The 576716-nt window shown below is 37.6% G+C and overlaps 2 protein-coding genes and 1 pseudogene across 5 annotated transcripts; 2 read left to right on the top strand and 1 right to left on the bottom strand.

Annotated features, from left to right (window-relative positions):
• Positions 1 to 132365: 132365 nt before the first annotated feature.
• TXNL1 (thioredoxin like 1) lies at positions 132366 to 169772 on the bottom strand. 3 transcript variants are annotated; one of them, XM_050767827.1, is made up of 9 exons: positions 169418 to 169772; positions 156144 to 156240; positions 154080 to 154253; positions 147477 to 147599; positions 145695 to 145764; positions 143878 to 144050; positions 140538 to 140642; positions 133988 to 134030; positions 132437 to 132600 (listed from the first exon to the last, which is right to left on the bottom strand). In XM_050767827.1, exons 1-8 carry the CDS (start codon positions 169513 to 169515, stop codon positions 133992 to 133994), a joined length of 879 nt encoding a protein of 292 aa, XP_050623784.1. In that variant the 5' UTR covers positions 169516 to 169772; the 3' UTR covers positions 132437 to 132600; positions 133988 to 133991. The 3 variants fall into 3 exon arrangements, with proteins under 3 accessions (XP_050623785.1, XP_050623784.1, XP_050623786.1); XM_050767828.1 differs by lacking the exon at positions 133988 to 134030 and having other exon boundaries at positions 132366 to 132600; XM_050767829.1 differs by lacking the exons at positions 132437 to 132600; positions 133988 to 134030 and adding an exon at positions 134065 to 134960.
• Positions 169773 to 183617: 13845 nt separating this feature from the next.
• WDR7 (WD repeat domain 7) lies at positions 183618 to 572747 on the top strand. Of its 2 annotated transcripts, XM_050767825.1 has the most exons (28): positions 183618 to 183714; positions 206627 to 206798; positions 213855 to 213961; positions 215838 to 215916; positions 217200 to 217374; positions 220458 to 220534; positions 221358 to 221477; positions 225793 to 225938; positions 226563 to 226665; positions 229470 to 229611; positions 229798 to 230046; positions 231066 to 231286; positions 251947 to 252142; positions 262841 to 263055; positions 293002 to 293771; positions 295307 to 295395; positions 312226 to 312324; positions 314780 to 314898; positions 316881 to 317004; positions 350949 to 351062; positions 421501 to 421722; positions 466763 to 466949; positions 478581 to 478698; positions 481628 to 481777; positions 482393 to 482475; positions 503648 to 503747; positions 563747 to 563851; positions 569948 to 572747. In XM_050767825.1, exons 2-28 carry the CDS (start codon positions 206640 to 206642, stop codon positions 570149 to 570151), a joined length of 4473 nt encoding a protein of 1490 aa, XP_050623782.1. In that variant the 5' UTR covers positions 183618 to 183714; positions 206627 to 206639; the 3' UTR covers positions 570152 to 572747. The 2 variants fall into 2 exon arrangements, with proteins under 2 accessions (XP_050623782.1, XP_050623783.1); XM_050767826.1 differs by lacking the exon at positions 312226 to 312324.
• Positions 498545 to 498743, top strand: LOC126941621 (uncharacterized; annotated as a pseudogene).
• Positions 572748 to 576716: the final 3969 nt, after the last annotated feature.

Raw genomic sequence — 576716 nt, 5'->3', positions numbered from 1 at the left:
ATCCAAGTTCCAAGACACTAGAACCAGCCAGCTAGTAGCATCTCCTCAAAAGTCTTAATTTCAGCTCTACATATCCCATCTCCAAGTTTCTAAGTTTTAATAATTCTAAGCACTGCACTTTGTTTCCTAAACTCTGGGGATGATACTTTAGTTCATTTTTCCTTTTCTCCAATATCTAGTTATAAATTTTTATATTTAATTCCTTCCGTTAAAAAAGACTGGTGTCATTTTAATCTACTGACTGATATACAGACTGTCAAAGATGACTCCTCTCCAGAATTGGTAATAATTCCATCATCACAAGAGTTCACCCTTGGCTTCCTTGGACTTGCCACAACATCGTAACAGGAGCTTTAGACCTGCACTATACAATAGAACCTACTATGATAATGAAAATGTTGCAGTTGTTGAGATTGGCAATGCCCAACATGATGACCTATAGCCTCCTGTGACTGTTAAGAACAAAAATGTGACTAGTGCAAGCAAGAAACTAAATTTCCAGTTTTATTTATTAATTTTAATTTTATGTAATTAACCTTACTTTAAATAACTACATTTCACTAGTGACTATGGTATTGGATAGTACAGCTATATGCTTATTCTTATCTCTCTCATTTACTAGAACTTGTTCTATTTTTCTGCTAATTATGTTGTGGTCTGTCTTACCAACTGTGAGCTTCTTGAGGCATCACTGATTGTCTCGGTACCTGGGTACATGGCATAAGGAGACATTCAAAAATGATTAACAAATTAAGTATAGTGTGTAACCAGGGTAGTGCAGTGGACAAAGACTGAGGCCATGTGTCAATGAAGAAAGTGATAGCCTTGGATTGTAGAATACAACTACTAGGACAGGACACCTAACCTGTTTGTGCCTCACTTTCCTCATATATAAGATCATTTATATCCCACAAGTTGCACTTGTTAGAAATCATGGTACTACTTACAAAATTGATCTAGAAGCTAAAGTTTCACCTTGGTATTAATTTTGATTGACATTCTATCTATCAAAACTAAGTTTAATACCTTATCCTCCTACCCGTGTCCTGTATCAACTAGATCTTTAAGAAACAGAAATATATGTCTTTTAAGCAGAAAATACACAGAAAAAGTTCTAGAAAGTTTGTCTCTGCTCCTTGGCATGAAGGAAAGAAGGAAGAACTCCACTTCCTTCTATTATTCATTCATCCAATTGGTCATTCAATAAATAATTATTTCACAAATTTCAAGTATCAGGCATTGTAATGCCCAAACTACTTTTTTTTAAGATTATGTAAATTAAATCTTTCTACCAATCTCTCTCATGGCAACTTTTGCTTCCATTAGTAGTGTATAATATAGTTAAATATTCTACAAATTATATAATTGTATCTGTTGTACATTCTGTCAATTAAATGGTAAGCTAAATGAGGGTGGAAACCATACCTGTCTTTTCAACTTGCATCCCCAACAAAACCGTAATGTCTATGTAGCATCAATGTAGTGTAATTATGTGACCACTAAATTGTTTTTGAATAAACAAATAAAGAGAAAAAGAATGCCATAGATACCATTTTGAAAATTAGTCACTAATGCCATGCCTCACAAGAATTTAATAATCCCATTTGACAAGTTTTCTCAAGAAAATTGTCAACCAAGAACTGGAATTCCAAAGCCCAAAAGGGAATGTGGCTAGATAAAACATAAAGATCATAACTGAGCCCACAGTCCTCTGCTCATTAAATCAATGGCATTCAATGAATTAGCCCAAAACAAAGAACTTGAGAGGGGGCATAAAAAGATATTTTAAATTTGCAAAAGAGACAAAGTTCTTGAAAATTCAATCTTTCCATTGCAAGAGCAGAGCTTTTTGAAGAAGAAAAAGAGTTCTGACCTTCAAAAAGCTAATAGTCTGAAGTGTTAAGCCAGAAAGGAAGAGAGAATGCCTGATGATATAAACTACAGTTTTCTGGCCCAAAAAGAGACTCGTGTTGAACAGTATGTGGAAGGAAGAAGGGAAGAAGAAGCAACGGGGAGTCAGAGAATAGTTTAGATACTGGTGGATTTAGATGGTTTGCCCCTTCCCTCCAAGCCAAACCCTATACTAGGAAAGACATTCCAGAAACTCTAAATTCAAGAATCCCAAAAAAGGTTTATAGGTCCTTAAAGTAGAGGCTGAAGTCTAGGTAATCAGCAGTCTCATGGAGAAGTCCCTTGTTCCAACACAGTTTTGCAACAGTCAAGTGAAAATGGTAGTAGGACATATCTGCAGAGAGGCTTTACGATGATACCCTGAGCCTTCCACAATACCAGTGAATTAGAGAGAGCATCTGAAGTCCTCCATGCACAAAGAGAGGGGTTTATCAAGAAGCTAAGGAAGTTTAGGCTTCAGAGCCCTCATTTGCATACCCCCTTTACAAAGCCCCAGAAGAAGTCCTGGTAATGTGTTCACATGGTCCGAGGTTTTTATAAAATTCACAATGGTAAAATATTTTAACGCAATTAGTTAAGACCACTGTTTCTTTTCATTGCAACTTCCTCTCTGTCACACTTCCCTCTGTGTCAGATGGTGTTGGAGTAGCCATCAGCATATTTTTGATACAGCTAAGAGGAAGTTGAATTGAGGATACATTTATATTTGAGTTTAGTCAGATATATTTACATGGTTCCCAGCCACTTCTGTGTATAATTGTTTATGCTAGCTATCCAAGTATACAAATGAGTGCCAAAACTCCTCCTAGCATCCACTGTGCCAACTCAGCCAGAGTCATGGCACAAAGTTACAGAGCCCAAAGTTACAATATGATGTAAACATATCCTACAGCACCAAGAACCAGAACAAGACGGGTAGTAGAGAACAGTTTAAAATGTATGAGCCAGGTGCTGGCCTATGGAAAGTTCTTCCAGTCAAAAGAGGTATGAAATTATAAAGTAAAGCATTCAGCTTTCATTGATGCCTACTCAAAATGAAAGTGCTTCCAAGCCAGGAAATATACCAATTAATATATTCAACTTCCATGAAATCATCATTTTTTACCCTGTTTCTTAAAGGGAGCTCTCAAAATTAAATTAGGCCTCTCACCACAAGCCCTGCGTTCTTCCCTGTTGTACCCAACAGGGGTACAGATGTGCCGAAAGAATGGTGCTAGACCTGTGGGGACCTTACATGCAGGAGAACAAGGACACAGAGGGAAGGAACCACGTGGACAGAGACAAGGGCCCTTAGGACCCTTCTGCTATTAATACAAAAAGGAGAGATGCTGATAGTCTAAGACCAGAGGAATGCCTCCCCCAAATACCAGAATGGAACTTAACAGGTACTTTGGTCAACACCCAGGGAGAAGGGGAAAGGAAAGATTTGGCTCTGAATAAAAGACTAAATACTCAGGTGACCAAAATCCTACGGTGATTAAGTTGACATGAAAGTGACTGATATTTAATTCCCTGACATCAGCGGGAAAAAAGAACTGAGATCCTATTTCAGTTCAGTTACAGAAAAAGAAGGTTAATCTTTGGACACCTGAGTTTTGTGACACTAAACTTAACACCCAGCAAATGAATCACAGAGAAATTCTGCCAGAGTGGCTGAGTCAAGTCAATATACAATGTTTCTGGTGACAAGGTTGAACTTTACTTGAGTCCTATGCTTCTGGAAAACAATGTTGAGTAAGAAATCCCCCGCCCTCCTCTGCACCCACTGGTATTTTTGGGAACCAATGAACCACGCTGCTCTTTTATATTCTAAACAAAATGCATCACTCTCCTTCCTCATGCCTACCATAAGACTCACAGATGACTCTTTTGTTTACCTGCTTCTACAAAACCCTACAATCCCTTCTTTCTTTCCCCTGAGATATTCTTCATCAATGAACATTCTCCCTATTGCAGTGGTCTGAGTAAAACTATCTCCTTAATTGCCCAGAGTATTACATCTTGACGCTGGTATGTTCTCAGTAAGCAGTAACCCAAAGGCTAGTTGAGTCTGCAGTTATAATCATAAAACTAGGGTTTTATAAGCAGAGTGCAGTTGGGCATATGAAGGATCTGAACAATCAGTTCCATCAAGAAGACTCTTCCGAAGTTAAAAAATAAAATAAAATTGCAGACTTCCAAATGATTATGGCTGTGTTTTACACAGATTTGAAAAAAGAGATGACCAAAAAATTTCCCTGAATTTAGCAATGATTTACAATAAATTTTATTTTTTCAATCCCGAGGGAGCTCTACACACATTTGATGAATTCAAACTTATGTCCAGGTAAAAATAATTATTTCTGTTGAAGAGCCATGCTTAGTGACTGCACACCTTCAGAGCCTTTTTCAAGTATTTCGATGACACTCCAAGATATTTGAGTCATGTGTTAGAAACAATGAACTTTGTTTCAGGTAAAAATTAAAACGTGAAGAAAGAGGGGTTGAAACGTGAAGAAAGAGGAGTTGACTCGACTGGGGTAGACAGAGCGTCACAGTATCTGGAGCTGTTCTTTCAGAGGGCTGGTGGCCAGGCAGGACTCATGAAACAGACATTTCTTACCCCTAACCTAATTCACCCCTAAGCTGGGAGCTAGGAATACTCAGAAGCAAATGTCTCTTCCAGGATCTCCTTATGTGGCCCCACAGACAAGGATCACCCTGAAACCTCTCCATTCCTCCAATCTTGTCATCTACGCTCTCTTTCTCTTTCTCTGACACACACACACACACACACACACACACTCTCTCATGCACACACACTCTCTCACATACACACTCACACATACTCTCACACACACACACTCACACTCACACACTCTCAAACATACACACTCACACACATTGGCTCCCTCTCACACACATTCACACTCCCTCTAACACACTTGCTCACACACACATACACTCTCACACACTCTCTCACACACACAATTTCTCGCACACACTCACACTCTCACACACTTTCTCTCACACACTCCCACACACACACTTTCTCTCACATACACCCTCTGTCACACACACACACACAAACTTCATTTCTGGCTCTATACTCAGGCCTCTACTTCCCAATGACCTTGATCGTTTGAGAAGAAGGAAAAAGAAAAGTCTGTTCTTCGAGAAGTTCAGAGATCCGTCTTCCCGGGGCCCACTCCAGGGAAAGGAAAGAGACCAGGGCAGAGAGCAGCCAGGCCAGGGGTCAATCCCGGCTGCATTCCGCTCCCTGGCCCCATCCTTCCTAAGCTTACCACCTGCTATCCAGCCCAAGCTTGAAATTGCCAACAGGAAAGAAAAATCTACATTTGTGAAAACACAGACAACAGGTTTGTGGATATTTCCAAACTGGTTTGAAGGCAAGATATTTTGTAAATATTATGAAAGGAATAATGTATTGGTCATAATTTGTATACCATAGCAAATGCACGTATTATCCTTCCTTAAAACTATGCAGACAAACCTACACATATTTTGCAGGCTTCTTTAGAAATGTAATGAATATTAATTTAATATCTAGTCAAAATGTTCAAAACCAGCTTTCGTGCCATGTGAAGCATAGGATCACCCTGCCCGTACTGTGGGGGGCACAACTTTCCAGAGTGGAGTCGTTCACTGTCTTTTCATACGGCAGCATTCCATTTGTTTGTTTGTTTGTTTTGAGATGGAGTCTCGCTCTGTCACCCCGGCTGGAGTGCAGTGGCATGATCTCGGCTCACTGTAACCTCTGCCTCCTGGGTTCAAGCGATTCTCCTGTCTCAGCCTCCTGAGTAGCTGGGACTATAGACACCCGCTACCACGTACAGCTAATTCTAGTAGAGACAAGATTTCCATGTTAGCCAGGCCGGTCTCAAACTCCTGACCTCAGGTAATGTGCCTGCCTTGGCCTCCCAAAGCGCTGAGATTACAGGCATGAGCCACCACGCCCAGCCAGCGTTTCATCTTTATGCAGGATTTTATTTTAGATCCGAATTTGCAAAAGGGAGTTAACATATTGTCTAGTTTTGAAAACTAGGCAAATATATTCGCATTATTCTTGACCCTCAACATTCTAATGAGGATGAGGGGGCATTTTTAGAGTTTGTATTTTGAAGCAATCCCGACCATTTTACATCTCAACATCTAAGTTTCATTTCCTTCCCTAAAATCGAAGTGTACATTACCGTGATGGGTGTGAAAAGACCTGAGTGTAGTTAGATGAAAATGGCCTACGTGCGTACTAGTGATTTACGTTCAACACGGAAATGAGTTGTGATTTTACAGACAAGAATGATTTTTCCTTCTGTTTAATATTTAGGTCATGTCTCCTCTGGCATCAGAGTCCCTTATCTTTCTCCTCCTACTTCACACTTTCCATAAGCCTTCTGGTTTCACAGCAGACACACTATAAATCTTCTCCTTCTAAGTGTCCCACATATGTTTCATTAAAAGTGTTTGTTTCTTTGATCAGCTTGACGTTTTTTAATGCGAAAAAAAAATAATAACTGTCACCTGGCACTTGGAACCGTAAAGGCCCTGAACGCAGGGCAGCACATCTGAGTGGGCCCGAGCCAGGGGTCTGTGTTTGCCATTCAGACCCCACCAGGCATGGGCCCCCTCCTCTAGGATCCCAGAGAGCATTGACGGCATGAGCTAGAACACAGTCCTGGGGTGGCGGCTTTCCAGGGCTGCTGTAACAAAGTACCATAGACTCAGTGGCTTCAATAGCGAAAAATTCCTGTCTCACAGTTCAGGAGGCAGGAAGATCACAAGATGAAGGCGTTGGCAAGGTGATGTCTTCTGAGACCCCTCTCCTTGACTTGGACTTCTCTCTGTACCTGTCAGTGTCCAAATCTCCTTTTTCTTGAGATGGAGTCTTGCTCTGTCGCCCAGGCTGGAGTGCAGTGGCGCAATCTCAGCTTACCGCAACCTCCACCTCCCGGGTTCAAGCTATTCTCCTGCCTCAGCCTCCAGAGTAACTGGGATTACAGGCCCCTGCCACAGGACCAGGCTGATTTTTGTATTTTTAGTAGAGAAGAGGTTTCACCATGTTGGTCAGGCTGTTCTCAAACTCCTGACCTCAGGTGATCCATCCTCCTTGGCCTCCCAAAGTCCTGGGATTACAGGCATGAAGCACCACCCCGGGCCCTAATCTCCTTTTGTATCCAGGCAGAGTCCTACTGAATTATGACCCACCCTACTGGCCTCATTGTAACTTAATTACCTCTTTCAAGATCTTATCTCCAAATAGTCATATTCTGATGTCCTGGAGGTTGGGACTTCAGCATGTGAATTTTGGGAAACAAAATTCAGTGCAACATACCTGATATTTTTTACACATTGGCAAAATACACGAGGAGGAAGAAGGGAAAAGAAAGCTAAGGAGAGGCAGTCACTGCTGATTCCTTGGCAAAGTGGAGTGGATTTCTCGGGGGCTTCGGATGTCGTCTATTAAGGGGCTTGACTCACACTCACATAGGTTATGGCACCAACACTTCAGCAGGCAAATTAAGCCAACACAGAAAGGCCAAGGCGAGTTCTGAGTCACAGATGCAGGTCTCTATGGGTCTTCTGGGCCTCTGCGACAGCCCATTTCCCAGCAGGGAGGGAATGGTGCAGAATGTGATAAGGCCCCTAATTTTCCCTCCTTCTCCTCCTCCTCCAGGCCATCATTGGTAATGGTGATCTCAGAATAATTTCACAGAATCCACTGAGTACTTGTAGCCTTCACTCCCGAGAGTCCAAATGACTCAACTTACATTACATCTCCAGAAGCATAATTTTTGCCGCATAAAAGGGTACACCACGGAAAACACTCTGTCCCGGGTAATTGATTCCTGTGCCACCCATTCCTCCTCCAATGGGACTTTCTCCAGAGGGTGAGGAGATGGCACCACACATCAGGACTCCTGGGTTCTCGTCTGCGGCCTGTGATTTCTCATCAGTTAGTCACCCTCAGTAATCATAATTAAATTGCTTCCCATACCACTCTGGCTGTACAAAAGTTAGCTTGAATTTCAGAGGCCATTTCACTTATCAGGTTGGACTCTACTTGTTTGGGTTAAACCATTAGGTTTTTCGAGTCTGTGCGGAGTATTATTTCCATATTTCATTGCATTTTCTTCTTCTACTTCTCAAAAGTATACTCTCATTTGGCTTTGTAGCTGGAAAGTGTACTCTATGACTCAGGAAAACAAATGGCATAAATATTACCACCATCCCCAGAAACTGTGGGTGTGTGTATTAACGTAAGTAGGGCAAGGAAGAAGGTAAAAGAAGAAAGCGGTCTTTTTATTAGAACCCCCAAAATTTCCAGCCACAACCTTGTCACCTTATACTCCAAAGGTACACACTGCTGTCCTCAGCTTTTCTGACATGAGTGGTAACAGTTTAGGGAACTGGGAATGGCAGATAAAGCACAACAGATGCCCTTCGTGCTATTTCACATTTCACAGTACTGTTCATCCAGTACTGTCTAATAAAGACACACTTCACTTCTTTACTCTGTAAACACAAATTTCATCATTAATAATCTTATTATTATTTCAGTCTCTTCCCCCACTTACTTACATTATTGCACACAAAGGGAAAACGTTGTCTTTATTATGAGATACATCATATGTGCTGTACGTGCAGACAGGCGGGCAGGTACTATGACTGACCATCTCACCAGAATGAGGGAGAACAGGAGAGAAATGGTTTCCCTCAAACAAAGGGAAGCTGTGCAGACAAAAACAACAGCCCAGCATGATGGGAGGTGAATTCTGCAGAAGGAAGGCTAAAGCCAAATTTTTTATGACTACTTTCTGTACAATTTCAGTAAATAGGAAAGGAAAATTTAGTCATGGGGCAGTGTGTTCCAGTCCAGACACAATTACTAATTAGTTATAAAACCTTAAGAAGCCTGCTCTTCTTCAAGCTTGTTTCTTCATGTGCAACCCGAGGATGTTAAAGAACGTTGTCTCCAGATGACCTCTGGGTCTCAGAAGATCTCCTTACATGACTGAAATGTGGGAGATTTAACTCGGACGTCAAATAGCAGCATGAATACGAGAAAATCATTTAATCTCCCTAAACTTCATTTGTAAATCAGGAGCAATAATGTCTTCAGTCATTCATGAAATTTCATGTGCAAAATCATGTGGAAAATAAATATCAAGAGTTGCCACGTAGTAAATATCTTCTATGTATTTAGTGCTATACTAAATACCTTCTTATGGCTGTATCAGATTTCTCTATGCTGTTTATCCAATACAGTTGTCTCCCCTTATTTGAAGTTTCACTTTCTGCAATCAACATTATGTCATTGCAGTCTGAAAATATTAAATGGAAAATTCCAGAAATAAACAATTCTTAAATTTTAAATTGTGTGCCCTTCTGAGTAGCATGGTGAAATCTTCCGCCATCCCACTCTGTCCTGCACAGGACACAAATTATCCCTTTGTCTAATGTGTCCATGCTGTCTGTGCTATTCACCTATTAGTCATCAACACCATCGTCTGCTCCTGATGGATGTCAGGATTGTCCTTCTTCTGACAGATCATCAGAAGGCCAACAGTAGCCTAACACTATGTCACAATTCCTACATCATTCACCTCACCTTATCTTATCAAGCAGGCATTTTATCATGTCACATCATCACAAGAAGAAACATAAGTACAATACAGTAAGATACTTTGAGAGAGATAGACCACATTCACATAAATTTTATTATGACATATTATTATACTTGTTCCATTTTATTATTAGCTATTGCTGTTGATATTTTCCTTGCCTAATTTATAAGTTAAATTTCACCATAGGTAAGTATGTATAGAAAAAAACATAATAGGTTCAACATTCGCAAATCAATAAACATAATGCAGCATATAAACAGAACCAAAGACAAGAACCACATGATTATCTCAATAGATGCAGAAAAGGCTTTTGACAAAATTCAACAGCCCTTCATGCTAAAAACGCTCAATAAATTCGGTATTGATGGAACGTACCTCAAAATAATAAGAGCTATTTATGACAAACCCACAGCCAATATCATACTGAATGGGCAAAAACTGGAAAAATTCCCTTTGAAAACTGGCACAAGACAGGGATGCCCTCTCTCACCACTCCTATTCAACATAGTGTTGGAAGTTCTGGCTAGGGCAATTAGGCAAGAGAAAGAAATCAAGGGTATTCAGTTAGGAAATGAAGAAGTCAAATTGTCCCTGTTTGCAGATGACATGATTGTATATTTAGAAAACCCCATTGTCTCAGCCCAAAATCTCCTTAAGCTGATAAGCAACTTCAGCAAAGTCTCAGGATACAAAATTAATGTGCAAAAATCACAAGCATTCTTATACACCAGTAACAGACAAACAGAGAGCCAAATCAGGAATGAACTTCCATTCACAATTGCTTCAAAGAGAATCAAATACCTAGGAATCCAACTTACAAGGGATGTAAAGGACCTCTTCAAGGAGAACTACAAACCACTGCTCAGTGAAATAAAAGAGGACACAAACAAATGGAAGAACATACCATGCTCATGGATAGGAAGAATCAATATCGTGAAAATGGCCATACTGCCCAAGGTAATTTATAGATTCAATGCCATCCCCATCAAGCTACCAAAGAGTTTCTTCACAGAATTGGAAAAAACTGCTTTAAAGTTCATATGGAACCAAAAAAGAGCCCGCATCTCCAAGACAATCCTAAGTCAAAAGAACAAAGCTGGAGGCATCACGCTACCTGACTTCAAACTATACTACAAGGCTACAGTAACCAAAACAGCATGGTACTGGTACCAAAACAGAGATATAGACCAATGGAACAGAACAGAGTCCTCAGAAATAATACCACACATCTACAGCCATTTGATCTTTGACAAACCTGACAAAAACAAGAAATGGGGAAAGGATTCCCTATTTAATAAATGGTGCTGGGAAAATTGGCTAGCCATAAGTAGAAAGCTGAAACTGGATCCTTTCCTTATTCCTTATACGAAAATTAATTCAAGATGGATTAGAGACTTAAATGTTAGACCTAATACCATAAAAATCCTAGAGGAAAACCTAGGTAGTACCATTCAGGACATAGGCATGGGCAAAGACTTCATGTCTAAAACACCAAAAGCAACAGCAGCAAAAGCCAAAATTGACAAATGGGATCTAATTAAACTAAAGAGCTTCTGCACAGCAAAAGAAACTACCATCAGAGTGAACAGGCAACCTACAGAATGGGAGAAAATTTTTGCAATCTACTCATCTGACAAAGGGCTAATATCCAGAACCTACAAAGAACTCAAAGAAATTTACAAGAAAAAAACAAACAACCCCATCAAAAAGTGGGCCAAGGATATGAACAGACATTTCTCAAAAGAAGACATTCATACAGCCAACAGACACATGAAAAAATGCTCATCATCACTGGCCATCAGAGAAATGCAAATCAAAACCACAATGAGATACCATCTCACACCAGTTAGAATGGCGATCATTAAAAAGTCAGGAAACAACAGGTGCTGGAGAGGATGTGAAGAAATAGGAACACTTTTACACTGTTGGTGGGATTGTAAACTAGTTCAACCATTATGGAAAACAGTATGGTGATTCCTCAAGGATCTAGAACTAGATGTACCATATGACCCAGCCATCCCATTACTGGGTATATACCCAAAGGATTATAAATTATGCTGCTATAATGACACATGCACACGTATGTTTATTGCAGCACTATTCACAATAGCAAAGACTTGGAATCAACCCAAATGTCCATCAGTGACAGATTGGATTAAGAAAATGTGGCACATATACACCATGGAATACTATGCAGCCATAAAAAAGGATGAGTTTGTGTCCTTTGTAGGGACATGGATGCAGCTGGAAACCATCATTCTTAGCAAACTATCACAAGAACAGAAAACCAAACACCGCATGTTCTCACTCATAGGTGGGAACTGAACAATGAGATCACTTGGACTCAGGAAGGGGAACATCACACACCGGGGCCTATCATGGGGAGGGGGGAGGGGGGAGGGATTGCATTGGGAGTTATACCTGATGTAAATGACGAGTTGATGGGTGCAGCACACCAACATGGCACAAGTATACATATGTAACAAACCTGCACGTTATGCACATGTACCCTACAACTTAAAGTATAATAATAATAAATAAATTAAAAAAAAAGAAAGAAAAAACATAATATATATAGGATTTGGTATTACCCATGGATTCAGGCATCCACTGGGATTCTTGGAACATAACTCCTATGAAAGAGGGAGGAACTACTATAATGCCTGGTGAAGACCCATTCTTTATTTCTTTTTTTTTCTTTTTTCTTCTTTTTTTTCTGAGACAGAGTCTTGCTCTGTCACCCAGGCTGGAGTGCAGTGGCATGATCTCAGCTCACTGCAACCTCTGACTCCTAGGTTCAAGCGATTCTTCTGCCTCAGCCTCCCAAGTAGCTGGGATTACAGGTGTACACCACCATGCCTGGCCAATTTTGTATTTTTAGTAGAGATGGGGTTTCGCCATGTTGGCCAGGCTGGTATCGAACTTCTGACCTCAGGTGATCCGCCTGCCTCAGCCTCCCAAAGTGCTGGGATTACAAGCATGAACCACCGTGTCCAGTACTCTTTGTTTCACTCAACTTACTCCACAGTTTTGCTCTGATGTCTGAATAGACAATGATAATGGAATCTTTGCACATGAGTAGTCAGAGAAACTTAATGGATTTTCACCCTTAAGAAAATAAGGGTGAAAAGACAGGGACATGTAATAGGAACAAAAAAATTGTTAAAAAATAAATAAATAAAAAGAAGAAAAAGAAAGGAAAGAGGAGAGTGAGATGACAAGAAATTAGAATAAGATAAAAATGAACACAGGTGAGGCAAGCAGGGCTGCAAGAAAACTTTAAAATGCAATAGAAATATTAAAATAACTCCTGGGACCAATAAAGAACCCAGTTTAAAACTTCAGAAAAGTGGATGAATAATATGAGAACTTACTTGAGACACTTTCCTGGAATTTGGAGAAAAATTACATAGAGATAAAAATTATGAGACAAAAATAATAGGTTTAAGCTTTGTTCATAGTCTTTTGTAGCTAAAAACCCATGCAGAAAAAGCTATAGCTCTTGAAACTGAAGAAATAAATGAAGACAGAGTTATAGAAAATTTTCAACCCTGAGAAACAACTTGAATATTGAAATGAGTGACCATATTACAAGTAGAATCTTAAATACACAACCTCACTTAGACTTCTAGTTGTATTTTTTATTACAAGGATAACAAAAAAACATTTTGTCAAAATCTGGGCTGAAAGAAATTAACTTGAAAGATGTAAATATTATAGTACATAAGTTAACATCTTTGCAACACTAAATACAAGACGACAATGGAGCAACATCTAGAGAGTTTGGGGGTTGAACATTAGTGAATATGAATTTTCATTCCAGGCTAAGTTATTATTTTTGTATAATAGGAACCTAAGGCAGTATGAGATATGTACAAGCTCAAGAAAATATAACCCTTGTCGTTCCTTGAGGAAATACACACTGCAACTGACCAATGAACCAAGAGATAAACTAAAATTAAAACCTCAAAAACTGAAAACTAATGTTGATCTATGTCTGAATGTTAGTGTTCCCCTGACCAAAAATTCATATGTTGAAACCTAATCCTCAGGTGATGGAGTTAAGAGGTGCAGCCTTTGGGAAGTAATTGTGTCATGAGGGTAGAGATCTCATGAATAGGATTAATGTCCTTATGAAAAAGGAGCTTGTTCATCTCTTCTGCCACATGAGGACACAGCTAGAAGGTGCCACTTATGAGGAACAGGCCCTTACCGGACATCAAATCTGCTGGTGCCTTAACCTTGGACTTCTCAGCCTCCAGAACTGTGAGCAAGGCATTTCTGTTATTTATAAATTACGCAGTCTAAGGTATTTTGTGATAGCAGCCAAACTGACTAGTGCATAGGACAAAAGGACTGGGTTTTTGCTGTTAGTGCTCAAGGACTGCCAAGACTAATCCTGATGGAGTGATAAGAAAGAGGGCAGCAGCTTCCAATTGGGTCCCTTGACATCTGGGTCCCACAGAGATGACTCAGGTGCCAAGGAAGATGAGCGGAGGGCTTTGCTAAAGCATGCTAGGTCCACTACTCCCTTTTCAACCACAGCAGTTCTGTGTTTAGCCCTTTTTATTTACTATGGTTCTGCCAAATATTTGGTTTGGGGGGAAAAAAGTTCCAGCAGTTTAAAAAAATGGAGAATTAAAAACCATCTGAATAGTAGAAGTATCAGATAGAAAAATCTGGATTTGAACACCAACATTGCCACCTACTAATTATGTGACCTTGGGCAAATCATCAACCTCCATGACCTCTGGACTCTTGAGGTATAAGTTACTACCACATACCTTATGGGTTCTTGTCTGGGCAAATTGAAAAGAGATGTGAAAGAAATTTTCCATGCGCTAACTTCCAGTAGAAACTGCATAATAATTTATCCTGTTTGTTTAGAGTATGGCTCACTCAAAGGTGTGTGTTCAATCTCATGCCATAAACAAGTTTGGAAGGTGAGACAGTTTTCCACATGGGGCTGGACCTCCCAAACGCTTTTACTTTAGGATGTGCTTAGAGAATGTCACTTGAGGTCAACAGAGGCATCAGCTTGTGACCCAGGGGTTCCAGTCACTCAAGCCTCATTCAGACACCCAGGGGGACTACGAAATAAGTATCATGACCCAACTGTAACCCATCTGCCGGTAAGGCAGTTCTGAGGTAAATATTCACATTTCCATCTCTTAATGAAACGTGTTCTAGATTTAGCTATGTGACAGCATCTCTTAGGAAGTTACACCTCTTTTGATTTGCTTGCTGGTCATCCAGAACTTACACACACTCTGTCATTCCAAAATTAATTTCCATTTGACAAACTGAAGTTGTCAGTCACCTCATCTTTCCATACTTTTACACAAATCCATGAGTCTCTCCCACAGAGCACTGAGCCAGGACGCACTGAAATTTGACGTTTAGCACCACGTTGCTCAGAGTGTTCCTCTGTCTGTGGACATCCACAATTCAACCCCATTATCTTCAGAGAAACTGACATTTTTCAAAGATTCATAATTACATAAAAAATGATTCTGTTAAATATGTGAGAGAAATGGATATAAATTATATATGAATTAACATCTTAATTCATAAAGAATATACATTGAAAGAAATACTGAAAGTAAATACTTTACCAGGTTACCAGTAGTTTTATCTGAGTAATAAATGACTCTTTTTCTTTCTACCTTTTTGTATTTTAAAAATATTTTATAAGGAATGGCATTGCTTATTTTTAATGAAGCATAATTTAAATAATGTACACAAATCTTAGGTAAACAGTTCAATGAATATTTACATATGTGTATGCTCAGGTGACCACCATTTAGATCAGGACTATTTCCATCTCACCATAAGGCCTCTCACGTCCCTCTCAGTAAGTAATACCCACTCCATCTCAAAAAAAAAAAGTAACCATCATCCTGACTCAATTGCTATGAATTAACTTTTAAGAAATATGCAACACACTTAAAATGGAAGAGATAATAAATATTATTTTTAATTATACAAAATGTAGGAGATATAAACAACAAAATGTCGATATCTTAACACACATACATGCTTTTCCTGAAAACATGGACTGATAATTATGATTGCTGTGTGCTTGCAAAATAGATCTTCTGGGAAATGGCTACCATGAAAGAGAAATAATTCATATGAGCTAAAGGTGACCCTCCAGGGCTCTGAAGTTTTAGTTCAGAATAGCAAACTCTGTCCTTTTTGGCACATGCATAAAGTAAATATTCATTTGAATTTGCAGAGTTTTTCAGTTCCTCCAAAGAGACCCTGCAGGAACAGAGTCCCCTTTGAGATTTCTGATAATTGTCAATGCTCAATGAGCAGAACTTGCTTACTCTAATACCTTCTTTCTAAATATAGTTGCATAGGTTTTTCACCTTCCCAACCTGGCTGAAACCTAAAGAGATAAAAGTTTTTTGTTTTACTTATATTACCCTATAGGATCCAAGAGAACCGAAAACATCTTCTGTTTGAAGAGTCGATACTGTGATGTTCTCCATAGAATGAGTTTCTGTACCTTCCTTTCAGATCTAAACATCGTCACTGAAAGACAGTCTCCTTTTGTGTAAACAGTTCAACATAACATGGGTTTTGGCTATTTCTCTCTAGTGTCTTTAAAGGGAGACAGCCAGCACTGTCAACATGCTTTATTTCATACGCCTTCATATAACTGAGAAATGGGTATCAGTTTCCCCTCTGACATCACTTATGATGTTTAAATAATTTATCCTTCTAACTTTTTCATCTGGAAGTGATTTTGTTTAACTTCAAACACGTTAGGCTTTTCTTCGCCGTCTCCTCACCACTCCCTAGATTCTCCACATGTGGTGAGGCGTGGACAAAAGTTCTAGTGTGAGTCTGTGTGGTGCTCAAATAGAAAACAGAATTGGTCCAGGTGTGGTGGCTCATGCCTGGAATCCTAGCATTTTGGGAGGCCGAGGCAGGCAGATCACTTGAGGCCAGGAGTTCAAGACCAGCCTGGGCACTATGGTGAAAGCCTGTCTCTACTAAATATGCAAAAATTAACCAGGCGTGGTAAACCCGGGAGACAGAGATTGCAGTGAGCAAGATCATGCCACTGCACTCCAGCCTGAGTGACAGAGTGAGATTCTGTCTCAAAAAAGAAAGAAAAAGAAAAAAGGGCCAGGCGTGGTGGTTTACACCTGTAATCCTAGCACTTTGGGAGGCCAAGGCAGGTGGATCACTAGATCAGGAGATCAAGACCATCCTGGCCAACATGGTGTAACCCCGTCTCTACTAAAAATACAAAAATTCTGGATGCGGTGGCGGGTGCCTGTAGTCTCAGCTACTCTGGAGGCTGAGGTAGGAGAATTGCTTGAACCCGGGAGGTGGAGGTTGCAGTGAGCCAAGATCACACCACTGCACTCCAGCCTGGCAATAGAGCGAGACTCTGTCTCAAAAAAAAAAAATAAATAAATAAATAAATAAATAAATAAATAAAAGAGGGAGAGAGAAAGAGAACGGTTCCCATTGACTATGCGCATCTCCATTATCATGTACCTTACAAATCCTCTCCCAACTGTGTGGTGTTTCTCACTGGCCTCCACCTCACTGCCAGATCTCTTCTCATCTCTTCTCTTCTCTTCTGCACTAAACATTTGTTTTTCTTGGTAGTGTTATTTGTGGAGTCTCAATATCCTCCCTCCAAGCCCTGTTAGATCCCCTGAGGGGCTTGTCTTCCCTTTCCCTGTTCTCATGGTAGCTTCCTTTTCCTAAACATGCTTTGGCCAACATTTTTGTTCTTCTGTTTTTCAAATCTGGCTCCCTGATGTGTTGGATGCATTCACCCCACCTTCCTCTGATCATGAATAGATCTTTCAATCTATATCCCTACCATAGAGGACATGGCTCTCTCTAAAAGCATATCTCTCTCATACCCAAAAACTAGCTCTTTCTCTGCTGTCAGTGACTGCTCAATGTGCTCTAACATCCCAATTGCCTATTCAACCCACACTCAGTGGGTTATTTTCTGAACACATACAAACTATATGAAAATAATAATTTTCTTAATGCCCTTTAGATATTTAGCCTTGTCCCCAGATAATATTCTACCCACATAACCAACCCTTGCCCATTTTAATTGGTTTTCCTAACATATTTCAAGATTTCACAGTATACTGGCATAAAGGAAAGAACCTGGGCTTTGAAAGCAAACAGACTTGGGTTCAAGTCCCAGTCAAATATCAATTTCTCAGGACATTGGTCTCCTTATCTCAAATAAAAATAATAAAAACTACTTCACAAGACAGTTGGTGGGAGAAATGAGGGAACATATGTTCCTATATAAGGTACCTAGCATAGAGTTTGACAGATAGGAGGAGGTGTTTTAAACTTAGTTCTGTGACCATTCCTTTCTCTGATTTTTTTTTAAAAACAAAATGTTGGCATGCATGGCTAAGTGAACACACACACACACACACACACACACACACATCTAATATAAACCCAAACTCCCTAGACTGGTACCAAATTAAGTTGTCTCTCTTCTGTGCTGCAAACCCTATTTCTTATTCCTTTTCTGAATGCAAACATTAGTGATGAAATCTCTCTTCCCCTAAGCACTGCAGCCATCCTCTCTTACAAACTCTAGATGTATATAGCCTCTCTATTCCCACTGATAAGATGCTACCATGTGTTTTGGTCACTTCTTGACTTGACAAATGTAACTGTTGTCCAGATGGCCTATCCTCCCTCTGTGCTTCTCAAGTCTAGTAAATATTAGAGACTGCTGCCAAGATTCTCTCTCCCTCTGGTCATTCTGAACCTAGTTCAAATCCCTACTGTTGCTTTGGAACAACAGTTACAAAATTCATTTTTTACAGAATTCAACATATCCTAAATCTGAAATGAAAGCAAAATTCTCCCTCAAATGTGTTTGGTTGCTTTTATTGTTCTTCTAAATTTTTACTTTGTTCATGTGTTTCTACTCCTTCCAACTTTTTTCTTTCTCATTCTTTACCCACTACTTGGATTTTTCCATTCATGGTGCAATCATTTGAAAGTCCTTTCCACAACTCAGGTTGAAATTTAATTGCCATTGTGACAGTGTTGGAAGGTCAGACCTTTAAGGGGTGATTAGGTAAAGGATTAATGCCATTATTATGGGAATGGATTAGTAATCTCAGGAGTGGATTTATATATATCTATATATAATAAGGATGAATTCAGCTTGACTTCCTCTCTCTGTCTCCATGTGCTCGCTTGCCCTTCTGCCATGTTATGATGCAGCATGAAGGTCCTCACCAGATACTGGTGCCATGCTCTTGACTTTCCAGCTTCCAGAATGATGAGCCAAATAAACTTCTATTGTTTAGAAATTACCCAGTCTCTGTTACTCTGTTGTAGCAGCAGACAACAGACTAGGACACATGCTATAAACTTTTTTTTCCTCATTCAAAAGTGTTCCTAAAACACCATCTAAAAAGCTAATGAGGCTGCATGCAGTGGTTCATGCCTGTAATCCCAGCACTTTGGGAGGCTGAAGCAGGCAGATCGCTTGAGGTCAGGAGTTTGAGACCAGCCTGGCCAACATGGTGAAACCCCGTCTCTACTAAAAAAAATAAATAAATAATACAACAAATTAGGCTGGTGTGGTGGTGCACGTCTGTGATTCCAGCTACTCAGGAGGCTGGGGCACGAGAATTGCTTGAACCAGGGAAACAAAGGTTGCAGTGAGCTGAGATTGCACCACTGTTCTCCGGCCTGGGTGACAGAGTGAGACTCTGTCATAAATAAATAAATAAATAAATAGCTAATGATACCTAAATTGATATATCTATTCAAAGGATACTGTTGGAGCCTTTAAAAGAATAAAGCAGTTATTCTAGTGTAGAGAAATTGCCCAGATATACCATTGAAGGGGACAAAAAAGTATGAAAAAGTGTTTTTAGTTTGACCCTTTTAATGCATAAAAAGTACATTTGTGTATATGTACATACACACACACGCACACAAAGAAAGAGTCGTATTTGTATATGTTTCTGCAAGGATACACAAGACTTTAAGTGTTTACCTTTGAGAAGACGGACCTTTTTCTACTATTGGAATTTTCTAGCTATGTGCCTTAGTTACTTTTTATTCTAATGTCATCAAGCATTATCTAGGCAGTAGGATGATGGGCAATTATTGCTTCTCTTTTATACTATTCAACATAGTAATATCTAAGAAATCTTACATTTAAAAATAATAATAATGATTTCCCCACTCCAGAGGCTTGAGCATGGAAAGGATTGTTAGAAAAAACCAACACAAACCCATCACAGCCCCTATGCTAAGTGCACTACTTATTTCAAAATGTCACAAGTCCTATGTTATGTTCAGCACTGAGCTGGAAAAATAGAAATGCACTAGGGACAAGTGCATTGAGAACATAAAAATGAATCAAAGACAGTGCCTGCTTTCAAGGAGTTTCTGTATAAACAATGGAATAATTTCTACAATCAAAGCGAGACAAGATGATGGAGGAAACCTCTGTGGCACAGCTAGGACAGACTCAGAGGAAGTGGCTTCGAGTTGGGCCCTATTTCAGTAAGGATGGGCCAGTCTATGCAGTAATAATAAATTGGCCCTGAAATCTCAGTGCCTAGCACTATCAAAGGTTATTTCTTGCTCCTGTGAAGACTACTGCAACACAACAGGCTGTGCAGCTCTCTATGTTTTCTGCCATATGAATCTCAAGACAGTTTGCCATTGGTAAAATGATTAACTAGATAAGCTGATCTTTGGGAGCCTTTGACACTTTCTTTCTTCTTCAGTACAAATTTTTTCTTTCTTTTCACTACTGGCGAATAGCTTTCTTCACATCCCTTTTCTCCACCCAAGGAACCCAGCTCTCCTACATTTGACTGATGAAGCTCCTTCCCTTATAATTGCACTTTCTCCCCCATCTTTCAGACTCATCTAGTGCACCTTCCCAGAGGCAAAACGTGTCTGAGCTGTGTCTTGTTCTCAGCTATTTGAGCAGTGTGATACTACACACAAATGTAGAAACAAATGGATAAGAAATAGAGTCACACTGGAAAGAAGCTTACCAACATTAGGAATCAGACGCAGAAGAGTTATTAATTAGAAGTGAATATTCACCCAGGGGGACTCATGCACCCTCTCTGAAACAGTTCCATGCTCCTCATTGTGACATTAGAGGCAAAGACCTGCAAACATGAAGGTGCTGTACTGAGCTAAAATGAAGCTGCTGTGAAGGCATCTTGAAGACCCTGACACCCACTGTGCTAATTCTCTATTGTACCCTCTATATCCATTCTCTTCCCTTCTCTAACCTGTTCTAGGTATAGAAAAGTTCTTTGTAGATTATAGCACTGGTCTTCCTTGCTGTCTGGCTTCAGCCGATGGGACTAACTAGCAGGTAATCAGACGGCAGGAAAAGACAAAGTTCACGGTATTCACTCCCTCAGGTTTCTCCCTGCCTTGCTGTGGCATGACAGTGGCTACAGTACCCTATTTAATGCCACACTCTGGTCAAGTGGTCTCTTTCCCATGGCTACAACTCTCGCTAGGTTTGTTCCAGGAACAACCACCTCCTTTTACCTCCTCAAGCCTGGATGTGGAAGCGGCTTCCCACTGTTGCTGGGACCTCTTCATCTTTTGTTGGTTTCTGCAACCTCGTTCTCACCTATGTTGAATTATCCTTTCATGACACTCTTCAATTACCCCTTAAATATGCCATCTGTCTCCTGCCAGTCTCCACCCAGCTCAGCTCTTCAGCCTTCCTCAAGACAGACGGCTATACAAGAAACCCAGGGAAGCCAGGTCAGCCCTAACAAGCAGCCTCCAAATAAATTCCTCTACTGAAACTCTTATCCACTATGAGTGAGAATTCTTAAATGGTGTATCAACTATGGGAAATAGTATGACATTTCTTCAATAAATTAAACACAAAGCTGGGGGCAGTGGCTCAGGCCTGTAATCTCAGCAGTTTGGGAGGCCGAGGTGGGAAGATTACTTGAGGCCAGAAGTTCAAAACCAGTTTGGTCAACATAGCAAGACCTCATCTCTTAAAAAAATTAAACATAAAATTACCATAATTGCCAGCAATTACACATCTTTTCAAACAGATATTTGTACACACATGTTCATAGCAGCATTATTTGCAATAGCCAAGAGATGGAAGCAACCCTAGGATTTATTTTTTATTTTATTTTATTTTATTTTATTTTTTACTTTAAGTTCTAGGGTACATGTGCACAACGTGCAGGTTTGATACATAGGTATACATGTACCATGTTGGTTTGCTGCACCCATCAACTCGTCATTTACATTAGGTGTATCTCCTAATGCTATCCCTGCCCCAGCCCCCCACCCCCTGACAGGGCCCGGTGTGTGATGTTCCCTGCCCTGTGTCCAAGTGTTGTCATTGTTCACTTCCCACTTATAAGTGAGAATATGCAGTGTTTTGTTTTCTGTCCTTGTGATAGTTTGCTGAGAATGATGGTTTCCGGCTTCATCCATGTCCCTGCAAAGGACATGAACTCACCCTTTTTTATGGCTGCATAGTATTCCATGGTGTATATGTGCCACATTTTCTTAATCCAGTCTATCATTGATGGACATTTGGGTTGATTCCAAGTCTTTGTTATTATGAATAGTGCTGCAATAAACATACATGTGCATGTGTCTTTATAGTAACATGATTAACCCTAGGATTTATTGATGGATAAATGGATAAACAAAATGTGGCATTTATACAATGGAATATTATTCAGCCTTTCAACATGAGTTTTGGAGTACATAATTGGAGTATGTAATTTGGAGTACATAATTGACCATTTCAACCATCATTTTTAAATGGTCTGGTTCAGTGATGTTATGGTTTGAATTTTTGTCCTGGGACAGTCAAACCATAACATCCAAACCAAAAATTCAAACCATAACATCGCTGAATCATAGCATTTTAAAATGATGATTAAAATGGTAAATTTTGTGTTACGTGTATTTTATCGCAATTTAAAATAATTTTTTAAAATTCCTCTGCACCATGTTGTAAAGAAGTTTTCTTTAGCTAGAACAAGTATCAAGCATGCTTAATTCAAACAATTTCACTGCATCAGCCAGGACAGGAGGTGAATACATAAGCTCTCATACAAGCTATCACCTGGACTGGGACCCAAACTGGACTAAAACGTGTCATGCCAGGGAAGCCGGAAACCAACAACATGTTGAACAGAAACCCAGGAACATACCTATTCACACACAAGGCTCTGCCCCTAGGCAACAGAAAGATCTGATTTCCATGTCCTCCTCCAGCATCTTGGCTTTGAGGTTGAGCCCCATGTTCTCAAAACAAGGCAGTCTCTTTGCTTCTTCCTCTACCTGGGTGAAATAAAAGCCAGGGACATCTGAACCAAAATGACTGGCTTTAAAATTTTTTTTTAATGTTCCTGTAGCCACCCTGGTTAATCCTTCATTTCCTGAAATATATGGTCTCCCCTGTTTTTATACTGAAGCTCATGCTGCCATCACTAGTAAAACTGGGACATTTGAAGCCTGACATATCTCATTACACAATATGCACAAAAGGTCCAGAGTAGAAGCAGAGTGAGCCCACACCTGGTCTTACCTCCTAGGGTGAGGCAGGGCTATAAATGTTCAGCTCTAGCTATTGGGAGAAACTCCCATTAGGCAGAGAGTACAAAGACAAGCATTTGTCTCATGCAGTGAGTCTCAAAGTGTGGTCCCTAAGCCAGCAGCATAAGCATCACTTGGAAACTTATTAGAATGGAACTTAATAGGCCTCGCCCTAGATCTACTGAATCAGAACTTCTGGGAGTGGGTCCCAGACTTCTATGTTTTAAAAAGTCTCCAGGTGATTCTGATGCCCCCTTACTGTGGGTCTCAAACGTAAGTGCCAGTAGGAAGTGCAAATTCCCATACCCAATACCAGAAGGTCTGATTTAGTGAGTTAGAGGCATAGTTGAGGAATGGTGTTAAAGACCAGCAAGTTGTATATAACAAGTCCAGCAAGAGAAGGTAGCTAGTAGACAGGCAAGCTTAGCAGTGAGGAATCAAGAGCTAGACCTTACTCTGTAGACATTAGGAACGCTTGTAAGTAGTAACAGGGCTCTAGCACCCAGCATGGGGAAAAAATCCCAGAAATCCCACCCCAAAGAGGTGGGATAGAGTCAGGGGGATGGGTGGAATGTTGAAGAGGAAAAATAGAAAAGACAAAGAAGACCTAGATAAGTCAAAGGGACCTAGAAATGTTGTCAGGTCAGGCATATAACCATGGAGGACAAGATAGAGATCCAACCACCAAAACTGGAAACACAGTTCCCAAAATGTAGTGTGAAGACATATTAATTAACCCCAGAGCAGACAAGTGAGCCAAGCCACCACAATGACAAATGGAAACTCCTCCTGAGTGAGCATGCTGGCCCTTGCCATGGGGAGGGGGTTGCCTGGCTCTACAGGTGGGATTCACCTGGAAACAGAGGTGTGGAGATGGGAAGCGAGCACATCCTGAAAGAGACGGACGCCCGGGGAACTGATGAGTAACCAAGCTCCAACTTAGTGCAGGGAGTCTCACGAGAAATGTGTAGCAGTTTCTTTGAAGCCTTAACTAAAACACAAGTCATTTATGTTCCTTTAAAACATTTCCACCAGGCAGACAACCAAGGTAGTTAATCACACCCTTAATAAACAAGGTAAGTTATCATTCCTACACAGATACCCCTACTCACACCGAAACTGAGATTTTATACAGCATTAACAAACATAAAATCTTCCAAGGGAAGTGGAGATTAGGCATGATGAGCATTTTCATTCTCTCATTTTCCCCTCAGGTCTGCCTCCTTCTCTATATTCCAAGTCACAGTGGGGAATGCCAAGGCAAAAACAGTCTTGCTTCTCAAGTAAGCTCTTTCATGCAGATCGATTCTCCTTCCTTTCCCAGTGGTTGTTCTCAACTCCCACATCCTTCCAGATACCCTGAGTCCTAAAATAACCCTTGTTACATCATCGCAAGTCAGTTATGTATATAATACAAGAAGGTTTTTAGTATGATTTGATGAACTCTATTTTCATGGTTTCTTTTTAGAACTATTAAGTAATAGCAATGTAGCAATACCTTATGTATTATATACTGCGCACACGCGCGCGCGCACACACACACACACACACACACACGTAGACCCCCTGCTGACCCTCATGGTAGAGGAGGGGACTCCTAAAGTTGTGATGTTTTAACCTAAAGAGTCAGAGCTCCAATGGGAGGAGTTGGGAAATACTTTTCTAACCTAATTAGGTGGAGAACGGAGACACAGAGAGCCTTAGATGCCTTCAAATTAAATTAAAAAGGAAGTCATTTTCTTTTTCAACTGTAAACCCCTGAATTTCAGAGCAGCTCTGTGAAAGCCTCCAGGCTCTATACCTGTCAGGAAGTCTATTTTGGGGTATTTATCCTTGGCCACACAAAATGATTCTCTCTGAGCCATCTTAGAGAGAAGAGAGGCAATTGGAAGGTGTTTTCATCAAACAGCTCTTCATCTCAAAGAAAAACAGAAAATGCTAAGTCTATGACATAGACGTTCCATCATCATAATAGATAGATCATGTTTCTGTGCTTTCAGAACTGTGGGGTTAATTTTGGTGAAAAATGCACTCCAGAAAGTATCCCAAACATAGCATCACCAAGAAAGGGTTCCCTCCTAGGCAGCGAAACTCCTGGAATGTTCAAGACGTCTAGATTGAAGAGGCAACTGATAAGAGACCTCCCGTCCCTGCCATGCCCCAGGTTGTCTGCCTGGAGGAGCGGTGAGGGAGTGACATCCATCAAGCCCAAATTGTTGCGCAACGTCCATGACAGCGTGATCTTCGCGCAGCATCTGTTCCTTCCTGTCAGTGAGTGCGGATGATTAACTACCAAGGACACCAACATCTAATTGCTACTTTTAAATATCTGGGGTTGGTTTTGAGGACTCCTCCATTAAAAGTGGGAAAGGACTAACACCCAGCCAAGCCCTGGGTAGATTGTGAAACAAGGGCAGATGTCTTGGCCTTTGACTGTCCTCTTATTGCCATCTCTTCTCCATCTTTTTCCTTGCCTCTACCCATCTATATCCCACCTTCACCTCCCTTATCCAGGGACCTAGGGACCTTAGCATTACTCCATCCTCAATCACTTCCAACATACATAGTACAAGTAATGGTTAAAATGGCAGAGAGTGGCAGTTAAGAGCAGGGACTGTGAAGCCAGAATGCCTGGGTTTAAATCCTGCTGCTCTACCCACTGGTAGTGTGACTTTGGCAATTTACTAAAGTCCTCTGTGCCCCCATTGTCCCATATTAAGCTAGGGACAATCTTAGTAATAGTATCCACTAGGGTTGTTGCAAGGATTTTAAAAGCTGACATTTTTAAACACGTGTAGTGAGCACTATGTAAGTTCTTGCTAAATATATAGCAACATGTGTTATCAATCAAGAAGCACTAAGCTGGCACCTATCAGGTGCCTTATGGGGGAACAGGTGCTGTGGAAGACATACCTGAGTGAGATCCTAATGCAGCCTGGGCGTGTGCCAGTCATGGAACATTAAAATGGACACTCATTTCCTATAAAGATGACAAGTTTCCTTCATCACCATCAGTGTCTTGGTCAAGGATATTCATGCAAATTCTGTTTCTCTGCTTTGGTCCTGAGTCTTCACTGTTATTTCTCTTCCAGGACAGACCTTGGGTTCACTCTTCCCCCAAAGCCAATGAAGAAGACATTTCATCATCTAGGACAGGTGGGGTCTAGAGTTTGCAGGGGCAAGAAAAGGCAGAGTCTGACAAAGCATCCACACTCACAGCCATTCTCTTTTCAAACCTACCCTCTCCTCACCACCTCACCTCCTGTCACCTCTCCTGGCTTTTCATAACACCTCTTTTTCACAAAGGAGCATTTCATTGAAAACTAAGCTTGAAGACAGAACTAACGTCAGCATGTCAAAGCTCTGTGTGGAAGCTAGTTCCTCTATGTGCAAACTCCAAACAGTGGATGGGTCTGAACACTTGCCATGTGTCGAGGCCAGACTAGGCCTTGCGGACATGGTGGTCACCAACCATTCTTCAGAGCTCTAGAAGACAAAAGATCAACTAAACCATGTGGAATCGCCTTGACAGGCTTGGGGACTTCAGAAGACAGAGGAATAAATAATAGTAGGGATAATCAGCACAATCTCTGTGTAAGAAATGGGCTTTAAAACTTGCTTTGGATGGAGAAAACAGAGACCACCCTAAGAGTTAGGGACAGAATCTGGGTTGCATTACGGATCATAGCTTGTTTGTGGAAGAATAAGACCAGCCTACCTGTGTTGGAGAATGAAAGTTAGGAAGGAATGAGAAGAAAAGATGAATTGAGAAGGTTGGCATCAGTTTACAAAGGGCCTTTGGAAGTTCACCTTGGGAATCTAGATTTGATTTAGTGCTAAATGAACAAGATATTTTTTTTCTACTAGCCCTCTTGGAAGCTGGATAAACACATTCCCTACCTGGGCCACTGGGGAAAGCTATTTCTCTAGTAGCTCCCTTCCTTTTTATTCTGCCTTCCCTACAGTCATCCTACCAGGCCCATTGCCTCACCTGACTGTTGTAAAAAGCTCTTAACTGGCCTCTCACCTGCACCCGCTGCTTGTTCCGATCCATCCCACATAGAGATGTCAGGTTCACCTCCCTGAAGCTCAGCTCTCATCAAAAGCCTTCCGTAGCTTTGCACTGCCAATTAAGCTGCATCTCAACTCCTCATTCTTAAATTCAAGGTCATTCTGGCTCCAGTCTCAGTTTGCTTTTCCCGTCTTTTATCCTGTTTCTTCATATGTAGTCAGGATAGATCAGACAGGGGCATTCTCCCATCTCAACCTACTTGACTGCGTGTGGTCCTAGCCCAGCAATGGTCTTCCCGGACGCAAAACTGAGCAGGACATAAAGCCACCTGAGATCATGGAGACAGGTACAGTCTAAGCAGACAGTGGGGCGAAAGGGAGCCTCAGGCAGTAGCAAGGGCCTCTACTACCAGGTGTGTCTGTGTCCAGAAGGAGGCACTGCAGCCTAGCAGTTTTGAGTATGAACTCTGCAATCAGGCAAACTGGATTCATGCCCTAGATCCAGCATGCCATTGCTGTGAGACCTTACATAAATTACTCTAGCATTCTAGGCTACAGCTCCCCCATCGAAAAAGTTAGGCTCATAATAGCATCTTCCTTGGAAGGTTGTTTTGAGGATTAAATGAGATAATATGCATAAGCACTTAGCATACTGCTAGGCAAATAGCAACAGTTAAATAAGTGCTAGCATTGTTTGAAGCAGACTCACTGCAAAGTGATTGCAAACAGGCAGGCACATCTCTAATTCCAAATATCTTCATATCTATCATTCCTTCTTTCTTCCCTCTTCCCAAAGTGAAGCCTCTGAGTTCTTTTAGGATCTTCTCTTCTTGCATCTTCAGTCTTTAGCTGTCCATTAGTATGCTCTTTTTTCCCCCACAAACATCTTACCTCCTTGACCCTATCTAACGCCACACTTTCAAGGACCTTCCATACATGTTTTGTAGCACCTGCAATGTGCCGACTGAGTGAGGGAATGAGGTTTCGAGCTGCAGTTTGAAGGCGAAGGCAGGACGGAAGGTGTAGACGTGGAAGATGTCAGCAGAAAACTGACATCATCAAAACAGACGAAGTTTCTGAAGAGAGAAAACACAGAAAGACGAGCAGAAACTTGAGAAATGTGCACCAGGAACCAAGATGCCTGCAAGGAAAGACAGGTTTCTCCCACCTTTGGTCTTCTCGGTTCCTCTTAGTGCCATCCACTCCCTTACATGTATTTGGCTGCTACCAAGCTGCTGTTCTTGGCGCTCCTGTCCTCTCTCACAGTGCTCTTCTGGTCATCTCTCCCTCTGATATTTATCCAAATGTACAGCTTCGTCCTGAAGTACCTGGCCCAGAAGTCTAACAGGTGCATGGAACACACCCTCCAATATTGTGCCTTGAAATGCAGTGAAAGAAAAGAGAGAGGCAGTGAGTAGTGTCAAACTTAAGATGGTCTTTTAAAGCAACCTACAGAGCAAATCTATTTTTTCTGTAAAGCTGCTCTATCTTCAAATGTCATGAAGATCCAACACAACTCCGAATACAGTATTTGGGTGGTGGATTGGATTAGTTAGACATTGCATATTTCTTCTATTTGTAAAATGAGCTCCATGCAACCCCAAAAGAGGAAGAGAGTCAGCAATAACCTATTGTGGCTGGATTGCGTGCGCAAAAGAGTGAAGCCAAATATAGCAATCTCACCAATGTGCCCAACCCTCAGATCTCTTACAGCCCAATTCTTTGTGATATCTACTTTTTAAAACTAAGGCTATGTATGCATATTTACAGTAAAGTATATTGATCTAAAGAATACCAACTGATAATTTTTTTATATGAATACATCTATGCGGCCACCATTCAAATTAAGACACAGAATAATTTTAGCTCCTCAGGAAGTCCCCACATGTCCTTTCCCAGGCAATACTGCTCTCCTCTCTGCCAAGTAACCACTCTTCTGACTTTTATCGTCATTGATTACTTTTGCCTACTCATGATCATTTAAATTGAACCATGCAGTATGAACTCATTTGTTTCCAGCCTTTTTCACTCAAAATAATATCAATTCATCTGTATTTTTGTGTGTGTCAAGAGTTTGTTCTTTTTATTGCTGTGTAGTATTTTGTTGTATGAATACCATCATTTCTTCATCCATTCTCCTGTCAATGGACATCTGGATTGCTTCCAGTCATTCGTCATTGTGAGTAAAGCTACTAAGAACATTCTTATCCATGTTATGTGTTGTTATGCATGCACTTATTTCTCTGGTATGTATATCCAGGAGTGAAATTGCTGGATCATAGGGTAGGCATATATTTGTCATTATTAGATATTGCCAAATGTAGTCCAAAGCAGCCACACTATTTTATATTCCCAGCAGTAGCGTCTGAAAATTCCAGTCATTCCACACGTCAATTATGGCCAAATATTACTCCAACTAACTCCATTTACAGCAAAAGATGTTATGGCTTTTTTGTCCTGTGAATTTCAGGATAAGTTTTTCTTTCAAATGTCAGCTCTGTTCTAAAAGGAGGGCATTATTACATGAACATCTCATTTCATCCACCAAACAGAAAGAAGTTATTTTTTTTTCCACTACTTCAATTCTACTAAGATCACTTACCAACAGGCATGTACCTATACTGAAAAATAAAGAGAAATATAAATTAGTAAAGTAAAAACCTGACTTATAAAACTCCCGGCTTAGGAAACTGTTTCAATTTGGTGCACATCACTGGGGCCATCCACTTACCTTTTTTAGTTAAATAACACCATTTGGCAAATAGCAATTGTCTCAGAAGATGTCATCACTCATATAAGAGCAGACATCTAGCCAATGTGCCGGAGGAAAGACTAGCAAGGCTGGTTCTCAAACTGCCCTGTAAGACACCCTTATGTGGATTTCAGCGTAAGTGGGCTTTTTGTTGTCATTAGGAGTTTTCCTCCCCCTGGCTGTTCAGAAGTTTCAGATGAAATTTTTGTGATGTTTCTAATGAAGGATGGTATTTGCTTACCCACCATAGAAGATATTTCCTCAGCAGGAATGCTGTCGAACATGTTGCAATCACAACATGACACAAAGTCTAAAAATCACAGAGAGACTAATTACTGGAAGAAAATTACACCAAAAGACCTATTTCCTCGTGATAAAAATGACAGCCTGGTGCCCCGTTACCTGGCCTTTTCGGGCAACTAGCCTGTGCAACGTGGTTCTAGTGCTTTGCATTACAAGCCACGGTAGAGGAAGGAGGCACTTCGGTCCCGTAAGCAGCTCCGTGAGAAATCAAGGTGAACTGTCAGTTAAGTGAGGTCTAATTATAAGTCTCATTTACAGTATTTATGAATGTGACAGACAGTAACCAGGGCTTACAAGCGGCTATACATGGGACCGCTTGAGTAAGTCCTTCTCTCTTTATACCAACATCTGAATTATCAACTTGAAGCTTTGACATTTAGGGCCGACAGCCAGGGCCTGGCCCAGCCAAAACTGTGAAGTGAGGCCCACCCCTCTTTGCTCACTCTGCTTTGGCTGTTCTCATCACCCACCTCGTACTAAAAGAGTCTGTTCTTCTCCCTATCAAAAATCTGTTTAAAGAGATAGAAAGTAGTCTTTTTCCTCCTTCAGAACTTAAATCACTTCAAATCACTTCTCTTCCAATCAAAGGTCACATGTTGTATTATTCCATTTATATGAAATGTCCAGGATAGGAAAATCTACAGAGACAGAAAGTAGATTGGTGTTTGCCCAGGGCGGGGAGGGCCTAAGGGAAAAGGGGTGACTCTTAATGAGAATGAGATTTCTCTTTAGATGGTGAGAGTATTCTAAAAAAATATTGTGGTAATGGTCACACACATCTGCAAATATACCGAAAACTACTGGATTGCACATTTAAAGTGGGTAAATTGCATGGCATATGAAGTAAATATCAATAATGCTGATTTTTTTTTTAAAACACTTAAAAAAACTCTGTGGGTTTTTTCCCAATGCAGAAAATTGCAAGCATCCAAGAATAGGTGAGAAATTTGGGAAGTAGAGAGTGAGCAGGGAAGAACAGAAACCCTTCCTGTTCCCCTGAAATCAGCTCTATGGTCAATATTGCTAATTATGTTAGAAGAGGGGAATCCTGCTTGATATTAATCAGTGCCGTTCATACTTTTAAACTCATGACTGTTTTGATAAATATAAATGTGTTATGACTTCTTTTGAGAATTTTGAAAGTCCAGAATAAGTTAAATGTTATGATTACAGGTGAGTCAAAGAAATTATAGCACAGCCTCCCAGAGACAATGCTGTATTCTCTTTACTCATTAAGAATCACGAGACAGGGTAAGCATTGCATTGTGTTCCTGAAACATGCAACTTTTTGTTTATACCATACCATGTCAGAGCTGGAAGACACTGTAGGATGCTCCCTTTATCTTTAAAGATACTAATCTGCCAGACGTGCATATGAACTTAGGGTTCAGACTAAACAAGAGGAGGAAAGGGGCCTTGAATATGGTTGGGAAGGGCCAGAGGGAAAAATGGATACTGGAAGTTGTCAAAGGGAAATAATAGGAACTACTGGGTATTACTTGCTAGTAAAGAGCAAATTTGAAAAGAAAGAAGTCTGTAAGTAGAGGCAGAGATTCAAGCTCAGATACGACCATTCCCTGTGATATCATACATTCAGGATATATCACTCAAGCACATCCTACCCCTCTGGGAGAACATGGAATTTTACATTGTCTGTAATTGATGGTATTGAGAAATTGTTATTTATTTTCAGAGGTATGATAATTCTTGTGTGGTTACGCTTTTTAAAAGAGCTCTTACCTTTTAGAAATGCATACAAAAATATTTATAAATGAGAATATTAAATATATGGGATTTGTTCAAATAAATCCAAATAACTTCCCCTATAAGAAGCAGAAGGGTATATAGATTAAAGAAGTTTGAGTATGAGCTAATAATTGTGGATTCTGGGTGGTGGGTACAAGGGATCCATTATATCATTCTATATACTTAGATATATGTTTGAAATTGTCGTAATAAAAAAAGTTTTCAACCACGTGGAGTATCTGAGACAGGATTTCTTCTCCTGCCTTAGAAAACCAGAAAAAATAAATCTATGAAACAATTATTTTCAGACACTCAGCAACAAGCAGTGTATGGAGGAAAACGAAGTGAGGCCTACAACTGCCCCAGCTCATTGCTGGGAGACAGTGTCCATGCGGTAGTACAGAAAGGGGGAACCCAAATGAAGCTCAGCATTCTCACTACAAAGTGGAGACAAAGATTGGAGCTGAGGGAGGCCAAGGTCTGTAGAATGTACAGGATGGAGTACTGCAGAAGAGAGAGCCTCACAGACAGTGACAGCATGCTCCAGAAATCTGAAAAGCTGTCCCTTGGCTGTGCATCCATGAGGGGAAACTATAGAAGGTCAGTGAAAGAAACGCTGGAAAACAGGAGGTTGAAGAACTCCTGAAGCTCACATGGGGCTAGGTATCATTTGTACTTCCATCAACCAGACTGTGGAATACACAGAACATAAGGCAGAGTTTTCAGAAAGATTTTGCGTTAGTAAGGAAGCTAAATTAACCCTAAACTAAAGGCAAATTCAAATCTAACCAGTCCTTGAAAGGATCAGATGGATTTTAAGTATTCCCTTTAGGCCCAGTGTTCCATTATTGGAATGCTAAGCACGAGGGAATTATTTATATTCTACTGCTCAAGGTGATCACCAAGGTCTGATTGCAAAAATTCAAAGAATTGCAACCTCACGCATAAATGGGTTAACTAGGTGTGACAACAAATCCAACACATTTTTTAAAAATACAACAAAACCCAGGAGCCAGCAAAGTAAAATTCACAATGTCCATCACCTAATCAAAAATTACCAGAGATGCAAGGAACCAGGAAAATATGACCATATCCAGGAGAAAAGTCAGTCACTAGAAACAGAGCAAGAAATGACAAAGATTATGTAATTAATGGACAAACATATTAAAACAGGTATTGTAACTATGCTCCAAATATTTAGGAAGGTAGAAGAAAATATGAATAGGATGAGGAGAGAAACAGAAGATGTAAAAAGAATCAAAGGAACTTCTTGAGATGAAAGCTACATATCTGAAAATTTTAAATCATACACTAGTAATTGGAAAATTACTGAAGAAATTATCAGTAAACTGGAGACATAACAAGAGAAAGTATCCAAAATGAAGCACAGAGGGAAAAAAAAGACTGAAAAAATTGAACAGCGTATCATTGACCTATGGGAAAATTTCAAACAGTCCAACATAACTGGAGTTCCAGAAAAAAAGGAGGGTGAAGAATAAAAAATATTTAAAGAAATAATGGCACAAATTTTTCCAAATTTGATGAAAACAATAAACTCACAAATCCAAGAAGCTCAACAAACCCCAAGGAGAGTGCACACAAAGAAAACCACACCAAAATCTCATCAAAATAAATTGCAGAAATCCAGGGGTAAAAAAGAAAATCTTAAAAGAAGCCAAATTAAAAAGACACATTACATACACAGGAATAAAAATAAGAGTTACAGCAGATTCCCGCCAAAATCCATGCCAGCCAGAAGGCAATCTAGCAACATATTTAAAATACTATACTGAAAGAAAAAAAAAAAAAACCTGTCAATACCCCAAAAATATATTTCAAAAATGAAGGTGAAATGAAGACTTTTTCAGACTAACCAAAACTGAGAGAATTTATCACAAGCATCCCTGCCTTACATGAATGTTAAAGAAAGTTCTTTAGGCAGAAGAAAAATGATACCAGATATATACCAGATGGAACTCTGGATCCACGCAAATAAACAAAAAGCGCCACAAGTGCTGTTATTCCCCCTCAGATTCAATCCTGCCTCTTGGTCTCTGATATCTACACCCTCTATCTGCAAGGCCACTCTTCCCTCCGCAAAACTCCTGCTCATGATCTCCAAATGGCTTAAATGATAGTTTCTCAGCAAAGCCTCCCTTACTTTGGTGGCAGGACTCCATCTTACTTATCACTGGGAGTAGCACAATTGCTGTTGAATGAATTAAGTTTGGATGGATGGGATCCTGAGTGGAACATGTGCAAGAGCAAGTCTCTGTCCATAGTCACGCTTCATTCATTTCTTCACCTACCCGTGTAATATTTTATGCAACGACCTGTAATTCATCAAGAAAAGGGAAAGACGATCTGTATTCCACACATGAAGAGCAACCTGGCATTTTCAGCAATTCTCCGGTGATACAAACCATAAACTCATTGAGTGCATCCTTTGTACTATTTAATACAGAACTGCACAGTAATGAGACTCACTGAGAAGTGGATGAGGTCAATGGAGAAAATGGAGTCAAAGTAAGCAAAAATCTGCTCCTTTGTTAGAGTCAAGTTGAATAAAACACACGTTTTCCTATGGAGTTAAATGCTCTCTTTTAACTCTCTATTTTATCTACAATTGGGGGTTTAGTTTGTATGCTTCAACCCACTATTTTATTCCTTTATTTTAAAATAATAGAAATATTATGAGGTTAAAAAAAGCATGAAGTTCAAATCATATCTCTACACTATTTATAAACTTGCTTCTCATTTCCTTTGCTCTATTTTTCGCTTAAAGTATTTGTTCAAGTAATTAACACCCTATTTATTTAAATATATAATGACTACATTTAATTTTGACCAGTTCATGAGAATCTCAGAAATTCCTAGTTAACATTTAAAAGAATTTTAATTTCCATGTTTAAAAAATGGAGATTATACCCTACTTAAGAGTTTGGTGCTAGTTATTGGAAATAGCTTTTTCTATTTTTGTTTTTTTTAGGAAGAATTTCTTACATACAAACCCTATCTATTCTAAGTCAGTTCCTTTTTGAAAGCAGAAAGCCAATATTTATTTTTAAATCTTTTTCTCTTTATAGATTAAGCAGTATTGCTATCACATATAAATATTCGAATGAAATGCTTTGTTATTTTGAATAGCTTTTCTGATTATTAACTATTTTAATAATAATGTATTTGGTTTGTAGCAATGAAAGCTTCAATAGAGCAGGAACTTTTGTTTGCTTTTATTGTTCTTGTTATTTTTGATTACTGAATCCCTAGAGCCTACACAAGGATTTGGCACAGAGTGAAAGTTCCATAAAGGCTGGCAGAATGAATGAATGAATGAATGAATGGTGTCCAGCCTGTGGCAGCCTCAGAATCTTTCCTGGGGCCCCTCTTAGACCACCAGTCTTTGGAGTTGCACTTGGAAGCAATGTCTGGCCATCTGTTCTCCCTCATTCTGTCCACCTGATCTTTCTGTGTACAATATGTCAATTTATTTGATGATATTATCCACCTTTGTGTAATCATTTACAAATAGACCCCAAAGGTTTTTGAGAGGGGAAAATATTGCAGTCTCTCACATATTGCTAAGAGACTTGACTTACTCATTGGGCGCTCATATTTCCCCACGACTTTTGGAACAGTCACATTTCACTCCACCATCGATTCTGCACTCGAATCCCATCCCAGGTTTGGGGTACTGCTTTTCATTTGTTCTTGGGGGGCTTACCTCGAGAGTAACCCACAGCCAGATTATGGTCCAAACTGAAGCTTGTCAAGCCAAACCTGAACCCAGTCTAAACTCTAGAAATGCAGGTTGGGGGTATCAAGCTACCCAAATCCAATGCTTTTTTATAAAGTCTGGCTGGCTCGCTGATCTGCCAGGAGCAGAGAAGTTCCACAGACAGTCAGGGAAATTTCCCTGAGTCAGGATAAATGCCTCATAACCTCAAAATACACTAATCTCAATCCCAAATTTTCTGATGCAGGACCTTGCTAGACATCGAACCACAGTGACATTTGTCAGAGACTCTCTTATGGGAAACAGCCACAGGATTTCTCACATTGTGGCTTATGTCTGTAAGCATCCAGAAACCCTGAACATAGAAAGGATGTGTGAATAGCCTATTATGGGAAGAATCTAGAAGATACAAATGGGTAGGAGTGAAGCAGTGTCTTCTTAACTGTCTGTAAAGCAGAATACCAACATTGCTTGAAACACTTTTCAAAGCTGCCTTTGATGTCACTTCACTAAATGGTTGTTTCAAACACCATTGTTTTTTTAGTGGGATCATGCAACAGAAAGTAAACTCATCTCAACAAGGCTATTTGGTTCAGGGGAGTCAAAGACTTCTGGTCAGAGAAGATCCCTTTTTGCTGTGATTGCTAAAATTCAGCCGTTTTATCAGAAAATATTTTCAAACTGTAAATAAAATAAACTTTTTATTTATAGACACTTTAAAAGCATCTATATTTTTAAAAAGTATCCTCCCATCTTTTAAATGCATTGCTCAGAGGAAATGTGAACATGCATCTTTTAGGGTCTGCAAAGCGTTGGCCACAGAGCCCTGTAGCATTTTAAGGGGAAAGAGTTCTTTTTATTACTCTGTTATAAACACTTTTTATCGTGTTTCCAAATCAATCGAATGCCATATTTTTATAAACTTCCCTTAAAAGACAAAAAACTGGGTGTGTTATATATTTATACAGTGTGTTTTTCACGTTATACACTTTTTATATTTTTATGCAATCTACAATGAATTTCAGCTAAATGAATATAAGGTGAAAGTCACAGAAAGTTATCAAAAATAATGACTACTATTTTATTCCAAAATTTACTTGCCTAAATGCTTAAGAAATATGCCTTTTTAATGATAAAATTCCCACAAAAAACTGCATAGCATGAGAGTCTAAATCCACTTTCCAGACTTGCTTCCCCTGTAATATCTGTAATAGAACAATCCTGAATTAGCTGCTACTTTCCATAATTCTTGTCAGCAAAATCTATCAGTAGTTCTAACTCTGATTATACACGCTGGTAATGTAATTAAACGTGTTTTAAGCCTATCTCTGATGTCACAGTTTCAAATATAGCCACATAAATTTTAGCTATGAGTATTTCATACATAATTTATATATACAAATGTGTTTGCATGTGTACCTGGATTAAGTATAATAAATGTAAATTATATAATTTATATCTATATATGTTTAACTGTGTTTAGTTTCAATCAGACAATGGTTTGATATATATTTTTAATGAGGGAAAATCCTACTGCAATATTAAGATTTTGTGTTTTGCAGACTTCATTTCTTAGTATTTTTTTAATTAAAAAGACAAATACATTTCAATGTTCTTTTTAGTAAATGTTATGCTTCCTGTTCCAAAACAACCTTAAGTTTATAAATAAGAGTTAATGAATCCAAGAACCATGTTATTTCATAAGCTTGTGAACAAACAATTTAAAGTCAAACTAGAATTCTTTCCAAGTTGGATTTTCACATGATACAGTTTATAAACAAGTTTTGGGGGGTAGAGACACTGGTTTTGTCTTGTTTTGTTTTTCTTTATTTTTAAAAATCAAAATTCAAATCCTGCCTTTGAAATGACTTAACCAACTGAATTTCTAACCCATCACATAAATGGATGTGTGCTAAACTTGAGGGTTGCTCACGCCATCGAATCCTCACCCTGCATTTTTTTGGCTGTCTGAGAGTGTTCTAGATGGGCACATAAAGGGTTTCCAGCATCACATGATGCCCCCTTCATTGAAGAAGGAGGGAGCCTGCATGGCATCCACTCCGGACACCTCCATCAGAAATCGAGCGCGAGAGAAGTCACACTAACCTTGGACTCCACCACGCTGTAAATTGTCTCTTTTGTGATTGTGACAGACACTCCCCCAGATTCTCTCTTCCATACGATCACTTTATCCTTTCTTTCTCTGCTGCCAAACAGAGTGGAGTTCCCGGAGTTTTGACACCTTGTAAAGACATTCCAGTGGATTCTAGCACACCCAAACAGATGGTGTGAAAGGAATACAGGGGAAGAAAATGGAGACCTCTGCCAGATTCTCATGTATTCTAGGTAACATGGTGTTCCAGGAGAAGAAAAAATATATAAAAAGGAACTGATATCATTGTTACTGCTTGCTTTCTGAGCCAAGCCACCATGCTTCTGCCAAAGATAACAACGTCTTTAAGATAGCTACAAAAACTCCTAACATTATGTGAGGTAAAAGAGCTAGACCTGTGAGGGCATATAAAACAATAATCTTTATTATTGTTATACTGTGTTACACTGACGTTTACATAAAACAGAATTTTTTTTTTATTTTAACAAGGAATGACATCCAGCTCAAAATAACATCTCTACTTCTTTTCCTTGTCCACTGTGTTGGAAATCTCTGCTTAGCTGCCACTCTGCAGCTAGCACCAACTTCCACAGATGAAGGCTAGAAACATGGGAAGTAAGTATATGAAATAAACATTAAAGAGCAATTAAATGTTTTTCTTCCCAGATACAACCAAATGTTTAAAATATATATATGCACAGAGAAGCGCATGAAAAGATGTTTAACGTCATTAGCCATTAGAGAAATGCAAATTAAATCTGCAGTGCCATAGCGCTACACACCTCTCAGAATGTCTAAAATAAAAAATGTGGCAACACCAAATGCTGGCGAAGATATGAAGAAACTGGACCTCTCTTACATGGCCAGTGGGATGTAAAATGGAAACAGTTTAAAACTTTGGAAAGCAGTCTGGCGGTTTCTTTGAAAACTAATTATGTAATATGTATACAAAGCAGCAATTATGCTCCTAGGCATTTATCCCAGGGAAATTAAGGCTTATGTTCACATAAAAATCTGTACACAAATGTTTATAACAGCTTTATTAATAATAACTAAATCCTGGAAACAACCAGATGTCTGGTCAATGGGAGGTGCAAACTATAGTTAAACAAACCATAGTACATCCACACCACGGAAGGGAATTGGGTGTGGCTATAAAAAGGAACAGGGGGAATCCTCCTGGTGATGGATATGTCCTGAATCTTGACTGTATCAATGTCAATATCCTGGCTGTGATAGTATACCATAGTTTTGCAAGATGTTACCACTGGGGGAGACTAGTTAAAAAGTATATCAAATATTTCTGTATTACTTCTTACAATTGCATATGAATCTATAAGTATCTCAAAATTAAGTTTAATTCAAATGTAACTTCTGTTAAAATTTAGATTTTTTAAATCTATGCCAAGATGCTGTTATGGACTGAGTTGTGTCCCTCCAAAATTGATATGTTGAAGCCCTAACTCTCGATGAGACTGTGTCCAGAGATAGGTCTTTAGGACGTAATTCAAGTTAAATGAGGTTATCAAGGGGTAGCTTTAATCCAATAGAATGATGACCTTGTTGCCAGGGTGAGAACCCTCACCGAAAACCAACCCTGCTGGACTTTGATCTGGTACTTTTAGTTATACAACTGTGAGAAAACAAATTTCTGTTGTTTAAGCCATCAGTCTGTGGTATTTTGTTATGGCAGCCCAAGCTAAAACAGACACAAAGGAAAATATGGACATTTTGAAAACATAAATTTGAAGACCATGGTGATCCAAACAGGTTTTTTTAAGCATTCACGTCAAAATAGATTATGGAGTGTGTGTGGTGGGGGGTGGGGTTGTGTGTGTGTGTACATACATATATATTACATATAAACTATTTACATTCAATGAAGAAAGTAGTTGCATCTCGCCACGTCTTCATCAACCTACTCAAAAGCTCTAGATCAGAAAAAGGAAATTATGGGTGCTCTACCAAGGACATATAATGAAAAGATGACATAGATATCATTAAAGCAGTGATATGCAACCGGGCTGTGCGAAGATGCAATTATTAAAGTGCCATTCTCTGGTCATAAATGTGGCTTTTCTAGGGGTTTTTCACTCTCTCATCCAATGTCCCTTGGGTACAGAGACATAAATTATTGCATGGCTAACCAAAATCAAGGTATGGAATATAATTTAAAGCTGGTATATGATCCGCATAGATATAAAACCCATGCCCTTCACCTCATTGCCTTTCTGTTTGTCAGACATGCACATTTCATATTGAGAGACCCGAAAGACATATGATGAACCACATTCCTGCAAGTCCTTTGGTTCTTAAAATCCTCATGCAGGTATTCATGCCCATATCCAATTTGCCATTCCTCACCTTTTCCCCAACTCTGGCTCTTCCTGATCTGCCCCTTTCCTTCCTTCTCCTATGTTCTTTTCCTCAGCTTCTCGCTCACCCCAAAGTTCTCCACTGACTTGTTCTCATCCCTCATCTTCTATGCACAAGTCCTGCCTCCTATCCTGCTCAATTGCCCCTGCTCTGCCATGTTTTCTCTTCCTTGCATTTGTATCTCCTTACTCCATAGTTACATAATCCAGATCTCAGCCATACACAGGCTTAGAGAGAGAGGAAATTATTTGTTTCTTAAATAAACTCTACAAAATTTCATTAGCAGGACTGTTTTTTGTTTTGTTTTGTTTTGAATGACACATGACATTCCCCTCAATTCTCTAGAACACTTTTTACTCTGGGACTTTGGCCCAGAAAGGGTGGATGAGGACACACATCCAACAGCCTCCTGCCTTACGTCTGTCTCCCTTCTCCTTTCTATGCATCCCTCTACTTCTTTTTGTTTTGCTTAGACCTCTCTTATGTAAAACGTCATGGTTTTAAGCTTCTAACATAAGCATTATACCACACATTTTGGTTAGAAATACACAATACACACACATACACACACATACACACACACACACACACACACACACACACCCCAGCAGTTGCAGCATACTTATTTTCAAATAAAATCCATCAGTGATGATCATCTTGTACTGCAACTGCTCAGAGTTTCTTCTCTCTGCCGCAAAACACATTCCACGTATTCTGGGGTATGAAAAACCTATAGAACGTGGGGAGGTGGGGTGGGTCATGTAGGAGCTACAGTCAAATCAGTCACACCATTTCCACTAGAAAAAAGCCACTCCTGTGTGATTACTCCCCTCACCATGAGCTTCAGGCCTTTGGTCTAGTCTTCAGTGGACAGAACCAGGCCAAAGGAAAGGAAAAATAATAATCTGGCATTTAGTACAATCTCTTTGGCACTGCAATGCCCACTACATCACTGATTTTATGTATTTATTTTCTGTTTTTCATTCAAATCCATTTTATAGCCTTCATGACAAAACACTCCAAACAGGATTCTTTTAGGAAACAAAATAACCGATAAATCATTGAAAATATTAAAATTAGAAAACTAGACCACCTCTGCAACTAAACAATTTGTGTTTTTCACCCTGAGTCACTTTCCCTGGAAAAGTAACTTGCACTATTCACCCGAGGTCAAAGAAGAGCGAGGCATTCATGACTTACAAGATGCATCGTAAAGTTGAAAATCAATGACAAAATCTTTCCAGCCCTGGGCTCTCCTAAAAAGAAAATCAGTCCCTGAGTGCTTAGACCACAGGCAGCCCTCACTAGTCAACTGTGAAATATGTTTTCTGTGTGGTTCTGAGAACCCAGCGTAGGAGCAATAAACTACTAAACAAGAGAGGTACAGATAAAATATCTAAACAATAAGAAATGATGTTGGCCAGGCATAGTGGCTCATGCCTGTAGTCCTAGCCCTTTTGGAGGCTGATGCAGGAGGACCGCTTTAGTCCAGGAGTTCAAGACCAGCCTGGGCAACATAGTGAGACACTGTCTCTACAAAAAATTTTAAAACTAGCCAGGCATGGTGGTGCACCCCTTTATTCCCTGCACTTAGGAAGCAGAAGTGGGAGGATGACTCATTTGTGCCCAGGACGTCAAGGCGGCAGTCAAACAGGATCATACCACTGCACTTCAGTCTGGGCAACAAAGCAACAAAGAGAGACTCTGCCAAAAAAAAAAAAAAAAAAGTGATGTCAGGATTTACAGTTGCATGTGGGAAATCTAAGAAATTTGTTTGCCTATAAATGCCTGAAGGTTAATGTTTTAGAAATGTATTGTTGTTTAATAAATCTAATGGCTTAAAATAACAATTCATTACTCTCAAAACTTTGTGGGTTGGCTGTGTTCAGCTGAGCAGTTCTTCTGATCCACGATGCATAGGCTGAGGTTACCCATGTGACCTCATGTGGTGGCATTCGACTGGGAGCTGAGCTGAAGTTGGAGAGTCCAAGATGACTCCTCATCTTCCAGGACCTCTTTTCCTGTGACCTCTCATAATTTCGTAATTGAGCACAGTTTCTTTATCTGGCAACTGAAGTGAGAGAGAGAGGCTGGAGTCAAGGTAAAAATTGACAGGACCATAACTGGCCAGGTGTCACTTTTGCTGCAGTCTGTTGATCAAAGCAAGTCAAGGCCAGATTAGATTAGAGTGAGGCAGAAGACTAGGATCTGGAGGCAGGGAACCTAAGGCCAATTCATGCTGACTTCCTAGAACTAAATCAAAAGGAAAACCCCAACTCTCCCTGCCCACATGACAAAAGGACCAGAGGCTACTCCCTTTGCACCTCCCCTCTTTTTTTGCCTGGGAGATGAAAAATTGAAAGTATCTCTGATTGGTTCCCTCCTGCAACCAGTCAGGCTGTTTGCAGGACAAGTCTTCATTTGCATAGGAGTATAACTTTGTAACTTCACTTCAGCCTCTGACTGGTCACTTTCTGCAAGCAATCAGACGTTTGCATAGGATGTAACTTTATAATTTCACTTCAGGCTCTGATTGACCACTTTCTGCAACCAATCAGACTGATCATGGGCCACTACTTCATTCACATAGGATGTACACCAAGTAACCAATGGGAAACCTCTAGAGGGTATTTAAACCCCGGAAAATTCTGTAACCAGCAGTGAGTTGTTTGCTTGGCCCACTCCCACCCTGTGGAGTATGCTTTCATTTTCAATAAATCTCTGTTTTTGTTGTTTCGTTCTTTCTTTGCATTGTTTGTGCGTTTTGTCCAATTCTTTGTTCAAGACGCCAAGAAACTGGACACCCTCCACTGGTAACAAGAGGGGAGAGGAAATAGACTCCACTTCTTGAAGGGAAGAGCAGCATACATGTTCATAGAACAGAGAAACTATTGGCTACCATGTTTGGAGATAATCTGTCCCAAATAGGCAGGAGGAATACAGACAAGTTCTGCAATAAGTGTACCATATTTTTCAAAAACAGGTGATTTGAAATGATCTCGAAGTCTGAGCAACATAGAAAGAACCCATCTCTACCAAAAAAAAAAAAATCTTTTAATTAGTCAAGCATGGTGGTACACACCTGTAGTCCCAGCTACTCAGGAGGCTAGGTGGGAGGATCACTTAAGCCCAGGAATTTGAGGCTGCAGTGAGCTAGGATCATGTGACCGCATTCCAGCCTGGGCAACAGAGCAAGACCCTGTCTCTAAAAACTAAAAATAAATAATCTTGAAAATGTTCAGAAGCCAATAAAAATAACAATGCTTGTTTCTTGCAAGCAATACTACTATATATTTTTCCTAAGAATGTTAATAAGACCCACTTATTAACTTACCAGTGAGTCCCAAAATTTCTAGGATTAGAGTCATTCCTTTGGGTTATTTCACCTTCACGATTCCTGCCTGAAAATGCAAATGCCTCTGGCATTGATCTGGTACTAACCACTAAGACCCTGGGGAGAATTTGAGATCAGAAGCTAAGTCCATGAGAGGTCTTTAAGGCAGTGCTTTTAGTCCATGATCCATGGTTGGGCTTTGGGCATCTGAAAATCCTTGAAATCACTTTCAAAATGTTGTGGTTCAATGTGCATTTTTCATCAGTTTCTCAAATGGTACCAAAAAGGTTAAGACTCGCTATTCTAAGGGAATAAATACTAATAAATCTCACTAGAGAAAAGACAAGGCTAACATCATTCTCTTTAGTAGAACTGCGTTGTAGAACTTTAGTGTTCCTTAACTGTTTAATATTCGTTACCTTTTTCTCTCTCATATTAGATCTCAGTACGTGGAAGGAAAAACCTTCTCTTTATATTTGCATCCCACAGTAGGGAGAATCATTCAGAGTCCTTAACATACATCCCATCTTGGTCTCCAATCATGTTCCTTAGAACCCTTCTGGGGCTAATGGGGTTGAGGATGGAGCATAAAATGAAGGAGAGCCCCAGGAGGTGAGTGGAGATAAGACTTGTCCCATTCAAACACAGCAACACCACTTTGACTCTGTATCTTACTATTCTTATGTATAAGTTTTTCTTTAAAGAATGAATCTTGAAGCTAAAACTAAAGTTTGAGAACTACTAACAAGTATGACTCCCTTATTTTTCCAAGTGACAAAATGGATTTAAATGTTTTGCTCAAAGTCTGGAGTCAGGGCTAGACTGGAACTATGGTTTCTGTTTTCAGATGCTTCATTACACACAGTTTTGCAGTTGACTCACTCTTTCCCCCTGCCACCTTCTACTAAAGGCCTGATATGGTTTGGCTGTTTCGCCACTGAAATCACATCTTGAACTGTAGTTCCCATTATCCACATGTGTCACAGGAAAGACCCAGTGGGAGGTAATTGAATCATGGGGGCAGTTACCTCCATGCTATTCTCGTGATAGTGAGTGAGTTCTCACGAGATCTGGTTGTTTTATAAGGGGCTTTTTCCCTTTTGCTTGGCACTTCTTCTTTCTGCCATCATGTGAAGAAGGATGTGTTTGCTTCCCTTTACACCACGATTGTAAGTTTCCTGAGGCCTCCCCAGCCATGCTAAACTGTGAGTCAATTACACTTCTCTCCTCTATAAATTACCCAGTCTCAGGTATGTCTTTATTAGCAGCATGAAAACAAACTAATACAAGGCCTGAGTGTTCTCTCCCTGACCTTCATTATGTATTTTCCTCTCAAACCAAAATGTCCTGCAATCAGGAAAGAGCCAGTTGACAAATCAGGAACTTGGGGAATTCCAGGATGGACCTCTGCCTGGACCCAGCACCACAGTGGGACTTGGGAATTGGGGGAAGGAAAGCTCTGAGGAATCCACCGAAGAGAGTATCTTTAACCTGATCTCATTATTAGGCCGTGAACTGGTCTTGATTCTTCCTACAGCTTTCTTTTTCTACCAAAGAAGAAAAATATAAGGTAGCAACAAACTGCATTCTTTTTTATCTCGTATAATGAAAAAACACATTGTCCCTGATCACTTAATTCCTGACAACTAGAAAGTGCATTTTAAAGTCATACACCATGTTCCAAGTCTTCCGAAATGCCTAAAGGAGAGAAAAACTAGACAAACCCCAAATAAAGATACGTGTATAGATTTCTATACTTGCAATGTTAATGGGCCTTGACCAAGACCACTGTGATTTTAATACATTGTATTGTTTTATTCCTACTGTATTTTAAAATAGAACATCTCAAAACACTTAGATTAATTAAATATCCACGGGGATGCAGAAAATGTTTTCTTATCACACTTGGGGACTTGACCAGCGCAGTTTCTTAGCTTTTTCAGAACTTCTTAACGACAGAGTCTCACCCCATCAGAGCCTTGACAACTACTTTAATCTGTCATTAAGAAGAACATTTCAGTACCTGGAAAATTTTAAGGCTTCTTGAGACTTAAATTTGCCAAATGTAGCTGTTGAGTTTAGGGGAAACTGTCCTTCACCCATGAGTGGCACACTTTCAAGCTCTCTAGCTTGTTGTCTGAGAATGCAAAGTGGTTCTTGGTCTTGGGGAGTAAAATACAGGTTAGAAAGGTTAGAAAAAGTCACTGAGCAATTTTCATTGTCTATGTTTCATCAAGATACTGAAAGTTGAAAATTTCACCCCGTGCTAATAACACAGTATTAGTTACACTTCACTGCTTTGTTGGAGCCAAACCAGTCTCGCTTCTGTTCTCTCAAGCCTAAATTCCAAGAGCGGCCAGGTTTTTAAGAAAACAAAAGCTGCCATAATCTCTAGTATAGGCCGGTGTCAAGCCACAGGAGTTCTAGCAAAGACCACATATTATCATGAGCTTGAAACATTAAAGAATTCTGCAGCATGACAAGCTCTAGGAAAGAAACTCTTAAAAGAGACTCATTTTTCTCCACAGTGTCAACTGCAGGAATAAACTAGCAATGAGTGAGAAGTTGGGAGTTGAAAACGAAGAGCCCATGGCTTCCTTGGTTTCAAGGGCAAGTCATTTTATAACCTTGGATCAGGCATTTCATTCCTCTAAATGCCTCTACACTAGGAGACTTGCTGTTTGGTCCGTTTGTGGATGTTGAGTTTGCATAGTTGGATGGGAGATTCTTTTTACATTTATAAAATGACAGGGTTGTCAGTATACTGTACCAGGCAATGTGGCCCCACACTCTGGCTTTCTCCCTTACAACTTTGGGACCTTGGGCAAGATATTCTCACTTCCTGTGTCTTGGTTTTTCCAACAGCAAAATGGTCGTGGTAACAACAGCCCTACTGCAGAGAGCATAGGGAATAAATGCATTCACGGTTTAAACCATTTAGAACAGTGCCTGGCATATACAAAGTGCAATAAAATAGACTTCAATATTCATATTCTACAGCCTAGGTCATGCTTAACTATTTCTCCCCTCAGCCCGCCTCTACTCTAGTATTTAATGATCCTCATTGCGGGATTTCGGTTTTTATTTTTATTTTTTGAGACAGATTCTTGCTCTGTTTCCCAGGCTGGAGTGCAGTGGTATAATCACAGCTCCCTGCAGCTTCAACCTCCTGGGCTCAAGTGCTCCTCCTTCCTCAGCCTCCAGAGCAGCTGGGACTACAGGTACAAGCCATCACGCCTGGCTAATTTTTGTAAGTTTTGTAGAGACAGTGTCTCACTATGTTGCCCAGGCTAGTCTTGAACTCCTGGGCTCAGGCAATCCTCTCACCTCATCAGTGCAAAGTACTGGGATTACAGGTATGAGTCACCACGCCTGGTGGAATTGACTTTTCTAAATGCATATAAACTTACTCTCTTTTTAAAGGCTCTGGCAACTACATTACATGATAAAAATAGTTTTCATTCAAGATTTCAGATTGGAGGTGAATGATGAGGAGATGCAGAGATCAACCCTTCAATTTATTCACTGCTTAGCTACCTGGAAACTCTGAAGCCAAGTAATGCAATTGTACTGATAAAGCTGAACCCGGTAATAACCAAAGAGCTCACAGGATTAAAAAGCTAAAGAATATTCACAATCATCTAGCCCAACCCCTTGGTTTTACAAATAAGGACTGAGGAACATAGAGGTAAATAGCACTGGTTCCTTTAATACACCAGAAATTATACTTAATAATTCATGGTTTCAGAAAAAAAATTAGTGGTGCCCTCTCAATATGTTTGCCCAGGGGGCTATAACTTATTCAATATAATTGCCACTGCTTGGATTGTGCTTTCAATTTTTTTTGCTTTTCCCAGTTTGGTTATATGCCATACAAGAAAATCATCATCTATACTTTAAAACCAGGGATTTTACCCAAAATGGCAGTATACCCTGCCCACTCACCTCTTTACCATATCTGCCTCTGTATGATTTTTATTATTTCCAGAAACCAAATTTATGCTCATATGACCAAAAATATAATTCCAATTTCAGCAAAATGCATCAGACGATTAGGAAGATGATTTTATTCAGGCTATTGCAATAGGGAGAATGTTTATTATAAGGAATATCTTGAAGAAAAGGAACAGCATCCCAAAGAAAAGGGTTTTACAGAGGCAGGTAGACAGTGGAGTCATCTGAGAGTATTTTATGGGTCAAGAAAAAGGATAAAAAAGGGTCTTATCTCAGAATCTACAGGGCATGGTCATCCTTTGTGGTTAGTCATTCCCTGGAACTCAAAACCATTGGGAGATGTCTTTCTCTCTTTTTGTTTATTTGTTTGTTTGTTTGCTTGCTTGCTTTAAGATGGGGTCTTGCTATGTTGCCCAGGCTGGTCTTGAGCTCCTGGGCTCAAGGGATCCTCCCAACTCAGCCTCCCAAAGTGCTGGGATTACAGGCATCAGCCACTGTGCCCGGCCGACTGGGGAATTTCTTACCCACACTTTTTCTGAAAGCACAGGACTCAGGTAAAGTTCAACCTTGTCATATCTTTGAGGATAATCAAAAAATGTACTCAAGCTCTTAAGGCCACTAATTGTTCAATGTCCCAACATGATTCCCTTGAAAAGACAGCTGTCATTTAGGCATTGTGTGATCTAGATGGGGTTTTCTTGCCCAATTAGTTTCATTATCTCTTACCTACCAATGACATCATTGGTGACTCCTTTCCTATATTATTTATCTGAAACTCAAAAAAATGAAGAAGTGTGCCAAATTAGTGCTGAAGTTGAGCCCTCCACAGAACACATGCACCTGAGAAGGTTGACTGGCCTTTCCATCCTCTATGTCATCATCTTACTCATCTTGAAAATAAAGCTGGTGCTCTCGGACATAATATTCACCACATTGTTAGGATTTGGGAGTAGAAAGTGAGGTGAACTGAATTGCTGAAATCTACTTGAGTTATGAACATAGAAGTGGTTGGTTTAATATCAACAGATAGGGATGCTATGTCTAACATAGCATCACTATAACTTCCCTGTGATATGGCTCAATATGTGTGGGGGGTGTGTGAGTAAGGAAAAGCTCGAAAAGGTTTTAAATTTGGTAGTATTCCTAACTGTTTCATCCGTTCTGTTTTTCTCTGCCTTTTATTCTCCTTGACTAAGCTATTTGACAACTTTGAAGAGATGTAAGTTAACTTGTAGAAGTCTGGTAATAATGCAAATAATTCCTGTCCATAAAAAGGCAAAATCTGTCCAAGCGAGGTTCTATTGTCTTGCCTCTCCCACTGTGAAAGAAGTCAGTTTTGCATCTACCTAAACAAATTCATTTTGGCATTCTTAATAACCTATAAATACATCTGGTCTTTGAATTCTTCTTGGAACCAGTTGTAACACTGTTCTAGTTCCCTTATTAGTTAGTGAGTTAAATAAAATCATTAGCATGTGTTCATTTTAAATTTGTCATGGTTTTACCTTTTTAAAAATTATTCTTTAAAATATGTACGTAGATACATGTAAAGTGATACTAAGTAGACTTATTTTAGAAGGAAAAAAAGGCTTTTTATTAGAGCATGTTCAAAGGAATAGTTGCATTACTTTCAAGTTTATACTAAGAGGTATTAGCCAGTAGAGATCAATACTTTAATACGTGATTTATAATGAGTATTTTCCTAAATAAATTGATGCTTCTAGAGCATTTAAACACAGAAGCATATTTCAAGTGTTTTAAAAATCTTCCTCTAATCTTATTTATACTCTTTTTAAAAAGAAAAAATATGTACTACAATAATGAAAGATTTCAGCTCAATTATTCCAAATTACAAATTGATGAAATCCTACTTTAATGAAATTTTACGTATGTAAATTAATAGAACACTGACTTTTTAAATGCTTGCAGTGGATTGAGCCCTAAGATATCAGTTAAAACAGGCCGGGCGCAGTGGCTCATGCCTGTAATCCCAGCATTTTGGGAAGCCAAGGCGGGTGGATCACCTGAGGTCAAGAGTTCGAGACCAGCCTGGCCAAAGTGGAGAAACCCCATCTCTACTAAAGATAGAGAAAATTAGCTGGGCATGGTAGTGGGTGCCTGTAATCCCAGCTACTCAGGATGCTGAGGTAGGAGAATCACTTGAACCTGGGAGGCAGAGATTGCAGTGAGCTGAGATTGCACCACTGCACTCCAGCCTAGGTAACAGAGTGAGACTCTGTCTCAAAAAAAAAAAAAAAAAAAAGAAGATATCAGTGAATACAATGCAAAAAATCCCTTCAAAATTACTCTTGGGTAATCAACCCATCTGAACACATCTATTGACAGGGGCTCGCTCTCTTTCCAAGAGGCTATTTTATGGTTAAAAGCTTCTATGGTTGGCAAGTTTTCCTTCTAGTTCATCGAAGTCTCCCTCCTTGAAATATTCACCCACTAGTCCTAGTTGCAGTTTTAATATAAATAGACATGTAAAATCTGTCTTTTATCTTCCTTCTCCTGTAATGGTGTAGCTGACTTGCCATTGCAGATTCTTTCGGGAACAAAACAGGTCAAAAAAATTATCATGGTCTATGTCTGCTATATCATTTCAAACAAAGTCAAGAGTTAACAATTTTAAACATAGACACCTTGATTGCTGCCACAAACTATCCAGATCAACCCCTCCTAAACAGAATCTAAGTCACACAGAGGTTGCAATGTTATTCCTAGGTTTTCGTGGATATTTTTGTAGATATTCCTTTAAAGTCTGAACCTTTAATTGAAAAAAAAAAAAAAAAAGGTAAACTCCACAACCCAAACACATGATTCTTTCAAAACCAAGACAATACAGTAGTAAAATAAGGTGTTGTCCTATTCTACACCACTATCCTGTAATTCCAAGAATGTCATCGTATCTATTTTTCTGCAGGTATTGGAAACTCTTCTATAGCCTGTCAAAGAAATGGCCACAGCTTCACAGTTATGACACCGAAATAATCCACACGACTCTTATGTTGCAGCACCCTTTGTCTAATAACAGGCATTTTTAAAAATAATTTATAGTTTAAGCATTAAGACATCTTATGGTTTTTAACATGACTTTCTCCTTTCCTTAAAAGGAAAGACAATATACAGACAATGTGTCTCAAAATAAATTCTCTAGCAGAGGGGACAAGCTGTGGAATGCAGACTCTCCCTCTTCGTTGGTGAAGAAGAGAGAAGTTTCTGTGGCTTTTACAGATTCGTTTGCTAGGGAATAAAGAAAATCTTGCTATTTTCTCTATGTCAGATGTAAAAATAAAAAGCATAGAGGAAAAGAATGGGGCCATAAACTTGATACAACGTATTGCAATCGAGTTTCATCAGATAAACTACGGAGACAGTTTCGATGATGCTCTTGTCAGAAAACACATGGTACGATACACTGTATATGTGCCAGATAGCTTCTGCACTTTCAGAAATGTCATTTCTAAAAATGTCTATCCATTTGGAAAATAAGTATGCAATAAATCTGTAAATATTTATTATAAAAGCAATAAGAAAACAGTAAAGAATGAATGCAGCTTTTGACAACACTGCATAAACTGTTAACAACAGACCTTTGGAGCCGACAGTTCTGTTTCTAGATCAGGGGCCAGGGCCCAAATGTTGCAATAACTAGGGCCATATCAATACATTCCACACCCTCTTTCCCGCCACAGGAGTCCACCTAATTGAGATGCCAAATGATGCGATGTGAGGCAGAAGTAAAACATACAGATCTTGTATTTCTGAATCCATATGTCTTGCTTGATCAATGAACCAAAATAGCTACTAGTTGGAATTGAAAAGCTGTAGAACCTGCTGCTGTTCTTTTCTGTTCTCGATCCTATAGAAAAGAGCTAAAAGGCAAGGAATAGGGAGAGAATCTCCTACAGAAGGAACAATATGCACACTTCTGCAGGTCTTGCGTCACCCCAAGGCTGTCCTTAGAAAGCACCCCTTTATCTTTGGTAATGACCGTTCTGTTTTATTTGGCAGCCCAATTCCCCTCAGCTGACTGAGAGGATGGTTATAGGCTAGGGGAGGAAGGCGTGGATTATGAATGACCTCCCTGTCTTTCTGTTTAAGAAACTCGAGTTCATATTAGTTCACCTTTTCTAAATAACTGTCTTGTGGACAGCTTAGCTCAACACTTCCTAACTTAATCCACAGAATTAGAACATCTGCTCTAAGTGTAAGATTTACAGAGGGAATTATACCTACTCCATCTAGAGACTGTTTGCCTCTGATGTCATTCTTGATTAGATGATTTTGGAATTTTGATTGCTTCACATGAGATATTTATGATTTCAAAATGCAGCTTGTAAATGTATTCAGTTCATCAAGGACTATAAATATAAATCTCCACCAACAGACTTCTCCTTGCTTCGGTCTTCTTAGATGCTCTTAAGTTACTAGGAGGACAAAAGAAATATCTTTAAGAAAAGGTGAGAAACTCCTACATTAGAAAATAATTTTCAAAACATCTGGCCCCGTATTCAGGAATTTGAAGATAATCATGAGCCTTTTCATTAAATTAATGAACACAGGGTAATGAAGTCTATTTGAAAAAAAACAGATGTTAAAAATTTAAGGACCAGTCATGCTCTATTCAGTAAAACAATGACATGATTAAGTAATAAAACTCCTCCAGATTTTTCTACATGCCTTTGGGTTCCATCTTCAACTTTCTCTTTCAAAGAAAACTACCTACTTTCTATTCACAATTCCTCACACTGTAGTGGGATTTGGATCTAACATGGTGAGACAGGAAAAAAAAAGAAGTATCTCTTTATAGAAAAAAAAAGAGATTACAAAGTTCCTAAATTAAAATTAGATTGAATGTATTTTAAAACTGAGGTTCCCTGAAAATTTGACTTGCTTCTTTCTTTATTTTAACCAACTCCAAGGGACTTTTGCAATTGAGATTAGCTCTCAAATATACTCTAAAAATTTAAGATTTTATGATTCCACAAGTTTTATGTGAGTTCTTCATGAAATCGTGCCACTGCTGCTATTTCCGTTGAAGAACTAGGATAAGAAAGAGGAACAATAAAATGTGTATTAGAAATCTAGTCGGTCAGTTTGCAGGAGAAAGAGAAATAAGCATCATTTATTTCCAAAAGGCTGCAGTTCAGCACGAAGACTAGCCTATCTGACATGCAATTATGTGTCATGAGTTACAGTGGTAATTAAGTCTCTAGAACAGCAAGCTACCTTGAGAGCCCCCCAGGACTTCAGGCGGCTGGCTCCCAACTCGGAGTCATCTAGTGCTTCGCCGTGGCTCATCCATCTACTTCATTCCTTTATTTATCACCATTGTAAGCCAGGGGACTATGTTTGGCTCTAAAACGCATATTTTCCCCCTTGCATGCCTACTGGCCTATCTTTCCACTTCCTAAACACTTTCTTTAAAAAGGAAGCCCATGATCTCAGATGGCATAAAACCAAGTGTCTTCATTTTCTCTGTTCTTTACCAATACTCCCGTTCACCTCACCAAGGGGCTGAGCGAGGTCCCCCCACCTTAGGTCACTGCCTAAGTAAGGGTCAGTTCCATCTGTTCTCTCCGTGGTCACCCTTACACATCCTGATACACATTGGCAATAGTTCTTCTCATTCATTCATTCAGAAAATATTTACTGATGCACCAGCAGCTGAGACATGTGGTCCAATTGTCTGAGAAGGGAGGAAACAAATAAAACGAGAGCCATAAATCCAAAGGGAGATAGGTTTTCACAGGAACAGCCATAAAGTCAGGCTGTTTACAAGCTCCTGGGTCTTCTGTGTGGCCCCTCTTTGAATCTGGCAGTTCTACCCAGTCTCCCTCATGGAGCCATATGTAAAGAGTTAAGTATCAAAGAGGTATCACGTTATAGAATGTATGAACCTTTTATGTAGTGGCCCAGTGGGGATATTAAAGAAAAATGAAGGAAAAAATTCCCACCCCATATCCAGTAGAGTCACATCTCCGTGCTTGATAAGAAGGAGCCAATCAGGCCAGGTTGTGGCTGATGTGCCTGTTATTTGTACTCTAGGCCCCATTAACTTATACTAGCAATTTTGGAGAAGTAATTTCTGCTGCCAGATGGCAGGCCAGAAGTAACTTTCTTGATGAGTGAGAGAAGTTGCTCCCCATTCCTTCCTTGACATCACAGTGCAGCCCCCTCAACCTCAGCCCTGCAGGCTGGCGACTGGCTGGTGGGATCCACGCAGACTGTGATTAAATGACTCATCTCCTCAGCATGACTTGTTTGTAAATGTTATTCACAACAAAAACAGCAGCAGGGTCCCAACCCCGGAGTGGGTATTTGTCAAAAATGAGTCAAGATAATAAGGGGCCATTGAAGAAACACCTACAGTTGGGTGCGAAAAGAACAGCATTTGTGACCTGAGGATGATATTCAGTTGAACACTTCCATCTGCCCTTTGGAAAAATTTGACCCTAGCAACAGAATCAATTCTTGGTTTGCCGCTAGTTACTCAGTTGAGACCACAGACTCATATCTACCCATGACTTTGCCAGTTGTAACAATGCCCGCATCTTCAGTCGAGTCGATAGTGCCCTCAGCTCTGCTTCTCCCAAGTCCCCTTGGTGCTACCAATTATGATAGACAGTGAGACAGACACAGCCTCAAACCATAAAACCCAACTAGTCCTCATCCATTCGGAATTTCAGAATCAGCAAGAAGAAATGAAATAAAATAAAAATCAGTGATGCTCATAAGTGGTAATTTTCATTTAAGGAAGTATATCATAAAATAAAATAAAAGCAGGCTGTCACTATCTCTTGCTGCAAAGGAGACTTGGAGTCATTTAAATAGACACACACAAAAGACTAGAAGGGGATTGTCATTAGAGATTTCCATTAAAGTTACTATGCCCAGATAAGAAGCTCTAAAGGGTTATGGGGAACAACCTTCCTGATAAAGGATTAAGGAACTAACAGTAGGAGAGAAGGGCTCACATTTGTTAAGTGCTCATTTATGCCAGGCAGTATGGGACTTCGCACATCACCTTATTTAATCTTTAAAACAACCTCGTTTGATAAATATTATTATTTTCAGTTCAAACATAAGAAAACTAGGACTCAGAGATTTTCAATGTCCTGGCCGGGTGCAGTGGCTCACACCTGTAATCTCAGCACTTTGAGAGGCCAAGGCGGGCGGATCACTTGAGGCCAGGGGTGCAAGACCAGCTGGCCAACTTGGTGAAACTCCTTCTCTACTTAAAACAAACAAACAAAAAATAGCCAGGCACTGTGGCATGCACCTGTAATTCCAGCTACTCAGGAGCCTGAGGCATGAGAATCGTTTGAACCCAGGAGGTGGAGGTTGCAGTGAGCTGAGATGGTGCCACTGCACTTCACCCTGGGTAACAGAGTGAGACTCTGTCTCAAGAAAGAGAGAAAGAGAAGAAAGAGAGAAAGAGAGAAAGAGAGGAAGGAAGGAAGGAAGGAAGGAAGGAAGGAAGGAAGGAAGGAAGGAAGGAAGGAAGGAAGGAAGGAAGGAAGGAAGGAAGGAAGGAAGAGAAAGAGAAGAGAAAGAAAGAGAGAGAGAGAGAAAGAAAGAAAAAGAAAGAAAGAAAAAAAGAAAGAAAGAAAGAAAGAAAGAAAGAAAGAAAGAAAGAAAGAAAGAAAGAAAGAAAGAAAGAAAGAAAGAAAGAGAAAGAAAGAGAAAGAAAGAAATTTTCAATGTCCTATATAAGTATGGTGAACATTTAGTGGCATTTGTCCTGTTTGGCTCCCTAGCAACCAAACACCCTTATTACTGGAGAAAGCCTTACCCAGGTGATTCCCAATGCTCCCCAAAGGCATCCTTACCTGTACTTTTTTTTTTTTTTTTTATACTTTAAGTTCTAGGGTACATGTGCATAACATGCAGGTTTGTTACATATGTATACTTGTGCCATGTTGCTGTGCTGCACCCATCAACTCGTCAGCACCCAACTACTCGTCATTTACATCAGGTATAACTCCCAGTGCAATCCCTCCCCCCTCCCCCCTCCCCATAATAGGCCCCGGTGTGTGATGTCCCCCTTCCCGAGTCCAAGTGATCTCATTGTTCAGTTCCCACCTATGAGTGAGAACACGCGGTGTTTGGTTTTCTGTTCTTGTGATAGTTTGCTAAGAATGATGGTTTCCAGCTGCATCCATGTCCCTACAAAGGACACAAACTCATCCCTTTTGATGGCTGCATAGTATTCCATGGTGTATATGTGCCACATTTTCTTAATCCAGTCTGTCACTGATGGACATTTGGGTTGATTCCAAGTCTTTGCTATTGTGAATAGTGCTGCAGTGAACATACGTGTGCATGTGTCTTTATAGCAGCATGATTTATAATCCTTTGGGTATATACTTTTAAAGACACCAGACATTCTTTCTTCTTCCCACTGGCACACAGACTGCAGGAATGTAGCAGGTCTGTCTGAAAACTCCAGCCCAGAGCTTGCCTCCTGAGTGTCAGACACAACTGTGCAAAGACAGCTAGAACATTATTCTCAGCAGTAGTGGCAGGTTGGAAGGTATAGTTATATTGAGGATCCAATCATAGAAAGATTAACTAACAGTACACAGCAGTATTAAGTGCCAAGGAGCCAGTATAGGCAATCAACAGTGGGAATTCTTAAACAGAACTCTCCTTACGGGTTGGAATAATCAAGGGAGACTTAGCTGATGGAGAAGCTGGGGCTATGATCATACCTGGAAGTATACAAAGAAATTGGAGAGGAATTCCTGATTGGAGATGATTCCTGATTGCAGGAAGACCCTAAGAAGATGAACATGGAGGCTTCAGAACAGATTTAAAAGCCAAAGGGTTGCTACTGAAGATGTTCAGCCAGCAGGGTGCCAGGGAAGTAGGGTTTTCAAAAATGGACCTGGCGGTGTTGGGCAAGATGAATTTGACAAGAGAGCACAGTGACAAGGTTTGTACATCTTTATTGAAGGAGTGCTCCTGACCCAGACTCTTTTGGGAACAAGCAGCCCAGTTCCAGATGTTCGTGATTTGGTGAAGACATGATGAAGAAGCTGTTCTCAGCAGGGATAGCTTGAGGGAGTGGGCTGCAGGGATGAGACTGAGACAGAGGCAGGAGCAGAAGACCCCGCTCTCCTTTACTCCTTTCACGGCTGTGCCCCGGGACTCTGTTACTAGTTCTATTCAATGGTACCAAGGCTTCACTCAGTACCACCCTCGCCAGGGGACTAAAGCCAAATCAATTCTTGGCTCCCAAATCTAAGGATACGTTCAGTCTTCACTAAATATGGCAGCCATGGTTTAGTATTTTCAGGATAATCCTGGATACACCTGTATTTTCCTTTAGAATTTGCTAAGACAATTGTATCATAACTTCCCCTCCCCTCACTGAGAGTAGGGACCTTTGGATCTAGGCTAAATTGCTCTCATGTTACAGGTATGCGATGTTTGTCTGAGAAAGGTCTTGAGCCCTATGCTAGGTAGACCAATGGTGCTGAGGGAGAGGGATGTGGAAGGGGGAGGAATTTAAGGTTTTTAAAACAGGCAGGCAATTGTACAAAGTTACATAAGATGTAACCATCGGGGTAGCTGAGTGAAGGGTACATGGGGCCTATTTATGCTACTTTTAAAACATTCTGTGAATAAACAATTATTCCAAAATTAAACGCATTTAAAAAAAAAAAAGATAGGCTGTTTGTTTGTTTGTTTGTTTGTTTGTTTGTTTTTGAGACGGAGTGCAGTTCTGTGGCCCAGGCTAGAGTGCAGCGGCACAATCCTGGCTCACTGAAATCTCTGCCTCCTGGATTCAAGTAATTTTCCTGCCTCAGTCTCCCAAGCAGCTGGGATTACAGGCACACACCACCACACTCGGCTAATTTTTGTATTTTTAGTAGAGATTAGGTTTCACCAGGTTGGCCAGGCTTGTCTCAAACTCCTGACTCTAGTGATCCACCCGCCTCGGCCTCCCAAAGATAGGTTTTAACCAGTAAGAAGAAGAAAGGGTGAAAGGAAAGAAAGGAGGCTGGCCAAAAAAAAAAAAAAATGGTTTAGAGGAGCAGACCCACTGGTCAGAGGACCAGGAAAATCTTTGTCCAGTGTTTCTGCAAGGCAGCACGTCTCCCCCACATCCCCAGCTTCTCGCCTGATCCCCACTCTGCAATCCCTCTCTAGGCCCTATGGGACTGTCTTCTCCTTTTAGGGAGGCAGCCACAGAACTGAGAGCCTAGGGTGTTTCCTGTCCCTCTGCATGCATGGATTCAAATGAAGACCACAGGAGCACTACTAAGGACTCCTCAGCCCCTCCCTGGGTTCAGGAACAAGGTGGCTGGCTCAGCCTCTGGGCCACATGGAGCCTGGCTTTTGTGGGCTCAGGGGATGGTGAATGAACAGTTGGGAGATCTGAGGTCTGCTTTCACCTCAGCAGGGCTACCTGAGTTGAGAAACCTCATCTCTTGGGGCCTCCATTTTTTGTTTGTAAAATGAGCATGTTAAATTACTATGGAAGGTTCTGCTCCCCCTGGGAGTCCAGGATGCTATGAGTTCTATGAATCTAGATACTGCCTAATGTGCCTCTTCCTAACACTAAAGAACTGATGTGAATATCATCATAGTTTTTATTAAATATGGCCCCGGAGGAATTCATTTGTTCCTTGGTGGAGTCTCCAACTTTACTGGAAAGCAAAGGGCCCTTTCTACCCCATTCACGCTCCAACTCAATACACACTCTCCACGATGCCCTCGCTGGTGATCAAAGCCAGGGCACTTTATCTGGCCTCCTCTTGGTATGGTCAGTATCTACTGCAAAGGTCATGTTCACATGTGCTCTTCTCCCCAGTTCAAATGGCAAACTCCTTGAAAATAAACATTATTATTATTCATAGATGTGTGCCCATGTATGGCAGCAGTATATGGTTGTGAAATGAATGAATGAATGATGTCAAAGAATTCAAACCAAAAGGAGATGAAGAGTGGCTTCTGTACCTTGTCTGAAAATTCCCTTTTTCTTAATTCAGGAAATAAACAATCATATCAAAGGAAGACAAGTTTGGGGGCAAGAAATCACTCAGAGATGCATATTACACGCCACATGAATCACTGGCAAAATGAAGGATGAAAGCAATATGAAATAAACAATTACAGTAAAACTGAGACTGTACTGAGATGAAGCTAAGGAGCAGTTGACAATCCTTACAAATGAGTTTGCTCAGGTCTAGCTTGGAAGCAAGGTCTTAGGGCCTATGCTCAGGTTCAGTTGATCCACTTTGGGAATAAATGTTGTGTAAAAGAATCCTGGTTTTCTACTTTTGGAAGTATTAACAGATCACAAGAGCCAGATTCTACTTCTACTCAGCACATCTCTGATCTATGTGTTTATGGAAGTTAAATAAAACCAGGAAAAAACATACCTATAAGACTGTTGGAAAATGAATTTAAAAATCCAAAATTGTTCCAAAGTTATCCATGCTACCACATTCCCTTCCCGTTGGACAGAAAACTAATGATGACCAGGCAGTAAAAAGAAAATGAAGACAAAGTATTACATTGTCTGTTGCTACTTTCTGTAAGGCCTAATGGTCTGAGAAATCTAAAAGGAGCTTCCTTCCTTCTTCTGTCCTCCCTTCCTCTCTTCCTTTCTTCCTTACACAAGAGGCAGAGTTATAAATGCAAAGTGTGACTCTGAACTGGATCCTCTTACTAGAAAGGATAGTATTGGGATAATTGGTAGAAGTCAAATGAGCTCTGAGGATCAGGCATTAGCAATGGATCAGTGTTGGTTTTCTGACATTGGTGGTTGTCTTCTGTTATGTAGGAGAATGTCCTGGTTTGCAGGAATTACTCCTGGTTGCATTTGGAAGTGATGGAACATCAAGTTAGCAATGTACTCTCAAATAGTTTAGAATTTTTAAAGTGCTTTGTACTAGTAATGCAAGTTTAGTTCAAGTTTGAAATTATTTTAAGATAAAGTGGAAAAAAATCTGAATGTAATAATTATTTTTAAAAAGAAGTAGCAGCAACAGCCAACCTTTGAGAGTCTCTGGGTCTGCCTATCCCTCTGACATTCCTATAAATATTGGTGTTGACTTCCCTAGGACGTCACAGCAAACCTCTCCCGGGTGGTCCACAATAGTCCAGCTCTACAAGGGGTCATAGAACTCCCTCCTGCCATAGACAGTGCACCCCTATTCCCTCTTACTCAGCCCAGTTCCTCCTCTAAACTTTAGGAACCATAACTGACTCCGAGTGTTAACTAAGGCCTGGCCCTCATGGGAAGCCAAACCACCTTCCCCAGTGAGCGCTGGCACTTCCGGCTTCCTGCTTCACAACCATTTCATACCTGCGCTTTCTCCAGCCTCCACTTTTTGTGCACCAAAGGCTCCCCACGGTACTACCTCAACTAATATCTCTCTTCTCCTGGCTTCCCCTCCCTTAATCTCCTCCGCAAACCCTGAGTGTCAGCTGAATTGCTTCTCTCCTGCCTTCCAGATAAACCCTGGGTACTTCTGCTTTCTCCTATCTGGAATATTCTGCTTTCATTCGTGTCCCTCTGAGCCTCACTTCTTCCCACATTCTATAAAGCCCATTCCAAGGGTCACCTCCTCCTCTGTGAAGCCTCCCCTAACCAGCCCAGTCTACCTCTGAATTCCAAAGTACTTATTGTTTCTAGTATGGCTCTAAACACACAGGCCTCCGATTGCAAAGTTACCTTTCTCTCTGGACATCTGGTCTGCCCCACTAAATGAAAGGTTTTCAGAGAGTAGGCATAATTTCTTACATCTCTTTATAGTCCTCACCATACCTGTTAGTGCCAGCTCACTAAGAATGGGCTGATTCAAAGTCTCCCACACTTTCTCAACATCGCCTCCCTCAGATCACTAATACCAATTGCTGTCACTTGTGGGGTGAACGCGTGCGCCACACACACACAGACGCGCACACACACACACTTTAGCCAACATGGAAATAAACAAGTATGCCCTTCTTCCTGCTTTACTCTCACACGGAGCCAATTTGATCTTCCTATACTTAGAGTCAAAGCAAAGCATGTAATTAATCCTTCTTCGTGGTTCAGTCTGGAACCTACGAAAACTATGAAGGAGAGATTTTGGACTCTTCCTGCTACCCACATCATGGCCTGTTTTCTTAAAGTAGAGCCATTCCCATCCAGTTTCCCTTAGATGCTTATCCTCACTTGCAGCCCCCACTGCCCTATCAGCAGCTGCCCAAGATCTTGGTCAGATGAACAGCTCCCAGAGAAGTTCACAAGATAACGAAAACCATAGAGTGGAAAATTTGCAAACCCCCATAGAATGAATCCCTAAATGGGGGATGTCAGGCAAAGGAGCAGGTGGCAACTTAAGGCAAGTATTTATCCCACCCTCTCATTCCTATCCACACATTACATGCCAGAGAGGGGAGCATTCAAGGCCCAACCAACCAACAGAAAGACTGGAGAAAGGGAAGATGGTTTGCAGAAGGCAGCCGAGTAAATTGCCAAACTAGGGAGAAAACTTTATGAATGCTTATCACATGGAATTCTTACATTTTGAGAGAGCCTTTAAAGAAAAGAATGACTTCATGAGTGATGGCAGAGACAGGGTGGTGTCTATAATGAAGATGGACAAAAGTTCAGAAGGTACATGATTGGGAGAAACAACAGACAAGAAAGGCAAAAATGGACTATGAGAGCCCGGCCACAATGTGGGGGTCCCCAGGTGGATGTGAGAAGCTCATGTGGACACAGCTGTCCCTCTTGGCAGAGGGCAACATTAGCTTATGCCATCTTCAATATCTACGATGCTAATTCAGGATTGCTCAAGGAAAATAGCCCTGTTCGTGCCCATCTGTTCTCTACATTACAATGGCTATATTCTTAGCAGATTTAAACACAATTTCCAATACAAATACCTTTTTCTGGGTATGGCGAATCCATAAAACAGACCCTTAGCTATAACCTAATTTATTAAATAACATTTGATATGCCAGTGTCCAAATGGCAAATGTGATGACCTGGGAAATTATATGGTCAGGTTCTGACATAAATCCCTTTGGCATTTGGGGTAGGGCATGAACTCTTGAGCCATCTATTATATTCCAAAATCCTTCATAAAACTAGTGACTTCATAACTGAGAAGAAACATTTTATTTTACTTTATTATCACTATTTATTTTAGAGACGGATCCTGCTCTGTCACCCAGGCTGGAGTATGGTGGAGCAATCATGGCTAACTGTGGCCTCAACCTCCTGGGCTCAAGTGATCTTCTCGCCTCACCCTCTGGGGTAACTAGGACTATAGGTGTACATCACCCGACCTGGCTATTTAAAAAAACTTTTATAGAAAATTAATTCAAGATGGATTAAAGACTTAAATATCAGACCTAAAATCATAAAAACCCTAGAAGAAAACCTAGGCAATACCATTCAGGACATAGGCATGGGCAAAGACTTCATGTCTAAAACACCAAAAGCAATGGCAACAAAAGCCGAAATTGAGAAATGGGATCTAATTAAACTAAAGAGCTTCTGTACAGCAAAAGAAACTACCATCAGAGTGAACAGGCAACCTACAGAACGGGAGAAAATTTTTAAAATCTACCCATCTGACAAAGGGCTAATATCCAGAATCTACGAAGAACTTAAACAAATTTACAAGAAAAAATCAAACAACCCCATCAAAAAGTGGGCAAAGGATATAAACAGACACTTCTCAAAAGAAGACATTTATGCAGCCAACAGACACATGAAAAAATGCTCATCATCACTGGCCATCAGAGAAATGCAAATCAAAACCACAATGAGATACCATCTCACACCAGTTAGAATGGCAATCATTAAAAAGTCAGGAAACAACAGGTGCTGGAGAGGATGTGAAGAAGTAGGAACACTTTTACATTGTTGGTGGGACTGTAAACTAGTTCAACCATTGTGGAAGACAGTGTGGCGATTCCTCAAGGATCTGGAACTAGAAATACCATTTGACCCAGCCATCCTATTACTGGGTATATACCCAAAGGACTATAAATCATGCTGCTATAAAGAAAGAAGCACATATATGTTTATTGCAGCACTATTCACAATAGCAAAGACTTGGAACCACCCAAATGTCCATCAATGATAGACTGGATTAAGAAAATGTGGCACATATACACCATGGAATACTATGCAGCCATAAAAAAGGATGAGTTCATGTCCTTTGTAGGGACATGGATGCAGCTGGAAACCATCATTCTCAGTAAACTATCTCAAGGACAGAAAACCAAACACCACATGTTCTCACTCATAGGTGAGAATTGAACAATGAGAACACTTGGACACAAGAAGGGGAACATCACACACTGGAGCCTATTGTGGGGTTGGGGGTGGGGAGAGGGATAGCATTAGGAGAAATAACTAATGTAAATGATGAGTTAATGAGTGCAGCACACCAACATGGCACAGGTATACATATGTAACAAACCTGCACGTTGTGCACATATACCCTAGAACTTCAAGTATAATTTTTAAAAATTTTTTAAAAATAAAAACTGTTTGTAGAAATGGGGTCTTGCTGTATTGCCCGGGCTGGTCGCAAACTCCTGGCCTCAAGTGACCTTCCCACCTCAGCTTCCCAAAGTGCTGGAATTACAGGTGTGAGCCACCATGCCCACTACAGCATAAAAACATTTTCAGGGCTGGGTGCAGTGGCTCATGCCTGTAATCCCAGCACTTTGGGAGGCCGAGGAAGGTGGATCACGAGGTCAGGAGTTCAAGACCTGCCTGGCCAACATGGTGAAACCCCGTCTCTACTAAAAATACAAAAATTAGCTGGTCATGGTGGTGGGCGCCTGTAATCCCAGCTACTCGGGAGGCTGAGGCAGAAGAATCGTTTGAACTGAAGAGGCAGAGGTTACAATGAGCTGAGATCATGCCACTGCATTCCAGTCTGGGCGACAGAGTGAGACTATGTCTCAAAAAAAAAAAAAAATTCAAAATTCACTCTGACCACCAGTTTTTCAAGCCTGCACAAGTGACACTGAGCACATTCACAGTCTCCAGCATATCCATGTTCCCCTTTGGATGTTGTTACCCCTTTCTCTCATCCAAGAGAAAATGAGAATCCATTGACTTCAGGCCCACATGGTCAGGAATGAGTCAATGTCAAACCACATCACAGTTGCAACTGGCACAGAGATGACGGTACGCAGACTACAAAGCGCTTCCATCTACATTATCTCATTTGAGCCCTGCACTTGCTCTCCCAGGAGTAAGAAAAATAAATATTTAATAAGTCATATGCCAAACACTGTGCTGGGTAAACACGCATTTTAATTTGTTTAATCCTCGCAAGAACCCACAAGGCTAGTGTTTAAATCCCCTTTATTACAGATGAGGAAACTGAGACTCAGAGAGGTGACAGATCTGGCCCAGGGTTGCTTGGTTAGTTGTGGTCAAGTTAAGATTCACAGCTAGATCATCAGGCTCCAAAGTCCATGCCTGCTTCACTGTGCACTGTAAGAGCAGCAGATTGTGACACGTCTTTCCGCGTAGCCCCAGGCAGTCTTGCTCAGGCGTAGTCTTGTTCAGGCCCTTTGGAGCTTCCTCTAGAACTTAGATATAGATGCCAGGAGTCATTTGGTGAGGAGATCAGCAACCTTGGACGAGCTGCATGCTATGTTTCTACCTCCCATTTTTCTGGCCTGGAAATAGGTTGAAGTGCTAGTCTCATAACACAATGCTGAACTTCGTGAGCAAGAAGAATGCAACTCTCCATGGCAGGGGAGAGGTGAAGGAGTAGGCTGTTACTTTTTGCCCAAATGCTGTAGGTTTCTGAGCGCTTGTATACTTAAACCATTTCATTGTTCCCATCCAGTGCCTTTGTTATAAGGAACTATTTCAAACTTCTAAACAAATCATATACCAATAAAATGCTATATGTATATTTTACAGATAAAAGAATTGTATTTAGTTTTGGAGGAAAAAAGGCATCTGCTGCTTTAAAAAAAATAAGTTTGAGGCTGGGCATGGTGGCTCACACCTCTAATCCCAGCAATTTGGGAGGCTGAGGTGGGTGGATAACCTGAGGTCAGGTGTTCGAGATCAGCCTGTGCAACATGGTTAAACCCCATCTCTACTAAAAATACAAAAATTAGCCAGGTGTGGTGGTGGATGGCTGTAATTCCAGCTGCTCGAGAGGCTGAGGCGGGAGAATCGCTTGAACCCGGGAGGCAGAGGTTGCAGTGAGCCGAGATCGTACCATTGCACTATAGCCTGGGAGACAAGAGCAAAACTCTGACTCAAAAAAAAATAAAAAAGAAAAATAAATTTGAAAACATGGTCCAGAGAAGTAGAACCTTCAAAGGCACCTCTCAAAATACATTTCATGTGCTGAAACCTTGAATAAGTATATTAGTTTGCAAGGGCTGCCATAACAAATAGCACAGACTAGATGGCTTAAACAACAGAAATGCAGTGACTGTTGTCAATTTATGATTGGAGAGTCACGGTCTGACATCAAGGTGTTGGCAGCAGATGGGTTTTTCTGAGACCTCTCTCCTTGGCTTGTAGATGGGTGTCTTCTCCCTGCGTCTTCCCATGGTTTCTCTTCTGTGTGTGCCTGTGTTCAAATGTTCTCTTCTTATAAGGTGAATTGTATTGGATTAGAGCCCACCGTAAAGGCCTTCTTTTAACTTAATTTTCACTCGAAAGACCCTATCTCCAAATGCAGTCACATTCTGAGATACTGGGGGTTAGCACTTCAACACATGAATTTTAGGGGACAGAATACAGCCCTTACAATAACTATTGGGCAGCCCTCATCTAGTGCTTAAAGCTGCCAGCCACTATCTAAGAATGGGATATTCTCTGCAACCAGTTAAGAGAAATATGATTCCAAACAGACAATTAACTGAGCTGGACATGGGACTAACAAGTCATTATAAAAATCAAAGGGTTAGACAGGGACAAGGGCCTGAATACAAAGCTGTCCAGCGCCTGTTTCGATGCAAATGAAGGACAATCCCAGGCAGTGCAAGGTACTTTCATTGTGCACATTTTTCTCTAACTAGTGTATATTTGTGCTCATACCTGAAAATAATTATAAAAATACATCTATCTAAAATTGCAGCTAATAGCATCTTCCAAAGATGACAACAATGATGTATTCCATCCTACATGGCTTTACTTACAACATGATTTTAACCCTACTCCCATTGAGAGGCAGGGTCTACATTCCCTCCCCTTGAATCTCTGTAAGCTGATAACTATGGGGAAAGTGATTTAATGCGACCTCAGGTGAGGGTATAGAAAGCAATTCCGCTCCCACCTGATTCTTTTAGGACACATGCTTTTGAAGAGTTGCACCCTCATGTAGCAGTTTGACTTCCCTGAGGCTACTAGTTCATGTACAAATTACAGGGAAGGACCCTAAGACTTCAAGAAGAAAGAGAGCAAGCCCACCAGCCCCCACTGCATTGGCTTCAGCCACATGTAACTACGATGACATATAAGACCCAGAGCCAAAACCACTCAGCCAGGCATCCCCCAAATTGCTGACCCACAGAATCTATGAGGATAGTAAAATGATTGTTGTTGTTTTAAGCCACAAAGTTTTGGGGTAAATTGTTGCACAGCAATAAATAACTCGGATGAAAATATTCTGATTAAGTCTTTCTGATGCTAATTTGACTTTGCTTCTTCCAAAAATTAGTCTAAATGAGTAAAATGATCATTTCCTCTTGGCATGTCTATAGATTTTCTACTTGGCATCTTCTCCATCTGCAAATGACAATATGCCTTTGGTTTTCTGGTATTCCATAGAAGCTGCATGTGTCAAGAAGTCAATACTGCATGAGTTCCACAAATAAACTGTCCCACTCACCATCACTGTTCATGCATTTCCTAGAACAACCTATATCTAGTTCATCCATGTCTGCTTCTATCTTTTCTCTCCCAGGTATCTGCAGTAATCATACTCATTTCTTTCTAAGGGCTCTAACTTCTGTTTCTCTGCTTGTGGGCTTATGTCCTTCTCTTCTGTTAATGACATTGGGCTTTTCCCCCCTCTTTATGCACCTGCAGTCAAGGTGGGAAACAAAAAGATTTGAAACTATTTTGATTCAGACCTAAGAACTTGTGATGTCACCATAAGATGAGATTCCTGTATTCAATGTACTAGTTCCCTGATATGGTCTCGCTGTGTCTCCAGCCAAATCTCATCCTGAATTGTAATAATCCCCATGTGTCAAGGGCAGGGCCAGGTAGAGATAATTGAATTTTAGGGGTGGTTTCCCCCATACTGTTCTCGTGGTAGTGAATAAGTCTCACAAGATCTGATGGTTCTATAAATGGGAGTTCCCCTGCACGAGTTCTCTTGCCTGCTGCCGTGTAAGACATGCCTTTGCTTCTCCTTTACCTTCTGCCATGACTGCAAGGCCTCCCCAGTCATGTGGAATTGTAAGTCCATTAAGCCTCTTTTTTATAGATATAAATTACCCAGTCTCGGATATGCCTTTATTAACAGTGTGAGAACAGACTAATACATTTGCCTTCCAGGAAGCTGGGGACGCTGCACTACAACCTGACCTTGAATATCCTTGTGCTTCCCTAATCTTGCCTCTCCTATCTCCCCACTCTGCCTCTTATTAGAGTGAGGAATGCTGCTGGGGTAACTACTAATTGAAAGTAGGTTAGTCTCTTCCACATAGTGAGAGCTAATCACCCATGATTCAGAATTCCAGGAGCATGAACAGGTATCCCTCCCGCCAACCTGATGCCTGAAATTCAAATTCGAGAGATTCATTCCTCGAAATCAGATATTGGCTCTAAAGATTCTTTTAAAGTGGGAGGTGGCCAGAATGAGATGATTGCTATAGTCAGTTTTAACAATCAACTGAAGTACCCCAGAATCTGAAAAGGTTACCCTCTAAGAAGGAAAACTAGTAAGTGAATTCTATCAACATGCAAAATTAATCAACATACATTGAATCACACTAGCTGCTTTGGTAAACATCTTATCCTACAGTTTCAACAGTGTTCTAAAAAGTTGTCCATAAAGGTGTGCCTGAGGCTGGGCACAATGGCTCCTGCTTGTAATCCCAGCAATTTGGGAGGCCAAGGAAGGTGGATAACTTGAGGCCAGGTGTTTGAGACCAGCCTGGGCAACAGGGTGAAGCCCAATCTCTACTGAAAAATAGAAAAATTAGCAGGGTGCTGTGGTGCACACCTGTAGTCCCAGCTACTTGGGAGGCTGAGGCACAAGAATCACTTGAGCCTGGGAGATGGAGGTTGCAGTTAACCAAGATCACACCACTGCCCTCCATTCTGGGCGAGAGAGTGAGACTGTCTCAAAAATAGATAAATAAATAAATGTGTGGCTGAAGAAACACAAGAATGCCTAATAATAAATGAGGCAATTGAGAGGTCAGTTCAAATAAGGTAGAAGACAATCATGACTTTTTCTATGAAAGCTGAAACCTAATCAGTGAATTATAGAGTTAAGCATTACATAATGACATTTTGGTCAATAATGGACCACATATACCACAGTAGTCCAATAAAACTGTAATACTGTAATTTTATTGTACCTTTTCTATGTTTAGATACACAAACATTCACCATTATGGTTAGCTGTCTACGGCATTCAGTGCAGTCACATGCCTTACAGGTTTGTAGTCTAGGATCAATAGGCTGGACCTTATAGCCTAAGTGTGTAGCAGGCTACGCCACCTAGGTTTACGTAAGTATGCTCTACGATGTTCACAGAATGAAGAAATTGCCTAACAATGCATTTCTCAGAATGTATCCCCATCACTAGGTGATGTATTATAATACTGTTTATTGGCATCGCCAAATTTAATATATCACTTAACAATCCTGATGGTCTATGACTTTTGTTAACCTTTTATTTTGCCAAGGCCTGAATTTGAACTAGACCCACAGTGAGACCAGTCTGTGGCTCTGAGTCTTTGACTAAAGAAGATCAATCAAGCACCCAGCATCCATCCATCAACCAGGCTCCACTGTACTCACTCACCGTCACACCGAAATTCATCCTTGCCAAGTGGCTAAAGGCTTGCTTAAAAGTTTAATCTGTTCTTCACCACATTTTATGGGGAAAATTATATACAATAATGACATGTACAGATTTCATGATCCCTGAGATCTTGAGTACATCCCTCTCAAGATTATGTAACTTTAGTGGAATAATAGAGTTCTAAAAGAAAAGATAGCTGCATGAAGCAGATGAAAGGGAGGCCCAGAATCCTCCTGGTTAAGACTTGGGCTTGAGGTTAGACAGCCTTGGGTCTAGCCTGGTTCTACCACTTAGGAAGAGCGAAAGACACTGGATGTGGTCGTCAACAAGACGCCCCAAGTTGTAAAGCAGGCAGAATTTGCCAGGCTTTCAATGGGCTGGAAAAATCTCTCTCAAGCCTATCATCCTCAGCTGTGACTCCACACTCACCATCTCACTTGCACTAACTAATGTTGATCCCCAGGATCTCTGATGCTGGCCAAAGTGAATAGAGAACCAAGAATGTGGGGTTTAAGAAAAAAGGGCAACTCTCACTCTTAGCTTCAGGTTTTTCCTTCCATCTCTAGTTAGTTTAGTTATTGTGAGTCTCCGAGAATCTGATCAGCTCTGGCTGCACTGATGGAATCAAGTACCTGGGTTTTTTAATTTGATCGGAACATGAGCCAAAGACATGATGATCGTAGTAAGTGCTCCCCTGTGAAACCATCCTGCGTGAAGCCTGGCTGCCCTCATGCTCAAGTATACCATGGCCTCTGTAAGATCTGTTCTGAACTGAATTATGTCCAACATCCCTGCAAAATTCATCTGTTGAAGTCCTAATCCCCAATGTGAGTAAATTTGGAGATAAAATCTTTAAAAAGGTTACTAAGGTTAAATGAGGTCATAGGTGGGACCCTAATCCAACAGGACTAGTATCCTCATAAGAAGATACACCAGAAATGCATGTGCACAGGGAAAAGCCATGCAAGGACATAGCAATAAGGCAGCCATCTACAAGCCAGAAAGAGAGCCCTCACCAGAAACCACCCTTGCCAGCACTTTGATCTTGGACTACCAGCCCTTAGACTTGTGAGAAAATACAATTCTTACTGCTTAAGCCACCCAATCTCCAGGATTTTGTTATGGCAGCCCTCGCAGGCTAATACATTATGTCTTCACATTTTCTAACTCTAGTTATTTTTCGGTTATGCTGTTTAAAATGCAAATAAACCATTATCAGTCATGAGTAACTTTTTATGCATCAGTCTGTCTAAACTTTTCCAGTGGGGGTGGTGTTCAGAACAGATTTTGTTTGGGTAAAGGAAGAGGGAAGGTGGGTATGAGAGAGAGCCAAAACATGGAATAAGCTAAGGAAACCTGATCAGGCACAGGTGGCAGGTGGGGAAGAGGCAGGTGGAACATCAAAGTCAGTGCAGGAGCTCTGGGTGCTGGGAAAGTCACACTAAGCTAACGTTTATTGAACTCTGAGTGCCAGGCACAAAGCTCATGTGCTATCTATTTATTCCTTTCTAACAGGCTATTACAGGCAGTATAATATCCTCACTTGACAGATGGGCAAACTAAGGTACAGAAAAATTAAATAGTTTTAGAATCAGAATTTGACCCAAAGCTGTCTGTCTTTAGAGCCTAAATCTTTTTTTTTTTTTTTTTGTTAACAGCTTTACAGGAATATAATTTTATACCATAAAATTCACCTGTTTTAACTGTACAGGCCAATGATTTTTTAGTAAATTTACAGAGTTGTATAACCATCACCATAATCCAATTTAAGAAAATATTTATCTTCCCCAAAGATTCCCTATGTAGGGCCCAAATCTGAACCACTAAACCACACTGTCTCCTACACCACAGCAGAAGACACCACAGGGTAGAAGACATTGATAAAAAGCAACTAGGAGTTCTTTTTCTTTTTTTTTTTTTTAAGAGACAGGGTCTTTCGCCACCCAGACTGGAGAGCAGACAAAAGACAGGGTCTTTTGTCACCCAGACTGGAGAGCAGTGGTGCTTTCATGGCTCACTGTAGCCTCCAACTCCTGGGACTAGAGGCATATCCACCATGTCCAGCTAATTTTTGTTTTTCTGGGTCTTGCTATCTTGCCCAGGCTGATCTTGAACCCTTGGCCTAAGCGATCCTCTCACCTCAGCCTCCCGAGTCTCTGGGATTACAGGCAACATATCCAATGACCCAGCAATTTCTTTTCTGGACAAATGTCCCAGGGATTCTCTCCCATCTTCATAGGAAATCACATACAGAAATATTCACTACGGCAAATCCATTGTAAAGTGGCACTTTGGAAACAACTCAAATATCTTATCAATGTGAATGAACAAGCTGTAGTATATTTATGCAACATGATATACTTAAACCACCAATGAAGTGAATAAACTATAAGAATCTATAAGAGTAAATCTCGGCCGGGCGCGGTGGCTCAAGCCTGTAATCCCAGCACTTTGGGAGGCCGAGGCGGGTGGATCACGAGGTCAGGAGATCGAGACTATCCTGGCTAACACGGTGAAACCCCGTCTCTACTAAAAATACAAAAAACTAGCCGGGCGTGGTGGCGGGCGCCTGTAGTCTCAGCTACTCGGGAGGCTGAGGCGGGAGAATGGCATGAACCCGGGAGGCGGAGCTTGCAGTGAGCCGAGATCACGCCACTGCACTCCAGCCTGGGAGACACAGCAAGACTCCATCTCAAAAAAAAAAAAAAAAAAAAAGAGTAAATCTCAAAAACATAACACTAAGTAAAAAAAGGAAGTTGCCAAATAATATGTATAGTAAAACACCATTTATATCAAATGTTAAAACCATCAACAGCTCAGGCTAGCAGAGGTCTATGTTTCACTTTTACTCCTTTGGAAAAAAAGAATGTGAAGCAAATATGGCCTACACCTGAGGTGCTGATAAAGCATAAAGTTAACATTCTATACTTCTCTTTATAATGACAATAATATTTTAAGAAATAAAAGGAAAGTGTCTCTTAAAATTACAAACAAAACAAAACAAAACACACAAGTCAAACTTCATTGAGTCCACTAGCTCATAACTGGTTCTTTAAATGTTAAGAGTTGTTCTATACTGAGCACGTGCCACACTCGGTGCATTCAGTGTTTACTTCATTTCATCCACAGGCCAGCTCCTCTAGACTTCTGGGTTTTGGGGTACACATTTACCTAAGACTGCACACTGCACGCCTCTACCCCTGCTGCTGTTTAAACAAACTCATCCTCCTCCCCTATTCAATGGCTGAAGTGTCCGAGGAAGGCAGATGATGTCTTTGTGTTTGAGCAACAGAAAACTAGGACTGTTGGTCTCACATTAAGCTAATTGAGTCTTCGGCCATTATTGAATGTGGCAGCGGGGAAAAACACACAACATTTACCCAGCCTTCTCCAAGGCCACCCTGGGAGGATGAACAATTCTAGGAAACCTTAGACCAGACAGGATAGATTTAGGCATCTTTATCTCTATGGTATTTGCGATGGACTGTTTGTGTCCCCCCAAAATTCATATTGAAACCCTAATCTCATGATGGAGGCATTAGGAGGTGGGGCCTTTGGGAGGTGATTAGTTCGTGAAGGTGGGGCCCGTAAAAAGAGACACCAGAGGCTGGGCGCAGTGGCTCACGCCTGGAATCCCAGCACTTCAGGAGGCCGATGAGGGCAGAGCATGAGGTCAGGAGATCGAGACCATCCTGGTTAACACGGTGAAACCCTGTCTCTACTAAAAATACAAAAAATTAGCCGGGCGTGGTGGCGGGTGCCTGTAGTCCCAGCTACTTGGGAGGCTGAGGCAGGAGAATGGCATGAACCTGGGAGGCGGAGCTTGCAGTGAGCTGAGAGCGTGCCACTGCACTCCAGCCTGGGAGACAGAGGGAGACTCCATCTCAAAAAAAAAAAAAGAGAGACACCAAAAGCCGGGTGCAGTGGCTCATGCTTATAATCCCAGCACTTTGGGAGGCCGAGGCAGGCAGATCACCTGAGGTCGGGAGTTTGAGACCATCCTGGCCAATATGGTAAAACCCCATCTGTACTAGAAATACAAAAATTAGCTGGAAATGGCAGCGGGTGCCTGTAATCCCAGCTACTCAGGAGGCTGAGGCAGGAGAACAGCTTGAACCCGGGAGGCGGAGATTGCAGTGAACTGAGATCTCACCACTGCCCTCCAGTCTGGGTGACAGAGTGAGACTCGGTCTCAAAATGAATGCATAAACAAGTAAATAAATAAAAATAAAAATAAGAGACACCAGAGAGCTTGCTTGCCCTCGCTTTGCCATGTGGGGACACAGCAGAAAGTGGGCAGATTGCAGCCTGGAAGCTGGCCCTTATCAGCACCTGACCACGCTGGCACCCAGACCTCAGACTTCCAGCCTCCAGAACTGTAAGAAATAACTTTCTGTTGTTTATAAGCCATCCAGTCTGTGGTACTTTGTTATAATAGCCAAACTAAGACAGTCTTCTATCTAGATAAAACATCTTCCATCGACACATTTTTTTACACATTCCCAAATTTTCCAAAGGCAAAGTGTCTCTAACAATGACACCTTTATACACCTGACACAAAATGTAGCATCCTTTTCTCCTTGCACCGAAATTCAAGACCTGTGTTACCTAACCCTTTGCTCCATACAGGCCAGGAATATGCGGACCACACCAAAACTTCTTGCTTTCCATCTACCCCCCATGTCTTCCCTTTCCCAGCCCTGTTCCCACCAGTGTTAACACCCTTCCAGTTTCTCTTCTTCCAGCCTTTGCCTCACGTGGTACAATTCTTCCCAATCATCCCGAGAAGCTCAAATGTCCCTTTGTCCTCAAAGCCTTCCCCCCAAAAAGTATAAATAAACTCTGGTTGCACTTTGCCTGGACAGCTCTTGTGAATCAAAACAGATTTTGCTATATATTATTGTTACTCATTTTATACTTTTTATCTTTTCAATGATACTATGAAGAGAGATTGTGTCTTGTTAATTGTCAAGTCATTCTTATTGCCTAAGACAGAGTCTACAGTAGATGCTTAATAACCATTTGTTAAATGAGTACATATTTTGATCTTGACACATCAGCACTTGTCTGTCTCATTTTCACTTTAGTGGTTGGCATATGTTGACAAATTTGCTGTGTAGGGAATCAGAATAAGTCTTTTGCTTTCCGGTGAGCTAAGTCAACCTGGTTGTATAAATCAGAGGACCCATATGATTAAACAATTAATAGTCTCCTGACCAGTAGTTCTCAGTCCTGGTTGCATGTTATAATAACTTAGGAAGCTTTGAAAAAAAACACCGATACCCAGACCCCTTCTCTGATGCAGCCAATCTGGGATAAGGCCTGGGAATGTGGAATTCTGAAAGTTCTGCAGGGAAGTCAGGGCTGAGACCAGAACCTTCGTACCAGGGCTCTGCACAGCCCTTTGAACACACTGGGCCGAGGTTAGAGTACACCAGCTTTGAAAGGAAGCATGAACAATGTAGTAACCAAAGGGAATGTCAACCCTATTTGCATCAAAGCCCACAAACTGCTTAAGCAACACCTTCCCAGCAGTTTTTATTCAAACGATGGGTGAGTTTATTTGAAGCACATCTTATCTGTTAAAGCACTTCCAGGAGACTCTTAAATGCATAGGCAACTTCAACTTTTCCACATTCCCTTTTCCTGTCAGCAGTTACCGCATGAATTTGAAAACATAAAATTCCTTTCCTCATATTTAAAAAAAAATTCTATAAACTATGTATCTACTAAAAGAATATGAGTACTGGACCATGTAGCAACAAGCAAATACGGATACAAAATCATGTCCAGTGAAAAGAGCAGAATATAAAATAGTACTAAATGCGACCACAGACAAAGTGACGCGAATATTGAGTTCTTTTTAATGGAATACTTTTCAGCAATAAGTTGCAACATAAAATGGAGGTTCAAAATTATTTTTAAAGTGCTGCATAACTCAGATATATTCTATAAGGTTAATTTGCCACCTAATTATGACATAGGATCATCAGTGGTTTTACAATATTCTCCAAACAAGAGTTGCTCTGTGTTTCTGGCTTAGATGAGTTTCTTCCTCAATTGTTCCATTTAGGTATCTCCTGACTATAGGTTCTTTAGGTTTAGTTCTGTGATTGTTTTTTATTGTCCCCTTGAAAGTTCCCCTTCTCCTTTTAGTGACATCATGTAATTGATCAACCCTGGAACTACATTCTTGCTGATCTGTCAGCTTTGGGAGTTAATTCCTTGCAAACTGAGCAATTTTGTCAACTCACCAGGGTGAGGTGACAGGGAGTTTGCCTTAAGAATAAGTTATTTAAGCTTGAACACAATTTTGTTTTTCCTTTGTCTTTGAAGGAAACAAAATGGCAACCTACACTCTTTACAAAATGTATCTTTTTAGAAAAGTAGGTATCCATCAAGTTGCATTTTAAAATCTTTAAGCAGCCTAGCTGGGAACCCTAAGATTATTTCACTGGTAAGGGAATAAATCTTTCCTGACTAAAATAACTGCCCTTAATTAACATTTAAGGAATTGTTTGTTTGTTTGTTTGTTTGTTTTTGAGACAGGGTCTCACCCTGTGGCCCAGGCTGGAATGTAGTGACACGATCATAGCTCACTGCAGCCTCAAACTCCTGGGCTCAAGAGATCCTCCCCCCTTAGCCTTCAGAGTAGCTGAGACCACAGGTGCACACCCCCAGGCCTAGCTAATTTAAAAAAAAAAAAAAACTGTAGAGATGGGGTCTCCTTATGTTGCCCTGGTTGGTCTCAAACTCCAATAAATGTTATTTTTATTTGTTTTATCTTTAAACTGGTCTGTAAATTAAGAATAATGTTCTCAAATGGTCAGTTAAGTGGAATAAATCTGGTTCCATTCAAGTAGAAAATGTCACTGTTTCCAAGTTGACCTTCTTAACATGAGGCCTCTTCAAAGAAGTCAGACGGCAATAGAAATGTCAGGTTTTCTTCATTCTTTCCTTTGCCAATGTGGAAATCATGGTCAACATTCTGATGGCTACACAGGATTAACGAAAGGAAGACCAGATGCTCTTGTTTGAGTCCTTGAGAGTTCCCTCAACTTCCAGAGCTGCCGTGCACCTAGTAAGACTGGGTGAATTAAGCATCTACCTCATACGTTTGTGACTAGATCAGTGGCTATTGGTGTGCTGGCATCATTGCTAATGATGTGAATTCGTTTATTCAAAGAGCATAGAATGAACAGTTATCATGTGCAAGGTTCGTAAAGAAGACTATTGAGGGTCAGGCGCGGTTGCTCACGCCTGTAATCCCAGCACTTTGGGAGGCTGAGGCGGGCGGATCACGAGATTGAGACCATCCTGGCTAACATGGTGAAACCCCGTCTCTACTAAAAATACAAAAAATTAGCTGGGAGTGGTGGCGGCCACCTGTAGTCCCAGCTACTCGGGAGGCTGAGGCAGGAGAATGGCGCGAACCCAGGAGGCAGAGCTTGCAGTGAGTCGAGATCGTGCCACTGCACTCCAGCCTGGGCGACAGAACAAGACTGTCTCAAAAAAAAAAAAAAAAAGACTATTGAGATAGAGTTCCTCTCCCTAAAAGGTGCACAAATTGCTGGGGGCAAAAGAGGAGGAATACATTTGGAGGCCTCAGGATTTGGTCACTCACTCTGCGCATTTTGAGACAAGTATTCTGCTGGTTGCTAAAGACAAATTAATAAATGACGTAGGTATGCACTCTGCTCTTCTGGAACTTGAAGTCTATCAAGAGAAACGAGTATCGCCAGGCACGGTGGCTCACGTCTGTAATTCCAGCACTTAGAGAGACAGCGGCAGGAGGATTGCTCGAGCCCAGCAGTTCGAGACTTACCTGAGAAGCATAGTGAGACCCAGTTCTCCACAAAAAGTTAAAAAAAGAAAAAAAGAAACAAGTAGCAAAGTACGAATTACATAACCAACAAATTAATTGTGTTTAGCAACAGGGAGAAAGGCTTAATTTTCTCAGATTTTTGTGTAAGAAAAGGCTATGTGCCGGGCGCGGTGGCTCAAGCCTGTAATCCCAGCACTTTGGGAGGCCGAGATGGGTGGATCACGAGGTCAGGAGATCGAGACCATCCTGGCTAACACGGTGAAACCCCGTCTCTACTAAAAAATACAAAAAACTAGCCGGGCGAGGTGACGCGCGCCTGTAGCCCCAGCTACTCGGGAGGCTGAGGCAGGAGAATGGCTCGAACCCAGGAGCCGAGCTTACAGTGAGCTGAGATCCTGCCACTGCACTCCAGCCTGGGCGACAGAGCGAGACTCCATCTCCAAAAAATAAAAAAAAATAAAAAGTAAAGGCTATGCAAGTGGCCCAACCACTCTTTCCAAAACTCATATTCTATGTTTTTTACCTGTAGTGGCTGATTATAAAAGAGACTACACAGGATCCAGATTAAGAGATGCATACAGCTCAGTATGGGGAAAGGGACACGGAGCTTCCATGCCCTCCCCGGAGCGCCATCCTCCAGGAACCTCACATGTCCAGCTATCCAGAAGGCCCCAAACACTGTCCTCTTGAACCTCTGTTCAAGATTCCTGCTGGCACAACAAACTTCCTCTCCGTTAAAATCCCAGCCCAGGGATGGATGAAATCTCTACTTTTTTTTTCCATCTTAGCAGAACAGGTTATTTTTAAAAATTTACTGTGAACTAAAGTGGATGAGAGGAAGACTATTCACCAAAATTGATTTGCAAATGCATTTTAAAAGCAAGCTTCTAGCCGGGCGCAGTGGCTCAAGCCTGTAATCCCAGCACTTTGGGAGGCCGAGACGGGTGGATCACGAGGTCAGGAGATCGAGACCATCCTGGCTAACATGGTGAAACCCCGTCTCTACTTAAAAAATACAAAAAATTAGCCGGGCGTGGTGGCGGGCGCCTGTGGTCCCAGCTACTCGGGAGGCTGAGGCAGGAGAATCGCATGAACCCGGGAGGCGAAGCTTGCAGTGAGCCGAGATCGCGCCACTGCACTCCAGCCTGGGCGACAGAGTGAGACTCCTTCTAAAAAAAAGAAACAAAAACAAAAGCAAGCTTCTGTAGTACAGGTTTCTGATCTTAAAAATTCCCACACATCAGGGGAAAAAATCGGAGGGTTGTTTAACAGAATCTGGAGGAAAGTAAAGTTGGATTCTTACCTGACACCTTGTAACAAAATAAATTTCACATATATGAAGTTTTCAAGCATTAAAAAATCATAAAAATATGTGAAGAAAACATGGAAAATTTTGTTATAACCTTGAAGCAAAAAGGTCCTTTCTGAAGAATGTATAAAACAACACGGAAGTCATAAACAGTAGATAGATAAATTTGACTACAACAAAATGAAACCCATCTAGTGAAAAACAAAATTACTATAATCAAATATTGAAACACAATGACAAAGTGGAAAATAATATTTGCATCTCATATTACAGAAATCAGGCTTGTTTATTTAATATAGAGAGACTCTACAAATGAAAATGCTAACAACTCAATAGAAAAATGGACAAAGAGTATCATCACCATTTACAGTAAAGGAAATATGCAAGGCTTATTAATAGAGCAAAATGTGATTGAGTTCTCTTATAAAAAGAGAAATGCAGAGAGAGAGAGATGTCAAGTCACGTTAAACCATTTTTGTCTCTCAATTTGGCAAAAATCAAAATGTCAGGTCATGTATTACAGTTGACAGAAGTGTTGGAGAACAGGCACTCTCATTCATAAGACAGTGTGCACTGTTGGTGAGAATGTAAAATGGTATAGCCACTGTGGAAAACAATGTGGAAGCTCCTTAAAAAATTAAAAATAGAATTACTGTATAATCCAGCAGTTCCACTTCTGAGTACACACCCAAAAGGTTTAAAAGCAGAATTTCATTTCCATACCTATGTTTATGGCCACATTATTCACAATAACCAAGAGGTGGAAGTTCCCAAATGTTGCTTAACAACAGATAAATGGTAAACAGAATGTGGTGTATCCACACAGTGGACTATTAAATGGCAAACAGAATGTGGTATCTCCACACAATGGAATATTAGTCAGCCTTAAAAAGAAAGGAAATTCTAACACATGTTACAGCATAGATGAACCTTGAGGACATTATGAAATAAGCCAGTCACAAAAGGAAAAATACTGTATGATTCCACTTATATGAAGTATCTGGAGTGGTCAAATTCACAGAGACAGAAAGTACAATGTTGGTTGCCAGGGGCATGGAGGGAAAGGAAATGGGGAATTGTTGTTTAGTGGGTATAGAGTTTCAATTCTGCAAGACACCAAAGTTCTAAAGATTGCACAATGTGAATACACTTAAAGCAACTGAACTGTACAATTAAAATGATTGAAGTGGGAAATTTTAGATTATGCATTTTTTACCTCAACGAAAAAATTAATATTTTAAAAGAGTAGGGGCCAGGTGCAGTGGCTCACACCTGTAATCCCAACACTTTGGGAGGCCGAGGCAGGTGGATCACCTGAGGTCAGGAGTTCAAGACCAGCATGGCCAACATGGTGAAACCCCATCTCTAGTAAAAATACAAAAAATTAGCCATTTGTGGTTACAGGTTCCTGTGATCCCAGCTACTTGGGAGGTTGGGACAGGAGAATTGCTTGAATTCAGGAGGCAGAGGTTGCAGTGAGCCAAGATGGTGCCATTGCACTCCAGCCTGGGTGACAGAGTGAGACAGAGTAATGTAAATTGATAAAATTCCCATGAATAAAAATTTAGCAAATACCTATTCATAGATATATAACATAGATATCTATTTACAAACATATAGTATGTGCAAAATTTTAAACTAGCATACTTTCGACTCAGTAATTCCACTTATAGAAATTTAAACTACAAATATACTCACATATGTACAAAATTAGATACCTAAGTAGATAGTCACTGCAACATGGTTTAAAACAGCAAAAGATGGGAAACTACATAAGAAAACCATCCATGGGGCCCGTACATAATAAATTTAAAGAATTTATTTAAATAACATGTTTTTGAAACCATTCCAATATAACTTACATAAATTGTGATGCATTCATAAACTGCTAAAAAAAAAAAAAAAGGCAACTCTGTGAATTTTTATCAAATGATCCTAATTGTACTGTTAAAGGGAAAAAAGCAAGGACAAGTATGTGTTTACAGAACGCTACAGTATGTGGAGGAAAATGAGCATACATTTATAACTTTGTATATGCACATCACTATCAGAGGAAACTGATAACTGAATGCCTGGAGTCCAGGGGTAAGAGGAAGATATACTTTTCATTACATATTTTTTGTGCCACTGTAATTTTGTAACATGTGTTTTGCATTTGCATCATAACAAAACCACTGAGCCCCCAAATATTCTAATCCTAAGAAAATTGTTGCTGTCAAAAGTGGTCGCTTTTGCCTGCCTTCCTTCCCTCCTATCTTTCAGCCCCATCTCTCGCAGATACAACCTTTTTTTCTTTTTTTTTTTTTTTTTTTTTTTTTTTTGAGATGGAGTTTTGCTCTTGTTGCCCAGGCTGGAGTGCAATTGTGTAATCTCGGCTCGCTGCAACCTCCACCTCCCGGGTTCAAGCGATTCTCCTGCCTCAGCCTCCCAAGTAGCTGGGATTACAGGCATGTACCACCATGCCCAGCTAATTTTTTGTATTTAGTAGAGGCAGGGTTTCACCATGTTGGTCAGGCTGGTCTCAAACTCCTGATCTCAGGTGATCCACAGGCCTCGGCCTCCCAAAGTTCTGGCATTACAGGTGTCAGCCACTACACCTGATTGCAATCTTGTCTTACCAAGTCTCAGCAGTTTACCCACCCACTTTGTTCTTCTCCTAAACAAGTACATCCTTTTCAATGGCAATTGACTTAAATTAAGCACACAATAGTAAGGGGTCATGTGAACCCTAGCCTTTCAGTTTAACAATATTATGTAATAACACCTTACCTATGTACAATAGGATAAAAGGAATATACATTCAGTTATAGATGTGAGTGATTAAAAAAAAATTGTATGTTTGTAACACTTTCACAAGAAACTGTAGTATATATTTTAATTGCTTTCCAATTAAAGCAGTTGAAATTGGTGTAGGATCAATATTCTTTGAATGCCACATAATGTGAGTCGGGACTTTGGGGGAGCCAGGTTTTATATGGGCTGTATACGCATAACCATTACATTCTCTGGTACACTCATAACATCATGAAAGGCCGTTGTTAATAGTTAGACGAAGTTGGGCGCAGTGGCTCATGCCCACAATCCCAGAACTTCGGGAAGCTGAGGCGGGCGGATTGCTTGAGGTCAGGAGTTCGAGACCAGCCTGAGCAATATGGTGAAATCCCATCTCTGCTAAAAATACAAAAATTAGCTGGGATAATTTAAAATTTATGTTTTAATTTTATATTTTATATATTAACTTAATGGGACAAGAAATAGAGGATTAAGTGTAATATTCAAAAATTATAAGGATAACCAAAAGGATAAAATATCAAACACTGGTTAGAAGGAATTAGTAAAAATGAGGTAAATTCTCAACTTTCACAAAGGAGAGTCAATGTATATTATCTAATTATAAATCAAGAAATAGCTGTGTAAACAGACTGTCTAGATAGAGTTATAGAGAGAACCACTGATAGAACTGAAGTCTGAAACTGTTTTTTACTTGTTCTTGAGAGAGGGTCTCACTCTGTCACCCAGGCTGGAGTGCAGTGGCGCAATCATGGCTCTCTGCAGCCTTAACCTCCTGGGCTCAAGTGATCCACCCATCTCAGGCTTCCAGAGTGCCAGGATTATAGAGACAAGCCACCACGCCCTGCTAATTTTGTGTGTGTGTGTGTATTTTTGGTAGAGACAGGGTCCTGCCATGTTGCCCAGGCTGGTCTTGAACTCCCGAGCTCAAGAGATCTGCCTACCTCGCTTCCCAGAGTGCTGGGATTACAGGCGTGAGCCACTACACCCGGCCTAAAGTCTGAAACTGTTGATGAGAAGTAGAGCAGGAGACTGTTGCTTTCTAGCATAAGCTCTTCTTTATTATTAGATGTATTATCACATGCATGTTTCTGATACATTTTTTGAAGCAGTCGACAATTTTCTATCGACAAAGAGTATATTACAAGCCTGCAACTGGGCCAAGCACGATAAGGATACCCCCAAAATCGATAAATACATAAAATTAATTTCAAAATTTTAAATTGGAAACAGGAGTTCTATCCTCAAGGAGTACGTGCTCTCATAGGAACATTTGAAATACATGTGAACACACTCAGGTATGAATGTATATATATTCATGTATATGCGTATGTGTGTATTCATGAAGAAGTGTGTATGTGTGTGTGTTTCTGTATACACAAATGAAAATGGAACGTTGTTTAGGGGACGAGGAGACTGGGGGTGGGACTGTGCAGGGGGACTTCATTGAACATCTGGGCCTGAAGGTTCTGGACAGGAGGAGAGGGTGGAGGATGGTTATTCTAGGCAGGGAGTTGTGGTGCGAAGAAGGGAATGAGCCTAGCAGGTTTGTGGGACAGTGAGGAAACAACCCTGACTAGAGTTGAGTTGGAGACTAGCAAATAAGATTGGCAGAGTGGCCAATGTGATCCTCCCACCTCAGCCTCCCAAGTAAATGGGACTACAGGCACACATCACCACGCCCCATTCTTCTTCTTCTTCTTTGTAGAGATGGTGTTTCACTTTGTTTCCCAGGCTGGTCTTGAACTTCTGGCATCAAGCCACCCTCCCGCCTCGGCCTCCTAAAGTGCTGGGATTACAAGCGTGAGTCACTGTGCTTGGCCAGAAAACTGGTCTTGGATGTTGGTTAGATGCATGGAGAATACTAGCAGAGTTGAGAAGGCATAGGTTCAAACCCCAGCTCTGCCACTTACTAGTGTGCATCATTGGGAGCATTACTTCACCTCTCTGAGTCACAGTTCACTCATCACAACATGGCGGGAATCAGGACCTCCTCCAAGGAAGAGTGGGAGCTTTGCACGAGAAAAGCTGAACAAACCAAGCACTTTGTAGGTGGCACTCAACACATTTGAGGTTCCCTTCTCTAGTGCCTATTGCTGTGTTTTGGTGGCCTGGCGTCCATTCCTGTCTACACACTGTCCTTGTGCTTTACTGCATTTGGCTCCACCTCCAACTCTAGGACTGCTGTGTAACCCAGACCTAAGCAATCAGCACATTCCATTCTCCTGGCTCAAGGTTAAGTACATGACCCAATTCAAACCCAGGAAAATTAGGCCCAAGATTTTTTTTGTTCAAACTGTTGGAAGAAAATAAGCTATTTTTGCAGCAGGCAGGAATCTGGAATGCTGTTGGCCTGAAGGTCCTGTCAGTCATCACACCACCACATTCAATTCAAGAATGAAGCTATCATGGAGGTGAACAGAATGGAAAGATGCAAAGATCCACTTATTAATGACACCCTGGATACAGCTCTCCCTGTAGGCAGAACTGCCCCTAGACTTCTATAATGGATCCAATAAATTCCTTTTTTAAAGTAAGCTTCAGCTGGGTTTTTCTGGCACTTGCAACTTGGTGAGCCTTAACTGATATATCTTCTTTCCCATCCACTGCCTTAGATCACTGCAATTTAAGTTCTCCATGGAAAAAGACAAGGAGTTTTTCTGTGTCCTCCCTCTTCCCAGCAATAGAGCAACACATGGAACAGCTTGCCGGATTGCTCTGACTTACCTTCTTAAATGAGCACCTCTAGATCACACTGGAAGCAAGTCCACCTAGAGTCAAAATAACCACCTGCTTTTCTCTTTATCATGTTGGAAGGGGTAGGCAATGTCTCATGCTTTTCTCATCACGTTTCTTTGTTGCCTCTCTCCCCCACTGGTTTCCCCATGAGGGAAGGTCCCCATATGGACAGACTGATTCTAGCATCATCCTTTCCCTTTGCAGTCTTTTCGTACTGCCATCTATGGCCTCAGTTGCAACTGCCATACGTTTCCTCTCCTCCTCCATATTTCAGGGCCGGAAGACGCTTGTTAAACATTTGCTCCCAACACCTACCAGTGGATCTTCTTTTATTAAGGAGGGAGCTCTGTGTGGTGGTGAGATGGTTTAAGTCAACCTTGAATTTATAAATAGCTAACACTCCAATTGGTTGAGAGCCTGGCAGAATGGGTAACATATGCGTGCCCCCATTTGAGTGGGCCCAGCTTATGTTATGTTAAGCAATTTTTTTTCTAGAAAGGAATAAAAATTAAATTATGACAAAATGCCTTAATTCCCTATTATTCATCTCAGGTTCCAATTTTTAATCAGACACTCCATAACTTTAATCCAAATCCCCATGATTTGAAGACAAATAGCAATTCTCCATTGAAAGGAGCTGCAAAACACACACGTATGACCTAAAATTTGTTACAATATAGTAAAATTGTAGTTTGGGTTTGCATTTCCCCTAAAACCCTGAAATAAAAATAAAATGACAACACATAAAGCAAAATGAACCCTCAAGAACTGAAAAACTTTTAACCAAATTTATTTTCCCTTTACCTTCTTTAAAAATATTACAAATCCTTTTGAAAGTCCAGCCAAGCTTACTCTAATCTCTGACAATTAGAACAGAAAGACTGAACAAATAAGATTCGCCAATCCGCCTCACCTTATCTGTTAATTTTAACCTCCTCTTACACACACAAAAATGTGTAACTCCTAGAAGTAGCCAAATTGACTGACATTGGGTTTGTTTGCTTGTTTGTTTTTTGAGACACGGTCTCGATCTGTTGCCCAGGCTGGAGTACAGTGGCGTGATCTCGGCTCACTGCAACCTCTGCCTCCCAGGTTCAAGCAATTCTCATGTCTCAGCCTCTGAGTATCTGGGACTACAGGCAAGCACCACCTCACCCAGCTGATTTTTTGTATTTTTGGTAGAGATGGGGTTGTGCCGTGTTGGCCAGGCTGGTCTCCAACTCCTGACCTCAAGGGATCCACCCACCTCGGCCTCCCAAAGTGTGACTGACATTGTTTCCCCGCCTCCCTCCACTCTCAGCCCTTTCAGATCACAAGGAAGCAATGGCATGAGAGAAGCAAAGAAAGAATGAAGGCTCTGCGGTCACAGGCCTGGATAATTTGCTGAGTCTCCAACCTGAAAAATTGGTTCCTGGACAGGTGACCTAGCAGAATGGAACATTGGTAAACTCAAAGAAGAATATACAAACAGACCCAAGGGAAGCCACCAGCAAGCCAAAAGCTGCTATGCGAACAGGAGGGAAATTCACCACTGAAAAGAGAAATTTCCTCTTTCTAATTTCTTTTAACAATTGCTCTACCTCATACTCGCAGAACCCTTTATACTTATCAAAGTTCTTTTATAACTACCTGAAAGTTAGCTATTCCTGCGATCGTGAAATGCTCAATGCCAGGAGTACCCAGAGAGTTAGCGGCTAAGCTGAGCCAAGCGCCTGAGCACCCAAGACAGTTCCAGTGGATGCTCTCCACGATCCTGCTGTCCCTTTAACACATTCGCAGGGATTCTGTCTTGGGCGGTGTGCTCCAGCCATTCAAATATGTCTCTTTCACAACAATCCTCAAATTTGATGAGAATGACAAAAGGGAGGAACAGCTCCTGGACAGAACACTGGCTCCGGAGTCAGGGCGCCCAGGTCAGTCACAGTGCTGCAGGGCTGGCGAACATCCTCACCTTCTCTTTGCTTTTCTTTGCTCAGCCTTAAAATCAGGATTCTACTGTCTCCTCACTAATCTCATTAGAATGACCTAAGGACGAAGGACACAACATCAGGAAGCATTCCTAAGGCCATTCTTTGATGATGATTACATTTATGGTTTAGCAGCTGAAGATTCAAACCGAAGTGTGGTCTTTATATGCAAGAGCATAAAAATAAAGTTCAAATATAGGCTCATAGTATTACCACTAACGAAAAAAAAACCCGTGGGTGCTTCAATTCTCAAGACAAAGCCATATTTTTGGTTCATACATTTTAATGCTAAAATCTATCAATGTTCCAGCAGAGGATATATCATCTAACTATTCTTAACCGGACGTGTGTTTACTTCTGTTCTCATTACTAATAATTTGTTTAATTAAGGTTCCTACCTCAGAGGTTCTCAGCACAAATGCAAAATTTGTGAAATTGAGATAGATTCAGGAGCTATAATCACTCTTCAATGTATATGGCCAAGTAAATGAACAGGTAATGAAACAGATCCTCAAACAATTAGGCTTAAATGTAGTCACATGTTTTTAAAAAGTCATATGTACTGGGATGTAAATTGTGTGTATGCCGGGTTGTAAACTTTAGAGATATCCATTGTTTACCCATAGAAAAAAAATTTAAAAATTAAGATATCAAATCGAAGCTACTTTAAATTCATTTGAGAAATAGGCTATATATAAATGCATAGAATATACATAATATATCAAAACTAATTCCCTCCTAGACTTGCCTATTTATGTCAGTTCTTTATTTACAACTGTTTCTGACGCTGCAATCTGCTCATCTCTCCCTCGGCCCCCACCTCCAGGATTTTGTGCCTTCACCTCCGTGGGTGTGCCACAGTGCCTCATAGCATGGATTCTGGAAACAAATTGCATGAATTCGGATTTCAGTTCTCCTATTATGGTGTAACCTCAATCAAGTTACAAAACCTTTCCTAGTCTCCATTTCTTGATCATCAATTGGAGACGGCAGCAGTATCTATCCTATAGGAGCTTTGTAAACGAATGTAGTCTGCATTACGGTACCTGATACCGAGAAGGTTCCACAAACTATCATTATGACTGTGGTGTTCATATTTGGACTCCTCCCCTGGCCTTTGTCTCTTCAGTCTGTCTCTTCCAATCCCTATGGGGCATTTTTGCCAGACTCTCCCCTTAAAAAAATCCATGTGTGTTTTTTTGTTTTGTTTTGTTTTTTTGTTTGTTTGTTTTGAGATGGAGTCTCACTCTGTTGCCTAAGCTGGAGTGCAGTGGTGTGATCTCGGCTCACTGGAACCTCTGCCCCCTGGGTTCAAGCAATTCTCCTGCCTCAGCCTCCCAAGTAGCTGGGATTACAGGCACCCGCCACCACACTCAGTTAATCTTTATATTTTTAGTAGAGATGAGGTTTCACCATGTTGGCCAGGCTGGTCTCGAACTCCTGACCTCAAATGATCCACCTGCCTTGGCCTCCCAAAGTGCTGGGATTGCAGACATGAGCCACATGTGCAGCCCAAAATCGATGTTTCTGAACCCACTGAGCGGTTGGCAGCAGAGACAAGAGTGCACATGGACCATCTCATCTCCCCAGAGACACAGGCAATGAATAATCAAGGACCTCAGGCTGCCAAAGAACACTGGAGCCTTGGCAGTCAAGGCAGAGCTGATCCCAGCCCTCTCACCCCCAAGCTCACCTCTGCCCTGTGCTTTCCCGGCCCCAGCTCAGGTCCCTGGACCGGGGCTAACCCTCTTAATTGGCTTCACAGCAATCGGCCTAGCCTGTCACACAACTGTATTAACTTGTTCTTAATAGAAATTAGCCCCTAAATAGTCATTTTAGAATTGAATTAGAACATGGGCCACTCTAATAAGAACTCTAAACCCAGTGCACATTACAATGCCTTCCTGCATGAGGTTTCTTTTATTTAACTCTATCTATGCTTCTAAAATAAGCCATTTCTCCCAAAAGACAATATCATAGATCAAAAGAGCCAAATGCATGCCAGAGATCTCCTCTGGCCCTCTGTTTTTAGAGATGAGGTTACTTGGGCTACAATAAGTTCATGATTCTCTTGGGGTCATGGTAACTAGGCCAGTTTATTAGTCCATTTTCACACTGCTGATGAAGACATACCCAAGACTGGTTAATAGACTCACCGTTCTACGTGGCTGGAGGTTAATGAACACAAACAGTTAATGGACTCACAGAGGTTAACAGACTCACAGTTCCACATTGCTGGAGAGGCCTCACAATCATGGTGGAAGGTGAAAGGCATGTCTTACATGGTGGCAGGCAAGAGAGAGAACGGCTACGAAGTGAAAGGGGTTTCCCTTTATAAAACCATCAGATCTCATAAGACTTACTACCACGAGAACAGTATGGGGGAAACTGCCCCCATGATTCAATTATCTCCTATCAGTTCCCTCCCACAACATGTGAAAATTATGGGAGCTACAATTCAAGATGAGATTTGGGTAGGGACATGGCCAAACGGTACCAGCAAGGAAAAGTCCATCTTGATTGTCGTACACACACAGACAGGTATTTTCCTTAGAGACGAGACAAGATCTTGCTCTTTTGCCCAGGCTTGAGTGCAGTAAAATGATCATGGAGCACTGCAGCCTCGACCTCCCAGGTTCAGGTGTCACCTCAGCCTCCCAAACAGCTGGGACCACAGATGCATATCACCATGCCTGGTTAATTTTTATTTATTTTTATTTATTTTTATTTTTTAGAGATAAGGTCTCCCTATGTTGCCCAGACTGGTCTTCAACTCCTGGGCTCAAGTGATTCTCCCACTTCGGCTTCCCAAAGTGCTGGGATTACAAGCATGAACCACCACACCTGGCCTCATTACTTTTATAGAAGAGTAATTATAGACTGAGGTTCCATGTGTATCTCTTAGTCCTCTCTTCTGTTTGGTTGTTGCTTTTAAATAGGTTTACAGGGTCTAGCAAAGATTCCAAAGATATATTCACTGGTTATTGTAGTATTTTTTCTATCATCGCTACTTTTTTATTCTTAAAGTTATAATAATTATTTTGCCTTATAAATATATATTTTTTGACACAGAAAGATATTGACACTATAGTGCTGAGTGAAAAGAGTTTATAGAATAATTTATAGTTTGATCTCATATTCATTTGTTTTTGCATATTACAAAATGTAGGAGCTTAGTAATCAGAATTTCAACAGTAGTTATTTCTAGGAGGGTAAAGATTCAGGGATTTTTTTTTTCTTTTCTTCTAATAAGTTTACATTTTTTTCAATTAGCTATATAACTAAATACATTTACTTATATTTTAAACTTTCAGTAAACATAAAAAGAATGTATCTAAAGCAGGTTTTATACCACTCATTAATCTTGTTAATCTTTTTATGTATTTATTTTTTAATTGACAAAGGAAAAATTGTAAATATTTATGGTCTACAACATGATGTTTTGATATATGTATACATTGCATGATGATTAAATCAAGTTAATTAACATATCCATCACCTCACATACGTATCACTTTTTGTAATGAGAACATTTAAAATCTACTCTCTGGGCAATTTTCAAGTATACAATACATTAATCTCTTTTTGAAGTCAGTTTTAAAGTATGAGTTTCACCAACCACACAGAAGACCTCTGGAAGCCCAGTGATGTTAAAGGTAATAAAACCCTGTCGCTGAGAACAACACCTTATTTTGAGTTCCTTAAAATGGAACTTGGTAATGCATTTGTCTGACTTAATTACTTCATGCTTTCTGCCTGTAGGCAGTTACCTGCAATTCTTTTCTCTGAAGAAGAAAAATATTTTCTAACTATAATTGGCAGTGATTACTCACTCACCCGGCAAGCTTTGGTCTCCCCTACTCTCTGCTACTGCACTTGCCCCAGCAGAATTGATCTCTCTCCTGTAGCCCTGGCTTCAAAACTCTAGTGACATATTTGACACAATTTGCCTGCTTATCTTACCCCATGTGAAAATAGCCCCTTGGGCTGGGTACAGTGACTTCTGCCTATAATTCCAGCACTTTAGGAGGCCAAGATGGGTGGATCACCTGAGATCAGAAGTTTGAGACCAGCCTGGCCAACATGGCAAAACCCCATCTCTACTAAAAATACAAAAAGTAGCCAGACGTGGTGGCACACACCTGTGATCCCAGCTACTCAGGAGGCTGAGGCAGGAGAATCACTTGAACCCAGGAGGCAGAGGTGGCAGTGAGCCAAGATCATGCCACTGCACTCCAGCCTGGGCGACAGAGCAAGACCATGTCTTAAAATAAATAAGAAAAATAAAAATAAGCCCCTTGAAGACAAGGCCTGGTCGCTTGGGTGGACTCTCTTTGCATCCTCCCATCCAAAAGAATGTGTGGCCATGGCATGGGCTCCATATCTGTTGGCTAAATGAATGACCTGGATTAATGAGTCATTCCAGCAGACCTTTCTCAACCACCCAGAGCAACCCTAGGTACAGGTGAGTGGCATTTAAGGGCGGGGGGAGGCTTAGACTCAAAGGACTAGAATCAAAAATAATTAAAATTGCTCTTCAAAATCCCCAAATCTCCCATGAAGTTTAGTAAACATGAGTTTGTGAATAAAACCCAACTTTATAATACAAGGGTATACATTCATAAGCTATATAATAATATAGACTACATGATAGGAAACATATGAAAATATAGTTCCCCAGCATATGTAAGAGAGAACACAGACCATGCATGGGTTGACTTGTGAAAATGCAATCTGACGCCACGGCTTGAATCCCTGTACCCTTTTAGCACATTGAGCCAGCTTCTATTACGGCACATGTCACACCGTTTCATAACTGTTTGTCTGCAGGTCTGTCACCCCCATGTGATTCAGTGAAAGAACCTCATTTTCCTTTTTGTCCTCAAGAGCTTAGCGCAGTGCCTACCACAGCTCAATAACAAAACCTAAAGTTTATCAAGTGCTTAATGTGTGTCAGACACTGTACTAGGTGTTTCTATGTCCTTTATCTCACACTGTACTTCAATAAGCCCAAGAGGATTATTATCTTAATTTTACAGAGATTTTAATTAACTTGTTTGAGGCAACCCAAGTAATCTAGGAAAAGCCAGGATTCAAACACAGGTTTCATTGAATCTCCAAATCCTACTCATGACCATTGCACTATTCTGTCTCTCCATTATAAAGAATTTGATTTAATGCACATTTAATGAGCATTTACTGATTCATAATTACTTAACAGAGAAGCTAGGAGTGGGGATATACCTAGGAAAATTAATAACAAAGGTGATCAATTTGACTAGAGTAAGAAGACATTATTAAGTCCAATCATAAATAGGAATAAGGGCAGAAAACACAACTCGGTGAAAAGACAGACAACTTTAAAACACTGATTGCTTACAATCCTTTGGTAACACATCCACTACTTGAAGTGGGTGTTGTTTATATAGGAACAGCAGTTATTGTATGAAAAGTACAAAGTTAAATACATAAAAATTACTAAGGTATATTGGGAGTGGCTGAGTGATATAAACACATTTGTTGTCACACCACAATAGGAAAATGGTAGGTAGCATCAATCAAGATAGAGAAGAAAGTATCAAGAAATGTTATTAACGCATTTCCTTTTCAGGCAGAGAAGGACCCAGCCAGGAATTGGAAGTCAGAACCCTAGGGCCCTTTCTGCTTCGAACAAAGCTAGCTCTATGACCTTGAGAACATCCCCGAAGTTCAGGTTACCCATCTGTGGAGCTGGGATAAATTAAAAGGTGCAGGGTTGTTTGTCGACAGTCATATGCTTCCTTTCTCATGTGCATCTCAAATGGTCCTATCACAGAAAGCATGGTCCACAGCAAGCACGGTGGAAGGCCAAGGAGCTCCCATGGCCACAGCTCACCTGCATGAAATAGATGCAGGTGTAATTGAGTTTCCTTGGAACAGAGCATTGGCTAGCTGGCTGGCTGGCCTGCTTGCCATGATGACTCAGATGCAGAGCATGGTGTGTTGCATGGGTGAGCCAAGGTGAGGACCCTTTAAAACAAGCATTTATAGGCTGCATGTGCATTTTCCCCATTTGTTCATATTAATTTATATTATATATATATATATACACATACACACACACACACACACACACACACAATACCCCTCAGTGCTCTGGCGTAAGCAAAATTTGCAGCTTCATGTATTTCATGCTTTGTGCTTAGGTGAATTTGCTAACCATAGAAAATGTTCAAAAATAACTTCTGGATCCACTTGAAAGACACTAGAGGTTTGTACTTGGACAGCCAGGACAGTGACTAGAATATAGAAACCTGCTAAGGGAATCAGGTTGAGGAGCAGCCACAAGAGGGAAGAAAATCCTCAATTCTGGGGTCAGACCAAGGCTGGAAATCCATTGTATGGGAGTCTCTTTATTTCTGTCCTTCTCCCACCCGCAGCCTCTGTATTTGACTACTGGACTCCTTCTCAGCATGGCAGGAAGAAGGAAAAGAAAGAAATTAAAAACCACATTGATCAGTGTTGCTTCTCATCGGCAGTTGTGAGAAAACATTTTAGAGGAAAAAACAAGAAGCTGAAAGCTATAAATATGTAAGGATTTGCAGATGGTTGAAGAATTTCATTACCTATGCTGGGTTCTTGACCCTATCAGCCCAGTCTTGCAGAACGGTAATGGAGACATCAAGATTCATGTCCTCCAACATCAGTGGAGTTTGCTAGACGTGTGTTTAATGGTGGTCTAATGGTTTAATGCCACTTCTTTAAAGCAGCCTATAAGACGGTTCTGGAAAATGGCAGGTATTTGAAAACATATGAACAGTCTAGAATGTGTGTGGATCAGAGGCACAGTGAAGTGAACTGATTTAAACTAGGAATTCTACAGACATTCTCCTGGCTGGCAACTAGACTCAATTCCAGGTCTGTGGATTTGTCAATCATTCATCTATTCAGTCCCATCATTTTTTTTATCAAGCAAGGACATTGTGCCAGGCAGCATGCTGGCGCCACAACTTGCCTTCTGTACCCATCTAGTCAGAGTCATACCTCACCCGCTAGAGAAGAGCAGAGCAGCATGAAATGATGAGTCTTCCTCTAAACGCAGGCAGGGGCAGGTAACTTTGTTTGCCAAAACCAAAAGGTAAGACAAGAAAACTGGATGCCAACATCTGGGATTCAAAGGGGTGTCTGGATTAGTGGAATGAGCGCTAACCTGAGAAGAGCTCTTCACCACCAACTCGCTGTAGCTTTGAGTAAGTTAGCTCACTTTTCTGCCTTAGCTTCTTCATCTGTAAAATCAGAAGTTTCCTTTTAAATATTTCATTTTTATTGAATATTTACCTAGCGTGTACTAAGAACAAAGTTCTGTGTTAGTTGGTGGCAGAGATTCTAGAAAACATATGTGAAAGCTCTCAGAAGAGTATACAAAGGCACTATCATTGTTGTTAACTATTTTGAGAGTTAATGTTTCCAGAATGTTCTATGGAATCTGAAGACACTAAGAATAGACTCCAGGAAATGGCAGGGAGAAACGTATTACCCGAGCAGAGAATCAGGAAAAAACATGGGGAATTTTACTGGTGATGAGCACAGAGGACACGCTGGATAAGGTGTCTCAGTTCAGACACACAGATCAAAGAAAGGGAGAAGAAGATAAAGTTTAGAGGCTGGTAAAGGGAAGAAAAAGAGAACCTCAGTTGTCTTTCAACAAAACAGCTTCAGGCAGTTCAACATGGCCCTGCAATTTCACAGAACCTGCTTAGAGCTGTGGAACTTGAGTTATCAAATAGTCCAACTCCCTCACTTACTAGGTGAGGAAACTGAGGACCAGAAAGAGGAAGTGCTGCCCCAGGGGATCAGTGGCAGAGCCCAGCCTAGGAGTCAATCACATTTCCTGACTCACAGGCATCTTCTCCCCAGCCTGCAATAAAAGCTTTTGGAGAGTTGGTTATACTTCTATTATACATTGCTGAGCTAGGATCATTGCGTAACCTAAGGAGGCAGTTATCTTTAAGTTTAAAAGAGAGACAGAGAGAGAAGAAATTCTAAAAACTATGAGCACAGCCACACAAATCATATAGGAGATGACTAAAGAAAATTTTAAATCACTGAGGCCTCTAAAAAAAATCATTCAGATGAAAAACAGGAGGTTAATAGAAAGCTTTTTGGCAGCAGGAAAGAAAAACTGGTATTCTTTCTGCTTATATGTCACTGTTGCAATTTAAAAAAAAAAAAAACAAATTAGGATGATGCTAAAAGACTGGAATTTGGATTTTCTCATCACCCATCAATTATTCATAATGCACCTTGAGTAAATTCTGGTAACAAAAATAGAAACTGGAGAAAGAGGGAAGATGCTCAAATGCTCCGAGGTAAACTGAAAGATAACTCCAGTACCATTGTGAAAATAAGGTGATGGCATGCCAACCTTGGTAATCACTCTCCTGCCCTCCTGCCTGCTGGCCTGATTAGTAGGAAGAGGGCAGACCCTTGCCCTCTTCTTTGAGCATCCCAGGAAGGACTGTGAGGTCCACAGGGTTCTCCTGTAAGAGGGAGCTCAGGGCATGGGCCCTCATGTCCACATCCCATCTCTGCCATTTCAGCTGTGTGACTTTAGGCAAATGTCCCTGGTTTGCTCAACTGTGGAATGAGGGTAATAATTGTTCCTGCCTCATACACTTCTGATGAGGATTTTTTCAGTTAATACACATGAGGTACTTAGAATAGGGCATGGCACATAGAAAGTTAACCGCCCGGGCGCGGTGGCTAACACCTGTAATCCCAGCACTTTGGGAGGCGGATTACAAGGTCAGGAGTTTGAGACCAGCCTCGCCAACATGGTGAAACCCTGTCTCTAAAAATACAAAAATTAGCCAGGCGTGGTGGTACCTACCTGTAATCCCAGCTACTCCGGCGGCTGAGGCAGGGGCAGGAGAATCACTTGAACCCGGGAGGCAGAGGTTGCAGTTAGCTAAGATTGCGCCACTGCACTCTACCCTGGGCGACACAGTGAGACTCCTTCTAAAAAAAAAAAAAAGAAGAAGAAGAAGAAATTAACCAATGGTAGCTATGATTATTGGCTATTACCCAGTTCTTAGCATTTCCACTCCACAAAATAACCAGTTACACTTCTGAAATTGGACTTTAATTAAATTACACAATAAGGATATGTCCCTAGCTAAACTGTACTTAGCAGTGAAATTGATCATAGACAATGAATTACAGGATTTTCTACGTAAAACTATCTACAGTATTTATGGGATGAATTGTGAGTCGCGATTTCTCCACCTCATACCATTCCTCCCAGCGTGCATGGCTGGTCCTCCCCGTGCAGTCACTCAGCCGGCTGCTGGGGATGTCTTCGTCACTGAGGCTCTGTGCTCGGGGAGGAACTAACACAAAACTCTCAATTCCCGACCACCAGGGCCAATCGCCTTTCCTGTAAATGTTTACAGTCTCACACTTGCTGCTTTCTACTGCTATACCCCCTTTTCTCATGCTGCTGCTGTAGCCACCTAAAAACCTCCTCAGAAAGCAGCAGATTGTTTCCAAGCCTCTCAATCCCGCTGGCTCGTCCAGGGGAAGAGAAGCTTAGAGGGAGAGAGGAGGTTTCAGAGATTCCCCGTAGACTGCAAGGTTTTGTGAGATGGGGAAGAATACGAACCCACTCCACACAATGCCCCGGGCAAAATCCCAAGGAAAAAAGGCTTTGTGGCGCCCCCGGGAGCACATGGACCAACAGGAGCAGCCTGGAAGCCCCAGCTCCTGAGATCCCCAGACCTGGGCTCATAGGGAAAATCTAGTGAAACTGCCTCACCTCGAGGGACTGGGAGGACAAAGCTGGGAAGGCCTTTCCCAACGTGTTTATACCGCATTCCAGCCACCTTGGATTCCAATGTCTGGGGTCATTTGTCCGTATTGAGTACAGGGTCCTGGGATTCAGCAAGACAGAAACAATCCTTGCCCTCTTGGAGCTTACAATCTAGTCTGGGGTAGAGACAAGGGAGCAGATAATTACAGTAAGTCCTAAAGATGGGCAGAGACTCAGGGACTCAGGGAAGTCTCTCAGAAGGAGATGGTTGCTAAGCTGAAATTGAAAATAATAAATGGAGTTGGCCAGCCGACAAATTTCTGTTCATCTCTTGCATAGCCCCGCCCCCTTGCGTGATATTTGGGCAGAAAAGAGCTGGCAGGGGACAGTACTGCCAAGAGGAAATTTTGCCATGGGAAGGGGGCCTGGGGACGTTCCCCTATCCCTTCCCTGTTCAATCGCTTTTCCTTCCCCTCCTAAAAGCTAAGCAGCGGGATCTTACAGGCTAAAGCCAGAGAGTGCACACAGTGCTTATTTCTAACCCTTGACTATCCCCTGCGCGTGGATTAGAGAAGCAGGGTAACTTGACAACAGGCAATTTGACTCCGTTGGGGACACCCACAGATCAGGTCCAGTTGCCTTGCTGGCCGCCATGTGGTTGCCTGTGCCCCTTGCAGCCAGCCGGCCCCCTGGTGGCCGTCACCAGACTGTCCCATTCCCCTGACGCAGGGCTGCAGATGTTGCTGCTCTATTTTAGACCTCCACAAGGAGGTGGAGGGACAAATGTGCCTCACACCTCATGGACAGTACCAGGACCTTGGCCACCTCTGCTCCTTGTTTCAGGACTTGAGGTGGAGCCCTTGAAACACTTCACACAGCACTTTACACTCTATAAGGCAGGGGTGGCCCTTGCCATCTACCAAAATGAAAAGCCAGCAGCATTGAGGCCTTGAAGTGAACTGCCACAGATCACACCACTGGTAAGAGACAATCTGGACTTGCACACAGCTCTCTCTGACTTTGGCCCACTGCAGTGATCCATTTTAAAGGAAGAAACTTTAGCCTGGGCGCCGTGGCTCACACCTATAATCCCAACACTTTGAAAGGCCAAGGCAGGAGGATCACTTGAGGCCAGGAGTTGGAGACCAGTCTGGGGAAAACAGTGAGAACCTGTCTATACAAAAAAAAATTACAAAAATTAGCTGGGCATGGTGGCACGCACCTGTAGTCTCAGCTACTTGGGAGGCTGAGGCGGGAGGATCCCCTGAGCACAGGAGTTCGAGGCTGCAGTGAACTGTGATCATGCCACAGCACTCCATCCTGTGTGATGGACCAAGACCCTGACTCAAGAAACAGAGACAGACTTAAGAATTATCAACTCATGAGGCAACTACTCCTACTTCTGGTTTTATAGTTCAGTTCCAAAAACAGCATACTTATATTTCCCTCTATACTTTCATCTAATATAGTTCAAATTTGAAAGTACCAGTTTTGCTGGACCACCTAGTTGAAATACATGACCCAAGAAACCAAATATTCTTACCTATTACAAATGTGTTTTTACATATTAACTGCCACTTTTGGTCTGTAATCAATTCAGAACTTGTTAGATAAACAAAAATCATCTCCTTTGTTTGAGGGTTGCTTCTAAGTTAATAAACGTATTATTCATTTTCCGGTGCTGTCAGCATTTGATCTTTAGCTCTGATGTATATTAAAAACTACTGCGTGAATGGTACGTATGTGTAAGAACATATACAGCTCATATATTCATTACAGAGATACATGCAAAAGCACAGAGCATATTTTTAAATCCTGGGATCAATATAGTACCATATTCTTAAGTAGCTGTTGAGATGAAACACACATACCCTAAAATTTGTACAGCTTCTCAGTAGGAGAAAGCTCCAGAAACAGCCTGAAAAGTCACACCAGCTGCTGAAGAGGAAGCTGCCTGGGCCTTGAAACACGCTGCAACTGGGCTAATGTCTCCCGATATTATGTCATTAATAAAAATCTACCATCTCAAACTTACGCATCTGAATCTCATTTTTAAAATGTGCTCTTTATTTTTGTCCTCAGACTACTCTGCAGCTCCTAGATCTTGTTTCGTTCCGGGTGGAAAGGAGAGAAGAGATGGGTACTCCCCGACTAGCCCATAGGCCTGGAGCTCTTAGCCATTTTGTCTCGTGATGAATGCAGGAATGAGAAATACCTAAGGAAAAAACTGCAGTGATCCAGATCATAATAAATGATAACACTTTGTTGGTTTAAAAAAAATACAAAGAAACAGAAAAGCCAAAAAAATCTAATCAGACCAGGTTTTGATGTGTGCAGTTTACTTTTATTTTATTGGCAGTTAAAACTCATCTTGTATTTAGAAACCTTTCGAAATTTGTCCCTGTAATGTTTTCAATTAGAAGCTTTCTTGCATGTGCTGCATCAAGGGAAAAACAACACTTAGAGTTAGAACTAAGGTACTCCCAGAGACAAATATGATTAATGGGATAATCTTGTAGATTACAATAGTTAGAGGCAGTTCCTGCCATTCCCCGCTCTCCAAGGACTGGGACCACTCACTCCAATACAAACAGCTGCACATTCCTCAATACCATTATTATCCAATGGAAGGCTGCATTCAGCATGTTAAAATTCCTATAATATCCACATTTGGCAATTTCCTATTGTGCAACTTCAGTTTCAGAAGTTAAAGCTTCAAGTTCCATGTGATTACTTGATAGAGTTTACAAATGGAATTGATTTTCTCAAGCGCCATTAAAGGTTACTCTGTGAGAAACCAAACAAAGACTGCCCCAACAAGCAAAACAGCTTTTATGTGGCACATTGAAAATACAAAGGGCAGTCTCGTCATCTACCAGTCAGTCCCCCAGAGGCCCCCTGAGGGGCAGGTGAACGTTTTTATTCCTGGTTTACAGGGAAGAAACAATCACAGAGAAGTTAAGAGACTTGTGCAGGGCTTGGCTGAACTGATGGTGGAGAAAGGATTAAGAAAGCCAGTTTCCCTGTCTCTAGGTCCCACGTTCAGTCCACCAGGCAAGCCAGCTGCTTCTAAGACAATTTCTCAGTTCCACCCCAAGGAAAATATAAATTCCCCTCTATCTCCACAAACGATACATGCTATAGTGGTAGTGGGTGAAATCTGATTGTAACCTTTTTCTTTTTTCTTTCTATGGTAGAGATGAAAAAAAACCTTTGAAGAGGCCAGGTACCTTGGCTCATGCCTGTAATCCTAGCACTTCGAGAGGCTGAGGGTGGTGCATCACCTGAGGTCAGCAGTTCAAGACCAGCCTGGCCAACATGGTGAAACCCCGTCTCTACTAAAAATACAAAAATTAGCCGGGTGTGGTGGTACGCACCTGTAATCCCAACTACTCTAGAGGCTGAGGCAGGAGAATGCTTGAACCCGGGAGGCACAGCTTACAGTGAGCCAAGATCACACCACTGCACTCCAGCCTGGGTGACAGAGCGAGACTCCATCTCAAAAAAAAAAAAAAAAAAAAAAAAAAAAAAAAAGAATCCCTAGTAAATGTCTGGGCAAAATTTCCTCTTAGATGTGTCCCACTCTATTTCCCAAATTAGCTTCTTTTCTTCCTTACCATGTTGGGGATACACTGACTAATCTGCACTTTCTCAACTCTAAGCAAAGACTCCTCCTTGGTTAATATGTTGGATCCTTCAATACTTTTTCTATTTGCCCAGGAGTTTTTAGCCTCCTGACATTCCTCTGCAAATTGGCTTCAACGACAAGACATAAAGCTAGCTCTAAGGAAAACTGTAACCCAGAGGAACTTTTTCCTCTGTACCCTGCTTCCTCCTGCTGGCACCATTTTCCTCCAAAAGCTGGAAAGAATCCTCCCAAGAAAATCAGCATTTTAGGTCAGTTTTTCTAGTAAAGCCAGCAAAATACAAAACTGTTCATATTAAGATATAAATAGCTGATGCCAGCTTAAAGTGCTCCTAGGCATTTGCATATTGCAGGACCCAAAGCTTGAAACTGCAAAGAAGCTCTGGTGTGTACCAGGTGGAGGGAGACCTTGTAGTCCCTGAAATCATCCCATATGCCAGGGGCTCCTAAACTTTAGAGGGTATTAGCATCACCTGGAGGGCTCCTTAAAGCACAGATTGCTGGTCCCACCCTTAGAGTTTCTGATTCAGTAGGTGTGGGATGAGGCCCAAGAATTGGCATATTTAACAAACTCCCAAGTGATGCCACTGGTTGGTGGGTCACGCTTTGAGCAGCGCTGATTTCAATACTGCATGTTCCATGGACACAGGAAAACAGTCCCGGCAAGAACTGTTCACAATGCCCAGAATCAAATAAAGCCATAGCCCCAACCTGGGGGTGGGGCATGGCATGGGGGATGACCTAAGAGAACCTGAGTGGGTAGAATGGAGATTTCGGCTAAGTGTCTTGCTTTGCAATTCTTTTCGACCCAGGCCAACCAGAAAAGGAGACTCTTGAGCTTGGGGCACTTTATAAAGGACACCTTTTCAGAGTATTTAGATTTGAGGATGGTTAACCAGCACTCTAATTGACCTCAGCTGTCACAGTGGTACACAAAGATGTTGCTCAGTACCCAGGGACCAACCATCTGGGGTTTATAGATCAATATCCACATCTTGAACTGCACTTGAAAGCAAATTAAAACCCATACAAACTGCACAGTGTACAAGCCAAGGTGTGAGCAACGATTTGCAAAAACTCTTCAATTAGAGTCCATCGGAAATGTTTCTTGCTTTTTTTCTTCCATTCCACCTAGAATGCTAGTGATTTTATTTTTCTTTCAGACATCACAGATGTTGTTTAGGGGAATTGTACAACACTGACAATCTAAAAACCTGAACTTTGGAGAGTGTATACAAATTGGAACCTATTATCAAATAGAAAATTTGTGAGTCAATTTATGTACCCACAAAACCTAGGGAAAACAGTCACTAAAATCCAACTTGTCTTCAACATGGATGTTAGTGATGTCACTCAGCATCCACATTATAAGGGGGTGTGAGAGAGAGAAATTGAAAGGCAATATACAAACTGCCTCCATACTTCTCCACCTATAAAAAAATAAAGAATAGGCCGGGCACGGTGGCTCATACCTATAATCCCAGCACTTTGGGAGGCCAAGGCAGGTTGATTATGAGGTCAGGAGTTCAAGATCAGCCTGGCCAAGATCTTGGTGAAACCCCGTCTCTACTAAAAATACAAAAGAAAAATTAGCCTGGCGTGGTGGTGGGTGCCTGTAATCCCAGCTACTCGGGAGGCTGAGGCAGAGAATTGCTTAAACCTGGGAGGCAGAGGATGCAGTGAGCCAAGATCACACCACTGCACTCCAGTTTGGGTGACAGAGTGAAACTCTGTCTCAAAAAAAAAAAAAAAAGAATATATTGTTTGAATTTCATACAGTGAAAAAATAAAAAGGAAATGTGAGGGGGTTGCCGTGGGGGCGGGGACAGAGAGCATCAGGATAAATAGCTAATGCATGCTGAACTTAACACCTAGGGGATGGATTGATGGGTGCAGCAAACCACCATGGCACATGTTTACCTATGTAACAAACCTGCACATTCTGCACATGTATCTGGGAACTTAAAATACAATGAAATTTTTTTTAATGTGAGACATACTTTCAATGTCTCAAGTATGTCTTTTGGTATAAAATACATCTAAATTAATTTCTTGTCTCCATGGAATTGGAGGGCACACCATATAGGTTTTTCAGACTTGGAAAAGCATGGCTTCTCTCTGCTACTCTCTCTTCAGCAGAAAACTTCCTAAGGAACTTTTGAAAGTCGAACTTGGCTGTAACTTCTACTTAAACACACATGTAGACTTTTGAATGAACATAAACATCTTCACTACATTCTGTTTTCCTCTTTTACTCTAGTGATTTCCGCTGTGGTTTCAGGCTGCTCAATGCCAAGCTGTGGGCAATCATTTGCTAAATCAGTTAAAAGGCCTTCAAGTTAAGCAGTAATTTGGACTACAATAGTCTGTGGTGGTTTCCCAATACAATCTTGGGAAGGAAAGACAACACGTCACTTCTCTAAAAGTTGGCTTCTGTTTCCAGAGCTCAAGTGCATTTTAGGTGCCTTGAACCATGAATATCCCAGAACTATACAATTTGGTGGAAAATTAGATCAATTCATTTTTTGTATATTGTTCATATTTTGAAAAATGAATAGCTTCCCTTTTCTAAGCTGGAAAGTGTGCAGAAATGATACATTAAAGCGTTTGGGGTTAAGAATCTTACATTTCTTGAGTCTATTTAGATGCACAAATAAGAGGCAAAATCTCCACCACCAACTCATTCTTGTAAAAATCCTTAAATGGAAACTTCTCTTCCTCACCAACTTCCCTAATCTAATGTTCTTTTTTTTTTTTTTTCAGAGAGGTGGGAGACAGGGCGTTGAGAAAGCTTAAAATTCTAGTCTCCCAGAAATGGTCACACAGTAGTTTAACAGCATTCAGGAAACTAAACCCATTTAGCCAAACAATTCAGTGAGGATCCACTGAATGCCCAAAACCATGGTAGGCACTCTGAGAAATTAAAAGCTGTTTAAAGGGACAAGATTAGCACAAATGTAAAGATGGAAGAATGACGGTCGATGGTATTTGATCATGTACTACATTGTGAGATGTTATTATAAGGAAGAAAATTAAAGTTTTTAATTTTTTTTTTTTTTTAAAAGAAACAAGATCTCACTCTGTCATCCAGGCTGGAGTGCAGTGGTATAATCATGGCTCACTGTAGTCTTGGGCTCCTGGGCTCAAGCAATCTTCCCACCCCAGCCTCCCAAGTAGCTGAGACTACAGGAATATACTAATTTTTAAATTTTTCTGTAGAGACAGTGTCTCACTATTTTGCCCAGGCTGGTCTGCAACTCCCAGCCTCAAGTAACTCTCCTGCCTCAGCCTCCCAAAATGTTGGGATTACAGGCGTGAGCCACCACACCCAGCCCTGAGAATTTTTGGTCCTATAAAAATTCTAGACTTTGTATCTAGAATCCCATTTCAGAATTCTCTTACTTGGCTGAGAATGAATGGAAAGCGGGGTCAGAGGGTGGAAAAGGAATAGGTTTGATTTCCCAGGCACTGTATATAGGTACTTGAACTTAATCCCTTAAATTCTCTAAGCCTCAGTATTTTGCCCCATGAAATAGAGATAAGAATACCTACCTCAGAGTGTAGTGAGGATTAAATAACCCAGCTAAAACCCATAGGATGGAGCTCACAATTGAAAGTAAAATAGGGCTGGGTGCAGTGGCTCACGCCTGTAATCTCAGCACTTTGGGAGTCCGAGGCAGGCAGATCACTTGAAGTCAGCAGTTCAAGACCAGCCTGGCCAATATGGTGAAACTCCAACTATACTAAAAATACAAAGATTAGTGAGGCAGAGTGGTACACACCTGTAATCCCAGCTACTTGGGAGGTTGAGACGCAAGAATTGCTTGAACCCAGGAAGCAGAGGTTGCAAGGTTGCGGTGAGCCGAGATTGTGCCACTGCACTCCAGCCTGGGCAACAAGCAAGACTCTGTCTCAAAAAAAAAAAAAAAAAAAAAAAAAAAAGGAAAAAAAGAAAGGAAGTAAGTAAAATAGACAGTAGCTGTTATTATTATGACATGATCTGATCCTTCTCATCACTTGGCCTAATTTGTTTGGAGCAAAGAATATTTCACCTCTCCAGCCAGTGCTGTGGGTCTCCAGTCTGGATCTAAAGACCCAAACTTTCAACATCCTCTTCTCCTTAATTATTTCTGTTTGGGGTTTGACGTACTGATCATTCTGTGCTCCTATTCCTTCACTCCTTTCCATATTCCCCCCTCAATACTAGATTTAGAACCTCTCTTCAGTCTTTCTATTTTGAACACATTTAATTTTTGAGAGAAGAAGAACCTCTTACATTTGAATGGGCTATCTTTTCAAGATGCTTGTATGCCCCTTCTCATTTTGCTCTTATAAAGCCTTGTGACAGAAATAAGGCCAATATTTGTTTTCTCATCTGTAATGTAGGAACAAGGCACAGAGAGATTTCACAATATGCCTAAGGTCACAACAGGAGACTCTAGCAGAGCCAGGATGACAACCTGTTTTTTTCTCACCCACAGTTCTGCATGATTTTCCTAAAATGTTGCACCTAGAACTTACTGCAGTATTTTGTTATTTTGCCCAGAAACCTTTAAGATAGATCATAGCCTGATGTTGTATGGAGCCTAGTGAGATAGCTGGCATTCATTCACTTGTTGCTCAGTAAATATCTCCTGAGTGCTAACTAGGTACCAAGCACTCTTTTAGGCACTAAACATAACCATAAACAAAAGAGACAATAAGAAGGTTGAGGTTGATAGCAATACCTGTCTGCAAGTTCTTGCAATAACAAATACTTAACAAATGGGGTTCGTTTTGTAGACCTAATCTTTGAAAACATAAGACCCACTGCGAGGGGGGCAGTTATTACATTCAGCCCTTGGTAGTAAAATCATAAGAACCATTGATGTAGATGACGGCAATAGATCACATTTCCACTCCCACCCAGGCATCTCTGTTCATGATTCCCTGCAGGACCAGGTGGAGATGTGTGCCTGGGTCAGTATAAACCTCTCTGTGTTTCAAGAACACACCTTTGGGAAGGTGACAGTGTGGTGGGGGGACAGCAAACTGCCAGTCTAGAAAGCTGCTCCAGGCCTCAGTTTCTCATCTGTGAAATTAAGATATTGGCCTAGAGATCCATGGGATCCATCAGGGATCACCCCAGCTCTAAGCATCTATGATACTGTGGGGATGGAGATGAAAATGTTTCATTTAACATCTGGTCAAGAGTCCAAGTAAACAGGTGAGCAACTCTCTTGCATACCTAGAGAGTGTGAGCCTGACTAAATCCTTTCACTCTTGGAATGAGAAGGAAATAGTAAACCCACTTTCTATGCTAATCATGTGATATTTTACCAAACTCTGAGTTTAGAAAGATGTTATAAAATCTGGCTTTTGTTGAATATATTTAGATCGATTGTATCAAGCCATGTTCCCTGATACATATTAGGATTGTACCTCAAGGTCTTGGGTAGCCTTAGGTCATATCTCAGCTGTGGTTCTTTTGTTAAGAGCAAGAAGTATGTGGAAATATTTTGTTTTGTTTTTATCAATCTCAGTAGCTCACGTGATGTCCTTCAAGAGCCAGCCATACTCTGGGGCTTATCGTCTTGGCAGAAAAAGCAACTGTCCAGAGGTCAAACAAGGGCCCGTTTCCTCCCCTACAAGCCAGCTGAGACCTTCCATTCCCAGACTGAGTTTCAGTTCTTTAGTTTCGCCTTAAGGCTTTGTTCCCTAATAAAATGCAACACACTGGAATGACTGTCACTCAAGTTACTCTCAGATTTACTTTACAAGGATGAGTTGAGATCAACTTTTAATGAGCAGAGGAGGGCCAAATAGACCATGTGTGCTTGGGGGGGAAGAGCTGTGTCCCTGGGATGGGACACAGCTTTTTGGAACCAGAGGCTAGAAGCACCAAAGCCAAACAGTTCCTTCTCACCGGTGCTTCCCAGGCAGAGCCTCACAAAACAGCACAATCATGGCAATTCCCCTGCGTGGCTTCTTTAAGAACCCTACTTTCCCTGGTTTAAGTAAACTCAAATATTTCATTAGTATTTCTGTAAGCACACATTTTCAACTCTTGCTGCTTTCTTGGCCGTTGATTGATTGTCATCACCATGTGTAGAATCATGGATCTAAGAATCCTTAGTGTCACTTAGTCCGGTTTCTTCCCCAAATAAAGCATCTCTTCTAGGATATCTCCCCCATTGATGGCCACTATGTAGGTGCTTGAACCTTTGCAGTAACAAGGACCTCATTGCTTCATAAGGCACTGTGTTACATGATGAACTATTATATTTTTGGGAAGTTCTTGTTATTGAATCAAACTTTTTCTCTTTAAACTTCAATTGATCATTTCTAGTCTCCCAGAATTACTTTGGTTAATGGATCTCAAAATCTAAATTCAAACATTGTCACCTAAGCATGAAGTCCTCCCCTTTATTTGTTCCTCTCACTAGTCTAGTTTTATGAACAATCTTATGAAACTTTGATGACCACACAATCTGACAAGCCCATTCCTATTTCAAAAGGAAAGGAAGGCAGGGATCTACAAGCTAATGTCTCCAGAGCAGATCTTAGCACAATTCTGATTCTGCACCCAGCACATGACATTCTCCCTGGAGTTAATCCCAATGCCTACTTAATAGGTTAGCGTCCCAGCATTTAATACCTTATCACATTAAGAGTTTCTAACATCTCACTTAAAATTAATCCATAGGGTTTATTTTTGACATAAACTCAAAAGGAAATAGCTTCCGATCCAAATTAACTACAAAATTGGGAAAAAACTTTAAAAGTTTTTGTATTAGACTGTACGCAAGACTGCCTACTGTATTTAACTGGACTCTTCATGACATCTAGTGGCGAAATCTGGAAGAGTATCCAGTACTCTAAACGTGGCAGAAGGAGGGAAAACAATTCTTAATCCTATTTGATATTCACTCTTTGAATATTATGTTTTGTGAAATTGTAAACTGAATTCATCTTTCGATCCATTACAAGAGTATACTCATTTTTATTTTAGGCATATCTGTGGCTTTATACCTTTTAAATTTGGGCTGACTTTGCAATCAATCACATCCATTTTTTCAGGGATGTCAGAAAGAACCACAGTGGTTTAGGGAGAAAAACAACATTCTGGATAAGCATAAATAACTACATTTTTAACTGGAAACATACCACAAAAATGTTTTGCATAACTGTATTCATCTTCAAATGTAGTTTTAAGACTCAATTCCTATGAAATCTTAGTCATTTATAGCTAACCTCGAATGTATTGTTATTCACAATTAGAAGCAGATAAATTTCACAGGCAGAGAAGCTGACAAGTCTTTAAGACTTCACACTTAGTTTTGCAGGAAGAGTTGAAGTTAATTAGAAGTGATTATACATACGTTGCATGTGTGTGTGTATTTGTGTTGTTGCACACAGACACCACAACGGCCTTGGGAAGGTTGCATTTTTTTATGTTTTAAAAATAAACATAATCTCCTTCCCATGTGTTGCTATAAGCCCAGTAAATCTAGGAAGCTCAGCAGGGTTGAACAAGGTCATTTCTCGTCAGGACTCCAAGGGGGAGCAGGAAGCAACCCTGTGCATCAGATGCTGGCATCCTAATCCCTGCTCAGCAAGAGCTTCCCAGGCATGTGGGACAGGTCGTGCCAGCGCCGACACACTGGCAGACCGAGGCTCTGACGCCAGCCACGCTCAGTATCAGCACTGCGGCTCCCTACCCACCGTGCCCCTGGAAGACGAAAATATATCCTCACTCTCGCAGTAAAGGCAGGATTCCAACTGAGTCTGCTCACTTCTTGGTTCTGGTAAACAGGAAAGTAGTCATGAAAAGATGCATCTAATCACTATCTCAGCATCAGGGAGGCTTTATTGATTTGGTTTTTGGTCGAATTTAAATATATGTTAAATAAATATATAAAGACATGTAAATAAATTATTTTGTTAAATTTAAGATATATATTTAAAACAAATGGGTAATAAATACATGTTTAAATTCAACAAAACCCAAAACAAATGGAGAAAAAATATATATAGATATATATCTCCATTGATCTTCTGCTATAGAGAAGAAACAGAACATATACCAAAAGACATTATAAACATGTGGGTAACAACAACTCCAGAATAATATGTAAGAAACAGAGAGTGGTGGTTCCCTGTGAGAAAGATCTGGAGACTAGAAGTGGGGTAGAGATATGGAGATGAGGAAATCATTTTTCTCTGTATACTTATACTCTTTGAAAACTAGCTGTATTGCCTAGTAAAGAAATGTATTTCAGCCAGGCGCGGTGGCTCACACCTGTAATCTTGGAACTTTGGGAGGCTGAGGCAGGTCAGGAGTTCGAGACCAGCCTGGCCAACATGGCAAAATCCTGTCTTTACTAAAATTACAAAAAAATTAGCTGGCTGTGGTGGTGTGCACCTGTAATCCCAGCTACTTGGGAGACTGAAGCAGGAGAATTGCTTGAACCCAGGAGAAGAAGGTTGTGGTTAGCTGAGATTGCACCACTGCACTCCAACCTGGGTAAGAGTGAGACTCCGTCTCAAAAAAAAAAAAAAAAAGTATTTCAATTTTAAGATACCATAAATAATTTGGCGCAAAATTTGTCCTCACCTTGGTGTGAGGTGATATAGGTCTTTGGATGTACGATTTTAAAAATTAATAAGGTGACTTCTGTTTTCTAGTTTAGAATATAAGGTGCTTAAAAGTCACCATTCTGGCTGGGTGTGGTGGCTCACACCTGTAATCCCAGCACTGTGGGAGGCCGAGGCGGGCAGATCACCTGAGGTCAGGAGTTCAAGACCAGACTGGCTAACGTGGTGAAACCCCATCTCTACTAAAAATACAAAAATTAGCTGGGCAAGGTGGCACACACCTGTAATCCCAGACACTCAGGAGGCTGAAGCAGGAGAATCATTTGGATCCAGGAGGCAGAGGTTGCAGTGAGCAGAGATCGTACCATCGTGCTCCAACCTGGGCGACTTCTCAAAAAAAAAAAAAAAGTTACCATTCCATCCAAACAACAAGTAAAAAACTACATATACTGGAAAATCAACAACTCTTCTTAGATCCATAAGCTCCTCACAGAGATCCATCAGTGAGGTCACAGGGGAGGCCACTGCCCCACAAGTTGGAGAGAGAGGCAGATACAGAGAAGCATAATGTACTGGAGCAGAAGCCTGCACAGGAACCAGCACCAGTAAGAAAATCTAAACTATAACTGATGAAGAGATGGAGGCTCCATGTGGATAAGCCTGAGAGATAAGAACACAGGGGGACCCAGTAATAGAATGGGACCCCACATTTTTGCAAATTTTACTTCCAGGGGTCTCACAGTGAAGATCAGAGAAAAATCTCCTCGTGCTTCCACAGGAGGAGGGGAAAAGCAACCATTCTGAAATTTGCCTAAGCATGCTGTTCGTAAGAAGGACTGCTCTCGGTAGAAATTATTTTACCAGAGCTTAACCAGCTGGGGTTTTATTGGAGCTCATCTGACTTGGGGGAAGGGGAATACCCAACTCTAGCCCCCTTCAGCCACCCTGTCCCACCCAAGGAGGGCAAGCCGGGACAGAAGAATTTGTGAAGTTCACAGGGCAGAGGCACAGGCTTACTGAGACTGAGACCTACTCATAGGACTATAGAACATTCCCCTCCCCTGTACCTTACTGTGACATTACTAAAAGCCTATTTACCACAGTATCTTTTACCTAGTACCTCGTGTCCACCATGCAATAAAAAATTACAAAACATACCAAAGACAAACAACATAACCTGAAGTGACTGAAAGAACATCAGAACCACAGCCACATTTGGAAGGAAGGTTGGCATTATCAGAGCAGGAATTTTGTACAACTATGATTTATATGCAAAAGGCTTTAATTGAAAAAGTAGACAACATGCAAGAAGAGATGGATAATGTAAGTAGAGAGATAAAAATTCTAAGAATCTAAAGGAATGCTAGAGATCAAAAACACAGAAATGAAGAATGCCTTTGATGGACTCATTAGTAGACTGGAGATGGCTAAGAAAAACATATCTGAGCTTGAGGATATAATATTAGAATCTTCCAAAACAGAAAAGTAAAGAGAAAAAAGACAGAAAACAGTAACGACAACAATAACAAAAAAAAAAAAAAAAAAAAAAAAAAAAACCAGAGCAGAATATTCAAGAACTCGGAGACCACTGTAAGGTGTAACATATGTGTAATGGGAATTCCACAAAGGGAAGAAAGAGAAAAATGAACAGAAGCAGTATCTGAAGCAATAATAACTGAGAGTTTCCCCAAATTAATGCCAGATACCAAATCACAGATTCAGGACGCTCACAGACTTTCTCAGACAAGCAAAAACTGAGGGAATTTGTTGCCAGTAGACCTGCCTTGCAAGAAGTGTTGTTAAAAATAAGTTCTTCAGAGAAAAAGGAATTGATATAGGTCAGACACTCAGATCTAAATAAAGAGCATTGGAGAAGATATAAGTGAAGGTAACATAAAAACTTTCATTTTTCGTATTCTTAGCTGATCTAACATAAAGTTTGTTCAAAATAATAATGCCAATAATACATATTATTTTACGTATGTTTATACAGATGCACACTTACACTTACGTGGAAGTGAAATAAATGGCAGAAATGATACAAGGCATAGGAAGAAGAAATTAGGATTATTTTCTTATTATCTGTACTTGTGCTATGTGAGAAGCAGTATAGTGTTTTTTGAAAATGGACTTGAATTAGTTGGAAATGCATATTGAAAACTCTCGGGTAAACATTTTTAAAAAGTAAAAAAATGATATGCTAAGAAAGAAGAGAAAATGGGATTACACAAAATGCTCAATTAAAACCACAAAAGGAAGCAAAAGTGTGGAAGACAAAAATGAGAACAAAGAACAAGGCAACAAACAGAAAACAGTAACAAATATGGTAAGCATTAATCCAACTATACTAATAATCACTTTAAATATCAATGGTCTAAATGTATCAATTAAAAGACAGATATTACCATAGTGGACATATTATATAAGCTGTATCCAGTCATTGAAGAATACACATTCTTTTCAAGTATACTTTCAAAAACCACATTTACAAAACATTTATGGAAATGTATTATATAGGGCCATGAATCAAATTCCAACAGATTTCAACAGTTAAATCAGAGAAATGTTTTCTGACCTCAATGCAATTAATCTAGAAATTAAAGACAAACATATCTAGAAAATATCCATCTGTTTGGAAATTAATACATGTATTTCTGAATAGCTAATGGGACAAAGAAAAGACTAGAAAACTTTTGGTCTTCTACACCACAGTAAACAGGCCTTGTGTATGGTAGTTAAGCCAGTTCCCCTAGAAGTAAATATGCCTTAAAGCATATATTTAAATGAGTAAGTCTCCACTACAAGTAGAAAAAAAGAATAAACTATTAATGCATGCAACAACATAGATGGATGGATTTAAAAATAATTAGATTGGCCGGGCGCGGTGGCTCAAGTCTGTAATCCCAGCACTTTGGGAGGCCGAGGCGGGTGGATCACGAGGTCAGGAGATCGAGACCATCCTGGCTAACATGGTGAAACCCCGTCTCTACTAAAAAAAAAAAAATACAAAAAACTAGCCGGGCGTGGTGGCGGGCGCCTGTAGTCCCAGCTACTCAGAGGCTGAAGCGGGAGAATGGCGTGAACCCGGGAGGCGGAGCTTGCAGTGAGCCGAGATCGCGCCACTGCACTCCAGCCTGGGCGACACAGCGAGACTCTGTCTCAAAAAAAAATAAAAATTAAAATTAAAAAAAAAAAATAAAAATAATTAGATTGAATAAGTCAGAAAAAAGGAATTCATACTGTATAATTTTACTTATATAAAATTCTAAAAAATATTTGGAAAATATCCTTTGGAAAAAAATTCCAAAAAATGCAAACTAATCCATAGTGACAGAAAGCTGATCAGTGGGTGCCTGAGAAGGAAGACAACAGGGGTTATGAAGGGCACAGGAAATACTGGGTGTGAGGGATATGTTCACTTTCGTCACTGTTGTCATGGTACCACTGATGAATACATAGCGTAAAATATATCAAATTGTACACTAATTTTGTATAATTAATTGTGTCAATTATATCTAACTTGTTTTTTAAAAGATGACTAAAAAGATCAAAAACATGAATAAAAATGAAAAGAAAAAACAGTCCATAGAAATAGACTCAAAAAGACTCAAATAATTGAATATTCAGACATAAACTTTAAAACAGCTATATTTAGACTGCTTTATCCAGCTATGACAAAGTAATTTCTGGCAAACCAATGTGCCCAAGAAGGTAAAAAACTAGATAAAATGTGATTGCATCCACATTGGAGCCCTCTTGAGGCAACCAAAATTTAACGGGCTGATTTCACAGAGGAAGGAACTGTTGAAAGTTAACCTTGTGCAGGTACGTTTTTCTCTCATTGGATACAGCTGAAAGTCTGGACAAAGGATGCAGGCAAAAGGCCACTACTGGGAAGCAGAGAAACCAGAGAGCCTTTGGCCATCTCCCAGATCTAGACAGACAGAATTCAGAGGCTTGAGGATCCAAAATCTCAGCAAGAAGAGAGAAGTAGAGAACAAATCTTGACACACGGCTGATTTTTCCCTCAAGACATTTGCCAAATAATGAAACTGTATCAGATTAGAGGTAAGAAATCTAGAAAACTCTGAAAAATAAGTATTCCTCAGTCTCACAGTGTCAAGGAGAAACAATTGAAGTTCAGTCTTACAGGGAAGGGGCCTCAGTACCTATCAGGTTGGCACAAAAGTAATTTCAGTTTTTGCTATTACTTTTAAACTGAAATTCCTTTTTCACCAACCTGACACGTTAGGCTGCCTGGTCTCAGCTTAGTTACTCATTGGATAAGGTAACCTGCCCCACTATGCCCATCGTAAATCCATTCTGTAGGAAGATAATATTACCCAGACCCTTTACAATTGTTCATGTGCAATGTCTGAAATGCAATAGATATTAAATAAATACTAATAAAATATATTAGGCATGACAAGAGATAGAACTAAATGACCAAAGTCCAAGAGAAAAAAAAACAGAAAGTAGAAACAATCCCAAAACTGATTCAGATATTGGAGTTAGCAGAAAAGGACTTTAAAATAAGTACAATTGCTATGTGGAAATGGACATGGGAAATTTTTTTAATTACATAAAAAGATGGAGAATATCATTAGAGAATTGGAATCTATTGAAAAGAATCCAATAAAAATTCTAGCAATGAAAAGTGTAAATACTGAAATTAAGAACTTGATAGATAAATTTAACAGATTAGAACACCAACAGATGATGATAAGAGAACTGAAAGATGTATCATTAGAAAATATGTAGACTGCAATGCAAAAAAGTAAAAGGATAGAAAACACAGAAGAAATGGTAAGACACAGTAAAAAGGACTGGTGTACATTTAATTGGAATTAAGGAAAGAAGAGAGAAAATGGAACAGAAAATGGGCAAATGATTTTTCACACTGTTAAAAGACTTAAGTAAAAATTATAATACTATATTGTGGAGTTTATAACATTTAAATTATAATATATGTGATAATATTAGCACAATTGATGAAGGCTAAGTAAAACCATAAAGTTATAAGTTTCCTATATTTTACGTGAAGTAGCCTAATATGTTAAATCTAAGTGATACATTAAAGATACATGATGCATTCCCTAGAGCAATCATAAAAAAGAGAAATTTAAAGGGAATTATGATAAATTCTGGTTAACACATAAGGACACAGGTGAAAAAGAAAAGAAAAACTAAACACAGATGGGACAACTAGAAAACAAATAGCAAAATGGTTGACCTAAATAAATCATATCAATAAGTACTCTAAATGTAAATAGAATAATTCCAATTTTAAAAAGCAGAGATTTTTCACACTGGATTAACAAAGAAAGACCCATCTAATTGCTTTCCACAAGAGACATATTTGAAATACAGAGATACAGATACACGGAAAGTAAAAAAATGGAAAAAGCAATGCCATGAAAACAATCGGAATAAAGATAGAAGGACTATATTAACTTCAGACAAAATAAACATCACGACAAGGAGTATTACCAGAGATAAGAGAGACATTTATGATTAGAAAGTCAATCCATCAGAAACACATAAGGTATATATGCTTAAGTCAAATGTACAATCATAGTTGGAGTTATTACACTGCTGTCTCAAAATTTAACAGAATAGGTGGGCCAGTGGCTCACACCCATAATCCCAGCACTTTGGGAGGCCAGGGCAGCTGATAGTTTGAGCCCAGGAGTGCAAGACTAGCCTGGGCAACATGGCAAGACTCCATCTCTACAAAAAAATTAAAAATTAGCCAGGTGTGGTGGTGTGCACCTGTACTCCAGCTATTTGTGGGGGCTGAGGCAGGAGGATCACTTGAGCCTGAGGGATCGAGGATACAGTGAGCCGGGATAACATCACTGCACTCTAGCATGGGTGACAGAGTGAGACTCTGTCTCAGAAAAATGGAGGTGGGGCTGGGCGTGGTGGCCCACACCTGTAATCTCAGCACTTTGGGAGGCTGAGGCGGGCAGATCACGAGGTCAGGAGTTCGAGAGCAGCCTGGCCGACCTGGCGAAACCCCATCTCTATTAAAAATACAACAAGTAGCCAGGTGTGGTGGTGTGCGCCTGTAATCCCAGCTACTCGGGAGGCTGAGGCAGGAGAATCGCTTGAATCTGGGAGGTAGAGGTTGCAGAGAGCCGTGATCATGCCATTGCACTCCAGTCTGGGTGACAGAACAAGACTTCATCTTAAAAAAAAAAAGGAAAAAAGAAAAAGAAAAAAAGGAGGTGGGAGGATTTAATAGAATAACAAATACTAAAGTAAGGACATCATCAACCATCTTGATCTCATTGATAATTTATAAAGTACTCAACAACTGCAGAATATACATTCTTTTGAAGTGTACATAGAACATTCATCAAGATAAACTGTTATGCTGGGACATAAAACGAGTCTCAAAAATTTCTAAAAGATCAAAATTTTAGAGTATGTTCTCTTACAAAAATGGAATTAAATCAAAAATCAACAAAAAAGATATCTGGAAAATTCCAAAGTATTTGGAAATTAAACAATAGATTTCAAAATTACCCATGAATCAAAGAATAAATTATGAGAGAAATTAGAAAATATTTTCAATTAAGTAATGATTTTAAAACATCCAAAGTTTTTGTGTGCAACTGAAGCTTAGCTCAGTAGCAAGCATAGCTCAGTAGGAAGTTTATAATTTTAAATGCTTATATTAGAAAAGAAGAAAAATTACTATTTATGATCAAAGTTTTTACATTAAGATGGAAAAAGAAAAGCAAATTTAAGTAGAAACAAGAAAATAATAAAGAGAAGTGTGTATGTAAATCAATAAAATTTTAAAATGACAAAACAATTGAGAAGATTAATAAAATTGATAACTCCATTTACCAGTTTACCTTACAAAGAGAGAGAAAGAGAGAAAAAGATAAATTACCAAAAATGGGAATGAAAAGCTGGTCAGCACTATAGATCTTTCAGACATTCAAGGATAATGAGGGATTATTATTTAAAACCTTATGCTAATAAATTTGACAAATGAAAGACAAATCTCTTGGAAAATAAAATTTACAATTTTAATCACAACAAGAAAGTTAAACTCAAGGTCATGTAGAAAATCTCAATAACCCTAATAGCTATCAAATATATAAAATAGGTGTTTTTATATGTACACATATTTAAAGATGTACTTCCAAATGTTTATATATTTAAAGATGTATTTTTAAATACATATATATTTTAAAAGCTTCTAACCAAAACCTGGTGAGTTCTATGTAACATTTAAAGTATAACCAGAAAAACCCTGATATCAAAACCCAGTAAAGAAATATTGTTAATAACCATAGACACAAAAGATCCCTATTATACTATTAGCTAATTTAATTGACCAATATATGAAAATAATATTTCATCAAGACCAAAAGTAGTTAATCCAAGGAATGCAAGGTTGGTCTAATATTTTAAAAATTGATTTACATTATTCACCATATTGACAAAACAAAGAAACACATAATCATCTCAATAGATGCAGAAAAAGTGCTCAGCAAAATTAATCACCAATTCATGATTCTTTTTTAACTTCAAGAAAATTTGAAATAGAAAGAAACTTCTTTAATTTGATAAAGGACTTTTTTTAAAAAACTTACAATTAACAACTTCTAATAGTGAAACACTGAATGCTATCCCCCTACGATCAAGAATAAAGCAAGATTATCTGCTTTGTCTACTTTTATTTAACATTGTACTGAAATTCCTAGGCATTGCAATAAGGCCAATAAAGGAAATCAAAGGTACAAACTTAGGCAAACTTAGGAAAGGAATATTTAAAACTATTTGCATATGACATGATTGTTTACATAGAAAATAATAAGAAGTGTATAAAAACCATTAAAACTAATAAAAGTGTTTATTAAGATGACAGATTAAAGGTCAATATATAAATATGAACAGTATTAGTATATACCTGCAACAAACAATTGAAAAATGAAATGTTAAGTCTAATAAATGAAAGGCCTCCATGCTGAAAACTGTGAAACAATGCATTTAGAAATTAAAGATCTAAATAAATGGAAATAATTACACTTATATGTATATGTCTACATATAGATATATAGATATATCTTATAGATACATATATTAATACACATATCTATGATACATATATTAATACACATATCTATATACTTATATCTACCTATGTATATGGGTAGATATAGATACATACCTACTATATACATAGATTGGAAGACTCAATATAATTAAGTTGTCATATTCAAGGTAATCCAACTAGAAAGCTTTTTTTAAAAGAACTTGATGAGCTGATTCTAAAATGAAATGCAAAGGGCCTAGAATAACTAAAACAATCTCAAGAAGAAAATTACCGTAAGTAGCCAGGAGTGGTGGTTCATACCTGTAAACCCAGAACTTTGGGAGGCCGAAGCGGGTGTATCACTTGAAGTCAGGAGTTTGAGACCAGCCTGGCCAACATGGTGAAACCTCAGATCTACTAAAACTACAAAAATTAGCTGGGTGTGGTGGCAGGCACCTGTAATCCCAGCTAATTGGTAGGCTGAGGCAGAAGAATCACTTGAACCTGGGAGGCAGAGGTTGCAGTGAGCTGAGATGGTGCCATTGCATTCTAGCTTGGGCAACAAAGCGAGACTCAGTTTTGAAAAAAAAAAAAAGAAAGAAAAAGAAAAAAAGAAAAAAAATTACAGGAATTATACTACCTGATTTCAAGACACACTGCAAAGCTACAGTAATCAAGACAGTGTGCTAGTCACATAATGGTGGACAAATAAATCTATGAAACAGAATAGAGAGTCCAGAAACACATTTATATAGTCAATTATTTTTTTTTTTTTTTTTTTTTTTTTTTTTTTTTTGAGACGGAGTCTCACGCTCTTGCCCAGGCTGGAGTGCAGTGGCGCGATCTCGGCTCACTGCAAGCTCCGCCTCCCGGGTTCCCGCCATTCTCCTGCCTCAGCCTCCTGAGTAGCTGGGACTACAGGCGCCCGCCACCGCGCCCGGCTAATTTTTTGTATTTTTAGTAGAGACGGGGTTTCACTGTGGTCTCGATCTCCTGACCTTGTGATCCGCCCGCCTCGGCCTCCCAAAGTGCTGGGATTACAGGCTTGAGCCACCGCGCCCGGCCAGTCAATTATTTTTTATTAAGTTGCAAAAGCAATTTGATGAAGAAAGGAAAGTTTTTCTAACATTCTACAAAACTTGATAGTCTTGTGGATAAAAAAATGAACCTTTACCTACTTGACACCACATACAAAAATTAATTTCAGATGGACCATAGACATTGAAACAGTTAGGCTTTCTGTCCCCACCCAAATCTCATTTTGAATCTAATCCCCATAATACCCATAATCCTCACATGTCAAGGAAGAGACCAGGTGGAGGTAATTGAATCACGGGGATGGTTTTCCCCAGCTGTTCTCGTGATAGTGAATGAGTTCTCATAAGATCTGATGATTTTATAAGGGGCTCTTCCTCTTTCGCTGGGCACTTCTCCTTCCTACTGCCTTGTGAAGAAGATGCCTTGATTCCCCTTTGCCTTTCATCATGATTGTAAGTTTCCTGAGTCCTCCCCAGCCATGCTGAACTGTGAGTCAATTAAACCTCTTTCCTTTATAAATTACCCAGTCTCAGGAAGTTCTTTACAGCGGTATGAAAATAGACTAATACAGGCATAAAAAATGAAAGTTCACAGCTTTCAGAAGAATACATACAAGAATATGTTTATGAATTGTGAGTAACCAAAGATTTCCTAGACAGGATCTAGAAAGTTATAACTATAAAAGAAAAATATGCATAAATTAAATGCCATCAAAATAAAAAATTCTGTCTATTCAAAATTTTTGTCTATTCATTAAGGAAATGAATAGGCAAGCCATTGGAAGAGGATATTCACAAAACTATCACCTAATACAGTATATGTATTCAGAATACAGATGGTCTCTGACTTACAGTAGTTTCACTTAATGATTTTCCAACTTGATGATGGGCTTATGGGGGTATTAAATGCATTTTCAACTTAGCTTTATCCGTATATACCCTCTTTATAGGTCAAGGAGCATCTGTACATAAAGAAATCCTATAATGCGATAATAAAAAGACAAACTACCCAATTAAAAAAAATCAACTTTACAAAAGTACAGCTAAGTAGAAGAAATAAGTTCTAGTGTTCTATAGCACTACTGGGTGACTATAATTAACTTTTTGGTTTTTTTTGAGACAGAATTTCACTCTGTCACCCAGACTAGAGTGCAGTGGTTCAATCTTGGCTCACTGCAGCCTCGACACCTCAGCCTCACAATCAGTTAGGACTACAGGCATGTGCCACCATGCCCAGCTAATTTTTGAATTGTTTGTAGAGACAGGGTTTCACCATGTTGTCCAGACTGGTCTCAAACTCCTGGACTAAAGCGATCCTCAGGTCACAGCCTCCCAAAGTGCTGGGATTACAGGTGTGAGCCACCACGCCCAGCCATATAATTAACAATTTATCATATATTTTCAAATATCTAGAACAAATCTTGAATGCTCCACACAAATAAATGATAAATGTTTGAGATGATGAATATGCCAATTATGCATGGTATACACATGTATCAAAATATCACTGTGTCTCATAAATATGTACAATTATTATGACAATTAAAACTCACAATAAAAGCAAAAAAATCCAATCAACACATGAAGAGATACTTGGCATCATTAGTCATCAGAAAAATGCAGATTCAAACCATAATGAAACTCCTGCATATACCCCCTAGAATGGCTAAAGTTAAAAAGACTGAAACACCAAACACTGGCAAGGATATAAAGCAATTAAACCTCTCGTACAATATTGGCTGGAGTGTAAAATGGGCCATTTACTCTTGGAAAAGATGTGGCAGTTTGTTTTTAAAGTTAAACATTCGCCTATCCTTTAATCCAGTAATTCTACAGATATTAGCCAAGAAAAACAAAAGCCTACATCCTCAAAAAGACTTGTAAAAGATAATTCATAGAAGCGTTATTAGTAATAGACCAAAGCTGGAAACAACCTAAATGTCCTTCACTGGGTGAATGTATAAATAAATTGGCATGTTCATACATACAATGAAACACTACTAAGCAATAAAAAAAAAAAACAAGCTACTGAAACACGCAACACCATGGATAATCTCACATACATTTGCTAAGGAAAGATGTTGGATACAGAAGAATACTTGTTTTATGATTTCATTAATATGAAGTTCTAGAACAAGCAAAACAAATCTATGGTGAAAATATCAAAAAGAGTGGTTGGTTTTAAGGTTGGGAGGACTAATGGGGAAAGAATATAATTAATTGGACGTTTGATGCATATGATAATTTGTGCATTTCAAGGTACATAAATTTTACTTTTATAAAACACTACATAAATAAACTCTAGTTAGTAGGTTTCAATTTTCTGGGGTACATATTAGCAACTTTAAAACTATTTCCTGTATTCTTGGCTTGAGCAAATGTGTCAATATACTGAGGATAATGGTAGCCAGTTTTTCATATGAGAAATTGACTTGCAAATACAGACAGGAAGTCTAGAATGTTCTCTGTGCTGTTGGATTGGACTTGAAGGAAGGCATCAGTATGAAGTTGTTTTTTAAAAACAGGATATTGAAATAAATAAAAATGTGTTTGTTTACATATGTGTGTAAATATTTCACCCTATTCTATTCCATTTCCTATCTCTGCCCATTAAGAGGGCCTAGAAGCAAAGACATACAAGTGGGAATAAACACAGCTAACACTCAGATCTTGGTTTCTCAGCATCATTCTCCACTAAAAGGAACTGAATACATCATTGATTCCAGGCTTGGGTAGGGGCAGGAGATGGGGGTGGCAGGGAGTAGAGAAAGAACTTGGAAAACTTCATGCCACAAAGTTTAAAAATTACTCAAAGGATCTTGGGGACATGTCAAACCAACATGAGTGCCAACTGGCAGAGGCTCTCACAGAACAAATCTGGGACAATATAAGCATCAAAAAAAAATGATATAACCCATTAAAAAATTCGAATCCATAAGCCTGTGCTGATATAAATATTAAGTGAATAAATCAATAAACAGGGGAAAAGGAAAAGGTCTTCCATATGGTAAACTATCAGTGGAAAGATGGAAGAATGGAGTTAGAAAATCATTAATGGATGCTAAAATTAGCAAGTGAAATGTTGATAAGGAACAGGATATCCACTTATCTCAAAATAGCTTTCAAGATAAATACTTTTTTTTTTTTCTTTTAGATGGAGCCTCACTCTGTAGCCCAGGCTAGAGTGCAGTGGCATGATCTCAGCTCACTGCAGCCTCTGCCTGCCGGGTTCAAGCAATTCTCCTGCCTCAGCCTCCCAAATAGCTGAGATTACAGGTGCGTGCCATCACGCCCAGCTAATTTTTTTGTATTTTTAGTAGAGTCAGGGTTTCCACCATGTTTGTCAGGCTGGTCTCAAACTCCTGACCTCAGGTGATCTGCCGACCTCAGCCTCCCAAAGTACTTATTAATTACAAAGGGAAAACTGGCAGACTCCACTTTTACCAAGTCATCGAATCTAACATCACCAATATTGAAACAGACACCATGTGCGTCCTGAAATGATGTGCAGAGAAAGGCACAACATCACTTGGTAGTATTTCCGAAAACATGTATAACCCGGATCTTATCACAAGGAAGTATCAGAAAACCCCAAACTGCGGGTAATTCTCCAGAATCAGTGTCAGGTTAAAATGTGTAAGTACCCAATTTTTTTTTGGAAAACTTTAAAAAAAATGCCTTTTTAAGTTACAGGCACATTATGGTGGATCAACAATATTTCCTTGCTTTGAGATTTTTAAATGTGAAAGGATATTTATAGGCAGATAACCCAAAGCTGAGAGGTAATATCATAGAAGAGTGAACATTTTTAAAAATAATAGGGCCAACAGCATGAGTTGAAGATAAAATTTTATAAGATATTATTTTACATTGGCATGGAAACAATATTCCTACTGCTCTCCCTGGTTAAACAACACTAATTGAAGTACACTTGGAAACTAGAAGGTATCTGAGGATATAGTTCAGTGTGCAGAGTGAGAGTTCTAGTTCATCTCGAATGTCAGTTTTAATTCTATCATTTCAATATTCAGTGAAAGTATATGAAAAATTAAAGAAGGATTCAGCTTCAAGAAGTTTACACATAACTACATTTTTTCTCTTTATTTTTTTAAAAACAGTCTCACTCTATTGCCCAGGCTGGAGTGCAGTGGCACTATCTCAACTCACTGCAACCTCTCCGCCTTCCAGGTTCAAGTGATTCTCGTGCCTCAGCCCCCCGAGCAGCTGGGATTATAGACACACGCCACCACTCCCGGCTAATTCACAACTACATTTTGAAGGGGTAGCCAGGGGACAGCATAGAAAATTAGACTTCCATACCAGTCCAAGGAAGCTCATAAGACCAGAAGTCCATTGAGGAGGCAATTTCATGCAGGGAGAAAATTATCAACACCACATATATTTACATAATATAAAAACTGTGATTACTGTTACCTTTTTCTTAGGGGTATATGTGTGCATGTGTGACTGTCTGTCTAGATTCATTGCTAGTTTATAACATTGACGAAAGACCAAAGACCATAGATAAAGCCTTTATCTAAAGCATTATCTAATGAAAAAAACTTTATATAAAGTATTCAATCACTTCATTTTAAGTTATATAGAAATTTAGAATCTGTTGTGATAAAGCTCCTGACAGATCATTTTCGTATGACATTAGATTGAAAACAAATTCAGATCTATGTTCAAGAAAGGAACTTAGATGTTGATTTGTAACATGCCCATGTTATGATTTGTAATTTTAAAAAACATTATTTGTAATGTAGTCTTGTACTTATCTTCAAAAATGCCATGTTAAAAACTGTATTAAATCATAAGTCTGTAGGTCAGGTTCTCAGACTCTTTTTGCCAACCTTTCTTCCTTTGAGCAAAGTCTTATTTAACAAATTCTGATTCTTGAAGTTCCTGTCTTGAAATCATTAGTTTTTGTTTTTTGTTTTTTGTTTTTGTTTTTGTTTGGTTTGTTTTTGGTTTTTGGTAAAATTTGGTGCCCAAAAATCCTTAAAAATGGGCAGCAGGAATTTGAACTACTTCAGCTCTGAAATTAAATTATGTGGATATAAGCCTCTATTCTTAGGAGAATCAGCAATCTTTCTCACATCTGGCATGAGAAATATAGTATTTTAAGCCATTGGTGCTACATCTATCAAAGCCATTTGCTTTTCCTAATTGTGGTAAGGAATAAGTAGTAATAATTGCATATAAATTCCGCTCCCACCCCCCAGTTTTTATTGCTTCTCGTTTCTTTACTTTTTAACTCTGAAGAAAATAATGTTTCTAATTTTAAGGTGTAGGAATCTTAAGGTATTGTTTTGGCTTTTGAAGTAGAGTTAGTAGGTGATTTCTAATGATGAATGAAAATCAATTAAGCAGTTAGACCAACCAGGGAGATTAAGAAAACTTACTTTTACTTGGTTAAGGTGGAGTCTGCCTATTTTTCACATGAAATTAAGTTATTTGGCGAGGTGTATTTTGAGATGTGTAAATATCATGTTTTTCCTCAAACTTTCATTCACTAGGTTTAGCATCCGTGAATGATTTTCTAACTACATCATTCCTTACACATTTACTGGTTGACAGCCCACTTTAAGGACTGAGGCCTTTATTCTCCAGAAGGCATGAGCTAATCTTTATTATTTTATAGGTAAGACCAGCCTATCGGGAGAATGGTGACTGCATTAAATAAGCTAAAGATTTTGGAAAACTAAGCATTGAAATAACTTCCTACCTGTAAATGTATTCTCCAAGTGAAAGATTAAAATATTCATTTGGCATGTGAAAGTTTTTAGTTCAAGAATTATAAATACTGAGCTGTGAAAATGTTCTATGGATATGAACACTTATAAAAGTACAACTGAATCACAAATTTCCCTGGGTTCAAATTAATCTCTTTTTTTCCCTAATATCCCTTTCTCTTCTTTAATGCCCTTTAACAAAAGGGGCAAGGAATCTCCTGTATTTCATTGATTCTGAGATTCTATAGACTGCAAGAAGTCTCTTTAGAAAGAACAGTCAATTAAACTGTGATGACAAAAAATTGAAAGATGCATATTCTTTAAAAATGTTTTTAAAAAGGGGGAGAAGTTTCATCTTAAAATAGATGTCAATTTTAAATGGCTTCAGAGACTGAGCTAAAATGTAAACAGCAAAGTACTGCGATGTTCATTGATAAGCTAGTAACTAGTACTCCTTGAAAGGATAGAGAGAAAAAAAACCAAAGGGCAGAAAAGGCCCTAAACCCCTTTCTTTATCTAAATTATTCTTTACAGAATTTATAAAACATTTAAAAGTTTTCATTGAATTAAAATTTTTCATGAAAAATCAAAGAGTCATAAAATAAAAGGGCAAATTAAACATGGCAGAATTTCAGATTTTGGTTTATAGATGATGCCTTTTATCCATGTGGGGTGTGTGTCATCACAAAAGTAAATTGCAAGTAGTTTGCCATTCATTCATGTAAATTTTATTGCATAAACATTATACTTTAAACATTTCTTATATTTGCCTTATAATTTAAAAAAAATCAAATATGTAAAAGTATAAATTCAATGTACAATGTACAAGTGAACTTGTGTAGGTTTTTTTCTTAGTTCAGATAACATTGCAAATATGAAGACCTCTGTATTATTCCATTCTCACAATGCTATAAAGAACTAACTCAGGCTGGGTAATTTACAAAGAAAAGAGGTTTAATTGACTCACAGTTCCACAGAAGTCATGGCTGAGGAGGCCTCAGGAAACTTACGATCATGGTGGAAGGGTGAAGGGGAAGAAGGTACGTCTTCACGTGGCAGCAGTGAAGAGAGAGTGGCAAGGGGGAAAGTGCTACACACTTAAAAAAAAAAAAAAGATCTCATGAGAGCTCTATCACAAGACAGCAAAGGGGAGGTTTGCCCTCATGATCCAATCACCTCCCGCCAGGCCCCTCCTCCAATTTGACATGAGATTTGGGTGGAGACACAAACCCAAACTATATCAATCTCTAAACTGAGGGTCACATTCAGATGAAATCTTTCTCTTCCTAATTTACTACTATGCTAATCATGTATATTTGCATTGTTTTTATTTTTATTTCCTTTTTGATAGGCTTATTGAGGTATAATTAACATACCTTACAGTTCCTCCATTTAAAGTGTAGAATTCAATGGTTTTTAGTATATTCAGATATGCACACAATCACAATAAATTTTAAAACATTTCTACCACATTTAAAAGAAGTCCCAGGCCGGGCACAGTGGCTCACATCTGTAATTCCAGCACTTTGGAAGGCTGAGGCGGGCGGATCATCTGAGGTCAGGAGTTCGAGACCAGCCTGGCCAACATGGATGGATACACCATGTTGTGTTTATTCATTTGTCCATTGATGAACATTTGGGTTGTTTCCACTTTGGGATTATTATGAATAACGCTGCTATAAACATTCAGGTACAGGTATTTGTGTGGACATATTTTTTTTTTCCTCTTAGGCATATAACTAGAAATGGAATGATTGGGTCATATGGTAAATCTATGTTTCATCATATAAAGAATTGTCAAACTGTTTTCCAAAGGAGCTAAACCATTTTACATCCCCACCAGTAGTGTAGGAGGGTTGCGACTGCTCCACATCCTCACCAACACTTGTTGTTGTATGAATTTTCAATTCTAGCTTCCCTGTGGATATGATAGGGTCTCACTGTGTTGCCAGGCTAGAGTGCAGTGGCACGATCAGGTATATTTAGTAGTATGTGGATATGCAGTAGTATCTCATTGTGGTTTTGAATTGCATTTTTTTCTGATGACTAAGGCTGTCTAGAATCTTTTCAATTCATATTGCCTGTTTTTAAAATTGGGTTGTTTTTGGCCAGGCATGGTGGCTCATGCCTGTAATCCCAGCACTTTGGGAGGCTGAGGAGGATGGATTGCCTGAGGTCAGGAGTTCAAGAACAGCTTGGCCAACATGGTGAAAACCCATCTCTACCAAAAGCAAAAAAATTAGCCAGGTGTGGTAGTGGGCATCTGGAATCCCAGTTACTCAGGAGGCTGAGGCAGGAGAATCCCTTGAACCCAGGAGGCAGAATTTGCCGTGAGCCGAGACCACGCCATTGCACTTCAGCCTGGGCGACAAGAGCAGGACTGCATCTCAAAAAAAAAACAAAAAAAAAAAACCAAAAAAAGCAAAAAAGAACATTGGCTTGTTGTTATTATTGAGTTGTAAGAGTTCTTTACGTAGTCAAAATACCAGTCCTTTTTCAGAGATACGATGTCTAAATATTTTCTTACATTCTGTAGGTTGTCTTTTCACTTTCTTGATGGTGTCCTTTGAAGCACAAAAGGTTTCAATTTTTATGAAACTTCAATTTACCTACTTTTTCTTTGTTCATACTTTTGGTCGTACCTAAGAATCCTTTGCCAAATCCAAGGTCATGAAGATTTACCTCTATGTTTTCTTATAAGAGTTTAATAGTTCCAGTATGATACTGTCTTGATTGTTAGTTTTTAACAAATTTTTAAATCAGGTAGTGTGAGTCCTCCTTTGTACTTCTTTTTCAGGATTGTTCTGGATATTCTAGATTCTTTGAAATTTTATATTAGATTCAGTTTGTCAATTTCAATATAGAAGTCAGCTAGAATTCCAATAGAGATTGCACTGAATCTGTAGATCAGTTTGGGGAGGATTGCCATGTTAATAAAGTTTTCTGATTCGTGACCACAGGATGTTTTCTTTTACTTATATTTTAATTTCTTTCAACAATGTTTTGTAATTTTCAGAGTATAAGTTTTACACATCTTTTTATTCCTAGTTTATTCTTTTGATACTATCATGAATTGTTTGCTTAATTTCATTTTCAGATTGTTCATTGTGTGTAGAAAAATGATTTTATTATTTTTTTTTTTGTATATAGACCCTTTATCCTGAAACCTTGTTGAACTCATATTAGTGCTAGGTGGATTCCTTTAGTATTTTCTACATACAATATTACGTCTTCTGTGAATAGTTTTACTCCTTCTCTTCTGATCTGGATGCTTATTTCTTTTTCTTGACGTATTAACCTGACTAGAACCTCCAACACAATGTTGACTATAAGCAGTGACAGCAGACATCTTTTTTTTAAATCCTAATCTTAGCAGAAAGTACCCAGTCTCTTACCATAAAGTGTGATATTAGCTGTGGGCTTTTGGTAAATGCCGTTATCAAGTTAAGAATGTTCTATTCCTCGTTTGTTGAGTGTTTTATCATGAAAGGAGTTTGGATTTCTAGCGTGTGTGTGCGCGTGTGTGCGCGTGTGTGTGTGTACACATGCACGTATATACGGCTTAAATAACTTTGGATTAATATTATACTAAGGTAATCAATAATCTGTTTTATCTAAATATACCTGATCGTGCCACTGCACTCTAGCCTGGCAACACAGTGAGACCCTATCTCCAAAAATGAAATAAAATAGTAAAATAAATTTGAGATACTGTTCTGGGTGAGAACTGCTATACATAACAAATGGCTTGTAAATCTTCTAAAGAAGCTTATCTCATTCCATAAAATAAGTTACTAGCATTATGATAAAGTTATATGTACATAAAACAGCTAATTCCTGAAATGGCATACATTTATTAAAGAGAATCGTAGTAACAATTGCTTAGAGCACTCTATAAAGCAAGTACATTGGACCAAAATGAGGAAGTAATGAAGCAATTCTATAAAATGCAGGTTAATATTTTTATACTAGGGTTTTTTTTTTGTTTGTTTGTTTTTTGTTTTTTTAAGACAGAGTCCCACTCTGTAACCCATGCTGGAGTGCAATGGCATGATCTCGGCTCACTGCAACCTCCACTTCCCAGGTTCAAGCGATTCTCCTGCCTTAGCCTCCTGACTAGCTGGGATTAAAGGCACCCACCACCGCGCCTGGCTAATTTTTGTATTTTTAGTAGAGATGAGGTTTTGCCAGGTTGGCCAGGCTGGTTTTGAATTCCTGACCTCAGGCGATCCACCCGCCACAGCCTCCCAAAGTGCTGGGATTACAAGCCTGAGCCACTGCACCACGCCGAAAATTTTTTAAAGGTAAAAATTGAAACCTAAATGTAAACACCCAAATATCTTTCCCTTATGGTTCCTGGATTCAAATAAAAAAAATTTTTTTTTTTTTTTTGAGATGGAGTTTGGCTCTGTCTGAAGTGTGATGGCACCATCTTGGCTCACTTTAACCTCCACCTCCCAGGTTCAAGCCATTCTCCTGCCTCAGCCTCCTGGGTAGCTGAGATTACAGGCACACACCATTACACCTGGCTAATTTTTGTATTTTTAGTAGAGACACGGTTTCACCGTGTTGGCCTGGCTGGTCTCGAACTCCTGGCCTCAAGTGATCTGCCTGCCTTGGCCTCCCTAAATGCTGGGATTACAGGTGTGAGCTACCACGCCTGGCCAAGGAGGAATTTTTAATGGACATCTATTCACCTCTGTACAAGCCTATCCCAGTGGTTCCAGTTGACCTATGCATTTATGCCCAGGCTCCCTGCCGTTGTCTGTTTTGAGTTAAATATCCACTTTTAAAAGTAAAAGTCACCTGCAGTCAAGGCTAAACTCATGCAGCAGCGTCCTTAATACTGTCAATGTGTCAATTCCTTTGAGATAATTATGTGGCCACGGAAATGAAACTGTGATACTATTTCTACTATACTTTGTCACAGGGAGATTACAGGGATCTAATGAAGGAGTTCCTTTTTACTGGAAACCCCAGAAGAGCAGGTATTAACAATATATTTGATACTGCCCCCCAAAATTAGAACCCTTATTACTAAGGCATCTCAATGACCCATTCAGGACTCTGACAGGAATCATCTTTGTGAAATTAGAAACTTTTAAGAGAACAAAAGCAATCAAGAAAAACAGTACTAGGATGACAGACAGGACAAAAGCTATAAACAAAATACAAGAGAAAAAGCACCTGATTATAAGATCCTCTAATGACAACTTTAATGATCCTTTAATGACAAAGCAGTGTTTCATATTCTTTTACAAAATAGTGCTATCCATCTCCAAGCCTTGCTAAGTGTCATGTAAAACTGTTCAACGGTAGACTATAAAAGCGTCTACATTTCTTTGCCAGAAGGGTTTCAGAATACTTCTGTCTGCTGATGCTTCTTTCAGCTGAAAAGTGTATTAATATAATCAATGATTCCTATAATTAAGCACGAGAAAGACTGTTTCTACAATTTAATGGATTAAACAACTGGACATCCCAACTAATTTCAGTATCACATTTGAAGACGATGACTGCTCCCTCTTGGATTCATTAACACTACTTTATTACCACCTCCCTTTTTTCCTCCCTTTCCTGTTTACTACTCTACCTTCCAGGTTCCTCTTCTCCCAATTCTTTAATATTTCTTAGGATTCCCTAACATTTGCTCCTCGGTTTCATTCTCTCCCTTTATGTTCTCTCTAAAAATTCCCATTCATATACCTATTTAAGTTTTCATCATCTAAACAACTCCTAGTTCCCTGCTTCTAGCTCTAAGCTCTAAAATCACATTCCTGGCTTTTTACTTACTAGACATCACCACCCAAATACCAAAAATGCATTTTAAGGCAATGTACCCCAAACCATATTCATCTTCCCCTCTGAATGTTCTGCTTCTATATTCAATTGTAAAACTGAATGTAAGAGCTACTTCTATATTCAATTGTAGAACTGAATGTAAGAGCTACTTCTATATTCAATTGTAAAAGTGAGAAACTTGTGAGACATCATGGACTTCTCTATGCTCGCTCCTCCCATAAATTAAGGATAAAGTTTGATCTCTCTCACATGATAAGAGGAGCTCCACGTTACGGTCTCTACTTGCTCTTCCAGCTTCTTCTCCTTCCTCACTTCCCTAGAATGTCTCTTACACTTAACTCCCACTCTACGAACACACTATGCACTTTTCCTTTACTTCAGCTAAATTATCTTCCTTACCTTCCTCAACTGCAAATTCCTACTTTATCTCTGACTCACCCCAATCTCCCCTTGGGCCCTGAGAATTTGTTCAACATGTATTTAATGATGATAGAAACCAAATAAACTGGCTTAACACTAGAGACAAAATCCTTGTATTACGGCTCACAATCTAGTGGTCCAAATAAGACTACAAATAATTACAAGTAGCCTGATACGTATCTGGATGAAATAATGGCAAGGTGCTATGGCAGCCGAGGAGGCGTGCACAATTGTTATGATTATTCCCGGTATCAGTTTTGCTTGGACTCAGCCTTGTAGATTAGTAGGAATTTGTCAGATGGTAAAGTTAGGTCAGAGGAAGGCATAAGATATTAGGGTACGTTCTGGTACCTGGTAATATACTGCAATACATTGAAGGGCATGGGGAGGCTAGAGACCCCATAAAGAAAACCAGCAGCCATGCGGAGGATACATGAGGCAGGCCAGACCAGAAGCAAGGAGACAAAGGAGGCACTGCATTATGCCAAGTAAGTAATGATGGCCTAAAAAGCAGCGACAGATGAAAGCAGGATACAGAAGATACTTATCCTTGTTCCAGATACAAACTAAGGCACATCTTCAGAACAAGTCTAAGAGATAGATGTTCCTATTTTTACACAAGAAGAAATTCAAGCTCTGAAGGATGTTACTTGCTCAAGATGACACAGCTAACAAGTGGAGGAGTAGGGATTCAAACCTCAGATCTTGCTCCTAGGCAGTATGACGAGCCAATATCTCCAAATGCGTGTCCAATTATAAACCAACAGATCATGTTTCCACAATTAATTCTGGTCTGTTCAACTTAGAAATAATTCCAAAATAAAATTCCTCTTCCATAGAGAAGCATAGCAAGCACAAAGGAAAAATAGCAGTTTTAACATTGCATATCCTTAAGATTTTAATATTATTCCAAGCTGTGTACAATTTTAGTACATTCAAATTCTAAAGGTTATCTCTTTATCTTATAGTTTTCTAATTACACATTCTCCAACTAAGAATTTTACATGGGCCACAAAGTTTGAAAGCAATCTTATTAGCCTACAAATCTTCACTGTCCTTATTCCTATAGTGCTAAGAATATAAAAAAAAAAACCTTATTGATCTAAAAACCAAACCTGAATTTTAAAACATGCTTAAAATGACATCTGTAGTCTTCCTTAAGAAGTATAGGCTTAACTGGGTAAAGTCAATATTTTAAAATTTATTTAACTACTATATGCATATGTACTTGCTTTATATTATAAAGCATAATCCATATTTAGAAAATTTTGCAAAATACACACCTCTAATAATGACTTTTAAAGCTAAATGAGCAAAGTATTTCTCTAGTTTTTCTTTAGCAGTTCTGTGAATGGATTTTTTTTTTTTTTTTTTTAGACAGAATCTCACTCTGTCACCTGGGCTGGTGTGCAGTGGCACGATCTTGGTTCACTGCAACCTCTGCCTCCTGGGTCCAAGCGATTCTCCTGCCTCAGGCTCCGAAGTAGTTGGGTGTGGCACCTGCCACCACGTATTTTTAGCAGAGACAGGGTTTCTCCATGTTGGGTAGGCTGGTCTCAAACTCCTGACCTCAAGTGATCCACCCACCTCGGCCTCCCAAAATGCTGGGAATACAGGCGTGAGCCACTGTTTCCAGCTGGATTTCTAAGTTACTTATCTTAAAAAAAAAAATTGTCTAAGATCACAAATCATCAATTCCAGAAGAGATATACCTCACATAAAAATTAACCTACTAAATTGAACTAAATGAGTATCAATACAAGCAACATGAGTAAGCCTTATATTTCATGTTTTTAAAGCTTACAAAGGAAGGGGTGTAACTAATTTATTCAACTCCAAAACTTTATTCTTATTACAGAATCAAAGCTTTTAGATATTAAGAGGAACAAGGGAGGATCTGAACTATTTTAGGTTTAAAATCCCATGATCAGCGATATTAATTGCAGCCATAAATAAACTGCTGAGGCCAAATATATAACAGCATTCCTATAATCGCTGCCAAAAACACTGCATACATCCTCAAACATTGAGACAAAGGATGGCAGACAGGTTTCAACTCTAATTGTTAAGTCGCTGCCTCCAACAGTATATTGAGACTGGGGAACAATGTGGGACTTGATGTCAAAAAGAACTCAGAAGATTATAAAAGCCTGCCACGGGCACAAGAATGTGGTACCTTGTACTACTCTTGGCTTCAGCATTTAGCTGACAAAGACTTCCTACTGCAATACTTTACTTTTGTTTCTATTATGAACACCGTATTTCAATGTTTCTCATCAAAAGCACCTGATGTCAATGTAACAAAATACACAATGAGATTCTTTTTTGCTATGTCTGACAAAATGAACAAGAAACCAAATACCAGTTTTCTAGATGCACTCATAAATGACTTCAGTTAAAATAACTAGAGTTACATTTTTTCAAATGCTCTTATTCATCTGGAAAATTCAGTGTTATATATAAATGTTATATATATATATACACATACGTGTATATATATACTGTTTTAGGAGAAAACATTAGCGTTTCAGCTTGATATTTTAAATGTCAATTATGCATATTTATTTGGAATAGTAAGATCTCCCATAAGTGAAACATGTTATAGTTACCTGTAAACATTCATTTTTTACCATTCTATTTACAATTTGAATTATGTAATGCTTGCATACCGCAACCAATTGTTATAGAAAAGTCACATAAACAATATAAATCTGATGCCCAATCCTTTACAAATACGAAATTTCTTTCACTGGGTTTTTCAAACTGTCAAGTATAAATAGGAAAAGGTCACCAATACTTAGGATGAGGCACTTTAACAATTACTCAAAAAGGTTAAGTATACAAAACTGTAAACCAAAACCTTGTGTATTAATCTTATCCTTAATTTCAGATGTGATTAATCTGAGATGGTCTAAGTAAGGAGTGTTAAAATACAGACATCATCACAGACCAGTTAACGTGCCCATATACAAATGAACTAAACCAATGACACTTGAGTTTCAGAAAGGGACTCTTTCAACACTAAAACTTCTGTAGAATTGTTTCATAGACAAGTATAAATATACTGCTCTCACAAAGGCAAATGGTATCTCTACCATATTCCTAGACAAGAATGGCCTCAAATGTTCACCTGAATCACAATGTTACAGTCTTATGTACTCTTTAAAAAGTTTTTAAAATACTCAAATTTTAAAATTAAATCTACTAATACTTTTTCGATTACAATTTTAAGATAAAAAAGGTAATGAATAGATATTTTACCAGCCTTTTGTGAAAGACCTTTTAAACATTTCTATTTGGGCACCTCATTTTCAACCTTAAAACATGTTCTCTGTATATTTACACTGCACGTTTTGGTAGTTCAGATAATACATACTTGATTAAAGGTAATAATTTCTTTTTTTTTTTTTTGAGATGGAGTTTTGCTCTTTGTTGCTCAGGCTGGGGCGCAATCTCGCAATCTCAGCTCACTGCAACCTCTGCTTCCTGGGTTCAGCCGATTCTCCTGTCTCAGCCTCCCAAGTAGGCGGGATTACAGGCACCCGCCACTATGCCTGGCTACTTTTTGTATTTTTAGTAAAGACGAGATTTCACCATGTTGGCCAGGCTGGTCTCGAACTCCTGACCTCAGGTGATTCGCCCGCCTCAGCCTCCCAAAGTACTGGGATTACAGGCATGAGCCACTGCGCCTGGCCAATTCCTACTGTTTTCTGAATTCCCTGTGCTGTATTTTTTCCCCAACTATCTGATTTCCACATTCTTCTAATTAGTTTAAAAAAATTAAAAAAAAAAGGGCTGACTCAAATTTTAAAGTTTACCAGAAGAGATTAAAATCTTGGTATATACCAAGCAAGAATTTGTGGACCCACTAGCTAAGTTTTAGGTAAGAGTAGCGAAATCTCATTAAAACTGTTTATTTCTTCTAATTTATAATTTGAGTCATTTCTATAGCTCAGATATCCAAATGTCCTTTAACAGAAATGCAAGTTAGTGCTGATTTAACATGGTTAGCTGTTCCAAGTTCACTTATCAAAATCACTTGCTATGAATGTGTGCACATGTACTCCTTAATTCCCTAAACCAGTTTCTCCTTTTCTAAAGAAACTGGCTTTCAATCAATATACTACCAGACATTTAACTCTCCTCTAAAATCAGAAGTTGACCAATTTTCAAATACATGGAAAGAGAAAATACTGATTTAGAATGACAAAAATTAAGCTTGGCAAAAGTAGTGACTTTTATTTACAATTGCATGTGTCAAGATTACAATGGAAACACTAGTGATACCATCTGAACAAAAGCAATGATTTATTGGTAATGGCAATGAATGAAACATTGACAGTCTCTGGCGAGAATCAAGCAATTATCCAGGAGCTGTAGATCTGATTGCAATATGGTTGTCCAGTGTCTTTTGCACCTTAGTGGCTTTCTCCTTTTTTGCCAACTACCTAGAAAGACAAAAATAAATTTATATGTACATCCTATTGATTTTAAATATGCGTTATTAAAAAAAAACTAATATAGTACTCAGTTTGAAACCTTGGTATTAATTTTTATCCTTGGATTTTTTCTGGCATGCAATGTATTTTCACTGTTGAAGCAAACTGTGACCTCTCCTCCCACCCCAGCCACAGGAATTACACATAAAACACATGCGGGCTATTTTTGGTTTCACACAGTTTTTTTTTTTTGTTTTTAAGTATAGCAATTTTTTAAAAACAAGGTTGAAAGTTTAAAGAAGTTAATTTTAAAAATGATGCTATATGAGTAAAACATATTTGACATACTATTTTTAGATAGTTAGAAATCAAATGTTGATCACAAAAGAATCTGGAATTAGAAGGGTATGCTGAACTCATGTCTTCATGCCCAACATAGCAAATTTCCAGACTTCCCCCCGCAAAACATTGACATGCAATGAAAACAGATTAAAAGTGACTAATTTTTTCTGGTTTAAGAAAAAAACCCTGGTGTAAGAGTACTACTAAAAATGAAACGAATAAACCTTGTTTCTGTCAATGATTAGAAAAATCCTCTACTGGAGGGTTATAAAAAACATTCTGGTTGCTATATATGTGGCAGCATAAAAATGTGAAGAATAAAAATTTGTTTTCCACCAACAAATCTAGAAAACAAATTCTGTGCAGGAGAGTTAGAAAATTATGTTCTAATTGAGAAATTTACCTAAAACTTAAAGTTTATCATTAGATAATGTATTCTTAGAGCAAAAATGCCTCTAAAGAAACCCACTTGCAAAATACTGAATGTGTATTTGCGTAGAAAGATTTCTGTGTACATTTATAAATGTAATTTTCGTATTTTAAATTGATTCTATTCTAAATGGCAGTATCTATACCAGCAAAACACATAAAGGTCATCAGTACATGTCTGGTCTAAAATATAACATAGCTGGGTCAACATCATTTATGAGAGACCTGAAAGCTTTCCACTGAAATCCCAATCACACAATCCTAGAAATGTTTTTCCCACTCTGAGAAAAATCACTTCTAGTACCTTAAAAGAACTCCCCTTTGGTCCAAAGACACCATGTTAGAAAGCTCACAAGCTAGCAAGATGATAAAAGGCAGTTTCATACAAGAGAATGTGGATAAGAGTAAGAAATTTCGGTTTTAAGAGCCACTAGAAGGGGAAGTGGCATTATCTCTATCACAAGTAAATTTTGTGCTGATAAACACTGAGAGCATTATTCATCATTATATTACTTGGGAAACACAAAACACAAAGCTATTAGATTAAGCAAAAGAAAACAAAAACAAATAATATTAAAAATTAAACTTCTAGCAGATGTGATACAGAAGACACAAATCTGCATACTGTTTCACAGGCTGATAACTCTCAACTTGCCAATGTGTATTTTCTGTAAAAAAGAAGAAATTCAACATTCCAACATGGATTGTCATCCCAAACGTAAAGCTCTTTTATTCATTCTTAAGTCTTTATATTACACCTCAGACAAACCAAAATCTACGTACATAAAAATTAGGTGTAAAAAATATTTATTCAAATACTTTTTATTTATATTTATTCAGAGAGTCCATTGATCTTCTATATTAATATGTTAACCCAGCCTAATATTCAGTCCATAAGTCCTTCAACTGGTTTTGAGCTCACTTGGGCAAAAGCGGAGGACACGCCCCAAGCAATCATCAAAAGGACTTTGGGGCTAACGTTCCAACTAGGAAAAGAAAACTAACACCCCTCAACTGAAACGCAATCAACATATTAAACTAGCACAAATATAAAAGAACTTGATGCAACTGCTATATTTGATTTCCAAAAGAATTCTATAGTTCCTAGGAAATAAAATTTAAAGTTTAGAATGGATTAAAACATTACTCAACAACTAGTTAAATCTAAAACCACTTATAACAATTTAAGTTTATTGTGATTTTACCTCTCAAAATGTAGTACAAAATTAAATATAAAATGGTAGAAAGTAAAAAAAGTAAAAAGGCTAGTGAGCAACACGGTATGGTAATAAAATTAAAGCACCTAGTTGCAAGCCCAAAACGAAAGCCAAAACAAAAGGCCAATTGAGAAACACAACTAGGATGAGATCTGAAGAAAGAGATGGTTGAGGAAACCTAGGTAACAAGGCTGATCCAGATGATAGAAGCTGTAGAAATCTTGCACCAACAATGGCGAGAACATGGGAAGGGTGAGAGCAGACAGGTGCTAGATGAGCAGAGAAGCAAGGAGGGGAGTAGAGTAAGACAAGGTCAATCTTTATATTACTTCATTTTAAAATATCTTCTGTTTTTAGTTCATTTGAGTTGGATTAAAAAAGCTGAAAAATAAACAGACAGAAATGTTACAAAAATAGCTGATACGGTGAATGGCCAGTTTAGAAAAGTCTACTTTTATTATAGTGATAAAAATAGTTTCACATGCACCTCATTTCCTAAGAAGCAGAAGCCCCTATAATTTTCTCATTTTTTATTTTTATAAAATTTTAATTTAAAATTCTGTATTAAAATAAAGCAATCCATATAAACAGCGTATTTTAGCAAAACCATCTACTTCCAATTAAGATGGCAATGGCAAGTTTTTCATGCTGCAATACAAAAAATCTATTGACAACAACAAACAGCCAAAGTATAGATTATAATGTGTGCATGATGCCTATAAGAACCAAAAACAGACAAGTAGAAGGGGTATCTAGTCTGCCAAACCTTAAAAGTCTAACCTTAAAACCTGTAATAGCATGAAAGGTTGTCTAAGATTTCTATCAGCATTGGAGATTCAACAGCATTACCTTAGCTTCTGTCATCTTAGTGACATAAGGAAGTCAGTGACATACTGAAAACTGAAATTATCCAGAAACAGCTCACATAAGATAAAAATATAAACTAAAAATGCTAAACATTCGATCTACTTTATCATTCATTAAGCCATTTTATATAGCACCCTTCACTACACAGTGGTCATCATAATTTTCCTCCCTGTGCCTATAAAACATATGCCAAATCTATTTTGAAATTTTCAATTCTAGGCCGGGCACGGTGGCTCACGCCTGTAATTCCAGCACTTTGGGAGGCCAAGGTGGGCAGATCACAAGGTCAGGAGATCGAGACCATCCTGGCTAACACGGTGAAACCCTGTCTCTACTAAAAATACAAAAAAGTTAGCTGGGTGTGGTGGCAGGTGCCTGTAGTCCCAGCTGCTCTGGAGGCTGAGGCAGGAGAATGTCGTTAACCTGGGAGGCAAAGCTTGCAGTGAGCCCAGATCGCGCCACTGCACTCCAGCCTGGGCGACACAGCAAGACTCCGTCTCAAAAAAAAAAAAGAAATTTTCAATTCTAATTACTATGTATATACTAATTCAGACTGACCAAACGAGTAAAAGAAAAAGACACGCCATATGTGACTTGTCCTTGAATGAATCCTCCACCTTCCTAAGTTCATGTCCAGGTCCCTACTTCTCCATTCTATCAAGGGTGCCCATAGCTGTCTGTTGAACTGTACAAATTCTACTCTCAAAACTTAGTTGAAGGCCCTCTTTCTTTACAAAGTATTCTCAGATTTTCCCAGTCATTGTAGGAGGAAAAGGAAAAGTCACTTAGCTGGTAACATCTGAGAATACTCTGTGGACAAAGAGACCCTTGAACTAAGCTTTGATTAATTTTGATTAACTTCCCCTGTTTGTCCACCATCTACAAGAATATAGACTTGCTGTAGACCAGAGATCATGACTGAACAGTAGTCCCTCCTTATCCATGCTTTCACCTTCTGCAGTTTCAACTGCCTATGGTGCAGTACAATAAAATATTTTGAGACAGTGAGAGAAGAGCAAGCATGGGAAAGACCATATCCATGTTAACTTTTAACCACAGTATATTGTTGTAATTGCTCTATTTTATTATTAGCTGTTGTTGTTAATCTTTTTTTTTTTTTTTTTTTTTTTGATATGAGGTTTTGCTCTGTCACCCAGGCTGGAGTAGAGTGGCATGATCCTAGCTCGCTGCAGCCTTGAACTCCAGGGTTCAAGTGATCTTCCCACCTGAGCCTCCCAAGTAGCTGGAACTACAGGTGTGCCCACCACCTTGCCTGGGTAATTGTGTGTGTGTGTATATTCTTACAGAGATGGAGTCTTACTATGTTTATCAGGCTGGTCCTGAACTCCTGGGCTCAAATGATCTTCCCACCTCGGCCTCCCAAGTAGCTGGGACTATAGGTGCGCCCACTGCCTTGCATGGGTAATTTTTTTTTTTTTTTTAAATAGAGATGGAGTCTTCCTATGTTTGCCAGCTGGTCCTGAACTCCCAGACTTAAGTCATCTTCTTGCCTTGGCCTCCCGAAGTGATGGGATTACAGGCGTGAGCCACCATGCCCTGGCTTTGTTGTTAATCTCTTACTGTGCCTAATTTATACATTAAACATTATCAGCGGTATGTATATATGTACAGATGCTCTTCCACTTCCGATAGGGTAATATATCCCGACTACCCATTGTAAAGACCAGGCGCAGTGACTGATGCCTCTAATCCTAGTACTTTGGGAGATCGAGACAGGTGGTAAGGTCAGGAGTTGGAGACCAGCCTGACCAACATGGTGAAACCCCATCTCTACTAAAATTACAAAAATTAGCCAGGTGTGGTGGCAGGCACCTGTAATCCTAGCTACTCCGGAGGCTGAGGCAGGAGAATCACCTGAATCCGGGAGGCGGAGGATGCAGTGAGCTGAGACCACACCACTGCACTACAGCCTGGGTGACAAGAGTGAAACTCCATCTCAAAAAAATAAAAATAAGTAAACCAATTGTAAGTTGAAAATACTGTAAGTCAAAAACGCAAAACTGCCCCACACTTAAGAGAATGGTTTCTACTGAATGCATATCAATTTTGCAGTACTGTAAACCTGAACCATCATAAGTTGGAAACCGTCTGGACGGAAAACACACAGTAGGGTTTGTTAATGTCTGTGGTTCCAGACATCCACTGGGGGGTCTAAGAACATATTCCTCCCCACCACCCCCCCAACGGGTAAGGAGAGACTACTGTACTAGCATCGTACCATAAGGACAAAACATACCATACCACACATCTATTATTTCCTTCAACCAGAACCAAACTCAATTATAATTTTTAATAAGCAGCTCTGTACAAGGACTAAGCTGGCCAGTTTCAGTCACATGTAAACCCTTTTTTTTTTTTTAACTACATTGAAGTTATTGCTTTGTAAAATATAAAAACAATGAAATACTAGCTCACTTTTAAAGAATAACCCTAAAAGACAATGAGTGACTACAGTACAAATGTCATTCAGAAATATTACAAGAAAATGTAATATTATTATACATAAGAAAATCACTTATCAATTAAAATTTATTAAACATTAAAAGCAAGGGGCTAAGAAGCCCAGAACACCAACAAGGGAGTAGATTATGGTATTCAAATTATTCTTGTAGCAGTTCTCAAAGTGTGGTCTCCAAGACCCTCTCAAGGAGTCTGGGAGGTCAACACTATTTTCATAATGCTAAATCATTTTTTTGCCTTTTAGACTCTCATGCTCTTCACAAGTATCCAGGGGAGTTTTCCAGGGGCTATATGATGTGTGACAGGAAAGCTGACTGAATGCAGAAGCAGATATGAGAAGGAAAGGATGCTTTTAGGCTCGTAAACAGAGAAGCCTGGGTAACATAGTGAGACCCTGTCCCCACACACAAATAAAACATTAGCTGAGTGTGGTGGTGCTCGCCTGTAGTCCCAGCTACTCAGGAGGCTGAGGCTGAAGGATCATTTGAGCCCAGGAGTTTGAGGTTGCAGTAAGCCATAACTGTGCTTCTTGCACTGCAGCATGGGTGACAGAACAAAACCCTGTCTCAAAAAAAAAAAAAAAACACAAAAAAACCCATGAAATTCTAAATTAATACTCTTCTTCTTACCAAATTGGTTTTTTAGAAAATATGCTTATTTTTTATTTAAAAATATTTGTTAACATGTGTTCATTATTTACAAGTATTTTTTATATTTCCCAGTTTTAACTTCTAAATGGCAAATATCAGATAAATATAGCCCACATAAACAAAAGTTCTTTTTGGTCTTCAATAGTATTAATATAAAGAGGTCTCAAGTCCAAAAAGCTTGAGAACTGCTACCGTATAATAATTTAAAGTTAAAAAAATTAAATGAATGGCTGTTATAAAACAAGCACAGATACTCTCAAGCAAAAAAAGTCTAACACCTTTGCTATCCTAAAGACAGCCCCCAGAAAGGTAGTCTGACAGTCAGAAAAGAGAAAACACTAGGCTAGAAGGGATGTAAGGGGGAAGTTAAACACGAAGTGGAGGCAGATAGTTAGATGAGTAATTATTCATGCAAATTAGAGAAACTTTAACCGAATGGCTAGCTGGTAAGAAGATGAACAAGATAGAATGGTGGTTATTTACAGAAAAAAATGAAAATCAAATAGCATAAACTGAGGTGAGAAACAGGAAACTAGAGCCAAATAAATGACATGAGAAAACAGTAAGATTTATAGTAATAGATCTTATAAAAAACTAAGCTAAGAATAAACCACACAAGGTACACGTAAAGCCAAGTCCAATGATATCTAATTCAAAAAGGCAAAGCAGGCAGCCAAGACGTCTTTGTTGCTCACGCATTTTCCCAATAAAACATATTTCATATCGTAAAAATGTAGATGCTTAATCTCTGCTTCCTCTGATACATAATACATATGTGAAACATCCAGACATGACAGCTCTAAGTACATAATTATTCCTGCGGTCCCCAAAACGTTATCACGCTATGAGACAGGAAAACAGTAACTGGAAAACAACCAGTTAAAATACCTATTGTCCAGGTTTGCAATTTGGTAAGAACAGCATACGATTTTGTAAGATCATCCTCTGTTATGCAATCTAATACATTTTTCTACAAGTGAAATAAAGTCAGATCTGTAGATGCCACCAAAAAGAGTAAGAGTGTTCAAGATGTTCTCCATCTTCAATTCCACAACAGGGGTCTCTTGGGAGCCTCTTCATCTAGGAATTGCCAGGCCTAAGGAAACTCTTCCTCAAGCTCTAGACTGCCTGCCAGATGCAATCATCAGAGACAGTGGGATGCCTATGTATTCTGTGCTGCCACATTTAAACTGAATATATAGCAACTAATGCTCTGTACTGATACAGCTCTCAGTAGCACTTTGATGATCTGTGGTTGTATATTTAAGAGTGACCTTAGGGAACTGTTGCCCATTAGAAGTTGTTCCAGTGACGTACAAAAGGAATTAATCTGGATTAACAAAGGTCCCACGTACCCTATTAATTCTTTACAAACCTTGTAATTGTGTCTTTTCAAAAGAAAATTATATGCACACACATAAAGATATATAAAAGTACTTCAGAAAACTTGCCTGTTTATCATTATTTCATGAAATGTGCTATTTCAGCATACAAACATGGTTTGGAAAGTTAACATGTCAGTATATTAAAACTCAGTCTATTATTTTTTAAATAAAATTATTCAAGTAATTTAAAACTTCATCAGAAATAATCACCAGAATCTTAGTATCAACTAAGTTCTTTAATTCTCACAATTGTTTTCAAATAATTTTACTTTCATTTTTCCATTATTACTAACCACTTTCTATAACCCAACTATTATTTTTACCCTTATGTTGATGTCATTCATTAAAAGACTCTTCATCAGTCACGACATCATTTTTTATTAACGATTACTTTGCTGGATATCTAAAAATATAGTTAGGAGAACTTTCTATCCTAGTTCACCCTTGTAAAATTTTATGACATGATGTGATTTTGAATTATTTGGTTAAAAGAAAGTATGACAGTTGAGATACATGAAATTATTCCATTAAAATTATATTTTTACTATCCCTAAGTATCGTTTAAGCAAACTTACTCGTTTGAAGTCATTCATATTTGTTGCCTGGACTGGAGTACCAATAAAAGTAAAATATGAAATTCGTGTTGTTTCCTCTTCACCTTGATTCGATTGAACAAATATCTACCAAAAAAGTTTACATTTTTAATTACAATCCTTCTTCACAAACATGCTTCAAGTTTAATCAATTTCCTTAAATTACTAATAAAAATATTCTCCATTCTTTGTAAAAATTAATCTAGGCTGGGTGCGGCGGCTCATGCCTGTAATCCCAGCATTTTGGGAGGCTGAGGCGGACGGATCACCTGAGGTCAGGAGTTCGAGAATAGCCTGGCCACCATGGCAAAACCCCATTTCTACTAAAAATACACACAAAAAAATAACCGGGCGTGGTGACTGGCACCTGTAATCCCAGCTACTCGGGAAGGTGGGGCAGGAGAATCACTTGAGGTGGAGGTTGCGGTGAGCCGAGATCATGCCACTGCACTGCAGTCTGGGCAACAAGAGCAAAACTCTGGCTTAAAAAAAAAAATTGACCTAAATTATATAATACTAAGACTAGTACTCCTATAGGACTATTAATCATAAGGCTGTTTGCCCTGCTATTCTTTCTCCAGAGATGTCATGGCAAGACACCAATATATACAAGTTCGTGATAATTTGGTGTGATAGTATGGCGGAGTCATAATTAAATACTTTTTTTTCCTTTTCTTTTTTTTTTGAGATGGAGTCTCACTCTGTTGCCCAGGCTAGAATGCAATGGCACGATCTCGACTCAATGCAACCTCTACCTCCCAGGTTCAAACGATTCTCCAGCCTCAGCCTCCCGAGTAGCCAACCACCACGCACGGCAAATCATTTTTTTTTTTTTAAGAGACGGAGTCTTGCTCTGTTGCCCAGGCTGGGGTGAAGTGGCACCGTCTCGGCTCGCTGCAACCTCCGCCTCTCAGGTTCAAGCAAGTCTCCTGCCTCAGCTTCCTGAGGAGCTGGGACTACAGGCACACGCCGCCACGCCTGGTTTTTTGTTTTTTTTTTTTTTTGTTTTTTTTTTTTGTATTTTAGTAGAGACGGGGTTTCACCGTGTTGCCCAGGGTGGTCTTGAACTTCTGAGCTCAGGCAATCTGCCTGCCTCAGCCTCCCAAAGTGCTGGGATTACAGGCGTTAGCCACCGCGCCCAGCAATTAAATTCTTTACAGAGAATGTTGAAAGGGTATTAAGATTTAACAATTACAATGGGACAGACTAACATTGGAAATTTTATTAAAATTGTAGTTTTTCACTGAGAATAAAACTGAAGTTATATTCTTTCCGATATTCCTGTATCCATTCTATTTCCTAGAACATTAAAAGAAAAAATAGTATTGGGAATCAGCTCCTAAAATAATACTATGCGCCTCACATTTTTTTTTAAGCTTGACTCTATATTTAAAAACTCCCCTCAGCACGTTAAAAACTAAAAGCTTTACTCATTGATCCTTTGTCATACATTGGATTTTTAAAATTTGCTCCATGTCTAAAAAAACAATATTCTAGGTGCTGTCTACTTTAAAATATGGCACCTATCTCTTTTATGAGACAAGGTCTCATTGTTACCTAGGCTGGTCTTGAACTCTTCAGTGCAAGTGATGCCCCTGCCTCAGCATCCCAAGAAGCTGGGACTACCAGCGTACCACCATGCCCAATTAAAAATTGCCTCTCGTGATTGAAACAACATACTTCTTTCATTCTGAGATGCCACTCATTGGTCAGTTTTCATTGTTTTCAAAGGCAGCCATGTATTATTTCAAGAAAATATTTGATAACGAGTACACCAAGTTTAATATAACCATTTTCTTTGATTTCATTTGAATAGGATATTTCTAATACTTAAAACTCAACTTGATTATAATTCTTTTTTTTTTTTTGGTCGCCCAGGCTGGAGTGTAACAACACAATTGCGGCTCACTGAAGCCTCAATCTCCCAGGCTCAAGTGATCCTCCAGAGTAGCTGGGACTACAGGTGCACCACCATGCCCAGCTACTTTTTGTATTTTTTGTAGAGATCAGGTTTCACCATGTTGCCCAGGCTGGTCTCAAAATCATGGGCTCAAGCAATCTGCCCATCTTAGCTGGGATTACAGGAGTGAGCCACTACATCCGGCCAATTATAATTCTTCATACTACTACTACATATATTCTGTGAAACTCTCAAAAACATTCTTAAATGAACACATACTTTAGCATTCTTCTAATTTAGAAAAATAGAATTATTCCATCACAACAAACAAATTGTACCAGTTTGGCATGACATTCTCAGTGGCTCTGTGCTGGTTCCTACTTTCTTTTTCTAAATATTCTACTATTCTTTTCTCACTGTCCTACCCATTCCTCTAAATGACTGTAGGTGAGAAGCGTGAGCTGGTTTCAATGCTAAATTTTTTAAAAGCAATTAATAACTGCTAAAAAGTAGGTGATTCTTATGAGTGGCACTTTAATAATGACATCTAATATACATCACTTAAAATCATCTCAAGCACTAGTCAATCTTCACAAAGGCTGGGTGTAGTGGCTGAAGCCTATAAATCCAGCACTTTGGGAGGCCGAGGTGGGAGGGGAGACTTCAACTCTACAAAAATAAAAAATTAGCTGGGTGTGGTGGCACGTGCCTGCGGTTGCAACTGCTTGGGAGGCTGAGGGAGGATCACCTGAGCCCAGCAGGTCAGGGCTATACTGAACCAAGGTCGTGCCACTGTACTCCAGCCTGGGCAACAAAGCAAGAACCTGCCTCAAAGGAAGAAAAAATTCAGATATACTTTAGGTCATCTTATAAAATGTAATATTATCTTTTTAAAAAGTCATTTTTAAGGCAGGTGCAGTGGTGCATGCCTGTAATCCCAGCATCTCAGGAGGCTGAGGTGGGAAGATTATTTGAGACCAAGAGTTCAAGTCAGCCTGGGCAACACAGCGAGACTCATCTCAAAAAACTACATAAAAAGTCATTTTTACTAAGATCATGACCACTACACTTTCAATAAAAGTAAACAGGATTTTACAAACGCATCACTACTTATTACCAGTTATAAAGAATAAAGCACAAATATCTTCAGTTTTAGTATCAAGTTATAGAATAAACCTCTAGCAAAAGTTACCATATACATATAAAATAACTGACAAAAACCCACAAATATTCAAAAATCAATCTGTCCTTCCTCTTTAGGGTACATAAATTAAAAGAAGAAAATTTATTCTATTATACATTTTACTCATTTCAAATTGAGTGGATAAATACCACTTTAAAGAATCACTTAGACTCACCTAGGATACTGAAAATAGTGTTGTTACAAACCTATTAAACACATATGGATGAAATACTACTTACAGTTACACTGTTAACATTCTGAAACTTAACATAACGAAGTGGAACAATGCCATCTTCTTTAATATCATCCTCTGTCAGTTCCAGAGCTTGAGTTGGTTCACTTCGTTCTGCCTCTTCAAAATCCATAGATCGGGGTAGGTTGATAAAAATTTTTACATATTTAGGGCCTTGACCTATAAAATGGTAGAATAAAATGAAATGTTTAAAAACCTCAAATATACTATACTCCCTTTACCACAACACTCACACTACACACAGACACACACAAATCAATATACATATACTTCAAATAACTCTATTATTAGAACTTGTACAAAAGTCTGAGTATTCAGGCAGCCAATCCTTTATTTTCCAATACACGTTTACTGTTCTTTCTCGGCCTAGCTAACACTGTGGTAAATATTAGGAATATAAGATTAAAACAAACACATACACACAGAGCAAGTCCCTGCCCCCAACTACAAAAGACATGCTACGATAAACAAAATACCACAGGAGAGGAGGTACAAGGAAGGTGACAACAGATTCTGACAATATATGCAGGTTAACAAAAAGCTTCATAAAATAGCATTTGAACTAGATCTTATAGTTGCCAATAGTTGGTACATTTAGTTATTTAGGAGGAGAGCCTTATCAGTGACAACATTTAGCCAAAAGAAAATTAATAAAAATTGCCAAATTTCATTTTAGGGATTACATTAGGATGTGCTAAGTGGTAAAGTCCGACATATAGAATGCCTTAATCCCTTTAACTTCAAGGAACAATTTAACACTCATATTTTGTGGGTGAAGAAGGAAAAGTAAGACTCATTTCTGCAGCATTTGCTTATAGAAATACTTTGTAATTTCAGAGTAAAAGTACAATTTTATTAATAAAAAATTATTAACATAAAAATTTAACACAACAAATAAGAAAATGCTATCTTCTAAATAAGGCCTTGGCTATTTCTTCCAATCAATCAAAAAAATATCGAACCCTAGTCTCCATTCCCCTATTACCCCTCAGAAAAAGCTTAACAGAAAAAGAAAAAATGGGGGGGTAAAAAAGGAAAATTCTTTATTTTAGAAGAAAATCCTAAGTCTGCGCAATCATATTTACATGCATCGATATAAAAAAGATGATACTATTAATAGGGCGCAAACAGGAATATCTGGAGCCTCAGTTTTCTCACTTAAAACAAAAGGGGTTTGAAATAAATCTTTCAGTTTTGGTTCTAAAATATGGCTGCTCAGAATCTACAGTTTTAGAACAGTTGGAAAAACGCATTTAGCACTTCTCAGATTAAAAGGAAACAAATGTTAAAATAAAAAAGTATAAAAATAACTAAGTTCTCTTTCTTTCACACTTTTAGTACCTAATAATCTCACATTATTTACCCATTCATTTATATCTTACTTTGTTCCAAAACAAGCCAGGCGCAGTGCTCACACCTGTAATCTTAGCACTCTGTGAGGCCGAGGTGTGTGGATCACCTGAGGTCAGGAGTTCAAGAACAGCCTGGCCAACAGTGGTGAAATCCTGTACTAAAAATACAAAAATTAGCCAGGCGTGGTAGTGCCTGCTGGTAGTCCCAGTTCCAGCTACTCAGGAGGCACAGGTGGGAGAACTGCTTGAACCCAGGAGGCAGAGATTACAGCGAGCTAAGATTACACCACCATACTCCAGTCTGGGCAATAGGACAAGACTGTGTCTCCAAAAAAAAAAAAAAAAAAAAACAACCAAAAAACCTACCTCTACTTAATAAAAAGTTTTAATTTTATGCTAACAGTTCTACAAAGCAGGAAGTTAGTTTAAAGAAAAGCTATCCTTTACTCACCATTATCTGGTCCTTGAAATTTCATGGAATAAAGCTTAACAGGTTGATTGAATGCCACAGTAATAAGTAGCTGTGGAGACACGAGTTTCATTTTAAAAGGGCTCTTGTACACCCTGAGTACACAAACTACCGCAGTAGGATGAAAATACCAGGCAAGAAAAAAAAAAAAAAACCTAATTCATCGAACAAAGCTAACTTAACATGAAAAATCAGCAAGTTGAAAGTCACTTGATTAGATAACATTTGAGAAATACCACCATCAGTTATTTATATAAGGGAATACAAGACAAAAATTCATCAAGTAAATACTAAAACTATGCATAGGAATGTAAGGTCTTGTGAGCTATAAACTGGCAAGCAACCTGCTTTCTAACAAATCAAACAAAAATCACAAATTAAAATTTAAACTATTCATTTTAGCATACAGCTCTAGGATGGTTTATTGGTCAAGTATCTATTCACATAACTTGACGATTTAGAGGCAATACACAGGTTACGCAGAGACTAGCCTTGAAATGGACTCTGATCCCAAACTTAAGAGAATAGGGCTCTTACAGCTCTGAGGTAACCTCCAAACTTCCATCCTACATTTACTTGACTGACTGAATCTGGAAGGCCACATAAGGGAAGAGGAATATGAAACACTGTCAGTATGCTTGTCTCTCTGAAACTCTTCTGGATCATTTGCACAATCTTCTTTCCAGCCAAAAGTGCGTTTGATGTAAGTACCTATGCTTCTACCCTGGAAAGATTTCCTGGGTAGGAAAATCTCAGGAAGCCTGAGCCAGTCCTGCTGATTAGTATTATCACATTATTTTTAGGGCACCATTTTACAAGAAACACAATGTGAATGACACTCTCAAAGTTGTAAAATATGGTGGCTCTGGGGTTACAGCATAGAAAAGATGGGGTTTGGATTTATGATTTCAGAATCATGTTGTGGTTTATCTGCCTGAGAAAATAACTAGGCTATTTCCTTTAGTTACACCAATACTTTTTATACTCAACCCATAATAGGGTATCAAAAAATAATAAGCATGACATGATTAGGGAACTGAACTGTAGGTGAAGAGCAGAAGAGATGAGAAAGCTAAAAGCAGATCAAGTCAGCCTCTTCCTAAAGCCAGTGAAGAGTCATTTCACTCTTCTAAGGAAGGGAAACATGCAGATTTATATTTTGGAAAAATAACTTTTGTTATCATATAGAAGATGAACCAGAATGGGCCAAATCAGAGACAATGGAAGAGAAAGTAAACTGAGGAAAATAACAGCCAAAAATTTAAAAAGCTTGATCAAGGAGGTAACACCCAACTTACTCTGTGGTAAGGGCAAGGCAGGGAAGCACAGGGAATATAATACAGGTTTCTATCTAGGAGAAAGGAGATAGCCACATGGGGAGGGCTCATCTCATTAATCTCTATTTCTCAGATACAAATTCATCTGGGTGGGAAGAAGGTATGGAAGTCAGGTCAAGGATGAACAAAAGGACCAAACAGCGGTAAGAGCTCAATTCTGCAGTGGGTCTCACCCAAGAGTTCAGCAATTTTTCTTAGTGCACCTAAGTTCTTTTATGTGGCAGCCCACATACAAGAACAGAGAAAGGAGATGGGTATGTATGGTCAAAAAACAAAAGTCAAAGATACTAAAAGCTATAGAAATGAAAGGAAGAAGTGATCATCCGGGAAGGAGAGACAAAAGCCACAAGATGGGAACAAGATAAAGAAACAAGAGCAGGCATAAATAGTGATAATCCCCACAAGCTTAACTTCAGCCCTTAATTACCTGTTCATCACAGTCAGATTCCAAGAAGGTCGTGTCTTTTCGTAAACAGTTGTCAAATCCATGCTCATCACTTTCATTAAGACATTCACAACCAGCTTTGTTAATAAAAGGCATTAAATCCATCTGAAAAAAAATTTAAATCAAGATTTTAGGCAACATATTTGGATTAGGTATAAAAATGTTAATAAAAAAATTTAAATCTGTGATTCTCTTTAGGCAATTTTAAAGAAAACACTTTTAAAACAGTTCATAAAACTTTTACAGTAGTCCTTTTATTTGCATTTCTGACTGAGATCTACCATTAATTATTAAAGCCAAATCTATGCTTAGCCTACTTGTTAATGTATCAGAAATTATGTCTTTAACATAATTTTAAAATGTTGACTTATACTTTAAAAAATAAGTGTTCTACAGAAGAAAATACACAAATTAAAATATCTGTAAGATCCAAAAAAAAGCCTATTTCCCTCCTAGTGGCCAAGGACTCTATCTATGAAGATGTCTGATTTAAGATGAGTAGCAAATAAGGACTTAAAGTTTTTATCATGAAAAATTTCAAACAGACAAAAATATAATAACATAGTGAATCCCATGTATCCACCACCTCCAGCTACAATAATCATCAACTCAAGGCCACTCTTGCCTCATCTTTAACCCCCAACTACATCCTAACTCTCCCCTGATTAGTTTGAAAAAAAAAAAAATCTTTTCATTTCATTCATGAACATTTCAGTGTGAATTTCTAAGCAATAAGAAGTTAAAAAACACACACACACACATTCTCAATATCATTATCACAATCAATAATTCCTTAACACCATCAAATCAGTGGTCAAATTTCCTCAACTGTCTCATAAATATTTTACAGTTGAATTGTTACACTCAGAATAAAGATCAAAAAAAAGCATATGCCAAAGAAAAAGGTGTGGTATGATGGCTCATGCCTCTAATCCCAGCACTTTGGGAGGCTGAGGTGGGTGGACACCTTGAGCTTAGGAGTTCAAGACCAACCCGGGCAACACAGTGAGACCTTGTCTCTAAAAAATTAGCTGCGTGCTTTGGCATGTGCCTTTAGTCCCAGCTAATTAGGAGACTGAACTGGGAGGATGGCTTGAGATCAGGAAATCAAGGCTGCAGTGAGCTGAAATTGCGCCACTGTACTCCAGCCCAGGCGGCACAGCGAGACCCTGTCTCAAAAAACAAACAAAAAGTATAAACATTATATTTGGAGGCCAGGTGGGGGTGGCTCACCCCTGTAATCCCAGCATTTTAGGAGGTCGAGGCGGGCAAATCGCCTGAGGTCAGGAGTTTGAGACCAGCTTGGCCAACATGGTAACTCTGTCTCTACTAAAAAGACAAAAATTAGCCAGGCATGGTGGCAGGCACCGGTAATCCCAGCTACTTGGGAAGCTGAGACAGGAGAACTTCTTCAACCTGGGAGGCGAAGGTTGCAGTGAGCCGAGATTGCACCACTGCACTCCAGCCTGGGCAACAGAGCAAGACTCCGTCTCCAAAAAAAAAAAAAAATATATATATACACACACATATATACATAAAATAAATTATATTTGGTTCATATGTCTCTGAAATCTCTTTTAATCTAGTCATTTAGCTTATAGATTTCTCAATACTTTGGATTTTACTGTTTGCTTCCCTGTGATGTCAGTCAGCACATGTCCATCTCTGTATACTGTATTAACTAACACTTCCATACCTCCCACACAACGTCACAGTTGTGTTAACAGCGGTTGGTCATGCTTGTCTTGTTTCTGACTTTAGTAGGAATGCTTCCAGTGTTCCCTTATTAAGATTTTACTGAATGCTTTAGGAATAAAGGGGTATTTAAATTTTGTCAAATGCCTTTTCTGCATATTTGGAGATCATGATTTTTCTCCATAGGTCTACTAATGTCACAGATTAAGTAAACTTCCTAATATAAACATCTTTTACATGCTTTAAAAAAACTCAATTTTGTTATTAAATTTTTTTTTTTTTTTGAGACACTCTCACTCTGTCGCCCAGGCTGGAATACAGTGGTGCAATCTTGGCTCTCTGAAACCTCCACCTCCTGGGTTCAAGTGATTCTCCTGCTTCAGTCTCCTGAGTAGCTGGGATTATAGGCGTGTGCCACCACGTCTGGCTAATTTCTGCATTTTTAGTAGAGTTGGGGTTTCACGTTGGCCAGGCTGGTCTCCAACTCCTGGCCTCAAGTGATCTGCCCACCTTAGCCTCCCAAAGTGCTAGGATTACAGGTGTGAGCCACCACACCCAGCCCATGATGATATTATTGAATTTTGTTTACTAACACTTTATTTAAAAGTTTTACACCAATATTCATAATTGAAACTGGCCTGTGGCTTTCTTTTTTGGTGCATACTTTGTCAAATTATCAGATCAATGTCATAGTTCAGAAATAAATTTAGAAGTTTTCTTTTTACTTAAGATCTGAAGTAGTTACAGTAACATTAGATTACCTGATCTTTATAAGGATTTGGCAACATTTACCTGTAAAGTCATAGAAGTCTTTATGGAAGAAATCTTTACGACTATTTCTTCTATTTCTCTATGGTGCTGGTCTATTCAGGTGTTCTGCTTCTAGTAGAGTTGATTTTGGTAAAAGTGTATTTTTCTAGAAAAGTATCCATTTCATCTAAACAAGGATTACTTTTCAAGTCTACCAAGTATTATAGATGAGTCACATGTTCACCTCTCTATCTCAAAGGGCTTTCAATACGTTTTTTAAAGAGAAGATACTAATACATACATACATAATTCTGAAAGACTGAAGAAAACTTTGTATGTCAAGTAAATATGAAAATGGTAATAATCATTAGTATAGACCTCTAGTTATACATAAAACAGCCTAAATGCTTTCAAGGCTAAAATGTTACAGTAAATTTATTACTCAGAGTAACGTATAGCCAATTTAAAAGATGGGGAGGGAAGAAAGAAGGGCCACAAAGCAAAGTTTTACTATAGCAGAATTATTCGGAGCATTATGAACATTTGCCTTAAAAGGGCAGTTTTGACAAAATCTTTTAAATGTTTTTGTCTTCCGTCCTATCTATATGTCACTTCAATATGCTATCTAGGATTAAGACAACATTACAGTCGGACTTGCAATACCGAAATGATAAAAATACTAAGTGGGTAAATTCTTCTGAATAGTTTTTATTTTTATTTATTGTGGGGCACACAAAACATATATGTGTGTGTGTGTGTGTGTGTGTGTTTTTAACGAAGTCTCCCTCTGCTGCCCAGGCTGGAGTTGCAGTGCAACTCGGCTCAATGCAACCTCCGCCTCCTGCGATTCTCCTGCTTCAGCCTCCGAGTTGCTGGGACTACAGCAGTGTGCCACCACACCTGGCTAATTTTTGTGCTTTTGGTAGAGACAGGGTTTCTGATGTTGGCCAGGCTGGTCTTGAACTCCTGACCTCAGGTTATCCGCCCACCTCGGCCTCCCAAAGTGCTGGGATTACAGGTGTGAGCCACTGCATGCCCAGCTCACAAAACATATTTAAAGGGCTGCATTAAAGTATTTTGTTATACAATATACAACACTGTCTGGGACAAACTGGCATTATTACACTGCATATTTGACATAACTGGAAACTGACATATTCTGAAAACCTGCAATGAGAAATAAATGTCGTTACCTTTATAATCAACATGCCAATCATAGGAAAATAATCAGGTAAATCCAGAATATGCAACTGTCTCTAAAACAGATATCCTAGCTGGGCACGGTGGCTCACACATGTAATCCTAGCACTTTGGGAGGCTGAGGCAGGTGGATTACCTGAGGTCAGGAGTTTCAGACCAGCCCGGCCAACATGGTGAAACCCCCCTCTACTAAAAATACAAAAATTAGTGGGCTGTGGTGGCGCGTGTCTGTAATCCCAGCTACTTGGGAGCCTGAGGCAGGAGAACTGCTTCAACCGGATGGCGGTGGCCGGGGCCAAAGGGGCGGTAGAGGTTGCAGATCGTGACACTTCACTCCAGCCTGGGCAAAAGTGTGAAATTCTATCTCAATAAATAAATAAATAAATAAATAAATAAAACAGATAGCCTAGACCCATGCTATTCAACATGATACTCATTAGCCACAAGTGGCAATTTAAAATTAAATTAATTAAAATTAGATAAAATTAAAAATTCAGTCCCTCAGTTGCACTAGTCATATAAGAAAATGTTCAATAGACAAGTGCGCCTACTGGCCACCCTGACTAGACTGGCACTGGTTTAGAATTCCAAAACGGGAAACCATGACAAAAAAAGGCAGAGAAAAGTTTCTAGACCAAAGAATATTAATTAGGACAACTTAAATGCAATGCATCATCCTTGATTTGACCCTAAATGGTAGAAAGCAACCATAAAGAATATTTTGGGGATAATTAAGAAAATTTGAATGTATGATAATTAGAAATACTGTATCAATATTAAATTTCTTGGAGATATAATGGTATCATGGTTATATAAGATTACCAATTTTAAATACTGAATAACACTGTAAGACCTAAATAAATAGTTCAAACCTTTAATGTCTTGATTGACACCTGACAGAAAAAAAGGGACATTTAAAAATAACAGCTTTTCATATTTTATCCATAACATTTGCACAAAAACTGAGTTTTTATTTCTTAAAACTTCATTTTTTTCTGTCTATTTCCTATCTGAGGCCAAAACACTCATACCACAGCTGATGTGTAAAGGAGTAAGCCTGCAGCTAGGCAACAAGACTGTTGTGCTCCTAAGACTTTTTAATGCAAACACCCTTAGTAATAAAGGGAAAAAATACAAAGATATAAACACAATGGTTTACAAGTTAAATGATTTCCAAAACTGTCCAAAAGATGTAACAACCCTGACATAAACGGTATGTTCATACTTCCTAATTGGACATTACAATTTCAAATTACAGGTCTATTTTAAATAAACAGTAATTGAACTTGCCTAAATTAATGCTGGTATCACATTACTGATGCTTTCTGACACCCCTCCAATCTCCCACTACACACACATATACAAAGAATCTCTCATTTTTATTGGACTATAGCATCTCTTCATTCGGCATGATAGAGAGAGGACTTGTAGCTCCATGACACAGATCTGTTTTAATATGCCAGTTATACCTTGTTTAAGATATTAGCTTTGTCTGGGCGCAGTGGCTCATGCCTGTAATCCCAACACTTTGGGAGGCCGAGGCGGATGGATCACCTCAGGTCAAGAGTTCAAGACCAGCCTGGCCAACATGGTGAAACCTTGTCTCTACTAAAAATACAAAAATTAGCCGGGCATGGTGGCGGGTGCCTGTAATCTCAGCTACTGGGGAGGCTGAGGCAGGAGAATGGCTTGAACCCTGGAGGCAGAGGTTGCAGTGAGCCGAGATCGTGCCACTGTACTCCAGCCTGAGTGACTCTGCCTCAAAACAAAATAAAAAAAAAAATTAGCTTTAACTTGAGGTAACTTTTTAAAAAATTCATTCCTTGATATGCCAGTGCAATAACTTTATAAACAGAGAAATTAAAAACTATATATATCTCTTAGTATGTAGGATTTACCTATTTGTATAAAAAAATCTAATATCACGAAGTGCTGTTTCCAAAGTTTGCTTCCTTCTTGAGTAGCTCTCAAATTAAAAATGCTGCATTCTAACTATTCATACTCTGTAGTTTCCACACACTATCCTTTAGATTCTTAGTCTTTTTCTTTTTTTTTTTTTTTTTGAGACGGAGTCTCGCTCTGTCGCCCAGGCTGGAGTGCAGTGGCGCGATCTCAGCTCACTGCAAGCTCCGCCTCCCGGGTTCACGCCATTCTCCTGCCTCAGCCTCCCGAGTAGCTGGGACTACAGGCGCTGCCACCACGCCCGGCTAGTTTTTTGTATTTTTAGTAGAGACGGGGTTTCACCGTGTTAGCCAGGATGGTCTCGATCTCCTGACCTCGTGATCCGCCCACCTCGGCCTCCCAAAGTGCTGGGATTACAGGCGTGAGCCACCGCGCCCGGCCTAGATTCTTAGTCTTTATGTTGCTATTTGGAATAAGTTACTCTTAAAACCTAGAATACCACATGTGATACTGAAGTCAAATTTGATTCTAAAACAAAATCAGTAACTAGACTTTTTTAAAAAAAAGAGTGCCAGAAAAGAGGGCCTACATTTAAAATGTAAAACCACAGGAAGTGAGTGGCAGCAAAAGGAGTTCAATATATAATGGCGATAATTAAAACTTGTAAGTCATTTTACATAACTGTCAAAAAGTGAAAAAAAAATTTCCAATGCATACTTCACTTTTGGAAAAAAAAGTATAAAGCTAGTATTTTTAAATGGCTATTAAAATAGTTCAGAAAGCAGATTAAGAAAACGTGGCAAAGAAAATTAGGAGAAATTTAGGAAAAATGGCTTATGATAGAGGCTTAACACACAGATGTACACATACAGACAAAACTCAATAGTCAGCTAATAAATTTAATTTGAAAGCTCTTATTTAAAAGCATTCTAAACCAATAAAAGATAGAACATGAAAACATAGTTATATTTCATTTTAACCAAATAATGACATGTACAAGATATTATATATTACGATTTCACTTTTCAGTCTACATACATAGCCTTTTGGAATATCTGTGTCTTCACCGCTTCCAGGGTCATTTTCTAAGTGCTGCTTGATTTTTTCTTCTAATCCCACAGCATCTGCTCCTTGATATTGATCAATTCTCACTTTGTTTCGAAAAAACAAAAACGTAGGTGTTGCTGATATATTGTTGGTGGCAGCTGTTCCCTAGAATTGGCAAGTTGGACAGTGTTATGAATTAAATCTTAAACCACTTTGAATATTCATTCTACACCTTTATGGAAGTTAAATATCATAAGTATAAACTAAAAACATGTAAAATACTGCATTTTTGTTATTTAAGGACAAAACAGACCTATCCTAAGAGAGTTCCCGTTTGGGCATAGCTACATCACCTTTACACACACAATAAAGCACATTCCCTACACTTTTATCATTTTTACTGTTAAATACATCATCTAGTAGAAAAATTAGCTTCCAATGCAGAAATTCTGCTTTACTCCAGACAGGTCTTTTATAATTATATTATTTCTCAAAAAGAATAACCAAGAAGGGTACTGATAAAGTCAACACAAACCACTGCTACTAGAAAAAAGTGCATGTCTGAAAACCGGTAGCCAATCTGCCTATGAAAAAGAGGTAATGTATTTTGCACTGCCACCGTCACCCAATTTTCACTCTTACAGAAATGACTTTGGTCACCCATCGAACACATTCTAACAGCTATCTTTTTAAATTCTGTGCTAGCTTCACAATCGTATAAGACTATAACTACTGAATGGAAATTACCTAATACCCACTGAGCATCCCAGTTTAAACTTTTCATGACAAATATAAAAGAAACAGTAAAGCAAATATGGCACCTTACATATTCAAATATTATGAAAATCATTACTATACTTTTTAAAGAAAAAGAACATAAAGATAACATAGGAATGTCTTCTCAAAGCCTCTAGGTGAAAAAACTATGACCTTTCAGGAAAGTGCTGCCCAAAACAATGGATATGTAGTGCATGTGAGCTACACATGCAATTTTAAATTTTCTATTAACTATAATAAAAAAGTAAAATAAGTAAAATCAAGTTTAATATTACAGCAAACCTAATACATGCATTTTCAATCTAATAAACATAAAAGACAATGTAGTATTTTACATTTTTAAAATACTAAGTCTTTAAAATCTGATCTGTATTTTATACATTCAGGACATCTCAATGTGAATTTGCCACAGTTAAAGTGCTCAGTCACCACATGTAGCCAGTGGTTACAATACCTGACAGAACAGCTCCAGGAGAAAGCACTTTCATTTCAGAAATAGTGATTAAATCAGGGGCCAAAGATACAGTGCAATTACACGCAACTAAGTGCTGAAACATAAATGTGTATAACGTAGGGTTTTCAACAAATTCCCAAAGTAACTACACACTACGTAATATTCTAAAATTTCTTCCACACTCAGAAATTTAACAAAGATAAAGCTGCGGAGCTATAGAGTTGTTCCTTAGAACTAAAGACTCTATTTTTTAGTGTTGGAAGGAGCCTTCCATTTTTTTTTCTCCTTAACAATTCCCCACATTTCTGCATATACAAATACAGAACTGTCACATACAACTAAGTAATCAGGGCAATTCACCTACAACACTGTGGCTCAATCAACAGTAATCATCCATTTTAAAAAGTTTCTGCTCAGTGTGTCGATTTGGAGATAAGATTACAAACTGATCAATTCAAACTACAACCAAGAACTCCTTGCCACTGTTATACAATGCCAATGCCTTGGGGGTAGAAGATACAATTCTAGGTTTGCAAAACATAAGGAAATGTACTACACAGAACAGCTGGGTGACCTATTAACAACATCGAATTAATTTTATATCAGAAGGTGATTAATACAAACCTGAAGCAATTAATAATGTGCTACTCTTCTTAACTAACGCAGCCATAATGACATCTGTAATAATGACATCAACATAACATCTTCCTATCTTCAAAGGAATAAGTACTATGTGCATCAAGAGATAAATGAAGAATATTAATGTTGGATTTCAAATTTATTCAAAAGTAAATTAAAAAGAAAAAAAGATTCCTTTCCCTTACCTGACACTGATGTACATCGACTTCCAAGAAAACAGCCTGTGGATATTTATTACTCATTGAACTGAATGCTGGCGCAATCCTCAAACATGGCCCACACCTGTTAGAAAAGGAAAAGGAACACTAAGTAAAATAACACTAAAGATTGTAATTCTAAATCACTTGTCAATTAAACATAAAATAGAACAAACACTGATACTGCTGGCTTTTGACTATCTGGTTTTTTATTTGTTTTTAGATGGAGTCTCACTCTGTTGCCCAGCCTGAAGTGGAATAGGGCGATCTCTGCTCACTGTAACCTCCTCCTCCCAGGTTGATTCTCCTGCCTCAATCTCACCAGTAGCTGGGATTACAGGTGCCCACCACCATGGCCAGCTAATTTTTGTATTTTTAATAGAGACAGGGTTTCACTGGATTGGCCAGGCTGGTCTTGAACTCCTGACCTCAGGTGATCGACCTGCCTCGGCCTCCCAAAGTGATGGGAGGATTACAGGCGTGAGCCACCGCACCTGTTTTTTTTTTTTTTTTTTTTTTTTTTTTGGAGACAGGGTCTCATTCCGTAACCCAGGCCAGAGTACAGTGGCATGATTATGGCTCAGTGCAGTCTGTCTCAATCTTTCAAGCTCAAGTAATCCTCCCACCTCAGCCTTCCAGGTAGTTGCAACTACAGGTGCATGCCACCACACACAGCTACCAAGCTAATTTTTTTTTTTTCTTTTTTGAGAAGTAGGGTCTCCCTATATTGCCCAGGCTGGTCTCAAACTCCTGGGTTCAAGTGATCCTCCTGCCTTGGGCCTCCCAAAGCGCAGACATTACAGGTACAAACCACAACCCTAGGCCTGATTCTCTGGTCTATTTGAGTAAGTTATTTATATATACTTGTATCAATACTATACTGTTTTAATGAGCCTAGATGTTATATTTAGTCTTCATATCTAATAGTGTTAAGTCTTCCAGCTTTGTTCTCACTGAAAGAAATTAAAGAAAACCTAAATAAATGGAGGAATTTACTCTGCTTATGAATTTGCAAACTCAATATTGCCAAGATACCAATTTGATCTTTACAACTGATGTAAGATCTCAGCAGGTTTTTTTGTAGAAATTAACAAATTTCAATTCTAAAAATTATAGAGAAATACCAAGGACAGCCCAAGTTGTTTTGAGATTCTAATCTGAAAAAAAAATTACCGTAAGAACTATCATAAACCTTTATTAAGAGAATACAGTACTTATACAAGAATAAGCAAACTGATCAAATCAGTTTTCTTTTTAAAGAAGAGTCTAGAAACAGACCCATCTCACATACAGTACTCTGATGTCTGAAAAACTTGATGCAGCATTGCAGTGGGAAAAGGATGGTTTTTTCAATAAATACTGCTAGATCAACTATATACTCATACAGGAAAAGCAATGAATTTCAACACACCATACACAAAAACGAATTCCAGATGGGTTGTAGATCTAAATGTAAAAGGTGAAACAATGAGGGTTTTAGGAAAAAATACAGGAAAATACTTTCAAAACCTCAAACTAAGCAATGATTTCTTATACAGAAGTACTTTAAAAAAAAAAAAAAGGATTGACAGATTGGACTATATTTGATAAACTGGAAGATTAAAACCTTTTATTCATCAAAAAATGCCTTTAAGAGACTAGGAAAAAGTATTTGCAAAACATATCAAACAAAGGACTTACACTTCTAATATGTGAAGAACTCCTACAAAACAAGGACAAGACGGAACCCCAAAAGAAAAAGAATGAACTCTTGAATAGGTACTTGACAAATGAGATTATCCAAACAGTCAATAAATAAAGTCAAAAACTTTCTATAAATCAGGAAAGATGTTCTACTTCATTAGTCACCAGGGATACCCGGGAAATGCAGATTAAAACCAACACCACAAAAATAGCTACAACAAGAATGAAGTATTGTCAAGAGTGCAGAGCAACTAAACTTTTATATACTGCGACAGTGCAAGGTGGTATTAACCATTTTGGAGGGAAAAAAACAACCTGCTAGAAATACACTAACCCATCAACATTCCTGGGGAATGCATCTAAGAGACATGTTTACCTTAGAGCATTTGAAAAAGTATTATTAGTAACAGCTCTAAGAGTCAAAAATTAGAAACAATGAAATTCTTATCAACAAAAGAATGGGTAAGCTAATTATAGTTATACAATGAAATACTACACAGTAATGAAAATAACTGGTGTAAAACCTCTTGCAAAAACATGGATGAACCTCACAAATAACGTGGAGGAAAGAAAGCAACTACTAGCATATACTATATGACTATTTATATATAGTTCAAATACAGGCAAAACCAATCAATGGTATCAGAAATCAGGACAATGGTTACCTTAGTGAGTTACTGATAGAATAAGACTTCTGGAGGTTAGCAATGTTTTGTTTGTCTGGAAGCTGATTAAATAGGTGTGTTCAGTTCGTGAAAATTAATTGAACTATACATTTCTAATTGTGTGCCATGTATGTCTCAATAAAAGTTTGTAGAAATAAGAAAAATGTTGGATTTTTCATAGAGAAATGTAAGAAAAAGCAAATTCTAAAGCAAAAAATAAAAACAAATGTTAAAACTCAAGTTGTGATCAATTCCACATTCTTAACATTTCAATCAGCATTTCACCTTGTGTTATCCTGAAGCCATACACCAAAAATCTAAGAAAATAATATTTACAGTGAACTAAAATTAGTCTTAAACTTTATATGGGAATATAAATCACTACACCATGTTTCAAAGGCCACTGATTGGGTCATATCTATTTTAAATGAACACAAGCCAAGACCCAATAATCTCCCTTCTAAAAGTCTATTCCATTTTAACAACACTTACTCTATTTCACAATAACATGTAGTATAAGGAAGTTCAATGTAACATGCTTGTAATAGTGAAACCTTAGAAAACAATTTAAACGGCAATCAATGGAAAACTAGTTTAAAAAGTTATGACAGGGGCCAGCTCACAACTATAATCCCAGCACTTTGGGAAGCCAAGATGGGCGGATCACTTGAGTCCAGCAGTTAGAGATCAGCCTGGCCAACGTGGTGCAACCCCATCTCTACTAAAAATACAAAAATAAGCGAGGCATGGTGGCACATGCCTGTAATTCCAGCTACTCAGAAGGCTGAGGCAGGATAATCACTTGCACCTGGGGAAGTGGAGGTTGCAGTGAGCCAAGATCACACCACTGCACCCCAGCCTGATACTTTGTAGTGTTTGGGGGGCAAGAAATTCTCATTATAAAACATTCTCTAGGATCACATTTCAAACCTATTTATATATGTAAATGCATATTAAAAAGACAGAGACAGGCACAATGAACAGTTAGTATCCATAATTCTGCATCCTTTGCTTTTCTGTGATGAACAGGCATTTTCATTTTAAAATATTAAATGAGTTGAGAATAAAGAATTTAGTTGTAACTGCATTTACACAGGCATCACAAATTACAGAGGTATCCATGCTATAGTACAATATATCCATTCATGAAAACCACCCTCCTGCAAAAACACACACCAAAAAGAGAATTTATGGGAAAAATAAGTTTGTGGCAAACTACTTGAAACCCATGCAATTTTGTAACAAGATCACTAAGAAAGACAGTAACTAGACTGGGCGCGATGACGGCTCATGCCTGTAATCTCAGCACTTTGGGAGGCCAAGGCAGGCGGATCACTTTGGGTTGGGAGTTCAAGACCAGCCTGGCCAACATGGTGAAACCCCGTCTCGACTAAAACTACAAAAATTAGCCGGGTGTGGTAGCGGGCACCTGTAGTCCCAGCTATTCGGGAGGCTGAGGCAGGAGAATCACTTGAACCCGGAAGGTTGTAGTTGAGCCAAGGTCGCCAAGATCGTGCACGCCAGCCTGGGCAACAGAGAGAGACTCCATCTTGGGAGAAAAAAAAAAAAAAAGACAGTAACTAGGATTCAGGAAAAAGATGGACATCCCAGCATGTGGCTCAGAGCTGGAAGCTACCCTGGGGAATATTTGAAATGAACAAAATCAACTGGAAATGATGCTTACAGGTGTTGTGACAAATCAGACTGAAGTGGAGCTCTGGGCCAGTGGGGCTGCCATTAAGGAAAGAACAAGAGAAAATGCAACACTGAAAATAAACCCTTCTGGGGAACAAGCGCTAGGTGTAGGCACTCTTATTTAACTTCATTAAGTTTCTTAAAATAAACAAGGGAATTTGCCTGTGTGGCTGACAGCTTTCTGCTTCCAGATGAAGGTTTTATTTCTATGTCTATTTTTCACTACCTAGGAATAAATCACATAGGAACCAATACAACTTCCATATTACACTGACATCTCTCTATTCATCAATTATTGATGAGTTAACTGGTGTTACAGACATACATCTTGCAGTTGAACAGACTATTAAAGTTATGGTTACTGTGCAAAAAACTGTTTCAAGACTTTTTCTAGATTCTTTAATTTTAGTTAGCCATCATAGGCTGGAACTTTAGTCAAAAATCAAAATACATCAGCAGAAAAGCATAAATATATACAAAGGCACAAATACAGCAGCACAATTTCACAAAACAATCATTCAAATAAATCGATCATTTTCTTTTGTCTTTTTTTTTGTTTGTTTTAAGGGTTTCACTCTGTCACCCAGGTTGAGTGCAGTGGCATAACCACGGCTCACTGCAGCCTCAATCCCTCAGGCTCAAGTGATCCTTCCACCTCAGCCTCCCAAGCAGCTGAGACTACACGCATGTGCCACCATACCCTGCTAATTTTTGATGTTTTGTAGACACAAGGTCTGTCTATGTTGCCCAGGCTGATCTTGAACTCCTAGACTCAAGTGATTCTCCCACCTCAGCACCCCAAAGTACTGGGATTACAAGCGTGAGCCACTGTGCCCAGCCAATTGATCATTTTACCTAAGAGGTTTGTCTCCTCAACATGAGCAGTTGAGAGTAAACAAATTTCCATTAGCTGAGATCATGAACAAGTCACCTGATTTCTCTGTATAAGATAAAAGGACTCTCCAAGAACTTTTCCCAGCTCTAAAATATTATGCACCCAGTATGCCTGAATTTCAGAATTACACCTTTTTCTCTTGCACACACCTTAATCTGACTAGCAGCCCTCTGCACAATCTAGGATTTCTTATTTCGTTGCAAAAGGTTCAAGAGATCACCTAGTCCAGACGTTTAAAATGAAGAAAAAAAAAAGTTATTTTTCTACTCTAAACTTTCTCTTTGAAAACTTATCTGCTTAATCCAATATATAAAATGTATATGTTAGAAGGATTCTGAGTTATGCTGTTTGAGAAAAAGAATACAGTAAGCTGCTTTCTACAATGTATAAAGAAATAAACCTAGCCAGGCGCAGTGGCTCATGCCTGTAATCCCAGCATTGTGGGGAGACCAAGGCTGCTGGATCACCTGAGGTCAGGAGTTCAAGACCAGCCTGACCAACATGGTGAAACCCCATCTCTACTAAAAATACAAAATTAGCTGGGCCTAGTAACACATGCCTGTAATCTCAGCCACTTGGGAGGCTGAGGCAGGAGAATCATTTGAACCTGGGAGGCAGAGGTTACAGTGAGACGAGACTGAGCCACTGAACTCTAGCCTAGGCAATAAGAGTGAAACTCTGTCTCAAAAAAAAAAAAAGAAAAAAGGAACCCACAGAACTAAAACTTTAAAACAGACATAACCTAATATAATTAACCAATAAGTAAGAACTGAAGATCAGAAGATGACCTGCCCAACACCAAACATACTAGCTGGCGGCAGGGCCATCACTAAAATTGTATTTAGGCAATTCCTAAATACAATCCAAGACCAGCTTTCTTTGAAAGAACATTAGCTTCTTTTAAATACACTTTTTTCTACAGTCATAATATAATATAAATTCCATTTCATGAACCAGATGTCCTTCCCTATTTGCTACAGTAGCCAGTGTCTTATCTTGAGCAACAACTTGTGTCAACACACACAACTGGTAAGTGGATAATAAAAATATGCTTTCTAAAGCCACAGTTAAAGGTTTTCTTTTTTTCTTTTTCTTTTTTCCTGCAGGGTAAAACTTTAAGCAATTTATACATGTGCTATATTTACTAATGGGCAGGCTTAATCACAACTGGTATTATTAATTACATAAAACAGCTAGCATTCATTGGGCAGTTACTGTATGTTATGCATTCACAAACTCATGTCACCTCATTTAAGCTTTATGACTCCCAAGAACAACAAATTACGAAGCTAGAATTAGATCCCAGAACCCAACTCTTAACTGCTATGTTAAAAAGTCCAAAACAGTGTCCTAAACAGTGCCTTTCGTTGTTACTTCCAAATCAATTGCCAAGATTAAACTCTTGAAAGGTAGCCAAACTACGTAACTGTATGATTCTATTTCTATAAAGTTCAAATACGGGCAAAACTGATCTGTAGTGTTAGAATTCAAGAATAGTAGGAAAGAAGCCTGGGACGGTGCGGGGAGTCTGGGGTGCTGGTAATGATCTATTTCTTGCATGTTTTTGTATACTTGCACTTTAATAAAAAGTTAACATTTTAAAGCAACTCTGTTCTCCACGGCTTCGATATGCCCTCGTCTTACAGCTACTTACTTCACTTGCTAACGTTTTCTGCCTGGTTCCTACGGACTACTGGACCTGCTAACTCTGCACTTCAATAAACTACCTTCGGTCATCAGTAATTCTGTGGTATGTAATTAACATATGTTTAATATATATTTAATTATTTGGTCAAGCTATCGTAACTATTAGAATTCAACATCCTAACATACACTGACATCCTTCTTAGATTGTAACAAACCCTAACCAACTACAAAGGCAGATCTGCTTTAAGAAAATTCAATGTATCTCCAGCCTGGGCAACGTGACAAAACCTCATCTCTACAAAAAATTTAAAAATTAGCCAGGCACAGTGGTGCATGTCTGTAGTTCCGGCTACTGCTGCGGCTGAGTTGGGAGGACTGCTTGAGCCCAGGAGGTCGAGGCTGCAAGTGAGCCATGATCATATCACTGCAGCAACAGAGAAAGACTCTGTCTCAAAAAAAAAAAAAAAAAAAAAAATGCAGTGCATGGTAAACATTATCTACAAAACTGATATATTCATCAATTCAAGATAAAAATCACTGGCTGGGCGTGGTGGCTCACGCCTGTAATACTAGCACTTTTTAAAAATTATTATTATTATTATACTTTAAGTTTGAGGGTACATGTGCATAACATGCAGGTTTGTTACATATGTATACTTGTGCCATGTTGGTGTGCTGCACCCATCAACTCGTCAGCACCCATCAACTCGTCATTTACATCAGGTATAACTCCCAATGCAATCCCTCCCCCCTCCCCCCCTCCCTATGATAGGCCCCGGTGTGTGATGTTCCCCTTCCCGAGTCCAAGTGATCTCATTGTTCAGTTCCCACCTATGAGTGAGAACATGTGGTTTTCTGTTCTTGCCATAGTTTGCTGAGAATGATGGTTTCCAGCTGCATCCATGTCCCTACAAAGGACACAAACTCATCCTTTTTTATGGCTGCATAGTATTCCATGGTGTATATGTGTCACATTTTCTTAATCCAGTCTGTCACTGATGGACATTTGCATTGATTCCAAGTCTTTGCTATTGTGAATAGTGCCGCAATAAACATACGTGTGCATGTGTCTTTATAGCAGCATGATTTATAATCCTTTGGGTATATACCCAGTAATGGGATGGCTGGGTCATATGGTACTTAAGTCAAAAGAGCAAAGCTGGAGGCATCACGCTACCTGACTTCAAACTATACTACAAGGCTACAGTAACCAAAACAGCATGGTACTGGTACCAAAACAGAGATATAGACCAATGGAACAGAACAGAGTCCTCAGAAATAATACCACACATCTACAATTATCTGATCTTTGATAAACCTGAGAAAAACAAGAAATGGGGAAACGATTCCCTATTTAATAAATGGTGCTGGGAAAATTGGCTAGCCATAAGTAGAAAGCTGAAACTGGATCCTTTCCTTACTCCTTATACAAAAATTAATTCAAGATGGATTAGAGACTTAAATGTTAGACCTAATACCATAAAAACCCTAGAAGAAAACCTAGGTAGTACCATTCAGGACATAGGCATGGGCAAAGACTTCATGTCTAAAACACCAAAAGCAACGGCAACAAAAGCCAACATTGACAAATGGGATCTCATTAAACTAAAGAGCTTCTGTACAGCTAAAGAAACTACCATCAGAGTGAACAGGCAACCTACAGAATGGGAGAAAATTTTTGCAATCTACTCATCTGACGAAGGGCTAATATCCAGAACCTACAAAGAACTCAAACAAATTTACAAGAAAAGAACAAACAACCCCATCAAAAAGTGAGCAAAGGATATGAACAGACATTTCTCAAAAGAAGACATTCATACAGCCAACAGACACATGAAAAAATGCTCATCACCATTGGCCATCAGAGAAATGCAAATCAAAACCACAATGAGATACCATCTCACGCCAGTTAGAATGGCGATCATTAAAAAGTCAGGAAACAACAGGTGCTGGAGAGGATGTGGAGAAATAGGAACACTTTTACACTGTTGGTGAGATTGTAAACTAGTTCAACCATTATGGAAAACAGTATGGCGATTCCTCAAGGATCCAGAACTAGAAGTACCATATAATCCTAGCACTTTGAGAGGTCGAGGCGGGCAGATCACGAGGTCAGGAGTTTGAGACCAGCCTGACCAACATGGTGAAACCCTATCTCTACTAAAAAGACAAAAATTAGCCGGGTGTGGTGGTGCGCACCTGTAATCCCAGCTCCTCAGGAGGCGGAGGCAGGAGAATTGCTTTAACCTGGGAGGCGGAGGTTGCAGTGAGCTGAGATCATGCCACTGCACTCCAGCCTGGACGACAGAGCAAGACTCCATCTCAAAAAAACACAAAAAAACAAAAAAACATTCACACTGTTTAATGGGGTGGGGGTGGGGAGACTGGGAAGACAGATGACACAATGTATATTCTTTCAACTGTTTAGTAACAACAAAACTGGTACTACTTATAACCACTAAAATGTATCTGGGCATAAGTAACAATTTGGAGACACCCGTTTAAAAATGTTACCAAAAAGAGTATCAGAGAGTGAACTGAATGGCAGGCAGAGGTGTAAATTATTCAAGGAAAGGCATATCAAAAATTGTCAGGCTCTGTGCGGATACACAGAGATGAACGTGCATTTCTTTTCTCCTTAGGCTGGAAAGATCAAGAACAGCACTTTATAATTCAAACAATGCATTTATTAATGGGACCTCAAACAAGTTATTTAACTTCTCTGTGACTCAATGTCCTCAACTGTAAAACAGGGACAGTTGTTAGGGTTATTCTGAGGAACAAATGAGTCAATATAAGAGCTTAAACAAGTTCCTTACACAGACTAAGGAATACGTAAGCATTGACTGTTTTAATCCTTAAAAAATACTCTGGGAAAAGGGTGCTAACCATTCAATGAGGAAGAGACAGTGTTTTTGATAAACGGTGTTGGAAAAATTGGATATCCATATGCCAAAAAATGAACTGGACCCTAACTTTATGACATATACCAAAATTAACTCAAAATGGATCAAGGACCTAAACTTAAGAGCTGAAACTATAAAACTCGTAGATGAAAAGACACGGAGACAGCTTCATGACTTTGAATCTTGCAATGATTTCTTGAATATGACACCAAAAGCACAGGCAACAAAAGTATAGATAAATTGTACTTCATCAAAATTTAAAACTCATGCATCAAAGGATACCATCAAGAAAAAGAGAACCCACAGAATGTGACAAAGTATTTGCAAATTAAATATTAACATCCAGAATATACAAAGAACTCCTGCAACTCAACCCAGAAACAAACCACTCAATTCAAAAATGAGCACAGAAGGCCTGGTGCAGTGACTCACACCTGTAACACCAGCACTTTGGGACGCTGAAGTGGGAGGGTCGCTTGGAGCCAGGATTAAGACCAGCCTGGGCAACAAAGTGAGACCTAGTCTCTAAAACAAAAAATAAACTAGCGGGCATGGTGGCATGTGTCTGTAGTCCCATTTACTTGAGAGGCTGATGCGGGAGGATTGCTCAAGGCCAGGAATTCAATGCTGCAGTGAGTCATCATCTCAAAACTGCACTCCAGTCTGGGCAACAGAGCAAGACCCTGTCTCTAACAAATGAGAAAAAAGAAAAGCAAGCAGGCAAGCAAGCAGAGATCCATGTATAGTAATGTCCCATAGCAGCATTATCCACAACAGCCAAAGGAAGACACAACTGGAATGCCCACCAAAAAATGAATGGGTAAACAAAATTTGCCATATACATAAATGGATTATGTCATGCAGTTATAAAGAAGAATGAAATTCTGAGACATACTAAGACATGGATGAACCCTGAAAACACTATGCTACGTGAAGTCAAAAAACAAAAGGACAAATGTTATGATTTCATTTATATTAGGTGCCCCAAATCGACAAATTCATAGAGACAGAAAGCAGAATAGAAGTTACCAAGGAGGTACATAGGGAGAGGCAAATTACTGCTTAATGGGTACAGTTTTGTCCCTTTGGAGAAGTAAGGATGGGGAGTTACCCTTTAATGGATGTAGAATTTCTGTCTAAAGTTCTAGGAAATAGTGGTGATGGTGGCACAACATTGTGAATGTATAGTCAAGTCTGGGTATCCAGGGGATTAGTTTCAGGACCTCCAGCAAGACACTAAATCACAGATGCTCAATGGCCTGATAGAAAATGGCATAGTATCTGCACATAACCTACGTCCATTCTTCCATATACTTTAAATCATCTCCAGGTTACTTATAATACCTAATGTAAATGCTATGTAAATAGTTTTTATACTGTATTTAGAAAATAATGACAAGAAAAAAAGTATGTACAAGATCAGCACAAATGTAATTTTTTTCCCTAGTATTTTCTATCCCCATTTGGTTCGATCCATGGACAGAGGGCTGATTGTCCTTAATGCCAATGAGTTATACTCTTACAAATGGCTAAATGGTCAATTTTATGTTATATGTATTTTATCATAAGGCACTAAAGATTCTTACGCAGGAAAACAATCTATGTATCATTTTAGTAAAATTTAGACTGAGAGTGGATAAAGCATAGAAGTTAAAAAAAGAAAAAAAAGAAAAAAGGTTTAAAAGAGGGCTGGAAAGGAAATGAAATAGATGCTGGAGAAACTATGCCCTCAGTCTAAACTGGGACGTATTAACTTTGACCTAAGAGGTTTCATACAAGATTTTACTGAATACAGTTCTTTCTGAGTCTAATACTGATCCCTCATATACATAAATCTGGGGTCCTATTGACAATGAATTTAGACAGGATGTATTAATGGCCAATAAGTTCGAGGAATATTAAAGGTAAATACAATACTCTTACCAGATTTGTAAACGTAATATAAATATGCTTTTGAACTTACTCCAATTCAAACATTAATTTTCCCTCAGTTTTTACAAAGAAAAATAATTTTAATTCCACTAAAATACCTTTTCAAAAGTAATAGATCTTTACCAATCAATTTCTGCAGTTATGCTTATGCTTAAATGACACCACATTGATAGAAAAAACCTTCCTTCGCAGCAATGTTTCCCCACTTTTCTCACTTCAATCAATCTTTATTATTCTATTATCTCTCCCACTGCTATAGTAAGTGGGAAAAACAATATATCACTGAGGAATAAAAGTGTAAAAGCTTCGACTGGTCAGAATTAGAAAAGTGAACTAAAAGTGAGGTGAGGTTCCTTATTGAAATCATATCTTCCTTTTTCCACTGTGGCCTAGATACTTAATGTACTACAGGTATTCCCCTATTATTAAGAATACAGACGTTACAAAATTGCTAAAAATGAGAAGACACATTTATAGAATTCTAACATTCCTTTTAGGTATTTTAATATATATGACATCACTTATCCTTTTAAATTTATTAAAAGCAAAATTCCGTATATCATATGGGTACTCTAGTCCACCATATGAAATGTAAGGTACTATCCTTTTTCAATTCAATGTAAGAGACTGGTCCAAAAACAAGTCTTGTTTTCATATGTATCTGCATCCATTCCCTAAAACGATGTAATCCTAACGTCACCATTTACATACTCAACATTTAGTAAACCATGTACAAGAAACTTTTGTATTTTTGCTCTGAAATTCAAAATGGAATTTGGTGCTTATATAGTTATTTGGACAGGAAAGTGTGTTACATAAACAGTGATACCAGTAGTACACTGCTCCAAGTTAGATGTATAAATAACGCCAAGGGGTCAAGGAAAATAAAGCGGAGACCTCTAATACTTCTAACTAAATACTATCAACATGCACAAGGAGAGATCTGTGAAACACACACACACACGCTGAAATCTTGGTTCTCAACGCTGAGTTCCAACACGTCATTCTTACATAGGAACGTTATTACACACACATCCACTATAAAAGGTCCACCTGTTCTGCGACCTATAATTTTGTCAATATTTACCAAAGACAGTTAACATTTTTCAAGATCTCTGTCCTCTTAGTGAAAAAACACAGCCTGGTCAAACTAAGACACCTGGCCAACTGGCCACCTGAAATATATTACACATGTACTATCATGTGTGACCAGTTGCAATCGCATACATAGGGAAGCCTAAGCTACAGCTTAGTGGCCGAATGAGGAAGAAAAAATTTTAACTAATTTAAAAAGCACCCTAACCCAACGTTAACTTAGTTCAAAATGCATTAGCAGAAATTTAGGACTAAGAGCTACGCATATTAGTTGGATCGCCCCATCTGAATCTTCAAAGGCTTTAGAGATGTAGGTGGTGAAGAGAAGCAAAGTGTTCGGTAAATTAAGCTTTTGGAGCTCTGGAGATGCAAATGACAGCTGGCTCCGCAGAAAAAAGGAGTCAGGCTCAGGCAAGGGTGGCTGCGGAGACTCCCACAGGCTGAAAGGAATAGGGGCGGGCCACCCCAAGTGCAGAGTTTGTAAGAGGATTGAAAAGGAGCAGGTGAGGAATCTACTGAGCTGCAGAAGCCGGGCAGTCAGGCCTCCGAGCCTGTCTAGGACACCCTGTGCATAAATGGGGGTTCACACGCGAGAAATGAGGCCTAATTCCGGCAGCTCCTGGGGCTGCGGCCACTGCCGGACATTCCGGGGCAGCAGACGGCTAGGAAACCAGGACCAACAAAGAGTGAAAGGAAAGCAAGAAAGGACAGACGGGGACCCACAGGGCTCGGGCCTGGCCTCACCCTCTCATGGTGAACTTGACCACGGCGAGTCTGGAGCCCGCGCCGCTCAGCTCTGGCTGGAAATCCGGGTCGCTCCCGACGGGCTTCACCCCCACCATCCTCACAGAGAGCCCGGCAGGGTGGCCGCGACGCCACTGGCTTCAAAACTGAAGGAGAAGACGATCTGGGAGAGGAAGCAGAGGCGCTCAGGAAGGCCGAGGCCTGGACAGAAGAGGCGGCGACCGCGGCGTCTTCTCCCGGGACTCTCAGTGCCGAGTCACGCCAGGGAGCGGAGCGGCCCAGGGGGCGGGGAGGGATGGGGGAGGGGAGAGGAGAAGGAAGGGAAGCCTTGCGGCACCCAGCAGCCACCGCGCGGTAGGGCCGCCGGCGTGACGCCATTTCCGCGCCGTCCGCTTTGGCCTTCACCGCCCAATCCCAAAACGCGAAGCGTAGTCCCACCCTCCACTGAGTAGCCGCGCGCTACCTTGAGCGGCGCAGGCGCAGAGGCAGACGTGTAGAGGTCACGTGCGCAGGCGCAGACTGAGACTTAAAACTTCGCATAGTCCTCCGCGTGTCCCAGATCTGAGACTTTCACCGAGGAGGTGTCTGAGTTGTAACAGTGGAGAGGAAACTCGTTTTACTCCGGGGTTCTTAGCTGCTGTCCAAGGCACCCACTGCAAGTACTTTGAAGATACTGCTTAATTGTATTCGGGGCAGGTCTACACAGAAGACAAAATAAGGTTTAGGAATATTTATTAACAGACTTCATTACATATGGGGCGCTTTCTGTGCAATCATTCAGAAAGTATCGTGCACCTGTCTTTAGGTTTTGACCAAAAAGATGAAGACACTACTCCTCCTTTAGGAAGTTCACGGTCTAGTGACTGACGCTAACAATAATTTGAATAGGAAGCGGAGGAGACTAACGAGATGGAAGGGTGGGGCAGCGTAAACTTACTAGGAATCTGACTCCTGGATTGAATCTTGAAAGAGAAGCAAGGGTTAGATGGATGGTGAGAGATAATATTCCAGGCAAGGGGACCACCAGGTACAAATTCTTGGGTTGAGAGGGTGAATAAGAAGAATAGCTAATATTTACCACATGATGTACCAGGCAAGAGATAAGCTCTTTATACGTGTACTAGCTCTTTTAATCCCTGTGAAGTAGGTTCTGTGATTTCAAGTCAAGGCAGGCTAACGCCAGTGTTCTCTTTTAAATATTAGGCTAGGTGGCAAATTATTTGTCTTTGGATTTAGCTGGGGAGATGAAATTGGAGGGAAGGCCGAGGTCAGATAATGACTAGCTAAGGAATTTGGATTTTGACGGGATGAGAATGGCAAAAAAATTTGAGGGCAATTTTGCGATTACCAGTGTCGTGAAACTCCCGTCTCTACCAAAAATACAAAAAATTAGCCGGGCGTTGTGGCGCGCACCTGTGGTCCCAGCTACTCGGAAGGCTGAGGTAGGAGAATTCCTTGAGCTGGGGAGGTCAAGGCTGCAGGGAATCATGATTGAGCCACCGCTCTCCAGCCTGGGCGACAGAGCCAGACCCTATCTCAGAAAAAAAAAGAAAAAAGAAGAAAAATATGTCTTTAGAAAAGCCCTCAGGTAGCAGCAAGGAGGATGGAAGGCAGTGAGATCCATTTAGGAGGATACTGTGGTGATCCAGGAACTAAATTATGAAAATATCTGCAGTAGAAATGAAGAGGAAAGAACATGTTTGAGAAACAATTCTTGGGCCAATTTAGTGAGATGACAGAGGAGTTTAAGAAACTCAAACATTTCAATCGTGTAGCTTTTTAAAAATGAGTTAAAATGCCTGTAGGACATCCAAGTGAGAGATACAGTAGATCGTGAGAAGGATGAGCCTGGAACTAAAGAAAAAGGACTAGGATGACGTTACAGATTTGAGAGTCATCAGATTGGGTGATAGTTGAAGCCCAGGAAATGTGAAAAGAGAAAGCTAAAGGTGTTGCAGAAACATACTAAAATAATTAATTCTTAACCCAGCCACACCAGAGGCACAGTAATTACATTTCTTTTTCATGTGATATCAGCACATTGTAATGGTTTTAATAGATAGAAGTCCCCATAATAAACATTTGTGTTTTTTTTGTTTTGTCTTGTTTTTTTTGAGACGGAGTCTCACTCTGTCACTCAGACTGGAGTGCAGTGGCACGATCTCGGCCCACCACAACCTCCGCCTCCTGGGTTCAAGCGATTCTCCTATCTCAGCCCGCCCTGGGTAGCTGGGATTACAGGCACACACCACCATGCCTGGTTACTTTTTTGTATTTTTAGTAGAGACAGGGTTTCACCATGTTAGCCAGGGTGGTCTCAAACTCCTGGCCTAAGGTGATCCGCGCGCCTCGGCCTCCCATAGTGCTTGGATTACAGGCGTGAGCCACCATGACCGGCCTTGCTACTTAAATTTTATGGCCATGCACAAACTAACCTCTCAGAACCTCAGCTTCCTTGTCTATGAGCCTTGGATTAATAACACCTGCTTTCTAGGATTGTGATGGTAAAAGGTTATATTGGATGATGTTTATAAAGAACCAAATCATAAGATACTTGATAAATGTTTATAAACAATGGTGTATATTCAGCTCGTCAGCTAGGGTTGCTGTAACAACTCAGTCTTTGGCTGTAACAATACCAAAGACTGAGTGACTTTAACCGAAGAAATGTATTTCTCACAGTTCTGGAGACTGGGAATCCAAGATCCAAGTGCTGCTGGTATTGGTTTCTTCTAAGGCCTCCTCACTTTTAAATGGCTGCCTTCTCACTGTGTCTTCACATGACCTTTTCTCTGTGCACACATGCACATGCACATACAGTACTAATCTGTTTCTCTTCCTTACAAGGACACCTATTAGATTAAGGATCCACTCTGATGACATCACTTAACTTTAATTACCTCCTTAAAGGTCCTGTCTCCACATAGAGTCATGTTGGGGGTTGGGGCTTCAACCTATGAATTTGAGTGGGGTGAAGGAGCATAGTTTATCCAGAACAGATGGATTATTATTATTTCCAACTGTCCTTGCGGTTTTGCCTAAGCAGCAAGTAGAAGTGGTCTCCACTACAGCAGCTATAGTAGATATGAAGGGAGGAACAGGGCTTATGAAAGCAAGATAGATTATAGATTCTTGAGAAGCAACATGAAAAGAGGCATTGTAAAAGTTAGCTCTGATAGGGACACCATGTGTCCCTCCAGATCTACTCTCTACCTTTCTTCATTCTGCTCTCAGCCCTAGGAACCTGCCTACATGGACTGTATCAATAGGATCCTCTGTTGGAGCTTATTGAAGAGATTGGAGGGTAGAAGACAATGAGATCCAGTTAGTAATTCCCTTAGCTCCCTTCCTGCTGTGTTGCCACAGGTTGTCTGTGTCTCCACCAAATGCCACAGCTCTTGTCATACCGTTACCCTCTTTGGGTTCCTGCAAACACTGTCTTCTATTGTCTCTTTAGACATGGAAGTAGAAATCACTCCTAGCTGTTGGTAGCACCCGGATACCAACAGAGAAACTCTGGGTCAGTCACCTAGTGTAAGGAAAATGGATGTGACTTGGTCAAGAATAGGCCGAGGTAAACATACTGTGTGACTCAGTGAGTTTGGAGCACAGGCGCATAACTCCACTTGTTATGTAATCACAGCTATGTAGCTATAACATGGGAAGGCTCATCACCTGGTTTGGAGCCACTATTGTTTGTAAAAGGTATAACTGCCCTGCTGACACTGTACATACAGCAAGGCATGACTTGGCTCATGCCCAAAGAGAATTAAGCTGCTGACCCTGTAAGGGAGAGCTGGCCTTGCAGACCAGGAAATGCAGCTGCGGGTGTGGGAGTGGCAGAGCTGGAGCAGGCAGCTGAGACAGAGACACACAGTTTAAAAGAGCTGCTGAGTAAAACCATCTTTCACCTGCCTAGGGCCTCCCCAGTGTTCTTTCAGCTATCTGCCACCCATCCACCCACTCCCTTCAGACCTCAGCATGGGCTGGAACCGGACACTGGGTGTGACAGCCTGTTGATGCTACCTAGACCTGACTAGACAAGATAGTACTGAATTGGATACTTCACATTAAGAGCAGAGACACTTGCCACTGTAATGTCAAGGCAGGCACCCATAGGAAACAGGTACCTGGAAGTCATAATTCCTAGATGGACTTCCCAGGCTTATAGCATGAACTATCTCTAGCCACCTAGCACTAGCCTAATTGGTAAGCCCAGATACCACTAGCTAATGGACAACATCCAGAAACTTCACTCTCCTAATACCAATAAGGACCCTTTGGTTTAAAAAGAACCACCCTTCCCACCCAGAGCATAATTGTGTGATGAATCTAGTCCCCTTCTTTACAGTTAAACTTTTCTACTCACTGCTCAATCCTTGATGTCATTATCTTTATTTTCTCTTTAGCAACACCATTGCTTTGTTTGTTTGTTTGTTTTTTGCGACAGAGCCTCTCTCCTTTTGTCACCCAGGCTGGAGTGCAGTGGTATGATATTGGCCCACTGCAACCTCTGCCTCAGCCTCGTGAGTAGCTGGGATTACAGGCGCCCACCAGCACACCTGGCTAATTTTTATATTTTTAGTAGAGATGGGGTTTTATCATGTTGGCCAGGCTGGTCTTCAGCTCCTGACCTCAACTGATGAGCCCGCCATAGCTTCCCAAAATGCTGGGATTACAGGCATGAGCCACTGTGCCCAGCCCACCATTGCTTTTTTGATTTTCCTAAACCCTATCTACATGTTTGTTAATACTCCCCTTACCAAATTTATCCTCAATTACCCATTTTGAATATGCTTTTTCCTGTTGTGACTCTGCCTGATATAAAAATTTAAGAATTGTTTAACACCAGGGAAATTGGAGGTTAGAGGATTAACATAGCAGGCTAGAGATAAATATATGAGAGTTTCCAGCATAGCGGTCATAGATGATACCGCTAAAGTAGATCATAAGGAAGTATACAGAAAAGCGAAGAGTTATAACAGAAATTTAAAGACAACAGCAAATAGGGAGTAAAATGAGAAAAGTTAGCAGAGAAGCAGAGAATCAGGAGGACTATTACAAAAGTAAAGTGTCAAAGACCAGAAGGATGAAGGCTGTGACATGCCTTTGAATGTAGCAAGGGAGTCATTGGTTTTTATCTGAACAGCCAGCACAGTTCATTGAATTAAGACTGGAATCAGTTCACTGACAACCACAACAAATTCTTTAGGACCTCCATGTGGCAGGCACTGTGCCATAGCCTCAGAAGTTAAAGATGATTATTACATGTTCCTGTCCTTCGGAGTATACACTTTTGTGATAGCTCCATGTCCAGGGGTATGGGCTAAAATGAAAGGCATAGACATGTGATCAACCCATAGTTGTTATATATATATATATATATATATACTCACCATGTATATATATGATTGAATGATGTGTGTTCAATTTTCAAAATCTAAGCATACAACTAGATAAGAGTTTGGAAATTATGAAGCAGGCTTTCCTCATATATATGTATATACATATATATTGAGTAAATATTCTTACATAAAATTTAGCATTTTAACTTTTTCTTTTTTGAGACAGAGCTTCACTTCATCACCCAGGCTGGAGTGCAGTGGCGTGCTCATGGCTCACTGCAGCTTCAACCTCCTGAGCTCAAGTGGTCCACTTGCCTCAGCCCCTCATGTAGTTGGCCTGACAGGCTCATCCCACCACGCTGAGCAAATTTTTTATTTTTTTTGTGGAGACGAGATCTCACTTTGTTGCCCAGGCTGGTCTTGAGCTCAACTAATTCTCCTGCCTCAGCCCTGCAAAGTGCTGGGATTACAGATATGAGTCATCGCACCTGGCCCATTTTAACCAGTTTTAAAGTGCACAGGTCAGTAGCATTAAGTGCACTCACTGCTATCCATTTCCAGAACCTTGTCATCATCCCAAACAGAAACTCTGTACACACTAAATAACTCCCCATTTTCCCATTTCCCCATCCCTGCTAGCCTCTATTCTACTTTCTATCTCTATGAATTTGCTTATTTTAGGCACCTCATATAAGTGGAATCATACGGTTATTTTTTGTGACTGGCTTCTTTTTCTGTTTTCCTTTTTTTTTTTTTTTTTGAGACAGTCTTGCTCTGTCACCCAGGCTGCAACCTCTGCCTCCCAGGTTCAAGCAATTCTCCTGCCTCAGCCTCCCAAATAGCTGGGATAGTTACAGCATGCGCCTGTAACTAATTTTTGTATTTTTGTACAAAAATTACCATGCCCAGCTAATTTTTGTATTTTTAGTAGAGACAGGATTTCACCATGTTGACCAGGCTGGTCTCAAACTCCTGACCTCAAGTGATCTGCCTGCCTGAGACTCCCAAAGTGCTGGGATTACAGGTGTGAGCCACTGCACCTGGCCTGGCTTATTTCACTTAGCGCTGTGTTTTCAAATTTCTTCCATATTATAGCATATATCAAAATTTATTTCATTCCTTTTTAAGGCTCAATAATATTCCATTATATGGGCATATCACATTTTATTTACTTATTCATTTGTTGATGGACACTCAGATTGTTGCCACCTTTTGGCTGTTGTTCACAATGCTGCTGTGAACATTGGTGTACGAGGATTTCTTCAAGTCCCTGCTTTTCAGTTCTTTTTGGTATATACCTAGAAGTGGAATTGCTGGATCATATGGTGATTCTGTTTAACTATTTGAGAAACTGCCAAACTGTTTTCCACAGTGCCTGCACCATTCTACATTCTTACTAGGAGTGTATGAGGGTTCCAATTTCTCCACATCCTAGCAACAATTGCTAATTTTAATTTTTTTGATAATAGTCATCTTTGTGGGTGAGGTGATATCTCACATTTCCCTAATGACTTAAGATGTTAAACATCTTTTCATGTGCATAACGTTTATTTCTTTATTTTCTTTGGAGAAGTGTCTGTTGAAGTCCTTTGCCCATTTTTGAATCAGGTTGTTTGTTTTTGCTGTTGGGTTGTAGGAGTTCTTTATATATTCTGGGTATTGATCCCTTATAGAGTAAATTTCTTTCAGATATTCCATTCTATGGGTTGTCTTTTCACTTTCTTTGTGGTGTCATTTGATGCATAAATGTTTTAAATTTCAATGAAATCCAATTTACCTATTCTTTCCTTTTGCTGTCTGTGCTTTTGCTGTCATATCCAAGAATTCAAGCTAGGCATAATGTCATACACCTGTAGTTCCAGATACTTGGAGGGGCTAAAGTGGGAGGATTTATCCTAGCTCACTGTGGCCTTAACGCAGGAGTTTAAGGCCACAGTGAGCTAGGATTGAGCCACTGCACTCCAGCCTGGTGTAATTTGTGCAATATTTATGTAATATAAATATTAAATAAAAAGGAAATCCTGCTTCATAATTTCCAAACCCTTTCTAGTTGTATGCTTTGAATTTGAATTTGAAATTTTCCCAGGTGTCCCTAGGTGGCGCAATATATTTTTTAGTCAAAAGGATGTCATTTCCCTTTGATAGCAAATGTCTCTTTAGATGTCATCAAGTCTCCAGATGTACCATTTATCCCGCTAACATTATATTCTTTAGTTTTGGACACTAGGCTGTGCCTTAGGGGAGAGGGTTTCCCAGGAAGCTGTAGAGTGTTTTATCACTGTCACAAATCTCCTGGAGCATACTAAAGAAACTCACTGGCAATTCTCAGAGTCAGTTCAGGTGTTTGCCAAATCTGTACAATAGTTTTTTCTTCTGACATTTATATCTGATGTCATTAAACTGGTCATTAAACTGCTTAGAGTTTCTATTAAGAAGCCCAGATATTTAGAAAAATATTTCTTTTTTTTTTTTTTTTTTTTTTTTTTGAGACGGAGTCTCGCTCTGTCACCCAGGCTGGAGTGCGGTGGCCGGATCTCAGCTCACTGCAAGCTCCGCCTCCCGGGTTCACGCCATTCTCCTGCCTCAGCCTCCCGAGTAGCTGGGACTACAGGTGCCCGCCACCACGCCCGGCTAGTTTTTTGTATTTTTTAGTAGAGACGGGGTTTCACCGTGTTAGCCAGGATGGTCTCGATCTCCTGACCTCGTGATCCGCCCGTCTCGGCCTCCCAAAGTGCTGGGATTACAGGCGTGAGCCACCGCGCCCGGCCTAGAAAAATATTTCTAACACCTCATCCTCTGCAATAAAAACTGCATTTTAAATTTTATTTTAATTTTTTTAAAGAGTACATTGAGGGTTTTGTCTTGGTTCAGGCTACTCTAATAGAGTACCATGGAGTTGGTGGTTTAAACAAACATTTATTTCTCACAGTTCTGGGAGCTGAGAAGTCCAAGATCAAGGTGCTGGCCCAAATCCAGTGTCTGGTGAGGGCTCTCTTGCTGGTTTCGGAGGGCAGTCTTTTTTATGTATCCTTATACGGTGGGGAAGAAGTGGGTGAGAGAGAGAAAGAGTGGAGAGGAAGAGGGCAGGCAGGAGAACAAGTATTCTCTCTTGTTTCTTCTTTCAGAAGGGCTCTACTCTCATGACCTAGTGACCTCCCAAAGTTCCCCATCTCCAAGTCCATCACATTGGGGTTTCAATATATGAATATTGGGGGAAATGAACATTTAGTCTCTAGCATTATTGGAATTAACTCTTCGGAACTGAAAAACTACACAAAACAATCTGTGTTTTTATTTAATCACTAGCTGTAAAAGAGCTCTTCTTTCTTTTCTTTTCTTTTTTTTTTTTTTTTTTTTTTTTTTTGAGACATGCTCACGCTGTTGTCCAGGCTGGAGTGCAGCAGCGTGATCTCGACTTACTGCAACCACTGGCTCCTGGGTTCAAGTGACTCTCCTACCTCAGCCTCCCAAGTACCTGGGATTATAGGTGCATGTCACCACACCTGGCTAATTTTTGTATTTTTAGTAGAAATGGGGTTTCACCATGTTGGTCAGGCTGGTCTCAAACTCCTGACCTCAAGTGATCCACCCGCCTCGGCCTCCCAAAATGCTGGGATTACAGGGAGTAGCCACTATGTCCAGCTGGTAAAATTCTTTAACAGAAGCTTCACTGTATTCAAAGCCCTCTCTTAGGCATGCCCTTGAGCAAACACATGCATAACACATACACACCCTCATCATTCAGTCCATTCTTAAGTAGCAGATATCTGAATATCTGAGTACATCTGAGGGCCAGATACTGAAGAAATCCAATAAAAGTCAAATGTATGTTAGTGGTTTCTGTACAATAAGGAAGTGGCTTTTCACACAACGTTGAAAACAATATTTCCCACCAAAATTCAGAACATTAGTATTACGAGCTCAGTAGGAGGATCAGCCGCACAGCAACTGGTGGAAAGCACCAGGTACATCACTCCTCACAGTAGTGGATCTCCCTGCCTCCCTGCCAGACTGAGTAACTTGACCACAAGAACCAAGTCTCTGCATTTTCTGCATGCATAGCTCAGCATAGTGCCTAAAACCACTGGATGGTGAATAAGTGACTTTTTTCACCTTGATGAATTAGAATTAGAAGTAAAATAATGTACTATTTCATGAAGACGGAAGGAAAGTCAAGGTAGTCATTGCCACTGTCTTCCTTACCTCAGATTATCATGGAGCAAATGCTAGGCATCTGACAGTTTCATCTGTAAATATTTCAGCCTGCACATCTGGAAGATGAGGAATCCTTTAAAAAATAACCAAAATATCATTATTATATTCTAATATGTTAACAAGGCTTCTTTAATATCATTAAATATCCAGTCAGTTAAAATTTCCCGATTTTCTCCTCATTTATTTTATAGCTTACTTGAATCAATATCAAAATAAGACACATGCATTGCATGGGTTGATAAGTCTTATGTCTCTCTTTTATTAAAAATCTATTTAATCTGTATTTCTTTTTTTCCAACTTTTTATTCGGAAAAAATAAAAAAAAAAGCGAGAGAAAAGTTGCAAAAGTACAATGATGGCTCCTGATTGTCGGTTGTTAAAAATGGTGTCATGGTGCAGGCTGGGTTCTCTGGGAAGCTGATGCTGAGGTGGAGTGAGGAGTCCAAAAGGTTTATTTATCTCACATCTGTGAGAGGAAAAGGGAGGAAGCAGGATTGGGCGGAGGAAGGGAAAAAGCAGATCTGACAAAATCTCTACTAACCCAAGAGGGAGCTCTAGTATAAAGATTGCCTGTTAAAAGAGTCCCCCACGGGAGCAGAAATTCCTATGCCTCAATACCACCCCCTAGACCGGGGTCCTCCCTAGGAAGAGTGTTCCTCACCTTGCTCAGTCAGTCATCAGAGGCTGCCTCAAGATTAGTGTGATCTCAGCTGGAAAGCCCAGGTAACCCCGAAGAAGCTGACAGGGAGAGTATGAGCAAACCACTTTCTTTGCAGCTAGGAAGGGGTTTCTTTCTTGAAGGGGAATCTGGGTGGTGCTTCTTGTGTCTCCCATAGTCCACTATTTACACAAAAATGGGTCCGCTTCTCTACACAGGTTTGGGGAGCAACTCCTCCAGGTTTCTGGTCATCTTCTCTTCCTTATGGGAAACCTAGAAGAGGGAGGTTAGTGGATGATCTACAGCCTGGTGACCAGGGCTACCACTAGTACTCATCAGCTCCTCCTTCATTATCTATTCGAATTTCCCCTTGCTAGTCTTGCTGGTTTGGTGAGAGGGCTGAGAAACCCTCATTTGTGAGGAGGTTTAGCACCCCAAACCTTATCACCTTCACTCCTTCCTAAAAGGCCTGAGTATGGAGTAACTGGAGATGTTTCTAGAAAAAGACATTTTGTTACTTGGAAAGAAATGGTTTGAATCATGGAAGTCATGAGACAGGAAAAAAAGAGAAGTATCAACACTTGACTTTCATGTCATGTGAGAAAGTGCAAAAAGAATCTCTTAATTGGACCAGGCAGTTTTAATTACACAAAAAATCATGCAAAAAACCCTTATCAAGCCTCTTTGCCACAACATGATAAAGTGTGAGGACTCTCGGTATTAACATAAAGCCATCAACCATGATAGGACTTTTCCAGGCGAGGGTCCAGGAAGGAAAGGGGAGTATTAGCAGAGTACTAGGCACCGTGGGGAATACCAAACTACGACTGATAGCCTCAGTGAGAAAAAAATAGCAGTACAGGTGAAGTGATCAGAAAATAACAGTAGCAATAAAGTCACTGTTAGACCACTGGTCTATCTCCCTCTTTTGAAATTTGTAAAACGGAAGAACAAGCCTCCTTGCGTTTTGCAGAGCTAACCTGGAACTTAAGAAGTCCGGAAGGTGCTGGTATGCTGTAGGTTAGTTTGCTACTAAATTCTCAAACTCAGACTCCTGACCTCAGTCTCCCAAAGTGCTGGGATTACAGGCGTGAGCCACCGTGCCTGGCTTGCTATTAAATTTTAAGGACAGAGTAGTACTTAAGTTTTAAAAATGCCTCTAAAGCCGGGTGTGGTTTATATATATATATATAATTTTTTTTGAGACAGAGTCTCGCTTTGTCTCCCAGGCTGGAGTGCAGTGGCGCGATCTCGGCTCACTGCAAGGTCCGCCTCAGGGGTTCACGCCATTCTCCTGCCTCAGCCTCCGGAGTAGCTGGGACTACAGGCGCCCGCCACCACGCCCGGCTAATTTTTTGTATTTTCAGTATAGACGAGGTTTCACCGTGTTAGCCAGGATGGTCTTGATCTGACCTCGTGATCCGCCCACCTCCGCCTCCCAAAGTGCTGGGATTACAGGCTTGAGCCACCGCGCCCGGCCGACATTTGTCATTCTTTTTAGCTGCCCAGCATCCAGCGCACTTTCCAGTGTTTAGGGAATTCCCTACCTCTTGCATCTCAGTGGGAAGCAGAGCCTGCCTTCATCCATGGAGGCCGAATATGTCAGGTTCTCCCTTTCTCAGCTTCACCTTCAGCAAAGGCTCAATAAATATATGTTGAACTGAATTTTTTAATTAGTTAAATCTGTTAACATTTTTGTATAATTCTTCTAGATGAAAGGAATAATTTATTCAAATAAATATACTAAGGTCAACTTACTGAAGACACAAATCTTAATTTTCAGGAAGGTTGTATGTAAAAAAGATGAGTGTGTGTGTGTATGTGTATGTGTGTGAATTTTCTGAACTAGAGCATTTTATTCATTAATAGTTGAATATTTATTTTAGTTCTGTGGTTCAGGAGATTCCATATACATATAGACTTTGGCAATAACTTTTATAAACTTGGTAGAGAGAGGCCAGAGAGTGGTAATTATTTGAGAGCTTCTCGTCAATCTTCCTATTAACCTTTCCATTTTTCGGAAGTTATTTGAAACTTATAGTGAGCATTCAATAAATACTTGTTGAAGAAAAGAGTCTTTAGGGGAAGATATCCTATTATTTCCTTCACAAACCCAACAAGATTTACTGTAGCCTAAGATTGTCCTATGATAACCAGTCTGTGCTTCCTGTGTTTCCAAAAAGTTCTTATAAATTGTAAAAAGGATTATGAATTTAATGGTGTAAATGTATTCATCATCACAACAGAGGGAGTGAGTATGCTGAAGCCAGGTGGCTAAGAATCAATTTCTTCTATTCAGCATCATTTTTCCCCCTCTACTCATGTGACTGATTGCAAGGCAGTTAGTCAAAAGTAGAAGAAAAGCATAGAATTCCAATTTGCAGTATAAGAAAATTTCAGAATTATTGATTTTCAAGTGTTCTATTGACTTCTCTGGTCAACATTAATTTAGTTTTTCTCATTATGGTAGTAGCAGAGCTGGACTCTAAAAATAAACAGAAACAACATGTAAGAAACAACACAGTACAGTGCAGTAGTTGGATGTAGAGTGAAGGCACAAGGGGTAAGCCACCCAGGACACTGATGGGTCTGTGATGTGTTGCTGGGGGAAGATGTCTACACTGGAAAGAAGGACAGGTAGTGGTTTGCCATTAGCAGAAACAACAAATTGTTGACAGGGAGCCTTTTGACCAAACCAACACTCAGCATACTTTCGGCAAATTAGCAAGGAAACTATCCTGTCTGAAAGAGCTGATTTTGCCCTGTTGTATTCCCCTATCCTATGCTTCAGGCCCTGTGCCCAGTGGGTTTTAGCTATGCAAGGTGTTTTCCAAGGGCCAGCAGTCAGGGACATTACCTGCAAGCGTGTTAGAAATGGAGAATCTCAGAACCCACCCCAGACCTACTGATTCAGAAACGTATTTTAACAAGATTCCCAGGTTATTGGTATATGTACACAGTAACTTTTGAGGACTGTAACAGCATTCAAACTTAACTTATACATCCACTAGTGAGCCTGTAAAGAAAAAATAACGCCACGAGATGAACATCTTTTGTATCTTTTTAATAAAACTGACCATTGGCCACAGCATGGCACTTGTTTTCCTCTTGGTTGCCATTCATTCATTTATTCGACCAATATTTGACAGGAAGATGGGCAGGCATAAATTATTAACATTTATTAAGCGCATTTAATTTCCTAGACATCCACAAGGTTATTATCCCTATTTTGCAAATGGGGAAATTTAGATGAATGAAGCAGCAGCAAAATGCCCAAGACGACACTTAATGGTGTGCAGTGGAGGAACTGGGATCTGAATATACGCCTCTCTGAAGGCAGAGCTCACACTCCGCCACTCTTTGCCGCCCACAAGGAGACAGTGTATTCATCCCCTCTCCTCTGCAGGAATATTGTACAAGGTCAGACTTCTAGTGCAGTGGCAGAGTTCGTCTATGGCCCTCTGTGTCCTGGCCAACAATTAAGTTCAGAAGCAAAAAGGAAACAGCAACTGACATTTCCAGGTGTCTGGGCCAAGTGATGGGGGCAGAAGTGTAAACTTGCAATATCCTGGTCCCAAGAAAGACCTACGCTTGCTCCTTCATCCTTCGCTCCATCTTGGTCCTCCCAACATGGGTGTTAGAAGCGAGAGGACAGCCTAGACCAGACTTCCCATAACCAAGATGGCGGCCGCGCACTCCTTGCCCACAGCTGACCTTTTCTCCTCCTTCGGTCTCCATGGTAACGCGGCCGGCTCTCTCGGCGCCGACGTAGGCCTTGCATGTAGGGAAATGGTGAGTCTTTCCCGCCCCCTCATTTTTGCGACAGTTGCAGCGAAAGTCACGGCAGTTGGGGCTCGTGTCAGCTGATTTACTGCGGCGGCGGCGGCGGCGTTACCGGCACCTTGCAGTCTCTGTGGGAAGACGGCGGCTGAATAGCGCTTGCCGCCCCTTAGGTTATCCCAGAAGGATCTGCGCACCCCGCATCCTCCGTAGTTCCGCCTTATCCTTGTCTTCCTTGGCTGGGGCGCCCACCGGCGGTCTGATAGGCTACATCGCGGCATGAGATGAAGCTGTGACAGGTAAGGGGGCTTTCAAGCTTTTCCATAGGAAACCCCAGGGCGGGATGTGCTTGCACCTTGGAGGTCAGGGGTCGGGGTCAAAGGTCACAAGCCCACTCTAGCCGGGGGCGGTGCCAGCTGTCAGATCGCTGCGACTGCAAGCTCTGCTCCTTGCTTCGCCTGCAGGTCGGGCCCACAACTAGGCGCCGTTACCAAGAGCGTGGGAGCCCGCCGGGGGTCTTTGTGGCTCCCTTACCTGGTGGGTGAGGTTTGCTGCTTTTGACATTTGCTTTGGTCTTGAGGTGGGATTGCCTGGCTCCCAGGCACGATCTAAACAGGATGAGGTGGTTGATGATGATCGTGGGTGGTTATTGACAGCAATTTTGGGCGATGTGTTTGCTTTTGGGGTTCATATTGTCTTTCCTTAGCTGTTGGTACTACTTTTGCCCGTGCCCAAGATACTGACACCACTGTTAGAATTTCACTTTTGAGATGCCACCTGCCAGTTCTTATCCCTTTGACCTAGTACTTGTCTGAACGGATACCAGTTACTCCCGTTCACTTACTGATGGGTGCCAGCGTTCTGAAACTGTGTTTGAAGTCAGCACTACCCTACCTTTGATTCAAAAGTTGCCGTTTTATGTTTTTGACCCACTTAGTATATCTCTTTTTTAGGCAGCATTTGCTGGGTTAGATAGTCTGAAACTAGGGAAGCTACCGTTGCATCACAGACTGCATTGATATTGTTGATGCTGCTGAATTTAGGGTTCGGTCAGTGGCAGCTACAGCTTCCTCGCACTGTAATATTTGACATGAGACAAAAAAAGGCAGACTGACTCTTTCAGATGTTTACATCTTAGGATTTTATGGGCAAGGTTGCAGGAATTGCCTGTTGTGTGAAAGAAATTAACTGAGGTTTTGACATTTTGTTAAACAAAAATTTTAGTTTGACTCTGTTTCTTGCTTTATAAATAAACTTGTGGCTGTATGAAGGTCAGCTTAAAAGTGAATATAATGTGTTGAAATGCCCTTATTATTACAAGGAATAAAAAACTGTCTAGTTGCATCCAGAATAACGCATATTAGTTATTATAAATTGGGAAAACGAACCTGTATAAATATAATTAATGCTTTACTATTAATGTCAATTAGGGATTATGGTAGAGAAATTCATTTATTTTACTGCCAATCCTTGTTTTAAGAGTGTTTCAGAGAATCACTTTCAGAGAAAAATGAGAGTATGCCCTTTATGTTTTCTTATTGCCACCTGTAACTAAATTTTAAAAGATCTTGGTTACTGGGTGGATCAAAGGGACTGGGCTTGGCTTGGTTTGAATATCACTGTAAGAATTTAAATTAAATTTTAGGGGTGGTGACCCTTGTATCTTACAGTTTTCTTTTATCTTCGATATACTTTCTGTTTTGAAGTTAAAGGAAGTTGGGTGGTTTCTCCATGTAACACACTTAGCATCGAAAATCTTCGAAGTAGGTTGTTTTGTGCTTTCTTCATGAGAAAGGTAGGATGACATTTAGCTTTAGTGGTATGATGTTTGTTAGATGTATGAGTCCTTAAAGTTCATTTTGGACCTCATGTGCAGAGGATTGAGTTAATCTTACTCAATTCAATGATCACCTTTGGACCATTCAAGGCATCTCCCCTGCCTGCAGTTTTTTTTTTTTTTTTTTTTTAGATGGAGTTTCGCTCTTGTTGCCCAGGCTGGAGTGCAATGGCATGGTCTCAGCTCACTGCAACCTCCCCGTCCCGGGCTCAAGCAATTCTCCTGCCTCAGCCTCCTGAGTAGCTTGGGATTACAGACATGTGCCACCAAGCCCGGCTAATTTTTGTATTTTTAGTACACATGGGGTTTCACCATGTTGGTCAGGCTGGTCTTGAACTCCTGACCTCAGGTGATCCAACAGCCTTGGCCTCCCAAAGTGCTGGGATTACAGGTGTGAGCTACCATGCCCAACCTCATTCGTTGTTTTTTATTTCTAATTCCCGCTCTTTTCTCTTGCTTATCAACCCATTTGCAACCATTCTGTATGATATGTATTATTCTGTTTGTATGTGTTATTAAATGTATATTGTTCTGGGTGCCCACATTTTTAATTTATAGAGATGATATCATGCAGGTTTTTTTGTCTCACTATTATGTTTTGAAGATCTATTGTGTTGCTGTTCTTTGCTTCCAAGTGCTACACAGTATTTCAGAATGTACATCTACTACAGTTTATGTGTCTACTCTCCTATTTGTAGATACCCATGTTATTTTCATTTTCCTACCTCTGTAGATAATACCACGATAAGCATACATGTTAGACCTCTGTGATACTTTTGTTGAGTTATAGATCCATATGTGATTTATGGATCATTTGGTTTTCGTATATTTTATTGAAGCACCACCGGATGGTGTTTAGAACAAGCAGCAACGGTCTATACACCTGCAGGAAGCTTGTGAGGGTTCCTTTATCTTTGTTTCCCCACAAATGCTTGGTGTTATTCAGTGCTCCAATTTTTCCAGACTAATATATAGAAAACTAAATATCATTTTAAATTACATTTCACTGTTACTAATAAATCTGAGCATTTCTTCTTTTTTTTTTGACATGGAGTCTCACTCTTGCCAGGGTGGAGTGCAGTAGTGCGATCTCGGCTCACTGCTATCTCCACCTCCTGGGTTCCAACGATTCTCCTGCCTCAGCCTCCTGAGTAGCTGCGACTACAGGCATGTGCCACCACGCCCAGCTACTTTTTGTATTTTTAGTAGAGATGGAGTTTCACTGTATTGGCCAGGATGGTCTTGATCTCTTGACCTCGTGATCTGCCTGCCTTGGCCTCCCTAAGTACTGGGATTACAGGTGTGAGCCAGCATGCCCTGCCGAATCTGAGTATTTCTTCATGTGTGTTTTATCTTTTTGAATTTTTTCTTTGTGAAATTACCTGTTCATCCCTTCATCCATTTTTATTTTGGGGTTTCAGTTCTTTCTTTTTGATTTGCGGACATTTCTTGTATTTTATAGATACTAGTCATTTAAGTATTACAAGTATATCTGTTCCTAATCTGTCATTTGTCTGTAATCTTTTTCATGATGTTCTTCATTGAACAGAAATCTTATATTTTGATATAATCAAATTAAAAAATGTTTTGGCTGTATGGTTTGTATTTTGAAGGTTTTCTTTAAGATATCTTTCCCCAGTGCTATGCCACAGAGTTACTCTGCTATGTTATATACTGCTAAATACATAGTTTTCTTTTACACTTATTGGTCTTTAATACATGCAGAATTTAACGTTTTATGTGTCACAAGTTTGTGATCCAGTTTATTTTCCATGTACTGTGCCAGTTTTCCTGGTATCTTTCTTCCCTTTTCCCATAGATAATGGTGTGACACTTACTGTGTATTAGGTGCTCATATATACTCTGAATATTGAGTCCTTTCCTTTGGTTTGTCTGTTCTTGCTCTAACACCATATTGTTTTAACTCCATGGTTTTGTACTAGTATGTTTTTTTCCCCCTATATAAATAACTCTTCCCATTTATTTTGTTTTAGCTTTATTTTGATATATTATAGAGTCATAGGAAGTTGCACAAATAGTAAAGAGAGCTCTGGTTTCCCCCAGTGGTTATATTTTATGCAGCTTCACCCAATTTCCTTTAATAGTTACATTTTATACTACTGTAGTACAATATCAAAACCAATAAATTGATTTTGTACAATGCCTGTATATAGTTCTGTGCCATTTTATCACCTGTGTGGATTCCTGCAACTACCTCTGCAATCAAGATACAGAGCTAGGCTGATGTAGTTGCCCACGCCTGTAGTCCCAGCATTTTGGGAGGCTGAGGTAGGCAGATTGCTTGAGCCTAGGAGTTGGAGACCAGCAACATGTCAAAATCCTGTCTCTACAAAAAAATACAAAAATTAGCCTGATGTGGTTGTGCATGCCTGTGGTCCCAGCTACTGGGGGGGCTGAAGTGGGAAAATCACCTGAGCTTGGGAAGGTTGAAGCTGGAGTGAGCTGTGATTATGCCACTGCACTGTAGCCTGGGACAGAGTAAAACCCTGCGTCAAAAAAAAAAAAAAAAAAAAAAAAAAAAAAAAAAAAAGAAAGAAAAAGATACAGAACTATCCCATCACTACAAAGATTTTCTTCATGTTATCCTTTTCTAGTTCCATCCACGTCCCTTACACTCACCATCCCTTAATCAGTTTCTACCATCCCTTAATCAGTTTCTATCTCTATAATTTTGTCATTACCAGAATGCTATATAAATGGAATCCTATAGCATGTAATCTTTTGAAATTGAGATTCATCCAAATTGTTGAATGAGGCAGTTCTTGAGATTCATCAACATTGTTGAATGAGACAATTCTTGAGATGCATCCAAATTGTGGCATATATCAATAGTTTGTACTTCTTAATCGTTGAGTAGTATTCCATGTATGTATGTATCCAAGTTTAACCATTCACCTGCATATCTGGGCTGTTTTTAATTTTTGGCTGTTGCAGATAAAGCTGCTGTGCATTCTTGTACAGTGTGTGTGTGTGTGTGTGTGTGTGTGTATGTGTGTGTATGGATTTAAATTTTAATTTTTTCTGGGATAAATGCCCAGGGATGTGGTTACTGGATGGTATGGTAAGTGTATGTTTAGTTTTTGAAGTAACTCCCAAAGTGTTTTCTGGAGTGGTTATACCGTTTCACGTTTCTACCAGCAATGTATGAGAGATTGCATTTCTTTGCATCTTCACTAGCATTTGATATTGTCTTTTTTTTTTTTTTTTTTTTTTTTTTTTTTTTGTGGAGATGGAGCGTCGCTCTGTCACCCAGGCTGGAGTGCAGTGGGACACTCTTGGCTCACTGCAACCTCCACCTCCCAGATTCAAACAATTCTCCTGCCTCAGCCACCCGAGTGGCTGGGACTACAAGCTCATGCCACCACGCCCGGCTAATTTTTTGCATTTTAGTAGAGATGGGGTTTCACCGTGTTGCCCAGGCTGGTCTTGAACTCTTGAGCTCAGGCAATCCGCCTGCCTCAGCCTCCCAAAGTGCTAGGATTACAGGCTTGAGCCACTGCGCCCGGCCACTATTTTTTTTTTTTTTTGAGACGGAGTCTTGCTCTGTCACCCAGGCTGGAGTGCAGTGGCGCGATATCGGCTCACTGCAAACTCGCCTCCCGAGTTCATGCCATTCTCCTGCCTCAGCCTCCTGAGCAGCTGGGACTACAGGCGCCGCCACCACGCCCAGCTAATGTTTTTATATTTTTAGTAGAGATGGGGTTTTGCCTTGTTAGCCAGGATGGTCTCGATCTCCTGACCTTGTGATCCGCCCACCTCGGCCTCCCAAAGTGCTGGGATTACAGACGTTAGCCACCGCGCCTAGCCTTTTTTTTTTTTTTTTTTTTTTAACTGTTCTTATGTGTAATGATATCTCAGGGTGGTCTTAATTTGCATTTCCCAAATAGCTAGTGATGTTAAATGTCTGCTAGAGGACTTTCTCTTATCTTTGCCCATTTTCAAAGTTGGCTCAGCTATTTGTGGATTTTTATTTGTTCCTATGTATTTTAGAGTTAGTTTGAGTTTCTAAAAACAATACCAGTAGAACTTTGACTTATAGATTTATTTTGAGGAAAAGTGATATCTTTATAATATTAGGACATTTTATCTGAGAACGTGGAATGGTCTTTCACTTATGACTTTGAGTAAAATATTTGTAGTTTATAAAAATACTGTGAATGGTATACTATTTTAAAAGTAGATTAGTGCTGATACAAGAAAATGCTGTTGATTTTCATATATTGATAATCTACTTTTGTCTTTTTGTGTTCTACTAGACAGAAATCAAAATTCATAGTGTACATCTTGAAGTAATTTTAGTGCGTGTAGAGTGAGGCCTGGAACTATGTAGTGCCTTTATTCCTGGGTTTATCTGTTACATCTCCCTGTGACCGTTTTTTAATTTGTTGGGACTTTTTTTTGAGATGGAGTCTCACTCTGTTGCCCAGGCTGGAGTGCAGTGGTGTGATCTCAGCTCACTGCAACCTCCAACTCCCAAGTTCAAGCGTTTCTCCTGCCTCAGCCTCCCTAGTAGCTGGGATTACAGGTGCCCGCCAGGACACCTGTAATTTTTGTATTTTTAGTAGAGATGGGGTTTCACCATGTTGGCCAGGTTGGTCTCAAACTCCTGACCTCAGGTTATCCTCCCGCCTAGACCTCCCAAAGTGCTGGGATTACAGGCATGAGCCACCATGCCTGGCAATTAAATTATGGAGTTAGTGAGGTTTGCAGGTTCTATTTTCATTTTTTCCATTTAATTGATGCACCTTTTAAAGAATTAATAGTCTTACATATGTGCATGCCATTGATCATAGGCAAAATCAACTGAGAGCTATGGATAGCTCAGTGAAATCCTGTCATCAATAAGAGGACACCTTATGTTCTCTCTGACAGATATTATGATAGTAATGTAAACTTACATTTTGAGCTCCATCCATATGGTTCATTTGTCTTGGTCTGTATCTGATACTTAAAGCTACTCTGCTGGATACAAAAGAACATAAACAATTATGTTGGAAGAAGAAATCCTATATCATGACTGCATTCAGAAAGTCCTTATGGGTCTAACAAAATTTTTACTTCCTTTCTATTAAAGAACATATGTATTATATTCATTAAGTATTTACTATTTTAAATAAAATTATTATTTTTCTTTTTTCAAAATATGTTGGTGACGTTTCATGAAATTACAGGGGTTTTTTTTTGGCTGATGATTACTTGAGTTAGTGGGAGCCATAAAATGTTGGAACAACAAATGTTAGGGCACTGGTCAGTTTAGGGGAGGGAAGATTTCTGAACTGCTAAGCGTTATTCTGTAGGCTTTTAAAAATAGAACATTTCTGGAAATACGTGACTTTGTTTTTTTTTGGTTTTGTTTTGTTTTGTTTTTGGGACAGAGTCTCACTCTGTCGCCCAGGCTAGTGTGCAGTGGTGTGATCTTGGCTCACTGTGACCTCTACCTCCCCAGTTCAAGCAATTTTTCTGCCTCAGTCTCCCAAGTAGCTGGTATTACAGGTGTGCACCATCACACCCAGCTGATTTTTGTATTTTTTAATAGAGACAGGGTTTCACCATGTTGGCCTGGCTGGTCTCGAACTACTGACCTCAAGTGACCTGCTGCCTCGGCCTCCCAAAGTACTGGAATTAGTCATGAGCCACTGTGCCCAGCCTGGAAATACATAACTTTGAAAATGCAGTCTCCCATTCAGCTTAGCAGTTGTAATTTATGACCCTTCAAGCTCACTGAAGATACTCTTCTAGTTTTTTTGCACATCATGTTTCCCTCTGAATGTTGATAGTTGGTATATGTGAGTGATAACAGACTGATAGAGTGAGCCAGTTACCTTCTGTTTTCACATTCAAGTTTATTTCACATTCAAGCTATCGTCCTTAAAGGCTCTTCTTTTTTTCTAAACTTTTCAAATGCAAATAAACAGTATAAGCTTCCATTAGTTGGAACAAAAAATTCACAGGAATGAAATATCATTTCTTTTATTCAGAAAGTCCTTATGGGTCCACGGAAATCTTTTCTTCCTTTCTATTAAAGAACATATATATTATATTCATGAAGTATTTACTATTTTAAATAAAATTAGATTTTTTTTCAAAATATGTTGGTAATGTTTAATGAAATTACAGGGGTTTTTTTTGGCTGATGATTACTTGAGTTAGTGGGAGCCATAAAATGTTGGAACAACGAATGTTAGGGCATAGGTGAGTTTAGGGGAGGGAAGATTTCTGAAGTGCTAAGGGTTATTCTGTAGGCTCTTACTTTTTTATGTACTTCCTTTTTTTTTTTTTGAGACAGAATCTCTCTCTGTTGCGCAGACTGGAATGCAGGGGCACGATCTTGGCTCACTGCAACCTCCGCTTCCCGGGTTCAAGCAATTCCCCTGCCTCAGTCTCTCGAGTAGCTGAGACTGCAGGTGTGCCCCACTGTGCCCAGCTAATTTTTGTATTTTTTTCTTTTTTTTAGTAGATGGGGTTTCACCATGTTGGCCAGGCTGGTCTTGAACTCCTGACCTTGTGATCTACCTGCCTCGGCCTCCCAAAGTGCTGGGATTACAGGCCCACTGTACTTACTTTTAATCCCACCATGCCCGGCCCACTGTACTTACTTTTAAGAAGCTGTGTTGTGATTAATTACTAGGCCTTAGTGACTGTAGTGGTGATTATGTCAGCTAATTTGCTTCATAGTTCCTAAGATATATTTTGCTGTGTATATGTCACGATAAACTAAAAGAGGCAGGAGTGTAGGTAAAACCGGTAGCTGGGGAAGAAACAATAATATGTTAATGGCATTTTGATTAAGGAGACTTGTATTAATTGTTGACATTATTATAGAAGAACTAATTGACAAGAAATTCTCCTTTGAAATCCAAAACATATAAAATCGAGATATACTTTAATTTGTTGATGGGTACAATTTTACTTAAGCCAACGCAAACATATTTCATTCCCTAGTTTGTTTATTTATTCAAGTATTTGGATTCCTTCTACGTGGCAGGAATTTTAGGCACTGGGAATACAATAGAGAATAAACCAAACACAAATCTTTACCATCATAGAACATATAGCAGGAGAGGCAGATGATAAATAAATAAACATATGGTATGTTAAATGATTGTAAGTGTTTTGTTTGAGTGGCAATTTATGATGGTCAGGAAACCCTTCACTAAAAAGGTAATATTTTATAGAGATTTGAAGAGGGCGAGGGAGTGTGGGGTGGGGGACACTGTTCTGAGGTAAGATTCTGCTTGGTATCTTTGAGCAACACCAATGAATCAGGGCAGATGGAAAAGAGTAAGCAAGGGAGAGAGCAACCACCTCACTCATATAGGAAAGGCAGTTGTATGTAGAGTTGGTTTTTGCTCTGTGTGAGACAGGAAGCCATTGGAAGATTTTGAGATGTGATCACAGCATGATTTTTTTTTTTTTTTAAACAGTATTACTCTATATGCTGTGTTGAGATTGCAGGGGACCAAAGATGGAAACAGTGAGACCAGATAGAGGGCTGTTGTGTTATCCCTGCTGGAAGATGCTGATTTGAGAACAGGGCGGTTGTAGTGAAAATGTTAAGATGTTGCAGGATTCTGGATACGATTTGAAGGTATAGCCAGTGGAGTTTACTGATGAATTGGGATATGGAATGTGTATGTGTGAGAGAGTAATAGAGTAACTAAAGATGATTCTAGGATTTTGGTCTGTGTAGCTATGAAACTGGAGTTGCCAATAACTGAGATGGGTAGACTGGGAGGGGCACGATTGAGGAATGATCAGGGACTCACTTTTGGACATGCCAAGTTTGAGAAACTTACTAGCTATCCAAAAGGTGATGTTGAGTAGGCAGCTGGACGTACGGATTTGAATTTCAGAAAAGCGTCTCACACAATAAATTGGGGAACTGTCAGTGTGTACAGGTTGAGTATCTCTAATCTGCAGTCCAAAATGCTCCAAAATCTAAAACTCTTGAGCATAAACATGACACTCCAAAGAAATGCTCATTGGAGCATTTTGGATTTTGGATTTTTCAGATTAGAGATGCTCATCCTGTAAGTATAATACAAATATCCCCAAATCTGAAAAAGTTCCAAACTCTAAAATACTTCTGATTCCAAGCATTTCAGATAAGGGATACTTGACCTGTAGATGGTATTTAAAGCAATAAGGCTTGATGAGATCATTGAGAGAGTGAGTGTTGCCAGAGAAGAGAAGTCTAAGGACTAAGTTCTGGGAATGCCAACATTTAAAGGTAAAAAAAAGAAAAAAAAAAAAGAAAGAAAGAAAAGAGACTGAAGCGAGAGAAGAAGAAGGAAAGTCAGGAAAAGATGAAGACTTTGAGGCCAGGTAAAGAAGTATTTATTTCAAGGATGGAATATGAACTATGTCAAATATTGTTATTAGGTCAAGTAAGATAAGGATTAGAACTTGGTAATGGATTTAACAGTGGGGAGGTCATTGGTGACTGTGTCAAGGGCAGTTTTTTTTTTTTTTGTGACAGGCAGAGCAGGAGGAGGGTAATGTTACAAATGAGAAGTTTAACTTGAGACATCACATATTTCCTCAGAGTTTGAAATGGAAATGGAGAGCTGGGCTCCGCTCTAGTCAGTGTGACTTTCATACCTTCACAGTTGCCCATCTCATTTTAGTGATTCCAAGACTAATGTGATAATTCAGCTTCCAGTTTGGGGAAGCATGTTTGTTTCTTCTTTTTCTGTTTAATTCAATTTATATGCAATGAGAAAGTTCAGTGCTCAGTTTAGACTTTTGATGGCAACGTAAGGGAAGAAATTGAAATGACTGGAGATGCAAATGCGATTAGAGGTGGGTGGCAGGAGAAAGTTGAAGTTGATTCAACCAAATGGAATTTCCTTTAAAAAGTAAGGTCTTGGTGGGCATAATGGGCTTTTAGCTTAATCGGTAACTCTTGAAATTGATGTAGGTTGGTGATGGATAGAGCATAACAGAAGAGTTCAGTCATTGTAATAGCACCTGCAGAAATTTAAAACATGACTTACAGGACTCAAAATCTATGAATCACATTTAAAATGTGATTTATTTTTGACCAGATAGCTCTGCAGTTCTTCAAAATCTGTCTCTCATGCACTCAGGGCTGTTTAGCAATAAGAAATAAGTGTAGTCTCCTGTTGCCATCTGCTCATTCCACATGTTCCTTTGAAACTGAACACTGGAACTTCCTTTAACCAAGTAGTCCTAAAGTGTCAGGCTCATTGAGAGTAGTACAGTATATTTCTTAACCACCCAAATAAGAAAGTATAATTTTGTCAACTGCTTAAGTGTTCAGAAGGTTGTGTCCCTTACAGCTCTTAAATTCTGGAAACACTTTGTTATAAGGAAGCAGCTGAGTAGTTTCTTTAGTGTGTTTTTATGACCTAGCTGTTTCATTGTAGTATAATAAACAGAGTCTTCATTATCTGCTTCAGGTTTGTTTTCCAAGTCTTCAATCGATTGGTGGTAAATCCACAAGCACACGAAAAAAAAACCCAAAAAACAAAAAACAACAGCAACAACAAAAAAAACCCATCATCTTAATGATCACATCCTCATCACATCATACTGTGATCTTGACTTGGGTACACTCTTTTGGCAAATGACATAGGAATGTTCTCTGAGAATTTGAATAAACCTTTATAAACTACTTCTTTCACTGCAGCTGTGGCAAATACATTTAGCTGTTTAGGGTTTAGTACTTGCTTCTCATATTCCCCATTGGTAGGTGGGTAGCTAAGGCCTATGCCAGTTCATGTGTGCCCATTCTCATGAGAGAAAATTTGAGTTTGTTTTTGTCTGCAAGTCACAGGGGGCCTGCCTGGGACACAAGAAGTACACAGACTGAGAACATATTGACTATCCTGTGAAAACACCCTGTTGCTAGGACAGAAATACGTCTTGCTTTTGCATTTGAGAGCTAGACAAACAGTGTGGAGGAATTAACATTGATCTGATACTAGTTTGTATATAATCTTAACTGTTTTATAGCTTTTAGAAATCATGTGTGCTACCAGTATTACATGGGATAGTGTGGAACAGGATGGTCTTATCAGAATATTGCCCTATAGGTCATTGATAGTTCAAAAGGAAAAACAAAAACAGTAGCAGTGAAAGTAATCTGGTAGTCACCACCTGAATCAAATGGTCAAAGGTAACATTGTTGCTCATAGGACAATGTGATGTTATATGCTTCTTGAGGTGATGCAGTGTGAAGTGTACATCACCAGCTATCGAGTATTCTTGCCAACAATGTTCACTTGAGGCAAACGTTGTTAGATCCAATTTTGTTTGTAGTAAAAACAGGTGATGGAGGCACAGATTAAATGATATCATTAAAAAAATCAGAAAAATCTTCAGATGTGGAACATTCTACAAACAACTGTTTTTTTTTTTTTTTTTAATTAGTATTAAAAAAAATAAGGTGGGATTATTCTAGAACTAAAGAGACCTGACAGCTTTTTTAGCCTGTTCAGGCTGCCATACAAAATACCACAAACTGAGTGGCTTAAACAACAGCATTTTATTTTCCCACAGTTCTGGAGGCTAGAAGTGCCCCAGATCAAGGTCAGAAGGTTTATTTTCTGTGAGGGCTCTCTTCCTGGCTTGCAGATGGCTGCCCTCTCACCATGTCCTCACAGTGGTGGAGAGGGAGAGAGCTTTTGTATCTCTTCTCCTTCTTACAAGGACACCAGCCCTATCACAGTAGAGTCCTGCTCTTATGACTACATTAAACCTTTATCACTTGTTCTCACAGGCCTTACCTCCAAATACACAAATGCAGTGGGGGTTAGGGCTTCAACATATGCATTTTGGGAGGACGTATCATTCAGTCCATAACAGCAACCAAATGCAGTGTGTAAAACTTTATTTTGTTTATAGATTTGCGGGGAAAACATTATAAAAAGCATTTTGTAGATGATTGAAGTAATTTGAATGTGGACTAGTTTGTAGATGCTATTAAGAGAATGATTATGGTGTTGATAATAGTGAGTGTGATAATGGTATTGTGTTTATGAGGGAGAATGCCCTTATTTTTAAGTTCTGTCTTTAAAAGCATTTAGGGGTGAGTCATCATATGTATATGTTACTTTCGAATGGTTCTACACACACAAAATACATACACATATAGATGCACAGCACAGACTTTTTAAAAGCACACACATATATGCACAGCATATATACACCACATATATATACAGCACATATACATGCATATATATGCACAGCACATATGTAGATATACCACATTGCCAAAGGAAATGTGACAGGATATTATTTTTTGAGTGATTGTTATATTCTTCTTTGAACTTTTGTATATTTGAAATTTTTCATAATAAAAATTTGGGAGGAATCACAAAGAGAAAGGTAATTTCATTTAGTAATTTTTAAAGGCACATCAAATTAAAAAAAACAAACCAACATGAGGTAACAAGGTTAAGTCTTTGGAATTTTTCTTAGGGCTTTCTAGGCCTTCATGTGTCTGGGTAGAAGAAAGCTGAGAAAACTGGAAGAAGATAATGGGGACAGTCTGCTGTACCAGAAAAAAAGAGAGTGTATTGCAAAAAATCAGCAACGTCACACTAGCAGTTATAGAATACATATAAGATAACTGGACTTAGGAAGAATAGATATCAACAATCGATTAATGTCAAAGCATCCTCATTCCTCACTTCTCTTGTAAGGCATTGCTTGTCTCTGCAATATGGGAGAGCTCTGCCCTGGAGTGTCATTTTAGAAGGATTGTTGACCCCTTCATGTAGTGGGAGATCTTGAGTGTCCTTAAATTACGTCTTTTTGAGGGCCCAGACTAGAGTACATGAGAAAATGGAAGCACCAAGTTAAAGACCACAGATTTCAAAATGCTAATTTTAATGAGAGGGAGAGAGATTGTTAGGGTTTCAAGTAGAGGCCAGTGAAAGTATTTGGATAAAAATAAAAAAATGTAGACATGTTTGAAGGGCAAAGGTTAACTTATAAAATAGATTGAAATGGTAGACGGTGAGAACATAATTAAAGGAGGAAGATTTTCGCAGAGTTCAGGAGGATTTTTTTTTTTTTTTTTTAAAGAGACATTTTTCCTCAAAAGAGTTAAATTTAGGTTGTGTGTGAAACCCTTAATACAGCCCTTGGCACATAGTGAGGGCTTAATAAATGCTAGTTATTGTTATTCTCTGTTTATTCATTCCATAAATACATATTGACCAGTAGTAAAAGCCAGCGTTTTAGGTGCAGATATGCAGTTTACTTGATAATGCTTAGATAACAAGGGTGCTAGATTTACAGATTTTATCCTTGAGAAACATAGGCTGTACAAATGAATGAGTGTTATGCATCAAGCATTTGTAAGGTGTAGTGAAAATAGGAGTAGCAGGAGTAGTAAATCATGTGGCTTAGGACAGGGCACTCACAGTGGAAGGGAGCTAGCATTTGAAAAGGTTATAGGCTAAAGATAAATACTTGTTAAAGTTAAATGTATTTTCAAAATCCCATGTTGTGTGCATATGTACAACTTTAAAACAAAAGAACTTGGTGTGACTGAGCACGGTGGCTCATGGCTGTAATCCCTGCACTTCGGGAGGCTGAGGCAGGTGGATTACCTAAGGTCAGGAGTTTGAGATCAGCCTGGCCAACATGGCAAAACCCCGTCTCTGCTAAAAATACAAAAATTAGTTGCGACTAGTAGCGGGTGCCTGTAATCCCAGCTACCCAGGAGGCTGAGGCAGGAGAATCCCTTGAATCTGGGAGGCAGAGGTTGCAGTGAGCCGAGATCGCTCCACTGCACTCCAGCCTTTTTTTTGACAAGAGTGAAACTCCATCTCAAAAAAAAAAAAAAAAAAAAAAAAAGAAGAAGAAGAAAAACTTGGTGTAGGTGTATCTAGGCCACTTTATTTAACTATATTGTAATGAAAAACACAATGGTGGGGCAAAAAAAAAAGACCCAGGAATTTGTCTTGAGAATTAGGAATTCCACTCAGCCCAGTCTCCTCTTCCTATTCTTCCTCTTGAAAGGCAGTCATTATTACTGATTTTTTTTTGTTCAATATCATTCCAGAATTATTCAAAGTGTGTGTGTACCCACTGTATATTTTGGTGTTTGTTTTATTTCTCATATTGCAGTGTTCCATTGTAAAGCTTTATCATAATTTATTTAACTAATCCGTTATTTGTGGACACTGAAGTTCTTTCCAGGTACCCTTTAAAAAATTATAGACATTTTCAAACATATAAAAGTAGAAAGAACAGTATAATGCACATTCTTGCACTAAAAAGACCTTCAATACTTACTTTCACAGTTTGAGTTCCCTGGCGAGCAGACTCTGAGATGGAGACTCAGGCTTATTAGGGAGTACTCTTGGGATCAACACCCAGGGAAAGGAAATAGCTTTGGCCCCAGGTTAAAGTTTGGTTGTGATGAGTCTCAGAGGAGTCTCAGTTGACCCTGGGGGAAGTTCTGAAGATGGGATGACCCTTCAGAGATATCCTGAATTGTGAGGGGGTCTGGCCTTTATATTTCCATATTGATCCATCACTGGATGTGAGCTGTCCCATGGGAAGGGTACATGAGCTTGGATAAGCCATCTCTCTTGGGCTGAGACAATCCTTAGTGGTGCTAATAACCTGAGCCTGTCTGCGGGGAACTCTCTCAGCAGTTAAGTCCTTCTTTCCCGAAGGAAGATTTGGGCACATAGCATCCATCATACTTACGATACTATTTCATCTTCATTCCTTCTTTTTTCTTTTTGAGGCGCAGTTTCACTCTTATTGCCCAGGCTGGAGTGCAATGGCACGATCTCGGCTCACTGCTACCTCCACCTCCCAGGTTCAAGCGATTCTCCTGCCTCAGCCTCCCTAGTAGCTGGGATTACAGGCATGCCCCACCATGCCCGGCTAATTTTTTATTTTTGATAGAAATGAGGTTTCTCCATGTTGGTCAGGCTGATCTCAAACTCCCAACCTCAGGTGATCCGCCCACCTCAGCCTCCCAAAGTGCAGGAATTACAGGCGTCAGCCACCGTGCCCGGCCTCACCTTCATTCCTTCTAATGCTTCTGATGCCCATATTCTCTTCCCTCTCCCAGAGCCACTAATGGCAGACATCACATGATTTTATCTGTAAACACTGCAGTACTATTTATCTTCTAATGAGTACTATGTTTTGGCAAAATCTTGATTAACCAGAATGCCTGGATAATGAAGCTTTCTGATAAATGGAATTTTGTGGTAAATGAAGACAATATAGGATAGTGAAAAGTGTTTCATTAGGACCCAGGAGATCTGTGTTTGCCTTTGAGCTCTGAGATCAATTTGCTGTGTGATCTGGAGAGAGTTGCTAACAGACCTAAATATCCACCCAAACATAAAATCCCCAGGATGGTAAGCAGCTATACTCTCTCCATTCTAGATTGGGAAACCAGGCTATTTTTTTTTTTTTGTCAATTCTAAAAGCCTTTCTTTTTTAAATGCTTAAATATAAAAAATAAAAGCAGAACAGCAGGAGACAGAGTACTATTTCATAAACTTTTAAAGTGGCTTGGTTTGGCAAAAGCTCATTGCCTTTTTACCATTCACATAGAACAGTTTTTGTTGAGGTCTCTGGTATCATTTTATGAAAATACTTTCTGAGTTACCGTTTTTTAGAGACCAGATTCCTCTTTAGCATCATTGCTCTCACTTTCCTTCCTCCGCCTCACTATTCTTCCCTCCTACCTCTTTCCTTACCACCCAGTTTGGAAAGCAATAGTCTTCTTGCCTGTGACCTTACGTGTTTCACCAACCCCCATGACTTACTGTTCTTCCTCTGTAATATCTGCTATTTTTCTTTTAGTACTCTAATTTTAGCTAAGCTTCTTAGCACCCAGACTTATTGCAGTATCATCATTATTTGTTTTCCCCCTCTTTAGTTGTTTCTCTGTGTTAATCCAAGCTTCATACTATCTCAAAAAGTTTGAGCATGTTGCTTCTCTGTGTAGATATCTGCTTTTGGACCATTAAGTCTCTTTACAATGTGGCCCAACTGAAGATCAGTGTGGAACCTTGTATTTTCTCTCATCCCCAAACCTAGGGTTAATAAATTACAGTTAAGCATACAATAATGTATCTTCCATGTTGGAATCTAAATTATCGATACTTCCCTAGGCATCAGTATTGTAATATTAATGCCCATCCTTTACTTAGAAAGCTTTCAGTATTTAAAACTGCTTTTTCTTTTCTTTTATCCTCAAAGTACCTTTGTGCAAAACTTGTATCAGAATCCATGTTGCATCCTGATCACCTTGGTGTGTTGAATATCAAGTCTTATCTATTACATCTTTAAAGTAGCTCTCATGTTAGTATTATTAGTACTATTTTCACCACACATACCCTTCACCATTTGTTTATTAAAGATGTCCTATGTGGTAGATGCTGTGCTAAGCATCATTTGGTAGTGAGTACACAGAGTGTGTATCTTGTAACCAGGGAGCTTGAAAGAGTAGTGGTGGAGAGTGCTGTTAACAGACGCCCCAGAAATAAGTAATGAGAGATTGTGATAAATTTAGGCACCACCATTTCTCTCCTACAGAACTTCAATAGCCTCATTGGTCTTCAGGTCCTCAGTTTTATCCCTCTCTATTATATCACAGCTAGAGTATCTTTCTGAAAAGCAATGTCAGATTTAAAACACTTTACCTGCTTCCTTTTGCTGTCAAATTAAAGTCCAAACTCTTGAAAATGTCTTACCAAGAAGCCCCTTGTGATCTGATGCATGTTGGCAGTTGGTTGTTTTTTCACCATTCTGCCTTTTTACTCTAAATGTCAGCCCTACTATTTACTGTTCAGAAAGAACTGAGATTATAATTATACCTCTGGCCCTTTGAACATGTGATTACCTGAGCCTATTCCGGTTAATTCCTACTCATTCTAGTCATCATTTCTTCTAGGAATCCTTGGACACATTGAAGTCTAGGTTAGGGAATCTGTCTTTTGTGTTTCCGTATGACTTGAGACTTCTCTCATGCTCTGTGGTAATTGTTTACATGTATGTAAGCCCCACTGGATAGTTGAATTGTCTATTTTATTAATTGTTGTAATACCTATACCTACCATGGTATTGACATGAACTGGAAACCTGAGAAATGCTGCTCTAAAATGTTTACTAATTATTAGGAGTTTGAAATTTTATTTGAAAGCCATTTTAGTTTTGGGATGGAAGTTGGTAGTATTATTTCTAATAAAGTACTACAGAACTAAATTGTCATATTTGCATTGCACAGTTGCACAATTTGAATTGTGTTTGGCAAGCATACACAGTAATACTTTTATACTTTGGCAGAAAGTCAATGAAAGGTATTAACCCGTTGGAAAGTACAACCTTATTGAATATTAAGCGCTGAAAGAAACCTGTAGATGTGTAAGCAGAATGTGAAGAAGTAGCAAAATCTGTGTGTGTATTTTTTAAAAAATAATCTTTACTGAGCATCTGCCATGTGCTAGGTATGGTACTAGTTGCATTACATATATGGCCTCTTGATCTTTATGACATCTTTCTGAGAGGAGGAGAATATTGTTATCTGTCTTTTACAGATGGGGAAACTGAGACCTCTAGATAACTTTGTCAAGATCACATAGAAGGGCCAGGATTTGAATATAGGTCTTCTGATTGTAGGCCTACTGTTCTTTCAGTTATTATTTTTGTTGCTCTTGTTGACTGGAGTACAGCATTTTAAATTATTTCTATACAGAGTGGAGAAATAGGTGAAATTAGGGGAAATAAAGCAATACCTGAAATTAATCAAAAGAGATGACTGAAATTTTATCTCTAAGATGCCTGTTTCCTTATGATTTGATTTGTTGACTTAGAAATGATTCAGTATTAATTTTAATAACTTGGTGAGAAAAGTAAGCCTCAGAAATGAGTATCATCAAAGACTGCATAGTGACAAAGTGAGAAGTAGAATCTAGAACTACTGATATTTGTTGACTCCAGAGCTTTATCTTTTAAACATTTCAATTGAATGAACAGTCTCTAAATGTAACTTAAGCCAGATTTTGATACAAACATAAATGAAAACTCAATGTTCCTAATATTATTTTGTTTTTAGAAGCATCTAGTCTAAGAACATATCAATTTGTAAGATCATGTTGAAATTTGAAAGCATATGCCCTCAATGTATTAGTTGCAAAATCTGAATATATTATATATATAATATTTTAGAGAAATAGTAATATAATTTTATTTTAGAGTTTCTCTTAATACCATAACAGATTATTCTAGTCATTTGTTCAATCACTTTTGCTTTTGGCATTTTCCATAAAAATAGAATTTTTTTTATCCCAATAAATCCTGTCCTGTGACTTGCTTAATTCCACTTAATATAAAGCTTTTTGGAACGTATTTAACTTTTTTGCTACAATAGGTGATAATGTTGGCAACGTTAAGCATGGATTATTAACTAACACATAGGCTGGTTGAATGGTGATGACTGAAAAACTGCATGCTCTGGATTTACATTGCCCTTTTTTCCCCTTAAAAAACTTCCTTGTGTTGGCAGTTTAGTGTGTCTTGGCTCATCCGTTATTCATTTTAAAGAAATTCAAACTTAGATTCCTGTGATCTACCTGATTAAATGGTTAGGTCCTGGCTAATTTGCCCATTTTTGTTTTGTTTTGTTTTGTTTTTGTTTTGATCCATTGCTTAGAACTAGGTTTATGTGGTTGCCAATTCGCTGGTAGTCTTTCCTAGAAGCATTTGATTGGCATACACTGTTCTATCATCATAAGCCATGTTATCCTCTATTTCACATTATTTCATTAGTGCTTCTGGTGGCTTTTCTAAAGTTTCATTTTTATTAGGTTTTTAAGGTATTAGAAAAAAAATGTTTTGCGGCATTTAGTACCCTATATTCCATAGTCCTGAGCCTGTTTACATTCTCTTTAAGCCAGGGAGTATGTACTGAGTACAAGTTGCCAAGCAGCTAGAGAAATGGTGTTCTTTCCAGATCTCAGCATGTTGTATTCAGTGTTTAGCACTTATTTACTTGAGATAAATCTTTGGTGATATAATTTATTATTTTATTTTATTTTTGAGATGAAGTGTCGCTCTGTCGCCAGGCTGGAGTGCAGTGGCACGATCTCAGCTCACTGCAACCTCTGCCTTCGGGATTCTAGCGATTCTCCTGCCTTAACCTCCCAATTAGCTGGGACTACAGGTGCCTACCACCATGCCCGGCTAATTTTTGTATTTTTAGCAGAGACGGGGTTTCACCATGTTGGCCAGGATGGTTTCAATTTCTTGACCTCATGATCCACCTGCCCCAGCCTCACCAAGTATTGGGATTACAGGCGTGAGCCACCACGCCCAGCTAGTGATGTAAGTTAAAACTGAGTGTTGTCACCATGGAAAATTAACTCCTTCCAGATTCTCTTTTTTGAGAAAGTCACCGTTGAATATATCATTCAGCCAGGAATATGATATTCCAAATTTATTAAAATTGGTTCTATGCTTATTTTTCTTTCTTTTTTTTTTTTTTTTTTTTGAGACAGGGTCTCGCTCGGTTACCCAGGCTGGAGTGCAGTGGCACAATCTTGGCACACTGTAGCCTCCACCTCCTGGGCTCAGATGATGAGTCTTCCACCTCAGCCTCCCAAGTAACTGGGACTGCAGGAGTGCACCACCATGCCTGGCTAATTTTTGTATTTTTTGTAGAGATGGCTGGTCTTGAACTCCAGAGCTCAAGCAATCCACCTGTCTCTACCTCCCCTCCTGCTCGGATTACAGGCGTGCACCACCAAACCCAGCCTAGTTTTATTTTCTAATATCACATAGGAATATGGAAATAATTGTTAGTGTCATGGTAGTTTATGAAACTGTCATGACACAAATAGGGTTTTACTAACAAGACGTGGACTTCTGATATTTTCTTTAAATGTATACCCCTTGTAGCAAAAGAGATGAAGTTTTTGGGGAAGCAAAGGGTTGAAAATTATTGCTTCTAACAACAAAAAAGATGTAATATAGATTTTTTTAGTAAGCATTCCAGTGTCATTCAGTTTTTTACTTGCCTCATTTTCTCTTTCTTTCTTTCTTTCTTTCTTTCTTTCTTTCTTTCTTTCTTTCTTTCTTTCTTTCTTTCTTTCTTTCTTTCTTTCTTTCTTTCTTTCTTTCTTCTTTCTTTTCTTTCTTTTTTCTTTCTTTCTTTCTTTCTTTTTCTTTCTTTCTTTCTTTCTTTCTTTCTTTCTTTCTTTTCTCTCTCTCTCTCTCTCTTTCTTTCGTTCTTTCGTTCTTCGTTCTTCCGTTCTTCCGTTCTTCCGTTCTTCCTTTCTTCCTTTCTCCCTTTCTCCCTTTCTCCCTTTCTTCCCTTTCTCCCTTTCTCCCTTTCTTCCCTTTCTTCCCTTTCTTTCTTTTCTTTCTTTCTTTTTCTTTCTTTCTTTCTTGACAGAATCTCACTCTGTTGCCCAGGCTGGAGTGCAGTGGCATGATCTTGGCTCACTGCAACCTCTGCCTCCTGGGTTCAAGCAATTCTCCTGCCTCAGCCTTCCGAGTAGCTGGGATTTCAGGCATGTGTCACCATGCCTGGCTAATTTGTGTATTTTCACTAGAAATGGGGTTTCACCAAGTTGGCCAGTCTGGTCTTGTACTCTTGACCTCAAGTGATCTGCCGACCTTGGCCTCCCAAGGTGCTGGGATTACAGATGTGAGCCACTGCACCTGGCCATTGCCTCATTTTATCTTTAATGATTATACCTTTTGATTGGCCATCTCTCAGGCTATAGGTGACCCCTAGTATCTAATGAGATCTATCAGAGTCCTCTCTTCTATGCAACTTTCTTTGACTATTCCAGTCTTCTTTTTCTAACTTCTCTGAACTCCTATTATCTAGTTTTTAACCACAGTTTTTAACCCCTAAATATTGTTTTGCCAATTAGATATTAATTTTGTTATATTAAGGAATACTTCCTCAAATGTGCTCTCCTGCAAGAGGTGCACTCCAGTATGCTCTGGTTAATTGATTAGTATCTCAAATTTAAATCCCTTCACCAGAAACTACATTTTTTTCTTTAATGGAGAAATGAGTTTATGAAGACATTCTTTTCTTCCCTCAAGGTTCAGAGTTTACAACAAAAGACATTCATGACCTTCAGGCATAACAGGTTTGGAGTAAGTGTGGTTGAATGGGTTTCTCACCGAGCAAATTTTTTTTGAGACAAAGCTTCATACTTGTTGCCCAGGCTGAAGTGCAATGGTGCAATCTTGGCTCACTGCAACCTCTTCCTCCCGGGTTCAAGCCTCCCAGATAGCTGGGATTACAGGCACCCGCCACCATGTCCGGCTAATTTTTGTATTTTTAGTAGAGATGGGGTTTCACCATGTTGGCCAGGCTGGTCTTGAACTCCTGACTCAGGTGATCCACCCACCCTGGCCTCCCAAAGTGCTGGGATTACAGGCGTGAACCACTGTGCCCGGCCCTGAACAAAGTTTTGAAAATGTTTAGCACAGTGTGAAACAGGACTGAGTTTTTCTTTGGCATTGCTATTTATTACTGTTTTGGAGACCTCATTTGTCATCAGTAGCCTAGCAGAGTGAGAAAGACCACAGGTTCTGAAGTCAGGCTGCCTGGGTTCTGATCTGGGCTCCATCACTTGTCACTTTGTGCCTCGGTGTCTTTGTCTATGAAAAAGGAATGATAATAGTGTTTACCTCCTGATTTGTTGTAAGGATTAGTTGAGTTTATATATGTACTTATATTTATACACACACATACAATGTTCAGAAAAATTTCCGGGACTTGGAAAGTTCTCCATAATTATTGTCTAGTGGTAGTGGTACAGTACAGTCTGTGTGTACCAGACTTTCTGAGAACAGTTTGATCTGTCTTTTTTAATGGAGGCATACAACTTGGGATCCGAAGGTCAGGATTTGTATTTGAGTTTTATGACTTGCTAGTTCCGTGTCCTAGGGCAGGTCATGTTTATGCCTCAGTTTCTAGTCGGCCAACCTCGAAAGGCTGTTTTGAGAATCAAAATGAAATAGTATACATAAAAGTGCTTTGTAAACTGTGAAGTCCTAGGTAAATATGAGGTATTGAAGTCATTGGCCTTTCATTAGTAAATTTTAAAAACTGCAAATGCCTGGGATAAAGACCTGTTTATTATTATTTTGTTGTTTCTTTCTTTTCACAGGTATTGATTGTGTATTATTTTGTAAGCACCTGAATCTAGAGTTATGATAAACTAGTTATTTTTTTGAAAATAATAAATATTTAAGTAGCTGCAATTTACTCCCAGAAATATATGATTATTTTCAAATTGTTGGTTTTATAACAAAAATATATAACATGTTTTTGAGAGAAATGTTGTAATATCTGACAATTTTTGTAACATTTTCAGGTTTGAAAACACAATGGCAGGAAACAGCCTTGTTCTACCCATTGTTCTTTGGGGCCGAAAAGCGCCCACACATTGCATCTCAGCTGTACTTTTAACAGATGATGGGGCCACAATCGTAACAGGATGCCACGATGGACAAATATGTCTCTGGGATCTTTCAGTAGAACTGGAAGTGAGTATTTGAAATGCCTATTGTACGTTTTAGATATAAAAATCTACTTATTAGAAGATAATATAGTCCCCGAATGATACTTTTGGGCCCACAATAGATTTTTCTGAAAAATGTGTTTTGACTAAAACTAGTAGAATACAGATTCATTATTTACACCATTCATCAGAGTTGACTTCTGAGGACTTTTGGCCATTTTTCAATTGTAATATCTACCCTAAGTGACTTACTGTTTGTTACATTTAAGATTTTTCAAATGATTATGACCCATGCTGAAGGAGGTTTTCCAAAGAGGTTTTAGAAAATTTAAAACACTTAAACCTTCTATGGTAAATGCTTTGAAGAGGGCAAAACTTTTTACAAAGTATAGGTTTTGTTGTATTGATTTTTGAAATGACTGTGTCTTTATTGTCATTCCTTGCTACTATGGAGTGCTTAGCATGCTCTGCTTCCAGGGCTCTCAGTGGACACAGCTAGGGAAATAGGAGTTGGGGACACACACACACACGTTCACACTGATACATCTAATTCCAACATAACACCACAGCATTTATCCTACTTTTCTCCTTTCCATATTTGTAACTCCTTTCTCTGACAACTCTTTCCAGGAATTTGTTGTCAAGGGAAAAAGAGAAAATGGAGTGATAACTGGTATGGAATGTGGGGTCAAGAAAGGTGATTTTTTAAATTAATTTTTTTGGATAATAGCCTTATTGGGATATAATTCACATACTACACAATCTGTTTCAAATGCACGTTTTGATGTTTCTTAGTGTGTTCATAAAGTTGTACAGCCATTACCAAGGTCAATTTTAGAACATTTTCATCACTTCCAAAACAAACCCTGTACCCTTTAAATGTCCCTCCTGGGCCAGGCATGGTGACTCACGCTTGTAATCCCAGCACTTTGGGAGGCTAAGGCGGATAGATTGCTTGAGTCCAGGAGTTTGAGACCAGCCTGGGCAACATGGTGAAACCCCATCTCTACTGAAAATACGAAAAACTAGCCGGGCGTGGTGACGCATACCTGTAGTCTCAGCTACTCCAGAGGCTGAGGTGAGCCCAGACGGTCAAGGCTACTTGCACCACTGCACTCCAGCCTGGGCAATGGGAGTGAGACCCTGTCTCTAAAAAAAAAAATGACTTCTAATACTCATTCTCCCTAGACCACCACTAATCTACTTTCTGTCACTAATGTCGTGTTTATTCTGGACATTTAATATAAATGGAATCATACAACTATAACATGTGTTTTTTATGACTGGCTTTTATCATGGAGCTTAATGTTTTCAAGGTTCACCCACATCATAGCATGTATCAGTACTTCATTTCTTTTTATGGCCAAATGATTTTTCATGTTATAAGTATACCACACTTGATTTGTTCATTTGTCAGTGGATGAACATTTGGATTATTTCTATTTTTGGCCCTTATGAGTAATGCTTCTATGAGTATTACACATTTGTGTATGAGTGTTTGTGTGGACACATGTTTTCAGTGCACTTAGGTAAACACCCGAGCGTGGAATTGTGGGATCATATGGTAGGTAACTCTATGTTTAACTGGTTATTTAAGGAACTGCCAGACTGTTTTCCAAAGTAACTGAATCATTTTGCAGTCCCATCAGCAGTGCATGAGGGTTCCAGGTTTTCCACATCCTTGTCAATCAATAGCTGTTCTCTTTTTGATTCTAGCCCTAATTTTGTGTATGAAGTGGTATCTCGTGGTTTTGGTTTGAATTTGCCTGATGGCTAATGAGATGTTGAGCTTCTTTTCATGTTCTCATTGGCCATTTGTATCTCTTCTCTGGCAAACCATCTATTCAGAATCTTTGCCCATTAGAAAAATTTTTAACTTAAAATTTTTTCCTTTGCCCATTTTAAAATTGGGTTATTTGTCTTTTTATTATTGAATCATAAAAATTCTTCATATATTCTAGATAGAAATTCCTTAACAGATGTAAGATTTACAGTTATTTTCTCCCATTTTATCGATTGTTTTTTCACTTTCTTGATTGTGTTCTTTGAAGCACATAATATTTTAAGTTTGATAAAATTCAGTTTATCTCCTTTTCCTTTGTTTGCCTATGTTTTTGTTGTCGTATCTAAGAAACCATTGCTAAATCTAAGGTCATGAAGATTTATCCCTGTGTTTTTTTCTAAGAATTTTATATACTAGTTTTACCTCTTACATTTAGGTCTTTGATCCATATTAGTTAATTTTTCTGTTAATTAACTAATATACTAATTCTGTTAACTAATTAACTAATTAATTTAGTTAGTTAATTTCTTGACTTCATTCTTTTGCGTGTGGCTATCAAATTATCCTAGCACTATTTGTCAGAACGACTACTTGTTCTCCATTGAATGCTATTGGACTCTTAAGAAAAATCAATTGACCATAAGTGTCATGGGTTTCTATCTGGACTCTCAATTCTACTTTATGGTTCTGTGTGTGTGTTCTTGTCTATATCCTCTAGATGTCTGTACTCACTGTCCTAATTACTGTTGTTTTAGATACCCACTGTCTTAATTACTATTTTATATTAAGTTTTGAAATCCAGATATGTGAGTCCTCCAGTATTGCTCTTCTTTTCCAAGATTGTTTCGGTGGCATCCCTTGAATTTCCATATGAATTTTAGAATCAGCTTGTCAATTTCTACAAACAAGTCAGTTGGGGCTTTAATAGGGAATATGTTGACTCAGCAGATCAGTTTGGAGAGTATTGCTATTTTAACAATATCCAGTTTTGCTGACCTGCGAACATTGAATACATTTCATTTATTTAGATCTTTAGTTTTTTTACAGCGATATTTTGTAGTTTTCAGAATATAAGGTTTGTATTACTTTTATTAAATTTATTTCAAATAATTTTATTTTTTGAATCTATTAGATATAGAATTGTTCAATTTATTTTCTTTTCAGATTTTTCATTGCTGGTGTATAGAAATACATTTGAGTTTGTTTGTTCATCTTGTATCTTATAACCTTATTGGACTTATTACTTCTAATAGTTTTTAGTGGATCCTTTAGGAATTTCTGCATACAAGATAATGTCATTCTTGAATAGAGATAGTTCTAGTTTTTGCTTTCCAATAGGGATGCCTTTTATTTCATTTTTTTGCCTAACATTCCTGGATGACACCTCCATAACAATGTTGAATAGAAGTGGCAAGAGTGGACATCCTTGTTTCGTTCCTAATCTTAGCAGAGGGAGAACATCTAGTCTTTCACTTTTATTTTTATTATTTTTATTTTTTTGTTGAGATAAGGTCTCACTCTGTTGCCCAGGCTGGGGTGCAATGATAGCTTACTGCAGCCTTGATCTCCCAGGTTCAAGTGATCCTCCTGCCTCAGCCTCTTGAGTAGCTGGGTCTACAGGTGCACACCACTACACCCAGCTATTACTGTATTGGGACCTATCTCTCTTGTTAGCTCTAATAATGTTTGCTTTATATATCTGGGTGCTCTGGTGCTGGGTGCATATATATTTAAAATTGTTATACCCTCTTGCTGAATTGACTCCTTTGTCATTATATAGTGACCTTCTTTGTCTCTTCTTATAGTTTTTGTCTTGAAGTCCTATTTTGTCTGATATAAGTGTATCTATTCCTGCTTTTCTTAGGTTTCCATTGGCATGGAATATCTTTTTTCATTTTATTTTCAGTCTATGTGTGTTTTTAAGGTGAAGTGTGTTTCTTGTAGGCAAGAGATCATTGGGTCTTGTTTTTTCATCCATTCAGCCACTCTGTCTTTTGATCGGAGAGGTTAGTCCGTTTACATTCAGTGTTATTATTGGTAAGTCCTTGTTGTTTTTGCTAAGTAAGGACTTATTTCTGCTATTTTGTTTTTTGCTTTCTTGTTTTTGTTCTTTATTTCCTTCAGGTCTTCCTTTTCAGTGATGGTGATTTACTCTGGTGATACGATTTATTTTCTTGCTTTTTATTTTTTGTGTATCCATTGTATGTTTTTTGATTTGAGATTACCATGAGGCTTGCAGATACTATCTTATAACCCATTATTTTAAGCTGATAATAACTTAACACTATTTGCATAAACACAAACAAACAAGGACAACTAATAAAGACTCTACACCTTAACTTCCTCCCCTTGCTTTTTAACTTTTTTTTTTTAGGGGGGGGAGACAGGGTCCCACTCTCACCCAAGCTGGAGTGTAGTGGCATGACCTTGGCTCACTGCAACCTTGTCTTCCTGGGCTCAAGCAGTCCTGCCACCTCAGCCTCCCGAGTATCTGGGACTACAGGTCCATGTCACTATGTCCCGCTAAGTGCTGGAATTACAGGCATGAGCCAGGGGCCTGGCAGCTTTTTAACTTTTTATTGTTACTACTTATATCTTATTGTACTGTCTTGTGTCTTGAAACATTGTGGTTATTTTTTATTGTTTCATTTACTCTTTCTACTTAAGAGTAGTTTACACAACATAGTTACAGTGTTGCAATATTCTGTGTTTTTTCTGTGTACTTACTATTACTGGTGAGTTTGTATCTTCAGATGCTCACTGACATCCTTTTCTTTCTGACTGAAGTACTCCCTTTAGCATTTCTTGTAGGATAGGTCTAGGATTGATGAAATCCCTCAGCTTTTGTTTGTCTAGAAAGTCTTTATTTCTCTTTCATGCTTGAGGGATGTTTTTGCTGGATTTACTATTCTTTCCTTTGGTACTTTAAATATGTCATGCCACTCTCCCCTGGCCTGTAACATTTCCACTGAAAAGTCTGGTTCCAGACGTGTTGGAGCTCCATTGTTTGTTTGTTTTAAGACAGAGTCTTTCTCTGTTGCCCAGGCTGAAGTGCAGTGGTGTGATCTCAACTTACTGCAACCTCTGCCTCCTGGGTTCCAGCAATTCCTGTGCCTCAACCTCCCAAGTAGCTGGCACTACAGATATGTGCCACCACACCTGGCTAATTTTTGTATTTTTAGTAGAGATGGGGTTTTGCCATTTTGCCCAGGCTGGTCTCAAACTCCTGGCCTCAAGTGATTCATCTACCTTGGGCCTCGCAGGGTGCTGGGATTTTAGGCATGAGCCACTGTGCCTGGCCCAGTGTATGTTGTGTTTCTTCTCTTGTTGCTTTAAGGATTCTTTCTTTATCCTTGACCTCTGGGAGTTTGATTATTAAATACCGTGAAGTAGTCATCTTTGGGTTAAATTTGCTTGGTGTTCTATAAGTACTTGGATATTTATATCTTTCTCTAGATTTGGGAATTTCTCTAGATTTGGGAATTTGGGAATTCTTTGTTTTTATTCCTTTGTGTAAACTTTCTACCCCTATCTCCTTCTCTTCCTCCTCTTTATGACCAGTAACTCATAGATTTGCCCTTTTAAAGCTATTTTTCTAGATCCTGTAGGCATGCTTCATTCCTTTTTAGTCTTTTTTCTTTTGTTTCCTTTGTGTGTTTTCAAATAGGCCATCTTCAAGCTCACTATTTCTTTTCTCTGCTTGATCAATTCTGCTATTAGAAGACTCTGATATGGCTGGGCGTAGTGGCTCACTCCCATAATTCCAGCACTTTGGGAGGCCGAGACAGGTGGATCACAAGGTCAGGAGATTGAGACCATCCTGGCTAACATGGTGAAACCCCGTCTCTACTAAAAATACAAATGGCATGGCAGCGTGCGCCTGTAGTCCCAGCTACTTGGGAGGCTGAGGCAGGAGAATAGCGTGAACCCAGGAGGCGGAGCTTGCAGTGAGCCGAGATAGCACCACCGCACTCCAGCCTGGGTGACAGAGCGAGACTCCGTCTCAAAAAAAAAGACTCTGATATATTCTTCAGTATGCCAATTGCATTTTCAACTTCAGAATTTCTGCCAGATTCTTTTTTATTATTTCAATCTCTTTCTTAAATTTATCTGATAGAACTCTGAATTCTTTCTCTATGTTATCTTGAATTTCTTTTGAGTTTTCTCAAAACAGAATTCAAACCCTATTTTGAATTATCTGTCTGAATGGTCACATATTTGTTTCTCCAGGATTGGTCCCTGTCACCTTATTTCATTCATTTGGTGAAGTCATGTTTTCCTGGATTGTCTTAATATTTGTTGATGTTTGTCTTGTCTGGCCATGGAAGAATTAAGTATTTATTGTATTCTTCACTGTCTGGACTTGTTTGTACCTGTCCTTCTTGGGAATGCTTTCCAGATATTCGAAAGGACTTGGGTGTTGTGTTCTAAGCTGTATCTGCTTTCAGGGAGCCCCAAGCCCAGTAACACTTGGTTTTTTTTTTTTTTTTTTGAGATGGAGTCTCACTCTGTCGCCCAGGCTGGAGTGCAGTGGAGCGATGTTGGCTCACTGCAACCTCTGCCTCCCGGGTTCAAGTGATCCTTCTGCCTCAGCCTTCTGAGTAGCTGGGAATACAGGTGTCCACCACCATGCCTGGCTAATTTTTGTATTTTTGGTAGAGATGAGGTTTCACCATGTTGGTCACGCTGGTCTTGAACTCCTGACCTCATGATCTGCCCACCTCAGCCTCCTAAAGTGCTGGGATCACAGACGTGAGCCACTGCGCCCGGCAGCACTGTGGTTCTTGCAGACTCGTACAGATACCGCCTTGATGGTCTTGGACAAGATTCGGGACAATTCTCTGGCTTACCAGGCAGAGGCTGTTCTCTTTTCATCCTTTCCCCCAAACAAATGGAGTCTCTCTCTCTGTTTTGAACAACTTGGACCAGGGGGTGGAATGACACAAGCAACCCTGTGGCCACCTTCACTAGTACTGTGCTGGGTCAGCCCTGAAGCCAGCATAGCACTAGGTTTTGCTTAAGGCCTGTTGTAACCACTCCCGACTACTGCCTTTATTTGTTTAAGGCCCTGGGTCTCTACAGTCAGCCAGTAGCGAAGCCAGCCAGGCCTGTGTCCTTCCTTTCAGGGCTAGAAGTTCTCGCAGGTAGCTCCAGCAGTGCTGTGCAAGAGCCAGGGGCTAGAATAAAAAACCTTAGCAGTCTACCTATTCTTCTATTGCACTGTGGCTAAGCTGGCACTCAAATAAAAGATTAATTTTTAAGTTCGGTACTTAAACTAGCATATTTTTGCATTTCTAGATTAATCCTCGAGCACTTTTGTTTGGTCATACAGCGTCAATCACTTGTTTGTCGAAAGCTTGTGCTTCCAGTGACAAACAGTATATTGTGAGTGCATCTGAAAGTGGGTAAGTATTTTCTTATTTGCCTGGTTTTCTCGTGAGTCTTTATAACTAGCGCTATAATAACTAATTATAAAAAAAAACTAGTATTTTTTTTTTCTTTTAGAATATCTCCTAAATAAATGCTTTTTATTGTCTAAAGGTAGATATTGAAAATCTGATTTTAGGGATGTAAATTTTACCTGTGTTAATGATTTTATAATATTTGATGGTAATTTATGATTATGTCCTTCGGTTTGCTTTTGAGGAACTCAGAATACTATAAAAGTTAAAGCGCGATCATTCATCTCCATGTTGTTTTTACTGAGTTGCCAGACAACTTTGAGATTTCCTTTTAAAAACCTAAATGATGCTAGACTAGCATAAATTTTGAAGATGATGCCATGAAAAAGTTCATGAAATTATATGGATATGTATTAATACACTAACATAACTATTTGTGTTCCGAAGTCTCAGAATGCAGCTCGCCTTAGAGAGGCAGGTTATTGCACAGTAATTGTAGGGCCCAATGTTATTAAATGTTTAAAAAGATTTTTAAAAAGTTTTAAAAACATTTTTTGGTGCTTAGAAAATTATATATATTTACACAATATGCTATTGAAGAAAGTTGGGGAACTTGAAGAGAATTATATAAGAAATTGGTGCTATGTGTGGTGGCTCACTCCTGTAATCCTAACCCTTTGGGAGGCTGAGATGGGCGGATCACTTGAGCACAGAAGTTTGAGACCAGCCTGAGCAACATGGCAAAACCCTGTCTCTACAAGAAATACAAGAGCTATCCGGGCACGATGGTGTGCACCTGTAGTCTGAGCTACTCAGGAGGCTGAGGTGATAGATCACCTGAACCCAGGAGATTGAGGCTATAGTGAGCTGTGATTGTGCCACTGCACTCCAGCCTGGGTGACACAGTGAGACCCTGTCTCAAAAAAGCAAAACAAAACAGAAGTTGTTCTCCCCACTGAAGAGAACCTTGTATAATTCATTGGAACAAAAAGAAGCAGCGTAAGCTAAAAATATAATAGCTGTTGGTGAATTAAAGGATAATTCCCATTAGAATGTATATTCTAAATTGAATGTTCTTTGAAAAATTGTCTTCTATAATACCATGTGAGATATAGAAAGTGGTATCTTAAAGAAAACCCTAATAATATCAGGATCATTGCATTTTATTAGTTTTTTTCTGTTAAATGTATTTCTTCAACGGACAAGGCATGTTGACATTTCTCATTTTCAATGTGATACCTGTCAATCTTATATCTAGTTTTTTTGGTATGCATTCAGTAAAATTACAATAAATACAGCATGAAAACTGGAAGCTTGTATTTTATTTGTAAAAGTTTGGAATTCACTTGACTTTAACTTTTGTTTTTTTGCAGTTTGAAATTCTCTAGCTACCTGGATGACAAATATAAAATCTCAGTAGTTTAAATTAGAATTTTATTTCTTGTTTTTGTCACTTGTCCCTCATGTGTCACTTGAGGCCTCTACTCTGCTTCACTGTTATCCTTACTTTGAGGTTCAGAGTGAGGGAGCAACCTCTGTGTGAAGCAGCCAGTCTCTGGAACAGAGCTCTGGAAAGCCTTGCATTGGTTCTGGCCAGAACTACTTACAAGACTTCACTAACCACAGGGGAACCAGGAAATGCAGTCTTATTATGGGCCTAGAAAGGATGTGGAATGTGGTGGGGGGTGGGCAGTTTGGAAGGGGTGTTAGGAGGGTGGGAGGGAGGACTGGAAATTTTGATGAACAACAGTAGTGACTGTATGCTACTTTTTCTGATATATATTAGTTTTAATGGAAGATTAATTTTAAATCACTGTGACAAAGTTGAATGGTGCTTTAAAAAGTCACATTCAAAGCTGACCATTATTTTGTGTTATAGAGAGATGTGCCTCTGGGATGTAAGTGATGGCAGATGTATTGAATTTACAAAATTAGCTTGCACACATACTGGCATACAGGTTAGTATCTATTTCTGTGACTCTAAGCACAAACTATTATAAGTGTATAATTTAAAATATTTTTAAAACATTGAGCCTATATTTTTAGATGAAAAATGGTGGGTAGTAGTAATAGGACGAGTAAACTAGAATTGAAGTGGTAAAAGTATTCCTCATAGGATGGTACCATTGGGAAGGGTAAGAAAGGAGAGGAGACTAATGGGGAAAGATAAAGGGCAAGCAAATTGCTGCTGTTTCTGCTGTTCTGGGCTACCTTGGTTACCCAAGTGAGAGCCCCTTCACTAATTGGGAAAATGCTCTTGGTCTTAAATAATGGAATTCTTCCTGGCAAAAGCCTTTGTGATTCCACTTGTGATTGACACAAATTGACCTACTTTTTGGACCGTATCTTTTTTATTGCGCATGCAGTTGGTCCTTGAACATGTATTTTGAAAACTTTCCAACTCTTCAGAAGACATGACCGTTTCATACCCCTGTCTTAATATGTATGGTGTTACACAGGAATTTGTAGTTTCTGATTTACATTCCTGGTATTTGTTTTTACTTTTTCTTAGCTGTCTAATTCTCTGTACTTCAGTTTACTAATTGTTTACTGTGTTGAGTGTTGGGAAAATTATGAATTATATTAAAAATATGATCAATTATGGTTTCAATGGGAAAGGAAGAGAAGGTAACTCACATTTATTGAGCAGATACGGTGTAGGCATTTCTTGTATTGTGTTTGATTTAGTCCTCCTGACACACATATTAAATAGGAGTATGTCATTTTACATATAAGGAAGCTGAGGCCCTGATTATGTTTGAACATCAATCATGCTTCTAAATTGTATTTGCATAACTAGTAATTATAAGCCTATATGTCCCTATTTCTACTAATTTAAAATTCATGTTATTTTTGTGACCCACCTGAGTTTCCCTTTTGATGTGATTTGTAAAGCTGATTTTATTCAGGTGTTTTATTAATTTATTCAACAGTTCTGTTTTAGATGCTAGAGGGGGATAAAAACAATTATCATGAATTCTGTTTCAAAATAGTTCAAAAGGGAGGATAAGATGTTAGGAAAATAATTTTTGTTAGCTATTTAAAAATATTAGTATAACTTAATATATATGTGTGCACATACACCCATATAATATATACCATTTGGTAAATATCTAAAATTCTTACTGAAGAAGTTGAGCTTTAGGAGAATATTGTAGTAACCTTGATGAATGCATATTAATCAAGTATATAAATTAAAGGAGAACACTCAGAAATCTTTTTCCTTTTGGCATGAATGTAGTTCTACCAGTTCTCTGTTGGGAATCAGCGAGAAGGAAGGCTTTTATGCCACGGACATTACCCTGAAATCCTTGTTGTGGATGCTACCAGCCTTGAAGTATTATACTCCTTAGTATCAAAGATATCACCAGACTGGATTAGCTCCATGAGTATTATTCGATCCCACCGAACACAAGGTCAGTGTATTATGCCTCTTAGGAGCTTTAGCACCATGACTTAATGTTTAGTTTGCTATAACATTCTACAATTTATTGTAAATTAATACTTTGAGATATATTCTTCTGTTTAATAAAGAACTACACCAATAATTTATGGTCTGTTTCCTCCTTCATAAAGAAATCTTTGAATGAAGGCTTAATTGTTGGCTTATCTCCATTCCATGATGTATAGATCACCAGCTTTTGCGTGATTATCTGAAGTGGAGGAAGAATATCTTAACCTTTAGGGGTATAGTTTTACCTTTGAGAGGAACTGTAGTTTTACCTGTATATTTCTGGAGTCTGGTTCTGTCACTTGCTTACGAGGCATAGGAGATGTTTCCATTTCAAATGGAGATAGTGAAAAAGGAGAGATTATACACAGTTAAATTTAATGAAAGTCCCTGGAAGGGGCTGATATGTACTTGATGCTCAATAAATATTGCTATCTTTTCTTCATTTTTGTTGAAACCTCTCAATAACAACCATGAAAGCAAAAGTAAAGTTGTCAGGAAAAGAGCAGTAGTTAATGCAGAACATTGAATGTCTACTTTTGTAAGCCTTTTAAGGAGCATTCTTTTACTTTCAAATGGCTTCAATAGTTATGTGCTTCCTATAGAGGCTGGTCAATGACCACCACTACTACCACCAGTATCACCAGCACCATCACCATGAGGACTTTTATTTACTGTGTGTTTACAGTACCAAGCAGAATGCTAAGCATTTACATATGATCAATTCTCACAATAGTGGGATAGGTACTGTTAATATTCATCGTATAGATGGGGAGAATGATGAGGGTTAGGGTGATGTCGTCTTTGCTAAAGGACCCTGGAGTAGTTACTTTAACCACTGTGTTACACTGTGTCCCGTTAGTGAATTGCCTTCAACTTTATAGGAGCTTTCCATTTGTAACCTCTTAGGGTTGGAAAATCAGCACATAGCTTTTTATTCAGTAGTCATTCAGCAAATATTTATTGAATGCCTACGATCTTCCAGGTGCAAGGGATTGAAATATTAATACTTATGGGAGTCAAATTCTAGTAAAGGACAATGATATATAAACAAATAACAGTTTAGAGTGCAAAGTGTACAAGATGGAAAAATAGTATGGAGAGGATGGCTGATTGTGAGGCTGACTGAGGGCAGTAGACGGCTGTCCAGATCAGATGAAGTCTGATCTAGGATTTGGAAGATGAGGAAGAGTTTAGCAGACATACGATCAGGATGTTTCTGGCAGAGGAGATAGTCTGTAGGTACAAAAGCATTAAAATTATGATAGGTGTATGTGTGAAACTATAGATTATCTTTTTCTGGGGCAAGAAGCATGAGGGAAGGAGTGGCAGGATATGAGGCTGGCAGAGGTAGCAGGAGACAGGTCTTGAAATCCCTGTGTATCAGCTAGGGAATTCACCTTGTGGATCATGGGTTGGCAAACTTGTACTATAAAGGGCCAGATATGAAATATTTTAGGCTCTGCAGGCCGTATGGTCCATGTTTCAACGACTCAACTCTGCTAGTGTAGCACAAAAGCAGCCACAGACAATACATTAGTGAATGAACCTGGCTGTGTTCCGATAAAATTTTATTTACCAAAACAGCCAGTGGGCTGGAGTTGACTCATGAGCTGTAGCTTTCAGGCTCTCACTGTAGGTGATAGGCAGTCTCTGAAGGGACTTATGCTTTAAACTTCAAAGATGGGAGCAAATTAGGAGATTAGTAGCCCAGCTGAGAGTGGCGCAGGCCTGCACTGAAGCGGACTGTGGGAAGAGTGGATGCACTGGCTTCATTTCCTGCTGCTGCTCTTCAGAGTGTTGGTTCTGAAGTTTGTTAATAGGTATTAGTCGAAAAGATGGGATCTCTGGTCAAATATATTTGGGAGATGTTTGGTAAAATAGAATTGGGCAGGCTTCTTTAATGTGAACCTTCTCAGAGAGGTTTTTTATGCATATTAGATAATTACTGTTTTATTCCTAAGCATAACAGTGAGAATGAGATTCAGGTTAATTTTCCAGGCAAAAGGGAACTAATCATTCCTATATTTGTCTCTAATATTAGTTACAATGAATCCTTTATTTAAAAAAGATCTATGTTTGTGACCAAGCAGTTTGCATATTTAAAATTTTTATACTCCTTCTGGATATGTATACACTGTAGTCTGAACAGAATAGAATGTAACTTCAATGAATTCATTCCAATGCCTTACAGTGCCTAGAGAACTATGTGATATTGATAAGGTTTTTAGTTAAAGATAACAATTTTTTAAATAACAGTAATAACTCAACTTTATTGAGAATTTAGTATGTGCTGAATGTTTTCCCTTGGCGTGTCCTAATTTTTATAACAACCCATTAGAATAGGTACTGTTGTTACTCATTTATATTTGATTCCAGATAAGAAAATTGAATTTAAGATAGTTTGTTATCTAAAGTTCACTGGTTAATTAGTGAAGAAAAATGTGATTTTGCTTTTAACATTCCTCTCCCTCACTCTGGAGCCCACATTGACTGCTTTCCAATGTTCATCCTCTCAAAATTCCTGTACGTGACCCTGGTGCTGTCACTGGTCCCTTACTCGAAGCTTAGGAACTTAGATTTTTATCATATTTTTCTCTGGATCACACTCTGTGGAGGATGTAATGTGCAATGAAATATCTGGAAGGTGGCAAGGGATGTGGAAAAGGGGGAGAAATTAGTGCCTTGAAGAAATAAAGTGCCTGAGCTCATCCGTGATAAAGCATTAAAAGTTGTGAATTTCCAAGTGTAAAAGTTCATTGTTAATATAGTGATCAAGAACATTTGAAATTATTAAAAACTTCTTGATTAGAAATAAAAAATTCAATTAGCTAGAAATAATTTCCTTGAATTTTAAGTTGTTGGCCATCTTTATTAACTGGTGTTTCAAAACCTGGTTTCTGTTTCATGAAATAGAGAATTGTGTTTTTCTGCTAATTGTAAAACATGCTATTGTTTAATTTCATTCAAGCAAAACATCTTAATATGTAGAAAGAAAGCGTGTTATGTTCGTAACCTGGGCTGCCTTTTTGTCCCTTCTCATCTTAGAGGACACGGTGGTAGCACTCTCAGTGACTGGCATCCTGAAGGTCTGGATCGTTACCTCGGAAATAAGTGACATGCAGGTGAGAAAAAGGAAACTGGGGTGATTTCTCTGTTTTTATTCTCTGTAGTTCAAAATTTTAGTAATGATATGCTCCTTCCATTTTTTTTAAGGGGGAAGGAAAAAGCTATTATTTTTTGATAATTTTCTTATAGGCAGAGTATGAAAGATTCCCTAGTATGCCATGGGAGTGAATTTTTTATTCACTTTTAATGGTAACATCTGCTCTATCATGGATATAAAATAGAGAAACATATTGCACAGGATAAGATGAGGTGAAACATAAAAGAGGTGGGCTTCTCCTCAACTGCTTCTATTTAAATTGGCTCAAAGGGAAAAAAAAAATAAAGCAAATCACCACAAGAAATATACAAAGCCATTTTTATCATCTATTTCAGTTCTTTGGGCTTGAATTCGTTGTTCTTTTTTTATCAATGAGAAAGATCAAGTCTGACAATTTTGATGCTACTCTCTTCAGCTAGGGAATTTTTAGGCATGGAATTCAGGAGAAGATAGAGGAATTGATTAGATTTTTTTAAAAGCACATATAGCTGCAAAAATTAGGATTAAGGAAGACTTTATCATCTGTCATTACTAGAGCGATGATACTCTGAGTCTCATCAGAATTGAAATCTCAGGGGATTTTGTAGCAACAGTATTTGCGCCTAGCTCCTTTTAAGGTGGATCTTTGCTGCTTTTTACTGCCTTGGCGCTTACTTGAGGGGCCAAAATGATGAACATATGAAGTGATGCCTTTATTTCATTTTGTTGCCTTTATCGTTAAGTGATAATTTTAATTGACAATCAAGCTATTCCTAAAGTTTTACAAATCTTTCTCTTTTCAGGATACTGAGCCAATATTTGAGGAGGAATCCAAACCAATTTATTGTCAGAATTGCCAAAGCATCTCTTTTTGTGCATTTACACAAAGGTCACTTTTGGTTGTGTGTTCCAAATATTGGAGGGTAAGATAATTATATAAATAAGAAGCTGTATTTTTATCCTTCAAGATATTGGTTTATCAGATTTCCAAGATTTCCAAAGAACCCTAAAGAAGTACTTGGTGCAAGCCTATTTTAGCCATTTTAGAATTCATGTCTGCTTTTGATATCACATTTTGAGAAGTTGGGACTTGGCTATATATAGTTACCTTTTTTTGTTTGTGTTTATGGAATGATTCAGTTAGAGACTGTATTTCATTGGTCTTTATTTCTCCTTTTTGCTACTGTTTTAGTCACTATCTTATCAGTACAGCATAAGCAGTGGTAGGGAGTTTTCTACAGGTTGGGCGTTTCTTTGTAGGGTGTTATTAAAGCTAATAGTCAATATTTTCCCTGGCTTCTTGTAGTTGGAAAGTCTTCTCATATCACTTCAGAGCTAATGATGGAAGAGGTATATTACTTCCACATTGCCAGACTTTAATATTTCCATAATAGAAAAATAGCATGTTTTGGACACTTGCTCTGTGACTAGCACTTTTTTCAAAGCTTGCCATGTATTATTTCTTTTAGTCCTTACAACTCTCTGAGCTTAGGTGGATTAGCTATTTAATTCTGAATAACAAATCATTCCAAAAGTTATTAGTTTAAAACAACAAACATGTTTTATCACCCAGGTTCTTGTTTTTGTTTTTTGTTTTTTTAAAGAGATGTGGTCTCATTCTGTAGCCCAGTCTGGAATGCAATGGCACAATCATAGCTCGTTACAGCCTTGAACTCCTGGCCTCAAAGGATCCTCCCACTTCAGCCTCCTGAGTAGCTAGGACTAAAGGCACACATTACCAAGCCTGGCTAATTTTAGAATTTATTTGTAGAGATGGGCTCTCACCCTATTGTCCAGGCTGGTCTTGAACACCTGGGCTCAGGCAATCCTCCTGCCTGAGCTCCACAAACTGCTGGGATTATAGGCATGAGCCACCATGCCTGGCTACATTTTGTTCTTTAAAAACAGTCACAAAATGCAGCCTACACTCAGGGAAGAGGATTACCCATGGGTGTGAATACCAGGGTTTGGGATCACTGGGGCTCTGTTAGAGGCTGCTTACCACAGGAGGACTTGTTACTTTCCCCATTTTGCAGATGAGGCAACTGAGACAGTGAGGGGACGAATAACTTGACAAAGATTATATAAACGGTAGCGGAGTTGCTGAGTTATAATCAGATATCTGACTGCAGCAGCCGCTCTCATTACTACTATGCTATACTGTCTCACAATTTGAACCTGGAATGGGCTGGTTTCTTGAGCTTTGAACACAAGGGGATGGGCCATATAGTGAAAGGAATGACTAGGGAAGCAGCATCTTAACCTTATCGTTGTCACTTACTATATTAGAATAAAATTAGGAAAAGCTAGCCGCTGCTTGCTTAGAGTAGGTTTTACGGGTTTCTTCCTTTGTCTTAAAATTTAAAACACATGCAAATAGTAATAAAAAAAACAGGCTGGGCATGGTGGCTCACGCCTGTAATCCCAGCACTTCGGGAGGCCTGAGGCAGGCAGATCACGAGGTCAGGAGTTTGAGACCAGCCTGGCCAACATGGTGAAACCCTATCTCTACTAAAAATACAAAAAACAATTAACAATGCATGGTGACGTGCACCTGTAATCTCAGCTACTCGGGAGGCTGAGGCAGGAGAATTGCTTGAGCCTGGGAGGCGGAGGTTGCAGTGAGCCGGGATTGTGGCACTACACTCCAGCCTAGGTGACAGAGCAAGACTCTGTCTTGGGGGGAGAAAAAAAGGGCAAGAGGACATAGTGAAAAATGTGTCTCTTCCCCCGCTGGAACTTCCCTTTCCCTTCCAGATAGAGTATCTGGTACCAGTTTCATTTGTGTCCATTATAAACATTTTATAATTACGTGAGAACAGCTTTTTCTTTCTTAAAATGCATACATAAGAGTAAAAAGACAACTCACGTCGTCAGAGAAGATAATTGCAATAAACATAAATGATGAAGAATTGTCTAGTATTTATAAAAAAGCAACTCCTGCAGATTGAGAAGAAAACTACAGAAAACTCAGCAGGAAATTGTACAAAGATATTTTACAAAAGGTGAAAGCCAGATGGCCAGTAAATGTATGGAAAGTTGCTTAACTTCACTAATCATTATAGTAAGACAATACTGAGATAGTACTACAACCCACCAAAATGGCTTTTTAAGATACTTATTATCATGAAGAAGTTTACAATTGGGCTTACCATAAGCTGAGATTAAAATAAAATCTTTCATTTTCTCCTAATTTTTATATGGTTTTATTTTTAATTTTTTTTTTTTTGTCTGTTTGTTTTGAGAGGTCTTGCTACTGCCCAGGCTGGAGTGTAATGGTGCAATCTCAGCTCACTGTAACCTCTGCCTCCCAGGTTCAAGGGATTCTCCTGGCTCAGCCTCCCAAATAGCTGGGATCACAGGCATGCGCCCCCACGCCTGACCAATTTTTGTATTTCTAGTAGAGAGGGGTTTCACCATGTTGGCCAGGCTGGTCTTGAACTCCTGGCATCAAGTGATCAGCTTGCCTTGGCCTCCCAAAGTGCTGGGATTATAGGCATGAGCCACCGCACCAGCCCTATATGGTTTTGTCTTACATACTTTTGAATCTTTAATCTGGAATTTATTTTGTATAAATTGTGAGATGTAGATCCAGTTTTATTTTTATTCCAGATGGACTGCCCCCCAGTTCCTGATGCCATTTGTTGAATAATTCATTCGTCTGTTGTCCCTTGATAATGTACTATATTCCTACGTTATCAGAATCTGTTTTCAGTCCTCTGGATTTGTCTGCCCATTCATGAATTAATACTGTATTGTTTTAACTTTTATAGTTTTATGATTTGCTTTAACAGATAATAGGGCTGGAGGACTGGTTTCCCTTCATTATTCTTGGAGTTTTCTTGGCTATAATTGTGGTGCTATGTTACACGCTGATAAATATTGTAAGAAATCATGGTAAACGCAGCTAAGATGTGTTCTAACTTCAAGGCTCCACACAAGCAACTTCATTGTTTTCTTTAAAGAAAAGTAAAATAAAACCTCTGAGCTATTGAAGAATGAGGAATGACTCATTCCTTCTGAGAACATTTTCTAACAACATTTAATGTACTTTTTTTAAATATTGAAAGTGATAGAAAGAATAATTCTGCTAGAAATTGTAAGAGCAGAGCTTTTAGTTCCAATGCTATCACTTACTGGTCACATGACTTTGAGCAATTGATCAAATCCTTATTTGTGTCCATTTCTTATCTGTAAACTGGAATAGTAACACCTGCGATGATTCTCAGGGCATTTGAGATAATAATTGTAAAGGTACTTTGTAAACTTTGCAGTGAGTGCCTTGCAAATGTAAAGCCCTATAAGGTTAGAAACCTTTATTGCAGGTGAAATGATAGGGATTTGAATTTTATATGTGAAAATTATTACACAGTAAAATTGAGCCTGTTAACTATAGTATTTTAGAACGTTGATGAAATAATGTAAAACAAAGTAATTCCCTTATAATACTGAGTTATTCTCATGCCAGAGTTTATTGTTAGAAATGTTGTTACTGGGCCAGGCAAGGTGGCTCACGCCTATAATCCCAGCACTTTGGGAGGCCAAGGTGGGAAGATCACTTGAGCCCAGGAGTTTAAGACCAGCCTGGGCAACATGGTGAGACCCTGTCTCTACAAAAAATAAAAAATAAAAAAGTTAGCAAGGCATGGTGACATGCTCTTGTAGTTCCAGCTATTCGAGAGGCTGAAGTGGGAGAATCACTTGAACCCAGGAGTTTGAGGTTGCAGTGAGCTCTCATTGTGGCACTGCACTTCGGCCTGGGTGGCAGAGCAAGACCTTGTCTCAAAAAAAAAAAAAAAAAAAAAAAAAAAAAAAAAAAAAAAAAAAAGAAAAAGAAAAAAAGAGAAATGCTGTTCCTAGACATAGAAATAAAATGGGACTCAAGCCTGCATGTTTGAGGTTGATTCCCTATTATTTGCAATTTTTTAATGGAATACTTTCTCTAGATAGAAAGTCAGAGGATAACTGTTCTTGTAGGGAGAGCGCCGTTGTTCCACTTGTCACAGTTTGTTCCCTGTCCACAGGGAGCTTACCCATAACTAGGGGCCTAGTTGTGTTTTCCCTATTGAAGGTGACCTTTCCCAGGGCTTAATGACAAACTGTCTTTATCTGATGCAGCAAACTGAGTTTTCTAAATGTATTTCCAGGCTTTTTTTTTTTTTTTAAACTTGAAATGTCACTGGATCTTACTTATTATAGTATCATGGAGTAGATTGTAAATTTCTTTCTTCCTTGCAGGTGTTCGATGCTGGAGACTATTCCTTGTTGTGTTCAGGTCCTAGTGAAAATGGACAGACATGGACTGGAGGGGACTTTGTCTCAGCAGATAAAGTCATCATTTGGACAGAAAATGGGCAAAGTTATATTTACAAACTACCTGCCAGGTATGAGTAAGTAATAAATTAGGACTCATCAAAAGTAAAAGATTCAGAATTTAGGGTACAACCTGAACTTAAGAAAATGTAATAGTATAAATATTTAACTTTGATAAAACACTTCAGAACTTCTTAAGTTCTATTTTTAATTCCAATTTAACTTCTAAGCGCAAAAATTAGTTGGATTTTTATTTGAAGGACAATTTTTTTTTTTTTTTTTGAGACAGAGTCTCTCTGTGTCGCCCAGGCTGGAGTGCAGTGGCCGGATCTCAGCTCACTGCAAGCTCCACCTCCTGGGTTTACGCCATTCTCCTGCCTCAGCCTCCCGAGTAGCTGGGACTACAGGTGCCCACCACCTCGCCTGGCTAGTTTTTTGTATTTTTTAGTAGAGAGGGGGTTTCACCGTGTTAGCCAGGATGGTCTCGATCTCCTGAGCTCGTGATCCACCTGTCTCGAAGGAAAATATTTTTATAACTTTAATTATTTAATTTAATGCCTGCACTAAATTAACTGTCATTTAAAAAGCCCCTTTTTGTCCCATACCAAAAAATCTTGTCATATGGAATTATAAAATATTTAATGTCAGTATTTTAATTGAAATACTGTCCTTTTGTCCATTTTGTCCATTTTCAGTTGCCTTCCAGCCAGTGATTCATTCCGCAGTGATGTGGGGAAAGCAGTTGAAAATTTGATTCCTCCTGTACAACATAGCCTCTTGGATCGAAAAGATAAAGAGGTAAAATTCTTGAGGTATCATTTATAATTGAAAGTTACATTGAAAAACTTTTACAACTGTATTTATTGTTGTCTTTTGACAGGTTTAAAACATTTGATAGAATTCAAAGCACTGTGTTAGTTGTAAGACATTTTGAGATGATCAGTTATAAGGACATTTCAAAATCTGCTTATTTAAAAATACATACTATGCGTATGAAATAACGTTCGTTTTTCTAAGAGTACAAGTGATCTTATGCTAATTGCATATTGAAATTGACTTTTTGATGAAGTTCATATTGATGGTGTAAATTATTTTACACACTATCATGCAGTTATAAACATAGTGACAGATACAATTTTAGAAGAGCACACATAGTTATGTACTAATGCTGAGTAATAATAGTTCCTTAGTTGAACAAGGCATTGCAGTGCCTACACCAAATCGTGTAGCAGTTTAGATCATTAAAAACGAGAAATGAAGAATAAAACATTTTTTCTCTATAAAAAGAAAAGTTTATTGTGATTTCTGAAAATGTGCTTAATATCCACTTAATGTTGAAGTAACAGCAGTTAGTACTGGGTTTTCAATTCTATATAGAGCAGTACGGAGGAAGCTTTGGCTTTGAAAGCAGAGGTTTTTTTTTTTTTTAATTGATGTTCTAGGTTTCCATGGCTTTATCATTCTGAACATTAGGTCTCACATTTGTATGACAGGATGGCTAGGGGAAGGGAATTGTTCTTTCCATGAATATTTTGAATATATAGAATTTATGCATCTATGTACAATTAAGATCATCTATAGCCTGTTCTTTACTCAAACTTCTACTTACTGCTCTTCAACCTAGATAGTCACTTCCAATTAACCTAAGGAATAATGACTTATATAAAAAATACATAAGCAAAATAAAACAAAAAAATACATATCATTTTCTTTAAATATCAACTCCCTAATACATTTTAAATTAAATACATATATTTTGTGGTGTGTTGAAATGTAGAATATCGGTTATTACAGCTGCCGTAGCAATTTTTCCTTTTTAAATATATAGTTTATCAATTAAAAATTTTAGTCAGGGCAACATAGTAAGACCCTCTCTCTAAAAAAAAAAAAAAAAGAAAAAAAGTAGCATGGTGTGGTGGTACACGCCTGTAGTCCCAGCTACTTGGGAGGCTGAAGTGGGAGGATCCCTGGGCCTGGGAGGTGGAGGCTGCAGTGAGCTGTGATCATGCCGCGGTACTCCAGCCTGAGAAACATGGCGAGACCCTGTCTCAAAAGCAAAAAAAAATTCAGTAAGTCAAACAATTGGTTATGCTTAATATGTATAGTTTCCATTGGCTAATGCTTTTAGCTGTTAATTACTGTATTTGATAACCAGTATTTGAATACAGTAATTAGACTGTTAACTATAATTGTCAAAACTGAAGTCAAATTTATTATTGATTTTCAGGCTAAGATTCTGTTCTTTAATTTTCCAGTATTTGTGAAGTAATCCTCTGAATTTTAGTAGAAGTCCACCATGATATTTAGTATTTTCAGATAGTACTTCATTGAAGGCACAAAATCTTAAGCTGAAAATAAAAGTACACATAAGACCCTAATGAATGGTTTTTGTTCCTGGTAGTTGGTAGCTAACATAGACTAGTTTCAAATTGATTATGAAAATCTGAGCAAGTAAAAAATGATACTCTGTTAGTTGAAAAATATACTAATTTTAACAATGGGGTCCTCTAATTGCGCAAGCTTGATAGTTCAGTTTTGTTAGTTTTTGTTCAGTTTTTTTTTTTTTTAGATGGAGTTGCCCTTTTTCTCTCAGGCTGGAGTGCAGTGATGCGATCTCGGCTCACTGCAACCTCCGCTTCCTGGGTTCAAGTGGTTCTCCTGCCTCAGCCTCCAGAGTAGCTGGGACTACAGGCTCACACCACCACTGCCAGCTAATTTTTGTATTTTTAATAGAGACAGGGTTTCACCATGTTGGCCAGGCTGGTCTTGAACTTTTGGCCTCAAGTGATCTGCCCGCCGCGGCCTCCCAAAGTGCTGGGAATACAGGTGTGAGCCACTGTGGCCAGCCTACATTTTGTGTTTTTGAGGCAAGGTCTTGCTCTGTCATCTGGGCTGGAGTGCAGTAGCGAAATGATAGTACACTGTAGCTTCAAACTCCTGGGCTCAAGTGATGCTCCCATCACAGCCTCCTGAATACCTGGAGCTATGAGCCTGTGCCACCACACTGGGCAAATTTTTTTTTTTTTTTTTTTTTCTGTAGAGACAGGATTTTGCTTTGTTGCCCGGAGCCGGTCTCTGACTCCTGGCCGCAAGGGATCTTCCCTCTCATTGTTGGGATTACAAGCATGAGCCACTGTGCCCTGATTTTGTTGCTATTCTTAATGATTAATCAGGAGTGGGCAAAAAAAGCTAGGATTAGTGAGTTCTCTCATCTTGACCTCTTAAGTGAAGACTTTTCTTTTTGGTAAAGAAAACATAGCTGTGTGTTAATTAATAATAGGCACTTAAATTGCATTATTGTGGCTAAACATGAGTTATTATAAAGTGGAGAAATGTAGCATAAATACTAATTTTAGACAAAGGCTGTAAATGCTGTTTTTGTTTCATTCAATGTGTATGTTATACTAGATTAGAATATTAGTTGACATGTATGTTAATGCTATAGAAATACTTTAAAATATTGTTGAATAATCATGCTATATACACTTTTTCAACTTGGCTACTGGGACAAATTACCTAACGCCTTTGTTTGAAAAGCATTAATGTGTGAAATATTTTGATTAAAAATACAGCTAAAGATATTCAAATACTTTTTTTGGCAGTTGCTAATTTGTCCTCCTGTTACTCGGTTCTTCTATGGATGCAGAGAATATTTCCATAAACTATTAATTCAGGGTGATTCTTCTGGAAGGTTGAATATTTGGAACATATCAGACACAGCTGATAAACAGGAAAGTGAAGAAGGTAATAGTAAATCCTGTATGACAATTTCTTAATTAATTTAGTATGTTAAATACTACTGAATAACACATTCATAATGTGCATATATCATTTTCTTTGATTACTGGATCAATCAACATTATTTTAATGTTTTAAATTTTTTTAACATGCACAAATGTTTTTCTTTTATACAAAACCAAACCTCTACAGGGCTGGCAATGACAACTTCTGTTAGTTTGCAAGAGGCATTTGATAAACTGAATCCTTGTCCTGCTGGAATTATAGATCAGCTGAGTGTGATTCCCAATAGCAATGAACCTCTTAAAGTAACTGCAAGTGTGTACATACCAGCACATGGAAGACTTGTTTGTGGCCGTGAAGATGGAAGCATAGTTATTGTACCTGCCACACAGACGGCCATAGTGCAGCTGTTGCAAGGGGAACACATGCTCAGAAGAGGTATACCAAAGCACTCTCTATGTCTAAAGTGTTTTGACAGCTCTTACCCTGATAGTGAAAATGTCTCTATTCTTTGTTTTTAAATAAATACAATGAATCAGTGTAGTTAGTTGCTGGGGTGCTATGTAGTTGGTAGAGTTTAATGCATAGATACAATATTCATTGACTGTTATTGGAATTAATACTATGTAATGACTATAAATAAAGTATCCAATTTTATCTCTTTGATATATGTTAATAGTTTCATCTCTTAGTTATCTCTATGGATTACTAAATAATTACTATATTACCAGTAATTCTGAAAATCCTCCATAACAGTACCATCCAGTAGAACTCTTTTTTTTTTTTCCAAGAAAGAGTCTCACTGTGTTGCCCAGACCAGAGTGCAGTGGCATGATCTCGGCTTACTGCAGCCTCCTAAGTTCAAGCAGTTCTCCTGCACAGCCTCCCAAGTAGCTGGGATTACAGGCATGTGCCGCCACACCCAGCTAATTTTTGTATTTTTTGTAGGGACAGAGTTTCACTATGTTGGCCAGGCTGGTCTCGAACTCCTGACCTCAAGTGATCTGCCTTTGCCTCCTAACAGCCAGTGGAAATCTAATGTCAACCATATATATAACCATACCTGTAATTTCCTGATACCTATGTTAAAGAATAAAATGAAACAGGTGAAATTGATTATATTTTATATAACCCAATGTAGTAAAAACTATTTTCATTTTAACTTCTAATCAATATGAAGGTTGTTGATGAAATATTTTACATTTTTTATATCAACACTTCAAAATCTCATGACTAGTTTAAATTCACAGCACATAGAAATCTGGATCACCCCAATTTCAAGTGCTCAGTAGTCTCACGTGGCTAGTGGATACCGAATTAGGGTTTTAGAAGATAAAATTGGAAGCCTTTGCTGTGATATAATGTGTAGCTATTCTAAACATTCATGTTTACTTTTACTTACGGAAACTTGGTGGGCCTTTAATTTTCCCATTTTAAATCCAAACCCTCATTCACAGGTTGGCCACCTCACAGAACACTGCGTGGTCATCGGAACAAAGTCACATGTTTGCTGTATCCTCATCAGGTCTCAGCTCGGTATGATCAAAGATACCTGATATCTGGAGGTGTGGATTTTTCGGTCATAATTTGGGACATATTTTCTGGAGAAATGAAACACATCTTCTGTGTTCATGGTGGTGAGATTACTCAACTTCTAGTTCCACCTGAAAACTGTAGTGTAAGTTGATTTATATAAAAGAATATTTCACTATGGTAGAGCCAAGTTACATTACTATCAGGAGTGTAAATGGAATCTAGACTAACTTAAAGGAAGTGTGACAAGAGAATTAAGAAAACTGTTTCAATTTTAAAACTCAAATAATAGTAACATTTAGGCGAAGTTACAGTCATTAACTATTGGGGCACATAGAAACACAAGATGGACATAGTGTTTTTTCCTGTTACTAGCTTCAAAATGGTCTGGCTTCTTTCTGAAACATAGCAGCAGTTGAGAAAATGTGTGTTAAATGAAGTTTCAATTTTATGTTTTAAAAGAATTTAAGTATGTCTGAAGACATTGTACAATCTCATTATTTTTGGGTCCATCTGAGCAAAGACAATGAATGTATATGTTGGTCAAAGCAAAATACTTATCAATAGAGTTTATTAAAATAACAAATTGTTGTAACAAGGGAGACAAAGCCTGACAGTTATTGATTATGATTTTGGAAAATTTCATCAAAGCTTTGTGGAACCAGATTGCTTTCTTAGTGATGCATTTTAAGTTAGGCTATGATGTCATATAAATAGAAATATGAGATTTTAGGAAGGCTTAGGACTGATAATCGTACTTCTTTTTACTGTTTATTAATTGTGGGACTTATTCATGTGATTAGTCATCTTTGTGTGTATCATCACTATCTCCCAACACTCACACATTTGTGTGCACATATAGACACATCATCTTGTAGACGTGTCATGCTTATCATAATTCATTCACTGTCATCAGCTCTGCTATTACTGAAATTGAAAACAGTCTTAACTGGTGTGTCTGCTGCAGTATCTACAAGATGTCTCATTTCCAAACATACAAAATTTTTCTTGGCCTTTCTGCTTGCTTATTAATCTTCCTGATAATTTATTTTATCAACCATGTTCTGCCAGTGCTAGATTTTGTTTGATTTGATATTGGTGGCTTTGTAAGAAATCCTAGTACCAATGTTTCTCATTATTTTTCCTGGCAGCTTTGCAAATTTACCTCCTTAATTGTTCTCTTCTTTTTTATTCCTTTCTTCCAATTAGGTTGTTAATTTCTTATTTACTGTGAAAAATTGCCATGTATTTATTTAACCAATTTTATGTCCTATTTTGGTGAAATAGATATTATTGTAATTACATTAATAAATTAAGGTATTGTTACAACCCCTCTCCTAAACTTCATTTTTCAGTAGTTATGTCCTATGGTGAAACATGACAGTTTTCTTCTCTGAATGTACATTTGGTGAAATATCTAATTTTTCAATGCAAAAATGGATTATTTAGATAATTCTATACCAGTTTAGAACAACCGTTTCTGTTTTGATTGATTTTGTGTGTGTGTGAGAGAATAAAATATTTAAAATAATGGAATATTAGATAGAATAAGATATAGTTTTTCTTTAAATTACAAATGTGACTAAAAGTTTGGAATGGTTTACACAAGGTCATGTTCTCTGTTTGAATATGTTATTTATACATTTTTTAACTTATATATTCCCTTGTGTTTTTTAAACAAATTTCTTTTAAAAAATTTCAAGTGGATATTTAATATAATGAAATGCTTTTGACTATTAGTATTTAAAAATAAAATGTAGTAAATAAAATACTAATAGACATCTATGCAACTAAATGGAGACAGGACTCCCTACTAGACTTGGGCAAGCCAAAAGCGGTAGTTGGCCTGGAGAATATGAGGAAAAGTGATCTGGACAGGGAAGTCTAGTACTTGAAAAATAATGTATTTGCAATTTGTAATTTAGTTATTACATGCTTAACAATAGAAATTTTCTTGGGCGGGAGGATGGAGAGGATTGGGAAAAATAACTAATGGATACTGGGCTTAGTACTTGCGTGATGCAGTAATCTGTACAACAGACCCCCATGACACAAATTTACCTATGTAACAAACCTGTGCATGCACCCCTGGACTTAAAATGAAAGTTAAATTTTTAAAAATTGAAATTTTAAAAAGAAAAAAGAAATTTTAAAATTCTTATTCAAAAATACTGACAAAGATACTTGCTTTTAGCTATGTGGTAATTTAACAAATAAATAATGACTGGCTAGTTAATAACCTGTTCAGTTAGCTGGTTAGGTGGTTTTATGCACATCGGCAAGTATGTTTAAAGATCAAAGGACCTAACTGCTTAGTAAAAAGCAAAGAGTTTGATGTTTGCTAAATGTTTAGAAAATGTGTGGCTGAGATTAGAGTTTGCTACATCATATACTGATTCTAATGCTTGAATAGTCTCTCTCATAAATTGACCCAGTGTCCTGTTCTTTTTAGCAGAATGTATTTTTATTTTTGTTTAAAAGTTTTGATTGGGCAATAGTAGTTGAAATAGTTGATCAGCTATTTGTAGTTGAAAGATTATAAATATTTACCAAAAGTAATGATTAGAGATAAATGCTGAAAAGTTTGTCATCTGTTTTGTTTATTAGAATAGTTTTGGGTTTTATCTTAGGTAAATTCAGATAGAAGCTGAGTTTTGATTTCTTGTAATTATTTGTTCAGGAAAGATATTCTAAAACCAAGAAATGTCAGTTGTGTGTAAAAATTGCTTTAACTGTGAGTAAGAATGTACAAGGCTGATGATTTCTCCTTTCTTACTTTATAGTCACATTTCATGTTTCCTAAAATGTACAAAGTTGTTAAGAAAAAGTACTCAACAAAATAATTCATTATTTGTCTCCTAACTTAGGTAGCTAGTAAACAAAAAATGAAAAACTGTCTGCTAGGTAGAACAGATGCTGCAGCTGGAAGTTGGAGATGAGCTCTGAAGACAGACTCCAGACCTCCTTTCCCAACTCCACATACATGTCAGTAGACAAATAACATGTACTTACTTTTCTGCTGTCTAGGTGTTTGTCATCCTTTCTTTCCCTACTCCTTCATTTTTGAGCTTTTTAAAATATCTTTTTATCTAAAAGTCTTTCCAAATTCCTACTATAGATTACCATTAATTTAGTGCCAGACTTAAGTGGTTTTGTATGCTTTATTTTTAATGAACTATTTTTCTATTCTTTTGTTAGTGGGACTTTTAATTACTTAAAAAAATTGGCATATTCTATGATGACAAATATTGCCCAAATATGGTATTATGTAGAGTACCTAAATTGAATAGATTTTTCCTTTTATTTTGTGTTAAAGGATTTTTGTTTTTCATTTTTTAAAGATACTGTTTATTTTTCATTTTCTTTCTTTCTTTTTTTTTCTTTTTTGAGATGGAGCCTTGCTCTGTTACCAGGCTGGAGTGCAGTGGCACGATCTCGGCTCACCGCAACCTCCGTCTCCCAGGTTCAAGCGATTCTCCTGCCTCAGGCTCCTGTGTAGCTGGGACTACAGGCATGTGCCACGATGCCCAGCTAATTTTTGTATTTTTCGTAGAGACGGGGTTTCACCATGTTGGCCAGGATGGTCTCGATCTCTCAACCTCGTGATCTGCCCACCTCAGCCTCTCAAAGTGCTGGGATTACAGGCATGAACCACTGCGCCTGGCCAATACTGTTTCTTAAAAAAGCAAAAGTTCATTTAGGAAAAGATCTTTGAAATTCAGTATTGATTCATGGAATAGTCTGGTTAACTGATATTTAGCTTTTACCTGATATGGATTATTTTAAAGAATTAAAATGTAAGAAAATTAAAAAATCTGAAGGTACCCTTTAAGATATAAAACATTGAAATAGTTCAGGATTGTGTTGTTCTGAAGGGTTATTGAGAACAGTTGAGGAAGTAATGTGTTTAAATGTTCCAAGAAATATAAGCTTACATTTTAGAAGGAGGATAAGGCAAGTATTTAAGCCTGGTACAGGCGGACTATAAATCACAAATGTTTTGGTGAATGATGGCAGAGGCATATTATAGGTACCCAGAGAAACAAGGAGCTTTGGTAAACTACTTGAAAAGACCTGAGAGGTTTGACTAACTACATAATTGACTTTTTGAGAGGTGTTGGAATCTGTGGTTTTGAGGTCTCTAATAATAGGTTGTTTGCCATTTCTATTTTTTTTAAAGTATATAATGTAAAGGTTCAGTTTCTTGATTAAAACAAACTACTATATCATTTGTTTGAAATAAAGCTGTTCGCAGTATAAAAATTATAAGACAGATATAAAGTCCTATACCATTTTTGTTTATCTTTCCAAGTTATGTTTATTGTTTTTAAATGAGTGGTTTTCTCATAATTTATTGCTATTCAGATGTGACAGTTCTTACTAATTTTAACAGGATTCAAATTTAAAGTGGAGCCTTTATGTTATTATTAAATTATATTGCCACTTCAAATATTAGATATAGGAGATGTATTAGAAACATTTTTTTGAATACAGCTAAAATTTAAACTGGGCTATTAAATTTTCATCTGTACTTGGACTGTTTACTATCGTACCTTAAAAATATTTCATAAATAGATAGTTATGCATGTAGTGTAAAATGCAAAAGGTATAAAAATTACTAAGGAAGTGCAAGTCTCCCTTTCTCTCCTGTTCTCCAGCTTTTTGGTTCCCTTAACCTTGAGTGCAACATCTTATTAATCCTTCAGATATTTTCTGTATTACAATGTTTTAATACTTCAGAACTATAGAATATTAGCTTAATTTTATTCTGACAACTACAAAATTTACGCAACACAGCGTGGTTAGAGATAGAATGATTTTCAGATCTGAGTAGCTGTGAGAGGTAGACTTGGGTGAATTAGCAAAATCTGAAGTCTAGGATAGGGGAGGCCAAGAGTGTACCAGTTGCCTGGGGAATCTGAAGAGAGCTGGTGAAAGGGAAGGCAGATATTTTTAATGCCTTTGGAGTGATGCAGCAGAAAACTTCCTCCAAGGCTCCATCATTAGAATTATGTAGTTAACAGATGAGATGATCTGACATCTTCCCTTCCACCTCCCTCCCAGTTTATTTTACCTTTCCCTGTTACTTATCGTTCTCCTTTTATTATAGATTTTAGCATTAAGGAGCCTACTGTCCAAGACCCAGGAATTTTTCTTTTATTTCCACATAGGTTACTCTTAGAGAAAGAAACTAGACTTTGGAAAAAATACTAAGGGAAGAAAATTATTTTAAAATATCAAGAGTACTTTATAAAACATTTTCCTTAATAAACCAGATAGATATGATTGACAGCAGTGAAAATTCAGAAATTAAAAAATAACACTAATGACCCAGTAGAATATTTCCAACTTTTTGAATTGTGGTGATATTTTACACGACACTATCCATATTTTCTTAGTTGATTTTCTTGTGGCAGGTACCTGGATTTAGAAGTACAGTTTGTGGTATGGAACCTTTGTGTGTAATACAGTGTGATACCATTTATTTACATTTTAAAAACACAAACCTATACTGCATGTTTTTGGATACATGTATAGGTAGTAAAAATATTAAAACCAAAGGGAAAGCTAGTGCCCAATTCAGTGCCTGGTGCCAAGCTAGTGCCTGGTTTACTTTTGAGAGTGAGAGAAAGGAGTAGGGAAACTTCTTAAAATGTCATATTTTATTTACTTTTAGTATTATAACTATTTATAATATTTACTATTTATTTTCCTCGTTTGCATTGATGACTAAATTCTCAGAGCTGTCTTTCTGTTGTTAGAATTATTTAGAACAGAAGTTTTGGAAAATGCCTAAAAATAAACTGTGTAGTACCAGTAGTATGTTTCTACATGTAAGCCTATAGGCTAAGTTCTTTAATATATTAGTTAAAAAATGAATTCTTTTTGTTTAATTTACCTTATTAAACTTTTGGTCACATAATCTCCAAAAATACCCAGAAGGGGGCAGCATGGATTTGTGAGAACAGGAATGTGAGGCATCTAAACTGAACCTTAGTGTTTGCGCCTTCAATTGACAGTATTAAAACGAGTTTTAGATTCCTGGCTCCTAGAAACAGGTATGATAATACGCATAGAACACATGAGTGTATGTATACCAGTGTGGCTAACGTTCACAGCCAGTAAGAGCAATTAATAAATTAGATATTCTTTTTAATATATCATACTGTGATTCTGACAAAGTACTGAAAGCTTTTGCCTGAATTTGCTCTTATCTTACGTTTTTGATTCTAGATTTTTGTTACTAATTTAACTTGAATATTGCATTTAAAAAGCCATGTGTATACCCATAGTTTAATATCTGAAGTCAAGCAGAGCAAACTTTGTTAATACAAACTAAGCAAAAGCAGGAAGCAGAACTAACATTATTTTCTTAAAATGTAATGTACATAACATTCTGTGTCATTCCTTTTTCCTTTAACACTTAATTCTCTTAGATTTTGAGAACATTGTCATATATTTTTATGTATTTGGCACCATCTTTTTGATATTAATTTTATTTTTAAAAATTAAATAATAGTTATGGAAAATAGTGAAATTTTCTAAAGATGGTCATGTTTGTTACTAAGAATATTCCCACAGCATCATTTTAAATGATATTCTGTAATTCATTTTTATTGGACATTTTAGAATGTTGCTTAAAAGTTTTTTTTTTTTTTTTTTTTTTTTTTTTTTGCCTGTTATCAACAGTGAGAGTGATAATTAGTACAGCTAAATATTTTTGTAGCTCTAGAATGATTTCTTAGGATAAGTTCTTATACTTGGAGTTACTATAAAAAAGGGCATATTAATTTTTAAAGGCTTTTGAGTAGGTATTGTCAAATTGCTCTTCAAATGATGAGGAATAGGTTTGTACAGTCACCATTTTACTACCGTAATCCTTCATCATCCTGTTCATAATCTTTCAAGCCTTGCTAATTTTCTAGTCTTGAAAGCAGCTGTATGTAGAGTATATGTAAGTATAGCTCTCACTCTCATTTTAAAAGCACAAATGTATTAATGTACCAATACTATATTAGTTGTGCATTCTGATAGGTTTTATATTCTTGAGACGGAGTCTTGCTCTGTCGCCCAGGCTGGAGTGCAGTGGCACGATCTCGGCTCACTGCAAGCTCCGCTTTCCTGGTTCACGCCATTCTCCTGCCTCAGCCTCCCGAGAAGCTGGGACTGCAGGCGCCCGCCACCATGCCTGGCCAATTTTTTGTATTTTTAGTAGAGATGGGGTTTCACCGTGTTAGCCAGGATGGTCTCGATCTCCTGACCTCATGATCCGCCCGCCTCGGCCTCCCAAAGTGCTGGGATTACAGGCTTGAGCTACCTCGCCCGGCTGGTTTTATATTCTTGATAATTTTATGTTTTCCAAATTTTTACTACTATTCTATACTATTGTGTTTAAGATAAAAAATTGAGGCTGAGTATGGCGGCTTACACCTGTAATTTCAACACTGTGAGAGGCCAGGCTGGGAGGATCACTTGATGCCAGGAATTCAAGACCAGCCTGGGCAACATAGTGAAACCCTGTCTCTACCAAAAAAGAAAAAATAAAAAAAATAAAAAAAATGGGTTTGGTGACATGGGCATATAGTTCTAGCTACTTGAGAGGCTGAGGTGAGAGGATCGCTTGAGCCCTGGAGTTCAAGGCTGCAGTGAGCCATGATTGCGCCACTACACTCCTGCCTAGGTGACAGAGTAAGACCCTGTCATGCTATGAATGTTATGTATACATTCAGATATTAGGTTGGCACAAGTAATTTTTGTTATTTTAATGGGAAAACCTCAATTTAATATCATACACCTGTCTCTCGTGTAGGAGGTCAGAAAACTCGGTGCTAAGGGACTGGCAGTGAGAGTCCCCTTTAAGAGTAACGAGAAAGACTGCAACCTTAGCTGACTGTGCTGATATCATGCCAAACATTTTAAAAAATTAGAAATTCTTATGTTTTGGAAAGGTTCCTTAAAATCTTAAATCATATTGCTGATTAGGCATGAAATTTACTTTTAATAATGGTCAGAAGTGATTTGATGCTAAACCTAGTAAATGAAGTAGCTGATTAAATTGACTTTTTATTTTGGACTGGAGAGAGAGTATTACACCACAACTAATTTTTCTTGAGTAGCACAATCATGGGACAATTTCAAAATGACTACATTTAATTTTTTTTTAATTTAATTTTTGTTTTTTAGAGATGAGGTCTTGCTATGTTGCCCAGGCTGGTATTGAACTCCTGGCCTCAAGTGATCCTCCTATCTCGGCCTCTTAAAGTGCTAGGATTACAGGTGTGAGCCACCATGCACTGCCCTCTAAATTTATTTTTAAATGGCAAAAATTGCTAGGAAGAAACAAATTACCTTTCAAGTGTAGTGTTCAGGTTGGTGCAACATATTTTTGATTAGACATTCATTGAGCAAATATCTGAGTATTTGCCATATTTCAGGCACTTTCTAGAACCAGAGATATGGATAAGATATCTTTTTTTTGTAGTATTTAGTCTAATGAGGGAGCCAGAGCAGCAAACAGCAATTATAATGGAGTATGATAAATCTTATGAAAAGGGGTTTTTCAAAGCCCTCAGGGAGTACATAGAAAGGGCACTTAGGAAGTCTACTTTAGGTGATTTTGGAACTTTAAGGAAGGTCAATATATATGATATTTGAATATGTTAGTTTTGTGGATATTTATGAAATCATAAATGATATATTAACAACCTCTGTTTGCAGATGCTGTTAGAATGCTAAGAGCATGTTATGTGGAGGAGTCTGGAACAATTCATAAATTTTCCTGACTAGTACCTGATGGATCTGTCTATAGTAGTTAATACTTGGATAGTACTTGAATTTAGGCAGATCCTGGCCGGAATTGGACATATGTACATTACGTTGAAAATAATGACTGGCCAGGTGTGGTGGCTCACACCTGTAATCCCAGCACTTTGGGAAGCTGAGGCTGGCGGATCACGAGGTCAAGAGATCGAGACCATCCTGGCCAACATACTGAAACCCCGTCTCTACCAAATCCAAAAAAATTAGCTGGATGTGGTGGCACATGCCTGTAGTCCCAGCTACTGGGGAGGCTGAGGCAGGAGAATCCCTTGAACCCAGGAGGTGGAGGTTGCAGTGAGCCAAGATCATACCACTGCACTCCAGCCTGGTGATAGAGTGAGACTCCATCTCAAAAACAACAACAAAAAGAAAATAATGACCAAGAGATTAGAGTGATGGTTTTGTACGTGCTGCAGTCTAGCTGCAGTAGGACACTTTATTTCATCCTACTTAGGTAAGGAAAAAAAAAGTCAAGATAATAAAATATGGGACTGTACTGAGAGGGGAAATGTTCACGTTATTTGTCTAAAGAAAGATTTGACAAGCTGGTAAAATGAAATGAAAATGGATGACAGCATCTTAGAAAAAAAGAACAAACAACAAAGTTGACTTTTGTATGATGGTTCTCTTTTTGAAGTCATTATCAATGGTTTTTCTTAGTCATTGGTGAAGACTTTCTAAAGGAGTTGGAGAGCACACTCTGCTGTAGGCATATGGAGCTTGAAATAATGGGACCATTGATTGGTCAGGCCAGTGAGAACAGCCTTTAGAACCAAACAGATCTGAATTTGTGTCGTCCATCTTGGAGTGGCATTAGCAGGTTACTTAACATCTCTAGGCCCTAGCCACAATTTCTGTGAAGTGTTGGTTTAAGGTTTAGAAGTAACTCTTGGTCTGTAATGAGAGCTCATTGAATCATCATTATTGTTGCCATTATTTCTATTTTCAGTTATCTACATTTTCATTTGGATGATAAATGCCTAAATCTGGGCAGTTTGTATGTTCATTTTCAGTACTCAAATGACTTTTAAAAAATTTTTTATTTTTATTTTTTATTTTTTTTGAGATGGAGGTTTGCTTTGTCACCTAGGCTGGAGTGCAGTGTCACAGTCTCGGCTCACTGCAACCTCCACCTTCCGGGTTCAAGTGGTTCTTCTGCCTCAGCCTCCCGAGTAGCTGGAATGCCACCACACCCAGCTAATTTTTATGTTTTTAATAGAGATGAGGTTTCACCATGTTGGCCAGGATAGCCTCAATCTCTTGACCTTGCCCCACCTCGGCCTCCCAAAGTGCTGGGATTACAGGTGTGAGCCACCGCGCCTGGCCAAATTTTTATTTTTTATTTTTGAGATGGAGTCTCGCTCTGTCACCCGGGCTGGAGTGGTGTGATCTCAGCTCACTGCAACCTCCGTCTCCTGGGTTCAAGTGATTCTCCTGCGTCAGCCTCCCCAGTAGCTGGGATTACAGGTGCGTACCACCACGCCCAGCTAATGTTTTTGTGTTTTTAGTAGAGACAAAGTTTTACCATGTTGGCCAGGATGGTCTCAAACTCCTGACCTCAAATGATCCGCCTGCCTTGGCCTCCCAAAGTGTTGGGATTACAGGCATGAGCTATCGCGCCCAGCTTCAAATGACTTTATTGTAAATATACTTTGTTCCCCTGTTACGTACTTTTCATTTGCTTGTTTCCCAACTGTGACCAGGTGGCTTTAAAACCTGCACAAATTAGGGATGAATTCTCTTTCTCTGACAGTCTAACTTCGCACTTTTTTTTTTTTGCATGAGATAGAAGTTTCAAGATAATTAAGAGATAATATCACCAACTGGATAAAAGGTTTTAACTCTCCCCTAATTCCTTGGAAATTATAGTCCTAAGTACCATTCTTTCCTGCTCATTGCCTGAAAATTGGGGTTTTCAACTGAGAAGACCAAACTGGGTCATGTTTTTCTGGACATTTGTGGGTAGATTACAATGGGGTATTACACATGCAAAGCCTTTGTCAGCATGACCCCAGGTGATCAAGGGGGAGGTTTGACCCCATTTATTGCTCTTCTTAGGACATAAATTATGGGCTAGGCACAGCATTCTTGCCAGCTTATAGTGTTTTGTGGACACTGAAGGTTAGGTCTCTCTATGTTTTTTTTGATACAGGCTTAAACAGCAAGTCAGCATCCTTTTAAAACAAAGAGGTACTTTTAGTGTATTGTGTTCTGTTAATTTACTGCCAGGAAAGAGATATACAGGTTTGTTCAGCATCTCCAGTTAGAAAAATGAGGACAGTGTCTGTCAACCTGTGGGTTTCCATGAGAAAGGAAACAAAAAGTTTCTGTGTTGTATCGGGGGTGTGAGAATTCAGTGTTTATTCCTTTTTTTTTTTTTTTTTTGGAGACAGAGTCTTGCTCTGTTGCCCAGGCTGGAATACAGTGGCACTCTCTCTTCTTATCGCAACCGCCGCCTCCCAGGTTCAAGCAATTCTTGTGCCTCAGCCTCCTGAGTAGCTGGGATTACAGGGACTCGCCACCACACTCAGTTAATTTTTGTATTTTTAGTAGAGATGGGGTTTCACCATGTTGGCCAGGCTGGTCTCAAACTCCTGACCTCTAGGATCTGCCCACCTCGGCCTCCCAAAGTGCTGGGATTACAGGTGTGAGCCATCACGCCCGGCCCAGTGTTTATTTCCTGTAATGATATAGGTATGATTTACATAAACAGGTAAGACCAAGCAGGCAGATTAAAAATCACTTGATTAGATGTGTGGTTACTGTTTAAGTTCTAAGTTGAGGGTGAGAAAGTAGAAGGGCAGGACCAACAGAGAGCTTTTGGGAGTTGTAATACTGGGCAGTCTTTTTCCAGAAGGTCTTATTCCCTGAATGTATGCAGCCTAAGGTTTGTGGGTCTGGACAGAGGACAGTGGACAGCTGAATGGTGTGTGGAGAGTGGAAAGGGGCAACACTTTGAGTTCCTTAAAAAACTTTAGAATATAAGGCCAGGCGTGGAGGCTCATGCCGTGATCCCAGCACTTTGGGAGGCTGAGACAGGTGGATCACCTGAGGTCAGGAGTTTGAGACCAGACTGGCCAGCGTGGTGAAACCCTGTCTCTACTAAAAATACAAAACAATTATCTGGGCATGGTGGCATGCGCCTATAATCCCAGCTACTCGAGAGACTGAGGTAGGAGAATCGCTTGAACCCAGGAGGTGGAGGTTGCAGTGAGCTGAGATTGCGCCACTGCACTCCAGCCTGGGCGACAGAAGGAGACTCTGTCTCAAAAAAAAAAAAAAAAAGACTTTAGAATATTTTTAGAGCCTGCAGATTTAACCATCTCAGTCTCTAAAACCCATAAATATGTAAGTGAAGTTAAATAAGGCATTTTAATATTTTAAAGGCATGAAGTGAAAAATAATAAAGTAAGTTCAGTAGAAAAACATAAGAAGAAATGTTCAGAGAACTGTGGAAGCTGGCCATTGAGGAGCTGTATTTTATTTATTTACAAATTGTTATAAAGCTTTATTAATGTAATTTATGGTAGCATGTGAGTGATACTGATGATTATGCAGATGGAACTATTCAGATTAAATTAAGGCAGAGGTATTCATATGAGAAGAAAGTATTGAAAAAGGGAAATTCATGTTCTTGAAGAATTATGAATGTTTTCATATTTTCTGGTAGATACCTAAACATCAGCAACAGTTAACCCCTTCAGAAAACAAATACAATTACATTCTAAAAGATAGAATCTATGCTATATAATTACATAATAATAATGATGATGGAGATAACATTATCTTTTGTATTCATGACATGTTAGTCACTGTATGAATTTATATTTCATGTTATTCACACAGCAATTCTGTTAGGTATGTTACTGCCGTTAACCACATCATATAGAGAAAAGAGACTCGGAGTGGTTAAATGACTCATCCAAGTCAGACAGTTAGCAAGTGGCAGCACTCGAATTAGATCCTTAGTAGTCTGATTTGACAGCCTGAACTGATAAATGCTGCCCTTTAGCAGATTTTGTAGTCTATTTCAAAGTAATTAGTTTTCTCAAGTTTTTGTCATTTTTCATTATTGATTTGTATGACTTATCTTTTAGTTTTTCATCTTTGATTATTCAAGTTTGGAATTTTTCAGTTTTAGTTCCCTTTTATTTTTTTTACTTGTAACATATTACTTGCTCTTTAAAAATGTGGTATAGTTTTCATTGCACCTTGATTAATGTATATCCACTGTTAACATTTTTGAAAACAGAGATAACTAAGAAGGTAAAAGGTCACCTGTTATTCTTCTACAGTTAAGAGAACCACAATTAATATATTTTGATGTATGTTCTTCTAGCCTCTTAAAATCCATTTTATTATATCCTTGTGATTTTACTGTAGATACAGTTTCCTGTGCATATTGCATTTTCATTTAATATTGTGACAAATATTTTCAATGTTATTTTACTTATTCATGAAAGTAATTTTACATTACATTGTGTGAGCATGCCATATGTACTTAGCAATTCTACTTTGGGTATTTAATTGTTCCCAGTGTCTTCTATTGTAAATAATACAATATTCAATGTCTTTGTAAATATTTTCTTTCATTTAGGATTATTTTCTTTGGATATAGTCTACTCAGTGAAAATATCAGAACCTCCGAAATTTGATATAATAGCTTATTAACAATTTTAAGGCTGCTGAATTATATTATGAAATTATTTTCTACTCTCAGTGCCCATTTCATTGCTGCTTGCCAGCACAAAAGTTACTTACTTCCATGCTTCAGTTTCTACATCTTTAAAAATGGAAATAATAGTACCTACCTCAAAGGGTTGTTAATGAGACTGTAATGAATTACTGCCAAGCAGTTGGAACACGCCTAGCAAAATGTATGAACCCCCAAAACGTTAACTATTTGGCATTGTAATTTTTAGAATCTTTGTCCAAGTTGACAGGTAAAAATAATATTTTAATGTTTGAATTTGCTTTTCTTTGATACCTAGAGATATTCAGATTTTTCTAAAAGGATTTTAGTTTTTTTTTTTTGAAGACATTTTTCTTTTTGTCCTTTGCTTTTTTTTTCTCTCCAAGGGTTATTAGTGTTTGAGCTCTTAACTGAAATATTAAGCTTATGTGGCTTCTGTTGTTGCTGGAATTTCTAATTTATTATTTACTGTTGAATTTTTTAACCTATACTTATTTTCAGTTTTTATGTAATCAATTTATTTTTTTATTTGTAGTTTCTTCCACATTTTTTGAAGCTTGAAATCTTTTCACCCAAAAATGTGATAAGACTTGATGAGAAACAATGGCTAAATTAAAAGCAAACATAAAATAATATATCTAAAATGTATTTATGATTGTGGGGTGATGTAAGGATAAAAAAAATCTGCTCTTCTCTAAGCATGTATGTTATTTATTAATATACATGTTAATAAATATGTTATTTATTACTAAGTATGTTTATTACATACTTGTTTTTTTCTTTGATAGGCAGTATTTTCTTAATCTTGTATTAAATCCTTCATATTTCTTTACCATTTTAGTAATAAGGAAGCAGTTGAAGAATTATAGAGTTCTAATTAGTCCACTATTTCTCCAGTGTTATTTTTCTATACAGTGAATAAAGGAAGACGTTAAAACTAGTCCCTAAAAGTTTTCTTGTTCATGTACTTATCCAATTAGTTTGTTAATCAGTGTTGTGGTTGGACCATATGGTCTTTTTTTCTAAAACATGTATTAAATAAACAGTCCTCTACTTTTTTTTTTTTTTTTAAATGAAGTTTGGATTTTTAAAGCTTTTTAAAAAAAGTCTAGTTTTGGGAAAGTGTAGAAGTGAAATTAACATTTAATTTCATAGGCTCTTTTTTCCCCTTCAGGTAGAATATTTAACGTGATAAATGATGCATCTTAACTGCACATTTATGTTCCATAGTAAGAGTTCTGGGAAGTACAAGAAATAATGATTAAGAGAATAGTGGGATTGATTTATGAGCAAAAGAAGCTGGTCATTTATAGCATGTCTAATGATGGGCATGTTTAAAAGGAGAGACAATAGAATGTTTGTATGTTTAGCAACTGTTCAGGCAAAAAGAAATATTGTTTTGGGCAAATAAGACCATTGCTCCTGAAATGATGTGAAGAAAAAGAGTAATTTAGTTTAGAAAACAAATTAGCAAAAGTAGAAAATAAAAAATATATATTATTTACATTGGGAGCTGTTGGAAAGTGGAATCATCTCCCCAGAGAGCTGGTGGATGGGATAAACTAGCTGTCTCTGATTTCTGTAATTCATGGCAGATGCTTAGGAACAGGTTACATAAGAGGTTTCTGGGAATGGTTTGAAATGAAGTCTTGTAAAATGCGTAAGGTCAGACTGGGTGACCTAGGTGGTATATTCTGACTCTATCAGATTCTGTGATAGCTTGTGGCATTCTGCTGTTCAGCACTAATGTACTGTGAGGATTATTTACTGGCAAATCCAATGAGCCTTTATTTGGTTTAAGATGATAATTATTTGAAAAATAGTAATTGACCTAAGAATATACTTATTTTGGGCCAGTATCTTCTCCCCTCTCTTTGCTTTTTCATCAAATAAAAACAGCGTTTTTACTTGGTTAAATATTCTGTTGATTGTTGTTAACCTTAACTTTTAATTGGCATTTGATGTCATTGGTGCATATCGTGTCTAGGACAGAATTAATACAGTGTTTGCAACATGATTTTGAATAACTTTCACCTGTAAAATACTAGCTCAGTTGATAGAATACTTCATCTGTGCCGCATAAGTTCTGTTCCATAACAGTACAAATTTTTGAGTGGAATTTTATGTTTACATTCTTTATGTCAGTTGATAGCAGTGGTTACTGAAGTAGAATAGAAAGACAGTCAACGGGGGTATAGGAAGAAAATCTTAGAACTTTTATTTACTTATTTTTTAATCTTAGGAAATTGAGCTTTATGAACATTTACTAGAAGGAGGGGCATTGGTGGCCTCATTTGTTTTGCATTCCAGATGGACACGCATCATCTCAGGCCAGAGTGGGTGAGCCTCAAGTGGGGTGCCAGAGTTACTTTGACCCTGTTTGTTTCCAGTTAGAATGTGCTTGCTTAAGGGACTTGCAGATGATATTATATAGTTCTAAACCTAGCCATCACAAAATGGGCAGGGAAAATATGGATGGGAGATATTTCTAATGAAAAATCTCTTCATCAGCTATATGACAAGTTTTAATGATCATTTGATCAGTCTGGCAGGAGGGCAGCAAAAAATTTATAATTATATGAAATTTGTATTTACATCCACTGTCATTAACAAGGAAACCTTCCTAAGGATCCATTTTGTGACATGAGATATTGGCTAATGTAATATGAAGTTACTCACATTAGTGAGACATTTCAGAAATGTTTATTCTTAAATCTGTTTATTTAAACCTTGAGCCATCCTTTTAAAATACATGTATTTGTGCATCTATTACAATTTAGGTGATATAGTGCACAGAATTACACATGTATAATTTGTAAGTATACAACTAGGGAACACATTTCAAAATTATTTAATGCATGTGTAATAGGAATAATTTGAGGCATATTTTTCAAATAAGTTTAAAGATAAGAGGTTCACATTTTTTAGTTGTTGTAGTATTATTTTACTTATACAGTTTAAATGTTTTATATGTTATCTTGTTGTAATGCCATTGGTGTTAAATCATGTTTAGGTGACTTTTCCAGGTTGAAATGAGAAAAGGTGAAGTAGAATGGGATTAATCAAGTTATGAAATTAGTCATTGCAGGTGAAATAGGTGTTCAGTAACCCAGATCTCTAGAATTTAATAATAAAGGCATTGTGCTAATTTAACTCATTTGTGAAGAAGCTGGATGTAAATCAGGAAGAAATATGAGTTACAAAGTATTCTTTAAGAAGTGCTTTAATAATTTTGAGGACAGATAAGAGGAAACCAAGTTAATTGTGTTTTATTAGAACTTTTAAGTGCTTTTATTTAACAGATAGCTGAGAATTATTTATTACTCTGTTCATTGTTTGAATTAAAATTAATGTCAAGTGTTGCTTGAATAGTCTTTTTTCCTTTTACACTTAAATAGGCTAGACATTTGCTTTGTTTATACCATTAATTTGTTTTCACACAGGCTGCAAAGGTAGCCATCAACTCAGAATTAATTAGTGAAATCAAAATTAATGAGGTTTTACTATATTGGGTCATTTCTGCTTCAGGCCAGTTTTCTATATGAGTTGGACTAGCATTTTTTTGAAAGAAGAAAAATTAGATTTATTTTAATCCATATTTAAAAAGCACGGAACCATCTTTTCTTGTGAGTTAAGTACCTCTAATAACTATGCTTTCTTGGGCTTAGTAATATTGATTTTTTTTTTGTTTTCATTCTTGATTATTTTGGCTATTTCCAGTCTTATTACAGTAAAGCTAAAGTTAACTCTTTAGATACTTATTTACAGAGATGGTATATCATTTTTACTTTGGAATAAACTTTTTTTTTAAGATGGAGTCTCACTCCGTCATCCAGACTAGAGTGCAATGGCGTGATCTCGGTTCCATGCAACTTCCGTCTGCAGGTTCAAGCGATTCTCCTTCCTCAGCCTCCCCGTCGGCTACTGTTTTGTATTTTTAGTAGAGACGAGCTTCCACCATATTAGCCAGGCTGGTCTTGAACTTTTGACCTCAGGTGATCCATCCCCCTCAACCTCCCAAAGTGCTGGTATTATACGTGTGAGCCACTGTGCCTGGCCTGGAACAGTTTTTTGTAGATTAAGCTTGTTATTTGCAAATTTTCATTATTACACTATGTGAAAGGGGAATAAAAGTATTGTTTAAAACATATTTAGTTAAATTTGTGTGTCAGAGGAGAATGCATCATGTAGAAATGAAAAAGCTAGAATCTTGGAGTTAAAGCTCTTTTTTTTAACCTTCAGAAAATTACATCTCATAATCTACTTTTTAAAGCAGATCCTATGCTCTTATTTAATATTCATTTTGTATGTCCTTTATTTTTGCTACATAACAGTAATAATATAATGTAGAGCTTTTAAGTCTTATGAAGATAGATTACGTTTTCTTAAATATTTGAAATTATCTGCCTGTGTATCTATGGGGAGGGTGAAAGTTCTGACAGGGAAACTTCTCATGAGGGGTTGATAATGTGGAAGGTCAAGTTTCTCATAAGAATGGGAAAGGCTTTTTTCTTTGCTTAATGGCTCTAGTCCTCTCTCTGCTAAATTACAAACTATGGTAAGGAGATCTTTGACAGAGAGAGAGTATGCGTAGCTCAGTCGTTGTCAGTAGCTTTGTGTCACCTCAGATGTTGAGATCTCCAATAGGGCAAAATTTAAGAACACCTAACAGAGAATATTGGCAAAACTTCATATTGACTCATACTTCATTTTCTCCACTTTTTGAAAAGGAATGACTAGAGTGTATGTGAGCATGAATGAAATGACTTTCAACGTGGGGACTAGCAAGTAGGTCAGTTAGATGTGTGGCACTAATTAGGGATTAGCTCTTTATAAAGAAGATTTTGGACAGTTTGTAAGTCTAAGTAGCAGAATCAAAAGTAGGGTCAGTGACCAGGCGTGGTGGTTCACGCCTGTAGTCCTAGCACTTTGGGAGGCTGAGGCAGGCGGATTGCTTGAGCCCAGGGGTTCAAGACTAGCCTGGGCAACCTAGAGGCTCTATTAAATATAATATATATATATAAAACAGTGGTGTTGGATGTGTGAATACTGTGATTGATAAGTGCCTGATGAAAGGATATAAACAGATGAAAAGGAATACTGTTTAGGCATCATTCTTTAAGTTCATTATACCCATAGAAAAAGATAACTATTTCTTTCACGAGGGAAATAAATAAAATGACCACTTTTTGACAGATTAATGTTGCAAAATAGAATATTGTAGTTAACCATTAATGTAGCAACCAACCCTTTTTATAAAATGAATAATGGATATATTTGACAAAGTCAGTACTGATGATAAGCTGTAGAAATGCAAAACATCCATTGTATTAAACTCTTGCTTTGAGTTAGCAGCATACATATGTAGCTCTGTGTGTGTGTGTGTGTGTGTGTGTGTATTTACCCAGTTTTGTTCTAACATACCCAAATTTAACTATTTTTGTAGTTTGCCATTTTGTTTTGATTTGTTAATTATAAAACTAATTTGTGTGTGTCAGAGTCAACCGCCCCTCAGTTTTTAATGTCTTTTGTAAAGACATTAAGAATCACATTTCATGTTTCAATTGAATGTTTATCAGGAAAATAAGCTTAAAAAATGCTTTAAAAATTCTATATAATGTTTTAATAAAGGTTTGTAATACCATTTCTCTGAACCTAGTTTTTTTTTTTAACTTTTAACATGAGTAAACACCTGTTATGCTGATTATAGTGTGTAATTATAATACACAAAGTACAAATAAAGCTAACAAAGAATAAAAATAAAACAGTTGAATTTAAGAACAAAGTAAATAGTTAAATATTACTGTCATCTTTGTTTTATTACTATGCTGCTTCATTCAAACATTGATTTTAGGTTGTTTACAAAAATAAACATTATCTAGTAAGATAAAAATAAAGCTAAATCATAGTGAAGAGAATATAAGGGAAGAAAGCAAATGAGACCATTGATAGGCCATATTCTGATACTTATGCCCAAGATCCAGCACTGTTATAGATAGAAAATTCAGTCCTGAGTTTCCAAAGTGTGTTCATCTAAAACTAGGTCTTAATAAGATTACTATGTTCAAACAACTTTGGAGATGAATGATGTTGTATCCCCTTGACGAGATAATTATGGTCACAGCATTCTAAAGGTTCTTGGAAGTTCTGTGGTTAAAAACAACAGCTACCACCTAACCTCAGTATTGTCAGTATTTCCCATGCACATTTGACCACACTTTTCCTCCCTTTTTTTCACCTAATATCTATCCACATGTCCTATTTGGGAAGGATATTGAGATACTGATCTTTAGTTTAAAAACAGCCTGTTTGCTTAGGAGAACCCAGCAGCGTGAGGTTTGATGTGTTTTTTCTTTAGATCCCATACAAGGAAAAGAGTATATATATAGTGCAGTGAGCCTCACCTTCAATAAATAGCCACGATATGTACAAGAATGAGTTTCAAATGGCTGTTTTTATATGGTTTCTCTCAGTATGACCTGAAAGCATAATCTAGTAAGTCACTGAAAAGTTAAGTTTTCCATTGTTTATAAATTGTTTTACAGAAATACAGACTTTAATTTTTAATTTTTTAGGTCATAGGTTCAGTTCTCTCTTACCAGAGAAAATCTTTGATTATTTATATCTTGTCTTGTTCTAAAAAGGAGTTGAAGGGCAAAAACTAGAGGTGAGCAGAAAATATACAGCAGAACATTTAATTGGCTATTGTGTGGCTAGTTGAGGTGGTGCATCTGCTGACATTACAGATAGACACCATGAAAGAAACAGGAATGCATATCTACAGATAATGTGAATATCTATGACTCCTAAGAAATGATCGTGGCAGAGGGACGGTGAGGGTATTGTTTTTGAGCAAAGGTGCAGGAAAGAGCATGGGTCTAAATGAAAGAGTCACAGACAGAAAGAAGCGCTGCAGAAAGCAGCTCCCACAGCAAACAAAGGAAAGTTCACACCATGGAAAGAGAACACCTAATAACAGATCAATTTTTTCTCAGCTTTGCCTGCTCCAATATAGTAATCATTTTAGTGAAGTCATCTTTACATTTGAACAGCAGTTTTTCCAATCTTTTACAGTCTTTAATCTAGAATTAATTTAGTATAAAAATATTTTGATGATTGATCTGGGTTTTATGTGTAATATAAAGGAACACATTTTTCAACATGACCTAATATTGTGGTTGTTTTTCAGTGGCAGCAAATGTATAATTAATTTTGCCTTAAGTTATTGAAAACAGGATCCATTTTATTTTAAATTTAATTTAAATACAATTAAGGTTTATTCTTCTTTTCAGGCAAGAGTACAGCACTGCATCTGCTCTGTAGCCAGTGACCACTCAGTAGGACTTCTAAGTTTGCGAGAGAAAAAATGCATAATGTTGGCATCTCGTCACCTTTTTCCTATTCAAGTAATCAAATGGAGGCCTTCTGATGATTATCTGGTAGTGGGGTGTTCAGATGGTTCTGTGTACGTCTGGCAAATGGATACTGGTAAGAACGAGTATGAAGAGATACTATAGATAATTAAATGGGTATATTTCGTTTCCTAGAAATGAAAATGTCTTTTGAATGAAGAAAAAAGCCTTGAAATGTAAAATAGTTGCTACTTTTATTTCTAATTGTTTAAGTGGCCTCTTTTTTGTTCTGCTATGCCAAATGCTTGTAGAATATTTCATGAATCTTTAAAAGCATGTAATTGAGGATAATATGCAGATGAGGACAGACATATGGACAACAAAGTATGTATGATTCCTGTATAATTCACGAGTAAACTGTGAACAAGAAGAAATCACCAGGTTCACATGTAGTGAAAAAGATACAACCCTTTTTTCTTTGAACAGCAGAAAAGCAATGCTGGGCAGTTAATTGTATGAGGTAATTAAAATGAAGTTTTCAAGTTCTAGAGAGAACATTTGAAATTTCAAATTTCAGAAAGTTATGTATTGGGGGTATAATGTAGAACAAGTAATGCTTAGCTTAAAAGCACAGACAATAATATGTGATGTTTATACACAGACTGCCATGGTTTTCCCTCAGAAATTTGCAAGTATATAACTAAATGTTTATTGGTTTAGGCCTTTTTTACTTTTACAATTTTCAGTAGTCATCTATCAGTTATGAAAGTCTTTCTTTTGATTCCTAGTTGTACTAATATTTCTACTCGATTTTTTTCTTTTCTTCATCTTTGTTTTAAATAGTGTTTTTTGAAATCAGACTATAAACATATTTCTGCATGCACTATTGTGCAAAAGGGAGTTCTCTTAAGCCTTTTGGGAATAAATAGTCATAAGCTTCAGTAATCTTTATTTATTGTCTTCATTTTAACTGGTAGTACATAGGCAATCTTGACAAGAGGAAGCCTTCTTGAAGTCTGTCAAACTTCCTTGCTTTTGCGTGTAACTTTTCTTCCTCTTGTCTCTCATTGTAAAAGAGATTCATACTTTTGGTCAAGTTTTAAAAGCACAAAAGTATTAGAAAAGAAGAAAGATGAACCCATATCTCATTGCTCAGTGGTAAATGTTAACATTTTTGGCAAATTACTTTCTAATCTCTTTCTGGGCATTTAAAAAAACAGAATTGCTGTTGTACTACACATGCAATTTTATATCTTTCTTTTGTGTATCTTTATGTTATGTCCTATCTGCTGAATAGCAGTCTTGTGTTTTATTTTTTTTTAGTCCACTTCATAAACTGAATATATGGAATTTGTCTTGGCTCTAGAGTCAGACTGTTTAGTTTGAACTTAGGATGGACTCCTAGCTAGCCCTGTGACCTATTCCAAGTCACTGAATATTTATCCCTCAATTTCCTCACCTGTAAAATTAGGGTAATAATATTTTCTATCTTAAAGCATTTCTGAGAGAATAAAATGAGATAATATTTCCCTGACATGTGGTAAACAGAATATAAGTATGTATGTATGTATATGTGTGTGCAATTGTAAGCCTATGTGTGTGTGTATACGTGCATGTGTATGTATTTCCTACTACTATTATTAAAGAAGCATGCTGTTTAACTTGCTACTTTGTTGAACTTGGGAGTATGACGTTATCTACATTTAGAAATAATTTTTTGGGAATTAGTACTAAAGAAAGTTCTTATAGCAGTAATGGTATTTGTAAGACACTGTATTAAAATACTGTCAATATTAAGACTGGGCACAGTGGCTCATACCTGTAGTCCTAGCACTTTGGGAGGTGGAGGGGAGTGGATTGCTTGAGCCAAGGAGTTTGAGACCATCCTGGGCAACATGGTGAAACACCATCTCTACAAAAAAATACAAAAATTAGCTGGGTGTGGTGACACATGCCTGTGTCCCACCCACTCAGGTGGCTGAGGTGAGAGAATCACTTGAGACCAGGAGGTCGAGGCTACAGTGAGCTGTGATTGCACCACTGCACCCCAACCTGGGAGACAGAGAGAGACTCTGCCTTAAAAAAAAATCTGTAACTATTAAATTAATAGCTGATATATTTTAAGTGAAAATGTATAGTAAACTTGTCTAGGACTTGTTCAAATTAAATATTAAGAGAGTATCATTTTTCTGAACTTTTCTGAGGCTTAAATATATAATACTTGAATATTTCAGATACTCTAAATATCTTTGTGAAGAATATAAAGCAAAATTATTTACAAATGAGGCCTTACTAATAGACAAAGTTACTGTTCTAGTAATTTTTCTAGAAGGAAATGACAAATAGGCCCTAACTGTAGGGGTATTGGAAGAGGTTATTGTTATAATCAGTTTAGTATAATTAAGCCCAATTTAGATAAAATACAGCATGTAATATTGAAATTACATGCTGAAGATTTGGGTAAACAATCAGTCAATATGACATTCAAGATAAATGCTATAGAGAAGCTGAATTTATTTTGGATTTCAACCATAATAGGAGGCATACCTTGTTTTTTTCCTCCTTGCTGTTCATGCTGTAGCTAGTGATATAAAGTTCCCTGGGGAGTCAGTAAGGTACATCCTGGAGGTATTGACATTATTTATTTATTAAATTTATTTATTTATTAAATAAATAAATAATGAAGCTAGGAAAATCAGATTCAGCCAGAGTTTGATGTATGAAATGTATTTAAACTCTGAGGAGATACTTGATCCCTCTTGTTAGTGTTTTGGGAATGTATTTTTACAAATGCAGCCATACCATGTTAACCCTGTTTTGCATACTGGGCAATTTTCTAGTTATTGTTTTGAGTTATACTGATGTTTCTAACTTAAAACACTTGAAGTGTCTTTCCTTTATATGTTTATGCAGCATGTTTACACTTTTTTTTCCTTCAAATGAGTGCTTTGTGTTTTCAGTTCATATTTCCTTGTGAAATGCAGCCAAGGCTAGTAATACAAAATGTAGAGAGCTGGAGTTCTAGAACCTTTTGTTCTTTTATTGTGACATTTTCTTATATGCAATAGCAATGTAATAGTGATCTAATGGCCATGGAAATTATTCTTTTACATCTCTAAATAGTTAAAAAACTACCCAAACACTAGCAACAAGATTGAGCCGGATGAATCTCTTGCTTCCCTCTTATGAACTTAAGGTGGGCCACTGACCTAGGTGGCTTCTGTGGAGCTGCTTATGTGCTTCTGGGATCAACCGCCTCATTTTTCCCGTTTGATATTCCCAGTAAGTATGCAGTGCCATTGACAAGGTCAGAATCCTGTTTCTTTGGGAAACAGGCATGCTGAAAGTAATGACTGATGTTACAAAATGTTCTTCTTATCTAGCCATTACCAAGCCTAAACCACATTCTCATCTGCTTCTTTTTATCATTCTTGCTACACAACAAAAGTGATTCCCACATCGTATTTCTATTCCTTATGTATAATTATTAGATGTTCTTGTACAAATGCAAATGCCATTAATGCTTGACAAATATCAGGAATTAGTGTATGAGGACTTGTGAATTTATTTGTTATGTGACGTTTCTTTTTATGTTCTGCTCTCCATGTTTTCTAATATTTCTGTTTTTGCGTGTACTTCATGAAATATGCATTTGAGTCTCGTTTTTGAACTTAAGTACCTAATGAAATCTAGTAGGGAATTATGAATTAATGTATGTTTGTATGTCTTTTGAAAAACACATAAAGCATGGCTAACAAAAAGCCTGTGTTTTAGGGACTCAGATTGTCATATAAGTAAAGTCTTAGTGACTGTTATTCTTCCTTAAGACTAAGTTTTGAAAACTTTTTCATGCTTTTATTTTGATGCATTTAAATTGATGTTTTTCTCTTGTTACTAAAATTGCTGAAGAGAATCAGGAGGTAGTGTTGAAGTTCAGCCTTTTGTTATTAGTGGAGGGTTTTAGTAGTATGTGTTTTCCTCATGTATTTGACCCTTTGCCAGTAGTATTTAATACAGTGGAAATTAGATCTTACATTTGTATTTCATTATATATTGCCATTACATCATCAGCTTTTCTGTACATTTTTGCTTTTCATTCTATTACAAAACATGCAATAGGACAGGGGAAGACACAGAAAATGAATAAGTTAAGAAAAAGAGGTAATTGACTAAAACCTTGGTAAGACCAAGTATAATTAGAGAGTTTCTTTTTTCTCTTTTAATGCTTGACTCTATGAAATCTTACATATTTACCTACCTATGTAGTTACCATTTTCGTTGCTTCCCTTTTTGAAGGAAGAGGTTTAGAGTGGAGATATGACTGTGCTTACTACTCCCCCCTCTCACAACCCCTCCATGCAATTAATCACCAAGTCTTTCCCATTAGGTCTCCCTCACCTACTTTTTTATTCTTTCCAGTGTACCATTAATTTATGGGCATATTTTTCCATACCTAGGCTATCTTTATTGGGTACCCTGCCTACTCTTTCTACCTTCTAATTCATCCTGTACTCTGCTGGGAAATTAATCCTAGGAAAGAAAACACAAACAAAACTTGCTTCATATGAATGTCTTAATGAATAAACCATAAATAATATTAGTTCATAAAGCCTTCAGGACAAGGTCTTTACCTGTTGCTGTTCTTTTACACAAACCAGTTTCTCTAGTCAATAATAATTGGGTCACTCCCAATTCTTGTTGCTAGTATCATCCATATTGTTTTCATGATTTTCACTCACTTGGAACATTGCTTTTTTCCTTCCATTTTTTTTGTTTGTTTAAAACAAACAAAAATATCTATGATATTTTCAGGAAATATGAATAATAAGAATGCAGTCTTGCATATTTACCTGTGTAGTCACCATTTCCATTGCTCTTTATTGCCTTGTGTAGATGCAGATTTTTGCCTGGAGTCATTTTTCTTTTGTCTAAAATTTAATTTTTATTTTAGTGTCGGTCTGCAGGTGATGAATTCTTTCAGCTTTTACGTGTTTGAAGAAACTCTATTTTATCTTCATTTTTAAAGGCTATTTTCTCTAGATATAGAATTCTAGATCAACAGGTTTTTGTCTTTTGCTTCCTGTACTCCAGCTGTCTTCTGGGTTGCATTATTTCCAGTGAGAAATCTGCTGTCATCCTTATGTTTCTTCTATATGTAACATTTCTTTTCTCTGGCTGCTTTTAAAATTTTTCCTTAATTACTGGTTTTGAGCAATTTGATTGTGGTTTTCTTTATATTTCTTGTTCTTGGGGTTTGTTATACTTATTAGATCATGGCTGTATAGATTTTATCAAATTTGGAAAACTTTTGGCCATAATTTATTCAAATATATTTTCTCCCCTCCATTTTCTTTTCTTTTCTTTGGAGACTCCAATTATATGTCTTTTAAGCCATTTGAAGTTGTTCCTCAGCTCACTGTGATGGTATTTTCATTTTTAAAAATTATTTTTTTTGTTTCATTTTATATAATTTCCATTACTATGCCTTCAAGTTTACTGATATTTTCTTCTATAATGTCTAATCTAATTATTCCTATCTAGTATATTTTTCATCCCGAACATTGTAGTTTACATTTCTAAAAGCTAGATTTTGGTCTTTTGATATCTTCTATGTCTCTTTGCAAACCTTTTGAACATCTGGAATATAATTATAATACCTTAATGCCTTTGTCTTCTAATTTTCATATCTTTGTCAGTTCTGGGTTTGTTTTCTTGGTTTGATTTTTTTTTTCACTCAGTATTGATCTTTTTTTTGACATGCCTGGTAATTTTTTTTTTTTTTTTGGGACAGAGTTTCATTCTTGTTGCCCAGGCTGGAGTGCAATGGTCCGATCTCAGTTCACTGCAATCTCCGCCTCCCAGGTTCAAGTGATTCTCCTGCCTCAGGCCTCCTGAGAAGCTGGGATTACAGACACTACCATGCTCAGTTAATTTTTTGTATTTCTAGTAAGATGGGGGTTTCATCATGTTGGCCAGGTTGGTCTTGAACTCCTGACCTCAGGTGATCCACCTGTCTTAGCTTCCCAAAGTGCAGGGATTACAGGCATGATCTACCGCGCCTGGCCATGGCTGGTAATTTTTTGTTAGATACCAGATATTGTGAACTTTATTTTGTTGGGTATTGGATATTTTTGTATTTCTGCAAATGTTTTGAACTTTGTTGTGGGACACAGTTAAATTACTGAGAAACAGTTTGATACTTTTGGGTTTTGCCTTGTTAGGTAGGGCTGGAGCAGGGTTAAATGTGGAGCTAATTGTTATCCACTGCAAAGGGAAGACGTTCCTGAGAACTGTACCCAGTGGCTCATGAATTGTGAGGTTTCCAGTCTGGCTGGTGAGTAGGCACTATTCACAATCCTGTCTGAGTCCTGGGTACTGCACCCTCTAATCTTTTGAAGTGGTTCTTTCCTTGGCCTTGAGTAGTTAGTTTCTTCACAGTCACACAGTAATCAGCACTCTGCCAAATATGTAAGGAGGACCTTCTGCAGGTTTCTCTGGAGCTTTCTTCACCCTGGTATTCTGTTGCAAACTCTATCTGCCTGTACTCTCAGCTAAGGAATCTGTTAGGCTATTCAGACAATGGATGTTAGTCAATCAATGTTCAGACAATGGACATTTGTCAATTATGGATTGTCTGAAAAAGCATTGTTTCAAATCTTGTATCTATTTTTTCCCAATTATTTTACGTAAAAGGGTAAATTCAGTTCCTATTACTCCGTCTTGGCTGGAAGCAGAAGTCTTTTCTGCTAATTTGAATTTTCAAAATCTTTAAATATTCAGGCAGAGTCCACTCTTTCCCTAATGTTTTTAAAAACAGGTTTAGTTGGGAATGGATTTTTTTTTTCTATCTTTTGAACCTCTATTAGTCCATTCTCATGCTACTATGAATAAATACCTGAGACTGGCTAATTTATAAAGAAAAGAGGTTTAACTGACGCACAGTTCCACATGGTTGGGGAGGCCTCAGGAAGCTTACAATCATGGTGGAAGGCACTTCTTCACAGGGCAGCAGGAGGGAGAATGAGTGCTGAGCAAAGAGGGAAGCCCCTTAAAAAATCATCAGATCTTGTGAGAACTCACTGACTATCAGGAGAATAGCATAGAGGAAACTGTCTCCATGATTCAGTTATCTCCACCTTATCCTGCCCTTGACACATGGGGATTATTACAATTCAAGGTGAGATTTAGGTGGGGACACAGGGCGAAACCATATCGGCCTCTTTATTATTCTTTTTGGCTTGTGTTGTTGATTATCTTCTTATGTGCAAATGTTTTGACCCTCACTCAATGGGTCCCTCCCGCCCCAGGAAGTTGATTACCATTGTTGTGTTACAACTATTTAATCTTCAGACTTTATTCCAACTTTTCCAGTTGTTCCACTACAGTCTTTTACTGCGAAAAGATCCAGATTAGAATTATGCATGGTTAGTTCTATCCCCCTTTCAATTTAAAATAGTCACTTAGTTCTTCCTTCACCTTAAAGACTGAAAGTTTTGAATATTTCTGGCCAGTCATTTTATAAAATGTTTCCCAATTTCTGTTTATCTGATGTTTTCTCATGGTTATTTTCAGAATATGTATCTTTGGCAAAAAAATCACTGACATTTTTCTCATTACATCTTATCAGTTGGCATATGATTTTAATTTGTTTCATCACTAGTGTTTACTTAGGTCACTTAAGGTGTTTTTTTGGCTTCTTCAATGGAAAATTATTTTTTTTTTCCTTTTTGTAATTAGTAAGCATTTTGTGAAGAGATACTTTGAAACCATGTAAATAGCTTTTCTTTATCAAACATTTAAGTTACTCATTTATTTTCAGTTGGATCTCTATTTTATACAATAGATTACTTTCCTAAACTCGTATGTGATGTCTTGGATTTGGTCTGTGGCAGTCCCTTCACACTGGATATTTTTTTTCTTTCAGCATTGTCTTGCTGTACAGCACAAGTAGATGATGTTGCCTCGTCATGTGGTTGTGCTTTTTATCCATCCTGGCTGATACCCTGTGACTGACGTCCTCTCTTCCCAGCATGGACATCCTTTCTCCCCTTTTGGGATCCAGCACCCTGTGCAAAGCTGCCTACCTGCATAGATACCCTCTTCACTCTTTGGGCCCCATACCATTCCCCCTCACCATGTGAATGCTCTTCTCATACTTCTTAGACTTCAACCTTCTGTGCCAGGTTGCTTTCATGTGTTGATTTCTTAGACCCACCTTTGGGATCTGTTCTGGGCTGCCTCACTGTGTGAACTCCCTCCTCTCTCCACTCAGGTTCCAACAGTGTCTCTTGATGCACATGCTTCTGGGGCTGAACTCTGTGCCAAACTGCTGCCACCACCTCCCTCTTGTTTAGCTTCCCTCTGCACCCTCTCAGCCTCTGACATACTGCCCTGGGCTGCTGCAGGCCTGCTGTTCACCACCATGCCCCTTATCTGACATGGACTCCTACCTTTGCTCAGGTCTGTTTACTAACTTGGGGCTCAGTTGTTCAGAAGAGGAGAGGAAGTATAAACTTTTGACACCAGAGAGTAAATTAGTTACTTGGTGTTTTTGCAGGTAGTATATTCTCACTTATTTGTTGATTAATGATTTTATTTTGGATATCAATAAGGGAAAGTCACTTAAGCCTTTCTATTATAACTACAAACCACATCTAATAGAGAATTAAGAGCTAGAGCAGTAAATTCTAAATTTATTCCTGTGAAACTTTAAGATATCTGAAAGAATATCATATTATTTTCAAAATCAAATTAACTTTAATTTAGTTAAAATAATCTTTTCCCACAATATTTAAAAACATGATATATATTTGTAAAAAATTGATATCTTACAAATCTTCATGTACAAGAATATGAAGTTCTATACTAATTCAGCCATGTAAATATACCCTGTTAACCATGTAGTGTACATCTATTAAGAGTATTTTTCTGTGACTGTAATATCCCTTCCCCCACTTTAGACTATGAATACTGTTCTCTAACTTGTTATTTTCATTTAACAATATGTTGTGGCTTTTATTCTATGTTAATATATATAGCTGAGCTTCCTTTTAAACATTGTGTTTGTTACTTCACAGTACTCCTTTTAGTGGATACATCATAAATTATTGACCCAGTCTACTAATGATAGATATTTAGGTTTCCAAAAAATTTTTCTATTATGATTAAGACAATTATAACCCAACCACACACATGTATGTTTGGATATGGTATCATTATTTAGCATAATCTTAGAAGAGGAATTCCTGTGTTAAAGGAAATGTGAGTTTTAAATTTAATAGAATTTGTTAAAAAATTACTAATTTTTATTTGTACTAAAAATATATTACCAGTTTTCTTACACACTTGAGAATGCTGAATATCTGTACGGTAAGAGATAAATAGTATTTCATTATTGCTTCAATTTGATTTCTCTGATTATTAGTGAGGTTGACATCTTTTTGTATGATTACTACCTATCTGTATTTCTTTTCTCGATTGTTCATATTCTTTAAACATTATTTTGTTGGCTTATTTTTTTCTCATAGATTTGTTACAACTCTGTATTTTGAGGCTGTAACTCTATCTCCATTTAATCAACAAATAGTTACTCAGTGCCTCTAATGTGCCAGGCACTGTTCAATGTACCAGGGATACGACAGTGAACAAAACATCTGAAACTCTCTAGCTCTTGTGTAGTTTACATTCTGGGTGGAGAGAGGCAGGTCAAAAAAACCAAAAACTTTAAACATATAGTATGTTCTCTGGTGTTCATGTTGTGGAGAAAATGAAGCAGAAAAGGGAGAATTTGATGAGAGGGCCAGGGAATAACTCATTGAAAATGTAACATAAAGAGCTTGAAAGGTGGGTGAAGGAGGTGGGGAAGCTTGCATTGGAGGAAATTTGTGCTCTGACTTAGACAAGAAATGCATAGATGGAGATAAATGGAAAGGATGGCCAAATGAGGAAGCTTTAAAGTAGTTGTAGGCCGGGCATGGTGGCTTATGCGTGTAATTCCAGCACTTTGGGAGGCCGAGGTGGGAGGATCATGAGGTCAGGAAATCGAGACCATCCTGGCAAACACGGTGAAACCCCATCTCTACTAAAAATACATAAAATTAGCCGGGCGTGGTGTTGGGCGCCTGTTGTCCCAGCTACTCGGGAGGCTGAGGCAGGAGAATGGTGTGAACCCAGGAGGCGGAGCTTGCAGTGAGCCGAGATCGTGCCATTGCGCTCCAGCCTGGGTGACAGATCAAGACTCCATTTCAAAAATAAATAAATAAATAAATACAGTAGTTGTAAATAGAAGTAGTGGTAATTTCCACAAACATATGAAGAAATATTTGACTGGGTGGTGAGAGTAAGAGTCAAGAATTTGCAGACAGAATGGAGAAATTATAATATTTTTTCTGTTTTGTGGAAGTTTCTTAGAGAAGTTTCAGCAATTATTCAAGGAGGAAAAAAGCAAATTTTAGTAAGATTTTAAGATTGATATACAATTTAGAGGAAGGTTAAGTCATAGATTTTAGTATTCATACTGGTGTGATGGGACAGAAGTAGCCAAGAAAACCATCTGGGAGGTAGAAAGAATAGAAAAGCCTGGAGAAGGTTGTTGGAATCTTAGCTCTGAACTTGACTTTATTGGGAAGCTGCATCAGGGACTTTGTGGAGAGGAATTAATTGAGGTGGTAGGTACTACATGGAAGATCGTTAGAGGAAGGAAATACAAAAAAATATTTCCAGGAGGCATTGATAAAACATATTTCTACATAAAAAAATTTCATACCATTTTTTTCTTAAACTGTTCAAAATGTTGTAGTATTATGAAATATTTATGAATATATTTTTCTCACAGGTGCATTGGATCGTTGTGTGATGGGGATAACAGCAGTTGAAATTCTAAATGCTTGTGATGAAGCTGTTCCTGCCGCTGTCGATTCACTTAGTCATCCAGCAGTCAACCTGAAACAAGCTATGACAAGACGTAGTCTTGCTGCTCTTAAAAATATGGCCCATCATAAGCTCCAAACCCTTGCAACTAACCTCTTGGCTTCTGAGGCATCTGACAAGGTAAGTTTTGTATGTGGGCTCATGAAGTGTGTAGACCCCAATTTAACTTCATTTAGTAACATGACTTTGGCATATCTTAGGAAATAATTTTTGAGAGATGACACTTGAAAAATAAGCTTTTGATTTTCATTTAGGTTTATCCAACCTAGTTTGAGTTTTTCAAGTACTTGGCATTTGAAAAAGTAAATTATTCTTACCAGTCAAATATTTTAAAATCCTTCCAACTGAATTAAGTGACTTTAGTTTCTGAAATTAGGGCAAACAAGTGTATATAATCTGTCTCACTTTTTGGTAGTCTTTCTATTGAAAGATTGAGCACTAGCTAATGTCCTAAGGAGGGAAAAAAATAATTTAGGTACAATTAAGATGTCTGTAATTGTGATGTATCATTTTATTAAAATTAGGTTCTGATTTTAGTAAGGTTAAACCATTGTAAAGATTTAAGAAATTGTTTCAGAATAAGTATGATGGCGTTGCAGAAGTATTGAAATTTTTCTGAGACCCAACTCAAACACACTTTCCTTACTGACACTTAATAATCAAAGTATAAGTTACTTCTTCAGTTAACAGAAGATTATCCTATTAAAAAAACCAGTCCCAATTCATGAATTGGTTACTTATCTTTAGTTTTGTAGAGGCTAGCCACTGTTTGGTCTGTGGTATTTGTGTAATGTGGTAGAATTAGAACTAGTTTGTCTTTAGTAATGGATAAATGAAACCTAGAGACAATCTCAATATTTCATCTGAATCACTACTTAAAATTCTAGTTCCGTCTAAATATTCATTAGAGTTAGTAATGAATAGCACAAATACTTTTAATTTTAGTCTCTCTTGTTGATTTTCATGTTTTTAAATGGTTAGACATGTGAATAAATAGTGAAGGGGTTGAAAGGCTCATCTGCAGACTTGAAAATTAACCATGAGTTTGTGCATGCTGATGACACGTGAAGTACTGTAGGTAATTTCATTGACCCACATCCTCCAGTAATTCACAGTAATGTCACCCTTTGATCATTCTTTCTGCCCTCAAGATATAAATGTTTTATCAGCTATGTTGTATTGTATATTTCAACAATTGGAACTGTGAAACTACATTTTTCTTCTGTGCTTTCAGTAGCATACCCGAAAGTTTGTGAAGAAATCACAGCTTAAATGCATTGATCATACCTGTAATTACTTCCAAGGAATCACGTAGCTGTCTCTAGGAATTCAGTGTTCATAGCACATTTTCTGACATGATATGTAATTTGATTTTGAGCAAATTTATAAAACAATATGTTTAAGAGCATGCGTGCATGTTGTATAACTCCTAGATATATTCTTTTTCTTGATGGTATCCCCTAGAAGTAAAAATTTGGAAAAATAATTATATAACTTGAAAATTAAAGAAAAATGAGTGGTACAGTAACAGTTATGAATGGCTTTTGTAAGTGGTCATGGTCCATTATGTGATTTTTACAATCTTGTTTGTCCCTGTTTTAATAGCGTATTTTATAGTGCAATTAGTGATAAAAGCACCAGATATCAGAGACACTACACTTAGCTATTGTAAAATATGTTGCTTGTGAACCTCCTTAGTCTTGTAGCAGTGGTAATTGTTGCCTGGCCTACAAGGAAAACAATTATAGAAGGGAGGAAAAAGGCTTAGGAAGCTGAGGCTGCAGGAGGATAATCACTTTATGAAAAATGTATGTTGGCTGGACCATTAGGGATTTCTGTAACTATTTTCTCATGTTGAGTTTGAGGCTCCTTCTGAAGGGAATATTTAAAGAGCTGTCCTCTGGATAGCTTTCTAACCTCAGGAGAAATAAACCCACCCACAGTTAAAAAACAAACAACTGAGAGCTTCTCAATGGTACAGGACTTACTCTAGGATATTGGATCTAATTTTTTACATGAGTCTTTCAATGGAAAGTGAAGCCTGTATTGGGATACTCTATAGAAAGTGTCCTGCTTTTTGTCTTGGTAGAACGGTGTTAGCAATCAGGGCTATATGGAAGTAACAGATATTTTATTTTGCTAATTGTGTTAATTATACTGGACATTCAAAACTTTGCAAAGATGGAGAATGTACTGTCCTGTGATTTTTTTTCTCACTAGAAGATCAAGAGGATATTCAGTAAAATTATACTTTATTATTGTGCAATGAGTCTTTTGCAAGATTGTGTATATTTGAACCCCTTTTCATTTCTCTTATGACATGTAATTTTTTATTTATATTATGATAACTTATATACTTACCTAATTCTCCCTACTGAAATTCAGTCTTTTTGAGAGCAGGGATTTTTGACTTATTTATCTCTGTGCTTTTCCATGACATCTAGCAGCAGCTGCTGTGCAATAACTATGTGTTGAATTGGATGATGTGGAACAGAAGGTGCAGAGAGCCATTTCTTTAGCTTTTTTGCCCTGTCTTTTGCAATTCCCTCATACCTGATTGTCTTAAGACCCCTGCTTTGCAGCCTCAAGTCTGTCTGTGTTCAAGAGCCTTTAGATGTGGAGATTCATTAGTAACTTGCATTCTTCCTTTGCAAAAGGAAATTTTGTTCAGTTTTGCATATTCTTCCTTTGGTTTTGGTGAGTGAAGTTGTGTAGAGTGAAGTTGAATGATATATAACTCATTCTCCTTCCTTGCCCTATCTGTATTATCAGTGTTCTAACCCATCCTGGACTTATCTCAACTTGTTTTAAAATTTTTTTATTTAATTTTTTTTTCAGATGGAGTCTCGCTCTGTCGCCCAGGCTGGAGTGCAGTGGCGCCATCTCGGCTCACTGTAGCTCCGCCTCCCGGGTTCATGCCATTCTCCTGCCTCAGCCTCCTGAGTAGCTGGGACTACAGGCGCCTGCCACTGCGCCTGGCTAATTTTTTGGATTTTTAGTGGAGACGGGGTTTCTCCGTGTTAGCCAGGATGGTCTCCATCTCCTGACCTCGTGATCCGCCTTCCTCGGCCTCCCAAAGTGCAGGGATTGCAGGCGTGAGCCACCGCGCCCGGCCGACTTATCTCAACTTTATCCTCTCCTTTATTCCTGTTCCTTAGTTGGGTGGAACAAGGATTGACAAACTCTATAAAGGGCTAGATAGTAAATATTTTAGGCTTTGTGCACTGTCTCTGTCACAGTGACTTAACTTTGCTTTATGATGTGAAAGCAGGCATAGGCAATATGTGAACAAATGAGCATGGCTGCTTTCCAATAAAACTATTTTCAGAAGCAGGTGGTGAGTTGGATTTGGCCCATAGGCCATAGTTTGCCAACCCCTACATCAGAAGATAGTATTGCTAATATCAAGATTGTAAGTATGGTTCTCTGGTGGAATGGCTTTTGCTTTATTTTTATAAAAGCAGTTCAAAAGAGTGGTTAAGAGCCTGGGTTCTGGTGACAGGCATGTCTGTGTTCAAATTATGTTTCTATGTTTCTATAACTTGCTGACCGTGGGTGGCCTTGGGCAGGTAACCTCCAGTGGCCTTCGGTCATCTTTAAAACACAATTCAAACTTCTTGCAGTGGCCTCTGAGAGTCTGTGTGATCAGACGTATGCTTCCCTCGTTTAATTTTATTTTTCAATCCTTGATTATTCCAGTCCTAGCCAACTGACTCTTTTTTAAAGTATGACTATTTGTTGAATGGATTAACAAATGAGAAAAATGAATGAATTACACCTAGTACATTTTGACTACTGGTAATGCATTGCAAAATCTTGGTACAGAATTACAGGATAGAAATTGAGAGCTGTTTGTAAAATTATCCTTTAAGAAATTCTTTTTAAGCCACATCTTCATATGATATTATTGAGGGACAGAGTATGGAAATGGAAGAAATTTGAAGACAGAATACCTGTTTAGATATCAGGAAGAAGAAGATGAGCTAGTGAGAAGCAGAGAAAGAGAAATCATACAGGCAGATTCTAGATCACACATACAGTTGAAAACAAAAGTAAAAGGTCTACAGTTTATCAGAGAAATGAAATAACATTAAGAATTGGGGTGTGTGGCTGGGCACAGTGGCTCACACCTGTAATCCCAGCACTTTGGGATGCCAAGGTGGGCGGATCATGAGGTCAGGAGATCGAGACCATCCTGGCTAACACGGTGAAACCCTGTCTCTACTAAAAATACAAAAATTAGCCGGTTGTGGTGGCGGGCACCTGTAGTCCCAGCTACTCAGGAGGCTGAGGCAGGAGAATGGCATGAACCTGCGAGGCAGAGCTTGCAGTGAGCTGAGTTCGTGCCATTGCACTCCAGCCTAGGCTACAAAGCGAGACTCCGTCTCAACCAAAAAAAAAAAAAAAAAAGAATTGGGGTGTGTAGGTTTAGTAATTAGGAAGGCCATTGGTGATGATTAAGAGAGCTGTTTTGGTAGAGTTGGTTTGGTCAGAAATCAGGGTACAGTGAGCTGAGTATGAGAAGTGGAGGTAAAGAGTGTGGAAGAAATTGGCTTTTGATGGAAAAAGAGGAGGGTAGTAGCTTCAGTGGCTAGGGATTTAAGAGCAGGGTTTATACTCTGTTTAGGAGATCACTGAGCATTTATTTTGGTGGAAGGATAATGGGTGGGCCGATGCAGGAGGACATGGTATTAAGAACAGAGCTGGAGAGTTTACCCTTACTAGAAATTGTTTCCTTGTAATTGGTAATGATTAAAGAGAGGGAGATGAATGTACCAAGTCATTTTCGGTGGAAGAGAATGAAAGTAGGCTGTGATTTCTGTTAAAAGGAAGGAAGAGATGGTTATAATTCTTTGGAGGTAGAGACATCTTTTTTTTCCTCTTTTTTCTTTTTTTAATCCCAGCACCACGAAGCATAAGCAGTTCACTGGATTAGGAGTTAGAGAAGATTTGTAAAATATAGATAACCAGTCATTTATAGATTGTACATGATGATATTTGGCGAATGCATACATGAATATGTTAAGAAGATGGTCTGAGCATATCAGGTGATGTTTCTGATGTGTTTTTCTTGTGAAGCATTTGCCACATATATGGTTCTTCGTAGAGAGATCTTGGGCTAAAGGGATTTTATTAGTGAAGGTAGAAGACCATTACTGCCACGAAATTCATTTCTTCATCCTACTGTGTGTAATTTTCTGTTCTGCAGCTTTACATCTTGGGCATTGTTGTGCCAATCAGAATCACCTTATTTATAGGGGAAAATGATGAGGCTGAGGAAGTGGAAAAATGACCAGGATGATTTATCTTTTACCTTACGTTTCTCTCATGTTGTCTAATTAGTCAAAAGCCTGAAAAAAATGAATGGGCTATATTTGCAAAGGTCAGTAGCTTTGTATTCTGTGTAACGAGGCGAGAGAATGGAATTTAGAAGTCAAATATAACCTACTAAGAACATAGTCTGTGTTTTTTGCTTGAAAAAGTCACTCTAAAAACATTTGTACTGATTGAATTGACTTCATGATTCACTGTGAAAAGGGCACTGTAAGGTACAGACAAGGACAAGCCAAATGACGTTGTGTACAGGATACCAGGCCTTGTTTAGTGAACTGTTTTTGTCCTTAGAAGAATTCTTATGATATGTGTGACCTTTGAAGAATCAATTAAACTTGCTTAACATTCTATCCCAAAACTTTAATGAATATTTTAATAGAAAATATGAGTATGTTGATAATATAAGTATATTAATTATTATATATTCATAAGTATGTAAGTTTTGTTTGTCCTCAGTTGTTGTTAGGACAAAATTTTAAATTACACCAATTGTTGTCTAGTACCTAATAAATAAAGGAGCCTTAGTTAAGCTGTCCGGTCTTAAGAAAACAAAGGAGTAAATGCCTGTCACTATAGGAGGGGAAATATATTTTCTCATCAAATAAAGGAAACTTTTGTCCCCTTCCATTTTGGAGAGATATTAGAAGTAATATTATTCCAGTAATAAAATAATCATGATCTTCTAACATGCTTATATTAGCTTTGGTGATTATATGATATAGAGATATTTAAAACTTGGCCAGGCACAGTGGTTCATGCCTGTAATCCCAGCACATTGGGAGGCCAAGGTGGGCGGATTGTTTGAACTCAGGAGTTGGAGACCAGCCTGGGCAATGGTGAAACCCTGTCTTAGCCAGGTTTAGTGGCACACACCTGTGGTCCCAGCTGCTCTGGGGGCTGGGATGGGAAGATTGCTTGAGCCCAGGAGGTTGAGGCTGCATTGAGCTGAGATCATGCCATAGCACTATAGCCTGGGTGACAGAGCGAGACCCTGTCTCAAACAACAACAGCAACAAAACAAAACAAAATTAATGTCAGTCTCTCACATGATAACAGATATGATACTCTGAAACAATAATGTTTGGGTATCATAATAATTGTGCTCATAATTTTGATTGCTTTCTGAATCCTGGCACTTAAAAGCTAAGAATAGCAATCGGAATTTTTTTCTCCTCTATGATTTGGCGTATTAAAACATAGACTTTGTGAAATGTCCAGATCATTTAGATAGCATAAAATCCTTTTTTTTTTTTTGTAAAATGTCTTGTTTAACTTTTTGAATAGGAAACATTATGATTGCTATCTTTTAATTAAGATGTATTGAATGTTAACTCTTTTTTGGTAATTCAGTGCAAACATTGGTCATAATAATGCGTCCTAGATTTATCTGTGGGAAAAATATTATCCACATTTACTTCCTTTCCAAGTTTCCCAGACTGCTGGATTTTTTTCTGAATTGCTTCTTTATAAACCTTTTATCTCTTTGCTCTTCTCTTAACTGTTATGGCCACTGCTAATCTCTGCTACTCTATTTCTATTTTTCTCTGAAAACTGATCTAATAGTGTTTAGATCTACCATCTTAACATTTGAGTTCCATTTTACTCACCTGTTTTTATGTTTGTTTATTTTTATTTTTCTTGGCCTCTTTCAGATTCAGCAAATATATTTTGCTGAGACCAGCTCGGTCCGGGAGATCCTAACCCAGCAGCACTAGAGGAATTAAAGAAACACACACAGAAATATAGAGGTGTGAAGTGGGAAATCAGGGGTCTCACAGCCTTCAGAGCTGAGAGCCCTGAACAGAGATTTACCCACATATTTATTAACAGCAAGCCAGTCATTAGCATTGTTTCTATAAATATTACATTAACTAAAAGTATCCCTTATGGGAAATGAAGGGATGGGCTGAAATAAAGGGATGGGTTGGGCTAGTTATCTGCAGCAGGAGCATGTCCTTAAGGCACAGATCGCTTATGCTATTGTTTGTGGTTTAAGAGTGCCTTAAAGCGGTTTTCCGCCCTGGGTGGGCCAGGTGTTCCTTGCCCTCATTCTGGTAAACCCAAAACCTTCCAGCTTGGGTGTTAAGGCCATCATGAACAGTGCTGCAGAGATTTTATGGCCAGATTTTGGGGGGCCTGTTCCCAACAATAACTAAATTTTACTTTCCCCTTCTTTTACTTGTTAGCTATAGATTCTGTTAGTATTCTCTTGGTTTTTGCCCTAGAGATTATAAGTACATCTTTGACTTACTACACTCTAAAACAAATTATTCCTATTAGAATTTCTCTGCTAGTGCTAGAGCCTTAGAACACTACAATTCCATTTGCCCCCTTATTTTTACATTTCAGTTGCCATGCATTGTAACTTTACATATACTTTAAATTCCACTAGACATTATTATTGTTTTCTTCAGGCAATATTATTTAATATTGTCCTTATAGTTAATTTCTGTTCTTTTTGTACTTTACGTTTTCTTTTTTTGGAGTAATCCAATTTGATATATTTTTTTAAATTTATTTTTATTTTTTATTATACTTTAAGTTCTAGGGTACATGTACACAACGTGCAGGTTTGTTGCATACATACACATGTGCCATGTTGGTGTGCTCCACCCATTAACTCGTCATTTACATTAGGTATATCTCCTAATGCTATTCCTCCCCTGTCTCCCCACTCCATGACAGGCCCTGGTGTGTGATGTTCCCCTTCCTATGTCCAGATGTTCTCATTGTTCAGTTCCCACCTATGAGTGAGAACATGCAGTGTTTGGTTTTCTGTTCTTGCGATAGTTTGCTGAGAATGAAGGTTTCCAGCTGTATCTATGTCCCTACAAAGGACTTGAACTCATTCTTTTTTATGGCTGCATAGTTTTCCTTGGTGTATATGTGCCACATTTTCTTAATCCAGTCTGTCATTGATGGATGTTTGGGTTGGTTCCAAGTCTTTGCTATTGTGAATAGTGCCTCAGTAAACATACGTGAGCGTGTGTCTTTATAGCAGCATGATTTATAATCCTTTGGGTATATACCCAGTAATGGGATGGCTGGGTCAAATGGTATTTCTAGTTCCAGATCCTTGAGGAATCGCCATACTGTCTTCTACAATAGTTGAACTAGTTTACAGTCCCACCAACAGTGTAAAAGTGTTCCTATTTCTCCACATCCTCTCCAGCACCTGTTTCCTGTCTTTTCTAACTGGTGTGAGATGATATCTCATTGTGGTTTTGATTTGCATTTCTCTGATGGCCAGTGATGATGAGCATTTTTTCATGTTTCTGTTGGCTGCATAAATGTCTTCTTTTGAGAAGTGTCTTTTCATATCCTTTGCCCACTTTTTGATGGGATTGTTTGTTTTTTTCTTGTAAATTTGTTTGAGTTCTTTGTAGATTCTGGATATTAGCGCTTTGTCAGATGAGTAGATTACAAAACTTTTTTCCCATTCTGTAGGTTGCCTGTTCACTCTGATGGTAGTTTCTTTTACTGTGCAGAAGCTCTTTAGTTTAATTAGAATCCATTTGTCAATTTTGGCTTCTGTTTCCACTGCTTTTGGTGTTTTAGACATGAAGTCCTTGCCCATGCCTACATCCTGAATGGTACTACCTAGGTTTTCTTCTAGGGATTTTATGGTTTTAGGTCTAACATTTAAGTCTCTAATCCATCTTGAATTAATTTTCATATAAGGTGTAAGGAAGGGATCCAGTTTGAGCTTTCTATATATGGCTAGCCAGTTTTCCCAGCACCATTTATTAAATAGGGAATCCCTTCCCCATTTCTTGTTTTTGTCAGGTTTGTCAAAGATCAGATGGTTGTAGATGTGTGGTATTAATTCTGAGGACTCTGTTCTGTTCCATTGGTCTATATCTCTGTTTTGGTACCAGTACCATGCTGTTTTGGTTACTGTAGCCTTGTAGTATAGTTTGAAGTCAGGTAGTGTGATGCCTCCAGCTTTGCTCTTTTGGCTTAGGATTGTCTTGGCAATGTGGGCTCTTTTTTGGTTCCATATGGACTTTAAAGTAGTTTTGTCCAGTTCTGTGAAGAAAGTCATTGGTAGCTTGATGGGGATGGCATTGAATCTATAAATTACCTTGGGCAGTATGGCCATTTTCACGATATTGATTCTTCCAATCCATGAGCATGGAGTGTTCTTCCATTTGTTTGTGTCCTCTTTTATTTCATTGAGCAGTGGTTTGTAGTTCTCCTTGAAGAGGTCCTTCACATCCCTTATAAGTTGGATTCCTAGGTATTTTATTCTCTTTGAAGCAGTTGTGAATGAAAGTTCACTCATGATTTGGCTCTCTGTCTGTTATTGGTGTATAAGAATGCTTGTGATTTTTGCACATTGATTTTGTATCCTGAGACTTTGCTGAAGTTGCTTATCGGCTTAAGGAGATTTTGAGCTGAGATAATGGGGTTTTCTAAATATACAATCATGTCATCTGCAAACAGGGACAGTGTGACTTCCTCTTGCCTAATTGAATACCCTTTATTTCTTTCTCCTGCCTGATTGCGCTGGCCAGCACTTCCAACACTATTTCGAATAGGAGTGGTGAGAGAGGGCATCCCTGTCTTGTGCCAGTTTTCAAAGGGAATGCTTCCAGTTTTTGCCCATTCAGTATGATATTGGCTGTGTGTTTCTCATAAATAGCTCTTATTATTTTGAGATACGTTTCCTCAATACCTAATTTATTGAGAGTTTTTAGCATGAAGGGCTGTTGAATTTTGTCAAAGGTCTGCATCTATTGAGATAATCATGTGGTTTTTGTCTTTGGTTCTGTTTATATATTGGATTACGTGTATTGATTTGCGTATATTGAACCAGCCTTGCATCCCAAGGATGAAGCCCACTTGATCATGGTGGATAAGCTTTTTAATGTGCTGATGGATTTGGTTTGCCAGTATTTTATTGAGGATTTTTGCATCGATGTTTATCAGGGATATTGGCCTGCAATTCTCTTTTTTTGTTGTGTCTCTGTCAGGCTTTGGTATTAGGATGATGTTGGCCTCATAAAATGAGTTAGGGAGGATTCCCTCTTTTTCTATTGATTGGAATAGTTTCAGAAGGAATGGTACCAGCTCCTCCTTGTACCTCTGGCAGATTTCGGCTGTGAATCCCTCTGGTCCTGGACTTTTTTTGGTTGGTAGGCTATTAATTATTGCCTTAATTTCAGAGCCTGTTATTGGTCTCTCAGGGATTCAACTTCTTCCTGGTTTAGTCTTGGGAGAGTATATGTGTCCAGGAATTTATCCATTTTTTCTAGGTTTTCTAGTTTATTTGCATAGAGGCGTTTATAGTATTCTATGATGGTAGTTTGTATTTCTGTGGAGTTGGTGGTGATATCCCCTTCATCATTTTTTTGCGTCTATTTGATTCTTCTCTCTTTTCGTTTTTATTAGTCTTCCTAGCAGTCTATCAGTTTTGTTGATCTTTTCCAAAAACCAGCTCTTGGATTCATTGATTTTTTTGGAGGGTTTTTTGTGTCTCTATCTCGTTCAGTTCTGCTCTGATCTTAGTTATTTCTTGCCTTCTGCTAGCTTTTGAATGTGTTTGCTCTTGCTTCTGTGGTTCTTTTAATTGTGATGTTAGGGTGTCAATTTTAGATTTTTCCTGTTTTCTCTTGTGGGCATTTAGTGCTATAAATTTACCTCTACACACTGCTTTAAATGTGTCCCAGAGATTCTGGTATGTTGTGTCTTTGTTCTCATTGGTTTCAAAGAACATCTTTATTTCTGCCTTCATTTCGTTATGTACCCAGTAGTCATTCAGGAGCAGGTTGTTCAGTTTCCATGTAGTTGAGTGGTTTTGAGTGAGTTTCTTAATCCTGAGTTCTAGTTTGATTGCACTGTGGTCTGAGAGACAGTTTGTTATAATTTCTGTTCTTTTATATTTGCTGAGGAGTGCTTTACTTCCAACTATGTGGTCAATTTTGGAATAAGTGCGATGCAGTGCTGAGAAGAATGTATATTCTGTTGATTTGAGGTGGAGAGTTCTGTAAATATATATTAGGTCCACTTGGTGCAGAGTTGAGTTCAATTCCAGGATATCCTTGTTAACTTTCTGTCTCGTTGATCTGTCTAATGTTGACAGTGGGGTGTTAAAGTCTCCCATTATTATTGTGTGGGAGTCTAAATCTCTTTGTAGGTCTCTAAGGACTTGCTTTATGAATCTGGGTGCTCCTGTATAGGATGCATATATATTTAGGATAGTTAGCTCTTCTTGTTGAATTGATCCCTTTACTCTTATGTAATGGCCTTCTTTGTCTCTTTTGATCTTTGCTGGTTTAAATTGTTTTATCAGAGACTGGTATTGCAATCCCTGCCTTTTTTTGTTTTCCATTTGCTTGGTAGCTCTTCCTCCATCCCTTTATTTTGAGCCTGTGTATGTCTCTGCACGTGAGATGGGTCTCCTGAACACAGCACAGTAATGGGTCTTGCCTCTTTATCCAATTTGCCAGTCTGTGTCTTTTAACTGGAGCATTTAGCCCATTTACATTTAAGGTTATTATTGTTATGTGTGAATTTGGTCCTGTCATTATGATGTTAGCTGGCTATTTTGCTCATTAGTTGATGCAGTTTCTTTCTAGCATCGATGTTCTTTACATTTTGGCATGTTTTTGCAGTGGCTGGTACCAGTTATTCCTTTCCATGTTTAGTGCTTCCTTCAGGAGCTCTTTTAGGGCAGGCCTGGTGGCAACAAAATCTCTCAGCATTTGCTTGTCCGTAAAGGATTTTATTTCTCCTTCAGTTATGAAGCTTAGTTTGACTGGATATGAAATTCTCGGTTGAAAATTCTTTTCTTTAAGAATGTTGAATATTGTCCCCCACTCTCTTCTGGCTTGTAGAGTTTCTGCCGAGAGATCCGCAGTTAGTCTGATGGGCTTCCCTTTGTGGGTAACCCGACCTTTCTCCCTGGCTGCCCTTAACATTTTTTCCTTCATTTCAACTTTAGTGAATCTGACAATTATATGTCTTGGAGTTGCTCTTCTCAAGGAGTATCTTTGTGGCATTCTCTGTATTTCCTGAATTTGAATGTTGGCATGCCACAACCCCATCAAAAAGTGGGCAAAGGATATAAAGAGACACTTCTCAAAAGAAGATATTTATGCAGCCAACACGTTGCAGTGCAACCCTGAAGGAAGCACTGAACATGGAAAGGAACAACCAGTACCAGCCACTGCAAAAGCATTCCAAATTGTATAGACTGTCTAAGCTAGGACGAAACTGCATCAACTAACGAGCAAAATAACCAGCTAACATCATAATGACAGGATCAAATTCACACATAACAATATTAACCTTAAATGTAAATAGGCTAAATGCTCCAGTTAAAAGACACAGACTGGCAAATTGGATAAAGAGTCAAGACCCATCAGTGTGCTGTATTCAGGAGACCCATCTCACGTGCAGAGATATACATAGGCTCAAAATAAAGGGAGGAAGATCTACCAAGCAAATGGAAAACAAAAAAAAAGCAGGGATTGCAATCCCAGTCTCTGATAAAACAGACTTTAAACCAGCAAAGATCAAAAGAGACAAAGAAGGCCATTACATAAGAGTAAAGGGATCAATTCAACAAGAAGAGCTAACTATCCTAAATATATATGCATCCTATACAGGAGCACCCAGATTCATAAAGCAAGTCCTTAGAGACCTACAACAAGACTCAGACTCCCACACAATAATAATGGGAGACTTTAACACCCCACTGTCAACATTGGACAGATCAACGAAACAGAAAGTTAACAAGGATATCCAGGAATCGAACTCAACTCTGCAGCAAGCAGACCTAATAGACATCTACAGAACTCTCCACCCCAAATCAACACAATATGCATTCTTCTCAGCACCACATCACACTTATTCCAAAACTGACCACATAGTTGGAAGTAAAGCACTCCTCAGCAAATATAAAAGAACAGAAATTATAACAAACTGTCTCTCAGACCACAGTGCAATCAAACTAGAACTCAGGATTAAGAAACTCACTCAAAACCACTCAACTACATGGAAACTGAACAACCTGCTCCTGAATGACTACTGGGTACATAACGAAATGAAGGCAGAAATAAAGATGTTTTTGGAAATCAGTGAGAACAAAGACATAACATACCAGAATCTCTGGGACACATTTAAAGCAGTGTGTAGAGGTAAATTTATAGCACTAAATGCCCACAAGAGAAAGCAGGAAAGATCTAAAATTAACACCCTAACATCACAATTAAAAGAACTAGAGAAGCAAGAGCAAACACATTCAAAAGCAAGCAGAAGGCAAGAAATAACTAAGATCAGAGCAGAACTGAAGGCGATAGAGACACAAAAAACCCTCTTTGCCCATTTTTAAAAAAATGTTTTTCATAGGTCTAATATTCTTCTCTGTATTTTGTAATCTTTTTCTCCCTCTGTGTTTCAATGTTTGTATTTTCTATGTTCCACAGGACTAATGTTTTCTGCTCTGTTTTTCCACAAACTCCTTTACTTAGTTACTACTTTTTGTTATTATTAGTCTTTATTTCTAGAGTACCTATCTGATCCTTTTATAAAAATAGATTTCATTTATCTACTGAAATTTTTTTATCTTTTTATCTTCTTTTTCCAACATTTTCTGTATTTCCTTGAACATATTAATCCTAATTATCTTAAAATCTTTTTCTACCAACTCTAATATCTGTATTGCTGGTGACTCTTTTTTAATTGCCTGTAATTTCAGTTTTATGCTGTAATCTGTTGGCATGTTTAGTAATTTCTTGTTAAATACCAGATATTGTAGATAAAAAATGTAGCTTGTTCAAATGATGTCCTCTTCTAGAGGGGGCTCACCCTTTCTCTGCTGGTCAGATAGAATAAAGGCTGACCAACTTAATATAATCAGGGACTAACCTGAGTCAAAGCTAGGTTGCAGTATTTTCAATCTCTGCCTACCTGTGATTTTGCTTCTAGTTATCTAGTCCTTCCAGGGCTTCCAACAGAGATCCTGGAGTATTTAACGAGGTTCTTTTGCTTGTCGAGTCCTGATTCCTAACTCTTATCTTCTTAGCATGACAACCCTGCCAAAAACTCTGTTTTGCTTTCTAGAGACGTTCCTAGTCTCCGTACACAACTTCAGTATTTGGCATTTGACATGAATGGCCCTGTGTCAGCTTCTGTTTTCTTTCCTTCCCTTCTCACTAGGATCTTGGTCCCTTGAATATTCAATTTTCTCTTTAGCCCTACAAGACTTTCAAAAGCTCTGTTGCTTTCTGTATTCCCAGTGATGGTCCTACTGTTTGCTTGATCTCTGCTTTATCCAAGGTACTTTAAAACCAACATGTTTAAGATTGAACTCAAAATCATGTCCCATAGAACATTCCATTTCTCATTGTTTGGTACTACCTAGTGTGTGCAAGCTGTGGCCTACAGGTCAATAGGGCCCTTGAGCTATGAATGGTTTTTATATTTTAAAAGTATTCTTAAGAATATGTGACATAAAGCTTTGTGGCCCTCAAAGTTTAAAGTATTTGCTATGTGACTCTTTACAGAAAAGGTTTGCCAATACTTTTTCTGTCGTAATAACTGTCATCACTGTTTGTCCCATTATCTATATTAAAAATCCCAAATGTTATCCAACTATCTTCTCTTGAAAACCAATCCAAAATGAACTTTTGTCATTTTTATCTCCTTCTGAAAGCAGTCTTCTCTCTGCCTCTGCCACTCTTCTAGTTTATGATCTTTCCTCCAGGTAATACCTTATGATTGTTATTTTTGTATTTAATCAGCACTTCCTGCTCCCACAAATCTGACATCTGCTCCAAGTTCTCCATTAAAATAAAAGTCCACTGTTATAGGACTCTCACACACGTAGAAAATTACCATATATGTAGGTTGTGAGTGCATGTGCTCCTTTATGGGTAAATGTATGTGTGCATCATGTGTGTATATCTCAGAGAGTTTGGGATGGAAACATTGAAAATTTCCAACTGAGGGTGCCTTTCCACCAAGTCTTCTCCGGTTTGAAGGAAATGAGTTTTAGGTTACTATGAATGCAATCTCAGCCATTACATTAAGGAGTAAAACTAAATTCTCAAAATTAACTAAATATTTAATTCATATTTGCTAAGTTTCTGGTGATTACAGGATTTTTGGCTCTTTTCCCTTTTTAAGGATCCTTGAATTAGACATGACTGGATTTATTGTGGTGATTGCATAATACCATCAAATCATGACATATACAATGGAACAACCCTTCCCGAAGCCTAATAAACCCTGTGGTTCTAGTGCCTTATTGACCCTGTGCCTTACATATAATAGGTGTTCAAAGGATTTATGAATGGGATTCATAGTTCATACTAAATATAATTTATCATGTTCTGAGCCAACGGAAAGCAGTCTTGTTCTATGATGGTTTTAAATTCAGAACAATTTTTTTTCCCTTGCAAATACATTAACAAAAATATACTATATTAAGAAGAAATATAGATTATTGTGGAATGTAAGTTAGATACAGCTAAGGAGAAATTTCTTTTACTATCTCACGTCATCAATCAAATAGTGGAATGCTGAAAGAATAGGGAGTGCTAGGTGGATTAAACCCTATGACCTTTTCAGCAGCCAGATCTTTCTAGTCCTTGTGTATGATACTTTATGTTTAACTCTTGTTTGGGAACTCAAAGGTATTGTGAAGTAATTTATAAAAATATACATATTTATGTCAAAATACTAATACTTTAGTATTTTGGGAATTGAAATAATTTATTCTCTTCTAATATGTTTGAAAATCTGCTCTTTATGAGAACATATAGAAGTTTTTCAAACATCTTGACTTTTAAAGCCTCTGTTAGAAAATAATTGAGTCAGTCAAGTTCAGTTAAACATTTATTGACTACTAGGTACTGTGTTAGGTCCTGGGGAACCAAATGAATAAGACATATTTACCTTCAGAAAATACACACAGATAAATACAATTCAATAAAGTAGCGGGGATGGCTGAGACATGCAGAAAGTATTGCGGAAGGCTGTCTTAGCTTGAGGTGATCAGGACTGGCTTCTTGGAGGAGGAGACATTCAAGGATGAATAGATATAGTCAGATGATGGAAGCAGATGGGTTGCGGTGTGTTCCGGGAGGACTAGGTGGCCCAAGCAAAGCGGGAAGTAGGAAATACCACATGCGGGGAGACAGTTGTGGTGGGAAGTGAGACGAGTCCATTGAAGCACCATGTGAAGGTGCTTAAGCTTTATCTTTTACCTCAGTGGCTTTCAAAGTTGAAAAAAAAATAGCTTTGTAATCCTACTCTCAAAAGGAATTATATATGAAAGCCAGTATGTAAAACAGACAAGAGGTAATAGGGAGGGGAGTTTAAATTCAAGAACTATTTGTGAGTTAGATGTGGTGAGACTTCGTGATTGTTTAGGTATGGGTGGAAGGAAGGTTGGTCCACAGGTTTTCTGATTGGGTGATAGAATAGAAAGTAGCTCTATCATGTGTGATATCGAATGTAAGAGCAGGTTTTGTCCGGGATGATGAGGAATTGCTCTGTTTATGGTGAGTATGAGGTGAGTATGAGGTTCCTATGGGATATCTATGTTGTGATGTCTGCCAGACCTTTAAAAGAGTGAAACTTGAGGCAGGACTGTGGTGATGAGACATACAAAAGATGGTTCTTAGTACTGTGGGAGTGGAGGAGATCATTCAGAGATAGACTCTGGGCTCACTAACCTTAAGGGAGGAGGAAAAGGAAACGATTTAGAGGAGGAGTGGTGTGAGGCATGTGAGGAGAGCCAAGAGAATGGGCTAACCTGTAAACAGAGGGAATCGAGAGTGTCAGGCAGAGTAGAGAGTAATCACTTGTGTCAAATGTGGTAGATGTTGGGTATTAGAAGGATCAAAATGTGTTTGTCAGTGAAGTCATTAGTATTCTTTTTAAGAACTGTCTTCCTAGGACGTTGAGAGCAGAAGGTTGATTGTGGAGGGTTAAGGAGTGAAAGGAAAGTGTGGAAATAGAAATAGTAACAAATGTAGAATACTTTTGAAAGGTGTGTATAAAAAGAGAAGGAAAGAGAGTAGCTAGAGGGAGATGTAGTTTTGAAGACAGCTGAGAGTATTTGTGGGCTGAGGATGATGATCCAGTAGTGAAAGGAGCATTCTAGATTAGGATAGGGAGGAATTGATAATTGATGAAGATAGGTTCCCCAGGGCATGAGAGAGTGGGCCATTTCAAAGGTAAAGGGAGGGAAGGCAGTTGGCCTTGATGTGGAGGAGGAAAACCTTATTTCTGAAACTGAAGGGAAAGAGCACAGGCTGGGTGTCCAGATGGGTATATGTTTCTGTGGATAGTGGATGGGGATTGAGGAGAGAACATTCCTAAAGCCTTCCCATTTCTCCCCAGAAGTTGGAGGTAAGATTGTCTGTAGGGAGGAAGGGAGTGATCCTGAGTTGGGGACCTGATGAGAGTGGTAGAGATTAGGGAAGGAGGGGTCTGAGAGCCAGTGTAAGGATTCACTGAATTTGTAGTTGAAATGCAGACGTAAAAGGGAATGGAGGGTGGTTGTGAAACACTGATTGCTAGGACCGACTGTGGTCGCACAGACAAGGAAGGGGAAGAGGGGCTGATGGTCTTTGATGAAATTGTGGAATCCAGGGCCTGAATGCCCCATGATAGTGGTTCCCAAACCATGCTGCATCTGAAATCACCTGAGGATCTTTAGGGACTACTGGCACCGGCTCCTACACGAGGATTTTTCTGATTTAATTGGTATGGGGTGCAACCTTTGTGTGGGAGGTTTCAAAAGTTCCCAGATGATTCCCACCCACAGGTTGCAGCAGTTTGTGCTCCAAGAGGCTGAAGAGCAGGTGTGGGGAAGATCTGGAACTCTAGAAGGTGTGGCCAGAGTGGGGATATTAGCATTTAAGGTTTCTCAGGTAAGGACAGGACCCAGTGTGCATGGCCATGGGAGTGGCTGGCTGAGGTTGAGTGGAGGGGAAGTTGTGAAAGTCACTATGGCTTTTAGTATTTGGTGGTGCACTTTCCTGGTCTTTTCTCCTCCCACTGGATAAAGAGCCTCGTGATAAGAATGCAGTGCCATCTAACAGGCTTATTTGGGAGTAAGGATTAAGATAGCATTTAACAATAGGATTCAGACATGCCTCATGAATGTGTTTTGGAAAAATTATAGTTTAAAATATTGTTGATGCAAGTAAAAAATCCCCAAACTAAATGACGAATCTAATAGGAACTTGCAATTTGAAAGCAAGATAACAGCATTTGAAAGCCAGCACTTACGATGTGCAGATTATTAAGGCATCCTTTATGTGAGACTGTCCAGTGTTCGTATGCAGTAAAATTTTTGTACCATTACTCTACAGTTCATAATAGTATGACATCTAATTAGAATGCTGAAAGTCTCCAGAACAGCAGGCCCCAACCTTTTTGGCACCAGGGACTGGTTTCATGCAAGACAGTCTTTTCATGGCCTGGGGTAGATGGTTTTGGGATGAAACTGGCGTAGTTAGAGTCTCATAAGGAGTGCACACGTAAATCCCTTGCATACACAGTTCACAATAGGGTTTTCACTCCTATGAGAAGCTAATGCTGCTGCTGATGTGACAGGAGGTGGAGCTCAGGTGGTATAGCTCACTTGCCCGCCGCTTACCTTCTGCTGTAGGACCCCATTCCTAAAAAGCCGTGGACCTGTGGACCAGTGCCAGTTCATGACCTGAAGGTTGGGGACTCCTGTTCTAGAAAACTGGTCACATGCTAATTTAAAGTTATAAATAGCAAAATATAAAAATAGCACTTGTAGCATAATTAGCGAAAGTAACCTTAGTAATTCACTTTACTAAATTACCCTATGCTTAACGTTGTGTCATTTGCCCTCCTACTTTGAATCCTTTTACATCTCATAAGGAAGCCCCTTGACCTCCAACAACTGCAGACCATAAGTTGAAATCACTGACCTATACGAATGCTGAACTTTCCTGGGACAGTGAATGGCCAGCAAGGGTGTGAGCCAGGGACAATGACTTCAAGGTTTAAACATTTTTTCCAGTGTGAATCTCATAAGATGATTTATATGACATGATATTGCAGGCCCTAAAATTAACCTTGAATAGAAATATCTCAGGGAGACAGTTTACTGCATTGTCCAAGTTTAGGAAGTATAATTGGTACATAGTGGTTGTGGCTGGAATTCTATACGGTGCTGTCAACTGACTACAACAGGTAAAATATATCCAAAGATCTTTCTGTTAATGTCTTCCACTGATCTCTCTCTTATTTTGTATAAAAATACTGATTTTTCCTAATTATATTCACATCTCAATCACAATCACACCAAGCAGCAATCAGCTCTGGTAAAAGTGATATTTTCTCAGGCAAACAGATGGGCAGAACGAACGAGGTAGGAAGAATGGGAACGGTAAAAGGGGAGGGGATTTATCAGCATAAGCCAGGATTTTAGGTTTTTACAGTGTAATGTTACTTGGTTTTTAGTCTCCTTCACTTCTATTTCAGTAAGTGTAGTACTTGCTGTATGCTTGTCCCACCCTTCACCTGGCTAACTCCTACTCATCTCATGAGCATGAGTTCTGTGACCTCTGTCCCTACAAAGGCTTCCTGAATTTTTCAAGTATAATACTATAGCCAAATCAGACAGGGACAGTTGGGTCTCTTCCTCTCTGATCCTCTGGCACTTGGATTATATTGTTATCCTAGTACTTATTCTATAGTACCAATATATGTAAGCAGGTAGATATATTTATTTTCATCTCTACTTCTCTATATCAGAGTTTCTCAACCTCAACACTATTGACATTTTTGGCTGAATAATTTTTTCTTGTGGAATCCTGTGCACTGCAGTATTTTTAGCACCATCCCTAGCCTCTACCCACTAGATGCTATTAGCACCCCTTCCAAGTTGTCACTAGCAAAGTGTCTCCAGACGTTACCAAGTGTCCCTTGGGAGTGAGGGGAGAATTACCGCCTGCTCAAAACCACTGCTCTGTATCAGACAAAGAGCCTCTCAGGGACCACACCATATTACTTCTCACATTTCCAGTGCTCAGCACGAAGTGTTCATTGAATCACTAAATAACCCAGGATTTGAGGATTCACTAATGTGGAGTGGATTCACTCTTTCCCTCACCACCTCCTTTCTCTCTAATGTTGAGAGTCTCTTGATAGCTAGAATTATTCAAAACATGTAGGCAGTGGTAGGCAGATAGAGGAAGAACCTGACTTCCTCTTGTATTGTCACCATTGACCTGCTGTGTGACCTTAGGTGACTGACTTATCTCCTATCTTCAACTTGGTTTTAGTTTTAAAATTGGTATAATAGGGTTGTAATGAAGTTAAATGGGATAACGCGTTTGAAAACATCACAATAGTTGTTCAATATACATAGCTTAATACTCTTGATTGATTGATTGATTCATGCATTCATTCAGCATATATTGAGTGCATACTATAAGCTAGGCCCCAAGCTAGAACCAGCTGGAGAGGACATAAGTTACACGCACACCCAGTGGGCCCTGGGCCCTGGCATTGGGGAGTTCCTGCTGTGATGTGGGAGAAAAGTGTGCAGTTCATTGTGTTGAGCCTTTTACTCCTTAAGGTATGAACCAAGTGGGAGAGAACCCCAAGGAGACAAACTGACCTGAAAGGTTGTTGGGAAGGCTTTTCAGAAGAGAGAGGCTTGACATTAGGTGGAAGAACATCCCAGGCAAAGGGAGCAGCCTGTGCAGATGCACGTGGGCATGGCCACCATGCGGAGAGAATAGTGAGATGTGGGCCAAGTTGGACAGTGATGAGAGAAGAGAGTTCAAAATAGCTTAGAATCTACATGAGCATGAACATTTCAAATTAGGGCTTGTTCATCACAGTGCCCCAGGGTCGATTAGGGCAGTTTTTTTTTTTCTTCTTTTCATTTTCTCATTATTGGTCTTATCCTTGTTCTTACCAAGTGGAGCCTCCCAGAATCTCACCCTTGTTTCCATTCATTTACAAGTGTATTAAGGGTTTCAGCATATCTAGAAGGGTGTGTTATACTAGCTCTTTGGATTTTTGCATTTTGTTTCTTTCAGTTCGTATAAACTATGTTCACATGTATCTTTGACACATTCATTTGAGATAAAATGAGCAGGGTTTTGTTATCTCTCCCTTACCAGTGAAAGGAATACTGCTTGCATTATCTGTTCGCTGTTTACAACAACTCATTGAGGCAGGCAGTCTTTTCTTTATTTGGAAGATAGAAGAATTGATGCTAGGGAAGTTAACTGAGTGGTGTAAAGGTCTGTACAGTGGAGGAACACTCCTGGTCTTGTTACTTTGGTAACTCGGCCCTTTGGGAAGAGTTGAAAAATCAATCTCTTGTGCTACTGTTGTGGAAGCTCTTAATATATTGATCTTCTAACCTCTTAATATATTAACACTATTTGGATATTATTATTCAGGCATTATCCAGTGAGACATGGTCTACAGAAATATCTTTGAAAGATATTTTCTTTATCAAAGGCATGACCTAAACGTTTATACTTAATGGTTACAACTTACTTAGTTGAGTGATTTATATTTTATTTATATCATATTATAGTGTAATATCAAACCTTAAAACCGCAGTCAGTTAAATATCTCTAGTTTATGCTTATTAACATACTTGTTAATGAAAACACATGAAAAGTCAAATAACATGAACTCCATAACTATATTGTCATTCACACCTACTCATGAAGACTTATCCTGTCTAAAATAAAATATTTAAGATGAATAGTGGTATATATTGTCTATTTCCAACATAAATGGATTCTCTGATAAAAGAAAACTCACTTGTATTATCCTAACTCCTAATGTTAAGTAACAGCAAAACAACAGCAGAGGGCACCAAATATCCATTTCAGTCTTCCACAGTTTCTTGACATTTTCTAATTTTTGTGCCTCCCTTTTCACTCTCTGCCTTTCTCCTCCTTCCTTCCTTTCTTCCTTTTTTCTAGTACTTAAAATATTTAATATTGAAACCATATTGTGCATATTTTTTAGTGGATGATGAGGTTTTTCCCTTAGCTATTTAAAAATTATGTCAAGACATCAATTTGTTTTTATTCAGTGACCTTTTTACATTTAACATGCAGCAGAATTTCAGAAATTCTTTTAAAAACTTTTATTCAATAAACATTCTATACTAAATCAATAGTAAAATTATTAAATATTTAATTTATTTTTCCTGCCAAAATATTATTAGGCAATAAACCATTTTTCATGGAAATTTAAAATTATTTAGAACATGCAGTGTAATATGGCTACATGATTTTGTAAAACAGCGTACTAAGATTTGTCAAGTGTTTTTTGTTTTCCATTTCAAGATTCAAAGTATTAATATCTATAGAAGTGTGTGTGTGTGTGTTTGTGTTAGATGTGTGATATTTCCTAGCCTTGTTCTTAGTATCCTTAATCTTTGCTTTCAAAGGAGATTCTGATTTTTTTTTTTAATTATTAACTCTTCTGCTTTATACTTTAGCATGAAAATCAGCCTATGTCTGTAGTGCTTGCTGGTATAAATAAACTCTTTTTAATTGGCTATAGGAACCATTTGATATCACTATAGATTGGACTCAGTGCTCATTCAAGATAAATAGTAAATTATTTTACAAGGTATTTTAAAATCCTCTTGAAAACTGTAATATTAAAAAATGATTGTGAAATAAGTAAGCTTTAAGTCAGGATCATTGAAGTGAATGGTGAAAGAGTGCAATTATTGCCATTGTTTTACGTTTCTCTTTGTCATAGGATGAACCGAAATACACTGAAAATATCATTATAATATTGGTTTTAGAAAACACAGCTTTCAGGTATTTCACCAGACATGATTTAACCCTAGAATATATTAAAATATTTAATGATAAACATTATAAATATATAATAATGATAAACAAGGATTCATCAACATTTTTTCCTCTGCAGATTCTAAGTTATTGCTTTTTTGTTGCTGGAGGCTACTGCATATGGGTGTGTGGGTGTGTGTGTGTGTGTGTGTGTGTGTGTGTGTGTATGGATGTGTGTGTGTGTCTGTGTGATTATGTGCTGAAAAATATCCATGCTTGAATACAGATTAATCTCATGAATCATAGTTCTGTTGTTTTCCTTGGGTTTTCACTTGAGAGACAATTTTACCTGTTACTCTTAACCTATAATTGCCACAGGTTCACTTTCAGCAGTGAGGAAGCAATCCAATAATTTTTTTCTGTGGTTTTATTTCTGTAATATTTTAAGTCAGATTCCTTATTTAAAATCTGAAATGGTTAGATCTGTGTTTAAAGTTACAATCGACTTGGTTCTTACATTGAAAATGTCAAATATGTCTGTCTTACTACCCTTCCAAGTAAGTGTGTGTAGATGGATGTATTTTGCATTTATCGTTGAGTTTTACTAGCAAATTTGAGATCTTTTCATTTGTACGTACCTTATAATTTAGCTTTCCTTGTTGGCTTTCTTCTTAAGAACAGAGGCTTTATTTTCTCCCAAGCATCTTGCGCATAAAAGGCACTCCACAAATATTTGTTAAACGGAATTTAATCTTCTTCCATGATAATGTAAAGGTGAGTTTGTGAGCACACATTTCAAACGTTCTTAATAAAGGTAGCAGCGGAAGCATACTAAGCTTCCTGCTAGAGAATTTTCTGGATCCAATAGCCTGTGTTTGAAATTGTTGAGAGTATAATAAGCTCATTTGAATGAATTAGTGTGCTCTAGACATGAATATCTTATGATTAAGCCAAGAGACTTATGAGTTTGTTAGATGTTTTAATTTCCCATCGATAAACTTAGTGTACTATATTACGATATCAGACATGTTGGTGATTAATTCTGCCATCTCCACGCATTTAGCCAAAATATCCTCACAACTTTGCTGCATACCTATATTTTGTTGTAACAAGACTTTGTTGGGTTAGTTAAATCTATTGTCAGGTATTGCAAATTATGCAGGACTTAGTGATATCAGAAATTTTATAGTTTACCTATAGGACTTCAAGGTTAGTCATTTTCTCTTCTTTTCTTTTGTCTCCTCCTGTTATCTTCTCAGCTGTTTTTGTCCCTGTTTCTTTCTTTCTTTCTTTCTTTCTTTCTTTCTTTCTTTCTTTCTTTCTTTCTTTCTTTCTCTCTCTCTCTCTCTCTCTCTCTCTCTCTCTCTCTCTCTTTCTTTCTTTCTTCTTTCTTTTTCTGTGGATTGATGTTAGGTATAATTTTTGCTACAATGACACAATCAGTGCACTAAGAAGTTCTGATAAGAGGAATCACACACAGTTGTATCCAGATATCATTGTCCCAGACACTAGATGATGTTTCAGGTGTCCATGCACGTGGGCTGTCTGCTGGCACACCTCCCAGGAAGGGTCAGAAACATTCGCAGATCTGCGGGTGCGGAAAGCAGGCATGTGGGGTTGACATCAGGTGTGAGAGCTCAAAGGGCTGTCTTGAGGCTACCACTCTAGCGTCCTTTTTTCTTCAAGTCACTCATGCTGCTTCAATAATTTCTTTACCAAGCATGTTTGATTTTATATTCTTTGATAGCAATGGTCTTTATCTTTATCCTGAAAGAATTTTGCAGGTCTTTCCCAGAGAGGCAGCATCTGCCAAAGCACTGTGGTGGGCTCTTTTACCTAATGTTGTTACTACCTATTCCTTCATACCCAGCGTCGGGTCTGTCTACCTAATATTGATATATGATGATATTTTATCTTTTGCGTGACATAACCAGCCCTAATACCTAGTCTGGTGCCTAGGCCATAACAACAGCTTTGTATGTGATAGCTATCATTATTAATAATAATTTTCCACATCAATATTATTTTAGATAAAATATTTATGTAATTTTATGTAGTATTCACTCAAACTACTGTTGGTAGGTAAAAAGCAGTAAGCATAGTGTCTGACATTATCCATTCAGTGTCTGAAAAAGAAAAGATAAAGCACAGTGCTCTGAGAAATAAAAGGGTTATGTATACGTTCTTCAATCTGTCCTGTTTTCTACATGCTCAGTGCTATTGCATACTTTTATCTTCCCTCATCTGGATGGTTTCAGTTGCCTTCCATTTCACATTCATTGCTGATTTTGCTCCCTTTAGCCAACATTGCTGGTAGATAAATGTTTATACAATTAAGTTTGATCATGTTACTCCCCTCATTAAAACTTTTAGACAACAGTTCTCAAACTTGACTGCATAAAGTAATCTGGGGTGCTCATTAGATTCTGACGCATTCCTAAAGATACTGGTTCGGGTCTGATATCAGGCCCAGGAAGCTGTATTTAACAAGCACTCCTGATGATTCTGAGAAAAATACTGCTTTAGTGGCTCCCGAGCCTGCAGGATATAGCCATGCCTTGCATTCTTCATCTTGGACACTTGTGGTTTCAGCAGTATCCACTGTGTGATGCTTCTGCCTTTGTCCTGTTTCACATCTGGCCATCGTTCTGCCAGGAGTGCTCCTTCATTGCTCATTACATCTTCCGTGAGGGTTTCCTGGTCACCCGAGGTGGAGTTGGTACTTTCTCCATTGGGTCCCCTTCTTGTGCCTTGCCATCTCTCTTTATGGCACCATTCATCCAACATTATAATAACTTATGTACATGTCATCTGTTTTGAGTTCCATGACTAGAAAAACCATTTCTGACTCATCTTGGTACCCTCAGTACCCTGCACAAACACAAGACATAATAGGTGTTAGGCAATTGGGAGAATGAATGAATTAAATATACGAGAATGAGATTCGGAAAATCTTGATTGTTTTCTGCATTTGTAACTTTATGATTGTGTAGTGTAAATTTATCACATTATTTATGTATTTTAGGATACTTAACTGTAGTATAGAAATATTTAGAGCAGAAGTTTACCCACGGGAAATAGTGATAGATCTGCTTGAAAAATTTGTAAGTAATTTTCAGAAGAGAAGCCACTTGAAATACTTCTTGCAGGATAAGTAGAAGTATGTATGACTTGAGTGTCAGAAGAGAGATTCAGGAGGGAGCATGATTCTGGCATAAGCATATGCAGAAATACAAATGTCTGAAACTACTTGGTCTTGGAAAGTACAAGTGGTTTGATTTGGCGGAAGTTATAGGGATTGTGGTGAGAGATGAACTTGGAAGGGTAAGCAGCAGTATATCTTGGAGGATGTTTTGTGCTTTGCAGGTAAGTCTGGATTTTGTCCTTGGGTTCAACAGAATGTTGAAGTCTCTTAAGCTAGAAAGAAACATGGTCAGATGGGAGGAAATTAAGACAAAAGAGAGACCAATTAAGGGGATTTGTAGTAATTTTATGACAGAAGAGCTGATTGGCAATTTAAAATAATTTTCCTAAAAAAATTTTAAGGCTAGTCAAGTGAAGCAGTGGGAGTGGAGAAGGGACAAAGAAATCTATAACTGGTTGTGACCAATTAGTTCTAAACACCACTGCACTTGGACCAGCCAATTTTATACAATTTTCGTAATAGTCTTTGTTCATTCTGTTAGGTACTGTAATAGCTTTAGACTATACAAGATGAGTAAGACATGATTGGTCCCTGATTTTGAAATGTTCCTGTATAGGAAAATGTAAATATCTAGAACAACAAATTATATAAATGTGGCACAGACATACAAATATGTGATACACAGTAGACATAAAATGTTGTGGGAGTTGAATTCAATAACCTCCTTAGCAGAATTAGTCTCTTTCTCCCACCCCCCGCCAATTTACTGGGGGACAATTGACAAATTGTCAATTGTGTATATCCCAGGTGTACAGTGTGATGATTTGATATACATATACTTGTGGAATAATAGGACTTCGATGGAAGAGAAGCGATTGGAGTGAAGGAAGAGCATTTTGGGAAGGGGAATAAGTAAAAGGATTTATATGTGAGGGGCCATAATTTTGGTACTAGGGCCTATTTGTTAAAGCTCGGAAGGTATATTTGGTGTCAAACTGTAATGGACTTTGAAGATTGTGCTAAAGGAGTACACATTTTATTCTAGAGCTTTATTTTCTAATTATTAAAATAATGTATATTGATTATATGATTATATACAATCTAAGAAATATATAGAAATACAAACAAAATGTTCTATGATTCCATCACAAGATTGTAATTACTATTAATATTTTCACACATTTCTTTCCAGTCACATATATGTATGTGTGTGTGTGTGTATATATACACACATATATATATACACACACACTTTGTGTGTATATATATATACACACACACACTTTGGTCCAGGAAAGTGCAAGTGGTTTGATTTGGCGGAAGTTATAGGGATTGTGGTGAGAGATGAAATTGGAAGGGTAAGCAGCAGTATATCTTGGAGAATGTTTTGTGCTCTGTGTGTGTGTATATATATAGATACGTGTATCTATATATACAGATGTATATACATATATACAGATTTTAAGTGAGATGAAACTATACACACATCCACATGTACACACACACGCACACACACACATACACACACACCAGTTATGGTTCCAATTTCATGTATTTAATGCTTAAGTATATGTATACACACACACACGTATATATAAGCGTGGCAAGAAAGACTGCTTATATGTATATACACATGTATATACACACACACACACACACCCATATAAGCAGTCTTTCTTGCCATGCTTATATATATGTGTGTGTGTGTATATATATACTTAAGCATTAAATACATGAAATTGGAACCATAACTGGTGTGTGTGTGTATGTGTGTGTGTGCGTGTGTGTGTACATGTGGATGTGTGTATAGTTTCATTTAAAATTGGAACATGGGTATTTTTCTGCATGGTTAGATGTGCACACAAAATGTGATTTATAAATACTGCAATATTTATTATATGGCTATGCATAAATTATTTACTGGTTTTCTTATTGTAGATATTTAGGTGGTTTCCAATTTAAAATATTGGCTACGGTTTCACTGAACATCTTTGAACATAAATCCTTATCTGTATTTCTGACTATTTAAGATAGGATCCTGGAAATAAATGTATTGGATCAAACAATATCAATCAGAAAGGCTCATGAGGTATTTTGCCAAATTACTCTTTTAAAACTATTTAAATTCACGCCTGCAGTGTATGAGTTTGACTTTCTCTATACTGTCTTTACTGTCTACTGTTTGCTAATAAGTTAATAAAACACTTATCATGTGGTTATTTTAACTGTCATTTCCTTGAAGACCAATTTGAGCAGGTTTTCCCTATATTCACCTTTTATGTTTCTTTTACTGTCTTTGCTCTTCATAGTTTTTTTCTTTTTTCTTTTTTTTTCTTTTGGCAATAGTAATCTTACTGCTTTTAAGAAATGTTTGTATTTATTACAACTCTTCATTAGTCCTATTTCTGGAACATTTTATTCCTATTTTTTAGTTGTCATTTAACATGTTTTTTATCATAGTGAACTTTTAAGTATGTTTAGAAAGTCCACTCTCATCTCAAGATCAGATAGATATTCACTTATGTTTTGTTTAGTTTTTAAGAATTTTTGTATTGTCTATTTTTCTTAATAATTCATGATAATGGAAATTTTTTGGTAGAGTGACATGATTAGATTTTTGCCTCAGAAAGAAGTCTGTGGCTCTTTAGAGGTCACCTGTATTGGAGTAAGAGACCAGGGACAGTGAAACCTGTCTTCAGGAGCAAAGATAAGGGTCTGAATTTCTGTCGTGACAGTGGGATAGGAAGAAAACGGAATGATTTCCAACTGATGAATCAGGAGGCCCAGCAGGTTTAGTGAGGGGTGGCGATGAGAACGTTAAAAAGCGAGGTAGGTACTGTGGGATCTCCCAGTACAAACCATTGGGGATAAAGGATTGAAACTCCTTTAGGAGACTGGTCTGGCTGGTGATGGGAAATTAGAAAGCCATCTACATATAGGTGATAGTTCCCATGTGGGAGGAAGAATGAGTTATCAGGGCAGCTGCCTGAGAGGGGAGATTGACAGAGGTAGAAGACTTACCAGGAAGTACTCTCCAGTTAAGTCTTTGTTACGCTCCAGGATGCTGGGGAGGCGGCTATTTATTCTTTCTTTTAGTTCTTTCTCTGTCTCTGTCTCTTTTTCTTTCTGTCTCAGCAAAAAATAACAATGTCATATACTGCAAAGACATTAAGGAAGAGAGGGACTGAAGAATTTTCATTGGATTAGTCTACTACTTTCAGTAAATTTTGCTAAAAGGGACTTAAATTTGGCTAGAAGAGGAGAGAAATAGAAAAGGGAGCATGGTCAAAAGATAGCGTTTTTTAAAGGCTCTAAGTAAACTCTAATATGTTCTTTATTCAGGAAATGGAATCTTTGAATAGGGAGATTGAAGGTAAAATGGAAAAAGGAGGGATATGATGGTTGTAGCAACTTAAAGAATCAGGAGCCACGATAAACGGATTATTCCATCAGGTGGAACAGTAGTTCTCAGAAACAGGATTTGCTCCTAGATTATTGAAACAAATTTTAATCTGTACTATGAGTAAAGAGACTCCCTGCTTCAATAATAAACTGTTATTTTCTTGGTTTTTAAACTAATTGGCAATTTTGTGATTGTTTCAGCATGAAGTTCTTCTAATTGTGTAAGCTGATATGTTACATGCTGCTGATTGGCAAAGTTAGTATGTTACTTTTCATGATACAGGTTCCTAGAAGGACAATTTAATAAGCATGTTAATTCCTCTGATTATTTATTACTTATTAATTAATGTATGAAATTAAGCACTTTTAATTATAACTATCTTTTAAAAATATTTATTACAGGGAAATTTACCTAAATATTCTCATAACTCCCTGATGGTTCAAGCAATAAAGACAAACCTAACAGACCCGGACATACATGTGCTATTCTTTGATGTGGAAGCGTTGATTATTCAACTCCTGACTGAAGAAGCCTCTAGGCCGAATACTGCGCTTATTTCCCCAGAGAATTTGCAAAAAGCATCTGGCAGTTCAGACAAAGGGGGCTCTTTTTTAACTGGAAAACGGGCAGCAGTTCTCTTCCAACAAGTGAAAGAAACAATCAAAGAGAACATCAAGGAACACCTCCTTGATGATGAAGAGGAGGATGAGGAGATAATGAGGCAGAGAAGGGAAGAAAGTGATCCTGAATATCGGTCCAGCAAATCAAAGCCATTGACCCTATTAGAATATAATTTAACTATGGACACTGCAAAGCTGTTTATGTCCTGCCTTCACGCCTGGGGTTTGAATGAAGTACTGGATGAAGTTTGCCTGGATCGCCTTGGAATGCTGAAACCCCACTGCACAGTATCGTTTGGTCTCTTGTCGAGAGGAGGCCACATGTCACTGATGCTGCCGGGTTATAATCAGCCTGCTTGTAAACTGTCACACGGGAAATCAGAAGTGGGAAGGAAGCTACCAGCGACTGAGGGAGTAGGAAAGGGAACTTATGGAGTGTCCCGTGCTGTCACCACACAGCATCTCCTGTCTATCATTTCTTTGGCAAATACTTTAATGAGTATGACCAATGCAACTTTTATTGGTGATCATATGAAGAAGGGTCCTACCAGGTGTGACCATGATAGTTTGATTTTACTAAGTTTCAAAAAAAGAAACCTGTTTTATTTTTTCATTGTTGATTACTCTTTTTTGGCTCTACACAATTTTATTGTATTAGTGTCATCTCAGTTTTTTCCTTTTTACGTTTTAAAACACCAGTTTCAAAATGCCCGGTTAAAACATAATAAAATTATACTATTTTATGTATACGTTGGCATACTTATATGTTATTTTTTAAAAATTTGGAATGAGAGAGGTAGTCATATAGACTAGCTCTTGTAAATATAATTATGAAATTGTATATGTACTTGAAGTTTGCCCTAATATTCAATTCAAAATATATATTTGAGGCTGGGCATGGTGTCTCACACTTGTAATCCCAGCACTTTGGGAGGCTGAGGCAGGAGGATCACTTGAAGCCAGTAGTTTGAGACCAGCCTGAGCAACATAGTGAGACCCTGCCTCTACAAAAATAAAAATAAAAAAAATTAGCTGGGCATGGTGGTTACATGTATGTAGTCCCAGCTACTTGGGGGGCTGAGGTGGGAGGGTTGCTTGAGCCTGGAAGTTCATGGCTGCAGTGAGCCATGATTGTGCCACTGTGCTCCAGCCTAAGCAACAGAGTAAGACTCTGTCTCCAAAAAGAAAAAATAAAAATAAAAATTGTGTATTTGGTTAAATGCTTCTTCTCATTGTAACTTATATGTAATGATTGGCATGTGTTCAGAGATTTGGCTTCAGAATTTTGTGAGAAGTATAGTCAGAATTTTTCAATAGAGAAAGAAAAAACTTTTTAAAATGCAGAATACTATTTTAATATTTCTAGAATACTTAGACTCAATTTGTCTTTTTATGGAGGCAACTTTTTATTATACTCTATTGAGCATTTACCATATGAAGAATTAAAAACAATTCTAACAAATACTTATATAGCACTTACTTTGTGTCGGTCTGTGTTGTAAGTACTTTACAAAAACTAACTTGTTAGTGCCCTTAACCCTATAAGGTATGTACTTTTATTATCCCTTTATTACAGATAACAAAACTGAGACACAGAGAGATGATGTAATATGCCCAAAGTAACATAGCCAGTAAGTGGTAGTGTCAGAATTCACAACTGAGACAGTATGCCTCTACAGTCCAAGATTTCTTAATGCCTAAAGACTGTTTTCAAGTTTTTGGGCTGAATGCTTTTAATCTATCTTTCTGTGAATTCACTTGGACTAATGCTGTGGAGTAGGCTGAAATCTCACATCTGCATATTAAAGAACAAAGGTTTAAGTACAATGTTAGAAAATATTTCTTAAACTAATATAAAGCACAAATTGTACATGTCAGATTTTTACTTGCTAATCATTTACTCATTTGAAATGGAAAACGTTAATAGGTCCAAACCAAAATAATCTTTCTGGAATGGTAAATTGAAAATGTTCTATATATGTTTGTTTTGTGATTTGTTTAGAAGTAGAAAATTTTTTATTTTAAATAGTTCTGGAAACATGACGGTGTCAAAATATATCTTGTATTTTTTTTCTTCTTTTTTAAGGCCACCTAGACCAAGCACCCCAGACCTTTCTAAGGCAAGGGGTTCCCCTCCAACTTCCAGTAATATTGTGCAAGGACAGATTAAACAAGGTAAAATTAAATCTTATTAAGTAATTGACATGACATTTCAGCTCTAGAAACAGAGGAGGCAGAGCTAATGTATAATCATAATATTTGTTTGTCTTGGGTTGTTAAAAGAGAGAAAAGTTGTTATATTCCAGATGTAAATATGGATAATTAAGATGTCAGTTAAGAATAAATCAGATTTATTTAGAAAGTGATAAATGAACATATTTCAAATAATTTTATTATACTGTCTTTGGCCTAATTTTTATATATTAGGGGCACCTTAACTTGACAACAGTAGTGTTTTAATTGTGTGTATCTTGAGTTTAAAAGTTATATGTATTTTAAACTACATTTAGAAATGCTTAAGTTCATAGTTCCATACTATAGCTCATCTCCTGCCATTTTCCCATAGTTCATGTGTTGTGATTCACAAGCGGAAATCCTTGTTAAACTATTCTTTTTATCTTTTCTTTTTATTTAAGTCATTATATAATTAACTTTCACCTATACTTTGCTTTTCATTAGGAGATAGAAGAGAAGAAAGGTTGAGTTTCTCTTCCTTTACTAATAATTCCTACATATTCCTGAGTATAATTAATATACTTAGATGGATCTGTGTATATCTTTTATATTCCTATTAAGACTGACAAGTGAGCTAATCAAGAGAGTTGGGGAGTTATGTCTACTTAGAGAACTTTCCTTTAGGCAAAGAGTTAATACTGACTCTTCACAGAATGTGATAGAGAAAAGTAAAGAAGTGAGCAACAGATGGGTTGATGTAGGTTCTGCTTATAAATGGTGGCCTACTGGCATTTTTCTCCCCTACCCCTGTACTTTTTTTTTAAGTTTGAAAGAGTCAAACAGTAGTTTACAAGGTTTGTTAAATAGTAGACCCCCAACTTTACATCTGTAGTTGTCCCCTTCCACAGGACAAGTACTTTTATCTGTCTTAGCTGATTATTTGAGACTTACTTTAACATCCTTAAATGGTTTGCTTGATTTTCAGCATTAGGCACTGTCAGATGGTTCTCATTATGGAAGATAAACTCCCACACTTTCTATGCCATTCCCATCCATCATTTCCAACCCCACACGGTCACCCTTCTCATTTCCCTGACCCCAGGCACATCACCATGCCTGACTAATTTTTTCTATTTTTAGTAGAGATGGGGTTTTGCCCTTCTGCCCAGGCTGGTCTCGAACTCCTGAGCTCAGGCAGTTCACCCACTTTGGCCTCCCAAAGTGCTGGAATTACAGGCATGAGCCATTGCATCTGGCCAATAAAATTTCTTTGTAGATGATAGTATGTTTCTGGGCTGTTTGATTCCATTGATTGATTTGTCTAGCCTTATGTCTTAATTACTGTTGCTCTGTAATGAGACTTGATATTCAGTAGATGAAATCTTACCACCTTATTCTTTTTAAAGTGTGTCTTGGCTATTTTTGTCCATTTGAATTGCAATATAAATTTTAGAATCAGTTTCTCAATTGCCACAGAAACCTGTTGTGATTTTAATTGCAGTTATATTGAATTTAGATAAGTTTGGAGATAATTAATATCTTTATGGGATTCACTCATATACATCAACTTAATATGTCTCTATATTTATTTAGGTGTTCTTTATCATAACTATAGTTTTATGTGTACAGGTTTTATATATTTTTTAGATATATAGCATTTATATATCTAAATATTGGATTCGGATATTAGATTTAAAAATTTTTCTTAACTGGTAATGTTTAACTATTTTTCATTTCTGTGCCCCAGTATGGAATGCAGTTGATTTTTGTATACTAATGTTGTATCAAGCAATCTTGCTCAATTCACCTATTAATTAAAATAATTTATCTGGAGATTCCTTTGAATGTCAGGGTAATCATATGAGATAACCTTTTCTATTCCCAGTCTTAAAGGGAAAACTTTTAAACCTTTCATAATTATGATATTTCCTGTGTGCTTTTATAGATGTTAAGAAACTAGTTACCTTTTATTCCTTCTTTGCTAATGTTTATCATCAGTGTATTTGGATTTTATCATACCTTTTCTATATTGATTGAGATGATTGTGTAACTTTTAATTTTCCTCTATTAATGTGGCAAATTTAGAACATAAACACAATATTGCATCCTAGAATAAAACCAATTTTGTTGTGATATATTATTGTCTTATAAATTATTGTATTTGATTTATTTATTTTTTTATTTAAGAAAACTTTTTTTTTTCTAATGTTGTTAGAAGCTTTCAGATTATTTAGGTTACAAAAACTTGAGTTGTGGAATGTTTTCTTTTTTTTCTATTTTCATGAAGAGTTTGTATAAGATTGGCAACATTTCTTTCATAAATTCAAACTCTAGATTTAAATTTGCTGGATTTAGATCTAGAGTTTTCTTTGTAGGCAGTTTTTAATTCTGGGTTCAACTTATCTCATTGATTGACTTTTCAGATTTTGTTTCTTTGGTGTCAGTTTTGTTAAGTAGTACATATTTAGGAGTTTCTCTAGTTCTAAATTTTCAAATATATTGACATTTGAGATTATAATAAATCTTTCCGGCGTCTGTGGTGTGTCCTTATTTTTATTCCTGATTTTAATAATTTATGTCTTCTCTCTTTTTGCTTCATCAGTCTTACCAGAGGGTTATCAATCTTATTAGTCATTTTAATGAACTCAATTTGACTTTATCTTTTATAGTGCATACTTTTCCCCCACTTCCTTAAATTCTGCTCTTTATTTACATCTTCCTCCATTTTTTTGGATTCAATGTGCTAGGTGTTTTTTTTTTGACTTCTTAGGATGGATGGCTATGTACCGATTTTCAGCCTTCTTTCTTTTGTGTGTGTGCCAAAAATTGTATCACCTGTGAATAAAGTTAATTTTACTTCTTTTCAATTAGTATGCATTTTATTTTATTTTTCTCACCTTATTACACATGTTAGGACTTCCAGAATGACGTTGAATTGAAAAAGGTAGAGCAGACATTCTTGCCTCATTCCTGATCTGAGGGATAAAGCATTGAGTCTTTCACTGCTGAGTATAATGTTAGCTGTGAGTTTTTCTTCGATGTTCTTTTTTTTAATTTTATTTTATTTTTATTTTTTTGAGATGGAGTCTGGCTGTGTTGCCCAGGTTGGAGTACAGTGGCGCCATCTCGGCTCACTGCAAGCTCCGCCTCCCGGGTTCACACCATTCTTCTGCCTCAGTCTCCCAAGTAGTTGGGACTATGGGCGCCCCCCCACCCCGCTCGGCTAATTCTTTGTAATTTTAGTAGATTTGGGGTTTTACTGTGTTAGCCAGGATGGTCTCCATCTCCTGACCTCATGATCCTGCCGCCTTGGCCTCCCAAAGTGCTGGAATTACAGGCATGAGCCACCGCACCAGGCCTTCTTTAATGTTCTTTATCAGGTTGAAAAAGTTCCATTCTATTCTTAGTTTGTTGAGATTTAAAAAATTATGAATAGATGTTAGACTTTATTCAGATGTTTTTTCTGCATCTATTGAAATGATTATTTGATTTTTGTCTTTTCTTAGTAAGACAAAGTATATTGACTTTTGAGTTTTAAAACAACCTTGCAATATAGACCACATTTTGAATTACCAATTTTATAGTTTGTTAGGTACAATTTGCTAAAATTTTGTTAAGGGTGTTCATGAGGAAGTTTGGTCTTCAGTTTTCAATTCTATTAATGCCTTTGTCCAGTTTTGCTGTTAGGATAATGCTGGCCTCACAGAATGAATTCGGAGGTAGCCCCTTTCCCTGTATTTTCTGGAAGGGTGTGTGTAGATTGTTCATTCTTCCATATTTGGTTGATCTAATTCACTAGTGAAAGCCCAGGAGTTTTCTTTATGGGAAGGTTTTTAACTACAGATTTAAAAGTACTCTAGATATAGGGCTATTCTGCTTGTTTTTAAAAATGTCTACTTGGGTGAACTTTGATCATTTGTGTCAAATTTATCATCAAAAAGTTGTGCATAATCTTTTATTTCCCTTTTACTATCATATTTGTAGGATTTGAAATTATATTTACTCTTTCATTTCTGTTATCCATAATTTATGTTTTTTCCTGTTTTCTTGATCAGTCTGGCTTGTAGCTTAGCAATTTTATGGATCTTTTCAAAGAACCAGCTTTCTATTCATCAATATCTGTTATTTTTCTATTTCATTGATTTTTGATTTGATTATTATTTATTTTTTCCATTTTAAATGTGCTCTTATTTTTTAGTTTCTTAAGGTAAAAGCTGTGATCATTGATTTGAAACCTTTCTCCTTTTCTAATATAGGCATTCAATGCTACAAATTTTCCCCTAAGTATTATTTTAGTGGCATTACACACACTTTGCCATATATTACTTTTAATTTTCCTTTTGATTTTTTTTTCTTTTACCCATGGATAATTTAGTAATGCGTTAATAAAATTTCAAAACACTTGGGGATTTTCCTAGGATCTGTCTGTTACTGGTTTTCGTTTTATGATCAGATATTGTATTTTGTGTGGTTTGAATCCTTTGACATTTTTTCAATTGATTGTGTTTATTTATGGTCCAATAAAATTGCATACATTTATAGTGTACAACATGATGTTTTGATACATGTGTACATTGTGGGATGGCTACATCAAGCTAATTAACATATCTATGACCTCATATATGTATCATTTTATGTGTGTGTTGAGAACACTTAAAATTACTCCCTTGGCAATTTTTAAGTCTGTAATACATTGTTACTAACTATAGTCACCATGTTGTACAATATGAATCCTTTTGAATTTATTGAGATTTGTTTTGTGGCCCCAAATATAGTCTGTCTTGGTAAATATACTGTGTGTGCTTCAGAAGAATGTGTATTCTGCTGTTGTTGGGTGGAATATTTTGTGACTATCAGTCAGGTCAAGTTGCCTGTGTTCAAGTTTAGTATATATTTGCTGATTTTTCTGCCTGCTTGCCTTTATCAATTAAATAAGGGTATTGAATCTGCAGCTATAATTATGGGTTTGTTTATTCCTTCTTACATTTGTATCCCAGTTTTTGCTTCATGTATTTTGAAGCTCTGTTATTAGGTGCATAAACCTTTGGAATTTTTATTTCTTCTTGATTATTTGACTCTCATTATGAAATGACCTTCTTTATCCTTGGTAATATCCTTTGCTCTGAAATTTACTTTGTTTATAATAATAGAGTAATTTCAGCATTTTGGGCTACTGTTATCATAGTGTAACCTTTTATCATCCTTTTACTTTTTACGTATTTGGCTCTTTAAGATGTGTTTCTTGTAGGCAGCATATAGTGGGTCTTATTTTTTAATCCAGTCTGACCTACTTTTTACTTGAGATGCATAAGCCATTTACATTTAATGTGATTGTTGATATAGTTAGGTTTGAATCTGTTATCCTGCTACCTTATTTTTCTCTTTGTTGAGTTTATTTTTTGTTCTTTTTCTTTTTCTGCTGTCTTTTAGACTAATAAAATTTTGGATGATTCCATTTTATCTCCTTTATGGTTTATAAGCTAATTTTTAATTTTATTATTTTAGTAGTTTTTTTAGAGTCTGTAGTCTATGTCTCAGTTATTACAGTGTACATTCAAGTGGTATTATACTATTTAACATTTAATACAAATGTTAAACCTTATTATATTAGCATTTGTCATCTCCTGGTCTTTATGCTACTGTTGTCCTGTATTTTACTTTTATATATGTTATAAACCTCACAAATTATTCTTATGATTTGTGTTTAATAGTAATTATATTTTAAAGAGACTGAAATAGGGAAAAATACATATTTATCCATGTAGTTACCTTTTTTGGTATTCTACATTCCTTTGTGTAGGATTTTTGTCTGGTATAATTCTTCTTCTAACAAAAGGACTTACTTTAAGCTTACTTTAAGCTTTCTTTGTGTGTGTATGTATCTATTTATTTATTTACTTTAAGTTCTGGGATCCATGTGCTGAACATGCAGGCTTGCTATGTGGGTACACATGTGCCATGTTGTTTTGCTGCACCTGTCAACCCGTCGTCTAGGTTTTAAGCCCCACATGCTAAGCTTTCTTTTAGTGAGGATCTGCTCTTCAGGTTTTTGTACATTTGAAAACATCTTTGTTTGTCTACATTTTTGAAAGCTTTTTATTTTTTTTTCTGGTATAGAATTCCAGGTTGACTTTTTATATCTTTTAATACTTTGAAGATGATATTCTGCTGTCTTCTTGTTTGCATTAGTTCTAACAAGATCTGATGGCATTCTTATCTTTGTTCCTCTAACTGTAACATTACTAATCTTGGTGCTTTTACGATTTTCTATTGGTCACTGGTTTTGAGCAGTTTGATTATGTGGTTCTTCAGTGTAGTGTTCTTCATGTTTCTTGTGGTTGGGGTTCGTGAAGTTTATTAATTTTGAAAAATTTTCCATAATTATTTCTTCAAATATTCATTCTGCCCTTTCCTCTCTCCTCTCTCTAAGGGACTCAAATTACATGTACATTAGGCTGATTGAAGTTGTTTCACCTATCACGGTGCTTTTTATTTCTGGATTATTTGTCCTCTCTGTGTTTTGATTGAGATAGTTTCTATTGCAACATCTTCAAGTTTATTAGTTTTTTCTCAGCAATGTGTAATATGCCATTGGTCCCATCCAGCACACTTTAAAAATTTATTTATTTATTTTTTATAGAGACAGTGTCTTGCTGTGTTGCCTAGGTTGGTCTTGAACCCCCAGGCTCTAGCAACTTTCCCCGTCTTGGCCCCCCAAAGTGCTGGGATTCCAGGCATGAGTGACCATGCCCGACTGTCATCCAATGCACTTTAAATCTCAGACATTGTTATATGTGTCCACAGAATTTTGATTTGGGTCTTAAAATTTTTGTTTTCCTTGTCTCTACCTAACTGCTTTGAATACATGGATTGCAGTTATAATAAATGTTTTAGCACCCTTCACTGATAATTTTGATAGCTCTGTCAGTTCTGGGTTGGTTTAAATTAATTCTTCTCCTCCTTGTGGACTGTGCTTTCCTGCCTCCTTGCATGTTTGATAATCTTAGATTAGATGGAAGATGTTTGAATTTTACCTGTTTGGGTACTGGACACTTTTGTGTTCTTAAAAATCTTGAGCTGTGTTATGGGATGCAGTTATGTCATGTGGAAACAGTTTCTTTTTCTTTCCTGGTCTTGCTTTTATGACTTGTTAGGTGGATTTGGAGCAGTGCTCTAAGATGAATTACTCCCCATTACTGAGGCCAAACCTTCCAGAATAGCCAATGTCCTGTGAATTATGAGGTTTTCCATTTAGGCTCTTGGGAGCAGGCACTGTTTCTGGTCCTTTAGATATTTTCCCCCCACCTCGAGTAGTTTCTTTACAGACATGTACTGATTGGTGTTCTGCTGAATACTTGAGGGAGATCCTCTGAAGAACTTTGATCTTTGCAGCTCCCTTCTCTCTGTCCATTGAATTCTAGCTGGCCTGATTTCCTGAGACTCTCAGCTTTGTCTCCCGAACTCAGGGAAACTGCTGGGCTGCTCACTTTGTTTTCCACGTAGCTTCACCTAGGAACTCTCTTAAGGCAATAAGCTGGGGTAATCATAGGGTCATAGGGCTCACGTTGCTTGTCTCCCATCTCTCGGTCCTTCATTGCATGATGCCCAGTGGCTTGAAAACCATTGTTTTATACATTTCATCTTTTTGTTTGTCTGTTTTTGGTTGTTTTGGGCTGGATTGCGAATCTGTTTCTTGTTGCTCCATCTTTGCCAGAAGTGGAAGTTCCTTTCCCTTTATTTAAAAATGTTCCAAATATCTATTTTTTTAGAAAGTAAAAATTATTTGTATATATGGAGTTGTGATATTTTTAGAGTGTTATTACTGGTAAAAATGGAAACAGGCTCATATTGGCAAGGGACTTGTTTAATGTATTCTTGGTAATAGTAGTATGATTAGGACACAGCCAGTGCTTTTAGACTCTAGATCCTGTGCTTTTTCTGCAATAGTATATGTTTTACTTTTCCAAATTCATTGGAAATATTTTCCAGGATATACTCAACAAATCAGTGGCGGGACGATTCATTTAAGTTTGACTTCTGTTAGAGATATTATTTGTTATCCTCCTCATCATCTTCATTATGATTCTTAGCAGTTGGTGATTCTTCTTGAATTACATTTTTCCTTCTCTGTAATCATAGTAGATAGAAACATTCTCATATAATTTGTGACATTGTCATGATGCATTATATATTCACCACCATGATGGTGTTAGATTTGCTCACCTGGTCAAGTCTGAAGATTTTAAAGTTGGAATACTTTATTATTGCTTCTCTCAGAAAAGCATTGAGTTTTGAGAGCAGTGAAGAAGGTTTTGAAAATTGGGTCTTTTTTAAAAAAAGCATTTATTTAAGGCAATAGAGTTAGGAATTTTCATTTGGAAAGCACATATGCTTTTCTTCTAAAGTAAATAAGGCCAGCAGTTCCTACTGAGAGAGAGCTGCATAGTAAAATACTTTAGAATACCATTATGAAGCTCACTTTCTATTTTAGTATTGGAATTAATATATAGTGTAATTGTTTTCTCAAAAATATTTATTAAGTTCTTTTTGTCTCCTAACAACTCTGTTAGGGAGGTTAGAGAGGTTGGTCTGACGTATACTCTCTTGAGTAGTATATATCTAGTTGATAACATGAACATAAATAACCAATTTACGGTTGGAAGTGGTAAGAGATACAAAGGGCTCTGAGTTCTCTAAGGTTTCAGCAGTTAGAGCATTATTTCTTCATTTTTCTACTCTGGCTTTTCTTAGCTTGGTTTGCTTTTAAATATTTTCTTCTTGTGTTTTTTATTTCCTGACTTCCTCTACTGTGCACATCGATTCACGATGTCTTTAAGTTGTATTGCAAACATGAATATGCGTCTTTTCAATAAGTTGTCACTTACACGTTGGCTAATACTTGTTCAGCTGCCAAATAATCTATATGAAGTAAAGACTTCAGCTGGGGATTGGAACTTTCATAGATATTTGGGTTTGATAATAAAGATAGTTTAGATAGTTCAGCTTATATAATTTTCCATAACCAATATTAGGGCACTTCATTGGAAAGTAGTATCTTCACAAGAGGTTTATTTTGCCTAACAGTAGACTTGTTAATTCAGTGTTTGTCAATAATTAACATTTACCATCAGTTGTCTACTTTTTTTTATACAGTTTATTTTTTTTGTTTTGTTTGACACTCAATTTTGCGGTTTATGAAACATGCTACTTGAGAAAAAGAGATCAGAGATATCAAATAACCACACTTTCATTCATGGCAAATATAGCCCTAAGTCTGCTCATGGCTTTATGATTTTCTACTTTTTTTTTTCCTTTGAGACAGAGTCTCACTCTGTTGTCCAGGCTGGACTGCAGTCTGGTCATGGCTTACCGCAGCCTTGACTTCCTGAATAGCTGGGACTATAGTCAAAGGCCACCATGCCCAGTTAATTTTAAATTTTTTGTAGAAATGGAGTTTCACCATATTGCCCAGCCTGGTTTCGAACTCCTGGGCTCAAGTGATCCTCCCACCCCAACCTCCCAAAGTGCTGCGATTACAGGTGTAAGCCTCTGTGCCTAACTGTTCAACGTTCTAATGTACTGTATTTCTCTCTATTCATTAATCTCATGACATAAGTCTCTGGTCTGTGTCTCTTGTGTTATCTTGATTGTGACCATATTTTTATGTTTAGTAGTTGCATCTTTACTCAGTGGGAGGTGCCCAAGCAAGTTTAAGCAATGTAAAGTTTAAGATTATGTTATGTTCTTCGCAACTTTATTTTTCAGAAATGAGTTCAATTTAGGATGTCTAACCTTAGAAGTAAGAGGTAGTCGTTGTTAAATTATCTCAGGAAAGAGTTACATAAATAACCAATAGTTTAATCACTATTCTTTTCCAGGATTTATAGAGAAATAAACAGTACTTAACATAGAGTCCATATATCATATTAAGGAATGGATCTGAGAATCCCTTAAAATTTTGTGTGTTTGACCTTCTGTGCCTTTATTTTTTTAAATTGGTGTACACCCTTGATTTGCTGTGGAAGCTCAAAGGGTAGGGACATTTTTTTTTTCTGCTTTGTTTAGTGATTTATCCCACGAGCTTGGAACAGTGGCTGATACATAGAAGGAGCTCAGCAAATATTTACTGAATGAATGAATCTATAGATAACCTTCTCTTTATGTTTCTGGAGTCAATATGTCAATATTGGTGCTGAGGCTATAAGGGCTGACAAATCTCTGCCCTCACGGTGCTTATTATGTCTATTGGAGGAAATGCACAGGAGTGCAATTTATGATAATATTTTAATTGGTTATTATATGCTTTTCTAGATAATGAGTGCCTTGAGGGCAGACACTTTGTCTAATCTTTGTGTGTTTTTGTGTGCTTAGCCCAATACTGACATATAGTAATTGTCACTTATTTAGTGTTCAGTGAAGTAGAAAATTTTAATAGCCTTCATATACCAAATTCAAGTTAGTGTTTATGTTATAAATTTGTCTTTTACAATAATGAATTCTCTCCCCATCGTTCTTGGTCTTAGAGAACTCATTGGCTTATTTTGTGTATTAGTAATGAGGGAAACCTTTTACAGAAACTTTGTCTGTTTTTTGACTTTTTGATTTGAGTTATAGGCCAAGGTAAAATTTTCATCACACCTGTGTTTATTGCACTTCTGATATAATCCAGTGGTGATCTACAGGTGAAGTAGTATGCCTGTATTTTTTAAACATTATGAGCACCTTCATGTGTTGTCTTGTGTACCTGTTGTTTGTCAGCGTGCCATCTTGGGCTGCTAATTCATTCTGCTCTGGTAAGTCCTTACGTTTCTGCTGCCTGCACCTTTGTACTGCCCTATTGCCCTAGTTTTTTGTGTTCTTCTTTTATGCTGTTTTAAGGATACCTTTTTTTTTCCTCCCTAAGAATGTTTGGACGTTGCATTTCTATATAGCTTCTATATGTGTTCAGTTGGTGGTTTCCTATCTAATGGAGAGGGTCTAGATTATTAATGAGTCGATCACTTGAATAAGGTTTTCATATATTGTTTGTATCAGCACCATGATGAGTGGTATTAATGAATTTATAACATGACGAAATATATTTACTTAGTACATACCATGCACTTTCCTCTGTGTTTTTCATTTATTGCCTACAACAACTGACCCAAACAATTATGCCCATATTGCCCAAGAACTCTGCAGTGACTTTTTAGGTTAGGAATTTGTTTATGAAATGCTGTGTCCAGAAACACCAATACCACCAAAACTTTAACATTGTGTAAGTAGTATATTTGAAATTATCATAGCTGCTAATGTAATTGCTTTTGTCATTAGTTTCCAAACACATCTCTGTTTCATGATCGTAGTACTTATATGATGTTCATTTTCTCTGTATGGTTTCTTGTAACATTTGGACCAACTTTAACAGTTTCATTAGTTACATATAAGGAGTAAAAATGTTATTGGCCTTCTTAATAGTAACCCTAAGCTAAAGAGAGGACGACGGAGATTGGTCAGGAGATGTGTGTTTCTTAAAAATGTGGAAGAAAGGTGGAGCGTGGTGGCTCATGCCTTTAGTCCCAGCAATTTGGGAGGCTAAGGTAGGCAGATTGCTTGAATCCAAGGGTTTGAGACTAGCCTGGGTGACATGGCAAAACCCCATCTCTACAAAAAAAAAATACAGGCCAGGCACGGTGGTTCACGCCTATAATCCTGGTACTTTGGGAGATCAAGGTGGGCAGATCACCTGAGGTCTGGAGTTTGAGACCAGCCTGACCAACATGGAGAAACCCCATCTCTACTAAAAATACAAAATTAGCTGGGTTTGGTGGTGCACACCTATGATCCCAACTACTCAGGAGGCTGAGGCAGGAGAATCGCTTGAACCCAGGAGGCGGAGGTTGTGGTGAGCCGAGACCATGCCATTGCACTCCAGCCTGGGCAACAAGAGTGAAACTCCATCTCAAAACAAACAAACAAACAAAACTACAGAAATTACCTGGGTGTGATGGTGTGCACCTGTAGTCCCAGCTACTCAGGATGCTGAGGTTGGGAAGATGGCTTGAGACTGGTTGGTTGAAGCTGCAGTGAGCTGTGATCACACCACTACACTCCAGCCTGGGTGACAGAGCAAGACCCTGTCTCCAAAAAAAAAAAAGACAATTTTTGCATTTTTAGACTCCTGAATGCAAACCGTCAGTCAAATAAAAGGCAGAATAATGGCAATTTCAGACACTCATAGTCTTAAAAAATTACTATTACTATATCCTTTTCTCAGCAAAGTTTTGCAAGATGTGCTCCATCAAAATAAAGGAGTAAACCAAGGAAAAATAAAACATGGGGCTCAGGAACTGGTGAAGCCATTGAGGGGAGCACTGCAGGGAGCACTTATGACCCAACATGGTCATCAGTGAAGGATGACAGTGAAGGAAAGTCTCAGGATGGCAGCCATGTCGCAGATATGAGCAGGGCTGTGAGATGGCTTCCAAAGAGATGGTTCATGGGAAAATGACACTGCTCTGTGGAAAATCATTGAGAAGCTGTTGAGGGGTTTAACTTAGAAGAAATAGGTACATAGAAAAGAAGGCGAATGGGGAGAAAATATAATTTTTAAATTCGTAAAAATCCCCAGCAAGGTGTCCAAGGAAAGAAGTATGATCTTAGTAAGCTATTTGAGTCAACATTGAACATGATTTCCATAGAGATAGAGATATTTATCTGTATATATAAATGATTATCATAGAGAGATATTTATCTCTCTATATAAATGATCATATAGAGCCATATATCATAAAAATATATATCTATATAATAGAAAAATCTAATATATAGATAGTATATATATTTATATTGGAAGTAAAGGAAAGGAGATTGGTTACCAGATATGGTTTGGCAAAGTTAAATAATCTTCCACAGTATTGGTGGAAACCAATAGCTAATGTTTAGATTTGGTAAAGCAAGAATTGCAGGATTAGCATATTATTTAGTGATAGGAAAGTAAATGCTGTAAGAAATAGTTAACATGTTTGAAAATGGTTTCCTGTCAGAAGCCATACTTGGGGATGGGGCAGGGTAATCCTGTATTCAAAATGAGCTTTTTAATACTTATTAAAAGTGTGCTTATGTTATTGCTCTTTATGTTGCATGAGCTGCCAATTCTATTGGACATATTAAAATATGCAGAATTAAAACATAGTGCCTTCTTGTATTATAACAAAATAGCTCTAGCTTATTGGACATATTTTGCAAATTAATTTAATGAGGCACCGTTCTGGGTCTGGTGGTACGATGCTAAAGGATAACATTGTAATGGGGCTCTAAGACATAGTCTTTATGATTACTACACATACGAGGTTGGAGGCTTCCTTTCTTTAAAGAGGAAGTTTTTTTTTGATCATTCATTACTAAGGTATTTGTTTTCTAATCTTCTAGTCATGATAATAGTTAAATGTATTGGTATAGCTTTTTGTAATCTTTTTGGCATTAGGAAATATCGAATGGGAATTTTTCAGATAACAAAAGGAATTGAAAGGAGAATTAGAGTTTTCTTGCCAATATTGCATTCATAGCGAAGTTAGTGTATTAATTATGGCAATTCTGTGAAGCATGGAGATATGATACATTATGCATAATGAAACAGGTTGTTGCATTATCTAATTTTGTACCTCAAAAAGTCAGGCATTAAAAAAGAGGCAATGAAAGCTGAATTAATGATTTATCCAAATGTTTCATGTTGATTTAAAAGATGGCTAAAATGCCATCTACCTACAACATTAAAGTATTGACACAAAGGAAAACTTACAAAAAGCCAAATGTTGCTTTATAACATCTGGACTAGATGCAGACTCAGTGCCAAATGCCTTTATGTTAAGTACATGGTGGTTAATTCTACAACATTTCTTAATTTCTAATTTTTTCATGTTTTCTCTTTCATCTCTTCTCTTTCTTCTTCTCTCCCCTCACCCACCCTCCCCGTGACATCATGATTACCATGAAATACTTTAAAAGGACTCATCATTAAATAATTTTATTCTTTTTTTAGTATTAAGCTTTGAAAAAAACTTACTTTTTAAAGCATTGCTTTTTTTGTACTTAAAACTTTTTTTCTCTGAAAAATGTATTGAAAAGGGCTACTTGTGTATATGTGTTAGGAAGATAATGTGATTTAGACCAGTATGTGTGGAGCACTTACCACCCGAAGTATGTTAACTTTCTGTCCTATAAATATTGTTATCACAATGGGAGTAGTTTAGAATCAAATTCAAATGGAGTTTAGAATCAAATTTCAATTAAAAATTGAAATATTCCTGTTGAAAAGCAGAATCTAGGGACGTTATAATATTGGGTATGTATGTGCTGTGTAAGGGGAAGCCAGGGCAGATGTGTGCATATACATATTCTCCCACATGTTTGTTTATCTTCACCTGTCTTTTCTTATGAGACTAAGCAGTTGAAGAGGCTCAGATAAAGTAATAGAACTTTGTTAGTTCTGTCACTATGTTGAAACTGTGCTAAAACTGTTTTCCCTTATGTTTTGCTAATCCTTAATAAGAGCAGCAAATTGATAGGTGACGTAGCAGCTTTTCTGTTAAGAAATCAAATGCTTGATTATGTTTTATGGTGTAAATCTTCCATATTCAGTGCCCCATGAAACTTCAGATTTATAATTTATTAAATCTTGAGCTTTTTATCTTGGAAGTAATAATTTTTTCTGCTAATTGCTGATTTTTCTTATGTAGATAGTTGTGAAAGCTGTAGCAGAGTTTAATTTCCTGATGAATTTTGAAAGTGCTCTAGATTTTGCGATTTCGGTTGTGAGGTAGTGTGAATAAAGTATTTTTTGGTGGAGATGCAGAGATATTTAAAGCATGGTAAATCTGATCCTTGATTTCTATTACAATATTTTTCTTGAATTTTAGTGCCCATAAAATTTATTAAAGGATGAGTGTAAATGCCTTTTTGTCTAAATGAAATATCATTTAAATATGACTTCAAAAATATAATATCCAGAATCGGTTTTTTTCTTTCCTTAATAATAGTTATGTATGTTAAACAATATTCTATTAGGGCATATGCTTATTCTAGCATTTCTGCCAGTAACATTTCTAGTTTCCTTTTATACTTATTCCTTACAGGAATCATTAATCCCACCACTTATTTGACCTGTGTTAGGGTAATGACCACTCAATCCTAAACTTTTATTTATTTGTATTGAATTTCCTCACCCTCTCATTCTATTGTCCTTTCAGAATTAAGAGTAAAACCATGCAAAATTAACACAGCCTTTCCAGGGCTAACAATTTCTCCCCATTTTTGAAAAAGTGAAATTATAGAAAAGTCCTAACTGAAGCCACCAGAGAAACATTTTGGTAGAACAAAAATTAAAACCTGCAAATTTACTCCTGGCTGCCAAGGCTTACCAATGTTTTGCATGGAGGATGAATAATTTATAAGTCATAATCACTGAATTTATAATTAAAAATGATAAAAAATAAAAGTATTCCATGGAATATAGAAATGTTTGGGATTTCTTTGCAAGATTAATTTGTAATGGAGTTTGTAGATCCTATGAAATATAGAATTAAAAGCAGCTCTATTTCTTTCATAAGTATAACATTGTAAAATAATTTTAATTTCATAAGGAGCAAAAATCAGATCTCTTAAAATAATAAAGAATTATAATTTCCCAGATGAAACTTTCATTTGTGCAAGACGTGCTTCTAAGGGTTTATGGAGTTAGAGTTGCTTTTTGTGTTACTTTTCATAGACTTCTTTTCGTTCTGCTGTTTACCTCACACGTGCCTGATTGACATTATGATGCATTCGTGTGGAAATTATGAAAATGTTGTTTTCATGCAGCTGTTCTGTTGTCACAAAAGAACTTCACTGCATGAAAAGCAAACATATCATTCAGCAGACAATGCTTAATCTGTTCAGGAGCCCAAACCTATTGCTGTTCAATGACAGAAGAAAGGAGAGGGATTAATTTGAAGATGCTTGTGCATGACATATGGTAATTTCGCCATAGGAAGGAAGTGTCAAATGGTGACCTCTAAATCTTAACATTGACCTCCAGTTGTAGAATGTGTGTGCCATACGGTCCTTTTGCTTTTTCATATGATAATTTAAACTGAAACACTTTCTTGGCAACATAACTTTTTTAGGGGGTTAGGGATTGAATCGGTACCTCTATAAGAATTATAAAATTCACAAGTTTCTTTTTTAGTATAGGGAGCATTTGTGAAATAATTTTTTTTAAAAAGTCCAATGAGTGAACCTGTTAGTATTCTTTTAACAAGAGTTAAACATGGTATATACATTCTTTGTAAGTTGGGATATTTTAAATTGAGTTTTCATAAAATAAGCGTAAAAAGTTGAAATGATCTCAGTGAATATTGGTTTGAAAATTTAAAAATAATTTACACATAGTGTCAGAGAATAAACTATTAGAAAAATGTAACTGACAATATGAAGACCAACATAAAGCTTTTTCATTATGTGATACATTTTAAAAATTGAATAACATTTTGGTTAATTTTTAATGTCATTTTTTCATGATGGCTTTAGTTGTTTTAGAGCTATGTTTTGCATTAGTGAATACATTCATCAGAATATTAGATTTTGACTTTAAGAGGAATTTGAACTATATCGTGATTACTGTTCAATAAAATATATCATTTTTCTGATGTAATCTTTAATGATCATGCCCTTCTGATGAAAACATCGTTTCAGTTCTACATTCTCTATGTTTTGCCAACTTTGTTTTTCATTCTTCACTAATACTAAGCTTTTTTTCAGAAACTGCTGTACTTCAATTCTCTCCTCTTTATTTCTTCTCTTTTCCTCTGCAAGTTGCTGCACCTGTCGTTTCCGCTCGGTCTGATGCTGATCACTCTGGCTCTGACCCTGCTTCTGCTCCTGCTTTACATACCTGTTTCTTAGTAAATGAAGGTATCTCTCTCAACTTCTAACAACTTTCTCTCAATCTGTGCTTTATTCTAACAGACATGTTCTTTTTATCTGAGTTACACATTCATTTGCTTTGTTATGTATGAGATTCTAAAGTTCCCATTTTATGACTTTATTTGCTAATGTCAATGACAAGAGCCAGTTATAAAAATGTAATGTTAACCCTGGCTGGCATAATCCGTGTTTCCTATAATCTAGAATACTGTTAAGTGCAGAGATGCCAATCTTTGATGTAAAGTCAGTGTTAAAGGTGGATTGGTTTTTATGATGATGTTTGCCATGTGAACTCTGGCATTAGAGCTAATGAATTTATTTTATATGTATCATTACTTGGTAACAGATACACTTTGCTGTATTTTCACAATTGCGTTGCTAGTTAGAGGGAGTTATGAGGGAGTTTCTTAGCATTCTCATTGGAAAAGTCTTCAGATTGATTATTGGCACCAGTGATTACAAACTGATAGGAATTTACCTATTTATCCTCCTTACTATTTCTGTTTTGAGCTCAGGCAAAAATTCATTATTTTAGCATTTAAGGTGAAGTTGGGCTACCATGTTATCTCTGTGGAGTTACACAAGTTGAAAGTATTTTTGGAGCCCTGAAAGTGGGAATGGGACCTACAAATCTTTATTCCATAAGACGTATCTAGGATTATTTGTACTGCCTGGAAGCTTAATGAAACCTGTGAGCTCTGAGTTATATCCACTGTCTTCATTGCGTTTGTAGTTACCACTTTGCATAACATAAAAAGGAAGAAATTTTCAAAATCAAAAATGTAACAGAAAGACCTAGCTCTTCATGAAAAAACAATATTACTAGTCCATTCAAATGGAAGGAATCTTGAAATGTCCATAAAGTACAGAGCCCATGTTGCAAGCACCACTCCTTTGGAAAGAAAACATGGGAACTTAAAAGTATAACTTCATTTTTTGTTTCCTTGTCATAGAACTTTACTAAAGTTTGTATGTTAAGACCGAAATTTAGCAAAAATAATTAGGCTCATGTTTGTTACACTATTTGTTAATTCAAAAAATAAGCTGTTTGGACCTTGGTGAGAGTCATCATATATTAAAACTTAGCTCACGAATACACTTTATACTTATCCCATCACCTTCGTTAATATAATTACATGTTTATTGTTAGTTGATGAGAATTTCCTCACTGAAAGGATGAATCTTAAATAAGTGGCTTGTCAGTCTGTCTGTCTGCCTCTCTCATTCACTCTCTTTAACAATTCCAATAATTTAAAATTCTATGGTAAGGTTTTTGTCATTATTTTAAGAAGATTACAGTTTAGATTATTTCAAAACACTGATTTGCTAAAATTCTATGTTCACAGATAATTCACCTTGTAACACGATAGCAGACTTTTTTTTTTTTTTGCATCCATCGTTGATTACTTGTCTTTAAATATTATCCCTAGGAGGTAATGGTAATTATCATGGGTTAATAGTGGCCTCATCGATAATTTGGTAAGAATGAGGCATGTATTGTATATGTATTTTCACATACCTTTAAAATGGGGTTGGAGTGATTATTTGGGAATGTCTGTTATCTAATACTTCATTTATTATATTAGAGTGACTATTTGGGAATGTCTGTTATCTAATACTTCATTTATTATATTGGAGTGACTATTTGGGAATGTCTGTTATCTAATACTTTTGTATGTCGCACTGGCATACAGTGTTTGTCTTTTTTTCCTATTATCAAGTTCCATATTGTGAATTAGAATTTTAGAAAAAGTCACTTTTATTCTCATAGATCAGGGTTAACAATGTTTAAGATTTTGTAAATTTTGAATTGTTAGGTTTTTATTTTGTGGAATGTCTGAATTCATTTTTTTTCTTTCAAAATTGGGAGTTATGTTACTTACGTCAGTTATGATTGTGATTCAATATCTGATTCGCTTTGTAAGAAAAGGGATAAGTCCCTTAATAAGAGGTCCTCGGACAGAAAGGGAGGACATCTCTTTTGGCCGACACAGTGGTAACACACAGATGGCCTTGCCTTAAGTGACATGAACCTATCTTTGGATATCTGTGTGAATGCCCTTTTAACTGACAGTGGTTTCAAATCTGTAGCTCTACTATGTGTTTATTTCTGGGTTTTACCATTCTTTAATATATATTCTATTTTAGAGAAACTGTTAAGAAATGTGTTTTTCTTGTGAATTTGGATATACTTCCTGTGGAAATTTATTTTTATTCCTTTTAAGATGTTGAGAATTCTTATCGGCACCAATTACATGATTTAGGGATGAAATACATTTAGTATAATTCTTTGCACAAAATGTCTACTATTAAATTGAAATCATTTGTAATATAACTTAGCAGATCTGCCTTTTTTTGTTTTTGGTATCCTTACGTAAAGAACTGTTGACTTAGGGAATGCCAAAATGGTTAAAGTATTTGTAATGTATTACATTTTTGACAGGTTGGAGTCAGTTAGCTGCTATGCACTGTGTTATGCTGCCAGACCTACTGGGATTGGATAAATTTAGGCCTCCCCTTCTGGAGATGCTGGCCCGAAGATGGCAAGATCGATGCTTGGAGGTAATGCTGAAGTGATAAGGATAGAAAACAAAAATATTTAAAAGGCATTGGTCAAATGTAAACTTGAAACAAAAACGATTAATGTTTATCTGATTTATCATCTGTTCATTATGTGATAGAAAATGTGGATTCATGATTTATGTTTTCTTCTTTGTCAGCTTTTATACCAACCAGTAATGCTCCAGCTGGTTTATTCGTTTACTTTTAAAGAATTCAGTGACTGTTTGATGAAGTCTTATATACTTATGGAACTATTTCTTAAGTTTGGTTTGATTTCTGTACAGATGCATAAACAAATACAGAAGCCTGCTTCCCCCAGAATTACACACTCAGTGTGATCACATAAATTAAGTTCTAATTGAATTGCCATATTTCAGTGAAAGGTACTGTGTTATTATAAAAGGAGACCTTGGAATTAGAAGACACCTGGATTTAAATATCAGTCCCACCAATTATTAACTTTGTGACCCTGGGCAATTTACTTAACCTATTTAAAGCTCATTTGTAAAGTGGGGATGATAATATATTCCTCATGGGATTGCCATCAGGATCAAATCAGATGGTGTAAGTAAAACAGGAAGTACAGTACATGCCACATGGTAGGAGCTCAATAAATGGTAGCCATTATTTTGTGTTAATGGCCTTATTCTGTATGAGATATTACTTGGAATATAATATTACCAAGGACTTGGAAATGTTTAGTAAAGATTTTCCTTATTATGGCATTTGACCTTTATAGCCATAGCAGTTTATATTATTCAGGATTCTTAATTTTCCAAATATAAGTACGAGTAATATAATTGCTTCTTTCCTGGACTTTCTCCCCTCAACTCCAAGTGGGATTGCAGAATACTGACATTTTCATGGGTTTTCATTGAATAGTATTTTGAATTCACTTCAGAAGTCACATACCTAAAAACAGCTTTTTTACTGGAACTTTTATCTAGATGCTGCTAAGTTATCTTTTCAATTATAAAGAGTTAAAATAGGCCGGGTGTAGTGACTCATGCCTGTAATCCCAACACTTTGGGAGGCCCAGGTGGGTGAGACCAGACTAGGCAACATGGCGAAACCCTGTCTCTACTAAAAATACAAAAAATATTATCCGGGCGTGGTGGCACACGCCTGTAGTCCCAGCTACTTGGGAGGCTGAGGTCCAAGAATTACTTGAGCCCGGTAGGTGGAAGTTGCAGTGAGCTGAGATCATGCCATGGCACTCCAGCCTGGGCAACAGGGCAGCACTTGGTCTCAGAAAATAAAGAGTTAATAAATTGGTACAGCATTTAGTAATTGACCAACTTTTTTGACTCCGTGCCTCTGGCATTTTTGCCAAAATAAAACTAAGTTAAAACTGCAAAATGAAAGTTGTATGCTACGTTGAAAGAAAAATATATAATTTTGAAAAATGATTTCCCCTATAAAAGTAAAAGAAGTTATGCCTTTATACAGGAATATTTATCTATTTGTCAAAAACATTGTTTAAGCATGTCTTAGGTATATGTGAATCATGTTAACTTATACGTATTTGTTTGTATAAATAGTATCTACTTAGCATATATAATATAAAGAATTTAATAGATAAGGTTAACTTTCTTCAAGCTAAAAAATAATTTAATAGCTTTCACAGTGTCTTAACGATAATGTTAATATAGAAAATTTAAAAGTAAAATGCTACATTAAAGTTCAAGAATGCTTTGGAAAATGAAGTTTTAACCCCAAAGATGATTACATTGTTGAAACCTAATTCTTTCCATTAGTGTTAAAATAGTTTTCAGTGAAATCATTAATGAAAATGTCTTTGATGATTGGCTAGCATCTGGTTTTTAAGTAGTTAACTCATTCAGTTAATAGTTTTTTTCATGTACATAAATACAGTTTTTATGTTTTCTAGCTTTTATTTCATTATAAATTTTCTAGTTTATAAATATTCATCTCCTCAACTAATCTGCTTTCTACTTTTATGTTTGGGTCTGTGATCTTAGGTAAGAGAAGCCGCGCAGGCCCTGCTTCTGGCGGAACTGAGAAGAATTGAGCAGGCAGGCAGGAAGGAAGCCATCGATGCCTGGGCTCCTTACTTACCTCAGTACATAGACCACGTCATATCACGTAAGAGTTCTCATGCTTCTCTACAAAGCTTTGCGGGCATATGTAGAAAAGGTACCTATACTTACAAATATATATGCTACTACCTGTCAACAAAAGTGAGTCATTAACCTTAAAGTGAAAAGAACAGATCCTCAAATTCACTTTATTATTTTCTGAATCTCTGTAGTTTGGAACTTGCTTTAAAAAACAGAAGACAAAGGCTGTCTATATCAAAATATTCATTAATGAACTGACTTCTTCTAAATGAATTTCCCATCAAACATCCTACTCTAGTACTAACGTGTGCCTCTGCCCATTGCATTATTATGTGTATGGATGTCAGCTTGTTTGATATTGATCTGATGATATGCAAGTGCAGATACAAGGCAAACTCTCTTGCTAGTTGAAGTTGGGATTGTGAATCCTTAAAAAACAATGATCTGATAGAGTTAGACTCATGCACTATGTAAAAAGAGGAAATTGGGAAGGATTTTGATGGATAGATATTTCAAAAGAATATAATTTGAAAGGATTAGAAAAATTGTTGAAATTTTTTTAATATTCTTTTGCAAAATAAAAGCTTTACAATTATGTTGCTACTTTGAATGTGCATTGGAAAGGAGTTGTATTTTGCTATCATAACTTTTTTTCTTCTCAGAGAAAGCATACTCATTCCCAGTTCATCATTTGGTTCGTTTTGCATTTTTCTAAAAACAGTTTAGTCACTAAATAATTTTTTTAAGGTCCCTCAGTTACTAAGTGACTAAATTATAATCAATATAATTGAGTCAAATAAATTTTAATTTTACCCTAAATTATACTGATTTAAAATTTTTACCCTAAATTATATTGAATTAAAATTAAAATTTTACCCTAAATTATATTCATTATAAGATAAGTTAGGTTCAGTTTTGCAAGATAAAGTCTCAGTGAAACTTTAAAAAAACTTTTTATTGTGAAAATTTGGCCTGGGTTTTAGGTGGACTCATTTTAAATGACCTTTTGCCAATACCAGTTATTCTTAGTAATGAAATACTCATTACACATGTCAAAATGGACACTACATTGTTATACAAGAAGGAAAATGAAAACAAAATTCAGAAAGGTTTATAACTTTTATAGCTGGTTTAACTCTACCACATCTTTGCCAGTGGTGACTCTAGTGGATGTTTAATCAAGCATGTGACCTTGGGCACTTTTCTTAAGCTTTCTTAGTCTCAGTTTTATCGCAGATGACATAAAGATGATAATAGGACTTTATAGGGTTATTACATGTGTGGCATGAGTTAATCTTTGTTAAGTGCATAGAACAATTCCTAGCCCGTAGTAAGGATAAGACCCTTCTTAAATAAATACTTTATAATCTATAAAAATGCAAATATTTATTTCACTTATAGCCAAAATATCACACATTAACAGCTCCAGTTAAAATTCTTAATTGTTTGAGCAATAAAATATTTACTCAGTGAATATAGGTTGTCATTTGCTTACTGGGAATTTTTCTATTTTAATAAAGCAAATTAAGTTTAAAAAAAAGGGTATCTAGACATATGGACTCTAAGGTATCAGGCTTAAGATTGTTTTAAAAATATGTGCAAATTTTAAAATAAATTTCCAGAGTATAAAAAAGAGTTTCAAAAAAATAAAATTGGGATGAAAAGAGCTTTGTCTTTGAGTAGATGAGAAGATAGTCTGGAAAAAGTATTCTTTGTTCATCATTTGTGGGCATTGACTTTATGATATTCCAGAAAATTGAGTTAGATGATCAGCTCATCATCAACTTTATTGAATATAAGATCCCCAAAGTTAAGGACTGACTATGACTATAGTACTCATAGGGTTGGTTGAAGGTGAAAATAGACAATGGCAAATCACTAAAGAATTGTTTTAAAAGAAGAATGCTATTATGGAAATATTGAGACATGCTTTTAAGACATCTTTATTCCAAATGGACTAGTGTGAAGTAGGGGAATTGATTAAAGTTGAATAACTAGCTGGCAGGCTATTGCAGAAGGGAGGTTATGGGAACCAGACCTAAATGTAGATAGGGTAGAATAAAAGATAATTTCTAAGCCTTGATTATTGATTGCTTATAAAGGTCTAAGAAAAACACCAAAGATTAGTACAGGGTTGTATTCTTGACAGAGAAAAAGGTTGGGAAAAAGAGATGAGATGCCATTAGCAATTGTAGTGGATGCCATTTTATTTTATTCCTGGGAAGAAGAGAATAAGTTAGCTACAAGGTAAAGGCATAATATAGCCACAAATTACTCCTTGAAGCAGTGCCAGAACTTGTTGCTTGGCGAGAGGTCTGTTAGCAGGCCCAGAGATAATAAAATATAAGTAAAATAATAATATCTACCATTAATTGGACACTTTCTTTGTGTCAGACTTTGCTAAGTACCTGGTCTATGTTATTTCATTTAACCATTACAATAACCTTGTAAAGTACACACTATTGCCATCATGGGCTGCCTCCGCCCCCGGCCTTTTGTTTTCTTTCAGAGGAGTTAATGGAGGCCAGGAGAGATTAAAGAATTTTCCAAGGGTCCCTCAGTTACTAAGTGACAGACTCCAAAACTTAATCTTGTAACCACTATTTATTCCTTTTTTAAAATTATTTTTTATTTCAATAGCTCTTGGTGTATAAATGGTTTTTGGTTACGTGGATGAAGTGTAAGGTGGTAGAGTGTGAGATTTGAGTGCACCCTTCGCCTGAAGGGTAAAGATGCACATTGCTATACATTGTACCCAATATGTAGTTTTTTTATCCCTCCCCCTTCCTACACCCTCCCTCTTCTGAGTCTCCATAATCCATTGTATCACTCTGGATGCCTTTGTGTACTCAGAATTTAGCTCCCACTTGTGAGAACGTATGTTAATCACTATTTATTCCATCTTGCTTGCTCTGGCATCCTTGGATCTTAAATGGGGGTGAAGGTGGAAGAATGAGTAGATATTTAGCTTAACTGATATTACTTTGAGATACTGTTCTTTGCAGCAATGTTACATTTAACAACAACAAAATGGAGTCAAAAATTGTAAGAAATTACTCTTTAATGGGTCTGGTCACTGTTTAAATAAGCATAAAGTAGGCTGTTCTTATGTCATATTTAAACCTTTCTGTTTATGTGTTATGTTTATGTTATATATTTAAGTTTTGTATTTATGTAAGTCTTTTGTATTTAATTATAGTATCCCAGAGAACTTCATATATTAGCTAAATGCTAGCTTACTTAAAACTTTGATCTTGTCATTTATTGTAGTTTTTTTTTTTTTTTTAATTGAAAGACAAACATGCATTCTACATGTAACTGAAACATGCACTGACAACTCTTGATATAATACAGTAATCTTTTCTGGAACTTTTACGTTGACTGAGTGTAAAACTTGTTTTAGTTTGCTTTACAGTGAGCTTTCTATTTTAATAAAAGGGTGTCAGGCTAAGGGAGTAGGGATTCTGAACGTATGAAAGGAGAAGAAAGCATACAACAAATGAGGAATGACCACATAGGGCTGTTGAACAGATTTGCTGTCCGAAGGGATCAAAAGGTTATGGAACCAGCTGGTAGACAGCCCACACCTGCCATCCGCGTGCTTGTACTGAAATCGCTTCTACCATTGTCATTAATGTTTGAGATGATCATTGTGGCAAGTTACATTGTAAAGTATTGCTTTAGAAATGCAAAACCTGTTTCTAGCATGAGAATTTTCTTAATCATGAAAACAGGCAAAATATTAAACAATATATCTAACAAATATACCACCCATCAGATATTTTCTTATTTTCTAGGCATTTTACAAAACACAGTAATTCCCTAAGCAATCTTGGCAGCTCCTAACTTAGAATTGAGCTTTGTCTAAGAGTTCTTTTCTTACATATTTGTCTGAAAATCAGAAAATGCTCTTACCTGAAGAGCAGAATGGCATACTGGCTGATGGACTGGGATAGTTCTTCATCTTAGAGATGAAATTTAATGTGGGTGGTAACTATCTCTACTTCACAGTCTGTAAGTGATTGGGCTGGGACTAAGATGATAAAGCATCTGGTCTTACTGACTGGGATCTTCTATATTTTATTTAGGCATATTATGCAATAAAAAGCCTTTTGCAGGTTAGTTTGAGAATGTAAGGAAAACAATGAGCCAGTTGCTTTTCTCAGGATTCTTTTTTCTTTTTTCTTTTTTTTTTTTAAGAGATAGGGTCTCACTATGTTGCCCACGCTGGACTCGAACTCCTAGGCTCAAGGGATCTTCCTGCCTCAGCCTCCTGAGTAGCTGGAACTATAGGTGCGCACCACCATGCCTGTCTCTCAGGACACGAGAGCATTAAATGAGAACTCTTTGTAAAGCTTTTTATGTAAAGTGTATAATACAAGTACAGAATGTTGGCTGGCTGTACCTTTCCTTTTTTATGTTGGTTTCTATAGTTTTGTTCTCTTTATTGCCACTGCCTCAGAATTCACTTGAATTTATATTGCCCAGGGATTCTTTCAGATCACTGCCAGACTGGAGATCACTGGGGAAGAAAAAGGGGCAATAGTCTGTCTTAACTGAAAAGCCAGCTCACAGATTGTTATAAGAATAAAGTCCTGGCCGGGCGCGGTATCTCATGCCTGTAATCCTAGCACTTTGGGAGGCCGAGGCGGGCGGATTGCCTGGGCTCAGGAATTCGAGACCAGCCTGGGCAACAGGGTGAAACCCAGTCTCTACTAAATACAAAATTTAGCTGGGCATGGCAGCGTGTGCCTGTACTCCCAGCTACTTGGGAGGCTTAGGCAGGAGAATCTCTTGAACCCAGGAGGCAGAAGTTGCAGTGAGCCAAGATTATGCCACTGCACTCTAGCCTGGCCAACAGAGCGAGACTCTGTCTCCAAAAAACAAAACAAAACAAAACAAAAAGAACAAAACAAAAAAGAATCAAGCCCTAATTGAGTGCTGTGAGAATTTTGCTTCAGATAATGGTGCTCTGTTCTTGAACCAGTCAGGAAATATTTTTTTATCCTTTTAAAATAATGTGAGTATGTAAACTTTTGCTGCTTAATTTCTGATAGATAGTTTGAGGATAAGTGCATTGTGATTCCCATATTAATGGTAATGGACTCAAATAATAAATACTGCATACGTTCCTGTAATACTGACTTATAGGAATATTATAAATCTTGTCTGAGCCCTCAGTCTTTAGCATGTTTGCTGCTTTTGTGTTCCAAAAACACTTTTTAAAAATTTTATTCGTTATTCTTCCTATTAGGTTGGTGAAAAGTAAATGCAGTTTTTGCCGTTAAAAGTAGAGCAAAAACCGCAATTACTTTTGCACCAACTTAATAAATGGGGATTAATGTTATTTTCTGAAATTTTTGTATTACAGTTCAGATAAAGATAAATGTTATGAGTTGTCTCAGATTTATTTTGAAGTGAAGCTGTTTGGCAGAACCCAATTTTATATATCTCTTATTTGTGACATTCTACGTGTAGCATTTTGAGGATTGACTTTTTTATGAGGTCAAGCACCTGCTGGTTTATGAAATATGCCCACACTTGCCCTTCATTTCAGTTGGTGACGACTCTGAGGCAAATGCTGATGGTTCCTGATTTCCTTTGGCCTGCGACGCAGAGTGACCTTACAGGGCATGAGGTCACAAGTGTAATTATTTCTCGTACATTGTATTCTGCCTGCTCACAGGGGCTCATCTCCTCTTTTAGTTTTAGAAACATTAAACACATAAAAGTCACTACCATTATATAAATCAAAATCTCTTCTAAAGAGGGTGCCGTTGTAATTTTATGCAGTTATGGCCAACATAGTATTAATTTGCAAATGTATTATCTCAGATATTGATAGAAGGATGTGTAACACATCGTGTTTAATACGTATTGATGTCATCAGAAAGCACAATCCTTTGTTCTTATCGAGTCCCTGCCTTTTTAGCTTCCTTTTGTGTTAAGGTTACCAGGGTTAGGCTCGTCTTTTTATCCCCCTTGGAAACAGAATAGGCTTTCTTTGTTCAATGAAAGACACTCCTAGTAAATGTTTTGGGTTTGACTTTCAACAAACCACACTGTAGCACCTATTTTAACCTGGAATTGAAGTCACTTTTCTGATGATTATAAAGTAGTGGTCATTCTGAGCACAAATGTGGATGGACCAACACTTTACAAGAAGGTAAGATGAAACTGTGTTACAGAGGGAGTCGAAAAGGATATTGTAGCTAGTAAAAATAATTTAAATATTAGTGTATTCTTTGGTAGACCGATATTTTTAGGGTTTGTTTGTAGGAAGAGGACGGGGGGAAGGATAGAGAGAGGATTTGATAAACATGATGTGAGTCTTTCCCCCACCCAAAGGCCTTAAACTACACAGCGTTCTTCCTTCTTTCTCTTTTTATATATGCCTCAGTGTTTACAATTCTCTGCGATAGTTGTTTTTAAAGAATGGTTTCCCAGATGACTAAGGGTTTTTAAATTGCTAGATGCTCAGGTTATTTTTTAAAATATATCCATTTTTTTTGTTGATGTATTTCAAAAAGTCTCTGGCTTTTTCATCCTCTATTCCCTAGCCAGAGTTGTTGTTTTGGCCCATGCTGTAAAATTACCACCACTTGCTTATTGAAGAGAATATACTTCTTTATATGAATGGAAAAGTCCCCAGATTGATATACCTCTTACATTTTGTATAGTGTTTTTTACTAATTTTCCTTCCTCCTCTTTTTTATTGTCTAGTAATTGTTGCCAATTTTTATTGCCATTGGGTTGCTGCCTTTCATCTTTAGCAGCTTTTACCCTGATTTCGAATTTGCTGTTTCTAGTGTTGTACGGGTGTGGATGCCAGGCAACCAAGCTTGAGTTAAATGTAAAATAAGAGTAAACTGGCTAAGAATAAGAGCTCTCTGATAAAAATATACGTAAGCTATAGGTAAGCACCCTGTGCTGTCCCTCTTGACTCCTCACTTTCTGCTTGCTGGACTACTTTCCTAGCTTCTTTGTGGCATTCTGGGTGTCTTTTCTTTTTGAGCAAGAATATTCTAATTGGTGAAAGATCAGGAAAGTTGGTCATGAAGAACTCAGTAATTCTAAAATACCCCTTTTGTAACGCCTATTTTATGAACCAGCCGAAACTAAAGGATGAGGTTTCTTCGAAAATATTTGTAATGGTTGTCTTATACTGTTCACAAAGCCAATTGGAAATGATTATGCATTGTGATTAGAAGGGAAAGTACTACATTATGACTGAGTGATATATATGAAAACTACTTCTGTATGATACTTTATATTGTGAGACAGAAAGGGTTTGTCTAAGACAAACTATATTATGCAAAGCACACTGTATCCGTATTATATCTGTTTGCAGTGTTTCATTGGGACCTGAGGGATTTGTTCCTCTTTTTTCTTCCAGAGTGTCAGAGCTATTGAGCTTAAATGTAAGCGCTCTAGACTGATCATGTATTTAGCAGCATTAAACTGTTCTACTTATCTATATTTGGTCACTAACCTAATGGAATAACAATGGAATTTGTTCTTAATCAGTCATGACTGTCTAAAAGGGAAATTCGTTCCATGGGACTTGGGTTCTTTGAGTTAACATTTAATATTCTTGTGAGTTTTCTTTTATGTTTTTAATAAGTCTTGAACGTTAGAGTAGTCAAGTGGCAAATTAAAAATGAAAGCATTCTTGGATGGATTGGTTATGTCGACTTTACTTCTAAGTAATAAACGGAAAACTCCCTGTTACCAAGTTAATTCTGTACGTTAGGAACTCCGCAGGATGAAGTCACTTCCTGCTGCCTGGGAACTCCGCTGCACAAGCGGTCCTCTAACAATGCAGCCAACAGCCTGCACTCAGGATGTCAGTAGACACCCCATGACACTTTGCCATTTTGTGGAACAAAGCAGGGAGTGAAGCATAAGGAAATTCAATCACATGTGCCTCGCATGGCAGTGAGGAGATGGGGGAGTCCATCCGGTGTGATTTTTACCTGCCTCTCTCTCTCTCAGCCCACTTAGGCCCCTGAGGCAAAACTGCTGGGCTTGAGAGGCTTTGAAATAACTTCAGTTCTTTCTTCATGTCCCCGTTTTCTCATTCACAAGTCTCCCCCTATTTTCATACCTTCAGTGCAGAAATTCATTACCTCTCCTATAGTTGTAGTTGGTGGCAAGGCCCCTAGGAGGCATAGCTGACTTTTTTAGAGGTGTTCACTTACCGTCTGCTTTAAGAAGTTGCACGTACTTAAGTCTATGAAGACTGTTTTATAAAACAAAACAATCATTCAGCCTGTGACACATTCATTTAAAAAAATGGTGTTCAAATGGAAATGCCTGATATACCTTTAGCTGAGATTCTAGTGGCCTTTGCTATAATAAATGACCTAATATTAGTTTCTCTGAAGAGTACGATATTGATTTGTGCCATTATTCTCTTGCTGATTTGCTGAAGAACAAAAATTTATAATGCTAATGGAAATAAAGTACTTTACAAAACACTGTGCATGAATACCGGAACATGTCTTTGTAATAGAACAAGTGTCTTGTAAGCTTTTAAATATAAATTTTCTTTATTCTAGTACATGTTATTCCAGTACAGATACTCAGAGTCCTGTCCAACTTGTTTTTATAGAGCAAAAAGCTGAGTTGATAATCTTGTGATGTTTTACCACTTAGACATTGAATATGCGTATAGAAATCCGATTTTGATTGGATTGTGAGGCATTTATAATTTTGTACCCTGTTCTGATTTTCTTATCTCTTTATGTTGATTGGATGGTATGTGTATTTGCATTGTTTTCTTATTTTAGGTTGGCCTTGTGATCTGCATATGACGGAATAGACCTTATGGATTGGAAGGAAAACAGTAATTTAAAGTCATTGCAAGAAAATTATATTAACCTATTTTACCTGTAATATTTTTATTATAATAGCTAATGATAGATTTTGTCCTAGTATTGTTTATGAATTCTGGGATTAAAATGATCAAATTATACCTAAATATCTTATTTAATCCATTCTTTCTCTTCCTGCTTTTTTTTGGGGGGGAAGTATGGTATTTTATATTTTATTTTTCCTTAGTGATATTGTCCTAATGATTTATTACATCTGCTATCTGTTTTTATTAACCAGATTTTGATACAAATATGTATTTTAAATGTTTTAGTATTTATAAATGGTTTCATTGTGCATGACATTTGCAGACTTGGTTAATATTTTAGCACCTCTAGTATACAAACATAAAGAAAAAAATTTTTTTTATTTGTTTGAGCACCTGAATTGACCTCAGCAAGATTGAGATTGATCTGGTTTCTTTCAGCCTGTTAAATGCCAACCCAGTCATCTGTAACAGTACTTAGTGTTTTTGTAATTTTTCTGTACATATTTTCTGCATTTGTTCTATAAAACTTACCTGTCACTTGAAAATATTTTCCTTGATTTAGAGATGAAAATAACCACAACCACTTATTTTATTGCTTGTTTTAAAAAAGTGTTTCGACAGTCAATGTCAGTGCTATAATCACAGGAGGTTTTGAAAAGAGTTTACATAAGAGTCTATATTTTACTAGGAAAAGATAATGAAACTTACATTTGAAATATGGTCTTGGAATAAAGAACATCCAGCTTTAGGGAATGGAAATGGAAAAAGAGGTGGATGATTCTTAATACATGAATATTCCTGCTGATTTAAAGCATAATTAAATTACATCCTTCTAATAATTAAACATTTTCGGATAAGTTCTGGCATATCTTATAGATAGAAAGATGTAAATTAATTGATTTTTTATATACCTTTGTACCTTGGCTATGAAGTGGAGAAGGCTTTTTCTTTACCCTCTTCTAGCAGGTGGCTACTAGGTCTTAGGTTCTATTTTGATTTTTATGTTTGTTTTTTTTCCTTAAGCAAGGATCTGTCTTCAAAGCGAATAAATATCAGTCAGATAAACTAAACTAGAAATGAATCTCTGAATTTTGGGTGACGGTTGGAGGATTGGGCCTTTTCAGTCTTGATCTAAAGAGCCATGGTGCTTTTCGTAAAATGTTTACTTAGGGTTTAAAGTAACCGCATAATCTCAGATGTCACCTATTTTAAAGGTGTGATCAGGATTCTGAGACCATCCCAAGCTTTTCCCATTTAGAAGTGCGTACATTCTTGGGGCCAGAAACCTTTCCTGCTCTGTTTTGTCACTACCCATTCTTGTGGTGAAGGGACTCTAGCATGATGGTTCTCAAAAGGAAAGTGGAGGCAGGAGGGATGAGTTTCAAAAGACGATTCTTGCCAGCCTTGTCTCCTCAACCAAGAATCTGTATTTTTTCATTTCATAGTTTCCAAATTCGATGACAATAATCAGGGAGAAAAATACAATTTTTTTTTTTCCTAAGGGGTTTTCTTTTATTTTCCTTTCTTTCTTTCTTTCTTTCTTTTTTTTTTTTTTTTTTTTGAGGCGGAGTTTCGCTCTGTCTCCCAGGCTGGAGTGCAGTGGCCGGATCTCAGCTCACTGCAAGCTCCGCCTCCCGGGTATACGCCATTCTCCTGCCTCAGCCTCCCGAGTAGCTAGGACTACAGGCGCCCGCCACCTAGCCCGGCTAGTTTTTTTTTGTATTTTTTAGTAGAGACGGGGTTTCACCATGTTAGCCAGGATGGTCTCGATCTCCTGACCTCGTGATCCGCCCGTCTCGGCCTCCCAAAGTGCTGGGATTACAGGCTTGAGCCACCGCGCCCGGCCTCCTTTCTTTCAAGATAGGACCTCGCTCTGTCATGAAGGCTGGAGTGCAGTGGCACGATCACGGCTCACTGCAGCTTCAACCTCCTGCGTTCAAGCAATCTTCCTGGCTCAACCTCCCATGTAGCTGGGACCAGAGGTGCACGCCACCATGCCTGGCTAATTTTAAAATTTTTTCTTTTGTACAGAAGGGGTCTTCCTATGTTGCCCAAGCTGGTCTCCAACTTCTGGGCTCAAGTGATCCTCCCTCCTTGACCTTTCAAAGTGCTGGATTACAGACATGAGCCTCTGTGCCTGACCAAAGATTTTTCTAATGATATATAAGTGATCGTTTACTGAACCAGGTTGTTGGTTGGGAATGCAGTGGAAAGAGGAGTATCTCCTCTTCACCATGTGTTAGCTGTAACCCCAGAGAGATCACATAGCTTCTGCACTAATCTTAACTACGTCATAGTTTCTTCTTGTGTAAAAGGAGAGGAGTGAATAAATCCATGTTTTTCTAACATTTTAGATAGTAAACTTACACATGAAATCTTAACCAGAGTTCCAATACATAAAACAGATAAAAAGTATTTCTTTAGGCTTTTAAATCTTTGGGGTTTTTTTTTTTTTTTTTTTTGAAAAATGTTTCATTTCTTGTACAATGAAACCCTCATGCTATTCTTTTGTCTTCTGGGGTTCTATCTAGCACAATTGAAAACTGCTTAATTATCTGCTCCCTAAAAGCCTTCTTGCTTTAACAAATTATTTTCTTTAACACACGCGCACACATGTGCACACATACCTTCGCTATGATACAGGGTAGAATTAGTAAAGAGTTAATACAATCTTTCCCTTATATATAGGGCAGTTATTAAAATTGGTTGTCATACGGGACAACTTTTATTTCTCTGTAACTCCTTGGGTTCTGTATGGCAACTTGGGAAATATATTCTTGCTACTTCTCCAGAAAATGACTGTGTTCTTTGTAGAGCTTCATCATAATAGGTTGCACCGAGCAAAGTATACTGACAGAGTGCCAGCTCAGTATGTGCATTCAATTCAGTATGTGACTGAAATAGTTGTCTCCTGAAAGCACAGAAACCATTTTGAATGTGCTACATTAATGTTTCATAAATACTTCAGTCTACCATCATACCACCCTGAGTGCGCCCGATCTTATCTGATATATACTTCATTATTCTGAATTAAAATGTCATTACCTCTCAGACATGGATTGGCCAGCTATCTGGTTTTAGAACTTATTTGTTCTTATATAACTGTCATTGTATAATATGAGTGTAGATTCATATATATTCAGTCATCTTTTAATAGCCATGCTGCACTTGACAGACCTCTATAATAATCTCTTGCCTCTTCGACTTAATGAATTGCCTGTCATTGGTTGAAGTTAAATCTGTTAATTTGGTTTCTTCTCTTTTCAAGGCATAGTAAGCACACTAAAGCTTCTGTGACATGTTCTGTGTAGAATCAGTAAATCAATTTCTAGAAAGCACACTAGCTGAGTTTTGATTTTCTTTCACACTAAATATTTAAAAGTATGTGCAAGAGGTTTTGTTTCAGATTAAATTTTTGGTTGAGGAATTCTTATATAATTAACTCTGCACATACTTGCTTTCTCTTTTTATCATTGGCTAAACATGCCCCGTAGCCCTGTGGTATGCATAAGGTGATCATGGTAAACAACAGAAACATTTATTCTTGAAGTTTATCATTCAAACACATGAATAGGATAACAGAGACATATTCCTCTTGTATTTTTGGCCAGAACACATTTAAATGCTTCTTTAGAAAGCGGGCTTACATCTTTCTATTAATTATATGTCAAACATCCTTAGTAGTGATTGGTAGAAGGGTAGGTATTTGAGGAGAAAACACATCAAACGGGGACCATTTCAGAGCAGTTGTATTAACCTTTACTACTAATCGGTAAATCTTTTTTGCTTATTTATCTTAGCGTTGCTGCAGAGAGATATTAGGATGATTTGTTAAATGATCTGTTTGCCAAAGTACAATTTTAGAGACTGGTTTTGGATCAAAACTATGTGTTTTCTATTCCGTTTTAAAAACATTTGTTTCTTGAAATATACTAAACATAGAGAAAGGTGGAGAGTAATGTAATGAACTTCCATATACCTGTTGTCTAGTTTCAACAGTTACTGACTCCTGGGTAATCTTATTTTATTGATATCTCTTCATCTTTTGCCCTGCATTATTCCAAAGCAGTTCTCAAACACAATATTGCCTTATCTGTAAATATTAGTTTATGTCTTAAAATATAAAGTCTATTTTTTTTTTTTTTGATGGAGTCTCAGTCTGTCACCCAGGCTGGAGTGCAGTGGCACGATCTCGGCTCACTCCAAGCTCTGCCTCCCAGGTTCATACCATTCTCCTGCCTCAGCCTCTTGAGCAGCTGGGACTAAAGGTGCCCACCACCATGCCTGGCTAATTTTTTGTATTTTTAGTAGAGACAGGGTTTCACTGTACTATCCAAGATGGTCTCGGTCTCCTGACCTTGTGATCCGCCTGCCTTGGCCTCCCGAAGTTCTGGGATTACAGGCGTGAGCCACTGTGGCCGGAGAGATAAAGTCTATTTTTTAAAAAGCAAAGCCTACACTACCATTTGAATGCCAAAAAATTAAAACTAATTTGTTAATATTATTCAATAAATAACTCAGTGTTTCTATTTTGCCAATAAGTTTCATAATTGTTTTAAAGTTTGTTTATTCAATTTAGAATTCAAATAAAAATCTGTATATAACAGTTGGTTAACATATTTCATATTTCTTTTAATCTATAGAGTTTCTATCAGTCAATCATCTACTTGTCTTTGGCTCTTTCTCCTCCTGTTCTTTATATGTTTGTAGAATAAATTAGGAAGTTTGTACTGTGATGAGTTTTGCCTTTCTTTTCATTAGAGTAGCAGATCCCAGTATTATAAATTCTAACATTCCTTCCTCATTGGTTAGAATACTTCTCTAAGGAGAATCTTATCCTCATCAACTGTTCTGTACCCTGGCTACACTTCAGAAATGACAGAACAAAGACTTGAAGTGATTTTTTTTTTTTTTTTTTTTTTTTTGAGACAGAGTCTCTCTCTGTCGCCCAGGCTGGAGTGCAGTGGCCGGATCTCGGTGCACTGCAAGCTCCGCCTCCCGGGTTTACGCCATTCTCCTGCCTCAGCCTCCCAAGTAGCTGGGACTACAGTCGCCCGCCACCCCACCCGGCTAGTTTTTTGTATTTTTTTTTTAGTAGGGACGGGGTTTCACCATGTTAGCCAGGATGGTCTCGATCTCCTGACCTCGTGATCCGCCCGTCTCGGCCTCCCAAAGTGCTGGGATTACAGGCTTGAGCCACCGCGCCCGGCCACTCGAAGTGATTTTTAAAATATTTAAATATTCATATGAATTCATGGATTGAAACATATTTAGGTTTTGGTCCATTATAATAATTCATATCATTGCACAAATTGTCCTTTAATCAGTGGAAGCCTCTTTAGTTGACTCCTGAATCCTTTTGATAAGACCCTGGTAGTCTTTGATAGCCTAATTACTGACGTTCAGGGCCCACCTTGTGCATTTCCTGACTCAGCCTGAGTCAACTCATGTAAGAATCTTGGTCCTTTTAGTGGGAAATTGTATTTTAAGATCACAAAAAGTGCTGGATATGCTTCTTGCTGTTTGTTCACTGTTGCTCGCCTTTTTGGTAGATACATGCATGCACACTTTCATTTGAATCTTAGAGTATATAAAATACTTTGAGTTTATACTGATATTCCCCAATAAATTTGGTACTACAGAAGTTTTACTTAATTTGATTAAGGTAACATCTATATTTACTTTCTCTCACGACACCCATGTAATGACTCATCTGCTTTCCCCCACAATATATACGCAACGGTTCAGAATACTGTCAGCACTGCCATACATGATATGATTACCAAAAATGTGTGAGTGTTCTTGTTTGTTTGTATTCACTATGTTACCCTGACTGGTCTCAGATTCAGATGTGCACCCCAATGCCTAGCTTTGTTTGTATTTGTTTGATTTTATTTGTTTGCTTATAATTATTTTTTCTTCTTAGGGTATAAACCACTGAAGATGAACAGTTAAATTCTTGTGCTTGAAGGTCACTGGAAATAGTTTCTCTCTGTGTGATTATACCACTAAGTTGATGACACAGTTACATTCATTTGTTTCATTTTACTTGCACAATTGTATTAGCTAATATCTCCAACATAATGTTAAATAGGAAATGTGAATATAACAAAGATTTTATTATGTAACACTGATGACATTATAATGAGTTTCTGTACTTCGAAGGTTAAATTTTTTAGCTTGAAATCACAAGGGTACCATTTAGCTAACTCCCTAAACATATTTATAACCAGAATCATAGATTATTGGATATATATCAATGCAATTTCTGTAGAGATATAATCTTAACACCCATTGTTCTCCCAGCTGGTGGAATTGGTTGGATAGCTATGCACATAGTGCCACTGTAAGTGATGCCTCATCTTCAGGCAGCTAAGAGATTTCACTGTGAGGATATCTTCCTTCTTCACCTCCATTTGAAGATTTCTTTAGTACCCTACTGGCTCACTCCCTCTCTCCACTGCCCCACTCAAGTGATCTCATGACTTTGGGGAAGTTAATCTAGTTAATTTTCATTTGAAAATGAAGAACTTAGACCCAGAGATGTATATCTACTGATTGTGTGTGTTTCTTTAAGACTACTGATTTCAAACTCGTCATTTTTAGAAAACTCTACAAAGACTCAGCTGGTGTACAAAGATTTCTGCATTGATAACTATGGTGAGATTTTACTTGAAATATGCTAATGTTTCTAGAAGTTAAATTTCCACTAAAAAAATTTAGTAGCATTTTGTTGCTAAAAATGAGGTGTCACTATCTAATTGCCCTCTGTTACCAAGTTTGCAGGTGCTTGGTAATTATGTAATAATACAAAAGAAGAAAAAGATTTAATACCTACTAAATCCGTGAACTATGATCAGTTATTTTACATTTTTCTTTAATTTTATTAGATTAAAATGTGCTAGTGTGAAGTAGAAGAAAATTCATGGCATGGAAGAAAAAAGGAAAAGTCACCTTAAATTAAAATCACCTCCAAATTTTCTAACATAGTTCTTTAAGCAATTTGAGGTGAGTTTGTTTGATTTTGCTCTATTTTGCTTTTTAATTAGAGGAAAAAGAAATCCAGCTGCAAGCCTAGGACCGAAGAGTGTCTTTCCTTTGCTAGGACCTTCATAGTGGTCCAGCAGGTACTGCTCACAATCATCATACCTGTCTTTCCCTCCCTGGGGCACCGTGGCAGAATAATGTCACCCTGTGAGCCAGGTGCCTCAGCTCTGCTTCAGATCACAGAGATTAGACAGACTCGTGAGCGGCTGGAACTCTTTGGTATTACGTGTTTGAATCCATGATGGGCCTTTTGCAAGTAGCGTTAGCTCTTTTTAAATGAAGTTGAACTTTCTTCTAATCTTGTGGACATAGAAGGGGCCCGTGCGAGGCCCTCAGTAGACTCCCTAGTTGCTGCTTTACCTGATGAGGCCCAAAGAGATTAACTTTGGATCTGTGAAAAGAACAACAACAACAACAAACCCACCTTCTAGTAGTTTACTAGAGATAAATGGAAAATTTAGGGATTCATTCTCGAATTGATTGAATGGTGATTAATTAGTTCCATGTAGGTTTTTAAATATCAGTGTCATAAAACAGATATAAATAGGATATGTAGGAAAAGGGGAAGAAGCAGTTAATTCTGATTGAACACAAAGTTCATTAAGATATTCTGATTTCAATTCTTTACGGGGTTGATGATTATTCTGAGTACTGGGTCCCTTCATTAGAATGATTGATTTCCCCATTCCCAAAGAAACAACCCCATCTTGTGGATTTATCAGAATACACTTTTATCTATCTATCTAAAAAATCAGTCAGCTAAAACTTAAAAGTAACATTAAGTCAGTTAAACACATTGTATTGTGCATATACATGGAGCACAGCATTGTTCTGGATGCTGGATATGAAAAGAAATGAGATTCCATTTCATTAGGTCATCTTCATCTTCACTGGGGCGTTTATAGGCACTTCAAACCTATCATCTTTCCCTGTAAATGTTCTTTTCTATTTTTCCACTTTCCATCACTACCATCATTTTTATTATACAGGGAAATGTACACTAATTTTGGAAATGTTTCTGTAATCTGTTACTTGATGGTTGGTGCTATATTAATGGACCAAAGATGATAATATTTCCTTGGTTAAAAGCATTTTATTTTCAAAGGATGGAATGATTTTACTTGAGTTTTGTAATAGAAAATGTAATTATAGTGACTAGATAATAATCACTATAGAAAGCACATCAATCTGCTTTGGTAGGACAGCACATTTCTATCAATAATAGTGCTTATGGGGTAGGGGCAGAGGGAGTTGACTTTGATGTGATTCTTTTGGATATAACATAACTCACTTCACTTGACTTGATGAGTTCACTTGTAGCTTTGAGACTCATTTGACTGGGGCAGTGATTCTTAACCTGGAGCAATTTTGCATACCCTCCCACCCCAACATTTGGTGATATCTGGAGACATTTTGGTTGTCACCACTAGGACAGAGGCCAGGGATGCTACCAAACAGGACAGCCCTTGCCACTGCCAACAAAGAATTTTCCAACCCAGAATGTTAGTAATGAGTTAAGATATCCTGGGCTAGAATAATTAAACATGTGAAATTTGTTGCCTTTTCTCCAATTACATTTCTAAGGAATAGTCTGTTTATGCTTATGTTACTGAGGGTGATACTGCGGTTAAGTAGGTAGTATTTTTTATGTTATTTATGTAAAATTAAATTACCCAATTTATCTTTTCTTTTCCATTTAGTATTTGCTACTGCTTTATAAAACTGTTTTCTTAATAAATGGATTATATAATTTGTATTATATACTTTTTGATAGATACTAAGAATATATAAAATTGATCTTATACATGGGACATTTGTCAAAATTTCATTTATAAACACTGCATATTTGCATATAGAATTGCTTCTGGTGAATAATAAAAGATTAAAACAATGTTAAGTAAATGTCCTGATCAATGTATATATCACAGTTTGTTTTCGATCTTTCCTCCCTTTTTCTTTCCCTCTCTAATTCAATAGCTATTTATTAAGTGCCAAACAGCTATAGGCTAGGGAATATAATGATAAACAAAGTAGTCATGGTCCCTGTCTTCATGAAGCTTATAGTGTATTAGGAAAGCAGGTAATCAAATGAACAATGAAACAGTGCGGTAAGAACTATTACAGAGATGGTGAAGGACTCAGAGTGCCCAGCATAGCCAGTCACTTAAACAGCTGGAAAATAAATAGAGTATTTGGAAGTGCCAGGGAATTCATTTAAAGGAGACATTTTCAGAGCGAAATATTAAAACTGTTTTTGAGGGTGTAGTACTCCTGTACTGTATAAATCTATTTTAATTTTTATATAAATGTAGAATCTCTGTGAAATATATGTAAACAAAAAGGATGAATGGAACAGGATGACAGTATCTTAAATATTACTTGAGGTCACCTATTTGTAACTTTCATATCATATATTTTGGTTTTACTTTTTTATTTATCAGAACTATGACATTTTAATACTTGTTACTGATACTCAAATATATTACAGTGTTGCTGATAATATTTATGTGCTGTGGGGGTCGTAAAAGAGCTGACAACACTAAGATATTTACAATACAGTTGTACTGTTTGTAAATGTATAGAAATATATAAGACTTGGTATGTACCAAGCATGGTTTCAAGAAGTATTTTACATATTAATGCCTCATTAAATGTTATGTGAAACATTGTATGTATGCTATAGCCTGATAACATGTCCAGGTATATCTACTTATGCTGACAGAGTTAAACACATTTTTAAAATGTGCTGGGAAACACTCTAACTGAAATCCGTGGTTGCAAAATCAAATATGATTCTCATACACCAAGAGGATAGGGATTATTCATTTAACTTCTTTAAAGCATAATTCTTTATTGCAGGCATTCTCTGTAAGAGTAGTTGATCTACTTTTATTAATCTTTTCAAGTTTTCTTTAATGATAGTTTATTTGTAGTGACTCAAGTTCCTTTCCTGGTTTCCCCTGCTCACTGCCAGAGTAAGGAAGAAGTTAGAGTTGTAGTCTAAGAGTAGGCCGCCTTATTTAAAAATAGACTTTGCTATGTTTTTGTTTGTGGGACGGGGTTAAAAATGAAAGTTTATATTCTCTTCATACACTGTCATATCTCTGTGGTCTTATTACTTGTCTGGCTCATTTTTCATTCTTTTTATAACTTTGTTTGCAAGTTAATTCCTTAAAAGCTCTGCCAGAGGCAATGATTGGTGCTCCCTTACTTAATTCAACTTTTCATTCTCTAAATCATTGGTTAGATATGAATAGTCTTTGAAATGAATTGTGAGGTTTAATCACTGTAATGTGGTGGAATCATGATGTGCTTCTGTAGATGCATTATGCTCATTACAGTGTATGTGTGTTTAAATCTTCAGCAGTTTGATGCCACTTTGTCCTGTTTCCAGGCTGAAGTCAATATATTTCATGCATTTGCTTACTTAGTTTTCTCTCAGGCTTGTCATTTTACTTCTTTCTTTATATCTTATATATAAATACATATCTACATTTTGAGACATAATTTGTATTCCATTGTGATATTGAAGCCATAGAGTCTTCATAAAAATAAATACATATAGAAGTACTCCACTGAGATCTCCTTGGGGCCAAGATCCAGGACCTTATATTTTGTCCCCAAAGACCCAGCGCCAGGCCCTCAGCAGGCTCCTAATAACTGTCTGAGGAATAGAACTTTTATAATGCCAGTTCATTGCTCAGATTATCCTGGCATTGGCCAAAGGGAGCTCTTTTAAGTTGGCTCCACTGTCATTTTGATATGGCCTCATCTTTTTTTCTTAAAGTACTTTCTTTTTTTCTGGCACAGTCTCCCTGCTCATCTGTATGCTCATCTGTATTTTCCCTGCCTTCCTTAGAATCAGCCATTTCTCTAAGGAGCCCTGGTTCTTTTTAATGGAGGTATTAGACACTAAGATCTGAGTGCTAGGTGTTCTTGTTACTACAGGGATTTCACTGCTTCTGGGTCCTGTGAGTGGACAGAACTGCCAAACATATGTATACACACTAGCCCATGTATACCCCACACATCTAGAATTATTTCTGTATTAGTGTGTGCCTGTATATTAAAGTGGATATGAGTTCATACTGATATTTCTCATTTTCATCCATTACCAAAAGATTTAATCTTTCTCCTTTGCTTGTTTTTAACTTCCTTCTTTGAATTTGAGAAACCTGACTCTCATTATCTACAATATTTACTTGTTTTTTCAACCCTAGTAGACATTAAAAGTAATTCAGAATTGCTAACTCATACCATGTGAAAAACCAGTTTACCAACTATAGTGTAGTATTGTGTATAGTGATTTTTGTCTTTAGCTTTACATTAACCAGTTTTTTGGCCTGTTTTCCAAAGTTACTAAGGTCAGCTGTTTTTCTTTACACCTTCAGTGAGGTTATGTCCTACATTTGTAATTTACATAGACTCATTTGTCAGAATCTACAGTTCATCCTGGGTTCCCTTGGCATTTTGGTTAATTCATTATTTTTAAAAATGTGTATACAATAAAGTTTATTCTTTGTAGCAGATAGATCTTTAGGTTTTGATAAATGGTCACGTATCCGTCACCACAGTACCATACAGAACGTTTATAGCACTTTAATAATTTCCTTATATAGCCTCTTTGTAATCAACCCCTCTCTTTCCAGTCCCTGGCAATCACTGATCTGTTTTCCATCATTACAGTTTTTCCTTTTCCAGAGTTCCTTATAGATGGAATCTAACCTGTAGTCTTTTGGGTTTGGCTTCTTTCACGTAGCAAAATACATTTGAGATTCATTCGTGTTATTGCATGAATCAATAGTTCATTCCTTTTTATTGGTAAATAGTGTTTTATTATGTGGCTGTACCAAAGTATATTTATCCATTCACCTGTTTAGGAATATCTGGGTTGTTTCCAGATTTTGATGATCACGAATGAAGCTCCAGTAGCTATTCATGTACAGGGTATTATGTCAATGTAAGTTTCCAGGTTTCACAAATTTCATGTTTTTTCACTTGAGCAACTACCTTGGAATGGAATTGCTTGGTTGTGTAAGTGTGACTAAAAATTCACTGGAACTGTTTTCCAAAGCAGTTGTGCCTACCAAGAAGGAGTGAGCTTTCCTATTGCTCTGCATCTTTGTCAGCATCTGATATTGTTAGTATTTTTTTAACTTTAGACATTGTAATAAGTATGTATTTATATCTTACCATGATTTTTGTTCATCTTTCCTTATTGACTAATAATGTTGAGCGTATTTTCATATGATTATTTGCCATCCATATGTCCATTTTGGTGAAATACCTATTTAACATCTTTTGTCCAATTGTTCTTACCTTTGTAAGAAATTTTTTTTTTTTTTTACCTTGGGTTGCCTAACAATAAAATTTTGGTTTTGTTCTTGTTTTTCTTTTTTGAGGACGGAGTCTCACCCTGTTGCCCAGGCTGGAGTGCAGTGGCGCAATCTCGACTCACTGCAAGCTCTGCCTCTCGGGTTCACGCCATTCTGCTGCCTCAGCCTCCTGAGTAGCTGGGACTACAGGCGCCCGCCACCATGCCCGGCTAATTTTTTGTATCTTTCGTAGAGATGGGGTTTCACCTTGTTAGCCAGGATGGTCTTGATCTCCTGACCTCGTGATCTACCCGTCTTGGCCTCCCAAAGTGCTGGGATTACAGGCTTGAGCCACCATACCCGGCCCAACAGTAAAGTTTTAAGTGTTCTTCGTATGTACTGGATAGAAGCCCTTAAACAGATACATACTTTTCAAATATTATCTCCCAGTCTGCGGGTTGTTTTTCATTCTCTTAACAACGTCCTTTGCAGAACAAAAGTTTTTAATTTTGATAAAGTCCAATTAGTTTTTCTTTTATGACTCATGCCTTTGGTGTTGTATCTTAAAAACTCATTGGCAAATACAAGGTCATACAGATTTTCTCCTGCGGTTTTGTTTTGTTTTTTTTTTTTGAGAGGTGTTACAGCTTTATCTTATGAGCTGTCTTTCCGTTCATTTCTCTCTATAAGTAACATTCTTGCTTGTTTCATGCTTTTTATCATGTATCTTCTAGGTCATTAACGTACTGTCTGTACTTAATATATCTTATTAGTTTTGCCTATATTCTTACATGGTACTCATTTATTTACTGTCTATATAACACTTCTTATGAGTTTCATCCATTTTCTTCTTCTTATCTATAAAATAACTGAATATTCTCAAATAATAAAGTCAGAGCACATTACAATGTTTAATATATTTTTGTGATAAGTTATTGGAATATCCAAAATACCTTATAGTGTGATCTTGTAGCATATTGTTGCCAATTAAATGTATCATCTGCTAGCACAATATTAAAACCAGATTCTTGCGTGTTTATTTTCAAACCATTTATTCACTTTGTGTGAAGAGATTAAGAGTCAAAAGCTTTCCTACTGATGTGTGTGTGTGTGTGTGTGTGTGTGTCTTTAGATATTTGAAAATAACATTTTTTGGCAGTGAAAGAAAATAAGATACATTGGTTCTTTGAAATGTAAATATTCTGATTTTTTGCCATCAAGTGTCTTATTTACAAACATGTATCATAAGATGTCTGGAAATGTGGCTCTAAAAGGAGGGAAATAATACTAAAAGTTTTTAAAAGGCATAAGTAAATGGGTTCATGAAATGGAGGAAAAAACCTGAGTATTCAGTATTTCCCTGAATTTAGGAAAAAAAAAATAACAATAAGCAAAAATTGATAATAATAAAAGCAATGGTAATAACTTTAATGTTACTATAATGCTACTTATTGAGCACTTACTACATCTCAGGCATTGTGCTAAACTCAACCCCTAGTATCCATCGTTGAATTTATCTAATTAATTAATTAATTAATTAATTTTTTGAGACAGGGTCTTGCTCCGTCGCCCAGCCTGAAATGTAGCGGTGCCATCATGGCTCACTGCAGCCTTGACCTCCAGAGCTCAAGCAATATTCCCACCTCAACCTTCTGAGTAACTGGAACTATAGGTGCACACCACCATGCCCAGCTAATTTTTGTATTTTTTTGTAGAGATGAGGTTTTGCCATGTTGTTCAGGCAGGACTGGAACTCCTAACTCAAGCGATCTGCCACCTCAGCCTCCCAAAGTGCCGAGATTGCAAGCGTGAGCCACCACACCTGGCCTATCATTGAATTTAATGTATGACATATCACTGTCTATTATCTTGTATTCATCAGGTTTTATACAGTGATACAAAGGCAGCCTGGCGGGTTGCCAGAAATTATTGCTTTTTATTTGTTACCTCTCTGGGATTATCTACTAGTAAATTAAACTGGATTTGGGCCATAATCTTTCCCACCTAGTCCACTCAGACTCTCACATTAATCACCTCTGGAAACACTCTCACAGACACACCCAAAGTAATGCTTTGGGTTGTGTTTCTAGATGTTCCTTGATCCAGTTAAATTGATACCAAAATTAAGTCCACAAGTCTACCCCTTGTCAGGCTGTTACCCATCCACTCCTCCTTAAACCCATTTAATTTCCAAGTGAAGACAATAAAAAGGTAATACTTCCTAACATGATGTAGCTAACATGATGTAACTCTCCTGCATACAACCAAAAAGCGCACTGATCGATTCCCTAGAATCGGGCTTTCAGGATTTCAGGATTTGGGAATTTTCTCTTTTGGGATTATGATTTTGGGGACTTTAGACTCTAGAGATTTTCATTATGTGGAGTTTTAGATTGAAGAGATTTTGATCTTTAGGAATTTCCATCTTTCGCGATTTCAACATTTAGGATTATGGCGTTCGGGATTGTGTCTTTGCAGACTATGATTGATACCACGTTAAACTCTCTGCCTTCATAATTGTCTTTAACAACTGCTTCTGGCTCTACCCAAAACTGAATTCCTGAACTATTCTGATGACCAGAAAGAGAAATCATAGGAATTTTTTTTTAACTGATCCCTAAATCTCAGGTATTAAAGTTTTTATTTACTTTCATTGCATAGTCACCAGCCCCAGCAACCTTGTAATTATATTTACCAGTGATTCTACTTCATTTTCCGTTCTGGAGCCAGGCATCTGTTTTAAAGAATGAAAATTTATTCCTTTCTTACTTCAAATTTTCTGTTAGTACCCTGTTTCTTATTGCCTTTGGGGCTCTAGCCTCAAATGTTATATTAGCCTCATTGCTTACCTCTTCTCACACTTTTTGTGCTCCTGCTACCCAGTTCTGTAGATGCGCCAGGGACTTTTAGCGTACCCTTTCTTCCTGGAATTTTCTTCTCCTAGTGTCATTTCATCGTAAATTCTTATACATATTTCAAGACCTAACTCAAATATTTCCTTCTTGTGAAATTGTCTTTGACATGTATTTCTTCCTCTTCCCATCCTAAGAAGAGCTGATTTTTCTCCATATGTAAACTATTTTCACTTATTTATTGATGAATCTGTATTTTCAATATGGCTATTAGATTCTCTAGTGTAAAGTCCTTGTGTTTCCCTACCTTCATTTTTATTTTCTTTGCCTAGTATAACTACCATTCAAAAAAAGTTAAATGAATAAATTTTTCCTCCTGCCTTCCCCATGCTCAGAAAACAGCCCTACCATTCTGTACATTTTATCTGAAAACTACTCTTGATTTTCTCCTCATTAAATACTGTCTTTAAAAATATATATAGATCAGTGATTTTTAGACTTTTAAAAAAGTGGTATCCTTTTTTCAAATGAAAACTTCTGTAAAACTTATGGGCATGTGTGTGCATGCATGCATACATACAACCACACAGAAAGAGGTAAGGATGGGGAGGGTGGAAGTCTCCCTTCTGGCACTTCTGAAGAACTACTAGGGCTCCCAGTAGCACGATTTTAACATCATTGGCCTTATTTCTACCTTCATTCATCGAGTCCTTCCAAGTCATTCTTTACATTGCTACAGGAGAGCCCTTTCTAAGCACAAATAAAATTAAGGTATTTTCCATGCTTAAATTCATTTAATGACTCCTTCGGTTTACATATAAGCTTTTTGGAAGCTAAGGGTATAACTTTTTACTTTTGTGTCTCTAGTCTCTGGTATAGGGCTTGTTGCATAATAGCCTGGATGCTCCTTGAGTGTTTAATATCATGAGGGAACATTGCACTGTTACCTATACCATTGCACAGTTATCATACCTATTGCATGGTTAAGTTTACTATTTTAATGGCTTTGCTTTACTTATATTGGCAATGCCATCCTCTCTGTTACTCAGATCTATCCCATCCTTCAGGCCCAATACACATCTTAGCATCCTTTTTTTTTTTTTAAACCGTCAACTTCAGCAGCCCTTATCAGTTTTCCTTTCTTTGATTTCCAAAGCAGCTTACTGTTATTATAAATAACAACAGGTGTAATGTACTGTATGTAGTGAGGGTACTGTTTTTGTTACCACTTGATGATGTAACCTCTGCCTAGGTGATCCTAGCCAAAACAAAAAAATTCGTGAAGAATTTCAAAGGTACCCTCTTATTTAAAAGAACATACTTTAGCACAGTTCTGAGATACGCAATTCTGTTTATAGTTTGAGTTTCTAAATCAGCCAGGGGTTATAATTTTAAGCTTATGCTTTAGTACAGTGGTATTTAAAAACAGTTTTTTCTTTGTTTCGTAACAGTTTATAGGTTGAACAACATAATCTTTGTTTTATTTGTGACTTTTGAAACCAAAATTGGTGTTGTCAGCTCATAGCCTACAAATCTCACAGAAATTTTTGAAAAAGTACATGTGATAATTAGAAGCATCAGGCTTGATTTTTTAAATGATGGGTCAATTTTAAGTTCTTTTTGGGAAAGAGAAATAATAAAGCTTTATGCTGTCATATTAATATTTCATTGATATAGTACACTTCTGTTTTCTGTTTTACTTACATATTTTTTCAGTAAATGTTTCCCTTTTGTTGCTTTCAGAATTGCTAATAATTACATTTTATATGAGAGCAGTTTTCAAAAAAAAAATACTAATTAGGAAAAAATGTATTTCATTTCTTCAGAAACAAAGATCAAAACTGATGTTACCAAATAATTCTTATATTGTTATTTGAACTTGAAGACATTCTGCTTATTTTAAATTATATTTTTATTTCTCTAATGACTTTGTGGCCTTTAATAAACTAACTTTATTGTTTTCGACAAATCAAAGTGATCTTTATGCAGAATAAGGGATAAATACCCTCACTGTTTCTTACAGGAAGGCTTTTCTACAAGACATCTATACTGTTAATTTCATATTTTTGATGTTATTGCAGAAGGAAAAGTGGATACTGTATCTTTAATGGAAAGCAAAAGGTTATCTTTCTATGGCCTTTGTGTGTATGTGCTGATGTGGATGTAGGCAGCCAGACAGGCAATGTGTGCAGAGAGACTAGGGAACCGGCTGTGGATCGATAGAAGTGGTGTGAAGTGAATTAATGTGAGGCAGGCTGTCTGTCTGTCATAAGGATTGTGGGGAATGTGGGGCAGTGTTGGTCAGTCACTGCAGAGATCTGCTTCCAATAAATTCAAGCCTTCTGCCTGAAAAGAAACTGTAGATACTCACATACTCCCTTATTGTTAAATTTTACTTCATTCACAGTAAATGTTCATATCAAATTATTGCCTCCAGTGTACTTTAATTGGACCACTGGAAAACCACACTTGTGAGGAACTGATGAAATAAAAATATCTGCTATTCTTTTGGATCTATTTTTCAATCTCAGTGGAAATCTATATTACTGAGAATGAGAAATAGAATTTTTGTTAATATTTATAAATATCCTTCTTCATTCTTAGTCCTAACAGTGTTTATCACTACAATCTAATCTTCAATAAAAATAAAACGATAATGAACTGAAGTGGTTTTATATTTCCATATTGGTTAAAGTGCTGGTTTTTACATGTTACTATATTAAAAATTAGTATTTTGTTCTTGTATTTCATGTTAGTCACATGACGCTGTAGTCTTGTGCGTTCATATTATTTATTATTACTCAGATATTGTTAGCCAGTTGGAAAAAAATTCATACAGGTAATTTACAAGCTTATGAAAGATAATTTTTAGAATACTATATCCAGTTTTACTGGTGGAGCTAGTTGAGTGTAGTTTAATTCCATTGATTTTGAAGATCACATTTCCATATTTACATTTTTAAAAAACTTCTAAAGTGGTTTAGAAAATATTGCATAAAATTGGAAAGTTTTATGTATGTAGATTTTTCACAATGAAGAGTTATCTAAGCGTTTAGAAATCTAGATGGCATGAAGATCTCATAGTCTTTCTTGTCCTCTAACTTTCACTTCTGCTACTTAACTACAACCCTCTCACTTCCCTTTTACTGTTGTGTCCAAACTTACTCGTACCAGCTTGCTGCCCCACTCCATTCCCCCTCTGCCCCCATTTTCCCCCTGATTCATGGTATAAAACTCATTTATTGAGAACTGTTGTTTGTTATAATGTACATTGATTTTTTATTTTGTGAAATCTGGATTTGGAGACTCACTGTTTTTTTATGTGCCTCATGTCTTTCCGTTAATTGTATTTCTTTTTTATTATATCTCTTTACTCTTTTTATATCTTTTTATATCTTTTATCATACCTCTTTCCCCAAAGTACCCTTACTGCTATTTTCTAGTATATTTAAATAACATAATTTGTGCCATGAGATAGAAAGTATTCAATTCTGTTCAAGTTGTATTTATTGAACCTTTATGAGATTTTCATCACTGTCAAATATTTTGGAAATACTCGGAAAGTAAGTAAACCTTAGCTTGTATGGTGTAATTTGACAAATAAGCTCACTTAGGTCAAGTACAAAAGAACATATCAAATATCACTATATAATTAATTGACAATATTTATGATTTTGATATACAAAAAAACCCTGAAATTTCCATAAATATATTTTCCTAGTGGACTCTTATTTTTTTTGCAAGGATATTTCGTTTTCTTTGTGTAGACAAAGGCTAAGCTTTTTGTAGAAGGAAGAACTAAAACCATTTTTTCTATCTGTGTTTTGTTGAAAATAGTATTGTATTCTAGCATAATCTTAAATTCTCTTTGGTGACAGTGATGTAGTACCTTCTATTGTATCTTTTCTTAACAAGCTAAGTTTTTGAAAGTATATATATAGTAAAATGCACGCTTTTAAAAATATTGTTCTATGAGTTTTAAACACATGTAAATAGTCATGGTGTAGATTATTTTCACTATGCTAAAAATTTTGCTTTACCTCTTTACAGTCAATTCTTTTGTCACACTCCTAACCCCTGGCAACCACTGATTTGATTTTTATTTTGCGTTTTACAGAAAGTACTGTTGTCTTGACCCATTAACATAAGGTCCTGATAGAACTAAATAAGGTAGAAAGTAGAAATAGCCAGGTTTATGGCTAGGAATTTTAAAAAATATTATTCCTTCTTTGCAGATAATGACTACCTTGCTTAGAAGTATTAAATAATGGTTTTTAATAATCTTCTACCATAACTATATGGCTGAAAACTTCAAAAGTTAAAAGCACCTATCAGATTTTCCTTCAAGCAAACGGTTAAAATTAGTTTTAAATGAGCTGTGCCATTTGGATTTGAGAGTTGAGTGTGGTAATTTGGGCTGTCCATTCTCAGTTTCTCCTACCCCTTTACTGTCTCCCAGAAACGTTACAAATTGTAAGTAGTGTGTTGCTATCACAGTGCCCTCTATTATGGGAGTTAAGGATATTTTGCTGATCTTTAAAAAATGAAATATATAGATAATTTTGAAGTAAACAAATCAGTCACTTTTTATTGATTGCAAACAAAATAATACAGAAAATTTGACTGTGAGGATTAATATGGTTACAAATATGGTCAGCATAAAGAATATAGTTTAATTTTTAAAAAATTTAAGTAGAAAATTATGCCTTTCTGAAACAAAATATTCGTGGTGAATTTTGCTTTCTGATTGCGTAAATGTTCTATGTGACTCTTTTCCTCCCTTTTTTCTTTAGCTATATGGCAGAAAAAAGTATCAAGAGAGTACATTGAGGTGGCATGGATACCTTCGTTGATCTGGAATGTTAGAAAACCAAACTTTTAAAAAATCAGCTTTATTGACATGTAATTCACTTAATACTAAATTCACCTTTAAAAGTGTAGAATTCAGTGGTTTTTTAGCTGATTTAGAGTTGTACAAGCATCACCACAATCAGCTTCAGAACATTTTCAAATAACCCAAAGTGAAACCGCAGCCCCCATTAGCATTACTCCCTGTTCCCTCCACCCCGCTGAGCCCTAGGCCAATCTGCACATTTACTTTCTGTCTCCATAGATTTGCTTCTTCTAGACATTTCATGTAAATGCAATCATATGGCATGTAATGTTTTGCGACTTCTTTTATTTAGTTAAAATTGTTAATATTTATTCATGCCACAGCATGTATTAGAACTTCATTTCTTTGTATTGCCATATAATATTCTATTGTATGAATTTATCATTTATTTATCAGTTGATGAACATTTGGATACTTTCCACTTCTTGGCTTTTATGAATAATGCTGCTGTGAATGTTCGTGTAGATGCTTTTGTGGGGACATATATTTTCATTTGCTGGTAGTAAAATTGCGGGGTCATATGGTAACTCTATGTTTCACCTTCTGAGGAAATGCCAGATTGGTTACTCTTGAGTTTTGAGAGTTCCTTAAACAGTCCAGGTACTAATTGCTTGTTGGACATATGATTTGTGAATCTTTTTTCTCAGCTTGGAGATTGTCTTTTCTTCTTAATAGGGCCTTTGTAGAACAAAAGTCTAAAAATTTTAATGGAGCCCACTTTGCCAATTTTTTCTTTTATGGATTGTGCTTTTTTGGTGTCAACCAAAACTTAGATTTCAGAGCTATTTTCCTGAGTTTTTTTTTTTTGAAAAATTTTATATTTTTATTTATTAGATTTCAGCCCATGATCCACTTTGAGTTACTATTTATATAAAGTATGAGCCTTAGGTCAAGGTTCATTTTTTTTGCTTATGGATGTTCAGTTGTTCTAGCCCTGTTTTGAAGAGATTATCCTTCCGCCACCTCTGTTGAAAATCGTTTTGGCAGATTAGTGTGTGTCTGCTTCTTGGTTCTCTATTCTGTTATATTAACCTAATGTTTATTACTCTGCCAAAGTCACATGGTGTTAATAACTTTATATAAGTCTTAAAATTGGGTAAAATGACTTTTTTCTACTTTATTCATTTTCAGAATTGTTTTATTCTAATTCCTTTGTCTTTCATATAATTTTAGAATGCTTTTGTTGATATCTACAAAAGGATCTTACTGGGATTTTGTTAGAAATTGCATTAAATCTGTGTATCAGTCGTTTTGTGGGGAATTGGCATCTTTCCTATTTTGAATCTTCCAATCCCATGAACACAGTGTATTTCTCTGTTTCATTTGTTTAGATCTCCTTTGATTTCTTTCATCAGTGTTTTGTAGTTGTCAGCATAGAAGACCTGTTTGTGGTTTTTCAGATTTACATCTAAGTATTTTAGTTTTTATAATTACTGTTAATAGTATTCTGGCTTTAAAAAAAATTAGGTGTCCATTGTTCATTACTAACATGTAGAAATAGAATCGATGTTTTCAATGTTTTTTTTCTTATATTTTGCAGCCTTGCTGAACTCACTTATTAGTTTCGATAATTCCTCTGTATTTCCCTGTAGACAATCATTTTATCTTTGAGTGGGGTATATTAGTCAGAATTCTCTAGAGAAACAGAACCAAAAGAATAGGTGGAGAGAGACAGAGAGAGAGAGAGAGAGAGAGAGAGAGAGAGAGAGACTGACTTATTAGGGGAATTGGCTCTTGCAATTGGCTCATGCAATTACAAAGGCTGGAATGTCCCAGGATAGGCCATCTGTAAGTGGGAGACCCAGGGAAGCTGGTGGTGGGGCTCAGTTTAAGTCTAAAATCCTCAGAAACAGGGAAGCCGAGGGTGTAATTCTCAGTCCATGGCCAAAGCCCTGAGAACCCAGAGGGTTGCTGGGTATAAGTCCTGGAGTCCAAAGCCTAGAGAACCTGGAGTTATGATGTCCAAGGGCAGAAGAAAAAGGATGTCCCAGCTCCAGGAGTGAGAATTTGCTTTTTCTCTACTCTTTTGTTCAACCAGGGCCCCCGATAATTGAATGGTGTCTGCCCACATTGAAAGCTGATTTTTCCTGCTTAGTACACTGACTCACACACCAGTCTCCTCAGGAAACACCCTCACACACCTCCCCATAGGTAATGCTTTACCAGCTCTCTAGGTATCCCTTAATCCAATCAAGTCGACACTTAAAATTAACCATCACACAGGGCAATTACATCAATCTTTCCAAACTGTGTGTATGTGTGTGTATTTTCTTGCTTTGTGGCATTGGGTAGAACTTCCAATGATATGTTAAGAGTGGTAAGTGTGACTTTCTTTGCCATATTCCTGGTCATAGGACAAAAGCATTCAGACTTTCACCATTAAGTATAATGTTAGTTGTAGGCTTTTAGTAGATGCTCTTTATCAAGTTCCTCTGTATTCTTATTTTTCTTAGACGTTTTTTTGTTTTTACTCGTGAATGCATGTTGAATTTTGTCAAATGATTGATATGATCAGGAATTCTTTTTTTCTTCTTTAGCCTGTTAATATTTTGGATTATATTGATCCATTTTGGCCAATTGAACTCCTTTCATGCTAAGAATAAACCCTACTTGGTCCTGATATATAATTCTAAAGCAAATAAATATCCTATTTGCTTTTATTTTTGTTACAAATTCTTGAGACTATGAGAGATATTGGTCTGTATTTTTCTTTTCTTTGTATTTTCTTTTTTTCTGCCAGGGATTTTATAACCCTTACTAAGTTTTGGAAAGCATCTATCAAAGAACCAGTTTTAGCACAACTTCCTGGTCTTTCAGCCTCAGTTACTTTGAGATGTACATGTTTGTTCCTTAAGCTCTGTTCCAAAATACTGAATTCCTTTGGTTGAATAGTTAACTAGCACAGCACAGGAACTTTGTGGTACTTGGTAGTATTTATAATCAGTATTGTGTGATTCTGTGATTTCTCAAGGTTATTCTGTGATGTTCTGTGACACCTCCCACCCTGTCCCCAGGAACTTAGTCCCTGGAAAGACTTGGTGGTAAATTGATATTGAAGTTTGAAATCAAAAGATCTACGTCGCAATTCTGGTTCCTGAATTTAGTAGCTGTATTATGTTGGGCAATTACTTAGCCTCTCTGATTAAATGAGATAAATGTAAATGGATCCATAAACTTGTTACTTACATAAATGCCAGCTTTATTTTAATTGATCCCTTAATTTTATAGGAAAGGAAAATACTAATGCTGATTGTTACTGTCCAAACTATTTCTTAATATGTTTTCAATGTTTGTCTAATTTTAAAAATTATCAAGTTCTAAGCAAGAAATGAGACTGAGATATTTCAAAGATTTATATATTGATTTAATATGAAATAATGATTTTTGGTTTTGTATTTGAGCAATATCTATTTAGGAATGTAATGTTTACCTTATCTCCTCTTTGTGATTTATTTTACTTATAGCTATCTTTAATAAAGTAATATTATTTTTCTAATACATGCCCTCCCTTATGTTAAAATTGATCATATAAATCTAACAATAAAAATGCTTTTGTAAGTTAACCATTGAGTACATATGGACACAAAGAAGGGAACAACAGACACCAGGGCATACTGGAGGGTGGTAGGATGGTAAGGATTGAAAAACTACCTCTTGGGTACTATGCTTATTACCTGAGTGATGAAATAGTTTGTACACTAAACCCTGTGACATGCAATTTACCTGTATAGCAAACCTGCACATGTACCCCTGAACCTAAAATGAAAGTTAAAACTTTTTTTTGGAAAAAAAAATGCTTCTGCAAAGTGGTGGCTTTGTTATTTTTTATTCATCAGGGATCATTATTTAGCATTATTATTATTTTTTAAAGCAACTCTGAATAAGTAGTGGTACTAAAATGGTGTGTTTAGTCCGCAAGTTTAAATCCTTAGAGCTTGGAGCTGCCTACTGGTAGGTCCATTTCTGGATCTGTTATGGTGGTTCGTGGCTAAGATTCTTCCTCTTTTGATGCCTTTGGTTAACCGGAGGTAGCAAGGCTAAATTTCACATAAATGTTTCAGTTAATACCCCTTGGAAGAAAAGAAGTCCTTAAACTAAATAAGTGTTTGGTCTTTAAAATATTTAAATGGATTCTATGTAGGCAGTTATTGATATCCTTTTAAGCTGATTTGGTTAGAAAGTTTAATTCCTAGAGTAGCTTCCAATGGGGAGATTTGTATATTATCATGATTGAGAAATACCTTTTGATAACCATGTGAAAAATATCGATACACGCTACTATCTGTTGTGAAATTGAGAAATAATGTGACAGATGCAAGATGACAACAAATATGCATCATCAAAGATGATAGGTATGTAAGGAAAAGACATTTGTGTGAGCTGGCAAATTCTCAGGCGATTTACAGAATGGAAGCTTTTGGCCTCTGAACTTCTTTGCCTGTCTGCTTTCAGTTAGGTTCTTTCATTGTGATAGTTATGTGACCTTATATCGAATTCCTTCATAGAGGGAGATGTTATACTCTTTTTGGGCAGTGCGTTTCAGGTCCGTTGCTTAGCTCCAGGACACAAATTCTCCGGTCCTCATCTTTCCTCCCAACTCCCAAGTTATAAACAAACTAACATTAAAAAGAAGTAAACTTTTAAAACAATCCACACTTTCCTCTTTGTTGAATAATTGTTAAAATCAGCCAAAGTAACTGTAGCAAAAACGTTGAAAGGAATCAAGTAAAAAATGTAATACTTCAGCATCCTGTTTCTGTTTTTCCCAGATCTTGGTTAAAAGTAAATATAGTACATACCTATGTACATATATACATACAAATAAATAGAGCACATGTGAATGTTTTATTCATTGATTTGTGTCTCTAATTTTGGTGAATATATATTTTTTAATGTATTGTGTTTATATCCATTAAGTAAATTAAAAATCTTCAAAATTTCTGTTTGTCTTACTTTTCATTTTTTAAAATGAAGCCTTGTGATTCACATTTGTTTTAGCTGGAGTCACATCAGAAGCCATGCAGACTATCACCACGGCTCCTGATGCCTCAGGGCCTGAAGCCAAAGTCCAGGAGGAAGAACATGACCTTGTTGATGATGACATCACCACTGGTAAGCACAGACATCTTTAACATCTGATTGGAGCTTTGTTTGATATTGCAAAATGTTTTCTAGGTTATTTGTGGTGGGATTAAGTATTTCGATGGAAAGGATGGAGACTTGTACTGATGGTGTATTTAGTTTTATGAAACTGTTTAGTGTCCTCTTTGATCTTGAGGTGAAAAGAAGTGGAACTGTTTATTTGGTCCAGGTTTGCTGATTGTAACTCTAATAATAAACCTGCTAGCTGTGCACTTGTTTTCTGGAGACCTTTTAATTCAGAGGCTGAGATCATTGCTAAAGCCTTGGAATGTGTAAAGGAATATACTCATTAAGTTTTGAAAGATTTTGCAACTATCAGGTAAACTAAAGAATACTAAAATTTAATCACAATATATACAATATAAGCTGTATAGGAAGACTTACTCTTTATACTTATACTGTGGAAGTGAATGCTGCTTTTTAATTGTTTGGCCACTGAACATTCTTATCTGTATTACCTTTCACATTAAGTGAAATTTAGGCGAAAAACATAAAGCAAATTTTAGGAAAATCACATACTATAAATGTTTAGCCTATCTTTTTATACTCTTAAACCAGTTTCAATTACTGGATCTCCAAATACATTCAGCTCAATTTCTTTGAATGCACAGAGGATAAAAATAACCTAGTATAAATACTTTTATTGGTATCAAGAATAGTAAGCTTTTGTTTTGGGTGTGGATGGTTAAAATTTAAAATTTGATCATAAAATGTATAATTGTTGAGAAGCAACAAATATTAATAGTAAAATTAATTTAATAGTAATAATTTAGAAAGAAGCATGCCTAGAAAATATTAATTTAATAGTAATCAATAGTTTAGAAAGAAGCATGCCCAGAAAATACCGGAAAATTTTTAACAAAAATTAAAGTGGGGAGCTGGACACGGTGGCTCACACCTGTAATCCCAGCACTTTGGGAGGCCGAGGTGGGCAGATGACCTGAGGTCAGGAGTTTGAGACCAGCCTGGCCAACATGGCAAAATCCTGTCTCTAGTAAAAATACAAAAATTAGCTGGGGTTGGTGGTGGGCACCTGTAATTCCAGCTATTCGGGAGGCTGAGGCAGGAGAATCGCTTGACCCGGGAGGGCAGAGGTTGCAGTGAACCAAGATTGCGTCACTGCACTCCAGCCTATGCAACAGAGTGAGACTCTGTCTCAAAAAAAATAAAAATAAAAATAAATAAATAAATAAAAGGAGAAAAGAAAGGGCAAGTTTCCCTCCCTCCCTCCTTCCCTCCCTCCCTCTGTGATAGGCAGGTTACTACTGTTACACTGGGAAGAAGAAAGCCTAAGATCTCCCTTGAAAATTTACAAAGTGTATATTTAAATACCTATAGCCTTGTGCCACTGCTGCCTAATATTGCCAAAGTTGGGGAACATCTGATTTTCAATAAAAATGAGATGATGATGATGATGGCTGTTACTTACTTTTAAATTCTTTTTAATGTGTAAGTTCATTGATGAAAAATATTATCCAACTTAAATATAAACAATTTCAGGGACTTCTAATTTTTCTGATAGTCATTTAGTACTTTACAGTTATGGAGTTTGCTTCAGTAGCTGCTAAAGAAAATCTATTTTATTTGCAGATTTTTTTTTTTTTTTTTTTTTTTTTTGAGACAGAGTCTCACTCTGTCGCTCAGGTTGGAGTACAGTGGAGCGATGTGGGCTCACTGCAACCTCCACTCCCAGGTTCAAGTGATTCTCCTGCCTCAGCCTCCCAAGCAGCTGGTACTACAGGTGTGCACCACCATGCCCAGCTAATTTTTGTATTTTTAGTAGAAACAGAGTTTCACCGTATTGGCCAGGCTGGTCTCAAATTCCTGACCTTGTGATCCACCTGCCTCGGCCTCCCAAAGTGCTGGGATTACAGGCATGAGCCACCGCACCGGGCCTATTTGCAGATTTTTAAGTCAGTCCATGTTTTGTTCAGTTTTGACTGCTTTTCATACTGTTATATGTATGTTTTCTGTTATATTTTACTTCCCTGTAAAGTTTAAAGACCTTCTGATCTATAAAAAGTAGTTAAGTCCTAGCAAAAACAAATTTGCCTTTGCAATAGTAGAATAACTCAATTTGCATTCTAGAATAAAAGCTGAATTTTTGAGCAGTCAAGTAAGCATTATTAAATCAGTACTTTGAAATTTTGAATTATGCACTACCAAAGTCATGAGATAGCGTTATAGTATATGATTTTTAAATTTTATTAGCAAAATCAAGAAACTAAGAATGCAAATCTAATTTGAAGAGTCAATTAATGCTACATACACTATATTTTTATCTGTAAGTTTGGTTCAACATATGTGACAAATGGCTTTTAACAGTCGATTTATTCATTTCATGTCGTGGGTACTAGAGGCAAGAATGTTCAATATCTGAAGAACTTAAATAACTAAAAAACGGCTTCCTTACCATGTTGTCAAAGCAACTAGCATGTTGCAGCCTGTAGATCGTTCAGGTTACCTTTAAATTGTGTGACTTGATTAAGCTGTGGTATAGATTTTTGTGAGGGTTTGGAAGAAAACCGTATTTTATTGACTAGAATCCTATATAAATTGCATTATGAAAAATATGGTAGATGCATTGAGAGAAATCTGATTCAAGCACAATAATCTTGTTTTGGGGTAACCAGTGTTGTAGAGAGCCAGTACTACAAAAGGGAAAGCTGGCCAGTGCAGCCATTCAGATGATTTTTCCAGTTATTTTAGAGGAATTGTTCTAATATTTCTTCATAAAATAAGTAGAAATTATATCATGACAGGTATTTGCCTGCCTTTTCAGGGAAGTCTTATTTGAAAGCTATAGTTAGGCTGAAGTGTATAGTTGAATTACTTTTATTATTGTAGTAATCTGGATCTTAATTTCTAGAAACAGTCTGAGCAAGATAACAATTAAAATATGAGGTATAATATAATGCTTTCACTAAAGGCAGAATACTTTTTGAAATTTTTATTTTAGGTACAAATGGGCTAGGTATCAATGCTGTCTTATGACAGTTGAATCTGAGCCTAGTAGCCTTTGTTAGCATTTGCCTTATCAAAGTAAAGAAGCATGGATTAAGCTGTACAAGTGTTGGCTATGATCAATGGGAACTAATTAAATTTATTTAAAATGAAGAATCTTAACTGGAAGAGAACAGCTAGAAAGACTAGGAGGAAAAAACTTGGGTCTTGATTGATACAGTTTAAATCTTCACTCTGTCATTTAAAAAATGACAGCTGCAGCTTCTTTCTCTATCTCTCTTTTTAAAGCTAATATCTATTGATCAGCTCTACAAAGTAATGCCAGTGTGCCTTGGTCAACACACATACTCAGTTTTACTTAGCATTCTGTCTTGAGGTTCATCAAATTCTTTCCTTTAACCAAATATTTTAAATTATATATCATAGACATATGAGCCATCTTGATGGGTTAATATTTTATGTAGAAAAATATTAAAACCTATGTCACATTTTCATATTGTACAATATGCATGGGAAATGAACTTTTCAATGACATTGCTTTAGGATTTATAATACTCTGTATATTTAGGATCTATTTTAACTGCTTAATGGAATTTAAAACAAAACAATAATGTTGTTTCTAGATTATAATTTGAGTCACAAGAATAGTACTGTATACCTGTGTGTTTGCTTTTATATGTATACTTTTATTTCCAGTATTATCACTTAATTGCTATGTAGATATATAACTGACATTTATAAATAACACTTTCCTATTTATACTATGTTATTAATAGGTCATAATTATACTAACGGAATAAGTCTCACTAAAGCTGACACACATAGAAGAAATTTTGGATTAATCATAATCTACTTTTCTTAAGGGAGACCTTCATGTGACTTAGTTAATTTTGCTTTATGTGTCTTTTATCATGGTACAGTATAACATTCTGATTGAGGGTGAAGTGATACACCCTCTAAATACTGCATCTACAAACAACCTCACCTTAATTGCAGGCTGAACAGAATTTTGGAAGGGTTTCATTCACAAACCTGCGTGTATTCCTTTAAGAAGGTCCCTATATTCTTCTGAGGGTCATAGTTTGGTGTCTTACCTCTTGTTCAATACAGCAAGGACACAAACTGACCAAAAACAATGATAAAGGGTCAAGAGTTACTGACATTGTCAACAAAAAAAACCACCTTGATACTAGATCAGCAGCACAGTTGACAGATTCAACTACAAAAGCAACAATGATATATGGAACCCAATGGGTGGGTTGACTGTACTTATTTTACTTTTTGATGCATTTTTTGTTAAATTATAATTAGGTACATTTTGATTACTAATTCAAGGGCAAATATATATCTTCCTATTACTCATTAATAGATGCAGAAAATAATGTATTTTGCTATTCCTGTGTATTTAGTGCTGATAGAACCTACATGTGTCTGTATCCCTCCTCCCTCTGCCTTCAGTTACGTTCTGCAGACATATATTTTAAATCTAATTCTTTACAGCTCTATGTTTTACTGATTTAAAGTTTTAAGTTTCTGAGAAGATATCCTGTCTTATGGTAAATTGGTGTATAGTTTTCTATAAATGTGCTTTTGTTTTTCTTGGATTGTAGAATCAAATTTTTTTTGTAGGTAGAATCTTAGAGACTAGCTTACGTTCTCCTTTTACAATCAAATAAATTAATATCATTATTTCCTAAAGAACTTACATGATTGATACCCAGTGTCCCAAAACATGTTATTTGGCCTTATCATTCAGAAGAGTCTATATAACATGAATGAAAATGAAAATATCTAGTAATGATGAAAAGTACTGTTACATAGGATCATTAATAGTGTGTAGTAATCCTCTCAGTAGTCATCTACTCGTTCAATCTGTAAATATTTTTGAGCACTTTAGTGCCAGACACTGTTTACGATATGCCATTGAATACAATAGGCAATCATACTTGTCCTTGTGGAGCTTACATTTTCATGCAGGGAGGCAGACAACCATAGCAAGAAGAAGTAAATAGATATACAGTATATTAGAAGATGAGAGGTGCCTTGGAAAGAAGAAAAAATAGAGAAGGGTAGGAGAAGTTAAAAGTAATATCACTTGACAACTTTATCAAACACTTTACACATGAGCCTTATGAAATTACTTTGAAGTAGATACTAGTATATTTCCAGGTATGTAGCTGAGGAAACAAGCTTAGAGAGATAACTTTTACAGGGTCACATATGTACCAAGAAATAGATCTGGGATTAAAATGAGTCCTACCTGATTCCAAAGCTGACATGTGGTCTTAAGCCCTACTCTGCACTGCCTCACATTCTCAAAGTAACTCGTTAAACTTTGGAAGATTTTCATTTTCTTTTGAAATATGAGATGATGTTACAGTTTACCTTGATTGTTTATGATAAGAGGTAATTACCTTGCTGGGTATCTAATCTCATCATTATTCCCCCCACAATCCCCCCCCTTTTTTTTTTTTTTTTTTTTTGACATGTGGTCTCTGTTGCCTAGGCTGGTCTCAAACTCTTGGGTTTGGCTGGGCATGAATAGTGGCTCACACCCATAATCCCAGCACTTTGGAGAGCCAAGGCAGGAGGATTGCTTGAGGCCAGGCATTTGAGACCATCCTGCACAACAGAGAGACACCCTATCTCTCCAAAAAAAAATTAAAAGTTAGCTAGGTGTGGTGGTGCACACCTGTGGTCCCAACTACATGGGAGGCTGAGCTGGGAGGATCACTTGAGCTCAGGAGGTCGAGGCTGCAATGAGCTGTGTTCGCACCACTGCACTCCAGACTGGGTGACAGAGTAAGACTCTGTCTCAATAAAAACAAAGGAAAAACTGGGCTCATGCTATCCTCTCTCCTCAAACTCCTGAGTAGCTGGGACTACAGGTGTGCTACTGTGTCCATCTAGTCTCATTATTTAAAATGCAAATTTGTTATTCTAAATTTAGATCAAGAGATCATCTCCTTTAGGAAACAAATCATCGCATATTCGTTCTTTAAATTTTCAAACATTATTTAGGACTGTTGTAACATAATATAAATAGAAGTATTTTTCATTACTAAACAGTCACTTTATTGCATACATGTAAATGTTCATTGTTATGTCCAGCTTTTTGAAGTCATCAGTATAAAACTGACACGTTAATATATGTTTATACGCTTAAGTCAACATCTCTACTATTTTAAAATAGAGCTGAAAAAGACGTCTAGTCTGAGACTTAATACCGATTTGTGCATTTAACTACTTACCAAAGGTCCTATTCAGAAGATGTTTTTACATTTGTTCTGAATGGAAGATAGGAAATTTACGCCGTTAAAGTACAGATAAGCTCCAAGGAACAAAATACAGCATATTATGTATTCAGAAACCAGACGTTCTTTCCTAGCCAGGAGTGAGAGGCTGTATAATTTGTAAACTAGAATAAGATACTTCCCCCTGCCCCCTCTGCCTTTCTCATTCTTTAACTTATATTTGACAGTCTAAAAAGTAGTTTAGATGTATATGAATTTTAAGTCACTTCTTCTAAATTATCACTACCCTTGCTTTTGACTTCAGAGTGTTAGCTGTGAGTTCACTATAGTAAGTCTCCTAGTAATTATAAATTACTAAAGCTATGGGTTTTTTACTCTGCAGTTTTCATGAAAACAGATATTAAGAAAACTAAAAGTGTAAATTTCATGGTTTTCTGAGTGAACTATGTCATTTCAAATAATTTACCTTTTTGTCCTTTTTAAAAAAAATCTGGGAGAGGAAACCATATATGAAAACATGTCTTTCTTGTTTAGTGTTTAATGCTCAGCTTTAGTTTGTGTTGAAGGACAAGTAGAATGTTTCTAAATACAGTATTTGAGAAAGTTTGTGACATGAATATTAAAATACAGAAAAAAATGATGCTGTATAAAACTGAGATACACTTTCTTTTTCCCATTTTCTCTCTGAGTGATTTACTTTTTCTGTTCTTTGGTAACTACCGCTTGTATGTTAATGACTGTCAATCAAATCTGTATCTCCAGCCTAGCCTTCTCTTTTCAATATCAGATTCATATATCCTCCTGCCTGAATGTCCTATAGATACCTAAATACCAAGTGCAAAAGGAGCTATAGGCCAGGTGCGGTGGCTTGTGCCTGTAATCCCAGTACTTTCGGAGGCCGAGGCGTGCGGATCACCTGAGGTCAGGAGTTCGAGACTAGCCTGGCCAACATATAGTGTAACCCCGTCTCTACTAAAAACTACAAAAATCATTTGTATTTGTAGTTGTGGCAGGTGCCTTTAATTCCAGCTACTTGGGAAGCTGAGGCAGGAGAATTGCTTGAACCCAGGAGGTGGAGGTTGCAGTGAGCTGAGATCGCATCACTGTGCTCCAGCCTGGGCGACAGAGCAAGACTCCATCTCTCAAACAAACAAAGAAACAAAAAACAAAAAAGGAGCTATATTTCTTCTGAAACCTCATCTTCTCTCATATGTATACCTCAGTTAAAGGCACATCACTAATGGTACCGTTAATTACCTGACATCTCAAACTTGAAGCCCAAGGATAATCCTGGCTTTCCCACTTTTTAACAATGTCCACATATAGCTGGTGTAAGTTCTTGTAAAATGTGCCTCTTAAATATCTCTCAGTGGTTTTTGTCTTCTCTGTTTCCACAGAGAATACCTAGATCCTGCCTTGCATTTTTTCTTCTTCAGATTATCATTGCGTTTTCCTACAACGATCTTCCTGTCTTCCTTCTCTTGTTCTCATCCAGATCATGTCTTCCATGACTCTGAGAGTTTAAGAAGTCAGTTCATCACCCTTCACCCTCATTAACAGCTACTTAATGACCTCCCATTGATTATAGCTCCAAATCTAAATACTTGGCGAGATATCTAGGGTTCTTCAAGGGCTGACTTATATCTCTGACATCATCAGCTAAAGCAATACTTAACTTTGTTCCCCAGAGTACCCTGCTATTTGGTGATTCACACTTTGCATGTGCCCCTCCATCTGGCTGGCATGCTCTTAACTCTCACATATGGGATGAAATTCCAAGAATTCCCCTCAAATTCAGGAGTGTCATCATCTTCATGAATCCTGTCTGGACCCTTCTTATGTAATATCTCCCTGTTCATTGTACACACTTCTGCTCTTGCAGCTCAGAAATATGTAGCAGTAATGATGTCTGTAATTTTGTTAAGTGATCATTTCACTTGCCCTTTCTGAGTCATGTGGGCCTGTGACTTTTACCTTCTTGTATGTCTAGCACTAGAATAGCTGGTACATAGCATCTTCTCAATAAATGTTTATTGAATGAATGGTTGAATTAATGAATCCATAAGATTACTCATATTTCAAGCAGCATTCCTTATATACTGTGTATTTACTTAAATACATTTGCTGTATCTTTCCTATACTTACATAGTTTATATTTCCTTAACCTCCCTGCCCATCTTCTTAGTGGCTATTTAAATGGCTCAAAAAATCTTGGTAACACATTAGTGAGGTGATATAGGCTTATTTGTAGATAAATTGTCTCTTGATATTATGAAAATGAGACTGAGAACACATCTAAGAACATAATTAGCTCTACCAAATTAGTCACTATTGTTTCTGTTTAAAAGTTTATCTTTTTCTCTTGGAAAATAATATGTCTTCAAAATTAGGAGAAGGATGTGATACATAGATTTAAATAAGAAAAGATAGGGGAAAAAAATCCTGGAACAAATGTGCTTTGTAACTTGTATTAAAGAGCAGGTGGAAGTTGGGATGTGCTATTGGAATTGCACAAGCGGAGAACTAGACCTGATCGAATTTTCAGAGAATCCCCTTTCTGTGGTCTGCCTTGGCCCTTGCAGGTTTGGTAGACAGTGGAGATGTACTTGTGGATGATGGTCCCAGTTTCTTAAAAGTCTGGGAATCCCTATTTGGTTGCTGCCTCTTCAGTCACCCTTTTCTTCCTTGCTCTGGTAGCTGTGCCTCCTCATTTCTGGGATGGATTCTATCAGCAAAAGCCAGAGTCTTTAATCAACTCTTGCCTTGGCACCAAATCTTTCATAATACTATTATCCAATAAGGGCACTTTTATTTTTTGTATGTGCACATAAAGGTTGTTTGCATGTGATATTTTTGCAAGGGGTTTGGGCAAATAAATAGTAATTAACACCGTCTTTGCAAACTTATGTAAAAGAACACATTGCAAAATCAAGAACTTTAATAACTATCTCAATGACTTAGCAGCATTTATTGAGTACCTAATATGTGTCAGACTGGCTCTATGCTCTTTTAAATCCTCAAACAATTCATGTGATGTCTTCATTATCGCTTCTGTTTTACAGGAGAAGAAAATGAGGCACAGAATGGTAAAGTCACTTGCCACATAAAAGCCACAGATAGAAAATGACAAAGTCAGGATTTGAAGCTGGACTATTGCTTCTAGATCTTGTGCTTTTAAATTGAAGTAATTTATTTAAAATCAAGTCATTTATAAACCTTACAAGAGAAAAAAGAAACACATATATTGATTACGACTTGTCATTTTCTTTTTGTGTTATATAGAATCTTCTATTTTAATTTTTGGTATAGCTTAACTTTTTATGTAGTAGAAGGAAATGTTTGAAATGTGAAGAAAATACTTCCCGTTTTCTTAAAAGAGAAACATAGAAATTCAGTATATGAAGATAATTTTATATATTGTCTAAACTAGAATTTCTACTTCATGTTCATATAAAACCACACACATAAATACACCAACACATAAACAGTATTAGATCAGAAAGCCTTAAAGTTTGAATTTCACATTAACTAGTATGTATTTCTTTTGCTAAATTTAGACCAAACAGGAAAAAAGCAGAAATACTTAGTTGGATAATAATGTAGGTGCTGCATCGGGGTTGAGGGAGGGCAGGTGGGTGGTAGAGGGAAGCCATCCCTGTGAGTGAATAACCTTCAGGATGAACTTAAAGTTTAGCCTTTTGTGAGCTGTGTAATAGTACCTCATGGATAAGAATGAATTGCATTAGATTGTGGCACACTATTATATATCTGTATATTATATGAATTGCCCTTATAATTGATATCAAACCCATATGACCAAAAGTTGTAATTCACAAAAGTAATGACAACAATGTCTCATAATTCACAGACTCTATGTCATACCTGTGAATGATTGCTTTTACTGTGCAAACCATGTTAAAGGGGAAAAACAGGTTTTAAAATGGATGTCGGGTTCTGAAGACTCCTTCTTCCTGATACTTCATAGTCATTTTTAATACATAAAAAGATAATTAAATTTACTAACATCTGTGAGTTTCCCCATGATTTCTTGGTTTAAAATCACATTGCAAGCATAAAAGCTTTTGCTCTTAATTTGAAGTTTGAAATTACAAATGAAAGGTAATATTTAATATTTGAAGTGAAGAGAACCATAAACCTGAATATATTTTCTCATCATGTAACATACTAGAAAAAGGAGTCCTCACTCATAGGCAGGATAAAGATTAAGAGTATTTTTTCATCATTCTTGTTATAACTATTTATCCTAAATAAAGATGGATGAATTAAATCCAGTGTGAAAGGATTCAGGGAATCTGAACCAGCTACTCTTTCTTTGTTTACCCTTTCTGTAAATGTATTTTTTCAGTGTGGCTAGTGCCACTGAAAAGGAGTATAAGGGATATTCAGTTTGATTCAATAAAGCATGAATAAGTGTCTTATGTCTTCTATCAGCACATTCTATGAAGGATTTAATAAAGCAAGCCTCTAGGTGAGAAGCTGATGATCAAATTTTAGATATGTCTACACAAAAGTGCACAGATGACATATATGTGCATATTCTCTGCAGCTGGGAGAATTCAGAGCACTGGGCTTAGTTAAGGGTAGGAGTTATGTTAGAGGTAAGCCTGCGCTTATTGCAGAGGTGGAGAGACGTGGGAAAAGCTTCCGAGCTCCAGCTGTTAGTTTACAGACTTAGAAATAATTCCCTGTGGAGAGAGAGAGAGAAGAAGAATGGCCTTTCCCAGAGCGGACAGACTGGCTCTGTCATCAAGGAATGAGGGTCTACTCTCATGTTAGTTTGGAAAGTAGCTGATTTTTACATTCTGTATTTTATGTTAATTTAAAGCAGGGTTTATTATTAAATAGATAGAAAGAGGGATGAAAAATGTTGATGGAATGCATTGGCTACATGCCTTATGTGCTCAATTCCACTTCATGGTTTTCCTTTTCATTTAGCAGATATTTTTGAATACCTGCAGGGTGTTGAGCATATACCAGATGCTGAGTATAAAGTGGAGTTTATGCTCTAAAGGGCAAGACTGATGACTGGTTTTGTTTCTTGTTCAGTGGGAAATTTTTACCTGAAGAACTGCTATTCTTAGAGGTTTAATAAACTTAGATTAATGTGATGTAAAATATATATATATATATACACACACCCACATATACACACCCACATATATATACACATACACATATGTGTATATATACACACATATATATGTCTGAAAGTGAATCTGCAGGTTTCATAGAAATGGAAAAATGAACGAGACCAAAATCAACTAGGTGGAAAGCTGGTCTGCAATAGTAAATGTATAATGACATTATAAGTCTCTAACATCTCATTGTCTGTGCTAAAATATCAGCTTCCTTACTTGTTCAATTGTATTTAGTTACTTATTTAGTTATTTAGTTACTTGACTGTGCTAAGCCTCAATTTTCTCACCTGAAATATGAGGATAATAAGGTTATTATGAGACAGATGAATGGCTACAGAAAATGTGGTACATAACCACAGTGTAGTAATGGAGTACTATTCAGCCATAAAAAAGAATGAGACCAGTCATTTACAACAACCTACGTAGAACTGAAGGTCATTCTGTTAAGTGAAATAAGGTAGGCACAGAAAGACAAACATCACCTGTTCTCATTTATGGGATCTAAAAATCAAAGCAATTGAACTCATGGACATAGAGAGTAGAAGGAGGGTAGAGAGCCTACCAGAGGCTGGGAAGGGTAGTGGGGGTTGGTGGGGGATGGTTAGTGGCTACAAAAATAGTTAGAAAGAATGAATAAGACCTATTATTTGATAGAACAACAGGGTGACTGTAGTCAAAATAATTTAGTTGTACATTTAAAAATAACTAAAAGAGTGTAATTGGATTGTTTGTAACATGAAGGATAAATGCTTGAGAAGATGGATATCCCATTTCCCATGATGTGATTATTACACATTGCATGCCTGTATGGGAATATGTCATGTACCCCATAAATATATGCACCTACTATATACCCACAAAAATGAAAAATTAAAAAAAAAAAACAAAAAAAAAAAGATCGTCTTGAGGATTAAATGAGATGATGCATGGAATGTTTTTAGCAGAAGAACTGGACCATAGTAAGTGCTAAATAAATATGCCTCTTGTCTCCCTTCCCTTCTCATTACCACCATCATCCTTAAGTGATTTGTTTTAATAACATAAATGATTGGTAACTAATATCATTTATAAATCAGTTTTGAGTAACTTGGTGGTGTTTATTCTAGGTAGTTTGACTATCTTTTACAAGGATATGTACTTGCTAGAAACATTTATACTTTACAGATCAAGAAATAAGCCATATCCACTTCAAATCTTCACAAATTTATAAAAGTTGGCTCATGAAATATTGATAAATTATATTTTCTTAAACACTTTTATATTTATTTCTTTTATCATATTTATTGTCTGAGTTGAATTTGACCATGAAGGTGAATTATTTGATGAAACAGAAATAACCACAGCTTTAAAAGAAAAAGTAGCTGAGGAAGAGTTAATTTGCATATGCATAACTGAGTTCAGCCAGTGGTGAAGTGAGGGTAAAAAGGACATAATGGAGACAAGTTTTCTGAATGTTCTGATGTGGCCATTTGGTTGAGAGTCACTACTAGACTTTAGAAAACATGTTTGAAAAATAATAGACAAGATGGATATGGTCCATGGGGAAAGATACCTTAAAATATTAAATATTAATTAAAATATTGTTTAAAACCTGAAGGTTAAAAGAGGATCTTCACCATGCTATCATTAAATAGTCTTGCTGAAAAGAAAAAGGGGAAACATTTCATATAACTCTCATACTTGCAAAGGATGGTTTCTCATCAGCTCAGTTTTTAAGGGGGTGTGTTCAAAAACAGTAATGTGTACCACACCAAAATATCAACTAAATGTGAGAGTAGAATATAGATAGTTTTAGAAAAGCAGGCTATCAAAAACTATGCCTCCTGTGTCTTAAGAACTAATGGAGGATGTGTGCCTCCAAAATCAAGAAAGTAAACCAAGAAAGAGGAAGCTGGGGACCTAGTGATCCAAATAACCTGGCTTATACAACCTATCTTGCCCTTTGATACTTTCAAACCCCTATCTCGTTGTTTCAGGCAACATCTCTTAGGAACGTGCCGCTCAGGGCTGAGCACAGTGGCTCACATAGGAGGATAGCTTCAGACCAAGAGTTCAAGATTAGCCCGAGGCAACATAGTGAAACCTCATCTCTCCAAAACAAACAAACAAAAAGATTAGCTGAGTGTAGTGGTGTGCACCTGTAGTCCCAGCTACTTGGGAGGCTGAGACAAAATGATCACTGTGATTGTACCACTGCACTCCAGCCTCAGAGACAGAGGGAAGCCCTCTGTAAAAAAATATAATAAAATAAGCAAACAAACCCCAAACTCCCCCCACCACACACACACACACAAAATGAAACAGGACTGTAACGCTCAGAAACCTAGCCACTCCGAGGCTTGCTTGGAAAAGGGAAATCTGAGAGATAAGCATTTAGGCTGCAAAGTCCAGCACCCCCTCCCCATGTGGGAAGTCTCAGTGACTGTATTGATTTAATACGTTTCCTTATGTTCCGTATATTTGGCAAGTTCTAACTGTTCCATTTTCCAGGCTAGGCTTGATTTCTGCTCCCTGATCTACTCCCTTGTATAACAGATTTACACTACTGGGTGAGAGTTCGGGGGTAAATTATTGAAATATAAAGAGAACCAAGTAAGTATCAACAAGAGACAGTTATTGACTGCAAGGAGGGAAAAAAAGCAGTGCTGATAAAGTTATCAAAAACCACATGATTGAGTTATGAATAACATGCACATATTGGCCAGGTGCGGTGGCTCAAGCCTGTAATCCCAGCACTTTGGGAGGCCAAGATGGGCGGATCACGAGGTCAGGAGATCGAGACCATCCTGGCTAACCTGGCGAAACCCCGTCTCTACTAAAATATACAAAAAAAAAAAAAAAAAAACTAGCTGGGCAAGGTGGTGGGCGCCTGTAGTTCCAGCTACTTGGGAGGCTGAGGCAGGAGAATGGCGTAAACCTGGGAGGCGGAGCTTGCAGTGAGCTGAGATAGGGCCACTGCACTCTAGCCTGGGCGACAGAGCGAGACTCCTTCTCAAAAAAAAAAAAAACAAAACATGCACATACTGTGAAACTATGAACCTTAATTATGATGTAATTTTAATAAGAGCTATGATATAAATAGGGAGGCATAGGAGGAAGAAGGCAGGAGAAAGCTTGTGAATGTGGTGTGTGTATGTGATGGGAATGTGGCATGTGTATGTGATGTATGCAAGTTGTGTTTATGTGATGTATGCAAGTTGTGTTTATGTAAAGGAGAACCCAATTTTTATTGACCATAGTGGAGGATCATAAGTTTAAAGATAGGTAAGTCTAAAATTGAAAAGTTAGAAAATAACACAGGGTTTCCTAAAGGAGTCAAATGTCCAACAGTCTTTGTTTTTTTAAAAAAGGGGAAAATTGGATCCAAACAGCTCTAAATTGGTTAGTGTATTGTCCACATATACCAGAAGTCTGCAGCGAATTATTAAATATGATTTGGGAGCACTTAGAAGAAAAAGTGAGAAGCAGTATAGGTGCCCTGAGCTTACCACACTCGAATTTTATCACAGTGTTTCAGTTGCGTTGATTTTGTTGCCCTCCATCATCTAAAATAATTTTGATGTTTTGGTGTAAAATTTATATGATTCATCATAAAATGACATTTATCCTCTTTTATGGGTTTTTACTACATGCAGCACACAGTGGAAGGCATCATTCTTCTGTTCATGGAAAGCTATTCTTCATGATGAATTTTTTTAAAATTTGGTTTGGTATTACTAGCTACTGTCAAACTTGCTCAAGCATCATTGCTAATGCCCTCCTCATTATTTTCTCATGATGAATTTATCAATTTTCTTAGGAATTAGGGAAGAGGACTTCTAAAAAACAGGAAAAGGTCTGTTAAGAAAATTCCAGCCATACAGCCCAGTTCAGCATGTCACTAGTAATAATCACCACCATGGTGCTCCCTCCAGATCACTCTGGGTGCTGCACTATACGTCTTCAATACTTGTGATACTAAAGGTGTCTGACTCACTCATGTGTTTGTGTGGAGTCTTTGGCAGAGTCCCCTAAACAAACGATCTTTCAGAGGGTCTGGCTTGCTGTCCCAGCACACTTTTTTTTTTTTTTTTTTTTTGAGACAAAGTCTCGCTCTGTTGCCCAGGCTGGAGTGCAGTGGCACGATCTCGACTTGCTGCAACCTCTGTCTCCTGGGTTCAAGCGATTCTCCTGCCTCAGCCTCCTGAGTAGCTGGGATTACAGGCACTGCGCCTCCATGCCCAACTAATTTTTATATTTTTAGTAGAGACGAGGTTTCACCATGTTGGTCAGGCTGCTCTTTGACTCCTGACCTCGTCCAGCACACTTTTTACTGATAGATATGCAGAATGTGGTGTTCACTCTGTGTAGCTTAGTGGGATATTTAACAGATGACTGCCACTGTAGAAGCATGATCTTCAGTGTAGCCAGACTAAACTTTGTACATCAACCCAGCCTGGGGAAGTCCCTGTAGGAGTTCATGATACCCCGGCTGAGCATCTTTGGACTTCAAGGAATTAGCTAGGAAAAAGGGGAGAGGGAAAGACTTTCCAAAAAGAGTCAAATCCTGGGAGGGACAGAGAGCAAGAGGTGGTACAGCTATTTGGGAGGAAGAGTAAGTGGTTCCCTGTGAATGTGTATAGAATGGGAACAGGGTCAGGACTTATAAGAGGGGATGCCAAACGCAGGTCAGATGATAAAATGCTCTGTTGGCTGAGCTGCTTTATTCATTTTCAGGGGACAAGCCAGAGTCAATAAAGAGTCCAGACCACTCTGACAATAGATGCTGAAAATACTGGGGAATGATGCTGGGGCAAGTGCGGGTAAGCAGTGGTCTAGGTTTGAGCTGGCAGGGGCCTGAACGAAGGTAGCACAGGTGCTTGAAATGGCATTTGTTTATATTTATTTAAAACATTCTGAAGATGGCCAAATAAGAACAGCTCCCGTCTGCAGCTCCCAGCGAGACCAACCCAGAAGGTGGATGCTTTCTGCATTTCCAACTGAGGTACCTAGTTCATCTCACTGGCACTGGTTAGACAGTGGGTGCAGCCCATGGAGGGCGAGCAGAAACAGGGTACGGTGTCATCTCACCCAGGAAGCACAAGGGGTTGGGGAACTCCCTCCCCTAGCCAAGGGAAGCCCTGAGGGACGGTGCTCTCCAATCCAGATGCTATGCTTTTCCCATGGTCTTCACAACCTGCAGATCAGGAGATTCCCTCGGGTGCCTACACCACCAGGGCCCTGGGTTTCAAACACAAAACTGGATGGCTGTTTGGGCAGACACAGAGCTAGCTGCAGGAGTTTTTTTTTTCATACCCCAGTGGTGCCTGGAGCATCAGCAAGACAGAACCGTTCACTCCCCGGGAAAGAGGGCTGAAGCCAGGGAGCCCAGTGATCTTGCTCAGCAGTTCCCACCCCGACGGAGCCCAGCAAACGAAGATCCACTGGCTTGAAATTCTCGCTGCCAGCACAGCAGTCTGAAGTCGAGCTGGAACACTTGAGCTTGGTGGGGACAGGGGTATCTGCCATTACTGAGGCTTGAGTAGGCGGTTTTCCCATCACAGTGTAAACAAGGCCACCCGGAAGTTTGGCACCACAGCGCCACAAAGCCACTATAGACAGACTGCCTCTCTAGATTCCTTCTCTCTGGGCAGGGCATCTCTGAAGGAAAAGCAGCAGCCCCAGTCAGAGACTTATAGACAAAACTCCCATCTCCCTGGGACAGAGCACCTGGGGGAAGGGGCGGCTATGGGTGCAGCTTCAGCAGACTTAAACGTTCCGGCCTGCTGGCTCTGAAGAGAGCAGCAGATCTCCCAGCATAGCACTCGAGCTCTGCTAAGGGGTAGACTGCCTCCTCTAGTGGGTCCCTGACCCTCGTGCCTCCTGACTGGGAGATACCTCCCAGCAGGTCAACAGACACCTCATACCGGAGAGCTCTGGCTGGCATCTGGCAGGTGCGCCTCTGCAACAAAGCTTCCACAGGAAGGATAAAGCAGCAGTCTTTGCTGTTCTGCATTCTCCACTGGTGATACCTGGGCAAACAGGGTCTGGAGTGGACCTCCAGCAAACTCCAGCAGATCTACAGAGAGGGGCCTGTTAGAAGGAAAACTAACAAACAGAAAGGAATAGCATCAACATCAACAAAAAGAATGCCCACGCAAAAACCCCATGTGAAGGTCACCAACAGAAAAGATCAAAGTAGATAAATCCATGAAGATGAGGAAAAACCAGCGCAAAAAGGCTGAAAATTCCTAAAACCGGAATGCCTCTTTTCCTCCAAAGGATCACAACTCCTCACCAGCAAGGGAATAAAACTGGACAAAGAATGAGTTTGACGAATTGATAGAAGTAGACTTCAGAAGGTAGGTAATAACAAACTCCTTCAACCTAAAGGAGCGTGTTCTAACCCAATGCAAGGAAGCTAAGAACCTTGAGAAAAGGTTACGGGGACTGCTAACTGGAATAACCCGTTTAGAGAAGAACATAAACGATCTGATGGAGCTGAAAAACACAGCACGAGAACTTCGTGCAGCATACGCAAGTATCAGTAGCCAAATGGATCAAGCAGAAGAAAGGATATCAGAGATTGAAGATCAACTTAATGCAATAAATTATGAAGACAAGATTAGAGAAAAAAGATTGAAAAGGAATGAACAAAGCCTCCAAGAAATATGGGACTGTGTGAAAATATGGGACTCTGGACTATGGGAGGGATAGCATTAGGAGAAATACCTAATGTAGATGACGGGTTGTTGTATACCTATGTAACAAACCTGCATGTTCTGCACATATATCCCAGAACTTAAAGTATAATAAAAAATAAAACATTCTAAATATCAAAAGTCCTCTAGGGGTTTATAATTAATGTAAGCTAATTGGTACCTAGTATTAAATAAAACATTCCAATAAAATGAATGTCTGCGTTACAAATGTCAGTTAAATTATGTTGTACAAGTGGGTTTTTATGAATTTGGTGTAGAGAATATTAGTGTCATTCATGTGCCATATAAAAATCTTTTCTTTAACCCCCACCTCACTTTTCTATATAGTATCTTAAAGCTGGAAAGACTTATTCATAATCTAGTAGATAGATTTTATATTCTAGACCAATCTTTCCCATCGCAAAGAATCTCTCATACCACATCAGTGAACATAAAGGTTACCCAACTTTTGCTTACACACTGTATTAATTTTCCTATTGCTACATAATGAATTAGCACAAATGTAGTTTAAAATACCCACGTTTATTATCTCATAATTTCCATGGATTAGGGAATCTGGGTCCAGCTTAGCTATGTCCTCTGCTCTAGGACACAGAAGGCTTCAATCAAGGCATTAGCCATGGCTAAGTCTTATCTGAGGCTTTTGGTCCTCTTCCAGTCTCACATTCTTAATGGCACAATTCAGTTCCTTGCAGTTATAGGATTGAGGTCCTCAGCTCCTAGAGGCCATCCTCAGTTCCCTGCCATGTGGCCCTGTCTGTAGGCATTTCACATCATAACAGCTTGCGTCTTTGAATTAGCACAGCAATCTCTCTACTAGGTGCTAGCAAAATGGAGTCATATATAAATTGAAACATAATCATGAGAGTGCTGTACAAAGTAATCTTATTATGGAAGCGGCCTCCCATGACTTTGCTGTCTTCCGTTGGTTAGTAGTAAGTCACAGATCCTGCCTTTACTCAAGGCCGAGGGGTGGTATAACGGTGTGTCTCACTGGGGGTTGGTTACCTTAGGATGGTCTCCCTACACACATACCTACCCAGGTGTGGGGCTCACTGCTTGCAATTTCATTCCTTCCATATTTTGCTTGTTTTGTTTGTGTGAGAGAGCAAGATATCTCCCTCCTTGTGTTCTCTTTGTCCTTCAACAACATCTTGTGTGACCTGATTTCGTAGACCCTTCCCTCTTCCATTTGACTGTGTGTACTATGTTTTCTCAGTGATATTCCTTAGAAGGTGGTACTCAGAATGGACTATGCCACCACTAGCAGACAAAAGTGCAAGTATTACACAACTATTTTCTTCCTTTATCTGGATGCTATATAATTTTGAAATTAAATTGGTTTACTTTAGAAGGCATCCCACATTTTTGTCTGCTACTAAAAGTAGAATAATTTAAAATGTCAGATTTTACATGAAGTGCTATTAATTCAAGTCTTCCCAATTTAGAAGCAGGACTTGATATTTGTTCTTTCTGCTTTCCATCTTCCTGGTTTGAGGCCATCATCCAGACTGGGAATCTTTTCCAGTGCGTTAGTTATTTCTCCCTGCTTTATGGCCTCTGTGAGTGTGATGAACAAGCCTTCTATGTTGTCTGTGTTTACTAGTTAACTGCTGAGCAGGCCCCAAAAAGACTCCTGCAGCACATGAGTAGAGATCTTCTCTACCTTTTCATCAGCCCTGACATCACTCTCCAGATAACGGTTTTTCAACGCAATATAAAGTAACTCTTTTGCAGTGTCTCATTAGCTCAGTGTTTAAGAAAATATGCTCAAAAATAGAACAAGGTATACCACACCAAAATATCAATGAAATATGAGAGTAGAATAGAGACAGCTTTAGAATATCAAAAAATATTCTCCCATGTCTTAAGAACTAGTGAAGCATTCACTAGTTCTTCATCTTATTCATAATTCAGATTTATTCATCTTGTTAATGATAATACTCTAAGAGATTTCTTCATATGCTGTACTAAGATCAGAGTATGTACATTAATGAACAGTGCAGGTTTATGATAATGTTTTACATTTGTGGTATTGTACCTAACTTATAAGTGTATATAAGGGGATTTTAAAACATTCTTGATGTGCCTTGAGTTGCAGTAATTTCGGAGATATGCAATTTTTAAATTAGCAAGCAACAGCATTAATCATCAGAATTTTCAGAGGTCACCTAGAGAGTTATTGTCTGGATGGCTGTTGTGAGATGGGGTAGATATATGTAAGTATCTGGTCAAGGAGATTAGGAACTTATGCATGTCTCAACAGTATGTGAAACCCATTTTGCTCGCTTTGCATCTGCTGTCATTTTTGTGACAAATATGTATTGGTGGAGTATTTATAAGGATGCATAAACGCTTGATTTAAAACTTACGTCTTATGTTATTAGGTTTTTAAAGTTGACAAAAAGTTATAGTGAAACAGGTAGGTATAAGATTATTCACATACCGTATTAGTTTTAAATATCACTTTAAGAAAAGTTGGTTTGGGGTAAAAAATAAAGATTCCGGTTCCTCTGGTATTAAAATTGTGATTCTTCTTGATATTTAGATCTCTGCAGTTGACTGTATATGATTCATGAAGTGAAGCACCTGATGTATAAGTGTACTTTATACTTTTCTGAGAATAATTTTCTTTAAATATGAGATACTTTCTTTAAAGCTTTATAAGTTTAGTTTTAATTTTAAGGAAAATTAAAAGAAAAATGTGAATATTAATTGAAAGCTTTGTAGTCATGTACAAAGTAGTCATGTAACCTACTTAAAATGTTTTGTTGACTGGCTAGAGCCAAACTTACACAGGTATTTTCTTATTCTTTTCCAACTGGAGTTCGTTCTCTTTGAAGTAAATGTGGCAGGTGCAGTAAGGCTACTTTCCTCTCATGTCTGGGCAGGATTCACCTGAATTTTGGTGAAGAGTGAAAATATACAACAAACGAAACCATCTGCCACTCCCAAGCAACCAGCCCCTACCTCACTGTTGCTGACAATGCAGGGCCTCACCAGTCAGTCCCTGGACAGGGCTCCTGCTGGGCCTCATTTCTGAGGGTTAGGGCGGATCCTGTCAGCACACATTTTGGGATGTGATTCCCTCACCAGCCAGTCACACAGAGGTCAAAGACGCTTTTAATTTGCGTTTAACTACTCCTTGAATAGCCATCACCATACTAGCAATTGCTATTGTATATCAATCAACCCTAGACACGCGTACTTTTTTGAAATCTGAAGCACACTTAACCTCTCCAAATACTAAATATGAAAATATTCATTCTTTCTGGCATCTATTTTAATCTATTTTCCATAAAATTATCAATAAAAGAAGATAATATGAACACAAAGGATGATTTTATTTTACTTGATTGATGCTTTGTAATGATTTTCGTTATTTGAAAGAAGCCTTTCAATTAAAACTTCTAAAAAGATAGTCCATTAGTCAAGGGGAATTTTTATATTGGTGTATAACTTCAAATTAAAATAATTTAATAGCATTTTCAGCAATACTTTTTAAAATAATTAGTGAATTAATTCTTCTGCATATTTTTACATTTAACAAAAAATATCACTCATTGAATATCTTACATTGAAAATCTTTTATTGAATATCTTATATTGAATATCTTATATTCAATGAGACTCCTCAGATGACTTCTCAGAGCTGTGACTGATAAACATCTGTCACACAACAAACACGTAAACAATTTGTCCTTTGTCAAGTTTATGACCTGACATCTGTTTGAATGACAGATGTCAGTGCAGTGAAGATGCAATTTAATTTGGGAAGGTTAATCTAAAAGTCACTCACATTTTAAGCATTTGCAATTTGAAAAACAAATGTGACCATTGCCATCAATGTAATTGGCTCCTTCGATGGTGAGAAAGGATGAACACGCAAAACGAGCAACTTTTCGGATCAAGCTTTTTATGGTTATGACTTGTGAAGAGATCTCAAAATTAGTCATTGTCACCATTTTGTGAGCCATTGTGACCAGTCAGAAAAGAAGCGTATTGATTAGTAATGGCTGACATTTCAAAATGGCCGTGTAGAAAAATGTTATTGGATTTATTAATGTTTCTCATCAGCTGTAATCACCAAGTTTAAGTAAAAATGTCACAAGCCGAATCTGTTTAACAATTTGTAATTGTAAAATTTTAAACAAGTTTTATTACCTCTAATTTTGATTAGTATATTAAAAATGCCACTTTGTTAAATCATTATTAGTGAATTTAAGAAGAAACATAAGGGAAAAATAAGTGAAAAAATAGCTTGGGAATTAGTTGAGATATTGAAGGATTTTGATTTATTGAAATGAAATTTATATAACATTAAGCATTTTGTAGTGAATAATTTAATTTTTTTTTTTATTTTTTTTTTTATTTTTTTTTGAGACAGAGTTTCGCTCTTGTTGCCCAGGTTGGAGTGCAATATGTGTGATCTTGGCTCACTGCAACCTCTGCCTCCTGGGCGCAAGCGATTCTCCTGCCTCAGCCTCCCAAGTAGCTGGGATGACAGGCACCCGCCACCATGCCCAGTTAATTTTTGTATTTTTAGTAGAGAAGGGTTTTCACCATGTTGGCCAGGCTGGTCTCGAACTTCTGACTTCAGGTGATCCACCTGCCTCAGCCTCCCAAAGTGCTGGATTACAGGCGTGAGCCACCGTGCCCAGCCGATTTGTTTTTAAGAATAGAAGAACATTAAGAGCTGACATTCGGGCCGGGCGCGGTGGCTCAAGCCTGTAATCCCAGCACTTTGGGAGGCCGAGACGGGCGGATCACGAGGTCAGGAGATCAAGACCATCCTGGCTAACACAGTGAAACCCCGTCTCTACTAAAAAATACAAAAATCTAGCCGGGCGAGGTAGCGGGCGCCTGTAGTCCCAGCTACTCGGGAGGCTGAGGCAGGAGAATGGCGTGAACCCGGGAGGCGGAGCTTGCAGTGAGCTGAGATCCGGCCACTGCACTCCAGCCTGGGCCACAGAGCGAGACTCCGCCAAAAAAAAAAAAAAAAAGAGCTGACATTCTACTATTTCGTAACTAAGATGGCTATCTATCAGTATAAAATGAAGAAGTAGTATATTGCTGTTTAGACAGAATTCTGAGATATTTATGCATTTACATCTTAACCAGCATTATGAACAAGAATAAGAGTGTTTCAGTAAAAGCACTGCATTATGATAATATATAAAAGACAAATCTGGGTTTGTATTATTTAAGTCTAAGCATTCAGCATATGCTAAAATTTGTGTGTCATTGTGGCTTTATTTATTTATTTTTTGCCTTTCATTTCTTTATACCTGAAAGTATGTTCTTTGATCCTTATTTAAGTTCTTAGACATTTTATGCTAAAGCAAGGATATACAGCTCAGAGAATTTTAGGTTTATATTCTTTGCTGTTTATTGAACTGTTGACTGATTGTACCAAACTGGATCTCCTGCCCTTGAATAATGAAATAGTTTGAGGAAGTTAAGCATAGTTTTCCTTAACATTTTTGGACATCTGCTGATAAGAGTATGGACACAAAATCTTTAGTGACTAAATTTCCACTTCTAAATTTGTACATTTTATATCTATTTAATTTTGATCCCGGGACACCCAACAATGTGAACAACAAAATTGTTCCCATAGCAGAAAGTTTTAAAAAATTGTTTACTGATTTAATTGTTTGGCACTAATTTTAATTTTGCTACATGTACTCAAAGCTGGGAAAAAGACACAGACTATATTTTAAGGTCAGTCATGTGGATTCTCATGAATTGGAATTAGAACTGAGTGATGTTTATATGCAATGCTCTATCTTAAGGAGCTTAAGCTAAATGGGATGTGAATTGTTTTGCGTATTCAATGTGTAGAGCACATTAATCATAAACATCATTTTTAAGGGTTTGAAATTTTATTTCATTAGCTTTTAAGTTTTTTTATAGTTAGATACAGGATTAAATGGACAAGCTAGAAATATATAAAAAGAAATATGTTAAAGCAAGACTTTTATTACTTTCCAATAAAAACTATATATGATTATTTTAAAGATTATTAAGTTGTCTCTGTAATTAGCATACATTTATTCACATAAAAACCTTAACTCATTCACCATTCTCCATATTGTTTATACACTATACTTGTGTGTTTAGCAAAGCTAAATTAACACAAAAGAAACCCAGTTTGATTCAGCATAAATTTTCTCATAATTCATATATTTTCATTGATATATAATAGTTGTACATATTTTTAGGTACATGTAATATTTTGATACCTATATATAATGTATAATTATCAAATCAGGGTCTGCATAAATTATTTGCATTATGGAAATTTGCAAGCACACAAAACTTAAAGAGAATAATATAATGGATGCCCATTTACTAGTTACCTTCTTTAACAGTTGTCAGCATATAGTCAGTCTTGTTTCATCTATTCTTCCCTTCACTAGATTATTTTAAAGCAAACTCCAGATATCATATTATTTTGTCATTAATGTTTCAGTGTATATCTCTTACTAATAAGACTCAACTTATATGATTAACAAGTTGACTCAACTATGACTCATCTATAATGTTATTTAAAATTATTACTATTCTTTAATATTATCTAACATTAGGTCAGTGAATTGACACAAACTCTGTAGTATTAGCCAAGCTATACTAGGTTCTTCTGTACCAGAAAATCTCATGGGAGAAAAAAATAGTATAAAGCAGAAGTCAGCCACTTATTTTTTGAAGTTGATAGAGTATTGATGGCTTATAATTAGATGTACCTGGTATGATTTTGCCCAAGTGGAATATTTTAAATGATGGGGTGAGCCTATGGAAATATAAAACTGAAAGGACTCAGGAGGGCGCGGTGGCTCACGCCTGTAATCCCAGCATTTTGGGAGGCCGAGGCAGTCAGGTCACGCAGTCAGGTGTTAGAGACCAGCCTGGCCAACAGAGTGAAACCATGTCTCTACTAAAAACACAAAAAGTTAGCTGGGCATATTGGTGGGTGCCTGTAATCCCAGCTGCTCGGGAGGCTGAGGCAGGAGAATCGCTTGTACCTAGGAGGCGGATGTTGCGGTGAGCTGAGATTGCGCCACTGCACTCCAGCTCGGAAGACGGTGGGAGACTACATCTCAAAACACGAAAACAAAAACAAAACAAAACAACAAAAACAAACAAACAACAGAACAAGCAGAAACACTGAAAAAACTCATGATGGAGAAGGAAGCTATATAGCATTTTTATTAGTCAGGAAAGGAAGAGGAACTACCCTAAGACAAGAGGGAAAGGGGAGAGATTTTGAGAAGAGTGAGCCATCCATGACAGTGGTTTAGAGGATTTCTCCAGAGAAATAAAGAATTCTAAGATGGAAGAGCAATGGAGAACTATAGAAAATTATGAGCGAACCAAAATGATCAAGATATATGAAAGTAAAAAGGAAGAATAAAATATTGTAAAAATCAGAGGCACTGATAATCCAAAAAAAGGAAGATAAATATTAATAGAGAATAAATATTCATTGTTATCAAATAAAAAGTTTAAAAATAATATCAAAATAAGTATTTAATTAAATTAATACTAACTGAACACTGAGTGTTAAATATTTTTGAGAAACTTCTTTATAAAAGACCATGTTTGACTGGACATAGTGGCTCACTCCTGCAATACCAGCATTTTGGGAGTTCGAGGCAGGTGGATCATTTGAGCCCAGCAGTTCGAGACCAGCCTGGGAAACATGGCAAAACCCTGTCTCTACAAAAAATGCAAAAGGTTAGCCAGTGGTGGCATGTGCCTAGTCCCAGCTACTACTCTGGAGGCTTACAGTGGGAAGATCACCTGAACCCGAGAGGTTGAGGCTACAGTAAGCTGTGATTGTATCACTGCACTCCAGCCTGGATGATAGAGTGGGATCTTGTCTCAAAAAAAAAAGAAGAAAAGACCACATTTCCCACATTTCTACAGTTTTGTTATAAAATATGCATGTTAGTAAACTATAAAATGGAAAAGAGCTGGGCATGATGACTCACGCCTGTAACCCCAGCACTTTGAGAGGCCAAGACGGGGGGAGCACATGAGGTCAGGAGTTCGAGACCAACCTGGCCAACATGGTGAAATCCCATCTCTACTAAAAATACAAAAAAATTAGCCGAGCTTGGTGGTGGGCACCTGTAATCCCAGCTACTTGGGAGGCTGAGGCACGCAAATTGCTTGAACCTGGGAGGTAAACGTTACAATGAGCTGAGATCGTGCCACTGCACTCCAGCCTGGGTGACAGAGTGAGACTCTGTCTCAAAAATAAATGAATGAATGAATGAATAAATAAATAAATAAATAATATAAAATAACATAGAAAAGTTGTTGTAATTTACAATTAGAAATAATAGGAATGGCTGGGCACGGTGGCCCACACCTATAATCCCAGCATTTTGGGAGACTGAGGCAGGCAGATCAGTTGAGAATAGGAGTTTGAGACCAGCCTGGCCAACACAGTGAAACCCCATTTCAAGTAAAAATAGAAGAAAATTAGCTGGACATGGTAGTGCGTGCCTGTAATCCCAGCTACTTGGGAGCCTGAGGCAGGAGAATTGCTTGAACATGGGAGGTGGAGGTTGCAGTAAGCCAAGATCACGCTACTGCACTCCAGCCTGGGAGACAGAGTGAGACTCCATCTAAAAAAAAAAAAAAAAAAAAAAAAGATACAGCAAGGGGGATGTTTTGTCATGTACGTGATGTAGATTGTTGGGCCCTAATAGAAAACGTAGATTTAAAAATATTTTTTCCACCACAAGTTACATAAGTCTGTTGAATTACTATTACCACACTGATGTTTATGTAGATTTTGTTACTTTATAGCAAGAATCATTTGAGGTACACAGCTGATTGGATCTATTCTTGACATTTTTAACAGTTGGAAAGAGAGTGTAATGTCATGGTTAACAGCACAGACTCCAGAGTTAGGATGCTGGGGTTGAATCTTGGATTTTTACATTTCTCTGTGTGTGTGCATGCAGAGATGGAAGGATAATATAAGTTTTTCTACTTTTTAAATAAAAATGTTTTATGTTACAGATTCAGTAATCAGATATGCTTCTACAATTAAACGTTAAAATACTAATTACTCACCTCTTTTTCAGGAGCCTAGATTATGGAAGGAACATATCATCATACTCAGTGCTTTCTATTTCTTGTGAAAACAGTTATTTGCCCTCACTGCTTCATCTTCCTGGCCCCCACACTAGTCATCATCAACATATTTATTGTTTTCATTTTAACATTTAATTGAAACCTATCTTCATCCCTTTTGTATTGCTATAACTGAATACCTGAGACTGGGTAATTTATAAAGAATAGAGACTTATTTATTATGGTTCTGGAGGCTAGGTCAAGGGGTCTGCATCTGGTGAGGGCCTTCTTGCTACATCATTCCTTCAGAAGGTGGAAGAGCAAGAGAGTTCACCTGTGTGCATGTAAGCGTGGGCGGCGGGGGACCAAATCATCCTCTTATCAGGAACCAACTCTCAATAACAGCATTAATCCATTCACTAAGGCAGTGCTCTTATGATCTAATCACCTTGTAAAGGTCCCGCACCTCTCAACACTGTTGCATTGGGGATTAAGTACATTTCAAACCATAGCAAGGACTGACACCATGTTGCAAGGTTTGATATTACAGTAAACAGAAAGGTATAAGGTTGTTCCCTGATTGCAAGCACTTGACAGTCTATTTTATAGGAGACTATAGGTAAAGGATTCGTAGTACTTCAGTATAGCATATTCAAAATTCCCATTGAAGTATGCTAAATAGAACACATCCTTTTAGTGTTTTATTCATGTTTTCTCTCTTACACACACACACACACACACACACACACACAGTGATCAATGACAAATGCACATAGGAAACTACTAAATTACCATGGAAGTATTTTAACATTTTAGAAAAGCTTTATTTGAAGATTTTTGATAGCTTATAATTTGGTTATACACTTTTAGCTTTAGAGCCATACTGTCAGAATTTTGGGGAGAGAAGAGACATTGCACCAAAACAGTGACATATTTGTGTGCTACTAGAAAATTACAGACATTTTAGACCAAGAAGAATTAGCCTGCTGCCTATTGCTCTCTTTTTTGGCATTTGATGTTGTTGCTGTAAGAGCGTAAATTTTAACCTAGTGCTATAAGCAGCTGGAAGCTTTGATTCTGATGATTCATCCTGTTACTTCTGAACATATGAAAAGAAGTAAATGAATTTTGATGTTAAAAGTCCCCTTTCTTATAAAAAAAATCCATTAGTGATGTTAATTAAATGAATATGTGCCTCTTTGAGCTGTCCAGCTATTGAAAATTGGGCATTAGATCACTTTTTTAAACTGTGAACGTTTTTTTCTATTGTGCCATTTAAATTATTTTTAAGTGTCCAAATCAGTGGTGTTAAGTATATACACATTGTTGTTCAGCCATCACCACCAATCCTTCTCTGAAACTTTTTCATCTTCTCAAAGTGAAACCTTATACCCATTAAACGCTCACTTCTATTCCTTCCTGCCTCCAGCCTCTGTCAACCACGCTGTCTCTATGAATTTGACTAATGTAGATAGCTCATGTAAGTGGAATCAAATAAGTGTCTGGCTTATTTCACTTAGCATAGTGGCTTTAAGGTTTATCCATATTAGAGCTTCTGTCAGGAGCTCACAATTGTGTTGATCCATTCAACAGTGGATCTGTCATTCTACAGACACTTGGGTTTCTTCTGTCTTTTGGTGGTTGTGAATAATGCTGCTGTGAATATTGGTATAGAACTATCTGTTTAAGTCCCTGCTTTCAATAATTAAGTACACAGGATTGGAATTGTTGTAATACATGGTCATTCTGTCTTTATTATTTTGAGGAACTGTCATGCTGTTTTCTACAGTGGCTGTACCATTTTACATTTCTACTAGCAGTGCAGTATAGTCTCAGTTTCTCCACATCCTCATCAACACTCGATATTTTCTTTTTTCTTTTCTTTCTTTTTATTTTTTTTGAGATGGAGTCTTGCTGTGTTGCCCAGGCTGGAGTGCAGTGCTGCAGTCTTGTTCACTGCAACCTCTGCCTACTGGGTTCAAGCGATTCTCTTGCCTCAGCCTCCTGAGTAGCTGGGATTACAGGCACATGCCACCACACCTGGCTAATTTTTGTATTTTTAGTAGAGACGGGGCTTCATGGTGGTCAGGCTGCTCTCGAAATCCTGACCTTGTGATCTGCCTGCCTCGTCCTCCCAAAGTGCTGGGATTACAGGTGTGAGCCACCGTGCTCAATCTATTTTCTTTTTTTATTTTTTTAAATAGCCATCCTAATGAGCGTGAAGTGTGAAGTTATATAGGTATCTCATTGTGATTTTGATTTGAATTTCCCTAATGATTAGTGATGTTGAGGCAAAAGGACATTATAATAATTATTGACCATTACTTTAACTTTTCAAAAAATAGATACATCATTTCTGATGCTTATGTTCAGTGTGCTATTATTAGAATAAATTTTTCCTCATTGGTATACAATTTCTCAACTTCATTTATATGAGAATGGCTTTTAAAATGATCCATGGTGTTTATTGTGTTGCAACCTACTAAGGACAGTCACAAAAAGATTAGACTCTAAATTGAAATAGAATTCTTATTCTTTTCACATGTAGTTTAGAGAATATAATTTGGGGCTATACTTTTTAGCTTAAACTTTTAATTCATTGCTTTAAATTTAAAAGCTTTGTAAGAGAAAAAAGAGCTACCACTCTGCAGCCATAGAGAAACCTTACATGAGTTCAAACAAGGCCTTACAAGGCTAAAGGCTACTGTTTACTAGAAATGAATGATTTATCAGAGGGAAAATATGCACACACAGGTTGGTAGAGATAATGAGAATTGAGGAACTAGCAAGGCTTAAAATTGTCCTGCTAGTTATGTTGATTTAAAGACTCTTTCCTGGTGTAGTAATTCCCCCTTATCTGTGGTTTCAGTTACTCAGGGTACAATACAATAAGATATTTAGAGAGAGAGACCACATTCATATAAACTTTATTACAGTATACTATAATTGTAGCATTTTATCATTAGTTATTGTTGTTAATGCCATACTGTGCCTAATTTATAAATTAAACTTTATCATATGTATATATAGGAAATCAAACATATTGTATATAGGATTTGGTACTATCTGAGGTTTCAAGTATCCACTGGGGGTACTTGGAATAGATCTCCTATGGATAACCAAGGACTACTGTATATTTTCCTCTTGTATAGATATAATGATTTGGTTGGAATGAATTGATCTGATATGTCCTACTCTATGCAATTATGTTAAGTATTTACAAAAAGGAATCTTTGCTAACCAAAAGATTTTGTCTCTTAACAATACCTTGGTTGGTTATATATGAAAAGTTGCAAAGCTCTGTAGTGTTTCTGTGCATAAAACTTACTTTATTTTTGGTATTTTGAGTATTTCTTAATTTTTCTATAATATGCTATTTTTTAGGAAATAATAAAATCTATGGAAATGTATTTGTATTTTAAACATCTTTTCCACAGATTTGTAATAGAATTTATAAAAAGTAAATGAATAATATTTCCAGAGATTATAAATCTTTGTTTACTAATAATGTTGTTTATGGGGAGTAGAAATACAGCATTCTTCATGGAATCTCATCCACATTCTATCACTCTTATATGTAGCAGATATATTAAAATCATGGTTTAAATCATTTAGTTGGTAATTTCCAATTTAAAATTGACAAAACTCACTTTCTTGTGAATCCCATCTACATTCCATTGCTGTTAAATTTAGCAGCTCTATTAAAATCATGATTCAAATTATTAGCTGGTAATCTCCAATTTAAAATGGATTAACCTCATTTTCATGTGTCTTCTTATATTTATAATTCAGTATTAGATATAAGTTTCTTTCTAAAAAACTGCATATATGTACTTTAAAATAGGAATCAACAAAGAATCTAAACAATTATTTTATTACAAGTCCTACTAAAATGGAAATTTACTTGAAAAAATGTTCTTATTCTATGTTTTTAAAAGTTGGTAACCTGAAATGATTAAATAAGATTGTGTATTTAATAGCCTGCCCTCAACACTTACGCATTTTTAGTGAACATTGCTTTTTATAAAAACATAAAATGTTATTCTTTTCCCACGTTCTTTATTGAGAGTCTAGTTTGTGCCAGGTACTGTGGAGCATACAAATAGACATGAAATGATTGTTAATCTGACAAGGTAGAATATTGACTAACAAAAATGCTTTTATTTTCTAAAGAGATTATATGATAAGGTTTGGATATTTGCCTACTGGGAGGTGTTTGGGTCATGGGGGTGGATCCCTTATGAATGGTGATATGGTTTGGCTGTGTCTCCACTCAAATTTCCACTTGAATTGTATCTCCCAGAATCCCCACGTGGTGTGGGAAGGACCCAGCGGGAGGTAATTGGATGGGGGAGGGCGGGGCGGCCAGTCTTTCCCTGCTATTCTCATAGCAGGGAATAAGTGAATGAGCTGAATAAGTCTCACAAGATCCGATGTGTTTATCAGGGGTTCCCACTTTTGCTTCTTCCTTATTTTTCTCTTGTGGCCACCATGTAAGAAGTCCCTTTCACTTCCCATCATGATTCTGAGGCCTCCCCTGCCATGTGGAACTATAAGTCCAATTAAACCTCTTTTTGTTCCCAGTTTCAAGTATGTCTTTACCAACAGTTTGAAAATGGACTAATACAAATGGCTTGGTGCCGTCTCTGTGGTAATGAGTGGGTTCTCAGTCTGGTAGTTCACATGAGAGCTGGTTGTTTTAAAAAAGTCTGGGACCTCTTTCTTCTCTCTCTTGCTCCCTCTGTTGCCATGTGATGCATCTGCCCCTCCTTCACCTTCTGCCGTGATTTTAAGTTTCCCGAGGCTCTCACCAGAAACAGATGCTGACACCACATTTCCTGTACAACCTACAGAGCCATGAGCCAAATTAAGCTTCTTTTCTTTATAAATTAGCCAGCTTTGGGTATTTCTTTATAACAACGCAAAAATGGACTAACATAGAAAATTGGTCCTGAGGAATGGGGCATTGCTTTAAAGATACCTGAAGATGTGGAAGCAGCTTTGGAAATGGGTAACAGGCAGAAGTTGGAAGCGTTTGGAGGGCTCAGAAGAAGACAAGAAGATATGAGGGAAAGTTGGGAATTCCTAAGAGACTTTTTGACTGGTTGTGACCAAAATGCTCACAGAAATATGGACAGTAAAGGTTATACTGATGAGATCTCAGATGGAAACATGAAAGTTATTGGGAATTAGAGTAAAGGTTACCCTTGTCACACCCTAGCAAAGAACTTGGTTACATCGTGTCCGGACCCTAAGGACCTGTGGAAGTTTGAACTTAAGAAAGATAATTTAGAGTATTTGGCTGAAGAAATGTCTAAACTGCAATGCATTCCAGTGGTGGCCTGGCTGTTTCTAACAGCCTGTGATTAGATACAGGAACAGATAAATGACTTAAAGTTGGAACTTATTTAAAAGGAAATCAGAGTATAAAAGTTTGGAAAATTTTCAAGGTAGTCATGTGGCAGAGAAAGAATATTTTCAGGGGAGGAATACAAGCAGACTATGGAGCAACCACTTGCTAGAGAGATAAGTGTAACTAAAAGGGAGCCAAGTGCTAATATCCAAGACAATGGGAAAAAGGCCTTGAAGGCATTTCAGAAGTCTTCAAGGCAGCCCCTCCCATCAAAGACCTAGAGGCCTAGAAGGAAAGAATGGCTTTGAGGGCCAAGCTCAAGGCCTGGTTTTCCTGCTTACCCTCAGGACACTTCTCCCCATATCACAGCCACTCCAGCTCCAGCTGTGGTTCAGGTGCTCAGGTACAGCTCAGGCCATCATTCCAGAGGGCAAAAGCTATAAGCCTTGGTGGCTTCCACATTGTGTTAAGTTTGCAGGTGCACAGAATGCAAGAGTCAAGGAGGCTTGAAAGCTTCCCCCTAGATTTCAGAGGATGTATTGGACACTCTGGGAGCCCAGGCAGAAGCCTGCCACAGGGGCACAGTCCCTGCAGGAAACCTCTGCTTAGGCAGTAGAGAGGAGAAATGTGGGGTTGGAGCACTGCCTAGTGGAGCTGTAGGAAAGGGACCACTACCCTCCAGACCTCAGAATGGTAGATCCACTGGCAGCGTACACCCTGAGCCTGGAAATCCACAGGCAGTCAACTCCAACCTATGAGAGTAGTAGGCTGCACCTTGCAGAACCACTAGGGTGGGCCTTGGGAGCCTACCCCTTGCACAGTGTGTCCTGGATGTGGGACATGGAGTCAAATATTATTTTGGAGCTCTAAGATGTAATGACTGTTCTGCTGGGTTTCAGACTTGCATGGGGCCTGTTGCCACTTTGTTTTGGCCAATTTCTTCCTTTTGGAATGGGAATGTTTACCTTATGCCTGTAACACCATTCTCTTAGAAGTAAATAACTTTTTGATTTCACAGGCCCATAGGTAGAAGGAACTTGGCTTGAGTTTCAGGTCAGACTTTGGTCTTTGGGACTTTTGAGTTAATGCTGGAATGAGTTAAGACTTTAGAGGACCATTGGGAAGGCAGGACTGTATTTTGCAAGGTGAGAAGGTCGTAAGATTTAGGGGGCCAGCGATGGAATGATATGGTATGGATTTTTGTCTCCAAATTTCTTGTTGGAATGTAATACCCAGTGTTATAGGTGGGGCCTGGTAGGAGGTGCTTGAGTCTTGGGGGCGGATTCCCATGAATAGCTTGGTACCCTCCTCATGGTTATGAGTGAATTCTGGCTCTGAGTTCATGTGAGAGCCAATTGTTTAAAAAGCCTAGCATCTCCCCCCACCTCCTTGCTCTCCCTCTCTCTCTCTCACCATACAATATGCCTGCTCCTGCTTCACCTTCTGCCATTTGTAAAAGCTCCCTGAGGCCTCCCCAAAAGCCAAGTAGACGCTGGCACCATACTTCCTATACAGCTTGCAATACTGTGAGCCTACTAAGTCTCTTTTCTTCATAAATTATCCAGCCTCAGGTATTTCTTTATAGCAATGCCAAAATGGAATAATACACTATCTTAACTTTTCCCACTTACTAAATAATTAAGTGTTCCCTCTTACAATTTCCAAGCCTCATGACTCTTTCCTTCTAAATCAAACTTATATATATCAACTTTTAAAATTGCAGTGTCTTCTCTTAACCCAGCGTACCCTTCATCTATCTCCTTATCTCTCTCCTTCACAGCGGATACATATGCTTCTTCATTAGCCATTCATTCCTTCTAACCTTGTGTAATCTGGTCTTCTGCCTGAGATTCCATTTTACAAACCCTTGTCAGGATCACTAGTGACCTAGAGTTTAGTTTACTCAATTTTGTGACTAAATTAGGACTCCTTGGCTCTTCTCACTACTTTTAAACAGAAGGTTTCTTTTAGTCCCAGGATGTGGTTCTTTTGCATTCCTTATTCCTCCTCTGTTTCTTGTAGAGATTTCTCTTTTGCTGCTCATTCCTTAAAAGTCAGCCTTCCATGGGATTTAATTTTTTGTCCTTTTCTAAGCTTCCTTATGTCCAACCACTTGTGATTACTGATTGCTACTAAATCTTTAGCTCAGTTCTGGGGTCGTCAATTCCCATTGTCTCTTTCTGCTTTCAAAATAATTACCTAATTCTTCATTTTCCACTTTTCTTCAACTCCAGGATTACCATCCTAGTTGACATCACTTTCATTTGTAGTCTCTGATGTTCTTGTGGCTGCTCTTGTCTTCCTGTAGACCATTTGCTACCTGGAGTGATTGTTTAAAAGTGTAAATCAGATCATTCAAATCATGTCACTTTCTGGTTAAAACTTTCCAATAGCTTTTTTTAAACAAAACAAAAAACAAGATGGAGTCTCACTGTGTTGTCTAGGCTGACCTCAAACTCCTGGGCCTGAGTAGCTGGGACTACAGGCGCATGCCATTATGCCTGGCCCAGTGACTTTTTATCCCACTTCAGACTAAGACTTGGACTCTCTACTATTGACGACATGGTCTTATGCATGATCTGCCCTTGCATGCCTCCATCCCTTCATATTCACTATGACACAGCCCTTTGTTTTGTTTCATGAATGTGGCCAAGTCTGTTCCAGTTTTAGGAGCTTGACATTGTTTCTTCTTTCCCAGAACTTCACAAGGCTGGCTGATGATTGAGTCTGAGCTCAGGTGCCAGTTCTTTCACAGAGCCTTCCCAGGTTGCCCAGTCTAAAGTAACCCTTCCCCTTCCAGTCACTTTCTCTGGTAGATAATTCAGTTTTATTTTCCTTATAAAATGTACAACAGTCTAAATTTTTTTTTTCATGTATTTGTTTACTTCTTTATGTTTTGGATGCAAATGCTGTAAAGCAGGACCAGGGTGCATTGTTGATCATAGCTGTATAACCCCATTCCATATAGCAGTGCCTGAAAACTAGTAGGTATTCAATAAATATTGGTTGGATGATTGAATAAATTGATATTCCAGTTGCCTATTTGCCATGTATACCTAGATTATTCTAAAATGCAGTGTTTTGAAAACTGAACTGATCCTCATTATTTATTTATTTGTTTATGTATTTATTTATTTATAGAGACAGAGTCTCCCTCTTTCACCCGGACTGGAGTACAGTGGCCTGATCATGGCTCAATGCAGCCTCAACCTCCTAGGCTCAAGCATTCCTCTTGCCTTAGCCTCCTGCGTAGCTGGCACTGCAGGCACATACTGCTATACTTGACTAACTTTTTATTATTTTTTGTAGAGATGAGGTCTTGCTGTGTTGCCTAGGTTGATCTTGAACTCCTGGCCTCAAGCAATTCTCCTGCCTCATCCTCTCAAAGTGCCGAGATTACAGTTGTGAGCAATTGTGCCCAGCTTGAACTGATTTTCCTAAGCACCACGCAGCTTCCTTGACCTGTGTTTCTTCTCTTGGCCTAGGCTACCACTATTCACTGTTTATTCCAACCAGAATCCTGGGAATTATCCTTAACTCCTGCTTCCTCACTGCTCCCAAATCCAGTTTACTGTCATATGCTGTCGGTTCTGTCTCTTAAATTTATGCTCTCCATTCCTGCAGCCCATTCTCTTTAACCACTTCAGGTTTCTGTTGTTACTTATGATTAGCCATAACCTATTCAAATCCCCCCTGCTGCCAAAATGATCTCTATAAAATATAAATACTATCACTGTTACTCTCATGCTTGAAATTCTTCACTGGGTCTTTCATGCCTTTGGAGTAAAATTAAAAATTTCTAGTGTGATATATAAGGACCTTCATGATATGACCCTCTGGCTTCATTTCTCAGCCTCTGACTTTCTCTGCAGTTAGTTATCCGGACATGTCTTAGTCTTTCATTCCTCCATGCCTGTTCACATACTTTCCTCTTTGAAACATTCTTCTCCAACCCTATTCCCACCCTATATCACCCAACTATCTCCTACTCATCTCTCAACACTCAACTCTTACATCTTTTCTGAAAAGATTTTCCTGTCCCCAGAGCACACTCTCGGCTAGACTGGCTGTCACTGGTATTTGCTTTGCCTCCAGCTTAGCTTAGTTTAACATTTAATATATCATACTTGTCCTTACTTATTCGTCTTCCTTTCTAGATTTTTATCTCCTTGCATTTTGATGACCTACCGAAGCACCCAGCCCACAGCTGCTCAACAACTGTTTGCTGCCTGATTTAACATTCACCTAGGCCAAGGTTTCTGAACTTGATCCTTCACAATGTCCCTGAATGCCTGTAGTGTCATACAAAATGTCAGGGTTGTGAATGATTTCTCTGGAGACACAGTTCATACTTAAGATTCTTAATCTTTCTTCAATAACCTAAGAATCACCAATGTGGTCTTTTGGTACAGTTTTGAAGTTTAACATATTTTCAATTATATAGGTGCCTTTCCCCACTTTCTTGCTTATTGTTAGCACATATAACTTAATTTAGAAAATGCTTTTAAAGTATGACTTTCCTCTTATTTGGGAAAATTTGAGCAACTGGGCTCACTTTGGCAGATAGTGCTGTTGAAAGGCTATAGCTTCAGTTCCTGTTATTGTCATCTTCTCAGAGAAAATGACCCTCTGGCTTCATTTCTCAGCCTTTATACCAATGTGTCCCCAGACCTTCTCTGCTGTTAGTTCTCCAAACATGTCTTAGTCTTTCATTCCTCCATGCCTATTCACTTGCTTTCCTCCTTGAAACATTCTTCTCCAACCCTGTTCCCACCCTATATCACCCAGCTGTAGAAAAACGTGTTTTAGGGCTGTAAATTCTGTCTCTAGATAATATTCAGACATGTATCTCAGTAGCTGGACCTTCTTACTATCTGGGTGTGGAAATTCACATGAGTTTTGTCTGGGGGCTCGGTTGTTGAGAAAGGAAGCCAAAGGAAACTTGATCTTTATGGGATGATTTGGAATTAGCTTCTGCTTTTATCAGAATTATGAGTGTGAAGTCCTGTCATATACTAGTATCAGAAAAACCTAGTTCATTCCTAGACAGGCAGAAAAAGAATTTTTGTCCTCAGTCTGGTATTTTGAGTTGCAGAATAAAAATGGATTTTATCTGGCTATATCATGTAAGAAAGCATCCAGAGTACATCCTTTCTACTAAATAACAATGATTGGTTTAGTGCCTGTTTTAGAAATTTACTGTTTTAATATTCACTCAAATATCAAGCAATTAATGATTAATTTTCGTACTGTCAGAATACTCAAACTTTTAAGCTGTTCTGGGGACACATTGGTATAAAGGCTAAACCTAATTTCTAGCATATTTAATGTAGTTATTATATGTAAAAAAACAAACACACACTATATATACCTGTATATGTATACATGTATGTGTATATGCCTACATACACATATATACATACACATATATGGATAAATGGACTATAAGATTTAGATTGCTGAGTATCTGTGGATATTTACATTCATTTGAAATAAAAATATATGCATACTTGCTGATGAACTGATGGCTCCAACTAAATAGGTATTTCAGCATGTTTTAAAATATTCTTTAAGTTTTCTAGTCTTTGAAATTTTACTGAGTGTTTACATGTTTGCAGTTTCTATAACATTCAGTTACCATGGGCACACATGCAAATATATTTAAGTTTATGGAATCATTAGTAAACTTGAAAACATTATTTATGTTTAAGAGGAAATGAAAGATTCAGGCAAAATAGGAAAAATATCTTGAAGATTTTGTGTGTATGTGTGTACAGCTTTAAAACTTAAAAATTACAGAAGTAATACGAATTACTTTGCAGAAACTTTGGAAAACAGAAAAGGTAAAGAAATATGAAACACCACCATCTCAAAACAGTAACTGTTAACTTAGTGATGACTTTCTTCCAGTCCTCTTTCCTATGCATTTTGAAAATTCTTATAGGGAATTTTATAGGAAAAATTGTGTGATTTTGTGTCCTAGTGTTTTATTCCCTCACTTAGTCATATATCATAAACATTGTTCCTAACCTTTGTTTTAATGGTTTAAAAGATGGCGTGCAGCATATACAAATAATTTGCCTTTTCATTTCCCAGTTATCTTACAGGCTGTTTCATTATTTAATGCAGACAGCCAATCAAACACACACGCAAACATCTTTGATTCATTAAATTAAAGGTCTTGTTTTATTTCCTGATTTTAACTATATTTTATTTAATCAGTCAGTCACCTAATTTTAACTACCATAGACCTTATCCGCTACCCAAACCAAGAACTAGAATATGGCCAGTCTTATATCTTCATGTGTGTTCTTGTCCTGTTACATTCCCTGTCTGCTTCTAGAGGTAACCACTCTTTTGAATTTTGTGAATATTGTTCTCCTGTTTTTTTTGTTTTTTTGTTTTGTCTCATATATTGGTATGCCTAAACAATATATTGATTGGTTTCCCCCTTTTTAATCTTAAAAAAGGTATTGCAGTATATATAATCCGTGAGTACTTTTTTCCTCTTAACATTGTATTACAAAGATTCTTTAGTTTTGTTGTGTGTAGCTGTAGTTGTCATTTTTATGACTTACTAATAATAAATAGAAAAAGTCACAATTTACCCTGTAAACACTTGGGTTATTAGTATTTTTTGTTTCATTTTACTATTACAAACAATGTTGTTATGAACATCTGATTCGTGTCTTCTGTACACATACATATAATTTTCTCCTGAGTAGTGAGTGGAAAAAACTGGTTTTCCTTTGTTCTCACACCACCGCAGTCGACACAGAAGCCTTCTTTGACTAAATGTATGGGGATCTCCCCTCCAGCAAGCAAACAATCAGTTCTGCAGTGGCCAGCAGCTGGTGTCCTCCAGTTCAGTCCTCACACTGTCTGCTGGGACTCGGCGTTGTTTTACTTGTGCTTCTGATCAGCTGACTACAAAACATACTGCCTATGACCTCCTCCTCTTTGAGTTAATTAATTTGCCAAAGTGGCTTACAGAACTTAGGGAAACACATACTTGTATCTTCTGGTTTATCATAAAGGATATTACAAAGGATACACATGAAGAGATGCACTGGGCAAGGCGTAGGGAAGGGACGTGGAGTCTCCATGCCCAATCTGGGCATAACACCCTCCAGGAATCTCCATGTGATCAGCTGTCTGGAAGCTCTCCATACCCCATCCTCGGCCTTTTATGGAGACTTCATTGGATAGGCATGACTGAAGCATGGACATCCACGTATTAAAGTGATTGGACAGAAAATGTATGCTCTAATGCTAATGGACTTTGTGGAGGAAACCCAGCAAGCCCTGTCTATTCAGATCTTCTTGACCTTTCTGTGCAGCGTTTTTTTCCTCCCAGGTATAGGGTAGGACCCCTTCTGAAATGTAGGTTTTATTACCTACAATTAGATAAAGTAGGTGAGGGAACTTTTTCATGACCAGCTGCAAGACAGGAAGGATAAGGAAGGATTCCTGCCTTGGGGAGAAGAAGCAGCTGGTGAAAGAGGGCAGGGGAAGCTGAGAGAGAGAGATTCTGCTTTCTGAGGCCTGCTTCTGAGGCCTAAAGTATTCCAACGTTATAACAAAAGACAGTAACAAGGGCCAAGGGAGTTATGAGCCAGAAACTATGGACAAAACCAATACGTATATGTCATAATATACTCAGGATTGGAATCACTGTGTCTTGGGATATGCACATGATTAACTTTATAGAGTTACATTGTTATCCAAGATGTATGAGACATGCTGTTCTATCCAACTCTTGACATTTAAAATTTCGAAATTGATAACAGTAGAAAATGATGTCTTATTGTTCCCTTGGTTTGCATTTCCCTTCTTGCTAATGAGTTTCAACATACGTGTTTCCTATTCTGTAAAATGCCTATTCAAGTCTTTTGCCTGTTTTTTTTCCACTGGGTTGTCTTTCTAATTGTAGAAGTTCCTTATATGTTTAGAATACTAATAGTTTGTCAGTTATATATATGATAAGTATCCTCTCTCAGTTTGAATCTTATATTTTCACTTTCTTTAAGATGCCTTTGATAAAGAGGAGTTCTTTTGTGTAGTTGAATTTATTCATCTTTTCTTTTATGGCTAGGGTGTTTAGGATCTTAAGAAATTCTTCCTTATGCCATCATCTTTATTTTCATTCAGGAGTTTTAAAGTTTTCCTACAGACATAAAAGCTGTTAGTCCACTTGAGGTTGATTTCTGTGTGTGGTGTAGAATTCCAATTTCATTTTTATTCATATAAATGAACATTTCTTCATGATATATGTATATCTGGACCCGGGGTTTTTTTGCACCATACTTTACTCTGTTTGTGAATTTGTTCCTGCACCAATACCATGCTGTTTTACTTACTGTGGCTTTATAATTAGTCTTCATATACAGTTGGGCATGTCTTTCCTTCTTTTCTTCTTCAGAAGTGTTGTGGTTATTCTTGGCCTTTTGTTCTTCTATAATACATTTTATACATAAATTAATTATTCATTACAGGCTATGCTGGAAAACCAATGCCTTCCTACTTGTACACCTGTTTCTGTAAAACTCACCACTCTCAGGATATCTGCTGTTTGCAAGTAAATATATCCCAAAGAGAGGGGTAGGGGCTCAGCTTTTCATGACAAACTGCATACCCTAGATGCATCTATAAGAGAAGTCACTCTGGTACCTTTGGGAAACACTGGGTGAGGGGTGGCCAAGAAGCCAGGGGAGCTTAGGGAAAATCCTAGAAGGAAACTAAAGGAGAGGTGAATAAGACCAAAATTTCCAAGACTGAGTCTTTAGAACAATCACAGTGCTCTGACACACTGTGAGAGCTCTGCCTCACAGCAGATGGGCCTTTGTGTATATTTATTCTACAAAAGAAATCAACTTCTGTTGTATTAAAGATCCTATAACTTTGACTGGGCACAGTGGCTCACACCTGTCATCCCAGCACTTTTGGAGGCCAAGGTGGGTGGATCGCTTGAGATCAGGAGTTCAAGACCAGCCTGGACAACCTGGTGAAACCCCGGCTCTACAAGAAATACAAAAATTAGCCAGGCAAGATGGCACATGCCTGTAATGCCAGCTACTCGGGAGACTGAGGCACAAGAATTGCTTGAACCGGGGAGGTAGAGGTTGCAGTGTGCTGAGATTGCACCACTGGCACTCCAGCCTAGGTGACAGAGCAAGACTCAGTCTTAAAAACAAAACGAAAAAAACAAACAAACAAAAAAACTATAAGTTTTAAAATATTTTTTAAATTTAAATAAGAATGATCAATATTTTACTGAAGAAAAAGATTTGTTATAGTGTATATTTATAGGCTATTATCCTAGAATTACTAACTCTTTTCCACATTGATACCTCATATAATGAAGTATTGAGTAGCTTTCTGTACTTCCTAAAATGTAAGAAAAAACAACAATAATACTTTGAAGCCAGAGTGTATGTAATGCCATTTCACTATCCTCCTGCCTCCTCCCCTACTTCATTTAGAGATTTTTAGCTGAGACCACAGCTATTCTAAAAGTGTTTTGTGGCTACCCTTTCCCCTTATATGATTATATTAAATTATTATGTTTAAAATATTATATAATTGTTTTCCGTAAAAGGAGAAAGTTGTGTAATGTGAGGGAGATGCCTGCTTTGATTCCGAATCCTGCTTTGATTCCTTCAAATTTCTTCTGTCAGCTTAAGCTAGCACGGAGGATCCTGTGAGAATGTGTCAAATGCCTCACTAGGAATGAGTTGTAAATTCTGTGGGCAGTATTGGCCCTAAAATCTCCTATTGGTTCAATATAAAACATTTAGAGTAATTACCTTCCTTCGAGGCAATAGGGCTTCTTCAGTGTTTTTTATACTAGAGTGGAAAGAAAGTCATAAATAGTGGTTTCTGATATAGTATTCTCCCTCAGAGTGTGAAACTCTTAGTGGACCAGGAACATATTGGTAGCATAAAACCATTTTTTTCTTTTTTTGAAGCAGGGTCTCTCTATGTCACCCAGGCTGGAGTGCAGTGGTGTGATCTTGGCTCACTGTGACGTCAACCTCCTGGCTCAAGCGATCCTTCCACCTCAGCCTCCAGGGTAGCTGGAGCTATAGGTGGGCACTGCCACACCCAGCTAATTTTTTTATTTTTTGTAGAGATTGGTTTCCTCTCTGTTGCCCAGGCTGGTCATGAACTCCTGAGCTCAAGCAGTCTGCCTACCTCGGCCTCCCAAAGTGCTGGGATTACAGGCGTGAGCCACTGTGCCCAACCAGCAACATAAAGCTTTATGTACACGCCTATGCATACATATGTACATACACATATATATTTTGCCAGCATGTAGTCTTATATACACACTCAGGTACACATATGTGTGTGTGTGTACATGCTCACACACACCCTGGGGCACCCTGGATTATACTATAGGAATAGAAGGATAAAGGACAGTAAGTGGCAAATCACAAAAAAGCCTGCAAATGCTGCTGGGAGGCTTTGCATGCAGCGGTGTGGGGACCGCCAGCTAGCTGACCTGCAGCCCAAAATGCTGTGTAGAGGTTTGTCACTCTAAGAAAGTAGGAAAGAAAACGTCCCCTCCTACCTTCTGTGTGACTCCCTTTTTTATCTCCTACAGCTTGGTACATAACTAGGTTTTCCCAGCATCCTCTGCTTGGTCCCCTCCTCTCTTCTTTTCCTTGTTACACACATCATTACCTGTCACCTGACCAGGAATCATCTCCAGCTTTCTCTCTCCAGATCTCATCTCTCTGCTGAGCTCCAGGCTTTTACTTTCAGCTGCTTGCTAGACTTCTCCATGTGAATAGCCTTCAGTTACTTTAAGCTGTTGTGCTTGAATTCTACTTACTTTTATTAGCACCATTCACACAGATTTGAAACCTTAAAATTATGTTTGACTCTTCACTCTCTTTTGTGCATCTTAGCTCAGACTTTTTATTCCTGTGTAATAGCTCCTCTTTTCCATGTTCACTGCCACCACCCTTTTAGTAGCTACTGCCTCTGTCTCAAATCTCTTAAATGCATAGTTGTCAGAATGATCTTCCTAATAATCACCATGTAATTCAAAAATTTCCGTGGCTTGTCATTGCTTTTAGAATATAATCTCCTTAGCCTGGTATACAAGACCCCTATATTCTAAAACTATTTCACATTCTTTTTTTTTATTTTTAAGATTTTTATTTATTTTTTTAATGTAGAGATAGAGTCTTGCTCTGTTGCCCAGGCTGGTCTAGAACTCTTGGCCTCAAGCGATCCTCCTACTTTAATCTCCTGAGGTGCTGGGATTATAGGTGTGAGCCACCGTGCTGGCCTACTTCACATTCTAGCTTTAGTTCCCACTTACTCTATCTTATCTCTATCTTGGGCCAAATTAAACTGTTTTTTCTTTCCCATGTATAATTGGAGTTGTTCTGCTTCTGGGCTTAATTCATTAATTCAACAAATATTTATTTAGCATCAAATATTCAAATATTTATTAAGCACTTACATGCCAGGCATTGTTCTAAGTCCTTGAGCAATATCCGCGGGCAAAATGACAGAAGTCTTCTCAATCCCTGCTTTCTTGCAGCTACATTCTAGCAGGGGGAAGGGGTTGAGGGGCAATAAGTAGAATAAATTAGTGTATTTTTCATAATATATTAGAAGATGATAGATGCTATGCGAAAAGCCTAGAGAAGAGCAAAAGATGAAGAAGATGGTAGCCATGACGGGAGGCAGAATGGAATGGTGGTCAGGATAGGATTCAACTTCTGCTGTGGTTTCTTTTTCTTTAGATGCACCCTTATTTCTTCTTGTCAAATCTGAATGGATTTAGGGACCTCTCTGGGGTGGCACCTCTGTTGTGAGATCCTCCCTTCTGCCTACTGAAGTCAACTTCCTCTGAATATCTATGACTTTCTTATTGTTGTTGACCTTGCCTATTGACAAGCATTGCTTTCTTCCTTGGGTTTCAGTTATTTGTTAATTTATCTTTGCTTTCCTATTAAGCTCTGGTATCTTTGAGGAAAGGGTTATTACACCTTAGTATACCTAATTGTTACTGTTTCTTCAGGGTAGTAGGCAAAAGAATTGGCTTTAGAGGTGGTCTGCCTGGTTTGCATCCTGGCCCCACCATTCCCTAGCCACAAGACTTGGGCGGCTTATCAACCAGTGCCGCAGGTTCTTCATCCTTCAGCCTTCTTTCTAAAATTGATTGTTTTCTGCCTTATTTTCTTTTTTTTTTAAATGTATTTGTTTTTTATTATTATTATACTTTAAGTTCTAGGGTACATGTGCATAACGTGCAGGTTTGTTACATATGTATACTTGTGCCATGTTGCTATGCTGCAGCCATCAACTCGTCAGCACCCATCAACTCGTCATTTACATCAGGTATAACTCCCAATGCAATCCCTCCCCCCTCCCCCCTCCCCATGATAGGCCCCGGTGTGTGATGTTCCCCTTCCCGAGTCCAAGTGATCTCATTGTTCAGTTCCCACCTATGAGTGAGAACGTGCGGTGTTTGGTTTTCTGTTCTTGTGATAGTTTACTAAGAATGATGGTTTCCAGCTGCATCCATGTCCCTACAAAGGACACAAACTCATCCTTTTTTATGGCTGCATAGTATTCCATGGTGTACATGTGCCACATTTTCTTAATCCAGTCTGTCACTGATGGACATTTGGGTTGATTCCAAGTCTTTGCTATTGTGACTAGTGCCGCAATAAACATACGTGTGCATGTGTCTTTATAGCAGCATGATTTATAATCCTTTGGGTATATACCCAGTAATGGGATGGCTGGGTCATATGGTACATCTAGTTCTAGATCCTTGAGGAATCACCATACTGTTTTCCATAATGGTTGAACTAGTTTACAATCCCACCAACAATGTAAAAGTGTTCCTATTTCTCCACATCCTCTCCAGCACCTGTTGTTTCCTGACTTTTTAATGATTGCCATTCTAACTGGTGTGAGATGGTATCTCATTGTGGTTTTGATTTGCATTTCTCTGATGGCCAGTGATGATGAGCATTTTTTCATGTGTCTGTTGGCTGTATGAACGTCTTCTTTTGAGAAGTGTCTGTTCATATCCTTTGCCCACTTTTTGATGGGGTTGTTTGTTTTTTTCTTGTAAATTTGTTTGAGTTCTTTGTAGGTTCTGCATATTAGCGCTTTGTCAGATGAGTAGATTGCAAAAATTTTCTCCCATTCTGTAGGTTGCCTGTTAACTCTGATGGTAGTTTCTTTTGCTGTGCAGAAGCTCTATAGTTTAATTAGATCCCATTTCTCAATTTTGGCTTTTGCTGTCATTGGTTTTGGTGTTTTAGACATGAAGTCTTTGCCCATGCCTATGTCCTGAATGGTACTACCTAGGTTTTCTTCTAGGGTTTTTATGGTATTAGGTCTAACATTTAAGTCTCTAATCCATCTTGAATTAATTTTTGTATAAGGAGTAAGGAAAGGATCCAGTTTCAGCTTTCTACTTATGGCTAGCCAATTTTCCCAGCACCATTTATTAAATAGGAAATCCTTTCCCCATTTATTGTTTCTCTCAGGTTTGTCAAAGATCAGATGGCTGTAGATATGTGGTATTATTTCTGAGGCCTCTGTTCTGTTCCATTGGTCTATATCTCTGTTTTGGTACCAGTACCATGCTGTTTTGGTTACTATAGCCTTGTAGTATAGTTTGAAGTCAGGTAGCGTGATGCCTCCAGCTGTGTTCTTTTGACTTAGGATTGTCTTGGAGATGCGGGCTCTTTTTTGGTTCCACATGAACTTTAAAGCAGTTTTTTCCAATTCTGTGAAGAAACTCATTGGTAGCTTGATGGGGATGGCATTGAATCTATAAATTACCTTGGGCAGTATGGCCAGTTTCACGATATTGATTCTTCCTATCCATGAGCATGGTATGTTCTTCCATTTGTTTGTGTCCTCTTTTATTTCACTGAGCAGTGGTTTGTAGTTCTCCTTGAAGAGGTCCTTTACATCCCTTGTAAGTTGGATTCCTAGGTATTTGATTCTCTTTGAAGCAATTGTGAATGGAAGTTCATTCATGACTTGGCTCTCTGTTTGTCTGTTACTGGTGTATAAGAATGCTTGTGATTTTTGCACATTGATTTTGTATCCTGAGACTTTGCTGAAGTTGCTTATCAGCTTAAGGAGATTTTGAGCTGAGACAATGGGGTTTTCTAAATATACAATCATGTCATCTGCAAACAGGGACAATTTGACTTCTTCTTTTCCTAACTGAATACCCTTTATTTCTTTCTCTTGCCTGATTGCCCTAGCCAGAATTTCCAACACTATGTTGAATAGGAGTGGTGAGAGAGGGCATCCCTGTCTTATGCCAGTTTTCAAAGGGACTTTTTCCAGTTTTTGCCCATTCAGTATGATATTGGCTGTGGGTTTGTCATAAATAGCTCTTATTATTTTGAGGTACATTCCATCAATACCAAATTTATTGAGCGTTTTTAGCATGAAGGGCTGTTGAATTTTGTCAAAAGCCTTTTCTGCATCTATTGAGATAATCATGTGGTTCTTGTCTTTGGTTCTGTTTATATGCTGGATTACGTTTATTGATTTGCAAATGTTGAACCAGCCTTGCATCCCAGGGATGAAGCCCACTTGATCATGGTGGATAAGCTTTTTGATGTGCTGCTGAATCTGGTTTGCCAGTATTTTATTGAGGATTTTTGCATCGATGTTCATCAGGGATATTGGTCTAAAATTCTCTTTTTTTGTTGTGTCTCTGCCAAGCTTTGGTATCAGGATGATGTTGGCCTCATAAAATGAGTTAGGGAGGATTCCCTCTTTTTCTATTGATTGGAATAGTTTCAGAAGGAATGGTACCAGCTCCTCCTTGTACCTCTGGTAGAATTCAGCTGTGAATCCATCTGGTCCTGGACTTTTTTTGGTTGGTAGGCTATTAATTATTGCCTCAATTTCAGAGCCTGCTATTGGTCTATTCAGGGATTCAACTTCTTCCTGGTTTAGTCTTGGAAGAGTGTAAGTGTCCAGGAAATTATCCGTTTCTTCTAGATTTTCTAGTTTATTTGCGTAGAGGTGTTTATAGTATTCTCTGATGGTAGTTTGTATTTCTGTGGGGTCGGTGGTGATATCCCCTTTATCATTTTTTATTGCGTCGATTTGATTCTTCTCTCTTCTTTATTAGTCTTGCTAGCGGTCTGTCAATTTTGTTGATCTTTTCAAAAAACCAGCTCCTGGATTCATTGATTTTTTGGAGGGATTTTTGTGTCTCTATCTCCTTCAGTTCTGCTCTGATCTTATTTATTTCTTGCCTTCTGCTAGCTTTTGAATGTGTTTGCTCTTGCTTCTCTAGTTCTTTTAATTGTGATGTTAGAGTGTCAATTTTAGATCTTTCCAGCTTTCTCTTGTGGGCATTTAGTGCTATAAATTTCCCTCTACACACTGCTTTAAATGTGTCCCAGAGATTCTGGTATGTTGTATCTTTGTTCTCATTGGTTTCAAAGAACATCTTTATTTCTGCCTTCATTTCATTATGTACCCAGTAGTCATTCAGGAGCAGGTTGTTCAGTTTCCATGTAGTTGAGCAGTTTTGATTGAGTTTCTTAGTCCTGAGTTCTAGTTTGATTGCACTGTGGTCTGAGAGACAGTTTGTTATAATTTCTGTTCTTGTACATTTGCCGAGGAGTGCTTTACTTCCAATTATGTGGTCAATTTTGGAATAAGTGTGATGTGGTGCTGAGAAGAATGTATATTCTGTTGATTTGGGGTGGAGAGTTCTATAGATGTCTATTAGGTCTGCTTGCTGCAGAGATGAGTTCAATTCCTGGATATCCTTGTTAACTTTGTGTTTCGTTGATCTGTCTAATGTTGACAGTGGAGTGTTGAAGTCTCCCATTATTATTGTATGGGAGTCTAAGTCTCTTTGTAAGTCTCTAAGGACTTGCTTTATGAATCTGGGTGCTCCTGTATTGGGTGCATATATATTTAGGATAGTTAGCTCTTCTTGTTGAATTGATCCCTTTATCATTATGTAATGGCCTTCTTTGTCTCTTTTGATCTTTGATGGTTTAAAGTCTGTTTTATCAGAGACTAGTATTGCAACCCCTGCTTTTTTTTGTTCTCCATTTGCTTGGTAGATCTTCCTCCATCCCTTTATTTTGAGCCTAGGTATGTCTCTTAATGTGAGATGGGTCTCCTGAATACAGCAAACTGATGGGTCTTGACTCTTTATCCAGTTTGCCAGTCTGTGTCTTTTAATTGGAGCATTTAGTCCATTTACATTTAAGGTTAATATTGTTATGTGTGAACTTGATCCTGCCATTATGATATTAACTGGTTATTTTGCTCGTTAGTTGATGCAGTTTCTTCCTAGCCTCGATGGTCTTTACATTTTGGCATGTTTTTGCAATGGCTGGTACCGGTTGTTCCTTTCCATGTTTAGTGCTTCCTTCAGGGTCTCTTGTAAGGCAGGCCTGGTGGTGACAAAATCTCTAAGCATTTGCTTATCTGTAAAGGATTTTATTTCTCCTTCACTTATGAAACTTAGTTTGTCTGCCTTATTTTCTATGTCACTCTCTTGCTTGCTGTTAGTATTATTATACTTTGGAATTTGTATTTGTCTGTGTGTTCGCCTTCCTCCCCTGAATGTAAGGTACAAAAAAGGCAGAAACCTTGTTCATAGTCCCTAGTATGCCTTCCCACCCATTTTGAATAAATGGATGTTTCTATGAGTAAAATGAAATAATTTGGAACACCTTGTGTCTTATACAAATATATAAAATTCACAAATATAAAAGGAAATGCGCAGTGAACATTTGTGACTATTGAATATAGGTCTTTTGTTAACACTTCTTAGTAATAATGAGGAAGAATGTCCCATCTTCATGTGGCTTCTACTTTGTGTTCTCCTGGGTAGTCCAGCTCTTCACTCTTAATCTGCTTCCTTCCTGTGTTTCCCTTGGAAGTCATATAGGCATTCGCTCCTTTAATGTCTTTATCTTTATGGTTTTCGTGGCATTGATTTTTGTGGGGAGTAACTAGTAAATGATCCTAAGATATTTTGAGAATATAAATGCAAGAAAAGTATTTTATAATAACGGATGAGAAAAGAGGGAAGAAGAAAGGGTTTCCATACTGTTTCATTGAATTTTAGCCCTCGAATGTGTGGTAATTCCTGGAATGGTAGTAGTACTGATTCCCAAGCCCGTCACCTCTGCTGACTGGAAGCACAGAATGATGGGCCCATGCTTCCAAGAATATGTGACTGTTCTTGAGAGAACACTAAAATTAACCCGTATTCTATCTAAATTCTTATAACCATTAATACTTTATAGCCATTAATCTCCATATGATTTCCCTATGTAATCGTGAATGCATGCTTCAATACATTTCCTCTGGAAAGACTGACTTGTAAAAATGTGAAAAAAGAACCATAGCTCATCCCGGCTAAAGCAAAATGGTTCAGTTTTACCATCCTTAAATTTGATCTATGTTTACATCTGTTTACAAAATCTGAGTATTCCCTCCCCCCAACTGACCTAATGCTTCAGTGCTCTCTTCTAATAAAAAAATCAATATATGCATCCAGCATTCATGAGTAACCCTCTAATAATAAACCAGATCACATGCAATTGAAAAAAAATAATTTCAGGAAAAAACTCATTAGGGTTGTGACCAACCACAGTCTTTCTTGAAAACAGGTATCATGCAGTTTAGGAATATAATAATCCTTTTAATTTGATTATGCTGTTTTCTTGAGAAATCCTTAATCTTAGTTAAAAACTTTATTAAAATGATGTGTTTGGTGTCCTTTTTCTTCACACAATTAATGATGCAGTTAATCTAAGAAATGTTAAGATGTCTTAAAATCTGGCTAGCTCAATTTTATCATTCTTTTTCTGCTTCTCTTTATTTCATGAACATTTATAATATAAATATTTATAAAGGAGTACATGTGTTCTAAACCATTGGTTTGTATCAAATAATACATGAAAATATATAGTAAAAAGTGTATCTTTCAAAAAACATATCTTTGTTTTTCCAGAAATACAATTGCTCTATTTCTATGTTGACTACTTTGTTTTGCTATTTCACAAATGTTTTACATTAAAAAATCTGCTTTAAAAATATGAATTTTTAAATACTTTTGTAAAAGACATCAATTTTGTGAAACAGCGAAAGTACAGTTTATATTATTCATTCTTTTTCTAATCTTTGATGGTTGCACTTTGATAAATAAATAGATCATCTAAGATTCAATAGGCCAATTGCAGCATATAATAGCTATTCAGAGGCAATTAAACTGCCTTTTTTCATGCCGGCATGTGAGCCGCCCTTTCACAACCTTCAACTTGATTCGTGGTGATTCAAAATTAACTTAAAAGTCTTGTTTGCTGACAGCTTAAAGCTTAATTGACTGAAAGCCAAATAGAGTGTGTTCTGTATTCAGCACTAAGGCTATTGATAAAGCCATGTGTAAATTGTGCATGGTGAAAGACAGCGATTGGGCCTCATGTTCTTGTATTAGTCCACAACTTAGCATTGCTGCACAGTCAGAATTGCTTTGTCAAGTCTTTTATCACACCAGGTTAACTCTCTCTGGAGTTGTTCCAGCAGCAGAGCAGTCGACTATTGAGCTTCTACAATACTGTAGAGCCTGCTATAATTCTGTTACTTATTTGTGGCTTCATTTTTTTTTTTCTTTAATATAGTATTGGCCTTTCATTTCTGAACAGGATTGTTGGTAGCATATTTCAAGAACTTACTGATTTTCTGTATTTGTCACTTTAGGAGTGAACATCATGTTAAGGTTTAGGGGTTTTGAGAAATAGTTTAAGAAAAATAAGTATCATGATATTGATTGGTCTCTACTCCTATGAAAATTAAATCTCGTCATTTTGAACACTTAATTAGGTTAAGGAATGCATGCTTAATAGCTTTGAGTGTAATGTAACTATTACATTCTAATAAAAGTTAGACCGTTGGACTTTTTCAGTACTTTTACACACAGAAAATTTTCAGTGATTATTGTACCCATGGATAGGTGCATTTCTTTCTATAAATTGATGTTTAAGGGGTAAATGAGATGGATTATTAATATATGTAAATATATTCTATAAAATTTCAGTTATGCCTTTTTCCAAATAAGCCTAAGTATACCTAGCAGATGAAAATTTGCATATAAATACAAATTAACAAAGAAAAATTCAGAAGCAAAGCTAAAATAATTTTTAGAAGTACTTTACTGTCGTCCACTATTATGTTATATATCTTGGAAGTCTGCATGCTTTATTTTTTAATGTGAAGATTTTGATCTGATATTGATTTAATAACTTACAAATGTAAACTCATCATATAATGCATTTTGAAGATATTTACATTATAAGTAATGTTTATGTTGTAATTATAGCTTTTCGAATAAATGGTACATGAATAGTATTTAAAAGTTTGTGATAAAATCTCCCTTGTGTTTTTTATTTATCTGAATTTTATACAGTCAACTCTTAAATTCAACATAGCATACTCACTACATTTTTAAAAATTTTTCTTATTTGCATAACATTACCTATATTAAAGAAATATTTGAAATGTGATAAAGCTTAAATTACCTGTTTTATATCCTTACATTTCAGTATAGTTGTTTTAGTTTTTAGAACCTGCAAATGAAAAATACAAAATAAAACCCTGTCTTGATAATAATTTTGATAATGAAGTAGCAATAATGAAAATTTTTTTATTATCATGTTTTTCAGGTTATGTATAATGGCATTGAAAATATAGTCTGCATCTTAAACATTTGCATGCAGAAGATGTAAATTTATTTTAGTATCTTTTACTTTTTATTTTAGCATAAGACTTGGAATTGGATGTTGCTTTATCTCTTATTGATATTCTGGTAACCATGGCTATCTAATTTTACCTGCCTTCCAATTGATTTCCAATAAAAACCTAGTCTGTTCATAAAGAATCAGGATAAGTTGCAACTTAGTTTCAAAATGACTATAATTTAGAATAGTGTGTTACTCCTATATACTTTTCAATAAAATAGTAATCATGCTTCAAAATGTAAAATCCAGAAGAGTACCGGTTTTATTGAAGTTTCACCTATACCCAGTGAGATTTGAGAGTCAAGAATGAATTGCTTTTATTGATCATGTTTTTGTATTAACAGTTAATCTAACATATCTTTAAAGGCATGAATTATTTGAAAACAACATTTTGTTTCTTTTTCATAACATAGTTGTTTAGTATATACAAAACAATTGTAGTGTTAGAGAGGGCAAATAAAATCCCTTTTCTTATTTTTACCTTTAAAAATAAGGCTAAATTTAACTGTAGGGATAAGAAATCCATTTTGTTTTAAATTAAATGATTGTAATAATAAAGAAGCAAAACATTTCTTAAAATTTAGGAAAGGTGTTATAAATATTGATTCTGTAGTCAGTAAGAGATTAGCAATATGAGATTCTTGGTGCAGAATTTGAGAGGGATAAAACCACTTTGCCAGCACTGTTTTATAGATGAAGAAATGAGAATTTCCTGAGGTTTTCAAGGAGTATACCTCTACAAGAAGGGGAGAACATAGTCAGGTTCGGTGGTACTAATTTTATAAATTATTATAAATTATATATTTTTGAAAAAGTATTACATTTCCTGGCAAATTATTATACTTGTAAACTTCATATTTTTATTTATTGCAAAAGTACAAAATTTTGAGATTCAGGGTTTTTCTAGGAAAGTAACTAAATTATATTTACATTATTCTTGCTAACTTTGGATATTAACCTTTTCTTTTGTTATCTGCATATTATACAAGTATTAATAGATGACTTTCAGCTTTACTATTTTTCTTGAATTTTCCCAAACAAGTTTGCCCTTTTTATAATGACTAAACTGGTACTTTGTTTTTAGTTAGCTGTTTGATCAGCTCAATGTACTTATTGATGTACTGTAACAAGTGAAAGTGAATGGCCATTTTATATCTCGAAATGTATTGAAAGAGTTCTAAAAATATAAATACTACATGTAAAAGACAACCTGACAATTTAAATGATCTGTGATGAGTTTCGGTTTTACATAATACTACCGTCTTTAATTTCTGAGGCTTAAAATGTTCTATAAATTGAAATATAATACAATATTTTACTTGCTCATATCTTCACAATTGCAATTTTATGTTGTGCTCTTGAGAGAAAAAAGAAAAAGCCACAGATCAAATGGACTTATGATAATTAGAATACTAGAACATTTCTAAATGTTAACAGTTCAGATTTATACAATGTGTATTTAAAATACCTAATAGCTAAAATCACACTTTTTTTTTTCTTTTTAGTTACCTAAATACTTCTGGGAAAATATCAAATATCATCTGGTTAAATGAAATGTTTATATAATCTCATGAATCTCACTTAGCTTAAAATCTGTATTAAATGAATTGAAAGTGATAAGTTATAAAACTGTAAATGAGATCATAAGTATCTGGCCATTTATTTTTATTTGAACTTTTAAAAAATGAAGAACAAATTAATGTCTTGCCAGAATGACATTTTCATTAACGTTAACTTGAAATGGAGAGGATTAGTATAATAGCATACAAAAATTAACTTATACCAGTACAGAGAAAATTACCTTGACCATCAACTTTGTACATTTGATCTAATAACATTACCAAATAAAGATCATTCTGTGTTATGTATTTAACCTCTCAGGCAATAGAAGATAAATATATCTTAATTTTGTCTCTCTACTTCATGATATCTAAAATAGTGCAGGGTCCATTATAGTAGATATTTAGCAATTGAGATGATCATATATTGAAATTGAGATATGAATAGCATTGATAAAGGAAGCATAATTTTAAAATACATTCAGGATCAAAGCCAAGATTGCCTCCTGATGAATTCTCTATCATTATTAACTTAATTTCATTTGACATATATGTGGTACTGAATAATATATGATACTCAATGGGAAGAGACATTGGGTTTTATTTTGATAGATTAACCAGGAAAGAGTTGATTGTAGCTCTGTGAGGTTATGCCGTGTTATCCAAACAAGACCGATCATTACATTGATATCCTTTTTACTAATCATTTGTATCCATTGCACTCTAATCCCGCGGTAAATATGTATTAATATTTTGCAGTCTTTTTTGAAAAAGTGATGCATGGTTAAACAGAGTGGTTGAAACATATCTAAGTGCTAATGAGTACTTACTTGGTAGTCTATACTAATGCTTTAGTGGATGCTGAACAAGTTTAGATGTTAAGCTTTTTAGGAAGAGTGAATGATGGCTAATGATTATTTAATGACAGATCTCTGGACTGAAAGGCATTTAGCACTCAAAGTATACTGCAAAGCCTATTTCTCAAAGCTTCAGACAGGTTTATTTGGTCTCACCTTGAATAGAACAGTGCTGTATTGATTTCATTGGTGTGGATTTAAACACACTATCGGCTTAGAATAGCACCAGTATGCAGTAGAAAATGATTGTCTTAACCCTTATGTTGATTCTTAGCTATTGTTTGATATTACACAGTAAACTTCAGAAATGATTATGAATTTATTTGCAGTATTCTGAGGTGCAGTATGTGACTTTTGAAAATATTTGTACATGCGTGTTTATAGTAGGTTTATGTAGAGAAATTAATATTTAATTCATATTTTGAATTAGTGTTATTGACCATATATTGTATTTGGAGAAATTTTTCTTCTGTGGAAATGGTTGATGTTTCTGTGGAAGGCATGCTGATTTTATTCTGTTAAATCATTTAAGTATTTGGTTTCTGTATGGTAATGCATTTATGCTCAGTACTTTGTTTTTGGTATGTTTCAGTATTTCATATGTATCTTTCATACAAAAACGATTTAATGTAGTTCGTATGCTTGATAGAGTATCTCTTCTGGTATTTCTACATTTTTTAGATAGCTCTGTACTGAATATATATCATGTTAGATACCATGGTCCAAAACTTTTTTTAAGACTTTTTTCTAATTATAAATTTTGCTTATTATTTTAAAGAAACATTTAAAACTATACAAGATTTGAAGATACAAAATAGAGATTCATGTTGGAATAGGCATCAAATGTTAACTAATTTCTATGCAATAAACACTGAAATTATAGGCCAGTGAAGATCCTGGTGATCCATCTGGAATGATGTTGCCAGGAATACCCACTCTGTTTGTGTCCTTCACCTTGTGACGTGAAGAACTCACCTACTTAACTTTCCTTATCTATAAAATATCTGTTAGTCTGATTAAAAGAGCAGCTCTATGATCTCCTTTCTTCTCTAACATTTTAAAATTTACCCAGTCATCTTATCTTGGACCTAAGAGATGCTTTACACACTCAGCTTCCTATATGTTTTTTGTTTTTTTAAATCTTAATGATTTTTCTGTTTTGTTTTGTTTTTAAGAATCTGGAAAGTGATTGTAGTAGTCATATAATTATATCATTATAACAAATACAGTATTAGTAGGTGTATGAATCACCTTAAGTACAAGACGGACTTCAGGTTTTTGTGGATGTTTTTAAAATGGAGGAACTTTTTATCTTTAACATATTTTGAAAGATTTTTTTTTCTATGAGTAAATACTATTTCTTATTGAGTGTTTTTTAGAAATCAAAAACATTGGATTAAGTATTAGATAAATTATTTTTTCTTTTGCTAATAAGAGAAATTATGTTTCAGAGAAATGATAAGCACATATTAAATTCTTGCTTTAGATTGCTTTTGTCTGTGTTGAGCCCTTATATGGCAATATTCGTGATACTGACACTGGTGATTTTATGGCAGTGGTGGTAGGAGTTCTCAGTAAAGTTTATCTCCTCTTGACTTATGTTCCTTTTTTTGTCCTGCCAGAAAGTCTCGGAGCTTATTGTGTATTTTGGAATAACTAAAAGAATAATTTGAGCATTTCTAGCATAAAGAAAAAACAAATATTTAAGATGATGAATATCTCAGTTATCCTCATTTGATCTTTACAAATTATATGATTGTATTAAATTATCAAATATACCCTGAAATTATGTACATCTATTATGCATCAACTAACTTTCTTTCTTTCTTTTTTCTTTCTTTCTTTCTTTCTTTCTTTCTTTCTTTCTTTCTTTCTTTCTGTCTGTCTCTTTCTCTCTCTCTCTCCCTCTCTCTCCCTCTCTCTCCCTCTCTCTCCCTCTCTCCCTCTCTTTCTTTCTTTCTTTTCTTTTTTGAGGCAGGGTCTCACACTGTTTTCCAGACTAGAGTGCAGTGGCACAATGTCAGCTCACTGCAACCTCCACCCCCTGGGTTCAAGCGATTCTCCCATCTCAGCCTCCTGAGTAGCTGGGGCTACAGGCGCTAACCACCGCACCTGGCTATTTTTTAAAATTTCTTTTGTATTTTTAGTTGATATGCAGTTTCACCATGTTGCCTAGGCTGGTCTCGAACTCCTGAACTCAAGCCATCTGCCTGCCTTGGCCTCCCAAAGTGCTGGGATTACAGGCATGAGCCACCACACCCAGCATAAAAAAATTTTTTTTAATCTCAGAAGTTTAAGTACAATAATAGCCATCTTGAGGATGTATGTTTACCCAACATCGATACATATATGTATTTTCTAGGTGTTTATATATGCTGTTATCTCTATCTTAATAAAAGACTAATTAAGAGATTAGAAAGCCATCTCTTCACAATTCCAGAGCAACCTAATGATTCAAATCACTGGGAGGGAGATAGGGAGAATTTTGAGGAAATGATTATGTTGTATCATGTAGCAGAAACAGATTGTTTTAAAATTAGTTTTGGAAAAATGACATGGCATCTTATAAACCTGAGTATCTGACTATATACCTATCTAGGCAAACATTAAACTTTTCCCTTACTGTTTATTTCAGGAGTAGTAGCGTTTCCAAATGCATAGTTGTAAAACATGAATGAGTTAGATATTCAGTATCTCTAGGCATACGTGCTAAGTTAAACATTGGAATAATTGTGCAAAATATTCAAGAACTTAAAGCTGTTCCAGTTTGATATTTGCAAGAGAGGCAACTCAGAGCCAAATTCTAAGTGAAATTAATTAGATAATAGAAAATCCTATAAGGTAGTTACAGGAAAGAATATTAGTACATTTTAATATCTCTTATGCTCATTTAAAAAGGTATATAGTAAAAGAAATTACATATATAGAAAAAGGTCTGTGAAAAAAATTTGCCAAATAACAACTAGAATTAATTTGACAGATTGCTTATCTCCCTCATAAAATGAGGAAATGTAAAATAGTTTTAAAATCATCTGAAATAATTTTATGGCCACATAATACATTTCTCTACATGCAGCTTAGAAATAATGAAAACCCAAAACATGTAACAAGATCAGAAATGAAAATTGTGTGTAGCTATCTAATAGCAATTCAGGCTTTCTATTTCTTCAAGCTCTCTGAAGCTACTTAGAAATCTCTGGAAAAATTGGCATAAGCCACTTACCAATATGCATATTTCCTTGGCCTTGTTAGACGACTTTTTTAAAAAATTGTGGACTAATAATGAATGTATACTTAATAGCCTGAGGCTATGATTTAGTTTGTCCATGGCTTTTAAACTTTTAGCATAAATGCTTAGCTTGCTTTTGCTTATTTTTTTCTTCTTTAAGGATTTGCTTTCTTGATCATTTGTTAATGTGATTAGTGAATTAAAATTCTAAATTGTTTTTGACTTATTTTATTTTGCCTTTACATGTCTTTATTTCTTTCTCTTATTTTATTTTTTCTTTAAATTTTTTATATCTCTTCTTTAAATTTCTTTGCTTCTTAAAAAGTTGTTCAATATGTTAGTGTTTATCAAGTTCCAATAACTCATAGAATGGTTGAATAAAAAGATACAATCTAATGTATGGCTGCTACCTGTGGACTGGGTAATTAAAATCTTTACTGTCAAACTTTGCTCTGGGCTTTACCGCCACAGTTTTTTCAAGATCCGCAGTTACCACAAAGGTGTAGGCATTAATTTCCAAGATACTATGTTGCCCCTAACTATGCTCCTTTATTTCTACTTGACATCTCACAGTAAAGAAAGCAGAAGAAAAAACATAAAATAAGGTGATCATTTTTCAAAGCTAGAGATCCTTTAGAGGTTCTAATTTATTCCAAACGAACATTTAAAAAATGGTCACTTTTAGTCACATGTCATTGTTTCATTATTGCGATATAATTTTAAAAACTAAATACTACAGATACCCTTATGAATGAACAGATGTACTTGTTAATGGCTCAGAAGTAGAGCTTTCATCTCAGTTTTATATCACTGAATTGATAATTACCCAGGTGAAAATATTTTTAAAGTGAATCCAGTAAATGATTTGTCATTTTATAAATAAAAATGACATTAATTTGTTTATTTCTTACTGTGCTGTAATACACAGATATAAAATCTTCATAGGAGGTATTCTATCAGTTCACCAACTGTTGTCTCATGTTTTCTTTTTGATCTTTTACAGAAACGTACCATGTCTACTTCACTATTTTTATAAGTAAATCTCATTGCCAGAGTTTCTTTTTCTAAGTAGTAACTATGAGAAAATATCTGAGAATGATTTGCTGTGTTTTCAGATTTGTATAATTTTACAAGCCACTAACCACTGTGTTTCTGAAATATTCCTTTTCTCATGGAAATGTGAATAATGGTCTCAGTGTTACAATTTGTAGTTTCTAAAATTTGCCTTGTGTATCAGATTCACTTTTGAAAGGTGAACTAAAGCAAAAGTGGGACATTTTTGGAGATAGTTTTTACCTATAAGACTTCTGATTACTTAGCCATCTTAGATACTTGGGATTACTAAAATCTCAATTTCCTTTCAAACTGAGAATGTTTGCCCTAATAGTAAAGGCAAAGAAAAAAATTAACTTGTTATTCATGAAGAGAATAAAGGGAAATCTAAGGTGATGCAGATGGTGGGAAAATAGGTATAGAACAGGATCTTTGTGAGAAATAAGAAATTGTTTCATGAATTACTCGAAAAACATGTGAATTGCCCTCAAAGCTTAAGATTTATGATTATCAAAATAATTGACACACCTTCAGAGAAGGGGTTATATTATTTCTTTGAAAATGAGAATCATTTTAGAGTGGTTATATATTTTGCGTTTATCTGATTTAATGGGAAATAGCTTTGTCTATTTTGTCAAATGTACACACACATAATACATGTGTATACAAGAGGCATTATTTCAGAATGGCTTAATCAGCAGCTACAGAAAGAAATATGCATTTGCAGAACCTATTGTGTTCCAGCAGGGGGCTATCGTGCATACATACAAATTAATAGCATGTTTGTTTACTTCAGTTTTCAAGTGAGGGGGGAAGTAACACAGAAGCAACAGCAGCAAAAGCCTCTTAGATTTGGGGAGCAAATTCCATATGTTCTGTCAGTAGATGTAAGGAAAACATTGGCAGATGTGTCACAAAGCAACTAAAATATGTGTTTAATACAGTGGGGGAAATTCTTATGCCGCTAACACAGGATTAGTTGTACACACACTAGCTTTGATCATAATGTGAAAATTTGAAAGTAAATGTTGAAGTGCCCTATGACAGCCATTTTTAATCAGTTCATTTTCTGGATAGGAGGCAAAGAAGAAGACACAGAAAACTTAATCTTATTGACTTTAGGTGCACAGGTTGAAATTTATGTGTTAGCCATACAACCATGTACAGTTTTATTTTTTTGTATCACTAAAATTTATTTGACATATTTTGTAGAAATTGCAGAGCTCTAAGTTGTGCCAACAAATGAAAATAATATGTAATTTCATATAAGCACATTTGGTTTAGGAAAAGAACTTAATTACATACATTTAGAATGGCTTGGGTCCACAACATAGCATTCATCCTCCACATGAGCCTATGAAACCTGGATTCACCACCAGGACAGCGAGATCTTGAGTCCTTTCTCCCAACCTGGATTATCACCAATCTATGTCTTTGTGTGTTCCCATTTAATAAATTTAGCTTTGAAGTATTTGACTTCAAAGACTTGGGGTACATTGGATGACTTCTGTAGTATTTTAAATTCTTTTAAAGCCAAGTTGTTTTAAAAATGAGTGTTAAAAGATTTTTGTTTATTTTTAAGATTTTTTACTATTGTTAGCAAGCTTTTTTGAAAGACTATTGTTATATATCTGAGAAAATTTGACATTTTTATGGCATTGTACTTTATCCCTCCTTTAGCAACCCTAAGAATAGCAAGTAGGTATGGAAAATGTTTGAGCCATACATATAGGAAACAATTTATTTACACTGTGAAAACTCCACTGAGGGCCAACATTTTTCTCATTATGATTCTAAAACATGTTTTAAAAAATCTCAAAAGTGTAGTTCTAGCTTGCTTAGGTATCATGTCTTGGTACCTTCACTAAGAATGCTATATACTTATGTGTGCATGCATAATTATGTACATGTAATGTATTTATGTATATGTAAATATAGAATTAACATTTGATTACCAGCATACAATGATAATTAAAAAGATAGATCTTAAAAATAAATTGTTAACATTCCATTAGGCAGCCAGGTTAATTAATTAATTAATTAATTTAGAGATGGGATCTTACTCTGTTGCCAAGTTTGGCCTTGAACTCCTGGGCTCAAGCAATCCTCTTACCTCAGCTTCCAAAGTGCTGGAATTACAAGTGTGAGCCACCATGCCCAACCTCAATTTGGATAGTAGTCAGGAGAAAGGTTAAGTTATTCTGATTAAAGTACATCTAAAGACAATTTGAATGTAACTCACTTTCGAAGATATAGTTTGAAATATATTTTGATTGGATACCTTTCACTATCATGTATTGCTTTAAACTCAGTACAGTATGCAATTTTATATATGCTTTTTATAGTCAGGGTGTGCTGATAATGCCATATCACATTTAAAATATCCTTGGGACCGAGAAAAGAGAAATAAATTAAAATGAAAATTTTTGAAGAATATTTTACTGGTCTTAAAATAGAAAGAATTATTTTGTAGCTTTATTGACTAACAGTTGTAGGGCTTTGAATGGTGTGCTCAGACTATTTTTTCTAACTATATGCAGACATTGTGCATAGTAAATCGTGTCTTAATTCTGAAAGTTCGCTGGTACTCCAGAATGTCAGTATTAAATTAACAAAGTTCACTTTGCTAAGTTTGCTCTTGGTCTTTAATAATTAATCAAAATGTAATATTAGCAAATACACTTTATTGCAAATGAAACAAGGCTGTAAAGAACCATAATAGAAAGTATTTTCTAGCTTAATCCAAATTATTTTAGTCACTACATATTGCCATTTAGTTTTCTGCTGTGAGATCTTGCAACTCACTGTTTTTCTAGTCATTTATGTAAAGTCCTACAAAGTCACGGTTATCTATTTTTAAAACTATGTCTTATTAAATGCAAATTGTATTTTTCAATTTGCCAGGCTGCAAATAGTAAAACCAAATTATCTTTCTATACATATGATTCTCAAACATATTATTAAATATTTAAAAGTAAAGAAACACTTTTATTGTGTATTTTTATTTATTATGAACAAATAGACATTTCTGAGCTTTCAAAGGTGTTTTAGGGTATATTGCAGTTTATACCAAATTTAGAAAATATTTATATCAATGTGAATGTCATTTGGACTCCATCTTGTGCCACAAATTTCTGGCATAAAATTGTTATGTTAACACAAATCTTAATATAATGTGTTGGGTTAAAAAAAATCCTAATGATATGTTTATTTTATAGTTTATGTTTTCAACATAGTTATCTTGAAGGGAGTTCTGACTGAATTCAACTACATTATTTTGATTTTTACTAGAAATGTACTTATATGTATGTTAAGTCAGCTGGAACAAGTATTATGACACTCATTTCTAAATAAAGAATTGAATGTTTGAGAACAGTATTTTCGGGTCAAAGCACAGTTCTGAAAGCGTATTCTCAGAGTAGTAAATTGGTGGTATCTACTTATCTAAGGTTTTAATACCTAATGTAATAATAGAGCCCCATCAACGTATGGCTAATAGCACATATAAAGTATCTGCTAGTAGTCCATCTCTCATAAAACCGCCTTTAGCCTTAATTCAAATCCATTGATTCCTATTCCAGTTAAAACCCAAGAACTTAATATGTCTTTTAATCCTTTTATTGTTAGCTAGGATAAAATTAATTTTGCCCTAGCACTGCACAAAGCCAATTAACATGATCTTTAGAGTTATTTAGTAAAGTGCTTCAAACTGTTAAATTTATCTTGACCTCTTGGTCGCACTCTCTGACTGCTTTTTAAATGAAGTAATCAATACCTCATAGCCCTTTAAATAGCTTACACTTCTCAAATATTTTACCTGTATTCTAGTTAAGCTGTAAGTAAAGTGTTTACTCCTGTTTGTGTAAATCTAGAGTCAATTATGCTAAATCTGAAGACAATTATGTACTTTTGAAAAACACTGTGTGAAGTAAATGGTTGTTTTAATCAAAATTAAAGCCTCATATTTTGTTATAAGTAACCCAATAATGAGACTACATATCATTTTCACACAGAACATGTATTCTGTTTGCAACTTAAAATGTAGAACATTAATGTCCTTTACCATCGCATGTAGCTTCTGTTTTCCACACAGGGCTAGTTGAAGGTATTAATTTTCTTACTGTGATAGGGTGATCAACTGTCCTGTCAAGAAAATGGATCTCTATGTCTCCCCTTAGCATGATTAAATGGAGGCATGTCTCTGTGAAAAAAATACCAAATTTTCATGAGACAAATGAAACTGTAGAAAGGTTTACTTTTACGGAATTATTTTATTTTTAATATCTCAAAATCTTCCATTTGGTTGTCATTTTATTTGTAGGAAAACATTGCAACTAATTACATATTTCTTCTATTAACAGAAAGTACAGGCAAGCCAATAATTTAAAGATATTTCCAAATTTGAAAAATTGTAGGAATGAGAAATTGCTGTATTATTTTTAGAACAGTAGCAGGGATGGGCATCTCTACCTTATAGAATCACTAATCAGTCAGTGTCTCCTTTAGGGACTCCTCTGCTTGTTCTTTTTTGCCTCTTTCCTTGTTAATGAAGGGCTATCATCTTTTTAGATCTGAATACTGACAAAAATTACATACTGTAGAATTTCAGCATCAGTAGTGTTAATTGCCAGTTGGATGGTGTTCTTATGAGCCTATGGACATGCCAACCTTTAAACTACACCAAGTGATGTATTTGACAGCTAATTAAGATTTCATATTTTGGACACTTAGCAGAGGGCACCTGTTACGATTCTTTCTATTAGCTTAGGGATAAAATTTACAAATGACTGTTTCAAAGTACACTGTTAAAACTTCCCTAAAGTCTTAATTCCTTCCCCTGGAGTGCGAGTTAAGACAAAATTGAGGCAATTAAACAAAAGGAACATAAAGAAGGTAGGGGACCAGGGATGGAGGCGGAGCTCACCAAATGCCCCTGTTGTTTCATTTCCTACTGGAAGCAGCCCATGTGTGCTTCTGTGCCCCCTCCCGCTTCAAGCAGTGGCCGTTGCAGAGGCTGAACGGCTGGGGTCAATGCCTTGCCTATTGATCAGTATCCCTGCAGTCCCTTGCTCCAGCAGCTGCTTCATTGGCTTCTTTCAGGGCCTGCTTCAGTACATTAGAATAGAAATCCATAACCAGAGCTGTGCTCATCCAAGCAGGGGAAGAAACTAAATTAAATGGTATAAAACAATCTTGGATCAGGAGTTTGTGCCAATTCATCTTGATCTAAGATGTCACACCAGGCTCTCTGTCTGAGCACCTGGGCTAGAGGCAGCCATAGTGAAAATAGATGGAGCTGCGATCATTCATTTGTCAGCTAAGGAGCAAGGCAGCGGTTAGCAATTCCCTTCTGCAGAGGTCAGCTGACAGAACAATCAGTGCAACTGCAGAATAGAGCTTTCCTTTGAACTATTGTTATGGAGCATGCTCTTGCTGAGACATGGGGGAGGGGAGCTGGGTTTGCTTCCTGTTTCAAGAATGCTATGTAAAGAGTAAAATATGTAGTACATGAATCTAGATGCAGTGCCACAGAGCTTTTCCTCCTTGTGCCTGTTCTTATACATAAACAAAATTGGTTTTAAATGCATATCCTGAGATACAGATTATCAAAATGTTAAATATCACTTTTTCTAGAATTAAAGTCCTTCTAAACACAGAAGGCAATGATTATTGATTTTTTTTCTTCTTAGTATGGTGATGCATTTAGGTGGTTTCTTCCCTTTAGTTACCATAGCTATCACAGATTGGTGTCATACTTTGAATCTGTAATAGCATACACCTGCTAATACTTTTTTACTGGCATTTCCTCTCTGTCTTTAAAAAGCTAGAAAATTTCCATGAAGAGAGAGAAGTGCATACTTTGGTATCAGACTAGAAGATATTTTAAATATTAATTTAAAATATTTTTTATAAGAAATATAATTCACAAAATATGATTTATCATGACAAAATAATTTGTAACATTGGAGGAGCATCATTATTAATCAACCTGCATGTGATCAGAAATATCCTATACAAAATCCAACAAATTAAGAAAATGGGTCATAACTAAACTTTTACATGAGCAATCAGAATAGTTTTAAAGATAAATCTATTATCTGTGGGCTCCTTTTTGATTTTTTCTTTCTATACACTACCTAAAAGTGAATGGCAAACATCCAGAAATAACTTAAAGAAAAAATAAAGTATGATGTGCAGGAGCTAAGAAACCATAACAGCAACAACAAGAAATCTTTTTTATACTCATAATTGCACCAAATATTTCAGGAATCCAAGTAAATAATACTCCGGTGTTACCATCTTAGTTTTCTAGATAACCAACCCACCTTTTTCCCTTATATACTTTAATGCCACTTTCTCACTTTCAATTATTAGATTCTTTATAATATCCTATAATTTCCATTTCTTAGACTCAACTAGGTCTTCTTGCCAACATCCAGATTTTTTTGTGCCTTTCAGCACAGCTAAACAATGGAATTTAAAGTGTATACTATAAAGTCATGTCCTCCAGAAGTTTTTTAAAGTCAGCTTCTGGAAAGGCTGTATCTACTTTTGTTGCCAGGGTTGTTTTGTTCTGTTTTGTTTTAATCAGTATTTTTTAAAAGAACTTAGGCTATGTCATCTCAAAATTTTCTGCCATATTTCCATCTTCTCAGACCTCACCGTGTATTGTAAAGCTCTCCACTTCCTGTGTCTTCTGTTTAACATCACAAAACCAAATCCACTGTAATCTCTCATCTTGATTTCTGCAGTACCCCCAAGTGATCACCCCGCTTCTAATATTCTTTAAACTCTGCTTACAGTCGATTTTTGAAACCCGAAATCTAATTAAGCTGTTCTGTAGTTTAAAACCCATCTTGCATACCTTCCCACTGTTTATGGGATACAAATTGGAATGTGCATATGACTTACAGAATCATATATGATCTGACCCTTGCCTGCCTCTCCTGCCTCATTTTCTGCAGTTCTCCTCTAGGGTTATAGAGTTCCAGCCAACTTACCTGTCCTTGAAATAGAAATCCACAGACTCCTTCATGCTTTAAGTTCTTAAACATAACATTTTTTCGATCCAGAAAGTTCTCATTGGTTCTGTAACCTACACATTTCCAATGCCTGTTTAGTAGCCCTTAAGTTCAATGAGGGCAGGGCTTTACTTTTCTTAACCGTATTAATTTTTATGTAGCCTAATGCCAGGCATACACAAGACCTGCAATTCTTACATGTTGAATAACTGAGTTCAATAATGGATGGAATGAACTGCCACCACCATTGGTTCTTATTGTTCTTCACCTGATCATTGTGAGTCTTCTTTTGGTTTTCCTCGACACCAGTCTTGTTTGACCTCACAATTCATCCACCATACTGCCACCACCATGATCCAACAGTGAAGGAATGTAACATCACCACCTTATACAAAACTATTCAATGGCTTTCTGTTAGCTATAGGTTAGAAGTCTTCAGCTTGCCCTACATTTGCTCTCGTGGTTTGGCACCTCTTTAGTTTGCCTTACCTCCAGTAATACGGAAGGACAAAGTAAAATAAATAGATAAAATGAAACAAAATACCAAAAACTATTCAGAGGGCCTTGCTGCTAATTTCCGGGTTGGCATACTGAGCTTTGAGTGACCTTTGTTATACTCATTTAATCAACATATAGTGCAAAGAACTGAAAGTGGCCAGAAAAATTGGGTGGATTAATATTAGAAAGAGCAGAAAGCTGACCTCCAATCAAGATGGCTCCAGGAGTTCACTTTTTTAATCCTTCTGTGCCAAATACATGCTATGATGGATAAAATATACAAAGAGAAAACCAAAGAGACATAACTAGGCTCAAAAAAGGTATCTCTGTGGACCAGTAATGAAATAGAAATGTCATGATCTGGACCGAAACCATTAGCTGCTTTCCAGAAGCAGGCTTTTGGCTCCTATGAGCTAAAGAGGACTTAAAATACATCATGAATAAAGTTTAAAGCCAGGGGCTTGGCTATGGCTTCCTCAGTTCCTGAAAGGACATCGAAAAGATCTGAGTGCATTGCTACTCAGAAAGGAATTGATAAAGAAGAAGAGGGAAATGCATGTATTAAATATGTGACTGGCAATGTTAACCATAATGTAAAATAGTGAAAATAAGTGAGTGCTATTCAACATAGAAACTAGAAGCAAAACAGAGAGAAGAAAGAGATAATCTAAAGACAGTAGAAGGAGAAATAATAAAAATAAGAGCAGAAATTAATAAGATAGAAAGCAATAATACAAAAGATCAAAACCAAAGTACTTTTTAAAACTAATTTGAGGCTGGGCACAGTGGTTCATGCCTGTAATCCCTGCACTTTGGGAGGCAAAGGCAGGAAGATCACTTGAGGCCAGGAGTACGAGACCACCTTGGGAAACATAGTGAAACCCAGTCTATACAAAAATAAAAATAAAAACCAAAACAAAAATAATCTGATAAAACATGTATTTCCAGCAAAACTTTAAAAAAAGCATGAAAAATAATATTAGAGAAGGTATAAATGCACAATGTTTAAAGGACCCATAGCTGCTGCTGTACTTGAGTTTTTTTAATCATATAGAGAACACTGTAAATAATTTCATACCAATAAATTTGCAAATGTAGATGAAATAGATAATTCTTTTAAAATTATAATCTGCCAGAAATGACTCAAGAAGAAGAAAGTCAAACTAAATAAAGAGCTATTAAATAATATGAATTCATAATAAATATTCCTTCCTTCATCCTGCTACTTTTGCCACCATATCCTACCCTCTGACTCCAGACAGGGAGTGTCTCGAGATGCAGACTCTTAATAGTTTCAGAGGAGAATTTTCATGAAACTTCAAGAATCCTTCAGCTGGTTTCAAGGAATGATGGAAGGGGAACCTCAGGGACTGAGAGAGTGAACGTTACTTAACTGATTTTTTGAGGCTTGTATTATGTTGATACTAAGTGTAGAATATGAAAAGAAAATTATAGACCAATCTCACTTATGGGCATGGATATTAAAAAAGCCTATTAGCAAATTTAGTTCAGGATCTGTCTGTTGGTGTGTTTATCTGTTGGTGTTATCAATCTGTCACTGCTTATCCATCCATACGTTTGTTTATCCAGGGTTTACCCCAGATATGGAAGCATAGTTCAAGGCCAGAAAATATATTAATTTATTTTAGGTAACATTGATATAATTATATAATAGATATAAAATTTGATAAAGTCAGAATTGTGGTGGCCTTTAGGGCAGGAGGGCAAGGCAGTGAGGTGAAGACACAGTCCATGGTGGGCTTTGATAATACCCAGGTTAGTTAGTTACTTTATAAAAATTGGAAACCTTTGGAAAAACATCAGTATTTTATAAAGTTCATTAGTTGTATACATGTTCGTCATGATTTCTTTATATATTTTCTACTAATTCTGTGGATGCTTATAATATTGCATAATAAATATCAAGCAAAAAATAATGGTAGACTATCTTTAGAATAGAGTAGAACTAAAAAAGGGCAGAACTGTATAAGTCTTAAAAAATGTAGCAAGAGTGAGGTTAAGAAAGGAAATTTTAAGAAGTAATATTATGTATTAGATAATTCCTATTATTCCCTTTTTATTGATATTCTAATAAATATATAAAATTGTTTTAATTATTTTTGGGTATCCTTCTAATCTTTCTTCTGAATATAAAACTATGCTGAGCTTTGCTGCAGTAACAAGTATTTCTTCAAATATCTGATTGCTGTTTTGCATTCTGGGCCATATTGGATGAAATAATCGTCCTTCTTCTCCACGTATGGCCCATCCCTCTTATTGCCTGGAAAACTTACCCATTGAGTCTTAAATCCAGTGTACTCTCTTTTTTTCATGCACTTGTGAGATTCTTAGAAAACTGAACTGTTTATTTTCATGCTTGTAATTTTCTGATCCAAAGTAGATGCCCAATAAATATTTGTGAAATTAATGGGCACATTAATAAATTACTAAATGAGCAATCTTTCTAAAAAAACAAATGTATTGAAATAAGACTTATGTTCTGTAAAATTCATCCTTTTAAAATGTTGAATTCAGTAATTCTTAGCATATTTGGGGTTGTGCAGGTATTACCTCAATCTAATTTTAGAACACTTTCGTTACTCCCTAAAACTAGTACTAATTAGCCATTGTTAACCATTTTACCCCCACTCCAGCCAACCACTAATCTGCTTTCTGTCTCTATGGATTTGCCTATTCTGAACATTTCATATAAATGGAATCATACAATATATGGTCTTTTGTGACAACTTCTTCCCCTTAGCATGTTTTCAGCATCATTCATGAGGCATGTATCAGTACTTCATTTGTTTTTTATTGCTGAGTAATCTAATTTTGTATGGATATACTTTGGTTGGTACAAAAGTAATTGTTTTTGCCACTGAAAGTAATGGCAAATACTGCGATTACTTTGGCACCAACCTAATACATTTTCTTTATTCTTCAGTTGATGGGCATGTGAGTTGTTTCCAAGGCTATTTTGAATAATGCTGCTGTGAGCATCCATGTACAAGTCTTTGTGTGTACATGTGTGTCATTTCTGTTTGGGAGATACGTTGGAGTGGAATTGCTGGGCCACATGGTACCTCTGTGTCTAACCTCTTGAGGAACTGCCAAACTGTTTCCAAAGTAGTTATGCCATTTTTATAATGCTCAACAACAAAGCATGAGGCTTTCCATTTCTGTGCATCCTCAACAGCACTGTAATGGTCTTTTTTATTGCAGCCATTCTAGTGAATGTGAAGTAGTATCTCATTGTGGTTTTGCTTTGCATTTTCCTAATGATTAATGATGTTTAGCATCTTTTCATGTGCATATATTGATCATTCATCCAACTTTGGAAAAATATCTATTCAGATTTTTCTTCTTATTGAGCCATAAGAGTTTTTGTATATTCGGGAAATAATTTTTATTAGATAGATGATTTGACAGTAGTTTCTCGAATCTGTGGGTTGTCTTTATCCTTTCTCGATTCTGTCTTTTCAAGCACAAAAGTTTTTAGTATTGATGAAATCCTATGTAAAAATTTTAAAAAATTACTCATGCTTTTGGTCTCATATCTAAGAAATCATTATATAACCCAAAATTACAAACATATACATCTATGTTGCCTTCTTACAGTTTTTTTGTTTTAGCTTTTATATGTAGGACTATGATCAATTTTCAGGGTTTTTTTTTTTTTTTGTTTGGAAGGTTAGAGATAGGGGTCTGTCTAAATTCATTCTTTTGCATGCGAGTAACCATTTTTGTCCTAGTGCCATTTGCTGAAAATACTATTCTTTCCTGAATGTGCAGTCGCGAATGTTTTTCTAATCGTATATCTTTTTTTTTTTTTTTTTTTTTTGGTATTGATTTGTTTTAAATTGAGATTCTATGTTTTGGTTTTCAGGTTGCTTATCAAGTGTCCCACAAATGAAAAAAATTTCTACATCTTATGAGGAAAGACGGAAGCAAGCTACTGCTATTGTTTTACTTGGCGTAATAGGAGCTGAATTTGGTGCTGAAATTGAACCTCCTAAACTATTGACCAGACCTCGAAGCTCTAGCCAAATTCCTGAGGGATTCGGATTGACTAGTGGTGGATCCAACTACTCGCTGGCCAGACATACTTGTAAGTTTTAAAATTTCTAATGCTGATCTGTTGCTTCTTAGTACATATTATTTGTCAGCAAAAATCTCATAATGTTGAATATATCCTGAGTTTTAGCTCATTTAGATTGCTTGCATGAAGTTAGAAAGCAGTACAATCTGGCACATTTCCCATTAGTTACAGTAACCTGAACTCCTTTTTAAAAGTTAAAACATCGTCTTTTAAATGCTTTTCTTAAAATAACACATTTCTGACCTTTGTATTTTTGCACTGTTAGTAAAGATTTTAGCCAGAATTTATGAAAGCTAGATTCAAGTTAAAGCTTTTAAAATAATTTCTGGAAAACGATGCAATTTGTTCTGAATGTGGTTTGAAAAGTCAGAGGTGGGGTGGAACACCAATCTTTTCCTTTGAAAAGAAAATATATTCATTCTCCTTTCAATAAATAAATGCTCAAACATATTTGTTAAATTAATGTGCATATTAATAAATTTGCATATGTAATAATACATATAAATAATACATGTGTTTATGAAAAAGAGCATACATGATGAATTATGAATTACCCCTGTAATTTAAAAAAATTCCAGTAACAGTTTTTAAATGACTATAGACTATAACAATCAAAATTCAAAGGGCTGTGTCATTCTACTGTCTTTGGTTCTGTGCTTGGTATGTTAATAATAGGTAAGGGTGCTTTAAAATAAGCTCTTTTGGTTCTTCAGTGTCAGAACTCCTTTCAGTAAGGTCAAAGTGTCATGTGGCACCATATGGCAAAATTATTTCCAATAAATTGTGTCCTCTTAAGGAACAAAAATGGTCCAACTGAATACATCACAAAGTATTCTTGTAGAACAAAATGGAATAGACCCCTTTGCTTTTTTGGCCTTTAAGCAAGAGAAAAAGATGCATGTTACTTTGTTATTTATGACAGCAGTGAACTTCACTGGACCATTGTCACATACTCTTGCTGTAAAACTGAGGGCCATGTTAGTGACTTTTATTATGAAAGCCCTTCAGTAGACTTAGCTGCCCCTCCTATAACTGTTTTCTGAAAGACCTCATTCAACAAATACTTAGTGATAATCTCTTTATCTCAATTTAAGAATCAGAGTAATAACATTTAAATTTAAACAATACCACCAACAACCACAATAATGCAACTATTTTGAGCACTATTTTTTTTAGCTCTTTACATTCATTAACTCACTTCATCCTCATGATACCCTGTAAATTGGATCCCTCTTATCTCCATTTTATGCATAAAGCTGGTGGGGCGTAGAGAGATTTAGTTAACCTGGCAAGGATGATACCTTTGGCAAAGGAGTTTTTGTTTCCAGCTAGTCTGTTGTTCCAGAGCTCATGCTTTTGACCATTATTCAAACTGCTGCTGTCCAGTGGCTCCCAGTTGGAAAGGGCTTAATGACTAATATGTGCTATAACTTTGCAATTTATTTATTTATTTTATTTTATTTTTTCAGACAGAGTCTGTCTCTGTCACCCAGACTGGAGTGCAGTGGCGTGGTCTTGGTTCACTGCAACCTCCTGCCTTAGCCTCCTGAGTAGCCAGGATTACGGGTGTAGGCCACCATGACTGGGTAATTTTTGTATTTTTCGTAGAGACGGGGTTTCCCCATGTTGGCCAGGCTGGCCTCAAACTCCTGGCCAGAAATGATCCACCCACCTCAGCCTCCCAAAGTGCTGGGATTACAGGCATGAGCCACCACTCCTGGCTATAACTTTACAATTTAGAAAACACTTTCTTTCCTGTCTTTCATTTGACCTTCAAAATAAACTTAAGATTTCTTCAAAGTGACTCAGCCAAAAAGTAGTAAAACCTAAACCTGAACTCAAGTGTCTTGCGACCTGAGAACCATTTCCCTTCTCCACCTGGGCACATTACTCTCCCTCTACGGCCAACAACTACATGCTTACTGGCCCCTGCCTCCCCACTCAGGCTTATTTATCTTTTCTCAAGTTCTTCAAGATCCCTGCTATCCAATCCTAAAACCCTGCTCAAATCTCACCATTTCTACAAAGGGCTCTTGAATTAGTTGAGCTTATCTGTCACTTCAGACAGCCCAGGACTTAACACATGTAGAGTAGGTCCTTATTTAGAAGCTTGGCATTAGACTTTAGAGGTTAATGAAACTTTGACATGATTTGGTATGGTGGCTTTCAAACTTTGTTGCTCAATATCTCCCTGAGAGTGTCAAGAAATAAGTAATCCTTTGCACATTTTATGTTGACAGCAACAACTTTTTAATTGCAAAATGTATTTTCACAGTATCTTGAGGAGATTGTGAATATTGATGTTTAAGAATAAAACTTACGGCTCTTTCTAATATATTCAGTAGGATATTTAACTATTTCATATCCATCATCATCAATTTTTAATAAATACCTGAACAAACTTCTCATTAAAAATCAGAAATCTTAAATCCTTGATTATTTTCTTTGAAGTGGAAATTTCTACCCTCACCATTTTAGGGAAGGAGTTCATTAGCAAATTTAGCACCCAGAAATCAATTCCTTTAAACTACCTAGGTCTTAAAACTATCTGTGCTTCTAAAACTATCTATTCCTTGAAACTTTTAAGATACTCCTATTTGAAGAGGGTTACCTATTTTGAAGACCACTGATTAAGTCTAATACGTTTTGTGTAATTTCTCAACACCATCCTTTTGTAGTTGATATTTTCCTGCAAGGAAAGTGAAAATAAATGCTGTTTCCTTTACAATTTTTCCATTGCTTAGTACAAATATCTGTATATAAATGTAGGAACATGGTAAATTAATGAATTGCTGATTGGTTGCGTTCAGGCTCCGGGCTGGATGCTGGGTAGGTTAGTTTATATCTCATTATCCTAGTTATGTAAAAGAGTACTGTTGTCATCACTTTTCTAACCACAGTTTATCTTTATGCAAAATACTTTTATTTGTGAATTAGCTTCTATATGATTTTTCTTTTAACTGTAATAATTTTATTTTTTAAATTTGTATCTGTTTACAGATTTTTTTAAAGTTCATTTAATCTCTCAGGTGTTTTTTTTTTTTTTAATTTTCAATAGGTTTTGGAGGAATAAGTGTTGTTTGGTTACATGAATAAGTTCTTTACTGGTGATTTCTGAGATTTTGGTGCACCCATCACCCTAGCAGTGTACACTGTACCCAGTGTGTAATCTTTTATCCCTCACCCCCTCCCACCCTTTCCCCTGAATCCTGAAAGTCCATTGCATCATTCTTATGCCTTTGCAACATCATAGCTTGGCTCCCACATATGAATGAGAACATATGGTGTTCGGTTTTCCATTCCTGAGTTACTTCACTTAGAATAATGGTCTCCAATTCCATCCAGGTTTCTATAAATGCCAACATTTCATTCCTTTTTATGGCTGAGTAGTATTCCATGGTATGTATATATACCACAGTTTCTTTATCCAATCATTGATTGATGGGCATTTAGGCTGATTCCATATTTTTGCAGTTGCGAATTGTTCTGCTATAAACATGGGTGTGCAAGTATCTTATTCATATAATGACTTATTTTCCTCTGGGTAGATACCCAGTATTGGGATTGCTAGAGTAAGTGGTAGTTCTACTCTTAGTTTTTTTAAGGAATCTCCACACTGTTTTCCATAGTGGTTGTACTAGTTTACATTCCTACCAGTGGTGTAAAAGTGTTCCCTTTTCGTAACATACACAACAACATCTATTATTTTTTTATTTTTTGATCATGGCCATTCTTACAGGAGCAAGGTGGTATCTTATTGTGGTTTTGATTTGCATTTCCCTGATAATTAGCATTTTTTCATATGTTTGTTGGCCATTTGTATATCTCCTTTTGAAAATTGTCTATTCATGTCCTTAGCTGACTTTTTGATGGAATTGTTTGTTCTTACTGATTTGAGTTTCTTGTAGATTCTGGATATTAGTCCTTTGTCAGATGTACAGATTGTGAAGATTTTCTCCCACTCTGTGGGTTGTCTGTCTACTCTGCTGGTTGTTTCTTTTGCTGGGTAGAAGTTTTTTCGTTTAATTAAATTCCATCTATTTATCTTTGTTTTTATTGCATTTGCTTTTGGGTTTTTGGTCATGAAGTCTTTGCCTAAGCCAATGTCTAGAAGGGCCTGAGAACCACACTCCCATCCCCCACTGCAGCCGCAGCAAGCCCCGCCCAAAGAGAGTCTGAGCTCAGACATGCCTAATCCTGCCCCAACCTGATGATCTTTCTCTACCTGCCCTGATAGCAAAGATAAAGGACATAATCATTTGGAAGCTCTAGGGCCCTACCCACCACCTGATCCTCCCTATACTACCACAGCTGATGCTCTCTTGAAAACACCACCTCCTGGCTAAAAGCCAAACAACACAAAACTGGTGCAATAAAACTACAACTAAGGACGCTCACAGAGTCTGTTTCACTCCCTGGCCACCTCCACTGGAGAGGGTGCTGGTATCCAAGGCCGAGAAACCAAAGACGGTTCACATCACAGGTCTCTGTGCAGACACGCCTCAGTCCCAGCCCAGAACCTGGTAGCTCCTCTGGGTGTCTGAACCCAGAAGAGAAATAACCACTACAGTTTGGCTCTCAGGAAGCCACATCCACAGGGGAAGGGGGAGAGCACTACATCAAGGGAGCACCCGATGGGACAAAAGAATCTGAACAGCAGCCTTGAGCCCCAGATCTTCTCTCTGACATAACCTACCCAAATAAGAAGGAACCAGAAAAACAATTCTGATAGTATGACAAAACAAGGTTCTTTAATACCTCCAAAAGATCGTACTAGCTCACCAGCAATGGATCCAAACCAAGAAGAAATTTCTGAATTGGCAGAAAAAGAATTCAGAAGATCAATTATTAAGTTAATCAAGGAGGCACCAGAGAAAGGTGAAGTTCAATTTAATGAAATTTTAAAAAATTATATAAGATATGAAGGGAAAAATCTTCAGTGAAATAGATAGCATAAATAAACAATCACAACTTCTGGAATGAAGGACATGCTTAGAGAAATGTGAAATACACTGGAAAGTCTCAGCAATAGAATTGAACAAACAGAAGAAAGAACTTTAGAACTCGAACACAAGGTTTTTGAATTAACCCCATCCAACAAAGACAAAGAAAATAATTTTAAAAGAGTTTTTAAAAATGAACAAAACCTCCAAGAAGTTTAGCATTATGTTAAATGACCTAAGACCTAAATTACCTCTTCTGTTTAAACCTAAGAATAATTGGTGGTCCTGAGGAAGAAGGGGAATCTAAAGGTTTGGAAAACATATTTGAGGGAATAATTGAGGAAAACATTCCCACCCTTGCTAGAGATCTAGACATCCAAATACAAGAAGCTCAAAGAACACCTGGGAAATTTATCACAAAAAGATCATGACCTAGGCACATAGTCCTCCGGTTATCTAAAGTCAAGATGGAGGAAGGAATCTTAAGAGCTGTGAGGCAAAAGCACCAGGTAACCTATAAAGGAATATCTATCAGATTAACAGCAGATTTCTCAGCACAAGCCCTACAAACTAGAAGAGATTGAGGCCCTATCTTTAGCTTCCTTAGCCAATTAGCGGCCAAGAATTTTGTATCCAACAAAACTAAGCTTCATAAATGAAGGAAAGAGAAAGTCTTTTTCAGACTAACAAATGCTGAGAGAATTTGCTACTACTAACCCAGCACTACAAGAACTGCTAAAAGGAGGTCTAAATCTTGAAACACACCAAAATAGAACCTCCTGAAAACATAAATCTCACAGGGCCTACAAAACAAAAATAAATTAAAAAAAAAAAAAAAAAACAAGGTATTCAGGCAGCAAAAAGCACAATGAATAGAATAATACCTCATATCTCAATACTAACATTGAATGTAAATGGCCTAAATGCTCCACTTAAAAGATACAGAATGGCAGAATGGATAAGAATTCACCAACCAAGTTTCCGCTGTCTTCAAGACACTCACGGAACATGTAAGGACTCATATAAACTTAAGCTAAAGGGGTGGAAAAAGATATTCCATGCAAATGGACATCAAAAATAAGCAGAAGTAGCTATTCTTTTATCAGACAAATTTTAAAGCAACAGCAGAAAGACAAAGAGGGACATTATATAATGATAAAAGGACTTGCCCAACAGGAAAATATCACAATTTTAAATATATATACACCTCACACTGGAGCTCCCAAATTTATAGAACAATTACTACTAGAACTAAGAAATGAGATAGCAATACAATAATAGTGGGGGACTGGGGGACTTCAATACTCCACTAACTGTGATAATTTTATTTGAAAATTGTTACTACTATCACTAGAAAAAGAGGAAAGAATTAGGGGGAAAGAGGGATTTGAAAAGCCGTGACAGAGTAGGAACAGATTTTTCAAAGAAATCTTGGGAACTGAAGGGCCTTAATACTGCTCATTTGGATTGTTAAAAGACAGGAAGTGGAACTATCTATATGTAAGGGGGTTCTGGAGTGTATTTCTGGCCTGAGCTCAACCTGGGCTGAACTGCACTATGGGGAGGGACTTTTGCATGGTTTCTCCTCAACTTTCCCAATGAAGATAAATAAAATTTATGCAAACCTTTTAAATATTTCAGTGTTTTTGAACCTGGCCTGTTCTTTGAGCATTTTGGATAAAGGACTAGATATGAGAAGGGAAGACTGCAATGCTTCTTAGTAAATTCTATTTATGAGAGATTTTGGGGAGTTTCTAGCAGGCAAGGAATAGTGTATCAGAATGAATGATATAGTACCTCGTAGAACCAATTTAAAATGTGTAGAATGTCCTTGATATTTTTTTTCCTTTCTTGTTCTTAGCCTATTTTATTTGAACTGTTATAAAAATATTTTAGAAGTAATCATGGATTTGCTTTTAACTTTATCCCATTAACCTATTTTTTTTTTTTTTTTCTCAGAGGTCTTAAGCTCCTTGATGGTAACTTTGCCTACCACAGGGATTTTCAAGATCTTTCTTATTTGAATTGGGATGTCTTAATTAAATTTAAATTTGTCAGTTTAAATCTTGCTCTCCTGTTTGAAAAGAATTAGATGTCTAAATGATCCTGTGTCTTACATGTACTCTTTTTTGATCAGTCATGTGTAATATTAACCTATTATAATGTTAACCTGCTGGAATCTGTTATATGTATTGCCATATTTGTTTATGTGGCATTTAGAATGCATTGCTACCATTAAATATTTACTCTTTATGGCATCCTATTGAATGAGATAATAATTATTATCCTCATTTTGAGATAAGGCCATTAAGATATAATATTTAATGAACTTTAATTGCTAATGTAGTTACAGGCATAGATAGTGAGTTCTTACCCTCCTCCTGAAGCATTCTGTGCAAACTCATAGTGTAGTGAAACCCCAGTTATCCACATTGATGGGAGGAAAGAATGACACTGATGCGTATTTCAAAAGCCATACTTAGTTTTGTAACGTATCTTATAGTTTTTTGAACATAGATGAATCTTTTGTGGGAGTTACACTTTACATATATTGAAATCACATATTGAAGACAAAGCTGAAGGACTCTGAAGATTAACGAGAAGCCTAGATTAGGCTAGCGTTACATCGTACCCTTGGGTAAGCTATGTATCCCTCTGGGTCGCAGCATTCTCTTGCATAAAATAAAAGGCCGGAGCTATGCTGACTTCAAAACTTCTTTTGGTCTAAATAGTCTTCTGCTCCTGAAGTGAAATACAAAGCATTCCAGGAAATTCATCTCCTTCATCACCTTCCCATTTTCCTCTCCACGCAGAGATGGCTGCTGTCTTGTTTTATATTAGCACACTTCAGTTTTTTTCCTGCATTTTTATTCCAACCCACAAATAAGGCATTATTAGAACGTTTTAAGGTATTATTTATGGCATTACCTTATAGGTCTTTTGGTTCATTCTTTCATTGGGTCTCTTCTGCTCACTTTATAATAGTGGAATTATGCTAGCACATCTGTAGTAAATTCCATTTTGCTCTCTCATTAGCTTTTTGACTTTGGGCAAGTGTCAAAAGTCATTTCCCAAGGCAGCTGACTCCGAGGCAGATTTGTGTGCAGGGGTATTCTTAGGATCAATATCTATCTTTAGGGGAGTGAAACAGGATTAGGCAGAGGGGGGACGTTGAATTGTGTTTTAGTTACATAGAAGGCCTCAGTTGATTTTGGGGAACTCTGGAGCTGGGATGACCTTCAGACTTGTCCTGAATTAGTCATTGGATTGGGAAAGGGTTGGGAGGCCTAGTAAGGGGGTGTAACTTTGGATAAGGCAGCTTTCTTTATCCTAAGGCAAAGCCCACAGAGGAATTCCACTGAGACTTGTCAGCCACAGACACCCCCAAGAACTTAGAGGAGTGGGGACTTCAGTCATGATGGGGAGGAGATGGGCAACCTCGCCAGCTTCCTCTGCAGCATGCTACTAACTTACGTGTGTCCCAGTGCCCTTTCTATGTTAACAAATGGAGAGAGGAAGAAACCATCATTTATTTAACACTTTTTAATTCCAACTCTATACATATCTCTTGTTACCCTGAAAGACATTTTTGTCCAACACTTAGCACAATATGAGGCACGTTAATAATAGCTGATCATTGACCATTTACTCTTTGCCAGACATTTTGCTGTATACTTGACGTGTATTATTTTATTTATTCTTTTAGTCCTATCAAATAAGTACCATTGCCATCCTCATTTATCAGATGAAGAAACTGAAGCTTTGCTTTGTACCGCCAAATATATTTACTTAAAGATTTGTGAAATTGGATTAAACTTTCTTTGTGCAGACAAAAAATTGAGGGCATAGGTTAAACTTTTTTAAATGATTACACTGCTAAAAAGTACCAAGCCTGGACTTAAACACCTGTGTTCCAACTCTAAAGCAGCTTATTTTCACCATTTCACATATTTTTGTGTCAACTGTGAATATGGACATCTACTGAAGCTTTCATTTAGGACTGTGCTGTTGCTGTGGATATGCATAGACATAAAAAATTGACATATCTGGGCTTTGGGAATGACTTTCTTCTTTGGTGAAAAAGTCTAGAGTGAGATACACTAGAGGTAATTAATTTTTTCCACAGTGAGTCTTTCGAAATACTATAATGCTGGCCAAGGTACGTGATCTACCTGCCATTACTTGGAAAATGCCAGATTTATGTGCATTTGTGGGGGTTTTTTCCCCCCTAGGAAAAGGATGCACAGATTCCGTGAAGTTCTCAAAAGAAGGCCATTAAATAAAAATGGATAAGAACCACTGCAGGAGTTTGTTGAAATAATTGCTTACCTGTTATTATGACTTTTTAAAACAATATAGTTGCAGATGAGTTCAGCCACGATACTGCACCACTAAGTGGAAGCCTCAGTGCTACCTAAGGGATATTATAATTCTGTGAACTTGTATTTCAATTTTTATATTGTTCTGATGCTGTTTGGTTTTTATTTGGTTGTAGTGTACTTTGTGAAAATGATCCCCCAAGTACTCCCTGTGCTTTTTAATCATGCATATTTTATTTAATGAATAGGTTAATATAGGTTGAGATTGATTTTATAATTAATTTATTTCCTAGATTTTAAGAAAAGAAAGTGAAGCCAAATTTCAAATGTTTTATTAACAAGCTTACTACAATGCCACAGAATTGCAATTAATAACAAAACTAGTGGTAGTTGTAAGTTATGTAGAACGTAGCAACAATGACAAGCCATTTGCAAGGATAAGCAATAGCAAAATAATAGATATTCTCACCATTCACAAACAGTTATCAGATTGTGTTGCTGAACGGCTGCTGTGGCTATAGAGATTGCATTTCTGTTCGATTTCCTTTGTGTTTCCAACTTGGCCATCCTGGCACTTGGAATGAATCTGGCCTTCCTCTCTGGCTCCTTACTCTCTTCTCTGACTTGTTTGTTCTCAGTACACTAACTCAGCATCCCATGTTCCTTACCACCACCTCTCACTTGTATTTTTATCTTTGAAAATCATCCTGGTTGCAGATGCCACTGGACTTACATCACCATTACATCCGTGTTTAGACAGTGACTCTTCACTTCAGCTATGTACTCAAATGACTTGCAGAGTGTTTTTAAAATGTGAGTATCGGAGCATTTAGGTAGCCCTTCCTGTTCAGAAAGCCAGGGGAGGGATTCAGGCATCTGTATTCTTTTTAAAGCTTCATATGTAATTTTGATGTGTAGCCAGAGTAGAGAAACCCAGTCAAATCTAGAATCTTTTATAGTTATTTTAAATTGAGTATTTTATGGTAGCTGTAGTCATTAAACTGCGTTAATGCACAAATTGTTCCTTTTCTTTACATTTTCAGTGGAAAAGATAACGGGAACTAATCAGAGTGAAGAAAAATGACATTTATACTACTTTCAGAACTAATGCTTTAGGTAGTTCAGCCTTTTTATTGTGATTTTGTTATTTGGGAACCAGAGCTTGGTTTTGAATCTTAGTATCACCATATCATAACTCTGTGGCCTTGAATACTTTGTGGCTCGGTTTCCTTAACTAAGAAACAGGAATAATATATAAGAGCAGCACCTACCTCACAGAGTTATTGTAAGGATTAAGTAAATCAATGCATGAAAAAAATGTCTGACATGTAAGTACTTATAAATGTTAGTTTCTGTTGCTGTTGTTAGATGTGTTTGTAGAAGAATAAGGAAAGGAAATAGCTCTTTTAAAATCTGTATATAGTTTTTAAATCTTCCTAAGAACCCTATGAGGTAGATAGTATTATCACCATTTTGTATATAAGTAAACTGATATTCTTAAAAAATCAGGTAACTTTCTTATCTGTCTTATAAACAATCTGAATCCAGATGCATTTTTTCCCCAAAGCTCATGCTGTTCTTTTCTATAACATATACTGATTTTCACTGTTTGTGGTAAAGTACATTAGTTCTCAGAGGATTTGTGTAAAAATATACTTTTCTTTGGCCACATTATTATACACATTTTGCATGTTTAAATATAACACTAAATATTTTTGTAACTATTTATATTTGGATGAATTTCTATATGTTTATTACCTTGTTTCTCATTTCAACCACATCAGCATACTAAGTTCAGATCAGATGGAAGTTTTGACTACTCATTTTGCTTTTACTTGTAAATAATGTATGTTGTATAACAGCTTTATCATTTTTAACAGCGATCTGACACTTACATTATAGACCGTGCCTGTCTTGATGTAATCTCATCCTACTTCTCCAAAAATAACTTTAATTTGCAACCATTTTTTGTTAAACCACTACACTAAGGACTTTGAGTTTCTCTTCCAGAAAACAAGTAATTCACACAAAGCTATTTATAAGGCCATTTCCATCTAAAATTATAGACCTCTATGAAATTAATGTGATGTATTACTATTTTAACTGTAGAGTGCTTGTATTTATTTTGCCACTTGAACTTGCCTGTCTCACTTTAATTGTTCTATACCAGTTGTTCTATCTGCTTTTATACATTCCAGTAGTCCATAGCTATGCTGTGTGTTTGAAGCTGAGCATCTTTAAAGTATTTTTCTGCTGTCTGTCCTTTACATAACTCATTTTCCACACATGTTCAGCTTCATATACTTGTGTTATGTTGAGTATAATTGTACTATAGGCCACAAATCAGCAAACCATAACTGTATGTCAAACCTGACCCCCTTTCCATTTTTTTGCAAATAAAGTTTTATTGGAACACAGCAATACCCGTGTGTTTACATATGATTAATGGTTGTTTCATGCTATAACAGCAGAGTCAAGTAGTTGCTATAGAAATCAAGTAGTTGCTATAGAAATTTCTGGCCTGCAAAGCCAGAAATACTTACGGTCTGGCTTTTTACAAAAGGAAAAAGACAACAGAAAACTACCAATCCCTACTGTACATCATTAGAAAAGTCTATTAATGGTCCTTTCTTGCCATTTAATATACAAAAGGGCTTTGAGGTGACTTTGATGAAGAAGATACTTCAGTAGTTAAATACAACATCTGTGTTAGTAACATTTAGATAGGTTTAGTTTAGATGAGATTACATCATCAAGACAGGATCTATAATGCAAGTATAGATCACAGTTAAAAATGATAAAGCTGTTATGCAACATACAGTATTTACAAGTAAAAGCAAAATGAGAACTGTACCCTTATAGATATTTAAGTAGTATGAAGGCTTTACAATACTTTTTTGGTCTAGAATGTGATGCAGCATGCTACAAGACTCTGCCAGCCACCTAAAGTATGTACTAGTTACTTTGATTCAATTTTTCATTTTAATTCAGTTTTCTCGATTCTTTGTCACTGAATTGCCTTTGTAGCCAGTTTGGTAACAGGTCACATTGTTTGCTGGTGACTTTTTTTTTTTTTTTCTGCATTAGGACATTCTGGTTTCTAATTTTTAAATAAACTTGGCCTGTAGTTTTCTGACAGTTCTGCAGAGTGATTGCTTCGTATTTGTATGTCTTAATATATAAGTGCATCAGGGTCTCTGTAATTAAAGTATTTAAGTTTCTATAAGTTCAAACAATTTTATATCAAGAAAGGACCATGAACATCTAGTGTTAATCCCTCTAAGAACTGCAGCGCTTTCAATGGTTCTCTTAAAAAGCCTTTCAGTAAGAAGTATATAGAAACATTTTGTGGACTTGTTTGTAGACCCCCTGCCATGTCCTTAGAAAACACAATTTTTAAGACTTTGTTGAATGGTAGGGAGCCCAAGTCTATTTTGTTTCTTTGCCCTTAGACCTGTGTGTCAAACGTAAGTGTTCATGGACTTCTTGGTGCTACCCAATTCAACTGGGCACTGCCAGACCCAAGTCCACTAGAGGACTCGAATGTTTGTGTGAAATCAATAAATGCAGGGCTCTTTCCTTATACCTTTGGTTTTTAAATTATATTCTTCAAAGCCCTAGGGTTGGATGGGGATGGCTCAGTGACTGCCTAGACCCTTCACACTACTTCATGAACAGTGGAACTGATTTGTGCATGTGTGTTTTAGAAGTTGGAGTTTGACATCACATTGTATCTGCCAAAAATAGGGCTAGATTCCTAAAAAACTGACAAAACTTTGAAAGCTAGATGTTATATAGCCTTCAAAAACTCAGTAATAATCAAAATTCTTGGTTTTCCCATCTAAACCTATTCTACTTGTGGCCTTCCCTGTCTCAGTTGATTCTTACTCATTTTTCCCAGTTTCTTAGGTTCATCCCTAACTCCTCTTTTTCTCCAACATAACACATCTAATCTATCAAGTATATCTTATTGGGTTTACTTGAAAATATATCCCAAAGTCAGCTACTTCTCACCACTTTTCCTGTTAGCATCAGGGTTGCCTACCTTCATTCTTACCCGGGTTCCTGTGAAGGCTTCCTGCCTCACCCTTTTTCCCTTCCAGCATAGCAGTTGTGGTAGTGATTCTTTAAGAACCTAATGTGGATCACATCAATCTTTGGCTCAAAATTCTGCAAGGGTCTAAAAGCCAGAGTCCTTCCGATGCCCTGAAAAGTACTATGTGAACTCAGTTTTCTCCTACTTTTCACCTTGTTTACTCTAGTGCCCTGGCTGTTTCTCAGGCAAACTAGGCACTCCTGCTGGGACACTCTTTCCCCCAGATACCTGTTTGGTTAACTCCTTCACTTCTTTTAAGCAGTTGCTCAATTTTCAACTTCTCAATGAGACCTATCCAGATCACTCTGTTTAATCCTGCCAACTGCTGCCTTTCCTCCCCCATATCCAGTCCCTTGTATATTGTTCTATGCTTCCTTTTTTAAGCATTTGTTGCCTTCCAACATCTTATATATAATTTACCTATTTATAATAGTTAAGCTCTAGCAAGTCATGAATCTTCATCTATTTTGTTGAGCAATGACTGAAGTAATGAGTGAAAACTAAAGTGGTTATACATAAAGCAGCCCTTGTAGTATCTTACATTTTAACTCAAACTGTCTCTTTTATTATGTAACTGTTGAGATGAGTTTGCTAATCTTTTTGAAAGTGTATTATCTGTTAACCTGGACACTGATGGTATGATATATTATCCAATATAAAAAGCATACAAGTAGTCAAAGGAAAAAATACATGATTGTTTCAACAGAAGTAAAAAATAAAAAAGATGTTTTTAAAATTCAGTATCTTGGCCGGGCGCGGTGGCTCAAGCCTGTAATCCCAGCACTTTGGGAGGCCGAGGCGGGCGGATCACAAGGTCAGGAGATCGAGACCACAGTGAAACCCCGTCTCTACTAAAAATACAAAAAAAAATTAGCCGGGCGCGGTGGCGGGCGCCTGTAGTCCTAGCTACTCAGGAGGCTGAGGCAGGAGAATGGCGTGAGCCCAGGAGGCGGAGCTTGCAGTGAGCCGAGATCACGCCACTGCACTCCAGCCTGGGCAACAGCGTGAGACTCCGTCTCAAAAAAAAAAAAATAAAATAAAATAAAATAAAATAAAATAAAATTCAGTATCTTTTCAAGATAAGGACTCTTAATAAACAATGAGTAGAAAAACTTTCATTAGCATGATACAGAATATTAAGCTGAAACTAAAAGCTACGTCATCCTCAATTGGTTCACATTAGATATATTCTAACAAGTAACATGTTAATGGTATTATTTAACATGGGCATTTTAGCAAATGTAGCAAAATAGGAAACAAGAGTTATAAATATTGAACAACTCGTAATTGTACATTTGGAAAACCAAGGATATCCAGGTGTCAATCAGCAAGATAAATAATCAAAAATGAAAAATTTCTCTGTCTACTAGTGAATAAAGTAGAAAATGTAAAAAAATCATCATTTTTTTGAAAGACGCTTCTAACTAGTAAGACCCTAAATACTAGGAAGTAAAATACAGGCAACAAAAAAATATTTTTAAAAGGCTACAGGTAGGCATTTTGTCATAGGAGGAATGCAGATGACAATACAATTTCAACTTACCCAATTATCAAAAGAATTAGGGGGTAGGTAGGAAAAATTTGCTAGATACACTCGGATTTTTTTTTTAATTTTTTTTTTTACAGTGAATAGATATTTGTGCGGTTAAAATAAATTACAATGATAGATGCTCAAATTTAATAAAATAGTAAAAAAAAAAAAAAAAAAAAAACAATTATGGCTACCAAATGAAATTGCATAGCTAAGAATACACTTCAGAAATATATATTCCTGTTGGGATTATTACACATTGTATGACTGTATCAAAACATCACATGTACCCCTAAATATGTATATCTACCATGTACCCATAAAAATTAAAAATTAAAAATATAAAGAAGAGAATAAGAATTACAGAATATACTACTAAGGGAACTAACATAGTATTTGAGCAAACGGTTTGCATTTCTTGGATGGGTGATTCTATATGGCAAATATCTCAGTTACTCTCAAGTTAATATACAAATCGTACACAATCAATCAAAATCTCATCACCATTCTTCTAATAACTAGGCAAAATTATTCTAAAATGAATATACCAGACATAAATGAAATATATGATTTATTTTTTATTCAATAAACACATATAGTGCTGACAATATGCTGGCTACTATTTTGGGCACTTTACAAATATTAACTCATATAATCCTCATTGTAACCTTTGAGGTAGGTAATAATAAAAAAGTCAACTAGACAATATTATAAATATACAATACCAAAGCATTAACCTAACAAAAAACATGTAAGACTTATAGAAAACATTTTTAAATCTTACTGAAAGAGATTTTGAAACACCTAAATAGAGAGATAAACATTTTTTGTGACTAGGAGTACTGAATATCATAAAGATGTCAATTTTCATAAGCTTATTTATAGATTAATACCATTCCAAACTAAATACCAGTTGAATATTTGTCATTGTTTTTGTTATTGAAGTTGACGTGCTGATTCTGAAATTTATATGAAAGAGCAATAGACTAAGAAAAGCCATAACACTCCTAAAGAAGATAAACAAGATGGAGGGATTTCCCTTACCTTATGTCAAAATTCTAAATTTATTGTAATTATTACATTGTTACCTTGGTGCAGGAGAGACCAGCAGACTCACAGAACAAAATAGGCAGCACAGAAATCATTCATACATGCATAGGAATTTGATTCTGTATAGACCTAGCATTGTAGATCAGTGAAATAAAAGGTTGCATTTTTAAATAAATGGTATATATACTCTTGGCTAACCATAAGAAAAAATAATGAAATTGGATCAGCTAATGCCTATCATCACCAAAAATCAATTCCATGTGGATTTAAAGACAAAACCTTTCAAAAATTTTAAAAGATTATATAGGAAAATACGACCTTGAAATGGGGAAAGATTTCATAAATAAGGTGACAGAATGCCAAACCAAGCCATTAAGAACACTGATAAATTCAAGTACATTAAACTTATAAACTTGTCTTAATCAAAAATACTTGAAAGATAGTGAAAAGTAAAGGTACAAAGAGAAAAAAAAAGTGATTGTAACATAGGTCACTGACAAGAGATGATTAAATATCTTTATATTTAAAAAATAAGAAAAAGACAAATCTGTAGCAGAAAATGGATAAACGTTGAAAAAGTATTTCTCAGAAAGGAAACAAGGATGGCCAATACACTTATGAAAAGATGCTAAGCCCTATTATCAAGGAAATGCAAATTAAAAGCACAATGTACTATAATATTTTACCTTCCAGACTGAAAGCCTAAAGTCCAACATTATCAAATTTTGTCGAGGACTTGGAACAACCAGAACTCTTTTACACTTATTATAAGAATGTAAATTGGCTTAGTCTCTTTGGAAAACAATTGAGTATATTATTTAGTCCACCCTTTTCTGTATCTAGAGAAACCTTTTCACATGTAACCCAGGAAACATGTACAAGCATGCTCATACCAAACAGTTTGAAAATAACAAAAATTGGAAACAATGCATGTGCATTAACTATTGGACAAATATAATACTGAGCAAAAAAAGAAAATGGAAAAAGAATGAACTTTTATGAAGTTCAAAGCCATGCAAAATGAAATAATTTATTATTAGGGATACAAATGTATGTGGTAAGAAAATGAAAGCTAGGGAAGGAGAGCCACACAACTCAGAACAATGATTACTCTAAAGGGTGCTAAGAAAGGGGGTGAATTCAGGTAGAACTACCCAAGGGGCTTCATAAATATTGTAGAGACATTGATTTTTTAATGTTTTCACATTAAAAGTATGCATCTTTACCTTTGTATTGTTGAGCCAAATAAAAGAAGGGCATAAAAATGTGTGCACTTTGATTCAGTTTTGTAGTAAATATTATGACTCAAGTATCTAAAGTAACAGTGACCAAGATTATAAAAATGTTTCTCTCAGTTATAATTAAGGAAAAGGAAAAGAGTAGAATGAATCTCGAAATATCATTATGACCTCATAGTTTTTAGTATGCATGCATACAGATATAGAAATAAATATAAATACTTTTTTATACCTTCATTGGTATGGAAATGTATATTTCCTACCTGTGGCCACTGAGAGGGTCCAGGAGCAATGACACTCCAGTAGCAATGTCCATGCCTATAGAAGATGTTGATTTTGAAATACCATTCTCTAATAAAAGGAACTAGGACTACTTGGAGAAGTAGTTGATTTTAGGGCTTGGAACACCTGTCTGTGATGTCAAAAACTAAGGGCTTAAAAAGAATAGGAGCATGTCAAAAGGACATGGGACCAACCTGAAGGTGCTTCTAATAGCCAAAACTGGAACAATTTAGGTAACAAATATGATCTATTTTATGGAATTATAATCTATAGAATAAAATACCCATGAGGTCATACCATTATAACAGAATAAATAAATGAAGGATAAGGGACAGCTCTTACAGAAGGATTCTAGTTAACAAATACAAAGAGAATGAGGGAAATCTTTATTAGGCAAAGACCACAGAAATAATTGTTGCAGACAAGATTCAGGGATGGATGTTAAAATCAATGTATTTAACACAGCCTTGAAGTTCTTCCTCCCAAGATATGTATCAGTTACATAGGGAAAGTTGATTTCTCCACTGTAATTGGTTAGCTTAAACAAATGATGAAGGTTAGCATTGTCAGTAATAAAACATTTCAACCTCAGATTTTCCTTGGAATGATACACTTACTTGCAAGGACATATCTGTTATATTCTAGTCAAAAGGCATACCTTTAATCTAATCATGAGAAAACATCCCAACTAAGAGACATTCCACAAAGTGAACCGTTATTCACCAAAAATGTCAGAGTCTTGCAAGAGAAGATGAGCCATGTCAGCAACTGTCACAGATTGAAGAAGACTAAAGAGACACGACAACTAAATACAGTGTGGGATCTGGAAGTGGATGTGGGAACCAAAAAGGGCACTAGTGAAGCTCAAACCAGGACTGTAGGCTAGTGAGTAGTATTCTACCAATACTAATTTTGGTAATCATACAATGGTTATGGAAGTTGACCTTAGAAGAATCTGAGTGAAGAATTCTATGAAATCTGTCTGTATTTATGCAAGTTTTCTGGAAGCCAAAAATTAGTTCAAAATAGTTCTTAAAAAGTGGTTCTTCCTAGGTAGTAGAATAAATATAGATTTATAATTTATAGTAGTATAAGTAATGCTATATTTCAAAGTAGCTGATTATGTTAAGAATGAAGAATAGCAATTTAATTTTTCTATTCCTTCCGCAGTATTTCTCCCTTTCCAGTTTTTAAGGGTACTATACAACCCTTGGGTAGAAAGTTTAGTACAGTTTTATTTATAGATTTAAAAATAGAAGCATAATAATTAGAAATTTTTAGCATATATCATTGCATTATTAGGTAGGTTTTGGAAAAGAAAGTGTGTGTTTCACTTTCAGCTTTATTCCATGTCCATTAAGCTATGATGCTTCTTACCTCTAATTCATCATTTTAAATAGGTATATTTTCCCCCACTATATTACATGAAATAAAGTTGAAACAAAATATCATAGTAAGGCATATTCTGAATTTTGTTTGTTGCTAGTCATAGGAGAAAAAAAGAAAAAAGTCTTTCATGCTGTCCTCAAAGTTTTAAAAATTCTTATGTTAAAGACACACTAATGTGTTTCTAAGGTATTGCCCCTAAATTCCTGAAAATTTTAAGGCACCTTTTGTTTTACCCTTTCAAGTTGTTTTTCTTCTGCACATGCCCACTGCAATTAATTGTTGTTTTTCCTTGAGCCCATGCTAAGGAAAGCTACCCATGGGAATTAGATCCCAGTACAGCATACTTTTCATTTGTTACCTTTAGTTTTGTACTTTATTGTTTTAAAAAAAATCATTCTGAACTGTACAAGCCTGAAACTAATCTTGACTATATCTAATGTGTAAGAAATAAATGCTTTTTGTGTTAACAATTTCTGATCATCATATAAGCTTTAAGAATAAAGGAGTTTTATATTTCCATTGACAAAGTGCTGGCACATTGATAAACAAGTGACTTTAGAAATAATCTCTAAGAATTCAATATATGCTTTAAAGTTTTGCATTATGTATGTGTGCCTAAGGGATGACTGTGTGATTTATGCTCCAAACCTGTAGATTCTCTCCTTTAAGCAAATAAGAGTAACATCATGATTAATAAGTGACCTCTGAATTAAGCTCACTGGATATATATATATATATATATATCTCCAAAGTGTCCATCCCATCTATTCTATAGATGACAAGATAAAATTTCTCTGATAACAGTGAAAATATATATATATATATTTAATTTGTTAATGGCATTTTGATTTAAGCATTTTAGTAAATTTTCACTGTTATCAGAGAAATTTTATCTTGTCATCTATAGAATAGATGGGATGGACACTTTGGAGAACTTTTGCAGTAACTGAATTGTACTACTTCATGATTTTGTAAAGAAAAGAGAAAGTAGAATTTTCTAGAAGACTATTAAAGCTATGTAGTAGTCTCCAAGCCAGAGAAGTAAAAGCAGTTACTTTAGTATAATGTTGGGTCCCATTGATTCTTGAAGTAAGATGGAGAGGAAGGGAGGTAAATCAGTCAGGAAACAGAAACCACATCAGTTACCTAGACAGGGAAAGTTTAATATAAAGAGCTTCTCACTAGTAGAAAATGATTAACTACTAAAAGAGGTAAAAAGAGACTCGGGGGTCCAGAGATACCACATGCAAAATATCAGCTACTACCTCATCTAGGGTGAGGAAGAGTGGATAGTAAAGGGGCTCAGGACTCAGAGAGGCCCTCCTCCAAGGCTAAGATTAGACTTCTTTAAAGAGTCAGTGACTACTAGGGGAACACCGGGCTTGTAGATAATGAAATTGGCCAAAGTGGCCTACCGCTGCCTGTGAGTGGAGGCAACTTGGTGCTAACCTAGAAGTTTCTTTAGGGATGGGGGCTAGAGCTGATGGTCTGGTCCAAGCTGGTCTATAGACACAGCCTGCCATTTTCCAAGGGTTAGGCCATCCACAGCAGCTTGGGAAGGGAAGTGTTTTTCCCCTTGCAGGATCTCTCCATTGACCTCTATCGATGAAGTTTAACATTCTGCCAGCTGGCAAAGGACATGTTTCCAGAGTCCAGCTCCAGTATTGCAAAGCAGTAGGTAAACAATAGATTTAGAGCTGAGATACTACAAATTGCTAACTGTTCTAGAAGGAATAATTTACTGTTATAATTCTAATACAGTCTCATAAATCAAAACTTTCACATCACTAACATTTTATTATCCACTTGTTTCTTTATAATGCTAATCATAGGCTAGGCGTGATGGCTCATGCCTGTAATCCCAGCACTTTGGGAGGCTGAGGCCGAAGGATTGCTTGAGGCCCGGAGTTTGACACCAGTGTGGGCATAGCAAGACCATGTCTATGAAAATTTTTAAAAATAATAATGCAATTATGTTCTCTATAAATATTTTTGAATCAAGTTATTATAATGTAATTGTCTTAAGTTTTGAAAGGACAATCAAGAAATTGTTCTCCATTTTGTTGCTTTCTGGGAAGTACTCTTATCATAGCTGGTAGATCTCTAGGCAGTATAGTCATGGAGTAGGTTTGAAACAGAAAACCAGGCCATGCCTCATAAAATGAATTCTACCTATTTAGAGTAAGCACAACTAACTCCATTTTGCATTTACAGATAAATGATGGCTGGCAACTGTTGTCCCCAAATTTGCATTTCAATGGCCTAGTAATGTCCCATCGCTTACCTAGTACTTCACCGGGATGTTAGTGATAAGGAATAATTAATGATCTGTTAACAAGATCACATCTTTGATTATAATGTACAATAGATGTACAAATTCTATATTTAACTTTTATTTGCCTTTTAATTGCTATGGATTTCTGAGACCGCTACTAGGTGCTTTATCAGACTGAAGAAATGGTTCCTGTAATCTCTTATCCTCAGTCCCAGTGGTCAATGTATTTTCTCCAAAATAGAAAAGGCAACATAGTTGCATTATATGTTGTAAAATGTTGGAGTGCCGTCCATTTTAGCTGAGGTTGTCAGTTCACTGGGACAGCATTCTGGGAGTAAAGAAAGAATAAAAATAGCAAGCAGAGGATTTACTAGTGTCTTTGTGTTCATGGTTTAAAGGGCGAATACTACTATTGGCAAGTGGAGAATTCTTCGGACTTTTAAGCGCTAGAGAAGAGTTTCAGGCTTGTTAAGCTCCAGCTCATTTAAAATTCCACTATCTGACTGACTGTCACATCACAAAGCAGTCTGCTCAGAATGTCACCAGTGTCAGTTCTGTGACCTCCCGAGCTGCATATAGTTGGCTTGAGTGGAACAGGCCACTCTGCTTCTGAGAAGATAAGAGTTCTGGGCAATAACACAAGTCTTAAAATATTGATGTGGCTACTTCTAAAGTAGAGCAATATTACATAGTTATATGCAGTGTGTCATTCAAGCTGCTTTCATTGCCCAGAAATCACAGTGCTGAACCTATCATTTGTCAATCAAGTTAATTTTGGTAACAACAAAGTAGAGTTTGCCTTTGTGGACATTTATATAGGCACATGTATATATAATTATATAACATGCTTATTTAAAAGCTATAATATTTTTAAATGCTAGACAAAGATTGAAATGTTATTGTCTTTCTTATTTAGTATCTCCGTTAAATCATGTATCTACAGCGATCCAGGTAAACACAGATGGAAACCTTATGTGATTTTTCTCTCTGAATGCCTGTGTTGCAGGTGTAGTGGTATTAAGGACTATCGTATCAAATATTAACTTGTGTCATATGAAATTGCCATTTCTGAGGGTCAAAGATGGTAAATATTGGCTATTTCACATGGCTCATCCTAATAGTAAATTATCAACTATGCTAGGATTTGGAAGTGCCCCAGCTTATTAAAGCAAATTACATAAGCCAGAGCTTAAGTTAATAACTGGACAAAAGACAGACAAATATGATGTTAAGGGAAGTAAAAGGTAATGAGTGACTTATGACTCAGTCTTTTACTGCAGCAGCATAAGTAAGGTGTGACTCTCATCACTGTATCAATAGAAAATATTTTGGTTAACAGATTTTTCAGTCTCTCTCAAAAATGCATTTTATGTCTAGGAATGTATAAATTTTTGCAGGTTCTTTCAAATTTGCTTACGTCGTTGCTGTCCTGACACACCACCTACTAGGTTCTTCTTTCAGAACCTTTCTGAAATAAATATTGGCCTGCCTAAATATCAAGGTGATTGCCTGTTGGCAGCATTGTGTATTAATGCCTTGGGTGGTAGTTACTTGCTTTTGTTTTATACTTAATAATAACCTTGCCTAAAAACATACTAGAGAGTACCTCATCAACCGTTGAGGTTTTGCATCTTTTATTGGCCTGTCTTTATTTTCTGATATTTTCTAAAGATGGTGTTTCACTGAGGTCTTTTAATTCCATGAATGAAGTTGTAATTAGTTCAGTATTATTTTTAATAATCTTCGTTCTGGTGGTAAAATTTACTTGTTCTTTTGAGAGTTGAGCTGTGGATAGTAAGTATCCATTAATAAAACAGTAGCCAATTGATATATTTGTTTTTCATTTTATTTTTATTATTTATTTATTTATTTATTTACTTTGAGGGGTCTTGCCCTGTCGCCTAGTCTGGAGTGCAGTGCTGCGATCTCGGCTCACTGCAGCCTCTGCCACCTGGGTTCAAGCGATTCTCCTGCCTTAGCCTCCCGAGTAGCTGGGATTACAGGCCTGTGCCACCATGCCTGGCTAATTTTTATATTTTTAGTAGAGACAGGGTTTCCCCATGTTGGCCAGGCTGGTCTCAAACTCCCGACCTCAAGTGATCCGCATTCCTTAGCCTCCCAAAGTGCTGGGATTACAGGTGTGAGCCACCATACCCAGCTGATTTTCCATTTCAGTGGAAGTTGGATTTGGTGTTCTGTCAGATTCAAGAAAAGTACTATGGACTGCAAGTAGATTCCTCGCCATCTCACTGGCGATAAGCAATCATTTTGTTCTGTTATCCAGAAATGAAGTTATTTTAAAAATTTGGTTGTGACCTCGTTTAATTCCACCTTACTGTGGTTCAAAATCCAGCTAAATTACAATGTGCTATTCAGAGAACTTTTTATTTACTAACTCACAGCCTAACCTTTAAAATGCAGTTAATGCAATGTTTAGTTAATGCATTGTTTAGTTTAAAGTCGATGAATAAATTTGCAGAACTCTTTATCTTAAATGTAAGAATGCTCAAAATATATATATATATATTTTTTTTTTTGAGATGGAGTCTCGCTCTGTTGCCTAGGATGGAGTGCATTGGCGCGATCTCAGCTCACTGCAACCTCTGCCTCATGGGTCCAAGTGATTCTCCTGCCTCAACCTCCCGAGTAGCTGGGATTACAGGCACCTGCCACTGTGCCCAGCTAATTTTTGTATTTTTAATAGAGACGAGGTTTCACCACGTTAGCCAGACTGGTCTCTAACTCCTGACCTCAGGTGATCTGCCTGTCTCAGCCTCCCAAAGTGCTGGGATTACAGGTGTGAGCTACTGTGCCTGGCCTCGTAATGATTTTTAATGCAGTGTATTTTTCAAAACCTCAGCTATTAATATAGTTTTTAATTAGAAATGTTCTGCATTTAAACTTAATTACCTAACTTTGGGGTACCAAAAATAGCCTAACTTTTTGGGAAACAATATGTTTTTGTAACCTTTTGATTTCAAGATACTCATGATTTTTTTTATGTGACATTATTAGGTTTTTACAATTATTGCCCATGTGCAGAGTGGAGAGTGGCAGCCATTCCTGCTTTCCACATGTGCAAACCAAGATAAATAATGCACTTTCTTCCTGACAGAAAGAAAGAATCTGTGTGCAGAGTCTTTTGCTCTTATTTAGGATTATTAAGTGACTATGTGTAAGTTCATGTTTGAATACATTATCTTGCTTAGCAAACTCAACTTCAATTAACCTTTTTTTTAGCTTCTTCCCTCAAAATGCCAGAATCATTGTGGTGTGGTCGTCTCCAGATGCACTAGAGAACATTAACAATTTTTAATTGTTTTATAAAACAGTGAGAGAACCACAGAAGGAATGACGCAGCTACTTATTAGGGCAGATATTCTCCAGGCAAAAAATTGACCCGAAGCCATTACAAACATAGAAGAAAGTAGATAGATAGTCCCACAGATTGAAAGGTAAGTGTGGCTTAGAGAGTAGGAAACAGGCAGGACTTTGGTGAAGAAAATTAAACCTAACATTTTAAGGAGTATCTTACCAGAAACAATAAGGAACTTCTAGATTATATTATTTCCCTTTATGATTATAGACAATTTCTGTTTGTTTATTTTGTTTTATTCTGTTTTGAGACAGAGTCTTGCTCTGTTGTCCAGGTTAGAGTGCAGTGGCACCATCTTGGCTCACCTCAACCTCCACCTCCTGGGTTCAAGAGATTCTCGTGCCTCAGCCTCCCAAGTTGCTGGGACTACAGTCATGCACCACCACATCCAGCTAGTTTTTGTATTTTTAGTAGAGATGGGGTTTCTCCATGTTGGCTGGGCTGGTCTTGAGCTCCTGGCCTCAAGTGATCTGCCCACCTCAGCCTCCCAAAGTGCTGGGATTACAGGCATGAGCCGCTGTGCCTGGCGTGATTATAGACAGTTTTCAGAAGATGTTGATAAGGATTTCTGCTTAGCTTCTAACTACTTTTATTCTAGTGGATTTAGAGTTGCACATGTACCCTGAGAACTTACAATTCAAGGAAAATCTTTTATATTTAGTAGTAATAACTACATGAAATTTTATTTATATTTATTTTGAAACTATATATTTTTATTTATATATATATATAAATGTGAAAACACCTCCACATACTGTGACTGAGAATCCAGGAACGATTTATCTATTTATATTTCTATCATATAAGCAAAATGAAAAGACAGTGCTAACTGTAGTGGATTGAAATAGGAACCTATCAAATTTACTTTGATTCATTCAAGAGTTCAAAGTGATACTGGGGGAAAAAAAATCACATAAACCTCATTGTCATTTTTGAATGATGCTAGGGAATTAACTTATTTTGAAAATTAGTACATTTTATACACATGTACCTCAGCATAATCAAGTGGTTGATGAAAGGAAATTCTTCTTTATAACAATATTGTAGCCAATAAATGAAGGAATGATGGGATATAATCATTTGGCCACCCTAATATATTAATGGACCTGGGCAATCACTCCTAATATCACCGTAAGAGAGAACCAGGCATTGTACGCTTCTGAGATGGAAGTACATAGCAGATCTAATTCAAACTGAATCTGTTCAACCAGTTTATAGGAACTACAAAGGTTAGAAGAACACTTTAAATATTGTCATAGGAATGTAATCAGCAGGATGCAGATTTGAGGAGACTCTGTGGGATAAAAGAACTGATTTCTTCAAGAAAGGGGGTGGGGCAAACTGTAGATGAAGCGATTTAGGAGACATGTTTGAATTATGATTGGAAGAGACAGATGTAAGTAAGTGAAGGAAAGAAAAAAGGCATGAAAGAGACAAGAGAAGGCGTTAAAGATGGGGAAGCAAATGGGAATGTGGATGAAACAAGATTAGCCATGGGTTCAAAGTTGTTGAATCTGGATGATGTGTACAGCAAGGTTTATACGCTTCTTTTTTCTTTTACTTTCTTTCTTTCTTTCTTTCTTTTTTTTTTTTTTTTTTTTGAGAGATAGAATTTCACTCTTGTTGCCCAGGCTGGAATGCAATGGCACGATCTCGGCTCACTGCAACCTCCACCTCCCAGCTTCAAGTGATTCTCCTGCCTCAGCCTCCTGAGTAGCTGGGATTACAAACGCGCGCCACCACGCCCAGCTAATTTATATTTTTAGTAGAGACGGGGTTTCACCATATTGGCCAGGCTGGTCTCAAACTCCTCACCTCAGATGATCCATTCACCTTGGCCTCCCAAAGTGCTGGGATTACAGGCATGAGCATGCCCGGTCTACACTTCTTTCTTATCTTTGCATTTTACGTAATGAAAAAAGTCTAAGATTGGCACTGGCTGTCACACAGAATAGTGAACTTCACGCCACTGGATTGTGTTCTGCATCTCTAGGTCTGCAGTGGAGCTAAGAATTTGTGTTTTCATTAAGCTCATCAGGTGATTCTCAATACCAACCAGGGTTAGAAGCCTCTGGGCCAGATTATCTGTAAGATTCTTTTTCACACAGCTTTCCAAGTCTGTGTGTTTTTTAATGGTATAAAGATGTGCTACAGAGATTCAAGAACAAAATAGCTGGGGTGACCATCTGTTTCCTTTGTTTTGGTAAATAAAGTAAAACTGAACTGAGACCTTGAAAGATGCTTAAAATATGGACAGTGAAGTGTGAATCAAATTCTTTCCTTCCACAAATATTTTTGAGTGCTTCCTCAGTGCCAGAGAGTATGTTAAGCATTGGGGTATGCTTGTGATCAAAACGGTTAAAATGGTAACAGTTATAACGACAATAACTTTGAACCTCACTTCTTATGGACGCCTTCTCTTACCGTGGAGGGAATGCTGGTTTTTGAGACAGGAGCTTTGGATTCTGGACGTGCCGTGATGCTTGGCTCTTTAGTGTGGAGTAAATCACAATAACCTCTTTGAGGTTTAATTTTCTGATCTGCCTAATAAGGTTGTATCCTTCTAGCTCTTGACTTTTATAAAATAGGCATGAAAATATTTTGTCGTAATCTTTAGCTATTATCTTCGTCTACTTGGACTGCTATAACAAAATACCTTAGGCTCGGTAATTTATTACAAAACCGGAATGTATTGCTCAGCAGTTCTGAAGGCTAGAAAGTCCAAGGTGAAGGCTCTAGTGGATTCAGTATCTGGTGAGGGCCCGTTCCTCATCAATGGTGCCTTCTTCCTGAGAGTCCCCACGTGGTGGAAAGGGTGAACAAGCTCCCTCAGGCTTCTTTTATAAAGGCCCTAATCTCATTAGTGCCCAGGACCGCCACTTCTTAATACCATCACCTTAGGGGTTACGTTTCAACATATGATTTTGGGAGGCTACAAACATGCAGAACATAGCAGCTCTGTACGCGGATGTGGTAGGTGGGACTGAATGGCTTTTTGGCACTATCAATAGCCATAACATTTGTTTGTCAGTGCAGGCAGGAGTGTATTCTCTTTTCTTCTGCCTCTGTAATGTAGTTCTATAAACATGCATTTAAGCTCGTATAGTTAGATTCTCTCCATAAACTGAAACAGGTCTGATCTTAAGCTCATTTACTGTCTTAGAACAGAATTGATCTTGCTTTCACATTTGATTCACCTTCCACAGACTTCGAGAGGAAGAAAAATAGCATTGCTAGCTCTATTTAACTAGGCCAGAGTTAACAGGGCAAAGGTTGGGAAGCCAGTTTTTGGAATATTTGTTTGCCTTTCTCTGACTTATTTTTATGTGCTAATATATGTTGATCATTCAGATTAATTTCTGCCATCCTTGGGAAACTCTGCCAGTCAGACTTTTCACTTTTCACACATGTTAAAATGATTCAGCACTTCTTTGATTACGAACCCAGTTTATATTGCTAGGATCATCTGGAGAAAACAGTATGGTGTATTTCCTTTGCAATATTAAACATAAAATTCCTTTCCAGAGAGCATCCTAAATGTGGAATATGACATAGACTATTACTTTTAAACAAGTATTGTATATAATATAATAATCAGAGGCTGTCAAGTCAGGTCAACCTTATTTTGGCAATTCAAACAGTATAATCTAGAATAAGTTATTGAAGGTTTTTGAGAAGTAATTTTTCTCATATTCAAAATTGAAACTAGTCTCATCTCCCTCACAAGTCTGTTTTCAGAAATGAATGAAATACTACACGTAAACACCCAACACAGGACCTACTAAGTGGACTGCCACCTACCAGTCAGTCAGCAAATAAATTTTCCTTTCTTCTGTCTTTCCTTCCCATCATTTAATCGTTGCACTATTTTTTCTTAGTTTGATAACATGCTTTATAGTATTTTTAAAGGATTGGAGTCCAGTAAGTTTTCCTTTTTAAAAAATAGTCCATTTTCAAGTCTGATTTCCAGATAAATGTCTGTGATTGAAGAAAGTAACTAAGGAACCGCTTATCTGTACATATATACAGGAGTATGGAGGGAGAGGCATATGATATATCAAGAGGCTACCCTGTGTTATTTTTACTCCTGTCAGCTCAAGAATAGGTCTTACCTCTGTCTCATTTTATCTCATTGAATGAGGAAACTTATACCCAGTTTGTTACCCCAGATCAAGCAGTTACCAAATATTAAGCTTGGGATTAGAACCCAGGTCTTAATAGCTCTCTCCTACCATCCATAAATTTTTAGTCACTGGAGAGAGAAAGAAGGGTAGCATTTGGCTCCTATGTGCAAAGGGGCAGGGGCAAGATGTGGAGTGAGGGAATATATCTGGATCATCTGGAGGACTTTTAAAAATTATACTCCCTCCAGTTTTGGAACATTTTGCCATTTTAAAACATGGTTTGGTAATGTCATATTCTTCAGGTATGTTGGAGTAAAGGAAAAGATATTGTTCTATGATATACTGCCTAGACATGAAATTACTATAGAAATAATTATAGCAAGTTAAACTCATACATAATTGTAAAGTCTTAAAAATATTTTGACGGCCTTATTTTTCTTTATTGCTCCTAGACAATTCTGAAGTATTCGGACATTTTTATATATTTTTATATATAACATAAGAAGTGAATGCTGTATTATGTTATTTTAGGTTATGCTTAGCTGTCAATGACAATAGAATAACAGAAAAATATATTACTATTTCTTATTTTGGTTTACAGTATTCTTTCACCTTTTATTAAAAATGAAGATGGTGTTATAGTGCTTTTCATTCTAAATTTGATTATATAGAACAATTAACTAATGAAAACTAAGCCATTTGCTGCTATTTTGCAAATTTAATAAAAGAGGAGCTATATTTGAGGGAAAATTTAGAAAATATTAAAACCATACACTAGCCAATAAGGTGTGAGGCAACTAATTGCTTCCTGTCCCTTTTGAAATTACTCAGCCTGAAAAAAGATAGCACATATTGATTTATTGTATAGTAAATGTCCCATTGTTTCTCCCCCTTTAACATCCAGACACACACACACACCCTACCATATGTATGTACATGGCAGTAGCGGCAACAGCTGCATATCTGACAATTTCTTTCTTCAAACACAAATAATAACAAATGTAGGATGGAATATTTTCTTCCTTTATAAAAGAAAATTGCATAAAAATATTAAAATGTTCAAAAGTGAACAGGATTGTAGTGTTATAAATTCATGACATGTTTGTTTAAGCTCAAAAGATAAACAAGTTCCAAAGAAAAAATAAATATTTCTTGATAATGTAATCTCAGTCTGTCATACATGTTAGTAGCTTCTATAGATATGAATATATGATAGTAGAAGCAATGTAAAAACTTAGCATGTATTTGATAATTTTGGGGGAAGTTGATATGAAGATTATGCAAACTCAAATGGTACTCTCCAATTGGTCTTTCACTCTGTTTCAGAAATGGCCCGCTAATGTAGAGAATGGAAGTTTTCGTCATATGATATGGTATCTTTTAACTCCTATATAGATTTTTGTCCGGCTATTTGTGATTTTTCTCCAAGCATTTAATTTTTTTTCAACATAGACTCTGAAATACTGGTTGTAATTGTCCTAAAAGCCAAAACAGTAAAATTAGTGAGACGTTCCAAAAACACCCAGATTTCATAAAGCAAGCTGCTCTAAAGGGTAATCTCAATAAACATAGAAGTGCAGTATCATGTTATGCTTCTTTTTTTGTCTTAAATGAATGTAAATTATCCAAGATTTTTAATTGTCTGTGATTTCAGTTTCTCTTCTATAGCTCAGATAGTTGAGAATTCCTATTATAGTATCTTGTGCTTTATCTTGAAAGGATCAGCGCATCCTTATTTGTAGAAGGGAGAGTATTTTGTGATTGACGTGACTTTTCCTTTGTCATTTTCTGTTACTTAAAAATTACTGTGTATCCTTTTGTTAAAAAATATTTCTTTGGAAATATATTTGCCTTCTGTCTTTGTTTGACATTGACACAGCTTCCAGAAAGAGCCCTATTGCAGATTTTCATGGAGCTTTGTTGAGGGCTGTCTTGTAAACACACCAGCACCCCTTTCATCCCAGAATTCTGAGTGCGGGCTTGCTGCCTATAGTCAGGCTGCTGTTTACTGGCAAGTTCCCATTAACATAGCCACCACTCCTGGGTTAGATAATGGACTCAAAGGTTAAGAGCAGAGGATCTCAACAGCTCCAATCAGCAGGGCTTTTCCAGGGCTAATTACCTCTTTACTGCGCTGACTCTAATGTGACATGTTTATTGCCTTAACTAACAACTCATTAGCTTAGTTGATGTTTTTGTCAATATTAATTCGTTCATTTAAGCCAAGTCAAAGCTTAAACAAAGATGTCCAGGCTGAGAAACGGGCAGCAGAGTGACTTTTGTTTGCTTATCTTTTTTCCCCCTTACTCAATTTCAATAAAATAAATGTGTGGAAAGGAAACATTTAAAGTGCTTGTATTGAGAATGTCAGTATTTGTCCATTTACCAACATGTAAAACAATTCTGAATTTATTTCTCCTACACTTACTCTAGTATCCATATCACAGTGTACTGAGTATTTAGTGTCCACCAAAGGCATACTTATCTGGGGCCTTTGAGTATGTGTTCCTAAAGGGTTAACACTCAGCAATTCCTTGTTCCAGTTGAATCCTTTCTGTGGTTATTAGAAAAGAGGTCAAGTAATTTTTCATATGATTTTAATCTCCACTGGACTACCTATAAAATTACTTTGAGATTTATCTTGTAATGATAGCTTACTTAATTAGCTTATGTGACTTATTTAAAAGAAGAGACAATTATGAAGTTATAATGAAATACTTCTTTTCAGTTTCTTGCCATATTTTTGGTTGACATTAATGGCATTTCTTTGGAGAATGTCATTGTTTGGGTTTTATGTACTGTTTAATAATACTTTAATTTTTAACTCTCTACGTTAGTGCAAATGGATAAAAAACTGAGCATGAGCCTTTGACTGAGTGGTAAGTTAATTACTTTGGGGAGATACATCGACACCATCAGAACCCTGGAATCTATTTGGCAAGCCCCCCTTCACGGATGTTTAATGGTGTATGGGCGACCAGAAAGGGTGAAGATGCATTCCTGTAGAAATCAGAAGTAAGTGAGTGAAGCTGGAGTGTTAGGTGAGTTTTATCCCTGGGAAGGCCAGAGACTCACTCTGATTGGTTGATTCCTGGAGGCGATCAGGCCCAGAGGAGGCTGGTAGAAGCAATGGATAGAACATGGACTGCTACTTTATTTTTAGTGAGAAATCCGTGTCACATAAACCAGAGACACTCAGACCCATTTCATCTACCGTTCTCTTGCTATGGAAGGTTACATGAACACCAAGATTAACATCATTATTAATGAGCGATCTCTGAATTGAGCTCACTGGAGAGAGAGATATATATATATGACACCAAATTGTCAGTAGCCGTAAGAAATCATTGTCACAGGAGAGCTGTATAATTATGTACATCTCTGACTAAATTTACCTTGTCTGCTTTCTCAGCTACCATTCTTTCCTGAATTTGCTTCAACCAGGTTTTCCTGCCTTTCACGCCACTAAAATCTTTTCATGAGGTAACCAGTGGCTTCTAAATTGCCAAATCCAATAAGTGATTCTCAGCCCTTGTCTCAGGCTCTGGGTAGCATATGATAATTCCAACTATGTTAAACCTTGACACTTTCTTCACTTGGTTTCAGTGACATCATCTCCTGCTTTTCAGCCACCTCATTGGCCACTTGTACTCAGTCTTGACATTGCTTTTCAACCTATAGAAGTTCTTCAGTATCTACATTAATTCTCTAGGTATCACATCCAGTTCCATGGCCTCTGAGTCATCTGTACATGTATTTTTTAATTTTAAATTTTTTTTTTTTTTTTGAAACGGTCTCACTCTGTCACCCAGGCTGGAGTGCAGTGGTGCGATCATAGCTCACTGTAGCCTCTACCTCCTGGTCTCAAGGGATCCTCTTACCTCAGCCTCCCAGGTAGCTGGGACTGCAGTTACACACACCATGCCTAATTTTTTTAAAGAATATTTTGTAGAGACAGGGTCTCACTTTGTTGCCCAGGCTGGTCTTGTTTGCCTGAGCTCAAACGCTCCTCTCACCTCAGGCTCTTGAAGTGCTGGTGTCATGCGTGTCCGTGTGAAGGGACCACCAAACAGGCTTTGTGTGAGCAACATGGCTATTTATTTCACCTGGGTGCAGGCGGGCTGAGTCCGAAAAGAGCGTCAGCAAAGGGAGATAAGGGTGGGGCCGTTTTATGGGATTTGGGTAGGTAAAGGAAAATTACAGTCAAAGGGGGGTTGCTCTCTGGAGGGCAGGAGTGGGGGTCACAAGCTGCTCAGTGGGGGAGCTTTTAGAGCCAGGATGAGCCAGGAAAAGGAATTTCACAAGATAATGTCATCACTTAAGGCAAGGAACGACCATTTTCACTTCTTTTGTGGAGAATGTCATCAGTTAAGGCGAGGCAGGGCATTTGTACTTCTTTTGTGATTCTTCAGTTACTTCAGGCCATCTGGGCGTATAGGTGCAAGTCACAGGGGATGCGATGGCTTGGCTTGGGCTCAGAGGCCTGACAGCTGGGATTACAAGCATGAGCCACTGTACCCAGCCTCATTTTAATTCTAGTGCTGGTTTCTATATTGGTCTCCAGATTTGTGTATCCAGTGACTTAGCCGACACCCACCCTTAAATGTTTGATGTGTATCTAAAGTTTGAAATGTCCCAAAACTAAACTTTGGATAACTGTCCCTTGCTTCAAAACAACAACAAAAAGAAACTCTTCTTCTCTCTTATTGTTTTACTAAATGTCACCACCATTCACCTAATTGTTTATGTTCAATTTTTTGGAATCATACTTCCTCTCTTTCTGTCGTGACTACATCTAATCCCTAAGTTAATCCTGTCCACTCTATCTTTAAAAAAAAAATGTTTTTAATCTAGAATTCAGACCAGAAACAGTGACTCATGACTGTAATCCGAGCACTTTGGGAGGCTTAGGGGGGAGGATCACTCAAGCCCAGGAGTCTGAGGCCAGCCTGGCAACAGAGTGAGACCCCATCTCTACAAAAAAATAAACATTAGCCGGGTGTGGTGGTGTGCACCTTTAGTCCCAGGTACTCAGGAAGCTAAGGTGGGAGGATCATGTGAGTCCCGGGAGGTATAGGCTACAGTGAGCTGTGATCGCACCACTGCACTGCAGCCTGGGTGACAAAGTGAGACCCTGTCCCAAAACAATAAAATTAAAAATCCACTATTCGGACAGTTCTCACTACTCCATGACTACTGTTATAGTCCAGCCCAGCATTCTGTCTTGCCTGAGCCACTGGGAGCCTCTCAGTAGGCCTCCCTAATTTTACTCTTGCCCCACTACAGTCTATTCCGTACACAGGACCCAGCTGCTTTCAAGTTGAAAGCAGTCTGCATCGCTGCCCTCCACATAACCTTCCACAAGTTTCTCATGACACTTAGAATAAAACCCCACATTTACAAGACCCAGCATGATCCGTCCCACAGCTACCTCTGTGACTTCATGTCCTACCAGTCTCTGCCTTGTTCACTGCCATCCGGCCACACTGGATGTTTTGCTGTCCCTCAGAGATCCCAGGCAGGCTCCTGCCTCAGGGCCCTTCGTGCTTCTCCCACAGATACTCACATGGTTCTCTTTCATCTCACTCAAGTCTTTGTTCAAATGTCACCTTCTGCAGAGTCCTTCCCTGTCTGTCACTTTCCAGGATCTTACTCTGCTTTATTTTCCTTCACAGTACTTAGTGCCACTTGATATATTTGTTTATTTGGTTTGTATGTCCCGACTAGAAAGTAAGCTTCAGAAGAGCATAGACTTTTGTAAATCTGCACTTAAAATAGGGCCTGGTACACAGCAGGCAGTCAGTAAATACTAAATGAATAATAGGATCATTCAGCTAATAGGTGCTCAAGCTAGAACTGAAACCCGGCTGTTCTCTTGTCTGTCTCCCTCCCTCCTACCCTCCCTCCCTCCATTTCTTTCACTCATGCCATTCAATAGTCCTCCCTCTTTTGGGAAGGGGATATAGAAGTGTTCGGACTATTCAAGTAAAGATTTAGTAGATTAATGGATTTTTTTAACACCCACCTCTTTGACCTCATAAACATCTGTTTCTGTTATTTACTTCTTTATTGCTGGTGCCCTGACCGTCAAACAATCAGCACGTTTTACCTTCCCTAGGTAGAAGGCTACATGCATTATGTAGCATCCTTTTGCTTATTTATAGGAAGCTAAGACAATCTCCTATTTGGGTCTGCCATCCAAAATACATTATACCGAAAGCAAAATGAGATTACATTTCCCTACATGACACAACTTAGTTAATTTGAAATTCAGTAGATAAGAAAAAAGTGCTTTAAATCAAAGAGAATTTGGATTTTATACTCTTCTGATTATAGGACAGGAAATAGCTAACTACTTTGAAGACTATTTTGATTAAACTGATGTTAATGAATTTAAAATATTTTTATTAATTTCTTAATTTAACAGTTATTTTATGCTTTCTATTAAAAGAAATGACTTATTTTATGCAAAATAAAATCCACTTATTTTGTGGATTTCTTTTAAGTCATTAAAAGAAATGACTTATTTTTATACTTTAAGTTCTAGGGTGCATGTGCACAACGTGCAGGTTTATTACACAGGTATACGTGTGCCATGTTGGTGTGCTGTACCCATTAACTCACCATTTACATTAGGTATATCTCCTAATGCTATAAAAAGTTTGAAAGCAATTTTTAATAATTGCATTAACACAAAGCTTCTAGTTATAGAAATGTTTCTTAATTATTCCATATTCAAAAATAATGGGCATCTTGGAATTATTATTATTATTATTTTTTTTTTTTTTTTTTTTTGAGACGGAGTCTTGCTCAGTCACCCAGGCTGGAGTGCGGTGGCGCGATCTCGGCTCACTGCAAGCTCCGCCACCCGGGTTCTCGCCATTCTCCTGCCTCAGCCTCCCGAGTAGCTGGGACTACAGGCGCCCGCCACTACGCCCGGCTAGTTTTTTGTATTTTTAGTAGAGACGGGTTTCACCGTGTTAGACAGGATGGTCTCGATCTCCCGACCTCGTGATCCGCCCGTCTCAGCCTCCCAAAGTGCTGGGATTACAGGCTTGAGCCACCGCGCCCGGCCTTGGAATTATTTTTGATTAAGTCAAGATGTGTATAAAGCAAAGGAATAGAATTCTGGATGGCACTCTGCCATCCTTGTTCTTTGATGGACGTTAGCAAGTGAGAAAAGGCTTCATTCACTTGGTTACACTTTGAAATAAGTGGCCAATCATTATTAATTCATTTTGCACTCATTGTAATGGCATAAATCATCATAAATTCATTTGGTTTAAAGTGCATATAATATGTTCTCCCATAGGAATTTGGTTGTAATTGAGCTATTAATTAAAGTATTTTTTAAATATGATCTTTTCCCCCTTCTTCACTATTCAGATCCAGCAACCGGCAGTGGCTATTTCTTCATTCATGATTTCCTTTTAAGTATGAGGAATGAAATTGTCTTAACTAGGCTAGTTGACTAGCCTAAGAGTGACCAAAGCCTGAGAAAGTAATTATTTGTGTTTCCTACCAGCAGACAGCAGTAATAGTCATGAATTATCCCTCGGGTGTTTGAAAAATTCTCTAATACTCTCTGGTTTTGTAATAATTCTAGTAAGAAAATGTTATTCTCCCTAGTAAACATGGTTTGACTCTGTTTTAATTTCTAATCCTAAAAGCTCCTCTCTCTGGCCAATGGTCTTCCGTTAGCATTGGTTGTCATTCAATCCAAGTCCCCTTGCCTTTAGCAAAGGACCCTTCATCATGGAGGGCTTCTCCCCTCCTGCTTCCTGTGTGCCATCCGTCCACATTTCCCTGTCAGCCTCCTCAGTAATCCACTGCCTGTCACTGTTTTCTAATGGGTGTACCGGCGGTTTATGAGGGCTTATGATAGCTGGTTCTAGAAACTTCCTGCAGGTAACCACAGATTCCTATGAGGTCTTCGGGTTTAAAGGGAAGCATCAGGGGAAAACTTAAACCATTTTTATTATTATTATACTTTAAGTTCTAGGGTGCATGTGCACAACGTGCGGGTTTATTACACAGGTATACGTGTGCCATGTTGGTGTGCTGCACCCATTAACTCACCATTTACATTAGGTATATCTCCTAATGCTATCTCTCCCCACTTCCCCCACCCCACGACAGGTCCCGGTGTGTGATGTTCCCCACCCTGTGTCCAGGTATTCTCATGATTCAATTCTCACCTATGAGTGAGAACATGTGGTGTTTGGTTTTCTGTCCTTGTGACAGTTTGCTCAGAATGATGGTTTCCAGCTTCAAAGGACATGAACTCACCCTTTTTTATGGCTGCATAGTATTCCCTGGTGTATATGTGCCACATTTTCTTAATCCAGAAGTTAGACAGAAATTTTAAAAAGGAAATAAAAATTACAAATGGAAGACTGGAAACAATGTCACTAGTTTTTTACAACTTTTAAAATCCTTAATTATTTTGTGCCTTTTCTGCACAAATAGAAACTATTTTTTTAAAAATCTGCATGATTAATGTCTTGGTTGCATCTGTGGTTATAAGAAAATAAAGGTGTGAGGCACCTCTGGTATTCTATTAGTATACCCACTGGCAGTTTACTCTGCGTATATGTGTTTTAAATGAATAAAATAATTCTAGTGATTAAAAGAAGTCCGTGTTCTGTTTGGGAGGCCGGAGGCAGGTAGATCACAAGGTCAGGAGTTCAAGATCAGCCGGGCCAACATGCGAAACCCCATCTCTACTAAATATACCAAAAATTAGCCGGGCGTGGTGGCTCATGCCTGTAATCCCAGTACTTTGGGAGGGTGAGGCAGGCGGATCACGAGGTCAGGAGTTCGAGACCAGCCTGGCCAACATGATGAAACCCTGTCTCTACTAAAGATACAAAAAATTAGCCAGGCATGGTGGCGCATGCCTGTAATCCCAGCTACTTGGGAGTCTGAGACAGGAGAATCTGTTGAACCCGGGAGGCGGAGGTTGCAGTGAGCTGAGATCGCACCATTGCACTCCAGGCTGGGTGACAGGGTGACAGTCCATCTCAAAAAAAAAAAGAAGTCCGTGTTCTGTGGGTCTGTTGTTGTGTATGTGCTGTGAACTGAAGGTACTACTATCAGATGCAGTCCCTACCCTTGTTCTAGAAATATAAGAGAGGAAAAAAGTGAAATAGCAATATGAAAGTGTTATTTATCAAACAAATTATGCTAAAAATGATACGTGATGCTTCTAAAAATATGTAACTATGTTTCTTTATAGTTAATGATGTGTTTTCCTATAACAGGTATTCAATAAATGTAGGGTGTGTTAATAAATTGAGTCTGTGCTTTGTGATAAGGATAAATAAATGTTCCAAAAAAGAAATTCATTAAGCTATTCTAAGTAATAAGAGAGAACAAATGTGTGTGCATGCATGTGTGTGGGTGTGTGTTATAGCTTTTAAAAGGACTGACCATCATACATAGCCAGATACTACAAAAGTTTTCAACATTGGCATTTGTCTTTGGTCAGCTCATGATTGAACAATATTCATCTTGCCAGAGCAACAAGTTACCCATAGTATAATATTGTCATCTGTTTAACCACAGCTTACATAGGCTTTATTTTGCTCTCTTTGCCCCAATCCTTTTCTTCTTTTTAGCATTTTGCTGTTACAGCAAAGTGTAAATATTTTCTTGCAGCTTTGCTCTTTCATATCACCTCATAGCACCTTAAAAAAAAAAAAAAAGTACGATTCAAGTTGGGACTCTTAAGAAAATTAAAAATTTGATATGAATTAATAGCATTAAAATATGAGCTATTATTATTCTTGACAACATAACAACAGAATTCATTTCTCAACAGCCAGAGGGTCTAAGTTCATTGTGATGTATCCATTGCTGGATTTTAAGTGTTTTCTGCTTTTTAAAGGATTTTGTTTCATTTTGATTTGTTCTCTAGTGTTCTGAGTCTGTCTGCATTTCAGTAGTTTATTTGTGCATTTGGCCAGACATACAGGGGTGGTGCTGAGATGTTACACACTAAATTCTCACTATAAAGCTGCTGCAGTATCTCTACTGCTCACCTAGCTTATAGGTAAGAAACACGAATAATTTGATAACTTAATCTTGAAGATGGCCCCAGATTGACATGAATAATGCTGAATCCCACCCTGTAACAAGTTGAGTTAGGAGTCTCTTGACATTCTCAATCAAGAGTCAGTGACTAGTAAAAGGTCTTTGTGCTTGTGTTACTTATATAGAGAAGGTGCCCTTTAGTTCCCCCAGGACAGTACATTTATTACAAATGGCAATGATTTCCAGTCTTTTGGATATCATGGACCAGTACAATTTCTAAAAATAAAATATGACGGCATTTATTAGTACTATTTCAATTTTTTAATTTTGTTTTTTATAAACATTAGAGAATACCACTCTATTAAAAAAATATATTCACCAAAAACAGTAGTAAGAATATAACCTCACCAAAATAGTAAGACCATATCTCAGAATAAGCACTCCTTTACATTGAATAAATATAACTTTAGGAAAAAGACTTAGTACATTGTTTATATTTTTCATATTTCACCATATAACTGTGGAAACTTTGCCATTGTTCAAAACAAGTTTGTAGCAGACTCTTGGAAATTTCTGACCTGTGCATAATTTTGACTGTGCTAGGCACATATGGTATAAAGTAATTTTCAGCATTTACCAAAGCAACAATTATATATTAAGTTCTTATTGAGTAGAAAGCACTGTGCTAAGCCTTAGGCCTAACATAAAAGTATTTTTCTTGAATCTCATTTGGCCCAAGGAACTTACCTATTTAGCAAGTATGAAAGGTAAATTAGTAAATAAATAAAAATAGCTTTAAGCAATAGAATAAACACCAAAAGATAGTAAATTTGTGTTTGTTCAGTGTGTGCGCAGTAATTGCCATATTAAAAGGAAGAATTTCATTCTAACATAAGCAGGGAAGATGCAGTAGAAATTGGTAGCTACCTACCCCGTACAATTCTTCCCTTCCAGGTCACAAAGCCTCAGTTTTGTTGAAAGTGGCAATATGTCCAGCTGACAGACTGCATTTCCCATGCTCCCTTGAAAGTAGGGAATTATTATATGGTATAATTCTGGCCAATGAAATATGTAATTAGACTTTAAAAGGAGCTAGACTTAACTGACACATGTCCTTTTGTCCTTCACCCTTCTCCCACTTCCTGCCTGGGAAGTGGATGCTGTGCTGGATGTGGAATTAACCATTTTGTGGCCATGATGCAACTAAGTTAGAGCGAAGACAATTATAGGAACCTTGGTATTGTTATGTGTTGCTTCAGTGACAAAAACTCATTGTTTAAGAAAAGATAAAACATTACTTAATCTTCTGTTTTGGGGAGATGCTCGTAACAGCAGCTGAAATTATTTCAGAAGGAGGAGAAAGTGGACTTGAGATTGGTTGTAGATATAGTTCTGAATCCATAGTTGGTAGTGTCATGAATACAACATGGTCGCAAAGATATAAGTTGTATACTGGTTATTACACATTGTCGGGGCCACAGACACTCAACTCCTTACCCAGAGCTACACCTAACCACTTGTCCTCTATGGTTCTGTTATCTCATAGAACATAGAAATATACCAGATTTTTCTAAAGGTCTTTCCATTCAGAAATTCTTTGATTCTAATTAATCCCATTTGACTGGGGATGAGAAGATCAGAATAAAAAGGGCACTTGCTCTTTTCTTTTCTTGTCTTTTTTTTTTTTTTTTTTTTTTGAGACGGAGTCTTCCTCTGTTGCTCTGTTGCTCTGTTGCCCTGGCTGGAGTGCAGTGACGCGATCTCAGCTCACTGCATGCTCCGCCTGCTGGGTTCACGCCATTCTCCTGCCTCAATCTCCCAAGTAGCTGGGACTACAGGTGCCCGCCACCACACCCGGCTAATTTTTTTGTATTTTTAATAGAGACAGGGTTTCACCATGTTAGCCAGGATGGTCTTGATCTCCTGACCTCATGATCCACCCACCTCGGCCTCCCAAAGTGCTGGGATTACAGGCATGAGCCACCGCGCCCGGCCGGCACTTGCCCTTTTCTAATCACATGACACCTCAAATATTGATCTTTTTAAAACAAAATGTGATCAAATCTCTCCTTTGCTTAAAACTTTGTAATGGTTTCTTATTATCACCGGAATAAACAAACTCCTTAGCATGGCATATAGGGCCCTTTGTCCTGGAGCTGTAATAACCTGTCTTGCCTTTTGTTTCACTGTTATACTTTATCCCCCCTGCCCTCTTCTCCCCTTCACCCATTTACCCTTTCCCCAACCATACGTACACACAGTTTCTAGCCATGCTGTACTACATGTAACCCTGTGATCTTGCCATGTTCTCTCTTATTTCCTGGTCTTTACATACGCTCTTTCCTCTGCCTGGAATGTTTTCTTTCCCTTCTCCTTTAAGTGGCTAATTCCTACTTATTTTTAAGGTTGTGGCATAAAGATCACCTTCCTCTGGAAACCTTCTTGTACCCCCCAAGATGAGGCTAAGTGCCTCTGTTAAGCTCTGTCTTATTATCTTGTGCTTATAAAAATTATAACACAATTCCCAATATATTTAAATTGCCTGTTTGCTCCTGCTCCTGAATTAGATTGAATTTCCTTAGTGGAAAGAACTGAGTCTTATTCTCCCTTTTTTTCCTAGCACATAGTAGAGTGTAGCAATATGCAATTCATAGGTATTACATGAATATTTGAGTTGATGGGTTGGCACCAAATGCGAAAATCCTTGACTGAATGCCAGGCCAGTTAGCTGAACTTTTTAAAACCGTCACTGGAGAACCTTTAAGAAGAAGGGATTGGCGATAATGGTCAATGGTAGCATCATTCCCCACCTTGCCTTTTCAATGAGATACTGTAGAATAGTGGTCCATTTATATAAAATAAGGAAATATTTATTTTCTACAAAGTTAGATTCTACCTTATACAGATTAAAATATACAATTTTTACTCAATACCAACCAGTTAAGAAAAATTATGGGAGGCAAAATTCATGAAATTCTGTCTTAAGACTTTATCAAGAGGGAAGACACTATCATTATCTTGATTTCAGCATTTGATCCTCTTTGATCCATGTTGAGAGAACCTATGTCATATGTAATTATAAAGTAGAAAATCCCTAAATTAGAGGATACAATAAAAGTTAAGAAAGGAATAAATTTTTCTATATCTTTCTATTATATAATATTTTTTAAAGGCTGGTTTCTTAATATTAGTATAAAAAATAGATTATTAAGAAGTTTGAAGTCATAGGCATCCCAGATTATTCCTTCAGAACATCATTGTCATTACTGCTAGTAGCAGAAAAGTAATATGCTTCCTATTAATCACCAGGGCTAGAAATCTAAAGGTTTAACTTGAAAATCCTTTTTCACACTGTTATTTACATGTTTTGTTTGGGAAAAGTTGTCCGAAATAGATAGGGAGTTTTAACATTTGTACATCTTCGTAATTCCAGAACAGCTCCCTGAAAAAGAGAAAACATCATATTCCTACCAGTAGATTTGAAATTTGTGTGTAGAGTAGCCCATTTTCCTCTCTGCTTTTAATGCCCTCACGTGGCCTGCCAGAGCTGTAAAAACTGCCCTGCCAAAACCATAGGGATCTTTATGTTACTTGGAGACTATAATTTGAACTAAAGAAGGAGAGATGCTGTAGGGGAATTTTACTTATGAGATCGTTGAGTGAAATAGAAAATGATTTAAGAGAAGGTACAGTGGTGCTCTAGAGACCCTGTGTTTTCTGCTGAGCCACGCATTCTCACAGTGAGGCCATGCTTGACAGAGGAGCAGCAGGCACTCTTGTGGCCCTTGTAGAGCCAGGGTCTTCCGAAAGGAGGCCGAAAGGGAGAACGCTTTTCTGTCATTTCATCCAAGTGCAAGTGATCAGTTCCCCTATGCTGTCCTTCCCACTTTGTCAGAACAGTGCTGGAAAATATCAAGCTATCGACCACTTAGTGTGTATTTTCACTCTCAGGACAAAATTGTCCAGAGTGGTGAGGAAACTTCCTCCAGAGCTCCCAACACAGAGGCCCTTAGGAATCAGTGAGGTCTCTAGTGTTGCCTGTATACTCCCATCTATAATGAATACAAAAATGGTAAAGTGCCACTAAGGAAACTGATGACTGAAATGCTGTAAAACATTGTACTTAGGATTTACCTCCTTTTGCGGTATTACTTAGCAAGGATGCAGCTCCAGGGAGCATTATTGCTTAGAGTGGAAGCCATGGCTGCTGGTGTTTCAGGATGTCTGCAGAGAATAGCAGTTGGAGTTTTTCTGTAGCTCTTACGACTTCCAAGAAGTAAAAAATAAACAGGAAAATGGTAGATTTCTAGACATTTTGAAATATCATTCTGACAAACTGGGGCAGGGAGCTGTATTGGAAATATTCTGACAGTAAAGGCAAACCTGTTTTTCATTTATGTAAATAATGTGTGCAAAGCACTGTGGTTGGTGGTTTAGAAGATGCAGGGTTATGTGAAACACAGTTACTACCCTCAAGGAACTGACAGACTTACTGAGGAAAAGGGAAATGCTTGTATTTAAAAATAGGAGCATTTCATGTGATAAAAGGACATGTATGTGCTGGCAGAAACTAGAAAACTGTGTGTTACCTTTTTTAAAGGAGTTTATTATTTTTCTGATCCAAAAGTAAAACGTGAAGCTTTATATATTATAATTATATGGTTAAATACAAGAGTAACATTTACAAATACACATATGAAGTATGAATTTTGGGATGTTGTTTAGTTTAACTGCAGGAATTGTTAACCCACAATCTATGGCCGCCTTGACATTCTTCTGCAGAATTTGATGGGTATGACTGTGTGTGTAGTTTCCTGGGGAAAGGACTGATGGCTTTCATCAGATTCTTGAAGGGTTCCGTGACTGAGAAGAAATTCAGAATCACTACTTTTCAGTGTATCCACTGACTCTTATCCTGGCTTTACAATACTCTTCCCTTCTCTTCCTTTCCATTTCAATCCATTCTCATTTAACAATTGACTATAATATAAAAATTATGATATGCTTTTGTTGGTTGGATGTGATGTACTAAAGTTTATGTGCCATTTTCTTCATTTAGAAAAGAGCCATGTGTAATAGGTATTCAGACTAAGCACTATAGTGTGAGAAAAGTCAGGCTCAGTGAGTACCTTCCTAGGCCTGCCCCCAGTGAGTTAGGGAACCATGATTAATTTCCTGTCTTAAACCTGAAGCATGTGTTCCTCTTAATCAGTATGCTGTACTGTTCTGTGACTTAGGAACTGTTTTCTTTCTTCTCTCAAAAAACAAACAAACAAAAACTCTTCTAAATTACAACTTGCTTTTCATAGCCCCTGCTGTTTTTCTTTTTTAAATCTCAAAATGCCTTCTGAAGTAGATGAAGTGTTGTGGCTTAATAGCCATTAGACGTAAGTATACAAATTGTCAGCCTCATCCTCAACATAAAGGAATACCTGTTTATTATTAAGATCTAGGTCATCTCGGCCGGGCGCGGTGGCTCAAGCCTGTAATCCCAGCACTTTGGGAGGCCGAGGCGGGTGGATCACGAGGTCAGGAGATCGAGACTATCCTGGCTAACATGGTGAAACTCCGTCTCTACTAAAAATACAAAAAACTAGCCAGGCGTGGTGGCGGGCGCCTGTAGTCCCAGCTACTTGGGAGGCTGAGGCGGGAGAATGGCGTGAACCCGGGAGGCGGAGCTTGCAGTGAGCCGAGATCACGCCACTGCAGTCCAGCCTGGGAGACACAGCAAGACTCCGTCTCAAAAAAAAAAAAAAAAAAAAAAAAAGATCTAGGTCATCTCATCAGATTTAGAAATAATACTGAACTATTAACATGTTTAGCAAAATCATGTGAAGAACTTACCACACCCTTGACATAATTGTACTATATCAGTACATACACCAGAATATAGAGGAAAATAGATGCTTTGGGAGGGAAGCTTTTTCAGACTACGTGTTCTACGTTCTCCATCCTTCATTGCAATGTGCCTGTAATGAGAGGTGTTATGAGGGGGAGTATTTTACATATGAACTGTGTTAGATGCAGAAGAAAGGTTAAGAAATACCGTATTACATTATTTGAAACCATCTCCATTTTGTAGAACCCTGAGTTAGGGAGAAGCATTGTTTGGAATTTAAGATCATTGATATGTTTTGAAATTATATATACCCATTTACATATAATATGTAATTAAAACACTTTAGAATATGGTATGAAATAATATAGCCTAACTTTTCAAAGAATGTGGCTGAGCAAACCATTTATTTAAGATCTTGTGTAGTCTTGAGGTTCAAAACCTTTTTCAGTTAAAAAAATCAAAAATGGATTGTATTTGGAAAGTATGCTTCAAAAGAAAAGATTACAAAAATAAAATTCCCTTCATGCTCTGCATTGTATTCTGTCATTTCAGGCAAGGCACTGACGTTTCTTCTGCTACAGCCTCCAAGCCCCAAACTTCCTCCACACAGCACTATCCGAAGAACAGCCATTGATCTGATTGGACGCGGGTTCACCGTTTGGGAGCCTTACATGGATGTGTCCGCTGTTCTGATGGGGCTTCTGGAACTTTGTGCCGATGCCGAGAAACAACTTGCCAAGTATGTGCAGATCCCAGTTAATTTGATTTGTCACTGTTCTTTGTTTTAGGGGCTTTTTTGGTGGGCTTATTGATCATTCTATAGAGATTGTGCATGTTTAATAGACAAAGAATAGACAAAGGTCTCCGTATGTGAAGTTTTGAATATGGACAATGAAAAGGAAGCATGTTTCTAGAATTTTAATACAATTGAGATTTAGCCCTGAGCCAGTGAATGAGATGTGACATAGTTTTCCAATTGTACTTGTTATACCATGAAGTATTACTTGCTAATAATAGTGTAATATAGTTTATAAGGAAAATGATATATATATTAAATACTTGATACTTGATCAGAAATGATTATGGCCAGCATACATGGCCAAATTGGGGAATTGCTCCTGCACACTCATATTAGCCTTTAAATCAACTTCATTGAGGTTTCACTTAAACACAGTAAAAGACCAGCCATGAGGAGGTGGCGGTGATCCAGGGAAGCAAAGACGAGAGAGTTCTACAAGAGGAAGATGAACTGAAGGAGCTGCTAAAGTGAAATAGGTGGGAAACACACGTGGTGACCTACTGACTAGGACTGATGAGGCAGGGGGTCCTGTTGGTGGTGGAGATTACTGTTGGTTTGGAAACTCAGTCTCCTGATTCCTGCAAAGAGTTCTTTTGTTTCCTTTTGATGTATAATACACATATCATGAAATTTACCACTGTAGCCATCTTAAAGTGTATAATTCCGTGGCATTAAATATAATCACAGTGTTGTGCAACTGTTAACACTGTTTAGCCCCCACAGAATTCATCCTGAATGGAAGCCCCAAGCCCAGTAAGCAGTCCTCCCCTGTTACCACTTCACCAGGCCCTGGCAACCATTACTCTTCTTTCTGTCTTTGTGAATTTGCCTATTCTGCATATCTCATATAAACAGAACCATACAAACTGTGGTCCTTTGTGACTGGCTTCTTCACTGACATGGTATCTTTCAAGGTCCATTCATGTTGTGGCATATCATAGTGATCTGTTGCTTTTTATGGCTGAATAACATTCCATTCATGGTTATATCACATATAGTTAATCCATTTACCTGTTGATGGACAATTGGGTTGTTTCTGCCTTTTGGCTCTTGTGAATATAGCTGCTATAAACATTCGTGCATAAATATTTGAACACCTGTTTTCATTTCTTTGAGTAGATACGTAGGAGTAGAATTTCTAGGTCATCTGATAATTCCATGTTTAACTTATTGAGGAACCACCAGACTGTTTTCCCACCAGCAGTGCACAAGAGTTCCATTTTCTCTACAGCCTCGCTAACACTTGTTTTTTCTTTCTTTCTCTCTTTTTAATTTTTTTAGTATAATCATCCCAGTGGGTATGAAGTGGTTGGAATTCTTGAACTGTCCCATAATGCCTCCCTTAACGAAAATGTTACCACCACTTGGATTTTCTCAATGAATGGTGTTTCATTCTTGTCCTTGTTAACTTTTTTTAAAAGTAGAGTTCTTAGCCCTTTGCTTTGCCATTCCCTTAAGTTCTGGCATGCTTTGGGTCCATAGTTTTCTACTGACTGCTCTATGCTCAGAAAGTAGAGATCAGAGGAGCAACTGAAGGCTAGAATGGAACTCTGTGGCTTTGTCTACAGATTAGACATTGCTAACCCAAAGTCCCAAAGTGATTGGTAGAGGACATTCATTTCAAACCTAAACAGCTGCTGCCCGCCCCCCAGTTCCCTCCTATCATACTACCATGTGTCCTACACTTTACCTCGGTATCTCCCTAGCCGTATGCCCTCCAGCAAATTACTTTACCTCTCTGTATCTACAAGTTGGGGCTAATTAAAGTACCTGTCTTCTAAGGTATATTAAATGAACTTATATCTGCAAATTGCTTAGAATAGTGAGCATATATTAAGAGATGAAATGTCTTCCTATGTGACAGAAGTACTGGTGCTGATGCCATTGTTAGGGCCTTGTATTCAGCAGATCAAGAGCTGCCTGACTCTAGAATGAGCGGTTTGGCATAATGGTAGGCAGGATAGTTTTCTGGATACAGGAAGCCTGAAGATTCTCAATGGGACTTGAAGGATTAGGAGGCAATTTGAGCCCAGGAGTCTGTGCCTATAGTATGAGGCAGCTGGCCTTTGCGTGAAACCCCAGACATCTTTTCAACCTCTGCCCTCCCCTTGGCTGCAGCTGCCGTGTACACCCGCCACACGTCAACAGTGCTGGCTTCTGTTATTGCAGCTCTCCTGGTGTGTCTTGAGAAACATTCACATTTTTTGATTGTCTAAAATTTTGCTTTGACTTAATTTTGGAGCTCATTTTTAAATCTGATCAAAACACAATTTCGGTAGTATGCACTGTTTTGTTGCCTGGGAGGAAAAGTGATGGGCTTTTATTCAGGGTTAGTATTTTTTTCTTTGTTTGTTTGTTTGTTTGTTTGATTTTGTTTTTAAATAAATTTACATTAGGCTTGTACCAGAAAGCATAAAGATGCGCTTAGGTCTTATCTACATGTAGTTTGTTCACAGACACAAAGACTGAAGTTTTCAGTAGGCAATTTAAATGTTGCTACTATATCCTTTTCTGTCATGAAGATTAGTATGACTTTCTATACACAGCTCTGAATAAATGAATGTATCAGCATGTAGCCTTGAGGAGTCCAATGTAATTTTCATCATGATAAATTGCATAATAAGCAAGAAAATATTTGCTTATTAATCTATAACAAGATTTAGATTGAAAATGGCCTGTTACATCCGTGACACACTCAGCAGAGGGTGCAGAGGCCTGAGATGGTGGGAAGTGGAGCAGCGATGTGTGCAGGGGGTTAAGTGTGGATCTTACCCTTGTGCTGCCCTGCTGGGCTGCCCCTTTTTGTGCCTGATTTACTGTATACACAGTAACACTGCTCAGCCACCTTGCCTCTGTCTGTGATGTTAAGCTTGCTTTATGAAGAAGCTTTTATGTTAGGCTTGTGCTTTTTAAAATTTCAGTTCACATTTATTGAAAAAGAAAAACCATAAGCAATGTTTCCTACTTTCTTCATTTTCTTGTGAGTTTCTAAGGGCAAGGGTTTTGTGGAGGGGCAACCAGTCAGGTCCCCTGCCTTGTCTGGAGAACACATATCATGGCAGAGTTCCCTTTTGCCTCTCCCCCATGTACCGACATCTCCTGCCAAGCTGACTCCTGAGAGGTCTCCTAAAACACTGTATATGCTTCGCGATGAGTAGGGTATTTTCTGACTGGGCTTGGTGACTCGTGCTTGTAATCTCAGCACTTTGGGAGGTTGAGGTGAGAGGATCTCTTGAGTCCAGGAATTTGACACCAGCCTGAGCAAAATAGGAAGACACCCATCTCTAAAAAATAAATAAATAAAAAATTAACAGGGCATGTGGCATACACCTGTGGTCCCAGCTGTTCAGGAGGCTGAGAGGGAAGGATTGCTTAAGCCAAGAAGTTCAAGGTTGCAGTGAGCCATGATCGAACCACTGCACTCCAGCATGGGTAACAGCGAGACACGACTCTTAAAAAAAGAGTATTTTTTTCCAGAATTGGTTACCCCTTTATTTTAGAAACATGATATGCAATTTTACATCTTTGAAATCAAAATATCTACAGTTGTTTTCTAATGTTTTCAGATATTTTGCCAAATCTTAACTATTTATTAATTAATCAAGCATATCGAATAACTAATATGTGAAAGGAGCATTAGGTATTCTCTGTAGTTGCAAATTGGAATCAAAGATCATGTCTTCAAGACAGTTGCAGTCTTACAGGAAAGACAAGATCTGCCCCAAAATAACCATGACACAAAGTGAGAAGGAAGGTAAAAAGTGTAGACATTCAGGACATAGTGAAATGAATCACCCTGCATAACCAGAGGGGATACAAGGAGGGGTTTCATTTGGTTCTGTCATTTGAGTGATTATGAGGAGAGGAGGGGAAGGACGGGGCATGCGAAAGAAAGGGGTAGGAAAGCACAGGCATGCCAGACATCTGGTGAAAGGAGGAAAATGCTATTTTTAGCTAATTTTATTTGTTAATTTCTTGTAGAACTTAAAGTGGGATTCTCCCATGTAAAACTCAAACACAGTGGATGGAGGTGGTGGCTCATACCTGTAATCCCAGCACTTTGGGAGGCCTGCTTAAGCTCAGGAGTTTGAAAACAGCCTGGGTAACATAGCGAGACCTCCGTCTCTACAAAATAAATAATTACCTGGGCATGGTGGTATGTACCTGCAGTCCCAGCTACTTGGGACGCTGAGGAGGAAGGATGGCTTGAGCCTGGGAGGCCAAGGCTGCAGTAAGTGGTGATTGGACCACTACTCTACAGCCTGGGTGACAGAACAAGACCTTGATTCTAAATAAATGAATAAATCTCAGACATAATTTCCATCCCAGTTATCTCAGGGGAATAGATTAGGGTCAGATAAAGGATTGGTATGCCTTTACTTTATGAAAAGATTGTTGCAGTGAGTTTTTTCTTTGCTTTTAGCACCTATCACATAGCCTTATGCAGGGATATAGAGGCCTGGGATGCAGTCCTCCTACTGAATGCTTATTACCTATGAGTTTCTGTGCCATTCAGATCTCCATGTCCTCAACTTGTTCTACAGAAGTTCAAGAAACAGGCATTATCATCCCCATTTTGCAGATGAGAAAAAAATGAATCTGATAGATAGTTGCTGCCTCTTATCCAGAGTAACATTGTAGTCTCTGAAAAAAATAGGATTCAAACCCTAGTCTAGCTTGTTCCAAAAGCCAAAGCTCCTACCACTATGCGATCTTGCATTCCAAATCTTAACATCCACAGAATTAAAACAATTTGTTAAAGTACATAATCAGAATTTTCAGTGTACTTTAGATTTTTAGATATGTTTAATAAAATTATTTTCAGCTGGACATGGTGGTTCACATGTGTAATCCCAGCACTTTGGGGGGCTGAGGCGGGATCACTTGAGCCCAGGAGTTTGAGACCAGCCTGGACAACATAGTGAGAACCTGTCTCTACAAAATTTAAAAAAGCTATAGGAGCATGTAGTTCCAGCTACCTAGGAGGCTGAGGCAGGAAGATCACTTGAGCCAAAGAGGTCAAGGCTACAGTGAACTGTGATTGTACCACTGTACTCCAGCCTGGGCAACAGAGCAAGACCCTATCTCAAAAAAAAAATTATTTTCATCAAAGATTTTGTACCTTCTAGGATGTAAAAGCCATATTTACATATCAGTAAACTCCTGAGTACTTGTGTCATATATTATATGTTTATTCTATTTACTCATGACATTTGCCAAGTGATTTGCTAACAATAAATGTTGAATAAAGTCATGGGATTTAAAGATTTTCATTTTAGAGATGAAAATCTTTTTCAACATCATCTGATCCAGTACCCCTAATGTGCTATTAAGTAAAAATAAGGTTTAAACAGATTAAACAACTTGGCTGAGGTCACAGTGGTACTCAAAGGGTCAAGACTGTCACTCAGGTTTCCCAACTCCCATCTTGCAGCTCCTGTACCATATGGCTATGCCACCCTTAAAAAGGTGAGTGGTTCGCAGGTAAAATCTTATGTGAGGACATTTTTAAATAATGGTGATGGACTGTTCATCCATGATGAACTGTTTAAGAGAAAATTGAGACTGCACGTCATTGGAATCATAGATTGAGCCATCCCGAGCTAATTGTGAGAAAAGCAGAAACATATAATATTATCCTTTTTATGCATTCATAATTTTGTTAGATCAGTGTGGTTATGTACATATTGATTGATAAAATGTTAGAAACAGCAGAAAATCCCACTGTACAAAGGAGCAGAAAAATTCTTGTGCTCTTAGAAGGTTGGACTTCCATTTGTCTAAGTTGTGGTCTGTGATTTTGATCTATTTGCCTCCTTCATGTGGCAGGACCTTTACTCTGAAAGAGAACAGTGGAGCAGTGCCGGCCCAGCTGCTGAAGGGGCCGGGCGAGCATCACATACTGCCACAGCTGAGGGACATTAGTGAATTATAGACTGCCCACCGCTTTTCTGGGATCATCACAGTTTACCAAACATTCAGAGAGAAGCATAAAGTCACTGGAAACCACACATGCTTTGATGACACACAGATAGGTGCCATGTATTAGAAAGATTCTTTTTGAACTACATAGAATGGGAGAAAAACATTTTTTGTATGCTAACTCAAATCTCAACCATTCTTGAATTTTGGGGGTGAACAGTGGAGAAAGAAACACATCATACAAATGCTAAGATGCTTTAGGATTCCATATTTAAGCTATTCATATTTTTCCTGTTTCTGTAAAACTTATTCTTAACAGAAAATTTATAATCTGAAGAAGCCATATAAGTAAATCCTATTAGCATAGTTTTTATTCACTGTAATTGTATTTAGCATACAGGAAATAGATCTTAAAGATATACATTTGAGGAAGGAATTTGCCACCTTTGTGTTTAGGAACTCAATGCCACCTGCGAGTTATGAAATAAATGTACAACATGACAGAGAAATTGAAGATATCTTGTTAAATTGAGGACAAATATTAGCATACCTGTTTAGCCAGGAAGGAATAAAATGGGAATCCCAGGGGCTATACATTAAGTATGCATTTTTAAAGTCATTTTAGTAGTCTTTGTTTTTGATGGGAACTCTTTTCATTACCCCGCTCCTATTGACCACAGTTTACAGGCTATTCAATGAAATTTTATGTGTTTCCCCCACCGGCCCCCCTGGAATAGTCCCTTACACTGTTGCTTAATTTGACAGATGATAAAGTCTGACAATTTTAGATCATGACATTTAACCAAAGTGTTCTTTCATGTAACTTTTGAAACGCTTTCACCACGATGGAGTGAGCTTTAGAACAGGATTAATGAGCAGTTCTGTGAAGAAGGACCTCAGCCTGGCGTGGACTATTTTTCCATTCATATTTTTATTTAAAATATTTGTCATCTCCGATAATTAATATTGGGTGTGTACACTGAAATGCTGAGTAAAACAGAGAGTCTGTCATGACCACTTTTTTTTAGAATAAAGAGAACCAAAAGACCCATCCTGTAAACCTGTGTAACAGATAATCCGCATAATAGCCAGATAGGCGGGATCAGATGAAACAAATGCGTTCCATGTTTACATGCAGATTCCAGAATAAGGTTGATACTCCTTTAATTTCAAACCTCTGATAGTATGGTCCTTCTTCATCCCACATTAAAGCATATCACACAGACAATGCACTCTTGACTTTAGAGATAACCAAATGTAGAATTAGACTTCATCCGTTGGGACTACCAGATCAATTGCTTTGACTTCATTGCCTGGTCAATTCAGTCCAATAACTAGCTTAAATGATTTTTTTTTCCTCCTGCTGAATTTGCCAGCTACTTCACTTACTGCGTAAGTATGGAGCTACCAGCATGTCCAGGGGCTGAACTGGGCACTTTGGGGAGATACACAGAATTGACAGGCATGTTTCAAATCTGTACAGAGTCCATAATATAAAACTAATTTGTAAGTCCTGGCAGAATGTGATTTAGTATTAAGGGCCTGCAATAAATGGGGTTTGTTGTTGATTATTTTTGTTTCACTAGAAGTCAATGAGTGCTGCAGCAGTTAGAGAATACCATGTGGGAAGACCAGAATTGAACGGAGAGGAGGGAGGAGACTGTGCCAGTGGGGAAAGGGGTGGAGGAGAAGCATTAGCAAAATACTGGAATAAAATAAGGAACAGACCTTTAGGGACCAGCTTGGAAATTAGCCTGACTTCAGGAGCATTGGTGTTGAAAAGAGTGAGTTGAAAATTAGGGAACTAGATTATGGAGGGCCTAGAATCTTAAGCCGAGCTGTTTAGAGTTTTTCCTAGAAGTGGTAGAGAAGGTTACTTTTAAGTAGGGCAACCAGGAAACAAAGGTGGTGCTTTGGGAAGATGACTATGATGACGGTGAATTGAGTAGACTAGAGGAGGGACACAAGGTTTCTCTCTATGCCTTGACCACCTCTCTACCCTCACACACGCAGCCCCCTACTTTTGCGCTGTGGATGCCATACCCTCCAAGTCGCTGCAGAGCCCTGACCTCAGAGCTGTAGAGTTATCCACACTCTGCAGTCTTGCGCTCAGACTGCCGGACGCCAATGGAGGGAATCCCTCAGGTGCGCACACTGATGCCTCTTCAAGAGCGCTGGCTTTTCCAGCTTCCAGTGAACTCAGTGGGCAGTGGGTTCACATGTCTTTGATTCACTTCCTTCCCCCTTACCCTATAGCTTCTCTTCTAGACCCACCATCCAGCACCAAAGCACCAACCTTTATCATTTTTCTTACTATAAGAAGTTTGCTGATTCCCCCAAATTTACAAGGCCATTTGTTGACATGGAGGAAGGACCATGCGTGGCTACACCTTTTGGCTTGAAACAGTGACCTGCTGGTAGTTTATCTCATTTTCCCTTCACCTTGCTTCTTTTTATGAGAAGTATCTTTGGTCAGAAGAAGCAGTTATTGTACATAAAATATAGGAGCCGGCAGGGCTAGTTGTTTTTGTATTTGTTTCCTCATTTAGTCGTCTTGTCAGTGCTGTGAAGTAGATATTTTAATATATGCATTTTACAGATGTTGTGCTTATTCAGTCCAGGGTGGCCACAGGACACACCATAAGGGTAAGGGGAAAGTATCCACTTGTCACTGTGGCATGAGCCCTGAAGATCTGTCAGCTGACTATTTCCATACTCAGGTGCACACATGATTGTATCTCTTCATTCTGGGGGTGTGTGTGTGTGTGTGTGTGTGTGTGTGTCCCTCTCTTAGCCTCTCACTAAACATTTCTTTTCCACGAAAAGAACCAGAGAAGGGATGGAAGCAAGAACTTAGAGGTAATGGTGAGTTTGCTATGATCCTGCTTATGTTGGTTTCCAATGGTAAGGGATCCCAGCAGCACACGGCTGGGGACAGACTGGACATCTCTGGATTCTAGGAGGACACTGTAACTCTTGTCCTGCAGAAGCCAGACCCTTTCTCTTAGCACCTAGGTAGCAGTATATCCACGGGGAGGACAGACAGGCACCCAGAGCCATGAACTACAGCAGGACCCTATTACTCTATTTCTCATGACACAGCCCAGTTCTTTGGGTAGCAGGATCACTACCATTCATATTTATGTTTCAGATGCAATCCTCAGTAGTTCACAAGCCTGGTTCAGCAGTGTATTGCCAATCCTACCCCTGTGAAGTTGGTCATTTTTGTACCCACACATAAGACTTCTTATTTAGCTGAGTCTGATCTTTTTGATGACTTTGTAGATCTTAGTTCTGTTATGTAATAAAACTGCTCTCCCTTACAACTTTATAACCACACCAGCTGATAACTGTGCATCCTGTATCTTCAAACCATTATTAATAATGAATAAAACAGCTGAAGGCCAAGTATAATAACGTATCACTAAAATCTTCTCTCAAAGATGCAATCTAGCCACTCATCCAAAGCCACTGAGTTTAGTCACAGTACTGGTTCAGTAATCCAAGTAACCACAATATGGTCACACCTCTCCCCACTGTATTTTCTCCAAAGGTTAGCTGTCCTGAAAGACATCACACAACTACCCAGCCCCTCACTTAAGTTCTCGGACCCGACTTCTCACTTGTAAATACCTGTATCAACCACTTTATAGGGATATTCTGGAGCAGATACAAAGGGCATGAAATAACAGGAAAGCCTGGCTTTCAACCTAGACCTTGGGCTCTGCACCCAGTTCTTCCCCTGTAGCGGGCCTTCCAGATCTAGGATGGGCTGCCCAGGAGGTGGACATTCCTTTTCCCTGGCTGACTGCTTGTCAGGGAGATTGCCTGGGAAATCTTTCCCAACTCCAGCATTCTGTGATTTTATTGATTTTCCCAAACTTGATTTCATTTTATTTAGAATTATTCAACTAATGTAACATTTTGATTGTTTATAGCCTTTCAGTATCATCAGTCCCTATTCATCTACATTGAGGGATGAAAGGAAGCATCACAGGGTATCTACAAAGTTTAATTGGCTTTTGAATCCTTGAAAACTTGACTTAAAATTTGGGTTTATAATCTGAATTTTACAATAAGTATTAAGCCGTCTAGCCTCAGCACTATTCACACAGTAAACATTTCTTTCACTGAATTTGCAATTAGCCAAGTTTAATCCAGAAAAGAAACTGGCCAACTGCCCATCCTGCTTTCTCACAAAACACCTCTTTCTAACTCCTACTGGGACCCAAGAGTGCCGGGCTCTTCCGTGGCAGGGAGGTGGGAGATGCCCACTGATGCCTTCTGCTTGTGCATTGTTCAGTATGTGTGTGTTCTCTCAGCTCACATCTTTCTTTTCAGTGTTAAACATCAAAGGAAAACTCTCCATACTCCTCTCCTCTGAGCCCCTGCTTCATCTCTACCCTCGATATGGGAAAAAGAAGAGAGACAGTTATACTACCAGTCAGAGATTTAAGCAGTGTAATAGTCACAAAGACTTACAAGCAGAACTTCCTTTCACAATGATGAGAATGCCTACGTAATTTTTATTTTCAGCTACAAGTTAAAATAATGGTTCTTAGATCAGTTATAGAGATACCTATCAACTTTTTGAGAATTTTCAGTAAATACAATCCAGTTTACACATGAAGCACATAGACTCATTTAATTGGAGTAGGAGAAGTGTTCATATACATATTTCTTATACATGTCTTCATATACATATTTAAATATAAAAATATTTAACTCGGGAAACAATAATTATATCCTATACTGAGTAACAAAATACTCCTTGTTTACAGTTAATGGGCAGATCACGTACCACATTTTAATAATAGTCTTGATATTGTACCCAGTGGATTATATATAATATAAAGGAAGCTTGGAAACAAGAATGTTGATATTTTCATGTAGTAGAGGTGGAGAGTGAATATAGCATTACTCTCCTATCATGACCCTGGCATTCTGACAGTTTGGGAAGATCTCTTTCGTTGTATGCATCGTCTTACAAATAGCCTGGACAACATCATGCCATTTCTTCTTTATATAAACAGAATTAGTATCAGCTAATAGAATTTTTGGCATTAGTACTAAGTAACTGTTGGTGGAGCATGCTGTTTAGTAGATTGGGTCTAAAAGTACTAAACTGGGGTTTACCGGCGGTATAAGGATATTTCAAATGAAAAATAATATACAAACGAAAAATAATTTTGTCATTCTCAATACTTGTGACAATTTTATAGACAGGAGTGAATCTTGCCTTCCTTTCAGATATACAGCCTTAGATACAGTCTTTTAATATGGCTTTATAAATAACTATTTTTAGGAAAAATTTGAAAATACTCAGCACGATAATTCATTCTTACCTCATTCTGAGCTTTGTGATATGTATTCAGTACTAGTTCTTGATAATTTGTTAACAAGGCGTTTTTAACACTTTGGACAGATGCACATACTGTTTTCAATCTTCACGGTTAATTATTCCATTTTGTATTTGATGCCAGAACACTCTGACTCCTAATCACTGCCCATTGTTGCAAGTCCATTATATTCTAACTGTTTGAGTGCTCCCATTGACCTTGAACTGACATTATAAGCTGTGTCTAATCTTTTCAGTCTATATTTCTAATGCTTCTTTTCTTTTTTTCCCTTTTTCTGATCCCTGTTTAGCATCACAATGGGGCTGCCTCTGAGCCCAGCAGCTGACTCGGCCCGCTCTGCAAGGCATGCCCTCTCGCTCATTGCCACCGCCAGACCACCCGCCTTCATCACCACCATAGCCAAAGAGGTGAGCGGAGCTTCTCAGTGTGCGCCATCTTCTCATTCAGAGGAATTATTTGATACTATAAGCTGAGGGTTCATATCCACAAATAGTCTTTCTAGTTTGTTCTAGAACAATGCAAGTTAATAATTTAGTACTGAAATGAACACATGTGTCTGTGTGCATGCACACTGAATTCCATGGTGTGGTGCATTCATTACTTGTGCTTCTGTATTCATTTCTGTTCTCAAAGTTAATTCACTTGTAAATCTTTGACAATCATTTTTCAATCTGAATTATAGCAGGCATATGAAAACTCAAAGACATTAAAGGTGTTCACGTTTTTCACAGATAAGTACCTACTTGTCATCAAAACTAAACTTGTTATTTAGCACTGGCTCTCCAACTGTAAACAAAAAATGTAAGTCATAAACTTGCTAATTGTTTTTCCTATTACTTGTCACAGATAAAGACTTGAATGCCAATTGATTCCCACATTCTTAGTGTTCAAACTAATTGCCCACATCTAACTGGAAAACTAGTAAAGAACAATGAGCCAATTATTGGAATTTTCCTATAGGTCTTAGTAGGTGGAGGAAAAGGAAAGAATGATCAGCTCTTAAATTTTTTTAAAGGTTTATTCCATTTCAGCATGAATAATGGGCAGACGCAGTGTCCATAGGGTGTGGGCTCTGTCTGAGTTGTTTTTCCTGTAGCTATGATGAATTTTTAAAATAATAAATACCTCTGAGTCTACTCAGATAAACTGAAACCTATTGGGCCTATGTCTGCCCCAGAGCTATCCCTAATAGGCAGGCTGTAACTATTTGTGCCAAATTTCGCTGGGAGGGGAGGAAAGAAAGTCCTAACAGCATTTTGTATAGGCTTATGTGAGGCACTGAGGCTTTGAATTCATATCTAAAATAAATTTGTAGACTAAGGGTGTGCATTTTTCTAATAGTGCATAGTGTTATAGTAAGGTTCCACTAGATTTAAAATATACATATGTATGTATTTATTTTGTAGGTATTATATAGTTATATATAATGTGTGTATATATATGTGGGTACAAGTGGTCAATTTTATTAGTCTTGGAAGATTTTTTTTTGGCCAGTTTTTCCCATCAGTGGAATATGCACAGGTTGTAATATTGAATATAGTGAAAAAGCCTCACATTAGTCTGACAGGTCCTTGTATTGATTGTGTTGTCAAACTTCCCTTGCACCATTTACATATGAGTATTTTTTTTAAATGAACTGTTAGAATACCCATGCTTTGAATTCATTCTACTCCAGCTTTTGGTTGAAAAAGTAATTTTAAAATAACAGTCCACATTTATTACCTTTAAAAGCAAATTTTCAGCCTGTTACTGTGGCATGTGCCTGTAGTCCTAGCTATTTGGGAGGCTGAGGCAGGAGGATCACTTGAGCCTAGGAGTTTGAGTCTAGCCTGGGCAACATAGTGAAGTGAAACACTGTCTGTAAATATTAAATAATAAATAAAACAAAAAACACACACAAGTTTTCCACTTCACTGTTCAATCTTAGAACATTAGAGTAAAATGCTAAAGTGTTTCTTATTATTGTCTCTGACCTCTACCCCATTTCTATGCCTACTACCTTATGGCTGTTCACAGGCTAGTCCAGGGCCTGTTAATATTCTTTTTTTTTTTTTTTTTTTTTTTTTGAGACGGAGTCTCGCTCTGTCGCCCAGGCTGGAATGCAGTGGTCAGATCTCAGCTCACTGCAAGCTCCACCTCCTGGGTTCACGCCATTCTCCTGCCTCAGCCTCCTGAGTAGCTGGGACTATAGGCGCCCGCCACCTCGCCCGGCTAGTTTTTTTGTATTTTTTAGTAGAGACGGGGTTTCACCGTGTTCGCCAGGATGGTCTCGATCTCCTGACCTCATGATCCGCCCGTCTCGGCCTCCCAAAGTGCTGGGATTACAGGCTTGAGCCACCGTGCCCAGCCTGGGCCTGTTAATATTCTTTCTCATCCAAACTATAAGGCTTACAATTGTATGGGGAAAATCACATTGAATTTGTATTATTTGCCATGCTCATTATTTTTGGAGGCATGTTCATTTGGATTTCCCAACTTAATTGTAAAGCACTTAGAGAATAATTTCTGGGACACAGTGTGGTTAAAGTATTATTTGTAGTTGATCCTCAAACAGTAAGGGAGTTAGGGGCACCAATCCCCCTAGCAGTCAAAAACCCATGAATAGTATTTGACTGTTCCAAAAGTGAACTACTGTTAGCCCACTGTTGACCAGAAGCCTTACTGATAATGTAAACAGTCAATTAACACATATTTTGTATGTTATATATATTATATACTGTAATCTTACAATAAAGTAAACTAGAGAAAGGAAAATGTGAAGAAACTCATAAGGAAGTGAAAATCGATGTCCTATTCATTAAGTGCAAGTGGATCATCATAAAGGTCTTCATCCTTGTCGTCTCCACATTGAGTAGGCTGAGGGGGAGGAAAGGGAGGGGATTAGTCTTGCTGTCTCAGAGGCCCAGAGGCAGAAGAAAATCTGAGTATAAGTCGGGTCATGCATTTCAAACCCATGTTGTTCAAAGGTCAGCTGCACTATCATTACTTGAGAGCAAGGATCGTATCTTTTACTTCCTGGGCATCTGCCAACTTCTGTCTACCTTAGTTCCAAATGTACCAAATTCACAAGTCCTCAATATGTTTCTTTTTAAACATGTCATGATAGTGTTGTATTAACATCTCATGTAATGTTCAGGAACTTACAGAATTCTATTAGGCAATACCTATTGAGTTTTTATTATACTAATATTGTTTTTGCAATCAAAAGTATTTTCTGACTCACCCCCAATAAGTTTATTTTTTTCTATAGTATTAGAAAGTGAAAAATAAACCATGGCTAGAAATGTAAAACTATATCAGTGTCAATCATATCTACAGCTGAGAAATGTTTTGTAGGTACACAGACATACGGCCCTTGCAGCAAATACCCAATCACAGCAGAATATGCACACAACAACTCTCGCACGAGCTAAAGGGGAGATTCTGAGAGTCATTGAAATTCTTATTGAAAAGATGCCCACAGATGTTGTGGATCTTCTTGTGGAGGTAAGACTATCCTGTTTTAAATGATCCATCAGCAACCTAAATTAAATATTCTAATGAAGGTAATATAAATCAGCATCTTTATTTCCAGCATCTCTAAAAGAGATAAAGGGTGAGCGAGAGAGAAAGAATGAGTGTGTGTGTGTGTGTAAGAGAGAGATAACTAAAATTAATTTTTGTGCCATTTCTGGAAGACTTATTTAAATTTCCTCAAAAATCAAAACAATTTTCATGTTCATTCACCATTCACTTAGAATTGGTCCATAATATGTAAAGGTCTGTAATATGTAAAGGTTATGTTACCTTTGACATCTTTCATTATAAATAAAATATATAATATGTTGAATAAAGCTACCTATTATGTACATAAATATGAATTGACTTTAAACAAGTCTGTTGTCTTTATTTTATTGCACTGTCCTTTAAATTTCTTTTCACAGATAAGAGAAAGGATAGACTGAAATATACACATGGCTTAAATTGCTTTTGTTTTTATTTTAAATACTAAAATAAAACTATATAGACTTTTTATGGGCAAATGAGGCCTAAGTTAACCATTTACATTTTGGAAAATTAAGCATTTGAAATTAATTTTAAATCTGTTCTTTTCTGTCAAAGGTTATGGATATCATTATGTACTGCCTTGAAGGATCTTTAGTTAAAAAGAAAGGTCTTCAAGAATGTTTCCCAGCCATCTGCAGGTAAAGAAGTCTTCAAGAGCATGCAAAATAAACAATTTTCAGTAACAAATAATTTAAAAATTTTTTGGCATGGTGTTAGTAGTCTTGGTCAATTAGAAATCCAGTTATTTATTAATGTCTGCTTACTTTCTAAAACAATATGGGCAGGTTATAGTTAAAAACAAACACATAGTAGAGTTAGCTATTTGAAATTGGGTGTTGAAGATATTTTGCTCAAACCTTAGAAAAATTGACTAAGAGAGAACATTCATTGAATGTGTCTGTATTCTTACATTCATTACTCTAATTATTATTTACGTTACAAAATTGAGTTAGGAAGCTTCTGGCTTTGGAAAGAAAATGTTCTTTTCTGCCAGCAGACATCTTTGTGCCACGCTTTCACCGATAAAGTTTATTTTTAATACAAAGGCTAGTCTTTGCATTACTTTCTCTTAAGTATGGGTGTTTTCCTTATGAGAAAGCAGGAAAAGAAGCCAAGAAAAGTTAAAACTTTTATAAACAATGTTGCGTTTGCTAAGTGTAACTTTCTGAATTATATATGTACATAATTTAATAATTATAGAGCATATAATTATTATAGCATGAAGGGGTATTTTTAGAGCCAAAGTGTAGTAACATTATGTTTATTTTTCTTTCAAAGCTGTTTTAAGCTTGGTTCTCAAAATGCTTATAGATTGAGGTACATCTTGTTAAAAAATGTTTTATCTCCATGCAGTCGATAGAAATAGTATTTAAATCTTTTGAAGATAATTGTTTTTGTAGAAAACAGAACAACCAGTTATTCATAGTTATATAACATTTTTCTTTTTAAGACAAGTTCAGTGATATCCTATTTTTGCTCATTTTTATGAATACATTGTAGTAGAAAGCTTCATTTTGGACTACAGCTTTCCTGAGAGCAATGGCATTACCTGCTATGCAAATTTGTTTCAGCATGTGATTGTACTCTGTGAGCCTTCGCATATCTTTTTCTGTATTTATGGTAGACCTTGTAGCCTGGTCTCTTCATTTTGCAGTTTCTGATTCATGCATCCAAAAATTTAAAAACATAAACACAAAGTAAAAAAAAAATTATACTGTAGCATACATGTCTACAGATGCATATTTTCTTGTGATGGGGTTTGGCAAATTAGAATACAGCCGGGTTTTAAACATTATGCCGTGTGTTTGGTTTATGGTCTTCTTTTTAAGAATTGTGTATATTAAATCTTATACACAATTAACTGATTTTAAGAATACAAGTAGTTGTTATTTTCCCAGTTGACTGTTTTCTATGGGAATGTCTAAGTGAAAATGCACTTTCGCCTGTTGCTTCCTGGAGGTGATGAGGAAGCGGTTTTACTGGGGCTTATTTTACTAAATGTTAATGGTGCTCCTTGCAGCACCAGCCACTGGCATGTAAAGAAGCTTCCTGGAGGTAACATGAAAGTGTTCAATGTTTAAAGGATCTGTTTTTCCCCTCTGCTGGAAGCCTGCCTCCTCCACAAGCCAGATCCTCAGTCCCTAAAACCACCTTAGTCTGCTGCATATCCACTTTCGTTTCCTATTATGTGGTCACTGAAGAGTCAGGGTTCTGCTAGAGGCACGTGTCTTAACTGAAGGCTCAGTATAAATTTTTTCTGATTTGGCAGAAAGCAGCTGTATTTTGTTTATCAATTTAATAACATTTATTGAACACCTACTGTGTATCAAGTACTAACCAGGCCCTGGGGAAACAATGATGAATAAGATGATTTCCTCACGGGGCACGGGGGAGGTAATTATACAGACAGATGATTCCAGCTTCTGTGTCCTATGCTGGAGTAGAATTACATACCAGGGACTGAGGTAGGCAATAAATGGAGTGCCTAATTCTGGGTATGGAAGTCTGAGAAAGTTTCACAAAGGAGAAGGCATAAGAACAATAATAATACCTGTGAAAATGCTTTAGTAAAAGTGTCTGCCAAATGGAGAGAGGGATTTTCCCTCTGAGGGAGTTGTGGTGATGGAAAAGTGGTGGTGGATTCTGGAAGCTTCACAGAAGAGTTGATGGGGTGGGCCTTGCAGGATAATTAGGGGTGTGTCATCTTGAATTGCAGAGGGAACCAGACTGGCAAATGTTTGACGGCACAGAAGTGTACAGCAAGTTTGGTAAATGCTGTGTAGTAGAGTGGCTAGAATGTAGGTTGAGGATGGGAGTCTAGTATAGTGCCTGAGTATAGAGAGGGCTTTGAATTTCATAGGAAGGAGTTTGACTATTACAGCAGGGCCTTGAATAATGTCATTTCATTCAACATCATTTCATCATAATGTTGAAGAGAAAAAAGTAATTCTCAGCTAGGGTCACTGTCTGTGTGGCCTTTATACTTTCTCCCCAGGTCCATGTGGGTTTTCTGTGGGTACTCTGGTTTCCTCCCACATCCCAAAGATGTGCCCATTAGGTGAACTAGCATTTCTAACTGGTCCCCATCTGAGTGAGAGTGTGTGGCGTGCGCACGCGCACTCTGTCATGGGATGGCATCCTATCCAGGGCTGGTTCTGCCTAGTGCCCTGAGTTGCTGGGAGAGACTCCAGCCACCCGTGACCCTGAACTAGAATAAGTGGGTAAGTAATGATCTTACTTGTTTTTGTCGTGGGCAGGTGGAGTTCTTTCCCTGCTTTGTATCAGTTGCAAAGCAGGAAAAAGTCAAGCAGGCTTTATTCCTGGCCAGGCCTGGAGAAGGAAAGAACTCTTGGTCTACAGATGCCCTCTCCCTGAAAAATAGAAGGCGTGGTGCGTTTAAGAACCGGGTATGGAGAGGGAAAGGGATGTTAGCATGCGCAGGGTGGGACTCCAGATGCACGGGCTCAGTGCATAAACATACGTCTTCATGGAACCCGTGATACAAATGGCGAGGTGTTCTTTTGGGGGAGGGAATTTTAGTATTATAATGATAACATTAAGGATCTAAAGGCAACTAGGGGTCACTTGTTCCAGTTTGCACCAGTTGGGGATCTTATCTCCCTCTGGTATCTGGTCAGGAATGGAGAAGCTCTGGTGCTACTGGACTGTCTGGTTTCTTTATGCAGCTGTGCCTACAAATAAAGGTCATAATTAAAGAAAAACGGCAAGAAAAAGAACTTTTCCAATTATTTCATCAGGGTGGTCCTGGTAACATTTTTATTAATCTTTCTTAAATGTTTGTAGAGCTCAACTTCATTTCAGTGTTTAATATTGGAAGTGTTTTGGGTCTTTCTGAGTTTGGTGATGTTTTTGTGACCAGAAATGTGCCATAGAAACTTAACTCTTAAATATCAATTAGCCTGTGGTACAGTTGGTTTCATTATAGGTCAGTTTTCAAGAACATACTAAATCCTCACATTAAGTGAGGACTTACTGTGTTTGATAGACAATAGAAAGTCAGAAAAGGTTAAGCAAAAATGTGTAATTCTTCTACCAGAACATAGTTGATAAGACATAATTTTATGAAACTTCAGATTTATAACAAAGTTATTAAGTTATGTAGATATTATTAAGATTGTGAAAATAAAGTCCACATAGGCCCATTTATTTGTGAGTCAGCACATAAACATAGAAGAATGATTAACAATATAAGCTTGTAGCTTATGCTAAATGTGAGTTGCAATAGATGACAAATTATAGAGGACTTCAGAGAACACTAAGCTTGCATGGGTCCTCAGAAGTTTTACAGGTCAATGCCACTCCATCTATTGGCTGATTTTTACTAGGTTAATATATGAACAACAAAGATAACATATCAGTAGGAGTTAAAATTATTTTATTGAATATCTGCCATGTCTGTACCATTGGATTCTACTAGGTGCCTTACAGCACTTTTGAGTCTTCTGTATACAAAATGCCTTTCATGAAATAGGAAACTCCAAAGTCAATGGCATGAGTATCTGTGGTTCAGATATGTGATGTTTGTTTTTAAAATCTTTATATAGTTTTGTATTCTTTTTCTTTTTGTTTCCTTCCTTTTACCCTTTTTAAAATGTGCTCTGGGTTTTGTCTTAGACTAACCTCTTTAATGCTGCCTTATGCCAGTATTCGGCTGCTGTGGTTGACAGATCACAAAATGGTGTGAAACTTCATTAGTGTTCTTCGTAAATGAAATATTTATGGATGCATCCAGAAAAGTGCTTATGATTTGGGTATTCACACAGTACTATTTTTTTGTGGATCTCTCTAATAATAATGTGAAAATCTAAAATGTATACAAAATATTAGCTAATATGTATTTCAAAGTAATATATAAGTAAAAAACTACCAGACGACATTATTGCTTTCATATCTGTAAAAAAGTAATAAATAATTTTTAGTCAACATTGTAAACATGATCTTCCACATCTAAAGTTGTATTAATTTAATTAAGAGCTAATGTAGTGTCCTGAAGTCATTGAGTATTTAAAAACAGAATGTATTCTGACTGGTGGTAAACATAAAATTAACTATTCTCTGTGAGTCCAAAGGTAAAATAGCATTATATATAGAATGCTGAATAATCCTGAGTTTGGGTTTTATTTTGTTGTTTAGTTTTTTTCACCTTCACCAGTGGGCTTGTAGGGTTTTTTGTTTGTTTGTTTGTTTGTTTGTTTGTGGATTTTTGTTTTTTGGGTTTTTTTTGAGATGGAGTGTCACTCTGTTGCCCAGGCCGGAGTGCAGTGGCGCGATCTCAGTTCACTGCAACCTCTGCCTCCTAGGTTCAAGCAGTTCTTCGCCTCAGCCTCACAAGTGGCTGGGACTTCAGGTGTGTGCCACCACGCCCAGCTAATTTTTGTATTTTTTTTTATTCATTTATATATTGAATAAACTCAGAATTTCTAAGGAAATGGCTGAAGATATTCCTTCAGCCCGTGCATTCCAGAGATACACCATGAGCTTTTAAAGACTTGCCCTTAGAGCCACAGAATGCCTGCTGATGACTGTAAGTGCAGACTTTCATTAATCAGGTTTTATCTAAAACTCAGCTGAGAAACACAGAGCACTAAGAAGCTAGTTTAGAGTACATGTGGTCCATTTATTCCTTGGAATATTCTAGTTTACATCTTTAGATTGGGTGAAACCATCCAAGAGCTCCATTTTTTTCTAGGCTGTCTGTTCTCCTCCGAGGTTTCTTTGCCCATGTTCCTCTTCAGCATTAGGCCTGCCGTTTGCATGGAGGCACCTTTCAAGGGAGTGCGTAAGAACGGTGGTCCTATTATCGCAGGGCTGTCATGTTGATGTCACTCGGTACATTGTTTAGTGTCCCTTCTGTGAAGACTCAAGACGTTTCTTTTAAATCTAGATGACAGCTCATTTTTCTTTTCGTAAGGAACCTAGAATGTGGTTTTTGTTTGTGTTTTGTTTGTTTGTTCGTTTGTTTTTCCCATATAACCAGTGTTAATTTTAAAATTTGCCTTGGCCATTAAGCCGCTCAAAGCCAAAGTCCCTGCTTATGTCTAGGAAGTTATGGCTTTTGTCTCCCGTATTCCTTCCCTCATAATCATACCTTCAGCTTTGTCTTTTTTGTCTATCTTTTTACTGTATTCTAGAAGCTTCCCTAAGTCCTTTATGTTATGTGTGTATGTGTATGAAATATGTATGTGTGTATGTACCTTAGTACATGTATGTATATGTGTATATGAAATACACGGTTTTATTTCAAAAGCCATGAAAGTAAAAATCATTGTAAGAATATTAGCTATGATTATTTTCTAAAATAAAAAAGACATTTTTTGTATTAACTGAAATACTTTAGATCTTCCTGGAGTCGTTTATATAGCTATAGATATTTTTCTATAACAAATCCAGTAAAAGTTATAAAAATCACACACTATTAACTAGCTGTATTAACGTTACAGTCATAGCTTTAAATATTTCCTAATCACATTTCACTTTCTGGGATATTAATAATATAGTGTCATCTACTAATAATACAAGAAAATTACTTAGATTTCAGTGCCCTTGAAAAAATGTAGCACACACATCCTTCTTAACACAGTTATACAAAATGGTTCTCCTGTCAGATTTTTTATCGGTGTAACAAATATGAGTGTATTATTATATAGGAATTAAACTGCATCCATTTTAAAGCACAAACATATTAGCCACAAGACTGCTGCAGCACTGAATTAGTTTTATGTTTATAAATAAGCAGAATAGGAAGCACAATAAGGTAACATTTAAGAAATGAATCTCTGTAGGTTCTTTCCCAGCTAGGCCTTGGCTTTGCCTTCATACGTCTCCTCGGTGATCTTCAAAAAGGCATCGTCTAGCACTCTAGATAATTATTGTTAGAGGGTTCTGAGTAATTTACATTTAATTGCCTGGACTATAAATAATACAGCATCCTCAGTTAAAAATACCCTAGACGCCAAGAAAGTAGAACCGACTCCTTTCAAGGCTTGGGAGGATAAACATCACTGAAATTTCTTCAGAATTCTTTGTTAAAATTTCGTTGCAAGTTGCCATGTCACTGAACTCAGATCCCCATGTGAAGTCCCTCACACAGAAGACCAAGGAACACGGAGTGTGCCATGCTTGACTCAGTTGGATGATGTGTCTTCCTTTGGTCTCTGGATCAATGCTGACTGGTATTACACTACTCAGTGTGCTGCAGCAGCATGAAACATGAAGGCGTAGAGCAGTACTTGCGGTGTGCTCTGTACAGATGTTACTGAACCCAGAGAAAAGCACTCTAGAACCTGTACGTGTGATACGCACATGTTCCAAAAGGAATGCTTGTTTTTTATTTGGCAAAATTATTCTTTACTAATGTCAGAATAGAGAGGTTTAAGCTCTTAGAAGCTGCTATCAAGGCTCCATTAGAAACGAAGATAAAATACTTCTACAAATACAATGTACTTTTTAAGTTTAAGGTGATTGTATTATGATCTTGAGGTCTGGTAGTGGCGTAATACATGACAAATAAAGGATTAGGGTTTTTTTTAATGAAATTGTAAGTCGTAAGAGATTTTAGGATTTCTTCAGAGCAAAAATTAGATATACCTCTAGATGTGATTTTTTGGTCACTTAAAACTACACAGTCGTGCACATATAAGTAGCTTGAGGAAAGGGACTTTTCCCTTCATTTCTTTTATAGCAACTAGTAGAGGGCTCCAACTGGCCAAAGACCATATGTCCCAGCATTCCCAGATAGGTCGTTATTTCACGCACTTTTTTTGTTTTAAGTTAAGGCAGTTTATTTGATGTATAACTAAGAGTGATTTAATTTTTATGGTTTTTAAAGACTTGTCAAATAAATAAATTCACCAATTCCAAAAAAAAAAAAGAAAACCTTTGTTGGGCTCTGTCCCAATTTTTAGTTTAAAAAATATATACCCTGAGTGTAGCCACTCAGTAACGGTGGTTGAATAATGACACTAGCTATGCCGCTTCGTGTGTTTAGTCCTTAGTTTCATCCTGATAAATGGCATCAGTTCTTTTGCTTAAGCAGTGACCTTACTGCATTATTTTTATAGAATTACAAGTTGTAAAATTTTGATTCTGTAAAGGACCTTCCGTTATGACTTACTACTTCCTGTCCTTCATTTTAAAAACAGGCAAACTGACAAGCTTTTTTTATGCTGACAGTGAGACCACAGTGAAGCTCAGCTTTCCTGAACAGATCTCATATCTGCTCTGTGTTCTTAGAGTGGGGTGTGCACTGTTACACAGGCTTACACGTGTCAGGGGCACACATGGAGTTGAGCCATCTCATCAGAGGATGAGCTGGCCGTTGCTGAGTTCCAAGCCCAGGCCTCTTCCTCTCTATCCTTCATCTCATTTTCTCTCACCGCCTCTTGGACCTTGCTCTTTAGATAACTTTCTCTTTTATCCTTAACTTCTCCTTCTCTATGGCATCTCTTTTTCAGCCTGGAAGTGTATTTTGTTCTGTATCTTCTCCACCTACTGTCCAATCCATCCTTTCCCAGGACAAGGAGTTTACACTTCATCCAGTTTGTCACCTCTCCCACTCTCTTCATCTACTGGAATCTGATTTTTGCCGCCACTGGTTTTCTAAACCCTCTCTCTGTCTCTCTGTTTCCCTTTGGTTACAAACAATTTTTGATTACCAAACGCTTTTCAGTCTTTAAAGTAGTGGTTCTGAAACTTTTTGGTCTCAGGATCTCATCAAAATTGAAGACCTGAGTTTTTGTTTATGAGGATTGTATCTATATTTTCATCTTTTACAAATTAAAAATGAGAATTTTTTAAATATTGGTTTATTTATTTAAAATCAACTCATTTTGCATTGATGTAGAAACATTTTTGTGAAAAATATTTTCCAAAATGAACAAATACTGAGAAAAAGTAGCATCGCTTGACATTTGTCAGATCTCTTTACTGTCTAGAAGACAGGTGGAATTTAATAGCTATGCATGTCTTTCATCTGTTGCAGTATATTATTTTGGTTGGAAGATATGGTCAGAATTTAACTGCTCACACAGATATGTAGTTGAAAAGGGAGGAATGTTTTAATGGCCTTTTCAGGTAATTTTATATCTTCTTGGACACTGCACCAAAACTCAACATGTGATTGTTTTTTAAAGGTTAGTTGCAATGTGGAATCTGCAGTCACATGAACTTTACTGTTATATTAAATCCACTAGTGTATCTTGCACTTCGAATGGGTCTTTCACCTGCCCGTGATTTTGTAACATTATGCCCTGGTCTTCGGAGAATGTTGGTCCACTGAGTTATGTTGGCTGTCCATATATGGTCACTTTGCATTTAACAATATTAAAATATCACATTTGCTAATATTACTGTTGATCTCTTCAAAAACGTTAGTGTTGAGAAGCCAGATACAGGTTTCCAAAATTCTTATTTTTACTTAAAAGCTTGAACGTGTCATTGACAATAAATCTTGTCAGTTGTTTTCCTGGAAAGGCTTAACTTTGTTCATATTCAAGAAAGTATCTCTCAAATAACTGTAGTTTTTCTCTCAGTTATGCTTTCAAGTAAATGACGTTCGGTGAAAAAAGCAGCTAGTTCATTCTGCAAGTCAATCTTACAAGTGTTTTTCTCCAAGACAACCATGAGATTTCAGTATACAGAAGTGTTTTATGCATACTTCCCACTTTGTCACACTGAATATTGAAACAATGTGTACTCAAGGGTTGAAATTTCCTTGATTAATAACTTTTTCATCATGGATATTCTGAAGTGAAACTGTTCTGTTGTTTTGCTCACTGCCAGCATGGCAGTGAAGAACATTGCGACTGCTAAACGAGTACATGTCAGTGCCCCTGCCTTGATTCGGGTTAAAGTGTCAGCAGTTTTACCCACCATTGCTTTTGCATCATCAGTGCAAAATCAACGCGATGAAAAGGCCAAATAATATCTCAGTATTTTTATGAAAATTGTTTTGATCTCGTAGACTTCTCAAAGGAAAGGCATCTGCAAACTACAGTTTGAGAACCACTGATTTAGTGAAATCCTTTGTTGCACAGAATCATGAAACGTATTTTTTCTTTCTTAAAACTCTTTTATTTTCTGCATCTCCCATATCCCACAGTGATAACCTTTCCTACGATCCAGTACCTGGAGAGAAGGTAGCCTAGATTTCAGGAAAACTAAGGCTAGGCTTCCTGTAGCTCAGTAGAAATCCTGAAACTTCTATTTAATTTAAAGGACTGTTAACTTTTCTTGGGATTCCAGTGCCACTGGTTCCAGAAGGGGACCTCCTTAAGGAACCATGGGCATTTGATGTTAAAGCACCATGATACATAATTTTTGGTAGCAAATCTGCCCATTGTTTAGAGGTCACATTATAGATGACATCCTCTTAAATGTGTCAGACTTGCATTCTTGAAGCGCTATTCTCAAATTCTCTAGGCTCATTAGTCTTTTTTCTCTTCCTTTAATAAGGCCAAGCTTATTCCTGCCTCAGGACTTTTGTTTTTGCTATTTCCTCTGCCTAGAAGGCACCTCCTCCAGATATTGACATAGCCTGCGTGGTCTCATCATTCAGGTCAGCCTCCTCTGACCTCCCTATGTATAACAGCCTCCTTGCCATCACTCTCGCATTATTACCCTTTTAGCTTCACAGAATTTTATAATCTGCACTCCTCTTGTTTATCCTTTTTTTACTCATTAGGCCCTTAAGAACAGATAACTTCTCTGATAATTTCCTATTATAGTCCCAGCAACCTTAACTGTTGAATGATGAATGCAGAGACCCTGTGCCTGCACTGAGGATTAAAGGGTCTGCTCCTGGAACAGAGAGCCAGGGCGCACACTCCCATACCTCTTCCTCACACCCTCTTCCTCGTCTTTGTTACCTTGGCTTTCCCTTCCCTAGTTCAAAGTTACCTCTTCCCCATCCTAAATGGCATCTCATCCTGTCGATTCTAAGGTTATCCTACAGTCTCTTCTCAGCAACCCTAAGCACCTGGGTTTAGCTTGCTTTTGTTTCTTTGAAACAAAATTCTCAAAGATACAGAATATGTATAATTCCCTAAAATATGGAATATATATATGAAATCTTAAGATATAGACACACATGATGTATATATCTTAAGCTACATATATACTATATATCTGTATTATATATATATCTTATTTATATGCACACTATGTGTATATACACATACACATATACATATATACACTATGTATATAGTCTGCTTTTTCAAAGAATTAAGATTCCAAGTGAATAATTCTCAACCTATTTAATCTTAGGACCCCTTTAAACTCTTAAAAATTATTGAAGAACCCAAAGAACTTTTGTTTATAGTGAGTTATAGCTATCAATATTTGCCATTTTAGAAATTTAAACTGAGAAATTTTAAAATTATTTTATTTGAAAAGAACCCATTATATGTTAACATAAAAAATATTTTTATGAAAAATGATGCCAACCTCTTTGATGTCTGGCTTAACAGAAGTCAACTGGATTCTTCTATCTGCTTCCACCTGTGATATCTCAGATCATGTAAAATCTGGAAAACTCAGCTATACGTTCATGACAAAACGAGAGTGAAAAGGGCAAATAACATCCTGGTGTCAGTGTGGACACTTGAGAAGCACTGCTCTCAGCTGTCCCTATGGGACTGCGTCTTGTGAGACAGCGAATTCCAGGTGGTGGGGGCTCCTGCCTTTGCCACACCCAGCTGTGCAGTCTGGGGCACATCACTCGACTTCAGTTTCCTCCTGTAGGAAACAAGGGGCTCTTGTGCCTGCTAACCATGGCAACATTCAACTCCAAAATATTAAAAGTTTTGCGTAGCAGCTACTTTTCTCATGGCTGACTTACAAATATATGATTACCAACCATTATCTTACAATAAATTCTGAAACATGTTAAAATATATGCGTCTTAACATAGGGCTGTATGGACGCTGCAGCTTCTTTGATGCCTTCCTAAAAATTCTTTGAAGTAATTACTCTCAAACCTAATCCTGCACTGAGACTATTTAATGAACAAAGAACTCAATTAATATGGAAGGTAAATCACATGTTTTAAGAAAAACAAGGAGTTCCTATTTTGTTTAATGCTATTTTTGTATCTGATTAAGTTTTACGGGGAAAAAAAGTTTAAGTGGAAACCAAAGGGATAGTTTTTTTAAAAGCATGTTGCCTCTCTTACATTCAGACAATGGAATATTATTCAACAGTATTAAAAAAATTAGCTGTCAAGCCATGAAAAGACATGGAGAAATGCATATTACTAAATGCATATCACTAAATACAAGAAATCAATCTGAAAAGGCTATCTATTATATGATCTCCAGCCATATGACATCCTGGAAATGGCAAAACCATAGTCAGAAAAAGATCAGTGGTTGCCAGAGGTCAAGGGAGAAAGGATTTTCATGGTAGTGACACTATGTTATGTGATACATATGATACTCTAATGGTAGATGTATGCCATTATACATTCGTCAAAATCCATAGAATGTACAAAACCAAGAGGGAACACTAATGTAAATGATACGTAAATTTATCAGAAAGCTGCCACCCTGGTGCAGGGTATTGATAGTGGGGGAGGTCGTGTGCATGCAGATGTAGGAATAATACAGGAACTCTACTTTCTCCTCAGTTTTGCTTTGATTTTAAAATATCTCTAAAAAATAAACTATTTTTTAAAAAGCATATCATCCACTCATACTTATTAAAGAGATAAAAAATCAATACAAACTTCAGTCATACTTAATGATGATATTTACAATACTATATGGTGTTTATCTTTAGAACTGAAAATAAAAATGAAAAGAAAATATTTTAATTGACTGTTTTTTAACATATAAATGGCTAATCTTAGTACCCAGTTCCAAAATTAGAAAAAAAGAAGCCACTCAAGAAATAGGAATCAAAAAATGGGACTTGTTCAATTTAACAAAGTAAAATATTTTTTAAGCACTTTTGTGACTTCTCTGAAAATTTCCAATTCATTCAGTTATTCGTTTATCTGTGCTGTATGCCATGCTGGGCCTGTCAGGCAGTCCCTGCCCTAAAGGGCCTTAAAGTTGGCTTGGCAGAGACAGAGAGGTCAATCAGTGAGCTGCCATAAACGCTATGAGAAAAGGGTGTCCAGGACACACAGAAGATTCCCAGTGCCATGATAAGAGGGACACAAAGGAGGGAGCTGGCAGTTGTGCATAGAGGAAAGGAGAACTGGTAGTATTTTAGCAGAGCTCTCAAAGATGAGTAGATGTTTATCAGGCAGATATATCCTTCTGACTCCAAAATCTATGCTTATTTTTATATATAAAAATGACTCTCATTGAACGAAATGCTAATTAAACACTATTGTGAATTGCTGACTAATGAATCAATGATTACTTTGCAAAAATGACAGTTTGTATTCTTTTACATTGCATATTTCATGGCTAAGAATGAAGAAATTCTCAAGCACCATGTACATAGAACTGAACAATATATGTAATGACTTAACTACTTTGGCTTTCCAGTAGAATTAAAAACATAAGTAGTAGCAAGGAAGGTACTAACTTGAAAGAATTTGGGATATAATTTTCTCTAATTTACTTAAGATGGATAAAGCACATGAGTTTTAATACTATTGATATTAAAATTTAAAGTGTTTAATATTGTTTTTGCTGGATTTAACTGATTAACTTTTAGTTGACTTTTGTTGGAAGTTATCTTAGTATTTACATAGAATAATGTGCTTTATATTAAAACACTCATTCACTTGTGTCCTCTAAATGAAATTATTTCTTACTAACACTTGTTTCTATTAAATATAGAGAACTATGGCATACCATACAGCCGTTAAAAAGATTGAGGTAATCCATTTCTACCGACATGGAAAGATGTTAGTAAAAGAGAAATTTTAAAAGAAACTAGCAATAGTACAGAAGAGTATGTAAAATAAAATCATTTTTAAAAAAGAAAACTATCTGTGATGATCATTATTCATACCTATACAGGTATATATATGAAGAGAAAAAGATCTGGAAAGACACACCCCAAGCTATGACTGGTGGATACTGGGGTGATGAGAGGGGATTCTTGGTAAAGAGTTACTTTCACTTCTTAACTGTTTTTCTATAATAAATCATCTGTATTTCTCTTTTCAATGAGTGTATTTCTTTAAAATTGGATATATATTAGAATAATGCAAATGAAAGAAATAGTAAAAAGTGTCATTGGGGAAACATTATAGCTATAACACAGATAAGATTTTAAAAATTCAAGGTAAAATAAGTATTTAAACTTTTGAACTGAATGAAAAAAACTAATCTAGACAGAACAGTTAAAAGTCTGTATTTTCAGAAATAGCTCACCTTTTCTTAAACTTGGTTATTATGTAGACAGACTGATTGATTTTGCTTTTCAACTGAAAAGCTGAATCAGCTCTGTTCACCTAAATGGGCACTTAAAATCTAGTAAGGAAATGAACACTGTCTACTTTAGAACAGTGCATGAGCTCATTTTTTAAGAAACTCCTCCAAACCTGTGGTTTGTTTTTATCCCATATGGTGATTACAATAATGGGATGTAAAGTAGCTTCAGTCCTAAATTCCAGTAAAATTCTTAAGTTAGGTCCCATTTTATAGAATACATTTCATAATTAATAATTTTAGATGTTACTTCTATATTCACAAGTAGAAATCCCTCTAAAATAATTCTAGTCCAGTTTGTGTACCGTAAAATCTCCCAGACAGGTGGCTGTCTTTTAATACTAAAGTTCTTAATATTAAAACAAAAAACTAGACCTTCCAGCAGTATTCCATTTCACTGTATAACAGGAGGAATATTTAATTTTCAGCCTGTTTGAAATGCTATAGCAAAGTGTTTCAGACCAAATCCCTATTATATTAGCAAATTTAGACTGAAACTATAAAATAATTTGCAATTATTATCAGGTTTATAGTTGTAAATCATAAGTATTTGAAAATATATAAATTTAAAATATTCTGAGCATCCATTTTCCTTATGTTTTAGCATGTTATTAGTTGACACTTATTTGCCATAGGAAAATAGGAAATTAACTACATCTTATGTAATCTTTCTGTAGTATATATTCAGAGATGCGGGTGGATGATGATGATGATGATGATGACGATAGCTGATAAGGTTTGCATGTACCTACCAGTGTTTACTATGTGTCAGGCACTGTTTTAGGTACTTCTGTTGCATTAACTCATTTCAACCACACATACCATAATAAGTACTGTTATTGTTCCCATGTTCCATATTAGGACACTGAGACATAGACAAGTTAAGGAACTCACTCACGGTTACACAATTAGTAAGTATAGATCCAGGTGATAAGGAGCCTGTTTCTCAGCCATTGTGCCTCAAACCCTAGATGTGCATGCTATTTTTCCTTGCAGGATTTCTGATGCCTGGATAGCCCAGGAAACATTTTTGATCTTGCTTTTAACACGCCAGCTGCAATGTGCTTGTCGCAAGTTTTTCAGAGGGAAACGAACTACTCAGCAGGAAATACTATTTACAGTGTGCAAAACCCTGACTGGGAAGTAGTGACTCTCAAATGGAATTCTGCAGTGTCTATCACCATCCCAGAATGAGAGATACTTCATTTGGTTTTTTGAACTAGTGCTCTCCACAGGAATGATGCATTTCTGGAAAACATTTCCCCACCCTCCACCATTCATAGCCCCCAAAACTAACAATACAGCTCACCCTGAGCAGATGCCTTCACCAAAGCCACTTTGATGTCTGTGAACCTTTCAAACATATTAGCAGCATGGCAGCCTGAAATTCTGGAGGGTGTGTACAAACATGTTCTAGAAAGTGCCTCTTCCTGAACAAAACTGTCCCCCTTGATTGTGACTGTGGCATCTGTGAGGGCTGTTGACCAATTCTCTGAGGACCTCCTCTTGAATCTTTTAGACTGAGCTCCTCAAGTTTGTGGCCCTGAAAGAGCTCTTTGGCATCTTGTCCTGTCTAGCCAAGGAGGTTGAGGTAGTTAGTTGTCACTGGTACCTTCTTGGGGTCAAAGTGACACGTACATTGCTCCACTGTAGAAGTCCTGTTGCTGTTTCCTGTAGAACTAGCTTGACTGTGTTGTGTAATCAAATCTTTCCTGTGGTTTCCTGGGGATACCTCATAGGTATTTCCTTTCCCATCCAGTATGCATGATGAAAAAAGGGATGCAACATGCAGTTGATTCGATTTTAAATAATTTTTCTTTACATTAAGAATGTAACCTACATGCATATCCTGCAGACTGTAACCAAGTGGATCAATCTAAAAAGTCACTTTGTGTAAAGTAAACCAAATATGTGATACTTTTTTCCCTCTTATTGGCAAAAAAAGTATGAAGTTTGCTAATACTAATTAGGAACATTCTTTCGGTGAAAAGTGAAGGCAATTTTGCATTGCCTACTAAAATTTAAAATGTACATATGCTTTGACACAGCTTTGGTGTCTCTATCCTACAAAAATACCTAGGTGTATACAAGGATCTGTATACAGTATAACCTAAGTTCCCATCAGAAAAAGAATGGTTAAATAATGTAGTGCACATACGCAGAACTACAGTGCAGAGGTGAGCGAGAGTGACGTGAGATCCATGTGTGCTGACATGAGAGGACCATCCCATGAAGAAAACAAAGTTGCGGAAAAGTATGTGTAGTATGTACATCACTTGTATTCAAGGTTAAAAAATAGACTATACTTTCAGTGATCATTTCTATACTTGGTTACTAGGGAAATTGCTCTGAACGTGTAGGCAGCAGAAACCACAAAGAGGAGGCGCAGCATCCTCCCCTGAGCGTGTTGCTTCCCTGCAACTGCCCTTTGCCATTGATGATAGTTCTTCTCTTCTTCTGCGAGAGGAAGAGGGACAGGACGCGGTCTGAATGGTAAAAAATAAAAAAATAAAAAAAAATAGAAAAGCTCTTGGAAGATCCAGATCCAGTAAATAGTTAAGAGTAGTTACTGTTAGTGGGTGTGAACCATTTTCAATCATGTTAAGAATTCCTAAAAACAACTGGATAAGAATTGTTCATAATACCTCAGCTACTTTTGAAAATACATGTACAGATGCTTAGGACAGTGCCTGATACATAATACTCAGTACATGTTAGCTGCACATAGTAGTCGTTGTGGTATTATTTTTGGGGAAAAAAGATAGTTGTATTCCCTGTATTCTCTTTTGTGTACGCTTAGATTTAAGATGGTTTCATGTGAAGCTGGAGGTTAATCTTGGATTAATTGAAGTGTTTCTTGTTGCATTCTAATGTTCAGGGAAGTGATATCCAGCAGTAACTTCACGTCCTAAGATCATTGCAAATTACCAAAGTCATAAAGTGTTTTTACAGGTTTCCATCCTTTTGCCAAGTCCTAATTCTGCTGAGAGTTGCATGTTTTCTATTTCTTTTTTCAAATTAACTTTTAAATTTCACACATTTTCTCTTATTTGCAGACCATTTTTTATAAAGACTAAAAGTTCATCAATTCAAGGGAAAGTATAAATAGGGAGTGCCAAAGTTATTTAGAAACTCAGGTACTGAGTGTTTGGCAAACTCTCAAGCAACATGGTGTGCTTCCAAGTGATTTGCTGTGCCAGAGTAGACTCAGTTCATATTTGTGTTTCAAACTCAAACCATCCCTCTCCGTGTTTGTACACCCCACTGTGAGTTGCTCCTCAATAGTTGAAGTCACAAATACATCTTGGCAGAACTGGATTGTATCTCTCCTCCCCAATAGCCTGTTCTAGTAATAGTTAATAACGATTGATCAATGATTATCTTTTAATTACGTTTTGCCCTATTTCAATAATGGCATCAAAGTGATACCATTTCTATTGAAATTTTTGTGTGCTAATATAAATCTTTGGCAAATTCTTAGAGTCATTTTTTTCCCGGACAACATTTATATTGAAAATATATTTTATTGTGCATATTACTATTTAGACTATTTGTATTTACCTTTTTGAATTTCAGCTCATGCAATCTTTTCTAATTCCCTAATATATAATTACATAGTTTTTATTATGTAACTGTCAGTCTCATGCTAAGGTACCCAGACTCCAGAAGCCGTTACAGATAACTTCTTGTAAATCTACAATTGTTTTTCTCAATTGAAAATATATTTCTAAAAGGGTCATAGGAGAGCCCATTTCCTGATTTCTGCCATTTTTGGACAGTTTTTGTTTCCTTTGTTGTTCATCTCAATTATTATTTTAGACCCTATAAAATACTCATTGGTCATAAAAATCCGTATTTAACATAGATTGTACACTGGTGACTGAAGGGTAAGTGTAATGTTTCAAACTTCACTTACTGTTGCATCCTACTTGCTTGGACCATATTTATGTATTCATGCAAAACACGAAGTCCCAGATGGAGGATAAAAAGCAATAAATAAAAATTATTGTTTAATATCTCAATGATGATGGGCATAATCAAGAAAAAGTAGGATATTGAGTTAGAAGTAATGGGTAAAGGGCTGTGGCATTAAACAGGGTGGCCCATAAAAGCCTCCTTTGTCAAGATAACTTTGGAACAGAGATGTAAATGAAGTGAGGGCATGAGCAATAGTGGTTAACAGGCTGATGAGATTTTCAAGCAGCGGGAGCAGCAACTGTCAAAACCCCAAATGGGAACCCCCTTGACATATTCAAGAAAGTGCAAGGAGATCACTGTGACTAGAGCAGCACGAACAAAGGAGAGAGGTGTCAAGTCCTGAACAAGGCTGTGAACAGAAGAGAGGTGATTTATTGTTGAAAAGTTACTCTGACTGCATGTGTACAGTGATGAAAGCATGGAGATCAGTGACTTTCAACATGTTGGATGATGACCACCTCAGCTCCAGCAAGAAACGTACTTTACATCATTACCCATTTCCACTTTATTCTTCTTTCACTGACTTGAGTGGTGATGTGCTCTCTGGTTTCACTTGTAGTCCACCTAGCAGAAGAGAACTATTGTTCAAACATGAATATAAAAATGGTTCTTGCCAGGTCATGGCCAACTGCCTAAGTGACATGTTATCAACACAGTGAACTGGAGACTAAGACACCATTTCCAGAAGGCTCAGCACAGAAGAACACTTACTCTGAGACCCCCAAATTTTACAGGAATTTTCATCCCTTAGGAAAATTCCGGTCATGCAGGATCCGGTCAAGATTAGAAAAGTGCAACTTTAAAAACTATAATGGACCCTTCTCTTCAATCCATTGATCCCTTCAGGGCAGAGAACAAGTAATGTGCGTCCTTCGTCTTGACAGAACCTACCTGGAGGACTGGCTCCAGGAAAGAGCAGACTAGGAGGATGGTGGGCTCTGGAAGCCTCAGCAGGGATTGGTTCACTGCAGCTGGTTCCCATGGTGAATACTTAGGAAGTGACTGTGTATATACCACTGATTTCTTCTGTAAAGAGAGCCACTGCTAAAGGAATAAAAAGTTTAACAAGAAATCCTAAGATTAAAACATGCCTTAAGACCTTCACTGTCCAGAATTCTTTAAGTTATTGTTTACAAGTATTAGTCCAGTAGTAAATTCCAAAGAATGAAAAACGCAGACCTGTAATATATATGGTCCTTTCAGGCAGAGTAAAGATTTGATTCCAAGAATAGATTTGATCTTTCTACCATAAATAATGGTGTTTGTAGATGATATAGAAGGATGAGTTTGATATCCAGAGCATAGAAAATGGGCAATGTAACAAAACCTCTTCAGTTTCTAGTTTCACTAAGTAAGATTTTGTCAACACAAGTATATTTTACTAATGTATTGTTTTGAAGAGGGTTATTTTGGGGGTAATTATTTTCAGTTTTGCAAAAAGATGTTGGCAATATAGTTGTTAAATTTGTGCAAATAATAGGTAAAGCAAAATACCACTGCAAATTATATTTTCCTATGTGTATTAACCTGCACAGAATAAATACTTGCTGAAACATTTGTTAGATATTATATTCTGTGTACCATAATAGGACATAAATTATTCATGACTATATGTGTATAGATATAGATGTCAATATATGCACAGATACAGATACAGTGATGCCCAATACTTAGACCACTGTAATTATCGAGTAACAAAACGGTAAATGTTTTTTAAACTCTTCTAAATCATTTTCATTTACAAGTGTGAGAATGGCAGATTTTGAATGCTGATTCCCACTCTTTCTCTTAAGGTAGAGTGATATTCTTTGGACAAGAAAAACTTTGAGAAACTAGCTTTTTCCTAACCACTTAATAGCTGGGGAAGCTTCATATGTTTTAGGAGCTTTCTATATCCTTCCTTCTCTCAAACCAATGTACAGAGAGGACACTGCCATTCATGAGCACAGAAAATCCACCCAGCAGGACACACTGAAGTAGTTTCCTTCCTGTTACTAAAAGTTAAAAAAAAATTAAGCATTAACCTTCCACTAAAGGGGAAGAGGCTGGTTATTCAGTGGGGCTTAGGGGGTAGGACAAAAATATTGTTCAGTATATTACTTGGTAATAAGTAACAAACGAAAGTTTAAAAATGTAATGGTTTGTTTTCCAGATTTATGAAATATATATGAATGTCATAGTGTCTGCCAATGCCAAATGGCTTTGTCAGAATACCCCTGGTTTCAGAACGCTCCCACATTCAAATATCTTGTCTCTCTCAGCCTTTATTACTAGAATTTTGGAAATGCTGTCTCATGCCCTAGTATACCTCAAGAAAGCATCAGAGAAATGAGATTTTTTTCTGTCATGTTTTATGTCACCCTCCCCCTTATAAAATATAAATATTAACAGAACAGTTAGTTTTGTATTATGGAACCCAAGGGGAAAAGACAAGGAATGTGTAATAGAATTGATGCAAAATCCTCCTAAATATTTAGGGTAGGCCATTTGTTCATCTGGGCAACTCACACTGAGACAATAGGACTAGATAATGGGAAGGTATATTTGAAACTATTCGCAGATATAAAATGATACCTAATTTATACTTCTCATAATTTTTATTCTTAACTTCAGGCCCTAGCCTTATAGACGTGAAATCAATATGGCAATGCACAGACAAGGAATTCAAATACTTAACCTCATCATGAAAATTAATCTGGAAAAATAAAAATAAATAATAAATCAATCTCTTACAATCTTCAAACCATCCTTGCTGAATTATGCAATATAATATAAGTACCAAATATGCTTATTCACACTGCTAAAAGCCATGGCTATCATTTAGATAAGCTGGTAAACATGGGAAATCAAGGAAACTTGACCGGATAACTTTTTCTGGTAGACAGTTTTCTGATTTTATTCTAAATTACTGATACGAACTTAGGCATAAATTTTATGTAGTCTTTTTATGATTGTTCTGCCAGAAAGTATATTTTACTCTTTAATACTATAATAAACCAGGAGAACATAATTACATGAAATACGTAAGCCTTTTCATCTTTTCCATTTCTGCACAAATAGAAATATTTGCATTGTAGTCACTGTAGCACAACTGGATTTTCATATTTAATTTTTTTGTATTTGGCCCTTATTTCTTGTTTCAAAAATTCAAGGGTGTTTGTAATTGTAAGATGTTTCTGTTGAAAATAATTATTAAGAGGCCAAAGTGATATTCTACATCATTTTTCTTTCAGTTAATTTTTAAGAATTACTAAAATGAAACATTTTTGAAAAATCACAATATATTTACTATGGATATATTTATTTCAAAATATATATCAGAGCTAGCTTTAACCTTTGAAATGTTGCTGTCCACTTCCAAGTGCAGGTCATCTCACCTGGCTTCTTGTTTTTGTTTTTGTTGTTAAAATGTTCAACTCAGGTTCTACATGGTCAGCTATTATGAGCGGAATCACAGAATAGCAGTTGGAGCTCGCCATGGTTCAGTGGCCCTGTACGACATCCGGACTGGAAAATGTCAGGTAAATAAATCATTGTGACTTCCTCTCCATAAAGCGTGGAAGTTATTGAAAGGAGAGAGAGACTAGCACTTCACCAGTTGACGTGCTGAGCTGCTGGAACATTATGGATAATGCTAAAGGGATCAATAGTTTAATGAAGGACGCACAGAATATAGAGCCCTACTGTCTTCATTCACTGGGACTGAAGGGTTGCCACAGAAGAGTTCATAAGAGAGCCCAGAGTAAGGTGGCACTGCTGACAAACTATTTTGCAATACGTATTTTCTTATTTTAAACCGAGTTTTCTGATCTTATTTTTGCCATGTGTTTTCTGAAAAGTTTGATGATATGTTATTATGATATAATGATTGAACAAAAATTAATTTTCTCTAAGCGAAATGAGGTATTTCACAATTATGAGACAGTGATCTAGTCAGAGTTCAAAAAAGAAGAAGTCACAACAGCATTCATTATAGTTCTATGAAAAGGAAATAGATGCTGTACTTGAAATACTACTTTTTATACTTTTATAACACTCTTTATGCTTTTATAACACTTCACTGTTTATGAAAAATTCTTGATTTTGTTCCTGATGTTGATCACCTGATTCTTAAAATATACCAGTTGGGAAGAGAGGGCAAATCTAACCCCACTATAGATATAAAAGAATTGAAACATAGCCTTAAATCACTTTATCCCAGAGTCTCACTGTTTCTTCCCAAAATCGGGGTTAGGCTTCACCGTGATCATGGTAAATGTATAATATTGCATTGGTAAATAGTTCCAAGTCATAGCTTATTTTATTTCTTTGTAGCATTTATTAATGTGGATATATTCAACCATATTATCATATTAGGAATTTCCAGAAGGATAGGAAGAAATTCATAAGGATGTAGCTAAAATGTTAAACTGTCTCTTAAATTTAATGATCTATTAATTAATTATCTAAAAGCTTGTCTGACTTTTTTCCATGAAGTAGTTCTAAGAGATGGTAACAGGTGTTCAGGTGTTGGGGGTAAAAATTTCAGGGCTCAGATAAGTTTAGGGGACACTATTGGAAGGTTAAACAGCTTTCTTTGTTCAGACCTTCTCAAAGTCTCTAGTGTGTGAATGTGCATTGAACATTTTCTGGGAGTGCATCAAGTATGCACTATTTGCCATATTTGTTTAACTGTCAAATATTTTTGTGTGATTTTTTTTTTAAGACATTAACTCCCCACCATGATCTTCCACTGTGGGCCCTCACTGAGAACAATGAAACCACTCCGAATACTTGTTTAAAAGTTAAATTGCATGTTGTTTATAAGATCCTTTCATAAGAGAGACCGGTTCTGCAGAGAGCATTTTAAGATTCTCTTTTGTTAAGACAGTTTTTAAAACTGGAGTATATTACTGCTAGTAAATTTGAGAGAAGTAAACCGCAAGCATCTACCAGGTAAAGAAAAAAAAAGAACGAGGCAACAAGGCGACCTTGTCAGGCTTCTTTAAAAATGAAGTGAGGAAATCACAGGGAGGACTCTTTTTTACCACATAAGACACAGCTGCCACCAGCAGAGGAAAAGTGAGGCGGTGTGAGCACTGTGAGGTGAGCCCAAGATGAGTGAGAGAATTTCTCATTAAGAATTAATGAGAAAAGACCAAGTTGTACTTCGGGATATATTTCTTTATTTTTCTTCCTACTAAGTGGTCTCAGTGAAGATCTAGGTAACATGCAAAAAAAAAAAAAAAAAAAAAAAAATTGAATATCTTATGTTTTTCAATTAAAATACTTGAGAAATGTTTATCAAAGGCATTCTTTCTTAACACGAATATGTAATGTCATTCATATTCCATTGTATGTATATCATTTTGGTATATTTAGGCATTTTATTTTTTATTTTTGTTTTGTTTGTTTTTGAGATGGAGTCTCTCTCTGTTGCCCAGGCTAAAGTACAGTGGCGTGATCTTGGCTCACTGCAACCTCTGCATCGCGGGTTCAAGCTATTCTCAGTTCAAGTGATTCTCACTTCAGCCTTCTGAGAAGCTGGGATTACAGGCGCCCGCCACCATGCCCAGCTAATTTTTTTGTATTTTTGGTAGAGACGGGGTTTCACCATGTTGGCCAGGCTGGTCTCAAACTCACGACCTCAAGTGATCCGCCCACCTCAGCCTCCCAAAGTGCTGGGAGTACAGACATGAGCCACCATGTCCAGCCTATTTAGACATTTTAGTGTCCCCATAATTTTTCCTACCTCATCTTCTTGATTTTGATACCTGAAGTTATCAACCCAAATTATTGAATAACATTTACCTTCCACTTCTGTATGAAAGAGAAGGCTGCACCTTACTCTCATCATTCAGAACATGAAAGCAAAGCTCAGTCTCTAAGGTCAATCATTACTTTTGTTAGTTACCAGTTATAACCAGTGACACTGAACTCCTAAGCTGTTCTCTTAATTCTTTTATGTTACTAGCATTATAATATTTGGGAAAAAATGAGCCAACATTTGAAGCAAAATTCATAGTATGGGTAGCGTGTTTAGAAATGATGTATTATAGGTGAATCAAAGGATCATTTTGAACTAAGAATGCAATGAAGCATTTCTTAAAGAATCTGTTGGAATCAGTTAACAGAGGATGTGGGACAATTTTTTTTAGCATGAACAAAGACATAGAGATACCACATAAAAATACATAAAAAGGGATAACTAGAAAATTCATTTGGCTGTGGGGTTATGGTCCCAGTTGGATGCAAAAATAAGACATGATCAGTTAGATGGTGGGAATCACACTGAAGGGAAAGAAATGATCCTGAGGCTGAGAAGAGGCCCAGTGGGGTCCGAGAACCCATGACTGAGAGACCAAAGGGTCATATGTGTCCCCTGTTGTCATTGTGAGATTGGTTGGTAAAAGATAAAGGAAAAATTAAGTCCCTTTCCCTTACCTTTTGGCATTGACTTCTACCTTTTTTTTTAATTTTTTTTTTTTTTAAGATCTGTTATTCCCAGATTATGCAAAACCACAGGATAAATATGGCATGTTGGTCTGAAACATGAATTGTCCTTATATCAAGGGTTGACAAACTATGGCCTGAAGCTAGCCCACCACTTGTTTTAGTAATTAAAGTTTTATACGAACACAGGCACACACATTCATTTATATATTGTCTACTACAATGGCAGAATTGAGTAGTTGTCACTGGCAAAAATTGTTCTGTGGTCCACAAGCCTGAAATATTATCTGGCCCTTTACAGAAAGGGTTTGCTAACCCCTGCCTGAAATAATTGAGGAGGAAGAGTCAACTAATTTAACAGTGATTTAAAACATTATAGTATAATATAGAGGATAAGGATAACTAGAAATTTGTGTGGGGTTGAACTCCATCTCTATGTTAATAATTATTGATATAATCATATGGATATAAGGTTAATATAATTAACTTTGTATCCTTGGAAAAGTTTATCAACTTCTGTAAGCTGAAGCTTCCTGATTTGTAAAATGGTAACAGAAATAATGTCTATTATTGTTAGAAGTATTAAAGAGAAATTTATCTACACACTTGTTAACAAACATGGTAAAGCAGACTTTTTCAAAGGGGGACAGGGTAGTGGGCATAGTGAACACTACAACAGGGTCTCGCAGTGAGGGAGAAGACTCCAGCTCCTGCAAGGACAGTTGGGGATTTATAACAAAGGAGCAGGGTGGGGTCGGTGCATGGAAAATTGCAGTTGGCCCTTGGACAAGGGTTTGGACTGTGAGGGTTCACCCATACGTGGATTTTTTTTCAATAAAAGTTACGTCGAGTGTGCCTTGCCTCTCCTGCCCCCTCTTACACCTCCTTCACCTCTTCTGCCTCTGCCACCCCTGAGACAGCAAGACCAACCCCTCTTCTTCATCCTCCTCCTCTGCCTACTCAACATGAAGATGAGGAGGATGAAGGCCTTTATGATGATCCATTTCCACTTGATGAGGAGTAAATAGATTTTCTCTTCCTTATGATTTTAACATTTTCTTTTCTCTAGCTTAATTGTAAGAATACAGTATATAACACATATAACATACAACATATGTGTTAAATGACTGTTTATGTTATTGTTTAAGGCTTCTGGTCTTCTAGTACTCTTAAGTAGTAATCAAATTTGGGGAAAGTCAAAAGTTACATGTTGATTTTTAACTGCAGGGGTCAGCACCCCTTACCCCTGCGTTCTTCAAGAGTCAGCTGTACTACAAAGAAATATCAAGGATAAGGGGTTTCTGGCTAAGCTGACTTGACAGGATTCTTGCTGAAGGCAGGCCAGGGGATTAAGATATTGGAGGTGTGGTCAGATGCCCAGGGAGGGGGATCTCCTCCTAACTGACTTAGGATTCTTGTTCAAACTGCATTCAAGTAGGACAGAGAGGGAAGCCCAAGTTCAGGCCTAGTCAAGCAGGGAACTCAGAGGAGCCTGATGAAGTTTTTGGTCAAAGGAGAGAGTCCATGTCAGAAGTCAATATGGTAACTTAGGTAAAATTCTTAGCCAGTACCAGCCAAGTAGTTAGCATTCAGTAAATGTTGGCGAGTATTATGTTAAAATAAAGTTGTAAATATATTGTATTACAATTAAATTCCATTAATTGTAGGGAATTTTACGGATGAAACCGGAGACATCTAGGCTTTTGTAGGTTCTAGGGCTAGGAGTTCACCCTGCTCAATAGGGAGTGCTTGGGTGGGAAAGTTGAAGCAGCACTGCCTTAGGCCATGTGAAGGTTTCCTTTCTGCAGGCTGCTCTTGCCTGTGGTGGTAGCTGAGTCTCCACTGATTATGGAGATGGGCAACTTTGATGCAATTCAGTAGTTAAAGTCCTGCTGTGCTGCCGACAGCGCTTTTACTTGGGAACCGCCAGCAATTTATGAATATACCTGACTGGAATTTTACTTAATTTTTTTAAGTATCTAACTCCCTGTGAAGAAGTGCTTAAATTTTGTTGATAGGCTGTGCTCTTGCTAAGCAGATGAGTTAGGGTCCCTGACTCCTTAGCGATCCAGAAATGTGTTTGGTTAAGTCAGCAATGAAAATCTTCCCTCTAGCAATATTTGCCTTTGGTTTGGCAGACTTGATATCATATCTCACTGATTTCTAATCCTTTCTGAATGCATTCTTTCTAATAACTGCTCGTTCTTTGCAAGATTCTCTTAGGTTCATGTTAACTAGCTTTCCTAGTGAAGTTTGTACAGTCATCCCTCGGTGGAGTATCCACAGGGAATTGGCTCTGGTCCCCCCGGGATACCAAAATCCATGGATGCTCAAGTCCCTGATATAAAATGGTGAGGCATTTACATATAACGAAGGCACATCCTCTCATATACTTAAATCACCTCTAGATTACTTATAACATCTAATACAATGTAAATGTCATATAAATAGTTCTACCGTATTGGTTAGAGAATAATGACCAAAAAAAGTCTATACACATTAAATGCAGAAGGAACCATCCATTTTGCCTCCAAATATTTTCCATCAGCAGTTGATTGAATCCAACGGTGAGAAAACCGTGGACCGACTGTACTGTGTCACTTGGTGGCATCATCCACTTTGGTAGATGTAGGCATTTACTTTCTTCTCATGCTTTTGTGAAGGGCTACAAAAAAAAAAAAAAAAGCAATGATGTGTTAGAGAAAGAAAGTGTAGATGAAGACTTCTCTATATCAAATTATTAAAATAACTTTACTATTGAAAAGTTATAAGTTCCTTAAATAACCTGTTCTTAAAGCTTCCTGTTGTCTAGTGCCTGGTACATAGTAGATGCACAATGCAATGCATGTTGTTCAACTAAAAAACTCTGAGGCTTTAGAATAAAAAAAAACTTTAAAAATATAATATGACATGATAAACCAAAACAAACTGTGCTATAATTATATCAAATACATTAGTTTGGGTATACTTATATTTCAGTATTTCAGAATCACGTCATCAAATTGTTGGTTCTGTATAGAGAGAATAGGATATCTTTTCAGAAAAAGCATTGAAAAACCTTTCTTTTGAGTCATAAAAGATCTATCTATATTTCTATATTAAACCATTACCAGGCCTGCCATAGGCCAGATAATGAAATAAATAAAATAGAAGCAAAGATTGATGATATCTACAGAACTGTGGTCTAACTCTAACCCCATATAGAGCAGGAAGTAAATTCTGGAATGTTAACATGTGCCTTGTCATGCAGCCTACAGGATCCCCTCCAACCCACACCTTCTAGCTTCCACCTTTACCGAGCCACTGAAACCACACACACCCTTAGCATGGCTTCATACAACTGACTTCCCTCTCTCTCAAATTCTATCTCCCTTAACTTCCATAGCACTGTCACCTGCCTTGGTTTGCAACTATCTCGTTTACTGGATCTCCTAATCTCTTAGAGGACCTTAATGTTAATTCTTATCACTCTACTGCCCAGGGTACAGATTTCTTCTTTCATCTATTCTTTTTCCTAACTTTGGCTGAAAATCCATACATTGTTATTGATACTGATTATTCCCTGTAAGCAGGTAAGACAAATCAGGTCTCTAGCCAGGGCCCTGCCTAAACTCCAGCTCCACGACTTCTAACAGTCTGCTAGACATTTCCATTTGGATATCTTTTGTCTCAAATTCAATGTGTCAGACAATCTCTCTAGCCCCTACTTGCTACCAGCATCCTTTCTAACCTGCCTTTTCCTGTAACTGGCATAATAATATGGCACCACAAGTCATGTTGCCTCTCCTTCACCCGTCCATGTCCAATTACTAAGTTCAGTTAACTTTTCTTTAATGGTATACCTGAAATCTAGCTTTTCTCTCTGCTGACAGCCTAAATTAGGCTCTTGGCCTTTCTTCAAGGCCTTTGAGATTCTGGTTTTGATCATCATACATAATCCTCCCCTCCTATGAGCTGTTTCATTCAATAACCCCATTCTCCATCATTCCCTATCCTCCTTTCCCAGGTTACACAGGAAGTATTCAGAAATATCTATTGGATGATTTATTACAAACACAGTAAGGATTTCAGGAGATGCCTGGTTCCAGTTACATTTATCTTTATATTATATTGAAATGTCTCACCGAGTAAATATGTAGTTACTTTATACTAATAGGTGAAGCACTCCTAGCAAACAAAAATGCTGAAGACAGTCCACATTAAAATAATGAGTGTTGGCTCTGTGTTTGTTAATGGTTTCATTAATGCTTCTGTTGGAATTTATTTTTCCGGCCCTTTGTGTTACTTATACCCCTTGTAAGTTACACGGCCCTCTCAGGCTCCTTATTTGTATTCATATTTGTTGCTCAAAATAATTATTTTATTGTTGGTGTTTATAATATGCCAAATTTAATGTGATCTCTAAATTCAATTACTAGGCTATTTATTTCCTCTTTCTTACTAGAGAAGGCAGTGTGGTTGCGTAGTGAATAGAGTAGATTCTGAAACTGAGCTGCCTGAATTCAAGTCCTTCCTCGGCTTCTTCTTAGTTTTGTGGCTTTGAGCAAGGCATTTAAACTCTCTGTACTTATTTCTTCATCTATAAAATGGACATAATGACACTTCTAGCATTGTGTTATAAATATATGTAAAACAAATATCAAAAAATGTTAGCTATCCTAATTATTATTTAACCATCGGTTTAAATAAGACTAAATCAGGTCACCCCGTTCTGTTCCCTCCTGCGGGATATACTACTTCATACTGGCTAGATCTGTTGAAATTGTTTTCTTAGGATTTTTTTTTGGCCTTTTTTTTTAAAAAATTATTATTATACTTTAAGTTCTAGGGTACATGTGCACAATGTGCAGGTTTGTTACATATGTATACATGTGCCATGTTGGTGTGCTGCACCCGTTATTGCTGGGTTTTTTTCCCCCCGGGACTATTTGAACTAGTAGTAGAATGAATACAACATCAACCAAGTAATTTGCAAATTTCAAGATTATACTTACTGATCTGTCCTCATTCATCTGGCTTAATAATTGTCACTTTGTCTATCCTGATTTTTTTTGGTACATTAATCTGTTGTCCTACTGATATTTTGTTCTTCAGTGTTTTGAAAAAATGTATTATAACATAAATATTGCTTTTAAATTACTGCCATATTAGACTCCTTCTGAGTAACGTGATTAAAATTTATTTAACAGACTTTTTTAGAACAGTTTTGGGTTCATAGCAAAATTCAGCAGCAGGTACAGAGATTTTCCATATACCTCTGCTCCCAGGCATGCATAGCCTCCCCCATGATGAGTGTCTCCAATTGACGAACTTATACTGACACATGGTCACCAAGAGTCAATAGTTTACATTAGGGTTCACTCTTGGTGTTGTGCATTCTATGGGTGTGGGCAAATATATAATAGCATGTATTCTCCCATTATTGTATCATCCAGTATAGTTTCACTGCCCTAGACATCCTTATTTATATAACTTTTATGAATTTTTTTTTTTACGGTAAATTCTGGATGAGCACTGCTAAGTCAAAAGATTTGTGCATTTTATTATCAGAATGCTCTGATGCTGTTTCACAAATAGTATACAAGCAACTTTTAAACTGTGGGTGTTCTCATAAAAAATGGAACTCCCAGCAGGGCACAGTGGCTCATGCCTGTAATCCCAGCAATTTGGGAGGCCGAGACAGGCAGATGACCTGAAGTCAGGAGTTCGAGACCAGCCTGGTCAACATGGTGAAACCCCGTCTCTACTAAAAATACAAAAATTGGCTGAGCATGGTGACAGGTGCCTGTAATCCCAGCTACTCGGAGGCTGAGGCAGGAGAATCGCTTGAACCCGGGAGGCGGAGGTTGCAGTGACCCGAGACCACACCATTGCACTCCAGACTGAGCGACAAGCAAAATTCTGTCTCCAAAAAAAAAAAAAAAAGGAAAACCCACACTGTCGGCCTGTTTTGCCTCCTGTATTTGTCATCTTAGACAACAGATTGTTTCTCCATTTATTCATGATTTATTATTTATTTTGTTTATAAAACAAACTTATGATGGCTCTTATGTGTGCCAGACACTGTATTACAGGCAAGAGATCAAAAAGTAAATATGAACTGTTCCTACCCTCAGGGAACATAATTTGGTATAGAAGGCAGATATAAATCCGTAATTGAAGTGCCGTGCACAGCCTTTCAAGGAGGGCAGCCTGGAGTGATAGGGAAGAAAGCAAGAAGAGCACTAGCCCAGATTTATTTAGGGTCTGGGGAGGATTGGTTAGGAAGGGCTTCCTGAAGGAGAGGATACCTAAACTGAGCAATTAACAATTAGGAGTTAGGGAAAGGAGGGGAAGGGCAAGGGACATTATTCCAGGCAGAAAGTATAACATTTGCAAAGCCCAGAGAACCAAGAAAACATAGGGAAAGAATGCTTATCAGAAACATCAGAAATGTTTCCCCTGATATGTGTGAATGGTTCATATTACAGCAATTTTCAAATCAGCATAATATGGGGAATTTCACAAATCCTAAATGAGAAACAGCTATTCCAATAGATAAGCAGAGACATTTCTTATCTGTGGTTTATTACATGCTAAATCAGTAATATAGACATTGTAAACAAAGTTACATAGTATTAGCAAAATATTAAATAACTGATTGCTGACGTTCTCTATTAGCTAAAATTATATTTTGGGGGATGAGGACTTAGCAAGTTATGAAAATGTCTTCAGTGTGTGATTTAAAGCATTTAATGAAAATGAGCCAATGTAATTTTCTATGACAGATTTAATTCTGTCAAGCACTCTAAGACACTAGGTAGCAAAAGAAAGCTGATATTCAAGTCTAAACAGAAATGTCGGCAAACACACCTATATTAATGGAAGTTTGGAAAACAATGTGTTCTTCTCTCTAAAAATAACCAAGATTTTACTTCTAGTTAGGAGGAGCAGTGGACCTTAGGGATCTTGTGGACAGTAAGATTGATGTTTCTTTGAGGCAGAATTTTGAGCTTCAGGCACAGTTTTCACGGAGCAGAAGTCTATAACGCTTATACATCAAGGGCACTTACGTGGTGATGGCAAAAATTGCAGTGAGAATTGACTACAGTACTTAGACAGTGACATTTTAGGTATTTTCTTCCTGCTCTTTTCAGCAGCTGGTTTTATGGCAGGTGTTTTCTGTGACATTCTGGAGCAACAACCAGAAATATGGCATCAGGGGTGATCATAAGATGAATGGTTGGAGAAGACAATGGCTTCCTGACACTGCATTGAAGAACTGCCTAACAAGCTACTAGTTTTAAAAGTGAAATGCTATTTAGAGAAGAACTTCTATGTAGAGAAACAGATATCTAGAACAATGCCTGAAATTAGACCATCATTTATTCTGAAAGTTTAAAATTTTTTAAAGAATAGTTTTAACTGACCGTGTGGAGAAGTATTTTTCTGTTATTTATCCCACCACTCATGAGTACTTCTTGGTTTTTGTTTTGTTTTGTTTTTTGTTGTTTGTTTTCTTTTGTTTTGTCTTTAGACGGAGTCTCACTCTGTCGCCCAGGCTGGAGTGCAGTGGCGCAATCTCAGCTCACTGCAACCTCTGTTTCCTGGGTTCAAGGGATTCTTCTGCCTCAGCTGCCTGTGTAGCTGGGATTACAGGTGAGTGCCACCATGCCTGGCTAATTTGTATTTTTAGTGGAGACGGGGTTTCACCATGTTGGCCAGGCTGGTCTCAAACTCCTGACCTCAAGTGATCAAGTGATCCACCCACCTCGGCCTCCCAAAGTGCTGGGATTACAGGCATGAGCCACCGCACCCGGCCATGAGTACTTCTTATGTCTGTGTTACACTTTGAATGGCAATATTTAAGAATTTCGTACCAAGAAAAAATAAATTATATCCTTTGTAATATCTATAATGGGATGAGACAGAGAGTTCTACATTTACAAACTGAGCAATTATTATAAGCATTTCAACATCCTTGCAAAAGCATTTGATAGGCTAAAATGTACTTTGATTAAAAATTCACATTATTTTATCTATGTCTTAATGCCATTCTTTCCCATCTAGCCATTCTCTTTTTCTCTTCAACACTAAAAAAAATATATAAATGCCTAATATATATACATATGTGTGTGTGGGGGGGTGTATTCCACATATATATAGTCCACAAAATTAGGAAATATGAGGTAGAAGAGTCCTAGTACATTGAATTCATTCTGGATTCACTGCCTCATATTCTTCATATCCACTCTGAGTATATAAAGAATTTAGAACAAGGCCCGGCATCTTAATAGTTATTTATCAAATATGACTCATGAGTATTCTAAAACATATGTAATGAGGACATGAGTTTGTCATTCCTGATAGGTTGTAAAGAGATGTTGATGCTGATTTCAAGGGTTTTGTCAAGATTTGGTAGGTCCTGTCTCAAATGGAACTTCAGATGGACCTCAGGTCTAGTAGAGGAAGAGGCACACACTCGGTACCATTAAAGCCCTGGATCCAGGACCTCAGCCCCAGAAGTCGGTCACTTCATCAAAAATGTTGCTCAAGTGTAGGATCATATAAAATGATGTATGTCCTAAACCATTTCCTTTTAAGTTTTATGAAGATAATCTTATTTCCCATCTCTTTTGTTGTGGGACCAAAGACTCTTATCTCCATTGTTGGTCCATTGGTTGTAGTTCTGAAACATTTTTCTTGCTAAGACATACCATTTTCTGTTTAAGTGGACTGACAAATTAAAGATACTTATGAAACATTCTCAGAGTATAATTCTAGATTTTTGTGTTTTTTCCAATCTTTTACGGTCATGTCACACCTAATTTCATGTGTGTACATGTTTTTTAAAAGCCCCCTTTCCACTCTTATTATATGAATTATATATCCTATGTAACCCGACTGCATTGCCAAGCACAACTAGCATTAGCTCGTCTTGTCTTGTCCTTTCCTTTCCTTTTCCTTTTCGTTTTCCTTTTCCTTTTCCTTTTCCTTTCTTTGCTTTTCTTATCTCTTTTCTTTTTTTTTAAATGGGAATCTCACTTTGTTGCCCAAGCTGGAGTGCAGTGGCTGTTCACAGGCGTGATCATAGTGCCCTACAGCCCTGAACTCCTGGACTCAAGTGATCCTCCCAAGTAGCTGGTACTACAGGTACACACTACTGTTACTCAGCTTTGGTTAACTCTAGGTCATAGAGCTTAACTAGTTACAGCAATAGTGACTGGGATTCTCAGAGAGCAGCCTCCCAACCACGGGCATTGCTCATGTGCTAGGCACCAGTTAGAATATTTGACAGAGGGAATAAGAGTCTTGGTTAACCCCACTAGTCAGTAAAGTGCAAGTCAATTAAGAGAGATTGTGTTAACATGCCTTCGACATATGATATAGAGAAGTATTGACATGGCACTATGAAATGCAAAAGGGAATGACTACCTGGGTGGGCAAGGTATTTACAATCTGGCAGGAAAGACAAAGATGAAACAAATAAGTATAATAAAGCTTTTTGGTGCCACAGTAGAATGTGACAGTCCACAGAGGAGGACAGGCTGAATCTTGTGGAGGGGAGAAGAACATGAAAAGGTTGATTAGAAGGGTAATGTTTGGGCTGGGCGTGGTGGCTCATGCCTGTAATCCCAGCACTTTGGGAGACTAAGGCGGGTGGATCTCAGGGTCAGGAGTTCGAGACCACCATGGCTAACATGGTGAAACCCTGTCTCTACTAAAAATACAAAAATTAGCCAGGCATGGTGGTGGGCATCTAATCCCAGCTACTCGGGAGGCTGAGGCAGGAGAATCACTTGAATCCAGGAGGCAGAAGTTGCAGTGAGCCGAGATCACGCTCCTGCACTCCAGCCTGGGCCACAGAGCAAGACTCCATCTCGGGGGGAGTGGGGGAAAGTGATATTTGAGTTGACCCCTGAGTAGGTGTTCTGTGGGCAGACATGGGAAAAGAAAACTTGTCATCAACAGAAGCACAGAGAATCATTTAGCTGATGGTGCATTCCAGGGACTGTAAGGTTTTTGTTATGCCTGAAGCAAAGGTTGCAAAGGAATGTGAAAGTGTGATAGAGGAGGCTGCGGACAAGCCTAATGGTTAGGAGGGATGAGATTATGGAAAGCCTCCCCTGGACAGATTGCTTTATAGTTTGGAGTCTCATGAGTCAGCAGTGACAAACACCAATGCCTGCAGAGACGAAGAAGGTGGCATAAATTAATAAAAGATCAGCCCTCTTTGTTTTTATTTTTCCAGTTTTGATAGTACCATCCAAGAAATATTTTCCTTTTTAATTCTACCATCTGTAAAACAACAGGTAAAGCCTTGAACAAAAAGCCAACTGATACTCTGCTTCAGTATTGGAATTGAGAGGAGTGGAGACTGTGGCAAACCAGAGGGCACATGCTCTATGTAGAGGAATCAGATGTGCCTCAGATCCCATCACTTGGTGCCAGGTGAAAGTGTGGACCTAGTGTTGCCTGATCTTCAGATTTTTCAAGATAAGCTGAAAATCTGGATTTTTATTTTAAAATCTCCCAATTTTTAATTTTTAGTGGCTGATTTCAGAAGTTGAGTGCATAAATCAATACTCTGCTGAATGCCTGGTGTTGCGCTCAGAGAAATCACTTGAAGACTTTGAAGCAGGGAAGCAACAAAATCAGATCTTCAATTTTGGAAGGTCGCTGTCCACACTGCTGAGGTTGAATTGAAGAAGGTTTGCTCCTGGAAGCTTTGGGAATGATGCCAGCACAGTTGGTCAGGGCTTGATTGACATCACTGGTGGCTGGGTGAAGAAAAGGAATAAGAATCATGACAAATAGCAAGCAGATTTTGATGAACCTTAAAATACAGCATGTTAAATATATACACTAAGTAAAAATAGAAATTGATACTATAATGCAGAAGCAAAAGCTTTTTTTTCTGAGAACAGTGAGAAAAAGGATGTGCTACAAACTGATGGGAAAGACAGACATGAGACAACGGGAAGATTTAGTTTAGGTATAGGCAGGAATTTTTAAAAGAAAAGAATTATAGAATTGTTAGATTTAATAATTAGATATTTCATCTGCAAAGTAATAGCCACAAAAAGGCTGTAAATTAATTTATTATTTCATACAACAAAGCATCCAGAGGTAGGTAGTATGATGAGCAACTCAGTGGTATCCTCAGAAACCTGAGTCTACCAGGAAACTCTGTTTTGCTTATGCAGCATCCCAGCCTCTTTGGCAGGACTGCCTCAGGGTACAAGATGGCTGCCACTGAGCCAGCAACCTATGCAGAGGATACCATCCTGAGGCAGAAAGGAGAATTGTAAAACAAATACACCCTTTGAGAAAATCCCCTTCTCTTGTCTTTTTGACCAAAATCGTATCACTTACCCATTCAAAAACCTGTTGCTGGAATGAAAATGGAATTTTCGTGATTGACTGAGATTCATTCCTGAGAGAGGAGAGGGCCTCACCCTTCCCTGAGCACAAGGGAGGCAACCAACATTTGCCCTCCCACGAAAACTTGCTGACATCTGCCCTGGAGTATTCTGAGGCAAGTCAATAGGAACATAACTGTTGATGGCAGAAGCTTTGGAATACATCTGGGTTTGGGTAGATTCCCTTTCGCTTACTGTCCTTGAGACCCAGAACAAGTGACTTGCTCTCTTTAAACCAGCTTCTTTGCCTGAATGATTTTAGGTCCTCTTAAAGATTAATCAAGCCAATGTATGTAAGATATTTAGATTCATGGCTGTTATATTTTAACTACTCAATAAATCGTGATGGTGGGTTGATTAATAATCATCTTTAAAGGGCAGTGCAGTTAATTTGAAAGAGAATTTTTGCCTTGGTCTAAGAACAAACCTCTTGCCAATAGGAAATATGTTAAAATAACCCCGTCTCTACTAAAAATACAAAAAATTAGCCGGATGTGGTGGCGGATGCCTGTAGTCCCAGCTACTTGGGAGGCTGAGGCAGGAGAATGGTGTGAACCCGGGAGGCAGAGCTTGCAGTGAGCCAAGATCGCGCCACTGCACTCCAGCCTGGGTGACAGAGCGAGACTCTGTCTCAAAAAAAGAAAAAAAAGTAACTAGCCATTAATTGTAAAGTTACTTTAAAAGTTCTCAGCTGTCCCCTTTATTCCTACTGAAACTGTGAGCTGGGATGTTAAAGTGCAGGATAAGCCTTGGAAGATTCGGCTCTGATCCATTCTGACGTCCTGCACAGAGGCCAAGGCCCGCTTCCCCACGGCTTCATTGCACTGAGAGGAGAGGCTGGCCCAGCTGATCTCTGTTCCTGCTTTAGAGTGAGCTGTTAAGCAGCTTGTAGACAAAGTAGGTGGTTGGAAATAATTTGCATTCATTGCTTTGAATGTTTAACTAGTTAAGAAATTCTGCTCCTCCTAGGCCGGGCGCGGTGGCTCAAGCCTGTAATCCTAGCACTTTGGGAGGCCGAGACGGGCGAATCACGAGGTCAGGAGATCGAGACCATCCTGGCTAACACGGTGAAACCCCGTCTCTACTAAAAAATACAAAAAACTAGCCGGGCGAAGTGGTGGGCGCCTGTAGTCCCAGCTACTCGGGAGGCTGAGGCAGGAGAATGGCTAAACCCGGGAGGCGGAGCTTGCAGTGAGCTGAGATCCGGCCACTGCACCCCAGCCTGGGCGACAGAGCGAGACTCCGTCTCAAAAAAAAAAAAAATAAAACAAAAAATAAAAAAGAAATTCTGCTCCTCCTTTAAAGTATCATCTTAATCTAGAATATTCATTAATGCAGAGAAAGGTATTGAAAACGTAGTTTACTTTCAAAGGAATGACAAGAGCAAGAAAACATCTGTATAATGGTCACCACACCAAGTAAAATGCTTCTATATCATACATACTGAGAGTGGCCTTTATAGTAGTAAGAAAGCCAGCTGCTTAAAGCCTCCTGAGTTTCTCTGGGTGAAAGTCCCAGCAATATGGCATTGTTACTGTGTTGCTGTAATTTATGTAAATGTGTTGTCAGAGATGAATTAAAACTTACAGTTGTAAATCTACAAGGACACAGCCATAACTCACACAGATTTATTACTTGTAGACACGTATATCAAGCCTCTGGAATTACCGCCTCTACTGTAGACAGAGGTTAAAGAAGAAGGCAACAACTTACATGCCATTATACCTATACAGCAGTTTGTCATTCATTGGTAGTGGTATTAATACAAAATGCAGGCATGTGGACTGTCCTTCACCCAACACGGCCTAATCCACAAATGTCAGCAAGAATGCCTGCCTCAAAGAAAGAGAATCAAATGAGGAGTCCGAAAATTTACTTGTGTACCCATTTGCTGTTTGTTGTTTAACTTCTCTGAGCCCAAGTTTATTAGGTATAAGACAATTTTTTAAAAAACCTGTCGGTGCCCCGCAGTGTACTCTGCATGGCTTTTAGTGAGATAACCATGCATGCATTCATTGATTTAAGAAACATTTGTTGAGTGCTACTATATATCAGACACAATACTGTTTTTTAGGCTAAAGGAAATGGTTTCATCCAACATCCTTATTTTTGCAAAAAAGAGAGAGTGAGATGAGAAAAGTGAGATGCCTTCTAGAAGTAGGTATGTGAAAGGGCTTTTGAAAATTATAAAGCCCATTCGAGGAGAAATAATCATTAATTGTAATACAAACCCAGTATCTCCTTTATATGATGATATATGCGTGTTTAGTTCTCCATGGATGTTTCCATTTGTCTAGGAGTTCCTTTTATATAAATTTACTGGGCATCGCTATTGAGCATTGTTCTTTCCAAACCAAGTGACATATCAGAATCATGTAGGAAGTTTCAAAATAAACTCCTCCTTCCTCAGACCTCCAGAGTTCTTTCATTCAGAATCTTTCAGGGACACAGGTATCTACATTTTCATACCATTCCCGTATGTAATTCTAAGGCAGGCTGGATTGGAAACTCTGAGTTTACGGAATAAAATAACATACTGTATGAGGAACAAATAATATGTGAATTAATATTTAAGTCCCCAAGGCCTATAAAATCAAATAATTTAAAAATAAGGAAAAGTCATTTACTTTAGATCTAGAATCATACAGGCTGAAATGGAACTTTAAGATGAGTGGAATTTGATTTTGTTATTATTATTGAAAAGGCAATGTAGCAACAGGATTAAAGCAAGGTTTAGAAGGGAAAAACCCGTGATATTCCCACAAACAATGATTTTGGGCTATATACAGGTTATTAATATGTGTAAGTATAGGTATTTGCAGTCTATATACTCCTATATTTGCTTTGAAATATTATCTGAAATCATAACATTTTACTTAATAAGGTTTTAGTTATTCCTTCTACCCAGAAATTTCTGTGACTGTCCTGAGCTGAGTTAGGGCTAGGATCCTAGATTTTTGTGTTACATTTGAGAATTTTCCTGTGATGTTATGCTAAACTACCCAGCCAGAATTTTAAGTCCCTACTGTTGAAGACACATAGAGCCTCCTTTTCTCTCCGCAGTGCCCTTTTTGATGTCTTTTCGGTTCTTCAAATTACAACAGGAGGGAGCCTCTATCTGATAAAATCACTAATAGGAAATGTGCTTAAGGAAGTCACCAATATCTTGTTAACCCTTTGTAGCTTTGCCCTGAACAGGGACGTTTTCTCCAGCTACTCAGATCAACACAGAATTCAGGGTGCCCCTATCTCTAGATCTCTCTCACAATTTGGTAGACTCTTTTCTTTTGCTGCAGCATCCATCAAATAATTTCTAAATGTAACAAATAGTAGTTACTGCCTACTAGCTACTAGGCCAGTTCTGCACACTATCGAAGTACTATATTTCTATTTAATTATTAGGAGGAAACTAGTCTCCTCTATGGAGATAAGTAGAAGAACACTTTTAGCTGCCTTACTTTCCCGAGTGGTAAATCCGGTGAAATTACCAAGATATTAGCCATTTCTATATTTTGGGAAAATACTGAGCATTTAGTTTGTTACTATATCCTTAATGATGCACTAAAGGAAACTATGCACCACGGTTTTCTGGTGGAGCAACCAGAGACACTTCCTTAACCAGCAGCCATAGCCTTTTTCTGCCAAAGCCACAGGCCAGTCTGAGCTCTCCTCTAAGTGTCCTCCACCCACAATGGCCATTCCATGTGCTCCAGAGCCAAAGTAGGGACGCACGGTAGGCTGTACCAGAGAGCTCTTTTCTGGCTTTAGGTCATGGTGAGACATAGAGGAGGTTCAGGTTGGTTCCTGGGTGCTTCCATTTTAGAGACTCAGAATGTTTGGGAATTCTGAGCTATCCTTTCCCTCAGCCATATTTTTAATGCAAAGGGGCTTCTTAGAACAGCCCCTGCAAAGGGACTGTTGATCCCCATCTACAAGCTATGGCTAGCACCCCCAGATTGCATCTGCATACCAGAAGCTCTGGCAGTGGTGTGGAGCCGTGTGTAGAAGCCTAAGACCTACAGAGTGTGATTTTACAAGGCTGAGCCAGTTCATCCACTCATTCATTTAACACATGTTAGCGAGTAGGCGTGTGTGCTGGGTTCTATGTCAGGCAGTAATGTAGAATGGTTAGCAAGACAGGTAGTGCTGACTAGCTCCATGATAGGCTAAAGAAGTTAAGCAAATAGTTACTCAATTAAACACATTATTACATTTTGCGATAAATACTATGAAGAAAAGTGTAAAGTGTGGCGAAGAAGTATAAAACAGGGAGAATTAAAAAGGATGATGTCCAACCTTTGTAAGAAAGTGACATTTAACTCAAAGCTATGTGTAATGAGTAAGGGTTACAGAGACATCAAGTGGATGAGAGAGAAGAGCATGTGCAAAGGCCCTGAGGTAAGAAAGATCTTAGGGTCCTTGAACTGAATGGAGTGAATGGGAGGAAAGGGAACCTGACACAAGACAGATAGATGGGCCACAGCCAGCTCACCAGAGGCCGTCGCCAGTCAGGATGAGGAATTTTGATATTATCCTCAGTGCAGTGAGAAATCATGAAGGGTTCTGAGCAAGTGACATTATCTGATCTGCTCTTTTAAAAAGATCATTTTCGCTGCTGTGTGGGGAATGGATTCAGCAAGATAAAAGTAAAATGGGGAGACTAGTTTCAGGCTATTCCAGAAGTACTCCAGGTTAGAGATGACAGTAGCCTTGACCGTTATGGAGACAGTGAAAATTGGGAGAGATGAATCAATTTAAGATAAAGTCTAAAGGTAAAATTGACTGAACTTGTGATGACTTTGGTATGGTTATTAAGAGAGAATGAAGTTTTGAGGATAATTCCCAGTTTTTGGCATGAGGAACTGAATAGATGGGAAACATTGGAAGAGGAGCAATCTGTGGAATAAAGAGTAGAAGAAAATTAATAGTTCAGTTTCTGATGTTAGCTCTGAGATAACTAACAAGTATTCAGCTATATACATGTGGAGATACCAAGTCTTTAGCTATATGCATGGCTCTGGAGCACAGGCATGTCTGTGGTCGACATAAAAATTTAGGTGTCATCGGCTTGTTGATGTATTTAGAGCCATGGCAACAGATAAATGTAGAGTGAGAAGAAAATAGGGCTGGGACAAAGCCCGGGAAAACTTCAGTGTTTAGAGAGAAGATGGAGAGATGCATCTGGCAAAAGTGGGAGAATGGATGGTTTGAGGGCATGAGGAAAGTCAGAACATGGTGATGCCACAGATACTCAAAGAGGAGTGTCTCCTGGAAAAAATGCTGCCAAAAGGCCAAGAAAGATAAAAATTATGAGAAGTCCATCAGATTTGGCAACAGAAGCTCACTGGTGACTTTACAAAAGCAAGCTCTGTGCAGTAGTGAGGTAAAGGCCTGGCAGCAATGGACTAAGTGGGAAGGCAGGCCAGTTGAGACCCGCTTGGCTTGAAAAGTAAGAGGAGAGACAGAAGAGAGTTTTGCTTTTTAAGATGTCTGTTGTTACAGGTTCTGCAGGGTATTTCACTACTGCAGGAGAACAACTGACCCGTGGTTTACCAAGGTAAAACCCTGAGTGATAGGAAAGGGTTTAAAAAGAGATGTGAAAGATATTATTTTGGATATGCCATGAAAAAAAATACTCCTGCACATTGTTAACTGATCAATGTTAACACTGTTATTCTGAACCATTTTAATATCAATTTAATGTTAACCCCCAAAATCCAAAGGGCATTAAGTCTGTGCTGATGAAAGTAATGAAGGGGGATCATTGAGACAAACCTGAAATCCTAGGTTTGTGCCAGAGGCCCATGTCTGACTTTAAAAAGGGCCACTTGTCCAGGGATTTCAAAGACACGCATTACTTTAAAATTTGGTGGATTTCAAAGGCACCAGCTTCTGAATATTCTTTTTTTTTTTTTTTTTTTTTTTGAGACGGAGTCTCGCTCTGTCGCCCGGGCTGGAGTGCAGTGGCCGGATCTCAGCTCACTGCAAGCTCCGCCTCCGGGGTTTACGCCATTCTCCTGCCTCATCCTCCCGAGCAGCTGGGACTACAGGCGCCCGCCGTCTCGCCCGGCTAGTTTTTTGTATTTTTTAGTAGAGACGGGGTTTCACCGTGTTAGCCAGGATGGTCTCGATCTCCTGACCTCGTGATCCACCCGTCTCGGCCTCCCAAAGTGCTGGGATTACAGGCTTGAGCCACCGCGCCCGGCCCTGAATATTCTTAAAAGACATTGTGCTAACAGGATTAATGAGCATATCTGTTTTGCCAAGGACGAAACATTATTCGTTTCACAACAAAGGCTTTCTTTTCATATTAGCAAAGGTATCAGAATTGATCCCCACAATTGTTAGAGGCCTTTTCTTCATTTTTGGGGGGTGTAGAGTCAGTTTTGGAATTTTCATCAAGGAAAATTTTCATCAAGGAAATACAAGAAGGCTTATGAGCTTGAGCTATATTCACATGGTTTAAGCACCTCACTGAAAGAAGGGCTTCTTTCTGAATTTTCACCTTTTTCCGTGAAGCAGATAGAGAGCTGTTTACCACAGCCTTTGTCTGGGTTTGGCATTGATTTTAAATCACCTGGATTGATCATGTGGTTATGGGACTTAAAAAAATCCCACCAAATACCAAAGCCTCTAAACACAATTAGAATTGAGGGGTTTTTAACCTGCTAGCATTATGTCCATAGGAGTACATTCTAAATTATTCTTAACTTCTGCTCATGTTAGGTGGAAGTAAAGCACCATCGTAACGTATAGTGTCTGAGGTTCAGCAAATGCTCTCCAAACACGTAGAAATGTTCCTAGTTTTCAAAATGAGGAAGCATCTAAAATCTATGTCTGTCTTGGAGTATTTCACTGCCTCGGCAGCTTCCTCAGCCAATAAGAGAAAAATATGCAAATCAACCAGCTGTCATATCACACACGCCTCAGCTGCAGGACAACAGCAGGACTTAGGCAAGCTGATCTCAACCAGATTTGACAAAGAGGTGGAAGGTCTAAAATTAAATAGGTCAACACAAATTCTCTAATAATAGGTAGATGTGAAGGGACAACAAGGGGTCCCAGAGGAGAACTGCTTTTTAAAGACTGCGTATACTCTTGCTTTTCATTTCAGACTTCTCATTGTTAGCAGCATTTCAGTCTGAACCGCCTTATTTGATAATGAAATGGTTCCTGTTTTTACCAAATACCTTTAGATTGTTACTAAAAGTGGCGTTTTTGTGAAGTAAATATTTACAAGCTTCAAACTACTTTAAGAAGCCACCTTTCCTATTTTAAAGGCAGTAATTTTTCTGTTGCTTGCTATAGTACTTCAGTTTTGTTGTCATGGTGACTAGATAATCTAACTTTTCAAAAATGGAAAGCTGCTTCTAACTATATTGCACCAACCTACCAGTCACAAATGTAGAGTCCAGAGTGGACAATTTATACTCAGTTTCTCTCCTAGTTAAAGTCTAGGTTTACTTTATAGACATCATATTTCAATAAACACACACACACACACAGAGAGAGAGAGAGAAATAAACTCCCCGTCAGTTTCCTAACAGTAAAACGTAACCATCAACAAAGAAATTATTTTTTGATTCATCTTCTTACCAGTCAAAAAATGTGTCCCCAGAATAAGTATAATTTTGAAGCATTCTTGTGGTAGCATCTGGCTAAACAATATAGAACTGTTATCCTCAATAGCTGCAAATAATTGTCAGTGAGAAAAAGAAACAAGATAGTCTCTTATCACTAGAATAAACAAATAGATAGCATTCCTTTAAAATACAATTAAAATGCTATAAAGGATCAGTGATTTGTTTCCTAAATTCTCTTACATACCATTTAATACAATTGCAGTTTTTTCTTTTTTAATCTTTTTTTAAATATTATAACAATAGGAACATATTACACTTCTTCCTATGATGTTTGAGGAATGTTTAGTTATCACAGCCTTGAGGTAGGGCATGTTTTAATGCTTAAAGATATTATTTTATCTGTTTGAAAAAAAGAAATTTTAATTGTGAAAAATAAGAAATAAACCTTAAAAATGTTCACTGTCCTATTTTCTTCCAGCACCTTTTCTTCATGTTTCAAGAAAGATGGCTTTACATAGGAACTTAGAAATAACACCTAATCATTAACAGAATGATGGATGTGATGAATCACCTTTTTCTTGAGAAATAATAAATCAACATATTCCTACCCATACATTTTTACTGAAATGTATGAAATATTAGCATCATATATTTAACAAAGTGTCAGTTTCAAAAATTGCTGGCAAAATGTCCTGAGAACCAATAGAATACATTTAAATGTTATGTTCCTTTTTCGGAAACAAAGTTATTCAAATATAATTCACACTTTCTAAAATGTAGCATGGTTATAGTTCTTCTTTACTGTAAGTAAATGGTAAACATGAGCATGATCTGTTTGAGCACTGGCAGTACTAGACACCAAAGTTAGCAAAGTAAAATCTCCCAAGTTGGAATGTTTTACTCCCAAAAAAATTTGGTTAAACTTTGATTTTAATATTATAAACTAGAATACTTCATAACACCATGTTTGCCCTTTTTGTATTTAAGTCATTATGTCTTAATCACTATTTATGCAGCACTTTTTAAATGAAACCTTCCCCTGGGTTCATTTTTAGGCAGACTTTATATTGAATTGTGTTTGGATTTTTTGGAAACCTCTTTGAAGGATGAATTTGTGATTGCTAGTTGCACAACCAGTTTCCTTTATTTTCATTTTGGGGGTGTTTTTCCTACAGCAGCCATAGTGTACTGTGGGAAGTAGAACAGGGCAGTGCCCTTCCCTGACTGTATTGATTTGCCCTTCAGCTGTGTGCAATGCCGAGAGAACCTCGGGCCTTGTTGTTGATTATCTACACAATGTCTCTGGGAGCATTATTGACCCATTGCTGCTGACTGCCTGTGGCTCTTGATTTTTCACACCGTCTCCATGACACTCATAATAAAACATACTATCTTATTGCTACTCAGCTCTGGGAGCCAACTGATTCAGCCTTAGAACACCACAGTTTTTCTGGAGAACATTTATTGTATGTGGGGTAAAGTGTTGTGCAGTTTTAGGATTCTGTCCTGTATGGTTTCAATAACTACTTCTATAGCAAGATTCCACACACTGTTAAATTTTTATTGTCTTAAAAAAGCCAGTGCTAGCTTTGCATATATTGTCAACGTGAAATTTAGCATGATTAATATAAATGTTATACTTTTAAAATAATGGGCTAAGGAAAAGAATATTTTGGATTAACATTAGGCTTGACATGTTGCTATAACATGTATTTTCAAAACTAAATTTTAAAATATATCACAAGGATTATGCTATGATTTGTTACTGTGCTATGTATTTGTTATAGTGAATGGGGAAGAGGTGGGGGATATTGAAGTTTCTGATTGTATTTGATTAGTATGTTTCTAATTTGCCATTCTCAAAATGTCTTCCAAGATACATTTTAACTTCTCTATATCAAGTACATGAAATCAAGTAAAACCTTTCCTCTTAGTTACCTTGAAAGATTTTTTTTTAAATTGAAGCTTTAATCAGTGGAAAATGGGTCTCCTTGAGCATGTATTTTTGTTTTATATTGTTTTATGTTGGAGGTTTTATGTATTTTATTAATATATTATTTTTAAAAATTATTTCTGATATATTTACTAATCCACAATTAGCGTTAACAGGTATTGTACTCTAAGTGCTGATGGAAATTATAGCATGTCAAAAGGAGCTCAGAGATCCTAAGAAACAGGCTTTTTCTGTTGGTAGAGTGAATAAATATACATATTTCTTGAAGAGAGTTTAACTATTTTCATGTATATTAACTGCTATTACTATAGGAAAGGCAATATAGCTCAAAAAGGGGCAATTACTCTATATTTGTGTTGGACATTTTTATAGGAAAGATAGGTCACAAGTTAGGTTAATATCATTGGTTGCTTTTTACTGAAGTTGTTTAGAGGGTTTTCATTAGAACAAAATTTTCTTTAGCAAACCTACTTTAAATAAATTCAGTCTTTGGGAATTAGAGCTAATTTCAGCTTCTTAGTGTGTGTATATATACATATATATGTGTGTGTGTGTGTGTGTGTGTGTATATATATATGTATATATATATTCCACTTCATGAATTCCCTGAACTAGAGTCTGTTTCCAAATATCTACTATAATACTGATAGCGATATGTTCAAGGATTAGTAGCTCACCACTTTAATATGTTTAAAATTTTGATCATTTATATCAGTGAATTTTGCAATTTAAGAAAAGGATCTTGCTTTTAAACTGTCGTATTATCAAACTATCAACACTTTGACATTTTGAAATGATAATTCCTTTGTTCTGGCTTGTGGATTTAGTTTTCATGTTTTATCATACTTTAGTAGATAGATTTTATGTTTGAAGCGTATATAGTTTTCTAAATGTATGCTTTTAAAAATGTCAAACCATTATAAAATAAGGATCTTTAAATTAAAGCTTTCGGAAGTATGGCTTCAGAGGGTGGGGTGGTATATAGTATAGCCTTAGTGGGCTGCCTCTGTATGACAGATCTGTACAGAACCCCAAACAACAAAGTTGTCCCTAATTTTAATCTAGCTGCTTCTCAGCTAATTTACTTTCAGTTTATGTCCATTTGATGTAAATAGAACCCAATGACGGAAAAAAAAAAAAAAGAAAGGAAAGGCATTCCACTTCTCATCTCTCCAAATTAGTGGTGTTCTATTGAATTAAAAAATTGAATCTCCTCTCATCATTTTTCATGCCAAATTCATGACATTTTAAGACACAGGATGAGAGTAGATGCCATTAAACCTCTGTAAGCCTCAAGCAGAGGCCTTTTTAAAATCAAGGTCCATAGGCTTAGGCAACAGTTCAGTAACCTTTGGGAAAACCACAGGGTGTGTTTTACCTATTGTTATGCAAACATTGTTCTTCCAGAGCTGACCTTTACTCACAGGGATTTAACAGCCATAGTAAGTCAGGGTTTGAATTCTCTGTGTCTGAGTTGCGGATCAAGTTTACAATAACCATGTTCACAATTGTTTTGAGCCCTTCCACCTGATGGTTTTTGATAGCATGAGGTTTGTGTTCCATTTAAGCCTAAGTATTTCAGTATGTCTTTGGACATTTAGAACTGCTTGAAAGTGTACGCAAGGCTTCCTCTAACTGAGACATAATCATCAGGTATTGCAAAGGTTAAGCCTTATCATCTGTACCAAAAAAAAAAAGGTGAGGTTTCATCAAAAACTTCCATCCTCACAACCTTTCGACCACAATTTGATGATGATTATTGATTATCTTACAGCCTTTCACTCACGCTCTGCCACCGCGGCCAGCCCTGATATACAGATAGGGCTGCAGTCCAGCTAAAATAAGACTCCATCTTGATAATGGACTGAGATGAGATACTGTTATTTGATAAAGATAATTGATGTTTCACAGTGAATTGGAAAGCAGCTTCAAGTGCACCATATCTGGAGCTATATTCTGTCCACAAATATGGCAGTTGTTTATAGAACAAAAGAACTAAAGTTATGTATTTGTGCATAGCCTTTTAAAGCATTTTGGTGCTATGATTTTTTTTTCTTTTGTGCTTGATTATTTTAAGGTGTAATACAGAAAAAATTAGTAAAGAGTATATCACGTTATTTTTTGTCTCTGGTTTCAGGTTACTTTGTTAAAATTGTACATGGTGTGGGTGTTATTGATCAGCTCCCTTGCAGACTTAATACTTAAATCCTATGCTTGGATTATGATGAATCACTATCATGCGTAAGCTGGGTATCTTAGGTCAAAGTTAAATTTCATGTTATCATTAATTTCTTGAACATTTTACATACTGTGTGAAAACACAATTTAAATTATTGATCGTAAATATCATGTCTCCTGGAAAATGTAATTCAAATAATCTGGGAATGCAGACTGGGTTTCTCCTCATTTATTATTAACAAATTTCTCTAAAAATAACATGTAACTCACTGTATGTGTTTGTTCATCACGCCTCCTTCAGCCACCAGATTTAAGTTGATTAAGGTATCATTCATCTTAGGTACTGTTCATCCGATTTCTTTTAGTCTTATCACCTTCGTAACCCCTAATTAAGCAATAAGGCTTGACAGGGAGTATGGTTATCATGAGATAATGACACCCCAAGTGTGTTGTGAGGCATAAGGTTCAGCTGAGTGCTTCTAAACCTCTAGGGGTGTGATTATCTCATGATAAACATACCACGTTGCTGCTCATTGAGATCATTGCTGCATGTACGCACCACTCCAGTTGAGGTAAAATTGACATTTCCTTGCCCACCTTCTCAGCCAATCCAAATTAGTGCTTTTATAAAATTGTTGGTTCAGGTCTCAGATTTATAAGCAAGCCAAAGTTTAAACCCATAAGCTTTTAGTTTATTGTTTAAGTGGTATCAGTTGAACATGCAAGTACATCTTTGAAAAAAATATAAATTTGTTTTTTAAAGGTAAGTTTCCTCAGAAGAAAGACCTCATGGAAGGCAAATGTGTGTGTGTGTGTGTGTGTGTGTGTGTGTGTGTGTGTGTATATTATATATATATATATATATATATATATATATATAATCATCACAATTTTGCAGCAGTTAATAGACCCTACTCTAATAAAAAAAAAATTGGACATTCTTATAAATTCAGAAGAAGCATGGTTGTGCTTTAATGCAAATAAAGTTATTAAATAGTTGGAAGTTCTATAGGGAATATTAATTGGATGTTTGGTTTAGGAAATTCTTTTTAACTTATTTGCAGTTATCACAGTTAGTAATAGACCAAGGGAGAGGGGATGGAGAAAAGTGTTTGTTTTGTAGCCTTGTTTTTGTTCCGGTTTCTTGTGAATTGATCATATTTCAGGGAAGAATAATTTATATGTTTTTTATATTGGCTCTGATTTGGTATTTAACAGAAAAAATTGAATTATCTACAGTAATTTTGGTTTGACTATTAAAGGAGAAAAAGATGTCAGCTTTTAGATATAACTCTCAGGAGTATATGTGTGTATTTTTTTTTTTTAAATGGTGAGAATACCATGGCTAATTTTATCATGTTTTCAGCATGAATTTAACTGTGTCTTCTAAAGCAACATTATTCATTAGGACTTTCTGTGATGATAAAAATATTCTGTATCTGTACTGTCCGGCGTGATAGCCATTAGCCATACATAGCTAATAAGACTGAGGAATTGAGCTCTTTATTTTACTTAGATGGCATATTCTAAAGAAAACCCTTGAAAGTTAATTTTTCTCAAACTCCTCACAAAATTTCCAATAGATGAATTATCTTATGGCTTTTAAAAAATGATATTTTTTCCAAGTAATTAGTTTATTTGATGGTCTTTTTTATTTTTGGTGTTCAAATAAGAACCGGAAGAGTCTGTTCATTTTATGAAGATTTAAAATTCTTCTTAGTACAACTTCTACTCTAATTTGTATGCAGTTTTCAGAAGGTCTTGTCACGTAGTTAGGCATTTAATGTATGATGAAACTATTAATCTACTTAGGAAATTAAAATACTAACTTTCCTGGTGAAGTGAAAGACTTTTTTAGGAAGAATTTCTATCAACCAAAAATGCGAGGACTTTTGGTGCCTATTTATTAAATAACTTATGATACTTGATTATACCTGTAATTTTATTTGTTTCAGTAGAGAGAAAGTATTTTTTTCTTAATAAGAATTAGAAGTTCCCAAGCTTACCTTTATTCCCGTAGGTAGACTTCCTACATTGCAAAGGTCCAGGATATTATTTAAACCTTGACTGCTCTCTTGATGGCACCCAGCCTTCATCACTTACATGGCTTAGTTTGTTCATTCTTAAAACAGTCTTTGGATTTTAAACTAATATATGTATCAAACCCAAGTCTATAGTAAGTGTCCGCTAAATGAGCAAACAGGACCATGTAAAACTAATATCTTTCTTTAAGTGGAAAGTAAACACTACTTAAAGCATAAGCTGACTCCTTACTATTCCTATTTTTTTTTTTATTATGTTTGGTTTTTAAAAAGATTAAGCCATCCTAAGCAGAAAACTATAAACAAAATTGCCGATATATAAAAGTATAGAATTTGGAATTAAATCCAGGAAACCAAAGGGCACAGAGCTGAAGACCCAAGAATTCTCCTTTCATTGTGTGAACTGCATTGCCATTCATGGCAGGTAAAACTGCCTGAAACAAAGATCTGAAGTCCTTAGGTGAATAGCAGTAGAAGCTGCTGCCAGTGTTGTCTAGCAGGAAAGGAACTTGGAGCAATCAGGGAATCGGAGGTGCTGTGGACCAGAAGCCCATTATCAGAGGAGCTGTGGATCAAAAGCCCATATGGAAATCCTTATGCTTTTCCAGATCCTAGTGAGAGCCACTTCACTCTACCTTTACATTTCATTTTAAACTTCTTTTTCACAATAGTAGGAAGTTACATTAAAAACAAACATCCTATAGATGAGAACATATGATTTCTAAGGTTTTCTTCCAAACAATATGAGAGGGGGAAAAAGAAGATGAACCTGGATGGAGCAAAATTATGTTAAAGCTGGGAAAAGGGTACATAGAGGTTCATTATAGGCACTATTCTATCTACTGTTGTACACTTGGAAAGTTTCCATGATGGAAATGGAAACTTTTTAAAAATGGATTTTAAAATGCAAATATCATAAAGGCTGAGTTGATGTAAATGTTTATATTACTAATAACACTTAGGAGGTAAGCTTTACTTATATATACCATGGTTATTCTATCTTACCCTCCTACCTATTGCTTCAGCTTTTTCTCACCAGGCTCTCCCCTGCAGCCTCTGTGCTCAGGCTACACCAGCTGAGTTTTTGTTGTTGTTATTTCAATTTCAGCTTTTCTGTCTCACCCCAGGACCTTTGCATATGTCATTTCCCCATTCCGGGTTTCTCTTCTTTCCTCACTTATTCCTAAACCCAACAACTACTTACTACCTCACTAGTATGCCAAATTGTATTGTTAGGTACTGGACTGATTCTCATTCCATTCAGTTCCCATTCAGGTCGGGTTGCTCACCCCCTGTTCTCCTGTGATGAAAGTCAAGCCTTTCTCAGCTTTGGACACAACTTATGAAGATAGCACCACCTCTTAGGTGCTACCATACACCTTCTCCTCATTTCTTAAATATTGGAGAAACTGGCCAAATGAGAGTTGGAGTAATCTTGAAGGAGGCAAGGGACCATGATAAACTAGAGATTGCCTAACCCTGCTGGGGGCAGAAAAGAACTCTAAAAATTTTAGACATTATGTGGAACAAACAAAACAGGTTTATGGACAACATTGAGCCTGTGGGCAGTCCATAGCTATGGATTTGGAAGCGTGAGTGATTATAGAGTAAGAAGGAAAAAGGAATCTTTGTTGAACTCTCCATAACTGATACCTTTATTTGAAATGTGGCTTATTGGCAACAGCCCAAGATATTATTTAAATTGTGAATCTAATACCCTGCTTTAAAGTGTGATCCCAGCGATCTCTAAGAACCAACTGTTAATGGAGAGAGATGATTTGTATCCTTCAGTTCAGTTTCTCATTATGAGTTCATGTGTAATTTAATAAAATGTTCAGACTATTCATGCCTTTCAAACTATATTATTTTTGTTACAAATGTATTTTGCCTGATTTTTAATATTCTCCATTTCTTCTTCTAATTAATCATATTAATCAATTAAAATAGAAAATGAGTCCTGCTCAGTGTAAAGTAATCTCAAGCCCATGCTGTTTAATTTTATAAGGTACTCATAATGAAAAAGAATAATTCAGCTAATCAAATAACAACTTCCTTTTTCCTTACCTATCTTAAGACAGCTGGTCTTCTGTAATCACTCTCTCTTGATGGCACCCAGCCTTTATCACTTACATGGCTTAAGTTTGTTCATTCTTAAAACAGTCTTTGGATTTTAAACTAAAATACCTTCAGCCTATGAATCTGTTCCAGCTAGACATATCAGTAGCAAAATGAATTAATACGAATGCTTTAGAGCTGGAAAGTTGAGACTGCCTGCCTTCTTTATGTAACTAGTGATAGAACAGAGCAACTTGGCACTTTGTGCATTTAAATGTCTATGGGAAGAAACTATGGAATATCTTTATGATGATGAAATTATCTATGTGGAATGTTTCTTAACAAACTTGGTTATCTCAAAAATGATAGGACCAGTATCAAGGCAAATATGGGATTGTGTAGAGCCTTTGCATACAGAGATTGTTCCCGAAGGAGTGAACTTTCTTTTTTTTTTCTCTTTTGTGTTTTTAAATTATACTTTAAGTTCTAGGGTACATGTGCACAATGTGCAGGTTTGTTACATATGTATACATGTGCCATGTTGGTGTGCTGCACCCATTAACTCATCATTTACATTAGGTATATCTCCTAATGCTGTCCCTCCCCTATCCCCCCACCCCACAACAAGCCCGCTGTGTGATGTTCCCCTTCCTGTGTCCAAGTGTTCTCATTGTTCAGTTCCCACCTATGAGTGAGAACATGCGGTGTTTGGTTTTTTGTCCTTGCGATAGTTTGCTAAGAATGATGGTTTCCAGCTGCATCCATGTCCCTACAGGGGACATGAACTCATCCTTTTTTATGGCTGCATAGTATTCCATGATGTATATGTACCACATTTTCTTAATCCAGTCTATCATTGATGGACATTTGGGTTGGTTCCAAGTCTTTGCTATTGTGAATAGTGCCACAATAAACATACATATGCATGTGTCTTTATAGCAGCAGGATTTATAATCCTTTGGGTATATACCCAGTAATGGGATGGCTGGGTCAAATAGTATTTCTAGTTCTAGACCCTTGAGGAATCGCCACACTGTCTTCCACAATGGTTGAACTAGTTTACAGTCCCACCAACAGTGTAAAAGTGTTCCTATTTCTCCACATCCTCTCCAGCACCTGTTGTTTCCTGACTTTTCTAACTGGTGTGAGATGGTATCTCATTGTGGTTTTGATTTGCATTTTTCTGATGGCCAATGATGAGCATTTTTTCATGTGTCTGTTGGCTGCATAAATATCTTCTTTTGAGAAGTGTCTGTTCATATCCTTTGCCCACTTTTTGATGGGGTTTGTTTTTTTCTTGTAAATTTGTTTGAGTTCTTTGTAGATTCTGGATATTAGCCCTTTGTCAGATGAGTAGATTGCAAAAATTTTCTCCCTTTCTGTAAGTTGCCTATTCACTCTGATGGTAGTTTCTTTTGCTGTGCAGAAGCTCTTTAGTTTAATTAGATCCCATTTGTCAATTTTGGCTTTTGTTGCCATTGCTTTTGGTGTTTTAGACATGAAGTCCTTGCCCGTGCCTATGTCCTGAATGGTATTGCCTAGGTTTTCTTCTAGGGTTTTTATGGTTTTAGGTCTAACATTTAAGTCTTAGTCCATCTTGAATTAATTTTTGTACAAGGAGTAAGAAAGGATCCAGTTTCAGCTTTCTACATATGGCTAGCCAGTTTTCCCAGCACCATTTATTAAATAGGAAATCCTTTCCCCGAACTTTCTTAAGCTAATTTTAAGATTAATATTAAACCTTGAATTTTGGCCAAAAGTAGGAATTAATATATTTCTAACAAAACTCTGAAAAGGTCTACGTCTTAATTAGGAGTATGAATTGGAAGTTAAGATTAGGGCCACACAAAACATATAACAGTAATGGAGAACTATTCCAGGTGAAAGGTAGTAATTATTTTGTAAAACGATGTAATGCAAACCTAGTCAAATGAAGGTATGATGAACCAGACATTTTTTGGCACATTGTCTTCCCAAGTTTTGTCCCGCGACTTCTCTAAACCAATCCAATCAATTCCCAAATATTTCACTGGACTAAAAGTTCAGGGACAGGATAGTTAAAAGAGCCAACAGCATGCATTTGGTAAGATTCTCATGAAGAGACATGTCCCAAGTCTGGATAGTTGTTTGTCTTCATTTGCGGCTTGAATGAGAGTAGTAGGTAAACCATACTGATGTTTTGATAGATACAATCCTTGCTGATTCAAACTGCAAGCTGACTCACTACTGTAATAACCTAACATTTTCTGAAATTCTGTACCTCCCAACTCAAACCCAAAGCTGTATTGCTGGTAGTTGACTATACATTATATCTGTTTTTACATATGTGACAAATAGGTTAGATGAAATAGAGTAATTTGAGGGAAGAAACGAGGTACTTAGTAGAGGAATAAATTGATCTCCTTAGAAGGAAAGTTTAAAAGCTGCTTATTTTGGAAATACTCAGATTGTTTAAATATGCATCTATGAACTTAAATTCTTATAGCAAGAATTTGGAATTGAGAAAGTAATTTTTCTTGAGTTTCTACCTAATACTTAGCTCTTATCAAAAAACAATTTGGCATATGGATGCCAAAGTTGACATAGTAATCAATTTAATTTTTTTCTTTTATTTTCTTTTGGAATGATGCCATCTGCTATAATGAGATGAGGCTGCCTGGAAAAATTATAAAGTTGCTGACCACTCTTGAAGCCACATCATCCAGTACTGTGATTTTAAATTTTTATTATCGTAAAAAGTGTGACGTCGTGTCTAGGATAAAGGCTCTTAAAAAATTGAATTTGTATCAAAAGAAATGCAGAAATGTATCTAATTTCCCTCCGTCTCCCAGGATAGGCCTTTTCAGCTTTTAACTCTGTAAATGCTCCGTTTTAAGTGTGTTAGCAAAGCATTTTTGTTCAGGCTGTCAAAAGGAGCTTTTGTCTAGGGAAGATGGTGGGATGTGGGAGGGAGATAGGTGTGTGTTATTCCTGTTCATCCAAATGTATAGGAAACCCCTTCACAGGAATGGTATTTTCCTGTAAAGTGATCAGTCATCTCAGAGGATAATCTTCAGATTACTGGATACATATTTGGCAGAAATCAAACAGATAAATTGTTGCCAGTCAATTGTAGGCAGGTGCTAGAGTGTTCCTCACTACTATACCACTTATTTTACATTGTTGTTGATGTAAATGGAACAAGTATCATCGCTCATCCATTACTCTTTATTTTTTTCATCCATTACATATTTTTTTTTTCCCTTGAGACAGGGTCTCACTGTGTCACCCAGGCTAGAGGGCAGTGGCACCATCTTGGCTCATTGCAGCCTCGACCTCCTGGGCTCAAGCAGTCCTCTCACCTCAGCCCCACAAGTAGCTGGGACTACAGGCATACGCCACCATGCCTGGCTAATTTTTATGTATTCTTTCTGTAGAAATGGGGTTTCTCCATGTTGGCCAGGCTAGTCTCAAACTCCTGAGCTCAAGTGATTTGCCTGCCTCAGCCTCCCAAAGTGCTAGGATTACAGGCTTGAGCCACTGCACCAGCCCATTCATTACTATTTAAAGGGGCATTTTCACTGTATTCTGTGTATGTTATATATGTTCTGTTGAAGTACATGAAAATCCTTGGAAACACATGAGTTTTGTTATGCTTGTGGCATTTCTGAGTTACTCGTTCAATGATTCTGTTAAATTTTTACCATTAAATGTGCTTTCTCATCTTTTTAAGAAAAAGAGTTTGTTCACATAAGTTCTGGGAATTTTTCCTTTTTATGCGTTTTCTCTCCTAAAGTTTTCCCTGAATAATTTAATTTCAAACTCTTATGATGTTGGCTGAATATGTTTACTTTTGCAAGAGCATAATTGAATAGGTTCTGTGCTTTTAAAATAAGTAGCAAGATTTTCAGCATCCTATGTTGGTAAACTATCTATCTCCATGAACTATACCCTGTCGTGATCATTATGGGGAAAAAAAAAATCCAATTGCATGCTACTCTAGCACACATTCAGTCTTTCAAACCCTCTAATAGCATAGCTTCTTTTCATTCTAGCATCCAGAGTTCTAGGCTTCAAGATTTTAACAGAGGATTTTACAAACTCACCAGAGGCTAGACAGTGTTAAATTTCTAATAATTTATTAATTCTTTCAGCAAATATTTCAGGAACCAGTGGTGCATTTCTCACATGAATTTAATTATCAAATTTAGAATTTAAGTTGCTAAAACAATTTAGTTTTTTTAGTTGCTCATCATATTTGTTGTGTTGAAATAATTTAAGCTAGAATATGGGAGAAAAAAAAAACTTCCTTTTGAAACTCAGACTTCTATGTTTTCTGAGCCTGGTATAAAGCTAAGGATATTAAATTCTGAAAGGGGTTACTGGTGTGCTTAGTAACTGCCTATAGTTATAGGATAAATTAAGATAGAGGAGGACACTGAGAAATCTTTTGGTAAAATCCTGCCCATTTCCTCAGAAACACACATTTTACCTGAATTCATAGGATGGGTTCCTCTTCAAAATGGTTATTCCCTGATATTCTATGGCAGAAACAAGTTTTTAAGGGTGTGAAATATGTGGTTTCATTTAAGCATGGTATAAATGATTATAGAATGTGTAGCATCTATTAGGGTTGGGGAAGGATCTGATTGATAGTCAGAATTGCATATTACTGAAAGTAGATCTACGTGTACTAAGAAGTATGTTCCATACATCACTCATTCTATATGCAATAAACACTGCTGGGTTTATTTGACATCACAGTTTTTTTCTAAGTCATGTTCATGATTGTCTATTTCTGAACTTTTCCTGGTTCTTCCCAAATTCATAGATTTGCTTTTCTTTCATCCTCTACCTCCAGTCATTCATCCCAAATTTCTAAAATTTAGTCTTTTATACCACAAAATGTTACAAAGTTCTTTTCACTTGAGATTTCACAAGAACTACTAGGACCCACAGGGATCCTCCCAGTTTCTGACATTCCTCCAACTTTTGCCTCCTGCCTGTGTGTACTACATCCCCAGATTGAGTCCCAGTGTCAGCTCTCTGTGCTTGGTGTGATGTGTGCATGTCTGTGGGTTCCTTCCCCAAGGCATTGTCATGGAGATAGAATTGGGTCTGCAGGTGAAGAGCTATTTTGTCCATTGTGCTATACATATAGAAGCTGGGCTCCACAGAGCGGGTGGTTGGAATTAATGCACATTTGGTAGCTGGGCCACTTGCTGTTTTTGAGGCTTAATGATTCCAAAGCACAGAATAGAGCAATAATTTGAGATCTGCCAAAGGGATATGAGCATCAGCATGTCCCACTTTTTAAAGTGACTTTAGAAGTATTTAATAAGGGGCTGACTGTGATCTCTTCTTACCCTGATTAATTTACACATGCATTAAAAATTTCCTGTAATATAAATTGATTGAGAATCTCTTTCTGCTCCTAAATTGGTCATCAAGCATCTACTGTCTGCCTGAGAGCTATCGCTGTTTCTTTTTTTCTTTTTTCTTTTTTAGGTGAACCTAATTAAAAGGAAAGATTAGATTCTATATAAAGCATGCTTTTTTGTGCATATAATTACAGAGAGAAGAAATAAGGGATTCATCTCATAGATCCTGGGACTTTGAAAGAGACTTTTGCATAGTTCATACATCATAGAAAGCATTTAGAAATTACATTTTCAGAAAGATAAAACAGTATTCCGACCAAATTTATCAGAGAGATTACATTTCTTAATTTGGAAATGCAAAATTTTTAGTAGTTTTGACAAATGGTTGCAACCAAAAATTATCAGCTAGGATAGAAATAAAATTAGCCTACTAGTAGATTAGGAGATCATGTAGAATTAGATGATGTACAGTAAAAATTTTGTTTTCCTTTCAACTTTGAGGCAGTTGGTCTAATAGAACCCTCAGTGGAATTAGAAGTGCCCAGAATTATTCGGAAGCGGGCAGGGGAGGGTGCCTCATTACTTCCTTCAGCTTTCAATCAGTACAAAATGAGGCTTAAAATCAGGCTTTCAGAAGACAGCAGGATGTTCCATATCTACCTATCCACAAATATTTCTCATTATTTTTAGCCTGTAATGGTCATATAGCACTTAAACTTATTTTTAAATGCTTCTCTAATGTTTCACTTAAGTAGAAAAAAGCACGTAATATTCTATAAAATTTACCTGCAAATATACTAAAAAGAAAAAAAAATACTGAATCTTTTCTAAGCTTAATACAAAAGGAGTAACAAAGAATAACATTTCTTAACCAGAAACAGCATCATATGAGTTTACTGTTAGTGAAAATTACAGAATTTAAGTACTGAATTTTCTGAGCATCTTGTAAGGGAGTATGACTTGCACTGAGACCTTAAAAAAATCAAATTTAAAGCAAACCTGGATAAACAATGAATTGTTCAGAGGAAAGGAAGCAATTACTTTTCAGAAACAACATATATCCTTCTCCATGCTCCCTGGCAGAGCGTTTTCAACTGTGATTTGATCAATAATCTCACAGTAGTGGCAGATATAGAAAAAGAATAAATGTTTATCACACTTGTAAACATCTCAGGCAAAGCCGAAGTGTTTGCTGAGAAGACAACATTCATTCTTGAATTTCCCCATGGGTCAGATCTGGGGGGCATTTACTATTTGACTTGTAAGGTTGGGTATTAATGACTCAAACCAGAAGTTAATGCATTATTGTAAATATATGTGGGTGGGTTGTTTCCGGACAAAGTGAAATACAGGGTTGTGCTGAATTATCCAAAGGGTGCTTATCTCTATTTGGATAGATAACAAAGACCTTGTCAACCAAAGGAGGTAGGGAAAAGTTGTTTATTTAGGGCTTCTTAAAAACAAACAGATATAACCTACAGCTGTTTTTAAAGCCTTTGAAAATTATTCACTCCTTGTAAAAAATATGTTTTAATTCATCTTGGGTTTTTTTTTTGGCAGGGGGCACTTGGATTGATCTCTAGATTCCATCTTCTTCAGAAGAAAGATGAATAAATTACTTAGAGTATAAACAGATGAGCAAATAGCTGCCTATAATAGTGGGATGTAAAATGTATATCGCAAGAGCTAAAAGTGTTGGAGAAGGTAATCAGCCTTTCTCCTTTGCAGTTTTTTAAATTCAATATGTCCCCTGATTAAATCATAAATGTATATGTGTCTGTGTTATGAAACTTTCCTTCCTCCTGGATCTGATAGTAGTTAAGCCATTTTTCTTGATCATCTTTCCAGGAAGGATGGGGAGCAGCGGGGAAGCCACACTTCTTATCATGTATGGCTTTTTTAATGTTCTGTGCAAAACAAAGCAAAAGAGTGAAGACAAATCAGGTGTACATTTGGACATCATGGGGCTTCTAAAACCTGGGAGGAGAGGGCTAAGGTCATTTTTCAAAAGTTTGATATCAAAAAGCCCCAAGGTATAAGCAGTGAAGACTTAGGTATCCGTAATTTTTGTGCCTGTGTTACCCTCTCAGACCCATGAGAGACTGGATTTAAACTTCAGGTCTCTTGGGAGCCGTGCTCGTTCCCCAGGATTCTCACTGGGCATCAAAGCAGCAAAGGTCAACTGCTGCCATCTCTCTGCACATATATTTGACTCTGCAATTGCAGGCATAACGCAGGTTTGTTATGGGTTCTATTTGATAACATTGGGCCAAAGTAGACCTTCCTAAAACGTGGGAGTCGGGGCATACTTTGGGACATAATGATCTGCAGGGAAAGAGTTAAACTCTATCAGCAGACTTGAAAACATTGGTCTTCGTAGCTTTGAATTAATCGTTTAATTTCTGTACTTCTTTACTCTGCTGTTTGCTTTTATAGCACATCCCACATAGAATTCTATTAAGGAATATGAGCTGAAGTTAGAATGTCCACTTCAATGAGTTCACCATCAAATGATGCAATAACTGTTGAAATCTTTGCAAAATGTCATTACACAAAAGCAGGTCACTAAAAATTAAATTTACTAAATTGTGTCCATAGAATGTCATCTTTCTTACCCAAGGAATAGTCTTTTTTTGTGGGTCTGAATGTGATTTAAATGGCCATTTATATAAGAGAAATAAGTGATTATTCTACTTATAAAATGAGAGCATATCTTTTGAAAATTTAAAAATACTGAATACTTGAGAAGTGGCAGGCCTTATTCTTGATTGTCCCAAGTTCTTGATGGTACATCATAGCACTTAATAACTGAAGAAAACAAGCTTTTAGCAACAGTTTTTCCAACTGCTAGTATGAATAATGTGTCATATAGAAGGTATTATCTCCAGTTTCCAATGTCTGGGGATGTCCTGCAGGAAGAAATCAGAGTTATGAAAATATTTATAGAATCTTATATTAGCAAATATAGTATGAAGAAGTTTACAGAGACTGTCAGTGAAATGAAATCCTCACAGTATAACCTTTTAGTTTGATGTGAGACTACATGGCAAACAATAACAGAGTTCTAAGTCTTTTCATATTCTACAAAATCCATGTGGTTTCTCTGTACTGTGTGCGTTAGAAGAAGCCTGGTGAAGAATTTAGGGTTTGGGGGAATGTTTTTGAATACAGAAATATCAAAAAGTTAAATTTGTTAGATGGGTGGAGATATTAGAAATAAATATTTTAGGAATAAGTAAATATTAGGAAATAGATATGAAATAGTGATAATGGTTTATGTATTAAACTTCAGTTGGACAGAAAGAGAAGTCCATAGAACGCTTTTAAATCACTTATTCTGAGGTGACTAAAATAATAGGAAAGAGAAGTAAAAAATTATTTTTAATCTTTCTCCATGGTGTCAGCCCCTATATTAGTCTGGGCTATCTAAGTCCTTGAAAAATCTCTAGAAAAAAAAGGTGGTGGGCACTTATCAAGGAAGGGTGTTCTTTTTGTTGACAGCTGAGAGAAGGTGGAGATATATTACAGCAGAGAAAGCAATTAAGGAAAAGTAACAAAAACTAATGAGAATTGAATGCTCTTACACTATCATCTTATACAATAAATCCAACAGTACCAAGGAGACAGGAGGAAGGATGGCGAGAAAAGTAGAAAACTGCAGAGAACCTTGTAGCTGGGGCAGAAATAGGACTGCTAGAAAACCCCCCTAGAGAACAGACCACCCCATGACCTTGTCAAGACAGTTCTCTGAACAGAAGGGATCTCCCATCTTTTGGCCACCATGAGCTTCTCCTGTCAACAAAATTCCCTCTACTTCAGTTGCATTTGAGGCAGAATTCCCTGTGACAAATTCGTATCCTCTGGACCTGGAACAGAGCTGCAGCTGGCCAGCATACCACAATTTCCTCACCTGGGAGCGGACTGGACATGAAGAATTGGAAGTATCCAAATATTTTTAGTCATAGAATAAGAGCTCTAGTATGGAAACATTCAGGGAGAATGTCGATAAACTAAAATCCTGACAGTATAATCCTTTCCTTTATGAAGTAGTTTAAAAGAGATTTGTTAGTATTTGTATTTAATTAACTAAAATCACATTTATACTTTTAAAAGCCTGTTATAAACCAGAATTAATTCAGTGGCCAAGAAGAAGAGAAGGCTTAATGAGTCGTACTCTTGCTGATTTCCACTGATCCTGTATTATTTAATTTCCTGTTTTTCTTAATAAAGAAGGTATCAATTAAGCATGATATAAAAATATTGATTTTTTTCTGCCTTCATTGAATATTATTTTTGTTTCCTCTGCCCCTTTGTTGGGTTATTTTAGCTATATGTACTGTATTCTGTAAAAAGATTTATTTTTTCTAGTGGGCCATAATCATTTTGTTTTTTAGTGGTTTTGTAATCTATTTTTGGAAGAGAATTTGCTCATTGAACATTTGTAAGCTCAAACAGCAGCTACTTAACTGATTACTCTCTACTCACAAGCCTTCAGAGAAGAGGAAAGCCCTTTTGAAACTCTGCAGTGATGCACACAGGAAGTGCATGATTGTATCATTTTCTTATAGTTTGGTTGTTATTCTAGAAAATGTTCAAAAGCTTCCTTCTTGTAAAAGCTAGACTGTCAATTCCTGGACTGTGCTGTTTATTAAATGTAGATCTTAACACATTTCTGGTGTAGAATCTTTAGCGTATAGAAGTTTGTATCTGTAGATTCTGGAATGTTAAAAATATTTCTCTAAATTATTTAGCTTTTCAGTTGAATATAAATATTAGTGGACAGTAAGAGATGTAAATGTAGGGCCATGCACAGTGAATCCCAGCACTTTAGGAGACCAACATGTGAGGATCAGTTGAGCCCAGGAGTTGGAGACCAGCCTGGACAACATAGTGTGAGACCATGAGACTCCCATCTCTACAAAACAGAGAGAGATGTAAGTTTATGTTTAGGGCTCAAAAATAAAAACATTAAGAACGGTTTGGACAAGCAATCCTGAATCAACAGCTAGTAACATAAATTAAGCAAAAATGTATAGCTTGTATTTTTTTAAAAAAAAAGAAATATCACTTGTGGCATACAAATCTACTGGAGAGTGATGAACAAGAATTCAAGGAAAAGAACACTTCCAGCAGATTTACAGGAAAGGCATCCTGACTGAGAAATGGTAGGTTGTGGTTAAGTTTCCCCAAGGGAAATTGTGGGAGCACTGTCGGTTGAGACCTGATGGGAAACTCTAAATGCATTCTGGGGAACAGCCTTAGCCTTGTGCTCTCAATAGTGAGCCTTTTGCATGTTCATTTCTCAGTGGGTCCAGGCAGGAGCAACAAAAGCTCCTACAACTCGCTTTTTCCTGATGTATCTATTTTTCTATGCATGTGGCATAGGTAACTGCCTTAAAGAGGTAAAATACACATAAAATAACTTCACTTGTTTTAAGTGCACAGTTGGATGAGTGATAGCAAACGTATGCAACCATGTCACCACCACCATAATCAGGATAAGAACATATCCTTCTTATCCTGTTACCCAAAAAGTGTCCTTCTGCCCCTTTGCAGTCAGTCCTCTTCCCCTGACAATCAACAATCTTTCTGGCACTGTGATTTTTGCCTGATTAAGAATTTTATATTGATGGAAGCATACAGCATGTAATTTTTTGTGTCTAGCTTATTTCACTTAGCATCACGTTTATGTTCATCTGCCTAACCTGTATTTCAATCTGTTTCCTTACTAAGAACTAATATTAAATTTCTGGATATAGAATCCCAAATATGAACCCTAACTAGAAAACTGGGCCCATCTATACTGGAACCGAAATTCTTTAATCACATTAAAGGAAAAGCAAAATACCTGTGATTAGAGCAGTCATTACTTTTTGTGTTTATTTGTATACCTTATTATTGTTTGTTCTCATTTTTATTCCCTTTGTTTTACCCCTCCTGAGGTGCTTTCTATAATAGCATTTTTTTTTTAATAAAAGGAAAAATTGTTTTGGTCTTCAGCATTTTGTGATAATTTCATAGTGTCTATGATAATGTACTATTCCCTGAGTTGTCTCGAATCCAGACAGAAATCTTTGGGTCAGAAAATGCTTACATAAAAAAATTAGTTAAACATAACTTAAACCTATATGTGACTGTGTTATAATTTTCTTTATTGATATGAACATATCTATAGTACAAATACATTATCTAAATGAATACCTATTTTGCATCCTAGAAAAATGTAAACTGTGCATTGAAAATAATTATCATAAAAAGTAGGACAGGAGTTAGTTATTTCTGTAGTCAGGCTTTACCTGGATACATTTTTGTTAAGTATCCAAGAATGTTTTCTACACTGTGTCTCTGAATTACTGTTTATTGCATCCTACACCAGAAATTATTTAATTAGAAAAATAGATTGAAGAGGATATAAGAAGCTATTCTATAAGCAAAAAGAGACTAAGAAAGTAAGATAACTTATTGGCTGTCACATTTAGTGATATAATATTTAGAATATATAATCATGTCTTTTACAAACATGTGTAAAATGTTCTGTAACACTTGAATGGCTGCAGCTGTCGGCTCATTTTTTCTGGATTAAGTTTGGTCAAGAAAGAAACTGCCTCATTTTCTAGTTGTCATTTGCCCAGGAAGTAAAAGCAAAATTGTAATGAGGGAATCACAGCAGGAGAGCCTCCTAACAAATGAGAGGCATATATTGACTGGCAGCCAGCATGCCATTTCAGTGATAAATGTATTTTTATACACTGCTGTTCAAGGTCACTGTTGTCCTTGAGTGTGCAGCCATCAAAAGTCATGCAATTCACATTCTAAACAGTTCTAATAATCAGTGCAAAGATGCCTGACTTAAAAAATGCGTTATTAATTTTATACATCATTTATGTAAATTACACATCTTGATATTTCACTGCAATTTTATCTTGCTATTGTTGAAAATTGTTGAGAAATCAAAGAAGATGTAAATGTATGAGACATTTGTGAGATGTATTGGTATAGATTTATTACAGTGTTCACAGAAGCCAAACTTGAACATGGATGAACTTCAGTAATTAACCCTTCTGTGTTTTGTGCTTCTTCGGTGTTTAAAATTCATAAAGAACTTTTATAACCTAAGCATTCTGAAACAAAACTATTATCAATTTAAGACTAATGCTGTGTTTGAAATAGAATTTATACAAAAAAAATACAAAAAAGGACATTTTGCTGTTAGATCTGCCTCAATCCAAAGGAAATGTTACTTTTTGACATGCTAGTTAACCCTTTGAAAAGCACTCTCTAATTACTCAGAGAGAGTGATCTAGTTATTCACCATTTTATTACTCAAAACTCAAACACACTTTCTAAATAAAGAATGAACAAAACCATGTTGTTACTCAGGTTTTTGATCCCCATAAATAGCAAATGTTCAGAAATTAATATTAAATAGCTGTCTTTTCAAAGTTAAATTATATGCAAAATGTAATGATTTCTATCACACGAAATCTTTCAGTAAATATTTTTTAAAATATTATGATTGTTGGATTTAAGAATCCTTATGTTAAATACATGTTTACGTGCATATTCACAGAAAATCACAGGGCCCTTTATGGTCTTCAGACTGATTTGCCATCTACGCTTATCTGATTCCACTTCATTCCTTTCACTGTAAATGTGGATCATTCTGGAGGGCTTGTTGTGTGTTTATTGTTCCCCTATAAGCTATACTCTCTTTCCTTTAGGCTTTTGAATGTAGTATTCCGTCCGCATGGAGGGTGCGTGTTATATTATACCCTTCACATTATATGTATGTTATATCATACCATCCACATTATATTATACCCTCCACGTGTGTGTTTGTGGGTGCACCTATATAGTCATTCATACCCAGAAAATCTCCAAGGTTTCTCACCTGGCCTATACAATAATCCCGTAATTTAACCTCTACCTGAAGGTATGGGTGTAGGAGGAGGTAAATGAATGTCTCCCTGATTTTAGCTTAGAGCTTTGGATGAATCTAATACCTAGGAGCTCCAGATAAGTAATCTCATACTTCCCTCTGACATCCCACACACACTACCCTGGCCTAGTACCACACATATGTTCCCCCTGTATATCCAGAGATGTTAGAAGTTGTGTGTCTCTGGTGTCTACAGTAGACAATTAGGTTCCTTGGGTCTGGCTTGGACCTTGAAATGCTTCCCCTCATAGAAACTATTATAAATAGTGCTTAGGAGATTGAACTGGCACTATAAATTCTGAAACATTAAGAATTCTCTTGGCTTTTGGAAGCTGGCCCAGAAATCTATTTGTTGCATTGTTCCTGTAGATAAATGTGTTCAGAGTTCCGAACGACTGAATTCCAAACAAACTTTAGGACCTCTCATTTGATGGCTGCCCATGTGGAAACCCTGCAACGTACTGCACGTAAAAATGTCACTAGCAGGTCATTTTAAAAATTACCACACTGCACATGGAATAGTGAGGAGTGACACAGTAAATATGCAGAACTACAAATAGAAGGATTTCTTGTATTTAAAGTTATATTAATTATCGATATTTTAAAAATCAAAACAGTTCTTACGGTTTCACTCTTTTTTAACTTTGCATGTAGAATTTGCCTTTCAGGGAGCCCATTATGACATTGAGTTCTGAGTTTTTCATAGCTGGAACAGGAAGTATGAGTCAGAATTCTCAGTGAATTCTAAACTTTCCAAAGATGAAACCCATAAATGGCATTTGTAGTTATGTATAAACTCGTACTCACACCTTGAGTTGAAGGCCTGTAGTGTATTTAAGGAGTACTCTTAGGTTTCCTGGTTGACTTCCTTTGTAATTTAACCTTTGGCGAAGCAGTTATAAGCTCTGACACCTGAACAGTCATAAATTAAAAATCTGCAAGTACAAGTATTTTATAATACCATGTCAGGCATCTTAATGTACAATGCTGTATCTAACCACTAATCTCAATTGACTGTTAAATGGAAATGTTTAGCATAAAACTATTATCATATTATAAAAAACCGTTTAAAAAAATGATGTCCTTATCATTTCCAAACTATAAAAGCAACTAAATATGTGTTAAATAATGTTTCTTTGTTAATAACCTTCATTTTTAAAAAAAAAACAAAAGCAGAAGCACACTTTTGGAGAGCATGCATTTACCATATAATATTACACTTACTACGTAATGTTATAATCTTAATTTTAACATCTAAAGTGATCTGGCAACTATGACTCTCATCTCTGAGCAAGTAAAATATTTTTGTGGAAAAGTAAAATAGTGCCTAGGAGTATGAAATTGTTTATACCAGGAAAAACTGATAACTTTAAGATTTCAAAGACACGCTAATATGAAATCTGAAAGACTGTAAGCCAGTGACTTATGGTGGTTCCTCTAAGGGATGGCATTTGACGAGTAAGTATACTTGGGTAGGGTTTTCAGTTTTATTATAAGTACTCCCAAAATGGTGGTACTATAGGTAATTTTTAGTTTCCTTTTTTATAGTTTTCCCTGTGTTTTTCAAAGAAAAAAAAATTAAATCAGGGGTGTCTTATCTTTTGACTTTCCTGGGCCACATTGGAAGAAGAATTATTTGGTCCACACATAAAATATACTGACACTAATGATAGCTTATGAGCTAAAAACAAAATATCTCATCTTTTAAGAAAGTTTATGAATTTGTGTTGGGCCACATTCAAAGCCATCCTGGGCCGCATGTGGCCCATAGACCACAGGTTGGACAACTTGATCTAAATAAAAACTATGCTTCTACTAAAAATTATTTTTGCTAATGCAAAGTTCGTATATAAAGTCTATTAAGCCTCAGAAGTGTGTCAAAACTATCTTCTCATACACTTATTCCAAAAGGAAAATATTATATCAAATGGAAAGCTTCTGGTTGAGTTTTAGATTTTTTTTCTTAAAAGTGAATAAAGTTAGTATGCATAGTATTAAAGAATGCCCTTAATGGCATCTGTAATAAGGCATAGAATGTTATTTTAAGGCACATGCCTGTGGGTCATATGCATGATAGTAATTATGAGCAGATTACTAACGAAGTGCATTCTGTGTTATAAACAGAGAGCATCACAGGATTCACATCTGCTTGGAAAGAACCTAAGTTAAAACATCAAAGCAGGTTTTTTTTTTTTTCGTAAAGATTGTAATTATTTAGATAGCTCGTCAGTGGTAGTGCAACAAGTGGGCTTGTGTTATTGATTTTCACCTGTATTACCACAACATTTTTCATTGACAAATATTAATTGCTTATTAAGTACTAAAGAGTTTGATGGTCCAAATATTGAATTTTGTAATGAATTGGCCTTTTAGTTTGCTTATCATTAAGCAGTATGATTGCATTAAAGATACAAAGGTTTAAGCCAATATATCTCCCACTTTAAGAACATTAAATAGATATTCCTCTAAAATTTAATTTTAGTGATAGGATATTTAATTCACTTTCCCTTGCATTCAGGTAAATTACCTTTGGCCAAACTATAGGGAATGTTTATGTAAATATGAATTGTGTGGCTGTAATTAGTAGTAAAGTATCCAGCATTTTTTGCATTGATTCTAGTTTATAAATACAGAGAATAATTGAAATTTGTATCAAAACCAAATTGGTGATTATGATCACTAATGTAGATTTTTTTAAGTCATTAATTTGGTTAATTTTTTTTTATGGCCGAGAAGAATCTGCACATCTAAGTGAGCAACCAGTACATATGTGTGTATATATGTTTACAGTACATCCATAAATATATACAAGTTCCAGTTTAATTCCTTTTTGTTATCTTTCCTAACTTTTAATAGTATATTTTTCTTTTTATAATTATACTTGGAGAAATCTTAAGTATATTATACATTGGGCTTTCTAAAACATAATTTGTGGATAACTGATGAAATTTAAACAAAGTTAAAATTAGAGAAATTAGACTGTCAGTTTTGAGTTGGCAAGTATTGGTAGATTAAAATGTTAAATTTAATTCAAATACGTTTTTGATTCCAGAAATTTGACTTTTTAATAATTGATTTTTCTGATCACTGAGTCAGATAATTACTACTTGATAAAGGGTTATCATTTAAAAGTTAAAATACTATCAACCTTCAAAGCAATTTTGTTATTAAGTACATTACTTTATCACAAGATCCTCTTTTAAAGGTGATTTGTACATTGGGGACCACCTTGAAATATTTAATTTACAAATAAAATATTAGATAAAATATTATATTTCAGGTCCACAATGTGTAAAATGAGCCCAGGTCTGTCTTTTCTGCCCACCCCTTGTGCTGCTAGTGTCTCCTGTCGTTTTTATCCTCTTCCTTTTGGTCTTTTCACTCTATCTGCTCTTCATGGATTTTCTCAACCATTTACATTGGATCTTTTAACAAACATTCCTGGAGAAGCTGCTGTGTACCAGGAACAGGGCTGAGTGCAGGGTCTATGCCTTCCACATCTCTCTATGTGCTGATTCCTCCCAAATCTGCCTTTCTTTTCATCAACCTGTTCCTAAGCTCCCAATTCATCTTCCTCACTTTCTAACAGATTTCTATATGCTCAGCCCCTCCACCTGAATTCCCACACTGAGCTCATTATTTCCCCTGACACCTTCCCACCTCTCCCTATCCCCCGCACCCACCCCAGGGTCTTCTTTCCTTTGTGCCTTCCCTGTCCAGGTCGCAGCAGCACCACCCGCCGCGCTTGCCCTCTCCTTCCTGTCTATGCCCACTTCCTCATTCAGCTCCCCATTTCTCTGCTACGTTTGCTTCCCAACCAGTCCTTCTTCCTTTCTGTTTCTCTCTTCTCCACCCTTTGCAGAATGTTCTTAAAACTAGTCTGATCTGACCATTCTCATATTTAAAAACTACAGAAAACTCCCTTTTGACTATTAAATAAGTCCACATTGCTTGACACCACAAGAAGGCAGCTGATAGCCTGGCCATAGCTGCTTTTCTGCTTCATTTTCAAGCCTGCCTCTCTCCACCTCTCCTCGCTGCCTGGTGCTCCCCTAGGCAGAGTGACACAAGAGTGCTGGCCGTTTTCTTGGACCCCTCTGAAGTCTTCACTTGGCACATGTCTGCTTAGACTCATCTCTTTTTCTTCTCACCAACTTCTGGTGGTCCTTTAGAGCTCAGTTCAAATACAACCTTCTCTCTGCACCTTTTTCTGACATCTCCTGCCGCTGCACAGAAACTACTGTCTCCTCGTCTGTGTTTCCGTGACATCTTCTGCACATCTCTATTACGCTATTGATTGCACCATACCATAGTCTCTTACTGTCAACCTGTTGGTCTCCCATTCCTAGATTCACGGGCAGAGGTCCTATCTTATCTTTATACTCTGATACCTTGCACAGGACCTAAAACAAAAGTCTCAATAAATATTTTTAACTACATTTTCCTAAAACTATTTTAGAAAATATAGTTTTTCCTAAAAATCATATTTTTTAGGAAAGGTAGGCAAGACAGATAATATTATTTTACAAATAAGCAAATCAGAAAATTGTTCCTATTCATAAAACCAGCAAAGACAAATTTTAATCCACTACATGAAAGTGGATAGTCTAAGTGTAAGTCAGAGGACTGACAAGTAATGTCAGTGTTATTTTGCCACAGTAATTACTCTGGGAGATTTGCAAATGCAATTGCTATATGAAAAAAAATACATACAATATTGCATATTTTATGAATATTATGATTTTAATAGTAAGAAAAATGTTGGATGTTATATCAAAAGTAAAAAGTTAATTTTATCTTTTTGTAACTTGGTATTTCTTTTCTTTAAATTATATTTTTATTGTATTTATTTTGAACAATACAGTTGTTTTACTATTAAAGTTGTATTGGGAAAAGTAAAAATGTGAAAGGAGCTTTAAGTTAGAAGGTATTCATTCTAGATCAGTCTCTAATAAGTCACCATCAAGGGAATTCATTTTTTTTTATTTCAATAGGTTTTGGGGGAACAGCTGGTGTTTGGTTACATGACTAAGTAACTTGGAATTTCTTAACAAAAGAAATGAACCTTGTAATGCAGAACAACATGAATTAGGTTATGTTCCAGACTAATCTGATTTTCTATTTTAATAAGTGGAAGAGGCATAATAAACTACACATAAAAGTGTAAAATTTCTAAACCTGTAATGTGTCCTATTGGTACGTTCTATCATTATCCAAAATAAACATGAATCCAAAGGTGTGGTAATGTTGAATTCATATAGGTATGAATTTTAGAATTTTATGTCGTAATTTAACACTTTCAAGTCATTTCTCTTTTTGGAATGGTGAAAATGTTAAATACTTTTGCAACATAATTTTGAAAAATGTAAATTCTCTAGCTTTAGTATAACCTACATCAGACAATTTTGTGTCACCAGGCGCTATACCAGGCAAAGGAGAGGTGACAAAGGAGAGGGAACACATGTGAAGGTCCTGACCTACTGCTCTTAACCAAACCATCTTCCATTAACCATAACCCAAATCAAAACCTACGAAAATGCCAAGTCCCATCATGATGGACATTTACTTAGGAATGTGATTGCTGTCCGGCGAGTTAGTGTGTATGGGGGTCTACTGAAGGCCTGCCATGTAAAGGCCTGAAATGTCTAGAGAGGGTGGAGGTAATCAAGACCATTCATGCTGCTAAGGAACTCCATGTGGAAGCAGGAGGGGAGGGATTTATTTTCGTAGCACAGTATAAGACTTCAAGCATGTGTTCAAATAGTTTTATATTAGAAACACTGAAAAAAACATTTAGCTTTTGGGTTTGCCCGAATCTGAAGAAAACATTTTGTGTGACTTTTTAAGCATATGCAAGTAAAACTTTAATAAATATTTCATGTGAGCAGTGTAAATATTTGATAATTTATTCATTATTCTTTTATTTAAAACTGAACCACGTTTATCTAAATTATATTAGTATTCAGCAGTAGAGTATCCACGAATCATCTTTAAGTATGGCTCTATAATTATATTTTTAAATGTTAAATTATATCAAAACGTTATGTTTTCATTTATGTCTTTAGGCTTTTTTAATCATTATTGAGTCTAAAAGTTGTACAGTACAAACATACTGCTGTCATTTTATTAGCCAAAAATTGGTGGTGATCGTATAATATATTAACTTGTGATGTTTGGGATTTTTAGCAAACCTAATTTTCAAAGTATGATTCTATATAATTAATCATTTCAACATGCAAAGAAAAGACATATCAATTCCGTATAATTTAATTGGATATTCTATTGTTACTTTGTCCTGGAAATATTGGGCCTAATAAATCAGAAGAACAGGGAAGAGCAAGGCTAGTTCCTGATTATCTGCGGCAAGAAAAGGAGAAAGAGGGGCTTAGACATTAATAGGTGAATTAATGTCTAATTGACGGAGAACTTTTCTTTGAATCTGAAAGTTTCCCAGTTAAATCGAAGGGAAAATACTCCTAAAATCAGTACCTATTTTTTAGAGTTTGCTCTATGATGATTACAACATTTTAAGTTTTAAGTTTGGTAAACAACAATTGGCTTAAATGTTTATTCTCTATTTTTCCATTCATAAAACTTCCTTTTAAAAATAATTTTGATAATTTATCATGGATCTTAGTGAAAATATAAGCCTCAATACCATAAAAAACTTATTAGGAATGTCAAAATTACAATAATACAATAGTTTTGAGCATGTATGTTGATTCTCACTATTCCTAGATAAGGGTGTCGTGTGTATATATGTGTATATGCACATGCATGTTGATATATAACCCCCTACAGAAGAAATATTGAAAACTATTGCTTGTGTCATAAGGACTGTCAATATGTAGATATTGAAAAGCTTTAATTCATCAATGTCAGCTTGTCCTCGAATGACATATAAGTAACTTTTAGTAACTGAAACTGTGCAGTAAACACTGAAGCTATTTTTAAGGAATAAAGAGAGCCTGTTTACTTTAGGCATTATATCTTACAATAAAACTGAAGATAGCTCACTTTATTATATTTATCCTTAAATCTATTTTCCATTAAGATGTTAAAATGATATCAAGTCTACTTGTTTTTCCCTCTGAATATATATTATTTTCAATTAGATGGTGATAGAAAATAATTCATTGAATAGTTTCAATACCTTGGCTTGGAAAATGCCAAAACAGGTTGAGTTTATAACATAAAGTTGGCATAATGTGAATAAAAAGCATTGCCTCAGCCCTCCATCAAGAAAAGAAATTATAGAGATTAACAACCTGTTTTCAACTCTCAAATCTCTGTTCAAAATCTGTAGAACCGCCAAAGGGCAGCATCTAGACTTACGTGCTTAGACTGTAGGAGATAGTACACCCAGTAAGAAAAGTTGAGCTCTTTTCAATACTAGAGAGTTTTAGGATTGCATTTACCATGTACTTCCATTTTGGTCAATATTTTTAGTTTTTATAGTTTGGGTCCCAAGTGAGAAAGAAACAGGTTCCTAACTCTAATTATCCTTTCTTTAAAAAGTGCTTATTCATGGTCCTTGTAGGAAAGTATTGCCTCTTTGGGGTACAGACAAGCTGATAGGAGGGTGAAAGCCTTCAGGCACTGAGGACCAGGGAGGGAGGCTGCTGGTGAGAGAGATGGGGCCACCATCTCTGTAATCTGGCCTGGGCGTCTGGGGGAATCAACACAGGTACCTTCCTCCTTCTTAGCCAGTGAAGAAGGCCAGGACAACTCCGTTTTAAGAGGTTTAAACTCCTGGAGGTGGGTCAAATAAGAGTGTTTCTTCACCCTCACTGTGGCAATGGGCCAGTGGACCCTGCCTCACCCCACACGGAGGCAAGACTCCACTGGGAAAATGGGCTTCCTATGTCCCAGGCGGTGCTGTCCTCCCAGCCGTCCTCACAGGGATGGCAGGGCAGGGGAGATTGCCGTGGACCAGGACAGCACTAGGATAGGAAGGGAGGTTGGGCTAATCCAGGGACCTTCCTGTGTTATGTGGAAGCCACCTCCCTGCCACATGGGGTTGGGAGTCTAGGGGTTCCGTGAGGTCCCCTGAAATTCAGAAGGGTCTGCAAGGTGGGCTGGCTGACTGTTGCCTGTCCAGAACGAGGGGACGGACAGTTCCCCTTGGCAAGCCCCAGCACCACCACAAGCTCTTGCTTCCAAGCAGCCCTGCTGTAGCTGCCTGGGCTGGGGCTGCACCCAGCCTCCAAGCACCACCAGACATCACTCAAGGTCTTTGTTATTTGGTGTGGCAAAGTCACTTATAAGTGTTAGTGTGTAACATACATAAGACTTTCTCAGCTGTAGGAAAGTCAAGCTACGGAAATTGAAGATCCAGCAGTTCATAGCTTTCTTTTACCTGGTATTCTGTGAGGCAGCAGACTCTGGCACCAGACTGCCTGGATTCTAACCCAAACAAGTTATCGCACCTCCCTGTGCCTCGGTCCCCTCATCTATGAAGTGGGGAATAACATAGTCTGCTTATCTCATTGGGTTGATATGTAAAGATTAAGAAGTTTATGTGAAAGTATCTGGAACAGCACCTGGCATATCATACATGCTACAGAAGTTTACCTTCTTAGTATACTTTTTGGATTCTCTATAGCAGCAGTCCCCAATCTTTTTGGCAGCAGGGACCAGTTTCATGGAAGACAAGTTTTCCATGGACCTGAGTGGGATGAATGGTTTTGTGATGAAACTGTTCCTCCTCAGATCATCAGACATTAGTTAGATTCTCATAAGGAGTGCACAACCTAGATTCCTCGCACACACAGTTCACAATAGGGTTTGCACACCCATGAGAATCTAATACTGCCACTGACCTGGCAGGAGGCAGAGGCTTGCTTACCTGTCACCCACCCTCCTGCTCTGTGGCCTGGTTCCTAACAGGCCACGGGCCGGTACCAGTCCATGGTCCAGGGGTTGAGGACCCCTGTTCTGTGGTATAGCATAATAGTGCATGTTTACCTTCTATGTACAATTTTAACATTTATTTCAAGGATGACAACAGCTGTTTTGTACTTGACCCTTGCTAAATCCACTTTTTGTATTAAAGTATTAAGTTATATGATGCAATTTTATCAAGACCCAATGGTGAGACAGAAACTAACCTCTTTAAGCGCCCAGGTGATATGATGTAAGTGTTGAGAATTAGTAAATTGGAGAAGAGAGAAATAGAAGAGAGTTAATGAGCAATAAATGAATGGGAGTACATGTTTAATGAAAATAAACAGGGTGCAAAATGAGTACTGATGTCTTCTGGAAAGTGGTAGAAGAGACTTTAGAGCAGGGGCTAATCATCTGGGTTTTTGTCAGTGGATGCCTCTCGAGATGTTTCTGCACCCTCAAGACTCTGTCCATTGGCTGAGGTGTGCACATCTCACTCTCCTAAAGATAACTGGGAGCACGTCAAATGTCAGCCATCTGCATGCCAACAACTGTACAAGTTTTTCCTTTTCAAGGAGTTCTGGTAAATTATCTTTTAATGGTGATCATCAGCCACAATTGCCATTTTCTGATAAAATAAGCATATGCTGGCCAGGCTGCATAGTGTCATGAGAAACTGTAATGGCATCCAATCTCCTAATTCCAGTACTCAGTCCAGTACAGTTTGAAATTCCACATCTTGGCTGGGTACAGTGGCTCACGCCTATAATCTCAGCACTTTGGGAGGCCAAGGCAGGTGGATCACTTGGGGTCAGGAGTTCGAGACCAGCCTGGCCAACATGGGGAAACCCTGTCTCCACTAAAAATACAAAAATTAGCCAGGCATCATGGCACACATCTGTAATCCCAGCTATTTGGAAGGCTGAGGCAGGAGAATCACTTGAACCTTGGAGGTGGAGGTCACAGTGAGCTGAGATTGTGCCATTGCACTCTGCATTCCAGCCTAGGTGACAGAGTAAGACTCCATGGAAGGAAGGGAGGGACAGAGGGAGGGAGGGAGAGAGGGAGGGAGGGAGGGAGGGAGGGAGGGAGGAAGGAAGGAAGGAAGGGAGGGAGAAGGAAGGAAGGAAGGAAGGAAGGAAGGAAGGAAGGAAGGAAGGAAGGAAGGAAGGAAGGAAGGAAGGAAGGAAGGAAGGGAGAGAAAAGAAAAGAGAAGGGAGGGAAGGGAGGCAAAAAAAGAAATTCCACATCTTGAGGCCAGGTGCTCACACCTGTAGTCCCAGCACTTTGGGAGGCTGAGGCGGGTGGATCACCTGAGGTCAGGAGTTTGAGAGCAGCCTGACCAACATGGAGAAACCCCGTCTCTACTAAAAATACAAAAAATTAGCCAGGCGGTTGGTGGGTGCCTGTAATCCCAGCTACTCGGGAGGCTGAGGGAGAAGTATTGCTTGAACCTGGGAGGCGAAGTTTGCAGGGAGGCGAAGGTTGCAGTGAGCTGAGACCGTGCCATTCCACTCCAGCCTGGGCAACAAGAGTGAAACCCTGTCTCAAAAAAAAAAAAAAAAAAAGAAACTCCACATCATGAAATGTCGTTGAATAAGGTAACCTCTAAGATACCATCCAACTCTAAGATGTCTTGATTGGAAAGCTTGGAGAGAGTTTAAGGAAAAGCCACTGAAATTATTAAGAAGTTGAGAAATAAGACCCGAAAGGAAAGGTTATAGTTACTGGGATTTTTTTTTAATCCTAAAAACAAAAATTAAGTAAAAGAGGGGGGCAGATTGCTGCAACAGCCCTCGAGCCTTTAAAAGGCTGTCACACTAAGATTGCTCACCAGCTGTTCTCCATCTCTACTGAGGCCAGGACCAGAGGAAGCAAGCTTCAACTGCAGTGTTTTGGATTTAGATTTGATATAAGGAAAAATTTCCTGAAAGCACACATTGTTAAACACTGAAAAGGGTCCTCAGGGGAGATTTGGGAATCTTTCTCTGGAGCTATTTGAAAACAGAATAGATTTTCATGTCTGACCTGCTTCACCATAGCCCTGTCCACACACAGGACAGAATGGGTGACCTTTCAGTGTTCTTGGCAGCACCATGTGGTCTTAAGAGCCTATGCACAAAGAGACTTGAGAAGGCTTAGTTCATCGTGATAATTAAATTGGACTTGAGCCTTCTAATCGGCCATAGATGAGATTATCTATTTTTTAATGGTGTTATTATCTGCCTAAATTATTTGTTGAATCTATAATTTGTTTCCTTGAGCAGATGAACCTTAAATATCTAATAAAATTTTCACAAATTGATTGCTTGGGAGAAAAGAAGGGGGGATTTTTTTTTCCTTGAACATAATTAATTCTTAACTTTTGAACTCTTCTGAAATGGCTCTTCTTTGATGAGCCTTTCCCTCGCCTAACAGAGCTGTCAGTCAGAGCGATGTCTTTGTCTTCTCTCTGCCTTGAGCAGTTACCTCCCTGCCAGCCAGCCAAGAAATCTACAGGCTCCCGTATTGGGATGTCAGAAAGGCATGCAAATCAGAGCCTGGTTCCCCCTCCTTAGCTGCCATTTTCTGACTTCAGCTGCTATTAATATGTGAGAGATACCAAACATACAATGAGTGCTACAAGCACCCGCTGCACCTCACTTGGCATTGCCGGGTATCATTATGTGGGAGCAGCACTGGGAAGATGTAGGTATTTGCCGGTCTTTGGTATTGCCTCTCCTTTTCAGACCTCACTGCTGAGGCACTGACTGCCTTGAATTTCTGGCCTGTCTCACCTATTTCCTGCCTCCCTACACACACAGACACTTCATTCAGGCTCACCCTAAAGTCAGGGCATCTGCCATGCTTGTACCTCATGAAAACAAGCTTGTCCTGTTTGCCCTCTGCCAGAGCACATTCTAGGGAAAATGCCTCAGGTGAAGGCATAATTGTGCTTTTCGAGATTTCAGAGGCTATGTGCAGCCAACTGGGGAGGACATATTTCGGCTCAGCAGACCTTTCAAGCACCCCTCAAATTGCAACTGCCTGACTTAATCTAAAGTCAGCCACGCTGCTTCCTGAGAAGCCCACAGCCACACGGGCCGCTACCCTCTCAGCCCCTCAAGACCTTGGGGGCCGTCAAGGTTCAGTCCACGCTCCTGCATTTTTCCAGTTTATGTTAGTAAAATGTTATACAAAATACATGGGTCAGTACTTTATGAATCTTTCCCTTGTGCTGGCATTCATGATGGGGAAATCTTACCTACTTTTGGAAATCGTGTTTTCATAATTTATGTTAAAATTAAGAAAATGGTTTAGGTAGGATTTTGTGTTCCCCTTTAAAGAAAAAAATGATGAGACCTACAAATAAATATAAGATGTTCTCTTTCGTTTTATTCGACCTCAAAGTGGGTTGGTTTCAAGTCCCAAACTTGTCATTTGGAAGCTGACAGATCATGTGAAGAGCAGTTTTAAAGAGAATATTCTAGAAAGTCATGGCTTTTGTTGACACTAAATCATTTTAGAAGTTCTTATTTCTGTTTCCTTCTCTGTGCAACTGGGTTAATTATATTTCTTTGCAGAGCACATTGAAAATGTATGTTAAAAACTGTTGGGTGCATTAAGTATTGTTCATTATTCTGCTTCTCAGTTCCTTTTCTTTAATGAGAAAATGGGGTGGGGGTGTTTAACAGTTCAACACTCTATCTCCTGCTAGGAATAATTGTTTGATTTTTTTTTTTAATTGTTCGTAGCACGTCCTGAATTTGATTAATTTCTTTATATTCCATTTCTGTCTTTTCAAGACAGCAATTTCTTTGACTGAAAATATAACAAGGCATGATACTCATTCGCATAAAAAAATCTACCAAACCTCTTTTTATGTTGAAACTTGTTGTTTTTTGGAAAATGTTCTTCAAGGTCCAGCATTTGAGACCCAAACCATCCAATCCACCCCATCACAAAGCACTAACAAGTTCTCTGCAATCCTCACAGCTGCATCTCTAATGCCAGAGTAGCGGTTAAAGTCAATTCAGGTGGTGCCTGCACAGATCTTAGAAGTTCAGAGAGTCTGAACAAAAGACAATGGCAACATTTCCATTATAGTGAGGGCTGAAGCACCTCTCAGGCTGAGATTGTAATGAACTCACCAGATGTACCAAGCCATTTAAAACAGCGAACTTCCCTGCACTGCTTGAGCGGTACTTGCTCTTACGAGACAGTAGGTCTGTCAGCTGCAGTCAGCACTCTGTGGTTTTTCTTTAGGTTGCTTTAAAAAGCCAGCCCTGTGGGGCATCTAGCAGCATCATGCTGTGTGTGCACGCGCGCGTGTGTGTGTGCGCGCGCGCGTGAGTGATGCATCATGCTGTGTGTGTGTGCATGTGTGTGTGATGTTCTGATCCAAGATGTAGGTCCCCCTTTGTCCAAAGAAGACTTTAAAGAAAGTTAAACTCAGTATATGACAGGACTTCAACAAAAGTTAAAACGGAACAGTGATGAGTAAAATGAGTAGGAGGAAGTATTTATTACTCGATGTATAGGATGAGCATAAATTTAGTTCTGAGTTTCCTGGCAGTAAAGCAAACCAGTGTTAGGTTATGTAATTATTGTTACATGATAAAAGAAAGCAACAAATTTATCTGGAAAGACAGACATTTTCCCAGCAGAAAATTCCAGGCTGAACTTATTTCCCAAGATCTTCTATGAGAGCCACTTAAATAACTGCTGAGTGTCTTCAGCTGACATAGAAGTACTCTTCACATGGATGTTTTAAATACTCGCCAGAGGAAGACAAAAAATGGAATATTTAGAGAAGACTGTTCTGAAGGAGCAAATATGGTCCCAGTGAGTCTGTTTTACTACTTTTACAAAAAGCTAACAGCTAGCCTCCAAGAAAGGGGTGTGAATGTGTCCATTGGGTTGTAACATCCTTTGGACCTGCTGGTTTATAGCCGGCTCACTGTTGCGTTCTCTAACTTACTGAAGCAACCTTCTGGTTGCTGATTAAGGAAGGATGCTAATCTGAAGGAGGAAGGCTTGGCATTCTGTTTTGAAATTGAGGAGCCCAATCTCCAGAAGGAGGTTCAATCCACCTCTTCACAGAGCCGGGCTTTGAGGGCTTTCAAGAAGGGCCAGTTTTTCTTAGAAGAAAAGTCTACCCACAGTTTTAGATGGATATTGGGATCCCAGAGCATGGAAGAAACTTTGAATTTTGAATCAAATATTTGTAATAGAAAGTTTGCATTAAATGCCAGGAGGGACCAGGCAGGAAATAAGTGAGCTAGGCAGCCTGGTACACAGGTCTTCTTTTGTGTCAGTGCTGGGCTGGTGAAGTGAAGGGCACATGCTCAGGCTGAAGTGCTCACCACCACTCAGCCCTGGCTGATGCTGCCACATGTGAACAGAGGCCCAGTATTGCCCGATCCTCCAGATTTTCAGGAGAGGCTGGAAATCTTGATTTTACGTAACATCTGATCAATTAGAAAGATGGGCTGAAAAAAAAATTCTTTTTTTTGCACTTTTGCAGGCCAAACCAAACACATCTATTATCTAATTTCAGCTTAAGGGTTTTGAGTTTGCAGCCTCTAAGTCAAGGCCTTACTGTCCTACTGTCTTTACCATAAAGTGGCCTCAGATTGGCCCAATAGAATTTCAGACTTTTAGCAGAACTGAATCTTGATTTTAAAAAATGGTTAAAAATGCTTTCCCAATGCGCTGATTAAACTGACCTAGTAAGTGGGAATGACCACTCTTTCTGATTTAATTGGTTAAAGGCTTTTTTCCTGCCTGAGTGATTCTCATTCCAGAATAGTTGATGTTAAGCTGGTTTCTTGCAATAATTATTCAGCAAGTGCACTCCATTTCTTAGATTAGTACATTTATGGGCCAGCATCAGGAGTAATCACATCTATTTAATCAAATGCCACAGTCTGAAGTCTATGTTTATAGGCAACCTGGTATGCTACATGATGCTGATTCTGAGATGTGTGATTAAGGCATAGTTTTAGGAGAAGTGTTCATTTAATGGTGTACTCAAGTGGTTGAGTTATATGACTGTTTATATGTGTCTGGTCATCTCTAAGCAAGCAGGAGTAACAAAAATATTAAAAGTATTGAATTGTTATATGCCATGCATTGTGCAGAACACTATGTATTACCTCATTTAACCTTTACAAAGCTCTTTGAGTTAGATATTATCATTATCATCATCACCGTTCCTACTTTACAAACATGGGTACTCTGAGATGTTAAGTGCCTTCAATAACTGGCCCTAGGTTCCAGAGTTAGTACGTAGTGGAGCTCATATGCACACCCAGGAGGTCTGGCTCACATCGTTGCTCTCTCCCTGCCCAGAGCCCAGTTCTGTACCAACATAACTTTTTTTTTTGAGTGTTAGAAAACAAGTGTTATTTGGGGACACCACAGTCCCTTGAAAGTCTAATGACAAAAAAGGACAGAATGCAAAGGCAGCAAGGAATGTGCTTGCGTCTCTACCCCTGTTTTCCCTCTTCTTCCTCATCTTAGGCATTCAGATATGTAGTATGAAAAAATCTTCTGAAATATACAGTACCTATGGGCCGAATCACATAACAAGCCTAATGCTCCCACTGAGACTCAGGGCTCACAATTCTTTATCAAAAATGACAACTGGAAGCAAACCTGTCCTGAATTTTCTTAGTTTAGGGGCACATATTTCCTATTCCTTTCTAGACAAAGGGAGGAGACCAACCTGCAGCTTGTAAGCCAGACTGAATATTGGTTAATGTGGCAGAGGTATGGTTTTTAATAGTTGAGTGCAGGGAGATTAATACAGTATTGCTAATTTGCTTAGTATCCAGTGTCTTCTGTAATTATTAATATCATCAGAGTTGAGTACTATTTTTATTAGGAGGGACCTTCTATCAAAGACCTACTCTAAAATACAACTTCCTTTTTATTATTCATGGTTAAATCAATGATCGCTATTTGGCAGAGGTTCAAAACTATCCCTGTTAACTTGTTTTTAATGGTATTTGATTTATGTGTGTGCCCAAACCTCCCACATGTGTGTGGATGTATATTTACTAATTGCAGCTATATGCATTTAAATGCAGTGTTATTGCTAGAAAATGAAGCATAAAGCATGAGCAGTGTATAATTATTAAGGAGATGAAATTATAGCCTTTAACTCCTTCAAGAACAGGGATTTTTATAACACAGCTTTGATTTTTTTTTATTTCAGATGAGCAAAGTTCCTGCTGGGATACGCCACCGCGCCCCGGCCGAAATTATAGCCTTTAACTCCTTCAAGAACAGGGATTTTTATAACACAGCTTTGATTTTTTTTTATTTCAGATGAGCAAAGTTCCTGGATACTTTTGGTGATCAGTTTCTTACCTTTCTAATTGTAAAATTCTTCCCTGTGGCAGACGTAAATGAATTAGCACATTGGTTTGTCTATTAACATATGGTTTTTCTTTGGGCTCATGCTGCCCTCCCAACTAGGAGGCAGGTGGACACCTCAGAACAAGATTGAAGCCCTTGGAGAGTTCCCTCAATGAGAGAATGTCGGTTGCTTGGCTTACTTTTCTAAGCTGACTTAATAAACAAAGAAGACAATAGCATCTAATACCCATGATGTAACTTATTCAACATTGAATGCATTTGTGTGTATACTTGTAATTGTCCTGTGGAATGCTTGCCATTCATGATATCTGAATTTTCTTTTAGACAATCCATGGACACAAGGGACCAATCACTGCAGTGGCTTTTGCTCCTGATGGAAGATACCTTGCCACCTACTCAAACACTGACAGCCACATTTCTTTTTGGCAGGTAAGGGTAGATGCTCCAGGGTCTTAAAGCGTATACCGCGTGATACGGCTTTGGTAGTAAGCCTTCCTGTTGAGCCTACCTGCCGGCCCTCCTTCCTGTCCTCCCTCCCTCCTTGCAGCAAACATCCAGTCTGTATTGATTGCTGATGATGTGCCAGGCACTAGCATGCAGGGTGCTGAGAATACAATTAGCAGTCTGGAAAGAGGGACATCTGCTCTCACGGAGCTTGCAGTCTGAAGTAGACATACATAAATAAGCAAGCAGTTATGGTCCCAGGGGAGCCTGAGAATAAGGCTGTGGGAAGGCTTTTCAGAGGAAGTGACACCTAAGCTGAGGCTTGAGTGGTGTGGAAGAAGGGCTGGGTGTTCAGGGTTGGTCAGGAGGTGTGGGTGGTTAAGAAGGGGACACAGGTGCACGAGTTGCCGTGAGCAAGGGCCGGCATGTTTGAGGGCCTGGCCCGAGAGGAATCAGGCAGGAGAAGCCTCACTGGCTTCACCTATTCATTTACACAAGGTCCCTGGGTCTGGGACTGTAACAGGGCGTAGGGCATAGGATAATAAGGTGTTTTCCTAGTGTTCACCTCATGTCCCTTTTATACTTATCTCATTTTTCTTTGCATTCTGAATTTCCCGCATAATACTCATAATTCTCAAACTGTTCAAAACATTTCTTAAGATCTCGAATAGTCTTTGGTAAGCAGTTCATGAGAATGCCTATGTTTAATTCTGAATAAAATGAACACTAATTTTGAGAAACTAATTTTGGTAATAGAATATGTTTTCTCCTCACTGCTTAATTGCTATCCCATCTTCTTTTTAATTACCTTACTCTTTTAGTCCCGAAAATTACCAAGAAATTAAACATTACCAACACCCCCAAAAAAGTTAATTTAAAATTTTGTTGTTTTCTTTATTTTCTTAGGATGCCAGTGTGTTTTATGAGATTCAGTTTATTGCTTTGAAAACTAAAACAAAACAAAAGTTTAAACAAGGCTTCAGCAAAAAATCAATAGGTAATAAAATGTAAAATGGATACAATAAATTACTTAATTAACAACATGCTATTAAAGCATGACAACTTCAAAATCTGTCACAGACTTCTACTTTTATCTAATTTAGTTTTCCAGTTTATTTTCTCATTAGCCTTTCTTCCAAAATATGTCTCCAACATCTTAATTCGCTCATATTAAACTCTCTTTATCAGAGATCTCACCCAGCCCTCATTTCCCAGTGAATAACCACAGCACTGGTGTTTTCCTCTCCTGAAATTCCACAGTGATTCCGTTAGGTGTCCAGAAACTGGGCTTTTGCAGCAGTGCTTCTTTAAGGAGTTTGCCTACTGATTTTTTTTTTTCCCTCCCTACTGATGTCTAAGTCAGTGGCCTCTATTACGTCAGCTGTACCTTGATACAAATTTTCTTTTATTTCCTGTTCTCTTGGGATCTTGGAGGAATATTTTATAAAGCTCCACTCATTCCACATTTCCTGGGTGTCTGAGTGATAGGTACTGGCCTGTGCATTAGAGACACAGAGATCAGTAAGTCATGGGTCCATGCTTGCCAGAAACCTGTGTTCTGTGCAGGGTTTCTTCTTTGGAATAAACAAACAAAACACCTCTTTTTTCCAACTTTCTTTCTGCTAAGAAAACATAATTTGTTATATAAGAAATACCTCACATATTAGCCAGATTTGAAACTTTTTCCAGTATTTTCAGGAGTATTTTAAATGGAATTTTCTAAATGGTAAATTATCTTTTTTCCCTTCGATCTTCAAGGTTTTATTTGGATATGTTCATCCCTTCGTTGAATATTTTTCTATTTATATCAAAATTACTGCCCAGGTCACTGATGGGATTATGGGTAACATCCTTTTCACTTAGAGATCAAGCTCGTGTATTGGATGGCATCCTCTTCCGTTTCACTTACAGATCAAGCTCATTTATTAGATGGCTTCCTTTTCAGATAACATCTTTTCATCTTCCAGTTCCTCTCTGAAGCCTCCTGCTGTTGACCCTGGGCTTTGCCAAGCACACTCACATCTGTGTGCCTGGACACGTGGCTTTGCACACAGTGGGGCTGCAGCACATGTCCTTAGTCCAGAAGCTCACCTACTACTCCAAGGGCTGCTTCCTAACAAACTCTGCACATGCCAGAGCCAAAGCAGCCCAGGCAACACCCAGGTCATTCTTGCCTCTAAAACCAATGTCGGAATTTAAAATACAGCCCATTTCTTGATGTTTATGTTACACCAAACTCAGACTTGAAATTTTAATGGAAGACACAAAAACAAGTCCTTTCAGCTTTCTCAGGAAAATGCAATGAAATCTCTTCCAGAAGTGTAGTTGTCTTATTTGAATTAAAAAGAGTTCAAAAAACAGTATTAGATGTACCACTGCTCTCCCCAAATGGACTTTGCTGATTTATTTAGATGCATGTTTCGTTGTAATGATGTAGGAGAATACTTTTATATTATTCCAGTAAGTGTACTGTAATATATTTTGAAAACTTAATGAAGTCTTATTAATACAGAACCTTACTAAAGCTATCAGCTATTAAAATCTTTGCTGAGAAATGAGTGTTAATGAGAAATATTGGTTGGATAATTACTCAAGTGAGACTTAGTAAGGTCTGTGTCCTGCATTACTTACATTGGGAATAGTATTAAAACATTTCCTGTTGTGATGAATTATATCTGTGTTTCTGTGTGTTGAGAAAATAATCTTCACAGAACCAGTTTTGTGAAGCATTTATTTTTGATGGGAATAAAAAAGCCAAAGTTACATTTGAGTGAATTTACATTCTCATCTGTCAAATGATGTAATTTGGCAGTCATTCAAGCCCTTTGATTTTCTAACCCCACCTAATTTGAATATTTCACTTCTCTGTATCCATTGATATTTGAGCAAGAGGAGGAGTTTGGTAATGAAATACAGTCACAATTCTCTCACCCAAAGCTTACCACCACTGTCCAGCAAATATCCTGTTTCAGAAATGCTGATGATAATAAGTTAGGTAGATACTGGTTTCATTTATTTTAATTTACTCCATTGTATAGTAGAATACTATTCAGCCATTGAAAAGGAATAGTGTAAATCTGTAGTCATTAACAAGAGAAGATTGCCATCAACATTTTGTTGAACAAAAAAGCAAATTCTGAAACTACATGTTAATATAAGCTTGTTTATATAAAATTTATTAAATCTGCTTATCTTCATCTTTATGTACATGTGGAGGTCTGGAAGGTTGTTTACCAACATTTTATCAGTGACTGTCTTTGGGAAAAGATATTTCAGGGGTTTTTTGCTTTCCTTTTTGTACTTTTCTTTATTATTTGAATTTTCCACAATGAGTATTTACTATCTTTGCAATCAGGAAAAAATGAATGTTACCGAATCTCATAATTCCACATAGTTTGCATTCATTCAGGGCTCAAGATGTCCTTACCTGAGCATCATTTGTCACCGTCGCTGGTCAAGAAAACATTAATATTGAATAACAAAATTGTTAGTTGTTTCAGAGAGAGTCATTTGCCTGAGTTTATTGGAAAAACTAATACCCTTCCTATAATACTTCAGATTCATGCCAAATTTGAAGAGGTCATAGGGAAAGGATGATCTGAGCAATCAATTTTAGTGAACATGGGGGTCTTTACTATACCACATGTATGCAACTATGACGGTTATGTTCCTTATAGAATTTCACGTATCCCTATTCTCAGGCAGGAAGGCTATTTGATCCAACCAAAGGCATTTATCAAAGTAGGGGTGGCTCAGGTTATAAGAGGAACCCAGTTGTAATGGCCTTTTCTAAAATCTTTACATGTAGAGTATTCCCATGAGATATTCTCTCCCTTTTCATGTTTAGCTCTCAACCCTTTTTTTTTTTTTTTTTTTTTTTTTTTTTTTTTTTTTTTTGAGGCGGATTCTTGCTCTGTCGCCCAGGCTGGAGTGCAGTGGCACGATCTTGGCTCACTGCAACCTCCGCCTCCCGGGTTCAAGCGATTCTCCTGCCTCAGCCTCCTGAGTAGCTGGGATTATAGGAGCCCGCCACCACGCCCGGCTAATTTTTGTATTTTTAGTAGAGATGGGGTTTCACCATGTTGGCCAGGCTGGTCTAGAACTCCTGACCTTATGATCCACCCACCTCGGCCTCCCAAAGTGCTGGGATTACAGGCATGAGCCACCGTGCCCGGCCTCAACCCATTTTTTGTTCGTGGCTAAATTTGAAGAGAGGAATTAAAAATAAGGAAGTGTCTGAGCATTATATGCCCGTTGCATCTTGAGTTACCAGCAGAAGTCAAGCTTCGTACATATATTCATAGAAAATCTATAAAGAATGAAAAATACCTTGTAGTTATTTATCAACTGAGAAATTAGATTTTTTTCTAAAACACACTATGCCTGTTGAGGCCAGTTAATGTTAACCAGCAATCTTCTGGGTCATTTGGATCTATCAAGTCAAGCTCACCATCATTATTTATATTTTAACTATTTGGGAACATCCAAGAAAGCAATAAGGCATTGATTTTTATCTTTTGGGAAGTTTTTGGGAAAAGGAGAGAAGGAAGCAAAGAAACAGGCTGCTGGAAGGGTGACAGTAAGGAACTGCCTGGCTGGAAACAGGAACCAAACTTTAACAGAAAGAGTTAACAATAACCATACATTTGGTTTTAAAATGTGACCTCGTACACTAGTGATTTTTTTTCACCTCTGTGTTGTCTTCGGCACTATTATTAATGCAGGAAAATCAGTAACATTAGTCATCTTAAAAGGGTTATTACTCAAGATGATTTAAATTGTGAAAATGTCAGTGGAGCCTGCACGCACTCTGCTAGAGATGCCATGATTTACGCCCTCTGACACCATCCTGCTGCTGAGGGGGGCTGGAAGAAGGAATGGCTTGTGTTTTGCAGTGATCCACATGCAGGGGATGATGTCAGTGATAACACATCTTAAATGTCCTAGGATTTGCCAGTTTCATGGCCCCACCGTTGGTAGATGTTGGATCATAATCTGCATGCTTCATGCAAATCTCTAGGAAGTCTTACACATTGAGATGGAGGTTATACTGGAGAGAAGCATTGGAAATGAAAATTAGTACAAAGAAAAAGTATTATTTCTGAGACTTCTTTCCAGATTTTCAGTATTCTTTCCATGTGACATTATAATAGCACATATGATGCGAAAATATTTTAAGTAATATTTAGAATCTAGAGAAATCTTCAGACTCAGTTGCTTAGGAAACAGTTCACGTAGACAACTACTATCAATATTTAGTACTTCAACCTGAATGCATAGTTGTTCACGATTCATAATTTCCATGTTATTTTTCATTTATGTGAATGGATTAAGAAAAGCTAAAATTTAAATCCTGAAAAACTGCCAAAAAGCAGAAATCATCAATTGATAAAAAGGTATTGTCAATAAAATATTAAGAGCAGACTCTCCTTCGTGTAATAGCAAAACAGTGAGGCACAGACACAGTGTTGAGATGAAATTGATTCTGGTGCTGCACTTTATAATAAGCAAGAGCTTCCCAGAAAGCGAGTTTTTAAAAAGCAAGTGAGGAGTGAAGGTATTAGTAGGTGGGAAATGGGGGTGGAAGGGAGTCTTGAGCTTTATTTGATCCAGTAAACTGTCACTCTGTCTACTGCTTAACCTTGCTTCCTTTTCTTGAACTAATTCCAAATCCCAAAACTTGTCTTCGCTGACTCATCCATCAGGGAATGCAGTTAGCATTGTGGTAAAGAACATGAAAGTCTTCAGTTTCAGATATCCACAATGTCCAAATGCCTGTGTTGTTTAAATGAACCATTTTATTAAGAGCTATAATTTAGCTCTCTTCCTAAAGATCCACGGACTCTCCTGTTGTCAGGTTCTACCCCCATGAAATTCCTCTAGATTTCTGCATTTACTGTAGCAGCATCAGAACAATTCCAAGCACACCGTAAGGAACTTTTGAGAGGTTAAGAACAAGCTCAGGTGAAGGAGAATAACCATGATGGAGGAAAAAGTGGCCAGAAGAGATCGACCCAATCTCTGTGATAGGGAAAGGGAGAGGGCTGTTCAGGTGACACATGTGCTCTCCTGTCCCTCCAGATGAACACGTCACTGCTGGGAAGCATCGGCATGCTGAACTCGGCACCTCAGCTGCGCTGCATTAAAACCTACCAGGTGCCCCCTGTGCAGCCCGCGTCACCCGGCTCCCACAACGCCCTCAAGCTGGCCCGGCTCATCTGGACTTCCAACCGCAACGTCATCCTCATGGCCCATGATGGGAAGGAGCACCGCTTCATGGTCTAATGCTGCTGCCTGCCACCGTGACTGCGTTTTAGCTCTCTCAATTCTCCAAGCCAATGTTGCCCTGTCCTTCCTCCCACCAGATTGTTCCCAGGGGCCTGCCCACCCCAGTGCCGTCCAGGGGTGCGGCCAGGTCTTGTCACTTGTGCATGCTTCTCAGGGGCAGACCCTGCTCGTGCTGTCTGTCGATTCAGAGGCACGCACACACGCTCTGCACGATGTGGCCATCCTGTCACCAGGTAGTTTTTCCCTGCCAGAGATGGGAGCGGAAAGCCAGCGGTTCTTGGGAACGCTCTTGTTGCTTGGTGCAACAGAAGCACAAAAATCAATAAACACTGTGATTGCACTCCCAGCCCAGATCAGCATTTTAGCCATCTCAACCCCACCTCTGAAGTGCTGCTTGAATCTGGCCCTTCTGACCCTGGGTGTTGAGGTCATGTCGTGTAGTCCTCATGATTGAAATGATTGCCCTTTGAATTTCCTAAAATATTGTTTACCAAAAAGATTCTGTGTTTACATGTTCTTTTCTTCTGGTGATTGCTAGGAAATTACTCAATCCAATTTCCTAGGGTTTAGCTACCACCTTCTTTATCAACAGCTAACCAGATTGAGATTCATGAGAAATTATATACACACACAAAAAATATTTTTCTTGTAGAAAATAGTTTTCCAGACACTTAGCCTTCCGAAGTGCTCATCTCTTGCTTAAATGATAGTGTATTTAGTAGTTTAAAATAAAAATAATCACTCCTTATGATCTAGTTAATGTAATTATCCAGTCACTGTAACTAATCTCTTGAAGGGACTTTTGTGATAAAGAGCTAAGTTCGGAAGCATAGCGTGTACCGGAAATGAAGACTCCCCATCCACTGCCACAGATCCTGTTGAAGAAAGAGCTTACCCCTTTCCCCCGGAAGCCTCACAATCCTGTAGTTCCCATATGTGTGGCATATGTCAGTTATGAAATTATTATAATTCAGCCTTCAAACTACTACTGATCAACTAAAGGAAAGCTAATAAGGTATTTCTTTTAAACAAGTATTCTGGAAAAGTAATAACTATGGCACAAATGTTCAGGAGTGTGTATAACAATGTGTGGGCTCTCAGTTAATTTATTTGAGCAGACATTGCAATGAGGGTATTCATTATGCTTCTAAGTAAGCTTTAACTATATCACTTTCTTCTTACATCAGATTGTGCTGGTTTTAGCTCATAATAATGAAAAAATAGAATAATATTTTGTATGAACTGTTTCTAACAAACCTTGATCTGTATATACTTGTGGGGGGTTGTTTGGTTGCCTAATTGTTGATTGGTCCGTTCATTGGGCAAAATCATTTATTAAATGCAAAAATAGAAAGTTACTTGTTAAATTCAGAGAAAATATGTGAAGTTTACAAAGGAACCAAAATGATAATGGAAGAATTTAGTCTTAAAAGTTTAGGTTGTAAGAGTTTATCTAATATACAAAAATGTAGGATCAAGGTCTAGGAACAAACATTGGTTATTTCACTGAAACAGATTTTTAAAGAACATGTTAAGAAATTAAAACCACTAGAACATCTCTTTCATATTGATATGATGTTATTTCCATTGATGGCAAATCTATACTGTTCCTTGATTTTAGAGTTGGGTATTCTTTCAAAAGTGAATTTAGGCACATGCATGTACATTGTATTTATAAAGATTATATATGTAGTTTCCAAGGAAGAAACAAAGACCTATACAGTGTAGACTTTATTTGTTTGGTGAACGTGCTGTTGTGTTTGGTATAGCTAGAGAAATGTAAGGTAAACTAAAAGGCTCACTTTGTTTTCCAGTGGGCCCACAGTCTTCTCTATACCCAACATATGTTTACTTTATGAACTTAAATGGAAATTAATTTATTGTAGACTACATCTCTATTTGGAATGATGAGGTAAATGTATACCTTAGCATTTTGTTTAACAAAAATGTTCTGTGTATCAAGAAAGAGGTGTGGGAGCGGTAGGCAGCCTGCCGCCAACACACAGATGGCTCCCACCACTACGAAGGTTGAGAGCAAAGCCAGGAGGCCCAGAGGAGCAACAGCCCTGGGCCACGAGTGTGGGTCGGCCTTTCAAGTGCTCTGTATGCACAGACAACCAAGGCCAGTAGAAAGCTATGGCTGCAAAACCCTGGGGTGGATGATGTTTGATGATTAGACAGTCATCTCTAACTATTAAATATCTGCATTCTTGTTAACATAAATCTCTCCTTGGCTATTTTAATAGCCACAGTCCCAAACTTCATCCCAGCTTAGATTTCTCAGCACTGAGGTAAACTCTGCATTTTCATCCCAGCGTACACCTTTAATGTTTTATTGATTTCATTGGCACTGTATTTGGACCTGTCCTTGTATATGTAGAGACATATGTGGCTTCATTGGTAATTTACAAGCAAAAGATGACATGACGTCACACCTGTATGAAAATGTGATGATTGAACTCCCTGTGTATAGTGAGCGAATTAAAATGTCTGCCTCTCCAGACATTTCTTAATGATTCCACTTAATAGATTCTATGTATGCTGAATGTTCCTGTGTACATACGTGTGTTAAATAAAACAATTGTATTGAAAACTGTTTTTCTCACATTATTACCTTTTCCAGTGTTCACTCATCTTAAACACCCTCAGTTGAAATCCGTATGCTCCCCTCGCCCTGCTGCCTCTAATCATTCATTTCCCTGGAGAGCTGGCTTGGGAAAGGCAACTTATTCCCAGAGGACAGTAGAGCAGAAGTGCAGCGAGAAACTCTCCCTCCAGAAACTCAATGGCACCCTCTGTGGTTTGGGCAAGGGAGTTGCATGCCTGTTGCTTTATCTCCACCCTACATGCTCCCAAATGACTGTTAATGGCACCAAATCATATCTTGTCAGATTGGATGGCATGGGTTGGCTGCCTCTTGGGAGCTAGGCTGAGATCATTAAGTTCACTGCATTTCATACTCAGTTTGGAGTTGAATTTGAATCCCTGAGGTAAAGGGTATAATTGGTTTTCGGAAAAATCAAGAATAATAAAGTAGGTCCTTATTGCTCATAGAGGGCTATGTGTAAGTAGTGAATGTACTTCTTTTCTCTTAATTATTTCAGATAAGAACACAAAAGCTTGAATTGAGTCAATCATCATGTAACAGTATAATTTTCTATAAGAATTCGGTAAACATTTCAGGACTGGTCTGAGGCATCTTTGGCCCTATCAAATGCCCACTGTGGGCCCCAGGAAATGTTTTAACATCTCAGGACTTAAATGCATTCTTATAGGGAAAATAGGGGCAGTAACAGTTCTGTATGATCAGTGATCACATAAACTGATCAAATGTGGAAAGGGCATGACATTAATAGGAAGGTAAAGCCAAGCAGTGCTGGGTGAACTTTCACCTTTCACCCCTTCGGCTGACTGACAGAGCTGAGTGTTGAAGAAAATCAATACTTTGGAGCCAGGAGGGAAATATTTCCACCCTCTAACTAGAGAATGTATTTTGACAAGGCCAAGATAATCCAAGCTGCACAGGAGAAAGAGAAAAGAAGACTCATTTTTAAAGCCTGACACTTCAAGGTGTTTTTGTGCAATGGTTTAGAGATCGTCAATACATACAAATACCAAAGGTCAAAAAGAAAAGCCAGAAGAATTTCAAAAATTAGATGTTCAGTTCTTTTTGCTGTTTACAAAAAAAAAAAAAAAAAGGAAGGACTACAGAGAGTTTTGTGCTTATAATTGTCCTTTTAATGAACCAGGCTCACAATTGTGTGAGCATTGAGGTGATCATCCCTCTTTAGTCAAAACTAATATTTTGTAGCAGCAGAACTGTGAATATTGAATGCTCAAAAAGCATTCAGACTTCCTGCTTCTGTACACCTTTTGGCTACAAATTGTTTTGTTTTGTTTTGTTTTTTTGAGTGGTTACATTGTTTTGTGCTAACATCTCAGAATTTGGTTTTGCAATTCTTGTTGATTCTGCCGTAATGGCATTGTAAATCCTGGATCCTTCTTCACATTCGGTTCATTCCTTTGCATGAGAAAAGAGTTCTTCTACCTAGAACTTAATGTTTTTCTAGTTTCCCAAGTCCCTTTAAGCAAATTACTTATGAAGATATTCTAATTAATGCCTCTCTGAATGAGAGGTTTATGCACCTCTAGGAAGATGGTAAACAATTCATTCTTACCAGCAAGATTAGAGCCATTCATTCTGTAGACAAATACCTCCATCAAGTGGATATAGATTCTTTGCTTTCCTACTGATAAGAAAACTAAGAAGCCAGTGGTGTCCATACCTTCCAGACAAGCTCAGAAGGACAAAGGAATCTTAAGTATCTAAAGTACACCATCAGGCCTGCTGTAAACATGTGCTAATTAAACAGTATTAAAAATACAGTGAAAATATAGCTTCTGTTTATATACCTTCTTACTCATTAATAAATCCCATTCTATTCTGAGGCGACAGATCAGGCTGGAAATTTTTATTTTGTTTTGTTTCAAAAAGAGAATGCAGCCCACCAAACCTCCTTAATACTCTGAGATTTCCCAGAGAAGGCCAGGAGTCTAGCACTGCTTGGATTGTAGGGGTATGAAGTAAATATGTGCTGCATTTGTGAAATCCATTGTATTGCACCTGTCAAATGCTTAGAAGAGTGGCACATAGGAAGCACTCAATAGATGTAAGCTAATATTTTTAGGAGACAGGAGTCCTTATTGAGCATGGATAAACAAGATGACCTGTGTTCTTTGGAAAACTGTTGGATTTTTGTTGTATGTTTTCATCTCTATGTGGACTCCACAAGTAGATCTGGACATCCTATCCAAAGGAGGGCTCCTGTGGTTCTGTTTGGATTCCCCACCTGCTTTGCCATATTGCTACGTGTTACACCCCGCTTCTCACCAAAATATGTAGACATGAAGAATTGCCAAAATACATGCCAGCAGAGGAAACTGGTTGGTTGTGGCTGAAGTTGTCACCAGAACAAGCATTCTAACAGCTGTGTGCTGAGTCCTTCTTAAAGATTGCTTCCCAGCCAAAGAGAACTGTCTCACCCTGGGTCATGCTTCCTTTCCTGGGGGGCAGACACATCCCATGATGGGTCAGGAAAGAGGTTTAAAGACCCAGCCCCGGCCCGGGTGTGGTGAGTCACACCTGTAATCCCAGCACTTTGGGAGGCCGAGGCTGGGAGGATCACTTGAGGTCAGGAGTTCAAGACCAGTCTGACCAACATGGTGAAACCCCATCTGTACTGAAAATACAAACATTAGCTGGGCGGGGTGGTGGGCACCTGTAATCCCAGCTACTCAGAAGGCTGAGGCAGGAGAATCACTTGAACCCAGGAGGTGGAGGTTGCAGCAAGCTGAGATCGTGCCACTGCACTCCAGCCTGGGTGATAGAGTGAGACTCAGCAAGTCGTAAGGAAGGTGAGTCTCCGCCTCAAAAATAAATAAATAAATAAATAAATAAATAAATAGATAGATAGATAGATAAATAATAAATAAATAAATAAATAAAAAGACCCAGGCCCGAGCTCCATTTCAAAACCACTTAGAAAGGCCATCCCAGCTCCAGAACTCCCTTGAACACTGACTGAAGGCTTCACTGAACTGCATCCCAGCTCAACCTCTTTCTCTGCCCAGACCTGGGCATTTCCCTACAGATGCTGATCCCAAGAACACTGTTCCATAAACTTCCTATGTGCAGACCTCTCTCACACACAGTCTGCATCCCAGAGAACCCACCAGGAGTGGCTCAAGAAAGCAGATTCTAAAACGGAGTTTGGGAGCTGAGCCACCCATTGAACCACAGCAAGAAGGACCCATCACTGGGGGTGGGCCCTCATGGACAGCCTCTGGCGTCTTGGCTGCACAATTGTTAAAACTTTCCTTGGTGATGCTTCTATGGCATGCTGTTGGAGGGCGATGTGCCGGAGGGTACCGCATGGCAGCAATTGAAAAATAAGGGAAAGGAACAATTGTAAAGGCAATGGACTTGGATGACTGTTGTGGAGTGCTCTGGAAAAAGACAATGAAAAGTTGAAGGGTGATTAATCACCCACTAGAGGCTAAATGTGAAAGCCAGAGAGACTGCTGAGCAACAACTAAGCTTCATCTCCTACAGCCAAACATGAGCAGCCTCAGCCCATGGAGAAGCACAGCTCCAGAGGCTGAACTCACCTCTGAAAATCTGCCGCCCCAGGGTCAGAGCCCTGACGGAGGTGAACGGGGCTCTCTGGGTTGATGCACTTGAACAATCTTGAACCCCCAATTCCAGCAAACCCTCCTCGGGCCTGCCTACATGGCCAGTTCCTCCCTGTTCAAAGCCGGCGCCCCTCGTCCTTTGCTTAAAGATAATGCAGAGGCTTCTCCCGTGCAGAAGTACACATACCCCCCACCAGAGTGACTTGGGTTAAGTCATGGTGCAACCTGGCTGCCAAAGCGCTGGACCTGCTGGGAGAGGGAAAGAACCATCTGCCATAGGAGCTGTAGCTCCTCACCAATGTAGTGAGGAGTAGCCAATGTAGCCACTGAAATGGGACTGGATTTAAAGCAGGTGCTGGGTCAAGGGGAA

The sequence above is a fragment of the Macaca thibetana genome, chromosome 18 (genome assembly GCF_024542745.1).
Source record: "Macaca thibetana thibetana isolate TM-01 chromosome 18, ASM2454274v1, whole genome shotgun sequence".
NCBI lineage: Eukaryota > Metazoa > Chordata > Mammalia > Primates > Cercopithecidae > Macaca > Macaca thibetana.
This window is presented reverse-complemented; position numbering and strand designations above follow the sequence as displayed.

Coding starts and splice junctions, on each gene's coding strand:
- WDR7 (XM_050767825.1), top strand. CDS start 206,640: ATGGCAGGAAACAGCCTTGTTCTACCCATTGTTCTTTGGGGCCGAAAA. Junction 231,287..251,946: donor TTCCACCTGAAAACTGTAGT/GTAAGTTGATTT, acceptor TCTTCTTTTCAG/GCAAGAGTACAGCACTGCAT. Junction 421,723..466,762: donor CTCGCTGGCCAGACATACTT/GTAAGTTTTAAA, acceptor CTGTCATTTCAG/GCAAGGCACTGACGTTTCTT.
- TXNL1 (XM_050767827.1), bottom strand. CDS start 169,515: ATGGTGGGGGTGAAGCCCGTCGGGAGCGACCCGGATTTCCAGCCAGAG. Junction 154,254..156,143: donor TCGATGTACATCAGTGTCAG/GTAAGGGAAAGG, acceptor TGCCAATTCTAG/GGAACAGCTGCCACCAACAA. Junction 145,765..147,476: donor AATCTGACTGTGATGAACAG/GTAATTAAGGGC, acceptor GTGTCTCCACAG/CTACTTATTACTGTGGCATT.